Below are 407,500 nucleotides of genomic sequence, written 5' to 3'. Positions count from 1 at the left end.
TTTAACAACTTCCACTTCAGACTTACCACTCTTTCTTCCCTTTTTGTTTAGAAGAGCAATAACTTCAATATTTTCAATGCATTTTTTAAAAATTAACTCACCTCTTCTTTGCCACTGTCTGGAACTTTACAATACACCTCTCCTGTAGATGGATCATAGGAATCTATGTGTGAATTACAGGGAATAAATTTACCAGCAATAAAGTTTTCCAACTCCAAAAGGGGCTTCTGTCCTGCCATTTTTTTTAAATCAATTTTCTGCTTTCACTATTTTACAACCTCTACTGACTGAGCTTTATTTATTCCTCAATTTAAGTCTCCTCCCATTTTTTTACCCATTACTCAATAACTTAGTTGACCTGTCAACGAGGTAGAAAGAAACCAGAGGTCCTTAAAAGAGGTACATTCTTATATTTGCTAAACTAAGGGCATTAGGTATCTGCAATGATTATAACTTTTACTACTTTAAAGGGATTTTGTATGTGTTGATCTGGTTTTATTCTCACAACAAATCCCCCAATAACACAGATTGGTTTATCAGATTAGAATGATAGAATTTCAAAGCTAAAAGGGACTTCAAAGGCCATACAATGGGTTATTGAGGCAATTGGTAGCACAATTCATAGAGTGCTAGCTTGGGAGTCAAGAAAACTATAGTTTAAATCTAACATCAGATCCTTAATCATAGTTAAGGGCAAGTCATTTAACTCTACTTCAGTTTTTTCATCTGTCATGAGCTGGAAAAAGAAATAGCAGGCTACTCTATATGTTTGTCAAGAAAACCCCAAATGAAATCACAAAGAGTCTCACATGACTATTCAATCAAAAAAAAAAAAAAAGTCAGCCTCTTTTTGGTTGGTTATCCATTCTCTTTTTGGACAATTATAATCTTTAAATTTTTCTCAATGGGGAAATCTACTTCTCCAACTTCATCCTCTGCTCCTAATTTTGCTCTTAAAAGACTAAGTAAAGAAACTGAGTCAATTTAAGATGAGTCATTTAAATATATAAGTCTTAATTATATGGAAAGCAGTCTTTTTTTTTTTTTTTTTTTTTTTTTCTTATAATATTATCCCTTGTATTCATTTTTCCAATTTACCCCCCCTCCCTCTATTCCCTCCCCCCGACGACAGGCAATACCATACATTTTTACATGTGTTACAATATAGTCTAGGTACAATACATGTGTGCGAATATCACTTTCTTGTTGCACAATAAACATTAGAATCCGAAGGTACATGCAACCTGGGCAGACAGATATTAGTGCTAACAATTTTCATTCCCCTCCCAGTGTTTCTTCTCTGGGTGCAGCTACCTCTGTCCATCATTGATCAACTGGAAGTGAGTTGGATCTTCTTTATGTTGAAGATTTCCACTTCCATCAGAATACATCCTCATACAGCATTGTTGTTGAAGTATACAGTGATCTTCTGGTTCTGCTCATTTCACTCAGCATCAGTTGATTTAAGTCTCTCCAGGCCTCTCTATATTCCTCCTGTTGGTCATTTCTTACCGAGCAATAATATTCCATAACCTTCATATACCACAATTTACCCAACCATTCTCCAACTGATGGACATCCATTCATCCTCCAGTTTCTAGCTACAACAAAAAGAGCTGCCACAAACATTTTGGCACATATATGTCTCTTTCCGCTCTTTAGTATTTCTTTGGGATATAATCCCAGTAGTAGCGCTGCTGGGTCAAAGGGTATGCACAGTTTGATAACTTTTTGGGCATAATTCCAGATTGCTCTCCAGAATGGCTGGATTCTTTCACAACTCCACCAGCAATGTATTAGTGTCCCAGTTTTCCCACATCCCCTCCAACATTTGTCATTATTTGTTCCTGTCATCTTAGCCAATCTGACAGGTGTGTAGTGGTATCTCAGAGTGGTCTTAATTTGCATTTCTCTGATCAGTAGTGATTTGGAACACTCGGAAAGCAGTCTTAGAGGATAGGAATGCAATGACAATAACACAGCGCCCCCCCCCAGTCCCTTGTAAGAAATACAATATGTACATAAAGTATACAAAGAAATTCAATTATTTTATAGTAGAGTACTGGCACTTTTGTGCCAGTTGTGCTTTGAAAGAAATTAGATTGTGATGGGCTGAAACTCTTGAGCCAATGCACTAGAGTTGGACAATTGAGCACTTGAGGCTAATTACCGATTGGATAATATTCTATAAGAATATGCTTGGAAAATGGCCTTTCCCACTATCCTGTGCTGGCCCAATCATTTGTTGTATACAGAGAATTGTGAAAGGGACTAGGAGGTGCAGTGAGACTAGCAGGGTCTCTTCTGAAAGATAGATTGGATTCATTATGCTTTAGGATTAGAGCATTAGGATATAGGGAACTTTATGTAGTAAAATAATGTATTGAATAAAGATTAATTGCTGCATATTCACATGTATCAGGTGTTCTGTGGGGGACCTCTTGAGGTCATTCTTCGATTCAGATAATCGAAGCCCTGATGATAAAGACCTGGTGAAAGGTAAGACGCTAGTTGACTCTGCTGAGGTGAGCAGCGGGAGTTAACGCCCAGGGTGCTAGTGTGGTCGCCACATTTGGTGCCCAATGTGGGTCCAAGGACCCTAATTTCACTGAAGAAGCCCTCGGGGACCAGGAAGTAGGGTGAGAATTTTAATAGACAAATAGGGAACTTACTTTATTAAGGGCTAAACTAGTAACCTTTTCTAATTGAAATGGGGCAGATATTAGGAAAAGATTCCCCCACTCACCCCTAAGGAGATCTACAGGAGGCATACTCAGACTGATAAAGAGACAGGGTTTAATTATGACTTGGGAGCAGATTGATGGATTCCTGGATACATTAGAACGCAAGTCCCCTTGGTTCTTCAGTGAAGAAGAAATAGGGCTAGATCATTGTAAACTAGTAGGAGATCAATTTTGTGAATATTATAATAATAATGGTTCTGATTCAATTTCCAAAGAAACATTCTGTAGGATACAACATAATACAATTGGCCTTAAAGAATCCTGCAAGTTATAGAAAAAAGAAAACTTTTAAGAACAGCCAGATGAGGAAGTGTGAGGAAATAGAGGAAGACAATGAATGAATTAATAGCAATAGCACTAGAGGGCATATGAAGTTAAGTGAGGATGAAGGGCATGGTGAAGGATGTGGTGATTGCTGCCCTGACCAGGCAGCTTCAACCCCACCTAAACCAGAACTGGTTCTTGACACACACCCATCAACTTCACCTTCCTGGATGGAGGGAGGAGAAGTGGGAGGGATGGTGATATCACCAGCACCTCTCCTCCCAGTAATCAACCCCTCCTGTAACTAGATTGCAAAAGGCATTACTTAAAGCTACAGAAGGTGGCCTGGATTTAGCTAATCTGAAAATCAATATGTATCCCGTGATTCAACAGTTTAACTCAAGAAAGTAGAAGATACACTCCTTTTGATAGAGAAATCTTCAAAGACCTGAAAAAGGCTTCCTCTCTTTATGGGGCTACATTAGCTTATGTCACAAGATGTTATTACAGAATTTGGCTTATGAAGTCTTAACCCCTAGGGACTGGAAATCTATAACAAGGACATGCTTAGAACCTGGACAAAACTTGTTGTGTCTTTCTGAATATAGTGAACTCTGTAGGATACAAGCCCAACAAAATAGTTATAGTGAAGTCAATCCTCCAGTCACCTATGACCAACTAATTGGTGTAGGTTCTTATGCAGACATTTCAGTACAAATTAATTACCTCTTAGCAGCATATGAACAAATTGCTGCTGCTGCTATCAAAGCATGGGCTTTTCTCCCAGATGAAAATGAAAAAGGTGAGGCCTTCACAAAAATTGCACAAGGGCCAAATGAACCCTTTGCTGATTGTGTGGGACGTTTGTAGACAGCTATCATACAAACCAATGGTGAAAATGCAGTAATAGACATTATGATAAGGCAACTTGCTAAAGAAAATGCTAAAGAGGTTTGTAGAAGGATTATACTACAACTATGCAAGGACACTCCTTTAGAGGAGATCATAAGATTCTGTGCCACAGTGGGCACCAATGCCTTTTATAGCCAGGCTATGATGCAGACTTCTCAAGATCCCAACATGGGAAGGCAGGGTTTTTTTTTGGCAAGGGACTTCTAGAGAGACTTGTCAATGCTTTCAATGTGGTAAAGTAGGGCATCTGAAAGCTCAATGTTGGCATAGAGACAGAGTGAGAAAACAGGGTGGGAGAACAAGACGCAATACCCCATGTCCAAAATGCAACAGAGGCTTCCATTGGGCATCAGAATGTAGACTGATTCAGGGAAATGGGATGAGGGGCCCAGCTCCAGGGCCCAAGGCAAAAAATACTTGGGGCATGATGGCAGCTGATGCTACACCCAGAGAGTGTCTAGAAGTTCAGGACCCAGACATGACCAATCAGTCAGGAAGCAACCTGATGGGAGAAAGGGATTACAACTAGGGAGAACAGAGTTATATGCAGCTGGGACAACTGAGATACCCCTTGGAGAGGTGAAATCTGTTCCTCTCCAGCCTATGGATCCCTTGCCTCCAGGCACAGTACCATTTCACCTCCTGAGTGTACTTACAAAACAGTGTCCATCTATACACTGATGTGGGAAACTGGGGAATGTGTAGATAATATCCCAATCACTAATATAGGTAGACAATGTGTGATTTATCAACCAGGAGAAGTAGTAGCATCAGGTTTACTGATACAGACTCCTAATAGGCAATCTGGTGATCGTCACCCAGATTCTGACTCCAAGAAACAAAATCCAGCTGTGACAGTTGACCGATCTATGCTCACTATCTATATAAATGGCATACCATTAGAAGATAGATAAATACTTGTGCACATCGTACAGTCATTAGAGGTGCCAACTGGCCAAAGATTAAGGCAGACACCTACATGTCTGGCGTAGGAGAATCAATAGTACCTGAAGTTAGTGCTACCCCTTTGAGATGGATATTTGAAGTTCAAACAGGAGTTTTTACTCCTTTTATAATTCAAAAAATCCCTATCAATCCATGGGGAAGAGACATTTTACAATAATTAGGATTAAAAATGAGTACTTCGGCTGCTGTTGAAGGCCTGCCAACACTTTCACCTGTTCCTATCCAATGGAAAACTGATACACCAGTGTGGATAGCACAGTGGCCCTTAGGTAGTGATAAAATTCAGACCTTATTAGACATAGTACAGAAACAACTTGACCAAGGACCTACAACCTTCTCTAAGTGCCTGGAATTCTCCAGTATTTGTTGTAAGAAAGAAATCTGGAAAATGAAGGATGTTGACTGATTTAAGAAAGGTAAATGAACAGATGGAAACTATGGGAACTCTTTAGCCTGAACTTCCATCTCCTACTCATTTGCTAGAGAATGGCCTCTGTGGTTTATAGACATTAAGGATTGTTTCTATTCTATCCCTCTAGATAAGAAGGATAAGAAAAGATTTGCCTTTTCAGTGCTCAGCATTAACTTAGCTGAGCCTTATAAAAGATATGGACAGTTTTGCCACAGGGAATAAAAACCAGCCCTACTATGTGTCAAATGTATGTTGCTGCTGCTTTTACTCCAGTAAGAAAAGGATTTCCAAAAGTAATGTTATTACACTACATGGATGATATATTGGGATGTGTACCTGAGGAACAAATGTTAGAAGCATGTCTACAAAAGACCATAGAAACATTAAGGAATTCTAAATTGCACATAGCTCCAGAAAAAATTCAAAGACATACTCCTTTTCAAAAATTAGGATATGAAGTATACCCAAGATGCTTACAGTACAAAAACTCTCCTTAAGAATAGAGAAACGAAATACCTTAAATGACTTTCAGAAATTGATAGGAGATATCCAATGGATGCATCCAGTGTTAGGCTTGACTATCAGTTGCAACCATTATATGGCATTTTAAGGGGAGAAAGTGCTTTAAATTCATCACGTCAGCTTACAAAAGAAGCTCAAGAGGCTTTGAGAGAAGTTGAACTGGCTTTATCCAATGTGGTTGAAAGAGTCACTCAAAAACTCTTTGGAAATATCAGTTTTTGCACCCACAGCAGTCCTTCATCAGGGAGACAATGTGATGGAGTGGGTGAACCTCCCAGCACAACCAGAACAAAGTCTTACTCCTTACCCAGTGCTTGTGGCTAGAATTTTATTAAAGGCCATTAAGCGAGCAGTACAATTATCTGGGATAAAACCTGACAAGATATACATCTTTTATACTAATGCACAAATTAATGTATGCTGTGAAACCATCCCAAAGTACAAATTTTATTAGCCATGGCTCCAAATTTTACACATGGGTCTCCATTAAAGATAACCAGACTATTACATAATTGGCAATGGATTCTTGAAGATTTCTAAAGTTCCTCTTAAAGGACCAACTATCTTTATAGATGCATCCAAACATAACATTTATGCTGTATACTCTCATGAGTTAACTATAAAGAGAGTAGTCAGAACTCCTTTTCAGTCCACTCAGAAGAATGAATTGTATGCAATCATTCTAGCTCTTACTTATTATCCAGGAGATTTAATATAATATTTGATTCAGCCTATTCAGTAGGTGTGGTGCAAAGAATTGCCACAGCCCAAATAAAATTTGTAGCCTCTAATATATATCAGTTCTTTAAGGAACTTCAAGAGCAAGTGAGAAAGCATTCAGGTAAGATTTATATCTTGCACGTCCACTCTCATAGTGGACTTCTAGGTCCTATTTTTGATGGTAATTCAAAGGCAGATAAGCCTTCTAACCATGTTGGCCAATACTCATTTGTTTCAAGAAGCCCAAGAATCTCATTTTAAATATCATCAGGCTGCTCGAGCTTTAGGTTTACAATTTGGAATAACAAGAGAAGAAGGTAGGAGCATAGTAAAAGCCTGTATAGCTTGCATTCCTTTCCATGCTCCTACACTCCCTCCAGGGAAGAACCCTCGTGAATGAAATTTGGCAAATGGATATGACTCATTATAAATCTTTTGGTCTTCTGTCTTTTATCTATGTTGTGGAGACATTTTTTCAGGATTCACTTTTGCAATACCAGCAGCAAAAGAGACAGCCTGAGTGGTCACTGAATTCCTTATACAAGCATTTGCAATTATAGGTGTGCCATGAGCAATAAAAGCAGACAATGGACCTGCATATACTTCTAAACATTTTGCATACTTTTGTGCACAGTATAAGATTTTACACACTACTGGCATACTTTTTAATCCTCAAGGACAGGCAATAGTACAGAGCAGAAACAGAGACATTAAGATGGTCCTCCAAAAGCAAAAGAAAAGGGGAGCCACAGGTAACCCTAGAGAACTTCTAAATCTAGCCCTTTATACTATTAACTTCTTAATCTTTGACAAAGATGCACTGGCTCCAGCAGACAGGTTTTACAATTCCCTGGAAGGGCAGTGCCCAGTGCAAGCAGCTCCACTATCTTTAGATAATTGCCAGGTGATGTGGAGAGACCCAAAAAGTGATGAATGGAAGGGACCAGATAGGTTAACTGCTTGGGGGAGAAGGTTTGCTTGTATCTCTACAGATGGAGAAGGAATCAGATGGGTGCCAACGAGCCATAATCACTTTATCCATTGGAGAGAGACACAGCAGACCCTTGAAACGAAGGAGAAGACCCAAGAAACATTGGGTGGTTCCATTGCTGATTGTGCCCAACACTGAAAGAGCATGGCAGTTAATGGCGTTTGACTTATGGACATCAAAAATTGCTGGACTTCAAAACCCTCAGGAATCATTCAAATCCCTGAGACATGAAAAGATTGTTGTAGGTCTTCAAAACCCTCAGGAACCCTTGAATTCTCTGAGACATGATAAGACTATTGTAGGACTTCTAAACCCTCAGGAATCATTGGATTCTTTGAGACATGATAAGACTATTGTAGGACTTCTAAACCCTCAGGAATCATTGGATTCTCTGAGACATGATAAAACTGTTGCAGGACTTCAAAATCTGCAGGAATCATTGGATTCCCTAACACATAAAAAGATTGTTGCGGGACTTTAAAAACTTTCCTGGCATCATTGAATTCTCTGACATGGAAAGCAATTAACAAATGATTGGTTTTGAACTATCTCTTTGCTGCTGAAGGAGACGTTATGTGTTGCTGTTGTTTATATACTCTTCTTCTAGGACTTCTGAAATCTTTTACAACATGTTGATTCATATTGTTTGTTATATCACTACTTGCATTTACAATTCATGTTTGTTATACCACATTGAGTGTGCACTGGCTGTGGGGGAGTCCTCACTAATAGCCTGTACATTATTACTATGTGCTTATGCTGATGGGTTTGTGCATACCTGTTTCTAATAAGATCCTTCAACCCAGAAACCCGCTAGCAATCCCTACTTCCCTTTGGTGCTTTTCATCTCCTTTCCTGAGAAGTCAGGGAGGGCGTGACCACCTGTGTTCTAAAACAAAAGAAAGCGGGAGATGTGAAGGGTTGAAACTCTTGAGCCAATGCACTGGAGTTGGACAATTGAGCACTTGAGGCTAATTACCGATTGGATAATACTCTGTAAGAATATACTTGGAAAATGGCCTTACCCACTATCCTGTGCAGACCCAATCGTTTGGTGTATACAGAGAATTGTGGGAGGGACTAGGAGGTGCAGTGAAACTAGCAGGATCACTTCTGTGAGAAAGATGAGGCAGTGAGGTCGCAGAGATCCTTCATATGCACTCTCTTCACTGCTACTGCTAAAGACCAAGAATAAAGACTTTTGCTTATCCTGACTGGCTGATTCCAAGGTACCCAGGGTGCTAGTTCAGTCGCCACATTAGATATTCTATGAGGATGTTGTTTTTTTCCAAGAGGGCCATTGATAATTACTATGTGATGTCTTGACTTGCTTATTAATTGGATTTAAGTGAGCCAGAATTCTTTAAAGTTGCCAGTCTTACTCTCTCTTCCAAAGTCATCAAAATCCACTGAAGCCCATTTCAATTGTGAGCGATCATTCACGCAAAAGCACAAAAGTAGGAGGTTTGCATACTGGGAAAAACTAGCAAGTCAATATTATTGACAAAGAAAAAACAAAAGGGAATAATAAAAAATAAAAATAAGTAAAAAACAGAAAATGAAGAACTTTAATTGTCTAAGTTTGCTTTTTATTCTAGAGGGAACAAAGAGTGATGAAGATTCATTTTAGAGAAAGGCTAAAAGAATGGTAAGAAAGGGATAGATGCTAGAACTGGCATGTAGGTAAAATTAAAAAGATCTGACAAACATCTAAACATGAGGTTTGAAGGTAAAGGACAAGTCAAGAATAACTCCAAAAGGGCAGCTAGGTGGCACAGTAAATAGAGCACTAGCCCTGAAGTCAGGAGGACCCGAGTTCAAATATGAACTCAGGCACTTAACACTTTCTAACTGTGTGACCCTGGCCAAGTCACTTACCCCAATTGCCTTAGCAAAAATATATATATATGTGTATAGATATAGATATGTCTATATCTATATCTATACACATATAAAATAACTCCAAGTTAGTAAATCCAAAGATGATGGTACTAGCAATTGAAATAGAAAAATGGAAAATGTGTTCTACAGCCACCAACTCTCTGCTTGTTTTTCTCCTGATACTTCATTGTTTAGCCACCCAGGTTTAAAATGTTACCTTGTTTTAAAACTTGTGGGATTCTTTAAAGCCAATTTTATCCCATTGCATCAAGTTAGCTGTTCTCCCAAATTAGGTTAACCTAAGTCTCTTCATACTTCCCTTGGGAGGGAGGCTCTTTTGTTAGTATTTGCCTCATTTCAGCTAAAAAAATGAAAGAGACTAATTTAGCCTTTAACCAAATCTTCCCGCTGCCTATTTTTATACTTATCCTATTCCTGAGTCACACAGACTCCTCCATTGAATTCCCTGATGGCATCAGTCAAGCTGCTGAGTACCCTATTTTCTAAGGCCCCATGTTTAGGTGCCAAAATTACCGTCTAAGACTAGCTCTCTGGAGGATCTTGGTATCAGCCCAAGTTCTTGGTCTTAGAGGAAGAGTGATGAGGCAGGGAACCACATGGATGATCAAATATGGAGTCCATTTATTTCAAGTTCTCTCAGCCTTAAATACTTAAGTACAATTACATCACCACAGCACACTGAGCATGTGCTAACTATAAGCACCTTGCTATTATCAAGTAAATGCCTCTTTACTTTAAGTATCTCTACTTCAAGCACAACATAGGTTGTCACCGCACCTTGACTCCTCAGGAAGGCTGAGATGCTCCCAAAGGGAGATGAGAGCCAAACCAGACATTGTCAGAAAGGTTCCCTCAGGGCTGAAGGGTCTTACACCTCACTGAGAATTCTTCCACTGTCTATATATAAAATCTCCAAAGGTAGTAAATCAAGCTATTTCCCCATAGGATTCATCTAAACTGTTGCTGCACAGATTTGTATCTCCTACCTTGAAGTACTCCAGCAAAGAAGTTGTTACCAACTTCATTTATTTCTCAATCCTATAAATAACCACTTATTCATAAGTTCATTCATCCATCCATCAAATATTGACTTAATAGGCATCATTTCTCTCTTAGACTTATAACTCCTTATTGACTTTTTTTTTTTTAATAGCTTTTTATTTACAAGGAGACTTTTCTATTTTAAAAGCTTTTTGAATATGTTGTCTTCCTTACTGGGTTGTCAGTTCCTTGAAGCAGTAAAGTCTTCTCCGTATGGTAAAATGTAATCTTAATGAGTTCAGGAACTAACTGCCTTTCACTTGTTTTTTATACCCTCAATGCCGGGCAAAAAGCAATAGCTAAATAAGTATTGGATGCCCAATGTGGAAATTTTTATTATTGTACATGTATGATCTATATCTTATTACTTGTCATTTTGGGATGGAGAAGAGAGAAAAATATTTGAAATTCAAAATCTTAGAAGAGTGAAAGTTGAAAACTATTTTCACAACAACAAAAAAGTATGGTAGATCCACAGAACCCTGGGAAGATATATAATGAATTCATATTGAACAGCACCAGAATAATGTATATAGATTATAATAATTTTGTGAAGGAAAAAACATTTTGAATGACTTTAGAATGTCAGTTAATGCAATAATTAATCACAATATTTCATAAGGCTAATGATAAAGCAAGCTTCCACTTCTTGGTAGTGATGTGACAAACAATAGGTGCAGACAGACTACACTTGTGATGAGAGCTTTTTACCTGTGCCTTATCCTTGTAGGTCACCTTGCCTTATCCCAGTAGGTCAAAAATCTTAAAAGCAAGAGCTGTCTTTTTCTTTTTTGTTGATTAGTATAGCGTCTGTCATATAGTAAATATTTTATTGTATTATAAAATTATAGGGAGGAAAAGAGGAGGGAGAGGGGAAAAGAAAGAGAGAGAGGAAGAGGAAGAGGAAGAGAGAGAGAGAGAGAGAGAGAGAGAGAGAGAGAGAGAGGAAAAGAGGAAGGAGGGATAGTGTTAATACTTCAAAAATACATGTAAGAGCAAAAGGAAATGCAGACAACAAACAGGATAGCATTGTTATTATGGTGTTCATTTTAATATAGACTTTAAAAATAAGCCATACATAAGCAATTCGTTCCATATATAATTACTTTTAATCTTTGTATGTGGAAATATTTGTAAGTAATGTAATGTAATCTTTACAGATTACAGATGTAAATCCTGAAGATTACAGGAATTACTGCCTTAACTCTTCTAAGTCTCTCCTTTGTTTCTTCTATGAGTTTTCTCTCCTTTCTTCCTTGTTCTTGTCCATTATCCCTGCTTTGGCCTGATGTCCTTCCCTGTAGTCTTGACATTATGGTTGAGTAGTTATAAGCATATGTTTTTAAATCTCTTATTATCAGTGACCTCTTAGAAAACCCTTACCATCCTTATTCTTTATTTCTTGTAACGTGCTCTCCTGGCAGTTACAATCACTAGTCTGTCCTAGACCCACCAGAGTACCTTTGATCACTGTCCTTTGCAGTGTGAACTCTACCCGGCTTGCCTCCTCTGAGGCCTTCAAAGGTCTCTGGTCACAATCTCTTGAATCTATAGCTTAATAACCGATAGCACACTCAAGAACAGCCACATGTAATCTTAAAAGCCTTTATTATACCTACTCACATAATGCCCTAACTGATGCCCTGACTTGTTGGTTCCCTAGTGAACACCTGGTCAGAAGACCCACATGTTCACTACCAAACTCCTTACCTCTTTCGGCTACCCATCTTGGCTTGGCCACCCAGGCTAGGGAGCCAGGGTGAAGAGTGCCAGGTTAAAGAGAGCGACTGCTGCCTGCAGTGGGCTTATATAGGGCCTGTGAGGTCACACACACACACACAGCCAATCAGCGAGAGAGTCACCCATTACGAAGCTATCTCATCATGGACAGGATCCCACCTACAAGGCAGTCCTAATATCCACAGAAATTACTTCTGGACCACTCAATCTCCCGATGCACTGTGGCGCCCATTTAAAGGGCTCTTAGAATTTCTATTGATGTGTTCCTGAATTTACCTGGAGAGTCATAGATGTGCCAGAATAGGGTTTTTTTTTAATAATTTGCTTTAAAGCATTGTCAGCAAAGGACTCATTGTTACATAGTAATTCTTTTTACTTTAATCGCATATTTAATTACATATTCCACTCCCACTATAAATCTGCATATCTCACTTCAAAAAAAAAAAAAAATTACCTCTTTTCTCCCATCCCATAACTCAGAACTTCACTCTCTTCACCTCTCCCCATTCTTCCCTCCTTTGCTCATGTCTGTGGAAAAAGCAGGAGTCCTTGCCAAGGCTACCCTTTCTCCCAGGAGCTTCTTCTTTCATTTATTCCTTCTGTTTCTTTGGCTTTTTCCCCACTAGCTACAAATACATGCACATGTTGCCTATCCTTCAATCCCTTTACCTTGCTACTATTCCCTCAAAGTTATGGTTATATCCTTCCTTTTATTGGCTAAAACATATGCAAATTATACATTCATAATGATTTTCACTAATTTATGTACATTAGGATCTGAAAATTTAAATTTTTACATTCATAAGGTCTATTTATATGGTATCTGAAAAATTGTCAAATATGGTTAGGTTACTATGAAGCAACCAGTTAGAAACTGATTTCAATCTTTAGCTTACAGTAATAGTAATAATAATAGTCTGATACTTCATTATTAATACTGTTTCATCAACAATATGCACTCATGAAAATAACAGTTACTCATTATAATTTTGATTCTCTAAGAAACTTATTAGATTGACTCTGTACTGAACTATACAATGGAGTAACTTTGTTTTTGTAAATAGAATTTGACTTTCTTTAAAGAACAGACTTATTTCTTACTCTCAAGAAATTGACAGCAATTGGTGAGTTAGAAAAATGGACTTGATTATTAATATAAGATTTTCTGAAATAGGTTAGTCTTACTCTACTATTCTGAAAACAATTAAAAACCCATATGAAAGTTCCCTACATAAATATAATGTGGAATTGTTAAGTAAGGGTAGTAAAAACTAAGAAACAAAACACATTGTACTGTTATGCTCAAACCAGGGTACTTTATTATTTACTTATTTTATATTTCTTAAATAATATGGTCACTAACAGAGCAGTTTCCATTAATTTCAAATTAAACAATTTCAAATTTACTTTGGGGGGAGAGGCATTCTTGTGCTCAACACAATATGCTTTTGTCAAAAAAGTCAGCAAATTCTTCCTCAGTCAACTTGGAAAAAAAAGATCCAAGTTAACTTTTAACTATGGTAACAGCTTAATTGAGTCAAGCTTCCTAAAAGAATGTGCAGTAAATTCACAAATCAAAAGAAAAAACTGTAAACATTCTGATATTTGGCTGGAAATAGACTCCATTTCATGATGATTTAATGTCTTCTAATACATCTTTCTGATAATTTTCATAACTCTGGTGAGTCACACCTATCTAACTTAAAATTTCATATGGAAAATATTTTTGAAATGAAGGTACAATGGTGGCATTCCCTCATCAATTGGCATTTTGTTTTGCAGGATAAAATGTTAATACTTCCTCTACTGCAGCTTAAATTTCCCCCCCTCATTTTAAATGCCTAAATGTATGTTGTTTCTTTATCTGGAATAAAAAGATTCTTTAAAAATAGAGGTCTAGTTGAGTCATGGCCTTTGGTGAAAGGATAAAGTTCTGATCCCATTGTCATTCTTTAATCTGGAAAAAAAAAAAAGTACAATTACTATGATTTAATTAATTTCTTAATAGAAAAAAAAAAACCTACAAGGAATGTATCTGTCATATTGAGGAGAAACTTTTTCATCTTACCCAACGAATTCATTATTTCTATCTCGGACAACTTTTCTAACTTCTCAGCTGACTTCATTCTTCCTTGAAATTCTTTGACTAGATTCTGTTCCCTTCCACATTTGTAAAATGAAGAGTTTGGACCATATAACCTCTAAAATCCATCTGACTTCTTAAATGCTGATTATTCTATGGCAATTACATTTTAAAAAATGCTTTATTTAATATACTTATAACTTTAGTTACTATAATCCTACCCAGATACTATATTGTGTTACAGAGCTATACCCTGAGTTCTCAAAAGTTATGCCAATGAAGTCCAAGCTTTGGAAAATCCAACAGGAAGATATAAAAAGATAATGGAATCACAGATTCCACAGATTAGAAGCTTTACTGCCACCTGTCATCTTAGAACTACCCTTGCCAAATAATGGCTCATCATAGAGTTGGCTGCAGTATGAGGAATTCTGGCTAGTGTAATACTTAAAAGATTATCTATTAGGTTCTCAAAATTGGTGAAGGAAACATCAATAAAATGATTAATTCTTGAATTGCTGAAATACATGTAAAAAATTCATGAAAGTTTTGTGTCAGAAAAAAACTATGAATATGATAAATTTAACTTTGATATTGCTTAAAGTACAATCAGTTTAAATGTCAATCTTAGAGATCTAAAATCATGAAATCCATTCTTTAAAAATTAAATTTGATGAGGTGATTCAGGCCAATTCTAATGGATTTGTGATGAAGAAAGTCATCTCCATCCAAAAAAAAGACTGGGGGGATTTAATGTGGATCACAATATAGTATTCACATCTTTTTTTGTTGCTGCATTTTTTTTTCTTTCTTTCTCATTTTTTTCCTTTTTGATCTGATTTTTCTTTGCAACATGATAAATGTGGAAATAGCAGAACTGCACATTAACATATATTGGACTACTTGTTATCTAGGAGAGATGGTGAGAGGAAGGGAGGGAGAAAAACTTGGAACACAGGGTTTTGCAGGGGTGAATGCTAAAAACTACCTTTGCATATATTTTGAAAATTTAAAACTATTATTAAAAAATTTTTTAAGTTAAATTTGATTTTTCAAGTCAGAAGGTTCCTAAAATTAATATTTACTATCATGATGTGAAGAATATAATTTCTCTATGTGTACTGTCAACCAGATAGGTCTTGTTTTTCATAATTTGATGTTTCCTGAAATGTTACACAATGTTAGTTCTAGCCAGGATCTCAGAGAATATATACTACAATGACATGATTTTACCATTAAAGAAATGAAAGTCTAGAGATAAAATAATGATCAAGATTATATAGTTAATCTGTAGAAGATTTGAGATCAGAGTTAGTTTCCTCACTTTTTGGAATATTATATAAGCTTATAAAGCTTATATAAGGCTTATAATAGTAAATTTTAAAAATGGAATCATATTTCATTTGAGCTATTTTATTTTTATTATTATTATTATAGTTTTGCTCTTTCCATCAACAAATGGGGGAGGCGAACTGTAAGAAAAAGAAAAAAATGGAATCATATTACAAAAATATTTTCCAAAAAACTAGGAAGAATAAAGAATAAAATCTTCAACTTTTACCAAATGAAAAGCACTCCTGTAAAATAAATAAGCCATCCCCTAAAATATGAGACTTATGTTTTTCTTAAATTAAGAAAATAGAATGCTTCTTGAGACTATAATTTCATATGCTTAATCAGGATAGGTAATTTAAGGAAAAAGATTATTTTGAGATTATCAAGTTTGGTTTGAAGAAGGTTTATTTTCCCTTTCTTTTGTTTTGTTTTATATGTTGGAATTTTCTCAATGGAGGATGGGAAATGAGAGAGATAATTTTAAAAATATTTGTTATTTAAAAATAAAAAAGTAAAATAAGGGAGAAAAATGAATTCAGAAATTCTATATCAGTACCATAATACACATTTTCTTTTAACTTCTATATAAATGTTTTTAAATTAATGACATAACCATATCACTGTACCTCAGTGACAACACCCGCAGCTATAGTAGAACCACTGTAACGCAACATGAATCTTCCCAGTTCTTTAAAGTCCTTATATAATTCAAGAGCAATAGGTCTTTGTGTCTGTAGTTCTACTAAAGCATTCTGGCCTTTAGTCAACAACCTGCCAAAAAAAATTGATTATTTGGATATAGTTACAACTAAAGTAACAAAACAAAAATAGGCAAAACCATAAACTATGAAAAGACAAAGGAATATTTAAATAAATACATACAGACATGTAATTTTGGATCAATTATAAGAAAGATACCAAACCCTAAAACACTAATCTGTGTATATTTTCCCACTGATTTATAAAAATGCTGTTAGTATCATTACAATGTCTTTTCTTCAGATATTACGATCAAAGATCAAGTAATAATAAAATTAAGCATAAACAAGAAGATATTCAATGGCAAAGATTCATACTACCCACCATCAGGGCCCTAGACAAAAATAAAAACAAAAATAAGTTTGTCTTTGGTACCATCATATTCAATTTCTATAATTTCTCATAGAATGTTGCCCTCTGGCTGCCTAAAAGCTTTCCTTGACCTTTCTGTATTTTATTCTAATATGCTCTTCTCAGAGGTAGAAAGTTAACTTTTCACTTTAAATCAAAGCTCTCATTCAATAAATAAACAAACTCCCATAGATTAATAGATGCTAGTGATTAAAAAGAAAGGAAACTAAACTACACTAATGTGTGAACAACTCTGTAGGCTTAAATTTTCTTAGGTAGTAACCAGTGACTTTTAAAAGAAAAAGTACATTAGAACAAATGAAGTTCTTATAAGTTAAGAATGTGTGAAGAAGGAATGTATAAACTCTTACAGGTTAAGAATGTTTGAGCAGACAAAATTCCTGGTTTCCCTTGACTATTCCATTATGTCATTCCCTCTTGTTGAGATACTCAAATTATATTTTTGAAAAAACAAAAGAATATAAGAATGCTTAAAGAGCATTCAAATATTTTTATTTTATAGATGTGGAAACTAAAACTCAAAATGTTAAATGATTTATTCAAAATTTCCTATTAAGCAAAAGAAGCAGAATTTGGCCATAGGAGCTTGTATCACTCCAAAAAGTTTATAAACCTTAAGGCATTCATTATATTCACTTGTAAACCTCATAGCACTATATTTAAATGTAGGCTATTACTGAAGACTGGTGAAACCATATGCTTTAACAAGCTGAATGAATAGAGAAAATATATGTTTGGAACAACATGGATAAAGTAAGCACCAGGATTTAATTTCTTAACTTACCTTGCTGACTACTTCAATTCTTAGCAAAGAAAGAGACAAGAACTATGACCAGTCAGAAAGCAGTTAGTGAAGTGAACCCGAATAAAGATATTGGAGGAAAAAAAAGAGAGCAGCAACTTATGTTCATGTGTATTATGGAAAAGTTGAATGACTTGTAAAGCATTTTTCCACTCTAATATTCTATCATGCAAAACTAACTATAAATGCCAGTTTTTCTACTTCCTAGTAAGCTTGTTTTTTTAAAGTGCTATTTTCCCCAACAGAAAGTAAAACAGGTATCTTTCTCAAGTCATTCTAGAAAAGGGTATTTTGTTTTTGTTGTTGTTTCAGTGGATTTCCATAAAATATGATCTAAAATAGAAGAAGAATATGTTCCCATGACATGGAGTGATCAGAATTCCAATTCTTGAGTTTCTGACCATGCTCAAGGCTCACACTTCTATTGAAATTTGATGTTTTTAGAAAGCATTCAACACTTAGAACTTGATTATGAGGAGGAAAAAATCTACACCTTCTCTCAGGAAAAATATGTCATCAGAGTATACTTTTTACTATTAAATAACTGCAAATTCTCCATAGTGGAATGTTATCTTGACAGCAGACATTACAGATGCTAACACTGTAGCCAGATTACCAGGGTGAACAAAGTCAAGCCAAGAACAGTCATTAAGCCAGCAAAGTGAATAAACTTCAGCAGAGTTGTCATATGGTCAAGCAGTCATGTAGCCACAGGGGAGAGGGGTAATAGAGGGGAGGGACAAGAAAGGAGGGGGGTTAACAGGCAAATAAGGACAATGCAATTCCATCTCAAAAATCAGTGACAATTTAAATCTTCATAACACTTAATATGTAGAATTTGATACCATTTAACATTACACACTTCCACAGTTTATTCTCAGGAATAATCATCACAGTAAATCGACTATTGGCATTCCCACCTATACAAATTAATAAGACCTTACTATCAACTTTTTAAAATATTAATGAGAATACTGCAAATATAATTCTACTTACTAAAGAGCAATATTTTGTAAAATAATTCTAAAACACTATACTACTTGCTGGCATTTCTACATTGTGAAAACACTCACTTGGGTTTTTTCTTTGTGACTTCACCAGTGCTTTTGTGCAGGATGCTAATCAATCTTCTGATGGTAGCAGGTTCACTTACAGTTTGATAGTGTAACAGTACCTAAAATAAAAATTGAATGAAATTAAAAATACTCCAAATAGCAGTTCATCTTATGTCACCCTATACTATATATTGTAGCACTGATTATATTTAATTTAGCATATACATTTAGCATTTATATATTATTCTAATTATTCAGATCTGACAGTTTTGACCACCCTAACAAGACCGAAAACTCCTTGAAGATGTCAGACTATCCCATAAAACACACACACACACTCTCTCTCTCTCTCTGTATGTGTGTCTCTCCTATTCATTCATCTGCCTTTTGTGTTCAATGTAGATACAGTAATATGTGCTTTAACCAGCATTGTTGGAAAATGAGAATCATAGAATAGTGAATTTTTGAAAATTTAAAATGGTTTAGAGATCTCATATTTATTTTATCAGGTAAGAAATTAGAACTTTTCTTAGATATCCTGACTCTAAGGCCAATGCTCTTTCCATTCTATTATGTTGTGGTGTTCTTTCCTCAGTCAGTGAATATTTACTATGCAGACGGCATTATATAATACATGCAAAAGCATCACACTGCCTTGCCTAATTCAACTTCCCCAAAGTAATCAAATGTATAAATGAGTTGTAAATGTGTGCCCAAGAAGACAATGTGTAAAGGGCTAGAACTGAGCAATGCACTTGGATAATGAAGCACGTAAGACTAATTGCCCACTGGACAGTTCCCTATTAACTTGTTTGAAGGTTGACCCTTCCCAGCTGTTCTGTGCTGACTTGATTGATGGGACAAAGAGGGGAAAGTGACATGTGTGGGTGGAGGAGGAAGAGGAAACTGAGACGCTGACACTGAGTCAGTCTCTTCTGGTGTTTGAGGGAGGAAGGTGTGTGTGAGATTGCTAGACCTAACCCCCTGACCTTGACTGTAAAAGATCAAGAATAAAGACGTTTAGTGATCCTGCCTCCAGCTGATTTCTGGGAAGACAGAGTTCCAGCAACAATGAAACCCATAAATAGATTTTTCTGACCTGTGGCAAAAGTGTCCTTTAAATGATATACTTTTCTGGACTAAACAGGGTGCGAGAAGGGATACTGCAGAAGTAGAGAGGAATGACCATAGACCCAAGGGTAAAAATCCCCAATTCCCTAAATGGTGGCATCAAAAAGATACCAAAGTCAAGCAAAATGAAATATGTTAAGTGAATTTCCAGATAATTCAAGTTTTAATTTTTAATGTTATTTCTTCTTTTAAAAAACAAAAACCTCACTAAAGCGTATCAAATCTCATTCTTATTAGAGTAATTCTATTAAAAATTATTAAGTATTGATTTGCAGGATACATTTTCTAATGACTCAGATTTAAATTCACACCAGTAAGTGCATTATGCTACAATGTAATGAAATCATAAACCATTGAGTTGTGCTGGATATATGCTCTTAAGATTTAAGTAAACCTAGATTTTTTCTGATCTTTGGCCACTGTTACTTCAAAGAATAATAGCTTCTATCAGTACTGTTTGCTATAACAAAGCAGACAACCAAGCTATTTTCTTTAACAATAAAATCAGTTTTACATGTAATTCTCTCTCCTGTATAATCCATCCTCTATGCAGCTGCCAAAACAATTTTCTTAAAGCAAAGGCATGTAATTCTGTTGCTCAAAAATCTTCATGAGCTCCCTTCTGTCTCTAGTATACACACTCCTCAGCTTGTCATTTAAAGCCAACTACAAATAGGCTTCCATCTTTAAAATTATTTCATTAATTCCTATCTCATAACCTATATTTCAACCATGCTGGTTTAGAGCTCCCCAAAATGATATCCCATTTCTTGTCCCTCTCTATCTTTTCCCAGGCTGTCCTTCATGTCCCTCTTAATTTGTTTCCCTCTGGATCCTTAGTACTTTTTAGGTTCAGCTGGCATCTCCTTTGTGAAAGTTTTCATTCTCCATCTCATCTAGCACCCATGCCCAGATGTTAAGCTTTCTTTCCTTCCAATTACCTTGCATTTTTTAATCTGTGAATGTGGGATCCTTTCAATAAACTATCAGTTCTTTAGAGCAGTCTTGTATTTGTTTTTAATACCCCTAACACTATCATGGTATCATTCATGTAGCAGGCACCTCATAAATGTTTAGTTAACTAAATTTTAAATTAACACTCGATAAACTGGCTTAGTTTTGACACTGATTTCCTATGTAAGCTTACGGGCAATCATTTTACTTTCCTAGGCTTTGATTTCTCCCCTGAATCATTTGAATGGCACACTAGAAATTAAGAACTGCTCACGGTTAAGACTGGCTTATGTGAGAGAAAGCTAGAACCAAGTACTGAGATTCCAGGTGACAAACATACCTAATTCCTGGTTCCTTCTCAGATGTGTAGATGTAAGAATTTAGAATATGGAGGAGGAGCCAAGATAAGAGAAAATTTGGCTGAGTTCTCCCTAAAACCTCTCTGAACACTTGTAAATAATTCCATAAAACAATGCAAAAAGCAGCAGAACCCACAAAAGGAAGAGGTGAAATAATTCTCTAGCCAAAGACAACATAGAAGGTCAGCAAGAAAAATCTGTTGCACCTGAGTGAGAATGTCCAAATCTACTCCATGCTAGCTCATACCTAGTCCCAGAATACCATGAGAAGGCCTCACTGAATCAGCAATAGTAAAAACAGTGGCTGCTTCCAGAGCTTTCAGCCCACAAACAGTAAGGGGTCAGAAGACGTCTGATCAGTAAATGGTCAGAAGGAGATTACAAGAGAGAGTTCTGGGAAGATGGCATAGTACATTAGAAAATTGCAAATTCTCTAGATTTTCCCCACAAACAAGATAGTTGTGACTCAGAGCAGTAGAGTATAAAAACAAATTTAGTGTGAAAAAAGTTAGTCTCATAGAACAATCAAAGAAAATTTCAAGATAGATATCAGGAAAGTAGTTTGCCCCATGTCAATTTTAAACACCTCCAGGCTAGTTCCTCTTAAACAATAAGCAGTGAGTCCTCAGATTAATTGTGTTGGGAGGGAGTATCAGGCCCTACTATAGGAGATTTCACATCTTAGACATTGTGAGGAATAAGAAATCTGAGTCAGGGAAGATTGAGAGAAACTCTATTGATAGAAATAAAAAGCCTGCCTGTGCTGTCTAGATATGGTCCTGGCCAAAAAAGAAACCAGCAGACATTGTAAGCGCAAAAGCAATGGGGCAGGGACACTGCTGGCTATGGCACTTACACAAGGGCAGTTCTTGGTTTCTTACAGGAGGATAGAACTTGAGGAGGATCTGAGGCCAGAGGCACCATTCTCTATACCCCAAGACTAGAGGTAATTACACCAACAATCTGCCACAAATTTAAAAAAAAAAAAATGAGCAGGCAAAGGAGAAAGAACTCAAACTTAAAGAGTTATTATGGGAATAGGGAAGACCATGGTTCACCATCAGGGGAAGAAACTGAAATTTAAAATGCCCTCTCTTATCCCAAAGAATAATGCTAAAAGGTAACCTGGCCAGAAAAAATTCATAGAACTCAAAAAGATTTTAAAAATCAAATGAGAGAGACTAAGGAAAAAAAAAAACCTAACTAAAAATGAAAAAAAATAAATAAAGATAATACAAGAAAAAAATAACATTATGAAAAGAAGTCAACCAACTAGAAAAGGAGGTCCAGAATATTAAGGAAAAAGACTCCTTGAAAACTCGAATTAAGCAAGGGAAAGGCAGTAACTTTATAAAAAACCAAGAAATAATAAAACAAAATATAAAGAATGAAAACAGACGAGAACATGAGATCTCACAAGAAAAACAACAGATTTGGAGAAAGATCAAGGAGAGAAAACATAAGAATAATTGCACTACCTGAAAGCAACAATCAAAAAAAAAAAAAAGATCTTAATACAATAATACAAGAGATAATTAAAGAATACTGTCAGAGGAGGATTCTGGGAAGATGGAGGAGTAAGTCAGTAAATTTCCCCCACAAACACAACAAATCTGTTCATCAGCACAAACATGGACTGATTAAAAAAACAAAGATGACTTGGGGGCAGAACAGGGTCTTCCTGGTACAACCTAAAAAGATCTGAAAACCTCAGGGCAGGATTAATCAGTGTGAAGTGCAAACACCTTTGGGCTAGTTCCACACAAACACCAAGTAGGGACCCCTGAGCTAACTGCCTAAGCAAGACTACAGAAATTCTCACCTTCCAGACTACATGTGGAATTGGGATCTGAATCTGGGAAGACTTGAGTGAACCTTGGCTGATTAGGAAGCCCAGGCCCAGCTCTGCTGCTGAGAGGCAGCCCTGGATAAGAAGAAACCAGCACCTCCGGTGAATGCAAAAGCAGTAGAGAAGGGACTTTTTTGGTGGAGCTTTTGGTTTGGGGTTCCAGGTCAGAGGGGAAAGTAAAGTGAAGCTAAAGATACTATTCCCCACCTCCCAATTAGCAGTGTTTACACTAATACTTCTCTCTCTCTCTTTTAATTAACCAGCAAAGTAGAATCTAAACATAGAAATTACTATTGGAATAGGGAAGACTCAGGTTTGTCTTCAGAGGAAGGCATTGAAGTTTAAAAAAAATTTTTAAAAGCTTCTTCTATCCCAAAGAGTGATATTAAATGGCTGAGAGAATTTACAGAACTCAAAAAAGAATTTAAAAATCAAATAAGAGATACTGAAGAAAAACTATAAAAAGAAAAAAAATACAAGAAAAACAAAAAGATTATGAAAAAACCAACTAGAAAAGGAGCTACAGAGTCTTGAAGACAAAAACAACTCTGAAAATTAGAACTAGGCAAAGGTAAGACAATGAAGGTATAAGAGACCAAGAAATAAAAAAATAAAAAAAATCAAACAGAATGTAAAATATTTTATAAGAAAAACAGCAGATCTAGAGAACAGATCAAGATAAAATAACACAATAATTCGACTACCTAAAAGCTGTAACCAAAAAATGAGCCTTAACACAATAATGTAGGAATAATCAAAGAAAATAGTACTGGAGTGATAGAACATGAGAGGAAAGTAGAAATGGAAAAAATTTACCATCTCAGAGACACTTTGTGGAAAACACATAGGAGCATAGGAGTATTATTACCAAATTTTAAAACCTCCAGATCAAAGAGAAAATTTTATAAGAAACAAGAAAGAAACAATTCAAATATACTGGAGCTACAATTAGCATGGTACAGGATTTAGCAGCAGCCAAAATAAAAGCCACAGGTACTGGAATCATATATATTTCAATTAAAAGAACTAGGCTTTCAGCCAAAAATATCATATCCAGCAAAATTATCCATAATATTGAAAAAAAAAAACTACTGAACAAATTTGCAGATTTTCAGGACTTTCTTTCAACCAAACCCAAACTCAATAGTAAATTTAACATATGAGAGCCAATATCAATGATCAATTTAAAGAACTTAACGTGAACCAATAGTTTGTTTTTTACATGGAAATGTATATCATGTGCTTAAGATTAATATCAGCAAATGAGCAGCTCAAAAGAAAGATTGGGGCAGAGTTGAGTACAGGAGTTGAGAACATGTTTAAGAGAGAACAATATGTAGCATCCTTCAAAATACAAATAGGAAATAAGGGGGGAGGGGATGGATGGAGGAGAAAGCAAAGGGTGAGGAAGAAGATATGGGAGGGATCCATGGGTGAAGGGAGGTTAAATAATAGCAAGGCAAATTAAGGAGTAGAATTAAAGCAGAAGAGCAAGCATAGATAGGAAAGAATGAGACATACCATAACACTACAACAAGGATTAGGAATATAATTTATTAGAAAAAATATCTAATAATCTTAGACAAAGTCAAACAAAGATTCAATCAAGAGAGAAGTCTACATTATGTCAGTCACACTAATATTATTTTAGATACATGTTTATATGAGTAGGGCATGAAAAAATGTAAATACATATGCAAGTTGCTCTATGTATATGTGTGTATATATAGATACATATATAGCTGTGAATGTAAATGTGCGTGTATATGGAAGTGGGGGATATATGCATGGGTGTGAATATATTTGTATATACACATATAAATATATACATCTAAGCTTAACGATAGCCTGTTTTTTGGAGAGAGGATGAAAGGGGAAAAACAGAACAAAGTAAAAAAAAAGTACAGAGCAGAGAACAAAAGAACTGCAAGGAAGCAAAGAAAAGATGGATACTCATGAATATAATTTTTTCTATTATATAAACTTTCTTGAATGGTAATTTTTTATATATTTTTGAATTCTCCCTGATGTTCCTCTGGGTACATGACAATATTCTATTTTGTTTTGTTTTATTTTCCTTTGCTGTTTTTCTTTTTCTTTTTCTTTAAATAAAAATAAACAAATAAATAAAGGATGCTGTCCTGAAGTATTAGAACAAGAGGGTGAAGTAGAAACTGGAAAAAAAAAAAAAAATCCCATCAATACTTAAAAGAGTTTCTATGAGGAAAACAATGAGTCAAATTTTGAAACTTTCAGATCACAAAGATTTTATTTTTTGAGCAACAAGGAAAAAAACAATTCAAAAATGGCAGTTAACAATTTGGAATCACACAAGACCTAGCAGTGGCTACAGTAAAAGAAAGTAGATCTTGAAACACTATATAGCAAAGATCAAAAGAACTAAGGTTGCAGCTAAACATATCATCCCCAGAAAAATTAAGCATAATTCTAAACAACAATAACAAAATGGATGTTCAATGTCTTGCATATAAGATCCAAGAGAAACATATGTATGAAAGAATAAGTTCAAGGGATTGAATAAAGACAAACTGTTTGTTTTATATTGAAATGTAAATCATATGTCTAAGATTGTAATTAGTAATTGGGTAGTTTAAAACTAAAATTGCCATAAAGCTGAGTATGATGTAATTCTAAAAAGTGAAACTGTGTAGGAAAAAAAATTTTAAAAAGTAAATATATGAATGAGATGCAAGAGAAAGAACTGACACAAAAAAATTGGATGGGGGAAAAGGACATAGTTCTGGAATCTTACATTGGGAATGAGTTAAAGAGAGAACAATACATATATATCTAAAAGGGTAAAAAAATTTCTAACTATAAAAAAGTAGGAAGAGGAGATGGAATAAGGTGGACTATAGAAGGGTGTGTAGATGATGGGAAAAGGATAAAGTATGTAGATGAACAGGAGTGGGATATAAAGAGGAAGGGAAAAGGTGAGTTAAGAGGATAAAAGAGGGATTATAGATACAATATAGGTTAGTAGGTAGGAGTAAAGCAGAGGAGTAAGCAGGGATAGGAAATAAAGATACACACAAAAATAATGAGTAGGAATAGAATTTACTAGGGAAAAAAAGGCTAGATATCATTGATCTAAAAAGTTAAAGTTAAAAAGAAAAATAGGAAAACTATACTATTTGTCAGCCATATTAACTGATATGTTTCAGACTATTAAAAAAAAACAAAAACAAAAACAAACAAAAAAACCCCAACTAGATAGTATAAGGTTGGAAAATTCCATGAGTAAAAAATACTAAGTTGATGGATTTAGAAAAATACAGAAAATACTTAAGTAGGATGGCATCATCCACTTTCAGAGAACCAGGATAAACAAAGTACAGCCTCACAGAGATGTATATGAATGTATATGTGTATGATTACAGATATCTTTGTATGCATATATATGCATGCATATACATATACATATATATATATATATATCTGCACTTAATGTTAGTTTTGGAGAAGGTGTAAAGAGGAAAGTGGAAAAAAAGAATTATGTAAAATATGCACAGCAGAGAACAAAAGAAAACTTACAAAGCAGCAAAGATGGATAGCTTTGAACACGGGGGTAGTATTTATTATATAGGCTTTCTTGAAATGGAAATTTATTATCTCATATTTTTAATCCTTTCTTATATTCTGTATGCATGGCAATTTTTTTTCTTTAATCTTTTTCTATTTTGTATTTAAGTTTTAGATAAATAAATTCTTGGAGGGTAGGAAGGGAAGAACGATTACAGGGCTCTCTCTCCTAGCACTAGGGACAGAATTCTGTCACTTTCAAAACTCGGTCTCAGGTCACAGTCTGAGGTGACTGCCCCAGGATGAGGAGTAGTTTGCAACCATAGTGGAGAAGGGACCTTTCAAAGGCTAGTTTCAGGGCAGAAAAGAGTACTTGTGGTTGCTCAATAGTAGTGCATAGGCCAAGAGAATAGTAAATACATCTCTCCTCAGATCATACTACTTAGGAAGAAATGAAAACTTATAGCTTCCTAGAAGTATCTCTGAAAACAGCTACACAAAACCCTTCAGATTGGAACAGTATGCCCTCCATCCTAGAAGCAGAGCCCCAATTTAGCAAAGAGTTAAAAGTCACAAAATGGGCAAACAGAAAAAAAAAATTCTGACCACAGAAAACTACTAAGATGAGAAGGAAGATCAAAATATACACTCAGAAAAAAAGAAAGTCAAAGCTCCAAGAAAAATATGAATTGGTCTCAGACCATGGAAGAATTCAAAAAGGAATTTGAAAATCAAGAGAGGTAGAGGAAAATTAGGAAGAAAATGAAATGCAAGAAAATCATGAAAAAAGAGTCAACAGCTTGATAAAGGAGGCACGGACACACACAGATATACACGATACAAAAGAAAATAACACCTTAAAAAAAAAGAATGGGCCAAATGGTAAAAGGTACAAAAAGCCAATGAGGAGAAGAATGCCTGGAAAAGCAAAATGGGTCGGGTCAAATGAAAAAAGAGGCACAAAAATTAACTGAAGAAAACTCCCTTACCAAGTAGAACTGGCAAAAATGAAAAAGAAGAAAATAATTCCTTAAAAATGAGAATTGAAAGAAAAAGAGAAAACAATGTGAAATATCTCTTTGGAAAAAGAACTGAGTCAGAAAGCAAATTCAGGGGAGAGACTATAGGAAAACATGATTTTTAAAAAGAGCTTAGGCACCATCTTTCAAGGAAATTATCAAGGAAAACTATCCTGATATTTTAGAAACAGAGGGTAAAATAAAAGTACAAAGAATCTATTGATTATCTCCTGAAAGAGATCCCAAAACGAAAACACCCAAGAATATAAAATTCCAGAACTCCCAGGTCAAAGAGAAAATAATGCAAGCAGCCAGAAAGAAAAAAAAAAATTTAATATCATGGAGACAGTCAAAAAAACACCAGATTTAGCAGCTTCTACCTTAAAGGAGTGGTGGATTTGGAATATGATATTCCAGAGAGCAAAGGAGTTAGGATTACAACTGATAATCAGCTATCCAGCAAAACTGAGTATAATTTTTCAGGGGGAAAATAGATGTTTAATGAAATAGAGGACTTTCAAGCATTCTTGATGAAAAGACTAGAGTTGAATGGAAAATCTGACTTTCAATTATAGGACTCCGGAGAAGCACAAGGGGGTAAAACAGAAAAGGGAAATCATATTAATAAAGTTAAATAATCTACATTTCTACATGGGAAGTTTATACTTCTAATTCATAAGAACTTTTTTCATTATTAGGACAGTTAGAAAGAGTACATAAAGAAAGACACAGGACACAGGTATGAGATGAACATAAAGGAATCTAGTGGGAAAAAAAAAAAAGGAATGCACTGGAAGAAAGGGAAAGGGAGAGGTAAAATGGGGGTAATTATTTGACAAAAAAAAGGCAAGAAAAAGCTTTTATATAAGTGAAAGGGAAGGTCAGTCTAATCAGATACTATTAAGATACCAGATGTATAGCTATAGTTTGTTTCTCACTGTCATCTCCCCAAATATGCTCTTACTTCTAACACTCTACCTCTGTTTCTATCCTCTTCTCCTCCTACTTTTCTATAAAGATAACATTTCTATACCCAATTGAATATGTATATCATACCCTCTTTGAGCCAATTCTTAGGAGAATAAAGTTTACTTACTTATCTTCCCCATTTATAAAAATAAGAGCCATTCCACAAATGATCAAAAGATATTAATAGTTTTCAGATGAAGTGATCAAAGCTATTTATAGCTATATGAAATTTTATAAATTTGACTCAGTTCTCTAAATGTTTGAAAAATTTCAAAAATTTTTTCATAGTTACTAATGCTAACTGTGATTTCCTCCATCTTTCCCCCTTCTGTTTATTCTATTCTCTCTTTGCTTTCACTCTTGCCTTTCAAGAATGCTCTAAATCACCACTGGAGAAATGCAAATTAAAACAATTCTAAGGTACTACCTCACACCTATTAGTTTAGCTAATAGGACAGAAAAGAAAAATGACAAAGAGGGGATGTGGGGAAAATGAGATATTAATGCACTATTGGTGGAACTGTGAACTGATTCAACTGTCCCACAGAGCCACGTGGAACTATGCCCAAAGGACATTAAAAACCCCTGACCTACCAATACTGCTACAAGGTGTGTATACAGAAAGAAATTTTTTTAAAAAAAGAAAAAAGACCTATTTGTACAAAAATATTTATAGCAGCTCTTTTTCAGTGGCAAAGAACTGGAAATCAAGAGGATATTCATAAGGATATTCATAAATGGGAATGGCAGCACAAACCGTAGGAATACTATTTGTGCTATAAGAAATGAGAGGATGCTCTCAGAAAATCTTGGATTTACTTGATCTAATACAAAGTGAAATGTACTATGTACAAAATAACAAATATTTTAAGATGATCAGCTGTGAATGACTTTGCTTTTTCTCAGTAATACAATGAGCCAAGATAACTCTGAAGAACTTATGATGAAAAATGCATTATTATTGGGGAAAAATAAATATTAAATTTTAAAAATTCATAATATGACTCTTAAGGGATTGGCATATAGCCTAAACAAAATACACAATTTAATTTCCAAATGGAGAGCAGGAATAGTTTTTTAGTCAAGAAGTAATGGTTTCTATTGTGAAAAAATCTGTATATTGATAAATGTGCATATACTGTTCACTTAAACATAATAATCTATTGCTCTATAATAACAACATAATTTTATCTAAACTTAATCAATATGAAGTACATTTTTTTCCTCACTCACCTTTTTCCAATTACAGAATCCTCCAAAAGAAAAGAGACTTCAGAAATAATTTAATTCCACCTATTTCTTAAAAGGAATCCCTGTCTATAACATTCCCAACAAGTACTCATTAAGTTTGTTTGGAAACCTTCAGGGAACCAACAACCAGTCTATTTCTCGCTTTAGCACTTGTATTAAGACTTTCCTTATAATGAATAAGAATTTGCCTCTCAGCACTTCAATCAACAGTTCCTGTGTTCTTCTGTCCTTTAGGGCCAAGCAGCAGAAAAATCTAATCCAAAAACTTAAAGAAAATAATTATACTTCCATTCCTCCCACTCCTCAAATTTACTTGTTCTTCTAAAATCAGCAAAGAATGATGAACTATTTGATTGTAGATCTCATTTTTTGAAATATATTTCATCATGATATTTGTATATTTGCATTATTCTTCCAATAGATTATGACACTAGAGATTGTCTTAACTATATTTTATAACTCTTTTGTTCCTAAGACAGTGTTCTATAAACAACATTTTTCTTCAAATGTCTTCTGAATTTGTCACTGAATATAAATTTGGTATTTACATATGAATTAATAACTCATATACATATATATGTATATATATATATAATATTTTAAAGTTTAAAAAAGGTTTTTCATAAGCCACCCTGTGAAACAGGCAGGATAGTATTAGATATTAGGTGACTATTTGGTTTAAAGAGCAATGTCAGAACTCAGCCTAAGGGTCTTACAGTTCCAAGATTAAGACTCTTACCATATGAAAGTGGAATGTAATTAAGCTGTACTTTAAAACTTTCGTTTTATGCTTAAGAATATACATAAGATAGGAAGACAGCATTACTATTTAGAGTCACAATTGACCTCTTCATGGCCTTTATTGGCAAATAATGTTGTGAATTGCAATTACAGAGTTGCATAAGTAAAATCATTTAGTAATTTCTCCACCCTTTTCATTTACAGGATATGCTGCTTTCTAAGAATGAGTTCAGCATCAGAAATAAGTAACTTGCACTTGGCTCAGTCATCAATTTCAACTAAACAAAACAACTAATTTTTCAAAGCATATTTTACAATAAAATCATAATTTATTGAAATTTCCCAAATCACATATATTTTTCTTTTTCTTTTTTTTTTTTTTGAGGCTGGGATTAAGTGACTTGCCCAGGGTCACACAGCTAGGAAGTGTTAAGTGTCTGAGATCACATTCAAACTTGGGTCCTTCTGAATTTAAGGCTGGTGCTCTATCTACTGCGCCACCTAGCTGCCCCCTTCACATATATTTTTCAATGAAACAAAAATTTTTCATCCTCTCTTTTCTTGCAGGAAGTCCATGATATGGGACATAACTAAAAACTGTCACCTCTGACTTATATTCTACATTTATAAACAATTTTCCATTAATTACTATAATGATGTGTGAAATAACTAGTCTTAAAAACCGAAACTTTCTTAATCTCAAAGGTATATATCTATATCTATGAACATACACACACAAATAATTATGCATATATTATACATACAAGTATATTATAAATTTAACCACATTCTATCTTTACTCCCAAATTACAATGTCTTAAAAACCTGCTGATGATTTTTTTTTCCAGAACACATATTAATTGATGACACATTCACTTGTTTTCCAAATAATAAATAATTCAATCCTACTAAAAGATAGTAGTTGTTTTTTTTAATTAGTATAAAATTTGACTAAGGGAGAAAAAAAATCTTGAGCTAATACAGAAGAAACCTAGAACAATATCTGGATTTATTTTCTATGCTATCAATGTTGGTGCCATTTCTGAGAAAACACAAACTTCCAAAGAAATATAATAACCATAAGATACAGTTTCTAAAGACTTCATTATACCTTCATTATACCATATATATAAGAAAAGATAATTTTAAAAGTTTTAGTTCATATCTAAGGAAATTTTATAGTCTAATGCTTTTCACATTTTCCAGTTTACAAAACTCCCAAGAATCTGTCTTTAATAAACTTGGGATTTAGAATTAAGTATTTCAAATACTACCTTAACTTATTTCATTATGTGTGAAAAACCACAATCAGACATAAAGAATCTGCTTCATAATTGACTACCCAACCACAATATTGTAGCCAATTAAGTCCTGTCTTCATTCTCATCTGAGAAATTAGCTGGTTTCTATGTCAGTGGAAGACATATGCCTTTTAATTTTTCTATTGAGAATTTTTCTGTGCAGAGTGATTGCCATCTACTACAAAATATTTTCTGAATGATAACATTTTTTTAAAGAAAGTTATTACTCCTAGTTATAAAGTTTATTCCCTACAGTACAGCATTAATGAAGCTATTTTAAAATAAGGCTTAATCATTATAATGCTGATTAACTTGCAATAATTAAGCCTGGCATTAACATACACACATCATGAATTTGTTCAATATTTCTTTATTTATATGATTCTTCAACATTTTAAAACTCTTGTAACATTTTGTATTTTTGTTTTTGGCTTTAACATTTAAGGGCATACATTTTCAAATGGAGTTTCTTTAATGGTAGATTAATCCCTCTGTAATTACTTCTAAAAGCATTTTCCACATATTTCATGGCAGTTAAAGAACACTGTGTCAAGAATGCAAATTAATACTTTAGGTTTTTATTTTTATTTTGGCTGAAAGTTGCACTGGAACACAAAGTTTCTTTTAAAAATAATATATTTTTTTTAAGTTTAAGAAACAAAATAAGCATTTTCAAAAACTTACAGGGAATCCTTTAGTGATGGGAATTTCAATATTAAAGATGAGGATTCGAGCTTTGAAACGAGTACAAGCTTTAATGGGTTCTTTGGGACCACAGAAAATACAACCAACACTGCAAAAGAAGGGGAAGAGATATTTGCATGTAATGGAAATACTTTTCAATCAATTCAGTTTGTTTTACAAATAAAGGTACAGCAGTTAATTAGGGACTTTTTGTGCATATACCCTTCTAGTTTAGGGTATATGTGGTTTCCACATTAGTAATCTTCTATCATTTTTTTACTTTGCAAAACCCATTCAAAGAATGTAATAAATATGTTCACAGATATTTAATATTACTATCTTAACTAGACAAGAATAGAAGTTCACAGTAAATATGAAGCCTAATTTTTTAAAATGAATCACTGAGTTGCAAAGTATATGTAAGTCTTTAGGCCCTATATTCAAAACAGCTTAAACGAATTTTTGCACTCACTTGATTTTGATGATATCCATACCAACTAAGGTGAGACTAACGTGATCTCCTGCTGCTGCCCAATCAACGGGTTCATCATGTAGCATGATTCCTGGAAATGAGTAAAAACCAAAGTATAAAGTGAAATACCTAGATACTAAGCTATAAACAACCAAGGGATTTTGAGCCGTTTAGGTCTCATCAGTCATTACTCATCATTTTCAATATGAATGGCTATATAGTAAAAAGTCTCACTAAAAGTCAAACACTTCCTTTAGACTTTACTTTGCTAAGGTATCACCTTAGATATATAACATGACTTTCATATGACTATAAAATGCTGCTTTTTCTTTATTTGATACAGATTTTAAGCCCAAGTTTTCTAAGGAATGGTCAACAGTTCTTCACTATCTTTTGTGAAAATATTAAGACTTACATTGCAACATAAGGTAGTGTTGTTTAGTTTGTCATACAAAAAGCACAGCATGTCCCAGAAATTTTTTCAAACAGAATAGCTAAGTAACCTGCCTTGAAATTTTCCCTCAAGCCCATGTTAAGAGGTAGGAAATGAACAAAAATAACCATAAAAGTAGATATAATGGAGTTGATTTGTATACAAATAACATCATAAAGAATTTTAAAATTAGACTTCATGATTAATATTGCTTCTAACTTATTTCTGTACCTTTTTTTCTCATAGACTCCTCTGCTATTTTGGCAAACATGGAAGGCAAGAGTATATCAAGCCAGGGAAAAGACAAGGTAGGTGAAGACACCCACTCAAAGCTTGGTAGAAACAACTGGTAAACAATGAACAATAACATCCACTAACATTTGAGTTGGAATTTCCTAGGTTAGGAATATCTTCTTGTCCAGAGTGGACACAGAGAATACTTTTAAAATATCTTTTATGACACAAATTTTCTGTGATTGGAAGCAAAATTAAATATATTGCATAAATCTCTCACGAGAAAAGGAAGTGTAAATTTAATAATTCTTTATATATTTCATTTTAGTCAAACTTTTTACTTACCATTCTTTTTCAAGGCAATTATCATTCTAACTAAAACGGATTTTTCACTAATATTTTTCAATGGAATAATTTTTAATCATAGTTCTTTAATTACAAATCTTGATTATCTTAATTTCTAAACAATATCTTAATTTTTGTTATACAGCATTTTCAAGAATGGGGCGAGAGAAGGCTAAATTATGTTTAAGAAAGAAGCTAGCAACCAAATATAGAGTCCCAGATGAGGTTTTTTTTTTTTTTTTGTAGGATACATACTACAAAGTATAATTAACAATATGAAAAGTTTTAGAGAAAAATAATATCTTTTAATTATACAGATATGGTTGTTGTAATATCATTTAATTATTTAGAGACTTTTCTGACTGACCACAGATCAGCAGTTGTTCCCTATGCAGAGGGACATTATTTATATATCAAATTCTTTCACAATCTGAACTTTAAAGTAAATTAATGAAAACAAAGTATGACAATTTGGAAAAAATCATAGTGTCTAGAGCTATCAGGGACCTTAGAGAACTAGGTTAGCCTTTTTCTTTTAAGGTTTCTAGGAAAGTAACACCAAGAGATATAAAGATTGCCCAAAACAAGATAGAAAATTCTTTTCTCCGATTATAAAATGTTCTCGCTCCTTTTTTCCCTTTGCCTTGAATCCCCTAACCCTTTTCTTCCCCATCACTGTGACCTCCACCTTCTTCACTAGGGAGTTCTTTCCTGAGTCATCACCTACCCCTGCCCAAGCACTCTCTCGTCCTTTCTATATCTTGCTCACCTCCACACTGTCTTCTTGTCTCAAGTTCCTATTTCACCCCCCTCCATCAAGCCCCAGCCTTGTGTTACTCATATAATTTGCTGTCTTCACTTGTATTCAAAAACTGTTGAACAAAGTAGAGAAGATCATGAAATCATGCTACAGATTTACGTTATATGGAATCAACAGTGCTTCACTGTGGCAAAGAAATCCTTTTACATCTCCCTGATCAATTCAGTCTTCCATTAACCATCACAACTCTTCCAAATGTTTTCATCCCATCTCAGTCTATGGCTACCCCCACCCTCACAGCTAAATTTTGTCTCATTTGTCACTGAAAAACAGGTCATTTTCATTATGCTCCTTCTCATTCTCTCTTCAACTCACTTTATTCAAAGCCTACTACTACTATTTCCTTCATCCATTTAAAAAAAAAAAAAAAATCTTGCCAAGACAAATCTTTCTACATGCTTAATTGATCCCATTCTTTCATGTCTTTTCCAATGGATTTCTCACTTTGTCATCTTCATTTTTTTTTTCCTACTTACTTTTCACTTCTCTGTTTCTATTTACTTATTTCCCTAAAGGCTACTTCCCTACTCCCTATTAACATGTCCATGTCTTCTTCCAATTCCCAAGCACATAGCATTGTAATTTGAATTCATTTTTGAAAGTTAAGACTTCAGAAAATATTTTTGTCAAGGGTTTTTGGATAATTGAGGAAATGATATCTTCAACCTGTCTCTCATACTAATTACCACCATTATGTATTGATTCAAAGAGGATTTATTTCTCTAAAGAATTATATTATTCATAAACTTTCAACATTGATGCATCTCAGGTTTTAATTCTTTCCTTGTTCATTTGTCATGCTGTTACTCCTAAAACTCTATATTCATATGTTATGAACTCCCTGAGGACTGGAAATAGACTAAGAAAAACCAAAAAAGCATTGATTTCTGTCTCGTATATGCAGGCAAATGTTGGCCTCCAATCCAAAATCTTCCTATTTTTGTACCACCTCTTTCCCCATTCTACAATGGTTTTTACAATTGTAAATACATTTTTATTGTATTTGAAAATGTTTAACAAAACTATTCATAACTCGGGGGCTATTCAAAACAGACAGCACATAATAATATAAACTATAATCAGATACAACTGATACATGCAACCAGATGCCAAAACTTTCCCTATTTGATCTTCCCTTTTCCTGAAGAGTTGCCAATAGAATGTGGGACTAAAGAATCAGCAAAACTGTAGTTCAAATCTTGCCTTAGACTAGACACTTGCTAGCCATGCAATCTAACCATGTCGTAACCACTGTATGTCTTAATTTCCTCATCTGCAAAATGGGAATAATAATAGTATCTACCTCAAAGATTAATTAGTAACAGAACCAAATTTGAACCTTAATTCTTCTAACAAAAGATCCAAGATTCTTTGTATTATACTTCACTGTCCCTTTGTGACCTCTACTTTAAAAAAAAAAAAAAATCACATGTGGCTCTTTTCAACAATGAGATGATTCCGCCAGTTCCAATGGTCTTGTGAGGAAGAGAGCCATCTGCACCCAGAGAGAGGTCTGCAGGAACTGAGTGTGGATCAAACCTACTGTTTACACTCTTTTCATTGTTTGCTTATATTTTGTTTTCTTTCTCTTTTTTTACTTTCTGATCTGTTTTTTTCTTGTTGCAGCATAATTGTGGAAATATATATAGAAGAATTACATATATTTAACATATATTGAACTATTTGCCATCTGGGAGAAGGGATAGGGAAAAGGGAGGCAAAAAAATGGAACACAAGGTTTTGCAAGAGTGAATGTTGAAAATTATCTATTCGTGTTTTGAAAATAAAAAAAAACTTTAATAAAAAAAGATTTAACAACCCCCTCCAAAAAAAGTCACAGATTAACTTAAATGTTTCTATTGTATTAGCAAAAGAATGACTATTTTAAAAAAATAATGAACAATATGAAATGTTAGTTTAGTTGAGGTTTAAAAAATATTTAAAGTTACATGTCAATAGTTTCAGAAAAAGCTTAGTTCAAATTCTTGTTGATTAACTTCTGGTTTCATCTTCCTTTTGGAGTAAAACTTTTAAATTCAAAGTCTATTTTTAAAAAATTTCTGTTCAATCTGAGGTATAGCTGTTACAGTTTTGGATTACTGTTTGGATTTGCTTCATATGTGAAAAACAAATTTACCTTTAAGAATCATTCAGCCTACAGGTGGTGCCATAATGCAATATAGAGTAAGGCATGAAGAGTTAAAAAGAGTAAGAACATATTCAAAAGAGTAAGAACATATTCAAATCAGTGTATTGGTCTTTAAATAATTTTTAGTTTCAGATATGCAGTTTTTCTGAACATTCAGATTTCTATTAAGGCAATTCTCGTATGGCCTTATCAAATCACAAGATATTTTTGGGCACTTTGGTATTAAACAAAACTAAAGTTAATGAAGGATGTGACAAAAGCTGTAATTTGATTTGGATTTTTCTATTTTATCAATTCATTTAGTAATTTCCCTGAGGTTAAGCTTTGTTATTTAAATTGACTTTTAGTAAATGCATAAAATCTTCCAGGAATGTATTATCAAATAGAATAAAAAAAACAAAAACAAAATTCATGACATACTCTACAAAACCAATTTTGTAATCAGATCTAGTTGTATATGCACAATAAACAGCTTAAGAGTAAAAGGGGGGGGGGGGAGTGCTAATTTAAAACAAACAAACAAACAAACAAACACAACTACATCCTTAAAACCCAGTATCTCTAACAGCAAACTTTAACAGTGATTAAGAACAATTCTAATTCAGCAAATTACTTCTATACTAAAATCAAAGTTCTGGGGATTGAGATAACAAATAGAAAAGCTTTTTAAACTGTAAAATGATAAATTAATGCTAACTGTTATTAGTAAGTCTATTATTACTTTTATTTAAATGTTACCAAGATAGTACAATTAAATATATATATTTTTGGAGTCTAAAAATTTTTATGCATATTTAGATACTGTTATACAAAGTCAAAGAGTAAACATAATCAGATAAGCAATAAAGGAAAAAAGGTAGATTCTGGCATTAGAATAATCTACTTTAAATTTGACTCTCTTTTAGAATTAATACAAAGGGAGACAAAGAAATTAACATATATTTATAGCATATTTATTTAAAAATTCTATAACTTACAATTCCAATTTTCTAAACAAATTCTGTTGTATATTTTTCAAAGCTGTTACTTTATAATTACCAAACAATGAAATGTAATAACCCATCTTGCCACTGGATGTCAGGAGTCAGGTAAAGGTACAGTTCAAATTTTTAGAAATACTATCTTTGGCCCTACACATATAATTTTGGAGAGAACTAAATATTTTTGAAAATTACTTCTTACACAGGCTTTTGAAATCAATGTCACAGAAAATCCTGAGACAATTATAAAGCCACACAGAAATTTACACATACAGTCACATCAGAAGAAATTCGTTTAATGTTTTCTCAATTTAACTTTAACAGTTAGTATCACTTTGACAATTAGTTACAATTTCAGTAACTGGTTGTTTACTCTTTGGTCAATGATTTGCTATGCAGAATCTGCCTTCTTAACGTTTAGCAATAGAAAACTCTACACAGAGATGCATACCTTTTGCAGTGCAAGTTTCATTAGGAGGCATTGCTAGAAGTCGGTCACCAGTCTGGATATAACCAGCTTCAATTTTACCAGTCACACAAAATCCAGATCCTTGATCTGTAAAATGTCAATACATTAAAATGATTTAAATCCAAATAACACTATATTGCTAACACTCTTTTACCTAATTAGTAAAATGATGAGGTTGAACTAGATGATCTCTAAGATTCCTTTAAAATTCTAAATTTCTAAGTCTTATGTTTCCTACATCTATGAATTTATGAGGCTCAAAAGAAATTATTCATATTTCAAAGTATCTCTTAAAATATTTTAATTTTAACTGACATCTGCCTATATTATATATAAATATATTCTACTCATTTGGGGGAATTTTCTTAGAAGTAGTAAAATAATAGTTAAATTTTAAGTACAGTCAGAGATACATGACATTAACTTCAAATTATCCAAACATTATGAAATATTCTTTAAGGCAGATTTCCTTCTCCTTTGGTTTTCATTGAGAAATTTCTTTAAATTGTTTTTGAAAGAACTAGATTACATTATGAAATGCAAAATAGATAATTCTGATTACATTTAATTATTATTATTATTATATATATTTTTTTACAAACAAAACCAATACAGACAAGATTAGAAGGGAGGCAGAAAATTGGAAAAAATGTTTACATCCAAGGTTTCTAATAAAGACCTCATTTCTGAAATATATAGAGAACTGACTCATCTTTATAAAAATACAAGCCACTCTCCAATTGATAAATGGTCAAAAGATATGAACAGACAATTTTTCAGATGAAGAAATTAAAGGCATTTCTAGTCATATGAAAAAATGCTCTAAAATTACTATTTATCAGGGAAATGTAAATTAAAACAACTCTGAGGTACCAACTCACACCTCAGAATTGCTAATATGAAGGAAAAGAAAATGATAAATGTTGGAGGGGACGTGGGAAAACTGGGACATTAATACATTGTTGGTGGAATTGTGAAATGATCCAATCATACTGGAGAGCAATTTGGAATCTATGCACAAAAGGCTATCAAATTGTGCGTATCCTTTGATCCAGCAGTGTCTGTATACCAAGAAGATCATAACAAGAAAAGAATCCACACATGCGAAAATGTTTGTAGCAGCCTTTTTTGTAGAGGCAGGGAATTAGATACTGAATAGATGTTCATCATTTGGGGAATGGCTGAAAAAGTTATAAGAATGAAATGGAATATTATTGTTCTATAAGAAATGATAAGCAGGCTGATTTCTGAAGAGGTCTGGAAAGACTTACATGAAATGATGCTAAGTAAAGTGAATAGAACCAAAAGAACATGGTACACAGCAACAACAAGATTATGTGATAATCTACAGTGATGGACTTGGCTTTTTTCCACAATGAGATGATTCAGGCCAATTCCAATAGACTTGTATGGAGAGAGCCATCTACGTCCAGAAAGAGGACTGTGGGGATTGAATGTGGATCACAATATAGTATTTTCACCTTTTTTTTGGTGCTGTTGTTTACTTGCTTGTTTTTCTTTCTCATTTTTTTTTTTCCTTTTTGATCTGATTTTTCTTGTGCAACACAATTGTGGAAATGTTTAGAAGAATTATACATGTTTAACCTTTATAGGATTACTTGCTGTCTGGGGGAAGGATGGGGGAGAATAATTTGGAACACAAGCTTTTGCAAGAGTGAATGTTAAAAACTACCTTTGTATGTATTTTAAATAAAAATCTATTACAAAAATAAAATTGTTCTTGAATAAGAATTGAATGTTATTCTATGAACAATAATTCTGTAATTCAAATTAATTCATGTTTCTTAAGCTTCTTTTCTTCTGATTATCTTTATGTTATCTTAATCGGCATCACACACACACACATATAAATATATAAAATATCAAAACCTCCTTCTTCTAAACAAATCATTCAACGGAATGTACCATTTAATCCCTACTAATGACAAGTAAATTTATTTACTGTAAAAGAAGTGACAGGTCATTGCAAAGTAATATACATTGCATTTTAGGGTGCAGAGAGAACATCACATTGGGAACCAAGGGTTCGAGGTTCGAGGTTCTAAGTGCTCTGCCACTAAATCACTGAACAAGTCACAAACTCTTTGGCCTTTAAGTTGTTCTTCACTTTATATTCTATTACTCATTACTTAAATGTTTATATTAAATAATCCTTTAAAATAATCTATAGTTAATATATTAGATATATTCAGCTTTTCTGCTTCAATTTTAGCACTTTAAAACTCAGCAATGATGCAAACAATAACTAAAACATGTATTTTTAAAAAATCTTCAAATTATACTTTCAGATTTCTGCATTTGGACATACATTTCTTCTTTATATAGCTAGCTTTTTATTTACATGTAGTCTCAAAGAGTGATTATAAATAACAAGTGCAATACCAGTTACCTGAACATAAAGACACCAAAACTATGCCAGAGAGGCAACTTCGGTCCTTGGTGGAAAGACATTTATTATGAGATACAAGCAAAGGATAATCTAAACTGTGAATGCATGAATTTATTCTTTCAGGTTTTTTTAAAAAAAAATTACGAATCATGGCTTCTTCTATTTCTTTAAATGATAAAGAAAGGCTCCTGAAGACATTAATTGATGTTAACTTTACAAACTTTACAAAGAACTAGAGAAGAAACTGTGGGGCAGCCTCTTACAAGAGCATTACTAGAGAATAAAAATGTTCTCACTATGGATGACAACAAAAGTAGCAAAACTTATGAAAACATAAGTAGCAAAGGATAAAAATTAATTTTATCCATGGATACAGAAACAAGCAATCTTAAAGTTGGAAGCCTCTTTTAAGATCACTTAGTTTAATTTCTCTTCTAATGGAAAAAAAATTTTCTATACTTCCCTATTAGATAGCTGTCCAGTGTCTGATTGACTTCTACAAATAGGAAGGTAGCATAACAGATATTGTCCCTGTACCTGGAGTAAAGAAAAGCCAAGTTCAAATTCTATCTCTGACACACTAGGCAGGTCTGTTAACTTCTCTTAGCCTTAGTTTTCTCATATGCAAAATATAGCTAATAGTGCCTACCTCACAGGGTTGTTGTGAGGATCAAATGAGAAAATAAATGTCAAGTCCTTTTCAAACCTTAAGGCACTATATAAAATTAGTTCTTACCAATACTATTCTTATTAGTATGTAGTATAGTACATTAGTATAGTATAGTATATTATATAGTAAACTTACTAGTTTCTTCTTCTTTTTTTTTTTTTTTTTTTTTTTTTGCTGAGGCAATTGGGGTTAAGTGACTTGCCAGAGTCACACAGCTAGGAAGTGTTCAATGTCTGAGGTCAAATTTGAACCCAGGTCCTCCTGACTTCAGGGTTGGTGCTCTATCCACTGCGCCACCTAGCTGCCCCAGAGAGTCTCTAATTTACAGGAAGATTCACCCCACTACTCGCCAAATCTATGTGCTTGTTACTAAATTTTCTTTTGTACTATGCAGAAGTTTGTTCTCTTTAATTCTGATTCACTGATTTTAGTAATATCCTATGGAACAACATAAAAAAAAAAATTTCCTTTACCTGCTAACCCTTCAAATAATTGAAAAAAAAATCATATTATCTCTTAGTTTTTTCATTCAAAATTAAATATTTTTCTGATGGATTATTATTGTTCTCTGGGAAATGATGAGCAGTATGCTTTCAGGAAAAAAACAAACTTGTAAAGTTCTCCATAAATAAAATTAAACATACTGTATACAAAGTAATAGCAATATTTTGGGATGACCAGCTATAAATAACTTTGTTATTTTCAAAAGTACAATCATTCACAACTACTCTGAAGGACTTATGATGAAAAATCTTATTTTCTCTCTCTCTCTCTCTATTTTTAACTTAATTTTTCCAGTCATTTAAGCCCAATTGCCCCCAACAAAATAAATAAACAAGTAAATAAATGGACAAATAAATAAGTGAATGAATAAATCAGTATATGGATGAATGAATAGGTGAGTGGATAAATAAATAAATGAATGAAGATTAAAAAATAACAGTATTTTCTAATAGTTAAACAGACGGGGAATCAGAAGAACTGAATTGCAATTTATGTCATAGCCTGTTGTATTGAATTACTGTGTGTCTATGAAATAACTGATTAATCTCTTTACAATTTTTGCTTTTTGTTATCAAGAGATTCAAATTGACATTTCTATAGTGACCAATTAAATTTTTCTAAGATAATCTAATTTCCACATTACCAATACTAACAATGTAAGCTATGAATTAAATGGGCCCGAGTACACATGAAATATATCTTGTTATTGCATATATATATTTCAATATATTTTTTTTTCCTTTCTTGTTATTGCATATAAAGGAAAAAAAAACAATTCTGAATTTGGAAAAGTTTTTCTATCAAGGCATCATCAGATTACACTATATTCTGGGGAAAACAGACTCTCTCTAAAAGATGCATTAATTATTTCAAAAGCAGAGCTTAAGCATTTTCTCTGTTATCATCTACAGATATTAGTAGGTATATCCCTAATGACAATGTGTCACAATGTTTATTTTATTTTTATTATTTTGGTACTTTCACATCTACAATAAAATTTTTCCAGGGGAGGGGAAGCGGAATCATGGCAATCAGGTTTAAGTGATTTGCCCAGAGCTAGTAAGTGGCAGGTGTTTGAGGCTGAATTTGAACTCAGATCCTTCTGACTCTAAGGCTAACTTGAACTCAGGTCCTTCCAACTCTAAGGCTGATGCTCTTCCCACTGTACCATCAAGCTGGCCCCATAGTAAAATTTTAATAAAATTATAAAAATTTTAAAAATAATATGCCTACACTGTAAGAAAACAATAACCTCTTTGAAAAAATGCATTACTTACCTTTAAAAACATCAGATACACATAATCTAAAAGGCTTTTCAATAGATCTTTGTGGAGGCTTGAAAGAATCTAAGAGAAAAAAAGATAAAGCTTTAAAGATATCAAAGTTCTAGTTTAAAGATGTCTTCCCTTCTTAAACAAATTTCAACTCCATAAATAGTAACTTTTTATTAAAGAACTCTGAACAATTAGCAATACAGAAAATACCATCAGGCAACTTAACTTACCAATTTGTTCTAACAAACATTGTCCTTTATACCATTTTGTTAGTTCACTTGATTGAGATTTTGTAATTAGATTTTCTCCACTAAGACCACTTGTGGGGATGAAGGCCACATCACTCTCCTATTTAAAAAGACAAAATTATGATAAAATATCAAAAAAAGATTAAGGCAGCAAAATATTTTCTCATCACAGATGTGATTAGGGTAAAAGTAATGAGAATGGAAGGTTTTTCAATCCTTTCCAGTCTGTGAACACTGGTAAACAATGAGAAACTGCCTAAATCCTTTTTTATGCTATGGGGAAAAACCCTGTTCTGAGTAAGGTATGGGGCTATAAAGGTAAAATGTTGTATACACTTTCATATGTATTAACTGTTAAATATTTAAAAATAAAAGTATCAATCCAAGTTTCATTTATTCTTTCCATATTTATTCCATTATTATACAAATCATTGCACTAGAGAATGTAATTAGAATAAGTCATGTCCTAAATTCTTTCAGGACTTACAGCCTAGTAAAGAAAACAATGTACAAAAAAAAACTATAATATAAATTATATTATGAAAGTATAGTAAGAGGGGTACAAAATATCCAGGTATTTCTGAATGGGAAGAAAGAGGCAAGTATACTTACAGCTGAGAGAATTGGAAAAGTCATTAGACTAGCACATTCTCTTCTGTTACAAATTAAATAGTATATAATTTTGTTAATCTTGAAATATGAAGTGTTTTCTTTTTTCAACTTTGTATTTATTGGTTCTTTTTTAAAAGAAAGGTAATGTGGAAGAAGACTCAAAGAGGATGGGTCCTGAGACCTGGGTTTTCATCTTTAATCTGCCACTTAAAAGCTTATGTCATATAATTAGTGGGAAAGTTATAATATCTTTAAGCACCAATTTCCTCATCTGTAAAGTGGGGATAATACCACCACCACTTCTCCTGTAAAACTTACAAAACTCTTTGGAGATCAAATTATATAATACATAAAATGTCCCTGAATATAATGCAAACACTGCAAGGGCTGTGGGAAAATACTAAAACACTACTGGTGGAGTTAAAATTTGTCCAGTCATTTTGAAAAGATAGTTGAACTGATCATCCAAGTCATTAAACCTTGCATATCTTCTGACCCAGCATGACTACAGGGCATATTTTCTAAAGAAATCAAAGGATATGTAAAAGAATCCATATCTATAAAAATATTTAGTGTACTTCTTCTTGAAGGAGGAAAAATACTGGAAAGCAAACTATTGGTCAATAATTGAACAAATTATAGTATATGAATGTACTGAAATATTACTGAGCCATAAAGTTTCAAGAAAAATTAAGAAGACCTATATGAATCAATACAGAGTGAAGTGCATAGAACCAGAAACACAATATATAAAGTTTCTATGATTAAAATAATGAGACATCCATTTTTGGACACATTTAATGAGGCAATGTTTCCCTTAACTATGCATATTTGTTATGAGGATTGTGTTTTTCATTTTTCTTTTTGGTGAAATAGGATGGGGATAAGTGAGAAGAAAAGAATATTCTATTAAACGAATATAAGAAAATTAAACTTTTAAAAGGGAAAGGTGTAGAATGCTATGAAAGCATAGTATTGTCATAATTATCATTATTATTCATTTCATTCTTCTCATATCTTTCAGTGGATTCAAATCAAAATGGTCCTGATACAAGTTGATTAATTATCAATTAGTTAACTAGCATGTTTCCCAAACTTTTTAAAGTTTTTCATAATACTGTATAAGTAAATCAAATAAGTGCTTTTTATAGTTGAATAAAAGTTATTTTGCCTCAGTCAAAAATTTTTTTAGCACAACTCTGAAAGCAAATAGAAAGGACAACAGGGATAATAAATACTTCATTTTATTCTCAGAAGATTTTGATTTCTTCTATTGGCTCCCCATGTTATGAAAGCTTTTTACTCCACTTAGCTTTGAGTTTAAGTGTTTGACAAGGCCATATCTATTAAAAACATTTTCCTTAAATTTTTATGGATCAATGTTATATCTAGGCAATTTTAGGCAACATTTGTCCATGATAATGATTCACATTTATTGAAGCTTAAATTGTTGAATTCTCAGGGATATTTTGAGGTCCATACATTTAATATGACAATTTATATTTTTGTTAGTTCACGAAAGAAAGAGAGCTTCTGATGTGTGATTCTAAATACTGAGTTCAGATATTTAGCAGATACTATATATCTGCAGCCTGTGGTGATATACTTACTATATTATTTATACTGCTTCCTTATTTAACTTGTATGGTCAGTAAATCCAGTATCATTAAGGATAACCTATCTTAGGGTGGCAAATGATCTGATCCTGAATTACCACCTAAATCCCCTCATTTCTATGAACAAAAAAAAAATATGATTTAGCAACTTGTTTAATTATGATTATTATAAATGTTTCTTTATAATAATAGTGACTAATATAAACTTACTATGTATGAAGAAAAATAACCTCCCAAGTTTAAAAGAAACCTTACCTTAAAACCAGCCTGCTTCAGGAAGTGTCCAAGTTTGCCAGTAATCTCTTGAAATCTTTCTTGCTGCCAATTAACCTGATGGAGTGCCATGAGAAAATACATTTTATAGGTTACAAACTACTTTATTAAAATATAATTGGGGCTATTAAAGACAGAGAATTTGGCCTTACTTATGAAAAGTTAAAAAACCATTTCCTTCATATTTTCATGGAAGTTCTTAAAACCATGCTAAGTATTCATGAAAAGATATCAAATGCCAATGAACTGAAGGAAGGAGGTATGGGGAATCTTAAATATTGAAGAAGACCCTCAATTCCAGCTGAAATTTATATACTTGAGTTAAATGATGGCTTTTTCAATTTTCAATTTTTCAATTGAGATAATGAGCCATTGCTCATCACCATCTCAAAAAGAATAGTCAACTCTAATTCCTTTAGAACTAATAACAAGGATTAAAAAAACTCATGAATAAAAGTTATCAACTACCTGATCCATTTTATTAACTGCAACTGCCAGCTGTGTTACTCCAAGAGAGCGAACCAAGAGTCCATGTTCTCGTGTCTGTCCTCCAGTCTCAAACCCAGCTTCAAATTCTCCCCTACTGGCATCTACCACTAAAACAGCAACATCTGCCTGAAGAAGAGGAAAGAAAGACTTTAAAAAAAAAAAAAACAACAAAAAATCAAACACATCAATAAACTCAAAAACATCTTGGGAAAACTTTATATTGAAAAGAACTGTTGAGGTTAACTAAAAAGCAGTTAGGCAGAAATTAGTATTAAATAAATATCATGTACCATATGAAATAATAAAACATGGACTTGCAACCTGAACATAAATGCTAACAAAAAAATTGGTATGGAATGAAATCGATCAGTTATTCTCCACTGCTGGAGATATAAAATTAGGGAGACAAGAAGCAAATAGCTATGTACAAACAAGATATGTACCAAGATAAATTGAAGATATAATCAACAAGAGGAAGGCAATAGTATTAAGGAAGATAAGGAAACTCTTTTTTTTTTTTTTTTTTTTTTTTTTTTTAAAGGAAGTTGAATTTTAGTTGGAATTTGAAGTCAAAGAAGCAAGGAAGGAGAAAACTCCAGGCTTAGGAGACAATGAAAAAAAAAGCCAGATTCCAAGTTGTCTACAAAGAGTATGCAAGGAACAAAAAAGAATCTTACTATATTGCAAAGTATATTGAGATGGGGATAGGGAGAAGATTATGATTAGAAAGATAGGAGCTTTTCAAGAGTTTTGAATAACAAAAGGATTTTTTAAATATATATATTCCCAAAGGAGACAGGAGTCCACTAAGTTTATTGAATGGGGAAGAGAGAAAAGACATGATCACACCTAAACTTTAGGAAGATCAATTTGACAACAGAGTGGAAGATGGATTGTAATGGGGAAAGAGACCTGAAGCATGGAAATAGTCCAGGTGATATGTGTGATGTCAGGAAAGAAAGGTGTGCACAAGATAGAAGGATGAATCAACAGAACTAAATAACACTTTGTCTATGGGGAAAGGGGAAGCACGTGAGAGTGAGGAGTTGAGGAGAACACCTAAGTTTTTAGCCTGGGTGACCAGGATAATGATGGTACCAACAACAGTAAGAGGTCAATTAGAACATTTAATCTTTCATAGCGATTTTGAAGGCAAAAATTCTTAACCAAACAATGGACAGATAAAATTACAAAAGATAAAAAGTGAAAAGTTTAGGCATAAATAAAATCAATGCAATTAGGATAAAAGAAAGGATTGAGAAAAAATATCTGGAATGAATGAATGAAAAAGCATTCATTAAGTGTATTTTATGTGTCAAGAACTGTTCCAAGATAGCTTGTAACAATGAAATGGATAAGAAGGCCTCTGAAGTTCCTTCTAATCATAAAATTCTGTCTATTATGAAGAAAATGAAAATATTTAGACTGGAGAAAACTTTTGGAAGTCATATATCAAAAAAACTTAGAGGGTTATTATGTGGAAGAGGATCCTGACATAATTTTCTTGGTCCCAAAGAGTTGATCTAGAAGCAACAACTACAACCTGTAAAGAGACAGGTTATACAGCATAACAGAAATCACCCTAGAACTAACAAGATCTGGATTTAAGTCTTTATTCAGACACATACTGGTTGTGTGACCCTAAGCAAGTCACTTAATTTCAAGATTTCTTAGGACATTGAGACGTTAAGTTATAGGCAAAGTACCAGTGTGCACTGGTAGAAGAATTCTTCCAATCTGGGAATTCCCTGTACCAAGTGAATCAAATGTTCAGTCATTATCCCTTACTGATTATTACAATTTATAATATTATATTGAATAACATGTTAGGTAATTAAAGCTGTTAAAAAGTAGAGTGAGCTGCTTAATGTTCCAAGCAGAGACTAAATGACAACTTGTTAGACATAATAATAGGGGAGATTCTGGCTGAAGTACAGGTTAGAACAGATTGACCTCAGAGTTACATCTCATTTCTGAGACACTACAATTCTTTTTCTTTCTTTCTTTTTTTCATTTTGTTTTTTTGATATTTCAGTACTCAACTTTTTCTTAAACTATCTTTTCTCTCTTAAAATTACTCTTTGTATCATAGCTAAGCATTTCTCTTTACCTCTGAACCATGGTTCTATCTGAATCCAGAGTCTCTTGGTCTCTGCTGGAAAAGTGAAAATGCCTGCTCTTAAGGTAGTATGATATAGTGGAAAGAGGTACCAAAATTCAGAATCTTACTTCTAGTGTTGGCTTTGAATATCCATAAACTAACAATATAGCCTTGAGCAAGTCATAATCTCTATGATCATCATCAATTTCTCAAATTGTCTGTCAAAGGTTAAACTTTGCCTAAATATTCAAACGCAATCATTTACATGTGTGTTTAATATGTTCTTCAATATGTCCAATATGACTTCACTAAAAATGTAATAATATCTAGGTACATGAAACATGAAATTATTTACATCTTTATTATCTAAGTCCTTGAAATATTTTTCCGTATTAAATGGAATCTGTACAATGCTTTCCTGTTTCCTGTGGGAAATATTTTATTTTCTGAGCTCATTGTTACAATTTCTTTCCTTTTGATTCTCCTTTAGTAAGTCTGTAAATTGTATATTCCTCTTCTAATTCTTTTCTCCAATGTTTTTATTTCATTTATAATTCCATGATTTACTTCTTGCTTCATTTCTTCAAATCATTTTTTCTAGTATATTTTCATTGTTTAAAATTCTATTTCATTTTCAGACTCAAATTCTTCCCTTTTTACCTCCACCATAATCCCATTGAGAAAGCAAGAAAAGCAAAACCCATTTCAAAACCACATAACAATGCAAAACAAATTCCCATATCAGCCATATTTAAAAAAAAAACAAACTTCAATTTGCATTCTCAGTTTATCATGTCTATCTGAAAATGGGTAGTAGATTAAATCCTTAATCCTTTGGAAATGTGTTGATTTCTAAGTCTTTCAAAGTTATCTTTGTAATATTGTTGTTGTTATATAAATTTTCCTCATGGACCTGCTCATTTCATTGCAAGAATTTATAGTAGTTTCCCCAGGTTTCCCAGGTATGATACCATCCTTTTAAAAACAATATGATTCCATCACCCTCATATATTATAAATTATTCAGCCTTTCTCCAAGTGATGGGCAAATTCCTAAGTTTCCCATTCTTTACTAAGATGACAAGAGTTGCTATATTTAAAAGCAAGTATCATTGATTTTAATACTATGAGTTAATACTTGGAAATGCAATGTTTTTAAGGGGAAAAGATGTCAACATTGAAAAGTTAAATTCAGACTTGAAATCCACCATCAAAACATAAAAAAGAATGTTATTTTGCATTATTCTTATCTCTTTAAAAACAAGTAGAAAAAATTTTGCTATAAACATATGAAAACAAGTTAATGGAAAGGGCTATTAAAATCTAATCTCTTCTTAAAATATATTTTAAAGTTAAATTACCTTTAATTTTAAATTCATGCAATCAACAAAAATAAAGTTAACAATTTTTTTTTTGTTACCTGGGCAGCTCCAGTAATCATATTTGGAATGAAGTCCTTATGTCCTGGAGCATCCATTAATGTAATAACTTTGGTCTTCGTCTCAAACTTTGTCATACCCACATCCATTGTAACTCCCCTAAAAAAACAGAAACAAACAAAAAAAATTTCATATATTTGAATTCTCTATTAAAAATAAAAGTGACATGCATTCAGTTTTCAAAATTCCTTTACAATAAGCTCCAAAGGTTTGTCTGAAATATCTTGCTATAACTGACTTTTGTTGACAAAAATTCTTGCATGGAAAACTGGCTGGAGGTGGAAGCTTAGAAGACTCCAGAATTTGATCTGTTTGTTTTTAAAACAACTTTTTGTACTCTAGTGCTTAATCAAGATGGCAAGTATGTTAGGAGACCAATTCAGTGCTATTGCAAATACCTATGGGAAGGCAAGAAAGTCTACAGCACAGTGGATAAGATCTAGAAGATTGCTGGCTCATTAGGAATAGGCTATCTACTAGAACACCTAAAAAAAATTGGCTTAGGTAAATCCAAGGGCCTAGTTCAATGGACTCAAAGAAAACAATATGTTATAATTACAAATGACCCATATCTGCTTATTTTTCAAACTAGAAATAAACTGGAATTAGCCAAATCCCCACTGAGTTGATAGGGCATAAAATCTTCTGATCTATTACTAAATTAAAATTTTACATTCAAGTAAGTACAAAAGGAAAACTGTTTGTCCTCTCATGTGCTTCTACTCTTTAAATCCCTTTACCGAAAAAAAAAAAAAAACTTACATTTTCAGAGATCATTTTTATGATATTGAGAAATATGATTTAAATTGTACAGAAAAACCAAAGACAAATTTAGCCAAAATGTCACTATTTGCTATAAGGAATATTAATCCTATTTTTAAAAAACTGGTGAGGGCCATTTATATTAAGAAGATGAAATGAATATTATTAAAAATTACACAAGCTAAGGAATAATATAGAAGCACTGAAATTTTACTCATTTGCACAAAATATTACTAAAGGAAAATTACATTGATAAAAATCACCAGATTGTAATTAAGAAATAATATGTTTTCTTCCTAATATTCTCACTGAAAGACATATTTGTGATCTAGGAAAAGCTGTTTTTGGCTTGAGTTACTGATCTTGATTTCAATAGGTTAAACACAAAGATGAAAAAATAGAATGAACTAACGTGACAAAATATTAAGGTCTTAAATGAAGATACATAATAAAGAAGACACCTTAGTCTAAAACACTAAGCTAAATCTGTACAGTGTGAGGTACATCAGAAATCGTTTTAAAATATGTTCCAGGTGTATGATTCTTTTTAAAATTTTTCTTCTTGCTTATGTAATTCATTTGGATTGACTTTATAGTTCTTTGGATTTTGAATAAATGATTGCTTAGCAGAAATGATCCCCGATTTTTTTAAAGCCTCAAAAAAATTAAGTGTTTTATTAATATTTCCCTTTAAATTCAAAGTACATATATCACAATTTTCTAGAGATAAGAGAGACCATTTGAGATTTCTCCTACTGACTGAACTATTTTTTGTTTGTTTACATTTTGCTATAAAACTACCCACATAGTAGTGAATTGATCCAACCATTCTAGAGAAAAATTTGAAATTATGCCCAAAGGTCTATCAAACTGTGCATACCCTTTGATCCAGTAGTGTCTCTAATAGGCATATATCCCTAAGGTCTCATAAAAAAGGAAAAGGGCCCACATGTGTAAAAATGTTTGTAGCAGCCCTTTTGGGAGTGGCAACAACATGGAAACTGAGTGGATGCCCCTCGTTGGGGAAAAGCTGAATAAATAATGGAATAGGAATGTTATGAAATATTATTATTCTATAAGAAACAATCAGCAGTATGATTTTAGAGAGGCCTGAAGAGACTTACATGAACTGATGCGAAATGAAGTGAGTGGAATCAAGAAAACTTTGTAAGAAGCAGCTTATTTGATGAACAACCCTGATGGACTTGACTCTTTTCAACAATGAGATGATTCAAGCCAATTCCAATAGACCCGTGTTGGAGAGAGCCATCTGCATCCAGAGAGAGGACTGTGGGGACTGAATGTGGATCATAACAAAGTATTTTCAACATTGCTTGTTGTTTGCTAGCCTTTTTTTTTTCTTATTTTTCTTATTTTTTTTTTCCTTTTTGATCTTATTTTTCTTGTGCAGCATGATAAATGAGGAAATATGTATAGAAGAACTGCACATATTTAACATATATTGGATTGCTTGCTATCTAGGGAAAGGAATGAGGGGAAAAGAGGGAGAAAAATTTAGAACACAAGGTTTTGCAAGGGTAAATGATGAATCTTCGCATTTGTTTTGAAAATAAAAAGTCATTATTTAAAATGGAAAAAAAATCTACCACCACATTAAATATTGAAGTTAAAGAAGAAGTATGTAGAATTCCAAAATTTCCTAATACTGAAAACTTATCTAAGAATATTCTAAATAAAATTTTTCCATGGCATGTTTCATGAAAAATATCATAAGCTATGTACTCTTTTTAAGAAAGATTACATATGAATTCAATTCCCTTATTTAAAAACATGGTAACAAAATTACCGTTCTCTTTCTTCTCCTGTTTCATCCAAGACCCAAGCATAAGCAAATGAGGCTTTACCAGCCTTTTTAGATTCTTGTTCATATTTGTGCATAGTTCTTTTATTTACATTGCCCAGGAGGTAAAGCAGATGACCCATCAAAGTACTTTTTCCGGCATCCACATGACCTAGGAAAAATTGTTCCAAGATTAATATTTGAAGTTTTCTTTAGGTATTAATTACATTAAGAAGTATTGTAAAATTAGTACAACAAAAGGTAATAACTGCTGATCCACATATCTACTTTCTCATATTGATTTAATCTTTATGAGAATGGTCTACAAATGTATCAACAGCATATTAATGAAAATATAAGCCATATTTGTAGTCAGTCTTATCAGTGAACAAGCATTTGTTAAGTGCTTCGTATATCCCAGGCAGTGTCCACTGTGTCCTGATAATCTGATAATCTCTCAGGAATCAGAATTTATCCAAAGAACACATGTTATGTTATGGAATATTTGTTAACAGATCAGACTGTCATTTTTAATTGGGTAAATGATATCAGTTGCAACAGACATTACTTCTATAATTCATCCTTGGATACAATTATTTCCACACATTGATTTCATCAGTACTTTTGCCCATAGAAAGATTAGAGGATCAAAAAAATCTTATCTGACCATCAACATCTGAAAAAGAATTCTCTGTAAGATTAGACAAAAAGTGGTATATTAGACTCTGTTTGATGGTTTTCATTGAGAAAGAATCCAAAATATCTCTAGGCAATCCATTCTACTTTCAGAAAGATTTAACTGTTCAGAAGATTTTCCTTTTCTAGAACTTCTACATGAGACTCCTATTTTGGCTCTTTATGCCAAGCAGATACTTTTTTTATAAAATGAGCAAAAAGTCTTCCTCTCCATTTCATGCTGTCCATTTTATCAATCAGAAAGTACTCATTAAACATTACCATGTTCTAGGCCCTGTGCTATGATGAAAGCAACCAATCTTTCTGCACAAGGAGCTTACATTCAACAAGGAGACAACAAAGACATATAAATATAAAAAGAGTATTATACATTTTTTTTTAAAAAGTAGCTTGAAAGGGAGAATACTAGTAATTGAGTATATCAGAAAAGTATTCATATAGAAAATAATGCTTTAGCTGCAGGAAGAGAGGGATTCTCTGAGGTAGCAGGATGAGGCCAGTACAAAGACATAAAAGAGACAGGAGATAAAGTATCATGTGTGAGAAACAAAGAAAAGAACAAGTTTAGCTAGATTGTCATGTTCAGGATAGGGAGTAAAGTAAGACTAGAAATATTGAGAGGGAAAAGTTTGTAAAAAGCTTTAAAAAGCTAAACTTTAAAAAGTAAACTGGAGTTTACTGAGTAGAGAAGTGATGTAGTCAAGATCTGCAAGTAACAAAATTCACTTCGGCAACATTGTGGCAGATGGATTGATGTGGAAAGACAAATGGCAGGAAGACTAAATAGGAGGACATTGTGGTAAGGGGATTTGTTGCACAAAGGAAGGAATAGAGGGAAGAAGTCAGATGAAAAATATGTTGGGAAGGTAGAAATGTCAAGATTTAGAAACTGATTTGTGGGATAAGAAAAAATATAAACCAAGTATAATGCCAAGGTTACAAACTTGGGAGGACTAGGGAAATATAGTGCTTTTGACAGAAACAAGAAGTTTGCAGGGATTGATAATGAGTTTTAATTGGACAAAATGAATTTGAGATACAGCTCTCTGACATCATGGACACCTGAAATATCCAATAGGAAACTGGTTATATAGATAAGAATGAAAACATGAAATACTAATCAAAATTTTCCAAATACAGTCTGAACTGGGCAGAGTACAAGGAATCATTTTCATCCTAAATGCCATGGTTTATAATGCAATCTAAAGTATATTTACACAAGTGGTAGTAAGGTATGAAAAATCATTTAAAATAATAAAAATAATAATAAAATAATAAAATCATTTAAAAACAATAGGTATTAGCTATTCAACCTAATACCTAAGATTGCTCTAAAAACTATATAGGCATGTACCTCAGTCAGTGAGTCAGCCAAAAAACATCTATTAAGACCCTTATTATGTACCAGGTGCCAAATGTTAGAAACTACTAAGAAGGTCAATGATAAAAGAAAAGATTTTGCCCACATCCAAAATATTTATAGCAATATTTTTTGAAATAATAGCAAAGAACTGGAAAGGAACAGGTGGTGCATGGGATTGAAAATGGCCAAATAGTTAAATTCCAGAGGAATAGTAACTCTGCCAAACTCTCTAAAGTTATATGGGCATCAAATACAAGAATGTTGATGGACTAGATGTTTCCCTGCTTATTAAGTTTGGAGACTCATGTCAGGTTAAGCAGATGGTGCCATGTGATGGTTAAGAGTTGGATGCATCTACTGGTAATAAGAGCATTCACTGGCAGCAGTCATGATTCTAGAGTCAGGTATAGGTAAGATTGTAACCTATATGGTTAAATTAGATGACTGGTCATCTATCTTGCTTTGGAATTCTCAATGCAATAATCTGACAAGTCTTTTGCAAGAGAGGGGGATACCAATTCTTTAACCTCATGAGAAAAGGGCCAGTATGAACAATATTTATCTATACAGACCCTCTCTTTCCTAGCCGCATGATTACAATCCCTCCCCCTCCTCCCACCCTGCTAGCAGCTGGTATTCCCTAAGGCAGAAAAAAAAAAAAAAAAAAAAAAAAAAGCTCCTGGAGAGACTCTTACAATGTGAATATGCATAAGCAGCAAAATCAGATGACTAAACTTTACAGGACCTTCTACCTCTCCAGACTATATGTACAATGCCAATGAGTGCCAGTTTAGTTAATAATTCATCTATTCCCTGAATGACACAAATGCTCCTTTACCAAAATGACCATACTCAGAAGATTGCTTAGTTTTCTAAGACATGGACCAATATTTATTCCAAAAGGGCTCTCTACTATAAAGTGAGACATTACTCATTTTGGTTCATAAAATTTTGATTCATAAAATTAAAAGACCTAGTTCTGAGTGTCACATCAATTATATTTTATATCATTTAAACAGATACTATAATAAATTTGGGGTATAATTCTGCTCATCTTTAGGCTGTATTTACTTTCCTTCTGTGGTTATCACTATCCTATAACAAACCTGATGCTAGTAAACAGGAAGTATCACTGTAAACATCAGTGAGAGGCACATGTGGAAATATCATATTCCCTAAATCCAAAGAGTTATATTTTAGGGTCTCACTTCTTTACTATTATAGCATGTAACCTAAACTTCAAAATTAGGCAGGGCTTTGAATTAAGTAGATAATTAAGCTGATCAACAACTATTAGACCTATTCTTTCTCCAGAGACAATCTCCACTACCACCTATCAATGTAAATGCAAGCAAAGTTTCAAAATGGGGAGCTATGCAATTTTTTCTCCTCTATTATATTTTTTCTTCTTCTCAGGCTGGGGTTAAGTGACTTACCCAGGGTCACACAGCTAGGAAGTATTAAGTGTCTGAGACCAGATTTGAACTCAGGTCCTCCTGAATTCAGGGCTAGTGCTCAATCCACTGAGCCACCTAGCTGCCCCCTATTATGATTTTTTAAACTTGATATATTCTTTCTCTTTTCTTAACTAAGCTAATTTGGTGAGAAAAATAATTTTGTTTTGCTCTTCAAATTATTCTGTAACAGCAGCTTTAGTTAAATCTTTCTCCAATATTGCAGTCTTTATCATTCCATGAGAGCAAAAAAGAAATCAGAATCATCATTCCTTGTCCTCACCATGCTTCTGATTCTTTTTTTCAGGTACTTAACATGTTTTTACTACAGAATTTTTCTGTGTACCAATTCTGTAGGTCAGGTAGATACAGAGTCAGATACTGGAGATGAGCCAAGGAATAAACTATTTTATTTACTTGTTAGATCAAATCAGCTATTAAGAAGTAAGGAAAAAGATACACAAAGGAATAATTTGTTTAAAAAGTCACTCCTGGGAGGAGCAGAGCCAAGATGGTGGAGAAGATAAACACAAACTTCTAAGCTCCCTACTACCCTCAATACCAATTATCTAACTCAGCCTCAAAAATAACGCTGGACTGATAAAAATCACAAGGATTAGAAGCACAACTTACCAGCTGAAGGGGAGGGAAAAAAAGACCAGCATAGACAGTGTTAGACTAAAGGCTAGAACATTGTGCCAAATGGGCTGGGAAGACTTCTGAGGTTAGAAAAGATACTGAGATAAAGGTCTCTGACATAGAATGATAGCTCTGCTTCTAAAACAGCAGATCAGAAGAGAAATCAAAGCCACTTAAAAACAAAAAAAAAACAAAAACAAAAACAAAACAAAAAAAACACCAGAACCCCAAATCGGAAGTGACCCAACACCAATCCCGGCACTGAGGTGCAGCCAACTTCTGCTGTCCCGGGTTTCTCCTTGAGGCAGTTGAGAACCTGCACAGCAAAGGACACAGCCCAGGGCATCCTCTAATCCACATAGTGCAGGGCTCAGCCTGAGGCAGTGGAACTCCCCCTGCAGGGATTGTTCTTCCCCTACAGAGACTTCCTGTCTGTGCAAAGGGGCTTTTCACTGGTCAGCTGCTAATATGAAGCTATGATAGAGAATAACAACATCCTGAAATTTGAGTTGGAAAAGATAAAGAATTCACAGGAAGTGCAGGGGAACAAAATTTATGAATTGGAAAAGGTTAAAAAAATAACAGGAAAGCAGGATTTCTGAATTGGAAAAAGAAAATAACTCACTAAAAAAAAAAATAAAATTAGTGCAATGGAAAAAAAATTCCACAGAGCAAAATAATTCATTTAAAAACTCAATTGGACTGATCAATAATGGACAGAATCAGCTACACCCAGGGAACCCTGGGAAATGAGTGTAAACTGTTAGCATTTTTTGTTTTTCTCCCCAGATTATTTTTACCTTCCGAACCCAATTCTTCTTTTGCAACAACAACAAAATTCAGTTCTGCACATATATATTGTACCTAGGATATACTATAACATATTTAATATGTATGGGAATGCCTGCCATCTAGGGGAGGGGGTGGAGGGAAGGAGAGGGAAAATTCGGAACAGAAGGGAGTACAAGGGATAAAGTAAAAAATTACCTATGCATCTGTACTGTTAAAAAAAAAGTTATAATTATAAAATTAATTTAAAAAAAAAACCCTCAATTGGACATATACAAAAAGAATTTAAAAATGTGAATGAAGAAAATAACTCATTAAAAAATCAGGACTGAACAAATAGAAATGAATGATTTATTAAGAAACCAAGAATCAGTCAAGCAAAAAAAAAAAAAAAAAAAAAAAAAAAAAAAAAAAAAGCCTAAATTCTATTTTACAGGAAATCATCAAAGAGAACTGTCCATAGATAATAGAAACAGAAGGGAAAATAGGCATTGAAAGAATTCATAGAACACCTTCTGAAAAAGACCCTAAAAATAAAAAAATAAATAAAAAATTCCACGAAATATTGTAGCCAAGCTGCAGAACTACCAGACTAAGGAAAAAATATTGCAAGCAGCCAGGAAAAAACAATTTAAATACCGAGGAGCCACAATAAAGGTCACTCAAGATTTGTCTGCCTCCAGCAGGATTGAAGGGCCTGCAATCTGATATTCCGAAAGGCAAAAGAACTTGAAATGCAACCAACAATAAACTACCCAGCTAAGTTTAGCATTTTCTTCCATGGAAGAAGATGGACATTTAATGAAACAGAGGAATTCTATTTGTTTCTAAAAAAAAAAACAAAAAAAAAAAAAAAAAAAAACAGATTTAAACAAAAAATTTGATCTCCAACCACAAGACTCAAGAGAAGCAGAAAAAGGTAAAAGGAACGCTTGAGAACTGTATTTCTGTTGTGGCTATACAGACAGTCCACATGTATAATTTGATTTTACTGATATAACATAAAAAAAGGGAAGTAGAAAGGGAAGGGGGATAGTATCAGAAAACAGGAAAGGGGAGATAAAAAGAAAGAATCTACATCCCAGGAAGAGGCAAAGAAAATTTACCATATCTGAGGGAATTTAGAGAGGGGGAGGAACAATGTATGAATCTTACTCTCATCAGAGTAGGCTCAAAGAGTAATTAATTGACATTTGTTTTTCAGAGAATTCTCTCTTTATTAAAAGAGGGGAGAAGAAAAGAGAAAAGGAAAAGAATAATAAGGGAAGGGTATAAGAAAGGGGAAGGGATTTAAAAGGAGGGGGGAGGGATACTAAAAAGGGAGGGCTGCATGACACAAGTGGGGTCCATAAGTCTAATAATGGGGAAGGGGATCAAGGGGAGCAAGGGGGGGGAAAAAGCATAACCCGGGGATATTATGATGGAAGGAAATACAGAATTAGTAATTTTAACTGTAAATGTGAATGGGATGAACGCTCCCATTAAGCAGAAGCGGATAGCAGACTGGATCAAAAGTCAGAACCCTACAATATATTGTTTACAGGAAACACATTTAAAGCAGGGAGATACATAGAGAGTAAAAGTAAAAGGTTGGACCAGAATCTATTATGCTTCAGGAGAAGTCAAAAAAGCAGGGGTAGCCATCCTTAGATCAAGCAAAAGCAGAAATTGATCTAATCAAAAGAGATAAGGAAGGAAACTATATCCTGCTAAAGGGTAGCATAGACAATGAAGCCATATCAATACTAAATATATATGCACCAAGTGGTATAGCATCTAACTTCCTAAAGGAGAAGTTAATAGAGTTGAAAGAAGATATAGACAGCAAAACTATAATAGTGGGAGAGTTCAACCTTGCACTCTCAGAATTAGATAAATCAAACCACAAAAAAATAAGAAAGAAATTAAAGAGGTAAATAGGACATGGTGTGATAGATCTTTGGAGAAAACTGAATAGTGATAGAAAGGAGCATACTTTCTTCTCAGCAGTTCATGGAACCTATACAAAAATTGACCATATATTAGGACATAAAGATCTCAAATGCTTTCTTCTCAGATCACAATGCAATAAAAACTACATTCAACAAGAAGTTAGGGGTAAATAGACCAAAAAGTAATTGGAAATTAAATAATCTCATCTTAAAGAATGATTAGGTGAAACAGCAAATTATAGAAACAATTAATAATTTCACCCAAGATAATGACAACAATGAGACATCATACCATAATTTGTGGGATGCAGCTAACGCGGTAATAAGAGAAAATTTTATATCTTTAAAGGCTTACTTGAATAAAATAGAGAAAGAGAAGATCAATGAATTGGGCCTGCAACTTAAAAAGCAAGAAAAAGACCAAATTAAAAACCCCCAACCAAATACTAAACTTGAAACTCTAAAATTAAAAGGAGAAATCAATAATATTGAAAGTAAAAAAAAAAAAAAACTATTGAATTAATAAATAAAACTAAGAGTTGCTTTTATGAAAAAGCCAATAAAATAGATAAACCTTTGGTAAATCTGATCAGAAAAAAGAAAGAGGAAAATCAAATTGTTAGTCTTAAAAATGAAAAGCGGGATCTTTCCACCAATGAAGAGGAAATTAGAACAATAATAAGGAGTTACTTTGCCCAACTTTATGCCAATAAATTTGATAACTTAAGTGAAATGGATGACTACCTCCAAAAATATAGGCTTCCTAGATTAACAGAGGAGGAAATAAATTGCTTAAATAGTCCCATTTCAGAAAAAGAAATAGAACAAGCTATTAATCAACTCCCCAAGAAAAAATCCCCAGGACCAGATGGATTTACATGTGAATTCTACCAAACATTTAAAGAACAATTAGCCCCAATGTTATATAAACTATTTGGGGAAAAAAAAAAAAAAAAAAAAAAAAAAGGGGGGGGATGAAGGAGTCCTACCAAACTCCTTTTATAACACAAACATGGTTCTGATACCTAAACCAAGTAGGTTGAAAACGAAGAAAGAAAACTATAGACCAATCTCCTTAATGAATATTGATGCTAAAATCTTAAATAAGATATTAGCAAAAAGACCCCAGGATAATACACTATGATCAAGTAGGATTTATAACAGGAATGCAGGGCTGGTTTAATATTAGAAAAACTATTAACATAATTGACCATATTAATAATCAAACTAACAAAAACCATATGATCATCTCAATAGATGCAGAAAAAGCATCTGATAAAATACAACATCCATTCCTACTAAAAACACTTGAGTAAAACCGTCAGTAAGCATCATATGTAATGGGGATAAACTGGAACCTTTCCCAGTAAGATTAGGAGTAAAACAAGGTTGCCCACTATGACCATTACTATTCAATATTGTATTAGAAATGTTAGCCTCAGCAATAAGAGTCAAGAAAGAGATTAAAGGAATAAGAGTAGGTAATGAGGAAATCAAACTATCATTCTTTACAGATGATATGATGGTATACTTAGAGAACCCCAGAGTTTCTAATAAAAAGTTATTAGAAATAATTCACAATTTAGCAAAGTTGCCGGATACAAAATAAATCCACATAAATCCTCAGCATTTTTATACATCACCAACAAAATGCAACAGCAAGTGATACAAAGAGAAATTCCATTCAAAACAACTGTCAAGAATATAAAATATTTGGGAATCCATCTACCAAAGAAAAGTTAGGAATTATATGAGCAAAATTACAAAACACTTGCCACAAAAATAAAGTCAGATTTAAATAACTGGAAAGACATTAAGTGCTCTTGGATAGGCCAAGTGAATATAATAACGATGACAATACTCCCTAAACTCATTTATTTATTTAGTGCTATACCAGACTCCCAAGAAACTATTTTAATTACCTAAAAAAAAACAACAAAATTCATATGGAAGAACAAAAGGTCGAGAATTTCAAGGGATTTAATGAAAAAAAAAAAAAAATCAGATGAAGGTGGCCTAGCTGTACCTGATCTAAACCTATATTTTAAAGCAACAGTCACCAAAACCATTTGGTATTGGCTAAGAAATAGACTAGTTGATCAGTGGAACGGGTTAGGTATACAGGACAAAATAGGGTACAAATATAGCAATCTAATGTTTGACGAACCCAAAGATACCAATTTTTGGGATAAGAATTTATTATTTGAAAAAAACTGTTGGGAAAACTAGAAATTAGTATGGCAGAAATTAGATGTGGACCCACACTTAACACCATATACCAAGATAAGATCAAGATGGGTCCATGATTTAGGCATAAAGAATGAGATCATAAATAGATTAGAGGAACATAGGATGGTTTACTTCTCAGATTTGTGGAAGAGGAAGGAATTTATGACCAAAGGAGAATTAGAGATCATTATTGATCACAAAATAGAAGAATTTGATTACATCAAATTAAAAAGCTTTTGTACAAACAAAACGAATCCAAACAATATTAGAAGGGAAGTAACAAATTAGGAAAATATTTTTTACAGTTAAAGGTCCTGATAAAGGCTTCATTTCCAAAATATATAGAGAACTGACTAATTCATAAGAAATCAAACCACTCTCCAATTGATAAATGGTCAAAGGATATGAACAGACAATTTTCAGATGATGAAATTGAAACTATATCCATTCATATGAAAGTGTTCCAAATCACTACTGATCAGAGAAATGCAAATTCAGACAACTCTAAGATACCACTACACACCTGTCAGATTGGCTAAGATGACAGGAACAAATAATGATGAATGTTGGAGGGGATGTGGGAACTGGGACACTGATGCATTGTTGGTGAAGTTGTGAAAGAATCCAGCCATTCTGGAGAGCAATTTGGAACTATGCCCAAAAAGTTATCAAACTGTGCATACCCTTTGATTCAGCAGTGCTATTACTGGGTTTATATCCCAAAGAAATACTAAAGAAGGGAAAGGGACCTGTATGTGCCAAAATGTTTGTGGCAGCTCTTTTTGTAATAGCTAGAAATAGCTTGGAAAATGAATGGCTGTCCATCAATTGGAGAATGGTTGGTAAATTATGATATATGAATGTTATGGAATATTATTGCTCTGTAAGAAATGATCAGCAGGATGAATACAGAAAGGCTTGGAGAGACTTAAATGAACTGATGCTGAGTGAAATGAGCAGAACCAGGAGATCACTATACACCTCAACGACGATACTGTGTGAAGACATATTTTGATTGAAGTGGATATCTTCAACATAAATAAGATCCAATTCAGTTACAGTTGATCAATGATGGACAGAAACAGCTACACCCAGAGAAGGAACACTGGGAATTGAATGTAAAATGTTTGCACTACTGTATTTCTATACAGGTTACTTATACCTTCGGAATCCAACTCTTACTGGGCAACAAGAAATTTGGTTTTACACACATATATTTTATTAAAAGGATATACTGTAACACATTTAATATGTATAAGATTGCCTGTCATCTAGGGGAGGGAGGGAAAAAATTGGAAAAGTGAATACAAGGGATAATCTTGTAAAAAAAAAATTACCCATGCATATGTATTGTTAAAAAAAATTATAATTATAAAATTAATAAAAAAAAAATAAAAAAAAAAAAGTCCTCCTGGTTATCAGATTCCTATGAATAAATCAGCTGTTTTCACCAACAAGGAGATGATTAATTGTGGGGATCAAAAGTCCTTCTTAGCTGAAGTGACCCAAGGGAAATCATGACACACAGGAATGAACCTAAAGGGACAAGAACTACAGAATAAGTGAATGTTCCCCAAATACAGTAAGGAAATTGATTATTATAAAGCCTGTGTTGTTAACCAAGAGTGAGCACCTCAGAGATATCAAGTGGAAGTTAAGGAACAAAATAATGCAAAAAAAAACACAAAACAAAACAAAACAAAAACAAACAAAAAAAAAAAAACCCCAAAAAAAGTTACAAATAAAGCTTTTATTGTTCTCTTTAAAATCAACCAAAGTGATGGAGAAGGAAGAAGTAATGCTGCCTAGCTCCCCAGACAACTATTCTAAGAAGATAAAGAAAACCTCAGACCAGCAATGATCAGAAATCAAAAGATAAATCATGTAAATTATCTTTCCAGAACAACAGCAAAAATATGATCCGAGGGCAAGTAACCAGAACTAAAGGAACCCTACAGTGAGGCAGGGTCTTAAGAGGAAATCCCGTAGGGGGCAGAATCTTTGGCACTGTAGCCCTAATTCAGCAGAGGGGATTAGGAAACCAATTCCAAGAGTGAAAAGGGCTACTATGTTGAAGCATGCATATATCTGCACAGATTATGCTGGATCCTTCTGACTATCAGGGAAATGAATACCCAGGTTTTCACATATGATTTCCTACATCTTATCTTCACAATGACAAAGTTAAGAAGTGTAGAGATCATAAAATTCTGCTTTATTTGTTTATTTACTATGACAAATTATTTGGCTTAATTATAAAGCAAAATGCAATCCTTTACACTCTCCTCTAAAAATGTGTCTATGTTTTTTTTCAGATCATTCAAAATTTCCTGAGACATGCAAATGGAGACAGAATTTTGTTCAACAATTCTTTGAATGTTAATATCAAGTAAGGGGTAAAATAGGGAGGGAAGTGATTGGCAAAGGTGTTCACAACAGTTACTGAGAATGTTGAACACAGAGTACAAAGGGAAGAAAAATTCTCTAGATGATGATGTTTTTAAGATGCTTTTTTTTGTAAATTAACACATCAAGCTTCAGAAAAGTGAGTCTTCCATAATGAAATCTGGTACTCATAGAGATTGGTCTAGAAGCAGCAATTCCAACAATGACTTATATGAATGAAGTAGTTTAAAATATATCACCAAAAAAGTTAGAAAAATGTATATAGACCAATTAAATAGCAAGGAAAGGGAAAACAGATTAATAGCACAAAATTATGTATTAGTAAGCATGAAGTACAAAATAGCCTAAAGGAAGGTTTCTGAAGAATTAAGTAGAACTCTACGTGGAAAATTAATACAAAAATATACATAAGAGTCATAAAAATATACAAAAGAATATACAAAAAATATAAAAATATTAGAATATAAAAAAAATATACAAAAGAGTCATAAAAAAAGAAAGGATATCTAAACCAATAGAGTATAATATGCAGTGAAGAGATTATTTTTAAGATATTTAAACATCCAATACGAAGTATAGTATGATGAAGGAATAATAATAGATTTAAGTCAGAAGACCCAAGTTTCGCCACAGTTCTGCCACTAACTAAACTTATATCTAAGAAGAAATCACTTCATTTTTGTGGTCATCAGTTTCTTTTTTTATTAAAAATAAATAAAGAATTGGTGTAGGTGAAGTATCAAACACATCAACAGAGCCAGAAATGCTGTAATTTAAATATAATAGAACACAGATAATGATGATATGTGCATTTCTAAGACAATCTATGGCTCACAGGGATCCTTCTGTGTGGGTTAGTGGCCCCTGATTCTATTTGAGTTACACAATTGTTCTAGATGATCAATGGTCCCTTCTAGGGTAAAGAGTCATTATGGATAAAAAGATGAAATCTTTTTAGAGAAGATAATGTTTTAGGGTATTCTGAGATCAAAAAAGCTAACAAGATGTATCCATGTTAAAATATGTTTAACAAGGGGAGCATGTGTTGCTGTGCTAATGAATTTCCTATTTAGAAGGAATTTTATATGACTTCCCTGACCAAAAATAGCAGTATTAAGTCTTGGGTGATTTGGAAACAAACAAACAAAGCAACAGGAGATAATGTCTTCATTTATTCCACCACTGACTCATCTGAACATTTAGACTGTTACTTTGGCTCTTACTCTGTCAAATAGTCTAAAATAAAATAAGTAAAAGCTGAAAGGAAAAGGGCATTACCAATTACCACCAAGTTGAGCAGTTGCTTTCCCCCTTGCCTCTTTTCCAGTTCAGCCTTCACATCTATTTGTTGCTTCAGCTTGTTAGACTTTTTCACTGGTGTTGGTGTTGTGCTCTGTTCTTCTAATGCCTGAATGGTGTGGGATGGAAGAGCTGATTTAGAAACTGGCTCAAGATTACCAGAAGTAACAATGCTGGCATCTTCATTAGGAAGTCCTTTATGAGGTGTGTGAACACTATCTCCATTTTCTTCAGCAGTCACTCTAAGAAAAGCAGAGACAGGAAAACATTGTTATAGGAAACTGAGAAAGTAACCTTGATGTTAGAAAAAGACAATGAAGTATTCTTTTTTCATTCTTTTGTCCTACAAACCAAGAATGATTACTGATAAGTAGCTAGAGTCTGTTAAGTAGCCATGATAAAAAGCAAGGTCTTCAATCATATAAACCCATATTTGCAATATCCCACAAGAAAAACAGTCCGTATGAAAGAAAGATAAGAAAAAAAATTTCCAGTACAATAACTGACATCCAGAATTCAAACCTATCACACTGTGTCATTCTATCACAAGGGTGCATAAAAAAAGAGGTTTTTAGAAAAAAAAAAAAAGTATTAAATATATTTGAGATAATTAACACAATATTTTTTTAAAAGTTCCCTCTAATCTTGTATCTTATTAAGTTCAACTGAAAGGCTAGAACCTTGTGATATTTGTCTTATTTCTGCATCTCTAAAATTAAGTTTCCCAAATTTATTTCTTACAAGCTGACTAGAAATAATTCTTACATTAAGTTCTAAAGTAAACAATGATCCTAAGTCTTCAATAACTTTCAGAGCACTTATTACAGGGCTCCTTATTCTATAGGAGCTCAATAAAGAACTTATGAGCCATTTTATGATATGGCCTATATTTTTCTGTCCAATTAAACCTGAGTTAGGAAAAGAATAGTTTACTGGCTACAACTGGCTAGGAAAGGGGCCAGTTATACCTACTTTGATCTAGGTATAGCTAATCCTCTGTGTGGAGACAGATGGAGTAATTTGGGGTCAAAACTGCTACTGTTTAAAAGCGTCCACTGGAGGATAGCAATATAAGTAAAATGAACTCCCTGTTTCTTCTCCCACAAGATTTAACATTTTAAATATTATATATTTAAATATCTATTTTGCCCTCTGGTTCTAAGATATAAGGCAATTTGCTATAACAATTTCTTGAAATAAGATATTGAGGCTTTTCGTTTTAATCATGGCTTTCAATCAACTTAATAATTTTTAAATTTTCTTCTCACTTTATTTTTCTCAGTTTTTTCCCCAAGGAAATCTCACATTTTCTTCTATTTTTTATTCTTTTGAATTTGTTTATTTCTTGGTGTCTCATATGCAGTCATTACCTTCCACTTGCCCAATTCTAATTTTGAAGTTTTTATATTCTTCCTTGAACCACCTTTTCCATTTAACCAATTTTATATTTTATTAACACTTTTATTTGAAGTTCTGAGTTCCAAATTCTATCCTTCTCTCTGAGATAGTAAGCAATCACAGATTATACTCATTCATTATAAGCATTTCCACATTTTGCACTCAAATAAAAAGAAAAAAAATGAGACAAGGAAAGTAAAAAAAATAACATGTTTCAGTTTCAGAAAGGGTCTTTCTTTGGAGGCAGATATTATACTCCATTCATTAGTGTTGAAAATTGGGCCTGTCTTGGATCACTGTACTGCTGAGAATAGCTAAGTCATTAACAGATCTTATTGTCCAATATTGCTGTTTTGGTGTACATAATTCTCCTGATTCTGTTTACTTTGTATTAATTCATATCTTTTCACATTTTCCTGAAATTTCTTAGAAGCACAAAAAGTACCCCATATTTCAAACACATACAGTTGCTTAGTCCCTAACTGATGGGCATTCCTTTGATTTCCAGTTCTGAGCCACCAAAAAAGAGCTGCTATAAATATTTTTGTACAGAGAAGTTATTTTTCCTTTTTTGAGAAATGTCCAGTGGCATTGCTGGATCAAATAGTATACCCAGTTTTATAATCCTTTGGGCATAGTTCCAAATTATTCTCTAGAACAGTTGAACCAGTTTACAATTCCTCCAACTGTACATAGGTATCCCAGCTTTGCCACATTCCCCTCCAATATTTTCCATTTCTTGTCATATTAGCCAATCTGATAGGTGCAAAGTAGTACCTCAGAGTTGTTTTAATTTGCATTTTTCTAATTAATAATGATTGGACAGCTTTAATTTCTTTGAAAATTGTCTTCATATCTTTTGACTATCAACTGAGTAATGTAAATTGTCTTCATATCCATTGAACATTTATCAATCGAGGAATGACTTATTTGAGAAATAAGGCCTTTATCAAAAGTATTTGTTGCAAAAAATTTCCCCCAGTTTTCTGTTTTCCTTATACCAAAGTCTGTATATAGGCTGTATATAGGGTTTGAACTCAGGTTTTCTGATGTCAAATGCAGTAGTACTATAGGGTCCTAACTTTTGCCACTACTCTCTGACAGAGTAGCTATCACATAAGATTTTCTGAATTCTCAGCAGTTTTCAAACCATAAGACCTGGAGAAAGGGGAAACACAAAAGTAGAGATTGAACTACAAAGAAGCTTTTTTTTTTTTTTTTCATTTTATGCCATTCTACTATAATAACAGTTGCAGTGGTCCTACCAAAGTGTCATAATAAGTAATTATAAAGGAAGAAAAAAATTATGATAAATTATGCTGATATAGATTATCAAGCTCAAAATCAGAAATATCCAGTTATCAATCTCTCTCTCTCTGGTAACACATCAGAGGTACTTTCATTTTACATTTTTGACAAATGATTCATGATTAAAACAAACAATAACAGTTCATATCAAAAGTGTACAATGTATTTTCCTCACCTCATGAGATAAGTAAACTAAGGGAGCTATTAAAGGTTTCTGAACAAAGGAAAGAAATATATACCTATCTATGTACTGTAGACTCCAGCTTCTTACATGTGATTCATGACCTCATATACAGTTTTGCAACTGAATGTGAGAGTAACGAAATTAAGATTTATTATCAGTAATTTTATTTGTATACCTATTTTATATATTTACATATCCAAGATTACATAAAAAATTTTTTTGTGTCCAATAGGGTCACAAGTAGAAAAAGTTTAAAAACCCTGAATGTGAATGATTATTTTAGCAATTGTATGAATGGTTATGTATGTTAAAGTATATTATACAGAAATCTATTATTGGTAAATAAATATAATTGGAGACAGATAGTAAACTGGGTTAAGCCCAATTATTCAAAATAAACCCATGTTTCAACACACTTTTTGGTTACAACAAAGACCAAAGCAATCTTTTTCCAAATAACTATTTCATTCTCCATTATTTACAAAAATTTCATTCTTAATAATATCCTGCGTCAGCAGTTCAGAACACAAAAGACAGAATCAGTATAGCGCCACAGACAGAATGTAACATTTGCAGTTTAAGAGGACAGTTTTAAATCTCACTACTGACATTTATTAGCTATGTAATCCTGGATTAGTCACTATCTATGTTCCTGCAGCAAATTCCCTAGTCACAGATAGGTTGTGCTATGAATTTCTACTCTGAGAAAAATCAAAAATCTTTTGTATATCCAGCTATTCATCTACTGTTTCAACATCATTAGCAACATATATCAAGGCAACCAATCTCTTTTTCAGCATTACTTACATTAAGTGGTTTTAATGGAACATGCAAGGAGGAGCTTCCCTTGTCATTTAAAAATTTTTAGTATTGTATTAAGATGGCCTTATTTCAAATTCCTCATTATCATTCTCACCAAAAGAGTCTGATTACAACTTTCTCCAAGAGCTCTGATTTTTAAATTCTAAATATACAAGCAAAACTAAGAATGTACCTTTACTGCTATTGATAAAACTAGAAAAATCCTAAGGTCTGCATATTAAGTTATTGTTTTCACACTCTGCTGTAATGTCATTTCAAATTATAAATTCAATCTTAGTGCGTAGGTACAAAGATTAGCAGAAACAATATAAAAATATGATCAAATCATTATGAATATACCATTTCCTCACATTAAGCCCAGCAATTAATTATCAATAGATTAGTTTAGCTATCCTTTAGTAAAGGCCTATGTTTCTAAAATAAATTCTTATTGGAACTAAAAAAGATGAGGGAACCAAATTGGAAAAAACATGTCTTTGTCTCTCTTCCTATAATGCCTAAGTGATAAATGTATATACATATACATATATATGTATATGTGCATATATGTATAATATAGATAACCTTCACAGCTCTAGGGAAACACTTTAAGTATCAAAATTTTTGCTTTTATGGGAACTTGTAGTACTATCACTTATGAGAACTAATCATCTCTTATTCTATTTAATATAAAAAATATTTGATTTACTTACAGAGTACCATTTGGCAAACATCATAAAACCAGTTTCATTCATTTTAAAATTATTCAAGGGATGAACTATTAAGAAGTGAATTTGTATGCATCTCTCAAACTTCCCTTTCTCCCTTCCTCCAAATAACCCCAATATGAAGTAACAGAAAGATCACTAAATTTGGAGTTAAAGACATAGGTTCAAATCATATCTCTGCTATTTGCATTCTCAACATAAAATAAATGAGTTCATGGCTCTAGAATTCAGTTTCCTCCATCTGTAAAATGAGCAATTTGGACCAAATGACATCTAAGGATTCTTCCAACCAGATCTCTTCAAGGTCTTAAGTTGCAAAGAACTATTTGGAAATAATACAATTTTTCTTATTTTTTGTTTTGTTATGTTCTGGTTTTTGTTTTGTTTGTTTTGTTTTTTACCAGAGATTTTGACTTTTTCTCCTTACCTGAATTGAAAAAGAAATCCTTCCAGACAATAGAGCATTGTCTAGTTGCTAGAGTGCTTAACTTGAAAAAAGAATTGGATTAAAATCCCACCTGTAACATGAGCTTTAAAGGACCAGAGGCAAGTCCCTCAACTCTTCAAGAGGCACCATGCTGACATAGAATATAGGACTTTAAGAGTCAAAAGAAACCTGGGTCCAAATCTAAGGTATGACATTAAATATATAATATTGGGAAAGTCATTTAATCTAAAACTCAATTTCTTTATCTATTTAAAAAGAAATAAAAATTTTACAATTGGAAAAATAATATTTGCACTATTTATTCCACAAAGCTTGGAAGTGACCAATAAACCAAGTATATTATTTTAGTATACATTATAATGATGATATTAAACTAATTTTAAAATAAGAAAGTATGGGGCAGTTAGGTAGTACAGTGGATAGAGTACCAGCTCTAAAGACTAGAGGACCTGAGTTCAAATATGCCTTTATACACTTAACACTTCCTAGCTGTGTGACCCTGGCAAGTCACTTAACCCCAACTGCCAAATAAATAAATAATGAAATGAAATTAGAAAGTATTTTAGAGACCACCTAAGTCATCAACATTACTTAACATATAAGAAATTAATGTCAGAACTTGCCCAAAGTCACATTAACTATGACAGAGAGTATGAAAGCCAAAGCCTATTATCTTCTGAATAGTGATTTTGGGCTCTTTAAAATAACAAGTTGTCTCAGATACAAATAAACATATTTATAAAATATAATCCTGGCTTCATAGAAAAAAGCAAAGTATATGTAATGAACAAATAGTAAATAAATCTGACTAAAATATACAAGAGTTCAAATTCTTACCCAGGAATTTCAAATCCCATTGTCTGCTTCTTTCCAGATACGGTCATTTTCGTAACTTTTGGCACAATTTCAGATTCACTTCGAGATGATTGATGATCTACTGATTTTCCTAGTTGCAAAGAAAAAAGTTTTAGGCTATCAACAGTAATTCAAATTTATATATTATTTTAAAATGTTAAGGATAATTTGCTTCACAACAACGCTGTAAGGCAGAGACAAAATATCCCATTTCTAAAGTGAGGAAAACGAATATTTAAAAAAGTTAAGTGCTTTGTCCATAGTTTCACAGCTAATAATTATCAGTTGGGATTCAAAGCAATGATCTCCCAATTCTATCCCTGATACTCTTTTCACTCCACTATTCTAACCTGATTCAAGCTTTAAAGATTAAAAACTAAGTTTTCCAATCTCTAGTTGTTGAGAGATCAAGTGAAATAACATATTTAAAGTACTTTACAAAGCTTAAAGCTATATAAACATTACCCATCATTAGTGTCGCCATAATATTTCTTTTAAACATGTTGAAATCATATGAATATTTTACTAAAAAAGAATGCCAGATTACCAGAATGCTAACCCCCTTCTATTTGCTTCTCGAAGTTAATTCTTTTCTATTAAGGTTTGGGTTGATAGTTATGAAATTTAAAATCAAGCCCTTGGATTGCAAATCTAGTAGAATTCCATGTGTAATAAGAAAAATTATGTTACTAGCAATAACTGACTTTTCAGGTATACTTTAGGGTTTACAAAAGGTTTCACATATATTTAAAAATATCATAATCCTGAGAGATAGGATGAAAGCATAATTCAAAATAGTTAACATGGTTAAGTGACTTACCCATGAACACACTATTAATATCACTTAGAAGTATTATTCAAGCCCAAGTCACTCCTGACTAAAAGTTCAAGGTTTTTTTTTTTTTTGTTTGTTTGTTTTTTTAATTGTACACCATTGCCATTACACTGAGGAGTAGAGGGCTGGGAAGTCAGTATGGATCTTTTGTAAAACATACATAAAATGAAAAGAAAAAATACAATGTTCCAGATGAATAGTTTTCCATTTCTTCTCAAGAACTGCTTTTAATTTTTCACAGTCCTTTCAAAATGACTGCAATGTTTCTGAGCACTCATATTTGGGAGAAGACATTATACATAAGTGATCAGAGACCAAAAAAAAAAATGCAAACTAAACATTAACGTAAGAAAATTAATAATCTTTTGAAATGCATGAAAATTGAGGGCTTTTTAATCTTCTGGGAATTCCAAACCACAAACTAGACACCAATCCATAAGGACAGGTACCTGTGATTTCACTTGTATATTGGGCACCTAGATGAAAAAAATTTTCTCTGCCAATACAAATCAACACCTTAAAGCACTAAGAGATTACAGTTACATACAGGAGCCCCCAATCTAAACTAGTAAGACTAGTCTTCTGAGGTCTGAGTATAATTTCTATTCATTATACCACAGTTTCTAAATTTCCAAATATATATTCCATTTTAAGATAGATTACTTCTTCATGAACAATAAGGGCACTGCTAGCAAACCCAAAGTGTTTTAAAGATTACTTCGAAAAAACTCATCTAAGTAAATTATGATACAGTGAGAAATCAATGGATTTTAAATTTAAAAAAAAAAAAAAGATTTAATGTTTCCAGTTAAGCACTAAAACCATTATTCTAACTAAAAATTGTGACTTCTTTTATTATATTGGCTTTTTGCTTTATTTAACATTTTAAATTATTTATCTAACTTATTAATCAACAATTTTTGTCTTGCGAAACATCCCAGTTCATATTTGTCTCTTCAATCAGACTGTAATCTGAAATTAAGAATGATAAACGTATGCTTCCTTTTATCCTGCATAGCACCTCTGTGTTGGGCACATAATAGATGTTCAATTCATGCATTTTGATTAAAATGACTATATATTCCAAAATTATGCTTTAATAATAACAATAACAACAACAACATTTACCTAGTGCTTTAAGATTTGCAAAACACGTTATCTTCATCATCTCATTTGAGTTCAACAATTCCATAAAGTAGTAACTATTAATATATCCATTTAACAGATGAGTAAACTGGGACTAAAAGATGTCACACAAAATGACTATGATCATATCTGATAATAGCTGATTCAAACTCAAGGTTCCAAACTCCAAGTCTAGCACCATATAAAACATTCCATCTACATGTCTAGCTAAATGAATATAAATTCCCTATTGATTCATTCACAAAGCTATTCATGAAAGTTTTTATTTTATTAAATATCTACTATGTGCCAGTAATATGACTCAGCAAATATACATATAAAAAATAAATAAAAAAGAAAGCAAATGAACAATAACAATGAAAGAAATTAAGTCATATTCTTACTATTGACTAAATATTTGCTGCTACCACCTCTTTTAACAGGAATGATCAAGATAAATATTAAAGGCTTATAGCTACAAAAATGAATATTTAGTTCCCATTATCCCTTGAGATATGATAGTGCCATAGTTATTCAAAGACAGTTAATAACTAATATTGAACCAAAAGATAAATTGGAGGGGGGGGGGATTTTTTTAATAGCACTTATCACATCATCAACAATTATTTAAAGTCAACTATCTTTAAGATACTCCTCCAACTTTACAAATTAACTGTCAGTTGTTTTAAGAAATCATGATGTGACTGGCAAAGCTGACAAAAAAGAGAAATAACAAATTTAGAGAAACAATGAGAAAACAAATATATTAAATTTACTATCGGTGGAAAAAAGAACAGGTCCAGCCATTCTATAAAGTAATTTGGAATTTTGCCAACAAATTATTAAACTACATAAACTTTTTAACCTAGTAATATAGCCAAAGAAAAAGAATGAGGAAAAGGACCACATTACAAAAATATTTATACATATTCTTTCTGAACTGAAAAAGAAATAGAAATTAAGAGGGTAAATTAAGGTATATTAATGTGAAAGATAACTAATGTGTTATCAGAAATAATGAAGGGATTCTCTCAGAAAAACCTGGGAAGATTTGCATGAACTGAAGTGAGCATATTCAGGAGAATAATATATATGATAACAATAATAAAGGCATACAGTTTTGAAAGTCTTACGAATTTCAGTCAATACAATTACCAAGCATGATTCTAGAGGACTCATCATGAAACACATTAGCCACCTTCTCAAAAACAGATGATAAATTTTTATACATGGATTATGTAGAGATTTGTTGTGCTTGGCTATACATTTCAGTTAACAGGTTTCTTTTTCTTTAACAATGGAGGAGAGAAAGGAGGGAAGGAAGGAAGGTATATTTTCATCAACAGAAAAAACAAAATGTAATAGAATTAACAACAAAAAAGAAATTATGATGTGATTAGCCACAAAAATGAACATTTAGTTTCCATTACCCCTTCAGATATGATAGTGCCACAGTTATACAAATATATATGCAGTCCACATAGCTGACTGTGTGGCCTTTTTAATTAGAGACATCATCTCTGAACCTCAATTTCTTTTTTAATTAAAGCTTTTTATTTTCAAAACATATGCACAGATAATATTTCAACACTGACACTTGTATAGCATTGTGTTTCAAATTTTCCCCTCCCCTAGATGGCAAGCAATCCAATATATTATACATATTAAAATATATGTTAAATCCAATATGTATAAACACATTTATACAATTTTCTTGCTGCACAAGAAAAATCAAATCAAAAAGTACAGAGTAAGAAAACAAAACATAAGCAAACAACAACAAAAAGAGTGAAAATTTTATGTTGTGATCCACATTCACTTCCCACAGTCCTCTCTATGGGTGTAGATGGCGTTCTTCATCAAGACCACTGGAACTGGTATCAATCATCTCATTATTGGAAAGAGTCATATTCATCAGAATTGATCATCATATAATATTGATGTGCTGTGTACAAATGATCTCCTGGTTCTGTGTGGTTCCAGGCCTCTCTAAAATCATCCTGCTGATCATTTCTTATAGAAAAATAATATTCCATAACATTCATACACCATAACTTATTCAGCCATTCTCCAACTGATGGGCATCCACTCAGTTTCCAATTTCTTGCCACTATGAAAAAGGCTGCACAACATTTTTGCACATGTGGGTCCCTTTCCTTCCTTTAAGATCTCTTTGAGATATAGGCCCAACAGAAACAATGCTGAATCAAAGGGTATGCACAGTTTGATAACTTTTTGAACATAGTTCCAAACTGCTCTTCAGAATGGGTGGATCCATTCACATCCTCCAACAATGTATTAGTGTCCCAGTTTTCCCATATTCCCCTCTAATGTTCATCCTTATCTTTTCCTGTCATCTTAACCAATTTCAATGAACCTCAATTTCTTTAGAAATAACTAGAGGAGAATAAACCAAATGATTTTATCTTTCAGCTCTAAAAATTTATCTTATTCCACATAATGGATCTTTTCAGACTATAAAGGTATTACCACATGAATCAAATTTAATAAATGCCAACTTCCTAACAGTATTCTTGATTATATTAACAGCTTCTCTACATAAAAAAGCCAAACTCACCACTTATAGCTGTTTTAAGAACATGCTTATTCAATGATCAGTGATTATTTTTGAAAATGTCTGATAGTACATTATCATATTTATAAAGTACTTAAGGCAAAGTTGTGTTGACATAAAACCTTCAATATAAATAAAAATAATTGCCGCCAATGGAATAGAGCGAAAAGTATTCCCTAACTATACATATTTTATGGAAAGAATCAAATTATTAAGCATTGAATTTCCTGGTTCTCCTTCCCTTATATTTTTATTATCCTCCTTTTCAAAAGTCTGAAATATCTTTGCTACTAGAAAACATCTCCTCTATCTGTGCCCCAATGTCTTCCCAATGAATTCGGAATTTTCTCACATGAAAATTTATCTCTTAGTCATTTTCCCTTCTGCTTTAAGCATGGCAGATCATTCAGGCAACAAGCATATATTAAGTATTTAATACGTACAAGGAGCTATCTTAAGTGGTAGGAATACAAGTTCAAGCAGAAAAACAGTCCTTTCCCTTAAGGAGCTTCCATTCCAACAGAAATAGAACACATAAAAAGAAATTGAAAAATTGGGAGAAGGGAGGGGAAAAAGTCCTATGTAAGTGAATCAGCAGAGTGTCTAGAGAAAAAAAACATGATTGGTCTCCTTAAAGTCTAATCCTTAAAGTGGGAGGAACCAGTCAATCAAAAGGCAATGTCTCAGGGCAAAAGGTACTTCCAAAGTGAGTAATCCTGGAGTGGAGTGAGTTTCCAAAATTAATAAGGTTTGTGTGGCTCCTACTACATATAAGGCCAATGAGACCAGTGACTGTGCATTGTTCTCTCTCACTTTATCCAATTCACTTGCATGTTATGATATCATCTTAAAGCAAAGTCTTCTTCAAAAACAAAGCACAAAAAATAACAAGATAAAAGTCAACCTCACAGCCTGAAAATAATGATTTGGCTTCTAGCATTTTCTCAAACTTCCAACTCAAGTCTCTTTTCCTACAGTAATAAACTTAATGTCCTCTATTTATCCACTGTCTTCATTATCTATACATTAACTTGATCCTTAGCTCTTCAGGAATCATGCTTCTTAAAGATGCAACAGAAAAAGCAGTGGATTGAGTCAGTCTTTATAGATTTGAGTTCCAGTTTTGCCATTAACTAGCTAAAGAACCTGGGTCAAGTCAATTTAATTTCTGGGCCTCCATTTTCTATTTAAAAATTGGATAAATTCATAAGGGCAGGGGTCATATCTTATCACGGTACCTCACAAGAACAGTGTTCTATAAATATTAAGCACTCAATAAATATATGAAGACTTAATGCTGAAAGATTTGTACAAATTTATGCATGTGTGATATAATCATTCATTATAGCAATTTTTCAATCCAAAAATTCACCTAGTAGCCAACCTTCTAATAATCAAACCCTCCATATGTAGTTAGGTTGGTCTTGAGATGATAACCTTATGTGTTACAAAGTTTGGCCTTAGAGCTAAAATAGGAAAAAAAGGAGAGACTTTCCTGAACTCTCCCAAATTCCCCTCTGAATAACTTAAAATAATCACTCAAGATAATTCTGGAGTAGCAGAATGATAAAAGAATGGGATGAAACAATTTTTCAGTCCAAAACAACTTAGAAGTTCAGCAGGAAAGACTTGTTGCACCTAGGGTAGAGGTGTAATATAGTCAAGCACAAGTAGTAAGTACTACAGCAAGACAGCAGCCATCTGGCTTTGGCAACTGAGGAGTAAGGTCCTGCACCTGTGCAAAAAAGTCAGCAGGGGGAAACTGAACTGACAAGAGCAATTTCTAGAACTCTAACCCAAAGTATGGCTGTTGGAATAACCAGTCAGGAGATTACAAGGATCTCCTTGCTGACACAGTACAGGATTCTGTTGCATTGTGCATGTGGATCCAGATCAAAAATCCTAAATGATAGTGCCAGGGCAAAAAGAAGCAGAAGGAAACTACAGCTTGCAGCTGCAGGAGTCTGGAATATATTCATAGTTTTAGGGCAGGAAAGAATACTTGTGTTTGATCATGGACCAGAGCACAGGCTAGCTAGCAGAAGAGTAAAAAACCTCTCCTTAGATCATACCATCTTGGAAAAACTAAAAACTTACTAACACTACCACTATCACCACCATCACCTCAGTCTTACCACAATTAGCTCTGAAAATAGTTACACAAAAACCTTAAACTTTGGATTGTGCTCCCTCCATCCCGGGAAACAGTGCCAAACTATGATGTAAAGTTAAAAGTCAAGAAATAGGCTGGAAAAAGAGGAAATGACAGAAAAAGTACTTGATCATAGAAACTTACTATGGTGACAAAGAAAATCAAAACATAAAACTTAGACGAAAACAGCAAAGTCAAAATTGCTACATTTAAAGTCTCAAAGAAAAAAAAAAAAAAAAAGAATTGGGTCTCAGGCCCAAAAAGAATTTCTAAAAGGAATCCTGAAATGATTTTTAAAATCAAATATGAAAGCTAAAGGAAAAATTGGGAAAGGAAATGAAAGTGATCTAAAAAAATCATAAAAAGAATGTCAACAGCCTGGTAAAGGAGGCACCAAAAAATGATGATAAAAATAACCTGGAAAAAAAAAAAAAAAAACAGAACAGGCCAAATAATAAAAGGAGAAGAAAAACTTATTTAAAAAGCAGAACTGGTTCACATGGAAAAAGATGTACAATTTAAAAATTGACTGAAGAAAAGAACTTAAAAAAGTAGAAGTGGCCAAGTGGAAAAATAGATTAAAACGTTCAAGGAAGAAAATAATACCTTAAAAACCAGAACTGGGTTAATGAAAGTTAATGACTCTATATAATAAGAAGCCAAGAGACAAATAAAATTTAAGAACATGCAAAAAGAGAAAACACAAAATATCTCTGGAAAAATAACTGATCTGGAAAATAGATTAAGGAAAAATAATTTTAAAATTATTCAACTACTTGAAAATTATGATAAAAATAATCTAGATATTCTATTTCAAGAAATTATCATGGCAAACTTCCCTGAAATCCTAAAATTAAGGGTTAAAATGGAAATTAAGGAAAGACTCCATTCTCTTTAAAGAGATACTCAAATAAAAATTTCCAGAAATATTAGAGCCCAATTCCACTGCTCCCAAGTCAAAAAGAAAAATTGCAAGCAGCCTGAAACAATTTAAATATCATAGAGCCACGGAATCAGGATAATCAAAGATGTAACAGTTTCTATGTTAAAGGATCAGAGGGCTAGGAATGATATTTCAAAGGGTAAAGGATCTATGATTACAACCAAGAACTACCTATACAGAAAAAACTGAGTATGATTCTTCAAAGGAAAAAAAAAATTTATATTCAACAAAATAGGTTTTCAAGTATATCTGAAGACCAAAGCTGAAAAGAAAATATGACTTTCAAATACAAGACTCTAGAGAAATATAAAGAGGAAAACAGGAAAAAAGAAATCATAAGGAAATCAATAAGATTAAACTGCTTAGATTCCTATATGGGTAGATGATACTTCTAACTTCTAAGAACTTTATAATTATTAGGAAGAGTATACATAGAAGGCATGGGTGAGTTGACTATGATGGGTTTATATCCCTACCCCCCTCAAAAAAAAAAAAAAATTAAGGATTAAGAAAGAAGAATTCACTGGAGAAAGAAGAGAGGTAGAATGGGGCAAATTACCTCACATAAAAGAGATATAAAATTTTTTACAATGTGAGGAAGATGGGGAAGGGAACACTTGAACTTACTCTCATGATATCTGGCTCAAAGAGGCAATAACTCACTTATTGGACCAAGGAAATTTATTTTACTCTATAGAAAAGAAAGAGGAGAATGGGATAAGGGAAAGGGGGAGAAGATTGGGGGGAGCTGATAGATGGATGGAATAGTATTTTCCAGGAGGTGGTAGTTAGAAGCAAACCACTTTTGAGGATGGATAGGCTGAAAGGAAAAAAAAAAAAAAAAAAAAAAAAAAAAGCAGGACAAATGGGGACAGTGGAAGAATATGATAAATGGAAATACAACGTAATCATAACTGTGAAAAAAAATTTTCTATTAAGTTTCTCTGATAAAGGCATATTTCTCTGAGTCAAATTTAAAATTTAAATTTGATCAAAGGCTATGAATAGGCACTTTTCATGAAGTAATCAAAACCATAGCCGTATTTTTTAAATGCTTCTAAAGCACTACGGATAATAAATACAAATTAAAACAATTTGCTGTACTATCTCACACCTATCACATGACAGAAAGGAAAATTACAAATGCTAGAGGGGATATGGGAAAATCACTGTTGATGATTCAACCATTCTGGAAAGCAATTTGGAATTATGTCTAAAGAATTATAAAACTGAGTGTAGTCTTTGATCCCGCAATACCACTACTAGGTTTGCATTCCAAAAAGATAAAATAATAAAAACATTAAAAACAAATTTGAAAAGGAAATAAAATATTCAAAGCAGCTCTTTTGATGATGGCAAAGAATTGGAAATTGAGAGGATGCCAATCAATTGAGAAAGGCTCATCAAGTTGTGACATATGATTGTCAAGGAATACTATTGTGCTATAAAAAGACAGGCAGCACTGCTCTCAGAAAAACCTGGATTTACATGAAATAATGCAAATTGAAGGGAGCAGAAAAAAACCCATCATAGATAGTAATAGCAAATGCTATATGACAATCAACTGTAAATGAATTATTCTCAAAAAGAATGGAGTCTGAATGAAAATTGAAAGATACTTTTTTTTTTAACTTCATTTTTTTCTTGTTTGTGTTTTGGTCTAGTTTTCTTTTACAACATGATTAATATGAAAATATTTTACATGTCTGTACATGTGTAACCTATATCAGATTGTTTATCTTTTGAATGATGGGGGAGGAGAGGGAAGAAGAGAGAATTTGGAACTCGAAATTTTAAAAAACAAATGTTAAAAATTTTTTTTTCCTTCTAATTGGTTAAAAAAAAAAAATTCCAATTAGAAGAAAAAAAAAAATTTTCCTTACATGAAGCCTAACTATGCCTTAGACATGTTTAAGCAACCTGGTCCGAATGAACTGCATAACAGAGCACTTGCAAAGAGTTCTGAAAAGTTCAAAAGAAGGCATAACTATAGCAATTCTTCTGGAAAAAAATGACCAAGGATTTTTAGTGAACTCAACTGTAAGTCTCAAAAAACAAGTAGACTAGAAATTTCCTTTTTTGACAAATTTGCTATATTGGCACATCAAGGCTTAGTAGTGTACCTCCATCACATTCCAAAGTTTCTTGAACAAAGAAGACATTTAGCAAATACTTGTTGAAATGAATTGTTACAAAGATGATTTTCCTAGATTTTAGCAAACTATTTAACAAGGCTTCTTACATTTTTTTTGAAAAAATTGGAGCATTGTAGTCAAAATTATAGTTAGGCAAATTCAGAATTGGCTGAATGGTCAGACCCCATAAATTGACATCAATACTCTAAGGCAATTTGAAAGATTATAAAAAGAATATCCCAATAATCTTTATTTGGTCGGTTATTGCTAACTACTTTTATCAATGACTTACAGATGCTTTTCAAATTAGTGGATGACTGCAAGCTGGATGATAGGCAACATGTTGAATGACAATGTCAAGTTTCAAAATTATCTTGAAAAGTTAGAATACTGTGATAGATAAGAAAACTAATTAATTTTGGCTACTTAAGAACATCCACAGGGTACAAAATTATGGAGGTACAAATTCCACTGTACTACGTAAAAAACTAAGAATATATCTGAAAAATACTATGTTCAATTGTGGGAAGCATTTTATATGAAGGAAATTCATAAATTGGAGATCATCTAGAGCAGGAAAACCAGGTTACTTTAAGGATTCAAATCTATGACACATGAAGACTGATCAAAGGAAAGTAAAATGTTTGTCCAAGAAAAGATGATTTAGGGGGAGCATGATAGTAGTATTGAAATATTTAAAAGGCTGTCAAACAGGAGAGGAAATAGGCTTATTCTCTTTGGCCCTAGAAAGGAGAAAGTAGTAATAGTCAGAATTAAACTCACTTTAATAATTATTTACTAAATATTCTGTGTTAAGCATTGTGCTGGGCAGTGGGAATAAGGACAAAGTTGGAAGTTACACAAAAGGAAATATAAGTTTGATTAAAACAACAACAACTAAAAACAAAAAAACTCCATGATAATAAGCAGAGGACTACCCAAAAAAGGAATATTATTCTCTAGCTCTTTGCATTTATAAATACTATAACTTTCTAAAAATTTGAGCAATATTTATAAAAAAAAACCTATAGAAATATTCTAAAAGCTATTCTTTAAAATTATGGATATATTTTGCAAATATGTGTATATATATATATATATATATATATATATATATATATATATATATATATATATATATATATATATATATATATATATATATATATATATATATATATATATATATATATATATATATATAAATATAAATATATAAAATGAGCATCTAAAACCCTGATTTATTCAAGGTCTAAGTTATCATTTTTATTAGACCATTTTTTAAAGTAAATAAACAATGTAAAAAAGTACAGCAAGGTCAATTCATCTAATTATAATTACTATTGCTAAAAATAATTCCTCAGGTCAAAATAATCTTGAGCTACTGGTTTTTAAAGGTCATTTCCTAAACAGAAATGACAGGTAGGGGTTTTCCCAGATTAAGTACAACTTCTTGCCATCAACTACTATCTTTTCTGTAAGTTTCAATCTGTCTGTACAAATATGAAGAAAAAGTTAAGATTTCAAAGTTTTCAAAGAACTTGAGATTTAAATTTAAAGGAAAAACTCCCTTATTAAGTGTAAAATGATTTTACTTAATCTACCTAAAATTTTTAAATTTCTGTTAAGACAGTCAAATTCAGAAAACATCTGCCAGAAGCTACTGAGAATAAACCCTTTTCTTGGTCTGCATTACTTGAGATATTTAGTATCTGCACTTTTTCAAAGCTTACATCAAAAGCCCATCATTCAAAAAACATTTAAAAGTTTACTATATATCAGGCACTGTGCTAAGTTCTAAAGTTACCCAAAAAAGGCAAAAGACAATCTCTGCTCTTAAGGAACTCAAAACTTAATGGGGAGATAATGTGAAACAACTATGTACAAACATATAAATAGAAAATGATCAATAAACTAGAATTAAGAGAAACCAGGAAAAGCTTTCTATGTCAAATAAAATTTTAGATAGAGCAAAAAGGAAGACAAAGAATCTAGAAGACAGAGATGAAGATTATATCAGGCATGAGTGGAAAACCAGTAAAAAACACCCAAGATCAAAAGGTGAAACAATAAGGAGACTGTTGTCATTAAAGAGTAGAGAATATGGCTCATGCAAAGCTTCTTAAGCTGTGGGTCTCGATCCCACACAGTCACACATTCTGGGCATTGCAAAACATATTGCAACATTAAAAGGTATTAAATAGTTCACCAATATTTAACTCCTTAATGTAATGTAAATATAAAATAAACATGTTCATCCATCTCATTAATATGCAAATCTGCTTTCATTTTTATTAAACGGTAAATGTTTAACAAAGAAATGTTTTAAAATAAATTTCTTTCTTTTTTTCTTTGCTGAGGCAACTGGGGTTAAGTGACTTGCCCAGAGTCAAACAGCTAGGAAGTGTTAAGTGTCTGAGGTCAAATTTGATCTCAGATCCTCCTGACTTCAGGGCTAGTGCTCTATCCACTGCGTTACCTAGTTGTCCCAATAAATTTCTTTATGATGTCACAAATGGAAAAAGTTTAAGAAATCATGGTCTAAAATATTAGAAGACTGGGAAGGAACAGCTACAGGTAATGAAGGCTTCTGAATGCTAAATATAAGATTTTATAATTAATCATGGAAGAGATAGGAAAGCACTGGAAATGAGAGGAAGAGTGACATGGCCAGAATAACATTTTCCTAAAGTTACTGGGGTGGCTGAATGAAAGATGGACTGAAGTAGGGAACAAAATGTTACAGGCAAATGAACAAGTTGACTACAAATATTAAGTATGAGAAGATGAGGGCCTGCTACCAAGTGATCAAGCAGAAAACCTTTCTTCTCCCAAGTTAATAATCCCTCAAATAATTTAAGACAGTTAGCATGTTTTCCTCACATCTTCTCTTCTCTGATAAACATTCTTAGTTCCTTCAACGAATTCATCTATGAGAACAACTTAAGGCCTTTCACAAATTTAAGAAATCCAAACTAGATAAGCAATTTGCACAAGGACATAGTTCAAAATAATTATGCAGCTTGAACTCATATCCAGGTCTAAAGCTTCACACTCAAGACCTCGATTTTAACATATTACTGTTTCTTTTCCCTGTTGTGCATGCTTTTACCTTTTCCTACTAATAACCAATATTTCAATCGTATAGATATTATATATATATATATATATATATATATATATATATATATATATATATATATATATAAAGTCTATCAATAGGACCACATTTAATTATAATAATGCTTCAAAGAATCATAAATATGATAGGAACACCAGCTCTGAAGTCAGGAAGACCCGAGTTCAAATCTGGTCTCAGACACTTTACACTTCCCTAGCCGTGTGACCCTGGGCAAGTCACCTAACCTCAAATGCCTCAGCCAAAAAAAAAAAAAAAATTTAAAAAAAAAAAAATATATATATATATATAATACAAAACTTATTTTATATATGAGAAAATTGCTTAGGGAATTTAAGAGACTAGCTCATAGTGGCAAATTATATTCAGATAGATATCCTCTGAAAAACCAGGTTTTTTAAAAAATTTATAATACATGCTATTATATTTATATGCACACATAAATACTTATATAGACAAACTATGTATATAATTGTATACTTACACGCATACACTATTTTCTATATACAGTATTGCATATTTATATAAAAACCATACACAAATTATGGGACCTGTGAGTTTATATTATACACTATATAAATTCATTTAAGTTAAAAAACAATTAAGTGATCCAAATTATTCTTCAATAACACAGGATGCAAAATGCAGATTTGCAACATAGCACTAAAATACAAGTAAAGTACTTAAAATGTCCTGGTTCAGGATAATATTTGAGGTAAATCAGTATGATTTATGTTAAAGATTATATATGATTTTAGTACAGAAAAAACACTAAGAACTAAATTTAGAAAAAGACATACTACAACAAAAAGCCAATCATATTTCCATAAATAATGATTTCTACCAATATTGCCTTATTTTGGTTAGACTACAATGTGGAAAGGTAGGTTAATATATAATGAACCTGGAAAAGTAGAGTAATTCAAGTGAGCAGTAATGAAAGCTTGAATTTAAGTGGGAGCTTTTTAGTAGTAAGAAGTAAATATAAGAAATACTGCAGAAATAAAAAATGATACAATTTTGATATAGAGAATAAGGAAGAATAAAGAGCTGAAAGCAGAGTCAAGATTGAAAACTTGGAGGAAGTAGGAAAATGGCCGAGCCCTTGCAAAAATAAATAAATAGGATTATCTCCACAGAAATGATCACTAAGCCTAAAGGTCTTGAGGATCTCACCAAGTAAGAGTATTAAAAAAAAAAAAAAAAAAAAGGTAGAAAGACAGAGCATTGGGGTACAACCCATAATTAGAGGACATCATATAGAAGATGAACAGGCAAAACAGACTAAGAAAGAGTGGCCAAAAAAAGCAGAAAGAAAACCATTAGTATCACAAAAACCAAAAAAAAAGTATCCAGGTGAAAAGCTGGTTTAACCATGTGAACAAATGAAGCCAATAGGTGAAGATAAAGGCCCTGGGGGGGGAGACATGTCCAGAAGGGAGTTGATAATGTAGAATGCTAATTAGAAGAAAGAGTTAATTCAGATATAAAAATTTGGAATCTGAGGTATTAGAGCAAGAACTGACACAGAGGAATCAGATGGGAGAGAAGAGTTGTTCTAGTTGTGAGAAAAATATTCTCTAAAATTTTTAATGCTATAGAATGACTGAAATCCTACTCAAATTGGGAATGGGTTAAAAGAGGGAACAATATACTATCTAGAAAAGTATAAAAATATTCTAAATTTATAAAGAAATAAGAGGAAGGGGCAGCCAGATAGAACAGTGGATAGAGTGCCAGCTCTGAAGTCAGGAGGACTTGAATTCAAATCTAACCTCAGACACTTAACACCTTTCCTAGCTGTGTGACCCTAGGCAAGTAAATCACTTAACCCCAACTGCCTCAGTTAAAAAAAAAGGAAAAAGAAAAAGAAAAAAAAAAAAAAAAAAAAAAGAAAGACGAGAGAGCGAATATGATAAAGGGTACAGAATGATGTGTAGATTAATAGGGAAAGGAATAAGGTGCATAGATTAATGGTATTAGGAAAAATAAAGAGGGAAAGGGTAAAAGGAGAGGATAAATAATGAAAGGATGGGGAATAAGTTAAGTAACAAGGCAAGACAGATAGAAGTAAAGCAGTCAGAGGAAATAAGAGATACAAACATAAAAATGATGATCAAAAGTAGAATTTATTAGAAAAAAGAAGGGGTTATAATCACTGATCTCAAAGTTAAAGCTAAAAGATTTAATCAAGAGAAAAATAGGGAACTACACTACATGTCAATCATATTAATCAATAATTGTTTTAGAATATTTAAAATAATTGATAGTATAAGGTTAGAATATTACTGTAGTACAGGAAATGGTAAGTTGGTGGATTTAGAATATGGAAATACTTGGACTTATGAAATATGATGTTATCCACCTTCAGAGAAAGAGAAGAAATATATATATATATATAGTATAGTACAGCTTTACATAGATTTATATGGGAGGGTGGGGAGAGGAGAAGGGAAGAGGAAGAGGAAGAAAAGAGAAGAGGAAGAGAAGAAGAGAGAAGGGGAGAGAGGGAAAGAGGGAGAGAGAGAAAATATATTCTCCCTTAATTGTAGCTTTCTTGGGAAAGATGGGAAGGGAAAAAGAACAAAGTAAAAACTACATAGCAGAGAACAAAAGAAAAATTTAAAGGAAACAAAGAAAACATGGGCAGCTATGAAAACAATGTGTAGTATTTATCATATAGGCTTTCTTGAAATAGAAATTTATTGTCTGATATTTTGAATCCTTTCATGTTCTGTTGTGCACATGGTAATGCTTTTTTTTCTTTTTTTTGTATTCTGTATTTATGTTTTAAATAAATAAATTTTTAACAGAAATTTGGAATCATTTGCACACAGATAACTGATTAAGTTGGAATTGATGAGATCATTAAGATGGTCTAAAATAGCAATAGGCCCCAGGACACATTTCAGCCCCCTGTCTTATTATTCCTATCCCCTATATTTAAGACGACAGAAGATAAATGATAATCCAGCATAGGAAACTTGAAAAAAGAGTTAGGTAAGTGGAGAAAATGATGAATACACTTCTATGGAAGGTAAGAAAATAAAAAGTATCTAGTAAGAAGGGGCAGTGGATAATATCAAGAGGTTCAAAGATGTCAGGTAGCAAGCAAAGGAAAAACCTTCAGATAACTGCTCTAGGCAAAAATGTAATTAGCAAAATTTGTGAAATTGAACTAAAGAAGGGGAAGGGATTGAATGAATTCCAACCATTCCTTTTGAAGCTAATTTAATAACTAACTCTTCTACATGGCTTTCTCCATCTCCCAGTGGATAATGGCTTTCCTCACTACTACACATTATTTTATATTTCTTTAATTATTAAACCACTCTATAGTATTAAAGGTTTTAGAGTACTTTTCTCACAACAATTCTTTGAGAAAGATACTAAAACTATTACTATCATTTTAAATATGAGGTAAAGGGACAGCATAGAGGTTAATTATATAACTTGATCACATAGTAAAGTGGCAAAGTTGGATATTCTGACCCAGAGCATTGTTTCCACTCTTCTTCCTCTACTATGCTTACTATGTATCATTATTGTTCTTGCATGTAATTTATACTCCTACTAGCCTGTGAACTCCATGGCATAAGAACTATTAATCAAAACTTTAATTCTTCTGCAGTGCCCTGAATACATACTATGCTATGCACACAATAGAAATTTACTAAATTTTTGTTGGATTATTTTCTTCCTTACTACCAGAATAAGGTAAAATATTATGAGGAACACAGCCAGAATGGAAGTTTCTAAGAAAACAACAGTGGTTCAATGACAAGGAAGCATTACAATTTGAAAAAGTCCCACAAAAAGAAAATAAAATAAAAAAGAAACTATTTTGCATGTGCAAATGTGATAAAGCAGAACATAACAAGAAAAAATCTGTTAAGAATGAAATTTGCCAAGTACATATATACATGTTAAAGTACTAGCTTTCTAAAGAAGAATTTAAATAAAACAAATGTAATACCACATATTTGCACAAAGAAACAAGTTATGGTCTTAAGTATATATCAAAATAGAAACTAATACTCGAATAAATTAGTAACTGACAAATTATCAAGACATTTTTTCAGTAATACAAAAATAGATTAAAAAAATATATATTCCCTTACCTAGAATACTTGATGATTCGTGATCATAAGAGTATATTCTAGGTATCAAAGAAAATATTATATTTAATATTTTATTAATTTTGACTTTAAGAGAAATGAAAGTTTTTGATAGCAATGTTTCCTCAATTCTTAGAAGCAGTAAACCAAGAATCATGCTAAAGAAAACTAAGCACATAGTAAAAAAGGAGTTTAGTGTTGCAATCAAATAAATGTTAAAACAAAAGTCATCTAATATTAATGTTGTAAAACAGTCATAAAAGGTTAAGAAGTTCAAATAAATGGCTGGAATTTTCCAAAAATCAAGCCATTTCATCCCCCTATTAATTACAGACAATAAGCAGTCTAACTACTAGCAGTAATCCTCAATGCCACATAATCAGAATCAAGTTTTTCCAAAATTAGACAAACCAAATCAAATCAACAACAACAAAACCCCATACCACTCAAGATATACGGAGTCACCTCTGATTTTTACTGTGAAACCTACAGAAAGAATAATTATGCTTGCTGCTCCCACTTCCTTACCACACATCTCATATTCAATCGCTTTTTGCTGTGTTCCCATGATTTTATTGAAACTACTCTCTCAAAAGTTAATCAATACCCTAAAAACCAAATCTAATGATTCCCCTTAAGCTTCATTCTCCCTGATCTTTTGATAACACTGATATCACTGATTCATCCCTTAGCTTCCATAATACTGAGCCAGAATGTTTCTATCTTTGTCCTTTTTCCCCTCTAACTCTTCCTTCTCTCTCCCCCCTTCCTCTTTTGTTCCATTTTTTTCTCCCTCTCCTTCTCTTCCTCTTTCTTTTCATAACAATTCATCCTCCCCAACCTGCTTAAATTTACAGGGTGCTGCTATTATTTTTTGTATTTTCAAAGAAAATAATTATCAGATCAAAGGATCTTTTAAATCAGGATCATAGAACAAGAAGAAATCTTAGAAGTCATCTACACTGAGTTTTCACTTTTACAGATAAGGAAACTAAAACCCAAAAAGAGTTTGTGGTCTGCCCAAAAGCACACAGACATTTAAGCAGGAGTCAAGTCCTGTGAGAAGGAGGAAAAATAATGAAGAAGAGAATAGTAGGTTCAGAACAAAGGACGGAAATTTTTAATAAAACACCATATCCTCTTAAAAAAAAAAAAAAAAAAAAAAAAAAGACGAAGGCTAAAACACACAAAAGGAACCATCAATTCCAGAGCAAAAGCAAGACAAGAATTTTAGAAGAACTGAGATTTCTAAAAACCAAAGTAAACTAAACTAAAGAAATACTGATGATATTAAATGATATTCACTAAAAAGTCTATATAGAATTACTTAGGAAATTATAAAAGGACATTATGCAGAAGTATCAGAAATACATAACAAAATGCAAATTGTCATAGAATCCATAGGATGCTGTCAGAGAGGAATGCCAAGCTTAAGTTAACTAGAAATGTAATTACTATGAACAGAGCTTAAATAAGAAAGAAATCAGCTTAAAATATCTAGGAAGCAATTACACATGACAGAACATAATATTAAAACATAGAGAACTGCTCACCGTCCATCCATAAGAGAAAAGCCTTTAATGGTATAGTAAAAGAAAATTTAAAAGGTTCATACACCAATCAAGCAAATCTAATTCACTTTTATTTATTAGATGCAACAGTATACCTATGTATATCTTTAAAAGGTTCACTTTCTCAATCATTTTTCAAATAAATTCCAAAACTTTTCCAAAGAAAGAAAAAAGAAAAGGAAGTAGGTAAAGGAAAAGAAGCTTAAATATAAACAAATCCATCTAGCCACCAAAAAAAAAAAAAAAAAGTAACATGATGATAATCTTAGACCTCAATAATACCTATGCGGTCCAGAATGAGAGTGGTGATTATCCTGCTAAGCTTCTGACCTGGTCAAGTCAAGTATAGATCATCACTTTCAGTATTGACAGTCACATTTTAGGAAGCATACTGAAAAGAAAAATGATGCAGTGGAGTAGAGAAGTGGATTTGATGTAAAGGACTCAATTCCAGATATGCTACTACTTATCTATATGACCATGGACAATTTGTTTAATTTGAGTCTATTTGTAACATCAGTAAAATGAAGGAACTGGAATGTTGGGTCTTTAAGATCCCTTAAACTCTAAATCCTAAGATTCTATAAACTAAAAAATGACCAAAGAGCAAGCAAAGTGGTCAGAGGACTAAAGATTAAGGCATAACAAATGATGGAGAAAAGTGAGGATGTTTTGATTGAAGAGGTAAATGAGATTTTTTATCTTCAAATATATAAAGTGCTATCATGTGGAAGAAAGTAAAAATTTCTGCTTCACCACAGAGGCCAATGAGTAGAAGGTACAGGTAGGTAGATTTCAGATCAATATAGGGAAGAAAAGTAACAATCCGAACTACTTTAAAGTAGAAAAGCAGAATTTTGTATCACTGGAGTTTCCCATCACTACTTAATAGATAGAATTTTATAATCATGGGGAGTTTAAGAGGAGACTGGATGAACATTTGTAAGGGATGGTTTGATGGAAATTAATAATTCAGGTTGGAATGGATAATCTATTAAGTTCCTCCCAAGTAATTCTATGGTTCCATGATTCCATAGTGGAAAATAAATAACACAGGTAACCACAGTCATGAGCATGAAACTTGAACAACATCATAACCTTTTTGAAAGCCTATAAAATAGGGAAGCTGGATTAGATCAGAGATTTCAAATACCCAGGTCAAGGTTTACGAACTTTCTACATCCACCTTCCCCCTCAATGCATTTATCTACCTGACTATGTGAGTTATTTGTGAAGGAAAAAAAAAATTACATAAAAGTAAAGCAAATAAACATAAACTATGAAATCTATATTGAAGACTACTTGATTACCCAATCTATAAAAATTCTCCCCCTTGATGAATTATAATATGCAATTATTTTAAAATTTAAGACTTGATGTAGTCACAAAAAGGGATAGCAGAAAGGGGGATAAACAAACAAACAAACAACAACAAAAAAAAACATTTTACAGATAATACCAACATACCAATACCACAAGGTACATTTTGAATTCTGTGGTTGTTAATTCTACAAATGTTGGACTGGGTAAATTTTTTATAGAGAACATGAACTACTTATTTAGTTTCAGATATATTTCCCAATTGCAACTATTCAGTATCCCCTACTCTAACCTTACTCAAATTATAATCAGCCTATTTCTAAGTAGTATTATCTTATTACCAATTTTACTGTACCACTCAGAAATCCCATCAAAATTCCCTACCCATCCCTAAAATTCTTTCCCATCACTATTCTTTTACCAAAACTTAAGTTTCTAGGGAATGAATGCAAGATATATTGCAATACCCCCCAAAGGAAGTTACTCCTTCTCTTATTTTCAATAATGTAAGGGTCACATGGATAGGTATAGTTTTTAGACTCCACCTCTAAGCCAAAAATTCACAATGATGTTTCACATTTTTTAGTTCCACATAATCCATATAAACCAATCACTTCCAATCTTTGTCACAGTTGCCTTTAAACTTCAGATGACTTTTCCAGATTTTTAAGATTATAAAATATTAGTGAAGTAGTAGCTAGCAAGGAGTCCATTCCTTTTTTGGATAAGTCTCTTAGGAAGTTTTCTCTTACATATAGACTAAATTTTATGGACTGCAATTTGTACCCATTGTTCTCTGATTTTATATGCTAAATAGAAAGAGAAAGGTGCAATCATTCCACATGGTCAAAACCAATTGTCATTTTATGCCTTCTCTTTCCCAGTTCTTTCAATTAATCTCTGAAGCCTCTTCATCAAGGTCATAATCCCTCTATATACATTCAAACTCATCAATGCCCTTCCTAAAATGTGGCACTCCAACCTAAAGACGATACTCTAGATGTGATCTGACCAAGATAACTTACAATGGGATCATTGCCAATCTCATGCTGGATAGCATGTCTATCTTAATACAATTCAGAACAGAATTAGTTATTTTTGTTCTCCTATCACATTTCTAACTCATTTTCTAGTTGTAGTTTGCTAGTTCCAACTCTTTTCCACAAAAATTATCTACAAACATTTTCCATTCTATGCTTGCATCCAAGAAGGTATTTTATACTTATCCCTATTAAGTTTCATTGTCCTAGATTCATCTCAATTTATAGTTTATCAAGATCTTGGATTCAAAACTGTCACTGTATGTCATTGCCATTCCACCTGGCCTCATGCCTTTGGCACATTTGATATGCATGCCATCTGAACCATTATCAAAATCATCAAAAACATGTTAAAAAATACAAAAGCTAACACATATCCTTAAGGGATTCTTTTAGAGACATCATTCCAAGTCCATAGCAAACTATTAAACACTATATTCTGAATTATTTTCCTTAAGGATAAATAAAAGACTTAGCAAATATTAATGCTTTGCTAAAATCTAGTTATACTTCATATTATATCTACAACATTCCTATGATATAACAATCTATTTACTACACCCAATGAGAAATAATGTTCATCTGGAATGGCCTATTTCTTGATGAAGTCATGCTTGCTCTTCACATCAATCCACTTCTTTCCCTAATACTTACAAGTCATCATTTAATAAAGTACTTTAGGAATCTGCCAAGAATTAAAGATCATTAGTTTAAAGTATGTAACATCAACTTCCTCCCCCCCGCAAACCCTTTTTAAAAAAAAGATTACAAAATATCTCTCCAATTCCACAACACTGCTTTCCAGCTACTTCAGGATATGGAATATAATTTTCTGTATTTAGAGATGATGTCACTGAGGACATCTAGATGTTTTTTTTACCAACTCTCTTCATTATCTTGGATTTCAACTTCTCACTAAACAATCTAGCCTACCCTTCCCTGTATTATCCCATCCAGTTCTGTTCATCCATTGCTCTTCCTTTCATTCTCAACATGTTTAAAAAAAAAAAAAAAAAAAAAAAAAAAAAAGTAACTCATAGCTCAGAGTTAGAACACCTCAGAAGTTATCTGGATCCAACTCCCTCTTTTTTTTTTTTTTTTTTTTTTTACATATGAGAAAACCTTTGCAATTAGTTTGCCACTCTCCTGAAGTTGTTCCCTCAAAGGAGCAGAGAAAGAAGGGATTCTACTTAACTTGTATGAGTAAAGTAGCAGTACCAGAACTGAAACCCACGTTTTCTAAGTCTATATACCACATTCTTTCACTGGGTCATTCAGCCATCCAGATGGGAATCATTGTTTGAAATGTCCCTGACTAACCCATTCACATTTTTTCCTACTTGCCTACCAATCAGTCCTTTCTCCTAAGCTGAGAGAAGACCAAAGCCCCCAATTCTTCTTCTTGTCTGTAGTATTCAACATCCACTGGAACTCAACCAATAATGCTCTTTTTCATTCCATCTTCTATGAATGTCTTTTTTAATGGTTTTAATAATCAAGATTTTCATGCAATCATATCAACCTCTTTAGATAGATTTCTTTTTCTTCCACATTGGAATTATTTATGTTTGTATCGTCAAAATATATGCTTCATACTTCTTGGGCTAACTTTCTCTTTAAAAGCTTGGTTTACTCTCTTTGTAACCCACAGTTTGAACTCATGTTGTTAACTCTTTGGAAACAGTCACCTGAAAATGATGACTGGTTGTCTTTACTGATATTCTTTCTCATGTTAAATCTATTACGGAGAGTAATATCATCATCTAGGCTAACATATTTGAATGATGATCTTTCTTGCCTTGCCTTTCTTTCTTGACTTGAGACTTGACCACATGGATCAGATTTGCAAGAATCCAGGAAAGTATGTTTTTTGCCAATACTTGTTAGATATACTTCATCCCAGTAGCATGGAGAATTTAACATAAAGTCATAGGGCATAAATACCTGTGAGACTTTGGACAAATCAGTTTACCTTTCTGGCCTCAGATTTATCCGTAAAATGGTGTATATTAGGGACAGGAAGGAAGGTGAGGAAGTCCAAGCTATTAGATGATTTCTAAAGAGCCTTCCAATCCTAGATCTATAATCCTAAGAAGCTAGCCAAGAGCTCACCTTAGCTATATTTATATTGTGTTCCAGAAATTCAAATCCCATCTTACATACTAGGTCCAAAATCTGTGTATCTACACTAATGCCCCTATCACCAAATAAGCCATAGTGACTGAATTATAAGCAGGCTATAGCTTTCATTAATCTGACAATTCTCTGAAGACTCTTCCAAATGGCCAAGTTTCTTCCCTTGAAGAAAAATACCTCTCTATTATTTATCACATACAAATAGCCATCTTGGTACCCCTCAATAAGGAACCAATAATAACCAATACTCACCTCTTTTTCTGCTGACAATTGCCATATGACCATTCTCCTGATGGCAACTGTAGATCCACATCATCATTCTTTGTATAAAAAGCTTCTTCCTGAGAGCATCCAGCTTTCCCCTTTAAGGAAAGTACTACATATCAATTACTTAGCTGCAAATATGTAGTGGTCCTTTCTTTCTCATTTGCCATATTTTACTACCATCTGATCTACTGACACAAGTTAAGTGTTTATATCTTCCTCTGAAGAGCTTTCAGAACTTTCTCATTTCTTTCAAAAGTACAAATGCTCCTTAAACCTTTAGGACACAAGTGGTCTTCCAAGAACTTTTCCTTTTTTGTAGCAGAACAATTCTTTGCATGTAACTAGCTATTCTTTTATATTGGCAAAAAATATAGTGTACTTTCTACCTACCACTAAATAATTCCCTTTCCCCCTCATACTTGCCTTATGATATCCTCAATCTTTTGGGATTCTTGCTAATAGCTTTCTCTAATGCTTCTATCTATCAATTAACAAGCATTTATAAAATTCGTACTATGTTCCAGGCACTAGGAATTTATTCCCTAGGATAATCTTGAGCTACCAGATATAATTTACTATTTGTGGGTCTCCCACTCACCTTAGAAAAAAATTTAGTCTATTTCCTTTATTAATTGGGCAATTAGTCATCCACTAAGCTTTAATGCAAATATAAGCTAGTTCATACAGAACCAGAGAAATTTCTTCTAATAATCTAATAATTTACCACTTTTCCTTTCTAGTTCTTTTTCAAAAAGTACTTTAAGATCTCTCCTAGCTTCTCTAACCAGCACTCAAATTTTACTCAGTAACCAAAAACAACTAAGTTTCCCCTTTCCAATTCTCTCAAGCAATAAAATATGCAATTTCATAGTTATCATGAACTCAAGTTCCCAAACCCATGCTTATTTTTCCAGTCTATCTCCCCCATTCTGTCTTTACTAGCTTCTAGTCTACAATCTCTTAAATATTTTGCTAAATAGCATTCTGGGATTCCTTGCCCCTCTAACTTTCATCCATACTGATTTACAAATCATAACCATGTAATCTCCTCCATCCAATTTCACCATTCCTACTTTAGTGTTACCAAGTTAAAAGAAAATGTCTAAAGCTCATTATACCCCTCCTTCCAAATTACTACTTTGCCTAACATTACTATTTTTGACAATCCTAACCTATCTTTGGCCCCCTAATCTACTTTCCCATAAAGATTCTCCAAACCTTCTCTTGTCTTAGGATCAAGGACCTAGGGGTAAAAGGGGTCTCAAAGGTCATCTAATCCAATCCTTTCATTTTATAGATAAGTAAATAAAAATCTGGAGACTTTAAATAACTTGCCCCATACAGCTACAACCCTTACCCTTAAAAGAGATGCTCCCATCTTCTATTTCCCAGCTTCTTAAACAGTGGTTCACAATCCCTCACAGGGTCTCATAACTGAATGTGGACATCACAAAATTATGATTTATTGTCAGTAAATGTTTGATTTTACCTATTTGATATATTTATATATCCAAGACCATAAAAATTTCTCAAGCAAAAAGGGATCACAAGTGGAAAAAATTTAAGAAAGTTTGTTCTATTCAACCAAGGACAAATTGAACTACCTCAACGACTACTTTATTCATTAAGTTTCTCAACATATCAGTCATTCCACCATCAAATCATTTTCCAGATTATCATAAAACATATCTGTTTCTTATTAAAGTCAATCTTTCTGCTTGTACCCTTGATCACATTTCCTCACAATTTCTCCAGGACTTTGTAAAGTAATAGCCCTGATATTTTAAAAATTATCCCAATCTTTCTTTTACCCAAGGTTTCTTACAATCTATCTACATACTCATGTCTCCCAAATGCTAAAAATAAATAAATGGAGCATTCTCTTTACTTTTCTATTTCATCTATTCACCTATCATTTCTCCCCTCACATTCAATAAAATTATCTGGGGGAAAATTGTCTTTCAGTTACCCCTGGAATTTCTAAAAATACTTCCCTACTGAAAAATTACTATGACTTCAGAGACACCACACACTCCTAGTTCTATTTCTTCATTGCATCCTTATCCTTTTTCTGACTATTTTATGTGAGTGTTCCCCCACACTTCATACTCTTTTCTCTCACTTAGCAATCATATCTACTTTGACAGTTTCAATTATGTTTCTATTCAAATAATGCCTAAATCTACTATCTAGCCTTAGATTCTCTTCTATGTTATAGATCCATATTTAAAGCAATAAGAAAGAATTATGAATGAAAGAATGGATGACCTAGAGAAAATACAAAATAGGGAGTAGGCAGTCAAAAAAAAAATAGATATTCAACCTGAAAAAGAAAAGACTTAAAAGAAGAAAAATTAATTCTTTTCAAGTACCTGAAGGCTATTCTGTGAAAAGATTTGATGTATTCTGCTTCATTCCAGAGAGAATTAGGAGTAAACAATAAGTTGAAAGGTAGATTTAGGCTTTAAGGAAAAAACTTCATAACAATTAGACCTTTCCAAAGTGAATGGGCTACCTTGGGAAATACTGAATTTTCTCTAGAAAATTTCTCTAGAGGTCTTTAAGCATAGGTTGGTTAATTGATCATTAGAGCTGTTATAAAGAATTGGGTGAACTGTAAGCTATAATGGTGTGGGAAGGCTATGGGAAGGGAAAAAAAAATTGGTCTTTGAGAATAGGACTTAGATTTCTAGAACATGGTTTAAAATACAGGAATGACAGGTTTCTTGAAAGGGACGTGATAAGGACTAATGAAGAATGCCTTTAGCTAGACTATTACAAATCTCTTAATTGAAAAGGAAAGCAGAAGAAAAACAATGCCTTACGTATACCCATCAAGCTACATACCAAGCAGAATGCTTATGGTGTAGGAAAAAACAGGAGAGAAATACAAAGGTTCATAAGACACAATATCAAAGAAAAAGCAAGTAATCAAATCTATAACCAGGACTTTAGGATTGTAAATTCTACAAGGACTCAGAAAGATCTCAGAAATCAAATAATCTCAACCACCATCCCTCCCCTCATCCCTCGCCCCATTTTACAGCTGCCAAAGTAAAGGTAAAAAGTAAAATAAACAAAATATCCTAGTGTAAGACGGAAAATTTGCCCTCACAAGTATCACCAAAACTTGGATTAAGACCCATAAGTCTAATACAACTTCAGAAGAAAATCTAACCTTATTCAAGATAAATAGAAGAGATAAAAGAAGTGGTTGAAAGGGAAGGTGAAATAAGCTTTTTAGGGATGTTGTATGCCATAGAGTAATAGACATCCTGTCTTGGAGTCAGAAGACTTGTATTTAAGTCTTGCTTGGTACATGCTAGCTATATGATTCTGGGCAAGTCATTTAACCTCCCACTGCCTCAGTTGATTCTCTGAGACTAAGTCACAAAAATGGAGTTTCCACTTCAGGAGTTCCCTACACAAAAGCAAACATGATGAAGCCTGGAGAAATTATTTTTAAAAGATGGGTAAATCCATTTTTACCATAAGATTTTCTTCAAATGACAAAGGCCTCATGGAAGAAGCATTGATTTTAAAAACAGCACAAATATATATATAAACACCATTATCTAGTATTAATTAACTGTATTATACTAGATTTTGACTTTCAAGTCATACCATTAACAGTAATGGTAATACTTTAACAAATTGTCTATTGCCAACAAATTATTAAATCTATTTGTCCATGTCACTGTGTAAAAACATAGGAAAAGACAAGATAAAGTTCCAGTTATGGCTATGCTCCTGAACAACATCAGCAAAACAGTCCAGGAACCATACTATCAAGATGGTATTGAGGAAGAAATAAGGGATACACAATGAGTAATAAAAGTAAACAAAGTATAAGAACTTAGACGTTTCTAATTCATTTCCCAGAAAATTTTTGTGCAGTGGTTTAGATTTGAAATATTCTGTCTAAAATGATTTTTACAAAAGATATATTTCAAGGATTCACAATTTTGTAAGTGGAGGCACTCCTTCCTTCCACTGATTGATGCAGATGGTAACCCTCTATGTCTTAGTAGACAAGCTTTAAGCTGTTGTGGCTGAAAGAATTCACTGTCTTGTGATGCTCCTCTTCGCACTTACCTAGGCTGACTTTCAGAAGAAATAATGTTCATCATTGGGCCGGTACACAAAGCCTTTCCAGCTTGGTAGGACCTGTCAGGTCTTGCACTCACTCCGGTGGCATAGCTTTCAAGAACCCAGGATCATTCATATGCCACATTTAAGGCATTAGAGTAGAGCTTTAGTAGAAGTCCATAAAAGGTGAAATCTACATATACTTTTAACATGTTAATACAAAAAATACCATAGAATGCATATTATAACAAATATACAAAAATAAATGTTCTAAATTAGCCTTCTTCAACAATCCTGAAGCAATTAGGCTTGAGTTTCCTTTTAAACTTCACTAAGTCAGTGACAAGGCACTGAAAACTAAATGGATGTCCATCAGTTGGGGAGTGGCTGAATAACTTATGATATATGAATGTTATGGAATATTACTTTTCTATAAGAAATGATCAGCAGGATAATTTCAGAAAAGCTTGGAGAGACTTGCATGAACTGATGATAAGTGAAGTGAGTAGAACCAAGAGAACACTATACACAACAAAAAAACCATGCGATGATCAACTCAAATGACATGGCTCTTTTCAACAATGAAGTGATTCAGGCCAATTTCAACAGACTTGTGAGGGAGAGAGTTATCTGCAACCAAAAGAGGACTGTGGTGACTGAATGTGGATTACCATATAGTATTTTCAATATCTTTTGTTTCTTTTCGATTTCTTTTTTTTTTATTTTTTGATGTGATCTTTCTTGCTCTATGTGATATTGTGGATTTATGTATAGAAGAATTGCATATGTCTAACATATGTTGGATTACTTGCTGTCTAGAAGGGAGGTGGGGAAAGAGAAGAAGAAAAATTTGGAACACAAGGGTGAATGTTGAAAACTATCTTTGCATATTTTTTGAAAAGAAAAAGCTATTATTTAAAAAAAATTTTGCTAAGTGAGCAATAATGGAATTTCTTATGAAATAATCACTAGTACAAAATTCTGGATATCATGAATCCTATTTGGAAAGCATAAAATTTTGTGTTTTTAAATGAGACAAAAGGAAAATAATCCATTTATCAAAAATCACTGGGCTATAAACTCTAACTTTGCCTCTAACTAATTTATACTTGGAGAAAAGACACAACCTTTCCAGATAACGTGTTTATAAGCAAAACAGAGACTAAATCAGATGATTTCATGGTTTATTTAATTTCTAAATCTATCATCATAAATATCTTATGTTTCTTTTGAAATTTTGATGGAGGAAATAATTCAGTTATGCTGGGTTAAGGGAATCTTGCCCTCTCAAATGAAGTTTTAATATAATTTCAAGACTGATAATTGAATTAAGGCATAATTATAAAATGAAGCCAAGTTTACAAATCTTTTTCAATCCTTGATATCATTTGTATCATCCTAAATTTTACAGCCATTTAGTAATTCTATAACTAAAATAAAATAGGATAAGAATTCTTTTTAAAAGTCTATGATTGAAATTGTTAACAATTTTGATTCCAATTGGGAGGGGGGAGGGAAGAATGTAACAGAAGGACTAAAATGTACTGTAATAAAATGCTACCGCTAACCACTGTGATATTTAAAAAATAGCCCAAAAAAATTTTTTTTGAAAAAAAAAATTTCACAAATTTTATTACAACACAATGACAAATTTTAAATTATGCAACCTATATAATACTGAGTTCTTGACATCTAAGATTCATACACTCTGATGGGTGTCACAGTTCACCCCCAAAGCTTAAATCCAAATCCCAAACATGCCATGTCAAGTCCATTCAGGGACTCTCCTGGAAGTCCACTATACAAAATCCATCACAAGAAGTGCCCAAGAAACTTGTCTCTCAAATTCTTCATACTGTGGGAGTACACAAGGGTTCACATTTCACTCTTTCTGTAAAGGCAAGCTTCATGATATTTCACTTGTGTAATTTTTTTTTTTTGTAATGTGCTTGCTAATATATACTCACCAAGGATTGTCATCCTCAGATTTGTCATCCTTTCATGAAGACCACCCTCAATTTCAAATGTAGTCTTCAATGAATTATAGGCATAAATTAATCACCAGCAATACTGGATTTATCAATCCATAAGCATATATGAAACACTTACCATAACTAGGCCTTATAATAAGTGTTTGGAATACAAAGACAAAATAGTCTCTTTCCTTAAAGAGCTTGTATAACATTATGGAGAAAAAGAATCAATATTCAAATAGACACAATATATATATATATATAATTGTGGAAAGATTACCAGAAATGGAAATCTATATCTCCGTTAATGAGTTTTGAAAAGAAGCTAAGGGAACTGAGGAGGGAATGTATTCTAACAGACTGTAAATAAAGGCAGATAGATGGGAGATGGACTGTCACATATAAGGAACAGCAAGAACTTCTTGGTTGTTGGAACACAGATTTATGAAGAGGAGTATTAGATAAAAAAAAACAAGAAAAGTAGAATAAAGTCAAACTGCAAAGGATTTGAAATGCTAGAGGAATTTGTATTATATCAAAGAGTCAAAAGGAAGCCAATAATACTTTTTCAATAGCAGAGTGACACAAACCAGTGTCTTAGGAAAATCATTTTAGCAACTGTATTTGCAGAACCAGAGAGGAAAAAAGTTGGAGGTAAAGAAATCAATGAAGTTGTTATTGGAATAGTAGAGGAGAGAAATGAAATCCTGAATGAGGATCACAGTTCTGTGAGTAGAGAGGAAGAGAGGGTTACACGAACTATTGTGAAGATAGAAACAAACTTTAAAACTGATTGAATAAAGGGAGATGAAGCTAAATTGATAAAAAAAAAATTAACAACTCTTATCTGCTCATTACTATCAAATAAGGTCCAAAACAGAGATATACTCATCAAAAGTTTTCACAATAAATGAAAAGAATTAGTCCACGGCATTTTATTCTATCACCTCATCCAAAAGGGCTGCTTCCTGAAAGTGTTTTTTACACTATAAACTATCAGGAAACCTGTATTTACAACTACATTGCAAAAAATTTCTTTTTTGACTACATGGTATCTTTATGTGGCTCTCACAATACTGAATACAGATCAGTTAACAATGATGAAGACTTTGGAAATCTTAAGATTTATAAAATCATTAAAATAGTTTTAAATTATTTTATAATAGTTTATCTAATGGTCTGGATATGTTGATACATATGCCATTTATATATATGTGTGTGTGTGTGTGTGTGTGTGTGTGTGTGTGTGTGTGTGTGTGTGTAAACAAAGGATCTGAAAGAGGATACTTAAGTCATGATGGGGAAGAGAAGGACAATCTCAAACTCTTTTTTACTATTCCCAAAAAGCAACAAAGAAAATATTAAAGATACTGGCCTATATACCCAATTCAATTTCTCATCTCCCCAGAAAGACCTTTAAAGAATAAATTAAATATATGTTAAAGACATCGTTGATGAACATGAGAAAATTGGGATGTTTCTGTAAATTATATGTATGTTTTTTTAATGAATAATTTCTTGATACTATTTTATTTCACCTACATTTCTCAAGATATCCTTTCCATGCTTTCCATTCCCAAAGAGCCTAGCCTGGTAGAATTTTTAAAAAAGGAAAAACAGTTCAGCAAAATTAATCAACGGATTAAAAAATTATATTCAATATTCAAATTCTATAATCTCCCACCTCTGCAAAAAAAAAAAAAAATACCTTATAACTTTTTTAGGAACCAGGGATGGTCATTATTTTACTAATACTCACTTGTGACAGTTTTCTTATTTCCATTCACATTGTTGTAATCATGTATATTGTTGTACATTAAGAAATTATTGCACTATTTCCCTTTGTATCAGTTCACCTAAGTCTTACCACCCTTCTCTGCAACCATGTTTATTTTTTACAGAACTTTAATTCCATTAAAATTATGCAGTGTATAATCTAGTCATTCCCCAATCAGCAGAGAATTACTATTTCTGTTTCTTTGCTACTATAAAAAGTGTTCTTTAAAAAATATTTTGGTACAAGTTTTTTTTAATTATTTATCTATTTTAATATGTCTAGCAAGGAACCACAGAAAGTGTTCAAATAGACCTCAGTGAATACTTTGTATATCCCACACCTGAAAGGAATCCCTGCTGTTAACAGATCAGAAAAAGTATTTATCCAATTTCTGCTTCAAAATCTTAGGTGGAGAGTTGAGACAATAAAATTCATTTGGATATATTCATTTGTTATATTTCCTAAAATCAATCGTCAATTGATTTCTCTCCTCTTTAGGGTAAAAATATCCAGTTCCTTAAACCAAATTCTTAAACCATGGATTCAAGGTCCTTCACCAGTATTAGCTGCCTTCCTCTGGACACTTTCCATATTATTAACATTCTTTTCAACTTGTGATAGGCAGAATTGAACACAATATTCATTATGTCCTGACTAGGGCAGAGTAAAGAAATAAAACTTCTTTATTTTTGGAAACTTTTCCTATTTTAATATCTTAGCTTTTCTGGCTGCCACATCACATTGCTGACACATATTAAGCTTACAGTCTATTAACACTTTCAGGTTTGTTGCAAAGAAGTCACTAACTTCTCTTAACATGTACTTTTTTTGAACACATGCATAAGACAGCTAATTCTGCTAAATTTCATCTTTTTAGATTTACTCCAAAGCCATCTAGTTCTTTCTGCACCATGGATTTCATCCAGTGTGTTAGCTAACCCTTGTAGATTTTGTCAATTTGATGACATGCAATATGTGCTTTTATACAAGTCACTGATAAAAATGGCAAACACAGATCCCTTTCTGATGCTTGAAAAACTACGTTAGTAAGTCAACTAAAATTTATATTTATATTTACCCTGAACAAGACACCTTTCTGCTTCAGTTTACATAACTATAAAATGGAGTAAATATTAATACCTACGTTGCTGAGTTGTGGTGTGTATCAAGTAAAATAATATTTACAAAATGTTCTTGGGAGAGTCAGAGACTGACTTCAGTGCTACAGAGGAGACATTAGGGGAAAGTAGGATTAGACAGAAAAGATGGAGGGGGAAAAAAAAAGTTGTGAAACAACACAGCAAAGCTAAGTAGAGAATAAATTAGAAGAAAAATGAAGCCACCAGAATTAAATATATTAATTTATCAATCTCAGACTGTTCAGTTTCTCTGCTAAAATGCCAAGAGCTTTCTTTATATGCCTCTTCTTGGATTCAATATAAGCACCACCCTTCACTTCTCCACCTTTCTCTCCCTCTTCTTTCTGGCATCAGGATTCTTACCTGGCTTAGGAAAAAACTGTCTACCCCAGAGTTTGTATCAGTGCTCCAACTGCTGCTTTTCCTCTATTTCCTGATTCTTTTATGGGGGCTGTTTTTCTTGGCACACATTAAGTCATTCAACAATATTTAATAAATACCAATAAAAAAATAAAAAATGGCCCAAGTGTTGGATTTCAAACACTCATTCAAATCTATTTACTATTCAAGTGACCTTTATCAAGTTATTTAATGTTTAAATTATCTAATAGTTATGTTCCTATAAATAAGTAGGTGGGACTGGGGTCCTTCTGGTGTAATCAAAGATCATAAATACCTCAAGATTTTTGGGAACATCACTTTGAGAAGCCCCACATCATTATCTACTAGAGATTTTTAATTTTCTAAAATAGCCACAATCTAAATCTGTCACTATGATAGAAAAAAATGAAAATCATTCCAAACAGGAAGGGAAACTGATAAAAATCGCAAATTTGAGGGATGTTGTTATATTAACTACAGCAACAATTTGAGTAAGTTGAGTTCATAAAGATTAGATTTTTCAAAACAAAAGAAAAAAATCAAGATCTAGACAAAACTCATTTCATTTCAACATTTCATTTTTCTCATACTATTACTGACTCTGGAGAGGATACATTATTTTGAAGTTAAATTTAACAAGACAGCTCTAGTAGTATGACTAAGATAGAAATTTAAAAAAAGGTAGAAAGAAGGAAACTTTGTATTACAATTTTAAAATCTACTCTCCAAAAATAAAAAAATCAGTACAATTTAAGAGTATTTTGTTTTTGAAATATAAAATTAAAAGCTTGACAATTTACAATAGAAAGGCATCTATTAACTACTCCAATTCATCACAAACAACCAAATGAATAGGACTATTACAATAAATCATGAGTGATCAGATGATAAATAAAAATACAGGAATATGAATTTTTAAAAGTCTCTACTCATAAACCACCATTTATCTTATATTGATTATGTAGTACTAAATAGCATTTTGAAGTTCTGAAATATATAATTTGATGAAAGGAATTTTGATAGCTTTTTCAAGAGGGGACATTATGGAAGTTTAAAAAAAAAAAAAAGGTTAAAAGAGAAAAAACACATGTCCTTGATATAATTGTTTGACTTTACAAGGGATTATTTTCCCCTCCTTTTCCCCAACACATTTGTCATTAAACTAGAAAAAAGTTTGAATTAGTATATAATAACAAATCAAAAAGCATTTATTACATGCCTGCTATGAACGAGGCATCAGGGATACAAAGACAAACACAAAAATGTCTCTTTCCTTAAAGGCTGCCATCAAGAGAAATAATATGAACATATTTATATGAAAACATGCGTAAAATAAATGTAAAGTAAGTTATAAAACAGAGGACACTAACAGGTGTACTAATTAGGAAGGTTTCTTTTATGTCTTGAACCTTGTATAAGATACCTCTTGAAAATTTTTAAAGAAACAAAATATTCTTAGAGGCAGAGGGAAGATGGGTGTGTCTTTGAAGGCTTTAGGAACAAGTATTATGTATGAGAACAATAAGAAAAGACAGTTTCGGGGTCTGTATCCCAAAAAGAGCATAAAAAAGGGAAAAGGCCTACATGTGGAAAAGGCCTACATGTGCAAAAATGTCTGCGGCAGCCCTTTTTGTATTGGGCAAGGAACTGGAAACTAAATGGATGCCCATCAGTTGGGGAGTGGCTGAATAAGTTACAGTATATGAATGTTATTGTTATGTAAGAAATGACTGTAAGGCTGATTTCCGAAATACCTGAAGAGACTTACATGAACTGATAAGGGAAGTGGGTAGAATCAAGAGAATCTTGTAGTACATAGCAACAATAAAATTATGATGACCAACTCTGATGGATGTGGCTCTTTTCAACAATGAATTGATTCAGGCCAATTCCAATAGACTTGAGAGGAAGAAAGTCATCTGCATCCACAGAGAGAACTATGGCCTTTTTAATCTGACTGTTCTGCTACAGCATGATAAATGTGGAATTATGCATAGAAAAATTGCACATGTTTAACATATATTGAATGACTCGCTGTCTAGGGGAGGGAAGAGAGGATGAAAAATTTGAAATACAAAGTTCTGCAAGGTTGAATGTTGAAAATTATCTTTGCATGTATTTTGAAAATACAATGCTATTATTTAAAAAAAAAGAAAAAGAAAAACCAGTTGGACATCAAGAATAATTTACTGAAGCAAAAATTCTATTATTACAAAAGGATGAAAAAAAGCTATAAATATCAACCTCAAATGTTAAAGTAACATTTTCATCATGGCAGGTCTTCAAGGTTCCTTATCATCCTACCTATCCCTCCATTTAAAAATGTCTTTACCAAAATATGAAGCCTAGATATGAACAGCCATTTCCATTAAGTCTCTCACTAAGAATGAATACAGCAGAATTTACACCTTTCTTTAGGTACTTCGATTTTATTAATTCTGAGATTATATTAGTGTTTTTTTTGTTATTATTATCATCACCATCACTTATTGTTACTGACACACTCCATTAAAGCACCAAGACCTCTTTCACACAAACTATTATTTAGTTAGGTCCCTCTTGCCCATTCTGTACACATACAATCTATTTTTAAACTCATATAGTTTACATTGTACAGCACAATGTAAGTGGCACAATGGATAGAGTGCCAAATTGGAGTTAAGAAGATTCATCTTTTTGAGTTCAAATGTGATCTCAGACACTAACAGTGTGATCCTAGACAAATCATGTAAGTCTATTTGCCTCAGTTTCCTCATCTCTAAAATGAGCTGGAGAAAGAAATGGCAAACCACTCCAGTTTCTTTATCAAGAAAATCCCACAAGGTAGTGAAGAGTTGAACACAACTGAAAAAAAAATAAAAAAATAATAATTAAAAAAAAAAAAACACCTTACAGAAGTTTACATTTTTTTACATTTACATCTTCCTAGGTCTTATATCAACCTTAAAATCATTTCTTAACAATAACATTCATATACCATAACTTATTCAGCTATTTCCCAACACATCAATGTTGAACAGAAAAAGTTTTGAAAATGGAGTAAAGTTTTTCAGTTCACATATTCAGTCAATATTAAACAAATCTAACTAAATATCATACAATTCACATTTTCCCTTATTGTCCACAAGGATATCTTGAAACTTGAGTGAGGATGATTATTTTGCCAGTGGTATGAAAAATGAAAGGGAGAAATTAGGGACTAAAGGCAGGGAAGAAGAGTTACAAAGCTTTTAAAACAATCCAAGCAAGGGTTACTTTTATGGCACTCTTTTTTCATGTACAGCTTTGTTTCACAACCTATACCATAAGATCTTTGAAGGCAAGGACTATGTCCTGTATTTACCTCCTTATAACATCAAGCATAGTGCCTAGGACACTTGGCATTTAAACACTGATTGATAATAAAGATGACAAAATTCAAATCTTCTCTGGGGGAAAAGATTACTCCATGGGGGAAAAAATTAAATTTTGTATAAAAAGAATTTGTATGCATAATCAAAAATTAAGCAATAAGCTTTTTTAATTAAAAGAAAGCTTAAAAGCAAAATTTTCAGATTCCTTCACTATTCATAGTATACATACACACACATCCATATATACACTAGTCACTCCTCATGTTGTAGTGGCCCTCACATAAGGCCTTTTTGTATGACTTATTTGGGAGAATGTACCTAATAGAGAACTCTTATTATGAAAATATTATGGACATTTCAGTCATTGTCTTCACAAACTATTCTAGAGTGGCTAGACCAGTTCACAACTTCATCGATAGTGCCTTAGTACACCTATCAGTTTCACATTTCTACCATATCTTATTATCTTTGCCAATCTTCTAGATGTAAAATGAAATTTCAATAGCCATTCTCATTTGCAATTCCCTTATTCTTACTGATCTTGAGTATTCTTTTCTTTGTTAATAATTTGTAATTCTTTTCAGAACTTTTTTTTTAATAGCAAAGTACTAGAAACAAGCTAAATGCCCATAAATTGAGAAATAGGCAGGTTGTAGTACATGGAAGTAATCAAACAATCATGAACAGCTTATATCAACTGACGCAAAGTGAATTAAAACAGAAATGGAAACTAATACATACAATAACTGGACTAATATATACTGAAAGTGTAACAAGTGAAATTGTTAGCATAAATTGAATTTATAACAATAATAAAACAGAAGGCTAGAAAATTATAATTAAATTTGGCCCCAAAAATGAGTTAGGAGAAGGTACCTTCCTTCCTTTTTTGCAAATAAAAAATATAACATATTAACACAAAGGAATCTTACTGTAATATAAATAAAAATATACATAAAAGTTTCAGAGAAACAAAAAGTAATTTTGGTAAATGAAATACATAATGAAAAAAGTAAAGTCAAAGTTACAACATATACAATGACTACAATATAAAGTCAACAATAAGCCATCAAAAGTAAGATCAGATGGAATGCTGGAGAAAAATAAAAAAAAGCACTTACGTTTCTGTAGTCTAGCAATGTTAAGTTCTATGAAAGCTTTTATTAATATAGGTCATATGCCAAAATGTTTGTAGCAGCTCTTTTCATAGTGGCTAGAAACTGGAAGATGAATGGATGCCCATCAATTGGAGAATGGTTGGGTAAATTATGGTATATGAAGGTTATGGAATATTATTGCTCTGTAAGAAATGACCAGCAGGAGGAATATACAGAGAGGCCTGGAGAGACTTACATCAACTGATGCCAAGTGAAATGAGCAGAACCAGAAGATCACTATACACTTCAACAACAATACTGTATGAAGATGTATTCTGATGGAAGTGGATATCTTCAACAAAGAGAAGATCTAATTCACTTCCAGTTGATCAATGATGGACAGAAACAACTACACCCAGAGAAGGAACACTGGGAACTGAATGTAAACTGTTAGCACTACTGTCTATCTACCCAGGTTACTTATATCTTCGGAATCCAATACTTAACGTGCAACAAGAAAATTGGATTTACACACACATATTGTATCTAGGTTATACTGTAACACATGTAAAATGTATGGGGATTGCCTGTCATATAGGGGAGGGAGTAGAGAGAGGGAGGAGAAAATTTGGAAAAATGAATACAAGGGATGCTATAAAAAAATTACTCATGCATATATACTGTCAAAAAATTTATAATTATAAAATTAATTTTTAAAAAAGATAGGTCATATGTTTCAAAAGTTTATATGTAAGTAGGCTATTTGGAACTTCAGGATGCATTTGGAGCTATAATAAAAGCATAATTAATTAATTACAGATGTAATATAATTAATTTAAAAAGATGATTAATGCTCAAGTTGATTCACTTTAGTCTATTTCATACAATGAATAGGAAGAGGCTTTGAGGTTTAATGGAGAAAGTGCTACATCTGGAGACAAGAAAACCTGGATTCAAGTCCTACTCAAAAACTTAGTAGTTATGTGAGCAAAGACAAGCCATAACACCTCTCTTAAGGTACCAATAATCCCCTATGATTTGCCTAAGCTACAAATGAATGAAATAAGTTCTTTGATGTATTAAAATGATCTTACATTTAAAAAGGGAATCAGGATTTTAAAATACCTCAAAGGACCAAGCAAACGTTTGCAGCAAAATGATGTAGCTGGCCCTTCTCATGTTAAATATCTACTCATTAAATGATTTGTAAAGATATTGCCATATAATACTTCTCCTTAAACAAGAATCAATTACATGCAGTGCTACTTTTTAAGAGTTCGTTAAAATGAGGGTTCTAACTATACCCCCCAAAAGTATATAGGAAACAAAAATTAAATGTTAATTTTTTGAACATTAAGAAATAATTACCATTAATCAAAATAGTAATTTATAATAGTCCAGAATACTTTTAAGTTAGCTAGATTATTTTAGTACTTTTTTTTTTTTAATGACAGCTTAACCACGTCCCACATTTAACACATGCTACAAAAGAAGCATTGGCAACAAGAGGTTACAGATGACTGAGGCTTTGGGGTGATGAACTGAATTGCCTAATACCATATAGCTGTTAAGTGACAGGGCTAAAATTCAAATCCAAGTCTCCTGATTTTTGAGACAATCTTTCTACCAATTCAATTGAATAAATATTTATTAAGCACCTCTTATGTGCCAGGCACAGTGTTAAGTGCTACTAAGCCAACTCTCATAAATGTTGCATCACAGATAAGGCTGGCTCAATGTGGAGATGGTACAGGCAGCTACCTACCAGGTTATGATTCTACAGGCAGCACACATTCTCCATTGATCAGTCAAAAATGAAACATTCCAAATAGCCAAAAATATCTCCAGTGGGTTGCTGTATTCCTACCCCAATTACAATTTCCTGTTATTCAGCCACTCCTCTGAGCAAAATAACAATGTAGTAACTTTCAGGAAATAGAACTTTCTAGCAGTGGTTAGCTGATGTTGGCTAATTGTCATCTTAGGACACAAAGCAGGAATGAAAGTGAACATAACAGAGACAAGCTACTATCAATAGAATGTCCTCGATACCATGAGGGAGGATACCAGAAAATATTGAGGGAAGGGAGAAGCCTATCCTCTACTTTAAAAAAAAAAAAAAAAAAAAAAAAAAAAAATCTTTACACAGTCATGTACAATTACCTCCTTTACTCTTTCATTGTGACAAAGAAAAATAATGAAGTAAAAACATCCAATATTGAACAATATATTCTCTCCTAGACATTTTGTCATGAAAAAAAAGTTCAGGGAATACAGAATCACATTTCAAGCGTAGAAAATGTCTCAGATATCAAGTTCAATCATCTTAACAGATAAAATTAAGGCACAGAAAGGTTCAGTGACTTGCTCAATATAACAACACAATTGATATGTGTAATGAGGCAAGATTTGAACCCACTTTTCTAAATTCCAAATACACTGTTTTAATATCTGTTCTCTAGGATGCTCACTGCATTTTCAATTATTCAGACTTCCTTTCAGTGGTCTCTTCATGTACACTGTGGTCATTGTATATTTTGTTCTCTTGGATCTGCTGATTTCACACTCTATTCTCACAAACTTCCAATTAATTCCTAATTTACTATATTATCAACATTCCATTAGATATTTACACCATTTTCTCAGTCATTTCTCAAATGAAGGCTGCCCACTTTGTTTCTAGCCTTGCCATTATAAAGCAAGTGGCTATGAATATTCTTATATACTGTGAACTTTTGTTTCTGATGAATTCACTGATGTACTGTGTAATTCTCTAAATTCTACATTAGAATTTACTCCCAGAATTTCAATGTTGAATGAGAATGACTCCCAATTGAGCAAAGACAAAGCATATGCACTAAGAGGCAAGATTTGAAATCATCATCAATATGTTTGATCCAGACCCATGTTTTGATTGTTATAGGGAATTCCTAATAGGAAAACTCTTTCAACCAAGGCAGATGAGCAACTGTTGTGCAAATTATAGTTTTAGAGTTGCCTGTGACATTGAAAAGTTAAGTAAATTGTCCAAGGTCACACAGACCATATGTGGTAGAGGTAGGACTTAAACCTAGGTCAGGGTTCCTCAAACTTGCTGAGGTTTATGCAGCCCGCCTATGGCAAAATCAGACAAGAAGTGACCTTCAACCTAAACTCGCGTTAGCAAAACACACACTTCCGGCACTGGGCTGAGGCGATGGAGACAGAGTATAAGGCGCTTCAACAGTCCTTGAGGGACAATGAACTGGCCCCCTATTTAAAAAGTTTGAGGACCACTGACCTAGGTCTTCCTGGCTCAATAATGATGATGACAATGTTAATGACGGGAACATTTATAAAACACCATAAACTCATGTGTTAACAGAAGTTCGAATCTTCCTCAATAGCATGCAAAATGGTCTTAGCTACATGAATTCACCTAACTCTGCCTTAATTTCTTCCTATGTAAAATGAAGAAGCTGCTCTATCTAAATGACTGTTGTTCTCTCTCTCTGATTGCTTTCAGTTTAACATCCTAATGGATGGAAAGAAAGAGGGCATAAGGAAAAGCCTATGACAAAAAGGAGGCACTTTGATTTCATGAAAAGAGTCTACTCTTAAAGTGTAGACTATGGCCTGGTACCAATAAAAAGAGCATTGCATACAACCCATATAAATGTAAAACCTATAAAGCAGATCTTAACAAGTCACACAGCACAGTAACCATAAAAGTATCTCTAAAATAAATCCATTGATCTCTCATCAGTCATTAATTTCCCCCTTGAAACTTATATTAACACTTAATTTTGTATATTTCTATTCATGTAGTACTGTGCTCTCCAAGTAACTGAATTTCTTTATCAGCTACATGAGATTTAGGACCCTATCTTATGCAAAATTTCTATATTCTACCACGATCCTCTGCACAGAATGTTTTATAAATGTGTTGAAATGAATCAAAATCCAAGAGAAACTTGCAAAGAGCAAGCCAAATAGACTGCCTTCATGATTCAATTCAGCCCTGTCCCAATAAGCTATATCATACTTACACAAAGAATGTGTCAAGAATTTGAATATTTTCCTGACTGTATATCCTGATTAGTATCTAAAAATCATTTGCTAGAATCTGAGTTCTCTTAAAAGCCTGTTGCTATGGTTTTGTTCAGGGGCTTCTATAATAAGACAGCTTTCCAAAGAATGGGAAAAACATGTATTGATATGTCAGATTCTCTTTATTCATCTGACTCTCTTAAATATGAGATGTTGCTTTCAATAAGAAGCTCTTTATTTACAATAGATAAGTTCATTCTTTTGAACAGTGAAGTGGATGATAGGTAAATTGATTAAACATTTTTAAGAGACACAATAAAGCCAGGTTACACAGTTAAGGAATGTTTTATAAAATAAATTCTGCTTGGGTAAGTTCACTTTCCTTCCACTGACCTTATAATTACCAAATTATTCACAACCAAATCTATGTGGATATTCAAAGTTGGTTTCTGATCAAAAAATAAAAAAGAGAAGACCATAAAAAAGCTTTACTCTCATGAAACCTAAACTTTTTAAACTATTAATATCAGCTCTGTAAGGAATTCTACACAGCCAATTTGTCTTTTTTAATTCATTTACAGAAACATTAAGTAGTACCTATAATAAAAATTACCCAAACACCATTGTGAAATTTTCAGGTTTATATTTTTTTAAAAAATCAACATGTAAATCTGTGATGCATTTTTTTTACACTTTACATAAAAAACTTTAACATTACATTTTTCAACATTAACTTTTTTTAAAATGTCCATTTTGAGTTTATATACATAACAAATACTTTATAAACTAAAAGTCTAAATTCCAATATACAATTAGTTCCAAGTTTCCCATACATAATTATATGTACATTTTAAAAATTACAAGTTATCTGAAAAGTAGAAAAGAATTTTATATCAAAAGACCTCACAAACATTTCAACACATATAAAATACCAGAAAGCAAATTAGCCAATAGGAACTTGCTAGGACAAATGACTACTTTCACAGTTCTGATTCTATGAAGTTTTTTTTTTTGTTTGTTTGTTTTATACCCGTTTCTCATATTTACAATATCTTTTATACTGATTCTGGTTCAATATAAGTTGGATAACACTAAATTCATGATTTCCCCTACAAAGGAGCACTGTATATTTCTCCACCGTCAAATACTAAACAAAATATTTCAGGAGGGTTCCCCTCAGGATGATAAGCTATATAACTCACCATTCAGTGCTTTAAAACAGCTTAAGACACTGCTTGAAAATACACATTAATTGCCTGTGGTCTGTAATTAATACAAGAGCCAATGATCTAATTAAATCAGACAAAAGCAGAAAAGTCAATTAAGTGCAGAAAAAGGAAAGTTCAGAAATAAGAATACAAAGCTGACAGGCAAAAAAAATTGAGTTCAGTAAGCAAATATATATATATTTTTTTTAAAAGCAGAAAAGGGGAATAGAATAAAGCAGTATTTTTAAAGACACAGGGAAGAGATCTTGTATAGTAAAGATATCCTATAGTTCTCTGTAATTACTATTAAGAAGCATCATCTCAAAAAAGAAAAAGCCCAGCCAAGGCTTTGATTATATACTTGAGTGATACCGAAAAATCAAACTTCTATGTAAAAAATCTTAAGAAAATAAAAGTTAACATGACAGTTACTTTGTAATTGGTTTACTTTTGAAAAGAAATGTCAAAGGCAATTAGTAAAAATATCTTCCTATTATAAAAATTTTTTTTGATGTTATAAAAATTACAAGAGAAAGAACAAGTGCTTTACACACACCTCAAAATTTATGTTTGAACTGGAAGAACTAAAGTAAAATTACATAGCATATCTAGACTACAAACTTATTGCTGAGTGAATAAATGGTAGATAGTTTAAAACATCTACATAGTGCTGTCAATATTCAGTCATTACTTGAATATTAAAGTAAAAGCACATCCCTAACATACAAACAGTGGTAAGTATAACTAATTAGTTCAAACCTGGATGTTTTTCAGGGAGTTCAGAGAATACAAAAGTTTTCCCTGAGCCAAATATGTGTGTGTATTTCTGCATGCCTAACTATGTATGCTGGCAGGAAGAGATATTGAAGCTCAAACAGCAAGAAGACTGCTACTTTTAACTCATGCTACAGAATCCATTACCCCAAAGAAATAAAATTGTTCATAATAGATGTTTTTTGGATCAATTCACAATAACCTATTTAACCTTACACTGCATAGCTGGAAGAAAAAAAAAAATCTAATAGAATTGTAACACAATTTTGGCAAGGCATATCCTAAGTTAACTAAGCTACCTTACAAGTAAAATTAATTTTGTTGACTACTCTAGCAATCTAACCATTATTTCAAACATTGTTTTGGTAGGAAAATGTGTCCAGAGTTCCAAACTGATCTATATTAGTATTATGATATTTGTATTGATATTGGTATTTTGGCTTAACATTTTAAAACTGAAAATGGTTTCATGTAAAATGAGTTATGTCACCTTCCTACCTCCCAACCTTACTCAAAATATTGACTTAAAAATTCAAAATTATTTAGTTTGCTATTTTTCTACAACCGTTGACCAAACACAAAATTATTTTTAAATTCCAAAACTGACACTCCCCCCAAAAAGCCAAAATATAGTTCAAAATTTTAAAGTCAGTAGCAGCATTATCTATAATGTAATGAAATATTGAAATTCTAAAATGCCAAACAGAACCTCACCCTGAATGCCTAATTAGCCTTGCAAAGAATATTGTTCATTATGTTATCATAGTCTTCAAACTATGAAAATCAAATATTTATTTTTAAGAACAATTAGTATAAATTAACTTCAAGTTTTTCTACCAAAAATGCTACTTTCAAAATCATTATTATACATACAACCAATAAATACTGAGACATACTCCTGAGCAATAAATTAAATGGTAGCTAGAAAAAAACTATTTTATCCCTATAAAAATTCTAAGGTTCATATGGAAAGTCAACTTGTTTCCCTATTGCAAGAGGTGACTTTGATATTTAAACATATTATTTCCAAGTAGCTGCCAGGAGAAAATACTTATTTAACTGAATAAAAAAGTAAGTTTGATGGGAAATAAAGAATTTGTAGTCATTTATATCTGCTAGAAATGATAAGCATCAAACATTGACCTAACTATACATTTACATAATATACAATGCCAAACACACATTCAAATACCTCTATATATAGTCATGCTGATAGTGTACCATGTTTAGCCTTTCTAGCAGATTAAAGTGACTATTAAATGTTCTCTATGCATATACATATTTTAAACTTCAAGGATCTATGATTTAATTGATGGAGGACTATAGCCCTTATAAAACTTAGTAGACAATCTTTGAAAACTTTTATAACTGAATATTCATGACCTTAGAGTCAAATTAGTGATCCTCTTCAAACTTAACTTAGCTTGTCCTCAAATGACAAACATACTATCTTTATACTACTACTAGAAGCCTTTCCAGTTTGAGCCTCCCAGAGCTTTTACTCTACTGATACAGTTTTTAAGAAACACAGTATTCATGTCCACATCACAAAAAGATTCTGGAGGAAGAAATTTTTGAAGACTTTAAGGAATTGGAATCACTACTTTTCTGTGGTATTACTAAATCCTAATTACTAAAAAGCAAAAAATAATTTTAAGTTCAAAAACGTCTGAGTTTTCTTTCAGAGATGAAAAATGACTAAAATAGTTTTAACTTGGTCTGATTGTACCCAAAACCAGCCCTTATTGGGCAAATATCTATTAACAAAGAAAAGAAGAGCCTTGATTTTGAACATTTTTCTAAAGTAAAAAATAAAACTAATAAAAAGATACCTCTAGCCATTCCTCCCCCACCAAAAAAAAGCATTATGTTTTGTGTCTAAAAACATTCAATAAGAACAAATGTGTAAACAATCTGTATGACTAACAATATACATTTCAAATTATAAAAGTGGTCCCACTAACTGGTTTCTATTTGATGTTTAGCAGCAAACGATTTATTTAAACCCCAGATAATCTTTCTTAAAGCTTTGGAATTTCAGGATTAACTATACATTTAAAATGATACCCAGAAAAACAGTATAATTTGAAATGACACAAATAATATTCTATTTTAAAACTATTTTCTAAGCATGCAATGCCATATGCATATAATTTTTAAAATCCATTAAACTAGTAATCCAAAATGATTGCTACATGTATTGAATACTTAATAGAAAAGCAAAATCTTTATAACTTCAAAAATAAGCTTTATAAAATACAATTATTCATCTCAAATCTGAAAAAAAAATTTTTAGCTAAATTAAGTTTCAAATAAAATTGAGGTTTGATGTCTGAATAACAACTCTATACACACAATTTGTAAACATTATGGGCTCAGATGGTTAATTATACATGTCATTAATGATTACTGAGGACGGATAGCAAATGATTAATTTCAGTGCAATAATACAAATGAATTAAAGTTATTACTTCAGATACATTTTTTTAAAATATGTAATAAAAATTAATTACAATTCCAAAGTATAAAGTTATTCTGTAGAGATTTTAAACTGGTTTAAAAGAAAAGGCTGTTGTTGAATTCTCCTCTTTTATACTATTCTCTAGTAAAAGCTTTCTTTTGATTAGCCTTCACAATATCATCAGGGGATGCGGATTTGAAGTCAAATGGTGTTATTACTTTGAGAGGACCTATTTCTTTGTCCTTTACTTCTTGAACTTGTCTACTGTAAAGAAAAGTCTTATAGAGGTCAAAGGTATGTCTCTTGCAGGTTTTCGGTGGATATCGAAGACACAGTGTTGAAGCAAAAGCTGATGGTCTAGCAGCAAGGGCCTTTGTCCAAGAAAGAGAAAAAGCTGGTTTTCTAGTAATATAGCCTTTCTTGCTTTTCTTATTCTCTTTGGAGAAACTAGAATTTTTCACTAGCTTAGAACTTGGAACTTTAGCTCCTGATATTAAGATGTTTGATTGGTTTTCTATAGGTTTTGGAAAGCTCTCTGGGGTTTTTATAAGGACACTTAGATCAATATTTGAATCTACTGCAGAAGATTTTATTTCAGGTAAATCCAACATAGAAGGATCTTTTTTAATATGAGATTTATCTACTTCATTAATGGATTCTGCAATTAAATCAGAAAGAGACAAATTTTCAAGATCTCTAGTAGGAGAAGCTTTAGAAAATGCCAAAGATGACAGAGATCCTGTTAATTCTGGTATTCCAGTTGAAGACTGATACTTAGTTATTTGTGACAATGGTGTGGATCCCAAACTCGTATCTGTAAAACTGGCAGAAGACTGGTTACAAAGATCAGATAAAGAAAAATACTGGCTTGGATTATTTTGTTTGTGTTCTTGAAATAATTCTGTGAGAGATGGACTTTCACATTTGGAAAACTGTACCCAGTCCTTTTCTAAATTATGTTTCTTGGAACACGGCTGAGCTGAAAGAACAGTTCCAGATAATTCTGCCTTTTTATTCTGAAGGTGACCTATATTGTTATCAAGGGTCATGTTTTCTAATGTGTTAGTTAAGTAAAAAGAACTAATACTTTCCATGTTGTTCTGTACTGGAATGTTTTCAATAATGGGTAGTAAATTACTTTTGATAGACAAAGAACTGTCCGATCTTTTTGTCTGCATTAATGCTTTCAAATCTGGCCCTCCCTTATACTCAGAAATATCCAAGGAGGGAGACACAGATGAATCAGCTCCCAATAATTTACCATCTACACTATCTGAAATCATACTTTCAAGGTCGCTTCCAGAAGAAAATTTAACTTTTGGCTGACTGTTAAGAGATTCATAAAATGAATCATGTGGCATATCATTAATTAGGTCAGCTAATGACAGCTCTTTTGATGACTTACATGATTCTAGTTTCTTATCACTGTGAGGCCTGTCAAGTTTCTTTTTTTTATGTAGTAAACGGTGACTCAAGATATTTGAAGAATTACAAGATAATCCATCTTTAGGTACTGAGTCACAAAACTCAAAAGGGTTACTACTGCACCCTGAGTGGTTTACGGATGAAGGAAAAAAGCATTGAACATTATCAGTTGATACTTCAGATGAACAAAATAAGACTCCTTACCTTACAATAGCCAGTAATTTTCAGGTTAATGGTTCCAGAAAAAAAAAGTTCCACATATGGAGAAGACAGTCACAGCAACCAAAAGAAAACATGAAATGAGGCATTTAATTACTAAATGTTTCTTTAAAGAACTGAGACATGAATAAAGAGGTGTAGATCATTATTTAAAAAATATTCTGAAGGATACTTTCAAGACAAGTTACCTTCCATTTGCAACTGAAAATTTTAACAATTAAAAAATATAGCTACTGACACAAGAAATGATTTACTTAAACTAGTTTTGTTGTTTTTTTTTTTGGTTTTTTTTTTTGGTAAATTCAATTTTTTTTTTTTAATCTTATTCAGAAGTACAGATATATTGCAAAATAAAAGCTAGTATGAATTACCAGGAGTGTAATAAATTTGAATTCATGAAGAATTTGAATTGCAGAATTTTTTAAACTGATGTTATTATTTTTGAGTATGTACAGGAATTGTTACCTAAGCTAATAACAAGTACTGGACCTTGAATCCTATTTTAGTGAAGATTTATTAGTAGTCCAATTATTTTTACAAATATAAGTGGATAATTTTTGAGTAAATATTCCCTCTATCTTTTTTTATATTACTTCCCTATAAAAGCCATCAACCTACTTAGTCTTTGTGCAAATTAACCTAATTCCTAAATTAATAAACTGTTAAATTACTAAGATTTTAACAGATCACTGGTTACTCAAATTTAAACCCAAAAATTTAATTAAAAAAGTCAAACAAAAGAAAACTATACAAAACTCAATCTTTAAACATATGCAAGCACATAAGAAAAACCTGCTTAAACAATTTTTCTTTAGTCTAAAATAGTTAACTCAGAAAATGGGAATGTGGTTAAATATTTAAATCCCACAATGGTCAGTCAATTTTGCCCAAATAAAGGCAGCTTCAGCCAACAACTTTGCTTTAACCTGAGTAAAACATTTTGCATATTCAGGACACTAGCAATAAAAAAGTTCAAATAATGTGAGAAAAGGCTAGTATAAATACAAAAACAAAGGCTCAAATGTACTATGTAACTAGCACAATGTATATGTAACACAGAGTTTTCTTTTTAGTTTTAATATTAAAGCTAACTAATTTTCTACAAACAAAAACTTAATTTGGCTCTTTTACAATTTTAAACATTGAATGGATATCAGTTCCCATTTATATGATTTTCTAAGAAACGATAGTAAAAAAAAAAAATTATCAAATTATCTAATCCCCAGTTTTGTTTCCACCATTAATTTCTATTTCCTATCTAATTCCTTTTTTACACTACTAACAAGAAACTTACTAACTCAAATTTAATTTGATTTGATTTGATTTACCCAGGCAAAATATAAAGACAAACAGTAAATGAGCTCAAAGAAAGACAATTAGGTGCATGAAACAGCATGACACCCTAAAAAATCCATCAATTAAGTAGTCAATATGAAGAGCAAGAGTTAGGTATATTCAAAACTTTATCAAACGTTAACTTATTAAAAGTAATAATGGGTTTTAAGACAATTAATAGCATACCTTTTGTTGCCTTTCCCATGGAGATAGCTTCCTCACTCTTGGTCTGCTTTTTATCTTGCTCAAGCACCATAGCTAAAGCCTTCTCCACATCAAATTTACTTTGCAACACTGCTTCAATCATTGTTTGATCTGGGACATCACCTCCAAGCACCTCTCTCATGTGATCAAGGCATGAGTAAAGACGAGCTATGGCAAACAAGGATCAAAAAAACACATTATACAATGTCACAAAACAGCCCTAAACTTTCCAAATTAACATTCACATTTCTATACAGTTTGTAATCCTATAAGCATGACTAAAATCCATCATTTTTACTTAAAGATTTTCTCAACAAAAAAACTTGCCTTTATTTCTTTTGGACTAGACCCTTTTTTTATTTGTTTAAAAGCCTAGCCTCAGAATAACAGAGAAAGAGGTTTGGGGATTTGTGGATTTGTTTGGTTTGTTTTACTATACCTTGATCAATTCCACTAAGCTGATGATTAGAAATAGAGTTAGTAGGTTCTTTTGTATCTTCATAGTCATATTCTTCTACTGGCTCAACAAATGATGATGGTTTGTCATGTCTTGAGTAAATAAACTGAGCAGCTACAATATAAAAAGAACAAGATATTATAAATAAATAGTTCCTAAAAATTACCCAATATTTTTTATTGGGGAGATGAAGTTAGAAATTATAGATGCTGACGTATCAATTACATCCATACATATGTATGAGAAGAAATAAATGATACTGAACAATTAATCATCAAGAAATCATTTATATTTAGTTTTAAAATAAAATCTCCCACATATATAAAAATGTTTGTAGCAGTCCTTTTTGTAATGGCAAGAAACTGGAAACTGAGTGAATGGCCATCAGTTGGAGAATGGCTGAAAGTAATGGAATGTTATTGTTCTATAAGAAACAACCAGCAGGATGACTTCAAAAAGGCCTAAAGAGATATAAACATAGTATTTTCATTTTTTGTTGTTTGCTTGCATTGTTTTCTTTCCCATTTCTTTTCCTTTTTGATTTGAATTTTCTTGTACAGCATCTTATTGCCCACTCACTCTGTAACCCTTTCCAAGTGGTTTTTCCCATTACTGGTATCACCATCATCAACAGCTAGTATTCATATACCACTTCAAGGTTTAGAAAGTATGCACTCTCTCATTTGTATATTTTCTTATTTGATCTACTGAAAACATACAAATTTCAGTACTCTACTTATTCTACTGAATCGACTTTGTCCAAAATCACCAATCACCATCCAACTGTGGTTGGACCTTTTGTTTCCTGCTGGCTATGTTCTTTTAAAACTCTTTAATCATTTCTTTTCTTTCTCCTTAAATAGTTCTACTTCTTCATCTCTACCCCTAAATTTGAGCATATTCCAGATGTTCGTTCCTTCACACTGTGCTTTTCACTCTTAAGATTTTGTCTTCAGAAACCCTCAAACCAAGAGAGTGTAATATTAATGAAGTCAAGGAAGAGGCATCTATTCATCCTGGCTTGATGGGGGTTTTTTAATTCAAAAGTATTTTATTTATCCATTATATATAAAGTCAGTTTTAAACATTTCTTTTTTTTTAATTTTGAGTGCAAAATTTTTTCCTTCTCATATCAGCAATCTGATATGTTATACATGTACTGTCACTTTAAACTTCTATATTAGTCATGTTAAGAAAGAAAAGGAACAAAAGGAAAAAATCATGAGAAAGAAAAAGCAAAATAAACAAAATTAATATGCTTCCATCTGCATTCAGTCCTCATAGTTCTCTTTCTCTCTCTCTCTCTCTGGATGCAGATAACATTTTTCCATCTCAAGTTTATTGGAACTGTCTTGGATCAATGTATTGTTGAGTAGAGCTAAATCTATCTTACTGTGTACAGTGTTCTTCTAGTTCTGCTCAATCCATTAAACATCAGTTCATGACGTCTTTCCAGGCTTTTCTCAAATCATTGGCTTGATAGTTTGAAAACACACACAAACACAGACACACACACACATGAGACTTACAAGTGTACAATTCCATTCTCCAGTGAACTTCATTTATACATTTATTCTACTTTGTCGTTATGTTGAAGACTATTATCACAAAACTAAAATATTCTAAAATCATATTCTATATATCTTTTCACCCAAAATGAGCTACTCATTGAGACTTTCTAATTTCTCTCAATGGTATCAATTTCAAAATCTTGTGTATTATCCCTAGACTTCTCGCTCTATATCCAGTGAGCTGTCTTATTTCCTAAATTAATCTGAGGTCTATTCCCTCAATTCAATTCCAGCACTGAGTTCTTAAATGTACAAAGTACTATGCTATAATGGGAGAGATAAAAAGTTAAATTACTCACAGAGCAGAGTCTGGTAGGAAATAATATAGACAGAGATAACTAATATTAATAATACATCACTAAGTACAAGTGTTTTGTGAGGTACAAAGAATTCTATAGAGATATCATTTGAGATGGTCAACTGAAGAAAGGTAAAAGATGCTTTTTGAATCATCAGGAGTAAAGATTAGCAAGTCCAAGAAGTACAAGACATATGAATATCTAGCAATACAGTTATACAATCTGTCTAGAGAACAGCATGTGACAGGGAGTGGCATAAAAATAAGAACATAAAGTTACAATGTCTACAGAATGTGAAGTATCTTTTCAATATTTCAAAATGAAAGGCATTTTATCTTTACTTAAATGACAATAAGGATCCAAGATTTTTGAACACTACCCATCATTTAGATAAGGAGGATTATTTGGAGAGCAGTGTGAAGTGTTGGTTGGAAAAGGGAAAGATGGAAAAATGTAAAAAGATTTATTACAATAGCTCAGCAAAGTGGTACTGATAGAGAAGAAATGGATGGGAGAACTGAAAGAACCTGTTGCTAATTTGCTATAAGGTGAAGTATTGCAAGTTTTTCAAAATGGGAGATTGGTGGTCTCCACTGAAAGAAATAGTAACATCAAAAAGGAAAGCTAAGCTCAGTTTAGGATGTACTGTACTTGAAATGCTAATGGAAGATATGGTAGAGACATTCTACAGAAAGATTTAAACTTTTTTTATTATAGAATTCTCTGGTAGTCAATTAAAGTCTATGGATCCATCCCTCTTCTCAGAATAATGGTTTTAAGTAATGGGAGAAAATTATAAATTTCAGTAAGAGGTGAGATAGCAGGAAGTACTGCTATCTTTTGTTTGCCTTACTTTGTATGCTCAACATTTAACACAATGCCTGGCACACATTAAGAGCTTAATATACAGTTGTTAACTAATTAACTAAAAGTAAAGATGAACTGTTCTTCCCCGATCCAAGCACATGTCTGAAGAATTCTTGTCCTAGAGGAAGTTAAAGATGTGGATCTGAAGCTCAAACAAGACATAAAATCCTGTGGTGTAACTTTAGCAATCATCTATATAAAGGTAATAGTTGAAGTCTGGCAGAGAATATAATGGCTAGGAAAAAAAAAAGTTTAAAAGTATATCAAAAATAGAACATCTCAGGAAACTAACTCCCACCTACAAGAGCTGGGAAGAGGACGAAGATCAAAGAATTATACATTTAAGGTTGGAAGAAATTTTAGAAGCCACAAAGTCCAACTCTCATTTTACAAATTAAGTAAACTGAGGTCTTTATCTTTATTTTGAGCTGATCACTCAGCTACTTCTAATTTTAGGATACTCCTTCATATTGGAAAAAAGTTCTTTTCTTGGCTTCAGTAACAGCATACTCCTCCGGCTTTCTTACTCTATCTTTTAAATTTCAATGGTTCCATAGTCGATAATCAATCAATAAACATTTATTAAGCACCAACTATGTGCCAGTAACTGTGCAAAACTCAGGGGATACAATAAAAGAAAAAAGAGAGTCAGGGACAGTCAGGACCTTGAGGTCAGGGAGCTTATTATTTAATGAGGTATTTAAAATAATTTGCAAATAAATATATACAAAGCAAGCTATATATAGGATAAATGAAAAATAATTAACAGAGAAAAGATGCTAAAATTAAAGAGAACTTCAGAAAGGCTTCTTGAAAAACATGAGATTTAGTTGGGACACAAATTAAGGCTGGAAAATCAAGCCTCCCAGGCAGATTGGAAAAGGGAAAACATTCTACAGTTGGGGAATATCCAGAGAAAATGGCTGGTGATAAGAAATGGAATGTCTTGTTCTTGGAAGTGTCATCAAGTCAGTCAACAAGTATGTATTAAACAACTCCTATGAACTGCGCACTGTAATTAAGAACTGGGAACACAAAGAAAGGTAATGAATGAATGGATGGATGAATGGATGAAAGGTTCTTGCTTTCAAAGGAGTTAACATTTATATATAGTGAGGGTTTTAAGGTTTGTAAAGTGCTTTATTTTCTATGCATAATTCCAAACTATTTTCCAGAATTTCAATACTTTGGCCCACATATTTTCCATGTGGTTGTTCTATCCATCACCTCAAAATAAACAAATTCAAAACCTAGAGGGTAATCACTTTATTTTCTCATAAAACTTAACTACTACTTTTGGTTTCATTATTTTACATATATATATATATATATATATATATATATATATATATATATATATATATATATATATATATATATATATATATATATATATATATATATATATATATATATATATACATATATATATATATATATATACATATATATATATATATATATATGTGTGTGTGTGTGTGTGTGTGTGTATATATACATATATATATATATATATGTGTGTGTGTGTGTGTGTGTGTGTGTGTATATATATATATATATATAACTACTGTTCATCTGACTACTTCAGGTTCATAACTTTAGCATATCATTAATTTTTCTTCTGATATGTCTTCTTATATCCATGTACCAAATTCAATTAATTCTATCTCTGCAGCATTTCTGGCTTCTCTCTATTTCCGAGACTAACAACCTAGTACCACTGTCATTAGCACCTATCTAGAGTATTAAAAAAAAAAAAAAAAAAAAAACTTCTGAAATGCCCCTTCCCTTCCATTCAACCCCATCTAATCCAAAATAATTTTTAACACATAAATATGGTCATATCACACTAATGCTAAAAATCTTCAATGGGACCCTTTCACCTTAGTTCCAACTTAAGTTCACTCTTCTATGACACCCTAGGTTTCCAGCCATATTTTATAGCTCCACCCCAAGCACTGTTATACCCCAAAGAAAGTAATTTTCTGACCCTTAAATACATATTGAACTCTTTATGACTTTGCTCAGTTGATCCCTGAGCTTGAAATACCTTCCTCTTTCTCCTTCAGTTTGTTTTATCTTTTAAAGCCCAAGCCAAATGTTATTTTTTTCTATGACTCCAATGATCATCCCTCTAATATTCAAAACTCAAAGGCCACTGCCTTATATCTCTTAAGCATTTAGACAGTAGCGTATATAGATATTTTTTAAAGGCACTGTATTGCCCAATTGGCAAGATCTTTGGAAATCAGACCTATATCACATCTAAACTTAATATCTCCCAAGAAGAGTTTAAAGAATGAATTTAAATATTCAATGCTTTGAAATTAATTTTTTTCTCAGCTATTGAATTAAAAGCCACAATATATATGGAATAAAAGTACCTGTGAATTAGGGAATAGCTAAACTGACTGTAGTTCATAAATGTTATGGAATATTGTTGTACCACAAGAAATGAAAAATTGAAACAACGGAAATCTAAAAGGACTTAAGTGATGATATATTTTCTAAAAAGGAACTCAGTAATGAATATCCAACAACTATGTCATTTTAACCCAACCTACACACTACTGATAAGTTTTCCTAATAGCAAATATCTTCAGTTCAAAAAATAAAAATTTTAAAATGCTTAGTGAACACAAACGAAAGCCTTATTAACACACCTTAGCCTCATTTTCAAGGTACTACAAAATCTATCCAAATACACCTTTCATTTTTTTTTTTCTTTGTAAATTCTCAATTCTGACCAAAATGGTCTGTTAATTACTCTCCTGATTAGTACTTAATTGGTACTCAGGGTACAAATTGCCTCAACTATCACTCTCTCTCTACTTTTTTCCTTTAATACTTAGTCCCTCTTTCCTGTGGCCAAATTCTAAACTATTAATGAACATATCTGGGACATTCATTCAGCATTTATTAGATATTATGGCTCTCAATTTCCTTAACTATAAATTAAATGGTTGGACTAAATCAAAGCTTCTTAAACTATGGGTCAGGACCCTTTATGGGATCATGTAAATGAATGTGAGGAGTTGTGAAAATTTTGGCAACAATAAATATAGCCAAATATTATCAAAAATTACCAAATATTCTGCAAAGATTTAATTCTTTATGTAAAAATAAACAAGTATATAACTATTATTAGTATGCAAACTTGTTTGTCTTTAATAAATGGTAAAATTTATATGCATATCAAAGAATTATTTTAAAATATATATATTTTTATGATTTATCATCAATGTTTGATTTATCTATTTTATACACCTGTCTACCTATGGTCATGTAAAAATTTCTCAGGAGAAAAGGGGTTGTGAGTGGAGAAAGTTTAAAAAGTCCTAGGCTACATGACCTATCTATATGTTGCTGCTGTAAAGCAATCCCTTCTATTTTAGGTTCTAAAGAGTTTGATAATGAAGATAGAATCTATATGGAAGACAAAGGTAGCCAATAAAGCAGATATATTTACTTCATTCAATTAGTGTTTGTTAAATCAAAATTTTCAACCTTACCATGACTGGTCAAATAATTAAATTCTGCAGTAAAAAGGTACATAGTAGCTAAAATACAAAATATTCTCTTGTTTTAACACTCATAATCACATATAATAAAGAATAAAAAAAAAAAAATGCAAAGCAATTAAAATTATCTATAGTATCACAAGAAAAAGGTTCCAGATATGTATTCATCCAAAATTCAAAGGTTGCTGACATTCTTGCTACTTTTAAATCTAGAGCTTGGGCATCATGCTGTTAAATAGCAAAAACACTCAAATGATGGTTGCTGTGAAGGAGAACTGTCACTGTGGAGCAGTGACAGCTAACATAATTCCAAAACCAAACTATCTTATCCCCACTCCAAAGTGTGCAATCCAATCAGGCTTTGTAAATAACATTACCAAACCAAGAGAGTTATCTACTACTCTAGGCAACTCTATGTACTACACACTACAAACTTAGCTAATGCTAGAATATTGTACATTAACATTGGACCTAAATCTAACAGATGAATTAACTCTAGCATCCTGCCAGAAACTAAGAGCATTTAACACATTTATTTTACTCCTATGTTTTTTAAGAATGTGTGTATCATGCACTCCTGGCAGTTACAATTACTAGTCTGCCCTAGGCCCAACAGAGTATCCTTGGCCACTGACCTTTGCAGTGTCAACTCTACCCACCTCGCCTACTCTGAGGCCTTCAAAGGTCTCTGGCCACGATCTCTTGAATCTATAGCTTAATAACCAGTAGTGCACTCAAGAACAGCCACGTGTAATCTTAAAAGCCTTTATTGTGCCTACTCACATAATGCCCTGACTTGATGGTTCCCTAGTGAACACCTGGTCAGAAGACCCACGTGTTCACTACCAAAACCCTTACCTCTCTGGGCTATCCATCCACTTGGCTCAGGGAGCCAGGTTAAAGAGAGTGACTGCTATCTGCAGTAGGCTTATAAAGAGCCTGTGAGGTCACACGCACAAAGCCAATCAGAGAGTCACCCATTAAGAAGTTATCTCAGTATGGCCAAGATCGTACCTACAGTCAGTCCTAATATCCACAGAGATTACTTCCGGGCTTCAATCTCCCACTGCACTGTGTCCACCCATTTAAAGGGCCCTTAAAGATATGGTCCCTTGGTCACTTCCTCCTCCCACTTTTCAGCCTCTTTCTGTGAGTAATATTTAGACTGTAAGCCTTTGGAGGACAGAGACTGTCTTTTTTTCCTTTTTGGATTCCTAGCACTTAACAGCCCAGTACCAGACAAATAGCCCACTGATGCAGAAGGCACTACCAAAACCTTCTGCTTATACGTCTCATCATTCCAGACCATCCCACACGCATCTGCCAAAGTAATTGTCCTTAACTACAAATGTGAACAGGTGACATCACAATTAATTCCAGTGGCTTCAGTTCTCCTTCATACTTAAATATGAACTCCTTTTAAAGTCCTTCTCACACAGCAGTGTTTGTACTGAGCTTATATCCTAAAAAAATTTTAAAGAAGGGAAAGGGACTCACATATGCAAAAATGTTTGTGGCAGCCCTCGTTGTAGTGGCAAGAAACTGGAAACTGAATGGAAGTCCATCAATTGGAGAATGGCTGATTAAATTATGGTATATGAATGTTATGGATGATTTCAGAGAGGCCTGGAGAGACTTATATGAACTGATGCTAAGTGAAATGAGTAGAACCAGGAGATCATTATATGGCAACAAGACTATGTGATAACCAATTCTGATGGATGTGGCTCTCTTCAATAATGAGATGATTCAAACCAGTTCCAATTGTTCAGTGATGAAGAGAGCCATCTACACCCAGAGAGAGAACTATGGGAACTGAGTGTGGACCACAACTTAGCATTTTCACTCTTTCTGTTGTTATTTGCTTGCATTTTTTTTCTCTCCTAAATGTTAGTAGTTCCTTCTCTCCCAAACTACCCTTATGGTTAATTATGTTGCATATATTTGTATTCACTTTATATTTATACTGCATATATTTAATTATATACTTATTTTCTCCCCCATTTGAATGTAAGCTCTTTGTGAATAAAGACTGCTTTCTTCCCAGTGCCTAGAACATAATGGGTATTTTAAATAAATGTTTGATGGAAGACCAAAACTCCAAATAGAGAGTACCATGTAATGAAAAAAAGAATAGATTTGAAATCAGAGGGGTTAAAATCTGTCTTCCAACTTTCAAGTCATTTCAACTAAATAAAACATTAAGTACCTATTCTACCCTTAAATTGCCCTTCATATTACATATATGTCCTAACTCCTGGAAATTGTTTTGAATCTATTTTATCTTTAATTGTGTATTTTTTATTTTGTCCTCATTAAATCTGAACACTTTGAAAGCAGAGACTATTTTGTTTTTATCTCTGTTTAAAAGCACTTAGCAGGCCCTGGCATGTTAGCCATTTAATAAATCCTTGTTACTGTGCATACCCTTTGACCCTGCAGTGCTATTACTGGGCTTATATCCCAAGGAAATACTAAAGAAGGGAAAGGGATCTGTATGTGCCAAAATGTTTGTGGCAGCCCTTTTCGTAGTGGATAGAAACTGAAAAATGAATGGATGTCCATCAATTGGAGAATGGTTGGGTAAATTATGGTATATGAATGTTATGGAATATTATTGTTCTGTAAGAAATGACCAACAGGATGAATACAGAGAGGCTTGGAGAGACTTACATCAACTGATGCTGAGTGAAATGAGCAGAACTAGGAGATCATTATACACTTCAACAATGAGGATGTATTCTGATGGAAGTGGATATCTTCAACATAGAGAAGAGCTAATCCAATTCCAATTGATCAATGACGAACAGAATCAGCTATACCCAGAAAAGGAACACTGGGAAATGAGTGTAAACTGTTAGCATTTTTTTGTTTTTCTTCCCAGGTTATTTTTACCTTCTGAATACAATTCTTCCTTTGCAACAACAACAACAAAATTCGGTTCTGCACATATATATTGTACCTAGGATATACTATAAGATATTTAATATGTATGGGAATGCCTGCCATCTAGGGGAGAGGGTAGAGGGAAGGAGGGGAAAAATTTGGAACAGAAGAGAGTACAAAGGATTATGTTGTAAAAAAAAAAAAAAAAAATTATCTATGCATATGTACTGTCAAAAAAAAATATTGTAATTATAAAATTAAAAAAATTAAAAAAAAAAAAAAATCCTTGTTGATTTCAGTACCAAAACAAAAAGAGAAACAAACAGGTCCTCTTCTCAAAAAGATTACATTACTATCTGTGTGACCTTGGGTAAGACACTTAGCCTTTCTGAACTTCAGTTTCCTCATCAGCCTAAATTATATTTGAAGCAAATTTTTGTCAAAATAAGAATAATTTTAGATGACATTTTAAAGATATCAGATATGTACATATTTCATATATATGTGCTTATTACTTATGTAATACATACATGCATACATACACTTCTTATTTAGTCATTCCAGTCACTGACTCTTTGTGATCCCATTTGAAGTTTCTTGGCAAAGATACTAGAGTTGTTAGCCATTTCCCCTTTCATTTTTTTTACACATGAAGAAACTGACAGTCTTAAGTGACTTACCCAAGGTCACACAGCTAGTAAGTACCCTTGGCTGGCTTTGAACTTAGGAACTTTGAACAGATTTCAGTTCTATCCATTATACCATCTAGCTGCCCACGTATGCATGCATACATACATGTGTACTGTGTATTGTATATAAGTAGGCGTGTGTGTGTGTGTGTATGTAAAAATTCCCCACGTAACTTGGTGCCAAGATCTGTCATTTTATATTTGCAACAACTCTCCCATGTGCCTCTTTCTCTCATCCAACACTGCCATCACCCTGCTGTACCCTCATCACCTTACTAGACTATTACAACAGCTTTGTGGTTGTTCACTCTGCCATAAGTCTGCCCCAACTCCAGGACATTCTCCACTTAGCTGTCAAAATGATCTTCCTATAAAGTATAGGTCCTGACTATATTACTCCCCTCCCCTCCTCCAATCAATAAACTCCAGTAGCTCCCCATCACCTCCAAGATGAGATACAAAATTCTGTTTGACACTGAAAGCCTTTCATAACCTGTCTCTACTCGTCTTTCCATTCTTCTTACACTTTAAGAAAGCCCCTACCCTACACCCAACCATACTTGTAACACTCAGTGACACTGACCTCCTTACTGTTCCTAAAATAAGATACTTATTTTCAGTAGCTGTCCCTATTAACTACCTCCTTACCTCCACCTCTTAGCTTCCTTTGAGTCCCAATTAAAACCCCACCTTCTTAATAAAAATCTTTCCAGATACTACTCTTTAATTTTACTTAATTCATTACCGCCAATTCCTCTGGTATATAGCTTATTTGTACACAATTGTTTGTAATTAAGAGTTCCAAGGGAACTTTTATCTTTATCTGTATGTTTAGCATAGTACTTAGCATATAGAGACAATGTAAATGTGTTTGAGGACCATCAAAAAGCCCATTATGTTGCCAAAAATTTTGACATTTGCTAAGCCTTAATTTCTAGGTAAAAAAGGCAATTCTACCAAAGTTCTACTTATAACCAAAATATCAATTTGGAATTCTAACTTAAGTTTCTAACTCTTAATCCAGTACTCTTTAAATTCCCATCTAGGACTAAAATATACTGAAGAAATACATTAGAGTGTGAGCTTTCCTCCATTTCCTTATCTACAAAACAGGGACTATAAAAGCACTTTATTCCTAAAGTCAGTGTAAAGATAAAACAAGATAATATTTGTCAAGTATTTTGCAAATCTTAAAATGTTATATTTTAGTAGCAGGAATAAAAGTAAAATCATTTAACTGAATTCATTAGCTTTTTTGAAAGTGTAGAATGTTTTGAAGATAAGATTGGGTTTAAAGAAGAAGGCAGTCTTTCTTCTTGTGGTCCTTGAATGAAATAAAAAGAAATTGGATAAGCTAGATTCCCAGGCTGATTACACTTCTAAGTGCTGGCTCAAAATAAATTCGCATAATAAAATGCTAAAAGCTGAACATATGCATAAATTTTAAGCTAATTTAAAAATATTCTGCTTACAATACCTCATTGTACATCAAGTGGCAGTGCAAAATCAAAAAGCATCAATAAACTTTTAATTATGCCTCACTTTCAGTTAATATGTAAATACAGGACTTTTAAGTATGCTACATGTTGTAAACACAAGAACACAAGTACACCAGGGCTGCTTTAAGTGTAATTTGATAGAAAAAACACTGGATTGAGTCAGAAGATGTAGCTCAAGTCAGAAAATGTAGCTCATGTCAGAAAACAGTATGAAATGCAATTAATCACTTCATGGATAAGGCTATACTAACTCTTTTAAGCATTTTTCTACCTCTAATAGATATTTGTAAAGCGAATATAATGACAAGAAATCTTTAGATAAATCAAATATCCTTTGACAAGATGGTAAATTTGTTTTGAAGAAAAAAACAGGTGTTTATAAGAAAATTTCAGAAAACTCTCCAAAAAAACTAAATAGAAGAGCTAGAAAAAGCTACTGAAGAACTTCAGAGGGCCAACACCAGCTGTCCTGATCTCTTGAATGCCACTGAACTCTGATGACTCTGGAGGAGAGTGAGGCTGGTGACTTTTCACAATCCTGCCTCACTTAAATCCAATTCACTTGCAAGTCAAGAAATCAACTTCCTGATGTCACTGGTGCTCTTCAAGAATAATGGAGAAATCATCACCAACAAAATACAACAGCAAGAAATATAAAGAGAAATTCCATTCAAAATAATTGTCTATAGCATATATCTGGGAAAACATCTACCAGAGGAAAGTCAGGAAGTATATGAGCAAAACTACAAAACACTTTCCACACAAATAAAGTCAGATTTAAATAATTGGAAAAATATTAAATGCTCTTGGATAGGCTGAGCGAATATAATAAAGATGACAATACTCCCTAAACTAATCTATTTATTTAGTGCCATACCAATCAAACTCCCAAGAAACTATTTTAATGACCTAGAAAAATTAACAACAAAATTCATATGGAAGAACAAAAGGCCGAGAATTTCAAGGGAATTAATGAACAAAAAAAAAAATCAAATGAAGGTGGCCTAGCTGTACCTGATCTAAAATTATATTATAAAGCAGCAATTACCAAAACTATTTGGTATTGGCTAAGAAATAGATTAGTTGCTCAATGGAATAGATTAGGTTCACAAGACAAAATAGTCAATAATTATAGAAATCTAGTTTTTGACAAATCCAGAGATCCTTTTGGAATAAGAATTCACTATTTGACAAAAACTGCTGGGAAAACTGGAAATTAGTATAGCAGAAATTAGGCATGGACTCATACTTAACACTATATACTAAGATAAGATCAAAATGGGTCCACGATTTAGGTATAAAAGAACAAGATCATAAATAAATTAGAGGAACATAGATAAATTAGAGGAACATAGGATAGTTTACTTCTCAAGACTTGTGGAGGAGGAAGGAATTTGTGACCAAAGGAACGAGAGATCATTATTGATCATAAAATAGAAAATTTTGATTACATCAAATTAAAAAGCCTTTGTACAAACAAAACTAATACAAACAAAATTAGAGGGGAAGCAACACACTGGGAAAACATTTTTACAGTTAAAGGTTCTGATAAAAGCCTCATTTCCACAATATAGAGAATTAGATCTAATTTATAAGAAATCAAGCCATTCTCCAATTGATAAATGGTCAAAGGATATGAACAGACAATTTTCAGATGATGAAATTAAAACTATTTCCACTCATATGAAAGACTATTCCAAATCACTATAGATCAGAGAAATGCAAATTCAGACAACTCTGAGATACCACTACACATCTGTCAGATTGGCTAAGATGACAGGAACAAATAATGATGAATGTTGGAGGGGCTGTGGGAAAACTGGGACACTAATACATTGCTGGTGGAGTTGTGAACAAATCCAACAATTCTGGAGAGCAATCTGGAATTATGTCCAAAAAGTTATCAAACTGTGCATACCCTTTGATCTAGCAGTGCTACTACTGGGCTTATACCCCAAAGAAATACTAAAGGGAAAGGGACCTACCTGTATGTGCCAAAATGTTTGTGGCAGTCCTTTTTGTAATGGCTAGAAACTGGAAAATGAATGGATGTCCATCAATTGGAGAATGGTTGGGTAAATTGTGGCATATGAATGTTATGGAATATTATTGTTCTGTAAGAAATGACCAGCAGGATGAATACAGAGAGGCTTGGAGAGAATTACATGAACTGATGCTGAGTGAAATGAGAAGAACTAGGAGATCATTATACTCTTCAACAACGATACTTTATGAGGATGTATTCTAATGGAAGTGGATATCTTCGATAAAGAGAAGATCTAATCCAGTTCCAATTGATCAATGATGGACAGAATCAGCTACACCCAGAAAAGGAACACTGGGAAATGAGTGTAAACTATTTGCATTTTTGTTTTTCTTCCCAGGTTATTTTTACCTTCTGAATCAATCCTCCTTGTGCAACAAGAGAACTGTTTGGTTCTACACACAAAATATTGTTCTAGGATATACTATAACATATTTAACATGTATAAGACTGCTTGCCATCTAGGGGAGGGGGTGGGGGGAGGGAAGAGAAAAGTCGGAACAGAAGTGAGTGCAAGAGATAATTTTGTAAAAAATTACCCAAGAATGTTCTGTCAATAAAAAACTATAATAAAAAATAAATAAATAAAGATATTGACCAAAAAAAAAAAAAAAATGGAGGAGGAGGAGGAGGAGAAGGAGGAACAAAAGCCAGAAAAGATGACTACAAAAGGGGTGTATATAAGGGCCACTACAAAGAAGAAACAAAAGGTATGACGATTACCAAACAAATTTTTCCCATAAGGAGTATAGCTCTAGTCCTCAGCCTAACCATCTATCCCAACTAAATTCTCCAAAGGATCAAGTGAGGTTTTCAGCAGAGAAACAAGCCAGTTCATCCAACCAGGCTCCTCCCTCCAAGAAAAGCAATCTTTATACTCTCTCCACTTCCACACTGATCAAGTTCTCTCGGAGGGAGATTTTTTTTTTAGAGGGAGTGGGAAGAAGGATGGAAAGCTACAGTCCTGAGCATAGGACTGCAAGGAGTCCTGGGCTGTCACTACCTCCACCCGGGCTCCTGCCAGTGGTGCTGCTTCTCTTCTTGCTGAGTATGCAGGCTGCACTGTGCCCCTCCCAGTACCACTGTTAGGGAGATCAGGACACGATACACTGCAAACAGGAACTTTGTGATCTGCCTGTCCACACAAGCACAGCACTAAAGATTAGTGCCTGAAACATAGGAAAATGCTTTGCCTGTGACTAAGGGTAATGACTTGACTATTATGAGTGACAGAATTTCAATTCAATTCTTCTTTCCTGACTCCAACTCTAGAACTTTATCCTATAAACTATGCTGCCTTTTCAGGTAGATAATAGACTAAATAAGTTTTTGTGGTTCAGATCTGGCATCTAGTCACCATTTTCATAACACTATTTCTCAGAGGAAATGTATTCTAAAGTACCAAATAACCAACTTACATGCAAACTTTTGAAAGTGGGAAGCTACATTAATAGAAAAATTATAGAACACCTCTCAATATTGTCAATATACAAAAGTCTCAATGCAGAATTCTGCTCCAATCTTTTTCCTATATTTTTGTATAGGAAAAACGTATTACAGCACTGCCTCAAACTTTATTTACAAGACCACCCACAAAACATCAATGAAATGAAAATTTAGTCCTCTAATATTTTGCGAGTCACTATACATGAATTATCTAATAACTATTAACAGAGAATAAAAAGTAAAAAGCTTTGCCAAAGACATCTGTGAAATTCTATATTATTCAACATATTACTATTCCAGCATAAGCAAATAAGAATTAGGATCATAGGACTTAAAATTGGAAAAAACCTGATAAATCATTTTACAAAGGAGCAGATATAGGATTCTCAAATGCAGTTCACATGACTACAAAATCAAGAGCCATTTCACTAACATTGCATTCCACACCACCAAAAAAACATTTCTCATCTCCAATACACAAGGGAAAAAAGCATGTATATCATTTTTCTACAAGTTGATTAAAAGTTTAGTTTTATTTATAGTTGAAACTCATGTCTTCAAATGCATATTAGTTGTCTTCCAAGACAATTCAACCTTCATACTTTAAAGTGTTTCTTAAATAAGAATTGTTGCTGGATACCATGGTTACAAAATCAAAATGAAAAACAGTCCTAGCCCACAAAGAGCTTACACAATGTAGCATTCTTCTGATAAATTTCAGGTATAGAAAATCAGTACTTTTTATTCACCTTTCCCCCCCACAAAAAAAAAACCACATTGCAAGACTCAATTTAATCCAAAACACATACCTGTTGATGGTGAAATACAATAATCATCCTCTACAGACTGGCCATAGAGATCATCATCTTCAAAATCTAAATGAAATATACAGTAAATTAAAATAAATATCAAATGATCTTACATTCTAATCAATTGTGCTTCCAACATTAAAATAAACACATCCATGTTAAGGAGACCCTAGAATGTTATTCTAATAATAGTTTCAAAGACTATTTCTATTTACTTTCCAATAGGTATCTACTTTGTTTCCAGTTCTTTGCTACAAAAAAATATTGCTTGCTATGAGTATTTTGGAAACACACTGGACCAGTGTAAATGCTCAATAATGGGATCAAAATGTTGAACAGCTCCAGTATATCTTCCTATTCAGATATCCTTCCTCCCCACCCCCCCATTCAATAAACTCTAGTACTTTCTTATTAGTTATAGGATCCAAATATAAAATTCTCTTGTTGGCTTTTAAAATGTTTCTTAACTTGGCCCTCTCCTACCTTTTCAGTTTTCTCATTAGACTTCGCTTTCCCCTCAGGTACTCTCTAATCCAGTTATATTAGCCTCCCTATTTTTTCTCATACAAGATACTCCATTTCCCAAATCAGAGCATTTTCCATTTGCTATTTCCCACGTCATTTCATATGAAATGCCAGGCTGGATGAATCAAAAGCTGGAATTATGTTTACCAAGAAAAATATCAACAATCTCAGATATAGAGACGATATCATCCTGATGGCATAAAGTGAACAGAAATTAAGAAGCTTTCTGACAAAGATGAAAGAAGAGAGCATAAATTTAGTTTGAAGCATAACATCAAAAAAACTAACTGGTCCCATCACTTCCTGGCAAATAGGAGGAGAGAAGCTGGGTCAGATTTCAAATTCTTGGATTTACTGCAGGCAGCTACAATAGACATGAAATTAAAAGATGCTTGTTCCCTGGAAGGAAAGATATCGCAAATCTGGACAGCATACTAAAAACATAAATACTACCTTGCCAACAATGATTTTTCCAATAGCAAAACCCCGCCATAAGAGATAGTAGAAGATAGCTGGCCCTGGCATGCTATGGTCATAAAGAATTAGAAAGACTGAACAACATCCATCCCTCATGCCTGGAACTTTTCTCTTTCTTCATCTTTTATCTCATGGCTTCTATGGCTTCCTTCAAGACTTAGTTTAAATTTCACCTTCTATGAGAAGCTTTTCTCAGTACTCCTTAAATAGTGCTTTCCCTCTGAGATTCTTCTCCATTATATCTTGTTGGTTGTTTGCAACTTATCTCCCCTACTAAACTATCAGCTCCTAAAAAAAGCAGGGACTTAGTTTATGGTTTTATTTTTTCCTTTGCATCTCCAAGACTTCGGATAGTGCCTGGCACATACCAATTCACACAATTCAAAGGTGTCTTTCATTTCAGTTCTGTTGTGCACAGTTTTAATTAATTTTAAATACGTCTACATTTCCACAATCCCCCCAACATTAGTTTCATCTTTCTTTATATGTGAATTTGAATGTGCAGGGAACTCCTAGAGTTGTTTTAATTTTCTTTTTCAAGTGGCTGAGATTTTATTTAGCTAATAATTCTGTCCCTATATTTAATTTCTTTTGTTTATATTTCATATTGCTTCTCCAAGAAAATAAAATACCATGCACTACTATCCTTAGAATGTACACTCTAAGTTGCTGTTTGGGCCAAAATGAGCTATCTACCCATCTTTTTTATCCAGGCAAGACTATAATCAATAGAATATTATCTTACTATAACTGACTGAGCTTAGTGGTAGAAATACTAAAATCATTTTCCTGTTATCTATTCTCATGTCTTATTATTTCAAGAGATATTAAATTCCAGAAAAACAATGTGTGATTTTATTTCCTATACTACAGCATAAGCTCCATATAAACAGCATCCTTCTCATTATGGGCTTAGCAGTATTCTTTTTATACAGAGGGAACAAATATTAGTTAAACTACTGAAATAAACTAAAGACTAGGTATGGATGCCCACAACCTTAAAATAATTAGATTTGAGTGCTTATTGGTCTATTTCAAAAAGGTCAGGAAAAATAGCAAGAATCCAAAAATAAAAAGAGGGTAACTGGCACAAGTCTGCACAATATACTTAATAAATTGTTACTTTTAACACAAAAATCATAAAAATAAGTTAAATGCTAATCAGAAAGGAATTTAACTAATTTTCAAAGTCCATGAAAAATTTCTCAAAACCAGAAGCGAGGGAAGAGGGGGGAGGAGAGAAACCTTGAGCAAACAGAACAGAAAACTAAAATTTACAGTTTTAAATAAAACAATCATGTTCAATTTTAAGAAGTAGCCAACTAAAGCATGTCAATTCTTCATTAGCAATTCTTCCTATTAAACATAAGCCAAAAAGCATTTCAAAATATATTAATCATTCAAAAGGCATTTATTTCACAAAATGACTTTCTATTAAATTTCTTTTTGGCCTTTTCACCATGCTGACTCATGTTTTGAAAGGATTTGTTAATTCTAGAAAGTCAGTGTCCTCACCAACACCTAAGACAAACAAGATGAAGAAAACTGATCAAGTACTTATGATGTCACCAAATATTCCAAAGAAAACATAGCAACCTGAACTAAGGACAGTCAATAAACTGAGGGAAAAACTTAGGTGTTCAGTTCAAAAACAAAATGTACAAAGATAGTAATAATTAATTCTATTCACATATTGTTTTGTTTTCAGATCTTCCACTTAATCTTATGTTTACCTAAAACATCTGTGATCTGCAACATTTAGACAAGCTTTAAAAGATTTCCATTTTAGGCAATATCAAGAACTAATAAATATCATAATAGATAACCCACAGATTTACAACAACAACAAAAGGACGTGTCTCCGTTGCTTTGCAAATGCAAATATTTAAAGCTCATGTCCCTAACTAAATCCCTATCTTTCCTTTAAAAACTCTATTGTGATTTGCTTATTTAAGAAACATTTAAGTGCCTTCAGTGTGCTAAGAACTGAAACTAGAGGGTAAGTAAAGGGAAAAGATTTGCTCTGAAAGTGCTTATATCTAATAGAGGAAACAGTTTTATAAATTACCAAATTTGTTACTGTTCCTGAATTGATTTATACGGTTTAAAATAATTACATCCATTTATCTGATATTCAGTGTGCAAGTAAGTACTTTTTTCTCTCATACAAACTCAAAGTTCCTCCATTACATAACTACTTTGGTGGTGAACAAAACCAAATTCATTCTAGCCATGACCCTACAAGACTTGCATAGAATTTAGTTACAATCTCCTTCTCAGCTGAAAGTCACTGGTATCATCACCTCTCTATCAATCACTAAATTCTAAAACTCCTAATTGAGTAGGAAAGTCAACGGAACAAAGCCAAGACAATCAGTTCATTCATGCAATTCTTGAGTGCACAACGCAAAAACACAGACCTTTCGAATCCTGAACACTTTTAATACTCGTATTTACACCAAAGCAGTAACCCTTAAAACCCTAAAAATGTAACTTCAATTGGAGACTATCCCAAAAAGACTTCTCCAAACTGGGTAGTGGTTTTTATTTGTTCGTTTTAAAGGAGGATGGGGGGTTGGAGTGGGAGGGGGTTAAGAGAAAGAGCAATGAAAAAAAGACATGTTATTCTTGGAGATGGCAGAGGGGAGCAGAAAAGCGGGACAGGCACTAAAACAGGCACATGTTTTCTTATGTGTGTGCATACGCCTTAAAGAAAGTCTCCCCGGATGAGATTTACACTGCACTAACAAGCGCCAACTATGTGGCAGGTGCTAAACACTTGCCAAATTCCTACCCAACAGAGAACGCACGCTGCCCACGTAACAAAAGATAATGACCATGAGGGGCATCACCCCTAGCAGCTGGGTCAGCTGTTCAGCCTCTCTGACAAATCTTTCTCTGCCCCATTTGTTTGTGTCAAACGAAACCCCACTAGTTGTCCCGGCCTCCACGCTCCGAAACCATCACTCCGGGACTCCGGGTTTTGAGAGAAGCCAAAGGGAAAGGGCCGAAGAGTAGACCGGGAGCTAAGGAAAGGCAGTGAGCCCCATAGGGCCCAAGGCCGCGGCCCAGGGTGGCAGAGGGAAGGACTGGTCTTTGTACCCACCTTCATCGTAGTTGTAGCCTCGGACGTTCCTGTGCCGCGCCATACCGACTACAGCGCCTGCCCCTCCGCTGCGCCCCGCTGCTTCGACCCCCTCAGACTATCTTTTTCAGATGCGGCCGCGATAACCACAGCAGGCAGGAGAGTGCTCGGACGCCATGTTGGCTTCCGGCACAGCGGTCCGCAAAAGTTCTGCGCACGCGCGACGAAGCGACGACGCTTCGGCGCGACGAACGTCACCGTCTGCAGAAAACGCATGCGCGCTGAGACTTCAAGCACTCCACCCACTCCTTACTTCCCCGGTATCATGGGATGATGATTGGTGGTACGCCAGGACATTACATACTGGAGCTCCGCCCACAACCACGAGCTTGGTAGGAGGCGAGGCTGCCCAAACACCGACCTCGATCACGTGGTGCCGCCTAAATTTGTGCACACGTGAAGTTTGATTTGGTATCTGATAATTGACGTCGGGTGTCGGGAATAGAGCAAAGCTGGCCCGAGTTATTGTCATGAGAGTCAATAAGTCATTCCCCGATATTTGGTAGAAATGTGGAGATAAGGGTGTAAGACTTAAGTTAGAAAAAAGTTAGCTTATTGACATTGATGGAGGAGACGATAACGAAGGTGGACCAGCAGTGGGCGTGGCCTCTGCCAGTGGTTTACATGCTAATCCTTGAGGAAATGTGCTATATCCTCTTGGACTAAATTTGCATAATGAAACATGCTTTTTATTATTTGGTCAGGTGGAATTTGCTTTGCTTGACTATGCATATTTTATGCAAGTTTTTTTGGTTTTTGTTTTCTCTCCAGTGGGTGGAGAAAATAAATGCTTTATCGAATTTTTAAAATTAAAAATGAAATGCATTGTGCTGGGACTTGAACTCAGTTCTTCCTGATTTCGATTCTAGGTGGCATTCTGCTGAACAAAATGAGGCCTTCTGTAATATCTCTTATTGTAAGCTATATTTTTTTCCAATACATGTATACATATTTATACAATTATCTTGCTGCACAAATTAGAATTATCTATTCATATCCTTTGACCATTTATCAATTGAAGAATAGCTTGAATTATTATAAATTTGAGTTAATTCTCTATATATTTTAGAAATGAGGCCTTTATCAGATCCTTTGGATGTGAAAATGTTTTCCCAGTTTATTGCTTTCCCTTCTAATCTTGTCTGCATTAATTTTGTTTGTACAAAAACTTTTTAACTTAATATAATGAAAATTATCTATTTTGTGATTAAATAATGATATCTCTAGTTCTTATTTGGTTAAATAAGATTAATAAGATAAATTCCTTCCTCCTCTACAAATCTGAGTCTATCTTATGTTCTTCTAATTTGTTTATAATGTCATTCTTTATGTCAAATCATAAACCCATTTCAACCTCATCTTGGTATAAGATGTTAGGTGTGGATCTATGCCTACTTTCTGCCATACTAGTTTCCAATTTTCCCAGCAATTTTTGTCAAATAGTGAATTCTTATCCCAAAAGTTGGGGCCTTTAGGTTTGTCAAATACTAGATTACTATAATCATTGACTATTTAGTTCTGTGAACCTAACCTATTCCACTAATCAACTTCTCCATTTCTTAGCCAATACCAAATGGTTTTGATATGACTGCTGCTTTATAATAAAGTTTTAGATCTGGTACAGCTAGGTCATCTTATTTGCTTTTCTCTTTATTAATTCTTTTGAAATTCTTGGCCTTTTGTTCTTCCAGATGAATTTTGTTATTATTTTTTCAGTAAAATAGTTTCTTGGAAGTTTAATTGGCATAGCACTAAATAAACACATTAGTTTAGGGAATATTGTGCTCTTTATTACATTTACTCAACTTAGCAAAGCACTTGATATTTTTCCAATGGCTCAGATCTGACTTTATTTGTGTAGAAAGTATTTTATAGTTTTGCTCATATAGTTTTTAGCTTTCCCTTGGCAGATAGATTCCCAAATATTTTATGCTATTGACAGTTATTTTAAATGGAATTTATCTTTATATCCCTTGATGTTGGATTTTTGTTAGTGATATATAAAAATGCTGATGATTTATGTGGATTTATTTTGTATCTTGCAACTTTGCAAGATTAGCTATATTTTTATCTTTGTAAAGTACCTTTGTACTTTTCTGAAAGAACTTAGTGGTATAAGTTTTGATGTTTTCCCCACAAGGAAACCAAAAGATATATAGAAGTTAATAGATAAATGGAAGGATAGTTCACAGTGTCTCCTTGGAGACACAGATAATGGAATTAATTTTATCCAACATGTAAAAGAAAGAATAAACAATTTCATTAGACCTTTGCATCCATTCATATTGCATTGTTCAGAATAAGTATTTACCAAAAGACAACCATAAAAATGATTAAAATTCATTTTCCATTATTTTTTTTTTCCTTCCTGGGAAGTAATTGGGGTTAAGTGGTTTAGATTGTCAAGTATCTGAGACTGCACTTTGAACTCAGGTCCTTCTGACTCCATCGCCTGTGCTTTAACCACTGCACTGCCTAGATGCCTTCTATTTGCCATTATCTTTTGCAGAAAAAAAGTAGAAAAATTGTGTAATAGGATCCTAAAAATTAAATCAATGTGTACTTTACTGCTTTAACTTTAAAGCAAATTATGCATGGGGAAGAACAAATATGGCAAATATGATTTCTGGGGTAATATACAAAAGGCCAAAAGTTTATGGAATACATAGAAGTTTCATGCTATATATTTTAGAGAGGCTATGTTGGGAGATATTAGACAGAGTGAGTACCAAATACCATCACCAAAAAAATGAAATGATATTTTGGCAGGAAATGACTGGTTGCTTCTAGAATCATCTCCAAATCAATCACTAATATAAAATTAGATTGCTAATTTGTGAAAGCAAAAATAAAAGTCAATGCAAAATTAAAAGAACAAAAATAAGATGAATGTCTAAAAGAACAAACATCTACACAAACTATTACCATTCCCTAAGTTTAATTTATATAAATCAATTTATCATGAAAATAAAAACAAAGAATCTGATAATCTCATCCAGAAAATAATAGCTAACATTTAAATAATGTTTTGAGTTTTACAAGTCACTTTGCAAATACTATTTCATTTTATCCTCCCTACAATCCTCATAAATAGGTGCTGTTATTTTTCCCATTTTACTGATGACATGAGGCACACAAAGCTCAAATGATTTGCACAGTCACACAGCTAATAGGTATCAAACACTAGATTTGAATTAGGGTTTTCCTGATTCCAAATACAGTGTTCTTCCTGCCTTGCCCATTTCACTGAAAAAAAAAGCAGAACTTTGTTCCACAATCTTCTGATTATTGAGATCAATAGGAAAGTGTCAGCTTGCCTTAACTTTTCCACTTGTAGAATATGTCTGGCCTAGTCCCAATCAAAGACAAATTAAGTACAGAGACTGAAGTCTTTAGATAGTACAGTTTCATATATGACATACTCATTGTATCAAGCCTCAGAATATTACAGAGCTTCAAAAATGAGACCCATAATTATTCAAAAAACTTTGGCTGAAGTATTTTTGCAGGAAAAACCAACAAATAGAGAATATCTATTGTCCAGTCTATTTATACAGGAGAATTAACTATCCATAGGTATGGCTCACCAGTAAATATATCTTGGATATATACTTAAAGGGGACAGTTCTCTTGGACCTGTACTGAGAAAGAAGAATAGAACAGGTTGAATTATTTTCTATACATTATTCAGTGCTCTTAATTATTCTAAGCTTCTCCAAGAAAGGCGAGCCCAAATAGTTTCTGTCTGTATTCTTCTAGTGATGCTATATGCCTGCAAATCATGGAGTATCACAGTCAATGAGTAATTAAAGTTGAAAAGAATTCAGTGACAATGGAGAGAGGGGTCCAGGGGGTGTCAATATACTTCTAATGAAGAATAGTTTAAAAGCATTTCTGGAAAGGAAACTCCCTCTACCAACATATTCAGGCAATTGTTCTACAACTTACATAGCTTTAGAGAATTATCTCAAAGTTTACTGAGTGACTTGCTCAGGATTTCACAGTCTCTAGAAGCAGGACTTAAATAAGCCTTTTGACTTTAAGGTTCTCTCTATCCATTTGCAAAACTACCTTTAACTTTTGACCAAGATATTATCTAAAGCATTTAGGATCATATACTTAGTGCAGGAAAAGACCTCAGAAGTTATTAAGTCCAGACATAATCAAAAGAGAAGACAGACCCACATAATTGAGAGATCACATAATTTCAATACCAAGTGCTTGAACTTCAAATTCAGTATTCATTCACTTGTATCCTAGGTCCTTTGGCCCTTATTTATGCTTTACTTATACACAAAAAGAGTGGATTTTACCAAAAAAAGCAAATTTAGGCTTAATGTCAGGAAATGCTTTCTAAAAACTAGAGCTGCTCAAAAGTGAAATGGAATGCCTCAGAAATTGTATTTTCTCACTGATAGTTTTCAAGTAGAGGCTACACAACCACTTATTAGGTATGTAAATATTTGTAAGAATACTTAGCACAGTAACTGATATATAGTGGATACTATATAAATGCTTATTTCCCTCTTCTCATCACCACCTCAATAACCCTCCCTATGGCAATACATCCTTTCAGTATGAATTAGACTAAATGGTCAATAAGATCTTTTTCAATTCTAAAATTTTGTGATTCTAAATTTTAGAGCTGGAAGTGATGTGATTTACGATGTGGGACTCAACACCAAATGATATGGTAAAAGCAACAAAAGTTGAGTTTTGAACATGTGATGAATTCACAGTGGCCATTCTCTTTGACAAAAGATAGATTTATTTAGAGGAAGAGGGTACAGACAAAATGAAGGTGATAAGATCTTGAATGGTATGTTTGACAGAAAGAAACTAAAAAATTGATCCCTGTGGCAAGCATCAAAAAGGCACTGATATTTAGCTTTATGGTTCCATTCTCTGCGAAGGTAATGCAATCAAAATCCAAGTTATGTCAAACCCTTTGTAGAGGTCACCCTATGTCAAAAATCTCAGTCATGTCCCTGAGGTTAAATTTTCCCTATAAAATCTACTTGTAGGCCATCTCATGGCTGCTGCCTTCCTTTGCGTCAGTCCTCCATGGTGCTTTGCCTCATGATGTCTTTTCCCTTACCCTTCCTCCTAGTATCTCTCCTAGCTTGACTATGCTTCTCAACCCTACTTCTCCTTATAGCCAACTAATTCTTTCTGGATGCTGTCTCTTTCAGGATTAGCCTACCAGCTAAGGACTTGCCCCAATCTGATCTGGTGCTCTCTTTCTACTGGGGAATTGTGAGTTCCACTGAGAAATTTGTCTTTCATATGCTCTCCCAACTCATTTTCACATTTGCCATTCCTGGTGTCTATTGTAAATCTTTGTTTTGTCTCTAACTCCTTCCCCTAAATATATCTACCTTTTGCCAAAGAGAATGGCCATGACCAATCCCCAACTTTTGGTGCCTATCATCATCTGGTGTCTACATCACCCACATCATTTTGCTCAAACAACCTCAAAGAGAAACACTAGACACCAGGAATGGTAAATATGAAATAGAGTAGAATAGCAATATGAAAGGAATTTTAATGATTAATGATGGAAAGAGAAAATCCCATAGTGGAACTTGCAATTTACCAGGAGAAAGGAAATACCCCATAAGATTGGGGCATGTCCTTAGCTGGTAGGCTAAATCCTGAAAGGGACTTAGTACCCTAAAAGAATTAGTTAGCTGTAAGGAAAAGTGGGTTGGGAAGTAGAGTAGACTTAGAAGAGATACCACATAGCATGGGGGCATGAAAAGGGGAAAGATACCATAAAGCAGAGTGCCATGGCAGACTAACCCAAAGGAAGGCAGCAGCCATAGGATTGCCCATAAGTAGATTTTATAAGAAAAATTTAACCTCAGGGACATGATTGGAATTTGTGACAGGGTATATAGCAAGGTGAGACTGCTGGAAACTTCTATAGAGGGTGGGTCTTAGGGGTTTGACATAACTTGAATTTCAGATTGGACAACCTCTCCAGAGGGTGGACCTAAACTGATTTCTAATAGAGCCTTCTACCTGCCTGCCTCAGGAATCAGTTCCTCGGCTAACCACACCTAACATTGAAGACCTCATCAGAATAAACCTCAGTTTCCATGTAATCCAATCTAAATATGGAACTAAATAGAAATTCTGTGCAATATATATCAGATGAGTATGTGTATAAATATTTCTTTCTAAGTAAGGGGTAATCTAAACTTATCTAAGTGACCCATGCCACATTTGGATAGTTTTAGTTATTAGGTCATGTATTATTTCATTATAATCTCTAGCTATCTCCCATACAACTTCTGCTAGAATCCAGCCTCTGGTTTTCCTATGCTCTGGTGTAAGTGTGATATGAATGTATTGCCACTATTAAGAGGTACATTATCCATAGAACAAAATACATCTTCATGTTAAAAGATTTCTAATTGAAAAAAAAAATACAAAGGAGAATCAATATCTTTTCTGAACTTGAAGCAAAATTGAAAAAGTAAATTCAAAGAAAGAAATATCAAAAAAATTGAAAAGTAAAAACAGATTCTTATTGGAAAGGCCAAACAAGAAAATTTCCTATTACAGATGTTCCTCTTCTGATTTTCCTGTTCTCTCCCTTTTCTTCACAAAGGTCCAATATGAACATTCCCACAAAGTTGTGTTTAGGGAACTGATTCTGGCGGAAAACTAATTTCATTACCTGAGGGAATGTATAAGGTAAATTTAATATCAGAACATTTTAAGGCAAAAGTCCTTTGTTATTTTCACTGGGACTTGGAAACAGTGGAAAATGGGATTATTGGGAGAGATATAAAAAGTTGAGCATTTTTTTTTTTTTTTTTTTTTTTTTTTGTGAAAAGCTCTTAGATAAAAAGCAGTCATGGAAAGTAATAAACAATGGGAGAAAGGTCAAATACAGTAGTGAATGAACCCAGGACAAAATAAACATCTGTGTGTACCAAAGCTCAATGATAAACCACTAAATAGCTGTGAGAACAAGTCATTAAGAAGTAATTGTCTTAACAATTTATGGGCAAGGTTCTTTTGCTGACTAGAATCATAATTTTTGTTTTCTTTAAAATGTATCAGCTTTAACCAGGCAACTCTCTTTGATCGGGTATGATAAATAATGTATACATTTTTGCCCTATTGCTCGACTTCGGTATATGAGGAAACATGGCATAGGATCACTCTTTAGTGAAGAGTCAGAAGGTTCTAGTCTCTAAGCTTGGGTCCACAATTACTTCTTTGACCTTCCTTTGGTCCTTGATTTTCTCAATACTAAAATGAAAAAGTAAAATTTTGAAGGTTTAATTGAGCTCCAAGATTCTAAATAGTTTAGGTAGAGGAATAATTAGTTTCTTTGAACTTTCCTGGATTATTGTTGAGAATGATAAGAGTTTTATTTTTTAATAGTGCTTAATTTCTGGGTAAGTAAAAATGTGGTACAATAAAAGAAACAGAAGACTTTTAGAATAAGAGGCCTTTGTTTAAAACCAGATTCTTCCATTTATTACATGTATGACCTTGAACTTCAGGTTCCTTATCTGTAATAATGTGTTGGTCTCTGTAACCCTTTATGTCCTTTTTAGCTATAAATATATAATATAGAATCCCATAAACCTATTTTGTCTAGACCACTCAATAGCAATGAAGTAAATAATTGGCTTTTTATGACCATCAACTCAACAAACTTTTTGATGAATGGCAAAATGGAATTTTCCAAAAACTAAATATATTTCTTTAATCAGTCTCTAGACATTTTTGTAGAGGTAGGAACTCTGAAAAGGCTCAGTATGACTGATTTAATCCTACAACAAGATATTAACTCAGTGGAATTGATGAGATAATTGGCTCCATAGTGAATAATGATGGGCTTATTATACTTAGTATGATGAATTGATTGAATTGTAATAGAGTATTTAAGAGGTCAGAATCAGACCAAGTCAGGAGCAGAGACTGAGATGTGCAAACTGCTGACTGGCTGACTAACTGAGACTGCTGATGCAGACAGAGACTGAAGGAGACAATAAAGACTTTGAACTTTATTCCTGACTATTCTTGTGGTGATTATTCTGCTGAAACCAAGGCCCATTTGGTGGACCTCCAGAGAGTTAGTCAGAACATTTACACATTTTAATAAAGTTAATGATTGTAAAAAATATTCCCTGATAATTTAAGATAATTTTTTTCAATTAATAAACATATATTTTTTCTCTCACCTCTCCATCAATTGAAGGCAAAAACAACAAAAATCAAATATGTATCAAATAGTCAAATAAAACAAATTCCTCATTGACTATGTCCAAAAGTGTGTATCTCATCCTCTATCTTGAGTCCATTGGTTCTGCCAAAAGATGGGAAAGCATGCTTTATCATTACCTGTGGAATGGTGGTTGTTCAATGCATCAATCAGAGTTCTTAAGTCTTTCAAAAATGTTCATAGTATTATATAGATTATCGTATAAATTGTTCTGATTATGCTAATTTTATTTTATATCAGTTCATACAAGTCTTTCCAGATTTCTCTGAAATGATCCCTTTCATAGTGCCCACATATCTTTTATTTGTTAAGCTATTCCCTAATTATTAGCCACCCCATTTGTTTCCAATTCATTGCCAATACAAAAAGAATCTATGATTTAACAAAATTCTTGGAGGAAACTTCCCCATTTATAGATTGCTTTTGGTAGTAGTGTTAGATCTATTTTTACTTTTAATGTAATCTTTTATCACCAGCCATAATTCTGTGAAATTGCCTCCTAGGTATATTATAGAAAATTCACAAAAGTTCTCTTTTCTCTTTACCAGGCATAACTTATTTCATAGATACATTACAATGAGATGACTCAGGAAGCCCAAGATAATAAGGACTTGAGTTTTGTGACTAGAGCCTTAATGTTATGAAATAATGGAGTTCTTGCTTGCTTCTACCTGTTCAGAGATGAGGGGGAGAGAAGTCCCCACTTTTTCCCCATATTGCTTAACCCACCAATTGGCTGAAGGGGTTTAAATAATAAGTATTTTACTCAAAGATTTCACTTAAATCTAAAATCCTTTTTTTCTAAAACCACAGCTAAGCAAAGGAAGTTTAGAAAAATGACATATCAAATCATACTTCTTTTTGCCTTACTGAAGTTCAAGTTAATGGTATTTCAATATCATCTCAGTACCATCAAATGCTAATCATTCTGATAAATAATTGTTTCAATAAATAGATTATTCCAGGATCATTGAATGCAATTTTTAAAAGAAAAGGGATGGGTAAGCAAGGGAGCAAGGGGAAGAACGAATGACCACAAAAACATTATTGATCAAACACAATAACCACATAATTGACTGGAGATAGAAAGTGTTAGAGATAGGAAGGCCAGCAAGGGTTTATATTGCAAAGCATTTAGACTACAGACATAGAAATAGGGATGGTGACTTATTTGATGCATATCTAAGGACCTACCTCAAAACCTCTCAGAATCTTTTTGTTGGCTGTAGCTACATATGAAAGGGCCAGGAATATAACTGTGCAGATGGTGAAAACAATGGCCTTGCTCTCTGGTCTTGGCATTGTCTCCCTGCCTTTTCCTCACTTACCCATGTAGAGGGGAGTACAGCAGAGACTCAAGGTTCAAAAACCGGTTAATTCTAAGCTCCAAAATTGCTTTATAGGTTATTAAATTAAGAACTACCTGGCTTATCATCTAGCTTTCTAGATGATATTTGGGAGGTAAAATTTGGGAAGTAAATGATTACCATCAATGATGGTATAGTCTCTGAAAGATGAACTCAAAACTCCAAAACTAAGAGAAAAACTAAACCTGAGGATGTCAGTTATCAGAGAGTATCATGCTTATTTTTCTCAAGAACTTGATGCCTAGAATTGAGACTTCCCTAAAAATAAGTTAAGACTTTAAAACTTCCTCTGAACAAGATAAGAGGAGCTGAGTGGAGGCCTGGTTTGTTTTGTTTTGTTTTGTTTTGTTTTGGGGGGATTCTTTTTCTTTTTCTATCTCAGGCAAAGAGTTATGCATTTTCCAAGAGCTAAAAAAATCTTTAGGACTTTAAGTTAAAAAAAAAAAAAAAAAAAAAAGCATGGCAGTACCTGTTCTTCCTTTAAGGAAAATAGAGCCAAGGATTTCAGCTAATGCAAAAGCATTAGCATTAGTACAGCATCCAGCAGTTCAACAACAAGTAAGCTTAGAGGTTCAGCAGAGAGTATGCCCAGTTAATGATGTCCAATAGAGACTACATATGTAATTGAGCAGCATTTAGCAGAACAGTGTATCTAACCAATAAGACTCCAAATTCAGAAGGTAGCAGGAATAGAAAGAGGAACATGATGATAAACTAGAAGACAACAGCAAATACTGAAGTGTGAATGCAGTAGAGTGGAGAGAGTGAAAGACCATTCCATGTGTGGACCCTAATTCCATGTGTATGTCTCTTCACATATGAACTCTGAACAATGCTACCCCCAGTGTATATATGTTCCTCTAAGCATATTCCCTATACATCTAAAGATATCTGCTGTTTCTATTATGTACATTTATAGAATAATATAGGTTTATGGAAGGAATATTTTGTTGACTTTTTTTTTTTACTATGTCATTCATACAATGTTTTTGCTTTGAACTGGTTGGGCCCTCTGGCTGACCCTTAAAGATAAATACATTTGGGGGGGTGTCATAAACTATGGTTCTAGGGATAGAGATCCAAAGAATACCTTGAATCTAGGGAGTCATTCTCTGGTGAATTAGAAAACTCACACATGATATTTTTCTTATCAGATTTATAGATATAAGTGCCATACATTCAAGGAAAGAGAATTATGTTCCAAAAAAAAAGGTAAAATTTAGGTCTTCTCTACCTGTGCTTATGAAAGATTACACAGTTCTTGAAGAGTAATGAGTGCTAAAATTCCCACATCTTGGCCCAGTTTCAAGTCAGGCCATTTTAATCTATCTACCTAAATCTTCTGTTATTTAATGAAGGGAAGTTATACTTCACTCCTCTTCCTTAAAAGCAAACAAAACATGTCTGGAATTGTTGGCACTGTTGAACTCTGAAAGATGAAGTGATCTTTGCAGTTTAAAACTCCACTAATCCATGTGAGACCTTTGGCACAAAAAAGGTCCTATAGAAGAAATTAAAGTTGTTAAAAGTACTTCCATTCCTCATGATGACAGTAACTTATGTAATTATGAGACATCATGACTAGATTCTATCATGTTATATGGAATGATGTGACCTTGTGTTGCATAAATAATGTATAGAAGCATTGGTTCTAATATGAAGGTAGGAGAGACTTTCCTATATTCTTCTGTCTTCGTATAACCATGAAATTTTCCTCAGCAACTTTATTTGATTCTCCAGGAAACTGAAGGAAAGTATAACTTTTGATGATCTTTAGCAATCAATTTTGTCCTTCAGTTTTTCATTATGGGGTTTCACTTCACTTTATATTGAGGTAGGAGGCTAATTCAATTTTGTGGCAGGAAAGCTCTGGCACCATAGGAGAGCAAAAAAATTAACCCTATGTCAGTAAAATGTTCATGGTAACATTATTTAAGCTTCATTTTGATAATGACATCTGATAACTACTACAGGGAAAGGAATTTCTCAACAATATGTCAGCACACTATCTAGCTGGGCTCACATGTCTAAAGGATGAAATTCTATCACTTGTTGCTAATAAATGTCATATCTTCCAGAAAATAATCTTGTTCAACGGATGCCCTTTTAAAATGTATAAATCTACTAGAAAACCAATCAGATAAAAATACATGCCTGCATAAAGATGATTCAGTTATATCAATGTACTTGTCACTCAGACCTCCATCAAAAAAAAAAAAAATGATGGGGCTGGGCTGGTGTCAAAAGCATGCAAAGTCTTGATAATGGGAAAACATCAGCCACAAAAATGAAAAGGGGTAGCAGTTTTTTTTTTTTGTTTTTGTTTTTAAGTATCAGCCTAAAATTACTTAATGAATTTTTTTTTGATTCTGTGACACACGTCTTTGAGGGACAATATCTTGTCTGAAGAATTAGAAAATTATAAATTGCATTTAATTTTGATCTTCACTATTTCTTTAAAATTATATATATATATACATATATATATACATATATATGTATATATATAATCAAAGGTTCAGAAATGCAACTAACCACATTTAAGAATCCTGCAAACTCACATTATTAATACAGTGAGATACCTTTTTAGAGCCTTTTTTTAGTTGCCTAAGATCATAGATTTAGAATCTGAAGGGATGCTAAAAGGAATCCAGCCCAGCCTACTTATTTTACATGTGAGAATTTTCCAAATCTTGAATTATTTTCCTTCCAATTTTTTGGGAAGGGAGTAGGATCAATGACATACCCTTTGCTTTACATATATATATATATATATATATATATATATATATATATATATATATATATATTTTTTTTTTTTTTTTTTTTTTTTTTTTTTTTTTTTGCTGAGGCAATTGGGGTTAAGTGACTTGCCCAGGATCACACAGCTAGGAAGTGTTAAGTGTATTTGAGATCAGTTTTGAACTCAGGTCCTCCTGACTTCAGGGTCGGTGTTCTATCCACTGTGCCACCTAGCCACCCTTGCTTTATATTTTATATTTTAAAATAAATGTTATTTATATCTTATGCTTTCACATCACCTATGTTTTTTAATATATCATGCCACCACCAACAGATAACAATCCCTTATAAGAATCAAAACAGAAGGAAAACAATCCATTCAATCAAATTAATAAATATGTTGAAAAAAGTCTGACGATATATATATAGTTCCACACTGTGCAAAAAAAAATGCAAGTCTGAGTATTGTCTTCTCATATTTCTTTATTGGGAGGCCAAGTTTGGTCACTATGATTTTCCAGAATTCAATTTTGTTTGTTTCACTGCTATTCTTTCTACTTACCTTATTGCAATCATTATGCATATTGCTTATTTCATTTTGTATCAGTTGATATGCCTCCCCAAATTTCTCTATATTCAATATATTTGCTGTATAGGAATATTTAATTACATTTATGTAACACAGCTTACTTAGCCTTTCCTTAACAATTGGGAATCTACTTTATTTCTTTTTTTTTTCCATTTTTATTTTTTTATTTATAATTTTTTTCACAGTATATATGCATAAGTAATTTTTTTATAATATTATCCCTTGTATTCATTTTTCCAAATTATCCCCTCCCTCCCTCTACTCCCTCCCCTTGATGACAGGCAATCCCATACATTTTACATATGTTACAATATAACCTAGATACAATATATGTGTGTAAATACCATTTTCTTGTTGCATATTAAGTATTAGATTCCGAAGGTATAAGTAACCTGGCTAGATAGACAGTAGTGCTAACAATTTACATTCACTTCCCAGTGTTGCTTCTCTGGGTGTAGTTGTTTCTGTCCATCATTGATCAACTGGAAGTGAGTTGGATCTTCTTTATGTTGAAGATAGCCACTTCTATCAGAATATATCTTCATACAGTATTGTTGTTGAAGTGTATATTGATCTTCTGGTTCTGCTCATTTCACTCAGCATCAGTTGATGTAAGTCTCTCCAAGCCTCTCTGTATTCCTCCTGCTGGTCATTTCTTACAGAGCAATAATATTCCATAACCTTCATATACCATAATTTACCCAACCATTCTCTGATTGATGGACATCCATTCATCTTCCAGTTTCTAGCCACTACAAAAAGGGCTGCCACAAACATTTTGGCACATACAGGTCCCTTTCCCCTTCTTAGTATTTCTTTGGGATATAAGCCCAATAGCAGCAATGCTGGATCAAAGGGTATGCACAGTTTGATAACTTTTGGGGGATAGTTCCAAATTGCTCTCTAGAATGGCTGGATTCTTTCACAACTCTACCAGCAATGTATCAGTGTCCCAGTTTTCCCACATCCCCGCCAACATTCATCATTATTTGTTCCTGTCATCTTAGCCAATCTGACAGGTGTGTAGTGGTATCTCAGAGTTGTCTTAATTTGCATTTCACTGATTAGTAGTGATTTGGAACACTCTTTCATATGAATGGATATAGTTTCAATTTCATCATCTGAGAATTGTCTGTTCATATCCTTTGACCATTTCTCAATTGGAGAATGGTTTGATTCCTTATAAATTAGGGTCAGTTCTCTATATATTTTGGAAATGAGACCTTTGACAAAATCTTTAACTTTAAAAATATTTTCCCAATTTGTTACTTCCCTTCTAATCTTGTTTGCATTAGTATTGTTTGTACAGAAACTTTTTTGTTTGATGTAATCAAAATTTTCTATTTTGTGATCAATAATGATCTCTAGTTCTCCTTTGGTTACAAATTCCTTCCTCCTCCACAAGTCTGAGAGGTAAACTATCCTATGTTCCTCTAATTTATTTATGATCTCGTTCTTTATGCCTAATTAATGGACCCATTTTGATCTTATCTTATTATGTGGTGTTAAGTGTGGGTCCACGCCTAGTTTCTGCCATACTAATTTCCAGTTTTTCCAGCAGTTTTTGTAAAATAATGAATTCTTATCCCAAAAGTTGGGGTCTTTGGGTTTGTCAAATACTAGATTGCTATTTTTATTCACTATCTTGTCCTGTGAACCTAACCTATTCCACTGATCAACTAGTCTATTTCTTAGCCAATACCAAATGGTTTTGGTGACTGCTGCTTTATAAGGTAGTTAAAGATCAGGTACATCTAGGCCACCTTCATTTGATTTTTTTTTTCATTACTTCCCTTGAAATTCTTAACCTTTTGTTCTTCCATATGAATTTTGTTGTTATTTTTTCTAGGTCATTAAAATAGTTTTTTGGGAGTCTGATTGGTATAACACTAAATAAATAGATTAGTTTAGGGAGTATTGTCATCTTGATTATATTTGCTCACCCTATCCAAGAGCACTGAATGTCTTTCCAATTATTTAAATCTGACTTTATTTTTGTGGCAAGTGTTTTGTAATTTTGCTCATATAATTCCTGACTTTCCTTTGATAGATATATTCCCAAATATTTTATACTATCGACAGTTATTTTGAATGGAATTTCTCTTTGTATCTCTTGCTCTTGGATTGTGTTGGTAATATATAAAAATGCTGAGGATTTATGTGGATTTATTTTGTGTCCTGCAACTTTTCTAAAGTTCTGAATTATTTCTAATGGCTTTTTAGCAGAGTCTTTGGGGTGCTCCAAGTATACCATCATGTCATCTGCAAAGAGTGATAGTTTGGTTTCCTCATTACCTACTCTAATTCCTTGAATCTCTTTCTCGGCTCTTATTGCCGAGGCTGGCATTTCTAGTACAATATTCAATAGTAATGGTGATAGTGGGCAACCTTGTTTCACTCCTGATCTTACTGGGAAAGGTTCCAGTTATCGCCATTACATATGATGTTTACTGATGGTTTTAAATATATGCTCCTTATTATTTTAAGGAATAGTCCATTTATTCCTATACTCTCAAGCGTTTTTAGTAGGAATTGATGTTGGATTTATCAAATGCTTTTTCTGCATCTATTGAGATAATCATATGGTTTTTGTTAATTTGGTTATTTATAAGGTTGATTATGCTAATAGTTTTCCTAATATTGAATCAGCCCTGCATTCCTGGTATAAATTCCACTTGGTCATAGTGTATTATCCTGGGGATGATTTTCTGTAGTCTTTTTGATAATATTTTATTTAAGATTTTAGCATCAATATTCATTAAGGAAATTGGTCTATAATTTTCTTTCTCAGTTTTCAGCCTAACTGGTTTAGGTATCAGTACCATGTCTGTGTCATAAAAGGAATTTGGTAGGACTCCTTCAATCCCTATTTTTTCAAATAGTTTATATATCATTGGAGTTAGTTGTTCTTTAAATGGTCCTGGGGATTTTTTCTCAGGGAGTTGTTTAATAGCTTGTTCTATTTCTTTTTCTGAAATGGGACTATTTAGAGTATTTACTTCTTCCTCTATTAATCTGGGCAAGCTATATTCTTGAAGGTATTCTTCCATTTCATTTAAGTTATCTAATTTATTGGCATAAAGTTGAGCAAAGTAGCTCCTAACTATTGTTCTAATTTCCTCTTCATTAATGGTGAGTTCTCCCTATTCATTTTTAAGACTATCAATTTGCTTTTCCTCTTTCCTTTTTTTAATCAGATTTACTAAGGGTTTGTCTATTTTGTTGGTTTTTTTCATAGAACTCTTAGTTTTATTAATTCAATAATTTTTTTTACTTTCAATTTTATTAATCTCCTTTTATTTTTAGAATTTCATGTTTGTTTCATGTTTGTCTGAGGGTTTTTAATTTGTTCCTTTTCTAGCATTTTTAGTTGTAAGCCCAATTCATTGACCTTCTCTTTCTCTATTTTATGCAAGTAGGCCTTTAGAGATATAAAACTTCCCCTTATTACTGCTTTGGCTGTATCCCACACATTTTGGTATGATGTCTCATCATTGTCATTTTCTTGGGTGAATTTGTTAATTATGTCTATGATTTGCTGTTTCACCCAATCATTCTTTAGTATGAGATTATTTAGTTTCCAATTATTTTTTGGTCTATTTTCCCCTGGCTTTTTATTGAATATAATTTTCATTGCATTGTTGTCTGAAAAAGATGCATTTACTATTTCTGCCTTACTGCATTTGATTTTGAGGTTTTTATGTCCTAGTATATGATCAATTTTTGTATAGGTTCCATGAACTGCTGAGAAGAAAGTATACTCCTTTCTGTCTCCATTTAGCTTTTGCCAAAGATCTATCATATCAAACTTTTCTAGTATTCTATTTACTTCTTTGACTTCTTTCTTATTTATTTTGTGGTTTGATTTATCTAATTCTGAGAGTGCAAAGTTGAGATCCCCCACTATTATAGTTTTGCTGTGTATTTCTTCTTGCAGCTCTCTTAATTTCTCTTTTAAGAATTTAGATGCTGCACCACTTGGTGCATATATGTTTAATATTGATACTGCTTCATCATCTATGCTACCCGTTAGCAAGATATCTTATCTCCTTTTCTCTTTTAATTAGATCAATTTTTGTTTTTGCTTGATCTGAGATGAGGATGGCTACCCCTGCTTTTTTGGTTTCACCTGAAGCATAGTAGATTCTTTTACTTTTATTCTGAATGTATCACCCTGTTTCAGGTATGTTTCCTGTAAACATATAGTAGGATTCTGCCTTTTAATCCAGTCTGCTATCTGCTTCCTCTTTATGGAGGAGTTTACCCCATTCACATTTATGGTTAGAATGACTAATTCTATATTGCTTGCTATCCTGTTAACCCCTGCTTGTGCTTTTCTCCTTTCCTTCCCTCTTACCCCCCTCCCCAGTATTAAACCTGTGAGCACCACTTGCTTTTCATAGCCCTCCCTTTTTAGCATCCCTCCCCCACCTTAAAGTTCCTCTTCCTATTTTACCCCTTTTCCTCACAATTTCTGTATTCCCTTCCCCTTAGCTTACTCCTTCCCACCCACTTTTCAATAAAGTGGAAGAAGTTTCACCATAAATCGAGTATGTCAATTGATACACACTATGTTCATCCCCCTCCTTTCTTTCTCTCAGATATAATAGGTTACCTTTGCCTCTTCATGAGATGTAGTACCACCACTTTACCCTTTTTTATGATATAATTTCCTTTCCATCTCTGGTTTCTAGGACAAATTATACATGTGTTCTTCACATATCTTTATGGCAGAAATATACTCCTCCATATTTATTTTTACCTTTTTAGAAATCTCTTGAGTTCTGTATTTGAAGATCAAACATTTTGTGTAGATCTGGTTTTTTCACCGAGAATAGATGGAATTCATTTATTTCGTTAAATGTCCATCTTCTTCCCTGGAAAAGGATGCTCATTTTTGCTGGGTAAGTTATTCTTGGTTGCATACCAAGTTCCTTAGCCTTTCGGAATATCATATTTCAGGACCTTCATTCCTTTAATGTGGACGCTTCTAGATCCTGGGTTATCCTTATTGTGGCTCCTCCATATCTGAATTGCTTTTTTTCTAGAGGCTTCTAATATTTTTTCCTTTGTCTGATGGTTCTTGAACTTGGCCACTATATTTCTTAGGTTTTGATTTTAGGGTCCCTTTCAGTAGGTGATTGATGAATTTTTTTCAGCGTCTATTTTACCCTCTGTTTCTAAAATGTTTGGGCAGTTCTCTTTGATAATTTCCTGGAAAATCGTGTCCAGGCTCTTTTTTCCCTTCATTTTTCAGGGAGTCCGATTATTCTCATATCTCTCCTAGATCTGTTTTCCAGGTCTGTTGTCTTTCCAATAAGGTACTTGACATTCTTTTCAATTATTGCGTTTTTCTGGTTTTGCTTGACTACTTCTTGGTTTCTCCTTGAGTCATTCATTTCTACTTGTTTGAGTCTAATTTTCAATGATGTATTTTCTTCACTCACTTTTTTTATATCTTTTTGTAATTGTCCAATTGAGTTTAAGTGAGTTTTTTTCTTCTATGGAATTTTTTCCCATTTCATCCATTTTATTTTTTAGAGAACTGTTTTCTTTTTCCAACTCACTAATTTCATTTCTCAATGATTTGTTTTCTTTATCCACTCTATCTTTAAATGTGTGGGATAACTTCTCCAGACTCTCTTGCCAAGCTTCCCTTTCCTTTTCCCATTTCTCTTCTAGCTCTCTTGTGAGAGCTTTTTTGATTTCCTCTATGAGAGTCTTATGTATTGAGGAGCAGATCATATCCCCCTTAGGGGATTCCTCTGGAGACAATCTGCTTTTTAGTCTCCTCAGGGTTTGAATTCTGCTCTCTCTCCATACAAAGCTGTCAATGGTTAGAGCCCTTTTAAATTTTTTGTTTCATTTTGTCAGAGCAGGAATTAAAGAAAACAAATTGACAAGAGAAACAATTGGTCTATTTCTGGGGGGGATGGGGCTGGATGGTGTTACCAGGCTTCCTCTACAGACAGCAGCGAGGCCTAGCAGGACAGTGATGGGTGCTCATGCATCTGTGCTCTCAGGCTCTGAGAACACCCTGAGTCACTTTAGGTGTGGGTGGGGGTGGCCGGTCCTAAGAGATGCTAGCTTTCCGGGTTTTATTCTTTACCTCCAGTGTTTACACCTTCTCTGCTGCTCCTGGCTTGCTACCAAGAAGGAACATCCACACTGGGGTAAAAGTTTTGTCGCAGAAAGGGAAGAGATCATTCCCCTCCCCATTCTGGTCTGAGCAGTGTGAGCTGCCTGTCTCACTCTCGCTGCTTGCCGTCTGTCTGTGCCTAGTCTGTTCATCCCCTCCCCCGAGCAAACACAGACCTTTTCTGGCGAATTTTAAGGATGTCTTCTGTTGGTGATTAATTGTGAATTTCTTTTCTGGTCAAGCATTGATTCTGAGGCTTGTCATGAAGTAAATTCTGAGAGAAAACGCAGAGCTCAAGCAGCTGTTTGCCTCCTCTCCGCCATCTTGGCCTGAAGTCTCTCAACTCCTTTCAAGGTAGTTTCCAACCATACCATTGCTTAGTCTAATGGCCTTTTCTCAGTCTACATTTTTTTTCATCTTTCTGAAGCATTTGATACTTTTTGCTATAGAAATTCTTCTCCTTGGGTTTTCACAATATTATTCTCTCCTGGTTATTGTCCTAATTATCTGATGCTTGTTTCTCAGTGATCCTTGGTGGATCATCATTTGTGTCTAATTCTATTTGCATAGATGTATCCCAAGTTTCTGTCCCACCCAGTTGGCACAGTAAATAGAGTTCTGAACTTGGGTCAGGTATACCTGAATTCAAATCTTCCTTCAGACACTTACTAGCTATGTGACTCTGGACAAGTAACTTACTCTCTTTTAGGCTCAGTTTCATAATCTGCAAAATGGGGATAATGATAATACCTATCTCACAGGGTTGTTATGAGGATTAAATGAGATAAAATATAAAAAATTTAGACTTTAAGGTACTATGTAAATGTAAATGAAATATAAACTGTTATAGCCTCTTTTAGTCTTTATTGATAGTTTTTTCCCTTGGTGATTTCCATGGCTCCAATGAATTTAGTTATTATCTCCATTGAAAATATCCAATGATCATCTTTCTCCTAAGCTATGTATTGCTACCTAAACTATACTCATCTCAAACTCAATATATCAAAAACATAACTCACTATCTTCCCTCTCTTAGCTCTACTTTATTCAAATCACTCTGTTTATTTTATTTTATTTTGGCTGAGGCAATTGAGATTAAATTAGATTTGCCCAGGGTCACATAGCTAGAAGTGTTATGTGTTTGAAGTCAAATTTGAACCCAGGTCTTCCTGATTTCAGGGCTGGTGCTCTATCCACTGCGCCACGTAGCTGCCGCAAATCACTCTATTTTTCTAAAAGAAACTGTCATCTAGTTAGACAAACATGCACAGAGTTGGTATCAAGTATTGCCCAAATAGTCAATTAATGTAGGTCTGTGCTCCCAGTTTCTGAGTCTTCCTCATTGATTCTTCTATGTTCTATTAGTCACCAGACATTTTAGATTCTACCTTTACTACATCTCTTGAATATATACCCTTACCTTTATTTAAAGGGCTGTAACACCTGTGGGGATAAGGAAAGACCAGAGATAAGCCGTGTCCCATGAGGTGAGTACTAAAGAAAGCTAGGGATTCTACAAAATGGAAATGAGAAGTCTGCAAATTAGTGGAGCCAAATAGAGCTGCCACCTGTTTTTGTACAACCCTAGAAGTAAGAATTTTTTTTATGTTTTTAAAAACAATAAAACTATGTCTAGAACCCTATATACCAGAATATAAAAGAATGGAGTTAGAATAGCAAAACATCAAGCAATTCGGGTGATGTGGAACACAATCTGTGTGAGAATAATATAAAATAGTCTGATAAGGTAAACTGAAGCCAGGTTATAAATAGTTTTACCTATCAAACAAGTGGATTTTAAATTTTATTATAGAGGCAGGAAGACATAGAACCTTCTTGACCAAGAGAGTCAAGTCAAACCTATGCTTTGGAAAGATTATTTTGGCAATTTTGTAAAAGCTAAAGAGGGGAGAAGTAGTCATGAATCCAAATAGAAGGTTATCATGATAGATCTACCAAGAAATGATGAAAGTATGAAGTAAAAATGGTAACCAGATAAGTGAAGAGAAAGAAATATATTAGAGAGATATAGTGGAGATCAGAAATTCAAGATTTAGAAACTAATTGTCCTTGGGGGGAATGGAGCTGTAAGGATTTAAATGTCTTAAACAGGACCCATAAATGCTGGTCCAAAGTATTAAGGACACAGAATAAAACTAGGGGGAAAAGGAGGACTGGATAAAATTTAAAAGTTTCCACATGGATATCTTATCAACATTTCAAATAAACATGTCTAAAACCTAACTCATTATCATCCCACTACTTTCATTCTAAACCAGTTTCTCTTCCTTTCTCTAGGGTTTTAGCATCTTTTGGTACCCTGGTTCATAATCATCCTTTTAAGTCCTCAAAGTTTTTATGACCAAATGAGTTTGGTAAATGCTGGTTTACTTGCAATATTTGTTAAATATTTAGAAGCTACTAAATTTACTCTTCATGGCAAATATAGGCCACACAAATTGTAGGCAATTGAATAAATATACTTCGCAGCAAGTGAGTTATTTACAACTTCCCTCATTTTTCTTTGGGCTACCCCCTCACCTTTTTTCTCACATAGAGAGAGAAAGAATCATCAACTTATATGCACTATGCATATATTTGTTACCAACTGTGGTAAGATTTCCAATTATAATTATAATTATGTTATAATTAAATTATAATTGTTGGTTTCCATGAAAAATATAATTTTGGTTTAATTAAATATCTAACTCAGTTTCTTTACTTGATCAGTGTTGTTTAATCACTGGTCACCTCCTTAGGTTCTATAATGAGTCTCTGCTGATTCATTGATTTGTAGGAATGAAAAATATCAGAGACAAGGTTAGAGTATTTTAAAGATTTTGGAAACATCATCATGGCATATGGCAAGGAAAAAAAAAACACCAAGTTTAGTTAGTGAATGGATGGAAGTGTTGCATCACTGTAACACTTTTTCTATTCACAATGATGTTTAAACAGACAATCTGTTCCTGATGCCTGGCTATGTGGTTATTTACACTCTATGCTTAATGTAAGCCTCACACATTTATTTCTGTGAACAGTAAGTATTTTACTGTGGAAAAGAAAGTGTTTGTAAGCACTACCACATGGCATTGGTTGCTGGCTGAAAATGGTGAGACAGCCATTTTAAAGAAATGAAACAAAGACAAATGAAAGAAACAGAGAAGTCAAATTGTGTGTGTGTGTGTGTTTGTATATGTGCATGCGCATGCACACTTCTCAGTATTCTAGGTTTTTTATTTTTGATTCAGAAGCAAGATGTTATGGAGAGGAATGAGAGAATTAAAAGCTCAAAATTTTAGACATGAATTTAAAAATAAATTTATTAACAAAAAATGATGTTATGGAAAGTAAGACAACTCTTTTCATACCTAGCAAAAAGGTTGCATTTAGTTCACGAAAGAGTTGAAACATAATGACAGAAAGCAAGTGGAAGGTACTTCCTGTCTGATATTACTTCCCAATTATCACTCTGCCATAAAGAAGTCATGCTAATACAGGCTAGTAATATTTTTACAGTACAAAGTATTTTAAATGAAATCCTGTGGTTAGCATCTGGTCTGATTCAGAACAGATAATTCCATATGTAAACCCTTATATGGCAAAGTAGAATCATTTATTCTTGGGTCTTATAGACTCCTCTCCCCAACATAGGTAATCTCTGCATGTCACCCATTTCTCCAGTTTTCTGTCTTCCTTGAGTAGTTAGTATAAGGAGATAGTGTGAACATCTTAAAGGTCTTTTTATTATGAACTTAAACAAAAATAGATGTTAACAATTCCATATATAAATATAATTGGATAGAGACTTTTCTTGCAAGAAAGGAAAAGCTCACAAACTGAACTGTGCATTCTGGGAATTGTAGTCCCAGGGAGACGAAGTGGCTTTTCTCTTTGGCAATGAAGAAAGTTTCTTGAAGGATTTCTGTGCACAGGAACATCAGGTTTGGATGAGTCTGAAAATGGACTGTGAAAGCTTAATTCCTTTTTTTTTTTTTTTTTTTTTTTTCTTTGCCTGAACCTGAAGGCACTTTCTATACAATTTTCTATATTTCTCAGAGTTATTTTGAATTCCTACCTTATTACAACTAATCAGAATTTCCTTGTGTTTCTTGTTAATTGTATATAGAGAGATTGCATGTAAGGAATTGTTGAAGGGCTTATGGTGTAGAAATAAAGAAAATGAAGATAAATTTCTGTCTAACAGGAATGGGTGGTGGCTGAGTGGACTGAGATAAGGTATAGAAAGGCATTTTTTTCTTCCTGTACTACTCTACTCCACCAACTGGTGCAGATTGAGAAAGAATTTCACGGTTTTGACTTTATTAATAATTTGAAGACTCCTAAATAGCAGGGATAGATGACCCTTGTAGATTTGAATCATCCACCAAAGATTATAGAGTCATGAGTAATCAAGATTTAGGGAACTTTATAAAATTGTGCATACCCTTGATCCAGTAGTGTAACTACTGGGATTATATCCTAAAGAGATCATAAAATAGAGAAAAGAACACACATGTGCAAAAATATTTGTAGCAGCTATTTCTGTGGTGACAAAGAATTGAAAATTAAGGGGATATCCATCAATTGGGGAATAGCTGAATAAATTATGGTATATGAATGTAATGGAATATTATTGTTCTATAAAAAATGATGAGCAGGTTGATTTCAGAAAATTCTGGAAAGATTTAAATGAATTAATGTTATTTAAATGAGCAGAACCAGTTCATTGCACACAGTAACAGCAGGATTATGTAATAATCAACTACAAGAGACTTACCTCTTCTTAGAAATATATTGATCCAAAATAATTCCATATAGATTTGGGACAGAAAATACCATCCTCATCCAGAGAGAGAATTATGGAGCTAGAATACAGATTGAAGAATTCTATTTTCACCTTTTTTGTTTGTTTGCTGGCTTTTTATTTCTCATGGCCTTTTCCCTTTTGTTTTAATTTTTTCTTTCATAACATGACTAATATGGTGATGTGTTTAAAATAATATACATATATAACCTATACCAGATTTATATTTATTAACCTACCTATTTGTTGTCTTTCTATCCATCCATCTGTTCATCTGTCTATATAGCTATCTAACTCTATATCATAATTGAGAGAAAATCAGGAAAGTTACTACCAGTGCTCAAAAAGCTCTCACCCAAATTATCTTCTTATCTTAGTTATCATTTATATCTTTAAATTTTTCATCTGCTTTCCTTTTGTTGTTTCTTCACCAAATTGAAGCTTCCTACTTTAATTTTAATTTCACTTTTTCATTTTCTCCAGTCTATTTTATTGTTCTTTTTTTGTGTACCTTTATATTTTACTGGCTTTACTATGAGACCCAGTTCTCTCATTTGACGCCTTCTATTGTTTCTTTTCTTACTTCTCAGTTCTATAATTTCTTGAATACAAATAACTATAGACCAAAGTCTCATGTTTTGTAATTGGCAGGGAATTGATATACACTTAGAGAGGAAGAGGCCTTGGCTCTGTGCCTAGAACTGGCTCTCCTTTCTGGCATGCCAAACCAACCAACACCTCTGCTACTTTTGAAACCTTTTTTTCAAATGTGCTTTGTTTGTGTTTATTTTAAACTAGATCTTTGTATTTTAATACTGTCAGATCTTGCATAAAAATCAAGGAGTTGGACAGTCAGAAAAAGAAACATAAGTAAAAGAAACAAATTAACTCTTAAGTTTATCCATGTTGTCTTGATTTAATTTATAAACCAAAACCAGAAAAATGTATCTTCTCCTGTATATTGTTTTATTTAATTAGGGTAACTTTATTTAATTAGGGAACTTGGTAGCACTAATGCTAGAATAAAGCATTAGATAGGATCAGGAAAACTTCAATTCAAATCCAGCCTGACACTTGCTGGCAAATCATTTAACCTCAGTTTGCCTCAGTTTCCTCGTCTATGGAAATGAAAATAATATGGAAATAATGCCTGCCTCACTGGGTAGTTGTTGTTGTGAGGATCAAATGAGACGATATTTGTACAGCGTGTGGCATATAATAGGTACCATTTAAATGCTTGTTACTTTTGCTTTCTCATCCTCCATTCCCTTCAGTTCAACAAAAATTTATTAAGTGCCTACTATATGGCAGACACAATGCTTAAACAAAGCCATTTCTTCTTTTCTAGGAACTTACAATCATTTTATATAATATGTACCATGAATACATGTTAAATACCACTATCAAAAGAAAAATTGCTTACTATGGTCACACTATTTAGAAATGATTTATGTAAATAGCAATGATATCCTTAGAAATTTGTCCCTTGAGCTTCCTATTTTTTTATATGTCAAATCTGGTGAATGCTACTCATAGTATTTCAATGAAGGAATGACTTTTAAATATAATCAGTTGGACATAGCCAAACTTAAAACATTAAAAGTAAATTTCTAAAAAAAAGAATGTTTTTAGGACAGATTCTGGAACCATATACAGTATAAACAATATATCAATGACCATTATGTCAAATCAATTGTTTTTCATTGAATCTATATTAAGTTGTTTGGCCAAACTGTCTGTAAATTTGTCCTGAAAATTAAAGGCTTTATACTTTTTTGCCGCATTAAGCTAAATATTGTCATGATTGATAATTCATGTGAATTAGGTCCATTAAGAAATAAGAAGTGTTTTGTTATACTGCTAAAATATGTGATCATGGAAATGATTGTGACAGCTTTATATGTCAAATATGATACATTGTAGCTATAGGAAGGGGAAGGAGAAAGGCTAAAATGAACCAGTGGCAACATTGACAATATTGATGAACAGGAGCTTTAAAAGAGTGTATTGAATAAACAGTTGGCCAATGAAACATTTCATGTGAAAATCTTTGGAGTTTGGCACACTAAGAACAATAGGTCTCTATGTAGTTAAATGTGTGTGTGTGTGTGTGTGTGTGTGTGTGTGTGTGTGTGTGTGTGTGTGTGTGTATACTTTGCTTCTGGCGCATATAATCTTGTTTAACTGTCTGGGCTACAGAAGATTGTTTTGTTTGGTCTTCAGGGTCTTCCCACAAAGAGACAAAAAAATAGGAGGTGCATGGAATACATGGAACTTGAATGGGCCTTAAATAAAAAGAGGAAGTTCATCAGACAGAGATGATGAAGAGGAGGGAGTTAGAGAAGTAGTCTCTACTGAAGACAAGAGAAATGGCAAAAGCAAAGATACCGAGTTAGCAGAAGGAAAAACAAGACAGAAGCCAGTGTATTGCCTAATTTGAATGGAAAGAATAGCATGCAAAGGGGAGTGAGAGTTTGAAGAGGCAAATTAAAATTAGTTGATAAGAGAATCTTGAATGTAAGAATCAAGAGTTTATATTTTACTTTATGTGCAACTATTGAAAATTTTGAGTTGAGGAGTAAAGAATCAGAGTAGTAATCTTAATAAATTCCTCAGGTATTATTGTGAAAGATGGATTGGAAAAGGTATAGACTGGAAACTGGAGGACACATTAAATGAAACTATTACAATAGTGTAGGTATGAAGAGATGGAAAATACATATCAGAATATTCATACCACAATTTTTTATAGTAATAAAAGGCTGGCAACAAATCATCTGGTGATAAAATAGCATGACAAACTGTGATATGTGAATCTAATGGAGTATTATTTTGTAAGGAATGAAAATTTTGAGGAATTCAGAGAAACATAAGAAAATTTCAATTCAACAAGCATTTATTATGCTTCTACCATGTGCCAAATACTATTTTAAGCACTAGATACATCAAGACAATATAAAATAATCCTGACCTCTGAAGAACTTTACTTCTATTGGGAGAAAATAGCATGTACATATGTAAGTAGACGTAAAACCTATATATAAAAAAGGGGCCCCTGTAGCCCTTGATAACTTATTTGTCTGGGCTATATCTGCTTCTGAAAAAAACAATTGCTTAATTATCTGCTTTGATACTTCACTTGACTCAAGCACAGATCTACTCAAAGTTCTCCTTTAGAGTTACTAATGTTAACTCTGATTGAGAGAATTGAGATAGTAGTTGCTCATTTGAATGTGAAAAGCTATAGAATACTGAGTAAAAGAAGAATGCAGGATGCATTTGGTTTGGGGGAAATATCCATGCTAAAACTATTCTATCCAACTGTAATTCATCTGGTCATAAACAGAAGATAAGAATTTGGTCATTAACCATAAGCTAAAATAAGATCATTTGAAGAGAACATACAATCCAGAAAATATAAGAGGGAAGAAAATAAAAGGATATATTTAAGAACTGTATTAAAGTGAAATTATAACTTGCTCTCCCTGTATCTTTCCTTACTTTTCTCTCTTAGCACTTTTATTTCCCTCTATCCCCCTTCTCTTTATAGATATACATATATAATATAATACAAGCACATTAAAACTTGAACTTTGCCATTTACTTAATAATAAGGTAAAACTATAATAATAAGCACAATATCATAGGTACTCATAATGAAGAAATAACAAATACATCCCAGTCCACACATAATCCATAATTAAGGAAGTATATATTTATATATACATATATAGATATACACACACATATCTCTCTTTCATCTCCCACACCAAGCAATCTACAGTTAAGAAAAGATATATTTATGTATATATATATGAAGATATATACATACCATACATATATACACACACATCCCATATACATACATGTCTTTCCTATCCCTGCTGATTCTTTCATTAAATTCTGCTCCATAACTTGGCTTACTATTGCTTAACCTTCCCCCACTCAAGAATCCCTCCATTGTCTTCTTCCTCGCCCTTTTCTTTCTCATCTATCCATCCCTTCCCCTTATTTCTTTATAGATTTTGGAGGGTGCTCTACTCTTCATGGTATATATGTAGTGTTGCCTATTGAACACATTCCCAATATGAGTAGGTTTTCAGAACTACAAGCCTTTCTCCTCTCTCTAATGTCTCTGTGTCAATTCTTCCTCTGTACCTCATTTGTAGAACATGACTACTATTTTACCTTAACTCTGCCAATCTTTCTTTCAAGTTTACCCTACTGTTGATGTAAACTTAAATATAAAGTACACATTTCCCATATAAAAAAGCATAAACAATTTGTGTTTAAGCAGTTTGTTCACGATGAGTTCCTTAAAATTGCTCTTTAATATTGGCTTTAATATTGGTTAATTTTTTTGTTAACTTTGGGTTTGGTTGATAGAAAGTCGTGAAAGTCTGCAAGTTCATTCAATGTCCATTTTTTTTTCTCATTGAAAATTATAAATAATTTTGCTGGATATGATAATTTTGGCCAAAGAACCTACTCCTTTTGCTTATCTGTAGATATGATATCCAAACCCTGCAGTCTTTTATTGTAGCTGATGATAAGTCTTATACAGTTTTAATTGTAGCTCCAATATATTTGAATTGTTATTTTTGTTTGTTTCTTGCAAAGTTGATCTAGGGTTTTAAAATTTGACAATAATATTCCTATGTGTTTTCTACAAAAGATTTCTTTGAGATAGTATTTGGTGGATTTTTAAATTTCTACTTTCCCCTCATGTTCTGTTAGGATTCTTACAAGATGCTAAGTCACTGGAATTGATAGAGACAATAATTATCTAGTTTAGCATGGTTCAGTATGATTCATCTGATCTTACAAGGAGATGTTATGGACCAGAACTTGAAAACAAGATTATAAGTGGAATTGATGAGATAATGATTCTCTAATTAACATGTACTTAGTACTTACTATAATTCCATAAGATTCACACCTATAAGAGAGCATATGTAAGGAGGAGCTCTCAGGGCCAAAGAGGAGAAGCCCGCTAGAAACTGTCAGAAGAGGAGACAGATTCATTCCACCTTTGTGCTGGCTGGAGACATTTGGAGGAAACTAGAGGCAGAAGCTGGCAGAGGCAAAGGACTAGTGGCAGGAGCTCTCAGAACCAAGGAGAGAGATAGGCCTGTAAGAAAACTAACTGGGCCCAAGGAAGGAGACAATACTTTGAAGAAGACAATAAAGGATTTGGACTTTAACTCCTGGCTGCAGTTGAGGTGATTTTTGAATCTGAACTGAATTATTGAACTGAAAAGAAACCTTCTGCCAGAGAATACAATATTTTAGAGAAGAATATTACAATGCTCTATCTCTCTAGGACAATTTTATTGTATTATTTCCTGCATTACTGTGTCAAGGTTCTCTTTTTGGTCATAATTTTCTGGCAGTATAATCTTATATTTTCTCTTCTTGGTTTGTTCTCCAGATATATTGTTTTTCTTATGAGATATTTCACATTCTATTCTGTTTTCCCTATTTTGTTATTTCTTGGTCCCTCATAGCTTCATTGGCTTTCTCTTGCTCGATTCTAATTTTTCAAAGATTATTTTCATCTTTGACACTGCATATCTCCTTTTCTAATTGGTTAACTTTTTTTTCATAATCTTGGTTCTTTTTTTTTTTTTTTGGATGGCTTTAATTTTTTTCTTTAGTTTGATTTTTTAATTTTTTTTTGAGTTCTATAAATTCTTTTTTTAGGGAGCCATTTTATGTTACTCTTTGGGTTAGAAGTTTTCTTTTGCTAAAGTGTCCTCCTCTGAAGATGAATCCTAATCTTCCCTGTTCCCATAATATATTTCAATGGTGGGTTTTTTTCTTTGCTGGTTCATTTTATTTTAAATAAGAGGAATTAGTGTAAGCCTCTCCAGTCATGGGGTGGGGGTGGGGATATTGCCTCAAGCTACTCTTCAGCTCTCTACACTGACCAGGAACCCCAAAACAAGAGCTCATTTTCCTGCAAATGCCCATAGCCAGCAGGGCACTTGTCCTGCTGCTTCTGTACTCACCAGGTGCTAGTTGCTTCTCACCCAGGGTTGCATCTTAGCAGCACAGCTGAGCTTAGTGGTCCCAATCAGCTAAGGTTCACTCCATCTTCCCAGACTCAGACCCCCATTTAACAAATAGTCTGGGAGGTAAACATGTCCCTGGTTCCTGTTGAAGCTATACCCACACCCAGCTAGCCCAAGGGATTCCCACTTGAGGTTTCTGAGGAGCTAGGCAAGACTTGTTTGCACCTCAGACAAATTAATCTTGGCCTAGGTCTTTTTTCAGATGTTGTGGAGTTGTAGCAGGAGGACCCCTGTTCTGCCCCAAGTCTTCTTGGTTTGTCACCAGTCTATGTTCACCTTCAAGTGAAAATTTGTTTTATTTGTGTGGGAAATAAGGAGAGCTTGAAATTTACCAATCTACTCTGCCATCTCACAATATCTTTATCTGAGATACAAGGGCAAAAAAAAGTTTAGTGGAAAAAGAAGCCATTTACTCTTAAGGCTTTGTGAAAGAATTGACTTTGGGTAGAATATGTGAGATCCTGATTCAACCTGTAATCATAGATTTTGTGGCACTTATCTGAACTCCCACTTCATCCAGACTAGAGATATATTGAGTGTGAAGAAGCCTTCTCCCTGGTTCCTCATACTTGTAACATTTTTGCCTCTGAAAAAAGAGTCTTTTCCAAACATTAGTTATTTCTATCCAATGTAAAACATCAACACTTATCTCAAATAAAAATTAAAAAAAATTAATACAAGTTACTGTGCAAGCTAGAAAAGATATATATATATATGTATATATATATATATATATATATATATATAGTAAATGTCCAAATATAATGCCATTATTCTATCTTTGTACAACCTTAAATTCATAAACTACTAAAAAGGATTCCTCCATGTAGTAGAAAGAAATAAAGTTAGACAAAGGTCAAAAAGACACCTGTTGTCACATAGCAAAGCCTGTTTTGAAGTAGAAAGAAATGTGTACTCTGAGGGCTCATTCTAACAACTTTGAATAACCACTTCAGTGACAATCATTTTCAAAAGCCAGGGAATCCTAGGTTCAAAAACACAGAAAACAACTATTGGTCTCTTTTTTCAGCTGTGGGGCAAAGTTTCATATAAACAATTCCATAAAATAACATTCTACAATTACTTTTATAATTTTTCAATGGAAAAATAACCATTCATTCATTCTACACATCACAACCCAAATCTACCCAAAAATCTCTCCTACTATAATCTAAATTTATTTCTTCTGCTCTTCTTTCACATATTATATTTGAAGTATTATTGAAATAGCCCTTACAAAACCTCTTGGATCTGGGGTAATTACATTCAACAAAATTCACTAAGTGCCTAAGAGCAAAACTTGCTAGCCACTGAGGAATATACAAAGATAAATAAATTCAATGGTCCCTACCTTCAACTGTTATGCCTCAGTTTCCCTGAATTATTCTGCCTCAGTTTCCCTGGTGGCAAACCCTGCTTCTTGGCCATTAGTACTAATATATTACTATATATACTATAATATATCAAACTAAAGAAAAAAATTAAGGCCACTCTGGCATTCCAAAGAGTTATAAAACTCCAGATGGCTTATCTCAAATGCTCAGGCATCTTCTGGCCCAGACTTCCTGACTCCTGCTTGATCACCTTCTTATCAGAATTTATGATCCTTCCTCTTTACCCCCAACCTGTCAAAATTAAAAAATTAGGGTTCTTCCTGGAATTTCCACTAACTCAATGCTCTGCCCCCCCTTTGCCTTTGTTTCCCTGATTTTTAGAGCCCTATAAAAGTCTCTGGAATTACTTGCTGGTTGTTGTTTGCTTTGAGACAAGAGTCCAGTCCAGCTGGCTGGCTATGGCTAATCAAAGCTCTCCACTAATAAAATATTAAAAACCTCTAATCTTTGTCTTGCCTCTGTTTCTCTGGCATTACACAACAAACTTAAAATCTAGTTATGATTCTTTCAGTAAAATCATTTGTGCTATCTTTTCTACATCATCTTCAGGTTTTCCATTGTGATGGAACAATAGCTAAGGAAAGAATCCTAATAAGTTCCTGAATATCAATGATTATGGAAACTTTTTTCCAGTGATTTTTTTTCCTACAAATATATTTCAGAGCCAAAACTAAGGTAGTGTGACTAGTTATTTGTTGCAGAAGAGCGAAATTTACAAGGTGCCGTGACAGCCTTTGCATTCCTTTAACAAGTATAATCAGATAAACAGCACCTTGCAAGAATGACAGATTAAAATGTAAAGCTAATATATAGCAAGTCTCTACTCCTGTTGAATCCACCCCAGAGGAGCTTATTTCAAGGCATACTATGGTTCTTTCCCATAGTAGCCTTTATAACAATATCCCCTTGGCATCTTTTCTCTCACGTGGGCACTTTTTTTTTAAACAAAGATCTGAGTCCTCTCTTCATTCCCATCTCAACTGAATTTGTCACAAAATTTAGGTTTGAAGGTGCTTTTTGTGCTGTTTGTCTCTAGGCCTGTTTTGTGGTACTTATCCCAGGTCCCAAAATTTTCATTTAGTGCATTGGTGAACACTTTTATTTTCAAAATACTTTGTACTTTTTGAAATATACATACATGCATATACATATACATACACATATGTATATGTATTGCTTTGCTTATCTATCAATGTATTATATCATGTGGACTCATATGATAATTAGGAAGAAAGAAAGAAAAAAAGAGACTGAAATGAAGGAAGGAAGGAAGAAAAATAGAGATAGATAGGTAGATGGATAGATGGATAGATAATGCAGTATTTTATTAGAGTTTACTACTCAGGGAACTTATTTTCTAATAGGGGAAGACCAAACATATAGAGCAGCTAGAGATAGGAGAGAATTGGAGGCAGAAGGGTGCACAAGTAAAGGCAAGGTTCCTGGTGAGGAGATAGAACAGTCCGGAGAAAGAGTTGAAGTGGGAATGAAGTAAGCATAGATTAGTGTCCTCATGAAATAATGTTCCCCAATAGTATCTCAAAAGTCAGGCAGTCAGGCCCCAGGGCACAGAGGCATCTCCAAGCAAGTAACGGCTGTTGATGAGAAGGTGAAGCAGTACAAGACAGAAAACTGAAATTAATTTGTAGAGTTATTATGGAAAGATGAAGTGATTGATACATTTTCTCTGAATTTCCTATCCTGAATGAAGAATGCACAAATGGACCAGTTATCTCATTGATTTGGAAGTTTAGCAGAACTGTACAATAAACTGTTTGACATATGTTTCATGCCTCTAATCCCTCAACTCTTCACGAAAGGGAACATTAAGTTTTGGTTTTGTTTCCTTTTTCTGTATATGCTGTTGTATTCATTATGCATGCTGTTTCCTAGTTCTGCTTAATTCATTTTATATATCAGTTTATATATTTTTCATACATCTCTAAAATTTTTATATTTATTCATGATTCTATAATATTCAGTAATGTTCCATTATATTAATATATCATAACTTGTTTAGCCATTCCCAAATTGTTGAACTTCTATTTTTGAGCCTCCTCCAAATTCCTTATTTTGACAGAAAGTATCTCTGTAAATAAGGACCCTTATTTCTGTATTTGACCTTTCTTATATACCTAATTGTGAGATGTTTGGGTCAAAAGTACAGCAATTTTAGGATAGGTTTTTTTTTTGTTGTTTTAAGCATAATGACAAATTGTCTTCTAGAATTGTTGAATTCTTCTAAAAGTGTATTAATTTGTCTTTCTTTTCATAACCACTCTAATATTGTTTTATTTTCATCCTTGACAATTTCATGTCTTTTAATACAAGAAAGTTCCCATCTTTTATGTCTGATTTGTAGTCACTTTCTTGTTTCCCAGGGGTTCTAGAGCACTGATTGGTAGGGGAAGCAAGGTATTATCTGCTAACCTCTGATTTCAGATCTGCATTTTGAGATCTTTGATCATCATAATTGGTTGAAGCATGAAATAAAGAGAGATTCTGACTCATTCTATGGTTGACTTTACAGATTTATAGGGCTTATTCTCAGAGAGACATGGATGGGCCTGCTCTGGTAGTCTTAGCTGGACTCTGAGAAGCTTTCTCAGAGCCCAGAGGCTCATTCCATTGCATAGATGGCTATTTTTACCTTTGCTCATAAAGGGCTTCATGGCAAAACAAAGAACAAAGGTGCCATTAAATTTGTTCATGATCTGAATTTCTGACTTAACTTGTCAGTCTGTGAACTTTAAAGTATCTATAGGGATAATAAACAAGTTTAATATTCATTCAGGTCCTTTTGTTTAATATCTTTTTATTAGGAGTGGCTTGAATCTATTGAAATGATCTAGCAGGCTCTTACAAACATTAAATGCATCTTGCCATGGTAGATGGAATGCTAGACTTGGAATGGAGAAAACTTAAGTTCAAGTTCCAATTACTTGACTGAATTTGGGCAAATCTTCTCTGCACTCAGCTTCTCTCTTCTTACTTTCTATGGACTGGCTCCTCGTCTGTAAAATGGCAGAGAGAATGGTCAGTCTCAATAATCTTTAAGCTCTAAAACTTCATTTTCAATGACAGAATAGAGATGACATGATCTAATGAATGTAGACCAGACTTTAAAATCAGGAAGTCCTGTGGTTCAATCCTTACCTCTGGTATATAATAGCTATGTGATTTAGAGCCACTCTCTCAGTATCCTCAGGTACCTCTCCAAAACTGGAAGTTTTAGAATAAGTGCTGATCCATACTGATAGAAGGATTTTGCCTCCACCTGTATCAGAATAACAGTCCCAGTGCAAAACTTCAAGATAAATTCTTGTATTTATCATTGTTGGTGGAGTTGTGAAAGAATCCAGCCATTCTGGAGAGCAATTTGGAACTATGCCCAAAAAGTTATCAAACTGTGCATACCCTTTGATCCAGCATTGCTGCTATTGGGCTTAATATCCCAAAGAAATACTGAGGAAGGGAAAGGGACCTGTATGTGCCAAAATGTTTGTGGCAGCTCTTTTTGTAGTGGCTAGAAACTGGAAAATGAATGGATGTCCATCAATTGGAGAATGGTTGGGTAAATTATGGTATATGAAGGTTATGGAATATTATTACTCTGTAAGAAATGACCAGCAGGAGGAATACAGAGAGGCTTGGAGAGACTCACATCAATTGATGCTGAGTGAAATGAATAGAACCAGAAGATTGCTGTACATTTCAATGTTGTATGAAGATATATTCTGATGGAAGTGGATATCTTAAACATAAAGATGATCCAACTCACTTCCAGTTGATCAATGATGGACAGAAACAGAACTACACCCAGAGAAGGAACACTGGGAAGTGAATGTAAATTGTTAGCACTACTTTCTATCTACCCAGGTTACTTATACCTTCGGAATCTAATACTTAATGTGCAACAAGAAAATTGTATTTACACACATATATTGTATCTAGGTTATATTGTAACATATGTAAAATATATGGGATTGCCTGTCATCAAGGGGAGGGAGTAGAGGGAGGGAGGGGATAATTTGGAAAAATGAATACAAGGGATAATATTATTTAAAAAATTACTCATGCATATATACTGTGAAAAAATTATAAATAAATAAATTTTTTTTAAAAATAAAAAAATTCTTGTATTTATGAAAAAAAAACATTGTGTTCCTCTGGATGTCTTGTAAACATGACTAATCAAAATATCTTAGAATACTAAGGCTGCTTGAAAGCAAGGGCTCACTTTGTAAGGATGCTGAATATAAAAGTGAACTCATAATGCCTGCAAAATCAGAGAGTAAAAGAAAGGAAACAACTTAATGTCTTAATCCAAGGATCATCAATTTTTTTTTAAGATGTGAAATTTCCCTGAAAAAAGGTCACTGAGGAAGATGTTAAAGAGAGAAAACAACATGATTCAGGGGAAAGGATATCTGGTTTTTGGAATAAGAGGATAGCTGTTCAAATTCCAGCTATGTCACATGTAACTTGCTAGTTAGCTAGCATTTTTTTTTAGAAATGTATTCAATTAAAACTTAAACACAAAATACAAAAAGAAAGAAAGAAAGAATGAAAAAGACAGAAAAAGGGGGGAAACCATTGTCATGTAACCAGCAGAACATCAAGAAGGATTCAAAATACATAACAATAAATTTCCATTTGAAGAAAACATATATAATAGAAGACATGATAAGATGTTCATCTTTTCTTTGTTTCCTTATAAATTATTCTTTTGTTCTCTGTTGTGCACTTTTTCCTTTATTCCTTTTTTCCCCTTTCATCCACCTCACCTCACCCGAGCAGGCTATAGTTAAGCACATATATATCATGTATACATACAAACACATACACACACACACACACACACACACACACACACACACACACACACACATATATATATGTATGTATGATGTGTTATTTCCTGATGTGAATAGGTTTTCAGAATACCAGTCCTCCTTCCCTATCTAATTCTGTGTTAGTTGTTTCTCTGCACCTCATTCATATTGCAAAATTACTATTTTTGCCTTTTTCTAGATGGTTTTGCTTTTTAGGGACTGAACATAGCTCTGTCCCAATCTTTCTTTTGTACTACCAATTACTAATGTCAGTCTTAGACATATGGTTTACATTTTCACATATAAAATGTAGTTTGTCTTTATCAAGTACCTTGAAATTAGTTTTTGATGTTGGCTTTTGTATGTTAAATTTTCTATTGAGTTCAAATTTGCTTGAGACAAAATCCTGAAAATCTGAGAGTTCATTGAATTATTTTTTTGTTTAATATTAAACTAAATTTTGCTGGATATTAATATTTCAGCTATAGGCCTAATTATTTTGATTGCCAACATATTTCTATGGTTTTTTTAGGGTAGTTGCTGATAAATCCTATATAATTCTAATTGTAACCCCAGCATAATTAGTTTTTTGGTAGTTTTTTGTTTCTTTCTTATAAATTTTTCTCTTTTACCTGAGAGTTTTGAAATATAGCAATAATGTTTCTGTATTTTCCTTGTAGGATCTCTTTGAAGTGGTGATCAGTAGACTTTTTCTTTTTTTTTTTTTCTCTTTTGTTCTATCACTTCAGCACAATTTTCTTTGATTGTTTTTAATATTATTAAGTCAAGGATTTTTTGGTGTGTGTGTTTGTTTTTGGTGTAAACTAGCATTTCTTAAGAGTCTCCTGTGTGCTAGGCCTGGAGTCAGGAAAATTCATCTTCTTAAGTTCAAAGCTGGCTTCAGACATTTAGCTGTCCTGAGCAAGTCATTTAACCCTGCTTGCCTCAGTTTCCTCATCTGTAAAATGAGCTGGAGAAGGAAAAGGCAAACCACTCTAGTATCTTTGCTAAGAAAATCCAAAAGAAGTCACAAAAAGTTGAACAGGAATGAAAAAAAAAGACAGTACAACAGTGTGCTAGACACTATGCAAAGCTCTTGGGATACAAAGACTAGGGGGGAAAATAATTCTGACTTTCAAGAAGCTCATAATCCAATGGAGGAAATGATAGTCAGTTATTCTAGATCTATATATTTTGCACAAACAAGATGTCTATAGAATAAATTGGAGATATCTTTGAGGGAAATAACTAAAATTAAGGAAGACTGGGAAAGGCTTTTTCCAGACTGAAACTTGAAGGAAATTAGGAAATTAGGAAGCCTAGAAGAGGATGAAGAAATTTCAAGCAAGAGATCCAGCCAATAAAAATGCATGATGTGAGTCAAGAGTTAATATCATTTAGGGTAAGCCATTGTCTCAAGCTAAAAAGGGATCTGAGAGATCATCTTGTTGAACTTTCTTATTTTACAGATGAGGAAACAGGGACCTTAAAGGGTTAAGAGATTGGGCCAAATTCACACAGGTAGGAAACATCAGAGGCAGGGTTTGTATCTAGGTCCTTTGACTCTGGAGTCAAGTTTCCAAGGAAACCGTATTCCTGTGGTTGAGACTAGGAAAAAATCTAACCAAAGAAACAAAAAGATCCTACACTACAGACACAAATAAATTGGCTGTAATTCTTAGACCTAACCAACTGACACTGAGTACTATAAATTAGTTTGGGTAAAGGTTTTTTCTGTAATCAAAGGAATAAAACCTTCACACTTTCTTTGACTTGTACTCAATTGTTAAGCATGCAATAAGAGATGACCAGCTAAAATGCATAAGAATTTTCAGGTCCATCTTCTACTAATAAAAAAGGAATCAGAAAAGTATCTCCTTAGGGAGAAACAGAAAGTTATTTGACTTAGAAAACATGAAATCACTTTGACTTGGGCCTTGACAAACATTCTTTTGTGGCCTGTCTCTAAGAAGTACTGGTTTGGGATCATTGCACCATATGTTCAGTAGATACTCTTTGGTAGGATGAAAGAACTTCTCAAGTAGAGATTGTTTTCATTTATTCAGATCTATCAACTGAAATTTATTAAGTACCTACTCGGTGCCACGTGTTATGCTAGCTCATCACTATCTGTATCTCCAGTGTTTACCACAGTGCTAAGACAACATAGTACACCTTAATAGATGCTCTATCTGTTTATTCATTAGGCATGCAGATACAAAGAATGAAATAATCTCTACTCATTCTAAGGAAAAACACAAATGTGGGGTGTGTATGTGTGTGTGTGTGTGTGTGTGTGTGTGTGTGTGTGTGTGTGTACAGCATAAAAGTAAAATGAATAAATACAAGTAATGAATGCAAAGATAGCATATGCTCATTACTTTAAATCTCATCTCCATGCTTCTAACTCAAGCTTTGATTGACAGTACTTCCCTCAGCCTCTTCTTCCTTCTGAATAGGAGGCTGAAGGCAGAGTACCAAATTCCTTCCAATTTCTTCCTTTACAGGGCACAAAAGATGGACTTTCAGCTCATTACACCTTGCATCTGATACTCTGTCTAGTTTCAACTCCATCAAGATGCTCCCTAATATTCCCTTACCAGCCCTTTTCTGTTTCTTTTTGTATATTGTCTCCTTCTTTAAACTGAACTCCTTGAAAGCAGAGTCTGACTTTTTATTAATTGTATTCCTAGTTCTTAGTACATGGCCTGGCACATGGTTGATGCTTAACTGTGTAGTGGATTGAATTATATTCATTTCACTGAATGTTCCTGAAACATAGTAAGAATTTAATAAATGCTGTTGGTTGGTTGATTAACATACCATTTAAAATAATAAACAAGATTATAAATAGAATAGTATTACAGATCTGGTGACTATGACAAAAATTTTGTGTCCCTATTACCTCTATAGGAAAACAAAAGATTAAGCAAACATAGCTATTCTTAAGAAAAAATATTAGATAGCACTCATAAACTAGTAGTACAAGGAACCTCAATTTTAATAATGAGATTCTCCAAGAATATCATTTCAAGGGATTTGTGGTCAAAATAAATATTTTTTAATCTTCTTCCATAGATTTAGATGGAAGGCCCTTTTGAGACTATCTAAAGTTCAACCTCTCATTTTACAGATGATGAAATTGAGTGGTTAAATATTCACTGAAGAATCACATAGCTAGTAAGAACCTGAACCTGGTGTCGAATTCAGGTCTTGCTGCTTCCAAGCCCCATGCTCTATCCAATGTACCATTCATCAAATGTGACCTGAAGAAAAAATAAAGCATCACTTTATAGCATGCCAAGTAATATTTAAATGCAAAGATCATTAATTATTTTTTTATATGAGAATATATTTACAAGCAATGCCTTTAAAAAAAAAAAAAAAACACGTCTCCTGTTCTGTTCCATAAAAGTTTGATTTATGGGTATACTTCAAGCTTTAAAGGCAATTTTATGGAACATTTTTTTTTCCCCTGAGGCTGGGATTATGTAACTTCTCCAGGTTCTCCAGGGTCACACAGCTAGGAAGTGTTAAGTGTCTGAGATCAAATTTGAACTCAGGTCCTCCTGAATTCAAGGCTAGTGCTCTATCCACTGCGCCACCTAGCTGCCCCTTTATGGAACATAATTAACTCAAAATATGTTTGTTTGTTTTTTTAAATAGGTAACTTCCAGTTCTATATGCTATCGTGTTCTAGACCTGAAGCCTACTCCTAAAAAAAAAAAAAAAAAAAAAAAAAAAAAAAAGTTGTGGTTTTTTGTCTGAAGTTTATTTTATTTACTATTCTCCATATCCTATATGGCAAAGGTATAAAACTGAACACAAGATAGTAGTCTGCTGGGCAATGAGGGGGAACCTAGTCATGGAAGTAGATGTTATCACAACAAAGTCAATGATTGGTTGTCTCTAAGCTAGCAGAACTCCTTTATCAGACAAACCACCTCCCCCTCTGTGGTTAGTGTACAGCTAAAGGCCATGGTATTCTCTATCACATGATCTCACTGAGTGTTAGAGTATAAGCAACAAGCAGGTGCTAACAGTCCCTAGAAACCATAGGTTCTGAGAGTAACTTCAATGGGGTCAAAAGCCCCCCTCCTACTTCACCCCCAGTTGCCGTCATATACTGATATGTTTTTAAAGTAGTAAGAAACCTACTTTTCTGGAAGGATTTACAACACCCTTGATGAATATTTTCCCAAAGGCAAGCAGACTGATTCCCAAGCAAGATGGCATGGTGTGCCATCAGAAAAACATTTCACTAACCCAGCTCTTTTTGGAAGGTGATTGAACTACCTGGGGAGATGGGACCTATTTTTCACATAGGAAGATATCATTTATCTCACACAAGCTTATGTTTTACTCTGAAGACATTATTACCCTCATTATAGCTTACCCTAGAATTGAGCATGAAACAAACATATGTCATTTCAATCAGTGAGCATTATATATGAGAAAATTTGTTAGATCTTTGGGATACAAAAGACCCAAAAAACTTCCTCATCTCAAAGAATTCATATTCTATTGGAAGAACACCATTCTTTGGGAGCTTCTGGGTGATAGAGTGGTTAGAGAACTGGTGTTGGGGTCAGGAGGACCCGAGTTCAAATATGGCACCAGCTGTATGACTTTGGATAAATCACTGAACTCTATTTTCTCAGTTTCTCATCTGTAAAATGAGTTAGAGAAAGAAATGTCAAACAACTCCAGTATTTTTGCTAAGACAATCCCAAATGGGGTTATAAAGAGTCATACATCACTGAAACAAGTGAACAACAAAACCTTTCATTTTTTGGTACTATATAGAAGAATCCCTCATGATTTATCCTCCTCTGTATCTGATTTCATTAATCCAACTTCCAGCATAGACACTCCTTCTATCTATACAGATCTTCAAATGTTTGAGAATTTATAGACTTAAAGAGCTGTCTAAATACTGAGTCAGAAAAATTTATCAGTCATATAGTCAATATGTGGAAGAGGTTGCCTTGAACCCAGGTAGCTATTGGTTGCCTTCCTAAAATAAAGTCACATGAAGATACATCTCTACTGAAAATGCTGTTTTAGTAAAGAATAATACTGGGAAATGTGGCCTAATGAAAACTTCAGTGGAAAATTTGCAAGAACATTGTCTTTGTTACTCAGAGCTGAGCATTTCAAGGATAATAGCATGGAAGAGCTCTCCAGATGAAGGGAGTTCAAAGGAAGCCTTAAGCTTTAGCCATCCATTTAATTTGGAATAGCAACAAGATGCAGAATCACATGTGTATAAACACTATATTAGAATGAAGCAAGTTAATGTATGAATGAAGTTGGGGGTTCAGTGGGTAGAGCAGTGAGACTGAGTAAAGAAGACCTGATTTCAAATCTGACCTCAGACACTAATTGTGCAACCAAAGGCCATCCACAAGGTAAGGAAAAGTATTTCAGTACCTTTGCCAAGAAAACTCCATGGACTGGATTGGTGTGCTATGATTCTCAGGATCACAAGTTGGACATGACTGAATGACAGGACAACAACAACAAAAATTAGAAGGACATTTATCAGACTTGACACTTTGCTGATAAACTATTTATGTCAGTCTAATCCTAAACCCTGTCTCTTCCTAGACTACTTGGATTTTGTTGTAACTTATATTTGCTTTTATTCCGTTCGGCATTTAAAACCACTGTCCCTTTGGCTCTACAGTCCTTATTCCTAGTTCTGACTTTGGTTCATCTGCATAATGATCTGTCCAGCCCCCATTCTACCCCTTCCAAAACTTCCCTTATCTTCCTACCCACTCTCCACTCTTTATTCCCATCCTGCTTGCCAGTATGGTAAAGATATTAATAAATCAATATCATAGAAACTACTCAACTTAAAGATGCCAAAATGGTTTCCTAGGTAATACCCAGAAATATACTCAGATGAAACAGTATAGATTTGTACAATGGAACTCTGTAAAAGGTGACATGAACACATAACATTTAAAATTGAATCTAAATGCATTCAGAGTCTTAGTTTCAAAATTTAAGCTAGGTGATAAATGATCCTTCAAATGAGACAGATTAGATTAGAGTCTATATAACACTAATAAAAAATAACATTTATATGATCCTCTAAGATTTGGAAGGTAAAACAATGATGGGAAACCCTAGGACAATAGGAACAAAATTTTGATTTGTCATTTTTCTGAGGTCATCAAATACATCAGGTTTGTCTAAATAGAGAAATGGTTAGAGAAATCTGGCTTTGGAGTTTTAAAATTATTTTACAGGTATATTTTATATTTCCTCTATTCTACATCAAATGTTATTCTGGATATTTGCATGAAAACAGGATTTGGGGCTGGTTTTCCCCTTTGAGGCACCTGCCAACCACTTTCTCAGAAGTAATAACTTTGTACCAAATTTCAGCTGGTATTGGTGGAGAGAAAGTAAGGACATTCAAACCAGAACAATAACATAGGTTGAGCACCAAAAAAAAAATCATAGAATAAAAAGTAAAAAGGTATATTCTTCTAATCTGAAAAATACAATAATAGGTCTTGGAACCAAATCTTCTTTCTTTTATACATGCTGTCAAGAGCATGTAGACCTAGTTATAAAGAAATATGCATGAATTAGCCACTGGAATAAATAAAAGTTTCAAATGTCTTGCCAATATGGTAAGTATTTTAAAGTTACCTTATGCCACTAGTATAAAACTGAAGCAGTTAAACAAAGCACAGGTAATTTTACATCTCTTCAAGGGCAAAGTGGAAAATTTTACCTTCAGAAGCCCACCCACAATGGAAATTATCACTAACAGATCCTGGTCTTGGTACACTATATACCTCACCTTGTAAAAGTCTCCTTGTATGGAAGAGCCCCTTTCCAATTCATCCTGTAAATTATTACTGCTCTCCCTAAAATACTACTTTATACAACCCTTCAAAACATGAAATACATCTAAGGGAACTACAATCTAGTTTTTTCACTGAATTCTAAATATCAGAAAGCCTTTTTATCTGACTTGAAGATGAAACTTTTTCCCATATGTATTGTATCCCTTTCCTCCCTTCCTTCTTCCCTTCTTCCCTCTCTCCCTCCCTCCCTCCCTCCCTCCCTTCCTTCCTTCCTTCCTTCCATGTTTCACAATTGCTCACTTAATTAGCTGTCCATTGTGCCAATGGAACAGAGGTTTTAAATTTTTTTTTCATCATGTACACATGACTGTCTGGTGAAATATGGCTCTTTCCTAGAAAAAACATTTTAAATACATAAAATAAAATGCATAGGATTACAAAGTAAAACAATTATATTGAAAAAGAATGATCAAAGTATTAAAATTTTCTGATATTATTCATAGACCCTCTGAAATTTTTCCATGGAATCCATAAATTCCAGATCAAAACTTCTCTTAAAGAATAAAATCTAGTTATCTTAAACTCTACATGACCAAAGCCAAATCCATTATTTCCACCTCTAAACCCCCCCTACCCTCCTCCTTTCGTATTACTATGGAGAGCAACACTATCCTTCAATTCCTCAGGTTTAAAACTAGGAGTCATTTGGAACTCCTTATTCTCTGTTACCTGTCCACCCTCCCCCCATCTAAAGGTGTGGCAAGGTGTCTCAATTTCACCTTTGCAATATCTTGAGTACTCCCTCTTTCTTCTGACACTACAACTACTTTTGGGGCAAGTCCTGATGTCCTCATAATTGGACTATTGCAACAATCTGCTCTTCAGTCTACCTGCCACAAATATTTCCAGAAATCTTTCCACACTCCAATCTCTCCTCCATTCAGATGCCAAAGTGATTTTTCTAAAGGCCAATGATGTCACACATTTCCCTCTCCAACCCCTCACTCACTCCCACTCAAAAAACTCCAATGGTTCTCAATCATCTTTAGGATTAAATATAAAATCTTCCATTTATCATTCAAAGCCTTTTAAAACCCAGTCCCCTTCTACCTTTCCAATCTTCATACTCTTCTCTGTACTTTTTATTCAAGGCACTGGCCTCTTAGCTATTCCATGAACAAGATATTCCATCTCTGAGCTCTGGGCCTTTCCTTTGACTGTCCTCCATATCTGAAAAGCTCCATCTACTGCTTCCTTTAAGATCCAACTAAAACTTGGTCCTCTACAGTGATTCTTAAAGTGTGATTCAGAGAATCCTGGGAGAGTCTGAAAATCTTTCAGAGGGTATACAAATTCAAAATTAATCTTTATTTGTAATATGGCAAATATTTATAAATATAACCCACATAAACAAAAACTCATTGTACAGATCCTTAATAACTTTAATAGTATAAATATACTGAGAACAAAAGTTTGAGAACTACTGAACTACAGGAAATGCTTCCCAATCCATTTTAATTCTAGCCTCCTTTCTCTTATTTTTAATATTTCTTGAATGTAGCTTGTTTGTACATATTTCTTTGCTTGTTGTGTTCCCTCTTCCCTCCCAGATCCATTTGAGACACTCTCCTTAAAATCAGGAATTATCTTTTGTCTTTTTCTGTATCCGCATTTAGCACAGTATGTATGTATGTATGTATGTATTATGTGTGTGTATGTACACACATATATGAGGTGCTTAATAAATATTTATTAACTGACTAAACTGCCTGAATTTTAAGGATCTTCAGAAACTTAGCCTTATTTATCTCTACAGTTTTATCTTCTTCTACTACTAACTATTGCTTTTCTTCTCCCAGAAAAGCAAGATGTGCTTCTGTGACTTTGTTACATTACTATCTCTGTTTAAAATACCCCTTCTTCTCTGCTTTTATAAAGTCCCATCTTCAAGACCCAATTTTAAGACCCCGGTAGCTTCCACTTTTTTTTCCTTTTTTTTCTTGTATGTTTCTTTCTTTTTCTTTTCTCTCTTTATGTTGAGTTCATTATGACCTCCTATGCTTATTAGCTATGTGATTGTAGGATTGTATATCACTTAACCTTGCTGTCTGCCTCAGTTTCCTCATCTGTAAAATGGAGATTATAATAGTACTTATCTCCCAGGGTTGTTATGAGGATTAAATGAGATAATATTTATAAAGTGCTTTGAAACACAAAAGCTCTATAAAATGCATGCTGTTATTATTTTGAAATCTATTTTTATACAACTATTTATCTTCCTCTCATCCCATTGCCTATTTTTTATTTTAAAAAATCTTATAAGGGACATATATACTTCAGCAAGATAAATTTTCACATTGGCAATTTACAAAAATGAATGTCTTATTCTTCATTTTAAATCCATCACTACTCTCTTGGGAGGTAGGGGATATATTTCATCTTTAATTCTCTGGGCTTCTGGGCTACCATTGCCTAAAGTGTTCCAAAGTTGTTTTTCTCTAAAATGCCATAAAAATTACTCTAGTTTGGCTTGTTTCATTCTTTATAAGTTCATAATATTGCTTCTCGGCCCTTTGGCTAAGATCAAGTGTAGTATAAGTTCATAATATCTTTATAGCATAGCAAGTTTTCATTACATTTATATTTCATATTTTTTAACAGTTCCCCAATAGAAAAACACCCTATTCTCAGCTACAGGCTGCTAAAAATAAGCTGCAATGAACCTTTTTACATATATGAGTCCTTTTCCTCTTTTTTTGATCTCTATGGTATAGACCTAGTTGTGCTATATCTGGACCATAGTGTATTCACAGTATTATAACCTTTGAGACATAATTAATAGGATAGCTGGATTAATTAATAGCTTTACCAACAATGCATAGCATACCTATTTTCCTGAATTCCTTCTTGCTTCATTTTTATCATTTATCATCTTTGCCTATTTTCTGAATATTTTCTGGATATTTCTCGATGGAACTTCACAATTGTGTTAATTTGCATTTCTCTAATTATTAGTGATTTGGATCAATTTTTTTTTTCATGTGCTTGTTAATAGACTGGGTTTCTTCCTTTGAAAACTGTACAAATCCTTTACACATTTTATCCATTGGAAATTGATTCTCAGTCTTATAAATTTGAATCAATATTTTATGTATCTTGAATATGAGTTCTTTAATAAGGAATGTTACTTCAAAGACTTTTTCCCTCTATTACTTGTTTTCCTTCTAATTTTAACTGCATTAGATTTATTTGTGCAAAAATCTTTAAATTTTATATAATCACAAATGTGTTTAATTATGTGATGAGCTTATATAGAATGAATAATGATAAATGTGTCCTTTTATCTTCTGTAATCTTCTCTATCTCTTGTTTGGCTGTGATCTCTTTTTCATGCTATTTATTTTGTAAAGAGTAGGTGCTACCTTATAATGTTATTTTCCTTTTAATGTCTATGTCCTTTCTTTAGAATCAAATTATAAACTTTCTTTTTTTTTTAAGCCAGAAGTAAGTCTTTTTTTTTTTTGCATGAGTAATTTTTTTTATAACATTATCCCTTGTATTCATTTTTCCAAATTTTCCCCTCCCCCCCTCTACTCCCTCCCCTAAATGACAGGCAATCCCATATATTTTACATGTGTTACAGTATAACCTAGATACAATATATGTGTGTAAATCCAATTTTCTTGTTGCACGTTAAGAATTGGATTCCAAAGGTATAAGTAACCTGGGTAGAAAGACAGTAGTGCTGTTTACATTCAATTCCTAGTGTTCCTTCTCTGGGTGTAGTTGTTTTTGTCCATCATTGATTAACTGGAAGTGAGTTGGATCTTCTTTATGTTGAAGATATCCACTTCCATCAGAATATATCTTCATACAGTATTGTTGTTGAAGTGTATAGTGATCTTCTGGTTCTGCTCATTTCATGCAGCATCAGTTCATGTAAGTCTCTCCAAGTCTCTCTGTATTCATCCTGCTGGTAATTTCTTACAGAGCAATAATATTCCATAGCATTCATATACCATAATTTACCCAACCATTCTCCAATTGATGGACATCCATTCATTTTCCAGTTTCTAGCCACTATGAAAAGAGCTGCTACAAACATTTTGGCACATACAGGTCCCTTTCCCCTCTTTAGTATTTCCTTGGGATATAAGCCCAGTAGTAGCACTGCTGGATCAAAGGGTATGCACAGTTTGATAACTTTTTGGGCATAGTTCCAAATTGCTCTCCAGAATGGTTGGATTCTTTCACAACTCCACCAACAATGTATCAGTGTCCCAGTTTTCCCACATCCCCTCCAACATTCATCATTATTTGTTCCTGTCATCTTAGCCAATCTGACAAGTGTGTAGTGGTATCTCAGAGCTGTCTTAATTTGCATTTCTCTGATCAGTAGTGATTTGGAACACTTTCATATGAGTGGATATAGTATCAATTTCATCATCTGAGAATTGTCTGTTCATATCCTTTGACCATTTATCAATTGGAGAATGGTTTGATTTCTTATAAATTAGGGTCAGTTCTCTATATATTTTGGAAATGAGGCCTTTGCCAGAACCTTTAACTGTTAAAATATTTTCCCAATTTGTTACTTCCCTTCTAATCTTGTTTGCATTAGTTTTGTTTGTACAAAAGCTTTTTAGTTTGATGTAATCAAAATCTTCTATTTTCTGATCGATAATGATCTCTAGTTCTCCTCTGATCATAAATTCCTTCCTCCTCCACAGGTCTGAGAGGTAGACTATTCTCTATTCCTCTAATCTATTTATTATCTCATTCTTTATGCCTAAGTCATGGACCCATTTTGATCTTATCTTGGTATATGGTGTTAAATGTGGATCCATATCTAATTTCTGCCATACTAATTTCCAGTTTTCCCAACAGTTTTTTCCAAATAATGAATTTTTATCTCAAATGTTGGTATCTTTGGGTTTGTCAAACACTAGATTGCTATAGTTGTACCCTTTTTTGTCCTTTGTACCTAACCTGTTCCACTGATCGACTGGTGTATTTCTTAGCCAATACCAAATGGTTTTGGTGACTGCTGCTATATAATATAGCTTTAGATCAGGTACACCTAGACCACCTTCATCTGACTTTTTTTTTCATTAATTCCCTTGAAATTCTCGACCTTTTATTCTTCCATATGAATTTTATTGTTATTTTTTCTAGGTCATTAAAATAGTTTCTTGGGAGTCTGATTGGTATAGCACTAAATAAATAGATTACTTTGGGGAGTATTGTCATCTTTATTATATTCACTAGGCCTATCCACGAGTACTGAATGTCTTTCCAATCATTTAAATCTGACTTTATTTTTGTGGCAAGTGTTTTGTAATTTTGTTCATATAATTCCTGAATTTTCTTTGGTAGATGGATTCCCAAATATTTTATACTCTCAACATTTGTTTGGAATGGAATTTCTCTTTGTATCTCTTGCTGTTGCATTTTGTTGGTGATGTATAAAAATGCTGAGGATTTATGTGGATTTATTTTGTATCCAGCAACTTTGCTAAAGCTGTGAATTATTTCTAATAACTTTTTCTTAGAATCTCTGGGGTTCTCTAAGTATACCATCATATCATCTGCAAAGAGTAAAATTATAAACTTTCAAAGTCAGCAGCCATCCCTTATATCTAGTCTACAAAAAACAATAAACATTTATTAAGCACATACGTCTACAAAGTATAATGTTAATTACTGGGGAAAATATAAAATTTAGATAAAGAGTTGTATTTCCTAATATTTTAATTTTTATATAGTATAAAGGCAGTTTTGTGTAGGATTATGTGTATTGGACTTAAAACTAGAAGGCTATATTTATACTTGAACTCTTTTACTTACTAGTTGCGATACCTAGGGAAAGCCAATTTAAAATCTTATTTTCTTTGTCTGTAAAATGGGGTTAATAATTCTGATGGGATGAATAAGACCCCAGCAAAAGACCCCAGTCCCTGGTAGCTAGATAAGTAATGGGGAGGGGGCATTGACCGGAAAGGGCTTTTATTGAATTTAAGTGGCCCTTTATTGCAGTGGGCTTTAGTTGAATTCCCACAACTACTCCCTGAGGCAAGCCTAGAAGGGCATTGATTATCTTGTCCTTAAGTGAGCCTTATAGCAATAAACAATTCCTGCATGGATAAAATTATCATGACCCCACAGTTGTCTGGACTCTAAGATAAATCAGTTCTCTATCCATTAATCCATGTAACTTCTGTGATCTATCAGCTGGCCTTTTAATTCCCTGGTGAATATCATACCATAGTCATTTTCACCTCATTGTTTTTGCCTAAATGCCTCCTTTTTCTCTTTACTATCCAGCTTTCTCATCCTTCAAGATCCTGCTAAAACATCATATTTTTCATAAAACTTCTTCTTCCCTTAATCCCACCCACAAATTACTCGGAATAACCTTGATTTCTACCTTTCTATTCTCAATTTTTCTAGACTATAGCACTTATTTGGGAACATAGTGGAAACTTGTATATTATCTCGTATTTTTTTTAACAGTTTCCTGTATGCATATCTTATCTTTCCTGCAAAATTGTAGGACATATCTCATTCTTTTTGTATATGATAAGAACTTATGTAGTGCTTGTAGCTTCTCAAATCACTTTCCCATGTACTATCTTAAGTTCAAAGTATATTCTTGAACTGAATTGAACTAGAAGACTTTGAACAAGTCACTTGATCCCTATTTCCTCATCTGTAAAATGAAAGAATTGGATTAAGGAAATGCTAGGGCCCTTTCCAGTTCTAGGTCTATGATCACATGAATTGAAATGATGGAAATCTAGATAGAAGACTTCTTTAGTTTCCATGAAAACTTTTCCCTACTTCCTTTCATTGTAACTCATTCTCATTACTTTTCCTTTGGGTTCATAGTAGACCCTTAGGAGACAACTATTATTGTATACATCGATAATATTAGGAATTTTGTTATACCATCAATAAAGATTATTTCACTTATAGCTGATTCCATTGTTTTTGCTACCATATCATCATTTGTGGAGATAGTGCTTCACAGAGTCTGTGATCACATACACAAAAAACTATATGTAATTTTCAATTTCTATTCCATTTTTCCTCATGATATTTATTATAATAGTTTTAATTTCAACTTAATATTAATGGCATTGCCTTCCTACATTCATGCCATTATCTTCCTATTATACGAAGCAAGAGGCTAAAAGCCTCAGAGAGATAGAATCCATTCTACAAATATTTATTGAGCACTTACAATATTATATACAAGGTCCAAAATGCTACGAGGATAAAAGAGCTGAGTTTCAGGGCTAGCTATGCCCATTATTAGTATGGGGAAAGACATCTCGCCTCCTTGTCCCTTACTTTCTTCCTCATTAAAAATGAGGATATCTGCCCAGGTTACTTGTACCTTCGGAATCTAATGCTTATTGTGCAACAAGAAAATGGTATTTACACACATGTATTGTATCTAGGTTGTATTGTAACACATGTAAAATATATGGGATTTACTGTCATCAGGGTGAGGGAGTAGAGGGAGGGGGGGATAATTTGGGAAAATGAATACAAGGGATAATATTATAAAAAAAATTAAAAAATTAAATAAAAAAAAGAAAATGTAGATTGGGAGGATAGCAATAACTTTTAGATTCGAGACTAATTTTCCATCTTTATATAAAAAGTATGTGGATAAGCTGCATATGCTTGGAAGGGTATTCTCAGTGGGAATATTAGTAGGAGAGTCTGCACTTTTTTAGGTGATTTTCCACAATGAACAACATCTTTTAGACCTATATTTGACTGAAAAATATAAAGAATATTTTGTTTAAAAAAATGAGGATAATACTATATTCACATCCTAGTCACTTCTGAGAAGATTAAAATGAGAAAAATATAAACATTGTAATCACAAATTGCTATCTTATAACTTCATATCAGAGGTTTCCTCTTGACACAGAGTATAGTTATACTTTGCAAGACTTCATTTCTCTACATCATTGCCCCTCCATTTAGAACATAGGAACAACTTCCATCCCACCTTTAAAATACTCTTTACTTGCTAATTTAATGTTGGTTCAATTTGACCTATCATAATTATATGTCCTCTTTTACAGAGCATCTGAATGGCACATCTTCCACCTGTGTCGTTACTTCCCATGAATCTAGTAGTTCAGGGCACCCCGATCTCTCTCCAATTATCTCTCAGTCCATCACAACCTTTTATTTTCAGAAAACTGTTTCCTAAGTATCTTAAAGGAGGAGGAGTAACCTTATATTCCTCCTACATTATTGCATACTTGGAAGAAAAACTTATTGATAATATACTATTATTGTTATTATTATCATCATTAATATTATTGCAATATAATAATATGATACAGTTGTTGCTTTCAAGGAGTCTTTTTTAATAGTTTCTTTCCTGCTCTCTTTGATCATCTGTTTACTAAATGAAAAATTTAACTTACTCTGTGGGAAAGGATGAGGGGTGGAGAGAAGTCGAGTTGGTGAGACTTAGGTGGAATCATGCATACGATCAATCCAAGCTCGCCATATGAACCACAAGCTCTGTATTTATAGTTCAGTGAATCTTCTATAGAGATGAAAAGTCCCAACACCAGAAAGCAATGCTGTATTGTGAATAATCTGAAGACAGAAAAACCACCAGAGGGTTTTCTTTGAAGAAAAATACCTACTTGGCCCATGAAGAATCTGACCACATATCACTATGAGTCATAGTAAAATGGTTCCTTGTGATTCATCTCTACTTATTTTTAAAAGTGTGATAATTATCTTTCATGCTTAAATTAAACTTTTTTATTTCCAAAAACATTAAAAAAAAAAAAAAAAAAAAAAAAAAAACCTCGAGGCTGGTTTGGATTTTTATTCCACTTGTTTAATGTAAATACACTGAGTCTTTCAAATCTCTCCTGAAACCTGGTTACAAGATGTATCACTCTTTCCATTATAAATCCTGTTTTAAGTAACCTTAAAATTAATGTGTAGATTTGTGTACTCATTGCCAAAATTTACTTTCTCTGAGTGAGTTCTCCAACTAGCTAATTACAATACAATTAAACTCTGGTAATAAAATATTTCTGTGAATTTCTTCAGTGGAGATATGACACTACAGAGAAATCATTTGCTATATACCATATCCCTATCCCTCCTTAAGCAAATGCCATATCAAAATCCTGAATTTTTTCAAAAGCAAAGATTTTCTCTGCTTCTTTCGTATCCCTTCTAGTGCTCACAGTTATGACAATATAATAATTATCTAATAAAGTATATTGATTTGAAGTCAAAGGAAAATAAAATGTAGAGATGAGGGTCTCTATATGTATGTTAACTTCCTAATCTGATCTAGTGATCAGAAAAATCAAGCTTTGTCAAGAATGCTTAGGTACTCTTGGTCTAAGACTTTATTCAAGTCAGTTTTTGCTTCTGATGGTTTTCTTATTTAATCAGAAGTCGGTGTAATGAATTTTACATTTACCTACCTGAATGAAGATTGATACTGGACATTCTTACAATGTTTCAATTTTGTTGAAGAAAAGACAAATTGAAATCTTAATGAGAGGCAAATCATATAATCATACAAAATGTATGCAATGGAATTCTAGCAAATTCTACAAACTATGTTATTTTATAATTTATAAAATAATTTTAAATGACTGGAAAGGTAAGTGGGAACCAGAGTGTGAAGGACTTTAAATGGCATGCTAGATTTATTTTATTTATGAAATCAGTTGATGCAGTATGTAAAATAACTAAGCTTGATCAGAAATTCCTTCTTTAGAAATGTATTATTAAAATCTCCCAAAACACACTTTTTATATAGTGCCATTATTTCCATAGATATGACTTGTTATTTTTATATATATACATATATACCACATATACACGACACATATACATACCCACACTCACATATGCAGATATATGTGTGTATATGTAAATATATTATAACTGTATATACATGTATATATATGATGTATTATTTAAAAATAACATGATTGTGGAATTATGGATTATGGAATATGCTATTAAAAACATTCTTTTTTGAACAATAACATCATTTGAATCAGAGAATTAAAGAATCTCAGAGCTAGAAGATATTTGGAGATCATTCTGTATAAATTTTTCATGTAGTATACATAAATTCTCTCTATATCTTCTTCATTAAATGACTATGCAACTTCTATTTAATGATCTATGCAGTGAATAATTACCTACTTCTTGGATTTACTCTTACTAGCCAAGTTTCTCTTTCTCACACTCAACACTCCAGGTCTCCCCTTCATTTGTTTTTCTTAGCTGTAAAAAGTGAAATTCCAAACCTGGAATGCTCTCTTTCCTGATTGCACCTGGATTCCTTGATTTCCTTCAAGACTCATTTCAAATGCCATCCTCTTTTTTTTTTGACATAATTCCTTTATTAATGCAGATCATGATCACAATAACTTTTTTATCTGTTACATTATGCCATTAATTCATTTTCACCTGGCAGACCACTAAATTTTCTCAGCATTTTTTATCATAAACTTTTACTTAGCTATCTTGTACTTTTTAAAAAATTTTCATTAAAGCTTTTAATTTTCAAAGTATAGGCATAGTCTTCAACATTCACCCTTGCAAAACCTTGTGTTCCAAATTTTTTCCCTCCCTTCCTCCCACCCCCTCTCTTAGAAAGCAAATAATTCAATATATGTTAAAAATGTAATTCTTATATATATATATATATTTCCACAATTATCATACTACATAAGAAAAATCAGATCAAAAAGGAAAAAAATAAGAAAACAAAATACAAGTAAACAACAACAACAAAAGTGAAAATATATATGTTGTGGTCCATACTCAGTCACCACAGTCCTCTGAATGCAGATGGCTCTCTTCACCACAAGACTATTGGAATTGAAATGCTTCTTCTTAAAGAAGATCTTTTCATCTCTTTTTTCCCTTCCCTGCCTAGTGCCTTCTCTCTAAAATAGTCTTCCCTTTGCTCTGTCTATATACAAATATAGTTATCCTTTCCACACTGCAATTTTCCCCATAATGGTTTCCATATATCATGTATGGTTCAACATAAGAAATTTTAAATGGGAATTTGTTGGGGAAGGGTGGGGGAAGAGTTGTGGAAGTCGCAGATCACACACTAAGGCCAATCTTATGACATAGGAAAAGTTTGGAAACTCAGACATATATAAAAAATTCATATGAGTATTATATAATATCAATCGAAATTTTATGGTAAGATACTGTAAATACCCCATGAAAGAAAAAAAAAAAAAACCAAACTTCTCTGGTAAGAGCCAAAATATTTTACACAGATTTTTCAAATCACAAGGGCTCTGCACCCCTAACCCCTGTGTTGTGGAAGGAAGACTTGTACAGTTGTCTATATTTGTCTCCTCTAAAAAAAAAGGAGAGATCCTTGAAGGCAGATTCCACTATTGTCTTGTATTCACAGCAAAATGCATGGTATAGAATGAGTACTTAATAAATGCTTGTTGACTGACTTACAAGGCAATTAATTTCATTTTTAAATTATATTTGTTAGAAAGTTCTTCCTTATAACAACTTAAAATTGACCTTCACCTATTAGTTTTAATTCTACTCTCTGTGACAAAGTAAAATAAAAGTCACAGGTGGCATTGCCCAAAGTCAGTGCACAGGAAAGAGCAAAAGTAGAAATAAAGCTATGAAGAGTTATTTTAACAGTCAGAGAGATTTATGAAACTGCCAGGTAGGTGGTATAGCAATGTACAAATAGTAGTGTATTTACCATCATTTTCACTCATAGAATCTCCTTTAGAGAGGAGGGCATATTCATAAGCAGGGCATAAATTTATTGAAAAAGAGATCATATTTTTGCTATTAATTGTATGTTTCACTGAGAATGTTCCCACCAGTATAAATTGTTTATATGTTGCTTTGATGTTAAATAATAAGAGCTAGCATTAATAGTGCTTTAAGGTTTTTAAAGTGTTTTACAAACACTGTTGCATTTGACCTTCATGACAACTGTTGAAGATAAATGCTATTATTATCCTCATTTTGTAGATGAAAAAATTGAGGCAGACTTCATCCTGTAAGTAAGTTGTCTAAGGTCAGCTCAGGCTTTTTGACCACAGAGCCTGCACCCCTTGGCTAGTGGTAAAAGGTCAGAACTGAAATCCAAAGAAATCATTACACACATTTATTTGGATGTTTTCCTAGAGAGCCATACTTAAAAAATGAGCTTCCATTCCTGAAAGTAAGTCAAAACTTTCTTCCATGTGACAGCCCTCTAATTGTTTGAAAAATGTTAACCATTTCTTCCTAAGTTTCCTTTTCGTCAGACTAAATATTGTCAGTTTCTTCAATTGATACTTATATGAAGGGTTTGAATTTCCTCATTCTTCCTTAGATACCTTCAGGGTGAACAATATCTTTTCTAAGACATGGCATCAAAAATTGGACAAAATACTCCAGAGATAGTTTGAGGAAAATAAAATATCACATCCCTCCTTCTGAAAACAGCCTAAGATTGAATTAACTTTTTGAGTACTACATCATATAGCTGTTAAAAGTTAAATTTATAAATGACTAAAATCCTTAAGCTTTTCTTATGTGATTTTATGCCTAGATAAACTCCCTATTTACTACTTGTGCAGTTAATTTTTTAGCCCCCCCCAAAGTAGTACTTTACATTTTACATTTCTTATTAGATTCAGCTACTTATTCTAAACAAAGAGCTATAAATGAATTTTTTTTTATTTTTATTTTTTTTTTACATTTGGTACAAGTATTGCATCTGACCACCAGGGCAATGGGAAGAGAAAACACTGTTAGCTGAGTAGAGAAGGAGGCAGGCAATACTCTTTGGGACTTCATGGGTCACTATAAACCTATAAATGAAGTGGGGAGCTGTCTATTGCCCACTCAATATTCCATGAAAAGGGCCACCTGTTTTAACTAATTTTCTTTCCCTCAATAACTAATAATAATAATGAAAGCTAACATTCCTGTAACATTTTACATTTTAAGGTTTGAAAAATGCTTTTCAAATATTACTTTATTTGATCTTTACAACAACCTTGATAGGTAAGTGTTATTATCCCCATTTCATAGATGAGAAAACTGAGGTAGTCAGGTTAAGTGGCCCATGGTCAGACAGCTAGTATATTTCAGGAACAGAATTTGAACTCAAGTCTTCCAAATTTCAAGAGCTGTGTTTCATGTAGCCATCTAACTTCCTGGGTGCTAAGGAAACAATTGTTTCATTATCAGTATCAGGAGGGAGAATGGGCAATACAGGTAGCAAATAGAGAAGCACAAACATAGGGAATGTGTATGACTAAGGAATGTGAAGTGAGGGGCAACTTACAGAAAACACATTTTATTCAATTATTTTTCAGTCATATTCATACACAAACACATGTGTGCATATATACATATATACATGGGCACATAGACCTACATATATTTATGTGTGTATAATATATGTGCATGTATATTTCAAATAATTCATTACCTGAACACCTCTTAACCTTTGATAGTTTGTTGTTTAGTATACAACCCAAGAATTCATGTTAAAAAAATACTGACAGGTCACCTTTCACATAATCTTTTTTTTTTAATTTTATAATTATAACTTTTTTTTTTGACAGTACATATGCATGGGTAATTTTTTACAACATTATCCCTTGCACTTACTTCTGTTCAGATTTTTTCCCTTCCTCCCCCAACCCCCTCCCCCAGATGGCAGGCAGTCTTATACATGTTAAATATATTACAATATATTCTAGATACAATATATGTGTGTAGAACCAAATTTCTTGTTGCACAGGAAGAATTGGATTCAGAAGGTAAAAATAACAGTTTACACTCATTTCCCAGTGTTCCTTTTCTGGATGTAGCTGATTCTGTCCATCATTGATCAATTGGAATTGGATTAGCTCTTCTCTATCACATAATCTTTTATATATAAGACTATATATATAGTCTATGAAAATGTGTCACTACTATTTTGGAGCATGCATAGCTTTTAATCTAAGTATGTTCCTTCAGGGAGGAATTTTGAGGTGATATTTTCTGTAGTTTATTCTTAATATTTCCATTTTGTGGAAAATTATTTTTGAGCTGTTGGAAAGCAAGAAGCAGCATGTACAAATCCTCCCCAAAACATGTTTTGCATGTTAAAAGATTAAATGTGAAACCAAAACTTATTTAAAAAAAACTCACTCCTTTCTCTAGAACTGACTCCTCAAGTTAAGTGACTCAAGAGTAGGACCAGCTTTCTATATAAAGGACAAAGAAGTATAGCTGATCCCCAACCAGTCAATCACTCACTTGGGTTTCACTCATTACTTTCATCCAATAGAGAAGATTGAGAGTATTATCATCTTATTTAGGAAATTCTTTACACTTCATCATCAGTTTATTTGCAAAAAACTCCCCAATTTGATCAAGGGCTGTCCTGCTTCACCTTTTCCTTTACAAAAGCAAAGGTCTTTATCACCAGAGGGCTATCTCCTCCATTCCCATTTTACCCCATCTATGGGACTCTTCTATTTCTCTGGGTCTGAGAGGCAACTGACACCTCCTAGGTTTAGGAGGAATATTTCCCACTGACTGGGGAACCAGGACCCATGTCTTCTACAAGTCTCAGGTCTAAAGGAAAAGTCTGGTCTCACAAGGGAATACTATGTTCTCAACTTGCTCCTCCAGCCTCATTTGGTTGTTAAATTTCTTTGTCACTGGGAATGATTGGGGATTGAAGAGTAGAGACCTTCCTGTGGCTTTCCAGTTTTAATAATTGCTTCTATTCTCTGCATGTCCGGGGCTTCAGTGTGGGCCCACTGACTCACTTATTTTGGCACCAAAGAAACTATCTGGATAAGGGCAAAGGGCCAGGGTCAGAGCAGAACCTCCTTCTCTAATCCTAGACCAGAACAGTGTATGAATAGCATAAGCCTTGGCATTTGCCTCACCAACCAGCCAGAGCTAGAAGCAAACAATCATTCCCATTACTACCTCTAATGAAAACTGCTCCCAATCCAACTCTCACCAGTCTGCCCCCATCTTTGCCCTGTCCCAGATCCTACTTTGCTTTTCCTACATCCTTTCCTTTTCTCTAAGAAATGTAAGTAACATGGGCTGTCTTTTAACTTTCCTTTGGAGCATATTTATCACCCATCCCCAAATCCTATTTACCCATCCCCAATTAGGTTATTATCATAATCTTTCCAAGAAAAATCCTTTTTCTGGTCTAAATCCTACTAATTAAATATTAAGCATCCTTTCCAGGTTTGTATTACATAAAATATGATAATAGTTGTATGTACACCTTTAAATACATGACTAGAAAATATTAGTCCTCATTGAGTATCATTTCAGGGAAGAAGAAATGGGAAATCTCAAGGATACAAATTGGTTTAATTTAGTCTGCTACAATAGACTTACTTCATTCTCCTTTTGATGAACTTTGGCTATATATACTCCTAGCCTTTGGCTTACTGATCACAGCAAAATATAGACTAATAGAGAAAGTCTAGAATTATTTTTTTCCTCCAAGAAACAAAGTGGGATGCCCCATAAAATCCATCATATTAGAGTCCTGGAAAGACACATAAATGTATATATCAATCATGGACTCCTACCAAACATGGAAAACTAAGATCTATTTTGAGGAATTCTCACTTTGCTCCAAGGCTCTTTAAACACTCCCACATACCTAATTGATCTGGGAATTTTTCTATCTCATATCGATCCAATCTCTTTTTAATCACACAGATTCACAAGAATATCACACAGCTATAGGTGTCTAAGGCCAGATTTGAACTCAGGAAAATGAGTTTTCCCTGAGTTCAATCTTAGCATTTTATCCACTGTGCCAGCTAGCTGCCAAGTTTTCTTTACAAGATATTGAAAACCAATCTTGCAACTATCTCAATAAAGAATAAGTATATTCATCAGGAAGCAGCCCCAAAGACTTGTACAATCTTAGTGATCTATTCTAATCACAAGACTAGTTTCCATATGAAGATGAGAGGGACTATATCTAGAGAAGTTCAATGCCATTGTATCCTTATTGAATTTTTTTGCTCTGTTAGGGCAAAGTAAACATGCTAGTGTTAAATATTCATTGACTTTCATGTAGCTCATTTTGAATAAATCTAAACTTAGTACTGGCATCCTTTTTACATCTCCTAACCTTAAGCTCAAGTAGAAGTTTTTTTTTCAAACTGAAGGAATTTTCCCCGTTGCATTTCATAGGGAAACTTATGTTCTGAGAGCAATTCTTGACTTTTGTCTTTAAAATTTGATGTCCTTTGTTTCTTCAGGAACAATATGCATCACAAGAAGCCACTTTTCTGGTAGCTTCTCCCCATTCAGTCCTCACCACCTTCTGTGAGACAAAGCCCTATGTCTCTTCTATCCTGATGTCTGTGAAGAAGTGACAAATTTACCATCATGCTAAAGAGAACAATGGGAAGGGGGGAAGTTAAGCTATTTCAGTGACAATCTGTTCCCTTAAGCATCAGAAACTCCAAGCTTCTCCAAATCTGCAAATGGCAGATTCTGCTTTGTCCAATTAGCACATAAAAGTATAGCTCACAGCAAACTCTATGTAATGCCTTTTTCTCCTCTGTTTCTCCATCACAAAATAGAGAGAGGAATAGAACTCGATATACTGAGATATATGCTGACAGTATGCTGACAGAGCGTGTGGCAGAAGCCCAGAGATTTGCCCGCATGGAGATGAGGGAGCAAGGAGAGAAAAGGAAAGATCCGAGAGATGATAAAGATGACAATGATGACACAGAAAATGCTATGGGTGTAAGGAACAAGGTCGCTGGAGGGAAAATGAAGAAAAGAAAGGGCCAGCGGCTACATTCATAAAGACTTGTTTTGATACATTAAAAGAGGACTTAATCAAGAAAGGAGCCCCACCAACAGTACTCTTCAGACTGAAATATTTTAAGCCTGAACTTTTGGTTAACTGCACATGTGCTAATTCTCTATTTGCTAATACTTTTATTATAGAATATTTTTTCCTCAAAAAAAATATACTGAGAGGTTTCCCCTTTCTCATATTTTTAAGATCCTTAGAAAGCAAAAGACTCAATAACAAGAATAAGCTTTCAATGAGCTTCCCACTAACTTCTCCAGTTATTCACCAGCTAAGTAGAAGTGTCATCTCTTTCTTAATCATTAAGTTCCTAGTAAAGTTGCTGAAGATTCAGCTATCTCAGTTGATAGTCTTTTGTACCCAACTTCTAGTGACTCTTGTGTTTAGATCATTCACCTGTTCATTATTCTCTTTTATTCCATTCCATCTTCTCAAAACTTCTCTTCCCGTTGGCTTCTTTCCTATTAGTGTTTAACCAGATCCTGCTAGCTTCTTAACTTCCATTTAATGCTCCAAATCAAAGTTTCCTGTTTGGTCAGTGTAACTCATCTTAATTGTTGTCCAGTTGTTTTTAGTTGTGTCCAACCCTCCATTACCCCATTTGGGGTTTTCTTGGTAAAGTTACTGGAGTAGTTTGTCATTTTCTTCTCCAGCTCATCTGACAGATGAAAAAATGGAGGGAAACAGGATTAAATGAATTGTCTGGAGTTACATAGCTAGTATCTGAGGTTATCTTTGAACTTGAATCCTCCTGACCCAAGACCAGCACTCTAGCTCTAGTGCCACCTATTGGCCTTCTTTTCCCTATGAGTAAAACTCAAGGAATAATCTTTTCATAGATCTTTAACAGTTATTTGATTTATAATTTTATTTGTTATGAACTTGAAAACTCTAATTGTAACATACAAATGAATCGATACTACGAGTGTAATATACCACAATGCCCTCCTGTCATCATTATATTAGTCATTGCTATACTTTTAAATAGTGTCTCTCAATATATTCATCAGAAGAATAATTATCTGGTCCTCAGAATACTGTGTATTTATACTAAATATTTTTCAGAGAAATTGTTTCCTCACAAGTAGATTTCATTATTTTTCTTACAAAAATGTTCTTTCCTCTTCCTCTTTAAACAATAAATTTGTTCACACATGAAAAGGCCGTATTCTATTCAAATATCCAAAGGGGGCAGAAAAATATTTGAGCTAGAACAGAAGTGAGGGAAGATAAATTAGATAGAAACAGAGTTAAAATTAAGTATCTTCCAAAAAATCCAAGAGCTCATACTCCAAACTCATGAAAAAAAAAAAAAAAACCAACTGTTAAGGGCCAGAATACTGAACTTTAAACAAGGATGCTTACAAGGTACTAAGTGGAATTGATAATATAATAGTTATCTAGTTTAGCATGGTTTAGTATGATTGATTTAATCTTACAACAAATAATGTTGTAATGTTTCCTAGTGATATAACGATTGTTTTATACTTAGTGTACAGCATATAAACTGGAATTCAGAAAGCCCTCAGATGGAGAGGCAGAGAAGACAAGAAAACTGGAGTCAGAAGCTTAAACTCTCAGAGGTTCTGGGAGAGAGTTAGAGAAGACAAGCGCATGAGAAGCCCTGGGAGCCAAGGAGACAGAAATTCATTTCACCTTTTGTCAGACTCCTGGTGGCTGGCCTGGCCTCCTGCACTTCCCACACTGAGACCAAGGCAGGTCTGAAAGGCTCTCCAGAAAGCTGCCCAGGCCCAGGAAGGAGATAATAAAGGATTTGGACTTTAACACCTGGATGTTCTTGTGGTGATCACTGAACTGAAGCAAAGCCTGTCCCAGAGACCCCAAGAAAACCAAATTAAGAACATTACAAACAACCATTTTCAGCTGGAAAATGCACCCCCTACTATCTACCATATTCCACATGCATAATCTTTATAGCAGCATAGCAGCAACTATAGGGAACTATAGGGTGTTGGATGTTTTGCTGTAATGACCAATCTAGTAATGATATGCAAAAAAAAAAAAAAAAAAAAAAGAGCTTGTCATGAGATTCCAATGTAAAATGTCAGCCCTATTGATATTTATGTTATTTTATGTTTTGGTCCAGATATATTATTTTTTGGTATAGTGAGAACACTTTAAAAAGAGTGTTATGGGTGTATGTAGTCTGAACTAAATATCTTAAAAGTGTGAAGCATCAGCTGAGGAGGCCACGTGTCATTGTTATTATGCAGAGGTTTCTCTGAAGAGTATTTATATATGCTTTCTCTGTTTCAGTTTCTCCAAACTTTTTTTTTTTTTTTTTCATGGCAAGTAGGCAAAACCTTCCTCACTCATCCCCAAGTATTTATGAATTCCTTTTACCTTTTCAGTCCTGTGGTAAGCATATGAGTCATGACAGATTTCTAGTTCACACTTTCTCTCTCTCTCTCTCTCTCTCTCTCTCTCTCTCTCTCTCTCTCTCTCTCTCTCTCTCTCTCTCTCTCTCTCTCTTTCTTTCTCTCTCTCTCTCTTTCTCTCTCTCTCTCTCTCTCTCTCTCTCTCTCTCTCTCTCTCTCTCTCTCTCTCTCTCTCTCTCTCTCTCTCTCTTCTCTTCTCTTCTCTTCCTTCTCCTCCTCTTCCTCATCTGTATAAGGGTCTAATTTTAGTGGTTTCTAAATTCCTTTCCAGTTTTGAATCTTAAAATCCCTTACTATAAAAAGGAATGCATGGAAGTTAAATTGTAAGAGCAGCAAAAGAGTAGATTTCACCAATAAGCAGAACCAGAAAAAGCACTGTACATGGCAATAGCAAGATTGTATAATTATCAACTATAATAAGCTTGGCTCTTCTCAGCAATTCAATAATCCAAGGGAATTCTAATAAACTTTGGATAGAAAATGCCATCCGCATTCAGAAAGAGAGCTATAGAGACTAAATGTGTATTGAAGCACACTGTTTTCACTTTTTTTCCCCTTTCTCTTGTCTTTTCCATTTTGTTCTGATTTTTCTCTCCCAAAATGACTCATATGGAAATACATAAAAATTAATGTACATGTATAACCTATGTATATGTACATATACATATATATGAATAGATTATACCACTCTCTCTCCCATCTTGAAACTATGTGAAATCAGCAGATAAAAAAAGAGAAATAATTCATTATTCTAGTCAAACAGATCATTAGTTCCCCTGAACATATCTCAAGTATTTCTGAAGAATGGGGCAGAGCTGTATTGTGTCCATTGCTGGGAATATTTCCCCCATCTCTACTTTTCTCTAAGCCAACTTACTTAATGACTCACTTTTACTTAAAGACCTAAGTCTCTATGAAGCTTGTTGGCACCTGCCAAGAGGCTGGCCTGGAATGCTGATTCCTGACTGGCTTCTCAGGCTCCCAAAGACATATTTCTCCTGCTCATGCAGGTTTTGTAAGTTCTCACAAAACAAAGCAGCAGTATCTATGATGATTCCAAGATGATCATGAATATTCTGATCTTCCTTCCTTAGTTGGCTGCTACTATCCAATAATATTCTATCTAGACTAATATTCATTCTTTTCTAGTAACACTAAACCTTTATCTACCAACCTAGTTACCACATTCCCATTCTCAATAAAATTAATCATTCCCATATTCTCCATCTACCCTCCTTTCTAATAACCCATTTCAGATCTACCTATCCTTTTCCACTTTATCTATTTAATTACAGTTAACAAACTTCCACTAATCTTAAGCCTCTTCCTCTTCTTTTTCTATGTTATTAGGTACTTTAAGATTTTTCTCTGTTTTATAATAGTTGATGTTAAGTCTTGTGTGTCCTTGACTGTGGCTCCTTGTTATTTGAACTCTTTCTTTCCAGCTGCTTATAATGTCTCTTCTTGAATTTGGGAGCTCTTTCCAGCTGCTTATAATATCTCTTCTTGGGTTTTGGAGCTTCTTGGATTTAAGAGCTCCCAAATTTCATCAGATATGAAATCCCTAGGTGTTTGGAGTTTTCTTCTGAAAATGATCAGTTCTTTCTAGCTTCACTTTGCTGTCTGGTTATAATAGATTTGTTCAAAGTCTAATTTTCTTCTCCCCACCTCCATGATTTCTTGAAATAATGCCCAGGATTTCTTTTTTAGAGTGTTCTAATTCTTAAATTATGAGGCAGGTAGATGGCACAATGGATAGAACTTTAGGCTTGAGTCAGGAAGATCCAGGTTCAAAGCCAGCCTCAGAAACTGTGTGACTCTGAACAAGTAGTTTTACATCTATTTGCTAGTAGAGAAGAAAATGGCAAAAACATTATAGTATCTTTGCCAAGAAAACCCCATAGACAGACATCTACAGGGTCCCAAAGAATCAGACACAACTGAAATGACTGAACAATTCTTAAATTTTCCCTCCTCAACCTGTTTTCCAGGTTAATATTTTTGTTTGTAGTTATCTTAGAATTTTCTTATTCCCCCTCCTTGTTCTAATATTTATTTATTCTTATACCATAATAAATATTTATTATTATACTTACTCATGAGCAATTAATATTTCTCCAGTTATTTAAGTCAATTGTCATTTGCTTTGAAATAATTCCTGAGTGTGTCTTGGAAGATAGATTCCCCCATTTAAAAAAAATTGTCTGTGGTTATTTTAAAATATTGATTCCTGCATTATTAGCCAGATAATATGCAGAAATGATGATAGTTTCCTTGGGTTTGATACCCTGTAACTTCTCTGAAGTTTTAATTGTTTTAGTTAGTCTTTCAGTTTACTCTTTAATATTCTCTAAGTAAACCATCATATCATCTTTAAAAGTAGTAATTTTATTTCCTTTTTGCCAATGTTTATTATTTAAATTTCTTTTCTTATCTTAGGGCTATAGCTAGAATTTCTAGCATAAGGTGAATAATAATGAAGACAATGGGCATCCTTACTTTACCCCTGATATTACTAGAGAGACCTCTAGCTTATAATACCATTAGAGATTATGCCAGTTCTTGGTTTTAGATAGATATTACTTAATATTTGAAGTAAAGTTTAGTTTATTCCTATACTTTCCAGTGTTTTTTAATTAATATTTATTTTTAACATTCTTTTAAAAAATGTTGAGTTCCTATGCCCAAAAAGTTATCAAACTGTGCATACCCTTTGACCCAGCAGTACTACTACTGGGCTTATATCCCAAAGAAATACTAAAGAGCAGAAAGAGACCTGTATGTGCCAAAATGTTTGTGGCAGCTCTTTTTGTTGTAGCTAGAAACTGGAAGATGAATGGATGTCCATCAGTTGGAGAATGGTTGGATAAATTGTGGTATATGAAGGTTATGGAATATTTGCTCTGTAAGAAATGACCAGCAGGAGGAATACAGAGAGGCTTGGAGAGACTTAAATCAACTGTTGCTGAGTGAAATGAGCAGAACCAGAAGATCACTATACACTTCAACAACAATACTGTATGAGGATGTATTCTGATGGAAGTGGAAATCTTCAACATAAAGAAGATCCAACTCACTTCTAGTTGATCAATGATGGACAGAAATAACTATACCCAGAGAAGGAACACTGGGAAGCGAATGTAAATTGTTAGCACTAATATCTGTCTGCCCAGGTTACATGTACCTTCGGAATCTAATGCTTATTGTGCAACAAGAAAATGGTATTTACACACATGTATTGTATCTTGGTTATATTGTAACACATGTAAAATGTATGGGATTGCCTGTCATTGGGGGGAGGGAGTGGAGGGAGGGGGGGGATAATTTGGAAAAATGAATAAAAAAAATTTTTTTTAAAAAAGAGAGATATTAGTAGATAATAAAAAAAAATGAGTTCCAAATTTTCTTTTTCCTGGGATTCCTCCCTCCCCTGAGAAGGCAAGCAATATGTATCAGTTACATAGGTGATAACATGTAAAATATGTTTCCATATTAGTCCTATTACCAAAAAACCAAAAAACAAGAAACTGTGTTCTTCAATTTGCACTCAGAATTCATCAGTTCTTTTTCCTGGAGGTGATTAGCATTTTTTACCATTAGTCCTTCAGAATTGTCTTGGATCATTGTATTAATCAGAATATCCAAACCATTTATTATTTTTAGTTTCCCTGATTACATCTTTTATTTACGCCTATTTTTGCTTTTGCTTTGTCTGGAATTTTGGTTGCTACCTCTTGTCATTGTGCTATGATGTAGTGTTTATGATGAATTTTTTTTGTATTGTTTTACTCATTTTCCCAGCCTATTTCTTATTTCTGAATGTTATGTTTGGTTCTGCTCCCCTGGAAATTAAGTTACTTAGTTTCCAATTAACTTTTAATCTTTGATACAAAGGCTTCTTATTAAATATTATTTTTATTTAATTGTGGTTTTCTGATTTTTTTGTCTAACTGCATTTTATGAGGGTTTTAAATCTATCTGTCTATATCTATATCTATATATAACTGGTTAATCTTTGTGAAAGTGTCATGCACCTGAGAATAGATATATTTCTTTATATTCTCATTCAGTATTTTTCAAGTATCTATTAAATCTAATTTTTCTAAAAGAAATTTAAGGTCTTTCATTTCTTTCTTGTTTACTATTTAGTTATATATATGTAGCTTTATCTGAAAAAGGTAAATTGAGTTCTCTCATTATTACTATTCCTGAAAAGGGGGTCTGACACTGTTTGAAAGAGCAAAGAACAAATGGTCTAGAGCAAAGATGATTTTTGGAAAGGAAAACTCATTCTAGCCAAGGCTCTCTAAGCAACAACAGAAAGACTGATTGACAGATAAATTCGTTATGAATAAATATGTTACAGACTCTGTTTTCTAAAAGAACTATAACAGGGAAAGTTCTGAGGTTTTAAACTAAAAGAATCCTTGAAGGGTTTATGCTACTATGAAGAAGACATAACTCCCCAGCTCAGGACTCCAGATAAAGTCAAAGAGTTAGAAACCAAGAGGGATTCTATGTGCACTTATCCAACAGAGTTATACCCTGAGCTACTAGCAATAACTAAGAGATCAGAGGAGCAACCACATAAGACCAGAAGGTAGCAGCATTTGACATATGGCAGAGATTGCAGACCACTGAAGAATGAATAGAAAGAATAGAAGAGAAGGATGGATAGAGAGCAGGTGGCATGGTTTGGAAATGGCTGAGAAATTAAATCTTAAAATATAAATAACTATTTTATCTGGAGCAGCTAGGTGGCGCAGTGGATAGTCTGGAAGTATTGGAGTTAGGAAAATTCATTCATTTTCCTAAATTCAAATGTGATCTCAGACACCTGCTAGTTGTGTGACCCTGGACACATCACTAAACCCTATTTGCCGCAATTCCTCATCTATAACATGAGCTGAAAGGAAACGACAAACCATTGCAGTATCTTGCCAAGAAAATTTCAAATAGTCACAAATAATTGGATACAACTGAAAAAGCTGAACAAAAACAACAAATTTGCAAAATATATATAATACATTTAGGACAAATTGCAGTGCCTACTAGGGTACTTTGTACGTTGTAGGTGCTTAAAACGTTCTTTGATTGAGATGAGAATCCAGGCATTCTGATTCTACCAGCATTCTTGTTTAGCTTCTTAAGCCTAAATATAAAGCAGATAGTTGACTAGAATAAATGCAGTTGTTAAGTACATTGGAAATTGAGTTAATGCTTCTTCCAGAATGCCTAATGCATTTCAAATGAAAATTTACCTGTTTTCTGTATAAAACTAGTATTTTAAGTATTTTCTCAAGAATAAATACTTAATAACACTGGTTCTCTTTGACCATCTTGAAAGAATGCCACACTAGCTTCAGATTTAGGTTAAACCATCGTGGGTGTATTAAGACAATTTTTCCTTAATGACTGAACATGTAGTGAATATATTTACCACTTCCTCAACAGCTCTAAGGGGATCTAATCACTCACATGCAGGATAGTGAATATCCTTTAGGTAAAGATCAATCAGTTCCTCACTGTTCTTATATACTCAAGAACAGAGCCCCTTGGAAAGTGTAACAAATGTTTCCTGGATCTAAGCCAATTTATTTTTGATCTTCTCTTGATCTTTATTTTGACTAATCCCTTTTTTTCTTTGTGCTTATTCTTTTTGTTGATATGCCAAAATTCTGTCAGCTCTGTTTCCTTTCTTAAAGAAAAAAAAGAGAGAGAGAGAGAAATTCATTTTTGTTGAGTTTAATTAAGTATTCAGTTTTGTTTTCCAAGACTGAATTAAACTCATCTATACCAGTATGATCCCCCCACCCCACTGAAATAGAAATCATATTTTGCAAATTATCCTGGCAATTAGCTTATCTTTATGCTTATTGTACCTTCTTTCATATATATTCAGTCCTCTTTTCTTTTTCTACATATATGGAGAGTTTTTAAAAGAAAAATATTTTTTCTTTTTCATTCAAAAATGAAATATTTTTGTCACATAATTCAGTTAGTCAGTGACTAACAAGCATTTATTAATATGCCAAGTATTGTTAGGCATTAGAAATACAAAAAGGAAAAAACACAATGGTCTCAAGTAATTACATTCTATTAGGTGAAAAAATGCATACATGTAAGAGTATATAAAAGGTATATAAAGTGAGAAGTTGCAATATAGTGGAAAGAATATTTCTAGAATACAAGGGCATGGGCCCAAATCTTGTCTCTGTCAAGTATTATTTGTGTAGCCAATGACAAATCACTTAATCTCCCTGGAGCTGGTTTCCTCCCCTATAGAATCAAGTAGTTTCACTAGGCAATTTCTAAAGACTATCTTAGATCTGTGATCTTACATTTTATCATACTAAAGATAACATAATTTAAAAGCAACAACTTGGGTAGACGCTAATAATTCTGTATATCAGCAATTATTCTGGTTTTTGAGGAGACAGCCTTAATTCTAGTGTTAAATGTGCCCTAAATAGAGTTGAATCATACCATAAAGCAAGCTTACAATCCAGTATATCCTTGCATTGATTGATTAAATCCATGTTAATTGTTTTTTAAAAATCTTTTTTTCCAGAGGGATAAGCAACCTGAAGCAACCTCAGCAGAGTTGTGAACTCAGCATTTCCAATTTGCAAGAGTTGCCTCCAAAAACCTACTTTTGGGGTCTGAGTTTGCAACAGGTTTAGATCTCCTGAGTTTCACTTTGAGTGTCAGGTTCAAAGAAAACCCAAAAGAAACTCAAAGCAAAACTGAGCTGGACTTGTCAAGTTTCACCTGACTCCTACCTGAAAAAGCTACCTCAGGCTCACTTGAAACTTGGCCCAAGCTTGCATGCAATTCAACTGAAATCCATCTCAGTCTTACTGAAGGATCGCAAACATCCATGAAATATGCTGTGACCTAGGCCTGACCTTCAAGTTTCTAAAGAAATTCACCAAATTTCCAACAGTTCCAACTGGAACTAAGATGGTTGGAACCTGAAAAAGAATCTACTTAAAATATTTAAACAAAAACATAAATTACCTACAGGATATCTTTAGACAACATTCAATTGCATCCACTATAGTTTTCAGATGTACTGTTAAATGAGTGAATGAATAAATGAAAAAATACACATTTTATATGCATATAGGGAAAGAGAGAGATGAGGCAGACAGAAAAAGACAGAGAAAAAGAGAAAAGAAGAGGCACAGAAAGAAGGAAGAAGAGACAGGGAGGATGAAAGAGAAAGGCAAGAGAAGAGGGAAAGAGGAAGAAAGACAGAAAAAAAAGAAAGCAGATAAAGAGGGGAAAGGAGATGGGTAAAGGAGGAGGAGGAGGAGAGAGAGGTTGGAATAGGGTAGAAAGGAAAGAGAGGGAAGAGGGGAAAAGACAAGGGAGAAAAAGTAGGCTAAGGAAGAAAGAAGAAGAGAGGAGGAGAGGAGAGAAAAGAAAAGAGGAGGGGAGAAAGATGATCTCTAAATGTCAAGGAGATTGAAATCACATTGCTGAGAAGTCTGGTCTGTTCCTCCTCTAGGTTTTTTTCTTGCCTCTACATAAACACTGCCAGTGTTTAGATCATATTATTTCCTGTTCATTATGAAGTGGCATTAGGAATCCCCACATTTTGAATGTTAAGCAGTTAAGAAGATAGGCCAGTATCTTAGCAGACCATAATGGGTTGAGCTACACTTGTTTTGATGTTATATCAGAAATAATACCAGTGTCTTGGCCCAAAGACAGACTTCCACATTTTCTAATGAAGATAACATTCCCTATTATGACACGCACTGGTTTCTACACTTTTTTCCTTCATTATTTAAACAAACTTTTCTTCCTCATCTCATCTCTCCCTTGGCCTCCACCCACTTCTCTCACCACAAAGCCTTACATGCATTTTCCTGATAATCTCCTTTCTCTTTTACCAGTTACACACTTCACATCAAAGTCTCTTTCTCTTATTTCTTTCTTTTCCTGCTCTATTCCTTTTCTTTCTTTCTATTAACCCACCCTCACTTGTTCCTTACATGAAATTTTCTGAAGTGGACCACTTCTCACCAGATACTTAGCCTAGACTCTGCTACAAATTCTTTTCTTCTCAATTATCTTGCAACCTCCAGCCCCCCTCTTCCTATCTCCACCATGGAATGATTAAGCCCTTTTCCTCTGTTAGTGACAGAAATGCAATTTCTTTTTCATTTCCTTTCTGAAATGATATTTTTGAACTCTTGATCTGACTTAACTGTGTAAACCTGAAGTGGAAAAAAGTTGAGCAACTATGAAGTTTTCTTCAGACAGTGCCATTGAAAAATATTTTTTTAAAGATGTGGTTAGAAAAATTACTTACATCCAACAGCCTATTCATAGCATTGTCAGGGAGGACAGAAATATTATTTAGTTTTTTAGAACATATATCCCCTACTATCAAACTTGGGAATTTCCATCCATCTAATTATCTATCTATCTATCTATCTATCTATCTATCTATCTATCTACCTATAAATAGCTATCTCCTAATCTCTTAGCATAGACAATCTTTTAGATGCTAAAACTGAAACACCTAGTTAAAGGTGCACAATTTACCACACCATCTTTGATTTTAAATCAAAAAGGCATTCAGGAGTCAAATTCTCTAATTTTACAGATAAGGAAGTGAAGTGGTACAGTAGGTAGAGTGTGAAATCTGGAATTAGATATAACTCAATTCAAAAACTTTGGGAAAGTCTATCACTTAAATAGACAGTTAGCTGAAGAGCTTGTATTCCAAATCAGATGAATCCAACCCTATTTTTTCCACTTCACCATATAGCTTCTCATCATATTTGCCCATCGCCAGCTGGCTGGTTAAAGATGAAGAAGAGGTTAGCCTCTCAGCTTCTACATGTAGAGTTGCAGGGGTCCTTAGCTGTTAAATCAAATCAACAAAGCATTTACAATATTTAAGGCACTAAGCTAAGTGTTGAGGATACAAAAAAGACAAAAAAAGAAAAAGTCCATATTTTTAAGAAGTTCACATTCTAAGAAAGAAAACATGTAAGTTGTCATATAATTCAATTGCTATCTGAAACATGAGTTCCCTTTGCAGTATTCTCTGTGAGTGGTTATCTAGCTTTTGCTTGAAAGAAGGAACTCACTACTGCAGGAAGAAGTACATTTAATCTTTAAATATCTCAAATTGTCAGATTGTTCTTTATGGTGAACCTTCCTGTAATTTCTGGCACTGGCCTTGTCCTTTCTTTTGGATCCTGGCAGAATTAGTCTATTACCTCTTCCACTTGGTACCATTTTGAATATATGAGTATAATAATTTTATGCTTGGTAAAGTCACTTATGTCTCCAGGCTAAATCTGTCAAGCTCCTTCAAATATGGAAAGTGAAGTCAGGAAAGAGTTGAGTTTAAATCTCTTTTCCAATATTTACAAGCTATGTAATCCTGAAGAGGTCTTTGAGTCCCAGCTTCTAGTGCAACAAAACATTTTATATGAAGTCAGAGGACCTGGGTTAAAATCCTGACTTTGCAATTTATATATAACCTTAGGCAAATTAATTCCTCTTCTCTGAGCATCAGATTCCTCTTTTGTAAAACTGAGAAACTGAACAGTAAGTAATCACCTCATCATGCTTCTTACTCTTCTTGATATATGCTGTTTTTAAAATATACTTCCCAGAACTGAAACAAAGGAGAATAATAGAAAATGATAGAATGACTAATAGAAATAGTATCATCAAGGAAGAAACAGATTAGTATCAGCTACCTTAAAACTAAATTTTAATTACAAGATAATTTAAAAAAAAAACATAGCTATAACCTTATATAATTTAATTGTCAAAGAATGTAAAAAAAAACAAGAAATGTTGCTGGAATTGTGAAACAGGCATTGTTAGAGCAGTGAGTTAAAGTAAGCTTTTTGGAATTCAACCAGGCAATATATATTGTGTTACAAGTGTAACATGTACATTACATGTTACATTCTCACTATTAGATTTGCTTTCTAAAAATAGCAAAAGAAAATGTCACATAATGTATATACTCGAGTCAAAAAGACCTGGTTTTATAAGTTTCATAACTATCCTTTGATTCTTATTAATGATGTGACCATGGTCAAGTCACTTAATCTCTATATACCTTATGCAACTCCCTAAGACTTATCTACTGAGTCATAGACTTAATGTGATCTCTGGAGTGAAGGGATTTCCCAGGCTGATAAAATCACCTAATCTTTGTGTATATTCACATATCAAAAGGGAGAGGGGAGCTATCTATGCAAAAAAGTATGTATTCATTGTGGTTTTGTTTATAATCCAGAAAAATTGGAAATGTCCTCTATCAGATGATTGATTGAATAAAATAGGTGCATCCTAATGCCTTCTATACTAACATTATTTAAAACTCTAAGAAACTGACTTTATGTGACACTTGAAGATTTCTTGACTATGTTCGCTTATTCCTTCATCAGATTTGCTCATTAAGTATTTGCTCATCAGAGCCTTATAAAAACCTTCTGAGGTAGACTTTATGATGATGATATACATTTTACACCACATTTTGCTTCCTGCAGCCATATTTTGCATATGTCCAAAATTCTTTCCCTCTTTAGTCATCTTTCCTGGAGTATCTAGAACCATTCCAGACTCAGTAGTAGCATTTCCTACTCTTTCTTATTTCCCACAGTGTAAGAATTTCCCTTTTTAAATTTACTTTGAATACATGTTAATTTGTTTTTCTGTATTTATGTTATTTTCTTCTAATAGTATACAAGTTCTTTGAGTGCAGAGATTGTTTTCATTTTTATCATTGTATTCCCACTGCCTAAAATAGTGTCTGGTATGTGAGTCACTTAATAAATAAATATTTATTGAATTAAATTAGAAATCTACCACTCAAAAAAGTTAATCAAACTACTAAGGCTCACCCAGGTAATATGGTTCTGACTTCCTCCAGATGTATGTTCGTCCTCCAGATTTCAATTTCAGTGATCTATCCATTATGCCACACTATGTCAGTACAGTGTTATTTTTATTATGCAATTCTTCTGGCCTTTTTAAATGATGCTCACCTAAAATTGGTCCTGGAACAAATATATACTATTGCTCCTTTACAATCAGTGTTTTATAGACTATTACTCAGTTAGATAAAATAACATCTTTTTTTTTAGTTGAATAAAAGTATATCGTTCTCTTCTTTAAACTCACTAACAATATCTTCAATATAATTCTTATGACTAGACAAGAAATGATGTCCTACTTATTTTGTTTTGACTTGATTTTTATCTCTTTAGGTGGATCTCTTTGAAAGCTTTTGCTTCACTGTAGCTTGGTGATTATTAGGATTTTTAGTGGTAACATTTATTAAAATCATTTTAAAAGTATTTATAAATCAATGTTGTTTCTTGGCAATTGATGGTAACATCTCAGTTTGGGAGAAAAGACTATAATTCTATTATAGCACAATTTATGGCTGGAATTCTCCATAATATTTTGAGATTTGTATTTATAATATGTGAAATTGTTTCTGTCTGCCTGTGCAAGATAATGAGTTTCTAATTTGTAATTCTTGATGCCATGTCCTTCTAGGTATTTGATTGGTGTTACATTTGTAGAGCCCATAATTGCATAATATTTACCATTTGCTTGCATAGTTTACAGATTACTAAACTTAGCTTCCTTAAGGAGTTGATAGTTTGAGGTGCTAATGATCTGTTTTTAAGTTGTTATCATAAACTCCTCTATTTCCCAAACAAATCTGTATGACATAGTCATTTGTTTGATGCTTCTCTGTCAATATATTGTTGGCTGAATTCATGCCAATGTTACCCTTGGAGGGCCTTTTGGTTCCACTCTTAGATTTTCATCATTTTAATAAGCTTTTAGTTTTGTTTATTAGTTCAATTGTTTTTTATTTTCATTTTTATTAATCTTTCCTTTGACTTTTCAGAATTTCCATTTTTATGTTTAATTAATATTTAATTTGTTCATTTTTTAGCTTTTTAAAAAGTTGCATGTAATCAGGATCTGCTCTCTCTTTAATTGTATGCCTTTAGAGATAAACATTTTCCCTTAAATATTACTCTAATTGCATTCCACAGATTTTAGAACATTTATTATTGCCATTCTCTTTAATGAAATCATCAGTTATTTCTATAATTTCTTCTTTGATCCTCTCATTCTGTAGGATTAGATTATTTAGTTTCCAATTAATTATTAACCCATGCTTACATGGCTTTTATTAAATATAATTTGTATGGAATTTTGATCTGAAAAAAGATGCATTTAATTTCTGCTTTTCTGCAGAAAATTTTTAATTGTGAGGTATTTTTGCTCTAATACATTGTCGACTTTTTTGTGAAAGTGCCATGTACAGTTTAATACTTTTTTTTTAATTTTTACCATGTACAGTTTTTAAAAAGCTATTTTCCTTTCTATTTTCCTATTACATATTCTCTAGAGATTTATCATACTTTTTTTCTAAGATTTAATTCACTTGATTTCTTTCTTATTTATTTTATATTTAGATTTATCTAGCTCTGAGAGGGAAAAGTTGAGGTTCCCCATTAGTGTAGTTTTACTGTCTATATCTTTCTGTAATTTATTTAACATGTACATTTTTTAAGAATTTGGATGTTATGTCATTTGGTGCATATATGGTTAGTACTGATATTGCTTCATTGTCTATGGGAGTTTTTTGGTGCTTATTGTTTTAGCAAGATCTAAATTCCTTTTTATTTAGATCTATTTTTTTTTTTTTTTTTGCTAATGATTATTAGCTCTCCCTTAAAGAAAATCAGCTAAAGCATAATACATTTTGTCCAGCCCCTTATTTTAATTTTGTATGTCTTTCCATTTCAAGGATGTTTCTTGGAAACAACATATTGTTGAATTCTTGTTTTTAATCCATTCTGCTATACACTTCTATTTTATGTGTGAGTTTATCCCATTCACATTAACAGTTATGCATACTTTTCTCTTTATCTACTTTCTTCTGCTTATCCTTCTCTTTCTCATCCTGTCCCTACTTTAATGTCTGTTTACTTCCCCTCTTTCCCTTATTTTCATTTCCCTTTTGGGTAAGAAATATTTCTAGTGTGTATACACAAACACACACACACACATATATGCATGCATACAAACACACACACATATACACATTCTTTCCCCTTTTTGAACCAATGTAGAGTGGTTTGCTTGTAGTAGTTTTTTACTTCATGGTCTTCTGTTTTTTGTGTCTTGATCTTCCCTGTCAATATAGTAGAAATTTAATTCAGATTCTAGTTTGTTACTGTTATTCATTCATTTTTTAACCTTACTTGATTTTGAACTTTATGTTAAAGTTGGTTTCTGTTGCTGGTGTGGGAGGAGGGAAAGATAAGATAAAGACTTTTTCACAAGTTGTTTTCACAGTTCTGAGAGCTTGGAAGTTTTCAATGCTTCCAAGATGGAGCGATTTGGGGAAAGGAATGGTCACTGATCTTTACTCTGCTTCTTACCTAGGAAGGACCATGATTCCTTGGGACCAAAAGCAATACTAACCTTCAAAGCTTACTCTGTCTTGTTGAAAAATATTTCTTCTGCTATGGGAAAATTGAGATCTTAATGCACCATTGGTGAAGTTGTGAATTGATGCAATCATTCTGAAGAGCAATTTGGAAGTATGCCTAAAGACAATAAAATTATGCATATCCTTTGATCCAGCAGTACTATTACTAAAGAGAAAGGAACCTAATGGTGGCTCTTTTTATGGTGGCAAAGAATTAGAAAATGAGGGAATATCATCAATTGGAAAATACTCAAATAAGTTATGATATATGAATGTGATGCAGTAAAATCATGCTATAACAAATAATGAGCAGTATGATTTCAGAAAAAGCTGCAAAGACTTACATGAACTAATGCTGAGTGAAATGAGGAGAACCAAGAAAACATTGTATACAGTAATGATAACATTGTAGAATGATCAATTATCATTGACTTAGCTATTCACAACAACATAATGATCTGAGACAAATCCAAAAGATTCTGGATGGAAAATGCAATCCACATCCAGAGAAAGAACATATAGAGTCTGAATGCAGATCAAAGCACACTATTTTCACTTTTTTATGGTTTTTTCCTTTTGTTTTGTTTCTTCCTTCACAATATATTTAAAATGACTGTGCATGTATAACCAATATCAGATTATCATCAATCTTCCTCTCTTGAGGAAGACAAAGGGGAAGGATAAAAGCCTTCATAAAATAAATGTTGAAAATTGGTTCTACACATAATTGGGGAAAATACTATGAAAGTATTCCTCTCTTCCCTTGAACTATGACCCAGAAGTAGGTATAAGCAATGAAGCTGCCAAACAGCATCTAGTGCTGTGTCCAGTGCTAGCACAGTGGTCCCCTTCCAGTTGTCAGGTTCCCTTACCATTTCTAGCTTAAGGGCTCGCTATGCTGCTGATGCTTCTGTTCTGTTTTGTTCTGTTCATCTAATTCCAACACTAGGACTGCTTCATCCACATGGGCTCCCAGCTAGCCTCCACCCCATTTCACAGATCTCTTTTTCAAACCTAAGTTTTCTTGGGCTGAAATCTCTCATTCTTATCTTTTGTTGATTTTACCACTCCAGAATTTGATTTGCAGTATTAAGTTATTTGAAGGGGGATATTAAGAAAAACTCAGCTAAGTGCTTTCTCTATTTTGTCATTTTGGCTATGCCCCTAGAAATCTTGCTACCACTAGCTTTTTAAGTTGCTCATTAAGAGGTAGAATTGAACCTTTTAAAATTTCTCTTATGATATAACTTCACCATTCAATAGCCTATGCACCAAGGTTGTCCACGTTTTAGAAAACAAGGCTATTTGAGCAATAAGGAAATCGCAGCAGAATATCAATGTAATCAGAATGCAATAGGTACAATATTTTTTTAAAAATGGAGTTGTTGCTTCTAAAATGTATATTTATTCCATGTTACTTTTGTTGTATTTTTTTTTTTTATTCTCCATTACCATGCATGTTCTACTGAGCTTTACTAATAACTCTGGTCTAGAAAGAGAAATGGAAAGACTATAGAATTTGGATTCAGAAGACTTGGTTTGGAATCATTTCTTATGAGATTACTTTTAACCTACTTTGTATATAACTTATATGTTCCTGGTTTTTTTGCATATTGGTTTCTCTACATTAGAATGTGAACTTCTTGAGGTCAGGTTCCATATTTTTGCTTTTCTTTATTTGGTCTCTCTAATATCTGGTCTGGAACATAGTAAATACTTAATAAATGGTTATTGATTGACTGGTCTTGTTACTACCTGTGTTACCTTAATAGAGTCACTTACCTTTCAAAGCCTAAATTTCCTTCTTTGTAAATAAGGGAATTGGATTCCATAATCTCAAAGTTTCATTCATTCCAATTCCAAATCTATGCTCCTACAATCTCATGACATCTAGCACAGAAGAAATACTAAATGATCAATGGAAAGACTAAAGCAGTGAATCAAAAGCTTCCATGCTGTAAGATTTTAGCCAATTCACTTAATATATCTGGGTTTGTTTCCTTACTGATATATGTGGGGGGACACAAACACTGAAGCTCTCTTTCAAACACATGTTCGGTATATGCTGCTATCTTCTCATGGGAAAGGAGAGAGAGAGAGAGAGAGAGAGAGAGAAAGTCCACAGCCCATAAATTAAGTTTCATGTAATTAAAGATATCTGTTGCCCAATCTGGAGTATGTACAGACACTCTGTAACTGGTTCCAGAAGTCAAATATCAGGTGAAGAAACAGCTGTTAGCTACCAAGTGGCAACTAGGTTGTATTCAAAAGACCAAGGAAAGGCTTTTACTTCTTCATCATTTCTGTGTGGCTGCTGTTTGAGGGAGAGAGCAAGCTTCTAAATAGAGAGATGCTTTTCATCCAGGGCTAACATGTGTACCATGAGTGCAGGCCTTTGTTCTTTGTTTCTTTGTAATAATTCTTTCCTATTTGAGGTAAAGGAATATTGGAGATGGCTACAATCTTGCAAGCTTTGAAAGCTTGAACTATTGACTGTGAGAAGTCCAGAAGCTAGAGTCTATGATAGGATTTACCAAAAGCCAGATGGTGAAAAGAAAATTGCCAATTGAATTGTTGATTTAGTCAAAGGAAGCTATGTCAAATTCAGGCATAAACTTTGATGGGACAATTGCTCCATAGGAATTACTTTTTTGAACTGCTTCTCAGAAAGTGAGGTCATATATAGGAGAGTATGTCAGGAAAATGATAGTTTCATAGAACCCTAGAGGTTCTCTAGGTCAACTCCCTTATTTCATAGGTATTTAAACTAAGACTCAGAAAGATGATAATATTTGTTCAAATTTATAAGGTAATTAGCATTCCTAAAACAGGTGTTAAATCTAATGATAACTATGAAAACAGCTTCAAAAAGTATTAAAAGACTATGCAAACATAAAGTAGTTGTAGTAATTCCCTGTAAAATTCTTTTTCCAAAGTGTTATTGTAGCATGTAGATGACCCAGATTTTAAAAATGGTTTCCAAGTTTTTAATAGGTTCTACCATGATTGAAAGGCTGGTGACTTCCTGAGGAACATTCTAATTTAGTGTAAGGAGGTTTTATCACCAGTGTTTTTGTTGTTTTGATGCACATCATTAAAAAAAAATTTAGACAAATTTGTGACACCAACAAAATGAGAAATGGATAAAAGTAAACTCTTGACTCAGCTTATCAGCATTTCTTTTGAGAAGTTTATCCAAAATTAAACAAAAATGCCAAAAAAATACAAAAATTATTCCAGCAAGCAAATATTTGGTTTCTTCTTCATTCAAAGAGACTTGGCAGAAAAGGGGAAAACCAGGTTATAGTCATTATTTCCTTTCACACATTGTAGAAGAGAAGGCTAGAAGATTATGAATAGTATTACCTCACAATGCATCAAAAAACATTGGAAAGGAAAATGAGCCTGTAGAAAATTTGACATATGAACATATTAAGCCATATCATTCCAAGACAATTTATATGAAACTGTAAAGAAAATAACATATAGTTGTAAAATGGAACAAATTTGTCACAATTCCTATAGCAATACATTATTCTTCTGCATGATAGCAAAACTACCATTTTTGGACTCTATCCTTGTACCCAATGGGCTAGAAATGGAGTAGAAAAGAACAAGTGAAGCTTTACTAGACCAAGTATACACAGGAGAAATCTGCTGCACATAACATATATTTTAAAGTATCGAGAGATTGATTTTCAGGATATCTTAAAAAGAGGGACAATAACTGGAGAAAATAATGAATGATATTGTTACCAAAAAATAGAAATCCCCAACTTTTGCTCAAATGAGTAGGTTGAGTATTCAGAGGACAGTGACCACTATTCTCAGATAACATGGTAAAGATACAAATATTCAATATTCATTCAAATATTGAATACAAAATTCAACATACATTCAATATACAAACAATACAAATGTTCTCCTAAGAACTTTGTTCATTCCTTCCCATAAATACAGCCCCCATGGGAGAGGAAGCTTAAACTTAAACCACCATAATTGTAGTAAGATACACATTTAAAAAACATATCTGACAAGGTGAAATTCATACTTGCTCTGGAAGTTCTATGTAGACACTTTATGGAGAACCTGTGTTGTTGCTGTTGTTGTTACTATTATTGTTAAACTTCCATATGTGTGTGGATATATATGTATATGTATACATATTAATGTATATATATACAATATGTATATCAATATATCTTGCATATGTAGATAAGGATATAACAATATATACATATTTTAAATCTACATGTGCACATATATCTATATTTTAAATAGGCTTTACAGAAGGACAGAAAAGTGGGCCCAAAATTCAATGGGAAGAAGACAATGGAATGCATTGCATTTGGGAAATTATGCAGTTCTTTCAATGATCCCAAAGATCCTCCTTGAGGCAAAACCTCATATTTTTCATCACTAGTATTCTCCCACATATTCCATATAGCCATAAATTATGGAACAGTGTAACCTCTGAAGAATCAAAATTGTGGGTAATCCAGAAGCTGGAAAGAATTAAGTAAGATTTAGAATATTATCAATAGATAGGACATCCCAACAGTGAAAATAATAATAAAAATAATAACTAATATTTATATAATACTATGAACATTGCAAAGCATTTTATATTTATTATCTCAATCCTCACAACAATCTTGGATGCTATTATTATTCCCATGTTATAGATAAGAAAATTGAGGCAAAAGGGTTAAGTGACATGTGCAGATAGGTGAGTGTCTGAAACTGGATTTGAACTCGGGTCTTTGTGGTTCCAGACCCAGTGCTCTAACTACTATGAGAAATAATGGAAATAAAGCACAAATTCTACACTGGAAACCACAGAATGTTAGCCAGAAAAAAAAATCACCTTTGATGGATGAGGTCTCTAGAGTATCAAATAGATCTTCCTTAGTAAATCTTGAGGATTTATGAAACAATAAGAACAGGGGTCACATAGGATGAGAAAGTATAGATATATTGCTCATTTTAAGTTGTACCTACTGACCTACCTGGTTTCAACCCCATGGAACAAGAGACCCTTGCCCCAGGCGCTGCTGGTTTCCTATTCCCCCTGAGCTGCTTTCCTGTCTCCTTTGGTATGTTATTTCTTCCTTTAGACTGTAAGCTCTTGGAAGGCAGGGACTGTCTTTCTTTTCACTTATTACATTCCCCAATGCTTAGCACAGTGCCTGGCTTATAGTAGATGCTTAAAAATTGTTTATTAGATTGTTGCAATTTGCCCTGTTGAGTGTATATTATGGATCTTTTGAAATAGTAATAATAGATAGACAGATAGATAAATAGATGATAGTTTGATAGAACTAAAGAGATAAATACTGTTTCAAATTTTAAAAAAAGAAAATATTGTATTTCTGGAAGATAATTTCAAATAGCATTAGAGGAAAAATAGATTTGGATTATCCAAGATTAGTATAATCTATGAGACTTTAAAATGAAATATTCCAAAAATTATTTAATTGCAGTAATAATACATGAAATTTTAGGTTTTTTTCTGCTTCAAATTCCTAGGAAGTTGGGACAAATTTTGAGAATTATATTCCTTTTAAATATGCCGGTGCCATAACTATTGATATTCACAATTATATGCCATTATTACTAAATGTTTCATATGAAGTTATAGACTTATAACACATATTTGTAAGGAATTTTGCCAACAAAAACTATATAGATTACCAAGCAGTGTCTGAGATGCAAATTAAATGAATTACAGAATAGTATTTGTAATTTTAAAATTTTCCTGATTTAATGTTGCCCATTTAACTCTTGCACCAATCTTTATTTACTGAAAGATAATAATTACAGCAATGAGACTAAAACTGCACATTTGGACTGTGGTCACCATGGTAGATTGCTAAATGCTACTGAACATTTCATTTTTAACTCCAAATCAAATGAAAAGTTAACGCTTTCTAATTCAGTATGGATCTTAATCTTTCTTCCATTCTCTTCAACTCTCACAGCTTTTGGAATTTTGTTTTTCTGCAACTGTGTGTACTTCGGAGATAAGGCCTGCTCAGATTGAACTTTCTAGTGTCCATCACAGAGTTTTCTCCAGTGTGGCAACCCTAGACAAATACTGACTCATAGCTTGGAGACAAAATTTGACTCCAATGTTTTCTTTTAAATCGTTTTTAAGTAAGATTAAAGCATCTATGCAGATTGACAAACTTAATCATTCAGTGTGTTGACTAAGAACAGGAAAAAATGGATGTCTTAGACATTTATTAATCAACAAATATCTATTATGCATTTATGTGCCCCACATGCTAGATACAAGGGATATAAGTCCAAAGAACTTGGAATGAGTTTATAATGGAGAAAACAAGTAATGAAACATACACAACATGAATTTGAAGTAATAAATGTATGTATATATATAAATGTACAAAATAGTTAAATACAAGGTCATTTAGAAGGAAGATTAATAACAACTAGGGTCATCAGGAAAGGAGTTATACAAAAGATGAATGCTGTCTGATGATCATGTTAAAGAAAGAGAGACACTTTAAGGTGAAGAAAAGAAAAAGTGCATTTCAAAAATGAGCAAACAAGAAGATTGACTAAATGTTTTACTTTTCCTTCAGATGTTAGATATTAAGAAGATCTTACTTTAGTTTAAAATATCTAACTAGTTTAAAATGATTGAATAAAATCATTATACAGAGTGAGAACTTAAGATTGTTAGCTGATCAAAAAGCTATAAAATTGTGTACATCCTTTGATCCTTATATCCCAAAGAGATCATTAAAAGGGGAAAACAAACCACATGTGCAAAAATGTTTGTAGCAATCCTTTTTGTAGTGTCAAGGAACTGGAAACTGAGTTGGGGCAAAAGTTATGCTATATGAATGTAAAGGAATATTATTGATAAGTAGGCTGATTTCAGAAAAGCACGGAAAGATTTACACGAACTGATGCTAAACAAGGTGAGTAAAATGAAGAAAATATTGTAAACAGTAACAGCAAGATTATATGATGATCAACTGTGATGGCCTTGGCTCTTTTCAACAATGAGGTAATTCAAGGCAATTCCAATAGACATGATGTAAATAGCCATCTGCATCTAGAGAGACTATGGAAACTGAATGTGGATCACAGCATAGCGTTTTCACATTTTTTGTTATTGATTGTTTGTTTGGTTGGCTTTTTTCCTTTATCATTGGTTTCTCTTTTGATCTGATTTTTATTGCACAACATGATAAATGTGGAAATATGTTTAGAAGAATCTCACACATTTAATCTGTATTGTATTACTTGCTATCTAGGGGAGGGAGAAGAGAGGAGAGAAGAAGAAATTTTTTTAAAAGGTTTTACAAGAATGAATATTGAAAAACTATCTTCACATGTATTTTAAAAAATAAAGGTTATTATTATTTTTAAAAATTTAAGCATCCTTTGAGGAGAAAAACTTTGCTATTTGAGTTTTTAAATTATTTTGAAATTGGACTCAAAGGATTAGAATAGGAAGTTTATTTTTAATTAAGAATAAACTTAACAAATTTCAATAAATTTAAAGTAGAAGAAACATTTCTCACAACTTTATTATCATTACTATAATAATAAACTAAAATTAGGCTGTTTATTTAAAGGAGCATATAAATTATGAACTGATCAGAAAGGAATTACTCCAACCTGACTATGACAATTATTTCCTCTCTAATCTGATTGATTCTTACTATATATTCTTACCTTCGTCTCTCCTCACCTAATGCATTGATTCACACTATAAAAATACAGGGTAATACAAAATTGTACCCTTCCAGTCAGTTATGGGTCTAAGAAGAGGAGAAGATATGGAAGGATGAAGGAGTGTCCCTTTTACTCCAAGGAAGACTTACAACTAGTTTCCTTCTGGACCTGAAGTTCTCTTCAGGTGGAAATAGTATCCATTCATCATTCATTCATATTACTTTCCCAGTGTGCATAGTTACATATTTTTGAGATTGGTTGACCTGGCTCAGGGATGCCCTGTTTCAGAAGGCAGCCCTGAAATAAATGAGTATGTTTCATTATAACCACAAATCCGTAAGAATGAAATTCAAAGAAAAAGGAAAATGAAAATATTATGTTTAGGTTTAAATAGTTTGTCCTTAAGTCACCACCCAGTAGTGATTCATTTTACCCAGCAAAGAAAGTTAGGGGTACCTCTTTCATGAGTCAAAATCTTTTTCTTGTGGATTCCTTTGTTTTGAACATTTTGTTTTTTGATTTTTTTATATCAATATCAAGTGACATGTCAAATGGAAAAGTGGCTGAAAGCAACCACCACAAAATAAATGTGAGAAAACATTATAATGGGGGGCAACAGTATAATAGATTTTTCTTGCTAGTAGTAAACTGAATCTTTTGACTTTTTTCAATAACCATTTTGATTTTCAGTATTTAGTACAAATTGATTTATCCCTGGCAGAATGTATAAATTAAGAGCTGGGAGTTCACTCACATCCTTAAATAAGGCCACTTTGAGGCAAATAAAAGCATTACTTTATATTTAGCAAACAGCAAACACATCATCTTCATAATTCTGAAAGGAGATATGGCTTAAAAACAGAAATAGATTGAAGGAAAACTGAGACAAAATCAACTCAAATAATCATTTTGATATTTTAATATATCTCCAGCATTTAACTTAGTACTTTCTACATAGTCAGTGCTTAATACATATTTTTTTGAATCTAGTAGTCAGAAACAAAGTACTGACTAGAAGCACTATTGGTCTAACCTTTTTATCAAGTTCTTGAGTTAAGTGATTTTTGTAATTCAGGTTACCAAATCAAAACATTTACTATTAGTTAATGCTTCCAGCAGTTTAAACAATACAATACACATTTGGTAAGTGACTACTGTATGTAAAACACTATACTAGGCACTGAGGAAGAAGCAATATTTAAATTATGGTTGTGTATGCATTGTTGGTCAGTTGTTTTTCAACTGTTTGACTCTCCGGAACACCATTTGGGGGTTTCTTATCAAAGAATACTCTAGTGGTTTGCCATTTCCGTCTCCAACTCACTTTAGAAGTGAGGAAACTGAGGCAAGCAGATAGCTAGTCAGTGTCTGAGGCTGGATTTGAACTTAGGCCTTCATGATTCAGCCAATTAGCTGCAATGCAATGCAAACCAAGTTTATCCTTATCCCTATTTCAGCTGCTTTATTAGGAAGGTCCCTTTCCTCAAGTTATCAAACAATTGTTTCATCTGCTGTTTCATCTTTTGAAGAATCCTAAAAGATTTTGTGAAATATTTATGGAAGACACCTTGTTCAATGAAACTCTTTAACAACATGACATCTTGCTTTATTAAATCAAATGCTTTTTTATGATCCACTAACAATAAGCAGAATGGAATCTTTTGTTCTCTATGTCTTTCAGTCAAAAATAATGGTTATGATATAGTGTGATACAGTAATTCCATTCTAGGGATATACCCTAAAATGTTATTTTTAAAAATCAAAAGACAGCTTTTTATATATTTTCATATATGAAAAATTAGAAATAAACTATATATCTAAATATACACTATGGCTAAATAAATGTGGCATATTGATGTAATGGAAGCAATTAAGGTATGATGATTTTACAACACTACCTAGAAAAATCTATGTGAAATAATCCAAAATGTAAAAAGTTAATCAGAAAAAGTGATTACATATAATGATGTATTTAAGAGGAAAAGAGAATGAGAACATAAGTGGACAAAGAATTCTGATGGTGAATCAGAGAGAATGAATACAAATTATTATGATATTTTATTTGTTCAAATTAATCAATTGAAATGTAAATCATTACTAAACAAATTTAATTGGTTGTATTGGTATTTTAAATTAAGTTTTTAACAAAATGTTGACATTTTAAAATGTTACGCCAAAGAATATAGTTTATGAAACCTGCCTATTTCTCATTTTTTTTAATCAAGAATGCCTTCTATGCATGTGTGCATTCTATCCAATTTCAAATATTACAAATATTAGCAGTGTAAAAAAGATCAGTAGTCAAAAATTCTTTTCAAACATACCCACTCCCATAGATAATAATTATCTTAAAGTTCTTAAAATATGAAGAGGAATAATGTAACTATCCTAAATCATATTAACAGGAAGAATGGCACTCAGGAATGCAGTAAATCCTTGGTGAATTCAAATGAGCTAAGGAGAGATCAGTTTGGATGAGTAAAATATGAATAATATGGAATGTTTTAGTAATATTTTATTGCTTTTAAGTTCATAGATTGATTCCTACTAAGTTAAAAGAAAATATTGGAAGGTAGAGACTGACTAGTGAATAGATAAAAATGATTTGTAATTAGTGTACCGAATTGCCTTTATGTAAATATATGCTTCTAAACTGCTTGTAAAATGTGTTTTCTTAAGCAGACTGATTATGCCCTCATAATTCTGTCTGAGCTTCCCAGAAAGCCTAGTACCAGTTATGTGTCTAATACTTACTAGTCTTAAGACCCTGGGACTATCACTTAACCTCCTAGGGTCCTAAGGAAACTTTCTAAGATTAAGTTTCAAGAAACATCCCATTAATAGAGGAAGTTTCCTCATTGAGAGTTTCCTGTACTTAGGAAATCAAAAGTCTGGGCTCTTCCATGCCCAGCTTCACCCACAAATGATAAATTTGTCTAGGAGACTTAGGGAGGATAGATGTTAGAGACTTTGTTTTGCATTCAAGAAGGCCTTGTTATAAGTTCTACCTTAGTAGAATGGCAGACACAATGTACTAATAACAATTAGTACACATTATACTTAATAATAAATATATATTATTGCTCTTCTTTTCTTTCCTACTTCCCTTCCTTCCTTCTTTCCTTCCTTCCTTCCTCCCTCCCTCCCCCCCTCCCTCCCTCCCTCTCTTCCTCTCTCCCTCCCTCCCTCTTTTTCTTTCTTTCTTTCTTTCTTTCTTTCTTTCTTTCTTTCTTTCTTTCTTTCTTTCTTTCTTTCTTTCTTTCTTTCTTTCTTTCTTTCTTTCTTTCTTTCTTTCTTTCTTTCTCTCTTTCTTTCTCTCTCTCTTTCTTTCTTTCTTCTTTCTTTCTTTCTCTTTCTTTCTCTCTCTTTTTTTCTTTCTTTCTCTCTCTTTTTTCTTTCTTTCTTTTTCTTTCTTTTTCTTTCTTTCTCTCTCTCTTTCTCTCTCTCTCTTTCTTTCTTTCTTTCTTTCTTTCTTTCTTTCTTTCTTTCTTTCTTTTTTCCTTCCTTCCTTCCTTCCTTCCTTCCTTCCTTCCTTCCTTCCTTCCTTCCTTCCTTCCTTCCTTCCTTCCTTCCTTCCTTCCTTCCTTTCTTTCTTTCTTTCTTTCTTTCTTTCTTTCTTTCTTTCTTTCTTTCTTTCTTTCTTTCTTTCTTTCTTTCTTTCTTTCTTTCTTTCTTCCTTCCTTCCTTCTTCCTTCCTTCCTTCCTTCCTTCCTTCCTTCCTTCCTTTCTTTCTTTCTTTCTTTCTTTCTTTCTTTCTTTCTTTCTTTCTTTCTTTCTTTCTTTCTTTCTTTCTTTCTTTCTTTCTTTCTTTCTTTCTTTCTTTCTTTCTTTCTTTCTTTCTTTCTTTCTTTCTTTCTTTCTTTCTTTCTTTCTTTTTTACTACTTTCTGTCATAATAGCTAAAGAGCCCAGCCTGAAGTCAAGAAGACCTGATTTAAAATCTGATCTCAGACACTTATTAGCTATATGACTCTGGGCAAGTCATTTAACCTCTTTAACTCAATTTTCTCAACTCTAAAATGGGATAATAATAGCATCTAATTCACAGAATTATTGTGAATGTTAATAAGTAAATTGCATATACTCACAAAAAATAACCTCTACCAAGGAAATCACCCTTATTCTTCTTCCTCCCTTAAGTAGTTAATATTCTCCACTCCTTTGCCAAATTCTCTTATTAAGTTCCTTTACCAGTTATCAAATAATTTGAACAAGTAAGGATTTCTGGTAGATCTATGGTATAGACAGCTAGACAATTCAACTCATCTAATACTAATGAAAGCACTTACTTAATTTATAGAGTACAGAGTAGATGTTTTAGGTTCCAGAATTTAAAGAGATTCTAATCCTCATGGAGCTTGCAGTCTAAAGCATGCTTTTTAAAATGCCATTTTACAAATTAAGGATTTTATAAATCATTTTATAAATCTTATAAGGGGAATGATTTCTTCCAATTGTAATTTTGTGACAAAAGAATTCCATTTTTACTAGAGTCTTCACAATCAGCAATCATACCTCAAAGACCAATTATGGAAGTTTTGTAAAATAACATAACCACCTGGGTAGGAGTTTGGGTTGGGAAAATAGCTTAACCAGAAAAAGCAGATGATTACTTAAATTTTCTACATTGAATGAACACAAAACAATTTTAGTTCTTAAATCATGTGTTGATTCTTCTGCAGTATGTTAATTTTTGTACTTATGAGAAGTTTTAATTTTTTACTTTTTTTAAACAAAAGACCATAATAAACCAAGGGCTATAGAAGTTCTGTCAATAAATAAATCAATGTTGGACTAGCTGCTTTGGGAGAGGTGGCAAAGTTACTAAAAAGGGAAAGAAATGTTTTTCTTTTAATTGTTCTTCATTTCTTTTTTTTTAATAGCATTTTAATTTTCCAAATACATGCAAAGATAGTTTTCAACATTCACTTTTGTAAAACCTTGTGTTCCCAAATTTTTTTTCCTCTTTTCCCCTCCCTAACATCCAATATGAATTAAACATATGCAATACTTTTAAATATAAAAAATGTTTTTGCATATCAATTTCATATCAAGGTTGTGCCTCATTGGCTTCCTCCTAAATTTTAGCCTCCTATGAACTACTACAAATTAAGGTGTGGGGACTTAAAAATGTATTTTGCTACTAGGAATGAAGAAGAAACAAAAAAGAGAAATGACATCTGACATTCTGAACAAAGTTCAGTGCTAGGAGTGACTGATTCATATCAGGCTAAATGCGATGGCAGGGAAGTTGCTCATGAAAAATAAACTCCATTTGTGGTTTGCTTGTGTGAATAAGGTGTTACCATTTACATCATATAAGGTGTTAGAATGAGCCATAGTCCCAGACTTCCCACCTCCTCCTTTCAAAGAATACAAATGATCTCTGTTTATAAGGGGAAAATAAAGATCATATTAGAAGGGAAGAAAACATTTAAGAAAGCAAGCAGAGGGTTAGGATCTTTCTTTAGATGAAATTTCATACAATATGAGTTGGTCAGGGTTGTAGTTAAGCAAGATATAAGGTCAGTAGAGTATATATTCTCTGCTCTCATCCTTCTTTCAACAATCCTCACCCCAAATCTCTAAAGTATCTGGTATCCTTTTGCATGTAGCCCAAAACTTTGGTCATCCCAAGTGGAACTCCACTCTGACCTACTCTCTCTGGATAGTGTCTGCCACTAATTCCCTTCCTCCCCAATCCTATAACTGTTTTTGGCTCAAACCTCCAAAGTCATCTCTAACTTACACTTCTCTTTTCCTGCAAAATGAAAGTTCAAAAAATGAAAAATAAGAAAGTCAATAGGGACAAAACAAAGTAGGATGCTGGTAAGGACAGAATGTATGTTTGGGCATATTTTGTATGTTTTTGAAGTAGGGAATTTTTCTTTTTAATCTCATATTTGTTTCTACATTTTGTAGAAATGTGATTTTGTAAAAATTTGTAAAATTGTAATATTTGTAAAAATATGATTTCAACACAATTCCTGGAAAAATATAAGATGTATTCAAACTCACAAAAATTATGTGGAGGAGGAGATAAAGAAAAGATTTCTTCTCTCTCTTTTTAAAAGAATTTTTAAGAAATCCATATTTTTTATTAATGGTTTATTTTTTATTTTATTTTATTTTTTAAAAACAGAATGAGAAAAAATAGAAAAAGAATACAAAACAAAACAAAAAAAGAACATTGTCATGTGCTCAGCAGAACATTAGGGAGAATTCAAAATATATAACAACAAATAGGATTTCTTCTCCAATGTACTCAAAAGAGGAATTTAGAGCAATTCTACCTAATAGCTCCTCCTTGAAATATTACACAATTCAAACACTTTGTCTTTTATTTAAATTGATCTTTTAAGCCAGGCCTGCTTATAAAGATAAATATCATTAGTCCAATTGTAGGTAAACAAGATGTCTATATGGTGTAACTTGAGGAGGTACCAGGAACTCCTGCTTGAACCATATTTTATGCCCTGATTTAACAGAGTTACAGCAAGAAGAAAATTTATGTGTTCTTCATTTTACAGATGAGAAAACAGAAACTAATTTAAATGAATTGCACAAGGTCATCCAGGTGATAAGTAAGAGAATCGGGATTTGAACCTAGAACTTCTGAAGTAAAATTCAGAATACTCTCTAATTGCCACAGTACTAGAAAGGCCTTACTTAGATTAACATTACCCTCACCACATCACATAGTCATCACCTTTCTGAGTCTCATTTTTCTTGTCTGTAAAGTGGTTAGGTTGTTCTAGGTCTTTCTTAAGGTTCTTTCCAATTTTAATATTTTAGAAGGAGGAGGTAGCAAATTCTGAACTGAAAAATGAAAGGATATCAATATTGAGTTTTGAAAATAATATAAGGAGATTGAATATTTCTGTTTAATCTTATCTTCTTAACTGACCTTGGTTTAATTGTACTTCTTGGTACTGGAGCTATAAAATAATCAGTGTGGAAGACACCTTGAAAAATTGGTTCAAATTGTCTCCAGAATATTGTTCAATGAAGTCATCCTTAGGGGATGAGAATCTATTCTACTTTAAAAATGATTTCCTGGGGGTAGAAGATTATATAACTTCTGTAGGGAACAATCCTGTATCTTATCAGATACAGGGTCAGAAATTTCTTCCTAACATCTAAACTCATGAAATTATTTAAAACCTGTGGAAATGAAGATCAATTAGTTAACATTCTCTGTGAAAACTGTTAGGTAGTAACTGTTTGGACATGTGTGTATATATATATATATATATATATATATATATATTTATATATATATATATATATATATATATATTGTATTTAATTTATACTTTAACATATTTAACATGTATTGGTCAACCTGCCATTTGGGGTGGGGGGAGGAGGAGAAAAATTAGAACGAAAGGTTTGGCAATTATCAATGTTGTAAAATTACCCATGCATATATCTGGTAAATTAAAAACTATTACAAAAAAGAAAAGAAAAGAAAAGAAAAGAAAAGAAAAGAAAAGAAAAGAAAACTGTTAGGTATTTCAGACTGATTCAGGTTTTTTCTTTCTATTTTTCCTTCCTTCCTTCCTTCCTTCCTTCCTTCCTTCCTTCCTTCCTTCCTTCCTTCCTTCCTTCCAGCCTTCCTTCCTCCTTTCAGCCTTCCTTCCTTCCTTCCAGCCTTCCTTCCTCCTTTCAGCCTTCCATCCTTCCTTCTTTCCTTCCTTCCTTCCTTCTTTCCTTCTCTTTCCTCCTTCTCTTGGTGTCTCTCTGTATATCTCTCTCTGTTTCTCTCTCATACACCAAATTGTTTTAATAACTTTCATTTTTATTTCAATCATTTCCTACTCTCCTACAGTGAGCGTTTCCTTTCAAAAGAGAAAATAAAACAAATATAATCCACCAACACAATGACTTTAACTCATGAAGTTTTCAGTTTCCTATTATTAGAATGAAAAGAGGGAAGTTTTTTCCTGATTCTATTTATTTAATTCTTCTTAAGTTGGCATTTTTTCTTTCTTTGAGGCTGGGGTTAAGTGACTTGCCCAGGGTCACCCAGCTAGGAAGTGTTAAGTTTCTGAGATCAGATTTAAACTCAGGTCCTCCTGAATTCAGGGCTGGTACTCTATCCACTGCACCACCTAGCTGCCCCCATTAACTTGGCATTTTTAAATGTTTTCCTCTCTTGCTTGCATTTTTTTGCACTAGTCTTTTTTCAAATCAAATAATTATGGGATTAAAAAAAAAACTCTTGTTCTTGGATCTATATTGTTATCTCTCCTTTAGACTATATTATTGTTGGAAAGGACTCAGTTTAACCCTGCCTCCAAACAAAGCCAAAGGTGTAAAAAATTAATGCAAGATCATGCATCTATATTTTCCAACAATGGTCATTATTAGTGCCATTAATTTTTTTCTGTGCTTATCATATTAAGAACTCTGAACTAGCTCCTGGGATGCAAATAGTTGTAAAGCATGGTATGTGTCCTTAGGAAGGTAACAGTTTATATGGGGGAAGCAGACCTAAAAAAAATTATAAATGCCAGTGTAAGATGGGTAAGTCCATTCTTCCTACCTTCAGAAAAAGCTACATTTAGACAGTCTTGAAGTGGTACTACTTTCAAACAACCTCAAGTGTACAAACTTGTAAATGTCCTTTTGTCAAAATTTGAGTATGAAACAAGGATTAAACTCAATAAATATAATCAGGTTCCAAATATTTTTGGTCTTGAGCTACTTCACAAATATGAAGCTTAATTTAGAGAAAACTCTATTATCATATGAATAGGCATTATGGTAGAATAAAACAAGCATTTATTCTAGAATCAGAGAAACTATTTAAATCCATCCTTGGACATTAATTCTCATATAATCATGGGTATATTTCTCAATTTCCCTGAAGCCTCAATTTACTCCTCTGTAAGACAGAATGGTGAAATAGATGGTCTCTCAGGTCCATTCTAGTTCTAGAGCTATGATTATATGATTATTTTCATTCAGAATTAAAACATCATTGATTTTCAAAAGCATTTACATTAAATTAAAAACTTAAAACCTTGTGTTAATTATGGAAATATCAGTGATTTCTTATTTCTGAGTTCATAAAAATGAGTGATTATCACTACCTGAAAATGCCCATATCTTTGCTGATTTAAATAATACAATTAAGAACAGAAACCCAATCCTGGTTCATGGCCTCAATTGTTCTAATTGACATTATTAATGATGATGATGATGATGATAGTATGAGTGGTTACTTATATCTGATGAGGAGGAATATATCTTTTCTACCAGAGGATAACAATGCTGAATGTATTTATAGTATTTTTGAAATATTCACAATGGAAAAGTTTTTTTTCTTCCTGGTCTATGAAAAATTATCTGTAAGAGTGAAAACAGATTCTGAGAGGGAAAAGTTTGGGTTGAATTAAATCTTTAAATTAATTTCAAACTTTTTGTTTAGGTTGTCTTTCAACAAGAGAGAGAAAGAACTAAGAAAAGTTCCTGTGGGCAAATTGCTTCCAAAAGAAAGAAGAAAAATAAAGGGAAAGGGGGGATTTCCCACCTTTAAAAAGGAGTAGGTAGGAAATATCCCCTTGTACACCAATGATAACTTGGCATGGAGTTACCTCTTCTTACTAAACTTGCTGGAACACTTTTCTCTTAAAAAAACACACATATACGACACAATTCTACACACATATACACATACTCCCTTTTTCCATCTGAAAAACAATGAAAATTATAATACAGCTAAACCGTACTTTCCCAATAGTTCAGGTTTTAACTTGAATTAACTGTTTTTGTAGTAAGACAAACTGGGAAACAACTACCCCCATTCTAATTTTTCTACCTTCCAGCACTATTCTGTGATTTATTATTTTTATAAAATTTATAAAACATCTGTGTTTTGTTCGCATTCTCTACTTGTACATTTACTATACAAACTTCTTTGCCTTTTCCTTAATACAGTCCCCTTCCTTATATGATATGTATCTGATAAAAGGCTTGACTGTGCCCAAAAGATAAACTTTTCTTTCCTATTAAATAACGGTTTGGCAAAGACTGTGTGGTTGCATCTCTTAAGCATAAATGAAAAATCAACTAAATAACACTGTTAAAGTAATTGGATTCATAAGTACATATTCTAAATATTAAATCATAGTGAACAATGTTACCATTTGCTTACATAATAATTGACATATAAATATAAATATTTTACTGGGTATGAGAAAGTATCCAAAGCTTTCATTTAAAAAAACACTGATATTCAGAATATTATCTGAAATTTTTAATTCAGAAGACTGAAATGGAAATTTTGGGATCAAAATCCTATTTGTGAACTCTGATCAAATTCTGTAACTTTCTGATTCATTTTACCCCCTCAAAAACATTGACTTTGTACGTACTTATATATGCACATGTTTCCTCCAATAGAATGTAACCTCTTGGAGAACAGATATTTGATTTTTGTCTTCATGCTCCCCTTTTTGTAAGCTCCTGCATATTACCTAGCACACAGTAAGTGTTTAATGAATGTTTGTTAAAATGGTAATAGAAAGAAGTAAGATTAGGTATTTATATCCCCTAATACACTGCCAAGCACACATAGTAAAAAATTATCAACAAATATAAATTCTTTTTGGTTGATGGTTAGTTGAACAACAACAAAAAATAATAACAATAATTGACTGGGAAGTTGTGAAATTATATTGACCAAGATACATGGGTGACCCATGGTTCCTTGAAAAATCAAAGGTGTAAAAATTAATGATTTATTATTCATCTCTATATTTCAACAAAATTGTCCTTGAAATTATAGACTTAGGAATATCTAAGAGATTTAGTATCCTTAATATGGGTGCTGCAGTCCTTTAGGTACCTCAAATACTAAACTCACTTTTTGGGAGCCAAGACAAACTGTTTATTGTTCAAAGAAATATTTTGTTTATATTCCAAATTCTGCTTTAAATTGTTTCTTTATCAACAGTTCTTTATTTTAAAAAGTATATGCTGATAGAAAATTGCTATTTCAAAATACAATTTTATTTTACTCATAAATATAATACCCACAAGCACTTGGAAAATAGTATGTATATATACATATATAATATTGACATATATGTGCAAGTATGTATGTATGAGTACACACATATATGTAAATTTTATATATATATATATATTTGAAACAGCATTTCTGTAATCTACAGAAAGATTACTTGTTTATGGAACTGCATATTGAATCAAAGACCTATTAAAGCATCTCTCGGACAGACAAAAGGTCTACAACTCACAGATGAAGAGTCTGCCTTAGATCACACTTTCATGCCCATTTTAAAGGTGAACTTTCAATTCATGAAGCTTTAAGTAGTTTTCAGGTTCTGTTAGGTGGCAAATTTCAAAACTTAGTGTACTAAAATTACACTCAGAAAGAAGGTGTATCTGATGTGCCAAAATGGTGGTGTTTATTTTTATTTTTGTGAGGAACTTTGTGAATGTTTTAAATCAAACAGAAAGTGAAACCATTTTAATAGCTGTGATGACAAAGGAGAAACTGCAACAAATTCACTGTCTTGAAATATTCGTTTTCCTCCCTTTTGGATCAACATCTATTAAGTAAGTAGAAAATAATTCTTATTTAATTCACTTACAATGTGTTTCCATACCTGAATATATCTTTTGGTAGATGGTATGGAGGGTGGAGAGAAGGAAGTAAGAGATGAGGGAGGAGAATAGGGAAGAAAAATGGCCAAAAAAAGGGTGTGAGTACTGGTAAATGTTTTGTATAAATTTATCAAGCTACCCATGCAAGACCATGTAGGCAAGAAATTTTAAATGTTTATGGCTATGAGTTTCTTTCCCTCTTATCTTATGTCTTAAGTCTTGATCCAGTTCTGGCTAATAAAAAAGTAGTTATCTTAGATGAGATGAAGGAGAAAAACATACATTAAGCAAATGGAATGGGATTTATTTAAAGACATTTGTGGAAAAACATCTTAATGAAATATTTATTAGCTTTGTGTATTTCAATGTGTTCTTATCACTACATATTACATTGCTATATATGCATGTATATATTTATTGTCTTAAAACCATGTGAAATATACAATGAATCTAACACTTCAAAAATGTAATTGTATAGCTTAAAACTACAAAACTCAAGAGCTACTCTTATTTAAACTCCTAAATAATTTTCCCCCTCAATATTTCAACATTTTTTTCTGGAGTAGTAAAACACATTGAAGTATTTTATCTTGTAACATCAACTCTTTGTCAAATATATTTTGAATAAACTTAAACCCATACTTACCAATGTCCTAGAAATTGGGATAGGTTATTTCTCCCACTATAGAATTTAAATGCCCTGAGAACAGAGACCAATTTCATTTTTGTCTTTGTACCCTCAGCCTCTAGCATATCAATGTTTGTTGAACTAGATTTTGTTGTTGTTGTTGTTGTTCCACTCATGTCCAACTCTTCATAAATGGATGTTTTCTTAGCAAAGATACTGAAGTAATTTGTCATTTCCTTCTGTGGTTCATTTTACAGATGAGGAACTAAAGCAGAGATTAAGTGACTTGCTCAGGCTCACACAGCTAGTATCTGAGTTCAGATTTGAACTCATATTGCAATCTTCCTGATTGCAAACCCATTGCTTTATCCATTGCACAACTTAGCTGCTCTACTTGAACTCAACTCTACAGGCTCTTTAAACTTCTACAATGAATTTTTTAAAATTATTGATGAAATCTAGTTCTATGTGACCTCACCAACTCAGTCTATTTCATACCTTGTTCGAGCTAATGGATGTTTCCATTTAAATATGACTAAAAATAGATCTGTTTCTTTTGTTTTAAAGCCCTTGCCCTAAATGAGCTAAATCACTATGTTTGATAATTCTTATTTCCAAGAATTTTAATATGCTTAATATTTATGAGCATAATCTCCTATTTGTCAACATATTTTAATTTGTCTTCTACAAACTTCAGGATTCCTTCTCTTATAATTATATGCGGGGTCAGTCCTAGGAAAAACTATGCAGTATCAAAATTTATTATTGGCACCCCTATAGTGCAGTTCTTCTCCTTTTCACCTACTTATCCAAGAATATTCAGTGCTTGCTCACATCTTTCACATTGCCCAGTCCAAAAAGAGAGTAAATGAAGAGCTAATGATTTACAATGCTACCACTCTTAGAAGGATTGCAAGATCCTCTTTAAGATTCAAGTTTCTGGCTTTCCCACCAAAGTTACCTTATATCTGATTTGCATGAGTTTTATGCACACTTATAAATATGTATATATTTTTCTTCTTCTATTTTTTCCCTCTCTTCTCCCCATCCATTTGGAATGTCAGTCCTTTGAGAATGGATAATATTTTGCTTTTGACTTTGTCTCCCATGTGCTTGGCTCAATTCTTAAGGCTTAGTAAACATTTTATTGATTGGGAGAGAAGTTATAATCAGAAATTCTCAAGTAGAGACAAACATCACAAACTGTGCCTGGAAGCAAGTGACATGAAAATTGCTTATAAAAAAGTTTGAAAAGACAAATTTGGAGGTGGGAGAAGGGACAGGAGACCTATAGGAGAGAGTTAGAGACTAGAAGACACTTCAGAGATGCTGAAAGTGGTTGGAGGAAGCAAGATGAAGCTGACTAAGGGAGATGCTTACTTGAAGGTGTAGTAACAAAGTATAGGGGTAGAAGAGACTGCCTTTTGATGAATTTCAATTTTAAATTATTATCATTTAATAATCCTTCTTTTGGTAGATAGATGGAAAACTCAGTTATTTCTATCTGCTAGGTGAATACAAATGCTATCAACATTCTCAGAATTTTACCACTCTGTGACAAAATTCTGGTTACCCTAGTTTAATTGCATCTCTAAATTAGGATAATGCTTTTTTTAAAATAGCTTTTTATTTACTAAACATGTGCATGGGAATTTTTTTAACATTGACCCTTGCATTGAGCCTTTTGTTCCAAAATTTTCCCTTCTTCCCAAACCCCCTCTCCTAGATGGCAGATAGTCTAATACATGTTAAATATGTTAAAATATATTTTAAATCCAATATATGTATACATATTTATACAGTTATCTTGCTGCACAAGAAAAATTAGATCCTGAAAGAAAAAAAAACCTGAGAAGGAAAACAAAAATACAAGCAAACAATAACAGAAAGAGTCAAAATGCTATGTTGTGGTCCACAATCAGTTCCCACAGTCCTCTCTCTGGGTGTAGATGTCTCTTCATTACTGAACAATTGGAACTAGTTTGAATCATCTCATTGTTGAAGAGAGCCACATCCATCAGAATTGATCATCCTATAATCTTGTTGTTTCCGTGTATAATGATATCCTGGTTCTGCTCATTTCACTTAGCATCAGTTCATGTAAGTCTCTCCAGGCCTTTCTGAAATCATCCTGCTGATCATTATTTATGAAAAAATAATATTCCATAACATTCATACACCATAACTTATTCAGCCATTCTCCAATTGAAGGGCATCCACTCAGTTTCCAATTTCTTGCCACTACAAAGAGGGCTACCACAAACATTCTTGCACATACATGTCCCTCTCCCTCCTTTAAGATTTCTTTGGGATATAAACCTAGTAGTAACACTGCTGGGTCCAAGGGTATGCACAGTTTGATAACTTTTTGAGCATAGTTCCAAATTGCTCTCAGGGAACAGTACAATTTGAAAATTGCTCTCCAGAAGTTTGTATTCCTGCACAGTTCTACCAACAATGTATCAGTACTGTGTGTCAGTTTTGTTTTGTTTTAGTATCACTAGCACTTACCAGGGTGTTTGGAAAATAGAAGCATGTATTTGTCAATCCATTTATCATCTGTCTGTCTACCTAAATATCTATCTTTCTATCTTGTACTTTACTCAGCTCTCACTAGGAATAAGTAACCAAGATTTGACATATGTGTGTACATAGATATAGATTATTTATATATAGAGTGATTGATATATGTATGTGAGTGGGTATTATATATATATATGTATTATATATCTATATATATATATTTATATGTTTTTAAAATTTATATATTTATTTATTACTCTGATTCGAGCAGATAGGTCTTGGCTTATCCTGGCTTGGGGTATTATACTTTTTCTTTTTTGAAAAATATTCCTCCTATTTAAAAGCTTATTTTTCAAAATAATACCAATCTAAGAGTTAAAATTTAGCTTCTACAAGCGAGATAAGTCAAAAGTAATAGTGGAAGGCTGAGATCTATTCTTCTTCCTCTGAGACCTTGAAAAAGTCATTTTTTTCTTCAATTTCATTTTCCTCCAGTATAAAATGGACTTGGTAAGAACAATATCTGCTCCTCCTTCCCTTTAGGCCATGTTGTGAAGTGGAATTAGATAATGTCTGCACCAGGATTTGAGATCCTTAGAAGAGAGGCACTATAAAAAATATATATATAAGATTCTATGTATTACTAATTTTATGAGGTCTGATGAGATCAAAGCCTTGAGGCCATGTGGCTAAATGGGCACTTTCCTACACTGGTAACATTGAAAGTTTTAAACCACTTTTATAGTACTTCTCTTGTGGAATCTAAAAGAGCTTTGAGCAAGAATTCATTAATTAAGCAAAGTGAGCATTATTTTGCAGACAGGAGACCTAAAGCATATGGAAATAAGATTTGAGAAAGGTAATTAGAGGTAAAGACTATTTAGAAGGAGGGGGAAAATTGGAACAAAAGATTTTGCAATTGTCAATGCTGAAAAATTACCCATGCATATATCTTGTAAAAAGCTATAATAATAATAAAAAAAAGAAAAACATCAAAAAAAAAAAAAAAGGATATTTAGGAGTTCCAATTCTCAAAAGAAGTAACCTATATCCTACTGGCTTTACTTACAAAAGGCTATTTCAGTTTAATTCATTTCAAGTACAATTAATCTATGAATCTTCCAGGCACAGTACTAAGGGATGGGGATACCAAAAAAAAAAAAAAAAAAAAAAAAAAAAAAAAAAAAAAAAAAGAAGCTATCCTTGCCTTCAAAAAGTTCACATTTTACTAGAGGAATACAAATGTACCCATAAAAATCATAGGAGCATAAATATATAGAAATGTAAAATACACAGTGATCATCTCTTCTGAAACCTTCATTTTAATCTGTGGAGAAACTAAGGCCCAGAGAAATTAAAACACTTGCTCAAAATTACATAAGTAATTAGCTAGGTAAGATAGAAAAATCATTTATTACATTCTTACTATGTGCCAGGCACTGTGCTAAGTGCTGGGAATATAAATACAAGAAAAAGATACTCTCTCCCCTTGAGGAGCTTACATGTCAATTTGGAAAGACAGCACAAAAGCTGAGCTGAAATGGGAAAAAGAGATGACAATAATGAGAACTTGCGAGAGTAAGAGCAGAGCTGAGAGAAGAGTAAAGGAAAGAGTGTAACTGGCAGAAAACTGCAAATGAGGTCCTAGGTAAGTAAATAAAGTCCTACAACTCCTTTTACAGGCTCCTATAGAACATCAATATAGCTCATGAAGTTACTACAGAGTATATGCCAAATAACACAAAGTAATTTCAAGATGGAGAGTGTTAATAATTGAGGTAGGAGAAGAAAAGAGGCATGAGAAAGGCAGGCGAACCTGAACTTTGATGGAAACTAGAGCTTGTACTAGGAGACTGAAATAGGAGAAGGTAAGGAGGATATATACTCCTAACATGAGGGATTTGCCTTTTGCACAGACATAGAGATAGGAGACTGAATGTCATGTATAGGAAAACAGTCAGTAGACCGCTTAATTGAAACAGAGAGCGTGAGAAGGAGAAGAAAATGAAATAAGACTGGAAAAGTAAGTAGTATTCAGATCAGGGTTTGGTCTTCACATTTCATTAATAATTTTGAAATAACAGTATTACAGATAGTACATAGGGAAGCCCTATGTACTAATTTAGGAAAATAATTTCCAAAGATATACAGTTTTAAAATATCAGAATAAACATTTCAATCTTGGATATAGTACCCTTTTCAACCCCAAAATTATGTTGCAAACATTTTATTTATTGGTTTTTTTTTGGGGGGTAGGAAACATGGAGTGCTCTCTACTTTCATCTTCTTATAATTTCCCCTGACTAGTCTGCAAGGACCTAAGCCAGAGATAATCACCCACAGACAGATTTCAGGGAATTTTTCCCCAGGGAGCTAGACTCTATTACCTGTGGCTTCTTCTTTCTCTTTTGGCTTATGATGTTTGTATAATATTGCTTAACCTGGCTTTTCAATGCCTCAACTTGACTGCATAACATTTTAATTTATTTAACTCTATTGGCAAAGTCACAGAGTAAAATATCAGGATATCTTATTTTTGAATCTCCATGTGAATCATGCCTAATTGGCACTTGTTTCCATCTGCACTGCTCTCCTATCTTCACTCACTTTTGAAATGAGTTGCCCAGATTTGCAGATCCAACCTCTCCATGAACTCATGAAGCTAGTCTGCCTTCACAATAATTTTCTAGGGCAAAATCTTAAACTCTGAGCTACCAGCCTGAGAGATTGACTTAGGACCCAAAAGTCATAATGAAAGAGTTTTGGCTTTTATACTACCACTATAGAAAAATCCTGTTTTAATCATAGCTTCCATTAGAGTCTTGATAGAATATTATTCTTCAATGTCCATGCTAAGGATAAGGAACTTCTTTTGCTATAGCAAAGGCAAAAATTAATAGCCTGAGGGCCTTCTACTTATTCCCAAAGAATTACAGAAAGCATAATGGGTTTTCCTAAGCCCCCATATATGTCTGAACTATGTTGCTTTGGCATGTTCACTGCAAGAATAATTAGCATCAGCTTGGATGTGAAACATCTATTTACAAGGGATTGAACTGAAACCACTAAATTTATTTCTCACAAGTTTCCCAAGAGCTTTTATTTGACCTCCTCCCACAGATGATTAGAGCTTCTCTATATAAATTTACATTGGACTGATTTTGGCAGGGACAGAAAATTGCTTGAACACTCCTCCCCTCTGGCTTTATCCACTTATACCCCAAGAAGCAAAGTCATTCCTCTCATATGCATTTTCCATGTATAATCCTTATAGGGATGAAACTGCCTACCCGAGGGAAGCCCAGCCAGACTAAAAGACTATCTTCTTTGCCCAGCTTGCTGAAGGCTGAAATTCCATAATTATAACCAGTCATCTTGTAAATGTTTGCCTCAGGTTATACCATGTAAATGCAAGTGGTTCATTATAATTTATCATTCTTCATGGGATGACTTTAGTAAAATGAAATTCAGTTGGTAAAAATATAAAGCTTTATATTTTGGTACAAAAAAATTAACTTCGCAAATAGAAGATGGTGGAGGCATAGTTATGGAGTTGTTTGGGAAAAAATCTGGTTAAATGGATGGAGCATAAGAATTGGAGTTAGATCTCAGCTTGAAACTTGCCTCAAAGCTCTTCTGGAATTTGTAATGCTCTAAAAGTAACTCAGCCCCTATCTCCTCATCTGTATATTGGGGATAATAATAGCACCTAACTCCTAGGGTTGTTGGGCATATCAAATGAGACAATGTGTATCTTTGCAAACCCTAATTCTTTTTAACATATAGAGATAACTACAGGTTACCTATAATGTTTCCATAACATATACATATATAATAGCTATCATTATTAGGAAAATATATAGCTTCCTGACAAAAGGTTCATAGCATCATCTTCATGCCTGAAGGACAAAATATCATGACTTGATAATCTTATAATCTTTACATATAATCATTTATAAGCTCTTATGTCATGTATTTGGACTATCAGTCCATCATTAATCTCATTTTCCAATTTTTGCATATACAAGTGTATATATATATATGTATATATATATGTATTTATATATATTTTATCAAACATTTCCTATTTACTTTTTAATCTGGCTTGGAGGAGGAGTTTTGCAGGCTGGGAGTTTGACATCTCCACTGTACACTGTCTCGTGGGAAATAATGTTACAATAAAAGCAGGGAACAAGTCCAGTCAACAAGTATTTATTAAAAACCATACTGGACCCTGTGCTAAGTGCTAAGATAAAAAGCAAAATAAAAAGTCTGTTGGTCCAAGGAGTTCACACTCTAAAGGAAATTCAAATTAAAATCTTCTAACAATTCAGAGATTGAATGGGAAATGAATAAGAAATTTAAAGGTTTATTCTGGTATTTTTAGTTAATTCTTACCCAATTTCCCAAAATTAGTATTTTATTTTTTCTTTTCTATCGTATCACCTTTCCAAATATTCTAACAGCAGAGCCCTGAGGTTCATTCACTTAACAACAAAAATGTGATAACCTCTAACACACAAGGTTAGAAAGGGCATGGTATTGTGGCCTAACAGCCAATCTGGCAGTAAAGATTCAAGACTTGGTCTCTGACACAAGTATGCTGTGTGAAGCTAAGCATGTAACTCTCAGTATATCAGGCAACTCTCTTAGTAAGTCTACAGAAGAGACACCTGTCTACATTGGTAGAGAGAGTTTCTTCATTGGAAGTTTACAATACCAATTAAATCTTGGGTTCAATTAAAAATATATAAATCACTATGCTGACCCTAGGGATGATGGGTAGACAAATAAGGCTCTGTCTTGAATGAAGTAGAATCATATGCATTTCATTTCCCTTTCAATATGCTTTTTTTCTGCCTTCTTTATAATTGTAAGATGTCGTTGTCTATAGTGTCAAATGTTATCTATGATTCAAAAGACATGTGAGAAACATTTACATGAACCTTAATGGCCTTTAGTCTTTAGAGGCTCATTTTTTTATATAGCCATGAGTATGCAAAAAAAATTTTTTTTCAGAGATAGTGATAAGTGAGACCAGTTCCTGCTGCAGCTTCAAACCTATCAAGAAGTGCAAGCCTCAGTGACTATCCTGCACATGACTATAAGCAGAACATAGATGGCAGAACTCTAAGCAAATAAATACTAAAAGACATTTTAAAATGACTTGCATCTGCACATCAGAAATAGTTCTGATAATATTCTGATAATAATTTGAGATTTTAAAAAGGAGAAATCTTTAAGGCTAAAAAGTTCTGACAGTCTTCAAAACTGAAGATTTCATCTTTTTTTAATCTACATCTCTATTATATCATCTGCTTGCTTCATAATGTAGCCTGATATACACACTTAATAAGACAACTGGTTGTGATTGAAGAATTCAAGCATCAAGAAGTCGGTGAGAGAATATATTCTTTTAATCTGGAAACCCCCCCACATTCCCCCACCCCAACACAAATTGCAAAATACCACAATGTCCCATTCTTCCTATTTTTATATTTCTTTGTATTGGGATACCAGTTTATATTTCTGGTTGAAAATTTCCTAGATATTGGGAAGCTTAGAGTCATACAGAATCACCAAAAATTAGGGTTGAAAGGGGCTTTCAAGATAGTCTAATCCAACCTATTCCAAAGCAGAAATTCCTTCTGTAACATACCTGTCAAGTGGCCATGCAGTCTTTGTCTCAACACATCTGGGGGAGATGAAAGGGAACCCTCTACTTTTCTGGTCTGATCACAAGCTTCATGTGAGAAGATATAATTTCATTTCTTAAATTTGCAATCATAGTTTCAGCATAGTGATTGGCATATAGCAGGCACTTACTACTTGTTTATTGGTTGGTGGAATGATTTCCAGATTAACTCATCCTTGCTTCCCTGGACTAACCTCTTAAGTAACAACCTAACAGTCATCACTGGTGAACAGTCAATCCTATAGAAGCAAACGAATAAACAGCCTCTGAAAGTTCAGCTGTTTCTGCAGCAACTGTCAAGCAGTCACTAAATGTAAGGGAAGAAGTTGTAAGGACTTGCTAGTCATTCTCAATTTGCTCCATTGTGCTGCTAACTCAAGATGCAAGCCATATAAAAAGCCTTAGGATTCCTTAGGTGGCTTTTTTTTTTCTGCATCCCTTATTGTACCCAGTTTTATTGTCACTTAGAGAATATGACAGTTACATTGTTTTATCTGTCTTCCCTTGGCTACTTCTTGTCTTCTCATGTCCATGTGAGTAAGCCATTCAGGGTTTTTTCCTGTGTACATCATTTTTGTCCAGGCATGGGCTGAATTGTACAACTAACTATTGGATACTGGTTTTATGTCCTGAGGCTATTTCCCCTTTCCCCAGAGTACACCTTCTCCAGAGGTCACAGCCTCTGACTGATTGCCTAGGGCCCTTCCAGATGTTAACAATCACTTTGGGGAGCACTGGAGAAGGTGGCAGCTTAGCTCCTGGGAAATATCCCTACCTATTTACCATAATTGCTCTATCCTTGTAGCCTACCAATACCCCTAAATTTCTACTTGCTTTGTGGCTGAAAAAGGAGAACAACATCTTAAATTGAAGTTTCCACTTCTTAGATTAACACTTTCTTTTGAACTCAACAATTTGATTTCTGATCTCATCATTCAATGCTTTCTCCAAAGTAGCCAAAGATCTTTTAGTTGCCAGAACTAATGACTTTTTCCTGTCCTCTTCCTTCTTGACTTCTTGGCAACTTTTCACTGTCAATCATGCTCTTCTCTTTGATACTTTCTTCTCTCCAGGTTTCTGTGACCCTGTTTTATCTTGTATCTCCTCTTACCTGTTTGACTACTTCTTCTCAGTCTTCTTTGCCAGAATTTCTTTTAGATTATCCTCATGAATGGTGGGTATCTTCCAGTATCTTGTTCATGGTCCTCTTTGCTTTTCCCTCTATACTATTTTACTTAATAATCTTTGCTAGATACAATTATCATCTCTATGCTGATGTCTCTTAGATCTATTTATCTAACCCTAATATCTTTCCTCTCCAGATTTATATCTCCAACTGTTTTTTGAACATCTTGAACTGAATTTCCCATAGATATATTAAACCCAATAGGTCCAGAACTTCTTATCTTTTCCCCTAAATACTTATATTGTTTCAGTCACTTCTGACTCTTTGTGACTCCATTTGGCGTTTTTTTGCCAAAGATACTGGAATGGTTTGACATTTTCTTCTACAGATCATTTGACACATGAAGACACTGAGGCAAACAGGTTTAAGTGTCCAGTATCACATGACTGGTAACTGTCTGGGATTCTATTTGAACTCAGATTTTCTTGACTCTTGATCTGGCAATGTTTCTGAATCACCCAGCTGTTCCCTAAATATTCCCCTTATCTAAACTTAGCCATTTCTGTTGAATGCACCATGGTGCTCTCAGTTACCTCAGCTCAAAACCTACAAGTTATCTTCTACTTTTCTACTCTTCTCTCTCTCATCATCAACATCCAATCTGTTGTTATGTCCTAACAATTTTATCTTCATATCTTTCATATACTTCCCCCTTCTACCTTCTGACACTTCCACCACCTCAATGCCTCAAGTTTCTTTGTACTTCAGATTATCAAATTAATCTAATATGAAGAAAGCAACAAATATTGAAAGGGATATGGAAAAATTGGGATACTAATTAATTGTTGGTAGAATTGGAGAAAACTGACCCACCTATTTTTGAGAAGCAATGGGGAATTATGCCCAAATTGTTATGAAAATGCCCGTATTATGGACCCACATTTAACACCACATACTAAGATAAGATCAAAATGGGTCCAAGATTTAGGCATAAAGAACGAAATCATAAATAAATTGGAGGAACATGGGATGGTTTACCTCTCAGACTTGTGGAGGAGGAAGGAGTTTGTGTCCAAGGGAGAACTAGAGACCATTATTGATCACAAAATAGAAAATTTTGATTACACCAAATTAAAAAGTTTCTGCACAAACAAAACTAATGCAAACAAGATTAGAAGGGAAGTAACAAATTGGGAAAATGTTTTTATAGTTAAAGGTTCTGGTAAAGGACTCATCTCCAAAATATACAGAGAATTGGCTTTAATTTATAAGAAATCAAGCCATTCTCCAATTGATAAATGGTCAAAGGATATGAACAGACAATTTTCAGATGATGAAATTAAAGCTATTTCCACTCATATGAAAGTGTTCTAAATCACTATTGATCAGAGAAATGCAAATTACGACAACTCTGAAATATCATTACACACCTGTCAGATTGGCTAAGATGACAGGAATAAATAACGATGAATGTTGGAGGGGCTGTGGGAAAACTGGGACACTGATGCATTGTTTGTGGAGTTGTGAAAGAATCCAACCATTCTGGAGAGCAATCTGGAATTATGCCCAAAAAGTTATCAAAATGTGCATACCCTTTGACCCAGCAGTGCTAATACTGAGCTTATATCCCAAGGAAATACTAAAGAAGGGAAAGGGACCTGTATGTGCCAAAATGTTTGTGGCAGCCCTTTTCATAGTGGCTAGAAACTGGAAAATGAATGGATGTCCATCAATTGGAGAATGGTTGGACAAATTATGGTATATGAATGTTATGGAATATTATTGTTCTGTAAGAAATGACCAACAGGAGGAATACAGAGAGGCTTGGAGAGACTTACATCAACTGATGCTGAGTGAAACGAGCAGAACTAGGAGATCATTATACACTTCAACAATGATACTGTATGAGAATGTATTCTGATGGAAGTGGATATCTTCAACATAGAGAAGAGCTAATCCAATTCCAATTGATCAATGATGGACAGAATCAGCTACATCCAGAAAAGGAACACTGGAAAATGAATATAAACTGTGAGCACTGTTTTGTTTTGTTTTGTTTTTCTTCCCAGATTATTTTTAGCTTCCGAATACAATTCTTCCTTTGCAACAACAACAACAACAAAATTCGGTTCTGCACATATATATTGTACCTAGGATATACCATAAGATATTTAATATGTATGGGAATGCCTGCCATCTAGGGGAGGGGGTGGAGGGAAGGAGGGGAAAAACTTGGAACAGAAGGGAGTACAAGGGATAATGTTGTAAAAAAAAAAAATTTACCTATGCATATGTACTGTCAAAGAAAATGTTATAATTATAAAAATTAATTAAAAAAAAGAAAGAAAATGCCCGTATTATTTATCCCAGTGATACCATTTCTAAGTTTATTTCCAGAGATGATTAGGGAAGAAGGAAACACCAATTTGTTCTAAAATATTTATAGAACTCTCTTTGTGGTGCCAAAGAACTGGAAATTGCAAGGCTGATTCTGGAGAGCAATTTGGAACTCTGCCCAAAAGGCTATCAAACTGTGCATACCCTTTGATCCAGCAGTGTTTCTACTGGGCTTGTATCCCAAATAGATCATAAAAGAGGGAAAGTGACCCACATGTGCAAGAATGTGGCAGCCCTTTTTGTAGTGGCAAAGAAATGGAGTAGATGCCCATCAGTGGGAGAATGGCTGAACAAATTATGGTATATGAGTGGTATGGAATATTATTGTTCTATAAGAAATGATCAGCAGGATGATTTCAGAGAAGCCTGGAGAGACATATATCCTGATGCTAAGTGAAATGAGCTGAATTAGGAGATCATTGTAAATGGCAATAGCAAGATTGTATGATGATCAATTCTGATGTACATGATTTTCATCAACGATGAGATGATTCAGGCCAGTTCCAATGGTCTTAGATGAAAAGAGCCATATGTACCCAGAAAGAGGACTGTGGAAAATGAGTGTGAAACACAACATAGCATTTTCACTCTTTTTGTTGTTGTTTGCTTGCATTTTGGTTTTTTTTCTTCTCATTTTTTCCCTTTTTGATCTGATTTTCCTTGTGCAGCATAATATTAGTAGAAAAAAGTATAGAAGAATTGTACATGTTTAACATATATTGGATTACTTGCCATCTAGGAGAGGGGTGGGAAGAAGGAAAGGAAAATTTAGAACACAAGATTTTATAAAAGTGAATGTTGAAAATTATCCATGTATATATTTTAAAAATAAAAAGCTTTTTAAAAATTATTATTATTAAAGCCTTCTATTTTCAAAATATATGCATGGATAATTTTTCAACATTGACCCCTGCATAACCTTATGTTCCAAATTTCCCCCCTTCTCCCAAGTGACAAATAATATATATTTTAAACATGTTAATATATATATTAAATCCAATATAAGTATACATATTTATACAATTATCAAAAAGAAAACAAAATTTAAGCAAACAATAACAAAAAGTTAAAATGATATGTTGTGATCACAGTTCCCACAATACCTCTCTCTGGGTATAGATAGCCCTATTAATCACAAGATCATTGGAAATGGTCTCAACCTTCTCTTTGTTGAAAAGAGTCATATCCATCAGAATTGATCATGTTGTTGCCATGTACCATGATCTCCTGGTTCTGCTCATTTCACTTAGCATCAGTTCATGTAAGTCTTTCCAGGCCTCTCTGAAATTGAAAATAAAAAGCTTTAATAAAAAAAAATGATGGAATGGCTGAACATGTTGTGGTATGTGATTGTGATGGCATACTACTGTGGTATAAGAAGTGATGAGCTCATAATTTTAGAAAAATGTGCCTAGATTTGCATGAAATAATAAAGAATGAAAGGAGCAGAACCAAGAGAATGTGTGTGTGTGTGTGTGTGTGTGTGTGTGTGTGTGTGTGTGTGTGTGTGTGAGAGAGAGAGAGAGAGAGAGAGAGAGAGAGAGAGAGAGAGAGAGAGAGAGAGAGAGAGGAAAGAAAGAAAGAAGAGAGAAAGGAAAGAAAGAAAGGAAAAGAAAGAAAGAAAGAAAGAAAGAAAGAAAGAAAGAAAGAAAGAAAGAAAGAAAGAAAGAAAGAAAGAAAGAAAGAAAGAAAGAAAGAAAGAAAGAAAGAAAGAAAGAAAGAAAGAAAGAAAGAAAGGAAAGAAAGAAAGAAAGAAAGAAAGGAAAGAAAGAAAGAAAGAAAGGAAAGAAAGAAAGAAAGAAATGAAAGAAAGAAAGAAAGAAAGAAATGAAAGAAATGAAAGAAAGAAAGAAAGAAAGAAGGAAAGAAAGAAAGAAGGAAAGAAATGAAAGAAAGAAAGAAAGAAAGAAAGAAAGAAAGAAAGAAAGAAAGAAAGAAAGAAAGAAATGAAAGAAAGAAAGAAAGAAAGAAAGAAAGAAAGAAAGAAAGAAAGAAAGAAAGAAAGAAAGAAAGAAAGAAAGAAAGAAAGAAGGAAAGAAGGAAATCCTTTACTTTAAGGGACATAATTTTACTTGGCATCACTGACCAATTCTTTAATGATTCACAATGACTGTTTTTGCCTTTCTTTATATCCCAAGTAGGTCATATTTGCCTGGTGATTGACCCTGGGTCTGCTGTATACCCCCTTCTTCCCCTTCCCAAACAAGAAGGGAAAGGATCTAAAAGGACACTATCATCAGAGGCTGGGAAAACATTAGAATCAACTTCTCAGGAACAAGCCACCAACCCAGATAACTCATTTTTGTCACTATGATAACAGGGCTAAAGTTTGTCCCCCTGCTAAGTGCAGAAGATACAGTGAGGAACTGTTGAGTTTTCAAAATTGATGCATTATTCTGTTTGCATGGATCATGTAAGTGGAAACAAAGAAATTGAATAGAAAGGATTCCCAATACAGCAAGCCAGAAGCCATGGAAGTCATACCTTTATTCCTTCTTTAAAAAAAATAAATTAAAAGGCAACATAGGGTGCTGTAGTTGAAGTAAGAAAGAACAGAGCTTGAAGTCTGTCACAATTACTAGTTGTTTGATCCTTGCCAAATCATTTAACCTGTTGGCCAGTTTCCTCATCTGTAAAAATGGAAAAATAATAGCACCTACTTCATAGAGTTATTGTGGAGATCAAATAAGATAAAATCTGTAAAACAGTTTATAAATTTTAAAGTACTATATAGATATTGATGATGAGAAGGAGGAAGAGGAGGATAAGGATGATGATGGTAATGATAGTGACAATGATGACTATGATGACATCTGCAGCTAGTTATCGATACAAAGAATGCCACAAATAGTTACTATATTCTACTGGCACCAAGTTTCCCCAGATAATGTTTTTTGGGTGTTTATTGTTGTACTCTGACAACCCTCTACTAGAGTCCAGCTTCTTAAACTGAGTTTGTGACCCATGAGGGGTCTCATAACAATGGGGGGTTGTAAAATTATGATTTATTATCAATGTATGTTTGATTTGTATATCTATTTTTATATACCTATATATCTGGAGTCTTGTAAAAAAGGAGTCATGAGTGGAAAAAGTTTAATAACCCTGTAAAACTAATGGAGGTATCCATCCAGAGGGTTCACTTGTGTACGTTTTGATTAAGTCTGGTCTCTCAGTATAAATAAGCAAGCTGCTCCTTCTCAACCCCCAACCCCAAGAAGGGAGAAGAATTTTCAGGCATGTGTGAATCAGTGATGCTAAATTGAATTAAGCTTCTTGAGGTTAGAGACTTCCTTTCTTTTTTTTTTAGTAAATATTTGTTGATCTCTTTTGTTTTTACATCACTCAAATTTCCCCCTGTATCTCTCCCACTCCTCCCACTCAGAAAGCTATCTCCTATAATAGATTCTTTTTTAAGAAAAGAGGAAGAGAAAAAGATCAACAAAGCCTATCATAGAAAAAAAAAACCCTGAAAATAAATGTAGTATTCCAGTCCCATGGACCTCTCCTCTCTACCAATTAAGTATGGTCAGGTATCTTCTTATATCTTTTCTTTAGAGTCATGCTTGTTCTTTGTAATTTTACAACCTTCTTTTTCCATTATTTTGTGATTGTTGTTTTTTATATTCACATTTCTGTAGCCTTTGTGTGTATTGTTTGTTTGTTTGGTTGGTTGGGATTTTTTTTTGGCTTTGCTTATTTCATTTTCTTTGTATCCCAATGCCTCCCTGATGAAGTGAAAGTGCTTACCAAACTGAATTAATTTGATCCTCTGAACACTCAAATTTATAGCTATTTACAGACTACCTGATACTCTTGAAGCTATTTCATTTTCTTAGCTCCACGTGAGTGGTGTAAGTCCATAACTTTTTAGATCTGCTCTAACCTCATCCCTGTTCTACCATATTCATAAACTTCTTCTAAAGATGTCAGGGTATCTTCAAGAGGGCCACCACAGACAATCCTTGGCCCCTTAGTTAAGAAGTTAATGTTATGGATAGGACTATAGAAAAGGAGTCAGAAGAATTGGATTCTATTGAAGCCAGTTCCAATGATCTTGTGGTGAAGAGAGCCATCTACACCCAGAGAGAGGACTGGGAGAGAATGTGGATCACAACATAGAATTTTCACTTTTTTTCTTGTTGTTTGCTTGCATTTTATTGTCTCACTTTTTTTCCTTTTTGATTTGACTTTTCTTGTACAGCAAGGTAATTGTATAAATATGTATGCATATATTGGATTTAACACATATTTTTTACCATGTTTAACATATATTGGATTATTTGCTATCCTAGGAGAGGGGGTGAGAGGAAGGGAAGGAAAAATTGGAATACAAGGTTTTGCAAGGGTCATTGTTGAAAAATTGTCCATGCATATGTTTTGAAAATAAAAGGCTTTAATAAAAAAGGAGGAAAAAAAAGAATTGGGTTCTAAACAAGAATTTGACATTTCATAACTATGTAACATTCAGCAAATCATATTATCTTTCTGTTTCAATTTTCTGGTATAAAAACGAGTTAGATAAGATAATCTCTATATTCTTTTATAGTTTGACCTTATTGTATATTCTATAATCTTAGTGATACTGGGAAATATAAAACACACTCTGTACAGTCATGTAGCTTTATAACCTCTTCTGTCATAATTTACAATAGCTCTTGACTAACAAAAATCCACAGGTATTAGACCATAATCATAACTGTATCATTTACAAGATTCCAATAAGATAAGACAATTTAAACAACTTTCAAGGGAAACATATATTTTAAAAGTTCAATTTTGACCCAGAAAAAAGAAAAAAATATACCTTCCAACCTCTTTGTAAAGATGAGGAGATATGAATATAGCACACTGCATAAACTTTTAGACTCAGTCATGTTATGCCATATTGCTTCCTCCCCCCCTCCCACACACACACACTTCTTTTTTTGTTGTAAGGGTAGGTCTTTGGAAAAGCTAAGACATATCTTTGGAAATTAAGGTAATGTAAACACAAAGACATGAACAAAACATAACAAAACTTTTTTAAATCCAATGGCAATCTGAGAAGTTTTAATAAGAAGCTTGAATATAGTAATTCTACCTCTACAAATGGACCTAGATAACACAGGTTATCTTCCAAAGAGATTAGGATGAAGAATTTGCAAAGTAGATTCATTAGGTTTTGCTCATTTGAAGATAGTGTCTTTATCTTTGTCTGCCAACTTTCTCTGTGGGCTCTTGTACCTGGACAAGAGGTTCAGATATTACCCATTTAATGAATTCCATGGAAATGTTTTGAAAACTATAGATCTGGAAATTGCATTACTTTTGCAAACTATAGATTTGGAAACTGTCATTTTTTTAAAATGGTAAATTATATTACCAAATTCAGGCCTTCATCAAATCTCTCCTGGTTTATTGAAATAGCCTTCTAACAAGTCCTTAAGCCTGTTCCTGCTCAGCTGTGAAACTCCTTTTTCTAAAGGGCAGGTCTGATTATGAAGCCCCCAAGCTCTAGTGGGTATCTATCACAAGATCATATACTAAGTTCTTTGTCATTTAAATGTCCCCTTTGTATATTTTTTGCCTCTTTTATATCTTACATATACTTCATACACTGTGCAGATCAAGTTACAGTTGTTTCCCTACAGTTTCTTGAATAGAACACTCCATATCCTTTAACTAGGTGTCCTCCATCCCTAGAATGCTCTGCCCTCTCACTCCTCTCACTAAATTTTCCTAACCATCTCCCAAGGCTCAGCTCAAATCCTATCTTCCCTATAATATCTTTCCTGGTTCCCACCCCCAACCCAACTGCTCATGCCTTCTCCTTTCAGTTTATCATCATCCTATTCTGTATATTCTATACATAAATTTTCTTGACAAGATTCTGAAGATCATCGGGAAAGATAAAGTTCTCGGGTACTGAGTCCTTTCTCAGACACCAAGGTCCTTTCTGGAGCTAAAAGACCATGTATTCAAATTCTACTGAAGAGATGGCTACCCAGATGAGTGGATCACATTATTTACCTAAAAAAAACTATTTTATGGAGAACTCCACAGGGTAAGTACTCACACAAAAGGACACTCTCAAGGTGTCTCTGAAGAACTTTGGTATCAGTTGTGAAAAATGGAAGATGCTGGCACAGGACTATCCACTGTAGTGTGTAGCATCAAAGAAGTCACTGTGTTCTATGAGCAGAGTAAGACTTTGGTAGCTCAAAAGAAATGTGAGGTGCACAAATTTAGAGATATCTCCATTCCAAATATGGACTATTTGTGCCTGACCTGGCTCATATTAGTCTGATAAGTCACAGTCACAATCAGATACAGTGTATCTTGACCCCCAAAATTATATCATTTTGTTCCCCTTCAAGTATGAAGGACAACAATGTCATTGATTCCAATATCATGATGTTGTTGGTTCTCTTCAAGTTCGAAGGATGAACAGCAATGTATCTTACACAAGCTTAATTATCTTCATGCTTAAATCCTCCATTAGAATGTAAGTTTCTTGAAGTGAGAAATTGCTTTTTGTTTTTTTCAAAAATTAGTACAGTCCCTGGAAGACAGCAGGGGCTTAATAGATACTTCATGACTAACAAAAATGAAGATATGTTTGAGGTTCATTTAGCAAACTGAAATTACCTTATTCTTTTGTTGAATAGATGGTCACTTATAAGATGTGTTTTGAGGGATACTGGGAAAATATTCTTATTCCAAAATGCCTCATTCATCAAGTGCCAAGGTGTCTAAAATAAAAATAGGAGATATTGATTCCCCCCAGTTGAGCACTGTCTTTTCTAGATAGGATCCTTTTAAATGGAGACACCCCTAAAAGAGTTTGGTATTTAGCTACTAACACCTTGGTAAGAATTAAACTACAAGGGAGCATTCTTCTGCTATGAGAGATTAGTGGGAAACTATGGGAGATTAGAAAGACTTGGAATGATGAGATAAGGGGGTGGAGCAGATAAATTGAAAGGAAATAGAAACTACAGTCTGGTAGTACTTGGTCAAAAGGAAATTCCCTCTGCTTCACAATTTTGCCTAGGGCCAATTCTGCCCCATTTGAAATAACAACTTTCATTAGATTTAGTTACAATTTCCAAAGTTATTGTAGAATAAAGAAGCAAACATTTAATATTAAGGGGGTAATAGGCATCTCAAGACTATTTTGTTGTATACAATAACTGTTGCTTTCCAAGATTGAGCATAAGGAGGATATGCACATTTCTTGATATATTAATAGAGTTTAGGGTGAAAGAGTCTAATCTTGTTGTTTGAATGGTGTAAGGAAAATATCATTGGATATGGAAGGGGAAATAACTTCTACCCATGCAGATCAGCAACATAGTCTTAAAGAGTTCCATAGGACACTGAGGAGTTAAGTGACTTGACCACAGCCACATGGTCAAAATAAAATGTTTTATCATAGCTAGTTAAATCAAAGGCAGGACTGGACTCCACATCTGTCTTGATTCCAAGATTAGTCCTCTATCCACTAAACCAAACTGTTCATTAACTTCATCCATAGCCTTATAATCTTATTTCCTCTCTCTTTCTTTCTGTCTCTGTCTCTGTCTCTCTCTCTCACACACACACACGCACACAGACACACACACATGCACATACGTATTCAAAGGCCTTTTATACTTGGTTCCTTATTGTCTCTGGAATTAAATATATAAAAATTCTTGTTTGACACTTAAAAGTCTGGCTTTAAATACTGGCTTTTAGCCTTTTCAACCTTATTTGATGTATTATTCTCCTTCAATTCCAACAAAACTAGCCTGTCTCTTGCTCCTCCCACATACCCAACCTGCCATCTGCCTTTTCTAACTTTTGTATATATGATAGTGGAATTCTTCTTCATGTATAAATTGGATTGGATGGCTTCTGAAATTCTTTCATCATCTGAAATTTCATGATATACTAGGAAATCAACTAATCAGGAAGAGTCCTGACTAGGTCCTCTGGTTATATCATCAATAATAGCAACATTAATAACAACAATAGAAATTATATTTCTTTTTAGGGATGTAAGTTTGTTTCTGTAATACTTAACATTTTAAACAATGACCTGGTCAAAGACATTTATGGTATACTTAAAAATTTATGGAGATACCAAGCTAGGTAGGACAAATCACATACTAGTTGACAGAGTCATTATCTAAAAGGATCATTTACTGGATTGAATCTAATATAATGAAATTCATTGTGAATAAATGTAAAGTTTTATCCTTGGGTACAATAAAAATATCAATCTTATAAATACAAAAGACTCAGAAACAAAGTTGTTCTAAACAAAGAACTGGAGATTCTAGTGAACTGACTGAGTAATTTAATAGTCAGCAGTAGGGTATGGCAGTCAAAAAATAAACAAAAAAGTCATCAAGAGAGTCATTGACTTGTATAGACCAACATCTAATACCATCTAATGAGATAAGGTCAAAATGTGTACATGTTTTAAACATAAAGGAAATATGAACACATTAGGGGAATGTAGAATATTTTATCTGTCAGATTGATGGATAAGAGAAAAATATGCCTAAATGAGATAGAATACATTATAAGCTATAAAATGGATAACTTTGATTGCATCAAATTAAATTGGTTTTGCAAAAATAAAACCAAAGCAATCAAGATTATAAGGAAAGTAGGAAATTGGGGGGAAGTTTTTGTGACAAGTTTCTATAATAAAAGCTTCATTTATCAAATATATAGAGAGCTAAGTCAATTTTATTAAAAAAAAGTCATTGCCCAACTTATAAATGATTAAAGAATATTGAGGGTTGTTTTTAAAGAAATAAAAGCTGTCTAAAGACAAATTTTTTAAATGTCCTAAACTATTTTTAGAGAAATTAAAATGAAAATAACTGAGGTATCACTTCATACCTATTGGATTGTCTAATACTGAAAAAGAAACTGATAAAGTTGAAGCATGTGGGAAAATAAGGACACTAATGCACTGCTAGCAGAGTTGTGAACTGACTCAATCTTTCTGGAGAACAATTTGGAACTTCAACCAAAGAGCAAAAACTGTGCATACTGTTTGACTTAGCAATACCACTACTAAGTCTATACCCCAAAGAGATCAAAACAATTCATCAAAGATTTTTTTGTGGTGGCAAATTATTGGAAACTGAGAGAATACTCATCAGTTGCAGAAAGGCTGGATGATAAAATACAATTGTACTAAAAGAAATGGCAGCAGGATGATTTCAGAAAAATCTGGAAAGATATACATGAAGTGATGCAAAGTGAAATATGTAAAAATAGGAGAATATTATACACAGTAAGAGCAATACTTACAATGTACGATATATAGTTATCAACTGTGAATAATTTAGTTATTCTCAGAAATACAATGATCCAAGACAATTCCAAAGGACTTACGGAAAATGCTATCCATCCTCAGAGAAAGAACTGATGAAGTCTAAATACAGATTGAAAGATACTTTTTTACTTTATTATTCTTGGTTGGTTTCTTTTTTTCTTTTGGTCTATGTTTTCTTTTGCAAAATGACTAATATGGAAATGTTTTGCATAATTGCATGTGTATAATATATATCAGAGTGTTCACTTTTTCAAGGAGGGGATAGGAGGGAGGGAAGAAGAGAATTTGGAACTTGAAATTTCTTTTAAAAGAATGTTTAAAAGTTTTGTTTATATGTAATTAGGAAAAAAAGTTTTAAAACAGAGAGGCATAACTTCCAGATATGAGAGTCAGTACTGTGTCCTAGCCAGACCATATCTAGATTGTTGTGTTCATTTGGAACATTATAGTTTTGAAAGGACATTGAAAAACTGGAGAGTATCTAGAGGATACTAAATTAATTCTCATAATAACCTTATGAAATAAGAAGCATATGTTTGTTATTATCCTCATTTTATACTTAGGAAAACTGAGATTCTGCTGAACAAAATGATTCATGAGACTTGGATCCCTGGTCCCTGGACTCCATAGCCAATTAATATTCTTTCTATTGTATTCATTATTCTCTATTAGATATACAGAAAATTTTATACTTCTGCGAAGCAATACTTTACAAAAGTGGTTATTTATAAATCTCTCCTGTAGCCCAGGATTTCTTAAACTTTTTCTACTTGCAACATTCTTTTGCCCAGAAATTTTTATGTGAGCCTGAGTTATGGATATATAAAATAAGTATACTAATCAAGCATTTACAGATAAGAAATCATAATTTTGTAACCTTCATATTCAATTATGTCACCCCATATGGGATGGGACCCATAGTTTAAGAAGCTTTACGATACACTAGGCTTGAGCTCTGAGTATTGTCAGATTGGTGAAACAACATTTACTCCCATTTGTCCTCTGCAGGTTTTTGATGAGATTCTTTTCCAAAGAGGGGATATTCAGCAAGTCAATGTATATATATTTAGTATGAGACAGATTTTCAAGAGTTTTTATGACAGAAAAAGTAAGTGAAATAATTTTGTCAATCTCACTACTCAAGGGATTCATACCAATTATTGACATAGCTTAAATACTCTAGTCATTAAGAGCCCTATATGATGGTCACATTGTTTAGCAGAAGTCTTCAAAGAGATATTCTTTTTTTCCTCAAAAGAAAATCAATTAACTAGTATTAATTAATTGCCTGCTATGTGCTAGGCATTATAGTCGATACTGAGAATATAAAGAGAAAAATGAAACAGTTCCTGACTTCAAGAGGTTTATATTTCATTGGAGGGACAGACATAATACATTCAAAAAAGATATATACAAGTTTATACAAAACAACTATTTATAAATTGTGTACAAAATAAATACAAAGTAATTGGAGGTAGGTAACGGCAGTTGAGGAGATTGGGAAAGGTTTCATCAAGGAATTGATATTTGAGATAAACAAGCTAGAAATAAGGAAGAAAGAATTCCAGTCATGAGAGAGAGCCTATGTAATGGTATAGAAGTGGGAAAAGAGTCTTATGTAAAGTCTGACAGGACTGTGGGGTACATGAAGGAGAATAATATAAAAAGGCAGGACAACTATGTTGGGGCCAGGATGTCCAAGACTTTACATGATAATATTGCATTGAATGCTATAGATAATGGGGAGGCATTTGCAACCTGAGTGAAAGACAGATTGGAGAAGGAAAGAGATTTCAGCAAAGGAACCAATTAGATGACTTGAAATAGGCCAGGAGAAACCTAAAGAGGGCCTGAAAGGAGAGAAAGGAATGGATAGTAGAAATGTTGTAGAGATAGAGTGCATAAGACTCGGTAGCTTACTAGGTATTATGGGATAAGGAAGAATCACAGGTCTAGGGTGATTTCAAGACCCTTTGAAAATAGGGATAATTTGGGGTGAGAGAGTATACCCTTAAAGGCAAATCAAAGAGGCAGAGAGTATATAGTAGATAAATCCTACCCGCTATTTCTTTTCTCTCTCTCTCTAGATATAAACATCACTCCTGAGTTCTATTTTGTAATTATATAAGGGGAAGAGAGTCAATTTGGACATTTTTGCTTGGGGATTCTAAAATAAAACTTACACATTGTGTTTGCAATTGTTGTTTGTTTTGTGTTATGCCATATTTGGGGTGTGTGTTAATGTCTATATTACACACACGCACATACATACACACATGCACGCACATGTTTTCCATTTTCAAAAGTCATACCAAAAAGCAACAGTAGATGGCCTGCCTCTCATAGGAAGGGAAATCTCAACTTCAGCTCTGAGCACCTGATGGGAGGACAAGAGTCTATTATCTTCAAGGAAATTAGCATTAAAAATATAAAAAACTGAAAGAGTCAGAGTCTTCCCTAGAACACGATGGGAGAATCAATACTTAAATAGAAGTTGACATATTTCTAGGACGTGCTGCTTGCCATTTCAAAGTGATAATGAAAGCAGTGAAAGTTTGAACAGGGAAGTAAAGTTAAGTTAAAGTTCTAGAGATTCCTCCATTGTATGGGTTTCTCTGACTTGTTTTTTGTGTTTTTCATCTTATTGAGGGTGAAAGTGCTAATAGGAAGATTCTTCTGCAGACAGGAAACATTTATGCAGAAATCAGAAGTATGTGTGTTTTTCCTGCCTCATTGGAAAGTGGAAGGACCAGAAAGGCCAGGAATTTTCCATTGCATAATTTGTTTTTAACATCATTTTCATTTTCACTTTCCCCATTTCCATTTGCAGTTTCAATGACACAAACTAGAAGTGGAGTTCTGTTAAGAGCAGGACAGTCAACCTGGGTTGGAGTCTTAAAATCTCTAAACTTTATATATAATTAGTCTTCTAATTTGCAATTATCCAACAGTATTCTAATAATATCTTAGATAGAGCTCAAAGATTAAAAAAACAACTTTCTGGTTTTCCCAAAAGTGTAATTTTAAACTGCTAAATCAACAAAAATAAATTTTTTCTTCTCATAAGTCAATTCAAAAATATTTGTTAAGGTTTTAATATGTGATAGGCACTATGCTAGGCATTAGGTATAGAAAACTTTTTTAAAAACAGTATCTGCTTTCAATAATCTTATTATTTAGCAAGGAAGATAAAACGTGAGCCTTATAACAAACTGGAATGAGGGGATTGCAAAAGGAGAGGTAGAAAAGAAGGGTATAAAAAGGTGTGGGGGATCATTTTTAGCTAATGGGATCAGAGAAGTCTTTAGAGAGCCTTGAAAAGGAAAAGATGAATGTAGTGGGAGTCATGGGGTCTAAAGTAAGCAAAAAAAGATAAAACTTTGGGGAAGTCATGTAGTTTCCTTGAGCCTTAGTTTTCTCAATGGTAAAAATAGAGGCATTGGATTTGATGGTTTCTCAGTTTCCTTCAAACTTTAAATGCTATGCTCATAATAGAGCTATTTGATTGGAATGTAAAGCACATAATGAAAGTATTGTGAAATAAGTATAGAAAATTAAGAAGTCCTTAGCTTTTGAGTTTTACCATAAATTTAGTGCTGGAATCAAATTTAGAAATTACTGAAGTTCATAGATGCCAAGAGAAGTAAGTGTATCAATAAAAAGGCTGGTTAATGGGGTGTTATGCTACAGACAAGTCAAGTAGGATGAAGAAGTCATTGGATCAGAAAATCAGGAAGAAATTAGTGATTTCAGTAATCATTAAAAGGATCTTTGTTTAATCTGGTTCCCTGTATAAAAACATTTAATGGTCCAATTCTGCTATTGGACAAACAAAGATGAAGTGACTTGTCCCAAATCATTCAATGGTAGAAATAGAACTAAACTGATTCTTACAACTTCCGTTCTCAGGCCCTATCCAGATGTCATTACTCCCTACTAATGTCTTAATTGACATCAATAGTAAGTCTTATTTATTGTTTTATGGCTATGCTTTAACTTAAGTTCATGTCTCCTCCAAAATTTGTCCTGCATTCCTGACCAAGTCTAAGATTATGAGACCAAAATAAACTAAGAATCAGTCAAAAAAAAAAAGAGAGTAGCTTTCTTGAGTAATGTAGGCAAATAATTCTGATGGATATTTCTGTAGTCTATAAGAACTGAATTTGTAATTCTTAGTCTTAGATTGGACAATGTTAGAAAGATGAACCTCTAGTTTGTTGGGAAAGTAATATAAGCATATTGTGTGTGTGTGTTATAGAATTCCATTGTATTTAAGTTTAATTTTTAAATATTAATTTCATTCTTGAAATTAGTGCTGCAAACATAGCAAGATTATGCCTACTTTCCCTATAATAATTATATTTATAGAACTTCAAAGTTTGAAAAGTTTTCTTCATACCAATCTAATGAGGAGAATTGTAGAGATATTGGATTCTACATATGACAAAACTAAGGCCCTGAAAGGTTAAGTGATTTGCCCATAGCTAATAAGTATCTGAAGCAGAATTCAAACCCAAGTTTCCAGAATCCAGATTCAGCCTTCTATCTACTACATTGTTCTATGGTAGGCAAGCAAATTTTTCTTCAGCCCCTTACCTGAAATTCGTATTAGAAAGATAAAGAAAGGGGGATGCTTTTAGGATACAGAATAAAAGGAAAAAAAAACATAGTGATGACATTCTAAACTACAGATCCAGAGCTAGAAGAAACATTAGATGTGATGTAATCTAATATTATTATTTCATAAATGAAAAAAGGTAGGTCTAGTAGAATTAATGGACTCATTTAGGGTCACATATTTGAATGCAGTATGGGTAGCTAGATTGTACAATGGTTAGAGCACTGAGCTGGAGTCAGGAAAAATCATCATGAGTTGAAATCCAGCCTCAGACATGAACTAGCTGTGTGGGCAAGTTACTTAATCCTACTTGCCTCAATTTCACTTTCTATCAAATAATCTGGAGAAGAAAATGGCAAACCACTCGGGTATCTTTGCCAAAAAACAAACAAACAAACCAAATGGGGTTACAAAAAGTGAAAGAAGAGTGAAAGAATTGAACAACAACTTCTAATAATAAATCTAGCACTCTTTCACAATCTTAGACAATAATAATAATATTCCACAAGAAATTAATATTGATGGCCATGGTAATAATGTAAGCATTCTAGAATAATCGCATTTCCATGGTATCTATTATGATAAGCATTTTGTAAATATCATCTCATTTGATCCTCTCAAATGTAGGCATTATTATACCCATCTTATAGCTGAGAAAATTGAGGCAAAGGTTAAAGATCATTTGCTTGTAAAGTAGGCATTATTATGCCCATCTTATAGTTGAGAAAATTGAGGCAATCAAAGGTTAAAGATCACTTGCTCAAGGTCACATAATTAGAAAGTATCTGAGATCCAATTTGAACTCTGATCTTCCTACCTCTAGGCTAAACTTTCCTTCCACAGAACCAACTAGTTACCTTTATTCTATCTGAAAGGGATTAAGACATGCCGGAGGTTATGATTTAAACCTTGTTGAAGAGAGTTCTTCCTTATATTTAGGGATCAAGGATACTTTGAGTGCCTCTCAATTCTCTGGGTAATCTGTCCCTTCCAAGATTATACTTATCTCAACAATAACAAGATTACACCTGACAACATCAATGTATTTTATGCTCTCCATAAATGGAATCAAAATGATGGAGTTATTTAAAACTTTCAGCTCTTTATACTTGAGAGCCACAACCCTGATCTCCATAGGAAAGACCTCCAGAAGCATTTGTGTGAGTCAACTCAGCCAGCTGCCATTTTTTTTCCTAGTAACTGAATCAGTGTAATCTTTCCCTAGATGCAGCAACAAAAGGATGGGCTCCCAACTCAATCAATATGTACAATTGAATCTTGGGAATTGGAGGGTAGGAGGTGAAGGAAGGTAATGAAAATTCTTGGGCTCCTTTTCAATTTGCCTTTTTTTTTTTTTTTTTTTTTAACTTTCCATCCTCCCCTTAGGCAGGTAGGCCACTTTATGCAGATTACATGGACTGCTTTTAGAACTCTTAAAAACTACTGGAGAGGGGTGGAGCCAGCTCCTACCACCACAGATACCAATGTTTGAGGGAGAAGAGTCTCAAATAAAGGGAGAAGGAGATGTTGTAGACCACACTTTACTTGAATGGACTTTTAGAAAACTTGCAATTGCAACAAATTGCAAATTTTTTTATAACCCTAAACCTTGATTCTTGCCTATCTGAAGACTTAATCCTGGACGTTGTTATAATTCTTGTTTTTGACCATGCTTCAATGTGAGACTATATTTGGCCTCTGGCTCTTTTAGCTTTATAACTTGTCTGTCCTGTTCTGGATCTTAACTCATTAACACTGAATGTCTTAATACCATCAACAGAGGGATTTCTTGATTACTCTTGTTTTCTTGATCCTCAAACTAGATGAGGTTCAATCAACCTCATGGTCCTCACTTAGCTTCACTTGTTTTGGGCTTTTGACATGGAATTTATCAGAAGGTTGACCCATATGAAAATGAGTGGATGGATGGATGAATACCTGAATGAACATATAAATGAATAATAACTTATTTCTCTGTGTCAGCCACTGAGGAGACAAATCCTGAAGGAGCTTACTTTCTAATAAGAAAAGATAAAACAGAAAGAGAGTTATAGCAAGAAAATGACTTTTCTTTTGTTTATTTTTATGTTTTTTTATTTCTTATTTAATATTTTCCCATAGTTCCATGTAAACAATTTTAACATTTGTTTTTTAAAACTTTTTTTCTCCCTTCTTTTCTCCCATCACATCCCCACCATTGAGAAGATATATGTGAAGTAATGCAGAACATTTTTAGAAATGTCATTCTATGAAAGAAAATATAAATTTCCCTCTGTTTCCCACCCCCCCCCAAAAAAAAAAAAACCCACAAGAAAAATAAAGCATGCTTCAATCTGTATTCAGACACAGTCAGTTCTTTCTCTGGGTATGGATATCATTTTTCATCATAAATCCTTCATAGTTGTCTTGGATTATTGTATTGCTGAGAATAGCAAAGTCATTCACAGCTGATTATCCTACATTATTATTGCTAGTTTGTGATAATAAATTTCACTTTGCATAAGTTCATGGAAGTCTTTCTAGGTTTTTCTGAGGTTATCCTGTTCATCATTTCTTATAGCACAATAGTATTCCATCACAATCACATACCACAATTTATTCAGCCATTCCCCAGTTGATGGGCAGCCCTTCAATTTCCAATTCCTTGCCCTGAGAAAAGAACTGCTATAAATATTTTTGTACATACCAGTCCTTTTTCTTTTAAAAAAAAAATCTCTTTGCTATACATAACTGTTAGGTCAAAGGGTATGCAGGATTTTATAGCCCTTTGGGCATGATTCCAAATTGTTCTACAGAATGGTTGAATCAGTTCACAATTCCACCAAAAATGCATTAAGGTCTCATTTTTGTCACATTCCTTCTAACATTTGCTATTTTCCTTTTCTGTCTTATTAGCTAATCTAATACATATGAGGTAATACCTCAGAATTGTTTTAATTTGCATTTCCCCAATCAATACTGAGAGTACTTTTTTTTTTTTTTCATATGGCAAAATGTTCATATCTTTTGATCATTTATCAATTGGGGAATTTTTTTTTAAATAAATTTGACGCCATTTCCTATATGTTTGGGAAATGAGACCTTTATCTAAGAAACTTGCTTCATCAAAATTATTTTCACAATTATTATTGCTTACTGTATTTTCCCCCATTTATTCTATTCTCTCTCCTTTCACACTGTCCCTCTTCAAAAATTTTTTTCTTCTCACTATCCCCTCTTTCAATATGCCTTCCATTCTATCACCCTACCCCTTTTTGTATCAGGGAAAGGAGTTTTCTTTTAAAAATTCAGGGACTAGGAGCAGAACCCGAGGGCAGTAAATTGTTCCATTTTTTTTTTTTTAGTCACCAGGTCAATATTGATTTCATTACTATTCCCAGAAGAAGAAGTCAAAACCAGGAAACCAGAACTTTGACTCAACTGGCCAATTTATACAAATACTTAGTTAGAAGTGTAATGATAGACTCTGAAACATTGTATACCCATTTATAATAAAATTATATTTTAAAGAGACTGAATCAGGTCCATTTCTCAAAATGTATAGCACTTATCTAACTTTTCAGCATTGCCTTCTTCTTATAGTTGTGTCCTGTATCTATTTTATAGGAGTATTAGTAAAAGAATAAACAATGAGAATAAATGATCCTTCCCCCCCCCCAGGGTATCTCAATACTTGGATACAATTCCTATTTTATCCCAAATTAAACATAAACAGAAAAGGGATGTATCTCAAAGCTCAGCACAATGCCCAACATGCAATGAAAACAGACTCTATCATAAGAAACTATTGAAATAATAGTAACTAATATTTATAGTATTTTAAAAATTTGAATGCACTTTACATATGTAAGGTCATTTGATTCTCATAGCAATCCTACTCAGGACTATAAAGACAAGCAGAATAATTCCATTAAATTATGCAATATTCAGGGTGCCTCTGAAAGAGAGACAGAAGATTCTTCCTGAGAAAGCATAATGTCATGGTGAGCTCACTGAATTCAGAATCAGAAAAAACCTGAATTTGGACTTCCTCAGACACTGACTACCTAAGCAAGTCATTTAGCCTTTCTACACCTCAGTTTCCCCAAGTGTGAAATGATAGGTTTGGATGTGGTAATTTCCAACATCCCTTTCAGATCTAAATTGATGATGCTATGAATGGTGGCTTTCATAGCTTTCTTTTCAGTAGCCCACACCAATTTCTATGTCACCAATTGAGCAATTTCCACCCTCTGAGAGAGAAATAAATATCTCATGAAAGTGGGGCAAAAAAGTAGGGTAGCATGTAAATTCAGAGTAAAGCTGAAAAAATGAGATTGATATGAGCTCAGGTCCTCTGAATTGCAGAAGCTAAATAAATAATTAAATAAACAAACAGATAAATAAATATCCAGAAATAACCTATTCCTGATTGTGGAAGAAGGGAAGGATGAAGAGAATAAGCATTTGTTAAACACCTACTATGTGCCAGGCACTATGCTAAGTGCTTTACAAATATTATTTCATTGATTGAAAAACGAGGAAGAAGTTTTTCTTGCTTATCTCTGATCTTTACCAAAGAAGAAAAAGGGGAAAAAAGAGAAGATAGATTCAGTAAAAGTTGAAGTTCACTAAAAGGACTCCAGGGATTTTTCCCCAATGAATCTGAGAGTTTTTCAAATATACTTGAATAAATACCTGGAAGACCTGAACTCAAATCCTACCTTAGACATTTACAAGCTTTGTGACTTTATGCAAGTCTTAACTACTCTCTGTCTCAGTTTCTTCAGCTGTAAAATGGCAAAAATAATAGTACTTGCCTCACAGGTTTGTTGTATTATCAAACAAGATAATTTGTAAAATGCTTTGGAAATCTTAAAACACTATGTAAATACTAGCTATTATTATTATTTGTCATCTTGTAGTAGTAGTACTACTAAGTAGGGGGTAGAAATACAGATTTGAAAATGAGTCCCAGAAGTGATAAAAATCTTGGAAAATAGTTTGCTGACTGAGAGAAGTACCTTCTCCATCTCTCTCACTGCTGGAAGGCACCAATCTGAAAACTATACTAAATAAACGATGTCCTAGAATGCACCAAATGATCTGCTTTGTATAATGGGCTCTGCTTTATTACTTTTAAGAGGTACAGATTTCCTCATGTAATTCTTAGATCACCCTCCTTTAGTTCTAATTGAAACCACTTTTCAGGGGGGAAAGAAAGCTTGTATGCATTTAAATTTATTCATTATATTCTTTATTATTAGCCATCTTCTATTTCTTTTTTCCCCATTAGCTGATTGTCTTTTTTTTTCCCCCCAAGGAAAAAAAAAAAAAGAAAAAAAACAGATATTGCTTTGGAAATGTACACTGCCAGAATTTTTAATGAAAGAAAGGAAGTTTAGTGTCTGCAGGGTGATAAGATTATGTGGGAGGGATATTTTGCATGGCTTCAAAGAGCCTTATAATTTTTTGCTGTAGCATTAAGTTAGTACTGTCTCTTAATGAGTGGGGGGTGGGGAAGAGAGAGAGGGAGAGGGAGAGGGAAAGAGAAAGAGAGAGAAAGAGAGAGAGAGATATGGGGAGGGAGGGAAGGAAAGAAAGAGGGAGGGAGGGAGAGAGAGAAGAGAGAGAAGAAGAGGGAAGAGAAGAGAAGAGAGAGAAGAAGAGGGAAAGAGAAGAGAAGAGAGAGAGAGAGAGAGAGACAGAGAGAGAGAGAGAGAGAGAGAGAGAGAGAGAGAGAGAGAGAGAGAGAGAGAGAGACAGAGAGAGAGAGAGAGAGAGAGAGAGAGAGAGAGAGAGAGAGAGAGAGAGAGAGAGAGAGAGAGAGAGAAGAGAGAGAGAGAGAAAGAGAGAGAGAGAGAAAGAGGGGGGGGAGGAAGGTAGACAGAAAGACAGAGAGACAGAGAAAAACTTTCCCTTTTGCAAACTCCTGTGGAAGAAATTAAACATACATGACTGCGTATGAAATTTCATCAAGTACCTTCTGAGAAGTTACAAAACTCATGATGAAATAACAGCTTCTTTAAACACAATGTGTTCACCATCTTTGTCTTCAGTTTAGGCAGTTAGGAGGCCCCAGGCATCAGCACATCAGCTTTCCATCCTGTACCTTCCCATGCTATGAGCAAATAAGAGGTGGGGGCGGGGGGGAAGGATTTACACTAGAAGCTTCATGTCTAGTTCTGAGAGAGGGACATTTCTCCACTCTGTCATCCTGAACAATCAATTCTGATGCTCAAATCCTGTGCTTTCACCTGTTTGTCAAAAGCCTTTTGTTTTAAAATTTGAGTTTCCTAGGTCTTTGAGGAGCCATGTGGGCTGAATCCAAAAGCCAGCATTTCTGCCTGCCAGGGACAGTTTTTTCTTCTTCCTTTTCATAGCAAAGATTGACTTCTGGATTATAGAAACAAAAGTAAGATCAGCACTATCTTTTAAATATTAATTGATCAACTTATGACATTATTGATTAACCATTTCTAAAATATATCAGCTTCTACTCATAACTGAGAACTTAGCTAAACAATTTTAATTATGGCATATATCCATTTGCCTTTTTTAGAACTTGTTCAATGTCACTTTCACAATCCAATTCTTTACCTTATGTGAGTTATTTAACATTATCATTGTGGAAAAACATTTATTAGGCATAAAACAGAGAGATACCTAGACATATCCTGGCTAATTGAGAAGTCTCAGGCTAGGAAAAGCAATGATGAGTGTTTTGAAATTAAACTTATCCTGCCTAGTGACATGTATTGTACTATTTGCTATGTGTTGTTTAATTTTTTTCATTCAGTTCTCCTCAACTAAAAAAATTTAAAAAGTCCCTTGAAGATAAAAACATATTTTATTCTTAGTGTATTTTATATAGGAGGTACTCAGCAAATGTGTTGACTGATTGACTATATGAGATAAGACAGAGAAAAAGCATAACAAACAAAAGCATACAAATTGATAGTAAATATTATATATATATATATATATATATATATATATATATATATCAGCAAAATGGTAGGCAGTCCTATAAAAGGGCATAGTTAAAGATTTGTTAAAGTAAAGAAGCAATGTAGCTACATGGGTTAATAGTCACTAATACCTCCTTGTTACTTTAAAAAAATTTTTCCTTTATTTAAAACTTTTTATTCATTTTAAACTTAAATACAAAAGGGGGGGGGAGAACATTTTAATGTACACAGCAGAAAATAAAGAGATTCAATATAAAACCATGAATTTCCATTTTAGACTGTTTACATTTTTCAAAAGCTAATGTAGTAAATACTACACTTTATTTTCAATACTACCCAGCTTTTCTGTGCTTCCTTCTAAATTTTCTTTTGTTCTCTGCTATGCACGTTATATTTTTTCCTGCTTCCCCACCACACTGTAGAAAAGGCTACAGCTAAACATGAATGCACAAACAAATGCATGTGTGTGTATACACACACGCACACACATAAACCATATTATAGTTGCATTTTAAAAAAATAGTATTATCTCTTGTAAAAGAGCTCAGAAATCTTTCAGTTCCCTTAAAATTGTGTTACTTCTAGGATAGATTTCTTCTATTTGTGTTTGATTGAGTCTTGCCACTCTTTCTAATAACATCTTAAATGTCATTGTCATTTGCACACATGGTATGTTAGGTGCTGACATAATAAAAAAAATTGCAAGGAATAACAATCCTTATTCATCTAATATAACACTTAGAAAGTTCCTACCTGCTAGTTTGCATTTGGGTCACACAATGTAAATGGCTCCATTTTCCTATTTTGTATTTGGTTCATAATGGAACACGGGCATCCATGTCATTAGTAAGTGCATTTTGGGAGTGGAGAATAGGGTAAGCTCAGAAGACATTTGAAAGAGGAGCCAAAGGAATTTTATATTTTCTACAGTTGAAGGAGAAGTAAGTTGTTCAGCTCTTCTGTTTGGCCCAGACTTTGCGGACAGGGTGGAATTACAGAAGCAATTTTATTATGGGAGAAACTAAAGAGAAGTAAACAAGCACAGATTCTGCTCTGAAAAATATTCAAAGTTAGTAGTGGAATAGACATATAATGGAGATATCAAATTTGTGTGCCTGAGTCAAGAGTAGGGCTACTGACTTGGGAGAAGGGGAAATGAGGTCATCTAGACCGGTTTTAAAGCAAAATATGATTGGCACTTCTCATTGTGCTAGGGAAGTTGGTTGTGGGGAAAGGATGTAACAGAAAAATGAGCAATTTTGTCTTCGCAGTATTTGCTAGTCTGCCCCAGATTATCTCACTTGGTCAATGCCTGCGCTCCAGAACACCTGCTTGACTCTTGCTTAATTATTTAATGTTCCTATTTAAATTTTCTTTTCAAAAATAAGTTATAAACAATCCAGAAAAATTGACTATAGACATTTAATTTTAAGAATGAAAATATCCTGAGAAATAAAATCTACAATAAAATCTTTATCAATTCAGATTTTACTCATTCAGAGAGAAATCTACAATACATAAATCAGGTACTGGGTTGTAGTTTCTTAATAAGATTAGTGAAAAAGAGATGATTATTAAGAAAGTGAATATCATAATCTAGATTGTAAAAGAAATGTTTGCTCACTTGGTAATAAAAGGTTGGCATTCCTATCACTATTTGAAGTTTTCCAAATTCTTTTATATACTAATATATGTTATACAAACTAACACTTATTTCATGTCTCTAAAAGCTTTATGAGGAAGATAGAATGGGTCTTATTGGGCCTATTTTAAAGATGAAGTTGAAATCCAGAAAAATTAGATAATTTGCAAAAAAAACCTTAATGTTAGTAAGTGGTAGAACTGAGACCTCATCTTATGACATTTTTAAATTCTATGCACTTTTTTCTTAGAAATAGAAAACCTGAAACAATATAGAATAATTTGAACTAGACCTGAAGTCAGGAACACTTGGGTTCAGATTCCATTTTAACAGTTTACTAGCTGTGTGACTCTGGGCAATTCAGTTAACCTCTCTGTGCTTCAAGGTCTCTTCTGTAAAATGAGGGGATTGGATTTTATGGCTACCAAATTTCCTTTGTGTTCTAAATTTGCAATACTATGAAATGTCCACTTTGCCAACTGCTGTATGACCATAGGTAAGTCATTTACCCTTTTCAATATTTGATCTAAAACCACTATAGAAATATTAATTGCTGTTTTTTTTTTTTTTTCTTGGACAAGTGATTTCATTGGAATACAGAACTTCCAATGAGAAAATTTCCTCTATCATTGTAGATCCGTAACGATTTTTCTACTTGTGGTCTTATAAAATTGCCCGAGTTCTTCCAGGTTGAATGCTATAACTTGCTAAGGGTCACACAACCAGAATATGTTAGAAGGGTCTTTGAACCTAGGTCCTCCTGATGCTGAGACCTGCTTTCCATTTACTATGTCAATTTGTCTCTCTAATTATTATTATTAGAAAAGGGGATGGAACTGTGATTTCACTGGTAATATGGAATTCCCTGGATAAGGAAATTTCCTTTTTGAATACAAGTCATTACCTCCTATGCAACTTAGAGAGCTACAAGGTAGTTTCAGAGTTTCCTAGACCTCTGATAGATTAAGTGTTTTAGGCAAAGGGGAGGGAGTAAATGAATAGTAAATAGTAAATAGAATATTTGAGGTTAAATTTGAACCCAATTCTTCCTGAATTTGAGGCCAAGTCACTACTAATTAAACCACTCCATTATTGTTTTTTTTTCTATTTCTTTTTTTTAAATTAATTTTATAATTATAATTTTTTGACAGTACATATGCATGAGTAATTTTTGTAAACAACATTATCCCATGTATTCATTTTCCCAAATTTTCCCCTCCCTCCCTCTACTCCCTCCCCTAGATGACAGGCAATCCCATACATATTAAATGTGTTACAGTATAACCTGTGTGTAAAACCAATTTTCTTGTTGCATGGTAAGAATTGGATTCTGAAGGTATAAGTAACCTGGGTAGAAAGACAGTAGTGCAAACGGTTTATATTCAATTTCCAGTGTTCCTTCTCTGGGTGTAGTTGTTTCTGTCCATCATTGATCAACTGGAAGTGAATTAGATCTTCTTATGTTGAAGATATCCACTTCCATCAGAATACATCTTCATACAGTATTGTTGTTGAAGTGTATAATGATCTCCTGGTTCTGCTCATTTCATTCATATACCATAATTTACCCAACCATTCTCCAATTGATGGACATCCATTCATTTTCCAGTTTCTAGCCACTACAAAAAGAGCTGCCACAAATAATTTGGCACATACAGGTCCCTTTCCCTTCTTTAGTATTTCTTTGGGATATAAGCCCAGTAGTAGCACTGCTGGATCAAAGAGTATGCACAGTTTGATAACTTTTGGGGCATAGTTCCAAATTGCTCTCCAGAATGGCCGGATTCTTTCACAACTCCACCAACGATGCATCAGTGTCCCAGTTTTCCCACATCCCCTCCAACATTCATCATTATCTTTTCCTGTCATCTTAGCCAATCTGACAGGCCACTCCATTATTGTTAATAATTTATTTAAAAAATATCTAATTATATATGTACAAAGTTAATGTGAAGTTTAGGCTATTTGGTATTCAAATGATAAATCTATCTCATCTATACTTACAAGATCTCTAAAGTTTTTTTTCAAAGCAATCCTTTAGGTTCTCTTGTTTTAGTTATTATTAGCAATAATAATAACCAATATTAATGTTATCAGTACTATTAACAGTTATTTAGTTATTACTCATCATGTTCATAAGATTTTATTAGTATAAAAGAGCAAAAGATTATCTAGTCTATGCCCTTTGCTTTTGCACAGAAAAATTGAGATTCTAAGAGATTTCCTGATTTCCTAAAGGTCATATGGTTAGTAAGTAAGTGGCAGAGCTGGAATTTAGACTTTGATCTTCTGACTCTAATATCAACATGATACTGAACTTAATAGAAGCAATCAACCTAATTTTTTTAATCTATTACTTTCTCAAGTATACAAAATGGAGGGCTTTGCCTGAGCTGATAGAATTCTGAGGGTATTGAGGGATCAATTATCAAGAAACCTGGAAGAAGGAAGGATTCCCAACACTTGAAACAATCATAGATGGCCACACTTTCCTTCACTACTGATGAATGGTTAGGTGTCCAAATTAGATAACACAGACCAAAGTTGAGAGAAGCTGTCATTTGGTCCTAAAATCCCTTTACATCTGCTTCTTCATCTTTATTTCAATCATTTTTCATTCAATTGTCACTCACATGACACTTTTTTTCCTCTTTCTTTGTGAAACTGTATTAAGACAACAGTACACTTGGCTCTAAAATATCTACCCAATTGTTTCACTCATGATCCCTATGACTTCCAAGACCAAGACACCCTTTCCTATCTATATACTCCATTATATGTATTGTCTCTATGATGGCAACAAAAATGCCTTGATTTTTCAATTTGCATTTTCAGAATTTGATACGAGTTTTGAAAAAAACAAAGTGCTTAATAAAAATCATCTTCATTCTGTCATTCTTTTCTTCACGTTCATTACAACAGCTTGAGTGAGGCAGTATGGTATAGAGAATCAGGAGAACCTTGACTTAAATTTCACTTACCAGTTGTATGATCCTTGTAAAGTCACTTAGTCTTTCTCATTTTCCACATCTGACAACTGAGAGTTGGATTCAGAATTCTTCAAGGTTTACTTTTGGATCTAAATTTATAATACTATGATTTTTAAAAATTAATAACTATACACATAATTTCCCATCTCAATAAAATCTTTAAGAGAATAATATTCCTCGATAAAAGCATAACAAAGAGATAGATTTTACAAACAATACTCAACAGTAGATCACATCTTTATAGCCACACAATTGACTGAAAGTTACAAAATATATATGATCCAACTATATTTGCTACTTGTTTACTTAAAAAAAAAACCCACTTGATTTAGCAGAACAAAAGTCTGACTTGGAGATTCTCCTTCACCTTATACTATTCTAACACAATTCTTTCTTTGTACCTTATAAAACTTAGTGTTTTTTATACAAGAGGAAGTATGACCACACAATAAAAAGACACTAAGCCAGATGTCAAGAGAAGTGGGTTCTAGTTCTGAATAGTTTTAGAGTAACATAGTCTTCATGCACGTTAAAAATCTTACAAGACTCTCTAGGGGGTATGCCACCCTCAAACTTGGATTTCCATCACCTCATACCTGTATTATAATACAGTCATATAACCTATCCTACCCCATTTTCAGTTTTTCCCTTCTATCCATCCTATGCATCATTTCAGACTAATCTTTAAAAAAAAATAAAATTTGCAGTGGTGGTCTTTGCCTTTGCTTCTCTCATTGTTAAACTCTTTGGTTGGCTCTCAAGTGCCTTCATAAGTAGACCCTAGCCTTCTATCCAAAGTCTAGGGAAATCACTGAACTCAAAGGTAGAAAATTTGTATTCAAAGAAAATTGGACAAGATCTCTGAAATTTCTTGCAATTCTGAATCTCTAATGCTATTACTCTTCCCCAACAAAAACCTTCAGCCCCCATCATCCAACAAATAGAGTCTGCTCATTTCTTCCCCAGTGGCTTCACTCTATATCCCACATTTTCCTTCTTAACTACTCAAATTCTGTCCATTTCTCAAGATCCTACTCAAATTTTATACTCTTCTGATGACTTCTCTCACTATTCCAGCTGTCATTTTTTTTCTTCTGTAATTTAGTAGAGTGTATAAGAAAAACCATAAGTAAAAATAATACAAAACAAAATCAACAAACCTTTATTAAGCGCTTATTAAATAACTAGTATAGTAACATAGAAAAAAAAAGACAAGGTGCCAAGATCTGAAGAAAGGAAGCTATGTAGCGAATACTTCTTTGTTATACCCCCTGCCCTTATCCTGACTCCATTTGAAATATTTCCACACCTAAATGTCCCTTGTTAAGAGAGGCAGTAGATATAGAGACCCAGTAAATAACCTGTTAATCCTGGTTCAAATTTTATGCCAGGCATTGACTATCTGTGTGATTTGGGGCAGGGTATGTTTCTTCATCTGTAAAGTGGAGATGATGATGGTGATGGTAGCAGGATCTACCTCTTAAGGTTGTTCTTAGGATAAAATGAGGTAATCTATGTATAAGTTAGTAAGCCTTAAAGTATTATGTAAAGGCAAGCTATTTGGAGAAGAAAATTGAACTTAGTATCCCATTATATCATTCTAACACAATTCTTTCTTTGTACCTTATAAAACTTAATATTTTTTAAACAAGAGGAAGTATGACCACACAATAAAAAGGCATAAGCCGGATGTCAAGAGAAGTGGGTTCTAGTTCTGAGTAGTTTTAGAGTAAGTTATTTGACCCTTTTGGTCTGTGTTTAGTTTATACATAAAATGGAAAGGTTAAACTAAGTGGTATCTAAATTTCTGTGATTCTGTGAATAAAGTCTGTGGTTCTATGGCATCATATCAGAGGGAAAATAATCAGAGGGAAAAGGGATTATTTTATATCTCTCAGTTGAATCTATCTAGCTGGTTAAAAATGAAATGTTTCTTCACTATAAATCTAAAAAAATGACCTTTCCCTCCCTCTTGGACCCTAGAAGGAGGATGACTATAAGGAGAAGAAATCACAGATCAGTGATTTAAAAGTTTAAGAACCTCTATCTGGGCTCTTTGGCTTCCCAGCAATCATAGATTCCACGAAGGTACACCTTCATACCATAAAAAGAATGGGTAGAGCCAGTCCAAAGAAACATATTTTGTGATGGAAATTGAAGGTATCACTTAAACAAAGAACATGAAAGGAAATGAGAAAGGACACTTCTAGGTGTGAGATTTGTCAGCTTTTTTTTTTTTTTTTTTCCCTAAGGAGGCACTCCAATTTTCAGTGAGTGCAACATGCTTAGCCCCAATGTAAAAGCAAAACTCATCATGAAACTAGAGCCAAAATCATTACTGCATGAGCAATTTCATAGAATAACAACGGACTTGAGCTGGTTTATGACAAAATGACAAAAAGGAAGCAAAAATGAACAGTTAAAAACATCCAACAACCTAAACAAGCTTGGTCTAACAAATTCTATTTTCACAACACTATAAAGTCTATTGACCTTTTTCCTTAGAAAAACTCTAGGAAGTTAAGTAATGCCAGCATTATTATCCCCAATTTTGTTGCTTTTGTTCATCATGACTGCTCTTTGTGACCCCAACTTGGATTTTCTTGGTAAAGACACTGATGTGGTTTGGCATTTCCTTCTATGGATCATTTGACAGGTGAGAAAACTGAAGCAAAGAGTGTTAAATGACTTGTCTAGAGTCACACTGCAAGTAAGTAGACTCCAGGCCCAGCGCTCTATCCATTGAAACTGGGATTTAGAGAGGTTCACTAAATTAGTCAGGAGTAATGTGCAGCATGCAAGTTGGATTGGAGAGAGAGTTGGATTTCACATTTAATGGATCTGGATTTGAATACCAGTTCTTATTAAGAGTATGACCTTTAGCAATTTACTTAACTTTTCTTAAATCTTAATGTCCTCTGTAAATAAGAAGTTTGGATTAGATTATCTCTGAGATCCTTTCTCGTTCTGATCCTATGATACTCAGAATGACACAGGATTCAGACTCTGACTCACCATGAGGCCTTTCTCTCCTCTAAGAAGACTAAGAAGTCTGGAGATCAGATAGTTTGAAGATTTATCCACAAATGTGAGTTGAAGTAGAAATATGAACCCAAGTGTTAGCTTTCTACCAGTTGATTTTGAAAGTAAATATACTTAAATATAGGGTATTTTTCTTAGTAATTTGTTGTGTATTATCAAGTATTTACATAATTGCTCTAATTATGCTAGCTAGAGCTTTCTTGTAAATATGTTAAAGATCACTGAAACATGTAATTATGTCCTTAAATCATTAATTAAAGTATATCAGCTGGTGTAATTACTGTAAATATGTCTGGAGATGTCATTAGTCTATGTAATGAAGACACAGAATTCTTTATTAAATTACAATAAGGAATGTTGTGTGTTGATTCACAGTACTATATATGGTTTTTAAAGTTTTCCTTTTCAGCATAGCCAAAAATACTCTTAGATTCCTATTTTGTGGTTATGTTCATAACAAATATTTGTTTAAAAAAAAAAAAGACAAGGAGGTCCATTTTCCTGGGGGTACCTGATAGCACCATCATCAAAGATTTTCCAAAGTCCCTGGCCTGAAACTTTTTACCTAGATTTAAAAAAGAAATTTTAGACCAACCCTAGGAAAAATTATGATGTAAGAGAACAGAGTAGTACAGAGGGAATACTGCTCCTGGATTCTAGTCCAGGCTTTATCACTTACCAGCTTCATAATCTTAGACAAATCACTTCACATTTTTCCAAGTCTTCCTTTTCTCATTTTAAAAGAAGGAATTTGATTAGAAGACAGCTAAAGTCCATTGCAACTCTTTCTACCTCTAGAACTTTATATTTATTTTGCCATTCTTAGCCTCCCTATTGAGACTTGTCTCTGTTTTTTGGGGGTCCTAGAATCCTCTAGAAGTCAATCTTATTCCCTAAGGCTTTTTTTTTTTTTTTAAGTTACACTTTTTAAGAAGACTAGTGATTTTCCAAGAGACCTCTTCCAGAGATATTTGCAAGTTAATAGGAGAATCTTGAAAAGAGAAACTCCTTTCATGCCCAAAGGAGGTGAACATTGAAGTATAGACACTCACCTCCAAAGGCCAGGCCTGCAGGCAGTACTAAGGGCTACTTCCTGTCTTCTTTCATAAAAGTGCCAGTGCTTAGTCAAGTAAAAAGGAAATTGTTTTGCTAGGGAGATGCCAAAAGGTGGCCCCTGAAGCCTTGATTGGCTGAGTGTGTGATGGTTATAAGGAAAAAAGATACATAGGACTGAAAAGACTAGGGGATCCCCAAGGCTACACACAGGAAACCCCCCTCCTTCAGAAAATAACAAACAGAGAAAGCTTTCAGTTCTTCAAGTGCAAAAAATAAAAGCTTGTGACTCGAATTCTGTTTCTTTTTATTTCAGCATTAATGTCAAGAGAATGGAAAACTGAAGAATTTTCTTTGAACTTTGTTCTTGGGTCCAAATCTCACACAACAAGTTTCGACCTTAAATTGGAATCTAATGTCGGTATCTTAAAAGGTCTAATTCTTTTAAATAAGTTCCTAAACTTAAAAGAGTATAAGTCCGTGAACTTAATGCTAGCAATCAGAAGCAAACTACTGAATGCAGTTTTAAACTTTTACATGTGAAAAATATTCACACTTGACAGTTATTATGTTAGGTTACTTTTAATGTTACTTCTGTTGCCTTCAATAGCTATTTCAACTATGACATTTTGTTTAGAAGATATTTCTTCTTTAAACATTAATCTCAGGAAGCAAGAGATGTGTGTCATAATCTGAATTAACTTTGTTTGATTCAGGAAAAATTATTTTGCAATACTGTGGTTTTCAAAATCATTGGAAATATAAAATGGACCTAGGAGAAGTAAGGGAAGATGGTGATGATACACACTGTTGTATCCTGTATGAATTTGAACATTACATTAAAATTTTTTAAATTCACAAATATCATTGTTTGGTATGTTTTCCTCCCATAAGTAGGTTGAGAGTGTCTTTGATCACTACTTCCCACAAATGGATTTTCACACAAAGGAACAAAATATGCTTTTAATCTGTTATTAATATATCATGTATTGAATTGACAAACTTTCAACTGATTCATGGTGTGCAACACCTTTTGGGGTGTTGCACAATTAGCATGTTGTCAAATGACATCTTTCTCAGAGAGGCAAAAGAGTCTCACTTGGGATTGTCAGTAGAAGTCCAAGACTAGTAGAACAGGGGAATGCTATAAGGGCATAAATATCTGCATTATGGTAAGGTGTTGAAAATCTTTCAAATAATCCTTGTAGACAAGAAGAGCTGATTATTTAATGAAGTATTATAGATTTAGATTTAGAACTATAAAAGCACTAAGAGATTTGTCAGGTTCAACCCCTTCATTTTATAGATGAGGAAATAGACCCAGAGAAATTAAGATGATTTGCCTCTGTTCACACAGTGTCTGAGGAAGAACCTCAACTCAGGTCTTCTTGACTCCAACTCCAGCATTTTATCTTCTATGCCAACTGACTATTTTTAATGATTAGTAAAATTAGATGGATTTTGAACTGGTTGAATTATTGAACCCCCATTAATTAATGGATCGATATCAACTTGGATGGAAATCAGAAGATTTTAGATTTGGAAGGAACCTTAGAAGGTAATCTAAACCAAACATATTATTTTATAGTTAAGAAACCGAAGGCCCAGAGAGATTAAGTGATTTAAGATCATACAAGAAACAAGCAGTAAAGACTGGATTTGAACTCATATCATCCTATCCCAAATCAAGATTCTTTCTACCTTCTAATGGAATGACCCTGGTCTCTTTCTGTGGCTCTGCTCCATTAAACATTTGTGTGTATAAAATTTGTGTATAACTTGAAGTCAAAAGGGTTAATTAACATTTCAAATGACAGAATTGCTAATTCAAAATATCTAGAAAGGTTAGGATGATGAATTTAATCTAACAAGATTAAATTTAATAGGGAGAAATGTTTTAGAACTTGGATTTAAAGTAATAAAATGCAAACATATAACATGGAGAGTCATAGTTGGATAGTAGTCCACATGAAAAACACTTCCTGTTTCTTAGTAACATTAGTACTGCCAAATTAGTATGAGTCAGCAGAGTCATGGCAGCCAAAAGAGCTAATGCAATTCTACCTGCATTGACAGAAACAGAATGCCAAAGTCTTATTCTATTCTACCTACCTATGATTCTATCTGGAGTATGATATAGTGCTTAGTTCTAAGCATCACATTTTTGGAAAGATGCTGGGAAACTGAATTATGTCTAGAAAAAGCAGGGAACATGAAACATTAGACTTGAAACAATTCCATACCAAGAAATATTGAAGGATCTAGAGATATTTAGGTGGGAAAATAGTTGTCAAGGGTTGTAATAACTGTCTTTAAATATCTGAAGGTTTGTATGGAAAAATGATCAAATTTGTTTTGCTTGACTCAAAGGCAGAATTAGCAGCAATAAGTGGAGATATAGGAGAACATAGATATTTTTCTTATTATAAGAATAAAGGATCCTAACTATTAAGATCTTTTGAAGTATGAAAGTGTGTTCAAGGACATCCAAGGAAAATATCATTATGTTAATATGGGAAACTATATCCTACAACAATTTCATTGTCACATTCAGGATTTACACACCATGCTGTCCATACTCCAGCATCATTTTCATCTTCCTCCCCAGCCCTCCACAATCTTGGTATCTGCTTTTAAGCTCTTCCCTGTTATAATCACCTTGCTTGTCACTTCTCACCCATTTCCATACTTTGCCATTTGATGATAAACCTCTATCTTCCCATTTCCAGCTACCTCTACTTGAAAAATCCCAGAAAGTTTCCTCCCCTTATAGTAGTCTACAATATCATAGTATTTCTTTTCATAGGCTTTGTTCTTCTGAAAAATAAAATTTATTTTTTTCTCTATAATCATACATTTGTTGGTTTTCAATCATTTTCAGTCATACTCAATTTTTTGTGACCCTATTTGGGGTTTTCTTGGCAAAGATAGTGAAATGGTTTGTCATTTTCTTTTCTAGCTCATGTTATAGATGAGGAAATTGAGGCAAGCAAGGTACTTGCTCAGTGTCATTCATACAGTTAGTATCTGAAGCCAGATTTGAACTCAAATGGGACTTCCTGCCTCCAGTCCCAGAACTCTATCCATTATGTCATCTAGCTACTCCATAATTATACATTAAATATATATATATATGCATATATATATATATATATATATGTATGTTTTGGCATTTCCTATTGAGCAGAAAGTCAAATGTTTAAATTAAATTTGTCATTATATTAGATGCATGTAGTACTGGTTGTAGAGCAAAGTATTAGGCATTGAAAGAGCTGAAAAGTTTTTAAAAGACAATCTCTGCAATGAAGTAAATCTCCTTTACTAGGGAATTTTATCATGTCAAAAATAACTTTGATAAATAATATTGCATGATAAATACATAAGTTAGGTGCAAAGCGTTAGCAAAGTGCCTTGTGAAATTGAATTGACTGGGGAATAAGGGTTTTTCTGGAGAATATAGCTTCTGAGTGACTTTTAGGGGAAGATTAAAATATAATAGAATGAGATGGGAAGGGAGGATATTGTAGGTATAGGAAGCAGTCGAATATTTGTGGTATGTATACAAGGGTACATGGTAGTTTAGTATGGATGAAGTATAGAATACCATGATGGGAAATTAGGCTGGTAATGCAGATAGGTAATATTAATATAATAATTAATATTAATAAATGTCAGGTGTAAGAGTATGAACTTTAAGGGATCCATTGAGGAGCTCTGAGAAGAAGAATTGCATGATTAAACTTATGTATAAGCATAGTCTGATAATAAGAAAAGCTATATGAAACCTTCCCTAATACTCCTAGAAGCTAATGCACTGACTCCCTCAAAAATTAACTTATATATTATTTTGTATATACTTTGTATCTAATTATAGGCATATGTGTGTATTATTTTCTCACATTATCTGTAAGCTGCTTGAGGTCAAGGATAGTTTTGTCTTTATCTTTACAACCCTAGTACCTGCCACAAAGTAAATGCTTAATATATGATTGGTGGTTGACTGAAGTCTTGAAAGGAGGTGTGAGACAGAGGAACCCTGTTAGGAAGCTATAACAATAATCTTCTAGGCAAGTCATAATGAGGACCTGGCCTAAAATGCAGACAGTGGAATTTGAGAGGAAAAAAATTCAATTCAGTTCTGCTTTGCTCAAAGAGAATAGCACCTTGTCTAATGTGGCATGTCATGCTGGGCAATCCTGTGCCAAGTGTCTCCCATGTCATACAATCAGTTCTAAAGTTTAGAAACTTTGAGAATGTCTTGTATTACTTTTCCTGACCACCTTGTAATATCTTGCCCTGTGTGAGTTCTCCATAAAATAGTGGGGGGGTTTTGGACAAGCATACATTTGGAATTCAAAAAATATGGCCTGTCCAACAGAGATGCATTGTCTGCAGAAGAATTTGAATGATTCACAGTTAGTTCAAGAAAGAACTTTAATGTATTAGATGATCTTCAGAATCCCCAGCATTTATTAGAGGAGAAACAGCATAGCAGTATAGATAGATAGAAAGTCTATCTCAGTGAAAAAAGACTTGGCTTCAAGGCCTACTTTTAAGATATACTAGATGTGTGATCCTGTCAATTAAGTTCTCAAAGACATCTGGGTACTTCTCTAGAACTAGAAATTGAAGAACAATTGCTGATCTGCATTGGTGGGAAAAATTTCCTCAATGGAAATTCTGTGAACCAATGAAAGCACAGATATGGACCAAAAAGAAAAAAAGTTCCAGGCACCTTTTGATAGGTTCTAGTATTAAAATTATAAAAATGAGAAAGTCTTTGCCTTCAAGGAGCCTCCATTCTATCAGGGGGTATAATTTATAATTTATCAGTGAATGGTGACCAGAAAAAAAGAGTTTCTATATACTGTAGTCACACACACAAAAAAATCCAGCCACATAAAGCCAAATTAATTTTTCATAGTAACATGGGACATTAAAAGAACATCCAAATCTCATTCTCCAAATTTCAGTATAGCCAGAATTTGCTTCCCTGAAAGCTTTTCCTAGGACTTCCAAGACTGAGTAATATTAACTATATTGTTTTAGGTTATTTTATCTGCTCTGTCCAAGGTCAATTGTCAATGCTAATTATTTCAGGCAAGTTGCCAAGGGACAAAGGAAGGGAATCAAAGGGGTTGAATAATCCGCAAATTGATATACTTTGATCCTTCAAGGATCCACAATTTCCACTAAGTGGTAGCAATGTGTTTATGACTTTGTGAGATTGTTTTGGTTGAGTTGTTGCAAATAGAAAATTAATCAACTTGTGGATGGATCTCAATAAACTGATTCAAGCTAATTCAAGATGAGAAATATTTAGTCCATTACTCATCTTGTAATCAAAGTTTTTCCCTTTTGCTATTACTCGCCAAAGTTGTGATTCATTACATTGTCCTTGAGATCTCAACCATCACCTCCTCACTATGATATAGAACAGGAATGGATCATCCATTATAACTTGTGAATAATTGACTTTCAATGGTTATGTTCAAACTCTGTGACATATTCTTTTGAACAGGTTATTCTATTTAATTTAATCCAAGAAATACCTATTGAACATCAACTAGACATTAGCACTGTGCTTGGTACTGATTATACAAAGACAAAAATGAACGCAAAAAGTGACCTTCTGTCCTTACAAAGCTTACATTATATTGGGGAATATGACATGTAAATGGATAAATTGATTCAAGATAACTTGAGGAAAGAGAGAGTACTTGGTCTGATGAATCAGAAAAGGTTTCCCAAAGGTGAACAGAGGAATGATAGGCCGAAACTATAGATCTGTTTAGGAAATGTGCATTATGGATTGGAGAGGTAAGAGACTGAAAGTCTAGATTAGTTAGGAAACTTTTGCAGCATATTTTACTGCTGATCACTGTTTCTTTTCTCTGTTTTTTTGTGATACTACTTTCTCATTGCTCTCTCTTCAATCACTTTTTTTTTCTCAGTTTTCTTTGTCACATTCACTCACCATGAATGGACCTCAAAGTTTTATCTTTGGACCCTCTTTTCTCTGTTTGCTTTCTAACTTGGTGATCTCATTAGAATTTAAAGGATGACCCTCAGAACAATATAGCTAGCCCTAGTGTCTCTTCTGAGCTCTAGTGCCATATCACAAATTGACTATTAAATTTTTTGACCTGGATATCTCAAACTTAGTGTGTTCAAATAAGAACTCAGCTTTTTTTTTTTTTTCCCCTGAAAATCATCCCTCTTCTAAATATATCTTTTGTTGCTAAGGGTGCTAACAATCTCATGATCATTTAGGTTCACAACCCAGAGTTGTAATTGATTTTGTGCTCTTCCTCTTCTAATATATCCATTCAGGTGTCAAATTTTACTATTTCTACTACCACAGCATTTCTCATGTTGATGATCTTCTCTCTACTCACATAGAAATCATCCTCTCCCTTGGACTATTACATCTTATTTGATCTCAAAGAACAAGACTTTCCTCCAATCAAATCTATTCTTCACAGAACTAATAAAGTGATTTTCTTAAAACAGGGATCTGATCATGTCACTCTCTCTTCAATGAGTTGTTGTGATTCTACATTGCCTCTTAGATGAAATATCCCTGTTTGATTTTTTTATATTCTTCACAAGCCTGTCTTTCTATCTTTTCTTTCTCCTCTCATTGTTCACCTTTGTCTATTCTACAGTCCAGACATACTGGTCTATTCATCACGGACTGCTCCATTTCCATTTCTGTATTTTGAGCCCCTTATTTAGAATGCTCTCCATCCTTACTCCCACCTCTTAATGTCTCTAATTTCTTTCAAGACTCTAATCAAATTATAGCTTCTTCAAGAGATCTTTCTCAGTAATTCCCAATTGTCTCCAATTATGTATGCATTTTGCATTTACACATAGACATATAAATGTTCTTTCTCAAATTAGTATATGAAAATGGAGAAAGGAACAAATATTTATTAAATGCCTACTATGTTCTAGATACTGTGCTAAACATTTTACACATATTATCTTTTTTGATCTTTATAGCAATTCTGTGAGGCAGATGTTATTATCATACACCCACACCCATTTCATAGATGAGATAACTGAGGCATATGGAAGTTAAGTGATTTGACCAGGGTCACAAGACTAGTACCTGAGGCTGACTTTGAACTCAGGTCTTGCAGCACTCCACCTATCTCACTACCTATCTGCCCTAAGTAGCTATGAACTTCTTGAGGATAATAATTGTTTTCATTTTTAATTTTGAAACACCCTTGCTTAGCACAGTGCCTGGCACATAGTAATAGCTTAATAATTGTTTTCTGATTGATTTTGTAGTAGTCCTTCAAAGATTGATAATGGTTTGAATTAGGATATTGCCTATTCAAGTAGAACAAAATAGATAGAGTTAAGAGATATTGTATAGGTAGAATCAATACAAAGCAACTGATTAAATATTAAGGAGAGGCAGGAAGGGAAAAAAAAAAATTAAAGGCGATTTGGAGATTGTGAAACTGGAGGGAAGATGGCAGCATGCCAGGACACAGAATACTAGATCTCCTAAAAAAAACTCCATCAAGGTTTACAGAGCTACATCTCTAGATTCCCTAGACACCCACAGCTGAACCCCTGGAGTGTTGGAGAAATCCTAGGAGAGATTAGCTGGAGCAGTCCATCAGCCAGCCAATCCCTGGAGCCATGACACAATTCTAGGTCTCTGAGCCTAGCTCAAGTAGAACCCAAATTCATCCACAGCCTTGCAACAAAAGGAAAGACCCTTATCAGAGTCCTAAGCAGGGAGAGTTTCAAGAACACTTTGACAAGAGAGGACTCCCAGAAAGAATCCAGGATTGTAATAGACTGAGTCCCATGAAGTAGGAGTCTAGTCTGACTTACCATACTCAAGCCTAGACAAGCTATATTCATGCTATTCTGTTGTTGAGATGGAGCCATTTTCTTCCATGAGAAAATCAAGAAAAATTCTAAACACAATAAGGAAATATAGAGAATTAAATGAGTCCAGACTAGAAAACAAATCCAAAAGAGGATAGAGACTTTATAACAAATATAGGTAAAGCCTCTTAAGAAAAAAAAATGCCCCGGTTACAAGTACTACAGGAATACCAGAAGAAAATGAAATAGGAGATAGAAAATGAAAAAGCTAAAAAGGAAAGAATTTCAAAGAAGAATAACTTCTTAGAAAGAAAGGCGGAAAACCTCTCTCAAGTATTGAATGTCTTGAAAATCAAAAGGGGCTAGAGAGAAAACAATTTAATAAGACAACAAGAAACATCAAAAAAAAAATCAACAGATTGAAAAAAAAACTAGGAAAATCTAAGAAATATAATGTTAAATAAAACAACTGAGTTTGACAGGTCAAGAAAAGACAATTTAAGGACTATTGAACTATCTGGAAACAGTTATCAGAAAGAAGTATGGATATCATGTTACAGGAAATTATAACTCCTAGAATTAGAGAGCAAAGTAAAATTTTAAAAAATCCATTAAAGACTATAGAAAAGGCACTCAAAAATCAAACTTATTGTTATATCATTGACCAAATCCAGATTTCAGGTCAAAGAAAAAAAAAAAAAAGCAGTGAGAAAGAAGAAACTACACCAAGGAGTGACAATAAAGATCAGCCAAGACATAGTAGTTGTCATTATAAAAGAGACAACTCTGAATACAATGTTCTGAAAGGCAAGAGAGAAATCTATCAGGCAAAACTAAATATAATCTCATAAGAGAAAAAAAAGTGAAAATTCAATGAAATAAAGTCTTTCCAAGTATTCTTTATGGAAAAGTCAGTACTAAGTAGTCATTTTGATATGGAAATATAAGTCCTAGAAGAAACACAGAAAAGTACACATTTGTATTTAATTGAAGGTGAATATCTGTGGATGGATTGTTTATATTTAATAGGAGGATAAGAAACAAATGTCTTCTTAATTTTAAAAGGTTAAAATGACAGAAGGTCTGTGGGTAGTTTTGTTCTGTTTTATGTTCCTATGAAAAAATAAATATGAGGACAAGGAACTATACTGGGGAGAAAAGAAAGAAGGAGAAGTAAATCGTGATTGCACAATAAAGATGCATAAGTTAAATATATATTTATAGAGAAAGGAGGGGGGATTGGTATACAATTGTCATTTTCATCTGAATAGAATAAAAGAAGATTGAGCACAATTATATACACACATACATATGAAATTTTCAATAAATAAATGTTAAATTCAAAAGGAAAATAGGAAATAATAGGGACAGGGAGGGATAAAGAAGAGTATAAGAGGGAAAGGAAGTTTGTGTGCACACATGCACACACACACACACAGATTCACACAAAAACCAATTATAATTATAGAATAAAAGAGGAAATGGTGAGCTGGCTTAGAAATCAAATTGTTAAAATTATTAAGGAATATATAGACCTGATAATTGTTTTAAAATTTATTGATATTAATAAACAATCAAATAAATTATGTCAGTCTAGGCTCCATGTTTATTAATAGCAGTCATATATATTACAGATGAGCACTGCAGAATGAAAGTGTCACCTCTACAGGAGTCACACATCCCAGCCCTGAATCTCCTAACTAAAGTCACTGCATTTGAGTTGTTTGGAAGTAGCCTGAATAGATTTAGATTGTTTCCAACATAATTTATCAATTAGATCAGTTCTGTCCAAAGAAGCTGTCAGTTTTTACTTCACAGGAAAACCTCCAGTAAGCTAGCTGTTTAGCTAAATAGACCAGTTTATTAAGTACAAATAAGTGATGTGGTTAGTAGTCCTGAGAAGACATAATTTAAAATATTTTTAGTTCTGTAAGTTAATAATTGATCTTTCTCTCTCTCTCTCTCTCTCTCTTTCTCTCTCTCTCTCTTCTATACTTTCACTCTATTTCTTTACTTTTATCCATTTAGTATGAAATAATTTGTAAGGAAGAAAAATTACTCTTTCATGGTAACCTAAAATATTCATACAGTAAATTGATTTTTTAAAAAAAGAAAAAAAAGTAGCATTGCTGATAATAACTTTCCCCCCTCCTGGGAAAAAGCTTTATTGATAAGTATGTAGATCAATAGAACATATTACTTGAATAATAAAGTGAAGTTGCCCCTTTTTCTGGAATTCTCAGACAGGTTATATTTTAAAAGAAAACAGAAATTATCTTCTGGCCAAGCTCATAGCCATGTTCAATGAATTGATTAATTAGGGACTGAGTTATTCAAATGATTCTAGTGCTTAAGCTGTTCCATGATGTTGTTATACACTTGAAAAAATAATTAAATTTGTGATGTCTTAGTGTAATAAATAAAACCCCATTAAGTTAAAAAAAATGAGAAGGAAGGTAGAAAGGATAGGTAAGGGGATATTCATCAGCAGAATGTCAGTAGGAAGGATATGAAGGGGGAATTAAAAGAAGAGAAAGAAAAACTAAAAATTTTGGATCAGGGGCATAGTGAGAGAAAAGCTACAACAGAGAGGAAATAGGCTGTCACTTTTAAGATCACAAATATCAAGAAAACCTAATTTCTTCTGTTACCTTCCAACTTATAAAGAAGAAGTTTGGAATAAAAAGAGAGGTATGAGAAGACAAAATGCAGGAAAACACAATTATATAAATGAAATGAGTTAACCCGCAAAATGGAAGAGAATAGCAGAATCTGACAATTTTTTGCATGTCAAAAATTCACTTGAAACTCAAAGGATTTATATACAGTTAAAAATGAAGGGCTAGAATAAAATTTATTATGCTTCACCTGAACTTCAGTTTAAAGATATCTTAGATAATAAATCAATATTAATAATATGTACTAGTGCTTTCTCTCTATTAATTATTTCCTATTTATCCTGAATATAGCTTGCTTTGTGTATATTTATTTGTATATGTCCTTGTTTAGATTGTAAGCTTTTTGAGGGTAGGAACTATCACTGGCCTCTTTTTGTGTCCCCAGTGCCTGGAAGATAATAAGGACTTAAATGTTTGCTGATTAATTGATAAATACATCTAATAACAGAGCATCTAAATACTTAATACTAAATACTAAATACTAAAACTAATCAAATTGAGTGGGAAAATTAATAATAGTACTATAATAATAGGGGGGAGTTTAATGTTCCTCATTTCAGACATAAACAAATTTAACCAAAAGGCCAATGAGACAATAATGAAGTACATTACTAGAACTTGAACAAATTAGACATTATAGGTCTTTAGCTATTACTGAATGAGAAAAGAAAGGACCCAGATATACATGACACTTTAAAAGAAATTGACCATGTGCCTAAAAATTTCCACTAAAAAATGGAAAAAGAAAAAAAGAAAAATACTAAGCACATTGCTTAGTGCTCACAAATACAAAAAAAAAGAAATGTTTTTAAAGAAAGAATTTTAAATAATATTACTCTAAAGAAGTGGTGTGTCTGTTCTATAAAAAATTATGAACATGCTGATTTTAGAAAGGCCTGGAAAGATTTACACAAACTGATGCTGAGTGAAACAAGTGGAACTAGGAATACATTGTACACAATAAGAGCAAGAATATGTGATGATCAACTATGAAAGACTTGGTTCTTCTCAGTAGTTCAGTGATCCAAAGCAGTCTCAATAGACTTTGGATAGAAAATGTCATCTGCATCCAGAAAAAGAACTAAGGAGACTTAATATAAATTAGCATGTTATGTTCACTTGTTTTTTTCTGTTGTTTTTTTTAAATTTCTTCCAGTTTTTCCTTTTTGCTCTGATTTTTCTGTCCCAACATGATTCATAAAGCAATGTGTATTGAAAATAAATTCACATGAAAAGAAAAAAAATTGTGTGTCAAAGAAGAAATTAAAGAAACAATAAAAATATCATAAAAGAAAATGATTATAAAATTGTAAAATGAAGCTAGAGAAATTTTGAGGAATTTTTTACATCTTTAAATTTTTTCTAAAGAAAAACTTAGCAATCAATGAATTGGGCATGTGATTTTTTTCAAAAGATAAATGAATAATAAATCAAAAATCTCCAACTAAATAAAATAGAAGTTATAAAAAATTAAAGAAGGGACCAGCAAATTGAAACCAAATAATGATTAAACAAAGAAATAAAACTAAAAGGGTTTTTTGGGAGGGAGTTAATAATATGGAAAAATAGCATATATTTTCTATATTTAAGAGCAAACATTTCATATAATGCAGAGAAATTAGAAACCTTTCCAATAGTACCATTGGTAAGGTAAACATCTCTATTACTACTACAACTATTTAACATATTGCTAGAAATGCTAACTTTAGCACTAAGAAAAGAAAAAAGAAAGAAACTGAAGAAATGAGCATGAGCAAGTGGAAACAAAATTATTGCTTTTTCCAGGTGATATGAAAATTGACTTAGAAAACTCTAGAGAATCAATTAAAATTAATTGAAATAATTAAAAACTTCAGCAAAGTTACAAAATATAAGTCAACTCCATATCAATCAGCAGAGAGAGAGAAGGAGAGAGACAGAGACAGAGACAGAGAATAGATTAGGCACATAACACATGAAATTAAACATAATTTTATGGTATTTGATGAATCACTTGTGGGAAAAAAAAAGATTCACTATTTGACAAAAGTTTCAAGAAAAATTGGAAAGAAGTCTGGCAGAAATTGGGTTTAGAATAGCCTCTTACACCATACATCAACATAAGCTGCAAATAGATAGTTGACTTTTTTTTTAATCACATAAAAAAATTAGAAAAGCAAAGAAGAAATTATCTTTCATATCTTTTGCTAAAAGATTTCATCATTAAACAAGTGATAAAGACAAAGATAAAATGAATAATTTTCATGATACAAAATTTAAAAGATTTTGCACAAATCTACTAAAATAAAAAATTGGAATGGAATAAATAATTTAAAAAATCTTTGCAGTATATTTCTCTGACAAAAATTGTGTGCTTATGATATATTTATCCTTGTTTGTTGATCTCAATTTATAAGACTAAGAGTCATTCTTAATAGATAAATTATCAATGATCATGTAATAGCAATTTTCCAAGGAAGAAATTCAAGCTATCAAAAGCCACATGAAACATTACTCTACATACTTGATAATTAGAGAAATTCAAATTAAAGAAAATTTAAAGGTTTTTTTTCCCCTTATACCTCTCAGACAGGCAAAGATGAAAAAAGAAGAAAAACATAAAAGTTGGAAAGGGCTGTGAGAAAACAGGCATATTTATTGCATTGCTGTGAATCAGTTCAGCCATTCCAGAAAGCAATTTGGAACCATGCCCAGAATATTATTAAATTATGTATATATCTTTTACCCAGATAAACTACCACTGGATCTTTGGCGCCAAAAGAAAGAAAATTAAAAAGAAACTACATAACAAAAAATATTTATAGCAGCTCTTTTTATGGAGGTGTGTCCTCCTATTGAAGAATGACTAAAGAAATCATGCTTTATTTATGTAATGAAATATTACTGTGCCTAAGGCAACTAGATGGCACAGCAAATAGAGCACTGGCCCTGAAGTTGGGAGGACATGAGTTCAAGTCAGGCCTCAGACACTTGATACTTCCTAGCTATGTGACCCCAATTGCCTCATAAAAATATATATTATTGTGCCAAAAGAAATGGTAAAATGGACCATTTCAGATATAATTGGGAAGATCTCTATGAATAGACACAGACTGAATTAAACAGAAGAAGAATAATTCATACAATGATAATATTATAGACACTTCTGAAGAACTTGAATTGTGATCAACACAATTAATAAGCCACAATGCCAAAATTGTTGGAGATTAAATATACCATTCATTTCCTGACAAAGAATAATAAATTTTAAACGCAGAAAAAGACATGCATTTTTAGTTATGGTTAATGTGCAAATTTGTTTTCAGACTATGCAGCTATATATTGCAGACTTTATTTTGGGATAGTTTTTTTTTCTTCTAATTTTGTTCAATGACCAGAGGTAGGAATAGTGGGACAGATTTTTTTTTTAAATCTTAACAGAAAAAAAAACCCAAATAATAAACTAAATAAAATTTTGAATCTAAATTACTAGAAGGATGCCAGTGACAAGGAGGTATTCCATTTTGAACCTATTGAATTTGATAGAATAATGGAATCTATATCTATGTGTGTAGCAGACAATTTGTTATGTATGATTAGTTTTCAGTAGAGAGATTAAAATTACATCTATAGATGTATAGAGATAATTATTGAGCACATGAGAGCAGATTAAATCACAAAGCGCATAGAAGGACTAGGACAAAGCCTTGGGAGATACTTACATTTATCATATGATAAGCCAGCAAAGGATAGTGATAAGGAATCATCAAATAGTAGAAGAACAGGGAAAAACTATCACAAAAATCAAGGGAAGAAATAGAAATCAGGAATCTGGGAAAACCAACAGTGTCAAAAGCTACATAAGTCAAATGAAATGAGGACTGAGACAAACCATAAGTTTTAGCAGTTAAGACATCAATGGTAAATTTGAAGAAAACAATATTCAACTGTATGGTGAGATAAACCTGCTAGGATTGTGTGTGTGTTTGTGTGTGTGTGTGTATATGTGTGTGTGTACATATATGTACATTCATATATTTATATATTTATAAATAAAATTTCATTCTTCACAATAGTGAGTTCTCTTGCCATGTTTTAATTTGGAGGAAGTTTAATATTGAATCAGGGGAGCAGGTAGGTGATGCAATAGATAAAATGCCAAACCTGGAATTAGGAGGACCTGAGTTCAAGTCCATTCTCAGATACTTATTAATTGTAACTCTGGGGAAGTCACAACAATATTTGCCTCAGTTCCTCATCTGGAATGAGCTGGAGAAGAAAATAACAAGCCATTCCTGTTGCCAAATTGGGTCATGGAAAGTCAGATGTGACTTAACAACAATATTAAATCAAAAGATTCAGAACTTTTAAAACAACAAAATTACCTAGGAATATTACATTTCATAACTGAAAGTTAATATTACATTTCTAATACATATTCTATAATTTTCAAGTAAATTTTTGAAATATTATTTTAGGAAGAATTTCTAAAATTATGAAAAGTTGTCTCTTTTTTATTCTCACATATATAGAATTTCTCGGAAGTTCCAGGATTATATTAGTAATATCATATCCTATAAATATGTTTTGAAAGCTTTTTCAGAAAGAATACACACAGAGAGACTGATGGTCTGATAAAATTTTAGACACATATAAGGCACAGATGGAATATTAGAAATTTAACAATGGAATAAATTTTGCCCTATCCTCCTTCCAAAAAAAGAAAAAGAAAATCATACACTTTTATAAAGTAAGCTGCTAAAGCTGATTGCCATAAGATTTTCTGGCAAGTGAATTCACCACTATAAGGTTACTATATATTTACATATTATAAATATTTTTTAAATTACACATGACTTTTTTTTTTCTGAAACACAGCCAGGAAGTATTAAGTGTCTGAGGCTAGATATAAATTCAGGTCCTACTGATTTCAGGGCCAGTGCTCTATCTACTATGCCATCTAGTTACCCCACACATGACATTAAAAAAATCTTTTTAAAAAGGACAACTTACCATTATCCTCTATACTATAAAGCAATCTGAAGAACTGATTTTACTTAGAAGCTGATTATGAGCTAATTTTGGAGTCAGAGAACTTGGGGGTCTAAAAGCCCACCTCTACTGCTTATGACTTGTATGACCTCAGATAAATGATTTTCCTTTCCTTTCCTGAATCTTTGTTTCCTTATCTGTAAAATAAAAGGATTGGCCTAAATGGCCTCTGAAGTCCATTCTATTTATGACTTTTTGCCTATTTTTAAAATGCTTGCCTTTTAGCCAGGTCCATAATTATCTCAGTTTCTTCTCTGCATCCTGAACAATTTTTTTTTCTTTCTCTTGCCCCATTAATGTAAGCATTATTCATGTTTACATCTTTGACTCCTTTTCCCTTTCTCTACACTTTTCCTTTTGAAAATATCAGCTTTAACTCCAGGTAAATGATTTCTATTTTTCTCTCTATTTTTATCAGCATCTTATATGCATTGTCAGAAAATCATTTTGTTAGCCTTGAGATGCCATAAGAATCATCTTTATTCAAAGATTGTCATGTTAAAGAATTGATCGCCCCAAGGAAATACTAAAGAAGGGAAAGGGACCTGTCTGTGCCAAAATGTTTGTGGCAGCCCTTTTTGTAGTGGCTAGAAACTGGAAAATGAATGGATGGCCATCAATTGGAGAATGGTTGGGTAAATTATGGTATATGAATGTTATGGAATATTATTGTTCTGTAAGAAATGACCAACAGGAGGAATACAGAGAGGCTTGGAGAGACTTACATCAACTGATGCTGAGTGAAATGAGCAGAACTAGGAGATCATTATACACTTCAACAATGATACTGTATGAGGATGTATTCTGATGGAAGTAGATATCTTCAACATAGGGAAGAGCTAATCCAATTCCAATTGGTCAATGATGGACAGAATCAGCTACATCCAGAAAAAGAACACTGGAAATGAGTGTAAATTGTGAGCACTATTATTGTTATTATTTTTTCTTCCCAGATTATTTTTACCTTCCGAATACAATTCTTCCTTTGCAACAATAACAACAACAAAATTCGGTTCTGCACATATATATTGTACCTAGGATATACTATAAGATGTTTAATATGTATGGGAATGTCTGCCATCTAGGGGAGGGGTGGAGGGAAGGAGGGGAAAATTCGGAACAGAAGGGAGTACAAGGGATAATGTTGTGAGAAAAAAAAATTATCTATGCATATGTGCTGTCAAAGAAAAGTCATAATTATAAAAATTAATTAAAAAAAAGAGGAAAAAAAAAGTATTGTTCCATGGGATGGTTCTCTGGGAAGGAGAAGAATTCTGGTAATATAAAAAGATATTGATTATAAAAAAAAAGAATTGAGCGCAGAAATTATTCTCCTGGCATAGGCTTCAGGAATAAAGAGTTACCTCCATGTTATGATGAACTATGAGAGTGGGTAGGATATTGTAGAGAAAATTTCAAAGCTATGATACTCTACTGACATGTATGACTAGAAAGAGAGGTAGGCTGGTCATGAGGTGAACATGAGGAAAAAGAGATGGATAGAGCTATTCTAATAACTAACACATATTGAAAGACCAAGAAGGTCTTCAGTATACTGGATGGATTCTCTATGTATTTATGGAGATATGTGGACAGGAGCTACAACATATGAGAAAGCTTAGATAGCTTACTGTTGATAGGATCAGATCATGGAGATTGAACACCAAAGCCTTAAAGTGTTATTAGCCATTCAAAAAGAACTTATTGAACACATGCCATAAGTATGACAATGATCTAGGTTCCATAATGGCAGCTAGGTGGCACAATGGATAGAGTACCAGTTCTGGAGTCAGGAAGATTGATTTTCCTGAGTTCAAATCTGAACTTAGATACTTACTAGTCCTGACCTTGGACAAATCAGTTAACCCTGTTGCCTTCTTTTCCTCACCTATGCAATGAGCTGGAGAAGGAAAAAGCAAACCATTCCAGAATCTCTGCCAAGAAAACTCCAAATGAGGTTATGAAGACTCAATAATAACAACAACAACAAATTACCTGGAAATTCAAAATGCGTGAAATAATAATGTCAATAATAATAGTTACATTTATGAAAAATTACAAGAAGCTTTGCAGGTTATTTCATTTTAATCCTCGCAACAACTTTTAGGATTCAAACTCAGTTCTTGATTTCATGTTCAGTGCTATCAAACTGCTACAATTCAGTTGGGGGTGGGTAAGGGAACGATTTTCAAAAAGCTTGGATACAAGAGTAAGTGGATAAAAAGTATCTCCAAATATACTCAAGGGCTGTGGAAATGTGAAATGAAATAAAATGAAATGAAATAAAAAGACTTTTCAGAGATGAATCTACTTGTGAGGCCTTGAATACTAAACTATTACAATTTTAGCTCAAAGAGTCTAAGGCTACTGAAAATTCTTGATTAAGAGGATAAGACATTGGACACAGAACTTTCAAAAGCTAATTTCTGGGTGACTGGAGAGGGGAAAAATTGGAGACATGGAAATATCTGAAAGATTATATGTAGAAGAAATTTATGAGGTTCTGATGCTCTATCTAGGATAATGACAATAGAAATAGAAGGCCTGAAACCAAGAGCTATTTGAAGGGAAAGATTTATAGTACATTTATAGTACATGTTGCCCTGGCATATGAGAACTATTGCTCCTTGAAGAAGCATCACTAGTACTGTATTAGGCCTACTGGGATAAAATGTTTAGCATGAAAGATTGAAATCATTCTCTAACATGAATGATTATGAATTTCAATTATGCTTACCAAATCTATTCTACTTTATCAGAGATGATAAAAAATTGCCAATATTTGTAATAGTTCTCATAATCACTCTCCACTTCTACCTGCTTCAAATAAGGTGGAAGGAGAAGTGACAGAGCTGGGGAGGATATGAACATATAGGTTTTGGTCTGCTGCCATCTTTGATAACATTTATTCATCTTTGATATACTTGTACTAATCAATGACATACAGAATTACAAAAAAATCAGTGGCAAAACTTTATGAACGAAGACATTCAGCATATCTTTTTTTCTTTTACTTTTCTTGAATGGTTACAGTGAAATAGTCTTACTCCGTCTGTGTGTGCACATGTGAGAACAAAGAGAGATGGGATGGGAGAGAGAAAGAAGGGGAGAAAGAAAAAGAGAAAAAGAGGGAGAAACAGTGAGAGACAGAGAAGAAAGAGACAGATAGAGATAGAGACAGAGAAACAATGATCACTCTAAGGTCCATGATTTGTGAGTGATTTCTTTCAAGTTTGGTGTTTGTGCACATTTTCTTTATAAGGGAAAAAGAACCAGAAACTCCCAACATCCCCAGCTCATTAGCAGCATCTCTCTCTAAGTTTGAAGGTAAATTGGGAAAGTTAATGATCCTAAATATCCAGTCTAGGGGAGGTGGAAAGGAGCTGAATAAAAAGAGAAGCCTGGGTTGGTCATCCCTTCAACTTAGCCCTTGGCAAGTAGCTACTGATTTTTTAAGTCATTTTCCTGACTTATAAAGGATAAAGCAAATGACCAAGTTGTTTTCTCCCTTAAACTGAAACAAAATTTAGAATAAGCAAGTAGGTATTCAAGTAAATATTTTTTCTTGTTTTTCTCCTCTAAAAAAATTTGTCTATGTAATTTAAATATGTTAATAGTTAGAACCCTGAATGAGAGGCAACATCATCTAGTGTGTAGTGATCTTCTTTGAAGTCAAGAAGGCCTAAATTAAAACTCTGCTTCTGATACTTCCTAGCTAAGTGACCATAGACAAATCACTTAATGTCTCAGTGACCCAAGCAATTTTCTAAGACTGGACTATACGTCCTCAACAATTGAGGTTATTACACCAGTGACTTCTGGATCCTATACAAAGGAATTTTGCTGTATATTCATATTTTTTTTTACACTCTCAATTTTTTACCAGTAGATCACTTATTTTATGAAAATAAGTTTGCAGAATAACTAATCTAAATAATTGTATGCAAAAGAATAAGAATTGGACAATAGGTACATCCCAGATGAGGAAATTCCTAACAGTACTTATTTTGCAATTAATGGTTTTGGAGAGTTCCAAGTTAAATGACTTGCTACACGTTTTTAACTTTAAGGCCAGACAATTCTCTTACGATAATACGTACAAAATTCAATTTTGATTATACAATTATGTGAATCGATGTTACTTTCTTTTACATGGAAGATACTGCATCTGATAAAACCATAAATACTATATCCAAAGCTGGGGGGAAAACAAACAAAAAACTGATATCCTACTCACCTCCTCTCCCTCAAAAGAATAAATAAATCTGTAAACAATGCACAGGAAGAAGAGATTTCACAAAGGTTTAAAATGAAAACATTTGAACTACCTACTATTAATGTTTTAAGAGTGGTACATCAGTTCCATTTAAAGAAAAGTCATAGAGAATAGGTGGTGAATTCAATTCCGCAATGGCCAAGGTTTTATTCAGTGTCAAAGAAGTTTAAAGTTTTGAGGAACATGCCAGCCAATTAGATTCTTAAAGGAATTCTGAAGCCTAAAATTGTGATTTCTGTAGGTATACTCTCTAGATGTTTATTTTAGTGTTTGTTCTTTGTTTTTATTTGTTTTGGGTAAAAGAAGAGAAAGGGTTTCCTTTTTTATTGTAAAATCTAGAAATAAATATTGATTTTTAAAACATGTTTGGGAATGACTTACTTTTAAGAGCTTGTAAAACGGAAAGCGTTCCTGATAACTGTTTCATTGTCGGAATAAAGGAAACCGTCTGAGAGACTTTACCAGCAGCTACATTCTTAGAGGAAAGGTTAAAAACTATATAGCAAAACTAAAGAAACCAAGTTTAAAACTGCATATAAAGGTTAGAAACTTTGCATGTTTCACCATTTTTCAAAATTATGACTCATTTTAGTAACAAAAATGTTTTCTGAGCTAAGTTTGAACTGCTGGAGCAGATCGGACACCCACAAACTCAAGTCAGTAACAGCCTCCGGCTCCTATGAGATAAAAGGAAAAATAAACTTGAGTATGAGAGAAAGAAAAAAAAAAATCCCTAATGAGACTAGCTTATAAACGGAAGTAAAACCAAAACTCCCCTGAAATCCCCCAATCAGCAATTAATAATATAAATTAAATATCCATCCCTTTCCTCAGCTTTTCTGGCTGCCTCTTTTTAGATAAGAATGATTGTCTCGATTTCCATCTTTTCAAAGCAGGCAGATTTAATCTGCTGCCTCCTTCAGTGTCACGAAATGTATATCCAAATGCTTTGACCTTTCGAAGAGGTCTGCGCAAATGCGGCGCTTTCTGACTACACGTGCATGATGTTTAGTGGGGTCATACATTTGTACTCGTGTGCATTTTTGCAGGTGTGCAGTGGCAAACATGCGCTGCTACATGCTACTGAAATATGCCTACATGTGTGAATGTATTCTGGCTCTCTCGGGAGGGTTGGGACGGGCGGTGTATGTGTGAATGAGTGTAAAGGGTATAGAACAGTGGCTGGGATTATAACATGTGACTACGTGTGGGTGGTGTGGTGTGTCAGGTTGCATGATCGGTGCATGTGAATGAGGGCACCGAAGAGCTGTGATGTGTGTAGGGGTGAAGGAAGGGTAAAATGGAAGCAGTCCCCCACCTTTAGTTATTTAGGGGAGTCTTTGCCACTGGCACTTTGAAAAGAGGAATGAGTAGTCTTTTAAAAAACTGACGAAATGATAATCTCTTAGAAACATCTCCTTGAAACCTAAGCATACAAAAATCTCTGTCCTCTAAAGGAGAGTCGAGAATTAAAACATGCTTAAAAAGCTAATTCGAAATAGGGGAGTTTCCCCGCTATTTAGCCCCCCCCCCCCAAGTTCCCATCGTTTTCCTTCTCATCCACTATCAAGAGTCAGTCTCCAAAGGCAGACTCTGATACGAATGATTGGGAACCTTAAGGGAGGTAGGGGCATGGGAGGTGAAAGGTTGGGGAGGAGTAGGATTCAGCGGGACTTGCTCTGGGCAGAGAGCATAGCAGCAGCTATTGAGCGGGGTTTGTGCTAGAAAAGGCGCCGGTCCTCTTTCCCCCGCCACCTCCCCCACCCCCTTCCTAGTTTTTGCTCCCCGCCTCTGCGCGCTGCTCCGGGCCGCCGCCGCGGGCGCAGAGCTCCAGCACCAGTATGGGTGCAGAATGGAAGCAGTCGATCCACCAGCCGGAGTGGGCGCTGAAGGAGCAGGAGCAGCAGCAGCAACAACAGAGACCTGCAAGCAGCAGAGGCGGGGGTAGGGGGTGGGGGTGGGGGGTGGTGGGGGGTTAGGACGCGTGCGCACTGCAGGGGCGCCAGATTTGGCGGGAGGGGGAGTGTCCAAAAGCTCTTTGTTTGATGGCATCTCTGTTTACAGAGTTTACTCTTTAATATCAACCTGTTTCCTCCTCCTCCTTCTCCTCCTCCTCCTCTACGATCTCCTCCTCCTCCTCCTCCTTCTCCTGACAAACTTCATTCGGGTGGTGTGGAGCTCCATTAAGCAGCCGGCGAAAGCAGGGGCAGCCCCCCTCCCCATCCAGTCCCCGCTTCCCGGTGCTAAGTGCCTAGCAGCAGGATGGCCAGGAGACCCAGGCACAGGTAACTTGGAACAAGTCCCTCAGTGAGCAGGATGAGTGCTCGAGTTGTGTGGTGTGTGTGTTTGGAAAAGAGTGTGTTTAATAGCCTGTGGGTGAGGTTCTTGCTGGAGTAGCAGGGACCTCGATGCTCCGCTCCAGGGACTGTCAGTCCGTGCAAAGGAACTGGAATACTTATACTGCAAAAAACCTGGAAAAGCAAATGAATGGAAATGTGGAAAAGAGGAATGTATCATGCTGTTGGGAAGGACTCTTTGCGAGTTGCACGGGGAGTCTTTTTTTTTTTTTTTTTTTTTTGCAAAAAAAAAAAAAAAGTGGGGGGGCAAGCAAATTATTCTCAAACATTGGCACAGTCTAGCACATCAACTCCTAGGTTTTTCCCAGATAATTTAGGAGTTACTGGATTCAGCAGGGATCCGCGAGTCAAGTTTCCACATAATTCCTGGATGGATGCAATAAGATGTGTTTGGACTTGGATGAGTAGAGCATATGGCAGATATAAAAAAAATGTCGGACTTGTTTAGTAGCTGCAGGTAGTTCATTAAATTTCATTCATTCGTTGTGAAGGTGAAGGATAGTGTCAGCTGACAGGCAGCTGGGGGAAAAAAGACGATTTTAGGGGTAGGAGAAAAAGAAGATTTTAGGTTTTCAAATCTTTTCTTTTTGATTCCATTCAACTCCTGGTGCTGGTGCCTCTAATCGCTTTTCTTGGGAAAGCTTTTATTTTTGATGCAAACAGCACACACACGCGCGCTCACACACACCACAACACACACGCGCGCGGGCGCGCACACACACACACACACACACACACACACACACACACACACACACACACACACCCTTCCAGCAGTACTCTGCACACATCATATCCCTACCTAGTTAGGGCTCTCACTTCCAGGGATGATGTGATGAAAACTGTTTAGCTTTTGGTCTGAGGCTGGGAAGAAGCTATAGCATTATAGGCTTGGTGAACTTGTCAGGAACTGTCACTTGGTTCCTTTCTGCAGCTTCCCAGTTTCTGCAACTCTGGGGACCTAGATATCCCAGACTTTAGCATAGGAGAGAATGGACGTTTCCAGAGATATTGTTAAGCTATAGGACGACCTAACTTGCTGTAGCCTTTTGAAAGTCTTTCTCGGGGGCGGCATGCAGTCAGCAGTTTGTGAAAAAAGAGAGGGGAGAGGAAACGCCTCGTGGTTGCTGCTGCTTTGGAACGGAGATACTATCCTGGATCTTACCCACCCACCCTCCTCTTCCTGAATGATTCCTGGGGATTATAGCTCACACACGTGGATCGCGCTCCAGGCTCGCTTCTACTCGGGCTCCTTTCCCCAGTTACTGAAGCCTTATGCTTGTTGGGCAGATGGGTACAATGTAGAGAAGCAGATTGTACAAGTAGATAGAAATCTCTTGTTAAAGTGCTGGGAAATCTCTCTCCTTTCCTTTTTCCTTTGGATTTTTTTTCTTGGGGGAAGGTGTTTTATTTTTTCTTCTTTCTTTCTTCTTCCTTTCTTCCTTTCCTTTTTTTTTTCTTTTTCTTTTTTTTTTTTTTAAAGACCGCTGTAGGTGTTTCAAAGTTGGAAAATGAGTGGGTGTAGGAACTCAATCTTGAGAGCGGAGCATATCAAGTGTGTTCCTGGGTCAGGGGTAGGTGAAGAGAGAAGGGGAGGAGAGGATTTGGAGTGACCCTGAGGCGGAAAGAATGTAGAGGAGAACTGCCACCTGCGTCTCTGCCTCCCTGGCATTTTTTCTCTTTGGGGCAAAAGACAAGACTGGAGCCCAGTTGTGGCCAGGAAAAGAACTGTGGCGAGAAGAAACGGGAGAGAGGGCAAGAGACTGGGGAGGGAGCATTGGAGCTAGAGGGTTTCCTTTCTTTCCTTTCTCTCTACCAACCCCTTCTCCCCCAAGCCCCCCCCCCCCCCCCCGCACTGCTCCTTCCCATTTGGTTTTGTTTTACTTTAAGGCAAACTGGAGAAGTTTTTATTTTCTTTCCTCCCTCCCTCCTCCCTTCCTTCTTTCCTTCCTTCTTTCCTCCCTCCCTTCATCCCTCCCTCCCTCCCTTCCTGAGGTTTTTATTTTCTTTCCTCCCTCCCTCCTCCCTTCTTTCCTCCCTTCTTTCCTTCCTTCTTTCCTCCCTTCCTTCATCCCTCCCTCCCTCCCTCCCTTCCTTCCTTCCTTTTCCTCCCTCCCTTCCTTCCTTCCTTTTCCTCCCTCCCTCCTTCCTTTTCCTTCCTTTTCCTTCCTTTTCCTCCCTCCCTTCCTTCCTTCCTTCCTTCCTTCCTTCCTTCCTTCCTTCCTTCCTTCCTTCCTTCCTTCCTTCCTTCCTTCCTTCCTTCCTTCCTTCCTTCCTTCCTTCCTTCCTTCCTTCCTTCCTTCCTTCCTTCCTTCCTTCCTTCCTTCCTTCCTTCCTTCTCCCCCCTCCCCCCCCAAACGCTGACCGAGAACAGTAAAAGGACCGAGAGGAAAAGAAACAGGGAGGGAAAGAGGTAATTGGAGCGAGGGCAGCTCTGAGGAATTCCCTATTGTGAAGTGAATGAAATGAGTACGCCCAGGTCTCCTTGACCTTCTCTCAGGGCGCGCGGGACGTCTGGAAGGTGGCGACAGCGCCTCGGGTCCTTTGAGGTCCCCCAGGTAGCAGAGCTGGGAGGGAGGAGGAAAGGGGAGGAGAAGCAGCTAGGGGAGGGGTAGGGAGAAGCGCGAAGCGGAGTTCTTTAAAGAGAATGGAGAAGAGAAAACGGGCGGGCTGCGGAAGGGACTTGGGAGCTGATAGTACATTGGGTCCGCCAAAGGAGTCTGAACCCCATTTCTAGAATCACGGTAGCTGCCACAAGTCACTTCCTCCTGTTCTCCTCCCTCTTTCTGTCTCTACCCCCACCTCTCTTTTTTATGAGATGGTTACACGGTATGTTTCCTTAACAGAAAGTTATATTCATAGTTGTATAGTTTTTTAACCGCACTTCGGACTAGCAGGTGGGGAACCTTGTGCCTTAACCCTTTCAGGCGGCCTTTGAAAGTACTCTCTGCCTGCCAGTTGGTTCTAAGATCTTGTCAAGTAGATAAGGGGAGGGGGAGAGCTATTTCAGGTCCTCAGTAGAAATTAATCATGCTACAGATGCATGCTCCAGAGCATCTCAGAGCAAGGAGATAACTGCAAGATGTCAAGTTAGTACATCTTTCCTCTTACACTGTTCATCTCTTTTAGGGCTATTGTTTTTCTGAGGAAGCTCATTCCTAGGGTAGCCATGGCTCAGAGCTCAGAAATCAACTAGCCCAATCAGCCCATTTCACAGATGGGGAAATAAAAGTGCAAAGAAGCAAAGTGATTTGCCCAAATTCACACATCTAATGGGGATTTGAACTCAGGTCTCTCTTTAAAAATTCAGCATCCTTTCTACTGCATCATATTGATTTTCAAGGGCATAGTAGATTTATCACCAGAAAGTCCAACGAAGCAGAAGAGTTTCTTTAAACAATCTCCTGTCCCTTCCTATACGAACTTGGTTTTCACAGTCACTTCTAATTCTAGTTTTAGATGAATTCGGTACACAGAATTATAGAATGTTAGAAATAGATCGAACCTTAGAGATTATTCAGTAAAAAACTAATTTTACAAATGAGGGAACTGAGATAGTATGTTAAACATAACTTGTCTAAGGCCACAAAGCCTCTTAGGGCAGACAATTCTGGTTTTTAACTTTTAATCCACTATTCTTTTCACTACACCCTTCTGTCTTTCCTCTTAATTGTTTCCAGTGGGCAGCTCTGGGTGTATTGTTATCTAGGTGCTTTTTTTCCCAAGGGAGAAGATTATTTATGCCCATTTCTTAGCTTTGCAAGTAGTATTTTGAGTTCTGAAAACCGAATTTTTAGGTTCACATAAACTGAAGGAGAAAGTTAAGAAACGAACTTGCTTTGCTTTCAAATTAAGTTGGTCATTTTAATTATGCATTGATTTTGCTACTAGTACTAAGTAGGAATGTTGAGTGATAGTAAAAAATTAAAGATTGAGGTCATAGTCTTGATCTGTGAATTCTTGATGTTGATCTTTAGTTTCCATAGCATCACAGATTTAAAGCTAGAAGGAACCTGAAAGTTATTTAGACAAACTCTCCCATTTTACTGATGAGCAAACTGAAGCTCACAGAGATTAAGAGACTGACTAAAATAACACTATATAATAGAGCTAACAGTCAAACTCTGGTCATGTGACTTCAGGTTTATCCCACCAAGTATTTTAATTTGTTTTTTTGTTTAGTGTACATAAATTGTTGTTGTATATGAAAATGAAGAGTGGGCATTGAAGTGTACTTCAGTGGGCATTTTTTCTTTATAAGTTTATTTGTTTGGTGATAACATTTGTAGTTAAAGCATATGCTTCTCATCTGACACCTTGAATGCTGATCTTGAAGTTTTGTCAGAAAAAAACAACCTCTAATTCACAATTTTTTCCCCTGGAAAACACTATATTGGCTTGAATTATAGTGGCAGTATTAATTCATGTTTTTGTTTAATAACACAATTGTTTGTGTTGCTACAAAGTCCCATTTTTTTGTCATTTGCATTATTGCTTTATAATATTATTCTTTACTAGTCCCTACCTGGTATATTTTTCTTTACTGGCACCATAAATGCTATCAATTTAGTAAGGTTATGTGAAATAGTGTTTTTTCTTACTTCTTAAGATTTTAAAATAAAAAGCTTGAAAATATCCTTTAATTTCAAAAATACAAAGAGAATTCATGTGATGTAGTAGAAATATTACTAGAACTGAAGTCAATAATTCAGTTGGGTTTAAATCTTGGCTTTAAAATGTATTTGTTGTGTCAACATAGGCAAAACTTTACCTCTCTCTGAGCCTTGGTTTCACAGTCAGTACAGTGGATGCATAAAAATTCATTAGGCAATGTATTATTTTACATTAGTAAAACCACCCCACAGGATTGTTGTGAGGAAAGTGCTTTATATAAATGTGAGCTATTATTACTACAATTATTGAGCACATAAATAAACATTAAGTATAGTGTACTTCAAAAGAAATCAGAAATTTTTAATTTTGGTTAACTAGGTAAGTTAAGAGCTCTTTTGAATGCAGTTATAGGTTCCTTTTAAACTTAAAGACTGCCTCTGGGGGGAAATCCCTTATTCTTGAATTAGGTGAGTTATTGAATATCTAAAGCACAATTTGAGATAGTAATTGGTTTGAAGTAGAAAAGTGCAAGTAGATTCTAAATACCAAATAGCTTGGTAAATCATTTGGTTACTATGGAAATGATGCATTGTAAATTTCCTCAGAAGTTGACACTTCTGACCAGCAGATCTGGTCAAGTTTGGTATTTGGTATTCCTGTTTATTTACAAAGCAGTTTGCTTGTTGACTATGTTTTTCTTCACCTTTAAAATTTTATTCATTCAGATATTTCCTATTCTTTCAAAATTAAAGGTATGACTATAATTACATATATTGAAAAAAATATCACTTGAACCTTTTCCCCCCTTTTAATAAAGTTGTGAACTCCTTTGGGATAAAATAATGGGTTTGTTTATTATGTTTAAGAAAGTATTCTTTAAGAGATGTGACATATAGGACTAAAAGAGTTGAGTGTGCACTTATATAAAGGATACAGGCTCTTGTTCTCTTTATTGTCCCAAGCACTATTTTAAATTTATACTTCCATTGGTTGAAAGGTTGCCAAATGGGTAATTTGTCACTGATCTAACAGAAACAACAGGTCTCAACATGTACAGTAATAAGAAAGGTGCCAGTTCTTTGCCTGTATCTGTGGATACCCAAAACAGCAGAACCAGTTCACAATACTAGGACAACAGAATGCAGAACAAAATCTTGTTGTGCAAGTTTTCAAACTTTTATCTTCATAACCTTTGAAAAGATTATCGAGAAGTTTGTGTGTTTTGCAATTCAGTAATTTAATTCCTCTTGTTCCATTTTATATCTGCTCATGTTTATTTTTGTAGCATATATAGTAGTGATGAGGATGAAGAAGATATTGACATATATGATCATGACTACGATGGACTACTTCCCAAGACTGGGAAACGACACTTGGGAAAAACCAGGTGGACCAGAGAGGAGGTAACTGTTAGTGCACTTTATTGCCTGATGAAAACCTAGATTTTTTAAACCATTAGAAAACAGAAATAGAACCAAATTACAGGTGCTTAAATGATTCCAGAAAAAGAAATAGATTGCTTTTTGCCATAATGTCAGCCAATCATTCAGAACACTTAGCAATGCAAACATCTGTGAGAAACATTGGCATCTATACTTCTTAACATTCAGTAACTAGAAGATGGACACTGTTGTTTCTTGGGTACATTCAAATCAGTTTATTGGGAAGTTTGATTTTTCTATTAGTAATAATAGTATTTAAATTCATCAGGTTTTGTATTCTTAGATATGAAGTTAATATTTTGTTACATGAAACATTTTGGTCTCAATGTACTACAGAACGTAGCAACTTCTGTAAATTGCCTTTATTTAATTTAGTAACTCACATTTGTATGTACATAAGGAAAGCAGGCAGTAGATACCTATGATATACAGTGAGGAGAAGAGGAAAAAGAGGATAACTCAGAGCATTCATCTTGTTTATATATTATGCATTTGTCCCTGATTATCCCTAAGAAAAATCTACATATTGTCTTTAAGAGTTATTCTTAAATGATTAAGTCAGTGTTGTGCTAGTGTTTTCACCCAGCATGAATTTTGTTATATTATGTCATACTTGCAAAAGTATAAACACATTGTTAGAGGCACAGTTTTAGATAGGGGTGAATACCAAAAACCCTGTATATTTGTAGGATAGATTGCCTAGTGCTTGTGACATCGTTACCATATTTTGGTAATGGTTACTTTGTTTTCATTGTAGATATATTAATTCCTGAATATATAATCATCCAATGTTTACACCACAAGAGTATAATAAATTTTAAGGAATATAAAATCTTCCATTCCTTAGATGAGATACAATTAAATAATTAAATATTTTTTACTTTTTTCCTCCTCCCAATTCAATGAGCACTATTTATTAAAGCACCTGCTATATATAAGATATTCTAGTAGGCAAACAGGAAAAACAGTACAATCTCTGCTTTCAAAATGTATCTAAGATAATAATTTTAGACATTATCAATGGTCATAGAAAAAATTACAAGTGAATTCATTGTTGAATATCTTTTTTGTGCAATTATGAAAAATCTGTTGCATTTTAGGAGTCAGAGATTTAAAAATAATTTGTTATTGATTTTTTCTTTTTTTTTTCATTTTAACTTAATTATAGCTTTACAACTAATTGTTTGATGAATATTATTTCTTTTGATTGTCTCAGGATGAGAAGCTGAAGAAGCTAGTGGAACAAAATGGAACAGATGATTGGAAAATTATTGCTAATTTTCTTCCTGTGAGTAATCAATTGCTTATTATCTTTTAACATTCTAATTGTTCAATCACACATAATAGATAAACAATTTGGGAGAAACACTTTGATGAATAACTAATTTTTGGTATAATTTAACATAATATGAGATTTTATTGTTAGCTGAAGAGTACCTTTTGAAAAATTTTACTATGCCATCTTATAGTCTAACTATCATCAGAATAATAAGAATATTTTACTTAAATGTGTTAAACAATGAACATTTATTAAATATCTACTAATAGGAAAAAATTATGTGCTTGGAATACAAAGGCAAAAATAAAACAGATTTTGTCTTCAAGGAGAATGGAGGTGATATAACCTATATCCAACTAAAAATACATAAATGGTCATTTCAAGGGGTTCACCCAAAATATCTAGGGGTGGGAGATAAAGAAATAAGTAAAACCTCAGTTATTTTGGAGGTGACTTGAACTATGCTTGGGAGGAAATTCTTTGGCTCAAGGAGAAATAGGTGGAGATAGTAGCTACACAGATTTAAGCTTGATGGAAAGAAGATATATCCTAATAACAAAATAGAAAGGGCTTCCTTTGGAGATGGTGGATACTGTCTCATTGAAGATATTCAAGCAGAGTCTGAGTGATTACTTGCCATCTTTATTTAATTTGAGGGAATTGTGAAATGACATCAATGATTTGTGGCATAATAGATGAGTAATTTAACAATGAAATACAAATCTCTCAATTCAGAAGAGAAATTAATTTTATTTAATTGTGATAGCTGTCCACAAAGCATTACATTTCTCTTGGTTTCTTTAACATCTAGTTAGTCATTATAGGTGTCTCACTACTGGTATAACTAATAGTTATTTAATGTCCATTTATCATATTGATCAATGTAATGGGGCTTCTCTTAAGGCCATAGAAGAGTTCTTAATTTAGTAACCACAATCTGATTTTTCAATTTACATTATTTTTCCTGCTTAATCTTTAATTGTTTTCAGCAATTAATAAGAAATAGAAAGAATTCCAGTGATGTAATCATGCCTAGAAATGTTGATTTTTCATTTTATAGGATTATACATAAAATTGAGTATAGAATTAAGTCTTTAAGTATTTTTAAAGTAATATTTTAACTACAATTTATCTTTATTTCCTTTTATCTAGAATCGGACAGATGTACAGTGCCAGCATCGATGGCAAAAAGTACTGAATCCTGAACTAATCAAAGGACCATGGACAAAAGAAGAAGATCAGCGAGTAAGTACCTTCTTTTCTTTTGTTTGAATCATTATATAGAAAATTTTCAGTACATTGCTGTAAGTTACAGAACTTGAGATGAAATATGCCAATAGAAAATATAGGACACTTTACCCCCACTTACAATCAATGAAAACAGTTTTGAAGAAACTTCACTGAAGATATTTTAAGACTGCAAAATGATTACCCTGATACATTATATAGCACTAACATATCAGGTGATTTTTGTTTATCTGAAGGTGATAGAACTTGTACAGAAATATGGTCCGAAACGTTGGTCTGTTATTGCCAAGCACTTGAAGGGAAGAATTGGAAAACAATGTAGGGAGAGGTGGCACAACCATTTAAATCCAGAAGTTAAGAAAACCTCCTGGACCGAAGAGGAAGACAGAATAATATACCAGGCACACAAGAGACTGGGGAACAGATGGGCAGAAATCGCAAAACTACTACCGGGACGGTAACGTCATCAGATTTATTTATTAAATGGGAAAGGAAAAGGAATGGGTGTTAAGCATTCCATTTTAAACATTGAAAAATGGCTTATTAAATAATGTTAGTCATAAATGTTACATAGTATAAAACAGAAGCATAGACTTCTTTATCTGGAAGGGATCTGAGAGGTCATCTAGTACCACATCCTCTTTTTACAGATGAGGAAACTGAGACCCAGACATATTAAGTGACTTTCCCAAGATTACACAACTAGTTATTGATACAGTCAAGATTTGAACCCAGGTCTCCTGAATACAAGCCTAGAACTTTCACCTTAACATTCTTCCAAGGTATTTTATTTTAGCTATAGTAGCATTTCTCTGAATTATTGCTTTGCCTTTAAGTAAACAAGTAGTTACAAATTAATCTGCTTCAAGTTACTTGAATAACAAAATAAAATTCTCTTCAATAGGGCGGAAGCAAATTTTACCAGCAAAAAGGATTTATAGCAAATTTATTATTTGGAACATAAGATTTCTACCACACATTAAAATAAATATAAAGATGGAAGACCTATGAATATAAAACACATTAGAATTTCTTCCAAAGTTCCAGTTTAACTAAGAACTCTATGGCATAAAGATATTTTTCCTCATAACCTTGTGAAATAGATAGGTAGAAATGATCATTTTACAGCTAGGGAAATTGAGGCTCATAGTCTTACAAATGACTGATTCATTGTCACACAGAACTTCTGGATTTCTGATTTGCTTTTTCCACTACAACATACTGTTTAGGACACTCTCAATTTATTCTTTGTCTCTCTACTAGGCTCTTTGAGAAACATTTAACAGACACAACAGATTAAGGAAAGGGCTGGTCATGAATATCTCCTAACCCTTGTGCAATAGAATTTTTATTCCTAATTGTACCTGCAAGTTTCCTGAGCTGGATGAATTAGAAGTGATCTTTAAAGAAAGGAAAAATTATAGAAAACTCAATTAATCTCTAAAGTTCCATTTAATTTCTAACATTCTTTGAGTCTAATGAGAAATTGTTTAGCTCTGATGACTTTGTTGTGGCACCACTTTACTTGTAGATGTAGACTTGGCCATCTTAAAAGGTCCAAGAGGTATAGGGAAATAGTGAACATTTTTATTCTCTGTGAAGAATAGCAGGGCATGGAAGTACACTATATTACTAGTTAATACAAATGAAAGGACAATTGAGCTCCCTCTCCCCTCAAAATGTCTTCCCACCCTCACACCAAAACTAATACAAAGGAAAGATTCAGCCTTTTTACTCCATTCAGAATGTATGATTGTCTGAAAAATTATGAACTATCTCTATCATATATGTGGTATGGTGAGATAATAGATTCTACCTTCCTCTATAATTTCTATCCAATTGAAGAACAATATTTTTTCCTTTTACAAAGATGAATTTTACAAATCATCTCTAGGGCTATTGGATACCTAAGAGTGATGATAACTTACTGATCACCATCAACAAATATTTACTGAGGATCTGCTATGTGTCAAGGTGTCGAAAGCTAGAAACTGGAATTCAAATGATTTATTCTCTACTGTTCTCTACTAAGGCAGAAACTTTCAGAATAATGCCCTTTAATACCAGTGGGACCACAAATTTATTTGATGAAAATATCCCTTTTTTGAGGAGATAAAATAATTAATGATTTGTTGAAAGTAATTGGTGGAAATTTATATCTTAAAAATATGGATATTTAGGTGGGAGGAAGTAAAAAGGATTTCAGCTTGTATGTAAAATTAGAATGGATCAGAATCTTTCTCCAGTTTTTTCTTAATTGGCTTTAATCTGAATATAAACTTTTGTTTGTAAAAAATTTTGTATGCATATATTTCTGTGCAGAACTGATAATGCTATCAAGAACCACTGGAATTCTACAATGCGTCGAAAAGTTGAACAAGAAGGTTATCTCCAGGAGTCTCCCAAGGCCAACCAGCCAACAGTAGCCACAAGTTTTCAGAAGAACAATCATTTAATGGGTTTTGCTCACACACCACCCTCTGCACAGCTCCCATCAACTGCCCAGACCCCAGTTAACAACGACTATTCCTATTATCATATCTCTGAAACACAAAATGTAAGCATTGGGAAAAACCAACTTATAAAAGCAATAATCATTTAACTTCCAATGAATACTATTTTATTTGTATAATATCATTTATTTTAAAACATTTATTGAAGCATTTTTTCATATAACATTCATTTCTTCCTCCCCAGAAATGTAGCTTACTTTTTAAAAGGACTTGTGTGCATGTTGTCTCATTTGATTTTCATAAGAATTAAGGAAATTAATATTATCACCCTCATTTTAAAAATGTAAAACTAAGGGATTAGATACTTTGCTCATGATAACAATGAAAGGAGCTGCCTAGAATCCAATGCCTGCAGACTTGTGGTGTGTTATCATCTCACCCCACTAAACTTGATACTAAATTTTTTAATTAACATAAAATACATCAAGAAAGAAAATCAATGATAAATTAATATAACATTTTATGAAGGGATGCAATTTTTTTCACCCCCAAAGAAAAGCATATGTTTAAAGATTCTTTGTTCTGGAAACTTTGGTTTTGAAACTTGTAATTTTTTTTCTCTAGGATTTCTCTAGGATCAAGGAGATTCATCCCTTTGATGAATATTGATTTTTAGGGAAATGAATCAATGATAATGAGTAGAAAAAGAAACACTGAAGACAAACAATTGAGATGACAACCTTAAATGTAGAAACAACACATTTTTTTTTAACATGAAAAACACACCTGAGCTTATCAGTAGAGCCTTTAAAGGAACCTTAAAATTATCTATCAAAAAATCTTTCCCTTGCTGACCTATTAGATAATTATAATACAGAACCTCTAGAAAGATAATTTTTGAATGAAGAATATGCTCATGAAAAGCCTCATGTTTTCAGTTAAGCTTCTATTTTAATGATTAAAATGAAAAAAATATCAATAATATCAATAATATATTTTCCTATTTTTCCTCTTCTTCAATATTTCTTTTTTTTCCAAGAAATTTTTCATTTTACCTTTTCAAGTTGCTAAGTGAAATTTTCTTATTCAAGGTTACTGAGCATTTCATACTTCTTTTGCTATGAGAATTTGAATAACTAGCTACTTTTGAAAGTCATCTAATTTATTTTCAAATTAGATGTCTTTTTATTTGTGTGTGCATTTTATCTGCACAGAATACATTGTTAACTAAATCTTAGAAAATAATATAAGCATTTATCATCATAAATTACTTTTTAATTTTTTTTTTAAAAAACCCCTTTTTTGGTTTAGGTCTCCGGTCAGATTCCATATCCTGTCGCATTGCATGTAAATATTGTCAATGTCCCTCAGCCAGCTGCTGCAGCTATTCAGGTAGATAATTTAAAGATCATTTCAGAAAGGCATTAGTTAAATATCAAATGCACAAATTTGAAAATATTAATGTTATTATTTGTCTCAGAACACTTTTTTTTCCATCCTATTGAATGATATTAATAAAGAAGGGGATGGGGAGGGAGTTCTGACCAAGGAAGCAAATAGTCTGCTCTTTTGAGGTGATATTGAAACAACATATCAGTCAGCATCTGCTCTGGGGGCTTTTCATTTCACCAGAGCATATTGAATTTCATTTTTGATATTAAAACAAGGATTTTTACAGTGGAAGAGTGCAGTTGGTATTTATTTCATCTCTGAGACTAATTTGACCGTGGTGCCACATGACAAGAAGTCACAGGCATTTTAGTTACAATCAGTTCCAATCAGACTTTTATCTTTTTTTTTTCCCTCAACTCTCAATTTCAGAGACACTATAATGATGAAGACCCTGAGAAAGAAAAACGAATAAAGGAATTAGAGTTGCTACTAAAGTCGACTGAGAATGAACTGAAAGGGCAGCAGGCATTACCAGTAAGAATGTCACTGTGTGCTTGGCCGGAGGGATAGCAGCTTTACCCCAGTGCTTTCTTTCTTCCTTCTCCTCCCTTCTACTTATGACACTAATCAAGGCTCTATGTTTCCATTAAAAAGGATTTGATGTTGCACAGACTAAAATGCAACTAATATTGGACTGGGATTATTTTTCTCCCTTTCATAATTCAGTAGTGACCCCAGATATTGCTAGTGATAGTCATCCTTAGCAGCAATTTGTTCTGTAGAATTATTGCAAACAATGAAGAATTTAGTAAAGAAAATCAGCAAAATAAAAAGCTAATTTATCAACCCCAACACCGATTGAAAGACTTTTTTAAAGCAATATTTCTTGTAATGAAAATGTGGTGCCTATTTGTAGATTGTTTTTCTTCTCTTTTCTGACCTTCTTTTGCCTGTATATTATATACTTCATAATTTCAAACTTGGTGCATGTTCAACATACATATTACATATACAATACACATGTATTTTTTTTACTTCTCTGTGAATAATGTTAGTCCTTTTAGTTGCATGCATAAAACCAGTGCTGGCTATTACTGAATTCTGACATATTTTGTAGTGATTAGGTAGTAAAATTAGTAAAGCCATTATCCTTTATAATATAGTTAAACCAATACAATAAAAATAAAGAAGATAAGTGATAGCCAGCAGATATTTTATGAGTAATTTTTTGGTTTAATCAAATGATTATATGCATGATGTTAGTCTGACCACTTTTAACTTTAGTTAATATTTTGCAATTTCTTCTGTTGCATGATGCCACTGGAAAGAAACTTCTGTTAATTTGCTCTTCTGCTTTCCTAACCACGTTGATTTGACAGCCTCTTCATTGCATTGGTGTAAGCTGTAGTACTAGCTAGGGATAGAAGAAACAAAGATATAGACAAACAAAAGCAACTCTAACTCTTAAATACTTTAGCCTTTTGCAGGGTAGTTGGGTATATATCTATATATTTTAAACCCAGCAGAACCTTAAAAAGTCTTTGGGATAGTATGGGATAATGCAGATTTTTAAATATTCTGTGTACAGAGACATACTTTTGTATGTACATATGTACATAAGACATTTCTGCCCCCATTACTTGTTCTTTTAACAAAATGATGCCTATAAAAATCATTGAAAAGACGACAAAATACACCACTATTTAAAAGCAGGGTCTTGCATTGATAAAAGGAAACATCTTGACAACTGTTTCATAGGCGTAAGTTTTAGATGATGCAACTACATTTATCTTTCCTCCAACAGCATCTGACACCTTGTGCAATTTCTTTGCTAAGTTCCTCCTTCCTTTTTTTTTCTTTCTATTCTTTCTTTCTTTTTCCCCTTCTCCTCTTAGACACAGAACCACACATCCAGCTACCCAGGCTGGCACAGTACAACAATTGCCGACCATACCAGACCTCATGGTGACAGTGCACCTGTTTCCTGTTTGGGAGAACATCACTCTACTCCATCTTTACCAGTGGACCATGGCTGTTTACCTGAAGAGAGTGCATCCCCAGCAAGGTGCATGATCGTTCACCAAGGCAATATTCTGGATAATGTAAAGAACCTCTTAGAATTTGCAGAAACACTCCAGTTTATAGATTCTGTAAGTATAATTAACAAGGCAAGGTAAAATGTTGTTTGTTTTTTCCCCCATTGAGTTTGAAAAATCTGTACTACCATGATTTCCATTTTCTACAGTGGTTACACCATTATTGACATCTGCAATACTAAAAGTGATTTCAGTCTCATGCTGTTCCATCTATAATTTTGAAGGTCATGGGTATAAATGGCTTCTTAGATTTCTTGGAAAAAATTTAATTTGGTTTTTAAAAAATAGTTAAGCTCTACTAACTCATAGTTTGAATAAATGACCACATTTAAATTTTACAAGCAATTTTGCTGTTTTGAGGGTGGGAGTAATTTGTTCATTTTTGTGCTACTCTTTTCACATCTATGTGCTTCTTTAGGATCCTGTTTTGCTTTGGGAATAAAACATCAAGATTGCAGAATGTGTCTTGAAGCCATGAATCCATTCATTGGTAGTGTTAAGGGGGTTATTTCCATAAAGTACCAATCTTTTGTTTACTATGCGTTCTTATGATCTAAGGCATTATGTTTGAGTGAGACAGATTTGTATAAATGCAGTTCTTAAAAATATTCATAATTTTCATTCCTTCTCTTAAACTTTCCAATACATTGTTCAACAATTATCGAGCACTTATTAAATAAAAGCCAAATTTTGCCCAAGTGCATCTTTCTCTAGAGTAGGTACTTTCTTTGTTTTAGTTTGCACATAATCAATAGGACATTTTTATTATAATGTAGTACAAGGACAAAAACTCAAAAGTTTTAGATTAGTATGCTTTTCATTCATAAATTCATTTACTCATTCATTCATTCATTTAATAAATGATTAGTAGGTACTTATATATGCCAACAATATACTTGGATGGAGCATGATACGATTACTTAATATAGCACAATTCAATAATTGTAATGTGTTAACTGTGCAAATCAAAGTAGACAGGTGTTTGATTGTATGTGGCACTCTTTTTCAGTGTTATGATTTCACAAGATAGCCCATACCATACATACATCATCTCATAGTTCCATCCCTCCCACATTGTTTCAGGATTCTTCATCATGGTGTGACCTCAACTGTTTTGAATTCTTTGAAGAAGCAGATATTTCACCTAGTCAACATCATTCAAACAAGGCCATACAACTTCAGCAAAGAGAGGGCAGTATGTATAGACCTGAAGGATGTATTAGCACAAACTTGAACAAATGCATGTTGAGTCAGGGTTTACTTGACTCATCCAAGTCCTTACCTACCACTGCAAGGCACAGCACAATTCCACTCGTCATCCTTCGAAAAAAAAGGGGGCATACGGGCTCCCTAACTACTGGAGACTATAGCTCATTCATATTTGCTGACGTCAGCAATTCCACTCCCAAGCGTTCCCCTGACAAAAGTCTACCCTTCTCTCCCTCTCAGGTAGATCAAAATGCTACACAGATGTTACTAATTTTCAACAGTCTCAAGAGTGTTAACAATTTAGAAACTAATCCTTCAGAACAAATGACTAATTACTGTTGCACTCACTGATTTCATTCCATATTTGAATCTAGTCACTGCTGTGTCAGTTTACTATGCAAAGAATAGGTTATCTGCAAACTAACTGATGATTTTATTTTAATTGCTTCTTATTCTTGGTGGTTTTGAAAGGGGAAGATTATTATTTGCATGGCCTTTGCTTTTATTTCCTCTAGCACTGGGTTTTAACCTTTCCATCTTTCATTCCCCACCTCCCTTAAAAAAAACAACAAAAAAAAAAAACTTTCTGCATCATTGTCCACTTATACTGTGATTCACTGATGGGGGGTCGGGGGAGGAACTAGTGAGAGAAGCAAACTGTGTTTAGATAATATTTATATATGCAAATTGTGACTAAAAGCTAGAAAAAGTAAAGGTGCCATTCTGTCCTTATACAGGAAAAAAGTTAAATCTTCAACTCATTTCTGAGCATTAGCTATTTTGTGCTATAAGCCATAACATTATGTAAACACAGCTTTTGCCTATTAATTTCCTTGTTTCACTGTGGGGAGGGGGGAGTTTCTAGTGACTTTAAAAAACTATTTTAATAAAAATTAAAAAAATTTAAATACTTTAAAATTTTTAAAAATTCACTATGGAAGGCTAAAATATGTACATTAGAAATTCACTATGTATGTAAATAATGGAAAACAATCCAAATAAGTTAGTAATTTAATTTATAATTACCTGTTAAATTTCTTTGAAGCACAACTTTGACTACAGAAAAGTGCCTCTGAAACAAAGTTCTTGAATTAGCCCAGTTTCATTTAAAAATCTTTCATCTATTTTAAATTATTTGATAATAATAGTTTTATAGTATAAGAAGCTATATAAGTAGCTTTAGTTGGTATGAAGGAAAAAACAAATTATAAAATAATTTGCTTAATTGACTTTAATTTTTAAAAATGCCTTTTACTTCATAAGATATTAAATGCTTCTTATTTGGATAGTTTCTTTGGGATTCATAATTTTATCACCAGAAACCCTGATTTTATTAATTAATATGCAGAATCTTGATTATGCTCATTTGAAATAATATTCGAATCATAGAACATATGGTTATGGTTATTATTATAATTATTTTATATTGTAAGTCAGTAAAATCTATTTAATAGTAGCCAAAATGATACCTTTTTTGATTTGACTGATTCCAAAATACAATATTTTAATCTAGACTTGCTTCTTTTTTTCACATTTACAGTTCTTAAACACCTCTAATAACCATGAAAATATGGATATGGATATGCCTACTTTAACTTCCACCCCACTCAATGGTCATAAATTGACTGTTACAACACCATTTCACAGAGATCAAACTGTTAAACCTCAAAAGGAAAATAATATGTAAGTGCTTTAATAATGAAATGTATTTTCCAATTCTATATTATTTGATAGGATAAGTCATATTCTCTGGACTTCTTGAACCATATTATTCATAGATAAAATATATTGTTTACATCTTGAGTATTATATTTCCAGTATTTAGAAGATCCAATATCATAATTAGATATGAATATGTCTATAGATAATATCAAAGAATCATAGAAGAGCAAGGTTGATGTGGAGTTCTTGTGATCAGTAAAGCCCTCGTTTTAGATCTTATTTCTGATCATTATATCACTTAACTTAGTTTCAGTTTACTTATTTTAAAAAATGAGGATTAGCTATATTCACAGTTCTTGTATTACAAAAATGCAAACTTTTCTTTTAAAACATTACATGGGATATCAAAGTTTTCAAAACTTAAAAGTATGTCAAGACTTTTGGGATGCCCTGTATAGTCAACCAGTATTAACTCATAATTGCATAACTAACTAGAAGTGGACAAGGTTGTCTCTTGATGCTCATTCTAACATTTGATTACCCTATATAGAAATTATTTTACACATCAGGTTCAGCTTTTCTTTTCTGGACAAAGGCTGTTTGTTCTCATCAAAGGTCTTCAACTTTTGTTCCTTATTAGTTACAATGAGACTGATTTTATATATTATATATTTTAAAATCTTCCCCACTTTTTTCACTAGGTATGAATATATATTTTTCTTTTCTCATTTGTGAGTTTTTCATGATTAGGTAGATAAAACATCAACTCACACACAAGAAATCTTGTTAATTTAGTAACTATGGGAGATTCTGGACAGTTTGTTAGACAATGTAAAATGCAATGACTGAATCCAAGTAATCTTATAATTAAAAATAAGTTAGCAAAATATTTCCTCGTAGAAATTGCTTGGTTAGATTAATAGACAAAAAATTGTTATAAAATATTCAAGTTTAAGCATTACTACTCTTTAAAGATACACTGTATACATGTAAGTTCACTTGAAAAAAGTTTATCCTTATAAGAAGGCATATACTTTACTCGCAACCTTAGATTACATTGTAAATGTTTTTTACATAGCCTAGGTACTGTGGAATTCCTACAAATCCTTAATTATTCAATTCCAAATGAATATACTTTTACTATATATGGTGTCATGATCTCTTTTTTCACTAAATGTTACATTTCCTCCTTCCCCTAGTAAGTTATTGCTTATATAAAAATAAGAGAAGGTTCATTTATACAGATATTAGTTTCAGATTCCTAAAATATATACTTATAAAATAAGTGTTTTAAATGTCTATTAATTATAATCATCTGCATTTATAACAGATTATAATTAGCTTTTATAATTAGGAACATTATATTGTATTCTAAATATTTACATATTGAAAATCCCTATATAATAGCTCTTTACAGATAGAATGGGGTTTTTTGTTTTTTGTGTTTTTTTTTTAGCTAGAATACTTTCTTCAACTATTTCGGATTAAAGAGATGAAATTTATAACTAGAAGGGACTCCCAAGGTTTATCTTCTTCAATCTCTTCATTTTACACATAAGGAAACTGAAGTCTAGGGAGCTTAAGGGACTTGTTCAAGATCACATTGTTAGTATGCCTCAAAGGTGAGGGTTAAGCCCAGGTCAACTTACTCCAGAGCTAGTGTACTTTTCATTGCCACACACTGACTGTCAGTGATCATACTTATTAAAGAGATGTTAAAACATTGAGAAAATTAATCAATTGAATAGGTATATTAATGATAATTATATGAATTCTCTGAAGCATTGTCTTTTTCTTTTTAAAGTTTCAGAACACCAGCTATAAAAAGGTCAATATTAGAGAGTTCTCCAAGAACTCCAACTCCATTCAAACATGCTCTTGCTGCACAAGAAATAAAATATGGTCCTTTGAAGATGCTAGTAAGTATGGAGGGTGTCTCTATTTAAGAAGATTTGTCAAAAGAAAATGAACTTGTCTTATGACATCTTTCTTCTTTTCAGCCTCAGACACCATCTCATCTTGTAGAAGATCTGCAAGATGTCATCAAACAAGAATCTGATGAAACAGGAATTGTATCAGGTTTTCATGAAAATGGTCCACCTTTGTTAAAAAAGATCAAGCAAGAGGTAAGCAAAAAAATCTTTGGAGAGAATCAACTTGCAATATCATGACCTAGAGTTTCTTCGTCTGGCTTCTTTGGCCTTTTTTTTAGAGAAATGCTTGGTTGTACTATGATATTAAACTATGCAATAGATGTAATGAATAATGAACATTTTTATAAATTGCTGATGGACCATGCCGATTTCATATTTTATTCCTCAATCATCTCCTCAATTTTCCTAATACCACATGATAATTAACTTTGTCAGAAGACATGCATCATGTCCTGCATGATTCTCTTGGCCTGAGTATTATCTCTACTGAGATAAACTGCAGTCCTCTTCATAGCTTGGTAGAGTCTTCACAAGTTTCCAATTAGATGGTGCAGTGAGTAGAATAATAGACCTGGGGACAGGAAGACCTGAGTTCAAATTCTGTCTTACACACTTATTAGCATTATGATTCTGGGCAAGTCAGTTGACTTCTCTTTCCCTCAGTTTCCTCATTTGAAAAATGGGAGTAAGAATAATAGCACCTACTTTACAGGATTGTTGGGAACATGAAATATTTCTAAAGCACTTTGTAAACCTTAAGCATTATGTGAATGCTTCTCCTCCTCATTATTATTGTTATTCTACAATCAAAACAATTTGCTACTCATCACACTGGACAAAACTGGTAACAAGACTCTGACTTTTATTTTATTGATTCTTAGATAAGAGGTACAGTCTGTCACACAGCCTTCTTGCCCAGAACCCTTCTTGCTTTGTGGGACCTGATAGAGCTTACAGTCTGGTGTTATTTTTAAAGCCAAAGATTGTTCCTGCCCTGCAACATGGCAGCAGAGTGGGATTTTAATAGACATATAAAAAGAAAAAAAAGGAAAGGAAGAGAAGCCAGATTAGCTATGCTAATCATTTCCTCTGCCTTCCAATTCTGTCTTAAGAGATTTTCCTTCTTTTGTTCCCAGATGCCAAGGATATTCAGAAATATAGAAAATTGAGATTTAGGTTTAAGAATGATAAATTTATTAATGCTTTTCATGTTTTACAGAATGAAATGCTAATAAGCCTGATCTTTCAAGTGCCAATACATTTGGGTTGGCAAAGAGAATGTTTCTGAATAGAGAAATTAGAGCTAATGGATATACATACTTGCACTTAGGCCAGTAGTGAGCAAAGAATTTGAAATCTTGATCAGAAATCATTTGTTTCCTTGTGTTCCAAAAGTAAAAGCTTTTAGAAAATGAATGTTTCCTTTTTTTTTTTTTATTCCTAGGTGGAATCTCCAACTACTAAAGCAGGAAACTTCTTCTGCTCCAATCATTGGGAAGGAGAGAATTTAAACACTCAGCTATTCACACAGGCATCTCCTATGGAAGATGTGCCAGTATGTATCAAGGGTGAAATCTTAATTTTTTAAATTTAAAATTCTGAATTTTTCATTGGTGATCTTAAGACTGATGGGCAGCAGATCAGCCTAATTAAAATGCACTCCATTTCCAAACTTGCCCTTCTTTGTGTACCCTTTCTTAGACAGATATTTTTGGATAGTCCTTGGCTTAATTCCTATTAGTGGGCTCCATCTGAGGTTGACATTATGTTTATGTAACAAACTAATATTCAAATTCAGGATTTTTCAATTTCTATTTTTTGGTTATATTTTAATAGTCACATGGGTTCTTTTTTGGTTCTTTAGTTTTTATTTACTTCCAGGAAATAACAATAGTAAGAAATACATAGTAGGATCAATAATTTTAATCTAAAACTTTCTTATTTTCTTTTCATTGACTTATTTTTTTCTCTTTGATCTTTTGGTGTGCCCTACACTGAATAGGTACACAATTAAAATATTTGTTGATTTACTCAGTTGCTACAGTTATTTAAATTTGGTATTCATCTTTCTACTAGCTTCAATAAAAGTATAATTTTTGAAGAGGGTTCTCTTCTCTCCCCAGAGTGACAAGTAGAGAAAATTACACACATACACACACACACACACAGAATATACTATTATAATATGGCACTGGATATAGTTGCATCTAGGACTGTGGGAGTAAATGTTTAACAACTGATTGGGAGTTAGAGGATGGATTGTATGATTGCATGCAAAACACATTTTTAAGTTTAAGCTATATTTTTCTTACAATTTCTTTGTCACTTTTTAAAGTTTATACAATCAACAAAACAAGTCAATGATTTGCAGCATTTGCTAATTTTGGAGGTATAAAGGCTCACACTGAAAATTTAATCATCAGTTCTCATAAGCTAGAGCAAGTTGGCTCTAGCATGTCATTGTACCATTTAACATAGCTTAAAAATTCTTTATTGAAGAAATTTTACTGGGACTATTATACTGAGATTCCCCCCAAAATATTTGTTAATCATGTGAGAGGATTTAGAAATAGAAAGGACATTATAAGTATATCAGCTAGTTCATTAGCAAGAGAATTTATCGCAGACACATGCCTTTTCTAGAGGAGTTCATAATGGGCCAATCTCTAAAAACCTTGTTTGACAATCTAATTTCATTGTATATTATCTAATTTTTTAAAACACCCATTTTTTTCTTGTTCTTTTTAGAATCTTCTTACAAGTTCTGTTTTAATGATGCCAGTATCAGAAGATGAGGTTCTCAAAACGTTTACAGTACCTAGAAATAGATCATTGGCTAGCCCTTTGCAGGTAATTTCTATTTTAGCATTAATATCTTTATGTATTTTCACTGAAAAACTTGCTGTCTAGTGTTTTTTGGCTTGTTTTAGTTAGTGAAAAAAAATCCTGGTTTGAAAAACAAAGCAAAAACAAGCCTTATTGGTATAAGATGGACTGAATAATCATGGAGTACTCAGTCATTCAAGTGAGTCCCAGTAGCAAAAAGAATTGATATAGCTCCAGTGTTGATCTGAGAATAAGATCATGTGTTATATCAATATCTCCTTCCTAAGTTTTTTGACATATAGAAATAAGTTAACCTGTATAGCTTTCTCTTTGATTTTTCTTTCAAAACTTGCTTTTTTCATATTTTTTCATACAGTTTCAACACTGTAACATTCAGATTTCAAGTAGAGTTTGAAATTAACCAAATGAAAATTAATTCTAATATCTTTGACTCTTAAGGGAAAAAGAAAAGTCAATATCCAATGATGATCTGGATGACAGCCCATTTTAGTAGCTTTTAATGGCAGATAAGTTTTCCATGATAAATTAAGCCTGCATACTTTGATCCTGCCTTCTCCTCCACTGAAAAGCCAGTATGTACGATCAAAATGTGAATTACTCTAATACTAATACTCTAAGAAAGAAATGATTAGAAAAGCAAACTTACCAAAAAAAACAGGTAATTTGAGTATTTTTAAAAAACTTATTCAGATAAATGACTGATCCATAGAGTACCAGAACTTTTGTTGTCTTGGGACCTGTTTAAAAAGAAATAGCAATTTTAAAGACATCTAAAAACGTAAGACTTAGAAATAGGGGAAGGCTTTGAAAAGCAAGAAAAGTTTAGGGGAGCTAATCTAGGTATATCACAATTTTTTCCAAATGGATAATTTTAAATTCTATTTGAAATCTCAACATTATAGAATCTAACTTTTGTTTGATAGTAGAATGTGAAAAATGAAAAACATCTTCTAAAGTTAACCAGAACTGGCAGACTACTTTCTGACCCCTTTCACAATATTTTCCCATCTGCCAATTCCAAAATATCTTCTGTCTACTGCCTATTTTTCATTACACACAGTACTGCTTGAAATATTACCAGTTAGAAATTTACATGGATTAAAAATAATATCTTTACTTTTCTTCTGACACCTAACAAAAATTCAGGTGCACTAAAGGAATGGAAGTTTTGATCATAGGAGGAGCTCGGAAGAGACCAGGGTAGGACAGCTCTGAATATTTTGTTAACATTTTCAACACAGAACAGAATGAGAGTATGAGACTTTAATTAGCTTGGAGAAAGTGTCATTAGAAATTTGAAGGATGCCAATGACAAGCTTTTCCTATTTCACAATTTTGCCACAGATTGCCTATTCACCCAGGAAAGAAAAAAGAAAAATAATTCCCTTTTTTCCATTTCCATTTCCTTCTGTATTACATAGTCCTCTGTTCTCAGGATGCAGAATATAGGCTAAAAGTATTATAGTCTCTCCATCTTATAGGTTATATAGGCTTTCATGGACTAGCTTGGGAATCTGACCAATATTTATATCATTGTTTCCATGAGAAAAAGGAGTTGCAAGGTCAATAAATTTTTTATATACAATTTGCAAGCTAAGGACTCTCTGTAATATATCCAAATGTAAGTATAAATAAGTAGCTCTTGAGTTACCATTTGGAGGGATTATCATTATCATTGCTTCCTTCAGTTATCACAGAAATTGAGATTACTTTTTAAACCATATTTGTTATTTCATTAAATATTTTCCTATTACATTTTTAAAAAATTTAACATTCATATTTTTAAAAAATTTTAGTTCTAAATTCTCTTCCTGCCTTCTCCCTTTACTTAAACCTTCAAAAGGCAAGCAATATGATATTAATTATACATGGGAAGTGATATAAAGCATTTCTATGTTAGACATTTTGCAAAAGAAAATGCATTTTAAAAAGCCGAGAAAAATAAAGTGAAAAACATATGCTTTGATATGCAATTCAGACTCCACCAGTTCTGGGTCCCTTAGAATTGTCTTGGATCATTGTTTTGATCAGAGCAACTAAGTCTTTCATAATTAATCATCATTACAATATTTCTATTACTATGTTTTCGTGGTTTTTCTCACTTCATTTTGCATTAGTTCACCCAAGTTTTTCTGAAACCACCATGTTCATCATTTCTTATGTGATTTATTCCTTTTTAAAATTATTGTATAAAATTCGACCAGATTTTCAATATTTATAGAAAATCAGTAAAGCATTCAAAATTACATTTAGCTTTATGTTCAACATGCTGGTAGGCTTTCCATAATATAGAAATGTTTTCAATGTATTCTTAAATTTTAATTAATAGAAATTTTAAATTTAATTTTTAAACAATTATTTTATTTGATCAAATTGATGATTCATATCTAAAACATTACACCTAGAATTGAAATTAGTAAACTAGGGTCAACTAAATCAATGCTTCTGAAACTTTTCCCACTCATGACCCCTTTTTTGCCCAAGAAATACCCCAAGTATAAAGGTATACAAAAGAGGAAGACAAATCAAACATTTACTGATAATAAACTGCAATTTTATCAACCCCTTGTTATGAGACCCTAATTATATATATATATATATATATATATATATATATATATATATATATATATATATATATATGCGTGTGTGTATTATATATATATGTACATATATATATAAAAAGTTTAATGTGAAAAAATTTTTCATGATATGCCAGTTTATTTAATCAGTGTCAACCACCCAATTGCATAACTCAAATTCTGCATAATCGAAAACAAAACAAAAGTAAATACATTTTAAGGCTTGAGTTATCTCATCTTATCTGCAATACATAATCTGCTATCTATACTGATCAATTTGGATATCTGTCTTTCCTTAACTTTTTGTAAATTGCCCCTAGGCCAGAAGTTTAATTGCTAAAATCAATTTCAAATTCTGGTACATTAAACATTTGAAATTGCTTCAAGTAAATTGATAATTTTTAATTTTAAAAGTCTTCCAAGCCTATGTAAATCTATTAGTAATAATACAACATTTTGCTTCAAACAAAATCAATTATAAAAATCCTAATTAGCAGGTTAGAATCTGTTAATTTAACCCTAACTTTACAGATATATCCTCTATCATATTTTGTTAACAGGAAAACAGAGTCTATCTATTTAAAATATTTCAGAGTATGTCTTACATAAAAGAAGAGATACCAATATAGTTTTCAGAGTTATTACTTAGGCTAGGGCATGGCACAGGCCTGGAATATAGTAGGTACTTAATAAATGTTAGCTGATTAACTGACAGAGAATTTCCCTGGAACAAACCAAATATAATTGCCAAAGCTATTTTGAGGTTTCTTGAAAAGAAACTTTATAAATTCTTAAAACCAACAAATACTTATTGAATTAAATTTAAGATATGAATCACTCGCGTAACATTACAATTAATTTTTAAATCTATGTCATACCTCCAAAAATTACATTAAGTACCAAAAAAAACCCCAACCCTACTGTGGCACACTTTTTTTTAAAGTTTATATATATATATATATATATAAACTTTAAAAAAAAGTGTGTGTATATATATATATACACAAATGCATAAATACAAATATATACAAATTCATATATATATACACAAATGTAAATAATAAAAATAAAGCAATACTTTCAAAAATAAAACAGCTGAGGTAATCATAAACAATATTAAAGACATACCTATTTTGACTAGTTATATGATTACATAGAAAAGATACTATTCTGCTTGGTTTAGCCATATATCAATCTTTTAGGCAAAGTTGCCATTTGGAAACAAGATAAAACATCCATTTAAGAACTGAAAAAGTGAGCCAATGAATTGCTTTGTACATATATATGTTATGCATAATATATATGCATATATATAATAGATGTATAAATATATGGTAAGCTTTACATATACATGTACATACATATTTCCATAGAATTAATTGTTTTCTTCTTTAAAAAATTAAATCTGTAAGAAATAATGGATTTTGATGAAACTCTCCCCAACCATCTTAAGTTCATTGATGATTCTGCTTAAAAGAACAGCCTTTTCCCTAATGCATAAAATAAGATTGTGCTTTTAAGAATTACTTGCTTTAATTTCAAACTGTGAAAACTAACCTGGATACTTTTATAATAAAAATATTATGGGAAATTTCTTAGATTTGAATTTTTCATCTTCAGAATGTATGAAATGCATGCATTACACTACAAATTATGTATTAAGCCTGGAGGTCCTTCTGTATTTGAATTGGAAAAGTGCCTTCATAAGATCATGTCAGAATGTCTTGAATGTAGAGGTAGAAAAAGAGTATAGTTGGGAACATCAAAGAAAACTGATAAAAATTTATGTGGTGCACAGAGAAAACAATGGATCTGGAGTCAGAGAAGTGTGGCTTTGAATCTCACTCTGCTAGTTAACTAATTGTGTAAATTTGGACAAGTCACTTAACTTTCCTGGATTTCAGTTTCTCTTATCTAAATAATTGAAATGTGAACTAGATTATCAACTTGCTGTACTGTATAGAAAGCTACCTTCAGAATCGGGAAAACTTGGGTTGAAATTCTGCCTCAGATAATTGCCATCATTTGCAAATCATTTTATACTTCTCAGGCTTAGTTTCCTAATCTGGAAAATGATGATTATAATAGCACCTATATCTCTGGATTATTGTGAGGGTTAAATGGGAAAACATGTGTAAAGCACTGTGTAAACTTTAAAACTCAAGATTAACATTAGCTTCCACTCTTCTTGTATCTCTAAATGCCATGATATTAAATTATACTTTTACCTTGATTCACATTTTTAAAAAAAGATATACCAAATCTAGAAATTTATATAATTTGATGCCTTTGTGTCTGTACTTTCCTTCCTCCATGCAAGGTTCCTGTGAGAGGGTATCTGGGATTCCCAGGGTAATGGACATTAAACATCCTTATTCACAGAGGAGGATTGAACTGAATGTTTTTTCAATGTTTTCCCTTCATAGAGAAAAATATTTCTAGTCATAAAATATGCCATTTAACAGTTGGATATAAACAAATTGTATTAATGAAAATGTTTTGGTTAATAGAAGGTATTTTTTTTTTAATTCTATGGAATTGAACAAAAGTTATAAACCTTCCTAACTGTATTTTTCTCTTAGTTTATAATTTTCCTTCATTTTCTATTTAAAACTTTAGTTTAAAAGATGTATTCATATATACTCACTTTCCTCTTTTTTTGTAACCACAGAATGACAGCTTTAAATTTGAATTTCCTGACTTGTTGGTTTGTCACAATCTTAACATTTTTTAAACAATGAATTTAATGTAAGCAAATTTCCAGCTATTTTTATATAAAAATTTCACCTAAGAGTTTTAGAGTACTATTGGTAACAACATCATTTAAATTTTACCCATTTTTTGGAAATATATATTGAGCTTCTTTATTTATATTACCTGTCTTTGTTAGTCTGTAAATTTTGAAATAATTTAGTAACCATTTAAACATTTCATAACATTGTAGAGAAAACTAGTATAGCATTCTTGATAGCATATCATAGAAGTGTTCATAGGTAAATAGGATTGAGAAATTGTCTGTTTCCTAGAACAAAGGGAAAAAAAACCTTATAGATTTAGAGCTTGAGTGGATTGTAGAGATTATTTAGTCCCAAACTTAATGAAACAGAGTCAAGTAAAATGTCTTGCCTAAATTCACAAGACTATTAATGAGTAAAGCAGGGAATTAATAAATACAGAATTCTTTCCCTTTCACTGAAGCTTCACCAATGAATCAATAACTTATATAATATTAAGAGATTTAGATCGGGAAGAGACCTCATATATTATCTAGTTTGGTTCCCTCATTTTTAAAATGAAAAAAACTTTTTTTTTTTTTTTATCAGAGTGGGGGAGTGATTTTTTTAGAGTTTTCATCTTGCATTCTTTTCCCCTTTAGTATAAGGCCCTCCTTTCCTATAGCACATATTATCCTTAAGGATAGAAGAGCCTACAGACTGCTAAAATATCATTTAACTAGTCAATTCAGTGAATAAAATTATTTAAGCCCATTTAGTTGATTGATTTTTTCATCTTCCCATCAGGAATAGCTGTATTGTCTTGATACAAGATAGTCTATCTGAGACATTTTGACATCATTCATCCTTCATTCCCTTTTTCTCTTCATCCAGGAGGTTCTCAGTAGTGGGTCACTTATTCCCACTTCATTTGTAAAAATTCGCTGTGGCACCATTAATATTTTAGTGACCTATGACAATATATGTTCTATATTAAGTGAGCACACTGTAGCTTTTGAGTTTAATTAAGAATGACTAATTAAGGAAGGAAAAGCATTGGAGTTCAGTCAGGACACCCTGCTCCAGGCAATCTTAACAAGACATGATGACTTGGTTTTTATTTAATGACACTTGGGGCAAATAAACATTCTGGGACTGAATATCCCCCAGACCTGGCAAGGTAAAATTGATTTAGAGCAACTTGGACCTTGGATCCTTTTTTGTTTATTAAGCTATGACCAACAAAATGACTGGTGAAAGAACTTGATGTCTTTGTGAATAATGGTGACACAAGAGATTAGAGAGGTGTGGTAGTCTACAGTATGATCAAATTTTAGAAATAAGAGAATAGAAGCTGCTGCTTCCAGAAGGCATCAAAGACACTTCCCTTAACCCAGTGATTAAAAGAGGATTGGATCAAAAGGAAATAAATTTATGGATGCATCTGTAACATTTTTTAAAATCACTACTCCCTCTCAAACAACAGTAGCAGCAACAACAACCTACAAACTAATAACCAGAAACTATTAATGCTTTTTTTTTTTTTTTGCATGAGAAACACAGCAATTGTTTACTCTATGGCAATGGCAAATTGAATTTCAGTGGAGTATGTGAGGAAGTTAAAAGGAATGTATTTAACCTGAGAACAATTAGAGAATTACTTAGCTAACTTGTCAAGAAGATAGTCTTTTCACCATCATTAGGATTTCTTTAGCATCACTTGTTCACTTATAATCTATACATTTTGGAAATAATTCTGATATCCCAAATCTTAATAAAGATATTGTTTTTAGGGGCAGCTAAGTGATGCAGTGGATAGAACACCAGCCCTGAAGCCAGGAGGACCTGAGTTTATATCTTGCCTCAGCCATTTAACACTTTGTAGCTGTGTGACCTTGGGCAAATCACTTAACTCCAATTAACTCAGCATATATATATATATATATATATATATATATATATATATATATATATATATATATATATATATATATATATATATAATGTTTTTATATGAATTGTGTAGACCGAGTAGTTAATCCACATTGCTGTTTCTTTCTTCTTACTTGATTGTTTTTCTATCAAGTACTATTTTTGCTTTTTGGCTAACCTTAGTATTGCTTCAGAGTAATTTGGCTTTCCAGAAAATGGTAAAATTGATTAGTTTTCATATGTTCATAAGAATTAGTGATAATATAGTAGAATTGAAGGAGAGTCTGGCTGTGAAGCCAGGAAGATCTGGGATCAAGTTTCATTTCTGACACAGACTGACTCTGAGGGATGGAAACTTTCAATGCTCTCTGGAGAACTCTCAAAGGCTAAAAGTCACAGAGAAAGTGGCCAACTTGCATTGATAGAATGAGTTTCCTTGCCCAAGAAATTCCCTATATCAGTGAAATCATAGGTTTTGTCCCTATCTGGTCTATACATATTCATGTCTATGTACATATCATTTCTTTACAATAATCACTATCGATTAAGACTCAGAACATAGAGAATATAATTGCTTAGACTATTACTAATCCAAATTTTCAACTGTTATTGAGTAGGACAGCTATGTAGATATAACAAAAATAAAACTATAATGGTATAAATATAGGACAATAAAAACAATTCACATTCTAGATGAGAATATGAAGAGAAACTAGTTCTGTCAGAAAACCACCTTTGACATAGTTTTCTCTTGTCTTACTGTTCTGGTTTCTACATGGGGTCCAAGTATTTATTTAATGTACTTTACCAGGATATCCCAGTTAAAGCTTTGACAGATTGTTTACATTTCTCTCCTGCCCAGGGGCAGCTAAAGACGAGTTACAGGATAAGTGAGATGATTTGGCTGCCAGGAGAAGGATATGCTAGTTAGATTATTAATGTAAAAATGAACTAAGGAGAGTGACAACCTGGAAACTGAAATATGGGTCAGCAATTAGAGTGCCATTCATGTCCAGAATTCTTATCACTAATACTAGTGTAAGTGAAATGAAAATTCATTAGCAAAAAGGAATAATGAGAACACATAAACATGAATATGATACTATTGAAAACTGTTTTTTTACACGCAAAGATTTCCTGCCTACAATTCCCATTAGTTTGTCAAAACTCCTTCTGACTTCTTGAAATGCACTATTGGGCCTCAGGTTAAAAATGAGATCTGAAAGAGGAAAACAAGATAGGGTCTCCAAAGTGACATTTAGTTGTTGGGATATAAACTTCTTTTTTCTTTATCTAGATATTTAATTTTCTGCTCTTTCTTGAGTTCCTTTTATGATTTTGTAATGCAATATACTTATATCTGTTGCTCATTTCATCTTCATCACTCAATGTTGCCATCTTGTCAAGAGAAACTACATGGTGTTCTACTCCTGTATGCCTTTCTGACCACCCACCCATCATATTCTCTTTACCTTTATTCCTTTACCAAGTGGCTTCTATGGTTTGTGCTAATATTATGCTAATATAGGGAGACTTATTTAGTTATCCTAAGAGGGAAATATTTCTTTAGATTGACTTCATGTGCTCTGAGTTTTAATATTTTTTGGATACTGCCTTTTGTTGGAAGCTCTATTACTTTAGTTAATTAGAATTATGTTCAGCCTGGAATAAACTGATTATCAAGTAGTAAAAGACCTATATAAGTATATATATGATATATACATATATACACACACACACACACACACACACATTCTTGTGTTCATATTTGGTTCCTTTATCATGTTCTTAGTGGGGAAAGTTATGATTCAAATATTTTTGAATGATGGTTATTGACAGTGAGAGATATCTGGGTTAGAAGTAGTATTTTTGTATTAAAATAATTTCATATAAGTATTAATGAAACCAATAATTTTGGTAATTCTGAGACTTTCTTTGTTATTAGAATTATCTGAATTGTGTTCAGGGAGTCAACTATGAATACAAGATGGGGGAGATTTGGTTAGATGGCAACTTCTCTGAAATAGATTTGGGGGGTTTCTAGGAGAATGTATTCCATGTGATTTAGCCAAATATACTAATTGGATCTTAGAGTCATACCTTTCAGGAACAAGAAGGTAGTCACTTTTCTGCACTGATCCTATTCCATTTGAAGTTTTGTGTTTAGTTTGTAGTGCCAGAAGTGAGAAAAAATTGTAATAAGTTGAAGACCATCCAGAGGAAGTAGTGGATGTTCACATGAAGGGTGAGGATTTGTTGAAAGAATAGGTAATGAATAGCAAAGAGAAGAGTCATAAGTCACATAATAATCATGTTAATATATCCTAAAGTTTTTCATGTGGAAGAGGGATTTAAATTTTGTTTGACCTCAAAGAGCAGAACTGTGAACCATGTTACTTGCTTTACTAAATGAATTCGTCTCATTGGAAATTTTTTTCCTGCTTATTTGGTATTTTATGGTAAAGAATTCCATCTTTTTAACATTGGAAGAGAAGCTTTTGAACTTCCTTCTTATCTTGAAATTGTTATTTTGATTCTGTGATCCTCCTGAAGAGATCTTATAAACTATGACAGTAGGCAGTATTTTCTATACCATTTATCAAGACAGAAAGGGAAGGCCAGAATGAGGGCATGACATATTTGGGCTTTTTTGAATGTTTTAGTTTTATTATTTTTCGTTTGTTTGAATCGTCAACCTTGGCACAATACCTGGCACATAGGAATCACTTAATAAATTCTTATAGATTTGAGAAATTTTTCTTTATTATCAATTAATCCATCAAAATTTACTAAGTATCTACTATATTCCAGACACTTTTCTAATGAATGAAACAATATCTACTTAGACAAAGTTTAAGGTGCAAAAGAAGAAAACCCAACTTTATGGAGTAGTTTCCTTAGATATGTTGCTATTCAAAGAACTAAATAATACATTGGCTGGCACTAAGCACAGTGCCTATTACATGTAGGTGCTTGCTTGCTTGGTTGGTTAGTTGAGTGATAAATCTCTGGATCTAGAATCAGGAAGACTTGAATTCAAATTCAAATGGACACTAGCTATGTGTTCATGGGCAATTCACTTAACCACTCATTTATGAAGAACTAAGTACAGTTCCTGGTTCATGGTAGCCATTATTTAAATGCTTATTCCTTTTTCAATTCAGTAAAAAATCTAATAGAAGGTTATTTATTTACATAGTACAATGTAGATTTCATTGTGAACAATTCACTTTATCCCCTTAAGACATTAGTTTTCTTATCTAGAAAAGAAGGAAGTTGAGCTAAGCAACTTCTAAGATCCCTTTTATGCTGAATCTATAAAAATACTAAATAAAATAAAACATTAATGCAAGAATAGAGGTTTATGTTTCATTTTTTTATTTCTTTCCCATTTAATAGTATTTTTTCCAATTACATATATAGTTTACAATATTACAATAGAAAAAATTTGAATTCCAAATTTTTCTCTTTCCCTTCCCATTCCTCCCCCCTCCCCAAGACAACAAGCAGTCTGATATAGATTATACATAACATGATAATCTTGATGTTTGACAAAACATTTTCTTTAAAAAAACTTTAAAAAACTTTGTGAGAATTCTATAGAAATTTAATTCAAATGAATAAATCACTTATGTTTTATGTGGGGCTAAGAGTCTCCACCTATAATGGGAAGGGTGGATTCTCAGTTTGGAAAATCCCCCACAAGTATGGAATAACTGATAACTTAAGAGTATTAGAGGTTATTATCACATAGCTAATAGACATGAGAAGCAGAGATTTGAACTAGGTCTTCCTGACTCCAAGATTAGTTCTCTAGTCACTAGCCTGACTTCTCTTTTTAAAAATATGTAGAAGAGAAATAATTGACTTTTAAAAAGAAATTATGACCATCATATTTCTGAGTTTTTAATACCATGCTGTTCTATAGTGAGATGATACCAAATTGGAAATTTAGACTTGTTATAGCTGTAAACATTCACATTGAAGAAGCCTAGAAAGTTGGAAATTCTTTTTTAATTTTAAATAATATTTTATTTTTCCCAACAGGTAAAGACATTTTCAAATATTCTTTTAAAAAATTGAGTTCTTAATTTTCTCCTTATCCTCCTTCTTCCTTAAGAATTCCATTTAGCAATTTGATATAGGTTATATATGTACAATCATGTAAAATGTATTTCTATATTAGTCATGTTGTGAAAGGAGAAACAAACCAAAAGGGGAAAAAATCACAAAAATATAATAAAATGAAAAATGCTATGCTTCAATTTTCATTCAGAATCCATCAATTCTTTCTCTGGATGGGGATAACATTTTTCATCATGAGTCCTTTATAGCTGTCTTGGAATAGCTAAGTCATTCACAGTTAATCATGTACAATATTGCCATTATTGAGTACAATGTTCTTGTTCTACTTCCTGGAAGTTTTTTTTTTTGTGTTTTTTTTTGTGTTTTTTTTAATTCAAAGTATTCCAAAGAATTGTAGCATGCAATAGACTCTGTATATTTCTCCTTCTTTCAACTAAGCAGATAGGGAAAAAAAATTCTTGTGTTGAGCCATCTCAAAGAAAGTTACAGCTATCTGGATTCTCCTCTTCAGTAGAACAACAAATATGACTTGGCAGTGGATTAAGCACCTGACTATATCATCGTTAGCCTTTTTAAAGATATATGACATTCTAGAAAATATCAAGATGATCTGCCTTGTTACATAGCATTGCAAATTATTTGTTAACTCTGTGCTTCCAAAATAAGGCATACACATTTCAAACCATGTTATTTACATTTACAATGAGACTATGGGTCAGTATCAGGATGAAACATAAATGAGGAGCTCATTTTTAAAAATATTTATTGAGACTTGTAAAAAGTCAGAAGCTCAGAGCTGCCAAACTTTGGTCATCTTCTAGACCAAATTTTAGCAACCTGATCAGGAAATATAGCCAGACTAATCTTCCTCAAATTTGCTACCATTGTTATGGTTCCATATTTTTTATTATATTTGGTCTAATTTCTTATGTTTATCCTACTTCTTTTACCTATCCTATCCCCTTTATAATATTCTGTTTGGCACTATTCTACAACATTAACTTTTTGCTCTAGTCTGAATTGAATCTGTTGCCATGGTAATGCCTACATCTATGCCTATGCTTATATAGTCTAGAATGCCTTTTCCCAGCTCCTTCCCTATGGCTATCCAAATTCAAGCTCTACCTCCTCCAGAAAGTTTTGTCTAACTATTTCTATTCCTCATGATCTTTCCTTTCTTTTACTCCTGCCCTATTTGTATTAAGTATTAAGATATTGTTTTCTATTACTCACTGTTTTGTTGTGGACTGGAGCCTTGGATCATCTATGTGACCCTAGGAAAATCAATCAACTTATATCTGTCTCAGTATACTCATAGGTAAAATGGTGATGATGATAATAGCATCTACTTCCTGGGAAGTGGATTTGCACTCCTGAGGTTATAGTTCTATATTTGATTGGGACTTTAAAAGCTACCTAGTCTGAACCCCTCATTTTCAGATGAGGATCCAAACAAATTAAGCTATTTAGCCAAGAGCCCACTGATAGAAAGTGTTAGAGATAAGATTTGAACTAAATCTTCAGATTCCAAAGTTGGTTCGTCTTTCTACTGTATAACATTGCCTTTTCAGGATTAAAAGTGTGTTGGTTTTTGTTTTGTTTTTTTTGTTTTTTTATTCTATAATGCCTAGCACAGTGCTAGCATATATCCACAGGTGCTGAATAAACATTAGTTGATTGAGTTATATTTCTCATTTAGTTGGCTTGCTATAATAGTCATTTATTTTGTTTTATTTTTTGCAATAATAACTTTTCGTTTTTCAATATACAGGCAAAGATAGTTTTCAACATTTATCCTTGCAAAACTTGGTGTCCCATATTTTTCTCCATCCCATTTCCCTCCTCTTCTGAACAGCAAGTAATACAATATAGGTTAAACATGTGCAGTAGAATAAGCATTTTCAAGTGACTGATAATAATCTGTAAATATTTGTATGATCTTGGGCAAATCACTTCCTCTTCCATGGGTCTCATTTTTTTTAATCTGTAAAATAGAGATTGTACTGATGATTTTCAAGATGTTGATTTTTTTCTAGCTCTAAATTCTATTTTCCTTCCTACTATGGAGAGTGAAATTTAAATGTTAATAGTCTTCTGTTCTCAACTAAGGTTTATATTCGTTGATGCTAAGCAACACTACAGATGTGAAATAAGTTGTGACTTCTGCTACATAATAAATAGTAACAGCTGTGCAATTAGATAACAAACTATGGTGGTAAAAATGAAGTCTAAATTAACTAAAAGAAAAGATATAATGTATTTAGGAGGTGTTACTAAATTCTAGCACGACTGCAAATTTTACACTTCACACAGCTCAAGGCAATGATAAATTTGCCTAGTGAGTAAATACATGTGTAGCCCTTAATATCACCTGTCTAGAGAATGGCTTGATTTCAGCCTCCCAATGGATAATATGATTTAGAAAAAAAAATCTTGGGAAATGAATGTTGTTTTTTCCAGATAAATTCTGGTGTGGTTTTATCTCTTCCAGAAAGAAATATTGCTGCATGCACACACACACACACACACACACACACACATGCATGCACACACATACGTGTTGTTCCCTACCCCCACCAAAAATAATTTGTCTGGGAGTGAGGTATATAAAACCAGAATATATGCATGCTTATATACACATATTCTACATATACACACATGTATGTGTATGTATATATACATATATTTACAATATATATGCACACATCTGTTCAGCTAGGTAGCAAGTGGATAGAGTGTCAGTCTTGGAGTCAGTTAAGACTCATCTTCCTGAATTCAAATGTGGCTTCAGACACATACTATCTATATAACCCAGGGCAAGTAACTTAACCCTGTTTGCCTTAGGTTTCTTCTCAGTAAAATGAACTGGAGAAGAAAATGGCAAATTACTCCAGTACCTTTGCCAAGAAAACTTCAAATGAAGTTGGGCACAAAGAGTTTAACATGACTGAAAAATGACTAAAAATTACTATGCATATATATATATATGTATATATGGGAATATATACATATATACATACACAACGTGTGTGTAATATAAATCTTTCTATTCCTCTGATATGTAAAATGGTTAAGAATCCTGAGTTATACTTTTTTTAAAAAATGGAGAAGTAACCAGAATGTTAAAGTATCTAAATAATGCATACTAAATCATCAGTAATCCATTTTCCCTTTGAGATACTGGATTGATGACCTTGAAGAAAGGAAAAGTAAAACTTTGTCATCTTCTTTTTCATGCAGCATCTTAGTAATGCCTGGGAATCTGTGTCCTGTGGGAAGACAGAAGATCAAATGATGGCTTCTGATCAAGGACGGAAATATATAAATGCATTTTCCACCAGGACTCTGGTCATGTGAGACTCTTTCAGACAAGCATTATGGTTTTCAGAACACTTCAGAATGACGTGGGATTTACCATTCCTCTACATGAATCTCTTCGTGAATGGGAGAAGGACCTATTTTTGTTGTGGTACAACAGTTGGGAGCAGCACCAAGTGCATCTTTAGTCACTGAGCATATTCTTGTTGGATTTCACCCAACTAAAATAATTTTTATATAAATGACAGTTCTACCTAAATTATTAGGTAATAAATTATAATCAGTTATTAAATATCTTAATGCAGAATTTTTAAAAATTTAAATGATTTCCCCCCCCTGTATTTTTGAAGATCCAGCAGACCAGTATTGTTTTCCTTTGATGACTTGCTTTGGAATTTTGTATAAAGAACAGGTACTCAAACATTTCTCTTTCTAAATCACTAAACAGAATGGATTGATATGAGGCAAATCAGCAAAAGCATTACTATTAATGTTAATTTAATACCAAGGGAAAACTAGTCAAAACTGTAAACGCTCATGGTGACAAAGTTTGAAGTACTCTGATTTTGTTACTGTACTAAACCTTGTTTTGTTTGTTTTGTTTTTGGTTAGCTTGCTTTAAAAATTGTTACTGTATGAAACATAGTTTTATGAGAACAAATTATATTTTTATTCAATAATTTAATTTTGTAAATGCCAAATGGATAATGTGTTTTGCTGCTATGAACTTTTAGCATATAGACATGCTGCTAGTGTAAAGGAGGCAGTAGAGCTTAATATAAAAAGGAAACAAACTTGGTTTTAGCTAATTGGCTTTGCCTTAGAATTTCTGACTTTTTATTTTTATTTTTTATATATACATACTTATTTTCCTTTTGTAATGCATTGGGAATTTTATTCTGGGAGATTCTATGTTTGTTTGGTTTTGTGTTGGTTTAAAAAGCATGTGTTGCACCTTCTTTTATTTTTGGGAGATCTCTGTGTTGTCCATGTTGTCTGTTCTGTTTCAGTCAGTAAATCAATTAATCAATAAGAATTTATTAAGCACCTACTATATGCCAGGCACTGTGCTAAGCACTGGAGATACAAAGAAAGGCAAAAACAAAAACAAAAGAACCCAGATCCTCTTTTCAAGGAAATCACATTCTAATGCGGAACACAATATACAAACAGTTATAGTGGACGGAATAAATTGGAAGTGGGAAGGTACTAGGATTAAGGGAGATGGGGAAAGACTTCTTATTTCATATTCTGGCTGATCATTCCTTAATTCAACTTTTACATATCTGATTGGTGATCCAATTGTTTAAAAATGTATGGTTCTGAATATTGCCATACTTAGCTTTCACAGATCTGCAGCTATAGAGGTAGAACACTGGTATTGATAGCTAAGCCTGACTTTGCTGCCTTAATAACATTTTGTGCAGGCTAATCTGCACTTAATTTTTGATATGACAATGTACTTAACTGCCTTGTAGAAAAATAAAGTTGTGTCCCTATTTTACTTATCTTTGATTTTTCTCTCATTTTCTTTCTTAGATAATATATAGTATAAGAGAAAAGAACTGTTCTATAGTATTTCCTTTTTTAATAGAAGAAAAACTCAAAATTTTCTAAACAATTTGATAATCTAACACTTGAGCAAGTTGTGTGGAACTCAGGCTTCATTCTCATTTTAGAGAATGAGGAATCAAGGCATAGAGAAGTTAAATAATAATTCACAAAAGAAAAATAGGCAAAAATCATGGACTATTAGAACTAAAAGGGACATTGGGGATCATTTGACCTAACCTCATTTTGTGATTGAGGAAACAGGGGCATAGAGAGTGTAAATGACTGAGGTAGCCAATAATATAGCTCAGACAGGTAATCACATCTACCAACTGCCAAAATTATTACACCACACTTCCTAGGCCAAGTTTCTCAATATTCTCATCAATCATAATTTAAAGTTCACATATCCCACATTAAGATTTTAATTAATGATAATTAATATTTCTATATTTAGAACATTTGTTGCAGTTAACTAAAATGCCCTAAAATTATTATTTAGCATACTTCAATTATTCCATATGATGCATTTTTAAAAAATCCTGTTAATAGTATTTTAAAAATATTTTTGCATAAAAAGTATATTTTTCAAAATTTATATTAGTTCCTTCACTTCCAAAATTAAGTAGCTCATGCAGTGTTACTGATCAGTCAGATAATATGGAGTCAAAACCAGCCATCATATAACATCATATAATTATTAAAATAAATATAGGTGACAACTCTGTTGGTACTTGACACTATGCAGAACAGAAATACTTCTTCCTCATTATGCTTGAAATCTAAATGTTTCTATACTGTGATTCTGTAAATTAATCAACAGAAGTATGTTTTCATTGTACATAAAAATACAGCACATAGATTCAAACTTATATGATGTACACATAGAAGAATATTGACCATCTATTTGGGAAATGCATATTAAATTTCACTACCCTACTTAATCTTTTTTGTTCAACCTAATATTCTAAAATGGGTACATATGTAAACTCATAATAATTGATTATCTTTTCTGAATGGTTATTTGCAAGACTAAGCTACACATAAGGGAATCTTAAGAATGTGGGATACTGATAGGACTCTAATTTATTCCTATGCTTCCAGCATAATTAAGTTAATTATGTTAATTATTAACATGTTAATGTTAACATATGTTAACAAAGTTAAAATGTTAACTATGTCTAGTTAATTAAGACTACATTAAAATTCACATAAGATAGATAAATATATTGTCATTCAATCATATTTTAGTCACATCTGACACTTTGTGACCCCATTTGGGATTTTTCTTGGCAAAAATCCTGGAATGGCTTGCCATTTCTTTCTCCAAGATAAATGATAAAAGACATTTTAGAAATAGGGCTCATAGCTTCCTTGGTAATTGTATGGGTTTTGCACTTGAAGGATGTCTTAGAGACCTAGTATAGTCTTGTAATTTAAAGGTAAGTTAAATTCCAGAGATTTTGTCACTTAATATATCCAAGCTAATGATACTCATAATTCCTGGCTTTTATTCTAGGATTCTTTGTATCACATCCACAAATCCAATTATTCCAATCTGTCCTAGTTATTAATAACTTGGGATGAAAAATAAGCCTAGGACATGGAACCTGAACTCAATTTTCATCACAACCAAGTAGTGGACATAAGTTTCATTAATAAACATTAGTCAAAGATCCAAGATGGAGTGCACAAACAAAAACAATTAGAAGAAAAACTGTTAATCCAGCAAATTTTTTATAGCAAGTTTATCTGATAAAGATGTTAGATCTAAGACACATAAAGAATCAATTGAAATTTTTAAGAACAAGATCCACTCTCCAATATACAATTGACCAAAAGCTATTAACAGGAAGTTTTCTTTTTTCCCTTTATTTTACTTTTTTATATTCAAAATATATTTATAGTTTTCAACAATCACCCTTGCAAAACTATGTATTCCAAATTTTTTCTCCCTCTCTTCCCCCTTCCTTAGACAGCAAATAATCTAATAGATGTTAAACATGTATAATTCTTCTATACATATTTTCACAATTATGCTGCACAAGAAAAATCAGATCAAAAAGGAAAAAAATGAGAAAGAAAACAAAAAGCAACAAATCAACAAAAAAGGTGAAAATACTATATTGTGATCCATATTCAAACCCCACAGTCTTCTTTCTGAAGGCAGAGGGCTCTCTCCATCCCAAGTGTATTAGATTTGACCTGACAAGAGTTTTCAAAGGAAGAAATCTAAGCTCAACAACAATATGAAGAATACTCCAAATCATTAATAATTAGATAAATTAGAATTAAAACATCTTTAATATTTTGCTATACACTTATTAGAATGACAAAATTATATTTTAAAAAAACTGACATGTGAGAGGGGATACAGAAAAAGCAAAGACGAATACATTGTTGACAGAGCTATCAATTTGTACAATTATTCTGGAAAAAATTTAAAATGATGTCCCCAAATTAACTAAACTGTGCATATTGTTTGACTCAGTGATAGCACTATTTGAAATAAAAGAAAGAAGATTAATGTAGGTTGTGGTGTTGGTTTTTTTTGTCATTGTTGTTTACAGCAAAACCCAGAAACTATGGGAAATTCTCATCAACTGGGAAATGATTAAACATTAACTATGAATAGAATATGAATTTAGTAGAATATTATTATGCTATAAGAAATAACAAGCAGAACAGATTCAGAGAAACCTGAGAAAATTTGTATAAGAGTGAATTGAGAAAAACCAAGAGAATAATTTCCACAATAACAACATTGTAAAATCCTTGAAAAGCTGTTAATAAAACAATCAACCACAGTTTAATTAGATAAATGATGATGTACATTATTTATCTCCTGACAGAAAGGTAATACATTCAAGGTGCAGATTGAAACATTGGTCATTTGGGAGATGGCTTATATAGGAATTTGTTTTGCTTGATTATACATATTTATTACAAGAGTCCTCCCTCCTTTTAAAAAACAATTTCAGTGCTGTAGTGGAAGAAAAAGAATAGAGATAAAACAAAAAAGAAAATGAAAAGAAAGAAAATATTAAAACATTTTAAAATATAGAAAATATCAGGAAGATCAAAAGGAATTATATATATATGTATATATATATGATAACTTTGAAAGCTACATATTGAGTTGACTAAATATTTTAAAAGAAAGGCTTATTATATATAGTAGACACCCTTAGTGTCATGTATAATTCTATTTTTCTGTTCTGCTGAGTATATGGAAATGACTATTTAATTGTTTGTTAAATTCCAATAAAACATCAAAAACATTTAAAAAATTAAAAGCCAGGATACTATTGATTTCTACTATTTCCATAGAACATATGAGCTTATATCTCTGTAAAATATCATCAACATAGATAAGTGTAAGGGTAAGAGGGAGAAGTCCCTTCTGCAGCAATATATAAGCAAATGTCATTAGGAATCATCCATATTTATTATGAGAAACAGAGGAAGGTTTCCAGAGCCTTGGGAAGATAGATTCTCCATGAAGGGTTTAAGGAATGACATTGACAAAAAACCCAGAGTGAGATAATGTGGAAGGCTTATGATATTTCTAGTAATAGAGGAATTCTCATTATTAATGAAATCAAATTCACCAAATCACCATAATATGCATATACATTATCCAAAAGAACTCAAACTTAATTTTGAATTTGACCTTCACTAAATAATACTTCCAAAAAGTATTTTTCTTCAGGAAACATCTATGTAAAACAAGAAAGATACATGTCTTTTTTTTCTCTCCTCAATTCTCAATTAAGAAAAACAATGTACTCCTAGATTTAATATGATTTGCACACCTTTTTGCTCCTTTATCAAACATGGTTCCTAGCTCTATATTTGTTATTCAGTCTTTGTTTACATATAACCAGAGTTCATTAATTTACCCTCTTTGGAAAAAGATATTGGGAAAGTCAGCCTATTGAGAATTAGAGAATTAATTCAATTACAGAACTAATGAATTAATGGAATGAAGTGTGTGTGTGTGTGTTTTACAGGTTCAAAAAGAAGCACTGAAAAGGAAGAAAAGTGAGAGGCAAATTATATACTGTATAATTTACAAAATCTTCTCAAGTGTTTTATTTCCAGGTAATAAGAATCAATTCTAGTGAGCATATGCTATTGTTTGAATGCAAAAACTAAAGAAGTATTTAAAAAAAAATTTGCCTATCTTTATTCTTAAATAGGCAAAGTATTTGTCTTATTGAGACTATTAATTTGTTTAGCAAATTCTCTTATCTAGTTATAGTATAAAATTTAACTTTACTCAGTTGGTCTAAATTATTGTAATTTTGACTTACTGTGTCAATTAATTGGGCTACAAATTTTGTAATATTTTCCCTTCATGGTAAAATAAGTATCACTTCCATCAAACTAATTTGAAAATCATAGCATTCTCTGCAAGAAAGCTTTATTTTAATTCCAATGTACAAACCTTTTGTTTAAGATTCATGACTTTGGGAAAAGTATTAGTATATTTATGATGAAATTTAAAAGCCCTCCTGCAAAGAAAACATGTCTTTTAATTATGTAGATTTAGTGAAGAAAAGCTTTCAAAAAATAAAAAAAGCAAGCAAACACTAGCAACAACAACAACCAAAAAAAAACCAAAAAAAAAAAAAACAAAACAACAACCTACTTTGTAAACCTTGGAGGACCTAACCCTATAAGTATGTGTGTTGTCATTGTCATCATCTTCCTCAACATCATCATCTCAGTTTAATCTTAGCCTGGCATTGAGATGGTGATGATAAGTGCTTTGTTATTATATTTCTTTTTTCCTCTCTATCTGTGTCTCTGTGTCTATCTGTGTTTGTCTCTCTCTCCCTCTACCTCCTTTCTTCCCTCCCTCCCTCTTTCCTTCCTTCCCTCCCTCCCTCCTTCTCTCTCTCTCCTTTTCCCTCCCTCTCTCCCCTCTTCTCTCTCTTTCCCTCCCTCTCTTTCCCTCCATTTCTTCTCTCTCTCTTTCTCTCTGTCTCTCTTTTTCCTCTGTCTATCTGTCTTCTCTCTCTCTTCTCTTTCTTTCTCTTCTCCCCCCCTCTCTCTTTGTCTCTGTTTCTCTGTCTCTGTCTCTCTGTGTCTCTCGATGTCTCTGAATCTCTTCTCTCTTCTTTCTTTTCTCTCTCTGTCTCTGTCTCTCTCTCTTTCTCCCCTTAATCAGAAAAGCCAGGTTTAAGAATGATTACTAGAATAAAGATTGATTCACAATTTAGGTAAGAACAACCCTAATTCAGACCATAAATACAATTATTTGATTGTTGGCTTTCCCATTAGAAATCAGCCCCTATTGTACAAGAACTCTACATTTGTCTGTCTTTTTATTTCCCAGAATTTACTACAGGGTACTCCAGGTCTTTCACAAATGCTTGCTAGTCTCTATAGCATATATCTCTCCACATCTCTCCAAGACAACAATCAAGCTGAGATAGATTCTACATGTACGATCATATCAAAGATTTCCACATTAGTCATGTGAAAAAATAATCAGAACAAAAGTAAAAAACCATGAGAACGGAAACAACAACAAAAATTGAAAATAGTATACTTCAATCTGCATTCAGACTCCATGATTATTTTTCTGGATGTGAATATCATCTTTCTACTCATATACATATACATTCATCTATCTATCTATCTATCTATCTATCTATCTATCTATCTATCCCATATCTGTGATTTCATCAGTAGGAGGGAGCTTCAGGAGAGGAATTCGTCCTATCAATGCAGTTAGACTTTTTACCTGCAAATTCCCTTTTCCCATAGGGCACCATAAGGATCCTTGCTCAGGATCCACTGGTTAAACTTTATATATGGAAGTGGGAGGATTTTTACTGAGATATTGCTAATGGGAAAGGCCCCTATGTCATTGTCTATATTCTGTCTTGATAGAACTTCCTAAAGGTAAACTAAGGTATAGAATTCTGAACTTTATCAATTTATTAGCAGGATGCACACTTGTTAAGAAAGTGGGTCAAATGGCTGCCTCTTTTAGGCTAATGACCCAGAAGAAGAGACACAGCTCCTTTTTATTAGCATAGGACTAAGAACAAAACTGGGTGATTTGGAAAATAATGCAATTGGTTACAATGCTGGTAGCATCATGGGGGTGAAGATGATACATTTGGTTGGAAATTGGGGATGAGGGACTAGAAACAATTGGGGATGAGGACTAGAAACAATTGGGGATGAGGAGATACTTCTTTCCTGGGATTAAGACAAATTTACCTGCAAGATTAGAGATAATAGACTATCCTTGAATAACAAACCAAGTGTCCTTGAAAAATAACTTATTAGACCAGATTGTCTGTGCCTATCTGCATTCTTCAGGAAAACTGATTTCTTTTTGAGGCAAGAATAGATCAATGATCAGCAGGAGAACTGAACTTCTAAATTTAGCATATAGCCAAAGAGACAAGGAAGTGTGGCTTGAGTAATCATATAAAATGGGGCATTAATACAGAATAAGGTCAATTACAGAGTAGAATCTATTATACAATGAGACAGAATCCACTTAATTTCTTCAATTCTTTCATAGCTACAAAACACAAGCAATAAACAAATAATCATTAATGCTAAGAGCTAATCATTCTTATTAGAGACTGTATTTGAATACTTCAAGTATCCATTGCTCTAGACTTGCTTATCAATAGTGCTAATCACAAGCTTGATGGACCTCGCCAGACCATTTTTGTACTTATGAGCTTTACTGCACTACTAAACATACCATGTTTAGGTGAAAGGGTTATTTATTTATTTATTTTGCTTTATTATATTCTTGCTACCAATACAATTTTCTGGTTGTCCAGTTTGTTTACTGACTTTGTTTTTCTCGTAGAAGATAAACTTCTTTCTCAAAGGTACACATTTTATGAGGAAATACCCTTCTTTTTCTAGTGTTCAAACCTTTGAACTCAAGAATTCTTGAATTGGGAATTATCCTGAAGACTACTCCCAAATCTGGGACTCCCTTGTCAGACCCAGTACAGAAATGCCTACTTTTGCTATGTGACTTTACAAGAAACCTCTCAATGCCCTAGTTCCTACCAGATTTTGACCTAGTAAAATCCCCCTTCAGGTTTCTGATTTTCTACTTGTGTTCAGAACTGGAAACAGAAAAGCAAAAGATGGCATGAAACTTGAACTTTAGGAACTCCCCTTTCTATTCATTTGGGGAATTACATACAGATTGCCATGTGCTTTTGCCAAAAGTCCATATTACTTGTTACTTGGAGAAGGAAACCACATGGTCATAAGTTTTTCTCAGTTTAAGTGACAGTGTAGATCTATATTTTTTAAATCAATTATTCATAGTGAAGATGGGGGAAGAAAGAAAAACCCTCCTTTCCTCTTATTATATTCTAAAAATAGGCATAAAGAAGGTAAAAAGGGTGCTTTGAATATGACAAAAGAAGAGTAAAAGTATACACCTTAAAGCCATAATGGCTTTTTGTAATTATTATTTCTTTTTCTTAATGCTCACTAATACTAAACTTTGATTATCTCTTCTAGAATTTTTCTAGAAATGGAATGAAAGCCATTCATTTATACTTTTTAAACTGTATCTACTTTTTCTTTCTTTCTTCTTTTTTCTTTTTATGAAGATTAAGACATTGGGCATAAGATGAATAAGTCTTTAAGACCAAAGATTTAGACCTAGAAGGAACCTTGGAGGCTGTCTAATTAACCCTTCTCATTTCAATGATGAGAAAATTGAGGATCCCACCAAGTAAGTGATTTGTCAAAGGCCAGTGGGCTATGAGTGGCAAAGCCAGGTCCTCTGTCTTGAAATATGGAAAGCTTTTTCATTGAATTATGTTATTTCCCACTTTTGTAGTTTTTCCTCTCATTTTTCTTTACTTTTCAGATATCACTAACAGTTGCCAGTTCTTTCAGTAACTGAGGATGTAATTCATCTGGGCCATGTGACTTAAATTCATCAAGACTGCTTGGTATTCTTATGTCCTTATTTTTCATGAGAATCAATTTTCTATTAGTGGTTTTAATATTCATTTCCAATCCCAAGGTCATTATCCTTGGCAGAGAAAACAAGAAACCAAATGACAATTGAATATCCCTGCCTAGTTTGTTGTTAATCATGATTGCCCCACTTATACCCAAGCAGTGGGGTGGAGGAAAGAGGTATTTGATTTCTTGTTTAATCTTCCCCTTTCTACCTAATTTAGATTAAAAACAAAACAAAAAAACCTATCCTTGTCCTTAACTTTCTTTGCCAATTTTAGTCTCTCTTCATCTTTAACACTCCTGACAATATTTTAGAGAACAGTACCATTTTCTTATATTTAATCCTGTTCCTTATCCTTCCTTCCATTTTCTGTGAATATCTTTTGAAATTTTAAATTGGTTGTTTCTTATAAATTCATGTCAGTCTCAAGCTGTATACCATTCCTTACCCTTTATTGGCATTATTTTCATCTGTTTTAAAAATCTTATTGTTCAAAATTTCCAGTCTTCTTGGAATAATTTTCCATATAATTTTAATCAATGAAATCTTACAAATCCTTTCTCTGAAACTTTTAAATGAATAAATCAGTCAATCAATCAGCAAGCATATATTAAGTATAAACAATGTGCCCTGCACTGTGTTATGTCCATTTTAATTATGTTTGTAAGATACCCATCAGACAAATAAGTTCTTATCATCCATTATTTAGTTCACTTCATTACCAGGAGTTCGTTATCTCTCTGTTGTAAGTTGTATTCCAAAATTCTAAAGCCTATTCTCAATCACCATTTGATTAATCAACTGTTTACTTACCAAATTAAAATCACCACTTTATTAGCCAGCTATTTTCTTATCAAATCAATTTTTCTCCTCTGTATCCATTAGCTTCAATAGATAGCATTGTGAAAAATACAAAGTATGGTTTTCAGTTTCTGTCCAAGATGCCATATTCTTTAATAATACTATTTATGTTCCTTTTGACAGTATCATTGTTCCCCTAGAAGTGGAGTCATCATAAATCTTTATGAATCTTGGAAGGCCCTCTCATACATCTTGGATAAATGTCCCAAGAAGACAAAAGACCTCTCTAATGTTGTTATCAGGCTGACAGATAGCTGATTCATTACACTGAAAAGGAGTCACTAACTAATTTCCTATTCTTCTCTTAATATTTTGACCCATAATGGGTAATTCTTCACTTGAAATGATTGTTCTTCATTATTTCTTGCTTTACCAAAACATAAACCTCCCTTCTCCTCAGGAAGAGTCTCAATTTCGATGTTTATCTCCAAGTGTATAGTTATCCTATAGTCTTTCTTTTCTTCCTCTGTGTGACATTCTTTCATTCTCCAATCTCCTCACAAGGATCATTCATGTTACATCATATGCTTTTTGTTCTTCTACTGAAATTCATTTCTATGTTTTTCAAGGAATATTTAATTATCTCACATAACTTGGACTATAAAGGTATATTTCTTGAGTTCTTTCTTCTAATTGGGAAGGGATTGGCCTACAATGGAAAGATAATAATCATTAGCTGTGGCAGAAATACAAACATAGAACACCCAAGGCAGATGAAGCTTGCTCCTCACCTCCTTAAGAACTCTTATAGTCTTTAACATAATTTTTAAAACAATTTCACAGCCATACCTAATTTCCTTTCAAAATAAAATAAAATGATTTTTTAAATTCTTAATTAATTTTTTTTGCTTTTTAAAAATAAACCTCTTGATCATTTCACCAAGTTTTTCTTGCTAATGTTACCAATTTTTTAATACTACTTTTTCTTGCTAACCTTGCCTTGCCATGTACCATCTACTTTCCATTTTGTTTTGGTATTCTTCAATTCTTTACATCTTAATCCAACTCTTCATGAAAACTACAAAAATAGGACCTAGAAAAAGAAATCATCCTTCAAATTTTCTTCAATTTATTTCAAATTATCTACATTTTTTTCTCTTCAAGTTTAATTTCTAGCTTTCTTCACATGTCAAACTTCTCCAAATTATCTTCAAAATTCCATTCTCTTTTTTATTCATTCAACTTGTCATTTTTTCTTCTTCTTATTTCTCCTCAATCAGACTAAGTCTAGAAAATTTAGACATTTTTGTAGCTCCCGATGACCAACAAAAGGCTGAATTTATAGGGAAACGGATTTTTGTCCAATATTAGGAAGAACTTCTTAACAATTGTTAACTCTACAAATGTAGAATGGGCTACCTTGGGAGATGATTTGTCCATTGCTAAAAATTTTAAAGCAGAAGTTAGATAGACAACTATTTGACAGGAATTTTGTGAAGAGAATTAATGTTTTAGCTATGAACTCAATTAAATGATTTATAATGTTTCAACTCAGAGATTCTACATTCTGTAATTTATTTCTTAAACAGTAATATTCAAATGAATTTCTATGGGTTTTTAAATAACTCATAAGCAAGAATCAATTATATAGTTTTACCTGTGTAAATAGAATCTTATTACAAATTAAATAATCGATAAGTTATAATCACATTATTGGTTAGAACTTGTAAAGTATTTTCATATAGACTATAATTTTTAGATCTATAAAGAGTACTTATTCAGAGTCAAATGAAAAAATGAGATAATATTCCTAAAGAATTTTGCAAAGTTTAAAGTGATAAATAAGTATTTATTATTATTATTAGTTGTTAGATGACCTAAGTTCTTCAACGAGAGTCATTTTACCTTCTTGGGACTCAGTTTCTTATATGAAAAACAAAGGGTTTGGATTAAGTGGCTTCTAAGATCCCTTATAGCTCCAAGTAATGGTATTATGCTAATATGAATGATACTATCTAGTATGTATATAGCAGTGCAAAACTCTGAAAGCCCTTTATAAATATTTTATCTCATTTTATTTTGAAAACAACTCTAGAATATAGAAGCTATTTTGAGGCTAAGAAAGGAAAAGTAATATGCTTAGGGTCATATACTTGTAAGTTTCTAAGGCTGGATTTGAATTTGGTTCTTGCTGACTCCAGATGCCATTCCCTGTGAACCTCCTAGCTATCAAGTATAAATTAGATTAGATTGCTTCCCAAGTCCTCTTCTACTTTGAATTTTTGTGATTTGGAATTTGTGATTATTTTAACATATTTCTGATTACCTGTTTCTTTTTTTCATTATGTCTGAATTTTCTCTTTTCTATTCCAAGCCCAGTAAAGACACCTCTGAACTTGGGCTACTGTGGCAGAGAAGTGAATGACACGAAGAGAATGAATGCTTGGAGTTATGAATATATCATGGAGATGGCAATATTGTCAATAATCAGTGTGGTAGAGAGCATAGAGTCAGTTAGCTCAGAGCTTTGAGCTAACAACTAAGATATTTAGATATTTTAAAGAAAGAGGAAACAAGACAATATAATAGTTCCCCTTTGGGACAGATTGAGTCGTTGATCTGAGTACCCAGGGGACAGTAGAGGTTTTTTTGGTAATGACTCTGACCATCCTTCCCATAATCCTCTAATATCACATAAATTCTTTTTTTTTAATTTTTATTTTCCCCAGTTACATGTAGAAGCAGCATTTTTTTTGATATATATATATGTACATTCATTTGTTTACATATTTCCTTATGAATCATGTTGGGAGAGAAAAATTAGAACAAAAGAAAAAAACGAAAGGGAAAAAATAAAAGAAAAAGAAAAAAGTGAACATAATATTGATTTGCATTCAGTCTCCATTGTTAGTTCTTTGTATTTGGATGGCATTTTCCAACCAAAGTTTATTGGGATTTCCTTGGTTCATTGAATCACTGAGAAGAAGCAAGTCTGTCATAGTTGATCAATGCACAATCTTGCTGTTCCTGTGTTCAATATATTCCTGCTTCTACCTATTTTGCTCAGAATTAGTTTATGTAAATATTTCCAGGTCTTTCTAAAATCAACCTGTTTATCATTTTTGTAAAACAATAATATTCCATTACTTTCAAATACCATAACACTTTCAAATGCCATAACTTACAGAGCCATTCCCTAGTTGATGGGCATCTACTCATTTTCCAATTCTTTGCCACCACAAAAAAGAGCTGTTACAAATATTTTTGCACATGTGGGTCCTTTTCCCACTTTTATGACTTTTGGGGGATACAGATCCCCAAATTTAGATAGTGCCATTGGGTGGCACTTTCTAGGTCAAAGGATATGCACAGTTTTATAGGCTTTTGGGCATAGTTCCAAAATGCTCTCTAAAATGGTTGAATCATTTCACAACTCCACCAACAATGCATTAGTGCCCCACTTTTCTCATGTCCTTTCCAACATTTTTCATTATCTTTTCCTATCTTAGCCAGTCTGCGAGGTGTGAAGTGGTATCTTGGAGTTATTTTAATTTGCATTTCTGTAACCAATAGTGAATTAGAGAATTTTTTTTCATAGAAATACAGATGGTTTTCATTTCTTCATCTGAAAATTGTTCCTATCCTTTGACCATTTATCGACTAGAATGACTTGTATTCTTATAAATTTGACACAGTTCTTTATATATTTTAGAAATGAAGTCTTTATCAGAAACACTGGTTATAATTTTTTCCCCAGATTTCTGCTTTATTTATAATTTTGTTGTTTTTTTTGTTCAAAACCTTTTTAATTTAATGTAATCAAAGTTGACCATTTTGCTTTTTATAATGTTCTCTAACTCTTCTTTGGCCATAAATTTCTCCCTTTTCCAAATAGGTAAACTGTCCCTTGCTCTCCTAATTTGCTCATAATATCACCCTTTACACCTAAGTAATATACCCATTTTGACCTTATTTTGGTATGGGATGTGAGGTATAGGTCTATGCTGAGTTTCTGACATTATTTTCCTATTTTCCCAACATTTTTTTTAATGAAATAGTTCGTATTCTAGAAGCTGGAGTCTGGAGGTATATCAAACAGTAGATTACTATAGTTATTGATTATCATGTGTATCTAATCAATTCCACTGATCCACCACTTCAATTCATAGCCAGTACCATATAGTTTTGATGACTGCCACTTTACAATATAATTTTAGATCTGGTACTACTAGGCTGCCATATTTTGTATTTTTTCATTAATTCCCTTGATATTTTTGGCCGTTTGTTCTTCCAGATGAATTTTGTTATTGTTTTTTTCTAGCACTATAAAAATATTTTTGGGGAGTTTGATTGGTATGGCACTGGCCAAGTAGACTAATTTAGGTAGAATTGTCGTTTTTATTATATTAGCTTGGCATTAGCTATGAGCAATTGGTATTTTTCCATTTGTGTAGATCTGAAGTTATTGTGTATAAAGTGTTTTGTAATTGTGTTCATATAGTTCCTGGGTTTGTCTTGGCAGATAGACATCCAAATATTTTATTTTGTCTACAGTTATTTTGAATGGAATTTCTCTTTTTATCTCTTGCTGCTAGGCTTTGTCAGCAACATACAGAAATGCTGATAATTTGTGTGGGTTTATTTTATATCCTGCAATTTTTCTAAAGCTGTTAATTGTTTCAAGTAGGTTTTTGAATGGCTGTCTAGTATTCTGTAAGTATACCATCATATAATCTGCAAAGAGTGATTGTTTTATCTCTTCATTACTTACTCTAATTCCTTTCATTTGTTTTTTTTTTCCTTATTGCTAAAACCAATATATCTAGTACAATATTGAATAACAGTGGCGATAATAGACATCCTTGTTTCGACCCGATCTTAGTGGGGAATATGTCTAGCTTCTCCCCAGTACAAATAATGCTTTTAGATAGATGATGCTTATCATTTTAAAGAAAATCAATTTATTCCTATGTTCTCCAGTGTTTTGTTTTGTTTTGTTTTTTAATAGGAATAGATGTTTTTGTCAAGGGCTTTTTCTATTGAGATTATCATATGATTTCTGTTAGTTTTGTTATTGATATGGTCAATTATGTCAATAGTTTTCCTTATATTGAACCAGCTATGCATTCCTGGCATAAATCTCACTTGGCCATACTGTATTATCTTTCTGATAAGTTGTTGTAATCTCTTTGCTAATATTTTATTTATTTTATTTAAGTATTTTTCACCAATGTTCATTAAGGGGATTGGTCTATAATTTTTTTTTTCTCTGTTTTGGCTCTTCCTGGTTTAGGAATCAACATCATATTTGTGTCATAGAAGGAATTGGCAGGACTCCTTTGTTTACTTTTCCAAATAGTTTACATAGTATTGGAATTGTTATTTTTTAATGTTTGATAGAATTCACTTGTAAACCCTTCTGGTCCTGGAAATTTTTTCTTAGGAAATTTATTGATGACTTGGTCAATTTCTTTTTCTAAAATGGGGTCATTTAAGTAATTTATTTCCTCTTTTGTTAAACTGGGAAATTAAATTTTTGTAAATATTTATCCATTTCAGTTAGATTGTCAGATTTGTTGGCATATGGTTGGGCAAAATAACTCCTAATTATTGCCTTAATTTCTTCTTCATTAGTGTCAAATTTACCCTTTTTATTTTTGATGCAAATTATTTGGTTTGTCTTTCCTTTTTCTAATTGAATTAACTAAACATTTATCTATTTTGCTGTTTTTAAATAAAATATCTTAATTTTATTAATTAGTTTTTATTAATCTCTTCTTTGATTTTCAGAATTTCTAATTTGGTATGTAATTGGAGATTTTTAACTTGTTTTTCTTTTTTTTAGCTTTTTTAGTTGGATGCCCAATTCACTGATCTCCTCTTTCTTAATTTTATTCATGTAACTTAATAGAAATATAAAATTTCCCCTGAGAACTGCTTTGGCTGCATCCCATAGGTTTTGGTGTGTTGTCTCATTATTGTAATTATCTTGGATGAAATTACTGATTGTTTTTATAATTTGTTGTTTATTTAATTTTAATTAATTTTCAATTGTTTTTTGTCTATTCTCCCTTTATAGAATGTAATAAGCTTAATTATCTTTAAACTTCAAGAGCATAAAAATTGTAATGTTTTGGGACACACTATACAGAATTTTAAAAAATACATATTGAAAAACAACCCTATAAGGTAGATACTACAAATATTACTATCTTTATTTTACAAATATGGAAATTAAATAAGGTCCAGAGAGATGAGTAACTTTTCTGTGACCACACATATAATAATTATCATGAGCTGGATGTGTGTTCAGGTTTCTGCTGATGCTAAGTTCAGAACTTTTAAAAAATTATTGATGTTTTCTATTTTTACATCATAATAATTTCTCAGTATATTTCAAAACTATACCTATCAACATTCCCTATGCCCATAAACTTTCTATTGTAAGAAAGAAAAGTGCTTTCCCTTGTCTAATCATCAAGGTTCCAACATTTTAACTTTGAAGGATCTCTATGACTCAAATTATGTTTTTAGCCTTCTCTTCTATATCATTGATTATAGAACCTCTGTTCCATTTATATGATAGCCACAAAGTTGTTAAAAAACAAAATAAAACAGAACATTTAAAAATACTATATTGTGATCCACACTCAATTCTCACAGTGCTCTCTTTGGGTGTAGATGGCTCTCATCATCACAAGATCATTGTAACTGGCCTGAATCACCTTATTGTTGAGAGAAGCCATATCCATAAGAATTGATCATCGTATAATCTTTTTTTTATTTAATAGTTTTTATTTACCAGAAATATATGCATGGGTAATTTTACAACATTGACAATTGACAAGCCTTTTGTTCTAATTTTTCCCCTCCTTCCTCCCCGCCCAGATGGCAGGATGACCTATACATGTTAAATATGTTAAAGTATAAATTAAATGCAATATATGTATACATGTCCAAACAGTTGTTTTGCTGTACAAAAAGAATCAAGACTTTGAAATAGTGTACAATTAGCCTGTGAAGGAAATCCAAAATGCAGGCGGACCAAAATAGAGGGATTGGGCATTCTATGTAGTGGTTCATAGTCATCTCCCAGAGTTCTTTCTCTGGGTGTAGCTGGTTCAGTTCATTACTGATTTGGAACTGATTTGGTTCATCTCATTGTCAAAAATGGCCACATCCATCAGAATTGATCATCATATAGTATTGTTGTTGAAGTACAGAGATCTCCTGGTCCTGCTCATTTCATTCAGCATCAGTTCATGTAAGTCTCTCCAGGTCTTTCTGAAATCATCCTGTTGGTCATTTCTTACAGTACAATAATATTCCATAATATTCATATACCACAATTTAGTCAGCCATTCTCCAATTGATGGGCATCCACTCAGTTTCTAGTTTCTGGCCACTGCAAAGAGTGCTGCCACAAACATTCTTGCACATACAGGTCCCTTTCCCTTCTTTAAGATCTCTTTGGGATATAAGCCCAGTAGTAACACTGCTGGGTTCAAAGGTATGCACAGTTTGATAACTTTTAGTTCCAAATTGCTCTCCAGAATGGTTGGATGTACTCACAATTCCACCAACAATGTATCAGTGTCCCTGTTTTCCCACATCCCCTCCAACATTGCACATTATCTTTCCCTGTCATTCTAGCCAATCTGACAGGTGTGTAGTGGTATCTCAGAGTTGCCTTAATTTGCATTTCTCTGATTAATAATGACTTGGAGCATCTTTTCATATGGCTAGAAATAGTTTCAATTTGTTCATCTGAGAACTGTCTATTCATATCCCTTAACCATTTATCAATTGGAGAATGGCTTGATTTCTTATAAGTTAGAGTCAATTCTTTATATATTTTGGAAATGAGGCCTTTATTGGAACCTTTGACTGTAAAAATGTTTTCCCAGTTTATTGTTTCCCTTCTAATCTTATCTGCATTAGTTTTGTTTGTGCTAAAACTTTTCAATTTGATATAATCAAAGTTTTCTATTTTGTGATCAGTAATGATCTCTAGTTCTTCTTTGGACATAAATTCGTTCCTCTTCCACAGGTCTGAGAGGTAAACTATCCTATGTTCTTCTAATTTATTTATAATCTCATTCTTTGTGCCTAGTCATGGACCCATTTTGACCTGATTTTGGTGTACGGTGTTAAGTGTGGGTCAAAGCCTAGTTTCTGCCATATTAATTTCCACTTTTCCTAGCAATTTTTGTCAAACATTGAGTTCTTATCCCAAAAGCTGAGGTCCTTGGGTTTGTCGATCATTGTATAATTTTGCTGTTGCCATATACAATGAAATTCTGGTTCTGCTCATTTCACTTAACATCAGTTCATGTAAGTCTCTCCGGGCCTCTCTATAAAATATCCTGTTGATCATTTCTTATAGAACAATAATATTCTGTAACATTCATATGCTATAACTTACTCAGCCATTCTCCAACTGATAGGCAGCCACTCAGTTTCCAGTTTCTTGTCACTACAAAGAAGGCTGTCACAAACATTTTTGCACACGTGGGTCACTTTCCCTCCTTTAAAATCTCTTTTGGATATAAGCTCAGTAGAAACACACTGGATCAAAGGGTATGCACAGTTTGATAGCCCTTTGGGCTTAGTTCCAAACTGCTTTCCAAAATGGTTGGATCAGTACACAATTCTACCAACAATGTATCAGTGTCCCAGTTTCTCCTCATTCCTTCCAACATTTATCATTTTTTTCCTATCATTTAGGCAATCTAAGAGGTGTGTAGTGATATTTCAGAGTTGTCTTAATTTGCATTTCTCTGATCAACAGTGATTTAGAGCACCTTTTCATATGACTAGAAATGATTTCAATTTCTTCATCTGAAAATTGTCCGTTTATATCCTTTGATCATTTAATATCCATTGAAGAACGGCTTGAATTCTTATTAATTTGAGTCAATTCTCTATATATTTTAGAAATGAGACCTTTATCAGAACCCTTAAATGTCAAAATGTTTTCCCAATTTATTGCTTCATATTAGACATTTTGAATTAGATATTCCAAAGAATATCAAACTCAATATGTACAAAATAGAACTTATTATTCTTTCCCATAAACCTTTATCTCTACCAAACTTCCTTCCATTCTCCCAGCCTCTCATGTTTATAACTTTTATCTTGTCTTCAACTTCTCACTCACTCAATTTCACTTATTAAATCAGATGCCAAGTTTTGTTTCTAGCTACACATTTCTTTCATTCATCCTTTTTTTCCAAATTCATACCACTTCAGTTCTGACTGTCATTCCTTTTGTCTAGATTGTTCAATGGCATCCTACTACTTTCCCTATCTAAATTCTCTACCCATTGCAATTCTTTTTCCACATAGCTGGCAAAATACTTTTTCTCAACTGCAAATCTAATAGTGTTGGTTGGTTGATTGTTGTCCTTCATTCTGAAAGAGGACCAAAATGACATCACTATGTTGGAGTCAAGGTATAGTGTGTCCAACTGTGGCCAATCAGACCAATATGACCTCAGAAGATAGCTCAGGAACAAATAGTCTACATTGATATTTGAAATTCTTCAGATCTAATCATGTTAACTACTATACTCAATAAACATTGATGACTGATTGGGGAAGTAGCATAGTACAATGGAAAGGCTCAAGATATATAGTCAAAAGACCTATATTTGAATTCTACCTTGCCACTTACTGCCTAGATCACCTTAGCCAAAGTTACTTTGGGTCTCAGTTACTTTGTTTATAAAATGAAAGGACTGGACCAGACCTTAATATATGAGTCAATGAGCCTATGTGTGGGTTTTTAAATACCCTTTTGCAACTTGTACCCAGTCTATGTTTTCAATTTCAGTATATCTTACTCCTCTTCTGCATTCAAAATGGCTTTCTTTATCTCATATAGCAGTGCCTTTGTATTGGCCAATTTCTCATTTCTGGATTGCATTTCTTCACCAACTCTGTTTCAAAGAATTCGTCACTTTTTTCAAGAAGCATATATATGAAAACCTTCACTTATCAACTGCTAGTGCCTACTTTCTCTAATTACCTTATGTTTAACCATCTTATTAGTATTTCAATTTATTCCAAATATATACATCTATAACATATACCTACAATATTCATAATATATACATATAATGTATATAACATATGCCTAAAGATATTTGTACATGTGCATATGTGTATATATATGTGTATATACACGTGTATATATTTGTGTGTGTGTACACACACACACACACACACACACACACACACAATTGTCTCCCTCAGTAGGATATGAACTCTTTCTGAGTAAGGATTGCTAATTTTTAGTCAACAAGCATTTGTTAAGGGCTTACTATGTGTTAGGCATTTTATTGATTCTGGGAACATAAGAAAGGCTAATTTTTGCTTTTGAGTAGTTCATATTTTAATTCAGGGAGACAACATGCAAATAACTATACATACAAGATATAATCAGTTGTCATCATTCATGGTGGTTATATTCTATAAAGTCATTATATTAAGTAAGTTTATAAGTATCCAGTATAAAGTAACAATAGCAGGAAGTAAGATTACAAAGGGAAATCTAGAAGTTATATATATAGATCATCCCAAAGATCAAAGGAGCATAATTTACAAATTGTGTCATATATTAACCAAAAATCACATCTTGCTAAAATGTGCAGAATCAGAGGTCCATACTACTCAAGTGCTATTCAGGTAACTCATTCCTCCCCATTCTCCTCTTCATTCTACCTCACCTCATTTTTTGTGCCTACTACTGCTTCTATATTCCCTCCTCTTTGCTATTTATCGCTATACTTTTTGTGCCATTCTTCTTGATACCACGTTGTTCTTTCCCAGAATATAACCAAAAAATTAGGTGTGTGTGATCCATTTCATAAGTTCACAAATTAACAAACTTCTGATTGAAAGAGTAAAAGCTTCTTGAGGACAACGGTAGTTTTATTTTTTGTAGTTTCATCCTCACTGTCTTAAAAGACTATCTAGTAATCATGGAGATAAAAGATTAAACATGCTATTCTATCAACATGAAAAGTTCCTAGAAAAGAAAACCTTCATCACAAATACAGACGGAAAATGTCTCCAAAACTTTTTTCCTTTTAAATTTATTATTTAGTTATTTTTTTTACATTAAAAAAATTGAGTTCTGAATTCTCTCCTTACCTCTCATCCCTCCCCCACTCATTAAAAAAACAAGAAATGTGATAATAATTATACATGGGAAATCAGAGAAAACAATATTTCCTTATTGGCCATGCTGCAGAAAAAAGCAAGAAAAATAAATTGAAAAATTATATTTCATCCTGAATTTAGAATCCATCAACTCTTTCTCTGGAAGTAAATAGCATTTTTCATCATAAGTAAGTCTTTGATCATTATATTGCTGAAAATAACTTGTTCATTTACATTATACAATATTTTTTTTCACAATAGTGTTTTATTTTTCCAAATACATGCAAGTATATTTTTCAACATTTATTTTTGTAAGACTTCATGTTCCAAATTTTCTCTTCCTCACTCCTCCATCTGCCTCCTTCCCAACACAGCAAGCAATTTGATATATGTGAAACATTTTAAACATATTTCCAAATTTGTTATATTGCACAAAAAAATTAAACCAAAAGGGAAAAAATCACTAAAAATAAAAAGCAAACAAACAAATAAAAAAAGTGAAAATGCTATGCTTCAGTCCACATTCAGTTTCCTTAGGTCTCTCTCTAGATGTGGATAGCATTTTCCATCCAAAATCTATTGGAATTTTCTTGGATCATTGCATTGCTGAGAAGAGTCAAGTCTATCATAGTTGATCACATAATCTTGCCACCACTATGTACAATGTTCTGGTTCTGCTCACTTTATTCAGCATCAATTCATGTAACTCCAGATTTTCTGAAATCAGCCTGAAAATCATTTCTTATAGAATAATAATACATTCAAATGCTATAATGTATCTATCCATTCCCTAGTTGATGAGCATCCTCTCAATTTCTAGTTCCTTGCCTTTCTGGTTCAATCATTTTGGCACATGTGGGTCTTTTTCTCTCTTTTATTAATCATTGTACAAAATTGCCATTAGTATATATAATGTTCTTCTGATTCTGATCACTTCACTTTTCATTATTTCAAATATGTCTCTTCAGGTTTTTTTGAAACCATTCTGCTCATAATTTTTCATAGCATAATAATATTCCATCACAATATATACTAAAACTCATTTGGTCATTCCCCAATCCATTTCTAATTCTTTGCCACCACAGAGAGAGTTGCTATAAATATTTTTGAACATAGAGACCTCTTCCCTTTGATCACTTTGGGATTTAGACATAGCAGCAGTATTACACAGTCAAAGTGAATGTACAGTTTTAGAGCCCTTTGGGTATAGTTTCAAGTTCTCCAGAATGATTAGATCAGTTCACAACTCAAACCAACAGTGATTCCATTTTTTCCATATCTCCTCTAACATTTGTCATTTTCCTTTCTGTTGTATTAGCTAATCTGATAGATATAAGATGATACCTCAGATTTTTTAAACTTGTAATTCAGTAGTGATTAAATTTTTTTTCATATAACTATATATAGTTTTTATTTCTTCTGAGAAGGACCTATTCACATCCTTCCATTTGTCAAGTCTTCTCTCTCTCTCTCTCTCTCTCTCTCTCTCTCTCTCTCTCTCTCTCTCTCTCTCTCTATATATATATATATATATATATATATATATATATATATATATATATATAAGAAATAAGGACTTACCGTAATTTTCCCCCACCCCTACCCCATCCCATTTTCATCTTCCTTTTTGATCTTGGTTGTATTAATTTTATTTATATATAATCTTTTCAACTTAATGTAATCACATTTGTCCATTTTTACTTGTTTTGTCATATTTTTTTCCTTATCCATAGATTTAACAGATAAAAATTTTCATACCTTCCTAATTTGAATGTCACCCTTTATATCTAAATCATGTACCCATTTTGACCTTATATTGGTATTGTTGAATGAGATATTAGCTTATATTTAGCTTTTACCAAATTGTTTTCTAATTTTCCATCAATTTTTTGTCAAATAATAAGTTCTTGTCTCCAAATCTTAGATCTTTGAGTTCATCAAACTATGATGATTTACTATTGGATATTGCATACCTAGTCTATTCTACTGACCCATTACTCTATTTCTTATTCAGTACCATATTATTTTGATTATCATTGCTTTGAAATATACTTAAAGCTATGGTACTATTAAGTCACTTCCTTTCACATTTTTTTCATTGATCTCTTTGATATTCTTGACATTTTGTTCTTCCAGATGAATTTCATTATTATTTTCATAGTTCTATAAAATAGATAGTTTGATTGGTATGGCATTAAGTAAATTCATTTAGGTAGAATTATAATAATAATTTCTATGATATTGGTTCACCCAATCCATAAGTAATTAGTTTTTCTCCAATTATTTTATGTGAAGATTGTTTTGTCATTGTTTTCATACATTTCCTAGGTTTGTCTTGGCAAGTAGACTTCCAAGTATTTTTATTTTATATGCAATTATTTTATATGAGATTTCTCTTCCTATCACTTCTTGCTGAATTTTCTTGCCAAAATATAAAAATGTTGATGATTTATGTGAATTTACTATTTATCCTGTAACTTTGCTAAAGTTACTTGTAATTTCAATGAGTTGTTTACTTGACTTTCTAGAATTCTCTCATCATCTACAGAGTGATAGTTTTGTTGCCTCATTGCCTATTCTAACTCCTTGAATTTTTTTCTTATCTTATTGCTGTAACTAGCATTTCTTGTTTTAAAAAGTTACATGATAGACTGTTGAAGAAAATTGAATGAGGATAGAAAGAAATATACCTTTTCCTTCAGCTTATGTATTAGATCATAAAAAACCTTCACAATCTAATGCAGAAAAGCAGTAATATGAAATTCACCTTTTAAGACCAAAATGCAATAAAAATTGCATTTAATAAAAAAACATGGATGTATAGATTAAAAATTAATAGAAAACTAAATAATCTAATGATTAAGAAAGAATGAGTCAAAGAACAAATCATAGCAACAATCTATTTCTGAGAGGGGAAAGTTGAGACACATTAGTATAGTTTTACTGTTTCCTTCTGCAACTAACAATTTTTCCTTTAAGAATTTGGACACTATCATTTAGTGCATTTATGTTTAGTATTGACATTATTTCATTGTGGTACCTTTTTAGCAAGCTATAATTTTTCTGCTTATCTCTCTTAATTAAATCTATTTTTGCTTTGTATTGTCTGAGAATTCTTTGCTACCCTTTCCTTTTTTTAAACCTTAGATGAAGCATAATAGATCCTGCTCCAGCCTCTTATTTTTACTCTGTGTGTGTCTCTGTCTGTTTCTTGCAAACAGCATATTGTTAGATTTTGATTTCTAATCCATTCTGCTATCTGCTTCTGTTTCATAGCTGACTTTATTCCCTTCACATTCACAGTTATGATTACTAACTTTGTATTTCCTTCTATCTGACTTTTCCAGTTTTCCTTTTCTTTCTCTTTTTACCTAATCCTCCTTGTCTGTTTTGCTTCTGATCACTGCCTTCTTTTATCTGCCCTCCCTTTCATTAGTTCCTCCTCTTTTCTTCTACACTTCCCTTATTATTGATGTAATATAGCTTCTGAGGAGACAGCAATGATTTTGAGGTCCCTGACCTTGGAGTGCTAATGCTCTAACAATCTGTCTGTCAATGATTGTAAAGGTCTTCTGGCCTATGATTAGTGATCTTGAGACCCTATCCTTAGAGTGCTATTGTTCTCACAATCCATCTGTCAAAGATTCTATAGTCTTCTGGCCTTAGAATAGTCCTCCAAACATTACTGATTGACAGATAATCTGTTGGTCAATGATAACCGAATTCCTGAGACAATAGTGAATAAGATCATCCCTCAAACCTACCTGAAAGCCATAAAATTAGCAAATAAGAAACATGAAGCTCTGATCCCACGCTGTCCTATCTATCCCTTTTTCTTTGTTCCTTACTATTTTTTTCTGGAGATTAGCCCATTTCAATTGGTGTTACAATTCCAATTGACTAAGAATTTTTTTTGAGATACCTCATGACACTAATGTGTAACCCCAAACTCTTGGGGTCCCCTTCCCAATCTCAACACCATGGTTTCCTATAAATCTCTTTTTGATCATTTGTTCAACACCCTTATTGTGTCTGGGCTGAGAGCTTCCACAGCTGATGCTGATTTCAAAGTCATCTCTCAGACCTGCTGCCAGTGACTCCAGAATCACAGATTTTTTTTTTTTGCCAGCCTCCTAAATTTTCTTGGTCTGAAAAACTCTGTCACCTTAACCTTTTGTTGGCTTTTCCACTTTCAAGTTTGATTTGAAATATTAAAGTTGTTTTGAGGAGAATGTTGGGAGAGTTCAGCTGAGTTGCTACTTTTACACACTCATCTTGACTCTACCCCCAACTTAAATTCTTAAGTAGTTGTTTAAGAGCACTGAGGGTTTAATTGATATGCCTAGAATCACAATTTGCCATGTGTCTGTGGTAGAATTAAAACTCAGGTCTTCCTGGTTCCAAGGCAGGCAGTTCATCCACTAAATCATGCTATAAAACAACCTAATAAATCCTTGTTACCAAAAAGGAGTGTATGACTACTAGAGTAGGGTCAATTCCCTAAGGCCATTCATTGCTTGAAAAATAAGGGTTATGCTTGCTTTAAGCAGTTAAATGAGGATTATATACAAAGATTAAAATCCTACAATGCTTCACTCCAGTCTTTATTATAAAACAAATTTCAAACATGCTGGAGTTGGCATTGGATGAGACGCTGGCACTACTCTCATGTGACCTTGAACAAATCCCTTTCCCTCTGTAGGTGAGTTTCTTTATCTGGGAGAAGTCATTATATCTGATGATTCCTAAAGTTCCCTTCAGCAATAATATCCTGAGATCCCCAGGGCATTTCCAATAGTACAAACCAGCATTTCACATGTTGAGTTTGGCACATGCCAAGCAGTGAGAGTTATGCATTCTAACCTAAAATCAGTGATCCAAACAGAAGCAATAAGTTAAGTTGATAGATTAATTACATGAGGCAACTCTATTTCTCTGATTCTACCTTCTCTTCCTGTCCTCCTAAAAAAAAAGACATGCCTTTTTGTAGACCCTACAATACTAAGTAGAGAGTTTTGTTTATAGTTGGTACTTTTCAATTCAGTCCTGGTTCCCAAACTTGCTACCTATGTGACTTTTTGGCAGGTCATTAAACTTTTCCAGTCATCAATAGGACATAATGACCTCTAAGATTTTTTACTATGATACCATCAAAAGAAAGCAAAGGGACACAGCCAATCTACCTCCTAGTGGGAAGAAGCTTCTTGTTAAGTTCAGTCATGCTCCAACTCTCTGTGATCCCATATGGGTTTTTCTTGGCAAAGACACTGGAGTACTTTGCTTTTTATTTCTCTGATGGATTAAGATAAGCAGAGATTAAGTGACTTCCCTGGGAGTGACACTAGTGAGTGTCAGAAGCCAGGTTTGAACTAAGGTCTTCCTAACTCAAGCCCAACACTCTACCCATTGAACCACCTAGCTGCCTGGGATTCATCTCCTGGAGTTTTTTAAGGTCTCTGCACTTAGGGTCTAATAACCTAAATTTGAGTCTCAATTCTGGCTTCAACTAGCTGTGTGAACTTGGATAAGTCATTTAACTTATGAGTTTTAGTTGTTTTTATGTAAAATATGTAAAATGTCAATTGTACTTGGGATTATTATGAGAATCCACTGGGAAAATATGTGCAAAAGTCCTTTATGAATCAAATGGGTTTTTACAAATAGAATTTTTTAAAATTAAAAAGTATTATAATTTAGGGAGAATTAGCATAATATTATGAAAATATACTACTCATGGTTCTTTCATTTACTTATTCTCTTTGATTCCCAAATTCTTATCCAGTACTGGACCTGGAGTCAGGATAACTCATCTTCCTGAGTTCAAATCTGGTCTTAGACACTTGGTCTCACACTCTATCTCTGTGACCCTGTAATATTATGTAACCCTGTTGTCTCAGTTTCCTTATCTATAAAATGAGCTGGAGAAAGAAATGGCAAACCACTTCAGTATCTTTGTTGAGAAAACCATAAATGGGGTCATGAAGAGCTGGACTTGACTGAAATAACTGAACAACAAAAAATTATTTAATCAATAATCAGTTAAAGTGTTCATTATGTAGCCAGCCTGTTCTATCTTACAGGTTTCTAAAATCCAGGGGCTATTGCTGCTCTGTCTACATTACATCACTCATATGAAGGCAATGCTACATCAGACAAACTCTTTTTTCTTCCTTCTGTGTCAGTCACTGCTTTTGTTTTTCCAACAAGCTTCTCTGTTCTTTTTCTGGGGTATCTGGGAAAGACAACTCTCCTGTTACTCCTTATACCTAGGGAGGAGCTATTTACACACATGTACCCACTATCCTGACACTTCTGCACATCTTAATCCTAGAGCATACTTAACTACTCCTGAAGTTTTGTTCCCATTACCCTGAAAATTTTCAGAAACCTCTTATCTTCCCTCATATTCTCTTGGGGCTATTGCTTTAACAGCTAAGCTGCTCATTTCAAGGAAATAAGGAGCAGGATTGTGTTTTCTGTTCTCACTGTAGTCTACCTCTTTGTCACTGCAAATAGGGAAGGCTGAGGTAGCAAACATAAACTTGAAGGGGAGTGGGTTGAGGGAGAGATGTAGAGGCAGCTCTCTGAAAAGCAGAGTGGATGTCTGCCTCCTGAGCAAGTTTCTCTCTCGGGCAGGCTGACAGATGGGCAATGTCTAGGTTGAGATGATACAAGTCATTGTGAAACTGGGTGCAGTTGTTGCTTCTGTTCTGCTCCCTCCTTTGAAGTTGACTTTCAGATCCTCAGTAGTTTTGAGGGCAGGCTCTGGGGCCCAGGGATCTGACCATCCTTTCCTTACACAGGATAGGCCTGAATTGTGATTCTTCCTCTGACTCATCTGCCTGCTGGGTCTGAGTCTGATGAAAATGAACTTCAGGAGCTTGGAGCTCATGGACAGTGATCCGTCAACACAGAAAGCTTAAAGGACAGGTGTACAGATAGGAAAAGTCACAGGATTTTATTAATATAAGTGAAATAAAATATTTTGCTAGTTTCAAAATACACAATGTCTCCTTTATTGTTGTCATAGTTCAGTCATGTCTGACTCTCTGTGATCCCTTTTGGGGTTTTCTTGGCAGAGAAACTGAAGCAGTTTACTATTTACTTCTCTTACTCATTTTACAGATGAGGACATTGAGGAAACAGGGTTAACTTATCTGTTATCAGGGTTAAGTCCCTGTTTGGGCGCCAAATTGTGAAGGTCTGGTCGTCTCTAAGTTATCTTTTCGGTCTGCCGTCTCAACTCTGTCCCAAACTCGACTACTCTCTAGACCCAATGCTGCCCTCTTTTATCCTTGAAGAGATTGTAGTGAGAAATCAACAGGGCTTGAGAGAACTCCTACAGCCAATGAATTTGCTCCTTTCAAAGGTACAAACTCCTTTAAACATGTAAACTCTCCCTCAGAATTCCAAAGGTGTAAACTCCCTTTACAGGCCCAAACCAAAGGTGTGAATTCTAAGCTAGAGAATTGTTTAGACAACCCGAGTTCTCACCTTGTAATCTTAATACCCAGGGTCACACAGCTATTAGCTCTGGTTAAATTTGAACTCAGGGGATGAGTCTGGTCAATTTTTTTGGGGGGGGGCAGGGTACAGTGGAAGGGAGAGGGCAGAGATTTAATTGGTTTAGACCAGGGCTTCTTAAACTTTTTCCACCCATGACATTTTTTTTGCCTAAGAAATGTTTATGTAGGGGCAGCTAGGTGTCACACTGGTTAGAGCACCAGGTCTGAAGTCAGGAGGACCTGAGTTCAAATGTGACATTAGACACTTAATACTTCCTAGCTGTGTGACCCTGGGCAAGTCACTTAATCTCAATTGCCTCAGCAAAAAAAAAAAAAAAAAAAAAAAAAGTTTATGTAACATCAGACACACACACACACACACACACACACACACACACACACACACACACATATATATATATATATATATATATATATATATATATATATATATATATATATATATATACCATTTTAACCGAGCTCCAAAACTAGCTCCTTTTCTGGTATGCTCTGATGCCTTCCACAAAAGATAACATCTTAAGGAATTAGATGTTTAGGCATCCAGGGTCATCCAGGGGAGGGTTTAACCTCTCAATTTGGTTACTTAACCAATAGCTACTGCTGAGAGACAGAGGGGAATTCCAGTGTCTGTTCCTAATAAAGAACAATATTCCATCACTTTCTAAGGTAAGTCTACTCAATTTTAAAGATAATATTTTGCAAAGATTAAATGGCTGTATAAATCATAATTTTAAAAATTAAATAACATTAATAGCTGATTGTATTTTAAAGATTTTATAACATCATATTTGTATATCTATATATCCATATCTATATTGATATCCATAATTTTATCTAATCCCATTGGATAAATGAATGAAATAAATGAATTAAAAAGGAATGATTAAATGCATATTATATGCCAAGCACTTTCATCCCTACTGATGATATTAATAGAAAGGTGAGACAGCTTCTGCTCTTAAGGAGCTCATATTCTCTTCCATAATAGCAGGAGAAAATACATATGGGAGCGTTGAGTTACAAAGAAGATGAAAAAGTAGTTTTCCAGTTTTAGTAGGAATATATCTTCACTAATGTCATTTTCACTGATGCCTATCTTTGCTGTTGAACCATATAATAGATCCAGTGATAGTACCAGATAGATTTTGGTCATGACAACTTTCTTTTCTGGGCCTTCAGTAGCTGTGACTTTTGAGGATGTAAGGATTGAAGTACTAGTAGAGGAAGTTAATGGATAGAGTCTGCACATTAGACATGACTTGAGAGGTTGGGATGGGGCTAGAAACAGGACAGGTGATTTGTAGTATGTTGAAGAGTGTTTGGAGCTTACCTGCCTTTTAGTGATAGCTGTTATATGGTACTGGTAGGAACAGTAGTTGTTCCTTCCAATGATGTTTTCAGGGGGCCAGGTTGAAAGTAGGGCTGGTTGTTTGAGACATGTTGTTGTTGTTCACTCACAAGATTTCTGTGATATAAGAAAGTATGATTAATACCATCCCCCTACCTTGCAGGATTGTTATAAGGATCAAATGAGATAATATTCATAAAGCACTCAGAACAATGGTTGGCACATAGTAGGTATTATGTAAATGCTGATTCCCTTCTCCTTTCATTCCCTTTTATAGATGAGAAAAAGGAGACTCAGAGAAATTATGACTTGGACACTCAAAAGCTAGTAATTTGAATTCAAACTGAGGCCTCTCCTAATTCTAATCAATTAATCAATCAACAACTACCAACTATGTTGAAGATACTGTGTTAAGAGCTAAGGAAACAAAAATAAAATAGTTCCTGCTCTCAAGTAATTTATATTCACATTCTGGAGATAATATGTTCACATATATAGAGAACATATATTTAAAAAATGAATTCAAGGTATTTCACAGTGGCACTAGCAGCACCTGAGGATAGGGGTGGGATGCAAATTAGTAGAGACTCCATGTAGAGGGTAGTGATTGAGGAGAAGAAAGTATGGAAAGAAGAACATTCCAATCATGAGGAATGTCAGTGAGAGGGCACGGATAGAGTTGATGGAGTGCTATGTATGACAAGCAGCAATTAAACCTATTTGGCTGGACAGTTGAGTACATGTAGTAAACTAAAGAGATTGGAAAGGTGTGTGAAGAGGCCAGGTTCTTTGTAAAGAACTTTAAAGGTAAACAGAGGAGTTTATTTTTTATCCTAGTAATGACAGGGAGCCTTTGGAGTTATTGAGTGATGAAAGGGGCATGAAATAGACTATATTTAGGAGAACTCTTTTGGTGTCTTTTTGGAGGATGGATTGGAATGGGGGAAACTAGAGACAGAAAGAAGAAGGAGGTTATTTTGACAATGCAGTTGATAGGTTATCAAGGACTGAACTAAGGTGGTATGAGTTGAGAGTAGGAGATAAATATGAGATGTTTTGTGAATAGAAACAAGATCTGTAGGTTTGGGAGATAATGTAAAGATTTCTAATATATCATGCCCCTCCCTTAAAAAAGGATGAGATGGCTTATATGCACTGAGTCATCATATGGCATACACAGTCAGTTATACAAACATTTATATGAAAAAATCTCCCTCGTGAGGTAGTTGTTAGGTTCAAATGAGATGAGGCACATGAAGCATTTTGAAAACCTTAAAGCACTGTATACTCAGTCAGTTATAATATTAATTACTACTACTACTACTACTACTACTACTACTACTACTACTACTACTACTACTACCGTGTTTCCCCGATAATAAGACACTGTCTTATTATTTTTTTGGGACTAAAAAACACCAGAGGGCTTATTTTCAGGGGAGGGCTTATTTTATCCTCCATCATGCCCCTTTTAGCCTCCATCATGCCCCTTTTATCCTCCATCATGCCCATTTTAGCCTCCATCATGCCCCTTTTAGCCTCCATCATGCCCCCTGAGTGCTTATTTTATTCTCCATCGCTTACTGAACTTACCGAGTTTTTAGATGGTCCTGTCTCAGCTCTACTCCGCGGCGCTGCTCTCAGTAGCGCCAGCAAGCAAATCACCAGGGAAGAAGAGGATGACGCGCTCACTGCTGCAGCTCTGATTGGATGCAGCTCGGAGCGACGTGCGTTTCACCCGGGAGGGGAGGGCGGCGCTGCTTACTGAAGGTACCGCTACGCAGCATATAGCGCAGGGGATCACCATGATGACCGTTTTCATAGTAAGTTCGATAGGGCTTATTTTCGGGGGAGGGCTTATTTTAGCGGAATATTAAAGAGTATGTGGGTGTCTTATTTTCAGGATAGGTCTTATTATCGGGGAAACACGGTACTACAGCTGTTATTGCTGCTGCTATTATTACTATTATTGCTGTTGCTACTACTGCTACCATTACTACTAATACAATTGTTGCTGTTGCTATTACTACTATTACAACTACTAATGCTGCTGCTGCTGCTGCTTAGTACTACTACAGCTACTACTATCACTATTGCTACTGTTGCTGCTTCCACTGCCACTGTTACTGCTATTACAACTATTTCTGCTATTACTATTGCCACTGTTACTATTACTTTTATTATAACTACTGCTGCTGCTACTATTGTTGTAACTACTGTTGCTGTTGCTGCTACTGCTATTACTATTAGTACTATTATATCTGCTACTACTGTTACTATTGCTGCTGCTGCTTCTACTGTTATTGTTGTTAATTCTTTGATCTTGAAGAGGACTTTGACAACAGGAAGATGATGCTGTGACTTGAAAGTAAGTTGGATTTACATGAGGGAGAGCAGTGTATTATTATTATATGGAATACCAATTACCTTAGCAGGTAGGTGACTGATGTGGTTGTCTATTTATAGAGGAGGCACAGAAGAGTTAATTACTTTCACCAGGTCACTGGTGTATTTTGGAATAAAACCCAGCATTGTTTAGTTTCATTTCATTTTTTTTTTGACATGAGTTTTATTTGCACTTGTACCTGGAGGCTATTGCAAAGCAAAGAACATAATTTTATAAACCTTATAAACAAAGAGACCTATAGGTTCCTACAATGAACCTGTTCTCATGTGCATAGCTTATTCTTAATTAAATGCAGAATACTAAAATACAAAAAGCTCTCTCTGATCATTGTTGGATTACATAATGAAGAGAAGAAAATGATGGAAATATTATAAAATGAGCCAAGGTGGAAAAACAGGGAGTTATGGTCACTTTTACAAAAAGCCTATAATTATAGTCCATAAATAGGGTATTCCAGAAGTTTCCACAGACTGTCACTCAGATTCTTCACCTTTGTATTTAAGGAATCCATGAATGCATAGGATAACAGGTTACATTTATTTACCTTCTCCTATACACGCTAGAAAAATTGGATTACTTGGAAAATAACCCAGTGATTATTCGCCATCATGTTCTGCATGATTGGACATGCCATTTCAAAATCAATGCAATCTAATATTTCAGGAAACTGTCATCATTTTTAAAAAATATTGATTACTTATGATTTTTAAATCTATTTTAAACATTAAATTTGAAAAATTCAAATTCTAAATTCCCTCTTCCTCCTGCCCCTCCCCCACTCCTTGAGAAAGCAAATAATATATCAATTATGCATATGAAGTCATGTAAAACATATTTCAATGTTAACTATGTTGCAAAAAATAATAAAAATCAAGAAACATAAAGAAACTTAAGAAAGTATTCTTCAATCTACACCCAGTTTATCAGTTCTTTCTCTGGAGAGAGAGAGTATTTTTCATCATGGGTCTTTTGAAATTTTCTTGGATTATTGTCTTTATCAGAATAATTAAGTCTTTCATAGCTGATTATTGTTGCAGTATTGCTGTTTTAGTGTACAATATTCTCCTGATTCTGCTCACTTCACTTTTTCATAAGTTCATATAAGTTTTCCAGTTTGATTTCTTATAGAACAATGCTATTCCATCACAATCATACTCCACAACTTATTCAACCATTCTCCATTTATGGGCATCCTCTCAATTTTCAGTTTTTTGTTACCACAAAAAAGAGCTGCTATACATTTTTTTTTGGTACAAATAAATCCTTTCCCCTTTTCTTTGATTACTTTCAGGCATAGACCTAGTAATGGTATTGGTGAGTAAAAGGTATCCAAAATTTTATGGCTCTTTGAGCATAGTTCCAAATTATTCTCCAGAATGGCTAGACCAGTTCATAATACCATCAACAATTAATTATTGTCCTTCTTTTTCTTTTTTTTCCTTTTCCTAATTAATTAATTTTTGCAAAAATTTTATGCATAGGTAATTTTTCAGCATTGACAATTGCAAAATCTTTTGTTCCAACTTTTCCCTCCTCCCCACCCCTTCCCCCAGATGGCAGGTTGACCATGTTAAATATATTAAAGTATAAGTTAAGTACAATATCATGTCCAAACAGTTATTTTGCTGTACAAAAAGAATCAAGACTTTGAAATAGTGTACAATTAGCCTGTGAAGGAAATAAAAAATGTATGCAGACAAAAATATAGGGATTGGGAATTCTTTGTAGTGGTTCATAGTCATCTTCCAGAGTTCTTTCATTGTGTAGCTGGTTCAGTTCATTACTGCTCTATTGGAACTGATTTAGTTCATCTCATTGTTGAAGAGGGCCTTGTCCATCAGAATTGATCATCATATAGTATTTTTGTTAAAGTATATAATGATCTCCTGGTCCTGCTCATTTCACTCAGCTTTAGTTCATGTAAGTCTCTCCAGGCCTTTCTGAAATCATCCTGTTGGTCATTTCTTATGAGCAATAATATTCCATAATATTCATATACCACAATTTATTCAATCATTCTCCAACTGATGGGCATCCACTCAGTTTCCAGTTTCTGGCCACTACAAAGAAGGCTGCCACAAACATTTTTGCACATGTGAGTCCCTTTCCCTCCTTTAAGATCTCTTGGGATATAAGCCCAGTAGTAGCCCTGCTGGATCAAAGGGAATGCACATTTTGATAATTCTTTGAGCATAGTTCCAAATTGCTCTCCAGAATGGCTGGATGTATTCATTGTCCTTATTTTTCCATATCTCCTCTAACATTTATCATTTTCTTTTTTTATTATGTTAGCCAACTTTACATACATGAAGTAGTACTTCAGAGTTGTTTTAATGTTCATTTCTCTAATCAATAGTAATTTTTTTCCCCCACAGCTCTAGATCTAATTTCTGTTTTTGGAAACTTCTTCTGTTCACAACTTTTGACTATTTAACAATTGGGGAATGTCTCATTTTTATACATTTGGCTCAGTTCTCTTATTTATTTGAGAAATGAGGCCTTTATAAAAAAATTGCTGAAATTTTTCCTAGTTTCCTGTTTTCCTTCTCATTTTGTCTGCATTACTTTTGTTCAAGCAAAATCTTTTAAATTTGGTACAATCAAAATTACATATTTTACTTTCCATGACCCTTTCTATCTCTTCTTTAATCAAAACTCTTTTTTATCCCTAGATCTGACAGATACATTCCCCCATGCTCTCTGGTTTACTTATGATAATACTTTATATCTGAACTATTTACTTATTTTTTTACTTTATTTTGTTATATGAATGAGATATTGACCTGTGTCCAGTTTCTGCCAAACTACTTTCCAAGTTTCCCAGTAATTTTTGTCAAATGATAAATACTTGTCTTAGATCTTTGGTTTTATGAAACACCAGATTACTACAGACATTTATTGTATTTGTTATACATAATCTACTTCACTAATTCATTACTCTATTTCTTAGCCAGGAGCAGATTGTTTTGATGCTTATGTCTTTCTAATATAATTTGAAATATGATACTGCTGGGCTACCTTCCTTCATATTTAAAAAAATCAATTTTTCTGATATTTTTGATCTTTTGTTCTTTCAGATGAATTTTATTATTTTCCCTTGTTCTATAAAATAATTCTATGGTAATTTGATTGGTATGACACTGAATAAGTAAATTAATTTATTATACTGGTTTGGACTACTCATGAGCATTGAATATTTCTCCAAATGTTTATATCCATATTTGCATGAAAAGTGTTTCGTAATTGTTTTGATTTAGTCCCAGAGTTTGTCTTGGCAGATTAATTCCTAAGTATTTTATAATATCTGTAATAATTTTAAATGGATTTTTTCTTTCTATCTCTTTCTGCTGAGTTTTGTTGGTAATACATTTTTGATTTAATATTTTATTTTATATATTGAAACTGTTGAAATTGATAATAGTTTCAACCAATTTTTAATTAATTACTAGAGTTCTCTCAGTATGCCATTATGTAATTTGTAAAGAGAATTTTTCCCATTGCCTATTTTTATTCCTTTAAATTCTTTTTCTGATCATACGGCTGTAATTAGTATTTCTAGTACAATTTTGAATAGCAGTGGTGATAATGAGTATCCTTGCTTTATTCCCAATCTTACTAGGAAGATTTCTATCTTATTTCTGTTTCAAATAATACTTACTCTTGATTTTAGATAGATGCTACTTATTGTTTTATGAAAGACTCCATTATTCCCACACTTTCTAGCAATTTTTAAATGCAATGTATATTTTATTTTCTCAAACCTTTTTCTGTATTCATCAATATAATCATGATTTTTGTTGTTGTTCTTGACACAGTCAATTGGGCTAATATTGAATGAGAGGATTTCATCATTAATAAAATGACAGCTATCTCCTGATACAGATTTATAAATCTTTATAACTTTATAAATACTTTAGCAGTATTGATATCTAATTACTCCCAAAAACATCCCCCTAAAGGGGTTCTCCAGCTTTTGCTTGAACATGTAGTATAATAGGAAAAATGTTGACTCATTTTTGCCTTTTTGGATTTCAGTTTCCTGATCTGTAAAATGAAGGGATTGATCTCTAAGATCTCTTCCAGCTCTCATTCTATGAACTTGAGTGACAGAGTTCATCCCCCCATCCTGGGGCCAATGTTTTCCATTTTAAGAGAGCTCTGATTATTGAAAACATCTTTAATAAGCAAAAATTAGCCTAAAGTTTCCAATCTTTGGTTCTAGTTCTGACTTCCAGAACTGAATGAGGGACTCAGAAAGGAAAAGGGTGGAGTGTGTGCTTATATTTACATAGCATTTTAAAGTTTGAAAAATACTTTGCATATATTATTTAATGTATGTTTAAGTATATACTCTCATTATAATTCTTCAGGGGGTTAAGCAAGTTGAAACTAGCCACATATTCTGGTAAGAGTAGACATAATGAGAAAATTTTAGAAAGAGTTTCTCCAATATGTATAAAGGTCTAAACATATAATCCAAACCAGAATAGTATCTTCTTAGCCCATTTACACATAGAGTAGCCATGTTCTGGAATTAAGTCACTTAAGGGAGACTTAACCTCTACACATACTAGCAGATTGGATACCTACAATGTAGCTGGCATCTTTTCCTCAAAGTTTTAGAAGGTGACTCTAGAAGATTAATGCAGTAGCTCTCTAATGCTATTCACTCAAGCCTCCATTCTGGTGTGCTTCCCTCAAAAACAATGAACAATAGTAGTTAACATCTTTATATCATGATGAGTGACTCAGTGATTAGTTCCTCCCTATTAATTTAACTCGATTATCTCCTTAAAATCCAAAATAAATGAACACCAATTAGCTTTTAAAAGGACACATTTGCTGAGACAATACAGCAAAAAGAGAAGTACAAAAACAGCCAAACTAAGATACACTCTCTTCTTTCCCACATTGGTCTCTAGACTGAGTGGGCTCAAACTTAAAGAATTGCTAAATAGAATTTGCCACATTACATTCACTTTTGAATATAAGATAGTCTATGGAACAATAATTTTCCTGATTGCAAGAAAGGATATATTTGGCTGCAGATTTATAGATGAATTTATTAATGAATCCCTCCTTAGAGATTCATGTCAGCCTCAGTGGACTGGGTTGCTAGCAAAGTTTGGTGTGTACTCCAATTCCTGAACTCCTAGTGGCTCTCCTAACCTTTCAAAATTCACTAAGTCATAGTTATCTCTAATATTCTACCTATGAGCAGGAAAGAAGAGTTACAACTAAAATGAATCAGGGCTAAGTATGGGTCACATTTTGGCCCTGGTAGGGAAAACAGATTACTGGTATTATCTCTTTTTTCCACCTAGAGGCTCATAGAATGTATCACCATCAGGAAAAATATAGGAGATTTGGCCAGTTGTCTTTTGTACGTATTCTCAGTTCTAACTAACATGCCATCCAAAGATTTTTTCAACACATACCAAACAGATGGGAAATTGTTATAAAATATCTGTTCATGCTACGATTATATTCCACATCATCAGGCATTTCTGGATACAGGCTCACCAAATGTTGGCTTGAGTCCCCAAATATACTCAGGACTGAGCCCTCATTGTCTAGCCATCCATTATATTAGGATATAATATAATTGTCATTTATGATATACACCAATGATGAATCCATGTAATCTAAACCAAACAGGCAAATATCTTCAAAGTAAGTATTGATATTTGATAGTGCTACTCCTTATCAAATAAAATTTTCTTTGTTAGTCACTTGATTGTTCATCTATACAAGATATTTCATTTCCCATCACTATAATGAATTGGCTGTTCTCCCATCATCAGATTGCTCCCCATATCTTATTAGAATCCCTAGTTACCTTCAAATTTCAGCTCAAAGCACCTCCAGAAGATCTTTGCTGATTCATACATATTATAACTTCTATTGAATTTTTTTCTTCAAATTACCTTGGTTTTATTTTTCATCTAATTTACATCTACTTATATTCCAACATTTTGTATTTTCTGATTAGAAGCTTTTTGAAAATAAGGACTATTTCTCCAATTGATAAATGGTCAAAGGATATGAACAGACAATTCTCAGAGGAAGAAATTGAAACTATATCCACTCACATGAAAGAGTGTTCCAAATCACTACTGATCAGAGAAATGCAAATTAAGACCACTCTGAGATACCACTACACACCTGTCAGATTGGCTAAGATGACAGGAACAAATAATGACAAATGTTGGAGGGGATGTGGGGAAATTGGGACACTAATACATTGCTGGTGGAGTTGTGAAAGAATCCAGCCATTCTGGAGAGCAATCTGGAATTATGCCCAAAAAGTTATCAAACTGTGCATACCCTTTGACCCAGCAGCGCTACTACTGGGATTATATCCCAAAGAAATACTAAAGAGCGGAAAGAGACATATATGTGCCAAAATGTTTGTGGCAGCTCTTTTTGTTGTAGCTAGAAACTGGAAGATGAATGGATGTCCATCAGTTGGAGAATGGTTGGGTAAATTGTGGTATATGAAAGTTATGGAATATTATTGCTCAGTAAGAAATGACCAGCAGGAGGAATACAGAGAGGGTTGGAGAGACTTAAATCAACTGATGCTGAGTGAAATGAGCAGAACCAGAAGATCACTGTACACTTCAACAACGATACTGTATGAGGATGTATTCTGATGGAAGTGGAAATCTTCAACATAAAGAAGATCCAACTCACTTCCAGTTGATCAATGATGGACAGAGGTAGATACACCCAGAGAAGAAACACTGGGAGGGGAATGTAAATTGTTAGCACTAATATCTGTCTGCCCAGGTTGCATGTACCTTCGGATTCTAATGTTTATTGTGCAACAAGAAAATGATATTCACACACATGTATTGTACTTAGACTATATTGTAACACATGTAAAATGTATGGTATTGCCTGTCGTCGGGGGGAGGGAATAAGGGAGGGGGGGTAATTTGGAAAAATGAATACAAGGGATAATATTATAAAATATATATATATATATAATAAAAAAAAATTAAAAAAAAAAAAAAAAAAAAAAAGAAAATAAGGACTATTTAATTTTTATCTCCATAGCTCCCAACACTTAGTATAAGGACTCAACTTATGACTTTCTTGGTGCAGAAAACTCTAAAATAAGGAAGCACCATCTACTAATAAATGCAGATATTTTCAGTGAAGCTTTGACAGTTGTCTAGAGTCTTTGAGAGCACTGAAAGTTTAAATGGTTTGCCTAGGTCATACAACCAATAAAGGGAAGAGGTGTGAATTGAATCCAAGTCTTCATATTTATGGGGTAGTCTCTTTATCCACTATGACATATTGTTTGTTGTCTGGTACATAGTAGGTGCTTAATACATTCTTGTTGAGTGATTGATTTTATAAATTGACATATTAAGCTCTAATCTGATAATGCAAACTACTCTCATTATAAAATTTCTTTTTTTTCATGCAAGCACATCCCATCTCTTCTTTCTTCTTAGATAGATTCTATTTCTATCACTCTTTACTCTGTTATTTCTCTCTTCTTTTTTTAAAATCTGTCTCTCTTTTTTCTCTGTGTCTCTCTGTCCATTTGTCTCTGTCTCTGTGTGTGTCTCTCTCTCTTTGTGTCTTTCTAGTCAAGGTTTGCTTAGATTCTCTTGATGAACAAGGAAACAGGGGAGAATGACTCACCTGCTGAAACTTCTCACTCCAGGCACCAGCAAACAATCTACCTTTTTTAATGATTAAAAATAACATGTGGGAATTTTTCTATTGTTCAGTTGTCAATTTCAGACTGCATTGCTGTCAGCTTGGCATCCAACAAAAACCTTCTAACAACCTGAGCAACCACTGCTTTGGCGTGGGATCAAGGGAAGAACATGGGTTTTGAGCTGACAGGTTGGGATAGTAGGGATGTCAAACTCTAAGTGATCCCTGGGTTTGCTCCTTCACTGTCAAAGAGATACAAGTACCTGATTCCTTTCTATCTCAGCTCATGGTGCAGCTGCTTGAAAGGATTTTTATTTCCTATTTCCTACTTTAGTTACAAAACTGTCCCTGCTGCCTGGCTATTGAAACCTTTAAACAAAGCATCTTCTCTCCCCTTCTTTAAAAAAAAAGAAAGGGGAAAAGATTTTTTAAAAATTGTCTTTTTTACATTGATATGAGGTTTGTAGCATTTTGAAAGGTGCAAACAACCCATCACTGCTAGGTGGAACTGAGAGTGATATATGCCTGGTTCTAACAACACAGCCTGATCTTTGACAAGTCACTAAAGACTTTAGTACCTCCGTTTATTTGTTTTTGTTTTTGTTTTTTTGTTTTTTCTTTTTTGTAGAGAAGGTAAATGGAAATATAGTGTGATGCAGTGGAAAGAATACTGTCTCTAAAGAAAGGAGTTCAAAATCCTACTTCTGAAGGTCACCATATATATATATATATATATATATATATATATATATATATATATATATGAGCTTGGCTGAGTCATTAAATCTCCATTATTCTGTTTTCCCATCTGTAAAATGAGAGATTTTAGACTAAATGTGAGAAGCCACGGATGGCTTCAGAATTATGAATCTCAGTGTGAGATGCTATCTTAGACATTTACTCTCAATTTTTCCCTGGACCAGAAACAAAACATTTCTGGGCCTCAGTTTCCACTTATGAAAAATAAAGGGGTTGAATTATGTGACCTCCAGGTCCTATCCTATGTTAAATCTATGCTCTGAAGAAAGGAAGGTAGGGAGAATTGGCAGAAAGTAATTAGCAAAATTTTGAAGCAACACGAAGCTTTCTATAATTAATTATAATACTATTTTATTTTTTATTTTGTAGGTCCTCTGTGGTACAAATACTTACGCAAGAAAGTGGATATGTTTACTGTTCTATATTGACTTGCTTCTTAGTAGATGATACTTTGTCATTAAATGAACCTGGTTTGCACAGTCAATTGGAACAGGGAACAAAACTTTGCTGTGTCAATATAATATAAAATTTATGAATCATCTTAACACCTATATACAATTAGGTAAAAGGGATTAGTAAACAAGACAAAATTCTATTTTTGTATATAGGTTATTTTGAAATAATTTCCTTACCTGCATCACATATCATCTCTTTATCCTGAAATTCACTCTCTCTCCTCCCTGTCCCTCTGTCTGTCTCTGTCTCTGTCTCTGTCTCTCTGTTTCTCTGTTTGTGTCTGTCTCTGTCTCTTTCTCTCTGTCTCTGTCTGTTTCTGTCTCTCTGTTTCTGTCTCTGTCTCTATCTCTTATATATTTAATCATCTTTTCCCCATGAGTTTACTAACATTTGCACCCTTACCAAACACTGCCAGAAAAAGTTCTAAGCCAAATGATTATATTGAAGAAAATTAATTCATTTGACAACTGTTTATTAAATTCTTAATATATGCAATGCTACATTCTGGAAAAGTCTGTAAAAAAAAAGTACCTCATGGCTCTTTTCAATAGTGATTCAGGCCAGTTCCAATGGTGGTGTGATGAAGGACTGTGAAAACTGAGTGAGGATATATTTTCACTTTTTTGTTGTTATTTGTTTGCATTTTGTTTCTTTCTCATTGTTCCCTTTTTTATCTGATTTTTCTTGTGCAGTATAATTGTGGAAATATGTATAGAAGAATGGCACATGTTTAACATATACTGGATTATTTGCCATCAAGAGCAAGGGGTGGGAGGATGGGAGGGAAAAAATTTGGAACACAAGGCTTTGCAAGAGTGAATTTTGAAAGTTATCTATGCATATGTCTTGAAAATAAGAAGCTTTAATAAACAAAGCTCCTTAAGTCTGTGTAAATTTTTCTCTAATGTTAAGATGTTAAAGATTTATAATACCCCCTCCATAGGACTCTTCAAAGTAAAAAAAAAAAAATAAAAATAAAAATAAAAAAAAAGGTCAGAATTCTAGGAGATTCAAGTTGAAGGTGACATTTTGAGAAGCAGACTGTTGTGGAATTCTAGACCTCAAATCAGCAACATTCAAGTTCAAATCCAGCCTCTAATATTTACTACCTATGTGTGATGGTGAGGAAAACATTTCATCTCTCTGATCCTCAGTTTCCCCAGCTATAACATAATGACAATAGTTGCAGGCCCTACCTTCTTGTGAGACTGACATAAAACAATGCAAGGAAAGCTCTGAAAAATTTAAAGTATCTTATTTTGCTTTAACAGAAGGGAGGATTAAGAGTGCTCCAAACCTTCCTTTAGCAAAAACTGATGAATATCCTTCCCTCTTTCCTCCCCCCCTCCCAAACCTAAGAAAGTTATATGTAGATATTCCTGATTTCAAAATATAGGCTTTTGGAGTGTTTCATGTAGATCCAGAGGATGGGAAGCTGCATAGTGCAGCAGGGAAAAAATTATGCTGGAACGAGAAGATCTTTGTTCAAATTCTACCTCTGAGAATTACTATGAACATAAATTTGGGTAAGCCACTAAACTTCTCCTGGGGCTCCTATTTCACATCTGTAAAAATGATGGAGATGGATTAGATGGTGTCTGAGCTTCCTTTGAGCTCTACATCTCTCTATAAATGTATATGAATAATGGGATGGTATCAGAATGAAAAAGAAAACTCTTATCTCATTTTGAGATTTTCCCACATTGTACATCAATCTCTCTCTTTTATCTCCTAATGTGGAATGTGATTCATTTGATCAATCTGAAAATCCATTTCATGTTTCTGGAATGCCCTGAACATTAACCTAGACTTCAATTATAGTCGGCTACACTAATATACTCATTTTTACTCCGCATACATGAAAATAGGTCTAACTGAATTTGATGTGAAAGTTATATAAAACCACATTCAAAAACCAGAGTCCTGGTCCTTTTTTCCCTTTCTTTCTTCTTCTTTTTTTATTTTTTTTTTTAACTGAACTTGTTTTAAGCCTTGGGAACAGTTGGAAAACTCAAAGGACTAACAACAACAACTTATTCTCACCCCTCTTTCCCCATTTCCTGTGATTCTGTTCTCCTACCCCCACCCCCAGTCCCACATCCTCTTAGCTCAATCCAATTCTTCTCTTAGGGCTTTTGGATTTTCCACTGAGTCAGCACCCTATTCTTACTCACAAGAAATCTGTCCAAGGCAAAAGAGTTAAGTTCAAATTCTATCTCTGACATCACTTGTACACTTAGGAAGTCATTTATCTTCCTTGGGCCCCTGTGTCCTTACCTATACAATGACTGTTACTTAAAACATCCTTTCAAGATTTTTTCTAGCTCTAGATCTATGGCCTAAGAAATCTAATGTCCTAGCTTTGAAAAAAAATTTACAAATGAGGTAGAACCAGGTGTCCAATATTACAGAGATGGAAAAATGACGGTCAGGATTTTAACCCAGACCAACTTTCTAAATGAGGCCCTTCTTGAACTCTCCACTTGCTAGGGCTTATGTCTCAACCAAATTAATGTGTGTGTGTGTGTGTGTGTGTGTGTATAGACACACATACATATTTATTGTTTCCTTCAATAAAATATAAACTCCTTGGGGACAAGAATTGTTTCATTTCTATCTTTGTGTACCAGGTGCCTGACACATAATAAGTGGTTAATAAATGCTTACTGATTGGTTAAGTGTTTAAAATATTTCATTTTTAGAGCCATTAAAAACCATGGCATTAGATTTGTATTAGATTCATGTTGTGATTTATGATTCTAATTTAAATCTTAATCTTGATATTTGTTTTTTCTCCAGAAAAATATCAATTTAGTTACTATTAGTAACTGATTTAATTATTAATAATAACTATTGTTGCTTTTAATTTTTAACTTTCCTTTTAAATAACTTTTTTAGTTGTTAACACAGAAGACTCTCCCTTTATTTATTTATAAGGCCCACAAATAATTCTGTGTGCCCTACTCAATAAAGTCTAAATTCCTTTGTTTGAAATTCAAGTGTCTTTCATAACTAGAAATCACCTTACCTTTGCAATATTATGCCACAATACAATATATTCTATATTTCAGCAAACCAGAATTATCCCTTTCACCCTCACATCCTGAGCTTTCCTACCCTGATGCCTTTCTTTATGGACTTCCCTATACCTGAAATATCCTTCCCCCCATTCTTCCTTATCTGTCAGTAATATCATCATCTTTCAAGAACTAACTCAAATTCCATATCCTTTATGAAGTTAAAAAAATGTAGGATCTTTTTGGACTTTGTAAGTCATTGTATCTCAAGTATGGATTCATCATATTCTACTCTGGATTATGTTGTATATGTTTATTTTTATTTGTATTTATTTTTATTTTTTAATTTATTTTTATATTTCTCCTGTACATAGCACAGTTTTTTGTACAAAGTAAATATTTTGTCAACATGTGATTAACTGATAAATCACTGCTAGTCAAAATCATTATTTGTTTTAATGTTTTTCCTACAAGGTCATCCAATCAAATTCCTGATTTTTTTTTTTTCATTCAGTCATTTTCTTCATGTTTACCCCATCATAAATCCATTTAGGGTTTTCTTGGAATATATATAGATGTGGTTTGCCATTTCCTTCTCCAGATCAGTTTACATGTGAGGAACTGAGACAAATAAGATTAAGTGACTTGCCTAGGATCACCTAGATAATAAATTTCTGAGGTCAGATTTCAAAATATCTATCTATCTGGCAAAATCTAGCATTTACTAGAATACCTCCACATTAATTGAAGAGCTTACAAAAGCTACATTAATTTAAAAACTAGATGTCAGTCAGTAAACATTGCTTGGGGACAAACATAGGCACAGATCTGCTCCTTATCAAACAAATAGAAAAAAGTGATTGAAGGCATTGAGGTAGGAAAAAATCAGAGAGGGTAGAGATTGTTAAGTCATTTGATACAGGATTGTTCATCATAAACAGATCAATTCACAAGACACTTAAATTTATCATAATCTCTTTTTAATATATTTAATATTGGAAGTGGTCCACTTATATAAAGCAAGAACTTTCTCTAATCTTCAGGTCATCTGCCTAAATCTCCTTTGTTGGTGCTGGAAGTCTTAACCTAGGTTCCATTCAATAGTGGTGGTCTCTCTATGTAGATCTTTTGCTTTCACTTAGAGATTTCTTTTGTTTCTGTTTTTTGGTTTTTGAGGGTGGTTTTTTTTTTTTTTTTTTTGTTTGAGAGGATGGGAGTGGGACACAGAAATGCAACTGAGAGGTGGGGGATAAATGGGGGAAAAGGGAAGGAGGGAAAGAGGGAGGGAGAGAGAGAAAGTAAGAAAGTTAACATGGATATTTTTTTTTTCAGAAAGCAGATTTCTTTCAGAATTTTTTGCTTAATTATAAAATAAGAATTTAAATAACTTGCTTAATAACTTAAGCAAAAGACATTGAGTTCCTTTGTTTAAAAAAAAATCACCACAGAATCATTGGAACCTTAGGACAAGGAAAGTATGAAACTTGCTTCCATTCACAACCAAGTCTGACCCATTAGAGACTTGAAAGGGTAACCAGATTCCATTTCACAAATGCACAAATGTACAAATGTTTCAGCTAAAGGCTGAGAGTTCAAATGCAATTCTCCAATATCATTTTCATTTAAATTCAGCTCAATAAACATTTAAGGATTTTCAGAAATGAAGATGAAGATGTAGCTTTTCAGACACAGAGGTCAACTTGGGCAACAGCATAAAGATATGGCATAGAATATCTTTTATGAGGAATGTTTTGCAGGCCAAGTTTGACTGGAATTTTGCCTTTGAAACTAATTACCTGTGTGACTTAGTCTGGTAATCTCTGCATTCATCAATTTAGTCATCTGGAAAGTGAAAGTTGTTAAACTCAGTATCCTATAAAGGATCTATAAATTCCCTTCCAATTATAGTTCCTTGACCCTACATGAGCCTATGATTGGAGAAGGTATGAAGAAGAATATGAAAGAAACCAGAAGGGTAAATGGAAAACAGTGTGAATAAGTCATGTTCATGGAATCCTGGTTTGCCATGAGACAACACTGAGTTCACCAGGATGCATTATGTGACCTGAAATAGTGGTGGAGAAACTGTTAGGAAACTCTTTTTCAATTGTTTTGTCTTTAGTTGAGGCCATATATAAATTGTAAAATGTCAGCTGGTCACATTGTGAAAGACTCAGAAGGCTAGATTTTGTCTAGGAATTCCCGGGCACACTGAAGTGCCAATAGTGAATGGCTTTTTGTGGTCCAGTTCCCCCATGAGTTAGAGTGATACCTCTAAATAAACAGGCCTGGCTAAGCCCACACAGAATGAAATAGGACAGCTTCTTCATTTGTGAGGGAGATCCTGGAGCTGTGGGGGTGAGGCCAGAATTTGCATAATCACATTAGCCTTAAGGACTCAGTTAAGAACTGTCCTAACAATGCCTCTCATTGTGGAATAGCCCCAGCTGTCTCTGCTTGCTCCAACTTTGTAGGCAAAGACCTTGTCCCTGGATTACCACCAACATGGGAAATCCAAATGTGAAACCTTGGACTTGGCAAAGTGGTATCATTGTTGTTTTAGGCTGTCTGTAGTGAGTAAGAGTGATTTATGAGATTATCTAGCCTGAATGGCTTGAGCTAACAGTGATTTTGACCCCAGAGACAGAATATTTCCTATTGATACCTAATCAACAAGCATCTGAATCAACTAACATTGATTAAGTGCCTATTTTGTGAAAGGTCTTAATAGAAATGGGAATCCTTTCACTTTGTGTTCTTATCCCCGTCCTTGTCTGGCACACAATAGTACTTAAAACATACTCTTTCTGGAGTTGGATAAAGAACTAGCCTAGAAGTCACAAAGACTCAATGTCTGGACCTCCATTTCAGTTTCTTTTCCCAATTTATTCTGACTTCAAAAGAAAGTACAGATGAGAAGGTTGTTTATTAAAGAGGCTAAAGCATAGAAGACATGCAAATACTATGCATAGGATGGCTAGGGGCATGTTTGTCATAGGCTCCAAGGAAACATAGTTTAAATTTGAAAACAGAATAAATTGTTTGCATATTGCATTTCCTGGTAGTATGCACATTTGTTTGGGAGAAAATTGTAGCTGATTCCTTTTGTTACATATAATATAATAGTTTTTAGCAAAAAAATTAAAGATAATCTCCACTTTCTCTGAAGGAAATGATTTTTAAAATGTCTCTCTATGTGTACTAACTGTCATTAGATAGGGAATGATGAATAACAAACATTGACTGCCATTTCACAAAAATAATGCCTTCCTTTTTTACTTTTTAATCTTCATTTTTAAAATTTTGAAGCTTTATTTTTTCAATGAAAGTCTGTGTTCTCTTGTTCCCACATGACTTCCCATACTCTCTTTGATAAAGCAAAAAGAAAAACAAAAACCAAAGCACTACTACCATTGTATATGGTCATGCAAAATAAATATTGCCACTTTCTATGCCTTGCACCACCCTGTCAAAAAAAAATTTCTATTTGTATTTTCAGTCCACATCTCTAGCAGGACATGGATAGTATATTTCATCATGAGTCTGGTTGGTATATTTATCAGAGGTCCTAAATCTTTGAAAGTTGTTTATCTCTACAATATAGCTATTTTTATATAAATTGCTCTGGTTCTGTTTCTTCAAATTGCATCAATTTATATATGTCTTCTCAGATTCTCTGATTCTATCCCCTTCATTATTTCTTTCTGCATAATAATATTCCATTACATTCATATGGCATAATTGGTCAATCATTCCCTAAAATTAGGGAATGATCCCTAAATAGGGATGCCCTTTCAGCTTCCTAAATTTTTGCCACGACAAAAAGAGCCTTATGGACATTTGGGTCCTTTTTTTCTCCTTTTTTCATCTCTTTGGACTATATGCTTAATTGCTTCACTAGATTACAGAGTTTGTATAATTTAATAGTTTTTTGGTCATAGTTCCACAATGACTGGACCAATTCACAGCTCTACAATTAGTATGTTTTCTATACTCCCTCCAAGAGGAGAGAAGGTCACAGAAATAATATGGGCAATTTGATACATAATCTTTAAAAGGTCTTGTACAAAATAGAGGAGAATAGAATAAAAGAAGTTAAAGGAGAGGAAAAATCCTTTCAGAAAATTTATAATTTATTATTTATAAGAACAAATCTGAAAATTTATTTGAAAAATAAATTTATAAGAATGTCATTTGGGCCATTCCCCAAATGACAAATGGCTGAAGGATATGAATAGGCAATTTACAGAGGAAGAAGTCCATTTATCACTAGATATATTTGAAAATTGTCTTAATTACAAATAAGAGAAATGCAAATTAAAATGATTATGAGATTCTGCCTCATATCTCATAGATTTGCAATGTTAACTGCCTCCCCCCCCCAAAAAAGATAAATCTTAGAGGGAGTATTCAAGATTATAAGTAATTTATTCCTTGTTTAAGACATTTGAAGGTTATTTTGGTATAATATGAGATATAATTCTATACCTACTTTCTGTTGGAATACTTTACAATTTTCCCAACAGCTTTTGAACATTAAGTTTTTTCTCCTGTAGTTTGAAGCTTTAGGTTTATGCATATTCCATTGATCCCTATTTTTTAATCAGTATGAAACTATTTTGGATTATTAGTTTGCCAGAGAAATTTATTTCCCAGTATTAAAAAAATTATTTTTATGTTAGAAGTTCTTAAAATGCATGATAGAATTCCAAAAATACATAAAGACCAAGAATGTTTTCCTTTGGAAACATCTGTATAAATATTATATTTCTTTTTCTAAGATTGTATTTAGTATGTATGCTGCCAAAGTGAGCACCTCAACCTGGATTTAAATAATCCAAAATGTATTTGGTGTCCTTGCTGTTAGTCTGGATATTTTACTTTTTTGGGGGGGAAAGTAATGTTTCTTTTGTTTTCTCTTCTGTTGGCATATAACTGGGCATAGTAGATTTTTATTTCTCTGGTTCTGTGATGATTTCACCATGATAATTTTTTGTCTTGTTGATTTTTAATTTCAGTATCCATTTTTCAAGTCAGAGTGAATAAATGCTGATCAAATTTATTAGTCCTTCTGAAGAAACAGTTATTAGTTTTGTTTACTGGTTCCATAATAATTTTTGTTTCTAGAATATATCACTCCAAATTTAAAATATTTCTTTTATTTAGAATTTGTTAGCTTTTTAAAAATGTATTTTTGCTAATCTATGTTTATTAACAATATAATTTTCCCTCTGAGAACTGTTTTTATCTGTATTGTGGAAATTTTGGTATACTCTCTCATTATTAAATGATTGTTAATTATTTAAATTATTTGAGTCACATATTATTTAGAATTTAATTATTAAGTCCATGTCTTTTTGTGTTCTTTGAATTGATTAATGATTTTATTGTGCTATAGTCTATAAGAGTACATTTGGTATTTCTGCTTTTTTAAAAACATTTATTTGCAATTACTCTATCTTAATGTATAATTTATTTTTGTAAAAAAAATTCACATGAGGTTAAGAAATATGTGCTTGCCATACCATTTTGAATGCCACATACATTTTTGTCTCTAATTTATAAATTTTTTGTTGAATTCTCTATTTTCTTTTTTATTTATATTTCCATTAGTTTTGTCCCACTCTGATAGAGGAACATTGAAGTCTCCTATTATAATTATATTAGTTTCTATACCTTTTTACAATTCTGTAATTTTCTTTTATGAATTTAAATCTTATTAATATTGATGTTATTTCATTATCTATGGTTCTTTGGACAGAATTTAACTTCCTTGTTTATCTCTGTTCACATTGTGGTTTTTATTTTTACTTTGTCTTATAACATGTTTTCAGCTCTTACATTTTTTAATTCATCTAATGCATAGCAAAATTTGTTGCAGCCTCTCAATTTTGTTTTACACATGTCATTGCTTTTATATATGTTTCTTATAAGCAACACATTGTGGGGATTTGTTTTCTTATTCAATCTCTTGTTGTATTTCATTTTTTTGGATTATTAAATTCATTTACATTTAAATTATTGCAGGTTTATACTTTTTCCATTTGTTTAATTTTTAAAAAGTAGGCTGTTTTCCTCCTTTTAAGTTAATACTTTGTCCCAATAATCAGTTTTTCTTAATATACTTTCATCCAGCTCTATTATATAAGCTCTCTTGCTAATCTACCTTATTTCCCTTTTTCCATGATACCTCTCAGAATTATCATTTAATGGGAAAAGAAATGAAAATAGATTTATACCTTTAGAATAGAAATTATCCTACATCCCAAATCATTGAGTTCTAACTCTACTCTTCTCATGATTATTTTCCTTCCTATTTGCCATGTAAGATCATCTTTTAGTCTATGTTCCCCCCCTTATAGATACTAGGGGGAGTATCTCCCAGAGGAGACCACTTTTCTATCTCTTGAACCAGGATGTTGTCCATGGATTAATAACACTCTTTCACAGAGCATCAAATAGTCTCTGATTAGACCTCATGTAATTTTCTCAACTTCCATTACAGTCATATTCCTTTTTCCTTTATAGGATTACTCATCAGAGGAATCTTCACTCCCTGTTAGGTAAAAATCTATTGTTTTTATCTTCTCTCCTTTTTAATATTTTCCTCTGCCATCTCTCCTATTTTTCATTAGCCTATTTTTGCTGAGAGATTAAAAGAGTCACCATCCACTTCCCTTCTGTCTTTCACTTCCCATATCCTCATTTGTGCACAATTCTATTCTAGAATTTAGTCAAAACATGTTGATTTATAAGGGCAATTCTGGAGTTTTGTCCATGATATGTTTAAACATGTTCTTCCATTACTCTTTTCATCTTTCTTTGAAATCTATTTCATGTTGTCTCCTTGTATATTTTTTAAAAATCCCTGATGATTTCCCCCCCTGATAACATTGGTCAGTCTCTTTTTGTGTGTATTTTTAAAAACATAATTTCTAAACATGAATTAATTTAAGTACTTAAATTTCCTTTGTACTTGTTTTTATTAAACTTTCTTGTGTTTCTGTTGTTCAGGGATTTCACAAGTTCAATATTCTCTTCATGTCTGGTTTGCATTATAATTAATTTTGCAGGAATTTTTGTAATGTGTCTTTTTGTTGAAGCTTTTACTTTTTCATCGATGATTAGGTTGAGGTTTCATATATGTTACAAAAGGATTCTTCTCTTTTATCAAAAAGATTTACCTCAAAATTCTTTCAAATGAATATCTCTATTGTATTTAAATATCTTTTAGCAGATACTTAACTCAAGTATTAACTCAAGAGCCAAAATTCAGAGTTATAAGGGACTTTAGGGAGCATTTAGTCCAATCTATAATATTATAGAAATCCCTTTTCTAATATCTATATTTAGAAGCATTGTCTAGTCTTTTCCTGAAGCTCTCTGTTAATGGAGAATTTACTATTTCTTGAGGGAGCTCATTCCACTTTATGGTAGTGCATATTGTTAGGAAACTTTTGTATTGAAACAAAAATTTATATCACTACAACTTGGAGTCATAGATTTTAGAGGTATAAGGCCTCTGAGATCAGTTACTTCAACTCCATGTCTTCATTTTACAGATAAGAAAATTGAGGATTTGAGAAATTATTTACCTTAGTCAGATTTATTAAATTCAAGTCTTTTGACTGCAAATCTAATGCTTTTTTGACTGCATCATGAATTTTCATCCCTTGCTCCTTAAGCTTCTTCTGAGTGTCAGCATTCAAAAGCTTTAACACAGCAATCATATCTCCCAGTAAGCCTTTTTCAGACTAAACATGCCCAATTCATTGTACCAACAAGGTGACTGTTTCCATTCCCATAAATTTGCCTTCTTCTGGATACTTTCTGGTTTGGCAACATGCTTCCTAAAAATGTGGCACCCAGAACACTCAAAACTCCAGATTAGATCTGACTAGATTCTCATCTCTGTCCCTTTGAACATTCAGTTTCTGAATGTCACTTAAAATTGAAATGCTTTGGGGTGGAAGGTGGAATACTACATTTTTGACTTCTGGTGAGTTTGCAACATGCTAAATAAAGTCTCCTAAATTTGGTGCTGCACAGATTGTTTTCTAATCATGAACCTCTATTTCATTTGTACAACTGAGTGTTGGATACAACTAAAGGCATTTATATTTATCTTCTTTAAATTTCAACTGAATTTATCTGGCTTGTTGTTCTAACCTATCAATATCTTAACAATGATTATAAATTACTATGAATGTGTTAATTTTCCCTCCTTGTTTTATTTATCTATGGTTCAAAGCCTAATTGCATAAGATTGTTTGAATTGGTGGAGACTGATTACTCAATACTCTGAGCCTGCATGAGGGGCAGAGTTGATCAGAGGTTGAAAGAAACCAGTAGCTCTTGGTGTTCTGGCTTTCATTTTCAAGAGAAAGACTTTAGGAAGAAGTCAACATGTAGAGGAACTGGCAACTCGATCATATTCATATTCCAAATTTATCTTGAGGAAATTTCCAATTGGTTGAGATCTGGAAGTCTTGGTTGAGCTATAAAATATGTCACTTCTAGTAGAACTTATTCACTCTGGTTTTTGTCTAGTATATCCATAAGTGTATAATTTCTCTGATTTTTGTTTGCTATTGGCTTGGATAAATGTGTTTATTCATTATTTAATATGTTCAATATTTTATAACTGGAATTTGATGGGAAGGGAGTCAAGTTTTTGGATATATGGCTTGGAGCACTCTCTGTTAAGAGATAGCAATCAAGATAGTGCTTGAACCTAAGATTATTTTCCTTAGACTAACAATATTTAGGGGCAGAAAAATAGATAATTCTACCCCAGTATCTCCTTTCTGAGTAGAGCAGATTGAGTATCCTGATGGTGCTATCCTCCAAAAATTTTTTTCCTCCAAGAAGGATTTAAAGTCTCTCTTGGTAAAGAATGGGTGGAGGAGGGTCTCTCTTATGCCTTCTTATGAGTCACATTTAGATAGCTTCATGTGGATATACATAGACTACATAAATCACACACACAATATTCACATATATACACACACATACATAAGCACACCACCACCACTACTACCACCATCTTAGAATGTTATCTGTAAATTTACTAAAAGTGATTCTACACAATTACCAAAGAATTTCCCGTAAGTTTAGGTATAACTATATCATCTTCTCCTACTCAGTAAATACCAGTGCTCCCTAATATCTCATATTAAATGAGCTTGACTCAGCATTTAAAACCCTTCATATCCTGACCTTTTTGCTTTAATACACACAACTGCTTTCTGTTCACATTACTATGTAGCCAAATTGATTTTTTTTTCATATATGATACTCAATCTCTTGCCAAACCTAGAATATACTCCTCCCTCATCTTTACCTTTTAGAATGACTAGTTTCCATCAAGGTAAATCTCAACAGCTATATAATACACAAATCCTTTCCAGATTTCCTCAACTGCTTGAGACTTTTCCTCAAAACTGCTATTGATAGAAATTCATTTTACGGTTTTTAAGCAACATTTGCAAGAAGAAAGTGAAATATAACTGTATTTAGGAAAGAATGGAAGGGCCTTTTTGTTACCTTAAAGAAATGATTGTATAAGGAAACAAAGATCTGAGGCTAGTTTACCAAAATGTCAGTTAATTTTATCCAAATTCAACATTCTTAAGAAAGCACATACCCTTCCAAGTATGATGGTAATCAGCAGGGGGAAAAAGTGGTTAGGAGGGTTAAAATAGAAAACCTTCAAAGGAAAGATAAAAGATAACTTGTAATCATTAAAAAATGTATCTTTAATATGGAAAAGAGAAAGAACAGTAATAGGAATAATCCAAGATTATCTTTTTCCTTTCTCATTTTACCACAGAATCATGAAAATCATTCACTCATTCATGGTATTCAGTGATTCAATTAAGCACTTAGTATTTATAAGACATTGTATTAGACACTGAGAATATAAAGATTATTAATATAATCCTAGCCCTTAAGGTTTTTATTTTTAAAAAATTATATCTGTTTTTAATTTTATATGTACATATGTAAGCAACATATGATGGATCAAATGAGAGATTCATATGTTGGGAAAATTTGAGGAGGGAGTAACTACTTTAAATTAATAAAGGTTTGATGGGTTTGACTCAGAAATCAGAGAAAGTTCCACAGAAGAGGTGGAACTTTGAATCTCACGGGGCATCTAAATATCTGGAAAGGACAAAAATATGGTGTAGCCTTCTCCCTACAAATTCTGCTAGTATTTTTTCTTCCTCAAGGGTTTGGATCCCACGCTTTAGCTTTCCATTTGATCCCTACATAGGAAGCTAGTAAAGTCTGTGCTTTACTAGACACTTTACAACTATACTCTACTTTCCAATGATTGTGAGCCCAGTTCATTTCTATACCCTGGCAATGTGATGGATATACCTATTCATACCATGAAAATGAATAGAGGAGGTATTGTTAGTAGCTTTATCTTCCCAGTGCCAACCCATCACAGGGTTTGAACATTATAGGTATTTAATACATGCTAATGGAACCACTGAATATCAAGAAAGATTACATGATTTTCATAGTGCAGTGAAAAAGGCAAAATATAGTCTTGGATCAGTTCTATTACTACTCTTTCTCTCTTCTAACTGCAAGATACACATTTTTTTATTGCCTTGAGTTATTTATCTTTTATCTTTTTTTGGAAATATATCTTTACTTCTGATGAGATGGAGGTTCTCTAACCCTATATACCCCATTGTAAATGCCTTCCAAACATCTGGACATTGTCAACCATTCTGTAGCTAAAACTACAGCCTCCCAAATAGTAGTTGTCTTCCCCCTCCACAAATATACAAAAATGACATTTTAAATAAATATTGTTTTCTTCATTGAAGAATTAAGAGGTGGGGATGAAGATGAGATATTTATTATCAGCAGATTATTCCATAGTATTATTTCTACATATTTCAAGAAATACTAAATTAAAATTGATATATGAATGAGACATAATATAAAAGAAACTACTTTATCATCTATTTTGTTAAATAAATAATAAGTATAATAGGATCTTATATTCACTTTCAGTGAACTTTGAGGTAATAAAGATGTAGTCCATTGTTAAGTATCACTTATTGAAGTCTATTTCCAACTGATATCATCATTGGAATTCCCTCAATTCATGTATATAGTATCATATTTTGAATAGATATTAGAGTTGGAAGGTAGGCAATAGTTATTAATTTCTTTCATATAACATTTTTTGCTATCAAAGTTTGAGATTTCCTCCATATCTTAGACCTTTTTCTTTCCTTCAGACACCTTATATGAACATTCTTCAATGTTCTCACAATTCTATATTTTCAGTATAGATTTCTATAAATATTCTAGCCAATTCAATTGCTATGCAATTAAGTGGCAGAACTTGGGTGTCATGAGTATATTCTCTGGATCAGAATATTCAGTAGACCAATTGTAGTGGAATGAAGAAAACAAGAAGGGGAGTAAAGTGTCTGAAGAGTGGAAAAGTAGGAAAGATCCAGGATGTGGAGAACTTTAAAGGTTAAAAAGAAGGGTTTCGATTTTTTCCTTGAAGCAATGGAGAGAGCTACTATATTTTGTTGAGTAGAGGATGACAAGATCAAACTAGATTTTAGGAAAGTGACTCTAGCAGCTATGGAAAAGACTTATTAAAATGAGAAGAGATTTGACTCAGGAAAACTAAATGAGAATTGACTACAATAGTCCAAAAGAGAGGTGATAAGAATCTGAACAAGTGTGGTCACTGAGTAGAAAAGAGATGTATTGTGGAAATAGAGATGACAAGAATTTACTACGTGGAGTAAATGAGAGTATGAGGATGATAATGAGTCATGAATTTAATGTAACCAGAATAGTAGTAATCTTGACAATAATAGGGAAACTTGGAAGAAGGATGGGTTTCAGGGAAGGTGATACCTGTAGAACATCTAGTCTGAAATGACCAATAGGCAGTTGGTGATAAGGGACTGGAGCTCAAAAGAAAGATTAAAACTGGAGATAGATATTAAAGTAATCTTGAGTAAACCACACAGAAATGGTAATTGAACCTGTGGGAGCTGATAAAGTCACTGAGAGAAAGTAGAAAGAGAAAACAGGCTCTGCATAGACCTGAAAGAACACCCACGATTATTCATGTGTTGTAGATTATTAATAAACAATAGACTGAGAAGAAATAGTTGGACAGAAGAACCAAAAGAGCAGAGTCTCTATCTAATATTCAGAGAGGAGGAACATCCAAGAAGAGAAAATGGTAAATAGTAAATAGTATCAAATACAATGAAGATGCCAAAAAGAATAAGGATTAAGAAGAATCTATTATACATTTTTTTTCTTTTTTTGGTTTTATGGATATGTTTTGCTTTTACATGACAAATATTTGCAGATAACTCCCACTTTGTGACAAGGCTCTTGCAACAACATAAAACAATTAAATGTAGCAAATAATATAGTTATCTCATCTGAAAATTCAAATTAACATAATCTCTATAGTCTTTCCCTCTTGCTTCATTGATGGAGAGAAAGAAAACAAATTTCTTATTCTAAACATGCATAGAAAAATAATGCTAATTCTCAATGGCTATAAAAAAAAACAAACACATATATCTTATTCTGCACCTGAAGATGCAAGGTTATCAAGGTATGTTGCATTATGTTTTCCAGAATCACGAATGGCTATTGATCATAGCTCTTAGAGATTTCAGAGTTTGTTTCTGCGGCAGTTGGATGGTACATTAGATATGAGTTTTAGATCCAGTCAGGAAGAACTGGGTTCAAATCTTTCCTCAGACACTGGCTAGCTGTGTGACCCCTAAGCAAGTTACTTTATCATTGTTTACCTCAGTTTCCTTAATTGTAAAATGAATATTCTAATTGTACCTAGTACCTATGGAGAGTATTAGGAAGTAGGATATGATTAATAGAAGATATAACCAGTACCATGTTATGATGATCAAATGAAATAATACTTGTAAAATATTTAGCATGATGCTTGCTTCATAGTGGGGACTTAATAGCTGCTTGCTACATTTCTTTTTATTTAAATGGTGTTGCTGTCACCATAAAAATTGTTCTCCTGGGTATGCTTATTTCATTCATGAATAACTTACAAAAATTCCCATTTTTCTTAAATTATAAATTTTTCTTCTGGTTCTGTTGACTAACAATGCATCATTTCATTAGATTTCGTTATTAAGATATCATTGATAACTTCAGAGAGAACAATTTTAATCGAACAAAATGTTCAGAGGCCATATGACAGGGATTGAATAAGTGAATGAAAAGAGAGAAGGTAGTGAGTGTTGACAGGATTTGGTGAGGATTTTAAAAGATGGGGAGATAAGTAGTTTTGTAGGTGGCAGAGAAGAAACTAGTAGATGGGAAAAGATTGAAGCTGATTAGATTTGGAGGGATGATGGTGGGAGCTATTTGCTAGAGAAGACAGAAGAGGATAAGATCAAGGGTGTATCTAGAAAATTGCCTTTTGTGAGGACAAGAGCCACTTTTTATGATAGACTAAAATATGCAAGGAAAAGATGCAGGATGATGTAAGGAGAAACAGGATAGAAGAGGGAGTTTTGGGGAGACAGCCCTAAATTTTGCAATAAAGGAGATGAAGGCATTGGCTAAGAGTGTATAGGATTGGGGACTATTAGAAACTGGAAGAGGGAAGAAATTTGAAACAGCTATTATGCAGACTAGGATAGAGTATCAATTAGAGAGGAATAAAAGGATTTCTCTGTTGCATCAAAGACCCAATAGACATTGTTCTTCAGTTATTCAATCATATCTGAGTCTTTGTGACCCAATGGACCAACAATCCATGGGATTTTCTCGGTAAAGGTACTAGAATAGTTTACCATTTCTTTCTGCAGCCTAGTTGATATTGGATAACATTAATCTGCAGTGGATTAGTATTGGAAGACTTTCTCCAGCTCCATTCAGCACCATGTGAATAGGAACAAAGGGTATACACGGAAGAGTAATGCTACATATCAGGGCTTGTTCTAGTGTTTTATGGATTGTCTAGACTTAAGAAAGTGATGGAAAGAATATTACCAATGCAGATTAAACCTAAAAATGTGTCCTGTGCAAATTTTATTTTGGAGAGCCAGTTGTCAAACATTTTACATATTGATTTATTAGGGAACTGAGACTGCAAAGGGAGGAAATTGTAGATAAGCAAAATGACATAGGTAGAGGGAATTTAAGATCACTGTGAAGAAAAGGACTAAGGAGGGAATGAGGGAAAGAAAGAGACTGGAAAAGAAATGACTGGAAATTATTACTGGAAAAAAAGAATTAGGATTAGTTTTCCAGGATGGAAATGGAACATCTATGGATGGTGCAAAATTGTGGACATTTTTGTATGTAAACTGAGATGTAAGTTGGGGTTTGGGTCATAGGAGATGAACAGAATTAGGAAATGGGAGGTTAGGATATTTGAGGGAATATCAATATATTTGTTGAAGTGCTTTAGCATGAGAGTAGGAATAGACTGTGTGCCAGCTTTGGATTAGACAATAAACCTGGATAGAGGTAACCTCAATGGAGGGAGAGTAAAGATTCCTGAGCAAAAGTAGCAAAGACTAGGGAAGAAATAATGAAGGCAAAGACTATTCTGATTCCCCTATGGAGAGTATTAGGGAGTAGGATATGATTAAGAGAAGATATAACCAGTACCAGAAAGAAAAGTCAGGGATGTATTGTAATTCAAGAGGAGCCAAGTCACAGTGAGATCCAGAAGAAGAAAACAAGAGCTCTAAGATGAAGAGATATCTTTCAATTATAAAATAGGAGTTGCAGGGATTACAATGTATAGTGGAAAGAAGGTGAGGTGGTGTTCTATAAAGGTCTGTGGGAAGGAGAAACAGGAAGCAAGAGTTAGAAAAAAGTCTATTTTCCTTCTCTGTATAATGATCTCAGTGCCTAGTTTTATTCCAGCAGAGATTTACTGGGCAAAAGGTCCACCACTCATATAAAAGCTGATTGAAACCTTCTAAGTTACATGGCTACAGAAGGTTATCCCCCAGTAGCTCAAGGGTGCACCTGTTGTCCATCTCTATAAAGAAAAAGGAAATAGGCTGTTCTGTGACAATCACAGAAGGAGTTTCTCTCTAGGTCACTGCTGGCAAGATTCTTTCCAAAATCCTTCATAATAAACTGACCTTTCACCTGGAAGACAGCCACTACACAAGAACCAACAAAGGAACAGCTGATATAGTGTTTGCTGCCTGACAATTCCAAGAAAAACATGATGAGCACTACAGGGTCTGTGCACTTTTGTAGATGTGACCAAAGTTTTTGATACTGCCAGATAAGAGGGCTTGTGGAAGATCATGGTAAAATCTGGTTGCCCTCAATATATGAGGACAAAAATGGCATCAATGTCAGATACTGCACTGTCATGTAATTGTTGTTATTGTTATTTCTTAAAGCATAGTAATATTTTATTACATTCATGTATGACAATTTGTTTATATATATATATGTATGTATGTGTGTGTGTGTGTATTTATTTATTAACAAGAGACCACTCTTTGCCTTTGACAATTCACACCATATTAAATGTTTCCTTCCTGACTTGGTCCCCTTTCACCATCCCCTATTTCCTCCCAAAGTTTTATGAAGATTAAGTGAGGTTAAAATGGAAAAGAAATGAATAAAGTATGGAGGAGGGTTGAAAGAAGTACTACTCTATTTGCTTTGGTGCTGATAAAGGGATTGAGCAAACCTGGAAATAGATGATTCTGGAAAGTGGAGTTTGAGGAGGATGACTAGAGTGGAAGAAGTTTGGAAGTGGCTTGGAGTATTTGTTGAATTGCATTGAATTTATGCACATATGTAAAGGAGTTTCAGTTCTTTTATGGACTAAATGGCAAAGCCATAGCCTAGAAGAATCATTTTTTCACCCATACTCAGCTTGGGAGAAGCACCCCATTCACCCTAGAAAAGACATTGCAATTTTATTTTGACTAATATACTTCTGTGTGAGGTATAGGAAGTATCACTGATGAAGGAAACTCAATATATTCACATTCTGGAGAAAATAAAAACAAAACTTAAAAATGAATTCTTCTTGTCTTTTCAGCTATTTAAAATGGATTTTTTTATGCCACTTGCATTTCTCTTTGTATCTCTAGACCCACTCTCATCTCTATCCCTTATAATAGATAATCTTAATTTAGGATAATGGGTGCTCATGGAAGATGTGTGCCCATGTCCATATAGGTTGTTTAAATATATAGACAAAGCTTATAGAGTAGATATTTCTGGATTTTGGCCCATCCTATAGAGAGGAGGAGAATCATTGGCCATGGCTATATTTCAGGTGAGCTAGCTGGAGTCAAGAAGGCCTGAGCTCAAACCTGGCCTGTCACTTACTAGTTGTAAGTCACTTAACTCTGCCTCAAAAAATTATATGAAGTAATTGTTGTTATTGTTATTTCTTAAAGCATAGTAATATTGTATTACATTCATGTATGACAATTTGTTTAGCTATTCCTAATCAATAGACATCTGATATGTTTACAACTTTTTGCTCCACCAAAAAGAGCAGCCACAAATATTCTGGTGTATAGTGAGTCTTTCTTTTCATTAGTGGCCTCTTTGCTGTCTATACCCATCATAAGAAACTCTGAATCAGAGGATATGGACAGTTTAGTCACTTTATTTGAATAATCCCAAACTGCTTTCCAAAATGGTTGTACCAGCTCTTCCAACAATGTATTTGTGTGCTTATCTTTCCATAATCTCCATTAACACTGACCATTCCTAATTTTTCCGTCTTTGCCAATTTTCTGGATGTACAGTTTTTGGATTTTAATTTTTCCTTTCATAAAGGATTTGGAATACATAATGAATAGGTATTGTTCTTCATACCTTTTCAGCACTGTTCTTAGAACTGGTCTGGATCAATGACATCCACGAAAGTTGGGCCAGGAGACACAAGACTCCAAAATCTATTTGTGGCTATTCTCAAAGTGTTTTTTTTTTCTGGTACTTTGGTTGGAAAAGCAGAACTATGATGGGCAATAAACATTTCATACATGTGTCTTTCACACATGATTACACTTTATTTGTGTGCACCATCTCAAAGTTCCAGGAAATCTGCAACAGCTCCATAGATGGCATCTGAATTACTCAACCTAGAAACACACTTTATTTGAAAACCAAGTAGATGTGCTATGAATATTGTCTGTGGGGTATGATGCACAGAGCCATCCTAGAAGCTTTGGCGTTAAAATACATCTACTTTGGTCACTTTGGCAAAGAGGAAACAAGTAATAAGAGAGAAAGCACAGATTAGTTTCAGCATCCATCTTCATAATACTGCCATAAGGTATCCGTCCATTCATTAAGAAAGTAGTAGATGATGTGTAGAACTTTCTTGGTGCTGAGGAAGAAATGGTCCCTGTTCTCAGTGACTTTCTAGTCCAGTGAGGGAACTTTGCACAAATGACTAATGTGGTATAAAAAGTCAACTGCAACAAAAAGGATCATGAAAATCGGGGCAGTAATGCCCAATTCTACAGTCCAAAAACAGGATGCTGGCCCATAATGAAGCTTCTGATTACTGACAATTTATTAGGATCTCTGGAAGCCATAAAGTAGAATGCACTCTGACCTCTTTGGGCTTTTATTTTCTCATCTGTAAAGTGAGAAGTTGGAATAGATAATTTCAAAGTCCTTTACTGTTCTTTGCTTTATAACCCCTTTGATAGTCCTATATACAGAATTGCTTGATTTCATGACAAATGAAGACCATTCCAGTTGGTCAGGGGTGGTCTGGAAGGTCATTTATCTTGCCTTAAAAAAGATGAAATTAATGGGCTTATGGGACCCTTTTTGTAGTTGTTGCTCAGTTGTTCAATCATATCCGAACATGAATTCCTCATTCAAAGAGAGGGGACAGGACAGACTATCTCTTCACTTTCCACCTGGTTGTACTAATTTTGAATTTTTTTTTTCACTTCTGTACCATGCCACATGTACCTTTTTAACTTTCTTTTGTGTATTTCCATCCCCCATTAGTTTGTAAGCCATTTGAAGATAGGGGTAGTCTTTTTTAATGTGTGTCCTCAGAATTTAGCACAGTGTTTCATAATATTTAGTCTTTTTTCCCCCTAGTTATATCTGACTCTTTGTGATGTGGCAAAGATAATGGAGGGATCTGCTATTTCCTCCTCCAGCATTTGACATATGAGGAAACAGAGGCTAACAAGATTAAGTGACTTGTCTAGGCTGACATAGCTACCAAGTGTCTGAGGCCAGATTTGAATTCAGGAAATTGAGTCTTCCTGACTTCAGGCACTCTATCCATTGTGTCACATAGCTTACCCTATCTGGCATATAGTAGATGCTTATTATATGTTTATTAATTAGCTCATTGATTGGCATTTTCATTGACCAGGTTGGACTTCAAGATTAGCCAAATGGAAAACTGCAACAATCTTGCTCTTCCTTCTTACCTATAATTATTAATTTCTCTGCTTCCTTTAAGACACAACTCAAATCCCATCTTTGCAAAAGGCCTTTTCTTTGATATTCCTCCTTCCCCATTCTCCTGCCAACTAGTGTCTTTCCTTTGAGATTTCCTTCCATTTATAACAAGAGAGATTCATAGTGCCATTGATAGAATGTTAGACTGTTAGCTTTGTATCCCTAACCCTTAGAACAGTAGTTTAATAAATTCTTGAGAACCAATTGAATTATTTCTAAATCCCTATTGCATCTACACTATTTTCCTCTCAACAAATTCAGACAACAGATATTTATTAAGCATCTACTATTTTCAAGCATCAGAGGATCAGGTTTGAAATCTAAACTCTTCTACTTATCTGGCCTTCAGTCAGTCTTTTTTTTTATTTCTGGCTCTCAATGTCCTCATCTATAAAAGAGATAGTTGGGCTAGATGACTCTTTAGTCATCTAATTCTCAATTTAGTCCTTTGTTATAAACATAGAACAGAAAAATTTTTTAAAAAGCACATCTATGTTTTTAAAGACCTAAAAATCTAGAAGGGGGCTAATAAATATGAGTCAGGTTATGATGTTAATAGAAGAAATGCAAATGAAGCTATTCCAAGGGGGAGACACTGTCTTGAGTGATCAAGAAAAACTTCTTACTAGGACAGGGCCATTAGAACTTTGCTCCAAGATGCTGATGTAGATGATGGGATACTTTCCACAGTGATTCAAAGATTGTTGACCTGAACTTTAAAGTGGGATTCAGACCCCACACACCATCCTCTGGTGACCATTCTCAGAGTCTTTTCATTCTCCCACAATCAGCCTTCATAGTAATGATGTTCTTTTGTTTTCAGAAAAGACCAATGACATCACAGAGTGATGTCTTAACTTTTATATGAGTTGGACTTAAGTAAATCAGAGTTGTACCAAATCATCAGCCTCACCGTCTCTTCCAGAGTCACCCAAGTCCAAGAGCAAGATGCAAGTCAAGATGACTGGTAATGATCTGGGATGCAGTAGATGAACTTGGTATTTTTCATGTCTAACCAAGTTCTAAGAACTCCACAGGACCTGCTTCAGACACCTTCATGGCCTTTGGAACAAATTGGTCTCATTCACCCATTCTGCAAGGAGAAGTCTTTATATAATTGGGGTAGACACTCCTCTAACTCAACATTGGATTTGAAGCCTTTCAGTTTCCCTCAACCTTGTTTAGCCTTTCTGCCAAGATGTATACTATATTGTAGACATTGCAAATGTTGTAGCTTCTTGTGAGTAATAGTGAGAGTTGAGTGCCAGATGGAAACCAAAGGTGGATGACCAGCCCTAAAAAGGACTTGCCAAGCCCTCACACTAGAAGTGCTAGTCCTTCTTGAATACCCTACACATTATCTTCTTTGATCATGAAAATATTCTTAAATAAGATGATTGCCCCTATCTCTGAAAAAAAATGAGTCAATTCTTTGCTTTCCTAATGGAGAGTACGCTGACAGCTTATACTTAGATTCAAACCTATCAACATAAGTGAGGAAGGAAGAAATGATCTTCTAGTGGTGAGGGAGGAAATCTCACTGACCTGATCTAAAAGGTTAAATGGAAAAGAACTAAATGTATATCAAGTATAGAGACATCATAAATGTGTGGGCTTCAAAATTACCAGTACAAAAGCAAAGGAAATCTGTATATTTTTATAATCACAAAACAGATGCTTATTTTAGACTCTTTTCTTGAATGTGTTGGTTTTTTTTTCTTTACCTCACTGCTAAAATTCTTCCTACTGCTTCAAAGGAAGCACAGCATGAGATAAAAATACAGAAGTTGCTAACTGGAGTTCAACACGTTAAAGCCACTTAAAATAGCAACTTGGCATGTCATTGGGTTGGTGAAATATCTAACCTTCTAATACATGAGATTAATCAAAAGGTTCCAGTCTGAATGTTTACCTAGTATAGGTGCATGTTTACTTCCTCCTGGAAACATGAGATTTGGGTCATTAACAGCAAGAGGTGATGGTTGAAATCTTTGGAAATGGATGTGTAAGGAGCAATATCACTCTAATTCAGGGATTTTGGAATTTTAATTTGATTGGTTTCCTTTTGTAAACTAATACTCCTTTAAATACATATATATATATATATATATATATATACACACATATATATATATATATACACACACACACACACATATATATATATACATATACATATATATATATATGTATATATATATATATTTGGTATTGTATGTCAGTCATGTCCAACTATCTGTGACCCCATTTGGGATTTTCTTTGCAAAGATAATACAGTGGTTGGCCATTACCTCTTTCAGTTTAGAAATGGGATTAAGGAAGGGACTTGCTTAGGATCTCATAGTCCAAGGTCAAATTTGAACTCAGGAATTTGAGGCAGGAAGGAGTTTTCCTAACTCAAGGCCTTGCATTTTATTCATTATATATTATATTCACTATGCACTATTATATTTGTGTATGTGGTATATGTATGTATGTATATGTGTGTCATATATATTTTCATATACACATATACATAATTCATTTTAGAACATTATTCTGAGAAAAGTTTGAAAGGCTTTTCCAGACTGACAAAAGGGTCCATGCAGGATATGGTGGTAAATATTTAACAACTCATTCTATGTAGTGAAAAGAGTATTTGTGGAAGTATATTCTTTCAAACCTAGATCTACAAATCAATGAATCCTATGATTTTACTCATAGATTCCACTACCCATTCCTGGAGACACAAAATTCTGTCTTGTTTAGCAAACATCTGAGATAAGGCTTGACCCAAGTCATTCCATTATACCTTCCTATAATTGACCTATTTTATAGTTAAAAAACCTGAACTGGGTAAATTAAAATAGAATCTGCATTGTTAACATTTTCCTCCAGCACTTTCTTAAGTCTAGGTTATCAACAACAACAAAATAAATTATGCCCTGATTGGTATCATTTGCCAATGTCCAATGTGTAAATACTCACATTGGAAAATTTAACAATTAGCTATCAAAAGCCGATTTGAAAACACATTCCTGGGTCCATAAAAGTTAAAGATTCCTACTCTAACCAATCAGTTCAATTCATTAAGAATTTATAAAGCACCTATTGCTTGGTAGTAGTAGCTGTTCTAGGTAACTAGGGATATTTTAGGTGAATAAAAGTCCCTATCTTCAATAACATTACATTCTATTTGGGCCAGGCAATCAAATAATGATGAAATTCCTAAGAAGACACTGAATTCTTGGACTCTCCCAAAAATCCAGTTTAGGGATCATTTACTCCTCAGAATCTTTCTTAGCTAGAAGTTGGGTTTCTCCCTCTACAATCTCTCTGAGTCACTTTGAATATGACTCAGTTGACCTAGGGTATACATTTAATCATTTTTAAAACTAAAAAAAATTAAATTACATTTTTAAATTTAAATTTTAATTAATTTTTTAAAAATTTCCTTATAGTTATTAATATACCTGTCTCATCTTATTCTGGATTGCAAATTCCTTAAAGGCAGAGGCTGGCTTATTTTATTTCTCTATATTCTCCACTATGTGGCCTATACATAATCTTACACATAACAGAAACATTATTTGTCTGTTCAATTGAATGGATCTGAATTAAATAGAAAGAAATTAAATTGAATTAAATTATTACTGAAGTAAAAGAATCCTCCCTACATTCTTCTCTGATCATTGTTACTTTCAACAAAAATATGAAGACACTTTGATACTGACCTGCTCTGGACTTCTGTTTTGGTCCCTCCTTATTTCACATAGAGGGATAGGAACAACCTATGCTGAATCAATAATCTGAAAATCTTCAGATCATAGATTTACTATTGGAATTACATAGATTTACAGTTGGAAAGGACTTTACTGATTTAGCATGAAAAATCCATTTTACAAAGGGTAAGGAGTAAGAGGGTACAAACTTTAAGAGATATCAGTTATAGACTGGAGGAAAAGAACTGGGTTCAGTCCCACTTAGGATGTTTGTTTATAGGCAAGGCTTTTTGTCTGCTTCATAGATTTAGGGTTAAATTATTAGTGGCAATTTTTGCTATTTCTCTCCCTGTCTGGAGACATAATAGTTTTTGCTTCACTTGTCACCAGAAAAGAGAATATTCTTCTCGTTTTTCCATTTCTTCAAACCTTTGGCACACAAATTCAACTTTGGTTCAACATCCAGTTAGAAAGCTTTATATCACCAAATAGTAAACTTATAGGAAAGTTATAGGATACCCATTCATTACGATGAAAGAAAGGGCACTTCTGTCAAACACTGATGCCTTTCCAGAAATAAGTTCACTAAACCTCCATGTGGGTTGGTGCCAGGTAAAGTGTACTATGTATGCTCTAAGGACTGGGTCCTTATTGGCCAGTTCTTATTTCTCTAATGCAAAATTACTTGTGTTGGACAATTCAGTTAATTTTCCTAGAGCTCAGTTTCCATATCAGTAGAATAAGAAGGCTTAACTAGTTGGTGCTAGAAGTATCTTCTAGCCCTTAATCTATGGACTACTATGAGGTCCTTTGACCTTCTTCACAGATTCTCCTTAGTAGAACTGAATACCCATAAGCCTGGCCTCTTTCATTTTTGTTTTCAGGCTAGTGAGGCTATATTCCTCAAGTCTGGATCTTGTGAAAGACCCTGATCTTTCTGTGGATCCAGATCTTTCTGACTCCAAGTGCAATTCCTGTGTGCCAAATGAAGTGTCATTGGCTAACTGACCACTAAAGTGATCTCTTCACTTTTTGGATTTCACAATTACCGAAAAGGAGACATGGAGTGTCCAATAAGTACAGTAGAGTTGGATTCAGGAAATCTGAAAGATTTGCTCACAGTTAAAGAATAAATGTTGAAAGGGAGCATGTTTAGATTTGAAGCAACAGAAAACTCACTAAAAATAAAAACTATTCCTAAATAGAATGGATTGCTTTGGAAGCTGCTGGGTTCCCTTTCCAGGATGGAAGAGAGTGTGTGTGTATGTGTGTGTGTGTGTGTGTGTGTGTGTGTGGAGTGGCAGCTCCAGAGAAGGAAGGCTAAATGACCATGTTTCAGAGGAAATTCCAAGAATTACAGATTCTTTGAAACCAAGGGATCTTCCAGGCCATCTAGTACAACCTGTACTTGACCGATTATGGTCCCCAAGCACAGAGAGATATAGACTGAGTACAAAGCTCTAACCACAATGTAGAAAGCCAATAAAGACACTGTTATCTTGGCTCCTTGACCGAACATGGGCATGACCTTCTACTGTAAACACAACAGCATCAACAAGGATGTCCATCAGTCATTCTTTAATATTAATTTCAGCAAATGCTTGACCTCTCTCTATAATGGCATGTCTTTCCATGAAGCCATTATTTCTTTCAAAATGGAAAAAAAGGTATCTCAAAAATAATTGAAAAGCTAAAAATCACTCCAACCAAAAATCTTATTCTTTTTTTTTTCTTTTAGGGGATAATTGGCATCCCAAACCACTGCCCCACTGGGACTTTGCCATATTCTGTAGTCATTCAAAAAACTTTGATCCCCTGGGGAGGTGAAGCGGAAGTTGATCTTTACCATTAAATTTTTTTATAGATAGCAAAGTCCATCTTTCCACCTGCATCCAAAGCATAGAGGCAGCTGGTAGAACAAAGCACTAGAGAAAAATAGCTGACCAGAGTCTCTTAAATTGCCAGCCTACTTACAGGTGCAGTCTTGTTTTTCATCTCTTCTATAGTCTCCAGTGATTGACAAGGTTTTGCCCAGGAAGCTTAACTCTTTGTTGCCCAAGATGAACTACAGGGTTAGTTATTGTTGATAACATCCCTTCTCTCACACACCCTACCCCCACCTCCCACCCCTTGCTGGAAATCTGCCACCTCCTAATTGTCTAAAAAATAAGAGAAACCCTAACTGGAATCATGGTACTTAGTCCAAGTTTAATTGGCCATCAAGGAACAAAAGGGGCCATTTTCTAGGAGAATTTCTGAAAAATAGTTGACAGATCTCTTTGTGTTTTGCCAAAAGTCTATTGGTAAGATTGTAAATATGATGGTACTCTATGTTTAGCAACCTTAGAATATAAACTCCTATAATTGGTTATATTGGTGAGTATGGTGCTTAATACACCATAGGTGGTCAATATATATTACAACAACTAAGAAGAGATTTAAGTCATATTTGCCATAACCTTTCTCCTTTTTCTACAAAATCAACTCAAATTATTTTAGTTTTCGAAAGAAGAGGCTTTGCCAAGTAACGAACTAAGCTATGTGACCTTGAGCAAACTATTTTATCTCCCATTCAAATGGTGAGGTTAGTCTACATATCCACTAAAGTTCTTTCCAGTTCTGACATTATGTATTTTTATAGGAGGAAGACTTTAATATGTCCTATTGAAATGGACCATCAAGGAATCCACCATCACTTTTTCTTTCATGGATTTAAAACTGGAAGGAACTTTAGATGATGAATATAAGAACCTCATTTTATAGATGAGGAAACTGAGCCCCAGAGAGGGTGTGATTTTTCTAAGATCACATGGCAAGTCTGAGGCAGGATTTGAAGTCAGGTCATCCTGATTCCAATTCCAGTATTGTACCACCACTGTGCCATCTAACTTAATCACAATAGCCTCTACATACATGAAAATAGCAATAAATAGAAGTGTGAAATATCTCATTCAGTTTATAGAAAATACAGTATGTTTGCTAATTTATTATACTGAGGCATTTATGATATAGAAGCCTTGTAATAACTTTGAAGTGCAAAAGAGTCTGTCTTTCTTCTCAAATATTAATGTGGATATTAATATGGGATCACCTCATCTCGTTTCTGCGCTCTGAGGGCTTCACCCTCACAATTCAGAAAGAGAGTGAGCATAAAGGATTGGACTCTGTAGGACTGAGGAGAAATCAGGCCTGGACTTTTCAGTAGTGGCTCTATTTCATTTTCTAATGGGATAAGACACTGTTATCGTTGATTTCAAGTCGGAGCCACTCAGGACACTTTCAGTAAAAAAGCAAGTGTGTGGCTACACTGTAGAATAGACATCTCACAAGCCATAGCATATGGAGGTTCCTTGCATTTCTAAACCCTTTTCAGAGGAATCCTGGGCTTTGAGACATTACTGATGAGATGACATTGATGTTGGATGAAAATTTGAAATGAAATAATTTTCCTTCTCATTTCCTTCTCCATCTTCTTTCTTTTGGCTCATGAATCCTCAAAAAAATGCTTCTTCATGGCCAACTCAAGGCCTTGATAACCCCCATTGTCTTAGTACAATGAATTTATACTGATACCTTTTTGGATATGTTTTAATACTTTAAAAATACAAATTAATGATCATTTTCAGCAGAGGGATTTTACTATCTATTCCTTGACCCTGACACAATCTTTCATGGAAGACATCAAATAAGTTAATTTTTATAAAAAATTTTGCTTAGTGTGAACACATTGAAACTGGACCTCCTGTTATCTGTCCAGTTACTAGATCCAGTTTCTCTTTGGCTTATATGTAATTTAAGAGTAAAGGAACTTGTGGCCTGGAAATTATTCTATCCCATTCACAAATCAAATCATTCTCTGTGTGTGTGAGAATATAGCTACTGAATTTAAAACCAAAAAAAAAAAAAAAAAAAAAGAGAGAAAGTTCTCATTGATCATTTTGATCATAGTCATAGATAATAGCCTCTAGTAACTGTACACATAACAAAACACCAAGATTAGGTAAGAACTTCAGCCCCAGCACCTTGGCAATAATCGAATGATGCAAAAGTATGGCTGTCTGTAGGCTTCATTAGAACAATAGGGGCTGTCAGCATGACTGAGCTACTGAAAATAGGCCTGCCCGAAAAATATTTCTGCAAAGAGGCAGTAGCATAAACCTAAGCTCTAGAAAGGAAATTTAAATGGGATCATTTTCTGTTTAAAGTCCTCTCACAAGAATTATTTTGAGAAGAGTCAATTTCTATTTGTGATTTCTTTCAATTTCATTATTTATCCCTTGTATCGTTACCAGGCTTTCCAATCAGTCAATCAATAGAAAATGGAGAAATTTTTTGAACCAAAGTTTATCCCATAAA

General features: G+C 33.4%; 3 protein-coding genes, 2 long non-coding RNA genes and 1 pseudogene across 13 annotated transcripts in view; 4 read left to right on the top strand and 2 right to left on the bottom strand.

Moving 5' to 3' along the window:
* ALDH8A1 (aldehyde dehydrogenase 8 family member A1) overlaps positions 1 to 354 on the bottom strand; it is a 31,066-nt gene extending 30,712 nt beyond the window's left edge. The window contains exon 1 of the mRNA XM_074309779.1: positions 102 to 354. Within this exon, the coding sequence (XP_074165880.1) occupies positions 102 to 239 (138 nt within the window). The 5' untranslated portion in view covers positions 240 to 354. The remainder of the gene's footprint in view (positions 1 to 101) is intronic.
* Positions 355 to 13,505: 13,151 nt separating this feature from the next.
* On the bottom strand, positions 13,506 to 140,302 carry HBS1L (HBS1 like translational GTPase). 3 transcript variants are annotated; one of them, XM_074309776.1, is made up of 18 exons: positions 140,066 to 140,302; positions 135,958 to 136,023; positions 120,309 to 120,440; positions 119,852 to 120,037; positions 71,032 to 71,140; positions 65,307 to 65,569; positions 52,528 to 52,693; positions 49,940 to 50,057; positions 46,399 to 46,545; positions 45,913 to 45,987; positions 43,412 to 43,529; positions 43,185 to 43,253; positions 38,306 to 38,410; positions 32,894 to 32,984; positions 32,422 to 32,530; positions 18,639 to 18,739; positions 16,259 to 16,403; positions 13,506 to 14,171 (listed from the first exon to the last, which is right to left on the bottom strand). In XM_074309776.1, the coding sequence occupies exons 1-18, from the start codon at positions 140,106 to 140,108 to the stop codon at positions 14,160 to 14,162; spliced, it is 2,055 nt and encodes a 684-aa protein (XP_074165877.1). In that variant the 5' UTR covers positions 140,109 to 140,302; the 3' UTR covers positions 13,506 to 14,159. The 3 variants fall into 3 exon arrangements, with proteins under 3 accessions (XP_074165877.1, XP_074165878.1, XP_074165879.1); XM_074309777.1 differs by lacking the exon at positions 13,506 to 14,171 and having other exon boundaries at positions 16,250 to 16,403; XM_074309778.1 differs by lacking the exons at positions 13,506 to 14,171; positions 16,259 to 16,403; positions 18,639 to 18,739; ... (9 more) ...; positions 65,307 to 65,569; positions 71,032 to 71,140 and adding an exon at positions 112,875 to 118,310.
* Positions 140,303 to 140,339: 37 nt separating this feature from the next.
* On the top strand, positions 140,340 to 233,668 carry LOC141565947 (uncharacterized). The gene is made up of 4 exons (XR_012489187.1): positions 140,340 to 140,436; positions 140,974 to 141,020; positions 146,721 to 146,806; positions 233,069 to 233,668. It is a non-coding gene; the product is annotated as an uncharacterized LOC141565947 (long non-coding RNA).
* LOC141541934 (U2 spliceosomal RNA) lies at positions 185,687 to 185,814 on the top strand (annotated as a pseudogene).
* A 1,283-nt stretch (positions 233,669 to 234,951) lies between the features above and the next one.
* LOC141565944 (uncharacterized) lies at positions 234,952 to 278,079 on the top strand. The gene is made up of 3 exons (XR_012489186.1): positions 234,952 to 235,221; positions 276,147 to 276,248; positions 277,572 to 278,079. It is a non-coding gene; the product is annotated as an uncharacterized LOC141565944 (long non-coding RNA).
* Positions 278,080 to 299,108: 21,029 nt separating this feature from the next.
* Positions 299,109 to 337,770, top strand: MYB (MYB proto-oncogene, transcription factor). 7 transcript variants are annotated; one of them, XM_074309769.1, is made up of 16 exons: positions 299,110 to 299,382; positions 305,354 to 305,471; positions 306,727 to 306,798; positions 307,942 to 308,034; positions 308,274 to 308,494; positions 310,360 to 310,594; positions 311,802 to 311,882; positions 312,312 to 312,416; positions 313,778 to 314,032; positions 315,062 to 315,427; positions 316,728 to 316,870; positions 318,654 to 318,768; positions 318,850 to 318,975; positions 320,228 to 320,338; positions 321,532 to 321,633; positions 336,185 to 337,770. In XM_074309769.1, exons 1-16 carry the CDS (start codon positions 299,360 to 299,362, stop codon positions 336,299 to 336,301), a joined length of 2,283 nt encoding a protein of 760 aa, XP_074165870.1. In that variant the 5' UTR covers positions 299,110 to 299,359; the 3' UTR covers positions 336,302 to 337,770. The 7 variants fall into 7 exon arrangements, with proteins under 7 accessions (XP_074165872.1, XP_074165870.1, XP_074165871.1 ...); XM_074309771.1 differs by lacking the exon at positions 312,312 to 312,416 and having other exon boundaries at positions 299,109 to 299,382; XM_074309770.1 differs by lacking the exon at positions 311,802 to 311,882.
* The last annotated feature ends 69,730 nt before the right edge of the window (positions 337,771 to 407,500 follow it).

This window comes from Sminthopsis crassicaudata, chromosome 4, assembly GCF_048593235.1.
Source record: "Sminthopsis crassicaudata isolate SCR6 chromosome 4, ASM4859323v1, whole genome shotgun sequence".
Classification (NCBI taxonomy): domain Eukaryota; kingdom Metazoa; phylum Chordata; class Mammalia; order Dasyuromorphia; family Dasyuridae; genus Sminthopsis; species Sminthopsis crassicaudata.
This window is presented reverse-complemented; position numbering and strand designations above follow the sequence as displayed.

Bases quoted from the DNA above. Each gene is read 5' to 3' on its own strand.
- HBS1L (XM_074309776.1), bottom strand. From the start codon at position 140,108: ATGGCGCGGCACAGGAACGTCCGAGGCTACAACTACGATGAAG. The intron at 136,024-140,065 runs GTGGGTACAAAG...TATTTCATTTAG, and splicing joins AGGCTACAACTACGATGAAG to ATTTTGAAGATGATGATCTC. The intron at 38,411-43,184 runs GTAAGTAATGCA...GACATTTTACAG, and splicing joins TGTATCTGATGTTTTTAAAG to ATCAAGGATCTGGATTTTGT.
- MYB (XM_074309769.1), top strand. From the start codon at position 299,360: ATGGCCAGGAGACCCAGGCACAG. The intron at 308,495-310,359 runs GTAACGTCATCA...ATTTCTGTGCAG, and splicing joins GCAAAACTACTACCGGGACG to AACTGATAATGCTATCAAGA. The intron at 311,883-312,311 runs GTAGATAATTTA...TCTCAATTTCAG, and splicing joins CAGCTGCTGCAGCTATTCAG to AGACACTATAATGATGAAGA.